The 572,213-nt window shown below is 47.6% G+C and overlaps 6 protein-coding genes and 1 non-coding gene across 30 annotated transcripts; 1 reads left to right on the top strand and 6 right to left on the bottom strand.

Annotated features, from left to right (window-relative positions):
* Positions 1-22,004: 22,004 nt before the first annotated feature.
* Positions 22,005-64,198, top strand: DHRS3 (dehydrogenase/reductase 3). Of its 4 annotated transcripts, none has more exons than XM_027110127.1 (7): positions 22,005-22,023; positions 23,846-23,995; positions 54,837-54,980; positions 55,787-55,906; positions 56,267-56,505; positions 60,864-60,989; positions 63,676-64,198. In XM_027110127.1, exons 2-7 carry the CDS (start codon positions 23,846-23,848, stop codon positions 63,758-63,760), a joined length of 864 nt encoding a protein of 287 aa, XP_026965928.1. In that variant the 5' UTR covers positions 22,005-22,023; the 3' UTR covers positions 63,761-64,198. The 4 variants fall into 4 exon arrangements, with proteins under 4 accessions (XP_026965928.1, XP_026965927.1, XP_026965926.1 ...); XM_027110126.1 differs by lacking the exon at positions 22,005-22,023 and adding an exon at positions 22,733-23,670; XM_027110125.1 differs by lacking the exon at positions 22,005-22,023 and having other exon boundaries at positions 22,738-23,995.
* Positions 64,199-112,365: 48,167 nt separating this feature from the next.
* VPS13D (vacuolar protein sorting 13 homolog D) lies at positions 112,366-357,973 on the bottom strand. 15 transcript variants are annotated; one of them, XM_027110129.1, is made up of 70 exons: positions 357,860-357,973; positions 354,100-354,268; positions 347,903-347,980; positions 345,670-345,860; positions 345,492-345,572; positions 342,577-342,693; positions 339,758-339,862; positions 338,366-338,536; positions 337,847-337,947; positions 336,845-337,013; positions 334,521-334,622; positions 334,177-334,378; positions 332,904-333,083; positions 331,457-331,587; positions 330,165-330,240; positions 329,564-329,734; positions 328,418-328,548; positions 325,609-325,741; positions 321,301-323,514; positions 320,015-320,166; positions 316,293-317,324; positions 314,099-314,189; positions 312,182-312,308; positions 310,359-310,539; positions 304,689-304,871; positions 299,158-299,380; positions 296,390-296,600; positions 290,220-290,391; positions 289,924-290,036; positions 287,814-288,026; positions 284,308-284,573; positions 283,011-283,144; positions 280,589-280,744; positions 279,201-279,411; positions 278,590-278,664; positions 275,805-276,011; positions 274,274-274,363; positions 271,599-271,739; positions 269,088-269,210; positions 266,640-266,714; positions 262,727-262,832; positions 261,530-261,682; positions 259,566-259,701; positions 258,412-258,459; positions 256,902-257,052; positions 256,601-256,811; positions 253,503-253,750; positions 251,415-251,606; positions 250,973-251,099; positions 249,134-249,276; positions 245,784-245,914; positions 245,373-245,548; positions 240,700-240,823; positions 239,667-239,902; positions 235,741-235,849; positions 227,441-227,604; positions 225,432-225,540; positions 223,082-223,261; positions 221,034-221,150; positions 220,058-220,207; positions 215,336-215,485; positions 214,279-214,375; positions 212,084-212,232; positions 199,912-200,046; positions 198,576-198,743; positions 163,845-163,977; positions 160,693-160,888; positions 126,348-126,479; positions 114,964-115,204; positions 112,366-113,366 (listed from the first exon to the last, which is right to left on the bottom strand). In XM_027110129.1, exons 2-70 carry the CDS (start codon positions 354,194-354,196, stop codon positions 113,235-113,237), a joined length of 13,170 nt encoding a protein of 4,389 aa, XP_026965930.1. In that variant the 5' UTR covers positions 354,197-354,268; positions 357,860-357,973; the 3' UTR covers positions 112,366-113,234. The 15 variants fall into 15 exon arrangements, 13 of the variants coding, with proteins under 13 accessions (XP_026965930.1, XP_026965932.1, XP_026965931.1 ...); XM_027110131.1 differs by lacking the exon at positions 357,860-357,973 and adding an exon at positions 357,409-357,833 and having other exon boundaries at positions 262,727-262,829; XM_027110130.1 differs by lacking the exon at positions 357,860-357,973 and adding an exon at positions 357,409-357,833.
* Positions 357,974-372,878: 14,905 nt separating this feature from the next.
* TNFRSF1B (TNF receptor superfamily member 1B) lies at positions 372,879-408,834 on the bottom strand. 2 transcript variants are annotated; one of them, XM_027110145.1, is made up of 10 exons: positions 408,693-408,834; positions 390,020-390,119; positions 388,181-388,309; positions 387,561-387,710; positions 387,053-387,146; positions 386,429-386,658; positions 385,811-385,888; positions 385,194-385,228; positions 379,626-379,815; positions 372,879-375,524 (listed from the first exon to the last, which is right to left on the bottom strand). In XM_027110145.1, exons 1-10 carry the CDS (start codon positions 408,768-408,770, stop codon positions 375,247-375,249), a joined length of 1,362 nt encoding a protein of 453 aa, XP_026965946.1. In that variant the 5' UTR covers positions 408,771-408,834; the 3' UTR covers positions 372,879-375,246. The 2 variants fall into 2 exon arrangements, with proteins under 2 accessions (XP_026965946.1, XP_026965944.1); XM_027110143.1 differs by having other exon boundaries at positions 372,879-375,527.
* A 17,694-nt stretch (positions 408,835-426,528) lies between these two features.
* On the bottom strand, positions 426,529-459,048 carry TNFRSF8 (TNF receptor superfamily member 8). The gene is made up of 12 exons (XM_027108307.1): positions 458,900-459,048; positions 456,374-456,467; positions 455,864-456,021; positions 453,422-453,538; positions 450,287-450,439; positions 443,515-443,608; positions 443,078-443,223; positions 441,942-442,043; positions 441,754-441,807; positions 435,075-435,100; positions 432,002-432,191; positions 426,529-428,351 (listed from the first exon to the last, which is right to left on the bottom strand). Exons 1-12 carry the CDS (start codon positions 458,985-458,987, stop codon positions 428,107-428,109), a joined length of 1,467 nt encoding a protein of 488 aa, XP_026964108.1. The 5' UTR covers positions 458,988-459,048; the 3' UTR covers positions 426,529-428,106.
* A 58,392-nt stretch (positions 459,049-517,440) lies between these two features.
* MIIP (migration and invasion inhibitory protein) lies at positions 517,441-527,247 on the bottom strand. 2 transcript variants are annotated; one of them, XM_027110147.1, is made up of 10 exons: positions 527,169-527,247; positions 525,241-525,436; positions 524,665-524,991; positions 524,148-524,229; positions 520,372-520,480; positions 520,234-520,286; positions 519,404-519,533; positions 519,147-519,243; positions 518,054-518,188; positions 517,441-517,769 (listed from the first exon to the last, which is right to left on the bottom strand). In XM_027110147.1, exons 2-10 carry the CDS (start codon positions 525,352-525,354, stop codon positions 517,737-517,739), a joined length of 1,080 nt encoding a protein of 359 aa, XP_026965948.1. In that variant the 5' UTR covers positions 525,355-525,436; positions 527,169-527,247; the 3' UTR covers positions 517,441-517,736. The 2 variants fall into 2 exon arrangements, with proteins under 2 accessions (XP_026965948.1, XP_026965947.1); XM_027110146.1 differs by having other exon boundaries at positions 524,656-524,991.
* A 5,836-nt stretch (positions 527,248-533,083) lies between these two features.
* On the bottom strand, positions 533,084-533,210 carry LOC113622503 (small nucleolar RNA SNORD22). The gene has a single exon (XR_003433547.1). It is a non-coding gene; the product is annotated as a small nucleolar RNA SNORD22 (small nucleolar RNA).
* A 7,386-nt stretch (positions 533,211-540,596) lies between these two features.
* On the bottom strand, positions 540,597-568,164 carry MFN2 (mitofusin 2). 5 transcript variants are annotated; one of them, XM_027110148.1, is made up of 19 exons: positions 568,020-568,160; positions 566,679-566,814; positions 562,191-562,369; positions 557,988-558,123; positions 554,795-554,957; positions 553,987-554,111; positions 553,161-553,269; positions 552,941-553,048; positions 551,145-551,298; positions 550,910-550,977; positions 550,647-550,768; positions 549,119-549,245; positions 548,604-548,708; positions 548,226-548,328; positions 547,200-547,420; positions 546,464-546,619; positions 544,847-545,043; positions 543,906-544,040; positions 540,597-542,679 (listed from the first exon to the last, which is right to left on the bottom strand). In XM_027110148.1, the coding sequence occupies exons 3-19, from the start codon at positions 562,363-562,365 to the stop codon at positions 542,610-542,612; spliced, it is 2,274 nt and encodes a 757-aa protein (XP_026965949.1). In that variant the 5' UTR covers positions 562,366-562,369; positions 566,679-566,814; positions 568,020-568,160; the 3' UTR covers positions 540,597-542,609. The 5 variants fall into 5 exon arrangements, with proteins under 5 accessions (XP_026965949.1, XP_026965950.1, XP_026965953.1 ...); XM_027110149.1 differs by lacking the exon at positions 546,464-546,619; XM_027110152.1 differs by lacking the exons at positions 566,679-566,814; positions 568,020-568,160 and adding an exon at positions 561,024-561,150 and having other exon boundaries at positions 562,191-562,298.
* Between the last annotated feature and the right edge of the window lie 4,049 nt (positions 568,165-572,213).

Here is a 572,213-nt window from a genome sequence, read left to right on the forward strand (position 1 = left end):
CGGTATGCGGGCCTCTCACTGCTGTGGCCTCTCCCGTTGCGGAGCACAGGCTCCGGACGCGCAGGCTCAGCGGCCATGGCTCACGGGCCCAGCCGCTCCGCGGCATGTGGGATCTTCCCGGACCGGGGCACGAACCCGCGTCCCCTGCATCGGCAGGCGGACTCTCAACCACTGCGCCACCAGAGAAGCCCAACAATACATTCTTGATGTATTGCTTAGCCAAACACCAGAAGACCAAACTACACAGAGCATACACTTCAATGCTCACTATATACCAGGCACTTTATACACCTTATCTCCCTAATCCTCACACAACCCTACGAGTCCTATCCTCATTTTACAGATGAAGAAACAGGCATAGAGAAGTTTAAGTAACTCAGTCAAAGATTACACACAGCTACTAAGAGCTAGGATTTTAATCCAGGGGAGCTGACCCAAAGATCACAGAAAATATCATCACTGCGGCGTGGCTTAAGACCAGTTTCTATTTCTTTCCTTATAGACTTCTGTTTGTCACCCAGTTGTAAAAACTGGGCCCACCCCTTGGAGAGCTAGTTCAACCGGCTGCCATCCTCCTTCCAGTGCATGTGACGGCCAAAGTCTCCTTCTGATTTCTGTAAGTGTCTTTATCTCACTTCTGAGAAAGAAAACCAACCCTGACCTCTGGGAGCTGGCCCCCGGCACTGTCACCTGCGCCTTGGTATTTTCCTGGCGAACATAAACATTAGATAAAGCCACTTGGTGACCATGATGGATTAATAAAAAAAAGAAAAACAAAAAAGACCCTTTCATAATCACATCTGAACACAAACAAAACATGAACATTGGCTAAGGCACAATAATGGCCAAAAAAAGGCTCATATGAGCGGCTTCTGCTTCTTAGGCAATTACAGCTTTAGCCTCGGTCTAGCCTCCCTACTTCTGAATAAGGTTTATTAAGAAATGCCCTGCTGGGCTTCCCTGGTGGTGCAGTGGTTGAGAGTCCGCCTGTCGATGCAGGGGACACGGGTTCGTGTCCCGGTCCGGGAAGATCCCACATGCCGCGGAGCGGCTGGGCCCGTGAGCCATGGCTGCTGAGCCTGCGCATCCGGAGCCTGTGCTCCGCAACGGAAGAGGCGACAACGGTGAGGGGCCCGCGTACCGCAAAAAAAAAAAAAAAAAATGCCCTGCTTGCTAACAGCATCAGTCCAGAGCAAACCTCCACTTCCTAAAATCTTTTTTTTTTTTTTAAAGAAGATGTTGGGGGTAGGAGTTTATTAACTAATTTATTTTTGCTGTGTTGCGTCTTCGTTTCTGTGCGAGGGCTTTCTCTAGTTGTGGCAAGCAGGGGCCACTCTTCATCGCGGTGTACAGGCCTCTCACCATCGCGGCCTCTCTTGTTGTGGAGCACAGGCTCCAGACGTGCAGGCTCAGTAGTTGTGGCTCACGGGCCTAGTTGCTCCGCGGCATGTGGGATCCTCCCAGGCCAGGGCTCGAACCCGTGTCCCCTGCATTAGCAGGCAGATTCTCAACCACTGCGCCACCAGAGAAGCCCCCTTTCTTTTTTTTGTTTTTGGTGGTACGCTGGCCTCTCACTGTTGTGGCCTCTCCCGTTGCGGAGCACAGGCTCCGGGCGCACAGGCTCAGCGGCCATGGCTCCCGGGCCCAGCCGCTCCGCGGCCTGTGGGATCTTCCTGGACCGGAGCACGAGCCCGTGTCCCCTGCATCGGCAGGTGGACTCTCAACCACTGCACCACCAGGGAAGCCCCACTTCCTAAAATCTTGACTTTTCCTTCTGCTTCTTTGTAGTCCTCCTGCCTGCATTGGATCGTGTTGTCCAGACTTAGCTCTGCCTCAGCCCTGGTGATTTCTGCTGTACAAAGCCAGTCACTATCAGCATCTTGTGATGTGACATCACTGGTGTGCAGAGGATGAGAGGGAAGGTCGTGCTGCTCCCGGGCCCCAGGACCCGCCCCCCCCCATGGCCTCCCACACCCTGTACCCCTCATACTCACCCACTCTATGCCCAGCCCCCAAGCCGCACTCCAACCTGAACAGCCAGGTTAGCCTGACCTCCCAGCCCCACCCCTGGGACACTGGGACCTAAACTGACTCCATCTCTTGGCACTGGATTTTTTTCCCACCATTCTACAATAACCACATGATTATAACCTTTATAATCAAGAAAAAAATTATGATTTTCTTATACTTAATGGGAATCTGCATTTCTGCATTACAACCAGGCTTCCCTGGGGTTTTACTGTCAACTCAACTGGGTTAGGAACGAAGAGTGAACATCTGCAACATACAGGTCCTGCGACTGACGCTCCTACATTAGCTCAGGTTGGCGGGTCAGGAAATAGGCAAGAGCAATAAAAGCAGTTATTGATATTATTGTCATTATAGAGTTAAGAGTTAAGAGCACACATTATAGAGTTAACGTGTGCTCTACTGAGCACACATTAATGTGACCAGAACTACATCCTTATGCATTAAGCACTGGACATGTGTTCTCCCAGCAAATCCTCACAGTAGCCCACAGTGCTGCTGTCAGAGAACAGAGACCATTCAGCATAACCTGGTGTTTAAGGACGTGAGCTCTGGGACAGACCGCCAGGGTTTGTGTCAGGCTCCCCCTCTGACTATATCTGAGACCTTGAGCAAGCTACTGAACCCCTCTGTGCCTCAGTTTCCTCATCTGTAAAGTGGGGATAAAGGTACCTTGTTGTATCAAATAAGGAAATGTGCAATGGGAGATGGGGTACTTATACACCTGCTTTTCTGAGCACCTCTACCTACCACGTGAGTTTGGATGTAATTAACTAGATGAACGAATAACCTCCAGCCTGCAAGCAGAGGGGTTTAGCATGTTGTGGGTGAAGAAAGGCCTGGGGGAGGCGTGGACGTGGAGCCCACTCTTGGCGACACTGGCACATGCTGTGGTTCCCATCTGGCAGGCTCCCTCCCAGGGAAGAGAAACCAGGAAATAGAGGAGGCAAGAAGCTAGATCTAGCGGGGCCAGCAGACAAAGCACAAACCCTCTGCCAGGTCATAGTCCAGAGAGGAAAGGGGAGGGGTTGAACTTACTGGAGAATAATCATATTTGCTAAGCACCTACTATGTGCCAGACACAGCGCCAAGTGCTTTACGAATATTATCTCATTTGCTCTTCAGTAGAAGCCCGTAGGTAATGTAGTATCATTATCCCCATTTCACAGATCGGGAAACTGAGACTCAAAGAGGGGAAGCCCTAGACTAACAAGCATTGGAGCAGGGGTGTGATTTAAGCAGTTCCATCCTGAGTCACAACCTTAACCCATATCCTTCCTTCTTCCTAACAGAGGTCTCTGGGGGACAAACAGGACAAGGAGAGCACAGAGCTTTCGGGTTTTAACTCCCAGACCATTCTCTTCCCATGCCCTTCACCCCGTGTGGCTTCACTGAGACTATGGATGTAGCTTGGCGGAGGTGGGGCTTCAGAGCCCAGGGAGCTGTGAGGACAGCAGTGTGAGTACGCAGTGTTGTCCTGAAATGTCGAAAGGCAGAGGAGATTAAAAAGCACAGGCTGTTGGGCACATTCAGTGGGGTTGCCTGTGGCTGAATCTCTAGGTGCTCAAGGCAGTAATGCAGCTACGAAATAGCTGCTATTTACTGAGACCTGCCAAGCCCGTTTCTTACCAAGAGCCAATTGAGGTGAAGGTACAAACGTGAAACAGACTCCAGTGCAAGACTTCATCAGCTTCCCGAGACCACTGCCAAAGGTGAAGAAGTTTCTGCCAAGTGTATGAGGCTGGGTGTTAATATCGTGCAAGTTCCAATAACATCCCAACAATAACAATAGCAACAACAATAATAATAACTAAGGTCCAACCCTGGTTTACTGCCTGCCGTGAGCCAGCACAGCTGTTAAGTCCCTTACCTGTGTGAATTTGATTAATGCCAGAAACCACCTAAGAAATACATACTGGTGTCATCCCCATACAGATGAACACACTGAGCCCAAGATTGCCTAACTAACTCGTCACATTCACAGAGCCAGGGAGTAGAAGGGCTCAGCCATCTACTCCCTGGTGGATAGACAGGCAGACAGATGGACTGATGAACAGTCAGGTGGACGGAGGGACCCCCCTGCCTCTCAAGGCCAGCACCCACACAGAGATGTTGTTCAACACACCTGAACTGAAAGACGGGCGCCCTTCTGGAATTTGAAATCTGGAGGCACATGGGGCATCACCGGTCACAGCAGGGTTTTGAACCAAATTTCCAAACCACGGCTCCAGAGGGGAAAAACAGTCATGGGCTTTCTGAGTGGCAAATCAGAGCTTCCTGTACACAGCCAGCCAAGGTTCCCATTGTGCTGTAGGACAGGGCATCCTGGCCGGGCTCGGACCTCACCCCGTCTCCTGGGGACACCAAACACAGCAAGGTGGTGGCCCAGGATTCTACTCCACGCTTGTAGGTAATGAATTCTATGAACCCCATTTTACCAGCGAGAAAACTGGAGTTCAGGGAGTCTGAAACGTACCCAGATCACGTGGAAGGCAGGCAGCAGTCCAGACACTAGCTCCCCCTCTGAAGGGCTCAGGGTCCCTCCCTTCCCAGGCCCTTGGGAGGGGTGCTCCATTTCCCGGGGTGTGCTATGAGGTAGATCCAGCCCCCCACGCCCTGCACAGAGCAAAACTCTGGGATGCCAGCTTGCTGGGGAAGACGAGGTGGAGCCTGAGCAGCGGCAGGATGCCCTAGCCTCGGGGGACAGTGGGAAGCCTCATCCTCAGAGCCCCCGCCACACCCCATGGGGCCGCAGCCCGAGCCCCCTGCTGGGTAAATCAGCTCAGCTGGCGCAGCCCCCTTGGGAGACATTCCTGTTAGCCAAGAATTCCAAGAATTCAGAGGGCGGGGCCCTTGAAAAAACAGGCCCTGCGACTTGATATCTGGGCCAATGCAGCATTTCCATGGCCTGGGAGGGCTCACACCACGAAGGTGGGTGCATCTTCCAGAGGGAGAAACCCAGGCACACAGGGTCAAGGGTCAAGGCACTCATCCACCCTCCCAACCTTCAGAAGTGTTGCCTGGGAAAATCCTGAGCAACGTGCAGCCTGAGAACTCTCCTGGCGGGTGACCTTCCCTTTGGAGGCAGGGTGGGGGAGAGCAGTGAAGAGGCAGTTTTGCCTCAAGTGGAAACTTGGTTAGGTTTCAAATTCAAAGGAATGTCCTCTTTATTGAGTCTGATCTTTATTTAACCCTAACCACCCCTCGGCATCATCCAGCACCCAGTCTAAGCATTTACAAACACGAAGGGGTAGTAGCATTATGAATATCATGCCCATTTTACAGGTCAGGAAACTGAGGTACAGAGAGATTAAGAAATTTGCCCAAGGTCACACAACAAGTGAGTCACAGAGCAGGAATCTAAACTCAGGGAGCCTGACCCAGAGTCTGTGATTTGACCACTGTGAGATCCTGCTTTTCCTTTAATGGGGTGTTAAAGATGACATCGTGGGGGTCATTACCACCAATCTCCATACTCTGACCACTGTGAGATCCTGCCATCCCTTTTAATAGGGTTAAAAATGACATCACAAGGGGTCATTAGCACCATTTCCTACATCACAGCCTTGATAGACCCTGATGAGCCCAGGTCCTGTGCTATGTGTGACAGGCCATGCATGGAGGCTGGCATGGAAAGTTCCTTTGTGCCCCTTCAGGGAGACGGAAGTGGTCAGGGCCAGGCCTATTTCGTAATATAACCTTAAATCTCGCTACCAAGTGACGGGCACTAAGGGAGAGTGCCAGACATTTCTCTGAGAGCCTTACCTACACGATCTCATCAAGGTCCTACACACTCCCTGGCATAGTCACTAGAGGTGTCCCCGTTGCACAATTGTGGAACCCAAGGCTCAGGAGCATTAAGAAGTGTGTTCCTGGTAAGCTGGTAAATGCAGAAGGCAGATGCATTTGTTTCCTAGGGCTGCTGTAACAAAGTCCCACCAACGTGAGTTAAAACAACAGAAATTGATTCTCACAATTCTAGAGGCCAGAAATGCAAAAGGCAAGGTGTGCGCGGGGCCACGCTCCGTCTGAAGTCTCTAGAGGAGGCTCCCTCCCCACTTCAGCCAGCTGCTGGCGGCTCTAGGTGTTCCTTGGCTGTGGCCACATCACTCCAATTCTGCTTCTGTCTACACGGGGCTTTACCCTCTTCTGTGTGTATCTCTCTGCTCTTATAATGACACGTCTTTGGATTTGGAGTCCTTTTGGATAATCTAGGATGATCTAGATTCTTAGGTTAATCACATCTGCAAAGACCTTTTCTCCAAATGAGGTCACATTCTGGAGATTAGGTCTTGGACATATCTTTTGGGGCAGCTGCCTTTCAACTCACTACTGTAGAACTTGAGCCAGTCTGGCTCCCACCCAGGCTTTTAAAAAGTATAAGGCAACCCCACAAGTACCCTAGGTGCCAGCCCCTATGGAGGGGTTCCTGACTGCCCCAGGTGGAGCTTCAAATACACAAGGCTCACGTCCACAATACGCCTGGTGAGATGGGGACAGTACAGCCTGGACCTTCTAAGAGTTGGGGACAGGGAACCTAGGTGGTCTTCTCATCTCCAGCAAAGTTTCCTCAACCCTACCTGCCCTGCCCTGGGCAAGCCCCCACTTACCTGCCCTGCATGCTGCAGACTGCATTTCCTTCTGCTCTGGGACATCCCACTAGTGTGAATTTGCTTCTGTGACCAGTGACTTCTTTCTGCCTCCCACTACCTGTGAGGAGGGAGGGCGGGGTGTATGCCTACTTTCACTGGACATCTTATCCCTCCAACACCAAGTGTGGAGCCCCCGTGGGGTTTTTTTCCATAACAGCTTTATTGAGATATAATTCACATGCCATACAATTCACCTATTTAGAGTGTACGATGCAATGGTGTTTAGCATATTCACAGAGTTGTGCAGCCGTCACCACAATCAACTTTAGAACATTTTCGTCACCCTCCCCGAAAAAACCCTGTTCCCACTAGCAGTCACTCCTCCATCTTTCCCCAATCTCCTCCCCATCTCAGGCGACCACTAATCTACTTTCTATCTTTTTTTTTTTTTTTTTGCAGTACGCGGGCCTCTCACTGTTGTGGCCTCTCCTATTGCGGAGCACAGGCTCCGGACGTGCAGGCTCAGCGGCCATGGCTCACGGACCCAGCCACTCCGCGGCATGTGGGATCTTCCCGGACCGGGGCACGAACCCGTGTCCCCTGCATCGGCAGGCGGACTCTCAACCACTGTGCCACCAAGGAAGCCCTACTTTCTGTCTTTATGGGTTTGCCTACTTGGGACATTTCACATAAATGAAATCATATAATATGTGGTCTTTAGTGTCTGGCTTCTTTCACTTGGCCTAACGTGTTCAAGATTCATCTATGTTGTAGCGTTATATATCAGTACTTCATTTCTTTTCATGGCTGAATAATATTGCATTATGGGATCGCACCACATTTGTTTTATCCATTTATCAGTTGATGGATAAAACATCAATTGATGGACATTTGTTTCTGCTTTTTGGCTCTTGTGAATAGTGCCGCTACATACGTTCATGTCAACGTTTTGGTGTGGACATATGTTTTCATTTCTCTTGGGCGTATGCCCAGGAGTGGAATTGCTGGGTCATATGGAAATTCCATGTTTAACCTTTTGAGGCCCCCTATGGGTTTCTAATGAAAGACTGACTGCCCCTCACAGCCACATGACCTTGGCCTGGTGACCTGACCTTCCCAAGCCTTAGTTTCCTCACTTGTAAAATGGGAATGGACCCACCCAATAAATATTTATTGAACACCTACTGTGGGCGGGGACCCTGTTCTAGGACATGGGACACAACAGTGATCAGCTGACACCCAAAAGAGAGACCAAGATAATAAACAGACAATAATTTAAATACAGTAAGTCAGATGAGAAAACTAAAGCAGAGGAGGAAATGGGAGGGTGCAAAGTGGAGGCAAGATGATGTCACAGGGCTAAGGGCTCCCAGGAAGGCCTCACTGAGGAGGTGACATTGAGCAAAGACCCAGAGGAGATGAGGGACTGAGGCTTGAGAGATGGAGGATACAGCCATGTTGACTATTTGTGTCCTCACCAACTTGGGAATCAATTCATGTAAAGGGAGCCCAAAAGCATAATTTTAAATTCCTTAGAAGCACAAGGTGTGAACACACAGTGTGGGATGAACTACTCTGCCTGGGGACACTCTGGGGGGGACAGTTCTGGGAAGAGGTGGCATTCGACTGGAGCTTGAAGGGTGGGCGGAAATGAGGAGGCACTGGCTGCTCTCCAGCCCGTGATCATCGGGAACTCCCTGGGTGGCTTCTGCACCTTCTGAAAGGACCATCTGTGTGAGTCTTTGAGGAAACTGACCAGGCTTTCTGAATCCAAGCGAACTTTGGGGAGCGTCTGAGGCTTAGGTGAGCTGAGTCTTCACGCAAAGCAGCGGGCACTCCCCTGCCCCACACCCTGCCCTGCACACATCAGGGGTCTTTGTTTCCTTCAGGGGTGAAGCCTTTCTTTCCAGCTCATTCTCCTCCCCCTTTTCCCCAGTCTGCCACAGCCAAAGACAAGAGGCTAATTTGAAAGTCTGAATCTGGGGGCAGGAAATAGGCAGAATGGGATAAGTTGCTGCCCATCTTGGGCACCTGGCCCCCTTTTGCCTTGGTTGTGTTGACCTAAAACAAATAGACTGTCAGATATTCCTCCAGCAAAGATGGTTTATTCGGGATCAACAGAGAATTGCAACTCAGGGTCTGCAACCATGGTGGGCCACATGCAAGTCCCCCGACTGGAAAGGAAGGAGACTGCTTTGATGGGGAGGAAAAGGAAGCTGGGAGGGGCTGTTATAAACAAAGAGTCTGTGGCTTTTCATTGGCTAATTTGGCGCCAGGAAAGAAGAGTCTTTCCTCTTCCTTTTGGGCTCTGCTATCATTGCAGGGCATGAGGGCCTCCCCTTCTGGTCTCTTAGCTCTATTCAGTTGAGGTTTCTGTACATTCCTTTTATAGAGTTGAATCAATAATCTGTTCGTTTTTCAGTCAATTTGCTCACTAAACATTTCCTGCACATCTCTACGATGCCAGGCTCTGTGCTGGGTCTGAGGACACCACCGACCTCTTGTAGTCCCCAGGCTAGGGATGGAGGCCAACGTGTAGGTAAACACATGCAATACAATGTCTCTGGCACTCTGATAGCTGCCTTCAATGGCTGCAGAGCCCAAATTGTGCAAGGTCTCGGGAGCCAGGCCCAGGACTGGCTGCGTAATTTGCAGGGCCCAGCACAAAATGAAAATTTATTTTCCTTGTTCAAAAACAATTCAGGATTTCAAGATGGTAACCGTAGAGCATTCAACCAAGTGTGGGACCCTGTGTGACTGCCTAAGTCATATGCCCACGAAGTGGGCCCAACCCATACCCTCAAGAAGCTCTCAATTTGATGTAAGACTTAGACAGTTTATTTCACCTCTGCTGTCCATTTCTTCATCTGTAAATCGGGTTTGTGCCTGCCTCTTACAATGGGTTGTTGTGAGCCTTAAATTGTTATGAAAACAAAATTCAACCTAGTAAATTTGAAAATCTAATTGACTTAATTCAACAATTCGTGATTCAGGCATCTAACAACTAGCAGGGGTCCCTGAAGAGCGATACAAAGTGGAAAGCTTTTATAGAAAGGAGGGTGGGGCAAGGAAGTCTTTAGCAAAAGGAATGAAAGGGTTATTTGGGGCCAAGACATCATATTTGGCGGGGGGGGGGGGGGGGGAGCGGGAGACTTTATCATGCAGATTCCCTGTTCTTGGGAAGGGGCAGTGGAGAAGGCCCACATGGCAGATTACCTCATTGGTTCTGTCCAGAAAATTCCAAACTGATTGATTAAGGTTACATCTCTGGGGAAGGTCAGAACTGCAACTAAGTCAGATATTAAGTCTAGGTTTGGCAACATAGGCTTTAGCACAAGCGATGCCACTTGGGGCCTCTGGTTTTCTCTTTGACAGATGAATTATATTGATAAATCTACTAGAACAGAAACCAGTATATAATACATCCTTAATAAATAACAACTATTATTGTTCCAGTAAGTTCAAAAAGGGGAGAAGGGCCAGTTGGGGGGGGGGTGTTGGGGAGAAGCTGCTCTAAGAACTTCATTAGAAGTGGTGTTGGGTCAACTGAGCCTTGAGATACAGCTAGATGTGTGCTCCTTACAAACAGAGACAAACTATGTGGCTTCTGCCCTTGATTTACAGGAATGTGTGTTCGTGAATTCACCTTCTTTGTTGTGCTTCATGTAGTTCAATTCGTTTTACCTTTCCTGGACCTACTTTTTCTGGCCCACAGACTCTAGGCCCAAACTGCCTTGCTCCTCCACCTCTTAGCTATGTGACCATAACCTGTCCGTGCTCAGTTTTCCTTATCTGTAAAGTGGGTACAATACAACCCACACCTCAGTGGGTTGTTCTGAGGATTGTGGAAGTAATACCCTCAGCACAGCCTGGCACATAGGAAGAGCTTTTTATTGAAGTTGAAGGAACCATCTAGGGAGTATCTCAGATGACAAGAAGAAACAACTAAGAATGAGGCAGGACCGAGTTGAGGGATGTTTACAAAGTAACGGACCTGTGTGTTACTTTGTTCAGGTCGCCATAACAAAATACCACAGATTGGGCAGCTTAAACAACAAAAATGTGTTTTCTCAAAGTTCTGGAAGCTAGAAGTCCCAGACTAAGGTTTGGTTTCTCCTGAAGCCTCCCTCCCTGGCTTGCAGACAGCCGCCTTCTCCCTGTGTCCTCACATGACCTTTCCCCTGTGCACACGCATCCCTGGGGTCTCGTTCTGTGTACAAATTTCCTCTTCTTACAAGGACACCAGACAGATTGTATTAGAACCCACCTAACAGCCTCATTTCAATGTAATCACCTCTTGAAAGGCCCTGTCTCTAAATGCCGTCACATCCTGAGGTACTCGGGATTAGGGCTTCAACATACAACATACGTATTTAGGGAAGACACAATTCAGCCCATTAACAACTTGTGCTTTTCAAAAATGTCAAGGTCATGAAAGACAAAGAGAGGTAGAAGACCAGAGACTGAAGGAGTCAAAAGAGGCATGACAAGTAAGTACCATGTGTACCCCTGGACTGGATCCCAGACCAGAAAAGATTGTTGTTCTTTTGTTGTAAAGGATGTTAGTGACACAACTGGCAAAATCTGAATGAGGCCTGTAGATTACATAATAGTATTGTATCAATGTCCACTTCCTGATTTTGATTAAAAAGTACTGTAGTTATGTAATAGAAAGTTCTTGTTTTCAAGAAGTATATGCTGAAATATTTGGGACTGTTAAGCAATCAGGTCCACGTGTATTCTCCCCAAAAAAGTGTAGATAATGAATAGATGGATAGATGGATGGATGAACGAATGGACAGACAGATGCACTTATGGATAAAACAAATGTAAAACGTTAACACATAAGTGAAGAGTACACAGGAATTCTTGGTTCCATTTTTGCAACTTTCCTGTAAGTTTTTTCAGACCTACGGTTTAAGAACTTTTAAACACGGATCTATGACAACGTAGGCAGTAGGTAACCATTCAGGGGCACTCTGGTGGGGGTAAGGGAGGGAGGGATCAAGTGTTAGGCAGCCTCTATAGTTTTACAACTGCCCTGCAAGGTAATTAATATAACCCTCCTTTTCAATCTGAGGAAATGGAGACACAGAGCGCCTAACTGCCTGGCCCAAATTCAGGTTTTGCAGGGCAGAACCTGCTCCTCAGGACCACTACCAGGGGGGCAGCTGGTATTGACTCCACTCCGTCCCACTTTTGCCACCTTCATCACCCAGAGCAGCTGCAGAGAAGGTCCAGTCCCACAGGGAGGCAGAGGGTTGGGGGGGGGGGGGGGGGTAGGTCATCGTTGCTGGATTTACAGACCTAAGATTTTCTTTGGGTCCCAAAACTTCAGGGCCAGCCTCAGCGCCTTCCAGCCCCCAGACAGTCAACATTCAAGTAAGATGAAATAAAGACCCAACGTGACCCAAACAAAGTGTTTTTATAAACTCATGAAAAGAGTCCTTATTAGAAAGGGCTTAGGCGGGAGACAGGCATGGGGGTTGTGATGCGTCTGAGCCTTCTGCAGGCTTCGGGCAAGCTGTGATCATTAGCAGATTTCGCTCTGGGTAGGCTCAGTGTCAGCTCCACATTGTGGGATTTTATGGGATTTATGCACAGAACTTTCCTACAAAGCAAGGTATTATAGGACGGATTACAGAGTTCCAAGAAGCAAAGGTACCGGCTCCCCTGTCTTATTTTTCAGCAGATTTTTTTAAAGAGGCCCATGGTCAGGGGCTCTGCAGCCTTACACCAGAACTCCCATATCCTGTTGACTCTAAAACAAGCATATTTGTACAGAAAGATCATTGAGTGGCGTTTTCTTAATACAAAATCATTATAGAACATTGGGAATATGTAAAAAGACATAAAAAGAAGACAAAATCACATGTGCTGCTATCACCGGAGACAGTTACTGTTAACATTCTGATGTGTTCCCTTTCTGTCTTCTTTCTGTGTGTGCACACCTGCACGTGTGCATGTGTGCCTGCATATGTGTGTGTGTGGAGAGGAAGAAACAGAGAGAGAAGGACAAAAGTCCAGAGCAGAAAGAGAAAGAAGCAGAGAGAACGGGCTTTGAAGTAAAACCGAGCTAAACTTGAATTCCATACCTGCCACTCTTGGGTTCCATGACCTTGGTCAAGCTGCTTGACCTTTTTAATTCCACAGATGTACATGGGAAATACAGATCCTACCTCAAGGGAGCTGTTTTGATTAAATGAGATTAAGTTAAATGAATACGAAGCATTTAGTATGCCGCCTGACACACAGTAAATCCTGACTGAATGGTAACTAAATAAGTATGAACATGGACTTAAGGCTTTTTCCTTCCCAAAGTGGAATCATCCTGGTGACACAAATTTGTATCCTAACACTTTTAATGGTTTTTCTGCTATAACTGTGGGAAAACAGACTTCCCACAAGCCAAAAAAAATTTTATATATATAAAATTCCCAATTACACCCTGCTCTTTAGGCTAAATTTTTAATGACATAGTATCTTGTCAATATTGGGCACATGCTCTTGGGGTTTTGTTGTTGATCTTTTCCTTCTAACTGACAACCCACCACACGCTGAACAAGCACCTGACTGAGGCCACAGATTCTCAATGACTGAAGATCAGATTATTTAGTCTGTGTCCCAGGAACACTTAAAACTGCATGATTTGGACACATTACTCCTCCTCTCTGGGCCTCAGTTTCCTCATCCGTTAAATGGGGATGCAATGGTGTCCCCCTCAGCAGGTGGCTGTGACAGCTACATGAGAAAACCCAAGGGAGGCACAGGACCCAGTGCCTAGTAAGTGCTCAGTAAAAGATAAAATGATAACAAATATTAAATTTCTTACATTTCAGAGACATAATCCTCATATTATATGTATATATACTTCCATTAGTCTGTTTCCTACTTGTTTTTATAAACTGATCAGGGCAACATGCAGTAAGTCATTGAAATAATTGCCCAAGCAGGGCTTTTCAACAACAGAGCCAGGGCTGGCAGGCATCCCCTCTGTGCGAATCTGCCCCCTGGGAGACAGCAGACCAGATGTGGCAAAGGAACCAGGGGTCCTGAGTGTCTGGACAGATGTGCAGAGCCAGGGGGCTTCCCATCTGTCTCCCCACCTGAAGGCAGGATCTGAGCTTTCTTTGTCATCTTTGGGGGTCCTCATAATAAATGGCAGAGATGTAATAAACCTCAAGGGAGGTTCATTGTTGAGAGGCAATGAAGGGTGTGCACCAGGATCCTGATTTAGACCCTGTAGGTTCTGCCTTCTGCTGGAATGTTTACCAGCCTGTGGGCTCAGACAGGTGACTTAACACTTGGGATCTCAGTGCCCCATCGGACAGGACTAAATGCGCTGGAAACAGCACCAGGGTGTGGTGGGCACTCAGTAAATGTCAGTTAGTTGGGATGACTTCAATCTATCATTAGACTCTCAAGTCTTATTGCTTTTTTTAAAAATAAATTTATTTATTTATTTATTTTTGGCTGTGTTGGGTCTTCGTTGCTGCACGCGGGCTTTCTCTAGTTGCAGCGAGCGGGGGCTACTCTTCATGGCGGTGTGCGGGCTTCTCATTGCGGTGGCTTCTCCTGTTGCGGAGCACAGGCTCTAGGCACACGGGCACAGTAGTTGCAGCACGCGGGCTCAGTAGTTGTGGCTCGTGGGTTCTAGAGCGCAGGCTCAGTAGTTGTGCCACAAGGGCTTAATTGCTCCGTGGCATGTGGGATCTTCCCGGGCCAGGGCTCGAACCTGCGTCTCCTGCAATGGCAGGCAGATTCTTAACCACTGTGCTACCAGGGAAGCCCTCAAGTCGTATTGCTTTTTAAAAAAATTTTTCAGTGAACTCGGTTTCTCCAATGACCCTCTACTTCTTTACAGTGGATGTAAACTTGGGTCAGTCCCTATGAATACATTTCCAGAAAGAGGGCAAGAAACAGCTTCTGCTTTTCTGAGGTTCATGCTTCATTTATTTCTGAGGTCTTGAGAGACTGATGTTTGCTTGATGGTGGTGGTCTAGGACTGAAATTGGCAAACTATAGTCCACAGACAGGGTCTGGCCCACTGCCTTTCTGTGTGTAGTCTACAAGTCTAAGTATGGTTTTTACATTTTTTAATGGTTTGGGAAATAATTGAAACAAGAATGATATTTTGTGACAGTTCAAAATTATATGAAATTCAAGTTTCAGTGTCCATAAATAATGTTTTATTGGAGCACAGCCATGCTCACTAGAGGAGGTGTGTTATAGCTCCTTACATGTTGTCTATTTACGTGTTATCTGCATACTGTTTACATATTGTTTATATCTATATACTGTCTATTGCTACAACAGCAGATTTGAGTTGTTACAATAGATACTATATGTTCTGCAAAGCCCTTTACAGAAGTGGTTCATCAACTCCTGGCCCAGGGTAAGGATTTAGCATTCCTAAGGCCCTAGCTCTGGTTCCAGGGAAGACTTTTTACACCCAGGCCACTCAGGTTTCCCTCACCGTTTTTACCTCCCCCTCAGACAGTGCCCCTGTCACTCAGGCTCCTTACCTGCCCCCACCCCACCCCAGATAGTGTGCTCCTTGGGAACGTGAAGACAGGAGGAAGAAGACACCCACTGAGCATCTTTTCCCTGCCAGATGCCAGCCCATTCAAAGACATCATCTCAGTGGGTGTCAAAATTCCCATTTTAGGGATGACAAAACTGAGGCTCAGAAAGGGGAATCACCTGCCCATAGTTGCATAGCTAATAAGTGGCAAAGCTTGTGTTTGAACACAGCCTTGCCAACCCCAGAGCCATCCTCACATCAATACCCCACACCCTGATTTAGAATTATTTGACCGACCAACCAGGAGGCAGGAGGCAGGTGATAACGGCTGGGCGCCCCCCTTGGCCTTGGCCCAAGGTTTCTCAGGTTACACCCCCCCCCCCCACCTCGCCTGTGTTCCTGCCACGTTCCCAGCCTTGGCTCTGGTGTGCATTTCCACCCATCCCTGGCGGCCAGAATGCACACGGCCTGCCGCAGCGTCCACTCACACAGAGCCCCAGAACCTGCCTCCCTGCACCACAGCCTGGGATTCGGGACAGTGATGGGAAGGAAAGCCTGTGGGTGTGCAGACAGAGGCCCTGGGCAGGACGGGAGACGGGAGTCCACACAAAACACTCACCCGTGTCGGGGAGGTGTTCCTGGACTGAAAGGAGCCACTCTACCTGGTTGATTTTTGGTTTTTTAATGTATCCTGTCCTATTAGCCAGGCCTCGCCAGGGAGAAAAGGGGCCCTCTTGGTGACTGCGCTGTATTAGAAAGGGGAGGTATTTATGAGGTTTTTCAACGTCTCCAGCCTTTGAGACCGTATGTCCCCTCCCCACAGAGATGCTCCACCGTCTGAAGCCTGCTTTCCCCTCTTGGTTTCCTCTGGCCAGGTAGACAGTGCGCCACATCACCCAGCTCCTGTCCTCCGGGGCTTCTGTCTCCATGAAGACCCCCCAAGGCAGCCAATCTTAACTTCATGGAACACTGGTTTCCGTTCAACCAGACGGTTCTCCAGATCCAGCCCCCTCAGTCAACACTGCCAGCTGTTCTGCTTGGGGGAGAGTCACCAATCATCAGATAGAGCCGTGTGTGTGTGTGTCTGTGTGTGCCTGTGTGTGTGTGTGTCTGTGTGTGTGTGTATGTATGTGTTTGTGTGCTTTTATGTATGTCTCTGTGTGTTTCTGTGTATGTCTCTGTGTGAGTCTGTGTGTCTCTGTGTGTCTGTGTTTATCTTTGTGTGTGTCTGTGTGTCTGTATGTCTGTGTCTGTGTGTTTCTGTGTATGTCTCTGTGTGAGTGTGTGTGTCTCTGTGTGTCTCTGTTTATCCTTGTGCATCTGTATGTGTGTCTGTGTGTTTCTGTGTATGTCTCTCTGTGTATGTGTGTCTCTGTGTGTCTGTGTTCATCTTTGTGTGTCTGTGTGTGTGTGTCTGTGTGTTTCTCTGTATGTCTCTGTGTGAGTGTGTGTGTCTCTGTGTTTATCTGTGTGTGTCTGTGTGTATCTGTGTATGTCTCTGTGTGAGTGTGTGTGTCTGTGTGTCTGGGTGTGTGTCTGTGTCTGTATGTCTGTGTCTGTGTGTTTCTGTGTATGTCTCTGTGTGAGTATGTGTGTCTCTGTGTGTCTGTATTTATCTTTGTGTGTCTGTGTGTGTGTTTCTGTGTATGTCTCTGTGTGAGTGTGTGTGTCTCTGTGTGTCTGTGTTTATCTTTGTGTGTCTGTGTGTGTGTCTGCATGTCTGTGTGTGTTCCTATGTATGTGTGCCTCCGTACATGCATGTCTGTGTGTCCATGTGTCCGTGCACCAAGTGACTGGTTTTAAAACCCTGTTCAGGGGCTTCCCTGGTGGCGCAGTGGTTGAGAGTCCACCTGCCGATGCAGGGGACACGGGTTCGTGCCCCGGTCCGGGAAGATTCCACATGCCGCGGAGCGGCTGGGCCCGTGAGCCATTGCCGCTGAGCCTGCGCGTCCGGAGCCTGTGCTCCGCAACGGGAGAGGCCACAGCAGTGAGAGGCCCTCATACCGCAAAAAAAAAAAAAAAAAAAACAACCCTGCTCAGAGGAGTGTCCCTTGCAGGGCAGGGACCTCGCCAAAGGCTCCCGCGCCGGGTGTTCCCGGCAGCAGCACCTCCACGTGTCACTGTCCACCTGTCTTTACCTGGCAGCGGGAGCCCCGCCCAGCCGAGCATCCCAGAGCCTCCTCCCCGCTCGCCCTGCGCCCGCCCTTGGCTCTGGGCGCTGCTTCTAAAGCACAAGCCCAGCGTGTCTCCCGCTGCTCCTGTCACACGGGAAACGGAAGCCGCAGTCTTTCTTGTGCTACAGGACCCTGTTACCTCAGTACTCCTCCAACAACAGTGTGCATGAAACAGACCTGGGAATTGCCTTAAATAAAACGTAGAGTCTGATTCGGGAGGTCTGGGGTGCAGCCTGGGACTCTGCATTTCCCACGAGCTCGCAGGCAACGCTGAGCTGCTGGTCCAGGACCGCACTGAGCGTGGAGACCCCAGGTGAGCTACGCTTCCCTCCCACCTCCTCCTCCCACCTGGCTGCTCCAGCGCACCAGGCACCCTCCCACCCAGAACTTCCTGTCTCTCCACCCAGCTCTTCACCCCGACTTCTTCGGGTTCACGCCTCACTCCAATCGGGCCTCTGCCCCGGGTCGCTTCGGAGAGGCCTTCCCCAGCCACCCTACCTAAACCGCTGCCCGACCAGCCCCATCTCTCCGTCCCCAACCCACTGTCATCTCTGTCCCCAGCTCTCTCTCCCACACCCTGCCTGTATTCCTCCTGGCACCCTTCGCCTCTGGCAGTGTCGCAGAGCCAGGCACACAGTCACTGCTCAATAAATGTCCAGTGAATGAATACGTGGATGAATGACTGAATGAAGGCACACATCTGAAATGTTTCACTGCCTTTGCCCCCAAAGTTCTGTGTCAGCCACTCAATTTCCTCACTGAGGGACAGCAGGTCACCTTGTGTTTTGTTACAAAACACAGGGTAAAGATGAAATGACCAATTTCAAGATGGAGACAGCAGAGCACCAACCCATGCTCCCCTGCACAGGCCACGTGCCCACCAAGCCGGCCCAGTCCCTACCCTTGAGAAGCTCCCAGTGCGCCGTGAGATTCGGGGAAAACCAGCAGATACGGTGCGGTGTCATTGTGCTGAGGGGCAGGGCAATACAGGGGCCGAGAACAGAACCCCCTGGGCCAGCCTTGGCTGGGGGAAGGGGACATTGGGGACTGAGGGGGCAGCTGGAAAGAGCTTCCTGGAAAGAATACCACATGAGCTAAAGGAAACCTTGCAAAATGAATAGGGGTTTCCTCAGCCACAGAGAAAAGGTCCTGGAGAAAGCGTGTTGGCAGGTGAGAGGGTGGCAGGTAACCGGGTGAAATGAGGAGGTACCCAGCTGAGGCCAGAAGCCCTGCTCTGAGGCCGTCCAGGAACACCGCTGACTTAAGCCCTGCATCTCTGCCGGTGGCTGAACTGGTTCCTCAGCAAGCAGGCATCACGCCACCTGATCGCCACCGTAAAAGCGAGAGCTGTCATTTACTGAGCTCTTGGTACGGGATTTGATGAGTAGCTAATCCCATCCCCATTAATATCTGCCCTTTGCAAATGAGGAAGCTGGAGATGGGAGGGGGGAGGGGAAAAGCTGGGATCTGGACCGGAGCTTCCCAGTTCCAAAGCCAGAATCAGCACCCTACGGCTCCTCTCTGACCCATCCTGCCTTACCCCCCAACCCCGTGGCGGCGGCCCAGGGAGAGACGCCATGGCCGTTGGTTGACGGACTGGCCCCCTGAACGTACGCCCTGCTCCTCTAGCTTCCGTTTTCTTCCCTCTTAGGTATCTGTGCAGCCACCAGCCCAGAACAACCCGAGGGGGAGGGCTCAGCGTCGTGACACATCCTAAGTATAAAGGAGGGAAGAGCTTGCCTGCTGGTGGAAGAGGCGAGGGAGGCTTCGTGCAGGGGCTGTGAGTAACCAGGGGCCAAGAAGAGGCAGCGCTGGCGGGCTCTCGAACGCTGGCCCACATGCACATTCCTGGACTCCCACCCTAGGATGCTGGTGGGAGCCCAAGAATCTGCATTTTGACAAGGTCCCCAGGCCGTCCTGTACGTTCTGGAAGACATCCATGGATAAAGCAGACAGAGTCGAGCATTTGACCGGGGTTCAAATCCCACCTCCATCTCTGGGCTGTGATCTGAAGTGACTTTCTTAATTCCGTAAGCCTCAGAAGGCAAGGCTTGAGACCCGTTTGTCTCTCCAGCTCTCAATTGAGATGGTGACAAGGAAAGTTCCTGGTAAAAGGACTAGAAAAGGGCATTCGTGTGCTTGGCACTGGGGATGCAGTGGGAGTGGGGGGAGGGATAAACTGGGAATTTGGGATTAACAGATACACACGACTATATATAAAACAGATAAAAAAACAAGGACCTACTATAGAGCACGGGGAACTATAGTCAATATCTTGTAATAACCTATAATGGAAAAGAATCTGAAAAAGAGTATACATATATAGTAACTGAATCACTTTGCTGTACACCTGAAACACTAAATCAATAATACTTTAAAAAAAAAAAAAAACAAATACGTGTAACCTGGTTAAAAAAAAAGAAAAAAAAGATGGGACTCAGCCCTGGGGCAAAGGGGCGGTTACAGCACGGTGGCCCATCACGGGCCAGCAAGTTCCCTTGCGGGTCACAGGGCCGGCTCTCTTGGGGGCCCACCTCTAAGCATGAGCTGCGGCTCTGGGCTGGAAGGTGGCTCCAGCCTGCCCTTCTGGGTGTCGCACCTCCCGTGCCCACCCTGTACCGGGAGAGCTGAGTCATGGAAAAAGTTAGTTTTCAGGCTGCAGCTCACCTCCCTCCTCCATCAAGCCCACAAAGGCTCCTTTCACGTTTCCAGGAGCGAGGAGAAAACCGTGGGGCCCTCTCCCAGGCTGGGATGTGAAATTTCAAACTTCACCCTGGAGTTAAATTCCACACCCGTTGCTCCCAGCTAAGGGAGGAGGGGGTACCAACAGCCAAAAACATGGGTAAGGGGAAGTGGCGGAGAAGGGGGAGGGGTCATGTCCCACTCCGTTCTCACTGAAGCCAGGTCACAGGCACCCTCTGGGCCAGCCTGCTAGACTGTGCATCCCCTAGCCCAGCACCCCCTCGCCCTCATCTTCCTGGGGAACTTGGGGGACATGGAGCAGGTAACAGACAGAACCTCTCTGGGTAGCTGATGACGGAAGAGGCCAGAGGCTCACGGTGTGCCAGGCCCACAAAACCCACATCCTGAAAGTGGAACAAGTAGAAAAAAGGTGTCCACTTCCCAACCACAGTCCAACCCCAAACATTTTAGGGCTGCCTGACATGTTCCTTTTTACTGTGATTTCACTCTAAACCTGATGTTTGGAAGAGGTAAGGGGAGCCCCCTGTGTGGCCCTTGAGTGAGTCATTTAGACTGCTGAGCCCGGTGTTACATGGGCACAGTGACGCCCACCTGCAAAGGCTGTTATGGAGATGAAGGGAGAGTATGTGTAAAGGGCCTGATACGCTGAAGGTTCATTTGGGTTCTCAACCCCCTTCCCACTCAGACTCACATCCATGGCAAATGTAAGTGGAACCTAGTGGTCACCGAGCTGGTCTGGCATCTGAACAGGGCTGGGTAGCTGGCGAGGATCAGGGTACGTAGGTGAACATGGGGCTGGGTTTATGAGTTACTTCACATCCCTGAGCTTCAATTTCCTACTCCACACGGTAGCAGGTGTGTGGGGAAGTGGAGCTATGATCCTTGTGAGGCCTTTTAGGCTTGGAGTGTTAACCTTAGGTGGGGAGAAAAGCCTGGAAGAAAAAGGATTAGCTGGTAGGGTAGCAGGAACACGGGACGCTGGAGGCTCCGGCAGCTTGGAGGCGCAGTGTTGCATCCAGACCACTAGGCGGCGTCGAGGATAACAGATGAGAACAGGCTGAGCACAGGGGTTCCAGTTCCAGACCTTCCCAGTTGTCTTCTTGGCTGGCCCGGCAGACACTGGCCACAGCTGGGTGGGAAGGGCCTGTCTCTCCAGGGTTGGGATTTCTTTTCCATTTTTTACAGACCTCCTAGGTGGGAGGAGGCCGTCACGTTGACGAAGTCCTGCCTTTAGCCGTGGCCTGGGAGCCTATGAAAGCAATGGCCTGCCTTTCCATCCTACTTTTGGAGGGAGCCTGGTCTCCACCTCTCTCCTCCTCTCCTGCCAGAGTGGGGTGGGGTGGGAAGAGGAATCACGTCTGGATTTGGATTCCTCCCTTCTGTACTACCTGGCAGATGGGGATAATAATAACCCCCCTGCAAGGTCAGTGGGAGGATTAAATTTCAGAATCTAAGCCCTCAGTATAGGACAGTCTCTCATCCAGCCCCACTCTACCTTCTTGCTCTTCCAGCCGTCCAGATAGCGATTTTCCAAATTCATCTGGAAGGAAGATCCTCGCCTGCAGAACTTCCCTCCAGAACTAGAGGGTCTTTGCAGCCCAGGGAGGAGTTTAACCTCCAGCCACCCCATCCCCAAACCAGCCTTTCTCAAAGTGGTTTTCTCGCCCGATGCTCAGCAGAGCATTAAATGTACTGATTCCAGCACACCCAGCCCTGCTGAATCAGAAGGTCTGGGGGCGAGGCCCAGCACTCCCCGTCTGAACAAGCCTCTCGCTGGAGAACTGCTGCGCCAGGTTACAGGGCAGCTCCCTGGCTCACCCTCTCTCCTCCAGGCCTGGGACCATCAGGGGCAGCAGGAGGCAAGTCCCATCAGCACTTTTAACTGGGCCTGCTTTGCAGTGACTCACCTCCCAGACTTCCTGCAACAGACAACTCTAAATAGCTGGGTCCCACCCTCCAGCAAGGGAGACATTCTTGTTGGGGGAAAGCAGGAGGGTACAAGGTGGGTGCCCCACTAGAGCAGCCCAGGGAGACCCAGAGAGAGGAGCTGCTGCCTATACAGCAAGGGGGGGAGGGGGCGCGTGGGTTTAGCACGTTTTGTTTACAGGCGTTTGTTATTAAGGAAATTGCTGTCAGTCAAGGTAATTCTAGCCCAGATGAGCAATAAATATGCTCCCAGCTAATCGTACGGGGATTTTATTGGCACTCTGGGGGCAGAGGTTCCTTTACCCTACCCCCACACCCCCACCCCTCAAAGCAAAACCCTGCTCCCAGCTGTTTCCCCCCAGCAACGTGAGGGACTCGGGGCAGACTTAGAAAGTGCGCTCTAAGTGAAAACTGGAGGAGTCTGGGCAAGGGTCAGAAGTGGCTCCCCGGTCCTATGGAGGCAGGGAATGATCAAATGACCTGAAATAAACCCTGGGCGACCTGATGGATCAAGACAAGCGCGAGCTCTCCCGGGCCTGCACCGCATGCAGGGGCGGTCACCTGGCCCGCAGGCTCTCCTGCTCGGGGAGACCGCGTCCCGGGCCAGGAGGAATGTCTCGAGGAGTGAGCCGGTTCGCAGGAGTCGGTTCTAGCGTGTGCGAGTTACGGCGGAGAGCCCTCAGGGATACCGCCGGCAAGCCCCGGCTTGCAGCGAGGGGAGCCGGCCCCAGGAGAGCGGAGTCGCAGCGAGCCCGTGTGCGCGCCCGCGCGCGCACCCCGCCACTGCGCAGGGGGAGGGGAGCTCGCGGCAGCCACTCAGAGGAACGGTAGTGAAGCCTCGGAACAACTTTAACTGTCAATCAGACTTAATGGGGTATTAAAAAAAAATGGGGGGAAAAAGGGCCGCCCTTTCGCTCCCAGCCAGCCGCGGCTGCCCCGGGAGCGAATGGATAGGGCGGCGCAGACCAGGGCGTCCGATCCACGCGCGCTCCGCACCCGGGCCCTCTCCAAGTTGGAAAGGACAAAAAGAAGGCAATAAATGCTAACAAGGGAGAGAGAGGGAGCCGGATCGAGCGGCAACTCCCAGCCTCTGCTGGAAGAGAGAGGGAGGGAGGGAGCCGAAGAGAGCGGGCGCGCGCGAGGGCGAGCCATGCACGTAAAGAAACTGACACCCGGACCCCCCACTTCTCCTGCACGTTGCTGGCAATCAGATCGCGTTTAAGCAATTTCCTGAGCCCAAGAATAGCAATGAGTCGGGAGACTTTCGCAGGCTGAAATTGGGAGCTCCAAGCACTTTTCCCCCCCACTTTTTTTTTTTTTTCCTGGATAAGGGGGGAGGCGCTCCAATTTGGAAACAGCTTTTTTTTTTTTTTTTTTTAAAATTTTGCACTTTGAAACCGGGGGTCTGTAGCAGGGTGCGCGCGTGTGGTTGGTGCCTTTTTTTTTTTTTTTTTTTCTTCCCCTGCCTAAACTCCTCTGTCAGCCTGTAAACATTACCTGAGAATTCCCCAGCCGAAACGGCTGCTGGGGCACGAAAGTTCTTCTTAGAACTTTCCACCTCCGGCTTCCCCTCCACCCCTCTTACTGTCCCAACCTTCTGAGACGCTTTTTCTCCTCCCGAGGATTTATCTCACCCCCCCCCCCCCCCCCCCCCCCCCCCCGCCCTTTTTCTCACCCGGTGCTTGCTTTGCATTTGGGAAGAGGTGATTTCAAGAGTGGCCAGGTGGGACGCCTCTCTGCCCCTTATTCGGTGTATTTATTATTGTTTGGGGGTGTTTTCTTTTTCAAGTCCTGTTTTGTGCGGTCCGGGGAGTTTCGCCCCCCCACCCCTGCCCGGCTCCGCGGCGCGGAGGATGGTGTGGAAATGGCTGGGCGCGCTGGTGGTGTTCCCTCTGCAGATGATCTATCTGGTGGTGAAGGCTGCCGTCGGACTGGTGCTGCCCGCCAAGCTGCGGGACCTGTCTCGGGAGAACGTCCTTATCACCGGCGGCGGGAGAGGCATCGGGCGCCAGCTCGCTCGCGAGTTCGCGGAACGCGGCGCCAGAAAGGTACCGGGACACCGCGACTCCAGGGGATGGGGGCCAAAGGCTAGGGGGACCGCGGGGACAGGGGTGCGCCCACCTGCTGCCGCTGCCGGAACCCGAGCCCAGGGTCTGAAAGTCGCCCGCCACCCTACTTCTCTGCGCCACCCGTGAGTGCTGAGCTAGTCAGTTTCACCTTGTACATTTCCCGGGCACCCGACTGTCTTTTTTGGCAGGTCCGGAACTGACCCGCTCCTCTGGGATCTGTGGCTGGCTGTTCACCCCCAGCCCGAAACTTAGCAGACCCCCCCGCTTTCCGACATTCTTCCCTCCCAGAGGAAGGTGTCGTGTTTTCCCTCTCGTCTTTCCCTCTTTTGCCGCCACCCTGGGGAGTGAAGGGTGTGTGCGCTCCTGGGTAGAGCTGGGAGCCGCCTGTTAGCTGGCGCTTCATGTTTTCCTTGGCAACCCGCTTCCCAGCCCCAACCTGGGCGGCTGCAGCTCTGGAGGCAAGAAAAGAGGGGATACTTGGTTTGGGTTTGAAAAGGAAAAAACGGTGATGGATGTCTAGCCTAGCCTGATAGGCGCTCGGAGGCCCAGGTGTTTGGAAATCTGGAAAGAGGGGACAAGGGTAACCAGCAGCTGATAAAGAGCCCTTGTTCTCACTTCAATGCTGCCTCCGCCCGACCCCCCCAGTACAGCCCCAGAGGGGATCCCTCCCCACTAAGGGGCGAGGTGGTGCAACGCCACCTCCCCAGCACCCAAGCTCTGCCTTTAACTTTTTGGTAGACCCAGCACCTCTTCCCCCACTTATCCCAGACCTGGTGCCCAAGAGTGTGGAGGGTGAGCCAGCTGTCACCCAGCTCCGACCCAAGCCGGGCTGACTCACCCAGTGACTAGAGCAATAGAGAGAGAGATTTGAGGCTGGCTGTCTCCAGCCAGCCCTGTGAAGAGGAAGAGCAAAAACAGGGAATTAGATTGAAATTTAAACTGTTGTGAGCGAGGGGGTGAAAGGGCCAGCAAAGCCAGCTGATCTGACAGGGAGCCACATACCTAGGGGATTAAGTAAATATGTACTGTAGAAAACCAAACCTGCATGTAATTCCAGGTTGCTTTTGTTTTGTTAAATACTGCCCTGAGATTTACAATCCCTCCGGGGTGGCTCTGACTGGGACTGAACTTTGGAGCGTGAACCATCGGCCAAAGCCGATTGCCGATTAACTCTTCCTTCCCCAGGCGGTGTCTAGGGGTGGGGGGTGCGGGGGGAGCAGCTGTAGGTTGGCGACTATCAAGGCCGAGCTAGCTGGGGTCGGCTGTCCTGGGCTCCTGCTTCTCCTTGGGTGGTTTGGACAGCTGCTTGACCTTGCAGTTGGAAGGGGAGTTTGGAAGTGTTTTTAACCCTTGGACACACGGAAAAAGGAGAAGCAGAAGTTCTTCTCAGCAGTTTCGTTTCCTTGAGGTGATGCCCCCTTTGTGGAGGCGTGGCGGATGAGGGTGTCCTTGCAGAAGGATGCAGGGTTTGGGACAATCGCATGTGATTGTCATTCCTTAGCAGTCTGCATCCCACAGAAACTTTCTTCTGACTCTTCCAGCTGGCCCAAGTCCTGGGTCTCTTTCACTGCTCTTGTAACTGGCTGCAGTAGGCATATGAAGAACTCTTTCAGTCAATCTGGAAAAATTGACTGACTATAAACAAGCCTCAATTGAAAGAAGTATATGGCATTGGGGGGTGGAGGGGGTAGAGCGGCACCCTGTGAGTCCCTTCACTGGGAACCATGCCCCACCTAACTTGGAATAGATATCTTCTCCCAAAGAATAAATCCAGGGCCAATGAGAAATATGTCTTAAATCGGTATCTGGTCACCAGAAACAGGAACCACGGGGCCTCTGGAACTTCCAGTGCCATTCACCCTAGGTTCAGTGCTCGGACCAGTCAGGACGCCCAAGAGCCCTCCCTATAACTCATCATCATCATGGGACCAATTACTGGGGCTACTTTTTAATGAGCTTTGCGCTTGCTGTCACAGTGGGGAATTTGAAATCGAGGTTTCTTGCCTGAGTCCGTCTGGGGCCCAGTGAGAGGACCTTGGGACAACTCCCAGAGCTGGGAGCGTCTGGGGGCTGGTGGGCTTGGGGACAAAGGGCCGGCCGTGTGTTGTGGAGTGGGGACTTTGGAGGAGATGGCTGAGAGAGTTGTGTGGATGGTGGGCTCAGGGTGGTCCTGGAGCAGCTGGAGAGAGCTGGGGAGCGTGGCACCAGCTGCAGCCTGCAGCAGTGTTAGACAGGTGACCTTGGTGGACGGGGCTGACTCTCCTCCCCTTGGTGGAAGTGCAGGCTGGACCTGAGGGGAAAGGCCCCCTAAAGAGAAAGAAGGGAGGAGAACCAGAGTCTTTGCAAGTAGCAGGCATGTCCAAGAGAGTTTACTCTTGGGGGGAGTGACAACCCAGTTTCCCATAATGACCTTGAGTCAAACAGGATTTGGCAATATTTGTGAGCAGTAGTGCACCTTAGGCTGCAAAGGTGACCCAAATGAGGGTTTTTCTTAAAGGAACACAAAGGTGCCAGGAGTTGGAAAGTTCCTTACCTGGAGATAACTCTGCTTAGCCACCATGTACAAGGTTAACCCGGGAAGGGCCAGTCATGCTCATTGCCCAATCCTTTTAGATTTTCTGTGTCCTCCTGGATTTCCTTCCACGAAAGCATTCATAGAGCTTGGGCTCACCCCATCCCCAACAAGGCTCCTGGCAGGCTAGTGGCAGGCCCAGCCTCCAGTGCTTGACCTTAACGTGGTTTTAGCAGGAGTCCCCTGGAGGAGAGAGTGAACTGTTTGTTTGGAAGTATTTGCAGGGGCTGTTCCAGCCTCTGGTCCAGTAAGAGGCAAGTGGCTGGATTAGAGCCCTGAGCCGTGACTGTAGGACCATAGAGGCAGGGGCAACACACCAGGGCCCAATCCCTCCATGGAGAAGGGGTAGAGCCGGGACTCGGGGACCCATTGCAGGGAGCCAGTGTAAGAACTGGCTCTGAGTCACACCTGCTTTGCTATTATTGAATTTACAGTCCATGGGTCTGTAGCCCCGTTCCTAAAGCAGCTTGCCAGGAATTAGACCTTCACGTAGATTTGTGACTCCTGTTCTCCATCACATCCATTCAGCAAATCCCATATCCTTCCCACCCTGGCACTGGGGCAGGCTGAGGCGCAACTATCCCTCGACAGCCATCTCTGAGAGACCTAGTCCAGCAAACCTACCTGAGATGCCTGTCAGGTGTTCGATGCAGCTCTGGGCCTGGGGAAGGGCAGGGACATGGCCAGGTGCTTACAGTCAAGGCACAAATTATAGTGTGTATTAGTTTCCTGTGGCCGCCATAACACATGACCACTACCTTGGTGGCTTGCAGCAATAGAAATGTATTCTCTCACAGTTCTGGAGGCCAGAAATCTGAAACCAAGGTGTTGGCAGGGCCTCACTCCCTCTGAAGACTCTATGGGAGAATGCTTGCTTGCCCCTTCCAACTCCTGGTGGCTCCTGGCTGGCGTCCCTTGGCTTGTGGCAGTGTCACTCCTATCTCTGCCTCCACCTGCACGTGGCTGTCTTCTCTGCTCTGTGGGTCTGTGCATCCTCTCATCTTCTCATAAGGACACCAGTCGTTGGGTTTAGAGCCCACGCTAAATCCAGTATGACCTCATCTTGAGATCCTTAACTAATTACATCTCCAAAGATCCTATTTCCAAATAAGGTCACCTTCTGAGGTCCCAGGTAGACATGAATTTGGGGTGGGGGGAATGCTAAGCAGAAGCAGCCCAGAGCTATTAGTCTATAACAAGGGTGCATGGAAGGCTTCATGAAGGAGGTGGCATTTGAGTGAGGCTTAAAGAACGTCAAGAGTTTCAACCAGAAGGGATGGGGGAAGGGTAACCCAGGTTCAAGAAACCACCGATCAAAGACTGTATACCTGGCTGAAACTGGGGAAGGGAGGTAGAAGGCAATGAAAGGAAAGGTTGTAGAGCGGATTAGGTGTTTGTTAGGAGAAGTAAGCAGCTTGTATCTCAGACGCTGAGTTAGGCCAGTACTGATGAGAATAGGAAAAAGGAGAAAGAAGGGAGAAGGGTCCAGACAGGTAATCTTGGGCCCCAGAGTCATCAGGCCAAAATAGCTGCATTAAACAATTGATGTGTCATGAAAGTCACAAAGCCGGGATGACATGGGAGACAGCAGTGGCTCACCTCCCCCATCCTCACCCTGAATGCAGCCTTTGCTGGGACCGTTTAGGAAAAGTACCAGGTTCTCTTTTTATTTATTTATTTATTTATTTATTTTTGGCTACTTTGGTTCTTTGTTGCTGTGCGCGGGCTTTCTCTAGTTGTGGTGAGCGAGGGCTACTCTTCGTTGCGGTGCACGGACTTCTCTTTGCGGTGGCTTCTCTTGTTGTGGAGCATGGGCTCTAGGCGCGCGGGCTCAGTAGTTGTGGCTCGCGGGCTGTAGAGTGCAGGCTCATTAGTTGTGGCGCACGGGCTTAGTTGCTCCACGGCATGTGGAATCTTCCCGGTCCAGGGCTCAAACCCATGTCCCCTGCATTGGCAGGCGGATTCTTAACCACTGCGCCACCAGGGAAGCCACAGGCTCTCATTTGATGCAGCCTGGGAGCAGGAAAGTAGGCTACCTGTCCTACCCGAGGCATCTAGGAAAATTCTTTCAGCTTGCAGCATCTGGTCCTTGGATTTCAAACAATGGGCTTTACAGTTTGGACCCGTCACCTGAATAGACAAACACCTCCCTTTTACTGCCCCACCTACTTCCCCTGGGGAACAAAGGTGCCCACATCTTGGGCCACGCCCGCTGTGGCCTGGCTCACCTGGGTTCTAGACCTGACTTTGCTAAAACCCTGGAAAAGTGGCTCCCTTCCCTAGGCTGCCGCTAAGAAGCACACCCATAAGATGAGAGGGGATGCAATGACCCCTAAGATCCTGGCATGCTCTAAAATTCTCATGTTATGGCTCAGCCATCCCAGGAAAGCAGCCGAGTGCCAAGGTCTCTGCAAAAGATATTTGCCCTCGTCACTGCAGATCTCAGCCTTTCTTGCTACATATCAGATCCCACTGAATGGCAAAGCAGCAACTCAGAGTTGGAAAATATGCCCTCAGTCTGTAGGAGGCCCCACACCCATTACTAAACTCCCTTAACAGGCACCAGGTAGCCGGCCGCTGGGATTTATTTCAACTCTTGCAGAAGATGTTAGTGTTTTCAACTTGTAGCTTTCAAGGGAACAAAGGGCCCAAGTTTCCCAATTAGCATGTCAAGCGGAACTTCCAGTGTTTATCCTAAAATCAGAGAATGCTCCCTAGATCTAGAAATACTGACCCTGAGTCAGGAAGTCCATTGTCCGTCCACCTGCCCATCTGTTCTTTCTCGTGTAGACTCCCAAGCTCTTCTGAACTTTCTGCTTTTCAGAGCCTGGGCCGTGGGTTTATCCCTGCACAGAGCCCTTCCGATTTCTTTATCAAGATAGTTACTTTCTCCGTCCCATCTCCAATTGGTGATTTGTTGAGAAAATGATTCTCATCACTTTGAGAAAATGACCTCTGTCGTACTGAGGAGAAGGGAGCAGTTAGCCATCCTTCCCCCCCACCCCCACCAGGAGAGAGATCTAGTTGTTGCAGTCATTACAACTTCTCCCTGGAGGCCTTATCCCAACCTGCTACCCTCAAAATCCCACTTAGTTCTGGGTTCGAGTGCAGGAAGAATTCCAGACCCAACCTGCTGTCTGTATCCTCAGGCAGAAGCACGACCACACCTAGGATGTTGTAAGACTTTCTCCTAGCTGCCTTCGGAAGACACAATTTAAAAAATACACCAAGTATATAAGATATCTGAAAGGGAAACATTTGAAACGTATTATTCGTATGAACCACGAAGGTCAGGAAAGAGTTGAAGCCAAATGAAAGAGACAGGCAAATCTGTTTAGGTGCTAGCATCCCCCAATGCACGCTCGTCTGCTGTGGGGTGAGTGAGCTCCCTTAAAATGAGTGCTGTCTTAAGAGTTCTGGATTCTCAGAAAGAGAGTGCCAAATATCAGAACAGTTTAGCACATGAGTGGTTGGTGGGAACTCATTCATTTATACAACAAATCTATGGCGCACCCTCTGTATTCTAGGCGCAGAGATGCAGCAGCGAGCAGCGAGGCAACAGTCCGCACCCACGGGGAGCCTGACAGTTTGGTGAGGGAGACAGATAATAAACAGGGTACAGAAAATAGCCCGTTAGATCGCAGTAAGGATCTAAGTGCTAAGCAGAAAACAAACGAGGCAAAGTAGACAAAAAGGGCTTCCCTGGTGGCGCAGTGGTTGAGAGTCCGCCTGCCGATGCAGGGGACACGGGTTCGTGCCCCGGTCTGGGAAGATCCCACATGCCGCGGAGCGGCTGGGCCTGTGAGCCATGGCCACTGAGCCTGCGCGTCCGGAGCCTGTGCTGCGCAACGGGAGAGGGCACAGCAGTGAGAGGCCTGTGTACCGCAAAAAAAAAAAAAAAAAGTAGACAAAAGAAGACCTGGCAGGAATGGAGGGAGCAGTGTGCCAGGCAGAGGGAAGAGTGAGGGTCTCAGAGGGAAGGATGTCCCTGGGGAACTTCAAGGAGGCCAATGTGGCTGGAGCAGAGGGGGCGAGAGGAAGAGGGAGGCAGTGTCGGGAGCAGGGCAGGGGGTGGCAGCGGGGAGCAAAGCAGGGCAGATGGGGCCCAGCAATCTCTAGAACCAGCTGTGGCTTTGGCTCCAAGTGAAGCTGGGAGCTGTGGGAAGGTTCTGAGAAGGGAAGTGACATGATCTAACCTAAGTCTTGGCAGGATCACCCTGGTGGGGGTGGGGAGGAACGCAGGGGGGTCAGGCCAGAGGCAGGAGAGGGATTAGGGGCAGCTCCCCTGAGATCATGGTACCAGACTCGCTGGGCGTCCTTCTGAGAGTGTTCCAAAGCTCGGGGCCTGCCCTCAGCTTTGCACTTGGATTTTTGTTTTTTGGGTTTCTTTTGGCCGTGGCGTGGCATACGGGATCTTTGATCCCCGACCAGGGATCGAACCCATGCCCCCTGCAATGGAAGCACAATCCTAACCACTGGACGGCCAGGGAATTCCCCTGCACTTGGATTTTAGAAGACACTGCCCATCTCCTCTGACATCTTGAGTCAAATGGAAGTGTGTGGGCTGAAGGGGGGTCTGGGTAGGCTGGTGTACCCCTAGAGAGGTGGGTGCGAGGCATCCGGGACCCAGGCCTCGGAGTCTGCTGGGGAGACCTGCGCTCAGCAAGTTGCGATCTGTTCTTGCTGACAGTTGTGATGTTGTGATCTGGTCCCCAGGTGAAAAATGTCCACCAACTTGAGGGTGACATGGCTCTGGGGGAATTGTGACTATGTCAGATTCATTCATCGATTCAGCCAGCTAGGCTTGAAGCTGCCGCAGGGAACCACATAAACAAGGGTCTCTCTGATGGCATTTACATCCTGGTGCGATGACTGTCTCCAGATAAAGCCCCTGACACTTTGGAAAGGGGAGTGAGCTCCAACAAGATGACTTTAGTGGTGACAGAGATGAACTTCCTCTTGAAAGCAAATAAAAGCAACTGTATCGGTGCCCAGAGCAAGGGAGACACTTTTGGTCCCACTTTGTCCAAGGAGCTTGAGTGCATTGTGGTCAGTGTTGGTCAACATTTTGAGAGGGTCCTTGAGCAACTGGAGGGCGCCCAGGGAGCAGGCTCCGGATGACAAGGACGAGAAGCCACGACTTATGTGGGACGGCAAATCCATGAGCGTTTGCTTGACCGCTTCAGGTGCTGGAGATGGTGTTGGCCACCTTCCAGGTGGATGGAGGGCCACGTGAGACTGCGGTCCTGCCCCAGGAGCAGCTTCCCACTCTCCGGAGCTTTTCTGCAGTCAGCAGGCTGAAGTGAGGGGGCTGTGGATTCTTGCATCAGAAGAGATTGGGTTCTGCACGACCACCCGGGTCCCTTCCACCCCTTAGATTTTGTGAATCATCATTGCCCACGTAATAGCAGTGAGGACAGTTACCCGGACAGAGTCAGGGGCCGGGAGGAAGAGAGGCCACCGGCATCCATCAACCAATGCTTAAAAACTAAAAGAAGACATCTCTGCTCAGCCTGACCTCAGCGGGGTCCTTCAGTGACTGGGTCGTTCCTTTGTCCGGGTTTTTCAGGGTGCTGGAGAGAGGAGATGAGGAAGAGGAAGAGGGAGGGTGCAGGCCAGGCCCATGTTCACATCCTTCATTTTGATCGTCACTCATGACTTAGACCCGAACTGGATGCTGACAGCGTCCTTGGGCTCCTCCTACAACACGTGACATCGGTCCATACCCTACATGACCGTGGTAGCCTACAGGACTGCACAGTACTTTCTCACATTCATTGTCTTGCCCAGGCCCAGAGGCAGATGTGATCAGCAGCCCCGTTGCTTTTATTTTTTTTTCCAATTAAAAAAAAGTTTTTTTAATTTGTGTACAATTTTTATAGGTTACTTTCCATTTACAGTTATTACAAAATGTTGGCTACCTCCCCCATGTTGTACAGTACATCCTTGAGCCTATCTTCTGCCCACTGGCTTGTACCTCCCGTATTCCCTACCCCTATATTGCCCCTCCCTCCCCACTGGTAACCACTAGTTTGTTCTCTATATCTGTGAATCTGCTTTTTTGTTATATTCACTAGTTTGTTGTATTTTTTTAGATTCCACACATAAGTGATATCACACAGTATTTGTCTTTCTCTGACTTATTTCACTTAGCGTAATGCCCTCCAAGTCCATCCATGTTGCTGCAAATGGCAAAATTTCATTCTTTTTTATGGCTGAGTAGTATTCCACTGTGTATACACTACATCTTCTTTATCCATTCATGTGTTGATGGACACTTAGGTTGCTTCCATATCTTGGCAATTGTAAATAATGCTGCTATGATCATTGGGGTGCACGTACCTTTTCAAATTAGTGTTTGTGGGTTTTTTCCGACATATACCCAGCAGTGGAATTGCGGAGTGACGCGGTAGTTCTATTTGTAGTTTTTTGAGAAACCTCCGTCCTGTTTTCCACAATGGTGATCAGCAGCCCATCTCTAAGATGCAAGTGAAGTGAGTTGCCCAGGATGCTTGCCCTAAGGCAGATTTTGAACCAAGGATTTTAGCTTCAAAACTAGGCCCTTTCCCCCTGGGTCAAATAATAACAGCCTGGCCTGGCCTACCCCACTCAGGGTTATGGAGAGGTCAAGAGACAAGCTGTTTAATAATGGAAACTACCTCGTACACAGAGGGTTCTGGAAAGGGGACTGGTGAGCGGTCCAAGCGTCAACAGGATGTAGTTAAGTTTGCCTTCACCAAAACATTTTTTTAAGCACTGAACAGCAGTATTTGCATACAATGAGTGGGATACTTGCCAAAAGATTAAGGTAGTCATTGGTTATCAGGGTTTGCTTTGAACAACTAACTGATAAGCAGGAAAACAGCACAGTTGTATTTCATTCATTTACAACCAGGGTGGCACCTCTAGCTGGAAGCCAGCTTTGAGGAGTGAGTGGGTTCCCGCTCCTTCCAGCTAAACCTGAGGTCACCAAGCCGGATCCTCCCAAGTGACCGACAGCTTTGATAATTCAGAGAAGGGGGAGATCACTGTAAATTAAGGAAATCTTAGAAGACTTCTTGAAGGAGGTGGCAACTGAAGGGTTTGCAGTAAGTCTTCATCTTTTACTGGTTGTGGAGCCATTGGAGGATGTCTCAAGAAGAATGCACAAAGAGGCAGATTTTTATACTTTTAAGGGGTCCTTGGACCCGCCCCCCGATGCCTATCCCAGACGTCAGGTTAAGAAGCTTTGGACTAGATCCAACCAAAACCCATCCAACTCCTTTAGACTCAGATTCAGGGCCCAGGACTGGAGCTTATGTAAGAGGCAGGAGACTCTGGGGTCCTGCAACCCAAAGCCAGGGTCAAGCCAGAGTGAACAGTACAGATTTGTGGCCAACGAGAGTCAGCCTGGCAAAGGCCACTGGGCCCAAGCCTTCATGATTCTGTTGGCCGCACCCTGCTTTGGGGAATTCGATCTTGAATTCCCTTTTCAGTGGCCTTTCAGGGAAGTGGCTAGAAAAGCATTTTGAGCAATGAACCATGAGATTATTCCGTCCACACGGAAGCAAAGTCCTAGAAAGTGTTTACAGATAACTGTCTCCTGTCTGCCTGTCATTCTTCTACAGACCTCTGGCCCATCTGAGCCCCAGCAGCCCCAAGGCAGACCCCAACACCAGCTGAGGTTCTAGGGCCAAGTATTCAAACTGGGTTCCGGAGCACCCAAGGGATTCCAAGAAGGTGGGACCCCATAGGAGGTGGAGCCAATAGGGTTCTGAGGGGCCCTCACCTCCATTTAACTAGATCAGCTTCACTTAGGTCTCGTAGCTTAGGATTCTGTGTAAGATTTTTGTGTGCATTTTGAAAGAATGCCATTACTTCAAGGAGAAGAAAAACAATAAGGCTTGAAAGTAAAACGTTCTAGGAAATTACTTAGGACACACTCCTCTCCTCAGCTGCTCTTCACGGGACTCGTTGGGTCTTCAACTTTGGGCTCTTTACTCCAAGGTGAAGAAGCTCGTGGACAGAAGTGTCCTCCTCCTAGCCTGTGCCTTCACCCCTCAGGAGAGGCTTCCCCACTTCTACCCCAGGCTTGTGGAAGCCCAGGCGCTGCTCAGCCCTCAGCCAGGCCCCCTCCGCCACCACTAGGCAACCCCTGAGCTAGAAGCCCTAATTACTCAAGCAGGACTGAGACAGCCTCCCAGAGGGCACCCGGCCCCAATTCAGCTCCCAGTCCTGGGAGAAGGTGACTTGGCCATCCCAGCCCCAAAGCCAGGGCTGGCCCGTGGGCAGTGTCACAGCCGCTGAAGTCTTTCAAGTAGTAGAGACCAGCCCTCTGGCTAGAGCACTCTTGCAATTCATAATGCCAGCCAGGGCTGCTGGGAGCCAGTTCCTAATCCCTTAAATCCTAAAAGGCCTCCCAGCAAGCTGCTGTGTGACCTTGGACAAATAACCATCTCTCTGGGCTTCCCCCGTCTGAAAAACGAAAGTATGAGGATTCAGTGAAATAACTTCCCTAAACCTCTTAGCTCAGCACCAGAGCATCTGCAAGAAATGATGACTCCTTCCTGTCAGGGTCAGGGTGGGGAGTACAGTGGACACCCTCCAGCCCTGGCTCCGCACCTTTTGCTCTTGGGCCAGGTGCTCTGCTGTGCACAGGGGCAAAAGGCAAAGAACCCGCTGGCCAGAGTCACCCTGGTTCTGGGATTCTGCAGGAAAAGGAGGATTCTGCCCCTGCCCCAGAAGTCCTTGGGAACTTTAGCTCTTGACCCTTTCTAGAAATCAGTAAGAAGGAATCACTCTCCGCACAGGGAGGGCTCAGAGCCTGGCATCTTCCCTCCCGCTGGAGGCCGATGGCCCCTTTCCTCATGAACAGGGGCTGGTCCAATGCAGGCCTTTCTCCAGCCCAGGCACGGAGGCTGGTCAAGACGAGGGCCTCTGCTGTGGTCCCGGCTGCCCACTCCCCAGACAACCACCCAGCTTCCCCATTAGTCATTTTCATCTCTGTGTCCAAGTAGCTCAGTTGGTCAGGGTTGGGCTGTGGTGAGGCCAGAGTCATGGGTTACCATGGCAACTCCCCATGCTTGTGGCTGCCTGTTGCCATGTGTCCTCTCCAAAAGACTGAGATCCTTGCGAGGAAGGGGCATGTCCTCTCACTCACCAAGTGTCCCAGGCACCTGGCACAGTAGCTGGCACACAGTAGGTGCTTAATAAGTGTTTGTTGCCTGCATGAAGGCATGACTGATCCCTCATAGCTGGTTAGAGCCCGTACCTACGGAGCACCTTCTGACGCTATGTGCCAGCACCTGACGTGTAATAAAGTCATTTATTTCCCACAGCGAGCTCCAGTGTGAGTACTATTATCGTCCTCTTTTTACTGGTCAAGGTTCTGAGGGTCAATAACAAGGTCACACAGCTTGTGAATGACCAAGTGGGATTTGAACCCAGGGCGACTGCTCTTGAACCAGTGAGTTTCGTTGCCTCTCTGTTAATCATCCTACAGGACAGAATAGATCACGTTGACAGCCCCGAGCAGCGTCAGTGCAGCACCTGCTTTTAGCTGCCGGCAGTCTAAATGGGTCAAACAACATTAAGCACAGCACTAACCCCCAGGGGTGAGTCCGGAGGTGTCCTTCCGCTTGGTTTATTGACTCGGGTGACCAGAAGGTCCCTGGGTAGGTCTAACTCCAGGCCTGGCTCCCGGTGTCGTCAGGACTCAGTGTCCCCTTAGGCAGGCACTCCCTGTGGTGGGGCTGCTCGCGTCTGCCCCATGATGCCTTAAACCCCAAGCTCCCAGTCAAGTGGGGAGCGGGCAGACCCGTGTCCTCCCCCCAGCATTTCCGGAGGCTCCAGGAATTGAGTCTCCCTGGCTGTGACTGGGTTGCGCTGAAGCAGTCACTGGCAGTGGTGCAGTCACCGGCTGGCTGGCTGTGGGTCTCAGACCTGACTCTGAGCCAGGAATGAACCGGCTCCAGCCAAGCCACAGTGTGTGAAAATGGCAAGGTGGGCTTCTGTGGGGGAAATTGGGCTGCTATTACCAAGGAGCAAGGGGGTCAGGAGCAGACGTATAAGTACTCCTTCTTGTAGAGGGACCAATCCAGTTTGTCATCTCAGGCACAAATTTCCAGGAGCTCCAGGCCTCTCTTAGCCGGTCCTCCCAGGTCTAGTCCTGCAGACCTTATCAGGTCATTTACTGACACCAACTAAAAAGACAGAATAGACTTTTCCGGCTTGAGCCGGAAGCTGTTTGCCCTTAGGGAGTTTGTCCTTCAAAGAGGCAACTTGAGCAGCCACTTAAGGTGGTCCAGCAGGTTGTCAACAGACTTTCTTTGTAACTTTTTCCAGAAGATTTAAGGCCACTGGATAGGAGAGTAAAGGAAGCCCCTCTGCCAAGTCACTGTTAATACTGATGCTTCCCTGGGGATGAGAAGCCAGCTCTCTGATGCAGGGTCCTTCCAAGGTGGGAGGAAGAGTCTCTGGGTGCCTCTAGAGCTCCGAGGGCCTGGGGGACACAGTCAAGCCCAGCTGGCCAGCCCAGCATGCTCTGACCTCTCACAGGCCCTGTAGCAGGTCATCATGGGGAGCTGGGACCAGCGTGACCACAAAGGGTAGTGTGACCTTCCTGCAGGCAGGCAGTCCTGCCAGACACACCCCCATGCAGTCAGGCCACCCTTGGCTCCCACATGCCATGTCCTCATGTCTCACGTGGCAAAGGGGGCAGTCTCGCCTCACCTCTCCAGGCCACTTCCCTGTGAACCCGCAGCAGAAGTGGTGGGGGCCCTCCAGGCCCACCAGGAGCATGGGGGAGTGTGGGCTGGGAACGCTGTGTGCCCTCTGGGCTCACGCCTCTTTGGCTGGCTGACCAGTTGTCCTGGTTTGGGGCCACCTCTTGAGCCTTCATGTTGGCAGGTGTGTGTGTGTTTGTGTGTGTATGTACGTGTGCGTGTGTGTGTGTGTGCACCCATGTTTAGTTTTATTTCTTTCTTAAGGAGCCAGTATACAATTGTGATTCAGATTTTGAGCTCAGGAATCAACAAACCAAAATTCATATGCTGGCTCTTCCACTCACTTGCTGTGTGGCCCTAGGCAAGTTACTAGACCTCTCTGAGCCTCAGATTCCTCATCTGTAAAATGAGATCTCAGTGAGACACTGCATGGAAAGTCCTGGCCATGCTGGTGAGGCTATGGATCGTGTTTGACGGTCCACTGCAACCCCTCTCGTGCACTCCCTGCAAAAGCCTCTGGGGCATATCTTTATGACAGAGAGCTTGTTTTACGTGATGCCGATAGGTTAGTGTGGGGAGGGGCGCTGTGCCACTGAGAACCCAGACTTTGAAGAGACAGACTCAGGTTTGAGTCCCAGCCCTCCACCTCTCTGCCCAAGCTTTCCGTGGCTGCCTTGATACACACCACACACTCAATGGCTTAAAACAGCACACGTTTGTTCTCTCACAGTTCTGGAGGTCAGATGCCCAACACGGTCTCACTGGGCTAAAATCAAGGTGTCAGGGTTATGTTCCCTCTGGAGGCTCTAGGGGAGAATCCATTTCCTTGCCCTTCCCAGCTTCTGGAGGCGCCTACATTCCTTGGCTTGTGGCCCCTTCCTCCATCCTCAAAGCCGGGAGCATTGCATCACCCTGACCTGGCTTCCACGGTCACATCTCCCTCTCTCTTCTGTCTCCTTCTGCCACTTCTCAGGCCCCTTGTTATTATACTGGGCTCACCTAGATAATCCAGTACAGTCTTTCTATTTTAAAGTCAGTTGATTAGCAAATTTAATTCCATCTGCAACCTTAAATCGTCTTTCCCATGTAAGTTAACATAGTCACAGGTTCTGGGGATTAGGACATGGGTGTCCCGGGGGAGGCCATTATTCTGCTAGCCACACTCTCAGCCTCAGTTTTCTCATCTATAATGTGACAATGCCAGTCCCAACCTCCCAAGGCCATTGGGAGGATTCCAGAAGACTGTCGAACATGCCAGCCAAGGGCTCAGAAAATGCTGGTTGGATCTGCCCTGAACACCTGCTGAATGCAAAACTGTGTTCCAGGTGCCACCCAGAGTCACCAGGCATGGAAGATGTCACAGTCCCTGCCACAGAGCGGCTGGCATTGTGGCTAGGGCAGTAGAGTGTCTTCTGTAGGGTTTGTCCTTGGAGAGCAAAACAGAACAGGGGACTTGAATTAACCCCACACTGGGTTGGCATCTGCTCCACAGAAAAGAAAACTCTGGGTCATCCCGGAAGGCTTCTTATGGGGGTAGATTTGACAGTACAGAAAGGTGTGCAGGGGGCTCTCCTAGGTCATAGAGCCAAGGTAGGCATTGCAGGAGAAAAACACACAGCCTTCCGGGTCCCATCTTCGGTCTAGCTGGGAAAAAGGACCCATGGCTCTCAGTGACACTGCAGTGTGGTGGGTACTCTAATGGAGCGGGATGCAGTTCTGAGCACAGGGCAGGGTTTCCAGTCAGTCTGTGCCACTGTTAGTAAAGCTCTTCCTACACACTAAGTGATTTACGGGGACAATCTGATGTGCTCCTTGGAGCAAACCAGTGAGGGAGGAACTATAACTGTCCCCATTTGAAAAATGAGAAAACTAAGGCTCACAGAGGTTAAATACTTGCCTAACAGCACACACAGTCGTGGGATCTGAATCCGGGCAGTCCGGCTTCTGCGGAAGGAAGGCTGGCAATGGCTAGGACCAGGGTCTAAGGTGAGGCATCAACAATGAGGTGGAGGCCGCAGAAGGAGAACATTCCAGGCAGAGGGGAAGAGCACATCTGGAAAATGGGAGATGAGAGATCCTGGCCTGGCCAGAACAGAAGTGTGAGCGGAGAATGGTGGGAGATGGGCAGGGCAGGGCAGAGCTCATAGAGCTTGGTGGCCGTCGGGTGGAATTGGGACTTGATTAGAAGAGCGCTAGGGAGAGGCTTCCCTGGTGGCGCAGTGGTTGAGAGTCCGCCTGCTGATGCAGGGGACGCGGGTTCGTGCCCCGGTCCAAGAAGATCCCACATGCCGCGGAGCGGCTGGGCCCGTGAGCCATGGCCGCTGAGCCTGCAGGTCCGAAGCCTGTGCTCTGCAGCGGGAGAGGCCACAGCAGTGAGAGGCCCGCGTACCGCAAAAAGAAAAAAAAAAAAAAAAAAAAAAAGAGCGCTAGAGAGCCACAGAAGGGTTTCTACAGAGTGCATGACCAGACTGGGTTAACGGCAGGTGAGGGAAGCCAGAATTTCCAACAGAATTCTCTCATGTTGGAGGGCTGAGGCACTCTCTGAGGACCGCTGAAATCCATTATTCTGCAGGGCTGGTGCTAAAGGGAAACCCCGCCTCGCCTGGCTTCCTGGGCCGAGGCCCATGTGGCTTTGCTCTCAGCATCCTGGCCTTTGCAGGATGTGCTGACCAGGTCATTTCCCGTTGCAATGTCCTGTCACTTCCCCTGAATCCCCCAGCCCTCCGGGCCGAGATCCCCAGCCTGATAGTACGACGCCAGCCAGCCGGAAGGGTCAACCCCATACCGTTTGACCTTCGTCCAGCAGAGATTAAACTGATTCCTAATTAATAGCCTGTAGGATAGACAGTTACCTTGGTACAGCCTGCAAGTAATTTGAAGCTTGTCTTCAGGAGGCCGGTCCATAAATAATGCTTAATTAGCTGAAGGTTTCCCTGGGACACACCAGCTCAAGGGCCTCTGAACTTCAGGTTGGGGTGGGAAGGGAATGCTGAAAGAGTTACCCCCATAAAAACAGCTGTCTTTCTTTACCCAAAACAACAGCTATATTCTCACCTTCGCCAGCAGCTCCCAGAAATGGTGCCAGGGTCCCAGCTCAGCCGCTTCCTGGCTGTGCCCTTGACATTTCCAGGACCTCAGTGCCTCATCTCTAAAGTGGGCCACAGCTCAGGTCCACAGCCCCTGGAGGACTTGCCTAAATGTATATGGGTCGAATTAGGGGGGAAAAAAGGATTTTAGAGCTTTCTGGATGTTGGAAGTGAGGCTAAGGGGTTGCGGGCCTCACTATAGCACCTTTGAGAAGCCCCTGAATAAATGCTGACCGTGGCAATGACCGTTACACGGCCACTGTTGCCCTTAAATCTAATATGCCTCCGTGTTGCTTTTTGCATGGGTCCCCTGGGTGCACAGACAGCCCTTAACTAGCTAGCTGTTGTCAGCTGTCTGTCTGGGATGTGCTGTCCATTCTACAGCAGGGAGTGGCTTGGTTGGAGTGAGTTTCCTGCAGCCCAGGGAAGGCGTGGAAGGCCCGAGAGCCCACGTGTTGTCCCCCACCCTGGGTACTGCTACTAAGCACTTTCTGTGTATGACCGCCCTGCCCAGCTTCCTGGGTGTGCGACCCAAGCTGTCACACACGACCCCTCGCTCAGAAGCGCCCTGTATGTGTCAATGCCCTGCTGTCACCATTGTGAAATTCTCAATAATTTTTCAACTAGCGGCCACACATTTTCCTTTGTCACAGGCCCAGCGAGGGATGTGGCTGGTCCTCGTGACAGCCATACTGCCTGGGTTGTCAACTTTATCCCTCCCAAGATCCTCTCCAGGGATGTTATCATCCGTTTCACGGGGGAGGCAAAATGATTTCATTCATTCACTCACATATTCCCCAGGCAGCTGATGACCGAGCCAAGTGCTGGGAACACATGGTGAGCCTACATTCTAGAGTGTGTGTGCACTGGGGGGAGGGGACAGGCAATAAACAAGCAAACAAATAACAAAATTTCAGAGAGTGACACAGTGTTGGAAAGACAAGAAAACAGGGTGATGTGAGGGAGAGGGACTTAAATATTAACTTCAGTGAAAGAGAAGCTGGCATGGGCTCTGGTGTTATAAGCTGGGTTCTTGGGGTGCTTTTTAAAGATCTGGGGTCATTCTAGGTTCCCCAGCTCCTAAAAGGACTTGAGTTAGTGGGGTCCAAGTAGGGGAGCCAATGTAGGGGCTCCTGGGGCCCCGGGGACTAATTTACCCATATGTTCCCATAGCCCCAGCTTCTCACAGTAAACACAGAAGGCTGAGTTTGGGGGGCTGGGCGGGGAAGGAGAGGGCTGGCCCCGACTTCTCTGAGTGCCTCCAAGTTCTCACAGGCCAGGCCCCTGCAGCTGAGGCTTCTAACCAGCCCTGGCAGCCTGGTGAGGGTTTCTTATACTTTTGACCTTCCCCACACCAGCAGAGGGAAGCCAGTTTCAAACCTCCCCACTTCCCCGGTGGGAGATGGTGCAGCCCAGAGATGCCAAGTGACTCATGCAAAAGTCACACAGCAAATCAACTCCAGAGCAGAGTGCTGGTCGGCCTGGCCCCGGTCAGGCGGACTTCCATTCCCAAGGGGCGGTTCAGAGCCTGGGGCTGCCAAGGGTAGGCAGTCCAGGGCCGCCCTGGGAGCTCTCTGGAAGAAATAGTAGCCCCCTGCCCTGTGGAGTGGGGGAGTGCCTGGTGGGCAGCCACCGGGACACGTTGGCATCCACTTCCACCTGAAAAAAGGGCCTTCAGCGCCCCTGGCTTCGCTGAAGACGAATGAGTTTCCCAGAAAGCCGAGTGCAAAGGCAAGCACTTCCCCAGTCTGTTGGGCAGAAAAGCCCAAAGCTGACCCCAGAGGCCCAACTCTCGGGTTTGGGGGCCCCCTGGGGAGGCAGGGGATGGGGTGCCTAGTGGAGAGGCTGACCCCGGATGAGTGGAAGCTGCCAGGCTCCAGGGATGCTCCGGAGGAGGGAGGCCGCGCTCCAGCTGGGCCGGTGCCTGCCCGGGGGGCGGCGGAGGCGGCGGCGGGAAGGTTCACGCTGCGGCCAGCAGACTGGCTGCGTGTTGCAATGTCTGGTGGCGTTTGCAGCATCCTGTCCGTGTGTGCAGCTGGGGTAACCTCGGGCCGGCGCGGAGGAGCGTGTGTGGCTCTCAGGCCGCGCGGCCTGGAGGCTGCTGGCACCTTGCATCTCATTTACAGCTCCGGGTTCAGCCGCAGGTCAGCGGCGCGGGTGACATCACGGCGTTTGTTTACCGCTCGGCCGGAGGGAGGAAGCGCGGGCGGTCCCCGCAGAGGGAGGGGACCCTTTCCCCCCTCCGCACCCCCCCCCACGCCCGACCCCAACCTGGCCCCGCCCCGCCGCCCCTGCGGCCTCCCCATCCTCGCCCCGCCCCCAGCCCCACTCTCCTCCCCGCTGCCCCTTCCCCTTCTTCATCCCCAGCCCCACCTCCAACACGATGCCCCTCCTCACCCTCCAAAGACCCCACCTGTGAAGCCCCTGCTCCTCCCGGCACCTCCGGCCACAGCCCCGCCCACACCCTCCCCATCTACAACCCACCACCCCCACCCTTCCCCTACCCCTTCCACCCCTTTCCCGTCCGCCCAATGGGAACCCAGCCCAATCCCCACACGGGACTCCAGCCCAGTCCCACCCCAGCCCCTCTCGGGACCACCGCAGGACCCCACCCGCCGCCCGCCCGTCCCTGGGCCCATTTTCAGAAGGACTTCCTGGAGCCTCCTGCCAGATCCGTTGAGGTTTCCCCCGGCGACGACTCCTGCCACCCCCTCACCCCATCATGTGAGCGGGGACCCGCCTCCCTGCACGGAGCGGGCCGCGATGGCCGGCCACTTTGTTACTGGCAACTGGTGTGTTTACCCGGGCACGCTAGGTGGGTAGCTGGCCTGCTTGGCCCGCATCCAGGCACCCTCCACCTGGAACTCCTTCCTCCCTCACCGCCCCGCCCCTCCCTCCGCTTAGGCTGAGTTTTCTGGAAGCTGAAGGGACCTAAGTCAGGATCTTTCTCTTCGTCCATACCTGGAACTTGCCAAAGCCCGCCTTCCCAGGAGAGGAGGCTCAGGGCCTCAGTTATGGCAACACTGTTCTTCCATTTTCTCGGGCCAAACCCTTTAGGGCCCTCTTGGCACCCCTCTTCCTCTGAATCCATCCTCCTCCATCACCTCCCCCCAAGTGCCCCAGCCCCATTCACCTCCACCTATCACATCGGTCACCTGTGGGTACAGCAGCAGCTCCTCAAGGGCCCTCGTCCACCTCCCTGGTTCCCGCCCCCATTCCAAACCCCCAGTGCTGCGATCAGAACTCGTTCCAGAATCCAAGTAGAGCTGTCCTTCGTCTGTTCACAACCCTCCGAAGGACTTGCACCTCACTGGGAAGAGAATTCAAAGCGCACCACCACCACCACCACCCCCATGGCTACAGCCCCTAACCTCACGTCTCCTACTCAGCTCTTCCACTTGGCCTCCTTGCTGTCCCCTGAACACACCAAACTCATTCCTACCCCCGGGCCTTTGCACTGGCTGTTCCCTCTGCCTGGAATGCTCCTTCCCCAGATGTCTGCATGGCTTCCTCCTTCACTTCCCTTAAGCCTCTACCCAAATCAGAGAGGTTTTCCCTGTCCCCCATCCCCATCTAAATATCACTCCCACCACACAATCACTCTGTCCAGCCTCCCCACAAAGCTTCGTGTTCCTTCCATGCACTTTTGGCCACCTTTATATATTATATGGTCAATCGTCTATTGTCCGTTGGCCCCCATCTTCCCCATACACACATGAAAGCAAACTCCAGGAGAGTGGGATGAATTTATTTCCTGTTGTATCCCGGGGCCTCCAACAGTGTCTGGCAATCCAGTCACCACCCAATAAATTACTCCTTGAATGAGTGAGTGAATGAACAAATGAGTGAATGAGGCAGGACAGGGAGTAGTGAGAGAGCTTGGCTTTGGAGTCCAGGTTCAAGTGTTGCTTTGGGGTCTGGGTTCAAGACCACTTTGGGCCATGGCTGTGGTCCAGGTGAGGGATGATGGGGGCTGGGCCCAGAGTGGTAGCAGTGGAGGAGGTGACGGAACCAAGGATGCTCCTGGCATACGCCCAGCTACTCAGCCTGTCTGAGCACGGGACTTACGGTCCCATTTCTCAGGATGGTAATACTGAAGGCCTGCACCAGGCTGGAGAGTGGTCTGCAAATGCTGCCTGTCCTCTCCCCTCCTCGGTAGCCCCACCTCAAGGTCACCTGGAGCTCTCCATCAGAGGTCAGGAGGGAGGAACTGGGGCAATGGTCAGGGGGCTTCAGCTGGTGACTCTGGCCCGAATTGCCCCACCCCTGTGTTTTGCCAAGGGCGGTCTGAGGACAGACAGGGAGAGGCACAGCCCTTGAGTTTCTGGCTGGAAGTGAGACGTTGTTCTGCCTTCCCATAGAGTCAGGCTTCGAGACGGTTTCCTTGGAGGGTTTTTCCAGCGGTCTTAGAACCAGAAATGTTCCCAAGGATCACACTAATGGGATTAGATGAGTTGCCACACTTGGTTCTGTGAGCTGTAGCTCTGGCAGGTAGTGGTATTAGGTTTTGAGGGGGTGCCCTCTGTCCTCGGGGACATGAGGCGTTCATCACAGAGGGAGACATGTCTCAGCGACTGAAAAAGAAGAGATCTGGGAAGTTCAAAAAGCAGGGACACGCACACGGATGTTTATAGCAGCTTTATTCCTAATCGCCAAAACTTGCAACCAAAAAGTCCTTTAGAGGCTTCCCTGGTGACACAGTGGTTGAGAGTCCGCCTGCCGATGCAGGGGACACGGGTTCGTGCCCCGGTCCGGGAAGATCCCACATGCCGCGGAGCGGCTGGGCCCGTGAGCCATGGCCGCTGAGCCTGCGCGTCCGGAGCCTGTGCTCCGCAACGGGAGAGGCCACAGCAGTGAGAGGCCCGCGTACCGCAAAAAAAAAAAAAAAGTCCTTCAGTAGGGGAATGGACAAATAAACTGTGGAACATTCAGACAATGGGATATTATTCAGCACTGAAAAGAAATGAACCATCAAGCCGTGAAAAGACACAGAAGAACCTTAAATGCATATTACTAAGTGAAAGAAGCCAGTCTGAAAAGGCTACATCCTGGATGATTCCAACTATATGCCATTCTGGAAAAGGCCAAACTATGGAAACAGTAAGAAGATCAGTGGTTGCCAGGGGCCGGAGGAAAGGAGGGAGACCCTAGAGGATCTCTAGGGCAGTGGAACTACTCTCCCCGATACTACAGTGGTGGATACATGTCATTATACATTTGCCAAAACCCGTAGAAGGTACAACAGCAAAAGTGAACCCTAATGTAAACCATGGACTTTGGGTGATAATGATGTGTCAGCGTAGGTTCATCAGCTGTAACCCATGTACCATTCTGGAGAGGGCTGTCGATAGTGGGGAGGCTGTGCATGTGGCAGTGGTAGGAGTTCAGTGGAAACTCTCTGTACCTTCTGCTCACAATTGCTATAATTTAAAACTGCTCTAAAAAACAAAGACTATTAATAAAAAATTATTTTTAAGAAGCAGGGGTAGTGTTGGGGAGAGAATATCTGTGGGGGTCGGGAGGACTTTACACAAAGGCCTCTCAGGTAAAGAGACATTTGAGCAGAACCTGTAAGAAGAGAGGGTGTGGGGAGGGGGCCACTTGGGCAAAGAGGACAGAGAACAGCTGGTGTGAAGGCCCTGAGGTAGAAGTCGGCTGGGTGGTTATGCAGGCAAGGAGACCAATGTGGTGGAGACCAGTCAGCCCTGGGAGGGGAAGAGCTGAGGGGGAAGAGCTGAGGGGGCAGAGAGACAGGAGCACGTTGGAGCAGGACAGGCTTGTGGTCATAGTAAACACTGTCAATTTCGCTCTGGGTGAGACGGGAGCCACTGGGAGTTGTAAGCAGAGTGACAAGGTCTGACTTACGTTCTAGAAGGATCTCTCTGGCTACTTTGTTGAGAATAGACCGAGGCAGGGGCACTGGGGCAAAGGTCAAAGCTGGGAGACCACTTTGGGCCATGGCTGTGGTCCAGGTGAGGGATGATGGGGGCTGGGCCCAGAGTGGTAACAGTGAAGGAGGTGACGGAACCAAGGGTGCTCCTGGTATACGCCCAACCACCAGCCCTGGGCGCCATGCCAACCTGCGCTCTAAAGGCCACCGGTATCCTGGCAGTAGGGCGAGGGTCATCACTGTCACCCATTCAGCAAATACTCAGTCAGCAAGACCAGGCACTGTACCAGGACAGGGTGGCGTCTTTCCTTCTTTCCGCAGGATGTGGATGCCTCGCTGTGCAGTCCTCGTCCCATGGCATGTGGGACGCCCGTGCAATGAATGGATCCATCCTTTTACAGGGTCCCTTTGATCCTGCAGGTGAAGGACAGAGGCGGAGGGCACAGGATGGGGCATCAGACCACGCAGGTTGGAGTTCCAGCTCTGCCACCTACCAGCTGAGTAACTTTGGGCATATCGGATAGCCCCCTGTGCCTCGGTTTTCTCGAGTATGAAAAGGGTACAGTATCCCCCTCCTAGAGCTGCCAGAGGACGAGGTGAGAGACCGCAGCAGGTGCTGAGCTCAGTGCAGGCAGGTAGCGAGCCCTCGTGCTCATCCCCGTGCCTCCTAAGGGACCAGCTGGACGGTGGCCGGAAGTCTCTGCCGGCCCCAGGCTGTGGTCAGCGGCTTGTGGGAAGAGGACACCGCTGGGCAATCTAATTTGAGGAGCTTCAAAACAATCCTCTCCAACAGCTGAGCCAGCAGTAGCCAGAACATTCTCTGCAGGCCCGGGCAGGGGACGAGCCTGTGCGATCCGACCACGCGGCTCCATGGGAGGCCCTGCCTGCCGCTCAGCGGTGCAGGAGCCGGAGAGGAAGGCTGGCTCTGGCCTACGTCCCTAAGAGAGAGGCCCTGTGGTGACCCGCTGAGGTCACGGCTCAACAGCGGGACACAGGTAATGAACCTGAGGCTGCTCAAAGGGCAGGGTGCAGACAGGGGTCTGGAAACAGGGCTCCCAGGAGAAAAGGCAGAAAGGAAGTCCAGGAAGGAGACAGCTGGAGATGGTACCCGATCTCTGTCATCAGTTGCCTTTTGGAAGAAGAAAGGCTGTTGGCTTGTTGGGGATGTGGGAGTGATAGGCCAGCACTCCCAATGGGTGAGAGCTAGAGGCATCCAACCCGGGTTCATTCGTAGGAAAAAAAAAACAAACTTCCGTCCTAAAGAGCAAAGGGCTGTGATCAAGAGTGTTAGCATTCAAACTTCATTCTTTTTTTTTTTTTTTTTAGCAGCAGAATCTTTGTAGAAATGACTACTATAGAAGCCCAATGAGAGTGCCACTGCCTGGATGATGGAGGATGGAGAGCCGGCTTGGGACCCTGTCTACCAAGCCCCCCACCCCTCGGCAGCCCCTGAAGCTCCTCACTAGAGCCCCCAGGGTCCCCAGAGCTCAGCGTGAAAACCTCTCCTAAGAAATCCTCCTAATGGGTGACCCGCAGCCTGCTTTGCAGCTGGACGCTTTTGACGCTGGTCTCCTCCTTCCTGGGTTGGGGGTGTGAACAAAGGAGGGTCCTCTAAATCTGGTGGAAGGATGGGAATGGGGAGCTCTCTAAGATTCTGGGGTTCAACCCCGGTCAAGGCTGTGTCCACAGGTGAGGCAAAGAAGCCCCAGCTGGGGTCTTCCAGGCATGCATCACCCCCGTGACTCCAGTTTTGTGGAGGATGGCGGGATCTTCTGTGAGCAAGGGGTGATCTATTTCTGTTCCTGGGTTAATAATAGTAGAAGTAGTAGTAATAATAAAAATAATAGCTAGCATTTGTCATGTCCTTTCCTCATCCTCTAACCACCCTTCCAAGTGGATGCTTCATAACCTTAATTTATAGAGAGGTTATGTGAGTTTTCCAAGTTTGGGTAAGTGGTAGATCAGAGAACTGAACCAAGGCTATCTGGCTCCGGAGCCCATGTTCTAGGCTACTCTACTCAAGAGAGAGAGGTCTCTTTTTGGAAATGGACAGGGATGTGAAAGAGGAGAAAGCTCAAAATGTAACTTATCCTATAGGCATACCTACTGAGAGTGTGTATATCAGTGTTTCAAATAGGACCTGCCCGCCCACAGGCGTGTCCACTCAGCCTCTCCTTGCTGGCGACCTGCTGTGTATCACACGCTCGGTTTTGCTGTTCGCTTGTTCTCATCTGGCCACAGGATAGATTTTTATTCACACCCTCCTGCTGGAGGTGCTGGGCGTGGAGAGCTATGTGCCCTCCACACTGTGACTTTCCCGCCCCTCCCCACCCTGCCGTGCTTTGGGGTCTGGTGGGTATTTTCCTTCCATCTGAGAAGCCAGCTGAACACCGCTCTGCTCCAAAACATGGGGCCCATGGGACATGCCTGCCAAAGACCTGCCCAGGGACTTAGATCTTTCCGGGGCTGCCAATTATAAACAGATGCTCCTCCTGGGACCCACCCGGAGGCCACCCAGCTCATGTCCCTGGTGGGACCATGCGCCACAGCTGAACTCCAGCAATGAACGCCAAGGCCAGGCATTTGTGTGAGCCCCTCTGGGTGAGGGAGGCAAGGCCGGGTGGAGGAGAGGCGCTCGCTGTTCTTTGATCAGCAGATTTTTCTCGAGGTCTCCTGGGACCAGTGCCATGAGACAAGCTTGTTGGCTTTTACTCTGTACCCGGCCCATGCTGGATGCTGAGGTCAGGAGATGACTGACTCGCTGGAGGACCTCCCGAGCCTGTGGAGGAGCTTGTTCACAAATAGGCCCGGCACACTCACATCTGTGCACTAGTGGCGGGACAAACAAGGGTTAGTGTTGGCACTCAGGAACATGGGTTCTGAGTCACACTATGCCGCTGCTTATAAGTGGTGTAACCTTGGATAAGTCATTTCATCTGTCTGCACCTCACCTGTGGAATGGAGAGAGAAGTCATACCTACTGGTGGGATTGTGAGTATGAAAGTGTGGATGTAAAGTGTTCAATAAATGTTAGCCAGTATATAGTGGTGTTGTTCTTGTTGTAGGGATGATGGAAGGAGGAGCCAGGGAAGCTTCAGAATTGCGGGGCCATTCAAGCAGGGTTCTGCAGGATGAATAAGAGTCCACAAGTAGCCTTGGCATTTAAAACAGAGAAAAACAGTCTGTGCTGGGCACTAGGTAGGGTCACAGTGAACCCAGGATGGGTGAGATTTAGTTCCTGCCCTCCAGGAGACAGTATGTAGATGTGAAATGGTGAGACATCACACACAGGGCCAAGTACAGTGCGTAATGAGTGAGTGTAAGCTGGGAACTCTGGAGCCCCAGTGAGCTCCCTCATGCATTCACTCAGCAGTGGGGAGAGACATGCAGATAGTCACCTCACAGTGGATGGGAGCCCTGAAGAGGCAATGCCAGGGACCTGGGGAGCAAGTCAGGGTTGGACCGGCTGTGCTGAGTTACTTGTGTGAAAAATGGCCTGTTTTGGAAATGATCTGTGGGAAAGCTTTTATTCTGACCTCCTTTTTTAAGATCATAAATGATGGAACTTGTCTTTCAGAAGCATTTTTCCTATATAGACAAGCACAAAGAAGCAAACCTATGATCCCACCCAAGACAAGCCCTGTTCTTGTGTAGCCTGGTGACGTCCACCAACTTACTACGTTTTTAGAGCTGAGATTATCCTATATGGGTAATGCTGCACCCTTTTCTCCTGACCATTTGTCCATGGTGTGAACTCTCATCATTCTAATGGCTGCAGAAGAGGGTATATCAAGGGGCTGTGCTGTGATTTTCTCAGCTCTTCCTCTCCACGGGAACTAATAACAGAAAGCAGATGCTGAACACTAGGCGGGTGCCAGCTTTTGCATGTTTCATCCTCACAAGACTCCATGAAGAGAGGAGATGGCTTTTCTCCTCCTGGGAGAGGGAATCATGGTGAAAAACCTCAGTTCAAATCCCACCTCTGCCCCTTGGTTGCTGTGTGACCTCAGACAAGTTGCTTAGCCTCTCTGAGTTGCAGTTTCCTTAGATATACAACGGGCATAATACAGCAACCACAGAAATGTCCCAGTTTCAACAACGTTCCCCTTTTTATTCTTTATCCGACTCACAGCGGTTTGTGTCCGGCTGTTTTCTCATTCCTTCGCTGTCTCCCTGAGGCAGAGACCATGTCTGTTTTGCTCTCCGTTAAATCCCGCAAAGGCACAACACCCAGCCCGCTGCAGGCCCTCTGCGCGGTCCTGTCGAGGGGTTGTGGATGTTGAGGGACATGAAGCTGAGGTCTGGGTGGGAATAAACACTGGTGTGAGGACTCAGGGGATTTGGGAGCAGAATTCTCAATGCTCAGAAAAATCCCACCATCCCTCGGGTTTCAGGGGTGCATCTGAGGAGGACAAAGGCTCCGGGTTCAAATCCTGCCCCCGCCACCCACTGAGTGCGACTTTGGACGAGTTAACTCAGCGCCTTTGAGCCAGTGTCCTCAGCCATAAAACGTGGATCGTGGGCTTCCCTGGTGGCGCAGTGGTTGAGAGTCTGCCTGCCGATGCAGGGGACGCGGGTTCGTGCCCCAGTCCGGGAAGATCCCACATGCCGCGGAGCGGCTGGGCCCGTGAGCCATGGCCGCTGAGCCTGCGCGTCCGGAGCCTGTGCTCCGCAATGGGGGAGGCCACAGCTGTGAGAGGCCCGCGTACCGGGAGAAAAAAAAAAAAGTGGCTCGTGATAGCCTTCAGCTTTGGGGGCTGCTCGGGGGTTCAGGCTCGCTGCGAGGTCAGCTCCGAGGGAGAGGAGGGCGGGACCCCGTGCCTCTGCTGGGAGGCCTGGGACGCCAGAGGTCTTCACCCCCCCTTCCCTCCTCCTCCCCGGGACGGAAGCTAGCCATTTGCCCCCCGAGGGTAGGGGAGGCCAAGGGGTGTCTAGTGCCCCTGAGCTCTTATTTTATAAACTCGGCTTAAGCGTAAATCCCGGGGCCGCTGACCCTCCCCAGCTGCGCCCTGTCCTGGGAGTTGATTAAGAGGAGGCCATGTTGGGTTCCAAGGGCTCATAAATCTGCCCCCTCCCCAGGCTGCTTACCCCACGCTCCTCTCAGCCCCTTGCCTCCCGCCCACCCCATCCTTACCCGCATTTGGGCACTGGGTGGGACTCCTGTCCTGTCAGCTGTCCGGGGTCACCCCCAGGTGACTCTGGTGAGAAGCCACCCGGACCAGCCTCTGAGCTGTACCTGCCAGGTTCCTGGTCGGTGACTCTGGGTCCCCAGAGGGGTCCGGGCAGGGCACTGGAAGAGGAGGGACAGTGGCTGTAGCAGCTCCAACTGGGCGGCTCCTAGCCAGGAAGGGCCCCCATCCCCCCACGCAGCGCTCTCCCTCACCTCCCACCCCCAGTGGCTCAGTTACTGGAAGGCTCCATCGAGGTGACCAGCCCTGGCCTCCCTGTCACCATGGAGACGCACCTGGGTCCTAAGACAGGAAGATGCCCAGCCTGGCTCCCCAGGGACTCGCCTGAGGAAATGCACAGCAGTGCAGAGGCTGCACACACATACACACACACACACACACACACACACACACGTGCACGCGTGCAGAGAGAGGCACATTCACTCAGACACGCACAGAGAGAGACACACAGTGAGGCACACACACACCGGCCTGGGCCTCACCTCACAGCTCAGTCCTGGGTGGTTCTGAGGCTCTGGGTGAAAGTCCGGGTCTCGCCGACTCTTGGGCTAAGCAGCCTCTGTGTTGAAGGTTCTGGGACCCTAAATGGCTCAGTCGAGGAAACTGGGCTCGTCTCAGCCTCAGAGAGGCTATTTAACCACCTCCCGTCCTGTCCCACCTACGGCCATGAACTTTCGTTCATTCGCTCAACAAATAGCACTTGCATTGCTGGGCCCTGAGATATGAAATGAACAAGGCAGGATCAGGGCCCCCGGGAGCTCCCTGCTCAGAGGGGTGGGTGGGGTGAGGAGGACAGAAAGCAAACCCGTCACAGTGTCTGGGGAGAGGTGGGGCCTCTGAGCACAGAGCATGAGGCCAGCCCCCCAGCCCACCAGGGGCATCCTCAACAGACCCCCAAAAGGACATGGCCAGACCTCAGCATCCCACCTGGGTGTATATACGTGGAAGACAGTGGGGCACAGCCTTCGTTTCGCCTCCCTCACCCTAGCCCCTGTTTCCCTCTCCAGGGTGTCCTTCTAGCCATGCAGACCGAGCTGGCCTTCCCTGTTCCCTTTCTGCTGGTTTTCTTGTGCTCCCAGGCACCTGGACCGCTGCGCCTTCCAACAAGCCCCTACCCCCACTTTAAGCTTGCCTTCTCTTGTCCAGAAGTTCTCAGAGTCCCGGAGGCTCCTCTCTCATCCTCAGCCAGGCCCTAGGAAACTCTGCAAGCCCCAGGGTCCTGTTCCCCATATGAGATGGATGTGGGATGGGGTTAGGCAGGGACCAGGGTATGAGAAATGAGGCCAAGGATTTCCTTCACCTCAGACTGACATACTCAGAAATTACATGGATGGATGATGGAGTGGGGTGGATGGATGGATGGATGAGTGGATGGATGGATGTGAGGAAGGATGGATGGACAGACAGGTGGGGTGACAAGGGAGGATGGAAGGAAACTAGGATGACAGTGACTACCAGGCAAGAGTGAGGTCTGATATGGTGGAAGATGCCTGAACAGATGTTTATCTCTTCTCCGTGAAGGAATCTCTCCAGCCTCTCCTGGAGGAACACATTCTAAGTCTGTTTTTAGTTCAACAGACAAGAAAGTGTCCCTTGGAGCCTGTCTAATTGCAGACCTTTTGCTCTTGAAGGACTTTTGTGGTCGTGGAGGGTGGCTGATGGAATTCTCCCTCGTAAAGCCTTTCCTGTATTTCAAGACTCCAATTAAAATAAATAAACTGGTTGGACAAGGTGGGGTTTTCAAACTGGGCTTTCCCAGAGATGTTTCAAGAGTTGAAAGAACACTTTTATTTTCCTTTAAGAAATATTTCGAAAGTTTTAAAAACTCTAATAAAAAAGTCAAATCCATGGAAGCCACCAACACATTTGTGTGTCCCGCCAGCTAACCCATTTTGTGCCTTTTTTCGTTATGTGAAAGTTCTGAGATTTCAAGGTAAACAATTGATAAACGGTTATCACCAACAACTACTTATCTGCGTGACTTTTCTCCTTACCGAGTCCAGAGCAAAGTACAGAAATCAGTTAGATGCTGGTCTGGCGTGACTGGAGTTAGTCCATCACTCCCACTTGAAAATGTTTGTCTTCGCAGCTCAGCCCTTCTACTCTCATTCGTTGCTTTTAGTGTAAGAAAATATGGAGTTGGACGTGTAATTTGTTCCTTTTACTGGTTTCACATATGGGGTTCCGTGTTACGTTTTATTTTTTAAGGAGAAATTTCATTAATAATTTTTAAAAGAAAGAGAAGAAACAAAAATAGAAACCCATTAGATTAATCCCCCAGGAGACTTTTATCTCTTCCTTTCTCTGATTCTCTCCAGCCCCCAGCCTTTCTCCCTCTGTGCTGATTAAGCTGGGTCTCAGGATTCTTCGTTCCCTGTCACCCGACCCTGGTTCTTTTACCAACAGGGGCCTCTCTGGACCCAACGACGTACCATGGGAAGGAGTGTCATTCTCCTGTGGGTCACGGTTGAGAATTAGCCCGGCCTCTCTTCTGAGCCTTTTATGGCCAGCCATTCATAAATTTGTCCAACCCCCTTTAAGGATTCATGTCTTGGTTCTGCCAGGGTCACTTCCTGGTCTAATGAGTCCCGCGTTTATTACCTGCGGGGTGAGGTCGTGTTTCCTTCCCCAGAGGAGCCCAGCTGCCTGTCTTCCCGGCCCTCCTTCTGCCGGACCACAGCTGGGTGGAAGGGAAGGCTTTGCGCAGCCTCCAGGCACCTCACGGTCAGAACCTCGCAGTCCATTCATCGGCGGGGCTCTAGACCTCAGTGGTGAGAAGGCCAGCTTGTTTCTAGCTCAGAGCATTCTGGAACATTGTACAGAAAGAGCTCTACTACTACTTTTTTTTTTTTTTTTTTTTTTTTTTGCGGTACGCGGGCCTCTCACTGTTGTGGCCTCTCCCGTTGCGGAGCACAGGCTCCGGACGCGCAGGCTCAGCGGCCATGGCTCACGGGCCCAGCTGCTCTGAAGCATGTGGGATCTTCCCGGACCGGGGCACGAACCCATGTCCCCTGCATCGGCAGGCGGACTCTCAACCACTGCGCCACCAGGGAAGCCCTCTGCTACTACTTTTAACTAGGTAGGATCATTGGAATTGGGCCGACAGGAGACATCCTCCTGGAAGCAATACGTGAGAAAGACTTGTGAATCACGCGTCCACCAATGGGTCATGAACAGGCTCAGAAACTCCTGGTTCCCTTCAGAGTAGGCTACATATATCCCTTTAACAAATCATACTGTGACTTTGCATACTCTCTTTGAATGGAATCAGGGAGGCCAGTCCTGGGGCAAATTACATACGGAATTTCTGGTGGCAATCATCGAATCACGATGGCTTCCTTAATGACCCCGTGTTCAGTACTGCTATCCTCTCCTTCCAGATCGTTCTGTGGGGCCGGACTGAGAAATGCCTGAAGGAGACGACGGAGGAGATTCGGCAGATGGGCACCGAGTGCCACTACTTCATCTGCGATGTGGGCAACCGGGAGGAGGTGTACCAGACGGCCAAAGCTGTCCGGGAGAAGGTGGGCAGCCTGCGAGGGGCCGGCCTCAGCTCTGCCAGACACTGGGGGGGGAATGCTGGCCAAAGAGAACATTCTCACGTGGCCTGGGAGAGAGCTTTGCCTATGGCAGAATGGCTATTTTCAGGGCATCTTGGAGGGCTTTCCTACGAAGCTGGCCCAAGTTGTGTGTGCGTGTGCGTGTGTGTGTTGCAGGGGGCAGGGACTAGGGCATAGGTTGATTACGTAAGCGGTCTGATCACCTGTTGTCCCCTTTGGAAGTTTAGATCTTGTGAGTTTCTATCCTAGATCCTGGGGGACAAATGTCCCATTGCCCTCTGGGAAAATCCCCGACTCCAGCCATCTATTTAGACTGAATGCATCACTGAGCTCCAAGAGAGCAGAAACCACCATTAGATATCTGACACATGGTAAAGGTTAACTATTTTTATGTAACAATAACCTCATTTACAATAGATGTGCTCTGTGCCAGGTACATTATGTGCCATAAATTATTTCTTTTTTCTGCCTTTTTTTTTTTTTGCCACACTGCACGGCTTGCAGGATCTTAGTTCCCTGATTGGGGATCGAACCCAGGCCCTCGGCAGTGAAAGTGCAAAGTCCTAACCACTGGACTGCCAGGGAATTCCCAGCCATAAATTCTTTCTGATCCCCAGAACGACCCTGGTATGGTTATTAGCCCCATCTTACAAATCAAGATTGATGCTCAGAGAGGTGATGTGACTTCCCAAGACCAGGTCCCTCCTCTCCAAGTGCAAGCCACTGGGGCTGCCGGCCCTAACGGCCCCTCGTCCCCCTGTTGCCCACAGGTGGGCGACATCACCATCCTGGTGAACAACGCCGCCGTGGTCCATGGGAAGAGCCTGATGGACAGTGACGATGATGCCCTTCTCAAGTCCCAGCACATCAACACCCTGGGCCAGTTCTGGGTAAGTTTATTCTGAGCCTGAGCCAGCCCTGGGCATGTCAGTGACATGCTTCTTCCCTCCAGGAATCCTGGGAGCTGTAGGGGAGTGGGGAGAGGCTTGCCAGGGCTTGGGCTCAGGCCAGGGGGGATGTCCTAGGATAGGGTGACCGGACAAGACGAATGACCGGCTGCCCCAGGAGGCATCTGGACTTTCTGAAATGTGGGGCTCAGTGCCCTCGGCCCGCACGCCTCCCATCCCAGGAAAGCCTGGTCGCTGGCGTAGTATGTTGTGTACCGGCTGGTCTGTTCTCCCTGAGGGGGGCGGTAGAGGGGCTGTTGGAAGCCGTGGCTGCTGCACACTGACCTCCCCACCCACCCTTAGACCACCAAGGCCTTCTTGCCACGGATGCTGGAGCTGCAGAACGGCCACATCGTGTGTCTCAACTCCGTGCTGGCGCTGTCTGCCATCCCCGGCGCCATTGACTACTGCACGTCCAAAGCCTCAGCCTTCGCCTTCATGGAGAGCCTGACGCTGGGGCTGCTGGACTGTCCAGGCGTCAGTGCCACCACCGTGCTGCCCTTCCACACCAGTACCGAGATGTTCCAGGGCATGAGGGTCAGGTCAGTGGCAGGGGACCCCCTCTCCGAGCCAAGTCCCTCCAGCAGATCGGATCAGGAGAAAGACTCGTTACACACAGAGACCCAAAATCTTAAAATAACCCAGAACCCTTTATCTCTGGCTTTTTGGTCTCGTACCTGATTCTCCATCTGCAGGGCAGTGGGGTTCTATAGTGGTTTAGGGTCCTGCTTCTCGGGTCAGGGGGCTTGTACAGAGTTCCCATGCTAAACGCATGCAATGGAATACTACCCAACTATAAAAAGGGAACCAAGTATTGGTAAGTGAACAATATGGATGAATCTCAAATGTTGAGAGAAAGAAACCAGAGACATAAAAGTGCATTCTGCATGATTCCATTTGTCTGAAGTTCTACAACAGGCAAAACTGGACCGAGGTGATAGAAATCAGAACAGTGGCCACCCCAAGGGGAGTGGGGACATAGCCTGGCAGAGAGCACCAGGGAACATTCTAGGCTTTTAGAAATGTTCTCTCTTCTTGATTTGAGTGGGGGTTACATAGGTAAAAATTGATCCTGCTGGACACAAGATTTATGCCTTTTATTGTATGCAAATTATAGCTCAGTTTAAAGAAATACCGAAGCCCACCCACCCCTCCTCCAGGCCACTTAAATCAATGGGAATGGGAACCACTGGTTTAGAGCTTGTGCTTTGGAGCCAGGCCCCTGGGGTGTGTGTGACCTTGAGCCCAATTAGTTCCCACTCCTGCCTCTGATGCTAATCTGTAGAATGGGATGATGGGAATGTCTACCCTTAGGGTTCTGTGATAGGGATAAAATGGGGTCTAGCATGCAACACCGTATGTGCTACATAGTAAGTACCCAGTAAATGGTGCTATAACGATGTGCGCTCGTGAAGGGGCATAAGATTATAGATAAATGAAAACGTGGAATCATCCCAAAACTATTTTCCTTGTTTTTTGCAATGCAACATATAATGATAATTTTGCTTTCTAAATGATATGCATCAGCTTCTTCCAAACATGAGGATAGCGTGGAAGTGTCATTGTGAGAGTTTCCTGAGAGTGTAGAAGGCATGTGGCGTAGTGCCTCAGGGTGGGAATCACTCAGAACACCTTAGTGATTATCACTGAGTCTGGTTTTGCTATCAAGAATCAAAACACCTGGTCTTGCAGACATAGATATGGAGAACAGACTTCTGGTTGCCAAGGGGGAGGCGGGGCAGGGGAGGGAAGGAATGGTAGTTTGGGATTAGCAGAAGCAAACTATTATATATAGGATGGATAAACAACAAGGTCCTACTGTATAGCACAGGGAACTATATTCAGTATCCTGTGACAAACCATAAAGGAAAAGAACATATATGTGTGTGTGTGTATAACTGAGTCACTTAGCTGTACAGCAGAAATTCACACAATATTGTAAATCAACTATACTTCAATAAAATTAAGGAAAAAACACAACTCCCTGTTTGGAATCACACCTCAGCTACTGAAGGGTGACGAAATCTTGAACCAGTTTTGTTACCACTCTGAGCTTTACTTTGCTCATCTGTCAAAGTGAAAATAATACCTCATAGGATTATTGAGAGAATTAGAAATAACACATGTAACGTATCCAGTGTGAAGCCCAGGGCATGTGAGATGCTCAGTAACGAACTGCTGCTCTTATTATTTTTACTAACAAACATCTTCATAAGTGCATAAGTTATCAATCTTCCTAGCAGACTTCAGTCATCACAGATGTATATATTTCCACCTGACTTATATGCAGTTATCATAGAAGCTGAATTTAGAGGAGGCTGGATTAATGACTATTAATGTTCCATGTTGGTTTTTTCCCCCCATGATGTCTTGGTTTGGTTTCTTTTCATCTGGGTATACAGGAGGTGCTCAAACAATGCATATTGGATGGAAGTGCCGCAGTGGCGACCCATGGTTCTAATCGGGTGCCCTGAAGTGGGCAGGACATTCACAGACCTCGCATCCCTGTGCCTGTTTCGCCTTCTGGCATAGTTTCCTCTCCATCACTCTAAGAAGGAAACCCAAGGCCTCCCCCAGATCATTTTCCCACAGTGGCTCAGAATGTGGGCCCAGGCTGCGGGGGCCTAATCCCAGCTCCCTGTGACCTTGGGCAAATTACTTCGCTCTCCTGTGCCTCGGTTTCCTTGTCTGTAAGAAGGGATTGATAATGGTACCCTGGCCTCACAGGCTAGATGAGCTCCTGTGCGTGAATCAACTAGCCAGCTGGCGAGTAGTGAGCACTAGGTGAAGGTTAGTTACCTGTGGATTGCAGGTGAGCCCCGAGGGCTTGGGAGAAGGGCAGTAAAATGTTGATTGGTACCTAACCAACTGCCATTTCAGGAAGGAAGGAAGGAAGGAAGGAAGGAAGGGGAAAAAAAGAAAGAAAGAAAAGCATTGGCTTCCTCTCCAACCATGCTTAGCAGCTTCCATGCTTAGCAGCGTCCCAGGGTTGAGGGTGGGAGACATGTTTAGGGCAAAACTGATGGGTTTTCTGGCAAGAGTGGCCATACAGGTGGGTGCTGTTGTTTGTAAATTGCTCTTTACTGATCTTCTTTATGTTCCAGCCACACCAGACACCTTACAAACGCTTCTGCGTTTGACCCTCCACAACCCTGCGAGAGCTCTTATCCCCATTTCTCAGATGAGGAAAGTGAGGCTCTGAGAAGCAAAGTTACTTGCCCAAGACGACACAGATAGAAATGGGCTGAGCGTGCTCTTTCAGGGGGTTTGTGCAGCCTCCGTGGGAGTTCGTAGCTCTGCCGGTTCCCCGGGTGCCCATCCCACACACCACGGAGGAAAAAGGGAAAGCCCCACCAGCGGGCGTGTGTGAGGCATCCCCTCTGTCAGGTTCTCCCGCAGGGATCCTACCAGGAAGAGCCCCCTGAGCCCACGGAGCTTGGTCTGTCCATCCTGTCTTCCAGTCCCCCCAGAAGCAGCCCTGGCCCAAGTGGGGGCTGGAAACCCACACTGTCCACCGTATCTGTGGGGCTCCAGCGTCACGAGCCGTCTCACGCGTCCATCTCCACAGGACCCTGAGGCCGGCCCTTCCAGACTGCAGGGTCGTGGGCATCTTGGCAGCCCGTCATGATGGCAAAGGAAGCCAAGGGTTGGGGGCGAGCTCTGTGGACTCTCTGAGGCCAGCCAAGCCCGCGCTGGGGGCCCAGGAGTTGCCTTTTGCTCAGGGTGACATCATCCCCGGGTGACTCATCACCCTCAGTCCTCCTGGTGCCGGAGCAGCTCACCAGCCCTTTGTGGGACTGAGGTCAGAGCCAGCAGCATCAGTCCTGCACCTATAGGCCCAGGAGCGGTGGGACAAGCAGCAAGTGAGGGACAGGGGAGACAGAGCACGGGTCTGGGGCTCCTGCGGGCCTGGTTTGACTCCCCAGTCCCCACCATCCCCAGAGCCTCGGCTTCCTTCTCTGGCAGTTGGAGCAAATGATGCCTGTTGATCACTCAGCACAGGCCTGGCGCTAAGGGAGCATCATCCCTGTACGGGTCTCAGGTCAGATGTCTCTGAACAGGCATGAGAACCCCCTGATGTTTGCTTACTCAGCCATTCATTCATTTATCAACCCCGTGGAAACGCCCTGTAGATGTTTGAATGAATCGGTGAGTGTATCCATGAATTAGGGAATGAGTGAGTAAACCAGCAAGTGGTAGGGGAATGCCACATCGTTCAGTGTCTACCCACTCAGCAAGCATTTATTGAGCACCTACTATATCCCAGACACTGCACACAGGGCATACAGCAGGGAGCAAGACCCACCAGACTTCTGCCCTTGGGGAACTCACAGGCTGATGGGGGAGACAGGCCATTCACAGGAAACAAGCAGACAGGCAAGGCCATTCTCGATTCAGTCAAGGCAATTATCAGGGGGCCGAGATTAGAGGGCACTCTGAGTGGATGGGAGGAAGGAGCCAGGCTGATGGGACAGCTGAGATGGGAAAGATCTTAAGTGACAGGGTTGGCAGGATCGTTGGGGCAGGGTGAGAAGGAGGAAAGGTGAGGCCCAGAGTGGGTAGGACTGAAAGCAGAGCGAGGGGCCCCAGGAGGGCTTTAGCAAGGCCAGACGGGATATGAGAGAGGTTTGGGGGAGCCCTCTGCAGTGCCGTAAGAATGGGTCCCAGGTGGGTGGGTGGGCTAGAAGCCCTCAATTCTCAAGGGGAGACTTGCTGGGAGGAGTGAGAGGAAGAGGAACTCCTGACACATCCCGGGCGGCAGGGAGAGTGTTCCAAACAGGTATCAAGTCTCCCACACAGGAGAAGCCAAAGGGATGACGCTGACATGTTAGCCACAGGGGTTTTCAGCAGAAGCGCTCGCTTCTCAGGGGAAACCCACACTGTCTCTTCCTGCCTGCAGGTTCCCCAACCTCTTCCCGCCCCTAAAGCCGGAGACCGTGGCCCGGAGGACGGTGGAAGCCGTGCAGCTCAATCAGGCCCTCCTCCTCCTCCCGTGGACGATGCACGCCCTCATTATCTTGAAAAGGTATGGGGCTGGGGGAGGAAGCTCTGGGTCAGGGTCATGCTGGCCATTTCCCCTTCTCCCTGTGGACCCTGGTGGGGAAGAGGACTCAGGCAAGAGAAAGTACCCCGGTGATTGATTAGTCATGTCTGCCTGCTGTGGGCGTGAAAGTGAGAGCAGTGGCACGTGTGCCATGGATATACTATCCTTACTAAGGAGTGGCGGTTCTCAAACTTGTTGGTCTCAAGAACCCTTTACAATCTTAAAAATTATTGAAGAACCCAAAGTGCTTTTATCTCTGTGAGTTGTATCTATTGTATTAGAAATTAAAACTGAGAAAATATTTTATGGGATTTATACATTTATTCATTTATATATAGCAAGAAAAAATCCATTCAGTGTTAACGTAAATGATATTTTTGTGAAAAGTAAATGTATTTTCCAAAAAAGAAATGTAGTAAGAAGAATGGCATTATTTTATATTTTTGCAAAGCTCTTTATTATCTGAATTAATTGAAGACAACTGGATGCTCATATCTGCTTCTGATTTTAATCTGTTGATGTCACATGTCACGTAGCCTCTGGGAAACTCAGCTGTACACTCATGAGAGAATGAGACTTAAAAAGTCAAAACCTGTCTCAGTATTATAATAAAAATAGCTTGACCTGGCAGACAGACCCCTGAAGAGATCTCAGGTACCCCCAAGGGTTCCTGGGCCACACTCTGAGAACTGCTATTCTAGAGACTAAGTCTTGGCCCTAGCCTTCAGGAAGTTCAATCTAATAGGGAAGACTAGCGGTCCAGTGGTTAAGGCTCTGCGCTTCAGCTGCAGGGGGCACGGGTTCAATCCCTGGTTGGGGAACTAGGATCCCGCATGCTGTGTGGCATAGCCAAAAATAAAATAAAATAGAATCAAATTTTAAAATGAACGTCAGTTAATGGGGAAGACAGGGATTTCGTTGCCAAAGGCTCGGGATTCACAGAAACATCCCTGGTGGGATTTACCAGGGCAGACCACCTTGGGGGGTAGGCTTTACAGAGGAGACCATCTTCCTCCAAAATGTGCCCAGCATCACATTCCCTAGAACTTTCCAGACTCTGGGCAACAAACCATTCCCATCCCACTCCCACGCTGAAGGGGCCATTGCAGGTGCCCCACTAAACACTGTTTTCATAGGCCTCTCGTGCTGCACAGAGAGCTTTGACCCCGGAGCCCGAGTGACCGTGGACTCTTGGCTCCCCTGGGCCCCCAACCCCCAGATGACTGAACCCCTCTGACCTGAAAGGCCTTTTCAGGAGGTGAAGCACCCAAGTGCCTTTATCGGATGTCAACCCCCAGGAAACCAGGTTCCCCTCTGGCTGCTGTGGACACAGTGGGCATCTGAGGAGCTACTCTAACTGCAGGCAAGAAACCTCAGGACCCGGGGACACATCAGTCCCTTTCAGTGACACAGAGTAGGGGACTCCGGGCATTCAGGCCACACCTCAGCCTCCCTCAGTCCATCCTGACTGTTGCTTTGAGATGCTACTTGGCCGCCTCTGTGAGCCTTGGAGAGCAGGGACTTGGATCCTCACCAAAGCCAAGCTGATCTTCCACCGCAGGGAGCTTCTTAGAAGCTTTTGGGGACATTCTAGAAAAAAAGCTAGTTTGTCTAGAACACCTCAGCACTCTCCACAGTAAGCACCCAGCCTACATTTTGTGTTCTATCCCCCACTACTTTCCCACAAGAAGCAGAGGCCAGTCCCTCCCCATTCCCTGCACGGCACCTCCTTTCACCTTCCCCAAGAGAAATCTTCACAGGCTCAACTCTAGTGCCACCACCCCCAGGAAGCCTTCCAGATTGCTCCAGCTGGAAGTGAGGCTTTCCCACGTTGCAACTAGAATGGACCAGGGCCCTTCAATTTCATTCAACAGAGGAACTGAGGGCGTCTCTCTACTGGGCCCTGTGCTAAGTGCCGGGATCGGAGATGAAATATCTACCGCAGAGGCACCCATGGACTTGACAAGTAAACAGCAAGCACAACTCCGGGGGTTGTTGGGGAAGCATAGAGCTATGGGGAGCCCCAGGAAAGGCCTAGGGGTGAGTCTGGGAAGTTTCCTACAAGAAGCAAGAAATTGTGTCATGCTAAAGAACAAGGCCTGAAGGTATATGCAGGTGTTTTACTATCTGGAGGGACATAAAGGATGAGACGTAACACCTGAGGTCCCACCTATAGGAAAACATCACTATGCAGTGGAACAAACTTGGCCGAGAATCTTGAGATGGCAGAGGACAGATTTTGGCATCAACTGTATCATGTGCACAGTGTGGCTGTTTCATAAATAATACATGGAAAAAAAAGAGGAGGTGACACCCAGTACCTAACTCCTCAGCCCCACACAGTAAATATTTGTTGAATAAGTGGCATTTGGAGTTAATTGATCTCTGAGATACGTTTGGGCCCTAAAATGCTAAGAGTGTGGCTTTGAAAGTTTGTAACACCCACCCTTTACCTTGTAAATAGCTATTTACCTACTTACTTGAAAGCCCTTCCTCCATGGAGGGGTGGGTTGTGGTGGCTTGTCGGGGGAGCCGGTGTATGTTGGAGAGAGGGGTGGGGAGAGCTTATGGGAACCATCACTTTACTACACCCCTTGTATGGCTACCAGTGACCCGGCCACTGGTCTCCCCACTAACCATCTTCTCTTTTCCCTCCCCACTCCACCAGCATACTCCCACAGGCTGCCCTCGAGGAGATCCACAAATTCTCAGGAACCTACACCTGCATGAACACTTTCAAAGGGCGAACATAAAGGCAGGACGCAAAGACAGGCTTAAAAGCCACAGAACCTGAGGGGGCGTGGGCACCTGGGCACACGCCCATGTGCCTGTCCCTTGACACACTTCTGCTGCATGAGCAGGACTGCTCCTCCCCTGGGGAGGAATCTGGCTGTGCCCCCAGGCCAGCCCCAGGACCTTTGCACAGGACTGACGGGTGTAACTCTGACCCCCGTGGGGAGGCAAGAAACCAGCCAGCAGCTGCCTTGACACTTTTGTACATTTCTGATTCTGTAGAGTTCATTGTTAAATCGCTTCTCAAGTCTAACCAGCCTCGGCAACGTGCATAGACTATTTCCGGGAGGGACTGTGCCCACGCACTCCTCCTTCCCCTCCAAACTCCACTCATCCTCAGCTTGTGCAAACTGGTTGAACGGCAGGAATACAAAATAAAGAGAGATGGCTTTTGCGAATTCCTTTGTTGAAATCCTTGACCTCTGGTCCTTAGTGGTCAGTGGGGAAGGCACCAGACCCAACCACAACACCCCATCCTTTGAGAGAGAATTGGTCTGCTCAGGGTCCCCAGCTGCCGGGAGTGGAGTAGGCAAGAAGGAGGCAGAGATCGGGAGAAAAACTGGAGCCCAGGCCTGGGGGTACATGGCTCCTTGCCAGCTCTGCCAGGCCCGGCCCAACAGCCATGGGTTGGGGGGCACTTTGCCTTCCTACCTGCATCCCTGGTAGGACCATAGTGACCTAGTCTGCAGAGACCAGCTCTCTGTCCTTCCACAGCCCCACCAGCCACCAGGCCACCAACTCAGCAGAGCAGAACCAGGCTTTATCGAGCCCCTCCTGTCTACCTACCACGTGCTGGGTGCTGAGAGGGGAATGTTGCCCAAAATTCAGCCCAAATTCAGAAGACCACCAGCACAGCAAGGCCAGTGCTAAGGGGATGTTGTGGGCCCCTGGGCCAGGTTTGATTGCAGGGGGTAGAAGTGAAATAGCAAAGGAGAGGGAGGTCTGGAACGGCAGAGGGGATTAACGTGGGCTCAGTCAATGGAGAAAAATGACAGCCAAGGAGATGTGGAGAGAGATGCCCCAGCGTCCCTCTGGTGTGCATCCTCTCCTGCTGCAGCAAGCTTAATAAACCTGACCTTGGGCCGGGGGACAGGTGGACAATGGAATCTCATCTAAGGCGCCTCCATCCACACAGCTCTTGCAGGTGGGTGGCGGGGTGGGGGAGGGGAGCAGGCAGTGGCTCCAGGAGATGACGGAGGAGACCAGGCACGAATGCCTCCTCTCTCCAGGAGACCACAGGCACGAATTCAGGGGAGAAGCTTGCTGGAGCGTGGCACCAAGCCTGCACCTTCGCACAACTCACACGAGAGGAAGAGCAGGATTGCAGCTCAGCTGGTCGTCAGTCTGGTCTGTGTGCAGAGATGCCAAGTCACAGCCACATCCACTGTTTATTGAGCACCTACTGTGTAGCTGCCAAGCCCTGAAGCTTAACATCTTAACTGTCATTCATCCACGGCACCGAGCAGCAGCGGAAGACACAAGTCAGCTCTCGGGAGCTCCTTTAAAGACTTCCAAGAGCTACAATGTGTAGACAAAATACGACCCCCAGGGCTTCCCTTCCCTGGTGGCGCAGTGGTTGAGAGTCCGCCTGCCGATGCAGGGGACGCGGGTTCGTGCCCCGGTCCGGGAAGATCCCACATGCTGCGGAGCGGCTGGGCCCGTGAGCCATGGCCGCTGAGCCTGCGCGTCCGGAGCCTGCGCTCCGCAACGGGAGAGGCCACAACAGTGAGAGGCCCGCGTACCGCAAAAAAAAAAAAACACAAAAAAACACAAAAAAATATGACCCCCAGGTGTCCATGGCTTCCAACAACGGAGCTTGTGTTACAGTTGCCACCTGTCCTTGGAGAGTGGCTGCAGCTCTGCTCCGCGTCCCCTTTACTCTAGGGCTCCGGCTGACAGAGGAGCCTCCATCTGGAATGATGTCACCTTGGGGCAGAAATAGGCACGGCTGGGAACCTGTGCGCCAGCTCTGAAATTTTCTCCCTGGAAACAACGCGCATCACTTCTGCTCACATTCCACTGGCCAGAGCAGGTCCTGTAGTCAAGCACTCCGAGGATGTCACTGGGCATACAATCCCCCTGGAGGAGTGGTCAGTAATTTTGAACTATAATGCAATCTGCCACGCCGTGGAAGGAGCTGTCCATAGGAATAGAAGGAAAAATGGAAATGTAGGCAGAGGATGGAAGAGGCAGAGAGATACTGTGCTGGGATGGGGTGGCTTCCAGGTGATACACACCAGGTTCTGAGCAGAGCCCCAAAGAGGCATTGACCTTTCAGGGGGTTGGTATTAGAAAGACCACTTCAGAGGTGAGAAAACAGGCTCAGAGCAGGGAAATTGTATGCCCAAGTTTGTAGGGCTGTGGGCACCGGAGCCCGAATTTGAAGCCCGCTCTCCCTGACCCCCTCACTTACTGTGGCAAGTGATGGGGATGCCAAGCCAGGACTCGTCACTTTCATTTTGGCCCTTGAGGGTGTGTGTCACCAAAGTGTGTGTGTGTGGGGGGCAAGCTCCTGAAGGGGTCCAGCCTGTGGAGGTCGGGCCTGGAAGGGCCACACCTGCACCATCACCCCACTTTGGCGTGTGGACACAACGTGGGCGGGTCCACTGGGCATGGCCTGCCCTGTTGCTGTCCCGGCACCGCAGGCCAGGTGCCTGTCACTGGCTGTCACAGGAGATAAGTTAGGCGTGGCACATCTCAGTGGTCAGGGATAGATGAGGAAGGAAGGCGGTTCTGCGTGCTGAGCCCCGACTTTTCTGGCCATCCTTGGGAGGCGGCCCATTTCCGTGCTCACGGGCTGGCTCATGGCCTTTTGGAGACGATTTGACTTCTGAGGCTTCCGTGAAACTGGGCACTTGGCCTGCAGTCCGGGAATGCAGTGAGGACCCCAGGGGTCTGAGTGGATCTGGGAGCGATGAGACCCAGCCAGCCCTCCCCACGGCGCACTGAGAACAGAATCGCTGTCTTGGCTTCAGGGGGACCTCGTGTCTTCCCAGAGCCCCAAGGGCTTCTCCTGACAGCCGGGCAGGGCCTGGTCCCTCCCTACCCCCTCCCTCTCCGCTGGGATACTTTCAGTCTTTTTCTGGATCTTTTCCCAGAGGAACCAGGGAAAAAGCCTTGGGCAGGTTCCCAGGAGGCCGCATCCCGCTCCGTCCGCCGATGGTTCAGCCACTTGGGGAGCCTTGAGAGTTAAAGCAAAGAGCTAATTCTGTCCCTTAGCTTGGCGTCCCTTAGCTTAGCCAAGCAAAGGAGAGTGACAAGCGATGAACTCCGGCTCCTTGAATCCCCCGAGGTGCAGAATGGCATGTGCCAACCCTACAAAGAAGAATTGGGCCCTGGGAGGTGACCCAGTTGCCCCGCCTGGGGCTCCTCCCCACATCTCCAAAGGGAACCAGATTGGAAGTGGGCAGGGGGAGGCGCCAGACCCGAGCGCATCCAGGCGTGGTTCCAGGGGACCAGGCTCTCTGGGCCGGCAAGTGGTCCGGAGTGGAGTCCTGTGGCCACTGTCCTGCTCCCAGGGCCAGAAGGCTTGGAAAGTGGACTCCCTTCTCCTCAAGCCAAACGGGTGGTCGGGAGGGACCTGACCGCAGGGCTCAGCCCAGCCACCCCAAGAACCCTTCTCATGGGGCAAACAGCGCATGCCCCTAGGGACAGCCCAGTTTGATGACAGACAAAAAAAGAACTAGGTCACAAACATAGAAATTCTGCAGTCCAAGTGCCAAGCGGCACGGAGGGACGAGAACAGTGGCAGGAGGGGATGGGCATGGGGGTCACTGAAGGGTGGGTGGGGCCCTCCTACCCGCACATCTGGGATTGCTTCTGAGGAATCTTCTCCAACTTTCTGGAAAGGCCTTTCAAACGGGGTGGGGTGAGGGGGCGGGTGGGCGTCATTAATAAGAGCCCAGAGGTCTATGTGAAGAGAATATCTATACACAGACAGCCCTCCCCTCAGGCAAAGCCAGGAGGTAACAATGTCCCTCGACACAGAAGGAGGGCCTGCAACAGCTCGTGGGCACCCCAGTCACTCTGCACCTTAGACTGGGGCTGTTAGACGGAGATTCCATTGATTAACATTCCTTAACGCACTTCTCTTCATAAACTGAAGGCCACCTGCTATGGACCAGAGCCGGGGCCTGGGGGCCCCTGCCCCTCAGCCGTGTAGGGCCCAGCTGTGCCCCCCTCACCCCTCCTGGTCCCCTGAGGCTCTCAGCTTCCAGCAGAGCAGCAGACCCCTGGGTCCCAGCTTCTCCCAAACCACCAGGAGGCCAGAAGTCTCCCCAAGAGGTGGGAGGACCAGTATCTGGGGGGAGAAACCCAGACTCTGGAGTCCCACTGGCTCTGTGACCTCCTGTGTGTGATGTCAGCTTTCCTACCTGCAGCATGGACCAGACGTTCCCGCCCTCCTGCCTCTTGGGCTGGGAAGCTCAAGGAGATGGTGTGGTGCTGGCAGCTCCCACGGCTCCCCGCCGGGACCCTGCTGCCCCGCAGGATTCTTGGGGCCACCATCTTGGCCTGGCCTGTGATAGCAACACCCTCCAACGCTTGGCTGGCTCCCTTGTGGTTAGACTGGGAGGAAACTGTGGCTCAGAAGACCCCAACTTGGGCAGTGGGGGCAGGGGCTGTGGACGCCCTGGGGAGGGCAGAGCAAAGGGGCCCGGGGGGGTCGGGGAGGTTCTCCATGGGGAACAGGGGCTGCTGTCCACAGGGTGCAGGGGTCTGCACACTGCTCTGGCGTCTCCCATCATTGCTGGCTCTGGGCAGGGCCTTTGCCCCCAAATCCCTCAGTGGCTCGGGAAGAAAATAAACACAGAAGTCCCCCCAGGCATGGCTGGGAGTGGCAGGATGGCCATTGCCCCGCTGGGAAGCTGCTCTGGGCAGGCGGATCCCCTCGGGCGGATGGCAGGCCTCGGAGTCAGAGCCCTCAAAGAGCCACCCTCCCAGACTGGCTGGAGGGAAAGCAGCCGGTCCTCGGCAGTGTGACCTGGGAGGCCACCGAATTCTCTGCACTGAAGCAGCTGTGACGGAGTATTTCTACAGGGCCTTGAGGCCACGTGTTAGGGGGCTAAGGTTACCAGGTCCAGTGCAGCATGATCAGGCCCAGGGCCCCTGTCCAGTTCAGGACACACAGGCCAGCCTCCAGGAGCGCCCGGGGCTCTGCACGGGCCCCCCATCCCCGCCTGCAAGCCTCAGATGTCACCTCTGGGAGACGCCCCACGGGCCCACCGTGGCCTGGGCTGCCCCATCTCAGCCTTCACTTGTTTCCTTCATCACTCGTCTCACCATTTGCCATTATTATTATTTTTATATATAACAGCTTTATTAAGACATAATTCACACACCACACAACACACCCATTGAAAGTGTACAATTCAATGGCGCTTAGTGTACTCACAGGGTTGTGCAACTGTCACCACAAACAGATTTTGGAGCATAAACGCAGGATGTGGTCTTTTGTGTCTGGCTTCTTCCACTTAGCATAATGTTTCCAGGGTTCATCCTCCAAGCTGTAGCACGTGGCAGGGCTTTGTTCCTTCGCGTGGCTAAAAAAATCTCCCGTCGTACGCGTCTACCACAGTCGTTTCCCCGGCATATCGGGTCTTTACTATTCGCTTGCTCTCTTGGTCTGTCTGGCTGTCTCTTCCCCTCTCAACAGCCACTCCAGGAGCCCAAGGGCAGGTCCACCTTCTCTCAGGACCTAGGAGAGTTCAAGGTGCAGGCGACACTCGGTAAATATTTGCTGTCTGAGTGAAGAGGGGCGGAACCTTTGTCAGAGACAGTCAACATCACAACCACCTTCCTGTATGTATACACCCACACGGCCCCTGAATAATAAAGCCAACGTTGATGGTCACATGTTCAGGCACCACCGCAGCATGTCTCCCAGTGGCACTCTGTCAGGGGCCGTCCTGTGCACTGTGGAAGTTGGGACCATCCCTGGTCTCTACTCACTCGATGCCAGTAGCACCTTCCTTTCCTAGTTGGGACAACCAAAAACATTTCTGCAAATGTCCCCAAGGAGCTAATTCACCCGCAGCAGAAAACCTCTGGTCTGCACACATTTTCTTCGTTTCTTTTGCATCACAGCCCGGAGCAGTGGGAGCCGGAATTACTGACACAGAAGCGGAGGAGTTCGGTGGTCTGACCACAGAGAGGCCAGTAGCAGGACCTGGGAGTGAAGCCTCTGCCCCCACGGGTGGGCCCTTGACCCTCAAGCAGAAGCCAGTGATCCAGGAGGCCTCAGGCCCCTTGGGCCGGCCAGGCCATCCGTTGACTTTCTCTTTCTTTGGACTCAGTTTGAAAACTTCCGCATGCCGCCCTCTTGGTGAGTCGAGCCAATGCTGCAGAATTTTCTGGCCTGCCTACCCGTCCTGTCACCGCCCCCCCCAAACAAATCCCGATCATTCTTTTCATTTTTCAATGTTCACAAGACAAAGGAAATAAGCACTCAGAGGAAGCACAAACTATGTTTGTTCCTTGCTGCTGTTTCCATGTAACTGGATCCTGCTTGGGGAGGTCACACTGGGGACCTTGAGCACAGCCGGGGCCCGGGGCTGGCCTTGGCCACATTAATGTCCACAGCCCTGGCCTGTGCAGAGTGAGACAAGGCAGAGCATCCCCCAAATGCCACGAGGTATCCCCCATAGCAGTGGGCTTCTCGCTGGGGGTTCTGGCCTGGCTCTCACCTTCTCAGCCTTGTTGGGTCCCCACTGACTGAGGGCCAGCTGCCGGCCTGGGGGAGCCAGAGCCATGGAGCATGCAGTGAAGGGGAGAGGCTGGACTTTGGATCTCAGCTTCTCGGGCTGAGATTCCAAGACCTTGAGCAGGTAACTTAACCTCCCTGAACTTCAGTTTCCTCGTCTGTAGGATGGGACCAATAGCCCTATCCTCTATTGAGTTGTTTGTGAAAATAAAGGAAGTAAAACACATAATAATTAATGCATGTGTGCTTGGTATTAATAAATACCAAGTAAATTATAATTAAGTACCAAGTAAATTAATAACTACCAAGCATATTATAAATTAATACATTTATATTATGTTATATATATTTTATAATAAAAGTAATAAGTTAATTGTGCCTGGTACATAATAGACCCTCAGTGCTTCATATATATTTAATAATTAAAACCTTTCAATACAGGAAATGGAGGCAGCGAGAGATGCAGTCACCCAACCACCTGAGGCTTATGACACGCTAGTAAGTGGCAGAGCTGGGATTTGAACCCCAGAGTCTAGCTGCAAAGCCCTTGTGCTTAACCCCTGGGTTTCACAGCTTCTTGAATAAGAAGCCTAGAACAGTTGGCCCTCCATTCCCATGGGTTCCGAATCCGCTGAGTCAACCAACCATGGATCAAAAATATTTTTTTTTAAATTCCAGAAAGTTCCAAAAAGCAAAACTTGAATTTGCTGGCCCCGCAACTATTTACATAGCACTTGCATTGTATCAGATGTTATAAGTAATCTAGAGGTGATTTAAAGCATACAGGAGGACGGAGGACGTGCGTAGGTTTTATGCAAATACTACAGCATTTCATACCTGGGACTTGGGCATCAAGAATTTGGTATCCACTGGGGGTCCTGGAACCACCCCCCGTGGATACCAAGGGATGGCTGTGTGTAACGAGAGTGGAGTACAATACTTGCCATTATTCATCGCTATGCAGCCAGGCCGCCGGGACTCCTCCTGGCTGATCCACGTCCGTGTCACTGCCAGATTCCAACACATCTTGGCCCAGCTGCTTGCCCCTGGGCTGCAGGTGGGCCCAGCCGGACCAGCCTAGGCGGGCATCTGAGGCCCTCTGGTGACCAGACGTGTTCAAGGTGGGTTTCCTTGCAGAGCTCGCTGGGGCCAGCCCTGCCCTCTTTGACCATGGGCCTGGGAGGCAGGGAGTGTCCACTACTTCAGTGCCCCAGCCCTTCCTCAGACACACGCTCTCTAGCCCCCAAGGCACAAAACTGGCGCCCATGAGCAAACTGCTCCCCTTCACCAATTTCTGAGCTCGTAAAGTGTTCCCAGCACTCTGCCAGGTGCTTTGAGGGACACTAACTGTCCACGAAGTGTCAGCTCAGGGCATGAACAGTGGTGAACCGGGCCGGAGTCTACGAGCTCAGAGCCGCTCCCTTCCATGTCTACCCCAGTCCCCAGCCCCTCCCTGAGAGCACAAGGGATTGGTGGCTTCAGCAACGGACGCAGACTCTACCTGCAGAATTTCTAGAGAGGCTGTTGGGAGCTCAGAGCGGCCCGGCAGACCCAAAACTGGGCTTGACAACTGGGCAGCTACCAAGGGATACAAATGGCCCGCAGCCCCCAGATCCTGCCACAGGAAGGTCTGGACCCTGGGCCACCCTGCTGGCCCTGGAGAGTCCCTGCTGCTGCAGCCGCTGAAGAGAAATACCCCCACCCCACTTCTCCGCATCACTTGCTTGGGTCAAAGGCTGGGGGAACGTCTGACTGGGGGAGTCAACGTCGCATGCGCACGCCTCAGCAGCCAGGAGCAGGGAGAGCAAACATGGAGCCCGTTTGTCTGTGGCTTTCAGCCAGGAGTTCCCCTAGAACTGCCCTGAGCTTCAGACAAGGGCTGGTACCCTGACCAGCGTGGAACACTGGCAGAATCCCTGCGTGACTGTTGGTCCCACCCACAATGATCCCTGCTTAGGTAAAAGGGAGAATTTATTGGTTCAAATAAGTGGAAAGCCAAATGATAATCAGTTTCAGGTATGGCTGGATCCAGGGGTGCAAGCAGTGTTTCCAGGACCTGGTTCAGGAACCAGTTTCTCTGTCCTCCAATTCCACATCCTCTAGGCTGGCTTCATTCTCAGACATCTTGTCCTAGTGAGGATAAGCTGGCTCCTCAGCGGCAGCCTCACACCATCCCACGTTCAAAGGCAGAAGGAAAAAAGAGACACTGTGTCTTTCTAGTCATCCAGAGTCAGCTCTGATTGGTTCTGCTTGGCTTGATTTGAGCCACATGAACCAATCACAGTGGCAAGAGGAATGCAATGCTCTGATTGGCCAGTCCTGAGTCATGGGATTGATCTTTGCAGCCAGTGAGGGAATCTAGCCCTTTGAAACACATGGGCTGAGAATTGGAGACGGGTGGTTCCCCAAAGGTCCAATGGGGAGCTCTGGCCAGGAGAAGCAAGAAAGGATACTGGGTAGCAAAAACAACTGTCACCAGAATGACCATCGGTGGACTCTCTGACTTGCCCCTGGGCCTTTTGGAGTGGCAGCTGGCCATGCTCTGATGGGCAGTCCTGAGCTCCCAGGGTGGGACTTGGGCCTCTCCTGATGGACAGTTGGCCCGTGTGGTGACAGTTCGTTGGCGGCCCTGCGCCTGACTGCTGGCCCCTCTGACTTGCAATCAGCGGGTGGCCTGGTGGGCCGTTGGCTGGCTCGTTGCTTGGCATGTGACCAGTCCCGTCTGGCAGTCCTTCGTGGGGCCGCCTGAGGTCTGGAAGGGAGATCTCTGGGGTTGACGCCGTCCCGCCCTGCCTCTGCCTGGCACGGTCACTCCCCACCCCGGGAGAGGGAGGCTGAGGTGCATACAAAGGTTTTGCCCCCGCGTGGTGGCAGGAGCCCCTGTCCAGCAGCAGCAAGAGGCCATTTGGGGCCAGTAGTGCTCTCTGGGAGCCGGGGTACGGTGGTCCTGGAATGAAGGGATTCAGGAAACGTTAGAATGGGTGCATGGTTTGCCCCTGTTCATTTGCTGTCACTCAGCTACCAACAAATAGCTCTGAAAGGCCGCCCTGGGTCAGCCACTGGCAGGTGGCAATGAACTTAACAGACACAACTTGTCCTCACTGAGCTTTCAGCCCATCGGGGAGAGGAGCCTGGCTCGAGTCATGATGTGTTAGACGGGGTGGGGATGGCGTCCAGAGAGCTGACATGTAAGCTGAGACCCAGGCGAGGCTCCCACAGGAGGAGTGGAGAGGGAAGATGCAGCTGAGGAAGAGCTGAGGGGAATGAGCAGCGGCTGGAGTGAGGGGTGCACGGGCGAGGGGCCACGAGGGCTCCGGAGAGTCAGGGAAGCCAAATCAGAGAGGACACAATGGGCCACGGTAAAGATCTGGGAACTTCTCCCGAGGGAGAAGGCGTTAAAGCGGGGCACTGCCGTGAGCAGACTTGAATTTTAGAAAGATCATTCTGGACCCAGAGAAAACTCACTGTGGGGGGGACGTGGGCAGAAGCGAGGAACAGTTCAGTAATTGGGCTGAGAGCTGGAGGTGAACCAGAGCAGGAGGGGGCAGGTGTAGAGAAGTGGGCCATCTGAGGCATCACTGGAGACGGGACGGACAGGCTGGGGGCTGCCCGCACACTGTACTGTTAGTACGATAGCTGCAGAGTGGTGTGGACGTGGGATGCCTCAGTCATCGCACAGAGCAGAGGTTCCCCGTCCGCTCACATCCCACGCGTCCACGTGCGCCTGTGCCTAGAACACCTGTGTGCGCCTGTACATGCTGCGGAGAAAGCAGAGGACAGACCCCTGAGATGTGGGGAGAGAGGAGTGGGGGACGATGGGACAATTCATTCTTTATGCATCTTTGTGTTTCCACCCGCTGCTGTGACACGTGTTACTTTTATAGTTGCTAAAAAGGGATTTTAATGAAAGTATGAAAAGTAAGAAGGGAGAGTACGGTGGCTGAGAGCCCGGCCTTGGGGTCAGAGCGACCCAGGCTGGAATCCTCGCTCTGTCATGAACCGCTTGGAACCCAACCCAGCCCCATCTTCTCAGCCACGAGTGCGGCTGCCACGTGGATTTCAGGAGATCACTCTTGTGCAGCACCGGGGGTGGCTGTCACTGCCGCGATGGCTGCCCTGTCCCCTCCCCACTCCCTTCCTGGCCTTTCCTCGCCGCACCTTTCTCCCTCTTTATTTCCTCCCCCTCACATCCCCACCCCACAGAAGAAGGAGGCTGGGAGGAGGGAGGGTCTACCGGATGGCCAGGACAGGCGGAAGGCTGGGACCAGGGGCCATCCCCGGGCCAGAGAAGGAGGCTGGCCTCCCCTCTGCGACCGGCTGGTCCATGCATCCGGCTTCTGCCCCAGGCCAGGATGACAGATGGCCCCCCAAGGAAAGGTCACTGTCTCCGGAGCAGTTGTGTGTTTGGAGGAGGCGGGAGGGCTGGGGTGTCTCCCGAGCCCTCCCTCAACCCATGTATGGCGTTTGGGGGCCTGGACCTTGCCAGCAACCGGACTTTATTTTGGTTACTAAGGATGGGAAGGTTCAGGTCATAAATAACCACCTGGCCGGGCCGCCAGCCTCTCCCCCGGGGCGCCCCGAGGGCCCGAGGCCTCTTCAAGGCCAGCGTGGCCCCCGCCTCTGGGCGCGGGGCGGGAGGTCTGGTGGCGGGGCTCGGAAGCCCAGTGGAGAGGCGGGGGAGAGAGGAGAGGGGTCTCGGGGCCTGGGTTCAGCGCAAGGTTAGCCAAATAGTGGATAAATTAAGCGAGGGAAACAGACAGCTCCCCTCACGGTGAACTTTTCACCCAGCTAACCTGCTCCTCGCCCACTCTCAGGTGGCGGCAGCTCCCGCCCTGAGGCTGTCACCTCTCGGGGGGGCGGGGGGGTTGTCACCTGCCTCTTCCCCAGCCACCACTACTGCCACCCCAGGTGAGAGGGTGAGGAGGGAGAAAGCCCAGGACAGGCTCCGGGCCGCAGGCCCTTTGAGGCGCTGCCGAGATCCATTTAGAAACCCCAGGGCTCCGACCAGCCTGAAGGCCAGACTGGGGCAGGAAAGACAGAGCACCCCCCTTCCCTCCCCTTGCCCAGCGTCCTCACCAAGGCAGGGGGCGTGCGGTTCTGGGAGAGCGGGCGGCTGTCTCACCTGGAGGTCTGGGGACCCTTTACCCAGCCCGCCTTCGCTTTGCTCGTTTCCAGCCCGAGCCGCCCCTCGGGAGACCAGCTCCATCTTCAGGGAGCAAAGGGAGAGGCCCTCCCTCCGGCAAAGTGGGCTTGAGGGGTCCCCCCCAAGCAACAGCCATTCACCGGAGCATTTTCGGAGCCGGGCCTGAGGAGAGAAACGGCCTCGGGCTATCAGGCTGCCAAGCGTGTTCAGAGGAGGGCACGGCGGTCGGGCGGACCCCCGGCAAGGTCACAGGAAAGGGGTCTTCAGAAGAGCTGGGGGGGGGTCCCAAGGCCCAGTCACCCAGCCATCCCCTCCCACTGTCCCATTCACCGGTGGCTGCCCAGCCTGGACACACAGATGGTGCCCAGAGGAAATTCACGGCCCGACAGCACGGGGGCGCGGGGCCAGGAGGTGAAGGGCAGGCCACCCAGTCGGGACGTGGCTCTGGAAGTGGCCTGTTGTTCACTCTGTCCGTGGCATGTCGGGACTGAATGCCTGCTGAGTGCTGGGCACTGGGCCTGGCGCCGGGGACACAGAGAGAGTGAGCCAGGCGGGGGGCCCACCATCGCGGGGCAGAACTAGTGTGGGAGGGGCTGGCAGGTGAGACAGACAGAGAGATGGCCGCAGGTGGTTGGACAGACAGGCAGGTACACAGACCAACCACTGGGCAAATATCAGACTGACTGGGCTGGTCAGGACGGCCTGAAGGAAGAGGTGACATCTGAGCTGAGGTCAGAATGATATAAGGAGGGGACCACCTCGTAAAGGGGGCAGCGTGGGGTGAGGTGGAGAGCTGGGCGCCCGCAGCACAGGGCCGAGGGGCAGCATCAGAGCCAGGCCAAGGCCATAACCTTACACTTGCCCTTGGCCCTCCTGGTGGGTTATCCTCCCTGGGCCTGTCTCGCCGACAGGCCCACTGTGTGGTCCTACCACGGCAGAGGGGCCGGTTCCCGAAGCCTCAGTTTAGGTCCCTGTAAAATGGGAACTCAACACTGACCTTCCAAAAGACTGAGGAAGAGTCTAAGCGTACGGCTGCCTGGGAAGGAGGCATCCTCCGGGAGCGGGCGGAGGGGAAGAGGTGAACTTGCGGCCCAGCGGGAAAGCTCGAGCACTTGGCCCTCCTTCTCGCCGCCACAGATGGTTGAATGCTGCCCACGCCCCATGGAGGAAATGGAGACCTGAGTGCTTTGGTCCCTGCTGCCTGTACGCTTCGTCTCCCCACTGGGCAAGCATTCAGGGCTGAAGGCCGGAGACGTCTGTAGGAAGGGCATCTCTCCGTGACTGTGGGCTCTGAGACGCTGCCTGCTCCACTGCTGGACCCAGAACCGTCTTTCCCATTAAGCAGATATATCCAGTTTCAGTCCCAGTCATGTAGAGAAGCTGGTCCCCTTGAGTTGCAGTCCTAAGAGAGGGGCTCTGCTCATGGATAGAGTCATTCCTTCCTACCTGATCCTCCTGGGATGGACTGGGAGCCTGGCAGCTTGTGGACAGGGAACTGCTGGGGGTGGACCCCATGGACATCACCGCATAATCCTAGACCAGGGCCACGGGACTTGGGCCAGATAACTGGACCCAGGGTGAAAAGGATGAAAATGTGTCTATCCTACAAATAGACCCCCACAAACACCCATTTCAGGGAATCCTACTTTTGTCTCCTAACATGAAATTAGCTCTGTGTTTCCTAATTATACAATAATACATATTCATTCTTTTTAAAAATTAAAATAATGGGGTTTTTAATTAATTAATTAATTAGTTTATTTATTTTTGGCTGCGTTAGCTCTTCGTTGCTGCGCACAGGCTTTCTCTAGTTGCTGTGGCAAGCGGGGGCTACTCTTCATTGCGGTGTACAGGCTTCTCATTGCAGTGGCTTCTCTTGTTGCGGAGCACGGGCTCTAGGCACACAGGCTTCAGTAGACGTGGCACGTGGGCTCAGTAGTTGTGGCTCATGGGCTTAGTGGCTCCGCGGCACGTGGGATCTTCCCGGACCAGGGCTCAAACCCGTGTCTCCTGCATTGGCAGGCGGATTCTTAACCACTGCACCACCAGGGAAGTCCTAAAATAATGTTAAAAGGCATTTAGGTCTCAGTAGACATCTCCCTACATCAGGGCTGCCTTCCCTTGACGGCCCCATGACAGCTGGATCTGTCCCAGGGGATGTGCCCCGTTCAGCTATGCTGAATGAGTAAATGAGTCAGTGAATGAATGAATGAATGAATGAGGGCAAACACTCATGTGATCCTTCAAAGAGAGCTGACTATTTAAAAATGGGCCATTGTGGCCATCAGCATCCTGCCCCCCAAAGAAACAGGTTCCCTTTCAGGCCAGGCCCGCCAAACAGTGGGATTTCCCTGGGGCCTGATGACCTTTCTGCTTCCTGCCTTTCCCACAGTTCCTGGGCCAGGGGCTTCCCAGAGCAGATGGTCCATCCATGGGCTCATTGTTTTAAATATTTATTTAGTATTATTAAAAAGATGGTGTCGTGACAAGAAAGAAAAAGATGAAAAAGTATATGTATTGGGCACTTACCAACTGCCTAACAAGTACTATTTTCTTGCTTACAAATGGTCCTCAGGACCCAGCACAGACAAATTTGTATATCGCCAGAGTTTTTTAAATTGTTTACGATTTACAATTTTTACTTAGCACTTTAATAGATGTTTTTTGGATTTCCACAGAATCTTCGAAATTCTCACTTAACAGTTCATTTTAATGGCTTTATACTATTCCTTCATGTGGCTCTCCCATATTTTTGGTAAGTTCTTTTTCTAATGGACATATAAGTTGTGTCCAATTTTTCTCCATTGTCAACAATGCAACCATGAATATTTTAGCAGCTGCGGCGTTTGCATCTTCAAAACCGTTTCCTTGGGAAGAATTCCAACAGAGGTTACATAGACCAAGAACATAAATAGTCTTGTGGCATTTTTTCTGGGTGTCATCGCACTGCTTTTCAAAAGGGTGACACCAGTTTGCAATGCCACCTGCAGCAGAGGAAAGATATGAACTTCTCTGTATGCTTGCCAAGGCTGGGTGTGGCCTTAAAAACACTTTTTTTGCTAACTTAGTAAATATAGTCCCTTGGTGCTACCTTAATCTGCTCTTCTTTTTTTTTTTTTTTTTTTAAATCTGCTCTTCTTGGATTACCAGTGAGGATAAACCTTTCCAACACGGTGGTTCAGAGCAGGGGAGCTTGGCCAGCTAATTGACTAACCTCAGAGCCCCAGACTGTCAGATATAAACGGGATAATACCACCTCCTCATGGCATTATTGTGATCTTTATTTTTTTCTAATTCAGCCACTCACTTTATTTTTATTTCCATATTTATGCGAACTTGAGCACAGGCAGCACTTTCAAAGTACCAAAATCAAAGCATGGTCTTTGCGCCAAGAGCTTACAATCCATTTTCATATTTCCAGTATTTCTCAGAACTTCCCTAAATGAGTCTTTTAAAGGTAACTTGAATATACAATAGTACAGGCACACCTCAGAGATACCTTGGGCTCAGTTCCAGACCACCAAAATAAAGTGAATATCACAATAAAGTGAGTCACATGCATTTTTTGGTTTCCCAGTGGATATAAAAGTTAGGTTTATACTATACTGTAGTCTATACCATGTGTAATAGCCCTATGTCTAAAAAAACAATGTACACACCTTAATTTAAAAACATTTTATTCTCTACTCAGTACTCTGTAATGACCTATATGGGAAGAGAATCTGAAAGAGTTGATATACATATATATGACTGATTCACTTTGCTGTAGAGCAGAAAGTAACACAACATTGTACATCAAATATATTCCAATGAAAAACAAAACAGAAGAAAAACTAAATAAAAACATTTTATTGGTAAGAATGCTAACCATCACCTGACAACACAGGGTTGCCACAAACCTTCAATTTGTAAAAACCTCAATATCTGCAGAAGTGTAATAAAGCGAAGCGTAACCAAACAAGATGTGCCTGTAATTACGTTACCTGCAGAACCCAGACAACTCAGAAATAAATTAATTTTATCCCAGACACAGATGTCAGGGTTGTGAATATATAGATTGTTTCCAGACTTTCACACCTGAATGCAAGAATTATATCCTGCAGAAACCTGCTTGGTTGAAGAGATTTAATTAAAACAGGAATGCTTGAGTCTTCTTGGGACAAACAAAAGGATTACCGAATTTCATAGATAATACAGAAAAAATTAGGAGCATGTCACAGTCACCAAACTTCACATTTGTTGGTTGGATTTTTTTGCTGTATTCTTTTTTTTTTGCAGTACGCGGGCCTCTCACTGTTGTGGCCTCTCTCGCTGCGGAGCACAGGCTCCGGACGCGCAGACTCAGCGGCCATGGCTCACGGGCCCAGCCGCTCCGCGGCATGTGGGATCTTCCCGGATCGGGGCACAAACCCGTGTCCCCTGCATCGGCAGGCGGACTCTCAACCACTGCGCCACCAGGGAAGCCCTCTAGCTGTATTCTTTTACAGTGTAAAGCTCTTAAGGCAGCGCTTACCACAGGGTAATGAATGCCAACTACTTGACTCCGGTTTCTTTGTATGTGAAGGATATTTCCATGTGCTTTGCTCACACATGTTGGACTCGATGTTTTTCTTGTTTATGTTAATGAACTCTTTATATATTGCAGCCATTCTTCCTTAACCTCATGTTTCCTGACATTTGACTTTGTTCACAAAATTTAGACTATTGCAAAGTTGTTGGGTTTTGACATCTGTTCCTTCCCCAGAGGTGTTCTGGGTGACATTTGAGCCCCCTTTCCCCCCAGCACTGTCTGAAACAAAGTGGGCAGAAACAAAGTGGGTCTGGAGGTTTACCAGTCAGAGTAATTCAGCTGATTTTGTCTTGGGCTCAGTCAGCTTTCCTGATGTCATGGTTCCCCGGGGACTGGACTCATTGAAGCATGTACCATAATTCCTTTGAAATGAAAGCCCTCAGAAATTCCTCATTCTGAGGGGCTCTTGCCCCAATCTAGGTCAGTTTTCTTGATTTTCTTGTGGCTGCCGTTTTCGCTTTCTTTTTTCTTTTGCAGCAAATTCATTTATTTACTTACTGACTCTGAAGCCTTCTATGTGCAAGACTCTGAGTTTGGGGATATAATGGTGAGTGAAACAGACACGTCCCTGCCCCAGTGGAGCCCACCGTCTACTGGGAGATGCACACTGGCCAAACAGCATCTAGTTAAAGAGTATTTATGAGCATCTACCGTGTGCCAGGCGGTCTGCTAGGGACTGGGGACACCCAGGTGAGCAGAGATGGCCCCTCGTCATCCTTAACCAGATAACCCCACAGAGATGGAGGGTGATAAAGGGAACAGCAGTTTCAAGCCCCCACGCAGCCGGGTCCAGAGCTGGGCTGAAAGGCAGGGTCCCTCGCAGTCTGCTGGGTCAGTGTGTAGGGAACCCCTCTCTTGGTTCAGCCCACCCTCAGGGCCCCATCTGCTCCTGCCCCACCTGGGCTGCTCATCTCTTATCTGATGGGTGGGAGAGGTGTCAGGAGAGCCGAGGAGCAGACATCCATTTTGGGGGGATGCGAGGCAGAGAGCAGGGAGGGCCATATGGCCCCACTGTCGCCCTGCTACTTTCTCTGACCTCGGCTTGGCCTCCCGCCTTTGGGAGTTCACAGGGAGGTGAAGTTTGTTCCAAATGGAGGCCGGTTCTTTCCCCTCCAGGGAGGCCCGGGCAGGCCCCTTCCTCCCCTTCCAGGGCTCGCTGGGATCTGAAGAGCCTTCCGTCCAGCTCTGTCCTCTCCCCTATCCAGCTCTAAGGACCAAGCAGCAGGGGCTCCCATGACTGTCCTGTCCTGGGCACGGGCTTGGTGGGAGGACCCCAGACCCAGGGACCCTGGCTAAGACCAGACCACTGTGACTCCCCTGAGCTGGAGGGGCTGCGTTTCCCTGGGTGGTCCCTGCTCCCCTTGAGGTGTAGGGAACAGCTCAGACCTCAGGTTCATTCTGTGGTCCCAGGACAATGAGCATGACCGCCCCCTTGGACACCTCGCCATCTGCAGTGTGTCTTGTGAACCGCTCTGCAAGAGCCCAGGGGCTGTCACTGGCTCCCCACGCATCCTTGCCGGGAAATTCCAGCCCATAACTCGGGGCCTTAGGGACGTCGCCACAGACTTTGGAGCCAGACAGCTCTGGGTTGGAATCCACGATCTGTCTCTACTCTCTGTGGGACCCTGAGCAGATTTACCTCACTGAGTCTCAGTTTCTCCATGCGTAAAATGGGTTCACCCCTACCCGCAGGGCATGGTACCAATTGTATGGTCCCTGGTGACGGTTCCTGACAGCAGTTGGTGGGCGGGGGGCTTTGCCATCAGTGGCTGCTCTCAGCCTGTCATTCAGCACCGGCCTGGGTACCAGGGAGGTGGTCAGAGATAACCAGGTAAACTGAGGCCTTTCTCATAGGACCCTGCCTTCTAGCAGGGAGGCTCTGCCAGCAGATCTCATGTCATCCTCACAAGAACCTGGTGGTGATGGAGACAGAAGCAGTATTAGCCTCTTACGGATGAGAGCTCTAAGGCTCAGAGAGGTTGTCAAACTCATTCAAGGTTGCACAGCTAGACAAAAGGCCCAGGTGGGATCCCCCACAGGTTGCCGGACTCCAGAGCCCATCCATGAAACAGCCAGGAGGAGGGGTGTTTGCTGAGAACCCAGCCCAGTCTTGGACGATGAAGCCAGGAGCCGGAGAGGAAGAAGTTTTGTCCACCAGTTTTACACAATCCTGCAAGCCCAGAATTCCCCACCCCACCCCCATGCACTGCCCCCCCTGGACCCCAGGACTGGGCTCCATCTCCAGGCCTATCCTTTGGAACTTGGCGTTGGCGCTGGGGGAGGGTGGGCGGAGGGAACTGGCCCCCTGGGAGCTGCTGTCACTCTTCCCTGGCCCCGGGAAGAGCGGGCTGGCCAGGCCGGGCTCCTTTGTGGCACGCTGACAGGACAGTGCAGCCACCACGCACTTCAGCTGCCAACTCGCCGCGGTCACTCAATCCATCACCGAGGGCGGGGTTCCTGGCCGGCCGCTCGCCTGTAGTGTTGTTCTAGTCTGCCCGGAGCTGTGAGATAAACGGGGCATGAACTGGCCCCCTGGCAGGGGGTCAGCCCCTTCTGCCCTCATTAAAGTGCCAATCAAGAAGAGGAATGGCGACAAGCAGAGGAGCTCAGCCTCCCGGGCAGGCGAGGGGGCAGGATCCAGGCTCCCCCCACCTCCAGCAAAGAGCGCCTGGAGAATTCCACCCCAGCCCGAGCCTCCGGTTGCAACATCACCCTTGGTTTTCCCTGCAGTTAGAGCAGCTGGGGGAGCTGGAAATTCAAGGCAGCAAATGCTGCTCACACGGTTTGGGTGGCTGTTTGGTTACCTGCTGCCACGTAGCAAAACGCCCAGAACTTAATGGCTTAAAACAACCACCGTGTTATTATCACTTGCTTCTGAGCGTTGACTGGGCTCAGCGAGGTGAATCTTCTGCTTTGTGTGATGTCAGCGGAAGTGGCCACCATCCGGGGCTCCACTGGGCTGGAGAGCTTCCGCGTGGCTCATGCATAAATCCGGTATTTTTGTGGGGCCACTGGGAAGGCTGGGCTCACCTGGGTCACCAGGGCGACTGGGCCTCTCTCTCCGTCCCTCCAGAGTCTCAGGGTCTCTCCCTGTCCAGGTGACCCCTCCACGTGGTCTATCCCACAGGATAACCAAGCTACTTATCACGACTCAGGGCTCCCAAAAGTGGAGGGTGCTGGTCCTTATTAAGGCATTAACCTGGAGCGGGCGCACCTTATCCTAAGTTGAGTCATGGGCCAGCCCAGATTCAGTGTGGGAGGGGACACCCAGGGGGGTAGATGTTGGGAGGCATGGTCCCTTAGGGCCATCTTTGGAGACTGGCTACCACAGTGTGATCCCAGTGTGGGTGTTTTGCTCAGGAGAGGGGATGGGACAAACTCTTTTTTCTCCTGGGTTCTTTGCCTGGAGGTCAAGGGAGCCAGGAGCTTCTTGGTGGGGGGGAGGCTATAATTCTCCATTCCCATTTATACACAGACCTTCCACAGTTCATCCATTCTCTAGAAAAATCCCCTAAACCTTATAACAAGGCATTTAAAAAAATTATTAATAGCATGATTCTGTATTCATTTCAAATATTAAATAATAACTGTTAGCATTGCTTGAGAACTTAATATGCCAAGCATTGCTCTAAGCAATTATATGTTATTTAATTCTCCCAACTACCCTATGGAGATGACACTTCTGTGACCCTTGTTTTACAGAAGTATCAGTTACATGGACTAAACTGTTGTAACAAATAGACTCCAAATATTTTTAACTCAAACATAATAGAGGTTTGTTTCTCGCTTATGTAACCCAGATGAGGTTTCCTTGTTGACAGGCAGATGTGCTCCATTTAGTGTTTCACAGACCCAGGTTCCATCCATCTTGCTGCTCTGCTCTGCCCTCTGGTTTGCTATAGTGAACAGATCACTCTGACTGCTATGTGGAGAAAGGACCATGCTGTGTGTGTATGTGGGGCTGAGATAGGCTTTGATGGCTATTCCCCATTTGCCCTCTAAACCCACCGCTCCTTTTCCCACCCTGCTCTCTGCCTTGGGAGGCTAATTTCCATGGACTATTCCAAAGGACTCCCAACACTCTGGCTTCCAGTTAGGTTCAGCCAATGGGAGACAGCAGCAGGAGGTGAGAGACTCCCCTGGCTCTCTCTCTGTTGGGCTGTAGTTTGCCAATAACTGACTTTTTCTACCAAAGGCCATGGCTTCCATCAGGTGGCCCTTTTTAGCATCTGTAACTCTCACCTGTCCTAGACGGTGAGATATCTCACCATCTCTTGTTGGTACCCTTGACCCTACCCACAACTTGTAATCAGCTCCTTTGATGACTTCTGTGCAATCATATCCTCTGAGTATACCGTCTATAACCTGCTGTGCCCCTGACTGAGACAGGGGACAAGAGTGGAAGCAAGGAACCTGTTTAGGAAGCTATTTCAATGATCCAGAAGAGAGATAATAGAGGGTAGATTTCTATGTTGAGCCGACAAAATTTTCTGGTGGATTGGGTATGGAATTTGAGTAAAAGAGAAGTTCCCAGGATGACTCCAAAAGTATTGGCCTGAACAACTGGAAGATTGAAGTTATTTATTAAGATGGGTAAGACCAAGGGAGAGACAGGCTTGTGAAGGAAGAAATCATGAGTTCTGTTTTGGACATGGGAAGTTTGGGATGCTTTTCAGACTTTCAAGTGGAGAAGTTGAAGAAGGAATTGGAACTCCAAGTCTGCATTTCAGGGCAGAGATTCAGGCTGGAGATATACATTTAAGAATTATGAATGTGTAGAGGTTATGGAAAGCCTTGGGACTCAATGAGATAACCGAGGAGAATGTGGATGGAGATAGGAAGAGATTTGATAGTGAGCTCTGAGGCTTTCTGACATTTGGAGGCCAAGAAGATGAGGAAGAACCAGCAACGAAGACTGAAGTAGGAGGAAAAGTTAAAAACAGTGGTTTCCTGGATGCCAAGTTGGTGGGGGAGAAAGGGTTTCAAGAAGAAGAGAGTGATCAACAACGGGGAACGATGCTGCTTGTTCGGGTTAGATGAGACCTTGTAGTGAAGATTAGATTGGCAAAGTAGAGGTCAATTATTACCTTGGAAAGGGTGGAGTCTGGAGGATAAAGGCTTAACTGGAAAGGGATCAGAGAAGAATAGGAGAAATTTCTGGTTCTATCCATGGCAGAGTAGCTGGCATTGGACTTATCTGCCTGACATAAACAAATGTAAACCAAACTGGACAAAATATATGCAACAAACATTATCAGGCACTGGACCACAGGCAATGCAAGGCTACGATCCTTAAGAGAAGGGAAACACACAAAGCTGACCTCCACGTTCACCCTGACCTTCTGGCTAGGGGTAATGTTTAAACTATGGCAAAGGGAAGGAGATTCCAAGCAAAGAGCTAGAGTCTCACTGGGTGGTCAAGAGAGTTCAGAGTTTAGGGTTGCTAAGACAGCAAGAATTTGTGAGGAGATAACCGAAGAAGAATGAACCACAGAGAAAAAGCAGCAGAGATGGAATCCCAAAATTTGCATAGGGATTCCCTAAGGTCCATAGCTAAATGCTAAGGTGTTCACGCAGAGGGCAAGACTCCACAAGGCCTAGCAGAAAATGTGTTTGGAGGCTGAGGGCTGAGCAGAGATTTCAGAGGTCTCAGTGCTGGAGTGCTATTGGAGTTGTGAGCCATCCAAAGAGGAGTGACCTTAGTGAATACTCTGAGAATTCAGCTGAAAATCCAGAAAGGCTACAGCCTAGATGTAAGGGCTTTACCCTAGGACTATAGGTAAAGCTGAAATAGACTCATCTTCACAAAGTCTAAAATCAATTCCCAATAAGATTGAGATAATCCTCCAGTTATTTAACTGCCTACTATAAATTTAAAAAAAAAAACTCTTCAGAGGATGATAGAATAAGTCAGAATCTCCACAATTAACATTCAAAATGTCCAACATATTTTTAAAAATTACCAGACATAGAGAGAAGCAGGAAGTGTGATCCATTGTCAAGAGAAAAAACAGTCAATACCAGCAAACTCAATATAATCCAGGTGTTGGAACTGGCAGGCAAAGATGAAAATATATATAAAATTACTAAAGGGTTTAAAGGAAAAGGTGGACAAAACGTTTGCCCAAATAAGGAAATTCAGCATAGAAACAAAACATTTTAAATGGAAATTCTTGAACTGAAAAATACAGTATCTGAGGCTTCCCTGGTGGCACAGTTGTTGAGAGTCCGTCTGCCAATTCTGGGGACATGGGTTCATGCCCCGGTCCGGGAAGATCCCACATGCCGCGGAGCGGCTGCGCCCGTAAGCCATGGCCACTGAGCCTGCGTGTCTGGAGCCTGTGCTCTGCAACGGGAGAGGCCACAACAGTGAGAGGCCCGTGTACCACAAAAAAAATAAAAAAATAAATACAGTATCTGAAATGAAGAATTCTTTGGAATCACTTATTAAAATATTGGACATGAGAATTAAAAGGTTCTGTGAACTCAAAGACAAGTCAGCAGAAATCATTCAAACTAAAGCACATAGAGAAAAAAAAGATGCTAAAACAAGACAGAACAAAGCATCCAAGAACTGTGGGGCAATGTTAAATGGTCTAATATACTTGGAGTTCTAGAATGAAAGGAAAGAGAAAATGGTTGGGAAAAATATTTGAAGAGATAATGGCCAAACATTTTCCAAAATAAATGACAGGCATCAACCCACTGATTCAAGAAGTTGAGCACATCTTAAGGAGGTTAAATACAAAATACCATACCTTCACAATCATAGTCAAACTACCAAAATCCTAAGATAAAGAGAACATTTAAAATCAGCTAGAGAAAAAAAAGAAACATCACATTCAGGAGAACAAAAATAAGAATTATCGTTGACTTCTCATCAGAAACAGTGGAAGCCAAAAAATAATAGAATGACATCTGTAAAATACTAAAAGAAAAAAATGACACCTTAGAATCCTTTAGCCAGTGAAAATATCCTTCAAAACTCAAGACAAATAACTATATTTTCAGGAAAACAAAAACTGGGATAATATGTTGTACACAGAACTTCACTACAACAAATACTAAAAGATGTTCTTCAGGCTAAAAAGGACTGACCCCGGATAGAATCATAGATCTGCAGGAAGGAATAAAGAGCATCAGAAATAGTAAATATGTGGGTGTTTACAAAAATTTGTTTAAAAGATTATTGACTAGTTAAAGCAAAAACAATAACAATGTATGGTGGTGTTTATAATAAATGTAGACATAAAATATAGGACAACAAAAGCACAAAGAGAAGGAAAGGTGAAAATGAAATTATGCTGTTCCAAGTTTTACGTAATAGGACATGGGATATTATATTAATTCAAAGTAGACTGTGATAAAAGTGAATATTGTAGTATTTAGAGTAACACACAAAAAAAGGAAGTTTAAAAGCTAGGAAGATGGTGATTGTTTTGCAATATGTTAACAGTAACTATGTTGTATACCTGAAACTAATATACTGTTAAGTCAGTTATACTTCAATTTTTTTAAAATCCAAGAATATAATGATATCTAAATATAGACTCATCCATTATGACAAATTACCACTCTGGTGTGGGATGCTGATAGTGAGGGAGGTTGTACATGTTGGGATGTTGGGGACAGGGGATATATGGGAACTCTGTACTTTTCCCTCAATTTTTCTGTGACCCTAAAACTACTCTTAAAATAGTCTATTTGTTTAAAAAGTTGAGAGGAGATAAAATGTAATTCTAAAAATATACTCTATCCAAAAGAAGAAAGGAAAGGGAAAAAATAAAGGAACAAAGAGCAGATGGAACAAATAGAGAACACAGAGAAAATTGCTAGACTGAAAGTCAACCGCACCAATAATTACATTAAATGTAAATGGATGAAACACTCCAAGTAAAAGACAGTATCCAATTGGATACAAGAACAAGACCTTCTATATGCTGTTCATTAAATATATATATATACATATACTTTTTTCCCTTAAATATATATATTTAAGGGATTTGTTTCAGTCTTTTAAAATAACATACAAAGATGAAAAGATTTTTTTTTTAAGTAATTGGTTCACAGAAAGGGAAATGACTCTTAAATCTAATTTCTCATAAGAGAAGTGCATTAAAACTACACTGAGAGGGCTTCCCTGGTGGCGCAGTGGTTGAGAGTCTGCCTGCCGATGCAGGGGACACGGGTTCGTGCCCCGGTCCGGGAAGATCCCACATGCCGCGGAGCAGCTGTGCCCGTGAGCCATGACCGCTGAGCGTGCACGTCTGGAGCCTGTGCTCCACAATGGGAGAGGCCACAACAGTGAGAGGCCCGTGTACCGCAAAAAAACAAAAAAAAAAAACAAAAGAAAAACTACACTGAGATACTCATGTCCTCAAAATTGGCAAACATTAAAAAAATTTACCAGTGCATTGTGTTAGTGAGGGGGGAAGGGAAATGCACTTGCATTCATTTCAATTTGTAAATTGATACAAATTCTACAGAAGGTAATTTGTTTTTTTTTTTAATACTTTATTTATTTATTTGGTTGCACTAGGTCTTAGTTGTGGCAGGTGGGCTCCTTATTTGTGTCAGGCAGTCTCCTTATTTGTGGCATGCAAACTCTTAGTTGCGGCATGCATGTGGGATCTAGTTCCTTGACCAGGGGTCGAACCTGGGCCCCCTGCATTGGGAGCTCTGAGTCCCAACCACTGCACCACCAGGAAAGTCCTGGTAATTTGTTTTTGTTTTTTAGATTCCTTAAATAAGTGAAATCATGCAGTATTTGTCTTTCTCTGTCTGACTTATTTCACCTAGCATAATGCCCTTAAGGTCCATTCATGTTGTTGCAAGTGACAAGATTTGTTTCTTTTTTTACGGCTGAGTACTACTCCATTGTGTGTGTGTGTGTGACATCTTCTTTATCCATTCATCCATCTTTGGACACTTAGGTTGTTTCCATATCTTGGCTATTGTAAATAGTACAGAGAACAGATTAGTGGTTGCCAGAGAAGAGGAGGGTTGGGGTGGGGGGCAAAATGAGTGAATGGGATTAAGAGGTACAAACTTCCAGTTATAAAATAAATAAGTCACGAGGATGTAATGTACAACACAGGGAATAAAGTCAATAATATTGTATTGACTTTGTACAATAAGAGATGGTAACTAGACTTATCATGCTGATTATCTTACAATATACAGGCAGACCTCATTGTACTGCCCTTTGCAGATATTGCATTTTTTATAAATTGAAGGTTTGTGGCAATCCTGTATTGAGTAAGTCTATTGGTGCCATTTTTCCAACAGTATTTGCTCACTTTATGTCTCTGTGTCACATTTTGGTAATTCTCACAATATTTCAAACTGTCCCATTATTATTATATTTGTTATGGTGATCTGTGATCAGTGATCTTTGATGTTATTATTGCAAAAAGATTAAGACTCACTGAAGGCTCAGATGATAGTTAGCATTTTTTAACAGTACAGTACTTTTTTTGGTCCTCTCACTGTTGTGGCCTCTCCCACTGCGGAGCACAGGCTCCGGACGTGCAGGCTCAGCAGCCATGGCTCACGGGCCCAGCCGCTCCGCGACATGTGGGATCTTCCTGGACCGGGGCACGAACCCGCGTCCCATGCATCAGCAGGCGGACTCTCAACCACTGCACCACCAGGGAAGCCTAACAGTACAGTACTTTTTAATTAAGGTATGCACATTATCTTTTTAGACATAATGCTTTTGCACACTGAACCGATTACAGTAGAGAGTAAACATACTTTTATATGCACTGGGAAACGAAAAAAATTTGTGTGTGACCCACTTTATTGCGATATTCACTTGATTGCGATGGTCTGGAACTGAACCCGCAGTATGTCCAAGGTGTGCCTGTTTACAAATGTTGAATCACTATGTTGAAACTAATATAGTATTGTATATCAAATACAGTTCAATTTTTTTAAAGGATGTGATTTGACAATATTTATCAAAATTATAATTGTGCAAAAGTCCAGCAATTCCTCTTTTGGACTTTAACTTACATTTCAAAAAATCAGGTCTGTACAAGGTGACTCCTTATAGCTTTGTTTATAATAGCAAAAAGACTGGAAACAACTTAAATGACCATCAGTGAGGGATTGGTTAAATAAATTATGGTATATCTGTACCACAGAAATCATGTGCTATCTAAGAAAATAAGAAGGTTCTTCATGTACTGATATGGAATGATGTCCAAGACATGTTATAAAAAAGCAAGGAAGGCTTCTTATGCAGCTAAGGCTTTGAGAAGCCTTGATCCAGCAGATATTGGTCCGTTGAGAAAAGACCTGAAAGACATGAATGCTTCTCCGCAAAGCAGAAAACCAAAGGAAGTGAGCTAAGAGACAGGGATCCTAGAGCAAGGTAGATGGCAAACTGGCCGGAGCGCGATAAAACAGAAGGAGAAAGGAAAACCAGATCGGAGGAACTCCATTATTCTTCTCCAAGGTATTTTTAAATGGGCTTAGGAGATTAGCATCCTTCATTTCCAGAATGTTTCGGCAATGATTCAGATAGTGGAGTAAAAGGACTTGAGATCACCTCCTCTCACAAAAACAACAAAATCACAACTAACTGCTGAAGAACCATCAGCCAAGAAGGACTGGTACCTACAAAAAAACCATATTTTACATCTAAAGACAATGAAGAAGCTACAACTAGACAGAGTGAGAGTTCTCAGCCCACGTCAGGCTCCCCATTCTGGGGGTCTGGCACTGGGAGGAGGAGCCCCCAGAACATTTGGCTTTGATGGCCAGCAGGGCTTGAGTGCAGGAGCTCCACAGGACTGGGGGAAACAGAAACTCCACTCTTGGAGGGCACACACACGTCTTCATGTGCACTGGGACCCAAGGAAGGGCAGTGATTCCACATGAGCCTGGGACAGACTTACCTGCGGGTCTTAGAGGGTCTCCTGAGGTGGTGGAGGTTGGTTGTGGCCCACTGCAGGGGCAAGGACACTGGTGGTGGAGGCCCCTAGGGAATATTGCTTGGTGTGAGCTCTCTCAGCATGGTGCCATCTTGGCATCGAGATCTGGCCCCACCCAACAGTCTGCAGGCTCCAGTGCTGGGATGCCTCAGCCCAAACAACCAAAAGGGTGGGAACACAGCCCCCACCCATCAGCAGACAGGCTGCCTAAAGTCATTGTGAGCCCACAGCTGTCTCTAGACACGCCACTTGACATGGCCATGCACACCAGAGGGTCAAGATCTAGCTCCACCACCAGTGGGCCGGCATCAGTCCCTCCCATCAGGAAGCCTGCACAAGCCCCTGGACCAACCTCACCCACCAGGGGGCAGACACCAGAAGCAAGAAGAACTACAATCCTGCAGCCTGCGGAACACAGCCCACAAACACAGAAATTTAGACAAAATAAGATGGCAGAGAAATATGTTCCAGATGAAGGAACAAGATAAAACACCAGATGAATGACTAAGTGAAGTGGAGATAGGCAATCTGTCTGAAAAAGAATTCAGAATAATGATAGTAAAGATGATCCAAGATCTTGGAAAAAGAATGGAGGCATAGACTGAGAAGATACAAGAAATGTTTAACAAAAACCTAGAAGATTTAAAGAACAAACAAATAGAGATGAACAATACAATAACTGAAATGAAAAATAAACTAGAAGGAATCAATTGCAGAATAAATGAGGCAGAAGAACAGATAAGTGAGCTGAAAGGCAGAATGGTGGAAATCACTGCTGTGGAATAGAATAAAGAGAAAAGAATGAAAAGAAATGAGGACCATCTCAGAGACCTCTGGGACAACATTAAATGCACCAACATTCACATTATAGGATCCCAGAAGAGAGGAAGGGCCTGAGAGAATATTTGAAGAGATAATAATGAAAAACTTCCCTAACATGGGAAAGGAAACACTCACTCAAGTCCAGGAAGTGCAGAGATTCCCATACAGGATAAACCCAAGGAAGAACGCACTGAGACAGATATTTGCAAAAATTAAAGACAAAGAGAAAATATTAAAAGCAACAAGAGAAAAGCAACAAATAACATACAAGGGAATCCCCATAAGGTTATCAGCTGATTTTTCAGCAGGAACTCTGAAGGCCAGAAGGGAGTGGTACCATATATTTAAAGTGATGAAAGGGAAAAACCTACAACCAAGAATACTCTACCCAGCAAGGTTCTCATTCAGATTCAACAGAGAAATCAAAAGCTTTACAGACAAGCAAAAGCTAAGAGAATTCAGTACCACTAAAGCAGCTTACAACAATGCTAAAGGAACTTCTCTAGGTGGGAAAGAAAAGGCCACATACAGAAACAAGAAAATTATAAATGGTAAAGCTCACCAATAAAGGCAAACATGCAGTAAAGGTAGAAAATCATCCACACACAAATATGATATCAAAACCAGCAGTTGTGAGAAGAGGAGTGTACAAATGCAGGAGATTGGATATGCATTTGAAATTAAGTGACCAGCAACTTAAAACAATCTTGTATATATATAGACTATATATATAGCTATATCAAAACCTCATGGTAACCACAAACCAAAAAACTACAATAGATACACACAAAAGAAAAAGCAATCCAAACACAACACTAAAGACAATCATCAAATCACAAGAGAAGACAACAAAAGGACAGAAAAAAGACCTAAAAAACCAAATCCTGAACAATTAACAAAATGGCAACAAGAACATATATATTGAGAATTACCTTAAATGTAAGTGGATTAAATGCTCCAACCCAAAGATATAGGCTGGCTGAATGGGTACAAAAGCAAGACCCATATATACGCTGTCTACAAGAGACCCACTTCACATCTAGGGGCACATACAGACTAAAAGTGAGGGGATGGAAAAATGTATTCCAGGGATTCCCTGGTGGCGCAGTGGTTGAGAGTCTGCCTGACGATGCAGGGGGTGCTGGTTCATGCCCTGGTCTGGGAGGATCCCACGTGCCACGGAGTGGCTGGGTCCGTGAGCCATGGCCACTGAGCCTGCACGTTCGGAGCCTGTGCTCCACAGCAGGAGAGGCCACAACAGTGAGATGCCCGCATACCGCATAAAAAAAAAAAAAGTATTCCATGCAAATGGAAAACAAAAGAAAGATGGACTAGCAACTACAAGAAAAAAAAACTGTAAAAAACATAAACACGTGGAGGCTAAACACTGTTACTAAAAAACAAATGGATTACTGAATAAATCAAAGAGGAAATTTAAAAAATACCTAGAGACAAATGAAAATGAAAACACAATGATCCAAAACCTATAGGATGCAGCAAAAGTAGTTCTAAGAGGGAAGTTTATAGCAATACAGTCTTACCTCAGGAAATAAGAAAAATGCATAAATCTCTTGCATTTCTATACATTAACAATGAAAGATCAGAAAGAGAAATTAAAGAAACAACCCCATTTACTATCTCAACAAAAAGAATAAGATACCTAGGAATAAACCTACCTAAGGAGGCAAAGGACCTATACTCTGAAAACTATAAGACCCTGAGGAAAGAAATCGAAGGTAACACAAATGGATGCAAAGACATACCATGTTCGTGGATTGGAAGAATCAATATTGTCAAAATAAGTATACTACCCAAGGCAATCTACAGATTCAGTGCAATCCCTATCAAATTACCAATGGCATTTTTCACAGAACTAGAACAAAACATTTTTTAATTTGTATGGAAATACAAAAGACCCCTAATAGCCAAAGCAATCTTGAGAAAGGAAAACGGAGCTGGAAAAATCAGGCTCCCCAACTTCAGACTATACTACAAAGCTACAGTAATCAAAACAGTATGATACTGGCACAAAAATAGAAATATAGATCAACGGAACAAGATAGAAAGCCCAGAAATAAACCCAGGCACCTATGGTCATGTACTCTATAACAAAGGAGGCAAGAATATAAAATGGAGAAAAGACAGTCTCTTCAATAACTGGTGTTGAGAAAACTGGACAGTTACATGTAAAAGAATGAAATTAGAACACTCCCTAATACCGTACACAAAAACAAACTCAATATGGATTAAAGATCTAAATGTAAGATGCGATACTATAAAACTCTTAGAGGAAAACATAGGCAGAACAGTCTTTGACACTAATTACAGCAATATCTTTTTGGATCCACCTCCTAGAGTAATGAAAATAAAAACAAAAATAAACAAATGGGATCTAATTAAACTTAAAAGCTTTTACACAGCAAAGGAAACCATGAACAAGATGAAAAGACAACCCTCAGAATGGGAGAAAATATTTGCAAATAAAGTGACTGATAAGGGATTAATTTCCAAAATATACAAACAGTTCATGCAGCTCAATATCAAAAAAACAACCCAATCAAAAAATGGGCAGAAGATCTAAATAGACATTTCTCCAAAGAAGACATACAGATGGCCAAAATGTACATGAAAAGTTGCTCAACATCCCTAATTAGTAGAGAAATGTAAATCAAAACTACAATGAGATATCACTTCACACCAGTCAGAATGGCTAGCATCAAAAAATCTACACATAATAAAGGCTGGAGAGGGTGTGGAGAAAAGGGAACCCTCCTACACTGTTGGTGGGAATGTAAATTGGTACAACCACTATGGAGAACAGTATGGAGGTTCCTAAAAAACTAAAAATAGAGCTACCATATGATCCAGCAATACCACTACTGGGCATATATCCAGAGAAAACCTTAATTCGAAAAGATACATGCACTTCAATGTTCACTGCAGCACTATTTACAATAGCTGGGACATGGAAACAACCTAAACGCCCATCAACAGACGAATGGATAAAGAAGACGTGGTAGATATATACAATGGAATATTACTCAGTCATCAAAAAGAATGAAATAATGCCATTTGCAGCAACATGGATGGACCTAGAGATTGTCATACTGAGTAAAGTAAGTCAGACAGAGAAAGACAAATATCATATGATATCACTTATATGTGGAATCTAAAAAAATGATACAAATGAACTTATTTACAAAACAGAAAGAGACTCACAGACATAGAAAACAAACTTATGGTGACCAAAGGGGAAAGGTGGGGGTGGGGGGGAGGGATAAATTAGGAGTTTGTGATTAACATATACACACTACTATATATAAAATAGATAATCAACCAGGTCCTAATACATAGCACAGGGAACTCTACTCAATATTCTGTAATAACTTATATGGGAAAAGAATCTGAAAAAGAATGGATATAGGTACATGTAAAACTGAATCACTTTCCTGTACACCTGACACTAATACACCATTGTAAATCAACTATTCTTCAATAAAAAATAAAATTTAAAATTTAAAAAAAACACAAAAAAGCAAAAAACAAGTACCACTGTGGCAGGGTTTTAATTAATCTTTGAGTAGCTTTTCAGTCTGAATTGTACTTTTTCAAATATTGCTTGAAAATATACATCCAGAGTAGGACTTTACATTTCATAATATTCAGAAAAGCTATTTAGAAAGTGCTATTGCTCTAAAATATGTTCCATAACTACACTCTTTCTCCATTGAAGTGCTATACTTACCTCCAGACTCAAAATCATTTGTCTCCATTCATCTGTGTATAATACACATTAAGTCCGTTAAAGTCCATTCGTTTAATGGCTTAATATTTGCCTTCTGTTTTCACGCATTTTATTTTTGTGGTCTTAGGCTGTGTACTTTTAAAACTTTTCATCTTCTGAATGTTAACCAACAAGTCAATAGAGTCCACACACTTGCATCAAGAAAAAAAAACTGCAAAGAAGTAGTATGCTAACATTTTTTTAATGCAAAATAAAAAGAGCAAAGAGTATATAGATATATATGTAATTGCCTGGATAGATAAAAAGATTTTATAGATAGAGAGAGAGAGAGAGAGAGAGCGGGAGTCTGTGTGTGTGTATCTTCCTGGAAAAATACACAAGAAACTGGGGAGTGGGAGGGGAGAGGATGCTGGATGATAAGAGTGGAAGGGAGGAAAAACATAAAGAAAATATAAAAAAAACCAAACAGAAGGCAGGAGACAAAGTTGAACAAACAACACTCAATGCAATCTATTCCACTTGTCCCTTTTTAAATAGTACTACATTTTATCTTCTAGACAGATTTGTTTCAGGAGTCCCATCAAGAAAACCTGAAAAACATTGAAACCCAACAATTTGACCATAAACTAGGCTACGTAGACAGGAGCTGAGTTGTAGATAAGTCTGCCAGTCACTCTGCTAAGCACCTTTTTTTTTTTTTTTTTTGCGGTACGCAGGCCTCTCACTGTTGTGGGCTCTCCTGTTGCGGAGCACAGGCTCCGAACGCGCAGGCTCAGCGGCCATGGCTCACGGGCCCAGCCGCTCCGCGGCATGTGGGATCTTCCCAGACCGGGGCACGAACCCGTGTCCCTTGCATCGGCAGGCGGACTCTCAACCACTGCGCCACCAGGGAAGCCCCTGCTAAGCACCTATTTTGTGCTTAAGATGGAAATGTCATACTCTCCCACTAGCAAAAGACAGTTTATGACCAATGCTTCACCATTTCCACTTTCAGTCTGCTGACATATTTGAAAGATTATAAATTAATGACTTAAAACACTAATATTCACAGCCATTCTCTTTCGTCATTTGTGAGGCCTGTCTTGAGGAGAGAACTAGATTAACAGAACAAAGCCGAGGGCCACAGTGTGCACTGAGAGTTGATGGGATGCCTCCTTCCCCAGGTGTCATCTTCTGAAATAAACTGGCGGAAGTTTGTAACCACCAAGTCGGGTGCTGAGCTGCCCTGGGACAGACAGGCCCGGGAGAGCCTTTGGGTCGCACCCGGGCACCAAGGCCTTTGGCCGGCGTGCTCTTCCCCTGTCCTGATTCGCGCGTGGTGTGTGCACGTGCACACCTCTGGCCTCTCTGCCTGGGCCTTTATACACCCTGGGCAGTTGGCCAGGGGCCTTGGTTTCGTTTGCAGAGTTGCCTTAATCAGATATTGGTGTTTAGAAACAAAGTCAGGTTCCTGGAGCCCAAACAAAGGAGAAACAGAGGCCCTCTGGCCTCTTCTGAGCCCCAGTGGTCACAAGAGACACCATGAGGTGCTCCCAAAATTTCACGGCCAAATAGACTTGAAGTAACCCTCCCTCAGGCTGACAGGGAGTCCTCAGCGGGGAGATTACAGGGCCAGGCCAACCCACACTGGGCATCCAGCTATGAGAAGACTGGTCACTCTTGCCCAGGCTGGCCCAGGCAAATTGGGGACGGGCTGCCCAAGTCACCTTCACACCCTCCTCCTCCCAGTGCCATCTGCTCCCCTGGCAACAAGGAGCCCGTGGCCTTGTGTTCTTCTGTGACAGCGTTGCTTGCCTTCTCGACTGTTCCTCAACCCTCTCGCGTCCAGATGTGTGTTCCCACAGAGCCGCCAAATGAAACGGATTCAGGACCCCTGCAAACCGAGGTTGAATATCTGATAGCAATCTGCCCTTTGTCCACCAAGAAACTCCCCAGGTACCAAGGCCTTAACTCAGAGGTGTGAACCTTCATGGTAGCCCTTGCGGTCACGGCTGGGGACACAGGAGGGTCTGGCGCAGGGAGCCTTCCCATGTGACTGTCCAAACTCTGGTACCCACCGCTGCCCCAGCTGGTTCAGCTCCATCCAGCGCAGGGAAGGGCATCCGTGCCCTTTGGTACCACCTCCGGCCACCCCCGCCACAGTCCAGCACAGCCTCCACCTTGAGGGGCTTGCGAGTGTCCTGACCTGTTCCAAAGGGTGATGTCCATGTGAAGAGTCAGGTGGGGTCCCAGTCTTGGGTCCCTGCTGGTATGTCTCAGACTAGACAGGGAGCAGGTGATGTGTTTGCCAAGAAGGATGACGGCCGCTCCTTAGCCTGGGTCAGGCACGGGCTCCACGAACCCGCTCTTTACATCAAGTCCCAGGCCTGCAGTCACCGAGGGCCTAGGATCGGGGCTCTTCCAAAGCAGTTTCTTTGCATTTCTGTGTGACAGCCAACACTGGATTGTTCTACCATCTACTTCTGCTCTGTCCCACGTGGCAGCTGCCAGCTATACCTGACTACTGAACGGTGCCTAGTCTGAACTGAGATGCTGAGTATACAACACACAGTGGACGTATCTTTTGGGTAGGTTGATAATATAACGTTTATTAAAATAATGCTATGGGTTAATAGAAACAACAAGGAACCAAATAATTGAAATGTAAGCTATGTAAAATCCCAACTAAAACCCCAAATTGTCTAATGTACTCATTCATGAGCTAAATAAAGCCCAAGAAAGACAAGACACCCAATATAACAAAGTACTGCGAACCAACTGGCAAGCTTCAGTTATCAAAATTGCATTTTGTATCCACTGAAGATGTAGTGCACAGTAAGAATGCAAAATAGCACATCAATAATTGTGTCTAAAAATTCCACACCACATGGAATCTTATTAAATTATTTCGTCATGTAGATTCTAGCAATTTCAGGACTGTATTAAAAAATGCAAGCCAACATAATATACAGTATGTCATAGTTAAGAGTTAATTGCTAATGAAAATGCAAGGAACAACTGTTTTTGTTAAAATATAGGGAAAGGAAGAGAATGTTACTCATTGTTAGGATGGAAAAGATGTAATAATTTTAATAAATGAAATTTTCTTTTGAATTCTTCATTACTTACTAGCTAAATACATTTTCATTTGAGTATTTCTTAAAAATATCGTGTCTATTGAATGATAATATTTTGGACACTTGGGTTAAATATATCACTAATTCAATATTAGTTTTGAATTTCTTTTTCCTTTTTCTAAAATGCGACTCCTAGAAGAGTTTACGTCTATGACTTGTCCTGTATTTCTATGGGATGGCGCTGGTCTACTTGGTAACACTAGGAGCTATGGATCTCAGAATTGCCCTCCTGTATGGTTCCAAGGCAGAGTTGCCAAAAGGGAAGGTGCATGTGATTTGGGAGGTAAAGGTGAGCAGCGGCTCCTGTGCTTTTAAGGTTATTGTTAGGTTGAGGTCGTGAGAGACAGACATGGGGAGCTGGTGGGTTATGGCAGCTCTCAGCCCTGCTGGCTGGTCTTGCTGACGCACACTGACCCCAGGCCCTTGGCTGTAAACCCTCAGAGGGCAGCCCCTAAGAGCCAAGAACCTTCCAGAGACATCTACCCCAGGCCCCTCCTTAGTCCTACGCCTCCTCCCACCCCTGTGTCAGGTCTGACTCCCAGCACCCGACCTGATTCCCAAATAACCCTCAAGGTTCTGCTTCCCTGATTGCTACCCATCCCTCCAGAGGCAGTGAGGCAGTGGGAGTAAAAAAAACCAAACACAAAACTGAGAACATAAAACATCTTGGCTAATGTATCAAAATGCAACTGGACACGTCTCAGAGGCAAGAGGCCTGCTCTGCCCAGGCCTGTAAGATCCCGTGTCCTCCCATTCCACCCATCCCTGGTCAGGCTCCCCCTCCCCTTTGCCGTCCCCCTTTCCACTGGCTACTCCTTTCCTGTCCACAAGCAGGCCCACCTCACTGCTGGTTTTTTTGTGTGTGTGTGTGTGTGTGTGTGTGTGTGTGTGTGGTACGCGGGCCTCTCACTGCTGTGGCTTCTCCCACTGCGGAGCACAGGCTCCGGACGCGCAGGCTCAGTGGCCATGGCTCACGGGCCCAGACGCTCCGTGGCATGTGGGATCTTCCCGGACCGGGTCACGAACCTGCGTCCCCTGCATCAGCAGGCGGACTCTCAACCACTGCGCCACCGGGGAAGCCCCTCCCTGCTGTTTTTAAAGCACCTAAAAGGAAAAAAACACCCTCACTCTTTCCCTCCTTCAGACAAATTTTAACGCAAGATCTACGTTCACTGCTTCACCTTTGGATCCTGTGTCAACATCCACCACTCCCAGAACTGCTGGGTGCAGGTCACCTATGGCCTAGTTTCCAAATCCATTGGCTTCTTTTCAGTCTTGCTCAACCTGACCTCCGAGCACAGCTGGACACCATGGCCCAGTTTCTCCCTCTAGAACACTTGTCCTGCCATCTTCACCTCTTAACTGGCCTTCCCTAGCTCCTTCTCTCCCAGTCCCATCAGGTCTCCCCAGGGTTCAGACCTTAGTCCACGTCTCTCCTCACTTTACGCCCTCTCTGAGCACCGTCATTTACTCTGAGGTATATTTATTTATTTTTTAATTTATTTTTGGCTGCATTGGGTCTTTGTTGCTGCGCACGGGCTTTCTCTAGTTGCGGCGAGCGGGGTCTACTCTTTGTTGCGGTGCGTGGGCTTCTCACTGTGGTGGCTTCTCTTGTTGCAGAGCAGGGGCTCTAGGTGCGCGGGCTTCAGCAGTTGTGGCATGCAGGCTCAGTAGTTGTGGCGCACAGGCTTGATTGCTCTGTGGCATGTGGGATCTTCCTGGACCAGGGCTCGAACCCATGTCCCCTGCACTGGCAGGCAGATTCTTAACCACTGCGCCACCAGGGAAGTCCCACTCCAAGGTATATTTAAACTATCATTTCTAAAGGAATGACTCCCAAATCTCTATCTTTCCAACACTGCTCACTGGAGGTTCCAAAGAGTCCCAAGTGCAATGTGTCCAAAATGAAACTCATCACCTGCCCATCCTCTTCCCAGTTTTCCATCTTCAAGTAGTGTAGTCAAGACCCTTCCTGTTACAAATGACTTAAAGAAGTAAATGAACCTTGGAACAGATTTAAGTGAAGCCCAGGGCCTCAAGTGATATCATTAGGACTTGGCCTCTCTCCATTTTGCTTCCCTCTGGCACAGGCCCTCCGCACACACTGGTTCCCGGCAGCTCCAGGCTCATAGCTTCCATGTTCAAGTCCAGTGGAAAGACAGCATCTCTTCCTGGTAACTTCTGCCCAGGTTCCTGGATTCCCTCTGATTGGACCATGTATCCATTCTAGAACGAATCCCTGTATCCAGGGATAGGATTGCACTGCTTGGTAACTGGATTACATACAGTCCACAGAGAGCCGATTCTGGTCCGGCAATAATGGTCCTTCCACCTCCCAGCACATACACACAGTCAATGTACTAGGTGGATTCTTTTTTCTTGTTTTCTCTCCATTTCCTTAGTTTAACTCCTTCTTATCTTCTCTTGCCTGGACAATTTGAATAGTTCCCTAAGGAGAACTTCTCCCTCTGGTCACTTCTGTTCCATCCAACCTCCACACCACCAACATGGTTATCTTTTTAAAGCTTGGATTCGATATCACCTTTTTGCTCAGCACCACGTCAAGACTCATCCCTGTGGTTTTGTGTGTCAGTAATTTGTTCACGTCCTTGCTGAGTAGAAGTCCATCCTTTTTTATCCGCTCACCTGTTGATGGACATTTGTTTCCAGGATTTGGCTCTTATGATTAAACATTTGTGTACAAGTCTTGGTGTGGACGTGTTTGCATTTCTCTTGAGTAGATACCTAGGAGTAGAACTGATGGGTCATGTGGTGAGTGTACGTTTAACTCTGAGAAACCGCCAAGCTGTCTTCCAAACTAGTTTCACTATTTCACGTTCCCACCAGCACTGTATGAGAATTCCATGTGTCCCACATCCTTGCCAATACTTGCTATCATCATATTTTTAAATTTTAATTATTCTACAGGTGTGCAGTGATATTTTACTGTGGTTTTAATTTGCACTTCCTTGGGAGTGGGATATTGCACGTTTTTCGCGTGCTTTTTGGCCTTCTGTATATTTCTTTCGTGAGGTGTTTGTTGAGATGCTTGCTTATTTTCAATTGGGCCTCATGACTTATTGAATTAATTTGCTAAAAAATTGTTAAGAAATTTTGCATCTATGTCCACGAGGGATATTGGTCTTTGGTTTTCTTATAAAAATTCTGTTTGTTTTTGCTATCAGAGTAATGCTAACCTCATAAAATGATTTGGAAAGTGCTTTCTCCTCTATTTTCTGAAAGGATTTGTATAGGATTGATATTAATTTTTCCTTAAATGTTTGATGGGATTCACAAGTAAAGCCATCTAGGCCAGGAGTTTTCTTTGTGGGAAGGTTTTTAATTACAAATTTAGTTTCTTTAATAGATATAAGGCTATTCAGATTTTCTATTTTTTCTGTCCATTTTGGTAATATGTGCCTTTCAAAAAATGTGTCCCATTTTATCTGGGTTGTCAGATTTAAAAGCAAAAAGTTGTTCAGAATATCTCCTTGTTATCCTTTAAATGTCTGTAGGGTCTGTAATGATGTCCCATTTTTTTCACTGTGGACTATTTGGGGCAGGAGGTAGGGGGGATAAAAAGAGCCAGATTCCACTCTTCCGCAGTAGGAAATCAGTAGATAACACCTCTGATGGGAAGAAATCAAGAATAGGTGGTAAAAACATGGTATTTAGAAAAAATGGAGGTAAATACAAGAAGAAACTGGAAAAGAAATGAAAGCAGTTACCTCTGTGGACAGGATCAGTGTGGGGTGGGGCATGGTGGGGCAAAGGATGGAAACAGTTCATTCTAAACTAGTACCAAGTTCAAGTTCAGGGTTCTTTCATTCTAGATCTTGCCTCTCATTTGCCTTTCTCTCCCCCAGTTCAGGCTGGGCTGAAGATGTGTTCCTTGTTTCAATCCTTCAGCGAACTCCTCTTATTAGCATCATTAAGGGCCTTGGTTCAGTCTGGTTTCCCTGGTGGTCAGACCCAATTCCTATCCTATTTGCAGAGATGGCAGACCTGGACATCCCCAAGGATCCTTACTTTGGGCCAGTGGTATACCTGGTATACCTGGTATACAAATTTTGATTATGTTGGTTATAGGCCTATATAAAAATGTTTATTTAAATAATTGTCCAGTAACTTGTAGGTGAATTTTAACAAAATCAATACGTCTGCAAAAGGTACAATTTGAGCAACTAATAAATCATACAATTGATATCATGCTTGATTTTCTTTATGTTTCATTCGTGAACTAAAATTTGCACTTTCCAAACAAAAATATTACACTTCATAGTCTGCACTCTGTTGCACTGTTTAAAATTTTAACCACCAATAAAAACTGTAAGTGGTTACACAGAATGACAGAATTGGAGCAATTCAAGTTTTGCTTCATCTTTATAATCACTGTCTATTATCATTTACTTCAAATAAATTATTTAAATGCAGGGATATGTAGGAACACAGGGGCTGGAAAAGTGAACTGTGCCCCAAGTAGGCTTGAACGATTCCAAAACAGTAGAACTTCATCTCCAGATGAGGGTGTGAAGCTGAGTTTGTGTGTGTTGTGGGCCCACTGTATACCTGGGAGTTCTCAGAATTAATTTCCATGTAGAATACAAGCTTTTATTAAAGGATAATTAATATAAATGTACTAATTCGAAGTTTCCATATATATTATTAAAACTCGACAGAACTTAGACCCACTGAAGATGTTTAAGTGGAGAACTTTATCACAGATCTTGTTTAGAATTGCCAAGTGCGTGATGATAAAAAGCAGACTGGCTTTTAGTCTTAATTTTCTGATTGTTTTTTAATTGTCTGCATGCAGCCAGGTAACCACTCCCGCCCTTAGTATGTCACAGTCAAGGGCCGACCATTCAATGGCCACTCTGTCACAGGGAAGGACACTCACTGTCTCTACTCGACCCGCCGTCCACACTTGACCCTCTCATCTTAGCTTCTGCTTCCCGGATCCCAACAACCCTTTTCTTACAGGCGCTGTCCTCCACACTGTTGAATCCAGCACACATCTTACTGGGCTTTTCAACATCATCCAAGCAGTTGACCACGTCCTCTTTCTGGAAACATTCTCTTCTACTTCTCCACCCACGTGTCCGTGCGCTCTTTCCGTCTCCTTTGCTGGCTCACACTCTTAGCCGCACCCATTAAATGTTGGCGTCCCCAGGGCCTGATCCAGCCCCTCTTCTCCTCTGCTGTTCCACTCTCACTAGAATTGAATCGACTCCCATCACACCAAACACTGCTCACAGGCAAGCCACTCTCATGTGCTAAACTGCCTACTTCCCATCTCCGCTCAGCAGGTCACTGACAAAGCAAATATGCCCATAACCTAAGACATTCATTTATTCATTTGACCTTCCACAAATATGTATCTGTCAGTAAATGGACACCAGCCATAAACATCCAGCTTTTTTTTTTTAAATGTTTATTTTTATTTTTGGCTGCATTGGGTCTTCGTTGCTGTGCGTGGGCTTTCCCTAGCTGAAGTGAGCGGGGGCTACTCTTCGTTGTGGTGCGGGGGCTTCTCTTGTTGTGGAGCACGGGCTCTAGCTCGGGGGCTTCAGCAGTTGTGGCATGTGGGCTCGGTAGTTGTGGCTCACAGGCTCTAGAGCACAGGCTCAGTAGTTGTAGCACACGGGCTTAGTTGTTCTGCAGCATGTGGGATCTTCCCAGACCAGGGCTCGAACCCGTGTCCCCGGCATTGGCAGGTGGATTCTTAACCACTGCGCCACCAGGGAAGTCCAAACATGCAGCTCTTCCTCCAGTATTCTCCCATCTTGGTAACCACATCACGGGTCACCAGGTTACCTAAGCTGGAAACCCAGGAATGGCCCTTGATACCTCTTTCCCTCTCATCCTCTGCATTAGATCAATCCCTCTGTCTCATCTATTCTTCCTCGAAAACACATCCCAAGTCTCTGTACCTCTTTCCATCTCCACCACCCGCTTCTGGTCCAAGCCACGATCGTTTCTTACCTGGACCACTGCAGCCGCCTTCCTCCCTTCACGTGTCCTACTCATTCTCCATTTTGCAGCCAGAGAGGTAATTTTGGAGATGCCAATCTTGCGCGACATCCTCTGCTTAAAACCCTTCCCCCACGTGGTGTCCAGAGCCCGACGTGACCCGGCCCGTCTGTCCAGCCTCATCGCACTGCGCTACAGCCAGTCTGGAGACCCCGATCCTCCACGGGCCGAGCAGCTCCTCACTCCCAGGATGTCCCATGCGCACTGCTCTCTCCTCTTTGCCTCACTCGCTCTTCTCAGCCCTTCTGGGCTCAGACTACCCACCTCCTCCCCAGTGAAGCCTTCCCTGCCCCACCCTGAGATCCACTAGCCCAGGGAGGGCAGTGAGAGTGTCACCCTACTCATCGCCTATCCCTGGCACCCAGTCCTGAGACTGGCCCCCAGGTAGCTGCTCACAGCAAGGGCTGGCAGTGCCTCCCTGTTGTTGGAGGGACGGAGGCTTAGTGACTGGCATCAGAATCACCTGTGTTGTCTGGAACACACCTCGGGACGGGTGGTCTCTGTGGACAAACCATTAAACAGAATGGAGAACTGCCTTTCTGCAGGCTTGGCCCAACTTCCCAGAAGTCCCCGTGTGCCCCTGAAGTGAAGCACCTCAGGAAAACATGCCCCAAAGGCCGGGCTTTTCCCCCTGAAGCTGCCCTGGGAGTCATGTCAGCACCTCCCCCCTTCCCTCTTCTCCCCACACCACCCCGAGGGGCTCACTCACCCAGGGTTTCGAAGGATCAAATCGGCCTAGATCCACACACTTCCTCCGAGGCAAAATGTACCCATGACTTTTTTGTGCTTTTGAGTTAGACCAGAATAAGCATGAGGTGTGAAGGTTTATTACCCCCTGAGAACTGTTTACACCAGGTGTGTTGCTTGGGAAAGACCGTGGGGGGCCCACGTCCGGGGCCAATGTCCGGGCTCGTCTGAGAGCATGAAGTGGGTGGGCGCAGGGCCGGAGGCTCGGTAGGGCCATTGTTCCAGAATCAATTCCTTCTAAAGTCCTAACTGGATTACTTGACGCAGCTTAATTAAGGCTGCTGTGTTTTCTTCTTTCTCCTTTCTTCTAACTTTAAGTACTTACTGCTGTTCCAGCGGAATACAGAGAACTTGCTTCTCTGGCCACTCGGAACGTGTAGGTCAGAGCTCTCTTACCAAAACATAAGTAAAATCATACAGGATTTGATTAATATAGTCCATAAACTTCTATCTGAAAGTATGTATGTGTCTGTCTGTCCATCCATCCCTCCCTCCCTCTATCCTACCTACCTACTTACCTATCTTTCTTTACATGCCTCAGAGAATATACTTTTGTTTCATATGCTCATGGAACATTTATAAAAATTGATCAAGTAATGGGACAAAAAAACACAACAGATATTTTTTTTTTTTTTTTTGCGGTACGTGGGCCTCTCACTGTTGTGGCCTCTCCCGTTGCGGAACACTGCCTCAGCGGCCATGGCTCACTGGTCCAGCCGCTCCGCGGCACGTGGGATCTTCCCGGACTGGGGCACGAACCCGTGTCCCCCGCATTGGCAGGTGGACTCTCAACTACTGTGCCACCAGGGAAGCCCGCCCAGATTTTTTTTAAATGTAGAAAACTTCAGGTTACATTTGCTGATTATAATCCAATAAAATTCAAAATAGCTAATTTAAGGAGGATACTTTTATTTTTTAGTATTTAGAAATTACAAACACATTCCTAGGTAGCTCTAAGATGAAAGAAGAAATCAAAAATAAATTAAAAACGACACAGAGGGCTTCCCTGGTGGCGCAGTGGTTGAGAATCTGCCTGCTAATGCAGGGGACACGGGTTCGAGCCCTGGTCTGGGAGGATCCCACATGCCGCGGAGCAACTGGGCCCGTGAGCCACAACTACTGAGCCTGCGCGTCTGGAGCCTGTGCTCCGCAACAAGAGAGGCTGCGATAGTGAGAGGCCCGCGCACCGCGATGAAGAGTGGCCCCGCTTGCCACAACTAGAGAAAGCCCTCGCACAGAAACGAAGACCCAGCACAGCAAAAATAAATAAATAAATTAATAAACTCCTACCCCCAACATCTTAAAAAAAAAAAAATTAAAAAACGACACAGAAAGCAATTAAAGAACACTTAATACCAAAATTTATGTGATAAAGCTGTATTTAGAAAAAAATGTATAACCCTAAAATGTCATCATTATTCAAGAAGATAGGTGAAAAAAACAAAACTAAACTAAACACCTGTCTTAGAAAGCAAGAAAAGAACAGTAAAGATAAATCAAAACAAGCCAGGTAGGAGAAACAAAAGATTAAAGGTACAATCAACAGAATAATAAAAACAAAGTAGCAAAGGGAAACCAATCCCAAACTGGTTCTCTGAAAAGAACAGTAACTTCCTCAAAAACTTAGTTATGAAAAAAAAAAAAAGTAAAAATATGCAAGATTAAGAAAGAGAAAGGAGAAATAACCAGATATAGGAAGTATTAAAATAATCTTTAGAGAATACATACAAATGTATGGCAACAAATTTAAAAAACCTAAAGAGAACTGGATGATTTTTGAAAAACCAAATATGCTACCAAAATTGACCTATGAAGCAGCGGGAAACTTGAATACTCCAATTAGCAGAGGGCATGGGGGTGGGAAAGGGGGGTGGCGGGTGACGATTAAAAGGAATCTTTGAAAAAGGTTCTGGAACCGGATGGATTTGAGGCCTACTTTCATCTAACTTTTAAAAACTAGAACTAGAAACTCCACGTCTTAAGTCTTGCAAGCCACAGAAAATGGTGGAGAGTTCTCCTATGCATTTTATGGAGGTAGCATAATTTTAATTCTAAAATCTGAAGAGACTGTGAAATGAGAAAATTATAGATAGACCCCCTCTCACTATAAAGATGAAAAGACTCAAAATACTAGCCAAAAGAACCAGGAAATGTATCAAAAGAATAACAGATTAACACATTATGACCAAATGGGGCTTGTTCCAGGGACTAAGGGTGGTGTGGTACCAGGAAATCTGTCAATATAATGTATTCCATTTTTAAAAAATTAAAGGAGAAGAAACAATATGGTCATAACAATAGATGCTGGAAGGGTTTTGCTGTAATTCAACAGCCATTCCTAACCTAAATTCCTACAAACAAAATGAAAAGATGGTCAGACTCACTGCTGAGTCTAAATTCACTAAAGCAGGAATGAAATGCGACTTGTCCCTATTAGACTGGTTGACACTTCTGGCGGGGGCACAGAGACAGGGCACTCAGGTGGGCCGCAGCCCTCCACATCCCCACCAGCATTCCTGGAAAGTGATCTTGCGTGTATCCTCGGAGACAATCGGCTGCTGGGAATCTGCTGCACAGAAATAAAACTAGTGCATACGTACGTAAGTAGGAGGGTGTCTACTGTAGCGCTGGTGTTAGGGGGCGGGGGGGTGGCGTGAGAATCAGGTGAATGCCCTTCAATACAGGAATCGCTGAGTCCACACAGGACAGTCACACCATCAGCTGTGCTGCATTTAAGGGGACAGAGTTACACCAACCTGAAGGTAACACTGAGAAGGTGCAGAAAAGTATACGATTCCAACGTTATGAAAACGAACGCTGGGAACGACATACGACTATGTCTGTGTTCTATGTCTGTATATAATCACGTGAACATAGTGAGAACACAGGCCATCCACGAGTTCACTGGTTTTGAGGTGGAGTTGGGAGGGATATGGGGCGGAAGCAACGGCTGCCCTCATATGCTGTAACATAGATATGAAATTATATTTTTGTTTCCCATTTGTATGCAAAAATTTTAAATCTGACGTTTAGAAGTTTCAACAGGATTATTCCTGTTGGATAATCGAACAGGAATAAAAAGCAAAGTTCCCTTCTTCCTTTGGTGTCCACAATTGCTTCAGGCACCTCCCAGCCAGAGAGACGCAGCTTGGACCAGCACTTACTCCTCAGGACCTGGTCTCCACAGTGACCTGGTGTCCGAGTGTCATGCGCCCTTTCTGTGCCTGGCGTCCTGGGACAGCTTGTCTTCAGATGCCGGCCCCCTGCTCCAGGAGCCCCTGCAATATTCTAGTTGTGCTCTCGTCTGGGGCAGTGAGCCTCCCCTCCCCTCCCCGACGGTGGACGGGGTATTTGAATGAGGGGGAGCGTTTCTTGATGAAATCCAGCTCTTTGCCTGTTCCACGCTGAACCCTGCAGCTGAATGTGGCTGGAGAAAAACACCACCAGGCTGCCTGGTCTCACTTTAAATTCCTGATCACCAACCTCAAATGGGCCCGTTTGTTGCCTGGCAAACATCCCGTACCTCCCTGGTCTGTTCACTTTCCCTTTATCCTAAATGACCGTTTTCTACCTCTCCCTTCTCTCCAAATTTCCATCCCCTCCTGCCCCGTCCTTACTCTCTGCTGATCTCCCTGGGAAAACAGAAGAAAGCAAATGAGAATCTCCAGTAGTTTCGACCTCATCTGCCCACGTCCCCGGCCAGCCAGGCTCCCTTCTCCCCGTTATTATCGCCCCTCGTCTCTAGAAGCACCAGCCATCTCTCTCCACTTATGGCCGGATTACTCCAGAGGAGTTGTCAATATTCATTTTCTCCAAAATCTCTCTTCATTTTTTTCTTGAATCTATGTATCCAGGCTTCACCCTCCCCACGCCACTGAAACCACTCTTAGGAACGTCTCCAGTGACCTCAATGTTGTAAATCCAGTGTTAACTGTTGGTCCTCATCCTGCTTAATCAGCAGCCTTTGATAGTTCATCTCCCTCCTCTGTGGACCTTTCTGGACCCCACGCCCTCCTGGTTTCACACCCGACTCTGGAAGGCGCTGCTCTGTCTCCTTTGCTGCTCCCCTCCACCTGCCTAAACTCTTAAACTTCAGGGACCCCCAGGACTCAGATCTTGGACCTTTTTTCTTTGCTGCCCTCCCCACACTGCCCCACTCCTTTGAGGATTTCATATCTCATCCAGGCTCCACTTGTCACTTGCATGATGACTCCCAATCTTATGCCTTTGGCCTGGAACTCATCCCTGGAACTCCAGCGCCCGGCTGCCTGCTTGACCTGTCCAGTAATATCAAGTAGGCACCTTGAACGTAACCAATCCTGCTCCTGCTGAAGTCTCCTCCTCAGAAACGACAACTTCCATCCTGCCAGGCCTGGACCAGTAACCTCAGACTGGTGAGGTGAGCACAGCCAACACGAAGCCCGGGCCTGGCTGACGGGAAGAGCTGCCAACCCTGGGAAGTTAAGCAAGGCCCAAGGTGCAGGGCTGGCCTGGGAACGCACTTGCCCGGAGTGAGGGAAAGGCTGCGTGTGACTGCACGTGTTGTAATACGTTTGGCATTTGTCATTGGCGATGGTTCTACAATCTATGGGACAGCAAGAAACCAGAAGGAAACAACATGTTTGGAAGTCAACAGAGCATTTTATTCCACAGGAAGAAAAATAACGACTCTGATATGAGAAACAGATTCAAGAGTCTCAACAGATTGGTGAGTGTAAGAGTGTTCACACGGTGGAGACCCAGATACTTTATTTTCAGAATATTATCGAGCAGCTACTATGGTATTTTGAGGCACAGATGATGCTTAAAAACAAAGTGGCCCAGGAGCCTTCCAAACCCCGAGGTGCGTCTCCACCACGGTGAGGTACTCGGGCCGCTAAGAGGTCATGTTTCTGTTTCCCAGTCAGTGGTGAGCAGGCCCAGGTGTGGGAAACACAGAACAGCCAGCCTTTCTGGTGGGTGAGGAAAGCAGCTGTGGCCAGGCGGTGATGCGGCCAGCTGTGCTGGGTCAGGGCATCGAGGGGGCTTTGCTTTCTGCTTGCCCAATTTCTCCTAATTCAATTTATTTTACTTTCCTCGGAGAGGAACCGGGTACTTGAGGCACCAAGAAAATCGGCAGAAATTATCCTGACGAAGTCTCAGACATCGCTGGCTAAATACCAATTTAGAAGCCAGAGCCAGGGCCTGCTTCCTCCAAAGCTTTGGATTTTTTTCCTGGCAAACCAGGAAACTATGTCCAAAGCCCCTGAAACCTTACCATCACCAGGCCTGGCACGAGGGCTGCGAGGGCGGAGGAGCCTGAGAAGCTCTTAGCTGGCACCCACCCCCCAACCCCGCCCCATTTGGTCTTTGGATCCCATTTTAACATCTGCCTCTTCCAAGGCGCAAACATCAGGGGGGAGCTGTGCAGTAGGGAGATGAGCAACTATTGTATTTCGAGGGCTGATGAGATTTAGAAAGGAGCCGGGAGGAGGGCATCTCAACACCCCTCTGGAGTCTCCTGGAAGCACCATTCCACAGCGCAGCCCTCAACCAACTTCCCATGGGCAGAGCTGCAGAGAACACAGGTTGCCGCTGGGCCCAAAGTCAGGCTTCCTTAGTCATACCAAGCTCCTCAATCCAACAGAACTCCCAAGTGACTTCATTCCAGAAAGTGACAGAAGGCTCACTGACACAAACCATCAACCCTCTGAGAGTTTCATCGTTAAGAGGTCATGATCTCAGGCAGTGCGTTACTGATGACAAAAACCACAAGCCAAACTTGTGGGGTGCAGGGTGGGAGGCTGGTGAGGAAGACAAGAAGCCTGCAGGGAGCCGCACCTGGCACATGGCTGTGGCCCAGCAGGACCAACCAACCGACGGACCAAAAACCCACCCCGACCCTTCAAAAGCTGGGCTTCAATTCTGCAGTCCATGAACCCAGAGTGCAGGGAAGACTATATACAAATCCTGGAGTTCAAGACGAGCCCTGAAAACACTATTTTGCCAGAGCACTAAGCACTTGGGTTAAAGCTCTTTGAAAACACACACGCACACACACACACGCACGCACGCACGCACGCACGCACGCACACACACACACACACACACACACACACACACACCCCGAGTGGGGAGAGAAAGACAGATTAGCTTCATCTGTGTTTTGGAAGGATCTGGGTCATGAGTCATAAACACCAATACCTTCCACGCATCCACTGATCCGATGGGTCCTTTTAGATCTCAGCTACGTGGGACATGGTTGTAGAGACTGACTAGATTTATTAAAATAAAAATTAAAAAATCACAAGGCTAGTCACTCATTCTAGGCCTCCCCTCTCCCTACCTTGGTTATTCCTTACAGAAAAGAGAAACCACAGAAACAAGACCCAGGAAGGAGAAGACACTCGGTCTAGGCCTTGCCACCGGGTCGAATTTAAAACCAAGGGCAAGAGATATTTTGGCCAAATCTTGGCCCCAAACTTACAAGAACAGCTTTTTAGCACTCAGATTTCATTCCCTTTTCTAAGACTCTCTCCTTCTCCCTCCCTTCTCACCCCAGGGCTGCTGTCGCCCCGTCCCTAGGGCTGTGGGGCTGGGCGGCTGCCTGGAGCTTTATTAAGGAGAACAGAGTCCCAGGACCTCCTGCTGCAGCTGCTCAGGAGAGGGAACACTCTCGCTGTGGGTTTTTGATAAATTTGTGGATTTCTGATCTGTTAAACAGTCCTACGGGATTTTTTTCCCTTCTAAGTTATCAGCGCCTACCAATGTTTCAAACTGGCCTCTCTGATAATAACCCCAGAAAACCTTATAATGCTGGCGTGTGTGTGCGTGGTAACAGAACACACCTCACAGTTTTACCTCAAAGTCTGGCAAGACTAGTCAGGAGAGAGCCAGTGAGACAGGCAGATAAAAAATAATTTGTGACACTCTTAAGAACTATCTTTAAACTGAGGGAGAAATAAATAAAAGATGTGTCCGAGTCACTCCCCTAGGCCTCATCAAGGGCTGGCTCTGGGTCTAGACACTTCGGTTCGCGGCTCCAGCCGGGATGAGCACAGGTTTCAAAGGCATCGCTCTTGACGCACCTGCCCCCTCACCTCAGCCCACCTAACTGTGAATATTCTAGTTTCCCAAACTAAGGCATAACATTCTGCAGCTTCCAAGAATCCCTCTTCACGGACAGTACCCTGAATGAGACGTGTAGAATTAGTGCAATAGAAGATCCAATATAACTTTATATTACTTTACAGTTAACAAGCCTTTACACACATCACAGGCCCTGTTCAGAAATGCTCCTACGTATTTACAAACACACAGTTGTACATATATACATGTTAACAAAATACAGGGCAATCTAAAAATTAGATTGATCTCAGTTACACTTTCTTTGTTTTAAACGTTATTCAACCAATGCCTCTTAAAAATTACCTCCCCATAACCTAAAGTAACCCCCTGCCCCACAAATTAATATGGTTCCATTTGTAACCTCCCTCACCAGTATTTACTCTCCCTCTTGACAGCATCCCCCCAAACCTTATTCTGGTTTCCTCTAATTTAAGCCAAGCCCACGGGCCTCTCTCCTCCCGATTGGTTTGGGGTCTACGTCTGGGAGTGTCCCTCCAGCAGCTGGGGTTTCTCAGGAGTCCAGCTCCAGCTGCTCTTGGTTTTCATTGAGTCTTAACATAAGTTGCTGTTCATAGTAAAGGCTCTTTGCATAGTTTATTTCTTGTGATAACTTGATAGCAAGGACCTCTGATTTCACGTGAACCTGAAGAAAAGGACAGAATGAGTAACCTGCCCCCAAGGTGGGAAGCCAAACAAAATCACAGGACAGGGGCCATTGAAATCCACCCAGGCAGCAGCTCCCAGCCTGACTGCGGATCAGAACAGCATGGGTCGTAGTTTAAAGAAACAGATTCCCAAGGGCCCTACTCCTAGTTATGCCGATTCGAGGTCTGGGGTGGATCTCTGTATCTTTAACTTATTCCCCAGGTGACCGTGCAGTCGACCCATAATCACCTGACATTTGGGACTGCCTGTAACTGAGAACCAGTTTCAGCTCCGAGGTGTGAGGATCAGCTGAGGTGAGACTAACAAAGACTGGGGATTCAGATCTAAAGTCTGGTGATGGTCAAAGCACACAAATGCCCTCGAGGCCTTTCTTATCAAGACAGCTCACTTGCCTTGAAAGGGCGAAAGTGCAGCTGGGCAAAGCTCCCCACCTCCGAAAGGAACTTGTGGAAATACTCAGGCTTTTGGGTGTTAACTCAATTAATCTACCGGCCCTAACCTAAGCCAATGACCCCAGGGGAGCCTGCACAAGCCAAACCAAACCCAAGCGCATTCCTGGGCAGGGAGAAGGTCAAGGGAGAGAGGCCCCAAAAGGCTGGTTGCTGTTTCTCATCTGTGGAAACACTGAGATAAGCAGGGCCATTTTGAATGGCACGTCATTCTCGAATGCAGGCTTGAAAATCCTAGCATTCCAGGTGAAAAATGAGCAGGGCTAACACCTGGTTTCATGAAAAAATCCCACGTTAGAATACGGCTGGCGGTGGGGTCCCTCACACGCGCTTCTGCCGAGCCAACAACAGCCCCTCCAAGCGGAGGCAGCAGAGTGGTCCAGGCTGCCAGCCCTGGAGCTGCACGGGCACGTGGGTTTGAACCCCAGCTCCCTCCGGTGTTGGCCGGATAACCTCGAGCAAGTCACCTGTCCTCACCAAGCCTCCTGACCACCAAGTGGGGACAACAGCAGTACAACATTAAATAATCTAGAAGTACCTAGAGTCCAGCCTGACACACAGTAAACCCTTAACGAATGCTGGTTTTTAACAGCAGCGGTGTTGTTGAAAAGTCCTGCCATAACAATATCTTGTACCTTTTGGAGGTCAAGTGTAAAGTTTATTTACAGAGATTCATTGAGCTTTTACAGTGGATGGGGGCCTATGCTAGATATTGCTTCCTTGTGCAGGAAAAAAAGTTAATTTCCAATTATTCTAGAGGTGAAGCAATGAAGAAGCCAATGTGTCCGCTAACGCCTTCTTAGATTCAATGCGCCGAAGAGTCCCGTTTTAGGAATAAAACACCCCCGTGCATCATGTCAGCTGGTCCTCACGGCTGATTAGAGGCGGTAATCCTGCCCATACTGTATGGGTGGGAAACTGCGGCACAAGCGTTGAGCAACCCGCCCTCCGGTGGAGCTGGGAGAGCGGCATCGTCCCACCCCACACACACTGAGCGCCTTCTGCCTGTGGGACTAAGAAGCAGGACCCCTGGGGACTCACAACAGCCCAGCCCAAGCCTCACACGTGGCAAACACATCAGCAGGGCGGTGGCCGGCTGAGGAGATAGGGCAGGGGTGCACTCACCATCGGCTTCTGGTGGGAAGGGCCGGGGATGGACACCCCACTGCTCGTGTTCACGGCCTTCTTGGTCACCTGCACATACACCTTCCCGTGGTCTTTGGAGACGAGGCAGTGGTAGAGATCGTCGTACTTGACTTCCAGGAAAATGGCCTCCCGGTCTAGGTAGTCTCCGCTTTTCAGGAAGTAGACGGCCTTGGAGGAGATGAGCACACAGTAGCTGTCGATGTTCTCCACGGCTATGAAGCTGCAGAGAAAGAGGCGGAGTGAGAAGGGCACGCAGAGCTTTGCCAGCTGCTCCTCCAGGCTGAGGCTGTAGGAGGGGGGGCCGAGGCTCCGACCTTGAAGCCAGGCTCCCTCCCTCACTACACCTTGGGCAGGTGGCTCACCCACTCTGAGCCTCCATCTCCTTGTGTGTGAATCAGGAATAAAAAAAGTGACACTGGCCTCTCAGGGCTGCTGTGAGGCCAATGTGTAAAGCACAGAGCCCTTCCACAGCGGGGCTCGATAATATGACCAAGTGTATCAATAGGAGAAACAATTTTATGGCCTTTTTATAGCCTAAGGCTTAGAGAAAACTGTAGCAGTGCTTTGTTGGGCAGAAGAAGGAAATACAGTGCTTTGAAATGCTGACTGAAGCAGCAGCTGAGAAGGTTCACAGGGAAGATGGGGTGGGGGAGGGGCAGCCACAGGGCTGGAAGTCGTGGGCAGGGGTGGTGACGGACGCGGGGAAAGCGGAAGCGGATGGGTCACCAACCTAGGCGCCGCGAGAGGATGGCACGCCCTCTCCAGGTGCGCACCTATGTCCACTTCCTTTTTGTCACAGTTCTAGTAAGAGGTCACCTGGTCTCAGCTCAGCACCTCCAGGGACAGGGGACTCACTGGTGAGACGACCACCGCGTTCTCAGAACTCAACTGTTAGAGACCACCACTGCGTTCTCAGAACTCAACTGTTACAGAGTGCTTTTTTAGGTAAAGCTGTAATCTTGATTTCCATAAACTGTCAGTCATCCCTTCTAGGGGCTTCAGGGCCACTCAGAAAAAAATCTCTTCGGGCTTCCCTGGTGGCGCAGTGGTTGAGAGTCCACCTGCCGATGCAGGGGACACGGGTTTGTACCCCGATCCGGGAAGATCCCACATGCCGTGGAGCGGCTGGGCCCGTGAGCCACGGCCACTGAGCCTGCGCGTCCGGAGCCTGTGCTCTGCAACGGGAAAGGCCACAACAGCGAGAGGCTCACGTACCGAAAAAAAAAAAAAAATCTCTTCTTCCCTGGAGCCCCAGATTTAAAGTGGAAATTTATGCACGTCAAAGCTCTCAGATCGGCTACTGAATGAAGAGCAGTGACCCTTGGAAACCGCCGTGACAGCTCTCCCAGGCCTGGCTGCCTCCGTCGCATCTTGTGACAGCCTTCCACAATGGGGCGGCCACGTCGGGGGACAGCGCAGGGGAGCGGGTGACGGCAAGAATACTAAGAGCTGACGACAGGCTGGCTGTCAAGCCCCGGCCCCCTGGGACTTGATGTCCTGAGAGGAATTGCCACACCGCAGTTGCCTGGAGCCGCGGCTCCCCTGGAACGGCTCAGGGACCCGGTCCCAGGATGGCTTTGTTCCATGGTCAGCAGTCGCCAAACTCTGCTGGGATGGAGCAGGCCTGCCTGCTGCTGGACAGGCCGGTCCTCTCTCAGTCCCAAGCTGGCGCCAGGTCCCTGCTCACCTCTGGGCTTAGAGAGCCCCCCATTCTGAACACGCCTTGTCTCTCAGCCCAAGGGTTCACGAGTTCTCTCTGAAGCTTCCCGAGAAACACGCCCACCCTGCGCCCACTTCTGAAGGCTTCGTCGCTTACTGTCAAGAGCACTGCCAGGCAACTACTTGTTCTCATTTTGTTTCCCAGACAGGTATTTGACTCTCTGACTAAGCTGATGTAAGAGGGGTCCACACCCTACGCTCCCCGTGTCTCCCTGGGCACCCACCACTGAGTCGGCCACCCCCTCAGGACTCAGTGAAAATATGCCTGGTTCCAGCTGCCATTTTAATTACAGCCTCACATGACAAAAATTGGGGTTTATTGTTCTATTCTAACTGGTTGGCAATGCCAAGAATGTAGACTTGTAAAGTCTCAATGCCAAAATTAGAAATACCCAGCAGCTTTTGGTGTTCAGGCCACTTAGCACGGAATTTCCCATGTCCCGGGCTCTGACAGTATCCAGAGGGCAAGCAGTATCATTTAAAGAAACCAACTGAAATCTAAAATAGCTGGTCCAGGGGAAGAAAAGGTGACAGAAAGAGACAGAGAGACAGAGAGAGATGAGAAAAGCTTCCTGACAAAGAGAGGAAGGATCACAGGACCAGCTAGAACTTGCTGGGAAACTAGCCTAAAAACTGAAAACGGCCTAGGACTTCTAAGCACAGGTGGGCCGGGCACATGGTGACCGAGGCTGTAATGGGCTCTCAAAGGAGATCCCCGAAGTTGGCCACTGCAATTAGGGTGAGAGCAGCATATGCATTGAAAATCCAATAGGGATTGTTACCTTTCCTCTGGTCCAGCACAAGATGGGGTACTTCTATCCCATCACCCGTGCCTCCACTCTCACCCTGTTTAGTACCCGCTGTCTGACATTTATGCACAGCCTCTAAGAGGGCCAAGGCCTTTCCATCTGGGCAGCTGCTCTTACACCCGGGCCGACTGGCTGACACTATTAGTGCCCTTTCCAAACTGGACTTCTTTAAAACAGACTCCCTTCCGAGAGGCCACAGACAGTGCAAAGTCCTCCATCAGGCCAGAACAACTTCTGTTCTGGGTGGAAGGAAGGAGGAAGGGTGGCTCTGAGCTGGGATGCTCTAGTGAAAGCTGCTCCACACAGTGGTGAACGTGCAGGCCGGGAGGGAAGGGCAGGGAGACCCGCCAGGCTGGGCCAGCTGCTGTCTCTGCGGCTCAGGTTCTTCATCTGATAGAGATCATACTACCTGCCGTCACAAAGTCAGTAAATCCATGGGCAAAAAATTCATGGCCGGGCCTCCCTGGTGGCGCAGCGGTTAAGAATCCGCCTGCCAATGCAGGGGCCACGGATTCGAGCCCTGGTCCAGGAAGGTCCCACATGCCACGGAGCAACTAAGCCCGTGCGCCACAACTACTGAAGCCCACGTACCACAACTACTGAAGCCCACGTGCCACAACTACTGAGCCTGCGCTCTAGAGCCCGTAAGCCACAACTACTGAAGCCCGTGTGCCACAACTACTGAGCCTGCGCTCTAGAGCCCGTAAGCCACAACTACTGAAGCCCATGTGCCACAACTACTGAAGCCCGTGTGCCACAACTACTGAGCCTGCGCTCTAGAGCCCGTGAGCCACAACTACTGAAGCCCACGTGCCACAACTACTGAAGCCCGTGTGCCACAACTACTGAGCCTGCGCTCTAGAGCCCGCGAGCCACAACTACTGTAGCCCACGTGCCACAACTACTGAAGCCCTCACGCCTAGAGCCCAAGCTCCGCAACGAGAGAGCCCACCACGGTGAGAGGCCCGTGCACCACAAGGAAGAGGAGCCCCCGCTCACCGCAACTAGAGAAAGCCCACGCACAGCAACGAAGACCCAACACAGCCAAAAATAGTAAATAAATAAATAAATAAGTAAGTAAATAAATAAAAGGAATTCGCGTCCATTACAGAAATGTGAGGGGCGAGGAGCAGTTTGTAAATGTGCACGGACCTCTCCTCTGTGAGCCCAGGGGCCCTATTCGTACCCTGAAGCTAATACAGACAGTAATTTTTGGACATTTACATGAAATGTTCTCGTCTTTTCAAATCAAAAGCAGCCAAGGGTCTAAGTGAAAGGAGGGAAAAGGGAGACAGCGGGGCCTCAGCTGGAGTGCCAGGGTCCCAGACCACGGTCTCAGCAAAAACCCAGACACTGACTTAGCCAACAGCGTCTCTCTCTCCATTTTCCCCTAATGCGCCCCTGGAACTCCCACAACCAGTGACCAAGGCTTTGGGTTTCATCATTACAGCATACATTTTTTAAAAAACAAAATCTGGAAATCACAACAAAGAATAATTAAAACTGAGCTCCAGATTATGGGTCCCCTCCTGTAATGGAGACCAACCCCAAACCTGTCACTGAGAGAGAGGAACCAAAACCCAGGGGGACAAGAGAAGTCGAACCAATCAGTGCACTCAGCACTTCTCTGCCCATCTGCCCCCGCCTCTGTCCCTTTGTCGTCAAAGCCCGGTGTCCCCCGCCCTGCCTGGCCGTCCCCTGCAAAGGCCTGTGCTCCACAGACTTTCATTTGCGTCACTTGAGAGGCTCAGGGTTTCGTCCAGAGTGGCAGCGGCTATGGCCTCACACGAGCTGAGTCTAGACACGGGGCTCTCCACTCTTCATCCCCCGTACCCCCCTTGCTTCATGCAGGGCTGCTCTTGGCTCATGAATGAGTGACCATTGCAAACCCTCGTGGGATGACATGGGGAGGAAAGCCATGTGGTCTCAGGTTGATCCTGAGTGTGTCCTTCTACCCTCTGACCTATTATTAATTCGGAGGAAGAATGAAAAAATGTGGCCAGAGACACACAGCCTCTGGATAAGCTGTACCCTTCAAATATGAAGAACCAGAGAAGCTGCCCAGTGCTCTGTAGACACCGCGACACCGCAAATGATTCTATAAAAAAAACAGGCGGGGACTCCCCTGGTGGCGCAGTGGCTGACAATCCGCCTGCCAATGCCGGGGACACGGGTTCGAGCCCTGGTCCGGGAAGGTCCCACATGTCGCGGAGCAACTAAGCCTGTGAGCCACAACTAGTGAGCCTGTGCTCTGGAGCCCACGAGCCACAAAACAAAAAACAGGATTTTTAGACATTGGTTAGAAGTTTCACTTATAACTCTCCTCTAAGGAGAGAAAGAGGACCTTCTGACCTTGGGATCAACTTCAGAAAGTTTCTTCTGAGAGAAAGGAAAGCTGTGGCACGTGGCTTACACCATTCTCCAAGATGACAGGTTCTAACAGTGGGTGAATCCGGCAAGGTTCAATGCCACAGAAGTAGCACCCACTACGACAATATCTCAGACCATGATACCACAGGGCATTCTCATCAACACCAGTGACATGACCAACAATAGCTTCAACCCTCTCGCTCTGTGGCAGGTAGAAATGTTGTCTCCAAGCCCCACGGCTGATGTGCCATTGGAACCAGCCAATCTTAGGTGCCAACTGGCTCTGTCACCAGCCACATGGCTTGGCTCAAGGTTTCTTGCCGTCACGTGTAGAGCGAGGGTCATCATATCTCCTCTTAGGGCCACTGTGATACTTAGAACTGACCTACATGCCCAACTAATGGTGGCTATTGTTATTTCTTTTGTTGAGGACAGATGCTAAGTTATCCTAATCCTGTGGGGAAGGTCCCCTTGGAGGTCTACTACAGATCCTTGCTTCAGCAGGTTGGAAAAATGAGTGACCCTCTAAGAGACCACAAGGAAACAGGCTCAGGACCAATTATTGCTCCTTAGGGAGAGAGAAATCTGCCAATTGTTTCAATTACCCTTTTCAATTGATTTCTTTCTTTTTCTCCCACTCTTTTTTTTGGCTTTATTAACTCTATTTATATATGTTTATTTTCCTCACTTTGTAGGCATTTCAAAATCAGAAGAGTTCAGAGCTGTCTTACTCCAGGAGTGCTCCCAGAACAGGCTCCTGCCCCACACGTGTCTCTCCCCAAGTCCAGGTGTGACCCCACACCTGTGTCTGAGCCTGGGGTCTTGCAGAGCGTCTCGGCACACACGTCCCACGGGTCCTCACACTCAGCACGGCCTCTCGAATCCTCTCCTCCTCCAGCACCGCCCCTCGCAGTTGATGGCATCTCCATCCAACCGACCAGGCAAGCAGCCCTCGAGTCCCTCTCAGCCCCACCCCTCGCTCAGCTTCTAAACCTGGTCAGTCTACTGACTGTACTGACACCTGCCTCCCTGTCCCCTCTCCCCTTCTTCTCTGCCAGCCTGTGCTCACCTGGATCACTTCCAGGGCCTCCTAAGTGCTTTCCTGCCCCCAGTCTCTCCAACTCTGATCCCTTTCTCTGTTGCTGTCAAGGTTACATTTTTAACGTCATTTTGAGTGAGATCCTCTTCAAAATCTCACCACTGCCTACAGGAAGCTGTTACAGCTCTCAGAATCTGTATGGACACCAAGGGGGGAAGCGGGGGGGATTTTAAAAAAAAAAAGCTCTCAGAATCTGGCCTTGTAACCCACCTTTCCAGCTTTTCAACCTCTGCTCCTTCCCTCCCACACATAAGCTGCCACCACACCCAGCTAACTGGAGTCTCCCCAGAAATGCCGCTAACTCTCCTGTCTCTGAGCCTTTGCCCAGCACTCTTCTCTGCGTACATGCCTTTCTCTCTTCTCGGCCCATTTCTCCTTGTGCTGCAGGACCAGATCAACTGCCAACAGCCTTCCCTGGCTTTCTAGGCACAAATTAATAACTTGCCCTTGTGGTCCCATAACACATGGCCCATACTTCTATTTTAAAAGCAATCACAGGGCTTCCCTGGTGGCGCAGTAATTGAGACTCCGCCTGCCGATGCAGGGGACACGGGTTCGTGCCCCGGTCCGGGAAGATCCCACATGCTGTGGAGCGGCTGGGCCCGTGAGCCATGGCCGCTGAGCCTGCGCGTCCGGAGCCTGTGCTCTGCAACGGGAGAGGCCACAACAGTGAGAGGCCCGTGTACCGCAAAAAAAAAAAAAAAAAAAGCAATCACATGTTTATAAATAGTTGGTAATACTGTCTGCTTCCCCTGCTAGACTGTGAACTTGTCCTGGGACATAGTAGGATTCAATAAATTCATGTGTTATGTAGTCTCAGAAAATAACAATGAATTTACGTTGTAGGGTCCAATGGAATTTGCCAGTGCACAACTTTGGACGTTGCATGCATTTTACCCAGTGGTAAAGATAAAGAATTCTCTCAGAAGTCTTGATTTAACTTGTTACTAGCAAGCCACTAACTTTCCCTTCCTTCCTCCCTCCCTCCCTCCGTTCCTTTCTTTCTATTGAAGTATAGTCGATTTACAATGTTGTGTTAGTTTCAGGTGTACAGCAAAGACAAGCCATTAACTTTTATCAGAGTAGCTGGATAATCCACCAAAGGAAAGTTTTAATTTAGTGGCATATCAAAGAATATCCAATTTTCTAAGTGTCAAAGGTTATTGGTAGATTATTTCCTGGTCTAGAAAACGGAAGCCAATGAATTCTATCCCACTTCTCAAAAGGTCTGATCTTTCGTTTTGAGACTGCATATATTACTATAAGGTTTTTATTTACAATTATATGCCATGAGAATCAACAGTATAACGTGTGCTCAAAATAAAAAATTCTGATTTCTATCTCTACCTGCAATTTCTCAAGAAGGATAGACAGGATACAAAATATATATAAACAGTATGTTTACAAAGGGGGCAAGAAAGGAGGATTTTTTTTTTTTTTTTGCGGTACGCAGGCCTCTCACTGTTGTGGCCTCTCCGGTTGTGGAGCACAGGCTCAGCGGCCATGGCTCACGGGCCCAGCCGCTCCGTGGCATGTGGGATCTTCCCGGACCGGGGCATGAACCCGTGTCCCCTGCATCGGCAAGCGGACTCTCAACCACCGCGCCACCAGGGAAGCCCAAGAAAGGAGAATTTTACTCTTGATTTTCTTTCTTTCTGTACTCTTTGAATTTGCTAATTATGTACATGAGTTTATTTCATCAAAAAGAGAAAAGACTAACCTGGCTGGTGGGTTTATAAGCTATTTTGGCTTACTTTTTATACTTTTTTTTGTATTAAAAAAAGATCTCAATAAAGAAAAAGGAGAAAAAAGAAGAGGAGGAACACACTCAAACAGATGGAAATGAGCACACAACCCAAACGGACCAGGGAGCTGCCTGGCTCGGCTGAGATCAAGTGACCCAGGGATCCAGTGACAGCCTCCAAGACACTGACTAGACTCAAGTGGCCTCCTACAGGTGACTTTCAAGTGTCCCCAGAAGGCAGGCAAGCACCACCTTCAAAGTCTTGCACGGGAACCACTTCCCAGGTCCTGCTGCCCCTGAAGGGTTCTTAGCTGCTGCTGTTCATTCCTTTTCCTTTCATCTGTAAATATACCAGCATATTTCTCTAAAGGATAAGGACTCTTTTTGTTAGCACAGTCACAATACTAAAAAATAATGAATAATAATAATTTAAAATGTCAGACATTTAGAAAGGCTCCTAATTTCCAATCAGAACAGGAGCTCTTAATATTCAGGGATCATGGACCCCCACGTCGGCATTCTGGGGAGGCCCATAATCCCCTTCTAAGAATGCTAATTATAAATGCATAAACTAAAATGCTTAGAATTACAAAGGAAGTCAGTTATATTTAAATATATCTATCGAAATATTAAAATTGGGATAGAGAACTGAAAGCTTCTTTTTTAAAGCATAAAATAATATCTAATAAAAAAAAATCTCACAAATACTATTTCCTAAAACTACATTTTAAAAATATAATCTGATTGTCAAATAAACTCCAGAAAACAGTATGTTTGGGCAGCTACTTAGGTCATGTGCATTGCTTGTAAGCACCTTTTTGGAAAAGTTAAAGAGCCACCCTAGTGCTTACATTGCTAGTATGTAACTTGGTCTGTGATGGTGTATTGGAAATAAAATAGGTACTTTCTTTTTTTTTTTTTTTAATGAGAATGAGGTTTCTGGCTACAGACTAGACACTAGTTACAGAGAAAAATTAATTTAATAAATAGAACAAATTTCACTTTAACAGCATCTTAACCCAGGATCCGATTTCAGAACCAAACTTAAGAAAAATGGAAAGTAATGGCAATTTTGTAACATATCAGAGGAATATTTGATTCATTCGAAACTGAAGCCTTTTCAGTTGGCCAGACCTTAAATCATATGTCAGCAACTATCTTTTTAATACTAATTAATTAAATAAAATAAAAAATTAAGTGAAACTTGATCTGGGAGAACAAAGTTGAAGTAACCATGGCACTGTGGACTTTGCGGGGTTTTCACTACATCAGGAAGTAATTACACAATATTTTCCAGAAGTGAAACAGTGAGTCTAACTGGAAAAAAATGTGGAAACATTTAGTTAGAACAGTAGGGCAAGGTATTTAAAGAGCCTTTTAAGGGGTTAACTCTGAAGGAAAATATGCAAATAATTGGGTCTTTAAACATGTTTTTAATTACGATTCCAGGATAAAAGTCAGGTATACTATGGCACTCCTGTGCTTCTCCTGAAAACGCCTTTCTTGCAGAGGGATGCCTCCAACATTCACGTCACCGTGAAGACCCAGCCTGACAACCGAGGATACTTCAGAGGAACATTTGCCAGGTCCCCGATGACTTCTTCCCTGTACACTGAGGAAGGCTACGGTCATGTGGCTTCTTCAACATTCACTGGCAAGATTTAACCCACAAACTTGGGTAGAGACACATGGTTTTCATCTTAAGAGTCAAAAGTCATTCACGCCAACATCTTTTCCTAGTTCTTATGAATTTTAAGAGTTTCATGAAATCTCTTTTACTGACTTCATTTTGATTTCGGTTTTCAGCTTTCCATGGCTCTGTTTTCAATGCATGTATCTCACTGGGAGCAAGCCTATGTTAGCTGTAGTACACAATTTCTCCCTGTGTTCTTGGCATATGTCATCCTATTGAAAATGAATTTCACGAGGACCAAGGTTTGACTTGAAAATGAATTTCACAAGGTTTCACTTGAATAAGGGTGAGTGGGAAAGAAAATTAAAAGCGCGACGTACAACAACTTTCCAACTATCATTCATTCAACAAATATTTGTTGAGTGCCTAGTATGTGCCAGGCACTGTTCCATGTACCGAGGATTCGTCAATGAATGGAACAGACAAAAACTGCGGCCCTCGTGGAGCTGCCATTCTAGTAGACTCTGCACCATGTCCCGCTACACCTGGGGAATGACTCTCTGAGCCTCTGATCCAAAGGCCAAAAGTTACATTAGCAAAGTGGTATATAGGGCAGCCATGACACCAAATCCTCACCGAAGGCAGGCAGGAATATAAAGCCCTCCCTGGAGTGAAACACTGGGGATTCTGGTTATTGGAGTGATGGCCAGAGCTGAGGCTAGACTAAAAGAGCAGATAGATGTGTGCTATGGACAGAAGTATGTCCCCACCTATTTGGAGCAAGGAAGTAATGAAGGTTAAATGAGGTCATAAGGGTGGGGCCCTGATTCTATAGGAGACACCAGAGATCTTGCTCACCCTTTCTCGGCCACGTGAGGACACAGCCAGAAGGTGGCCATCTGCAAGCCGGAAAGAGAGCCTGCACCAGGAACCAACTCAGCCAGCACCTTGATCTTGGACTTCCCAGCCTCAGACTATGAGAAATAATTTTTTGTTGCTTAAGTCACTCAGTCTTGTTACGGCAGGCTGAGCTGACTACGATAATGTAATACACCTCCATCACTGAGAGGCTTTCCAATAACACTGCAAGGAGTTTGAGTTACAAAAAACACATCTAGGAAGACGCCATCCCATGCAGCAAGCAACAAATGAATTCTGGACTTGACTTTTGATATCCCCGTTCAAATACTGCTACAAAACTGTGAGATGAGGTTAGTTTAACAGCAGTTCTAACAACGACACTGAAGGCTCTCCTGAGAGATCACCTCTACTTCAGATATCCTCCACCAACCAAAAAACATTCATGGTCCTCTGAACCCTCCCTAGCTTGCTTTATCTTAAGAAAGATAAATAAGCATTAAGAGAAATTAAACCAGTATTCTGCTACTTATCAGGCAGAACTAACTGCTTTCTCTGGACTGTGGTTCTAACGCCTGTTTAGGTTACAGAGCATTTTACGCTGAGAGAGTCTCTGCAGAATATCCTCAAATAGTGATATACTGAGTTCTACCACGTCAACTAGGAAAAACTGCACTAACTGAAAATATAACAAGATCCTAAGTATATAAGGCTCCACATTCAAAGAATAACAGAACAACCTTGAGAACACTGTTGCGTTTCCAAACTTTTCAGCTCCCAGTTGGTTGTTTATCTGTTTTGTTTTACTAGCATTCTGCAGCAAACAACAAAACACCGAAGTTTAGGAAAGTCTCACAGGGCAAAACACCTGTAGATTGAGAACATTTTATCTTCTCTTTCTGAACTAATTAGAAGGAGACTGCCAACGTTAAGGTCCCGCTATGGAACTCAGTTTGAGAACCATTTTTATATCTGAATCTATAAAACATCTGGGCCAAGGAATCTTGTTGACCAGTTCCAAGGCCTAAGAGTCACGCTGATACTCAGATCGGACAGAAACTTCTCAGAGTCAAAGCCAGAAAAGACAACCCGGTGAACCGAAAGGGCTGGTTTCCCATGGCTCCAACTTACAATTCGTCTTGTATGTTGTCTGTTAGTTTGAAGAGCTGCTCCTGCCCTTCGGCCTGGCTCTCAGAATAGCGGGGAAGCAGGCCCTGCGGCCCTGCGCAGCACCGTGGTTTCCGTACCCTCTGTGCTTGGGTCCTAGGTGGGGAAATGGACGAGAAGCAAAGAGGTTAAGTGTTAAACGTCAAAATGATTTCGCTTCCTTCCTCGTCTGAGATAAAAACACCACTTAACACAGGACATACTCTAAATCTGGTGACCGGAATTAAACTACATTTAGTACCACCCGTGAATGCACTAGAAGAAAGTGGTTAAAGACTCCAGTTTTGAACAAGAACCTCACCGTTGCCATTTTCTAGCTATGTGATCGTGGACAAGTCAGTTAACTTCTTCAACCCTCAATTCCAGTTCTCTCTGTAAAACAGGATGATGACACCCACCTCACAGGACTGCCATGAAGATCAAACAAAATCATGCCCATCGAGCCCATGTTTGACAGGATGTAGGCTATCCACCAACAGTGGCTCTTGTTATTGTTATTATCACTGGACTTCCACTTGGTCACACTCTGTTTTTCTAGGAAATCTCTTCAGGAGAGGCACCTCTGGACTTGTAAAGGGTCAGGAAGAAGAGTGAGAGGCTTTGGGCATGAGTCAGAACACACCAAGCTTCTCAGCTTCTTCTAGGATGAGCTCAGCTGCCTGGGTGTAGGGTGAGGGCCACAGTGATCACAGGAGGGAGAAGAAAGGCTCCGTGGACTGGTCCCAGGCCACAGTCTGGGATTCTGCGGCAGCTCTCACTCATGGCCCTCAGCTGTCCGTGGCCCAAAGGAATCTGCTTTGCTGTGGCTTTTAGGGTAGGCTGATGTTGTCTTTCTCCACAAACCATATACAGGGTAATTGATAAGTACTTTTTGGTGTTTTCCTAGAAACAGGAGTCCATATTTGTTTTGGAAAGGCTGTGCATATTTCAGATGACTGATAAGAGTGTGCCTGGCCTGTCCTCGGCCTTGTACTTGGTGTACTTTTCATTATTTGTTCCTGGATTCCATTGAAGCAAAACACCCCTCTCTAGACATATCTACAAGCGAGGCCTAGGCTTACACACGGAATCAGCACTCCAGGATCGTGTGCTAACAGCAGTGGAAAGACTTACTTGCAAGGGCAGAGAAGTGCCTGGTGGGCGAATCAGGGTAAAGATATGGACAGAAACAGTCAGCGGGTTAGCTGCAAACCTGGGACGACGCAAAGCCCTCCTGGGCCCGTGTCAACACTCCGCCTATCAGGCCACGCTGCCTCAAGTCCCAGACCTGGGTAATGCTTGATATGGGCTGGAAAACCAGACATCCAGTGATAATGTTTTAAAAGTTCAGTAATAAGGATGCCCCAAGTACTACTAATTGTGTTCTCCAAGTGAGACTAAAAAGAAGTTCCGACCATCTGCACCAAGGGAATGGGTAAACAACCCAATTTTATTGCTATGATATTAATATATTCACATATTCCTGCTGTGCACAGTCTCAATTCCTTCTTCAGGACTGAGGCCCACTGCTGGCTATTTAGATCCCAACTACTGGTTGAAAATACGGAGGGCAGTGTCGGGAGCCGCTCACAGAGTTCACCCCTCGTAGGGAAGCTTGACAACTGCTGGTGTAAGGATGCTGGAAAACACTGAGTGAGAGAAACCCAGGGGAAGGAGCGTGGTGTACTTTTCCAGGTAGCTGAGTCCTGTTCTTATCTCCTTGCCCAGTGAAACATTGACTGTCATTTCAAACACTGTCCAGGACAGGCTAAAAAAGTATCTTTTCCCCAAGGCACCCCTGAAGCTCCTGAAAGGGGTTCGGGCACTGTGGCAGAAGCCCAAAGGCCCCAGGAAGATGTGACAAGCCTGCTCCTCATTTTTCAATGTAATGTTCCGTCCTGACTCCCCGATCTACTGGGAGGTTCAGAGGCTCAACTTCCACATGCATCCCAAATCTCGCTATTTCTCCATCTCTCTCATAACTGACAAATGATCTCCGGATTTGTAACGGATTGTTACTATAGTCTTATAACTTATTCTTTCTGTTTCCACTCCTGTCCATTCTCCTCACAGGAACGAGAATGACCCTTTCAAAAACAAGTCAGATTCGGTCATGTGCTCAAAACACGTTTGCTTCACATCCCACTTAGATAAAATACTTGCTTATCTGCCTCCCCAACTGACTGCAAACTATCTTCCCATTTCCAAGGTCCTCCATCCGTGATCAACCACACACCAACGGAAGGTTGGATATAGTGTTCAGATCCTGCTGCTTGGAGGAGCTCAGCGCGGCGTTCAAGGCTCACTGTTCACACAGATACAGGAGAGCGAGCGAGCTCAACTTTGCCGTAAGAGGAAACGAAGCCTCTCTCGTGGTCTTATAAATATAGGGAATACTTCTGGAAGGGGTGATTTAGACATACTATCACTAGAAACAGAGAGCTGGGTTAAAGGAATTCTTCCCATAATAAACCCCTACTTCCTTATTGTTGGAATCCGAAAAACTATTCTTTCTTCTCCAAAACTCAACTAAAATGTTAAATTCTGAGGTCCAAGTTGAGAGGCTGGGGAGTGTGTGGGTTCAAACCATTTGTATGTGAACAAATTTAGTCCCAAACGTAAGCCAGCAGAAAGTTTAAAGTGATATTCTTCAGTGTAGGCCACTGTGTGATGGGACTGTTTTCTTCATATGTTGACGATGGCACTGAAAATTCAAGTAACCCTTTGAAACCAGTGTGGCTGTACGTGGTGGTAATCCTAAATTTGTTCACTCTGGGATTCAGTAATACAACGTTGGTATCTGAAAAACAGCTGTTAGGTGACTGTTCTTGAGTCACTTTCACGTATGTTCCAGTGAGCCTATGAGCATTTGGAAGGAAAGGACTCGATTCATTTTTGTTGTAAACTGGACTTTAGGACTAGATGCATCATTACCCTCCGTTTAGGGCCCACGGTCATCACTGGGCTTTTATCTATTTTAAATGATATAATAAACATCTTTGAAACCACTATCCCTAGCACGAAAACCCCATTGTTTGACCATAACTCGAATCTTATCTGTGTGGCCCTCGGCCGCCCCCTCCCACTCCCGGTTCCTTTCTTCTTCCTCTTCTATCTGAGATAGCCACTACCCTGAATCTTGTACTTATCGTTCCTTTACTTTTCTTCTGCACGTAGTCTTGTCACATTTCAAAGCATGTTCTGGTACAGTAGTCCTGTTACAGTCTCTGGTTTTCATTGTTTTGGGCTTCTGAGAAAGGATGGCACTGCCTTTTTATGTTTTGGGACTTACTTCTTCCTTGAAGTCATATTGCTAAGATTCAATCATTCTTTTGTGTGCAGCTACAATTCATTAATTGTACCGGCTTATAATTATTCCACTGTGTGAATATACCATCATTCACCCAGCTTCCTGTTGATGGCTCACGGACCATTTCCAGGTTTTGCTATTACAAACGATGCTGCTACGTTCATTCCTCTACCTGTCTAGTGGTGACCCTAGGCAAGAGTTTCTTTGGGTATATATCTAGGTGTTTGCTGGACACACACACAGGACATGAATGTTCACCTAACAAGATAACTCAAGTTGTTTTCAGAGAGGCTGAACCAGTTTACACACACACCAACAATGTACTTCAGAGAGCCTGGTAAACTATATACCTTCCAACACTTGGTACTGTCCAGGACAGCACTGTCCAGTACACAGCCACTGGCCATGTGTAGCTACTAACACTTGAAATGTGGCCAGTGTGACTAAGGAGCTGAATTTAAAATTTTTCATTTAAATTAACTCAGATTTAAATTGTGTATTAGATAGTACTGGTCTAGCCCCTTAAATTTTTGCTGCTTGAATGCGTATAAAATAGCATTTGTTTGTTTGTTTGCAGTACGCGGGCCTCTCACTGTTGTGGCCTCTCCCGTTGCGGAGCACAGGCTCCGGACACGCAGGCTCAGCGGCCATGGCTCACGGGCTCAGCCGCTCCAAGGCATGTGGGATCTTCCCGGACCGGGGCACGAACCCGTGTCCCCTGCATCGGCAGGCGGACTCTCAACCACTGTGCCACCAGGGAAGCCCTAAAATAGCATTTTGTCTTCTCATGCCCACCTTCCCCTTTCAACCTACAGCATAATGGAGTCCATTAAAAAAGTGGCGCAGATGTGGAGCCTGCCCACAGGCACCAGAGCAGAAAGATCAGCTTCCATGCTGCTCCTGCCTGTCACTGCTGGACCGTCCTCAGACTATCCTCTGGCTTCCTCTGGTTGCCTTGCTCCTTCTCTCACGATCACCTTCACTGTCAAGACCTGCTGCCTCTTGGGCAGGGCCTCGGGACCACCATCCTGGGGATAACGCATCATTAAACAAGAGGTGGCGAAACTCCACCCGCTCACCTCTCATTAGCTGACAGCGTCTCTCACTAACACTCAACACAAAAGAGACTTTACAGCCGTCTGCTTAGTGCATATGCAGCAACTGTGCCTCCACAAACCTTTGTTTAGCCGAAGGGCTGTGGTGCACTTAATTGCTGCCAGCTGGGGGTCTGTCGGCCATTTTAAGCCCTCAGCTGCTGCGGTTTAGAAATTTCACAGTGTATAGAAAGAAGCAGGCCTTCCAGTCAACCAGCTAATCCAAAACGTCAGCACCAAACGAACTTGGGCTTTGAACTCCATGAAAATGTCAGGGAGTTGGCTGTACAGCATGGACGACTCTCCCCCCGGGGAAGGGGCTGCTGATACAGTGGCTGATACACTGCAGATACCCACCTAGTGGGAGAGATCAATACCGAGCAAGCTTGCATCTGGCCACTGCTATCTGACATGCGCTGGAGCCAAAGCCAAAGATCAGAGTAATGGAAACAATCCCTGCCATTTTCTTGAAGCAACAGTAAATCCAAACAAGGTGACACAGGGAGATCTAACCAATTCCATTCTCGTGGTTGATCCTGCCTTTCAGCCTGAGGGTCAACAGTTGGCCAGCTATTATTTGTTCTTTGCTTCTATAATGAGTAACTATGTCATAGTTCTATTAGTTGAAGACAGATGTTGTACACACATACACATACCCCTGTACAGCTTGAGTTAAGATATTAGTCGGTTGAGGAATCTGTCATGGCCAATGTCTATCAACCAAACGAAGTTCAAAAATAATCAGTAAATGAGGAGAAAGTGTGTGTGTCAAACACGTGACTTCCTAGCTTAATAGAATGTTTATTCAACTGATGACTGCCATCTTCCTTAGGGGCTGTGAGTACTCACCCCAACAAAGTGATGGATTGTTCTTGCATTTACGTTACGTGTGTGTCCGAGAGTTTTGTTTTAATTAAATATTTAACCTGTATATACTGTGCTGGACTGGGCACAAATAATTAAGCTGAGATGGTCAACCCAGACTATCTCTTTAAATACTACCTGTTGATGAATGACAGCTACAAGACACAGCAAGCCCCCTACACACGAACCTTCAAGTTGCGAACTTTCAAAGATGCGAACATGCGCTCCATCAACATCAGGCATGAGTGAAATTGCAGCTCACCCTCCATCTCCTGTTGCTGACGATCCTTCAGCTCTACCATCTCCCACCTCCTCTCCTTCCTCCAGTCAGTGACTCTTCTTGCCTGTTCACTCAATGCCAGCCCCTGTGTGCCAGCTGTTGTACCATATTACTGTACTTTTCAAGGTCCTGTACTGTAAGACTAAAAATGTTTTATTTTTTGTGTTTCTTTTTAATGTATGATTGTGTGAAAAGTATTATAAACCTATCACAGTACAGTACTATATAGCCAGTTGTGTTAGTTGGGTACCTAGGCTAACTTCATTGGACTTAAGAACAAATTGGGCTTACGAGTGTGCTCTCAAAGCAGAATTCGTTCGTATGTAGGGGGCTTACCGTACCGGAATTCTTGACGGAATGGTTCAGTCAAACATTTGTCAGTTCTCTAAAAGGAACTCAACAGTCTCTCAAAACAGCACTCTCTGCACTGGAGTGTACGAACTGGTTAAAGCTTCCTCTGATACGCACTGCACTGCAGTGTCTGGACGATCACCAGGCCTGCCGTGCCATGGGTGACATCTGACCTCTGACCTGGAGCCCTCTGCTCACGACTGCATCCACTTCCAAAGACTAAGTGGAAAAGCACTTCTTCTCCACTGACACATTTTACTCCTTTCAGTGCAAGCTGCAATCAGAGAAGACTAGTAGAGGTTGGAAACCTCTGAAGTCAGGCTCAGTTCCCAGGAGAAACTCTTCCCCACAGTTGCGTGACAAACAGAAAGCCATTTTCTAGAACCTGCTCAGAGGTAGTATTCCACCCACAGGTTTAGTGATAACCTCTGAGCTCTGGCTGCGTTAAATCTTGAACCAAGAAAATTGGACCAAATATCCAACGACAATTTGGATTTTGACCACATGAAAAAAAAAAAGGTTGGGGGCTTCCCTGGTGGCGCAGTGGCTGAGAGTCCGCCTGCCGATGCAGGGGACGCAGGTTCGTGCCCCGGTCTGGGAAGATCCCACATGCCTTGGAGCGGCTGAGCCCGTGAGCCATGGCCGCTGAGTCTGCGTGGCCGGAGCCTGTGCTCCGCAACGGAAGAGGGCACAACAGTGAGAGGCCCACGTACCGCAAAAAAAAAAAAAAAAAGGTTGGGCAGAAAGCAGCCCTCTGTCAGTAGAGGTAAATGAATTACTAACTGAGCCTTGGGACTGGCCTCTGCCTGCCTCTGCCCCCACGCCCACCCCATTTAATGAACTCTTCCTGAGCACAGGCCGCGCTAGGCCTTTAGGAAGACAGAGGTGAATGGAGTTTCCAGGGAGCTTCCTGGAGTCTAATGGAGGAGAAACAGAAACACAATTATAATGCAGCAGGGGAGCCCTGGGATAGAGGGAGTGTAATACGACGGCTGGGTTTGAATCCCACTTCCACCGTTTACAAACTGTGTCCTACGGCCAGTTGTGTAACCTCTTGGAGCCTTGGTTTCCTCATCTATAAAATGGGGATTCTAATGGGGTTGTTGTGAGGAGTCAGTCAGTATGTGTACAGTGCTTATAAGAGTGCCTGGTACATAATAAGCGCTCGATAAAATGCTACTGATCATGATGACAACGATGATGATAGATCTGCAGAAGATGCCATGGGTGCCCGAGAGGGGCCCTAACTTAGCTTAGCCTCGGTGGCTGAAACCCAAGATGGGCTAGGATCCAACATCCAATCTTTCCCTAAACTGCTTCAAACTGAAATATTCCCCTTTCCCTTCTGCTTCCTTGTTAACATTCTACTTACCTCTCCCTAGAGTTCTGAAGTCGTGCGTGTAACAACACATAAAATCCCATATTGTGTTGTTGCAACTGAAAATGTGGGAAAGATGCTGATCCATGAAACCGCTAGAAATTATATTATTATTGCTGTTAAGTTTTTAGTGATTTGACATCCTGCAGTGGGGAGGACATTTCCTGGGCTGGGCTTTCCCCACAGTGGGATTCACACCTGACTTGTTTATAGGGGTCAAGGCTTCCTATAACCTAACTCATGTTTGGGGGACCCCATGACATTGCAACTGTGACAGCTCGTAGGACTAATGCCAACAGATATGCCTATTGGGATTTAAACTCTAAGAACAAGACTAATTCAGAGCTTTTTTTCCTAGTCAACTAACTGCCTCAGGGGTGAGACTACCTGCTCAAGAAGCTGGGGGGCGGGGTAAGGCAGACTCGCTTCATAACGAATTCCAATCAACTGGATAATATCATACTGAGATTATAGTCTGAGAGCCTTGGATTTCCTAAAACAACTAACTTTTGCACGCATTCTGGGTTTGCTTTGCTTTTTCAAAAAGTAGTTGACAACTTATAAGGTGGTTTGCAACTTTCAACATCACTACAAAACCAAGGCATTTAAAAACGCAAACTTCATTTATGTTTTAAGCACAACATTCTCATTCAGAGTATGGTGCTCTGTAGGAATCTCTCAAACCATGGTCAGTTTCCCTACTAACCTGTCACCTCTAATGCCAATCCTAAGATGTTTCACATGGGTGAAAATACACAGTTCCTGGTAAACTTATTTTGTAGCTATTAAGTGCAAATGCTAACAAGTTGATTAAATTAAACAAACCATATTATTTTCAGATGATTTCTAGCCAATAATTACATAATCTCTTTCTTTATATGATCTACCTTCTCCCAAAAGTTGATCCCTTTTAAGAGAGGGATGAAATTTAGGAGCATGGTGGTGTAGGGAAGAACACAAATCTTTGGAAAAGGACAAACAAACTTGAATTCCTGTCCAGTCACTTATTAGCTGAGTGATCCTGAAGAAGTTACTGGATTTCTCTCAGCCTCAGTTTCCTTATCAATAAATGGGAATATAATACTTACTTGGTTAATAATGTTCAGATAATATATGAAAAGTGCACAGCACAGTGCCTGGCACATAGTAGGTACTCATAAAAGTTTCCTCCCTCTCCCCTACCCTTATTCTGAATTACTGGGTGTCAAATCAATTTAAAATACCAAAACACATAACTTTTAAAACTCAGATTTAAAATTTTTAGCCTGACAGCACACTACGGGAAACATGGTTTACTGGATGTGTAAGGATAATTCATGAGGGGTACATCAAATGTTTGGTTATATAGGTGTTTTCTACAGGAACTACTGCCTAAGTGTTTCCTCACCTGACTTACTCCATTCATGTCTCATTTGCTTAAAGAACTTTTTAAAAGAGCTAAGAGCTAATCAATCTAGCAGCTCAACAAACTATACCAAATGTCAAATTTTTAGAATTGTAATGAACAGAGTTTTAGAATATTGCCATTAATAAAAGCCATCATAACAGAGGTTTTTGGGGATAGAACACTGTCTCTAAATGAAGTCTGCAAGATCACCTGAATACATCCAACCCCTGAAAATGGAACGGCCTTGACTGAGTGGCGGGGCGGGGGGGTGGTGGGGGGGAGGCGGGCGGTGTGGGCTGTGTCCTTAGCATCCCCCCAGCCCTGGGCCTCCACACTATTGCGTGAGGGCCTCCCTCCCTCGTGACCAAAGCCAAGCAGGTCTGGGTGCTGCAGCCCTCTGAGGACCTACTTTGTGATTTGTGTGCTTTTTCAAGACCACCTATTCATTCAGGCTGGAAGTTTTATACAACCGTTTACTATCTAACAGAGAGTATTGGTGGAGGTGAGGTGGAAAAGGAGAAAGAGGGCACAGGAGAAGATGCTTCAAAAACGGATGTGGAGGGACTTCCCTGGTGGTCCAGTGGGTAAGACTCCACGCTCCCATTACAGGGGGCCCAGGTTCGATCCCTGGTCCGGGAACAAGATCCTGCATGCGTGACACAACTAAGAAGCCCGCACGCCTCACGGAAGACCCGGTGTAGTCAAACAAACAAACAAACAAAAAACGGGTGAGGACACTGAAGATCAGCAACTGCCATGAGAATGAAAGTTTACATACAGTTGCCTCACTCACAGGGACAAACAGGGTCTGTTTCAGGCCCTGAGGTTAGACTTGAGGCGGTCGAGGGAGAAACTGTGACCCTGGAAGGGTAGCAGAGCCAGCCGGTGACACAGCACACACCCTTTCTCCAGGCACCAACCTTTTCCAGGGAAGGGCCTCGTGTTCTGAATAAGCCGTGGCCTGGAGAGTGTGGCGGGAGTAGAATGGAAGCCACGTGGAGCCAGAGCTTTCCGTGTCTTCCGTGCATCACGGTACCCCAGCTCAATACGCAGACGCTAAACGACCAGACCGAAGGCCACAAGCCTGTGCAGGACCAGCGGCAGGGGAGCCAGAGCTGCTGCTTCTGGAGCCGAGGCTGGAGAAGGGGCCGTCCGTCGGGGGACTCCTCCTCGAGGCCCAATCGGGGAAGGGCTGAGAGTTGGTAACAACCCAGAAACCCCTGGGGCATAGGAACGCTGATCATTCCCTCGTGGACGGACTCTAGAAAGTTACTGACCTGGGTCATGTTCTCCCGAGGGGGCAACTGGACAGCTGCCTGTTGGCCTCAGGGGACCGTGCAACATCCGCACTTTTCCAGGAAGGAAAAGAGCAGCAGGGCCTGGAACTCTGGAAGCGGCTCAGGGGCCTGGCTCCCTGCGGATGGTCCAGTCCAGTGTGGACACTCAGCACTTAAGCAACTCAGAACCTTCTGACCAAGGTGATCAATTCCCTGCACTAGCTCAAATTCCAAGGAGAACTTCCCCAAAGGACTTCTACTGTATGGTTTTCATTATTTCAGTCCCAAGTTTTAGGTTCTTTTGGCCTAGAAACATATAGGACTCAACAAATCCTCTGCTCCTCATCTCCCTTCTGACCAGCTGGTGCTTTTTTATTGTTTGTCCTCGACTTTAACCTGTGGCTGAGCTTTCTCAGAACCAAGGCCACCTCTAGGCAAATTTGCCCTCTGCAAACAACAGATGACACCTTCCCTTTCAACTTGGGTCCAACTGGCTCTGGCCCAGCGTTCCAATGCCCTCAAGACTATCTTGGATTTCTCAGGCAAAAGAAGAGACTTCTCTTTGTTCCGGCTCTTGCCACAGTGCCTGAGTATAAAGCCAGGGCAGGAATAAGGCAAGGGGAACATCCATGTGTCCGAATGGGGATTAGGTTCAATGGTGTCCTTTCTCTTTGGACAGGAAGGAAACAGAACACAAGCTGGCAGCTAAGTGATACCCTTCGGTGCCTCGACAACGGGTACGTTTCTGCCTGGTGCCATGACGTTCAACCTGGTGACAAAAGATTATTCTTTATTTGGTGATAAGAAGGTCAAGCTGCCTTATAATTAAGTGCCGCCGGTGTGAACATGAATGGGACTGATTGCCATAGTCCATCAACCCTTGGCAAACTGGTTTGTTTGGTCTGGACAGCAAACGACATTCCACACTACTGGAATTTTTTTCTCCCAGATCCCCTGCGGCCCCATCACCACCCCCCCCAAACCTTTTTTTAAAAATTACAATCTGTTCTACTGTCTCAAGTTACATTCTGTAAATAATAAGCAACACTGATGAAATGCAAAAAGCTGAAAATTTGTAAAGCAGAAAGATCTGCAGCATGTTCCACATCTGTGCCACATTAAACACGCGCTCAACAGATTTGCTGATTCCTGTCTAATCAGCACACGAGGCTGACGTGGGCCAGAAGGGCCCTCATGCCACATGCCACATGCCACAGCAGGGCTGCGGGCCACCGGGGGGAGGCAAGGAGGGACAGAAGCTGGCCTCCTGAGGTGGAGAGGCCAAGCCCACAATGCAGGCAACACTTGGCTGCCAGCCTGCTTCAGTTTGGGTACATGTGCGTCGCAGACTGGTGGGTCACAGCTGTGGTTAGGTCATGGGAGAACAACTGCTCAGAACCCTTCTTCCCAGTCGTCAATGTTGGTGAAGCTGGGCCCACGGCGGTTAAACTAAATAACACGTTTTAAAGATAAAATGTCTCATTTGAAGGAGTTGGCTTCCTATACATTAAAATGACTACAAAATAAAAATAGAACAGAAGGAAACCAATTAAAGTCCATTTGGGAAAATGCTTAGAGGCTACTAGAGATGTTAGTTGCTCTGCCAGGCAAAATTTGATCCCGTCTTTTATTTCTTCCATGCATTTTACACGCATGCACGCACGTACATACGTGCACATCTGTATGCATGCGTGCAGGCACTCATGCTACCATTAAGAAAAACTGGCAGAGCATAAGAAGAAATCGGCACGTTTTAAACTTGTGGCATCATTCTGAGTCCCCGAATGATTACAAGGCTCCGTGTCGGGGAAAAAACCACATTCAGACTCAACAAAGAGTCTTCAAGCAGAAGAGCACATGAACCTTTAAGGATACTCTTTGGAAAAACAGCAGACTGCCACCTCCACTCGCTCTCTGACATCTGCATTTTCCCATCAACCTTAGGTGGCAAGACACCAGGACTAAGAGTCCTGGGTCACCAGGGTCCACAGTTTGTCTCCATAGCTGCATTTATTGAGTGCTGACTCTAAGCTTCACAACATTCTTATAAGGATGTGTTTTATTAGTATTCCATTTCACAGAGGAGAAAATCATGCCTTAGAGAGATTATGAAGTTTGTCCAAGGCCACTCAGCTGGTAAGTGGCAAAATCAAACTTGATCTTGGGTCTTGATGGACACAGTAAGCTTCTTATCAGCATGACTGTTGATAAAACTCTCTTTAATACCTTGTCTGAGTTCATCACTGTGTTAAGCATTCTGAAGATCCTGGAGGGATACCAAAGAAGGCAATAGCATGATCTCATGAAGCTTACAATCCAGTTGGGAAGATAAGGTGTTCTCACCTAGACCACGTCTCAGTGATGGGAGAACTAAGGAGGCCTGGCCCTACACACTAAGAGGGCAGGACGGGCTTCCTGGGAAGGCCTGGCTTCAAGTAGGGCCCTGCCTAAAGGCAGAGCAAGATTGTTATTAATACAACAATGTATAGCATCAGTACTAAACCTGCCAGATTTTACCACAGGAACGGGTAGTAAATAAATACTAAGAAACAGGAGGAGACAAATGAGATAAAAGCCAGTTAACAGACCACACCACACACAATCTAAAGACATCTGATTGAAGCCTCATTCTTAACGCTAAGCAAGGAAATGACGAGCAGTAAGCAGTGTCAGCTCTCCTTTTATAGTCATGACGCAGACTTTAACTTCATTAATGGAATTCACCAAGTGACTAATCTAAATTACATAAATATTTGGAAGAAAGATATGTACCAGTGTGGACGAGAAACTGATACAATGACAACTACTGGAAGGGTGGGACCGAGACAGGCTGCAAATAAACAAAAACAAGCACACTAAAAAGGAAGACAAATTCTGACGTCGAGGGTTTAAAAAGGACTGGGGTGAAGAATATGCGAAGATAATTCACAAAGGAAAACTCCAAGTGGCCAAATGAAATATGAAAAGATGATGCAACACTCCGAGTTACGGAAGAAATGCAAGTAGTAGCACTGAAACATTCCCTCTCAGGTCGGCAGAGGCTTAAAAGAGTAATAATGCCTTGCTCTTAGTATAGTATCTACTTCATAAAACTCTTGACGGAATTCTGAACGAATGAATAGCCGGAGCTGGTGGAGGGTTGGAGCAGAGGGCCTTCTCAAGCGCACAGGGTGGCAGTACAAATGGTTTCAACTTCCTAGAAGGCAATTTCTAATGTTTTTCAAAATAGAAAGCGCATTTACCCTTTACCCAGGAATTCTACTTTTAGAAATTTACCCTAAAGAGAGAATTATACACAAGTGGAAAGATATATGTAAAAGATGCTTATGATAGCAAAAATCTGGAAACATCCCTCAATAAAGGACTCGCTAAGGAAATTGCTGTATATGTGCAATTTACTATTACATAAATGCTAAAAATGATTTACTAATATTACATAATGTTAAAAATAATTTACTGCTTAGGCATCAACAGCTGTGCCTATATGATTCACCTGAAGTCTTATATACATATGTATTTGTGCATGTGTGTGAGCACACACACATATACACACATACCGAGATATCTGGCAGGGTTGACGTTATTAGCCTTTTGGTGATTATTAATGGCCAATGGGATTGAGTTCCTTTTATTTTCTTTCTAAAAATAGGAATAATAGTACCAATCTCACTGACTTGCTGTAAGAATTAAAGAGATAACTCGTGCAAGGTTCTGGGAACAGTGTGTATACACTGGGAGTGCTCACATACTGTTTGGATTTTCGGAACAGTTCACGTTTGTACATATCTTCAAACTCACACGATAGAACTACTTTTTAAAAAGATGATTCAGGGAAGAGTCAGGCACAAACACCAAAATGTCTAAAACGCACTTAAGAAGCAAAGCATGAGTACAAATTTCTATGATCACACACTGCAGGACAAGCGCGGGCTGGGCGCAGACTAGGAAAGAAAGAGTGAGAATGGCCAGGCTTCGTCTCAGATGGCTTTCTTCTGGGTAAGAGGTGGTCTGAGTGAAGTTTTCCCCAGGGGAAAGGCCATGACTCGATCATTACTATTACCTCTCCCAGGACCGGGAGGCATGGCTCCACGCTATACTGGATGGTGGCCGGGGTGGGGGTCGGGGGGGCGCCGGGGGGAATGGATGTTGCTTTGTTAACCTGAGGGTCCTCTGCAGGCAGCCTCCTTCCCAGCCCCCATCTAACTTACTTTTCCAGCACTGTCTTGCTTTCTGAATCTGAAGAGCAGGAGAGAGGTCTTCCCTTGCTTGTGGTAACTGGCCAGCTCGGAGCAATGAGTGGGAGGGGAGGAGGGGGAGGCAGGGCCAAAATGGACCCAGGTGCTCACGGCACTTACCCTAAAGAGCCCCGGGAGGCAAGACAGCAATTGCAAAAGGGGTACTCCAAGAATGGGTAAAAGCAAAGGCACTCTGCCTCCCAGCTTGCCCGAAGTCCCCTTCCTGCTAACGCAGGGAGAGAGAACATCTGGACCTGGTTGTGAGGCTCTCCAGCTGCAGAGCCCCTAGAGTGAAGTTCGTGTTTCACTGGAAATTGCATTTCAGGGGCTTACAGACTGTCCTTTCTGATTCTCATCAGGGTGAAGTACAACCTAGAAGACAAGCTGGTTCAGAGACCAAATCAGCTTTGCTTTGAAACGTTCTCCTCTCCCTATCCCCCTTTAAAAGCAGACTTAATGGTCCAGGTGGTGAGAAATCAAAAAATGAAAGAAAGAAGAGGACTTGGGGTCATCTCAGGTGCATTTCTGTGCCTTCGTAAAAATCAGACTCATGCCCTGGGTCAGAGCCGGCACCGAACCTTCAGAGCACTTGTTCTCCTAGGCAACAGGAGTCAATGAGACTGAGTCCACGTGAGTCATTGGACTGGGGCTTTCCTCTACAGGACTAGAAAAAAACGTGGGTTCAAAATGTGTGAGAACCTGCTGAGAGCCAAGGAGGCAGAGGGGAACGACGCTAGACCCTTTCAGACAGAGGGGGCAGCAGAATAAAGCCCCCCACCCCCAATCTGGGGCCAGCCACTGCTCGTGCTCCACCACCTGCATTTTGCAGTTGGCCTCCCCCGGCATTGGGACACAAGCCTGCAAGCACCACAGACCAGGCAGCAGTGGGCGCTGGCCCTCCTGCCTGGGCCTCGCTGGGCCTCTGGGAAGAGCAGGTGCATCCGGGAGCCTGTCCAGTGCAGCAGAGGCCACGGCACTGCTTCCTGCCACGCTAACACAAAAACAAACACGACCCCCCTCCTCCAGCCGCTCCTGTCCGCCGAGAGATTGTTTCTCCCTCTGAACCTGGGGGCAGAGGCAGTTAGCGAGGGCGGGCACGTGGCTTTCCAAAGAACAAGTTGCTCGGGGTGAGAGAAAGAGGTAGGCCTGGGACACCCCTGATGCTGACAAAGGAGGGTGAGTCACACATAAGCCAAGAGGTGACTCTTGAGCTGCTGCTTTGTGCTGCTCCCTTTCCGAAGGATGGCTCAGATGCAAGCATCTCAGACCAGGCTTCCTTCTGCATGTTACATAAAGTGCTGGAACTTTCTAGCGCTCTCTGTCTTACGATCTCTGCAGATAAGCATCTCTATAAATCCCGCTTCGTGGATCATCTGGCCACCTCATGGCATCTTTAATCATTGGTAAACGGAACAAAAATAATTCAAAAGAGCAGCGAATTCCTTCCTACAATTTAACCACTCACTCCCCCCAGCATTTCTCTCTCTTCACATCCCCGAAGACCAGCCACAGCATAGCTCCTTGATGCCGAATGGGCTCAAAGAGAACCCCCAAATAGGTGCCCCATTAAAAGACACCCAGTACTACCAAGGTCTTCTAAACTTTGGGTTTAGCAATCATTTCATGGAGTTCAAACCATGGAGTCAGCTCCATCCAGGGACTACCCGAGCCTATTTCTAGGATTTTAAAGCACCTTGACTATGGAAGCCTAACTAGATAGACTCCAGCAATCTCAGAAGTGGCCAGCCCTTTAGTCTCTTCCACCTCTAGAACTCTTTTTGCAGGCCCCCCAGCACCAAAATAAACAGAAGTTATCCTCGGCCACCAAAAGAAGGTTATAGCATGCTGAGCACATACTTGGACATTCTCTTCTCCTTCCAAGACTTCCTATACTGTGTCCCAATCAGAGTTCCCAGGCCACCAGCTGGTGAAGATGGCCTTGGCTGGATGGCAGAGCAAAGACAAGCTGGAACCCGCATGTGTGACCACTATTTTGTGAAAGTAGAGATTCTGAATTTGGAAGGATCATCGTTTGGGGAGGGGCCGAGATACAGAACAGAGGGCCAGGGACAGCACAGCTCCTGGACACAACGCTTGGCGGCCTGATTCTCCAGGCACACGCACACCGTCTGCCACCTCTGGGTTAGGCCGGTAGGGGTGAGAGTCTGTGATAAGCACCCTTCAGGCTGCGAGATCTAGGGTTTATAGCACCTCCCCCGCTAACTGCCTTAGCATCTTTCCCCAAATATTCTGGGTCACAGGCAGATATCCAATTCCCACCCTCCACATTCAAGAATCATTAAGGGGGGCTCCCCTGGTGGCACAGTGGTTAAAAATCTGCCAGCCAATGCAGGGGACACGGGTTTGATCCCTGGTCCAGGAAGATCCCACATGCTGTGGAGCAACTAAGCCCGTGTGCCACAACTACTGAGCCTGCGCTCTATAGCCCGCAAGCCACAACTACCGAGCCCACATGCTGCAACTACTGAAGCCTGCGCGCCTAGAGCCTGTGCTCTGTAACGAGAAGCCACCGCAAATGAGAAGCCCACGCACCACAATGAAGAGTAGCCCCTACTCAGAGCAACTAGAGAAAGTCCGCGCACAGCAACAAAGACCCAACACAGTCAAAAAAAAAAAGGAATCAAAAGGAAGTGGACCTGAGAGACCGGGTAAGAGGCGTCAGGTTTAAATCACGGAGTCTTTTGATGGAAGAGACCAAGAGATGATCCAGAAGCAGCCCAGAAGTTAGGAGTGTGTGCTCTGCGCTCAGACTGCCAGCATTCAAATTCTGGTTCCCTCTCTCATTAACTTTGAGATTTTAAACAAGTTATGTAATTTCTCTGTGCTTCAACTTTCCCATCTGTAAAATGGGGAAAATACAGTACCCACCTCACTGAGTCGTTGGAGGATTAAACAGTAATACACGTAAAATGCTTAAAACAGTGTGTGACATGAGTACACATTCAAACTCTGGAGCATCGCCACCCAGAGCACGGCATCCACCTGAGATGTCTTGTCCGCTGCAGACAAGCAGCTATCTGGAAGGACAGAAATACATGTTTTGCTGGACGGCACAAAGGACAGGCAGGCTCCCAGTTTGGCCAAAGGATGCAACTGGCTGATGGCTAGGAGTAAACTACCCCCTTAACCAACCTTTCTCCTCGGGTGCTCTGAAGACAGACAGCCCTTTCTTTATGACTGTACTTACGCCACAGCCTTGTCTGTCTGTCCATTTACTCGGTGCAGCATTACTGTGAGGACCAGGCTTCTCCAGGCCCTGCCCCCCGATAAAGGGGCAGCAGCCTCACAGGGCGGCCTGCCGCTGACAGTCAGCACCCTGGGCTAACAGGCTTTCCATGGGACAGCCTCCCACCTGCTCCGGTTTAGCATTTGGGCTCGGCGGTGGAAAGCCAGAAAGTGAGGCTATCACCAGCCTTCGAGGAGGCTGGGCGGCAGGGAAGCGACAGAACTATCCGGAGTCTCAGCAACTCAACGGGAACGCTCCAATGTCGGCATCCAACCACCTCTGCCACCAGCGCAGCCTCCTCGGAGACGGGTAGGTTTCCTGTTGTGTCAGCCCCGTTTCCTTCAGCAACATTATCCTGCAAACAGAGAGCTACTTTGAATAAAGCGCTGAGGTGTCCCGTTTCTGGCCGGGGAGGAGGGGAGGCGGCAGGCAGCTCCGTTTCGGAGGGAAGCATCGCTGCGCCCTGACCCTCTCTAGACAGCGCCTCTTCCCTCTCCCCAGTCCTGGAAAGCTGTGTTTGAAGAAAAGAAACGTGCTGGCTTTCCTGTATGACCTCAGATGGGCAAGTTCTGAATGGCAGCTGGGTCTATTACATGCAGTGTGAGAGGGTTAAACAGGACAGCCTCAACTCTTTATAAACTTTTGCCCTGTGGATATGTACTCATTGGCGGCAGTACAAGACTCGAGCTGTATTACACGCCTTAACGATATGGTTCAACTGTCGGTCAGGCTTGGGCCTGGCCCTGGGCCAGACCGCAATCAATGGGACACAGAACCTCCCCCTTCAGATCATCACGAAGGCTCATATTATCTCCTTTTCGTCGTGCTGGTTAAATTTATGGAGCAGAACCCTGAAGCCGCATTCCTCGGCCTGGGCCGGCCCACGCGGCCCTGCCTCCCTTTGTTCGGTACTGTAAGCCAGCCGTGCTTCGGAGGACTGTGGGGTTGTTAGTTCAGGCACTGACTGTTTGCTCATGACTGAAATGAAAAGAGTTCAGTGGAAGGGCAAAAGGACAGCCCGAGTGTAAAACCCCATCCCAGCAGGCCCTGGGCCCACGTAGAGGCCCCGAGCTGCTCCTGAATGGGCTTCGTTCTCACAAAAGCAGAATCTTCGGTCTGATCTCTGATAAGCCTTCTCTGAAGCAGCAGCCAAACCCTCCTGCGGCGCCCCTCCCGGGAAACCCTGGACTCTGGGGTACCACAGGAGGCGCGCTGGCCCCTAGTACAGCCCAGACATCAAAAGGAGCCACAGTTCTACAGCGTCTTCCGGTCTTGCCAGGTCCCACAGCGGATGGCAATGTAAACACTGACTAGTAGCTGGTCTTACTTTTAACATTAAGACAGGAAAAAGTAAACGTATTTTTCAGGCCTTGGCTACAAGGGCAGGATACGTGCGCACTGTCCGTGAATGCGCGTGCGTGCGCCTGCGCATGTGCCGTGGAGGGGCCGTGTCCACCGGGGACTGGGTCTCCTGGAATCAAAAAGGAGAAGGTCCCACGCGTTAGACCTGCAGAGTCTGCCCATTTGCTCTCATCCATGATCTTCAGCATCTCTGACTAGTGTACAAGGGTTAAACAAGCAGCCAGATAGATGGGACTTCACTTTAGTTTTGAGTGTAACCGGACAGGAGAGCAATCCTGGAGCAGCTCGTAAGGCAGCTCCTTCCAGGGGATGCCATCTGATGGCTGGAAGGTAAGTCATCCCAGAGCTGAATCCAGGCTCTCCGAGGGATGAGCTGTGAGGCCATGGTGCATCGTGTACGTCTCTTGTGCCTCAGCCAGTCCACCCAAAAAACGAGGCTATTGGGCTGACCTATGGGAGTCTGGGATGGTCACTAGAACTCTTCTAGCCAAGGTCCAAGCATAACAGAGAGAGGAGGAGTAAGAGGCACAGAGAGAACAAACCCCAAACCCAACCCAAACCAAACCAAAGGCATGATGAGAGAGGGTCAGGTAGGAAAGCCTTTGAGGGGACTTTGTACTTTCCTGTCAGTTTTGTCTTTTCAGCCACTGTCAGGCAACCCTACTCTAGGGCCCAAGCTTGTTTAAAAATAAACCCAGGAATCCCATACCAGCTATGACAGGCACTAAGGCATTTTCCAGTTCTGTGTAGAGGCAGACTTCTTTGATAGACTCTCTTGAAGTCAGTGGCCTATTTCGTATCAGACCCTGAATCGACCTGAAGGTGGAAGTCGTGCTTCCTGATTCAAGGTAACCATGTGTTTCTGAACGGAAACTGCATTCGTGCATTTTCCTCACAATGCTTCCTTATCCACTGTGTTGATGTTTAGAGATGCGCTCGTGAATTTGTCATTCCAAAGCCTCCAGCACCTTTTTTTGCGTAGGTAGGAGGTGCCGTGGAATGAATGGGTCACAGAAAATTGTCTCTTGCTATTGAGAATCACTATTTGTACTGGTTTGTTAAAAATATAGGTCATAGAGAACCACTAAAGTCAGGAAAGAAGAGGCAAGAAAAAGCTAGGTGGGTTAATTTAGGAAATCCTCAAGAAAAACGTGTCATCCATTTAATGTCTCTAGCTTTTCATATGCAAGTGTAGGGTTCAATTAAGTCTTTCGTCATAATAATGCCTCACATCTCCCAGGACAACTGACAAAGCACTTGCACACACATTATCACAGGCTACACAAATACTCATAAATGAATCCAGTCTCCATCACGTGTCAGTGCACGACAGAAGGGCTCCTGAGGCTTTAGTTTTAGCCCAGATACATCAGTATTCTCTGATACACTAAAATTTGGAAAACTGGACCCATGCCTGAGAATGAGACTCAGTTATGAACCAGGACAGACTTTGAGAACTTATGAGCAGTGACCTGGTTCCCCCTACTTCCTGTTGGACTTTCTCCATCTTGGGGTCACTTTTATGACCAGATTCCAGGGACAGACAAATCATAAGTAAACAACAAGGCCAGACTCTGAAAATGCAGGAGCACAAGTTGCTTACAAAAAGGATGCAGCAGCAACAGCCAAGACACGTGCCCAGAGCTGCCATCAGTGGACTCCCAGCTCCACACACTTCCCTCCTCTGTGTTTTCTGGACTCTTTATTCTAGCATTATGGACAGGGCTAAGGAGGACTAACTTGATACTAGTTTGGGAACTAAAAAGGAAATATGTTTTGAGATTTGCTGTTTCACACCATACACATCCACTCTTGGTGCAAAATGGCTTCTGTCAAGGGTTTTCGTGTATTTTTTTTTTAAACACTGATTTCTTGGCCATCAGCTAAAAGAAACTGTGAACATTCAAGTAGCTCTGTGATGACTGAGCGTGTGGGAAGTGGTCCGTTTATAAGGGGTTCTATGTAGGCCATCCTCACATACTCCCCCGTGTGACCTAGCCTGTCACTCTAGGGGCACTTTAGTTTCCCCGAGGGGAAGTCAGAGGGAGGGCTGAAGCAGTGACAGCGCAGACTTGGCCACAGAGTCCACACCGCAGGGGATGAGATGTAACAGACCTGAACGGTGCTAAGCCCGCTGGGCTAAGGCTGGGCCCAGGGCTGCTCAGGGATAGTTTAGGTACACACTGCCTCACGTTCACCTACTGCCTTTTTATTTTTAGAAAACGATATCAAGCGCTCATATGTCCTGCCTGGCCTTTCTTCGTCCCAGTGCCCAGCTTCCTCCTGGTAGCGGCGCCAGCCTAAGGGAGCCGCCTCTGTGCCGTTCCTCCAGGGAGTCACCCCTCAGCCACGCAGACACGACCAGGGCAAGGTTGACCCTCACTCCCTTTGAAATGGGAAGACTGACCTGAGGAGGGGATGAAAAGCTGTTTGCAAGAGGCCACAAAGCAAAGTAGCGTCAGGGCTGGAATCAGGGTTCTGGTCTCACACTTCACAATCCTGTTCTCTTGCCAAGAGGCCACGCTCTCCAGTACCCAAAGGGAACATCCAGATAGGTTATTTTGATCACAGAGACTCGAATCAAGGAGGAACTGATCCTACACTGACATTATTAAAAGAATGTGAGCTGCTATCCCTTCAACACAATAAATCAGAATGATGTTCCGGGCCACTCTGTCAGCTCCACCATTGCATTTTGGGAATAAGAATTAAAATCTCACGAATCCTATCCCCAAACTTAAAAAACAAAACAAAACAAAAAAAACCCTGTTGTATATTAGACTTCAGTAAAAGTGTCTTAAAAATCTGTCACTAGAGTACTTGTATTTAGCACATGGTCGACATAAGTCTAAGTCCCAAATGCGCTGTCCAGCCGTGGCACTGCCTATTCCCCCATGAGCCACCTCCTTGCCCAGTGACACTCAGAATTTCCTAAAGGAGCTAAATTTCTGGAAATAGGACAAATGGGAAAATGAGTTTTGAAATGAATTATGAAATGAGCGTTTATAATCTAGAGAAAGCTCATTTTCAAAGGCTCCTTATAATATCCAAAGTTGTCTCCTATTTTCATTATGCAGAAACCATGAACAAACGGGTGCGTGGTGAAAGCAGTGTTTTAAAGAGCCCATCACGTCTAGCCAGAGATGAAAGAGTCTTTCCCTTTCAACTCTAGTTCTGAACCCAAGAACACTTTTATTTTTTTGAACAGACATAGGGGACCCCAACCTACACGATAACACTGTTGTGAGACCGTCCTGGTAGGAGTCAGACAGATAAACCCTCCACAGTTCCAAAAGCCCCACTGAAGGGGGATCTGATTCTACAATTCAAAACCCTTCAACAATACTAAACAGTGGACTGTCATGCGTCTGGAAAATATAACCGTTTTTGAAGAATGCTTTCCAAACCACGTAATGCTTTTAGAGCTGTTTATCAGAAGAGCTGGGTGAGCAACAGTGGCCTGAAACAGCGTCAGCTGTCACAGGGTCGCATGCCCCATCCGAATTTCCGTAAGCACTCTATCATTCTCGGCTGTCCTACCCTTGGCAGACAACAGATGCCAATGTTTGGAGACATTCGCTACATAACTTTTACCCGACAAACCTGGCTCCAGGACAGATTTCCATGTCATGTGGGGCTTTTGGCTGAACTCTGCTCGAACCCAGAGGCATATCATTTACAGCAGACACTAACAATAGTTTGGGATCACCTGCTCTTCACAAGCGGGTTCAGAGCAAGTTCGTGGCCTCTGCACACCTTTTCCAGTGGGGTTCTCATACACGAAGTCTGAGAGCCCAGGTGAGTTCCTCCACCCAGAATTCTAACCATGTAACAAGCATAGGTTTGTAGGCCTGAATTTAACCATTCTGTGTGAAGAAAGAGAATGGGAAAGACAAAAACCCAGCAAGGCATATGAATTTCTCATCTTAGCACTATAGCAAGTGGTTGGCAAGTTCTCAGGGACAGGCTATAAGCAAGAGGTAAAGATATAATCCCTGTTTTACTTACGCTCAATCCCATGTTCAGAGAGAATACTGACACAGATGCCATTTCTGGAGCCCTAATTACACGCCACACGTCAGGCTAAGTGCTTTATATACATTATGTCACCTACTCCACACAACCACCCACTGAGGCAGGCATTATTATTCCTATTCCACTTGAGTCAAAGGAATCTCACCTTGGAGATATTAAGGGGGAAAAACTTGCTCTGGGCCACAGCTAAGAAATAGCAGTGAGATGACTCACACCCAGGGCTGCCCTCTGACCTCATGTTACAGACGTGGGAACCAAGCAGCGCTCTGGGAGCCCCTTCCTGATCCTCGCAAATGCTGCGTTTCTTTTCCCACTGGCTACCACAGCGCTCTTTCCCACTTCTCCAGAACTGGGGAAGACCTGTGACTTTATGTTCTTTCCACGTCTCTTTCTGAAACAAGCGCTTCTCTTTGAAGAAAGACCTCTTGCCCTTGGCGTGTCAAGATAAGAAAGCTTTCAGCAACTTTCCCTTGGAAACTACAGAACACCCATCAGCACCCAGGATCTAAGTACAGTTGCTCACCAGCTGCCGGCCCCTCTGAATAGCTTTTATGGTTCAGCGAGGGGTGGGGACAGGGCCATGTCACTACTGTGGGGTGTGCTATTTCTTTCATGTTCCCGGGATCTGACAAGAGCCTTCCACAACCTGTTTCTTTACAACACACGGAATGAGAGATTAAAGACCAATACCAGACGTAAATCCGGGGTTGGGACTAGCAACGACCTCTCACCAGATGCGTTCTAAATCTTCCTGGGAAAGAAGGGCCGCTGACCGCCTAAGCAGATGCTGTTCAAAAGTTGTCATGGGTGATTAAATGAGATAATACATGTAAAGTACATAGGACATAGTAAACATTCACAGTAAAGGTTTAAAATTGTTAGCAATATTATTATTTATTAATACCACCAAACTCCAAAGAATGTTTTAGCAGAAACAATGTATATGGATTTCAGTAAAACCACATTAATTCTGAGCTACTAGTTGGATGTGGAGGAGAAACGACATCGAGAAAAGATGAATGAATTAATGAAAAATCTAAATTATAGAACTACTGATTAAATATGACACGTTGAGTCCAGAGACCCCTCTAAAGCGAAAGCAAAGGGATACAGGTGGCGCGGATCCAAAAGGATAAAGAGAAGGTGTCAACAATGTTTTAGAAGCTGAAGAGCAGATGGACAAGTGGTGCTGAGATGTAAGCCTGAGGGAGTAGCAGCCACAAAGCAGTGAGCTAATTAGTAGGTTAACTGCTAAATTTCAGAAAGACGGAGGCACCGAAGAGCTCTGAGGGCCTGGGGCATCAGGGAGGAACAGGGAGGCCTGTCTGTGAGGTGGTGAAAACAGGAAGACTGGGTGGAAGTCTGTATAAGAAGCGGTGAGACCTGTAGGGCCCTCTCCCACCTGCAGCCCAGCCTGCTCCTCCTCCGCAGAAGACGAACATCTACAGGTCCCCCCCACCTGATCCTTCATGGCAAGGCCCCGGGCCCCACACAGGGAGCCCCTCAATCTGCTGACTGGTGCCTCATCTTAAAATAGGAGAACAGCTAGTCAAGAATCACCAAACATCTGAGAACTGTCTCTATTCGTGAAAAAAGAAGACCAAAACGAACAAATAGGAGAGGACTTCCCTGGTGGCGCAGTGGTTAAGAATCCGCCTGCCAATGCAGGGGACACGGGTTCGAGCCCTGGTCCGGGAAGATCCCACATGCCGCAGAGCAACTAAGCCCGGGCGCCACAACTACTGAGCCTGCGCTCTAGGGCCCGCGAGCCACAACTACTGAGCCTGCAAGCCACGAGCCACAACTACTGAGCCTGCGTGCCACAACTACTGAGCCCGCGCCCCGCAACAAGAGAAACGCAATGAGAAGCCCACGCACCGCAACAAACAGTAGCCCCCGTGCGGCCATGAAGACCCAACAGAGCCAAAAATAAACAAACAAACAAACAGGAGAAGGAAACTCAGGAGAGAACGAGGGTGCTAGCTCTACAGAGGAGCTAGAGAGCGGGCCGTCCGGATAGGAGCAGGGGGCAGCTAGGGGAAGGCACTCTAAGGAAAAAAACGTAACTGATAAATTAATTACTAAATACATTTTAAAGCATATACAGGAGAGTATATAGATGTATTAGTAATAGGAAGATACAAAAAATCTTTTAAAAAGGAGTTACTAACCTCAGAGTAAAAAAAGCTGAACCCAGACAAGAGTTTGAGGATAAATTGGGAATGTGCGTATATAAAACTAAGCAAACAATGATACAAGTGGTTACTGACTCCAGGGGGAAAAAACAAACTACAAAGTCAAACCAAAGGGAAACAGAATCCTAGTAACCTACATGGCTGCATCGGGAATATTATTTACATAGCCGTAATAATGTAAAAATGGAATTACTGACTTACCCGGAAATGATGGTATAACTACAGTATACTGAAAAGTGGGGCGTAAGGGGGGCGGGGGACATGTGTGGACAGCAGTAGGAAGTCAAATGACATCAAGAAACGGCACTACGGTCACTTTTTTTCTTTTAGAAACACGGAGGAAAATGCCTCCAATTGAAGAAACAGCCAGAAGTGCGGGAGGTGGCTGCCTGCAGGGGAGCGGGGAAGAGGTGGGGTGGGGCAGTTGACTGCTGGGTTTTGAGTTCACACACGTAGGAGTCTTGGACTTCTGAAAGTGCGGGCATGCAGGGACTGTGAGAAAATAAACTTCAATTTGAAAAGACAAAAAGATAATGAGTTATAATGAGATCATTAAGGTCAACATGATAAGATTTTTTAAAAAGCACTGTTCTTACTAACTGTAGGCACTAAAGAATATTCAGTAAATAGGTATAAGGTGGAAAGAATAACTGAAGAATCAAGAGATAATTATCCAACTGTAAGCAATCAGTAAAACGATAATGATTTGTTTTGAAAGGGCTGTGACAGACCTAATGATGTGGAAAAAGTGCCTGTAACTACCAAGTAGACACCAACACACACCACCCCATATACACCACTGACATACAAATGCAGTTTTGGCGTTTTTAAGAACAAACAGCAAGTCAAATCACCAATAAAGGGGTACTTCAAGAAAGCCACAGGCAACTTGCTTCAACGGACGTGTAAGAATAATGCAAGAATATTAATCCACAAACAGCTTGATGATTTCTCAAGAATCTGGAAGATTCCTCACAGCAGTCTGTACTCCAGGATTTAACTATTCTTGGTACTTAATACCTATTATATGCCTGGAATACAGTAGGAGGTCAATGCTTCACCACTTGATGAATTTCTACTGTCAATTCGCCTACACGTGAAACCAGAGAGCTCACTAAGCAATCAGGTCTGAATATCACAAGCTCATTAACTGAATTAATGGGGCCCCTATTAGTTCAAACAAAAACATAAAAACTCTCTGAGGTTCGCATCTTTTCACTAGGGATATGAAGGCACTCACACATGGTAATCTGGCCTCCTGATGCCCCGGCAGGTGGGCAGGTGCCAGCCTCGCTACCCTAACCGTGCTGCTGGAGTAGCTCGGTAAAGTCTAGGGGAACGAAGAGCCCTGTCCTCCGTTCATCCTGGAAGTATTCAGTGAGGTTACACTGGATTCAACCGGTCCCAAGCCACCAGGGTGAGCCAGGATTCCTGTGGCCCATCCTCCTCATAATGAGAGGTGAAGTTCTGCTCTGACTCTCCTTTGAAGTTTTCAGCAGTCCCTGGGTTTATGATACAGCTTGGGTCACCCCTGCCATTATCTATGTTTGAAGTATGTTTGGGGAAAATCTACTAGGAGCTGTCTCTGGTGTTAACACAGAAGAACTGCCCCATAAAAACTGCTTTCCACGAGGAGTTCAAAGGAGCTTATCCAAATATTGTAGGTTTATCCTGCTCACCAACTTTGCTAGGGTAGAAAACTGAGGTTTTGCCAAGTAAAGTCTGACAGAGATATGCCTTCTCGATTTCCTGAACAAGCTCAGGGCACTGCTAACACAACCGAGTGGCCTTCTGACAAGATGGACCTTGCACTTTGAAGTCATCTGCTGTGCACTTACCATGCTGCTGAAGTTAAAATTTATTGGGATAGTAGGTTAAGGTGAAGGACTAAATTAGGTAAATTATTGTGAGAGGTCTTTCTGATATGTGATAAAACCTTTCCAACTGTTACTTCAAGAAACCCAGTAAAAGTCAGGAGCAAACCAGGAGGGCTGACAATTGTTGGCAGGAAGCCAAAGTGAAGCATCCCATTACAGCGGCTCCTACAGTTCGATCCATATTAATCCACCACTGCCGATATGTGCTATTTGTCAGCAGGACGACGGATCATCACCATATTTTCAAATAGAACAACTTGTCAAGGAAATTAACCAGGCAGAGAGGTATATTAACCGGTGGTATATTAACTGGTGGCATATTCATGGAGTCACAGAAGGGTGCAAAGAATGGCAGTGTTTTACATTTCTGCAAATCTCTTTAAGTCTTACTTAATCGAAAACAGCTGCATTCTCTCATCTGCTTCTACAGCCAACCTGTTGTAATATCACACATTGTATGTAGTTCCTGGAAAACTCTGCCGTACATTCATTAGAGAATATTAGGATAAAAATAGTTGTTTATCCATCTATGTATCGACATATGAATGAATGTATAAATATAGAAAGATAGGTTTGACCTTATAGATCCCTGGAAGGTTTGGGGGTTCCCCAGGGGTCCTTAGACCATATTTTGAGAACCTTTGTCCTAAAAGGTCCCATATGTATAAATTTTGTGCTAATTGGAAATCAGTTTCCTCTACGTATTAAAGTAAATCCACTAAGGATATAGGTTAGTAAAGTAACACTGTTAACCTGATTTGAGTTACATAAGCCCAATATAATAAAACTTTCTTTTAGGGTATACTGTGATTAAAATGTTTTACTAGTTCAATCTCATTCCCCCCCCCCCACCCCAGCATTTGACAAATTAGTGAGAAACTTAGCAAAGGTCTGTCTCTGAGAGGCAGTCTGGCAAAAGAGTGCTAGATAAAGGTATCGGGGCAAGGAAACTCACGGTTAATAACACCCAAACCTACCTCTTCTTCCACCAAAGATTACAAGCCTTCACGTGTAAAACAATACTACAGTCTTCAATTCTCTGCTAGCCCATATGTCCTCTATCTATCTCAGAATTCTCTTACTGGCTAAAGCTCTCTGGGAGCAGGGGATATGAACTCAAACCTGAATCCTTTCTTTAAGGGAGATTCCAATTTCATCCTGGGCAAAGAGGGATGATTCTGTAAGGGAAAACCATGAAAGACATAGGACTGCCATCAAAATCTAAAAATAAGTAAACCTAATGCCTTTCGAGAGGAATTCCACCAACAGTTAAATGGCTTTTCATTCTTCTCTAATACAGGGAATATAAATTTTTCTCAGGAAGAAATACACTTCTGTTTCTCTTGAAGTTCAAAGCAAAAATCTCAAATGCATATCTTGTGTATGTAAGATTGGGTGTCATTCCAGAGTTTTAAAAATCAAGTCACTGAACAAGGACTACATGTGCAAGGGCTAGACCGACTATTTAATTTTTAAATGGAAGAAATCCAAATCAGAAAGCAATCACACTTTCCATTCTATTTTCTTTGAGCAAAGACCTGCTAGTTGAGATAGCAGGACTGTACATCAAAGATGTACATGCCTGAATTCAATTTATTTTTACTTTTGGAAGCAGGATAGTGCCGTTTCCATGAAGTCAGTCATCTCTGCAAGCCAAAAATGGCAAAAAATAGATGCTCTCCTTTCTAGAAACGATAATAATGTACCATGACCAAAAAAGTGGTTTTTTTCCCTAACAGATAATCTTGCATAAAAATGAGTCATGGGATTTCAGAAATGGAAAGGCTTTTCTCAAATATGTGTGTGCAGGAACACACACACTTTTTTTTTTTCCATCAACAGATTTGAGCTTTCCATAAGTTATAATGAGAATGGCATCGTCTGGAGCCTTTGAGTGAAAGGGGAATACAGTATTTAGAGTTCAGCAAGAGGGAAGAAGTCTGTCTTAGAAAATAAGATTTCTCTGCTTGTGTTCCTGTGAGAGAAATTTTAACTTATAAGGCATGAAGGACTGTTAAGATGTTTCTTAAAAATGTCTTATCCTGTAACTTCATCAGCTTAATTTCAGACCCGAGTGAGACATCGTATGTCATTAGCACAGCTCTGAATGTTGTTTCTTCTTCTGGGTTTGCTCAGGAGGAGTGAGAGAAGGATCCATCTACCTTCAAGCATTCTTGGGAAAGGGCTGGTGTGGCAAGATCCGGAAGTGAGAACACAGGGCTCTCACCTCACACCCAAGGGTGAGAAGAAGACAGACAAAGGGGCTGTCCCTAGAGCCACGGGGCCACTTTTGGATAACGGGAGAGATATGAACAGTCCCTTCCCTTCAGCCGGACGCAACAGTACTTTTTGAGTTTCACTGAAATCGAGTTCCTTCCCATGATAAAACTGACATGTCAACATGGCCCCAGCAGATGGTTACCAAGCCAGCAGACAGATATGCCCGAAGATGAGAAACAGAGCCTACAGGGTCAAACCTCTTGCTTTTCACCCAGACCAGTAACCACGGCTTTGTATCGATGCCATGAGGGTCTACAGAATCTTCTGGAACGGGTATCTTGTACTTCTTAGACGAGCAGGAGGCAGGAGCTACAGGATGACACGGTGTATCTTTCTGAATGGCTAATTTTACTGGGTAGCAATTAAAAACATTACGCTATTAAAACAAACATGGGGTAAACTGTAAAGTTCATTTACAGGTTTAAGATGAAACAGAAACTTTCCAGGAAATGGTGGACTGGCTCTGCCTCCAGATCCATGGGGCACCGGTCCACCGTGCTCTGCCTCAGAAGGAAACACTGGTGGAAAAAACCGAGAGCTCTGGTATATACCCTAACAAACATTTAAATTCTTATTTGATTTTTACCTTTGGAAGTTCCCTAAAGGCTTAATTCAAGCCAATTCTGCTTGATGTGTTATGTATGATACCAAGAAGGGCAAAGAGCTGCTCTCAGAGCAGTGTTGCCAGACTAGAATGGAAGAGCAGGAGAAGCCTTCCCTAAACGCCCTTTGCTGATTTTCTTCTCACCTGTCCAACCTGACAGCATTCAGGCTCTGATGACCTTTTATCCCGGAGAGTCATGGGTAAGATGCAAACACTAACAAAAAGGGTTTTTCCTGAAAAAAATCCATTTCAATTTCACATCTAAGAGGCCATTAGTGGAAAGTCTCTAACAGATTTTGGATGGTGTCTTGGGAGTATGTGCACTGAAGAAGTCAAATATGCCCACCGTAAATCTTTTCTGTGAAACCAACCAAATGGTTACTCAAAAGCTCTCAGAGCAACTGGAATTTACATCTACGTGCACAATACAAGGGTCCCGGGATTCCAGAACATTATCAGAGTCCTGATGCTATGTTCTTAAACAATGATCTATCATTATCCCTCAGGTTCCCCCTTCCTCCTTATCTAACTTAAATAATGAGATAAGCCCCAACACTCCTGAGCTTTGCTAAATTAGTTTAAATATTTCAAGTTCTGCCAGCTCCCTCTTCTCCCCCCTGTTCTGGGTCTTGACGAAAAAGGTGAAGAAATATTTTGGAGGAAACCCCAGGGGCCCAGCTTCATAAATCTTCATCTGCTACTTTCTTGAAACGTCATGCGACCCCAAGTGTACGACATATGGTACTCAGAGAAATAAACAAGCAAATAAATAGCTCAGGGTCAGACCCTTCTTTCTTTTCCATGGTGTTTTTGCTGCTCCTGGGTCTCTGAGGCTTTCTACCCAAGTATCTTTTTAAACGCTACCAGCAAATACCACCACACACGCAGAGAACTGGACGTGCAGCCCAGCGGGCGCCCTGCTTTGGCCCGGTCTCCTGAAGGGTGGTGGGCTTGTCTACATGACTTCAGTGGCACCACAAGTGTGGCTGCATCGGTGCCATTTTCATAAACTTTACTTGGGAACAGACAAATGTGGCTCAACACACAGAGACGAGAAGATGCAACCTGAGCCAGCAGAACGTTGCCTTGGAAAAGGCTTCTTCCTTCAGTTCCAAACCACACATACTTGTACGGTTAACAAATGCAGCAGGGGATACGGGTCCACAGCATTCATGTTGAGGCCAAAGGCTCTGCTGTCCTCCACCCTCTCCTCTCCCCCACCCCCACCTGCCTTCCCAAGAACTGTTAGATTGCATGGAAATTTCAGGGAAAAGTTAGGTGGCTGTCTTCTTGGAATGCCTGCACACTCCAACAAGGAGAGGAACTTGGAAGTATTTTAATCTAAAAGAACTCAAGTGTGGGGGGGGGTTCCCTATAAATAAAATCATGTTCAAATAAACACAAAAAGGAGCCAATATTTCCTGTAAGGCCACTTTTCAGACGGATTACTGGAAGGAATAGCCTTCCACAGTTTTATGGCTTACTTTGCTATCATCTGCTTAAAATTTGGGTCAGTTAAAACATAGATGCTAAGATCTAAGCCCTCACTTGGATGAAATATTACAAAGGAAGCAGAAAGTCTCATTCCAAGAGCGGACTCAGAGGCAGAGCCCTTGGACTCCTGGGTTCTATTGCTGGCTCAGTCCCTGGACTCAGGTCAGCCCTCGGTCAGAATCTCACTTCTAATCCCTTCAAATCATTAGTTAGTCCCTGTTGTCTAAACAGTGGGGAAAAACCCTGAGTAACACCCCTGGATCCTGTTCAATCAACAGGGATGGTTGGAGACAGTTATAACTCACTTCCAAGAAATCAGGGTGATTTATCCCTTGGTAGAGCTAGTACGTTCCTAAGAGATCACAGTGTCATCAGAACAAACCCTTAAGGCACTGCAACATTTCTCCACCTGCAAAAATCTCTCTGCTCCTTTAATGTGACTTCAAAAGTAATATCACCCAGCATTTTATAGTTCTTTACAGCATCCACATTAAAATAACTCTGGTTGGGCTTCAAACCTCTGAGAGAGAGAATAAACAAACAGGTATATTTATCCCAGTTCATAGAGGAAGAAACTGAGGCTTGGAGAGGCTAGGAGGCTTGACCAAGGGCCCAAAGCTCATAGGTAAGGGGGTGGGGGCCGAGTGCTATCGTTTTCGGGGTCAAGTGCTCTTTTCTCTCTAGTGCTTGGCTCCTTGTTAATAACCCTACTTTTGGATCTAGACGAATGGACTAAGGGAAATTGGTTAAAGAGTTTCCGAAGAATCTGTAGTGCCTTTTCAGTGCAATGAAGGGTAAAGGGCCAAGCTTCTCTGAGGCCCTCAGTTCACAGGTCTAGCACGTGGTAACTGCAGCCTTGGCTCTCCCACTACTGGCTCCTCCAGGGACAGAGAGGAGAGGCAGCAGCTTAATGCCCCCCGCTTTGAGCTTCCGTGTCTGTAGGCCCACGGCTAGCTGGCTGCCCCTCACTCATCACTAGAGCTTTTGTTTCTAGGAGGAGTGAGTGACTAGAAGACAGCCGTTCTGGGCACTTGAATTAGACTGCCCAACTGCTGGTCGCTTTGAGACAAGCTGCGTAGCTTCCCTGCACCCCTTTACCTAGAAGGTGATTCTTTCTTCTCTTCACCTGGCCAAGTCATACTTCTACTTCAGGCTTCATCTCAAATATCACTTCCCTAGGAAAGTCACTTCCCTTGACCCCACTGATCCCACGTTAGCAAACCTTCTACTCCTCGCCTTCTCTAATTATACAGTCTCACAGCACTCTGTAAATCTCCTGTGTTATTTATCACAATTTTAGCAAATTATTAGTTTTATGTTTGCTGCCCCGCTTGACTGTAAGTCCTTTGAGACTAGGGACAGCCTTGCTTTCTGCTATGTTCCCAACCCTGAGTTCTTAGGCAATTTTCAATCAATATTTACTAACTGAAAAATGAATGAGTGACAGATATACACTGACTGACACTAAACAGAACCTTCTACAGCAAAGCCAGACAACTGGTAAAAATGACACCACCACCTTTCTGCAGCAACCATTTTGTGCCCTAAAAAATATGCAAAACTTCATCAAGATTTCCAAATTGACAGTGTATAAAATGCAAGTGATTTCTTTCTGGTCAACATCATTCGAGTTTACAGCACAAAATATAGTATTTCTCAATTTAACACATACATCTCAGACCCTTTTGGAAACAACTCACGTAGTCCCTTGACCACTCTCGGATTTTAAGGATGAGGATGGATCTTCTGGAATTCTTAGGGGCCTTCCGCTTTACTCGTGCTTCATTAGGTCTTACTGTCCTAACAAAATACCTGTGGCGGACTTCCTGGGCTTTGAGCAGACACGGAAAAACTAACTGGAAACACTTTTGAAGGCTCCCTCCTGCCCCTCTTCCCAACTCCATAAATGCTCCAAAATATGCTCAAGGATTATTTCAGCTCTGCGTCTGAGAAGAGAATGTAAAATTAACTAAAGTAAACCCTACAGATCCTTTTGTAAAAAAGCAGCTGCTTCCAGATGGAAGACTTTCTGGCAGAACATATTACGTGGTCCCAGTCTACAATCTTAAGTATTTCCCCTAGTGCAGTAATGTGTCATCAGTAAGGTTTCCTTGTGACAGAAAATGGATTCATTTTAACTGCGGACGGTTTCACTTCAAATCCTATTTGAGGGAGCGATAGGGTGTGGACGTGGCCCAGGCCCTAGGCGTTCTAAAAGGGGACACTGATTCACTCAGGGAATATCCATTAACCAGGCAGCAGCGAAATCCTCCTGGGCTTAAGTGGAGTCCAGCTTGGCTGGGAACCGTAACATTCATTATACCCTTTGTTGATAAGATCCCCAATTAGTCACTCTGAAAAAGGGAGGCTAAAATAGGCCACTGACACAAAGAGCGAAGTTAAAGTTGTTGGATTCTATGAGATTTGGAGCCATATGGGCTGTCACTGATTTCCTGTCTCAGCTGGTATCAAGGCAAGACAGCATCCCACAGAAGAACTGCCAACTTCCTTGGGGAGTTTCTTTATGAGGTTAGGGAACTGGCTGGCACTTTCAAGTGGAAGGAGAGCTAAGAAGGGACAGACCCATGTGGTGAACCGCAGTTGCAGGGATTCTCAAACCACCCCATGGGGTCTCGGAGCAAGACACAGCCTATGGCCTGAGAGTATTCTTAATGGGCATGTAGGGGTCTAGTTAGTTTGGTGAACAGGGAACGTGTGTAAGGATCCAATCATATTTCTGACTCCTCTAATGAAAAACTACATCACACACACACACACACACACACACACACACACATATCCAGTACATGCAGATATAGATATAGATAGATAGATACAGATATAAAAATAGATCTGGAAAAATTCATGCCAGATTTTTGTGCCTCATTTTCATGCCTCTATATTAGGCAGGTCAGAAATTTTAGTTACATGTATTCAAATTTTTAAAAATCACATCATTAAGGCAGAAAAAGTATAGGATTCAACATATCAGTATGGCTCAGGAGAGGCAGCAGACCCGGGCTGGAAACTGCACAAGCCACTCCTCCGACAACCACTGACCTGGGGCCACTAAGTGTGGCTGTGTCTCTCACCGCCTGGGCTGTTTCTGATGCAAAGTCCAGGGCGCCTGCCACTGGCTTGGTTACAGTGCCAACAAGCCCCTTCCCAAGGCCAGATATGAAACCGCTGACACCCCCTTCTGTTTTCACACCTTCCACCGTTGAGGTTATAACACTGGTCAGTCCACCAATGATACCTAGCAGAAAAGACAAGGGCTATTGTAAGCTGGCCAAGGACAAAAGCAAAAGCATTTAAAGACAAACCCCTCAATTCCATGCACCTGGCAAGGTAAACTTAGGGGCATAATGTCAATCTCTTGATAGGTCACAGGCAGGCCAACTCAAGATGGGGAGGCAGCAGACTTGCCCACTGAGTTTAGAGTCAGAGAATATACATTACACATTGGTCAGAAGTAAAGCGTGTTTCACTTTTAAAAGAATCAAAGAGGGGTTCCCTGGTGGCGCAGTGGTTTAGAGTCCGCTTGCCGATGTAGGGGACACGGGTTTGTGCCCGGGTCCGGGAAGATCCCACATGCCGCGGAGCGGCTGGGCCCGTGAGCCATGGCCGCTGAGCCTGCGCGTGCGGAGGCTGTGCTCCGCAACGGGAGAGGCCACAGCTGTGAGAGGCCCGCGTACCACACACACACAAAAAAAGAATCAAAGTAAAGCGAAGAGGTTAACAGTGACTACTTTTTAGTTTTAGAGCATGAATAGCATATGCGCAATCAGGAGAGGGTGTAGACGCAGGATTAATTGACAGACTAGCAAACAGGGCCCTTGGGGAAAGTGGGGATCCCATAAAACATAAGGTGGAGAGATGACTAAATATAAATCCTCAGTTTTCAAAGAATACTGTGTGACTGACAAACACCACCAAATGTCTGAAATGGGGTAAAGCTACTGCACACTTTGCTGAAACAGGTGTAGGCGATCAGAGTAAAGGGGGAAGCCTTGATGAAGGGCACCCCCAAAGCTGCCAAAGCCAGCAGGGACCCTCAATGCAGCCAGTTCAAAAGACCAACCTAAGTCAAAAGGACATTCCAAACATTTTGAAAGTTGACAACAGTGACCTTAAAGAGCCTCAAAAGTGGCCAGAAGTTGGCAAAGGCTGGAGAGGACACAGGCATTGCAGGGAAAAAGCATTTCCAGGATTTGTGCCAGGGACACTCACAGGGTGTTTACCCTTTGACAGTGGGGGTATGAGGACTCTCTAGACGCTTCAGCTCCAGTGAGACAAATTGGTAAAGGAAATTCCTTGGGTGAGAATGTACTAACAATTCACAACATTTCTTTTGCATCCTGGGTCCATTTGCTCCAGTGAGGCAACATGCCTTTCCCAAACTTTTGAACAAAGCTCATGACAGAGACAGAACATTACTAAACCTGGGTCAAGCAGGGCCTACAGGGAGAACGGAGCATGCCTCCCAGTTTTTAAACCAAGGAGATTCAATTGCTTCTGGTTCTTGTTATCTTTTAAGGGTTTTTTTTTTCATCCTGAAGGAAGGATCTCACTCTAGGCTACTGCTTTCATATATCCCAGGGCTTAATGGGTCCTCCTTGGATGAGGCCACTGGTTCTTGGTCTTAGAATGGCCTAACTGGCTCCTGGAGGTGTTGTCCATATTATCTGAAGGATCCTTGGTTGGAAGGGATTTTACAACCTTGAGACAATCACTCATTTTCTTGGCACACTGGTATGTCCATCTAAGAAGTGAGGACAGCCATGCTTTCTCTCTGCGTCACAAGGATGCTGGACAGATAAAGACAAGTACACATAGCAGAGCACTTTATACTCATTAAAACAACAAAAAAAACCAGTCCTCTGAATTACAGTTACTAGAAAGAATGATTAAATCTTTAAACCCAAATGACTGCCCAACAATCTACTTTTCAAGTCCATAAACAGATCAATTTCAGCCAAATTTTACTTCTAGCTGGACGTCTCCTTGGGGGCTGCTCGCCTTCCAGTTGGGCAGGCTGAGGAAAAGCAGAGGTATTTTGATCCAATCCTCACCATTAGGAAACTTGATAAACAAAAACTAAGAAAAACATGATTTTTTTATTATGTCTATTCCTTCTTTTTTCCTCCAAATGCAGACAATCAAGACTTGATTAACCTTGATATAACTTCTGATAGCTTCAGACTAGTCCTAAGAATCTGGTACCAACAGTTTAGTTTACAACCATTACTAAGCATGAGCTATACGCCAGGCATCACGTGAGGCTCTGCCCAAGTACAAACGTGACTAGAGGTGGTCTTTATGCTCTCCTGGCCCTCGCAGCCCATCAGGAAAGCAAGACACACAGAGCTAGCTACATACACAACCCAGACTGCCTCGTGCGCTCAAATCATCATCGATTCTAACTGCGGACAGTGGAGCTGGGCAAACGTCATCTGAGTTGAGACTTGTAGGTGGAGTAGGATTATGAAAGGCAAGGAAGTGAGGCACAGAAGGGGAGGGCAGAAGAAACATGAGTGATCAATGACTTGGAGGCACGTCTGCGGAGCAGGACATGGCTCTGGGTGGCTGAAATATAGTGTGGCTGGGGGAGAGTGGAGGGAAGAGCTGGCTGGGTTTACTTTCCTAGGGGCCTTCAACGCCATGCTGAGAAGTTGCTGATGCAACAAAAGGCAAATGAGTCAGACTGAAACATTAAAAATCAGAATTCAAACAAATTCAGAGACTTAACAGGCTCATGCCATCTCCTACATCTCTTGGGCACAAGGATGTATAATCCCTGTGAATGTGCATTTATACAAGACTCAAAAACGTCGGGGCCACAAACCTGGCAGCCAGTTTCACATTTTGCTTTCTCTGGAAGGAATAATCCGTAAGCAGAAGGGAAGTCTGGAAGCAGCAGTCCTATATTCTAAAAAGGAGTTCCGATCTTTATACCTTAGGACACTTCGGGGACAGAAGCCAGAGAACAGGAAGGAACTGCAATGTGCACCACATTTTGAAAATGAATGAAGAGTTCTCACAGGCTGTAACATTTCAACCCAGGGAGGACAGAACAAGAGAGCTTGGAGGGCTTTCAGGCACACCCAGATACCAAGCTAGGGTTTCCTCTTGCAATTGGATGGGCAAAAGGCACCTCCGAGGAACTGGGGCAGAAGAGCCACTCTTCTGCGGCCTGATATCACATGACTCACCGTGAGCCAGGCCGTGGATGCCAGCTACAAGGTGTTCACCACTCGTGGCTGCGTGGTATCTGATGTACTCCCGCTCCGACTGATGGCGATTGTCCATCGTCTTCCCTAAGCCATCTGACAACGTCCCCGCAAACTGGAATGAATACAAAACAGAAGGAAAAGACTTTTTACTGTTCTAATTATTTTAAATAAATACCTTCCCTTGCTCTTAGCCGCGAGTCAGTAAATACTGAATGAGAGAGAGATTAATTGCTGAATTACATATACTGTGTGTCCCGGAAGAGTGGTTTTCAAGCACTGGACACAAAACCAATTGTGGGACATTTACACAGGTGGACACAAGGCTTGCAAACAACTACTGAAAGTCCATAATGACATTTACCTTTCACAGTCCTATTGCAAACTTACTGAAAAATTAAAGGTATAACAAAATGGCCTCAGGGAGGAGAGGCGAGCTTTGGGATTCTATAACGGTAAGGACAGAGGCTCTTTGCCTTAAGAATTAGTGGATTCAAAATAGAAATGTGGCCAACTGTTGCTTCAGGATTTGGCATCCACATTTTGAGATGCCTTTTCTTTCACTTATTCAACAGTTACCAAGTGCCTAGGTGCCCAGTTCCATTTGTCAAAAGAAAAACAAAGTCTATGGAAAGGTTAACAGGTTAGGTTACCTTCCACATAAAGTGGCAGACTTGAACCCATGACTTCAAATGCAAAATCCTCCCCCACCAATCAGAGAGAGATTTTATTTATCCTGGCATACTTTAACCAGAGAAGCTGTCTCATCCATCAAAGCTGAATAAAAAGGACATAAAACTCTGTTTTGTCACAAGACAATTTGAAAAGGTTTAAAGTGACAGTTAATAAACCACAGGGTACTTACCCTCATCGTTCAGACATAAAAAGGGAAGGATATCAAATATGTAATTAACCTTCTCGAGAAGGATCTACCAAAACAAGTGGTTTAAGTGCCAATGACCCAGGACTAACCTTTTAGAAAACTCACAGGAATGTTATTTAGATACAAAGCTCAGAGGAACGACTCGAGGCAAACAGCCTGCGGTGAGGACCCGGTACACTGGCAGCCTGGCCATCACAAGGCTATTTCATTCTGCTTTGGCAAGGAGGGGCACACAGATCTGCCCTGAAAGCCATCAGTCCTGAGGCTTCTGACACGAGAGACGAGGGAAGGTGAGAGTTCTGGGCACAGAAGAGAGACTAGGGGAAGGAACAGCAGTTCCATGTAAAGCAACGGTTCCTGGAGCAAGACTTGGGAGCTCTCATTCCTTTCCCTCTGACCAAAAGCTTTTATGATCTCAGGCAGTGATCACGGACTTTTCTGGAGATGCAATCCTTATCATTACTTGCTTTTTTGCCTAACCTTCCCTGTCACTCCCTGTTTAATTAGAGAACTGGTTAATGAAAAGTGATTTTACACTTTCCTTTAGGATGGAGACACCATGGGATTCTGTACTAAGTGGGGGATCCCACTTGAGAGCCCCTGCGGGCCACGAGCTCAGGGGTCTGGCCAAACCAGATACTAGTCTCGACCATTCCATTGGCCACGTGACCCTGGGCCAGGTGCCTGACCGCAGCACCTCCCTCTCGGCATCTGGAGAATGGAGATAGTCCTGACACTGTCATGTGGCTAAAAGAATCAGTGACAGCGGCTCAGGGTAGGAATCTAGTTAGCATTCTTACTGTTATTATTAGTCAGCTACTAGTCCAAGGAGGAACATCGTGCACCATTTGAAGAAAGCCTTTCACAGGTTTAGATTTATGGTCATTTGCACTAGGCTTTAACATAAACAAAACAAAACAAAACAAAACAAAAAACCCTCTCTTTCCAGCAGATAAACACCAGCCTCCAAAGTGAATTTTTGGAGTGGTACCATTTATAAAATTAGAGTGTTGGACTTGGTGGTTTCCAAAGTCCTTTCCAGCTCTGACAGTTTGTGATCTATGATCCAAGTTAGAATGTCTTTATTAAGCACTTACTCTGGGCCCAGCACAGATTTAGGTACTGCTGAGGATACAAATGAATAGCAGCCTTGGACCTATTCTCAAAAATGACAGTCTCGTTAGGAAGATAACAATTCCATACATGAAACAGCTACAAGAACCTGGAACACAAAGTGCACACGCACTTGGGAATCAAGTGAAGAGAGAGAAATGTGACCCTTGTTTTGGAAAGAGTTCCTGCTATGTTCTGGAATTATGTAGGCTGCCAGTGGCCCTCATTTAGGGTGTGGACAAAAATGCCTCCCCCTGATATTACAGAAAAGGTGAGAGGGCGGTTCAACTCTTACCTTCCTGGAGAAGAGAGATCTCCCTGGAAGGGATATTAAATTAACGTCCTGTTTACCTGGCAGCCAACTAGGAAGAAGTTAAAAACCTCATAATACTTTTCCCCCCAAGAGAATATGGGGGAATAATCCAGGCAAACTGCCCAGTACCAACCCCTTTCCCATAGCTGACCCCGCCCATCAAGAAAACAAGTTCAATATGCAACGTGTGCGAGGGAGCCTCACTGCCGCTGACTCTGCTGCAGCAGCCCCGGCACCCGGCACCAACCGGTCTCGGGTGTTCTCTGCACGAAAACACCATACTGACCTCAGGAGGACGGGATAAGATGACCTAAGAGATCACTCGTCCCTCTAAATGCTGGATTCTTCCATGTGCTTCTCAGGGGCCTCACCACTGCCCTGGAAAGGTGCCCACACCTACTCCACCTACTCTAGGGATTCCATTTGAATGACCACCTCTCTATCTATTAAAATATTACTGTGTAAGCCAACTGGGCTTGTCCTTTGTCACTTGTGGGTGGAAGTAAAGGGTACAAAGATATTGTATTAATAGGAAATGACTACAAAAGTCTTCACCCCTAGAAATGTGACGTTGAGAACTCAGAAAACTTGCAATGATGTAGAAAATCCATGATCCAACCAAACCCGTACTGATGAGAGGTTAATAAGATTTTACAGGGAGAGATATTTTATAGGAACTAAACCGAAGGCAGCCAGATGAAGGGTCAGAGGCTGGGCTTCAGGCCAGTCCACTGGGCTTCTGAGTATTGAATCCAGGGCACCACAAAGCTTGTGGCCTTCTCTCACTGTGGGAGCACTGAGTCATCCTTAATTCCATCTCTCATTCCCCACCTCAGTGGGAAAGTAAATCACACCCCATATCTTATTTCTCCCTCAAAGGGTGAGAACACATGGGCTGTAGGGGGAGGTGATTCCAGTAAGCACTCTTTATGGGTGCCCTCTGGAACTGGTCTTCCCTGAGGCTGGAAGCGTTGTTTCACACATGTCCTCGACTTTGAAAATGATCATCCAAACAGAGCAGAGATTCCCATGAGAGCTACAACATCATGTGGGAGTCGCTGGTGCAGGACAGGCTTCACCACCCACCCCAGCTCTGCCTCTGCATTTTAAAAAGAAAAGCCATATGCATTGAAAATAGAGCTCAGGCTGAAACTTTTTCATAGCAGATGCTCCAAATGGGAAATGAAGCCTGGGGGCAGATACTCAAACAAAGGAAAACCAATCCCAGAGGCACTGGAGGGAAAGCTGAAAATCATCAGGATACAAGCAAGTCCAATCCAGCTCTGCACCCAGTCAAACAACTAATCAGTCAAACATGTACGGAACCCTCCTGCGCCCCAGGCTTGTGAAGGAGAAGCATAAATCACAAGTTGTGTCTGCCTCTCTCCTCCAAGAAGATAGGTAAGTGGCATAAGGGAAAGACATTTACACGTGAGCTCGAATTCTGACTGTGACATTTAATAGCTGCGAGATCATGGATAAGTAACTTCGCCTCTGTGAGCCTCTGTTTCCCCATCTTCAAATGGGAATAAGAAATAGCCATCTACAAGGATGCCATAAGGATTAGATAAAACGTGCAAAGCACTTAGCACAGAGCCTAATACACGAAGCACTCAAGAAAAACAGTATTGAGTTATCCAAACTTCAATTTCTTCACATGCAAAATGGGTACAATCGGATTCTGCAGGGTTGTTGTGAGGATTAAATGAGGCAGTGAGCACATAAAGCATCTGGCAGGTGTGTCCCCGGTACAGCGGAAGCTGTCAGGGAGGGAAGCACCAGAGCAGACAGCATGAGCTAGCAATTGGAGGGTGATCTGTAGCTAACTCGTAACTCCACTCAGTCTAAGCTACACCTCAACACCAGAAGGAGCATTTAGGTCAATATAGCTCACTTGGTAGCCATTTCAAGTCCACAAAAAACTTAAGGCTGCAAGTGAATACCGTCCTAGCTAAAATGAAAGGTTCTGAAGGAACAGGATGTCCTTCAGAAAACCTGCTATTACCCTTGCAAAAACAACAGTGACTTCCCCCCTTCTTTCACTGAAGGACGCTCTAGCACATGCCACACTTGTGAATTCTGGCCCCAGCCAGAAGTCATTAATTTCTATAAAGCCGTATTTTCAGCAAGGGGGTAAAAATCCCAGAAGTACTTCAAGATGCCCATTCTACTGCGTAGCTGACACACACTACGTGTCAATACCCCACCTTCCAAAAATAACCCCACTGTCTACAGAAATGGAGCCACTACAAATTAGCCTGGGTTTAGAGCCGGGCTCAGAACAGCTGATTTTATAAAACTGAAATTCAAGTAGATGCTGGAATGATGCAAGAGAAAAAATTTACACTGTGTCCCTCTGTTTCGTCCTATCAGTTTTCCTGACCCTTTTAGGAGATTCAGCAAGCATGGGATGCCAGAGATATTTGGCCAGTGTAACAGAAGCCTGGGCTTGAATTTCTCCCCCTGCTCTGGGGTTCTTCTTTCACAGTTATTTACCTAATGGAAATTTTCTCTTTAGTATCCTTGCTCCACTGAGTTATTGCTGATGACAGCATCTTGCTTGTCACCAGGGCCAATGTGACCCACGCAGCACAGGAAAAGGTAGAGAAGTATTAGGAGTTCGTGTGTGAGGGAGAGTCCTTCTTCCAGCGTAAGGCTGTATGGCTGCAGGTCTCAGAGCCACCATGGCCTGCAACAAGCTATGCTAGAAAGTGGAAACCCAGAACCCCAGCTATACGGTGCCAGAAGGAAGGGCGCCGTGAACTCTGGGGGTGCTGCCATGACGCAGTCAAAAGGCAGGGGCAAAGGAGTCAAGTCCTTACCGTGCGTGCTGTGCAAGCTGGTGAGAGCTGCTTAACTTCCTGGAACCTCAGTTTGGTTCTGAAAAAAACAGTCTAAAGGGCTGCTTTGAAGGGTTAAGGAGATAATGCGAAATGCCTGGCACACAGGAGGTCATCAGTTTTTACAAGTTTCTTACAAGCAGTCTGGAGGCTTAAACTGCAGAGTTGTTTTTGACTCTGCCAGAATACTAGTAGGAAAACCTCCTTTAAGTCATGTAAGACCTAAGTCGCTTCAAAACTAAGGTCTTCACCACTTCACTCGTGTTGCTAAAACAGCCACAGTTAAAAATGATTCTCGGAGTCTGAGTTTTGCCTTAACATTGAAAAGCCCTTTTGTGATACTTGTGAACAGAGCAGAGTTAAAGGAGAATGTGATCCAACAAGTAGTGGGTATCTGTCGCCAACACAAGGCAAACCAAACAGCTAGTCCTCACTCGGCCAAATGGTGGAGGGGGCAGGCTGGGACTGGGGACCGGCATTTAAAACAAACAAACAAAAAGGCATGGAACAAGTTGAGGTTTGGCAAGAAAGAGGCATTTCTGGACCCCAGATCTCTATCCACTAGAAGTGGGGCAGGTTTGTCTTTTTTTCAGTTCTACTTGGTTATGATTATGTATAGCCCTTAAGGCAAAAAGAGAAAGGGGAAGGAATCCAGAAAAGAGACCCTGAATAAGAATAATAAAGACATTTTAAAGCTAGGATTGGCATTCTATTCCAGCTAACATGCCTAAACCAATGACCTTGGGTTTTTTTTGGGGGGGGGGGTGCAGAGAGCTCTGGAGATCTAAAAGCCCTCCTACCCTAAGACATACACCATGTTGCTATTTCATGGGTAAACACTTATCAGGCAACAGACACTCCTTTTCAGTTAAGAAACAAAGTTATCCAAAACCACCCAGAATTATCTCAGCACACAAGGTCTGAACATAAAAGCAACAAAGTCAGACCTCAAGACTGGCCTGGTTCTTAACTAGCCCAAGACACACGCCTGCTGAACTGGCAAGTCTCTCTTGATCTTCCTGACCCAGTTGTGAACTCAGATGTTGTTTCAGATTAATCTAGAAGCTCAGAGTGGATTGAAGCACTCTCATAATAGGATTTTGCTTTTCCTTTAAAAAGGATTGGTAGAGTTTGCTAGAAGGCTAAAGCACAGAAATAAACAGAATACACACGGGTAGCACCAGGAAGACTGATTTTCGACAACAGACAAGTATCATGTCTGTCAAGTCCAATTTTCCCTTTTCTTTTCTACATCAATTATAAAGGATCATGTGGGCAGGACGCATTTCTAAACCCAGCTGTGGACAGGATGGTGTCCCAGCTTTAGCTCTGTATCAGCCAGGCCTCGTCGTAGGCTTCCCCCAAGAAGGGGTAGGGGATCGTGCTGAGGAGCTAGGCACCCACTTATCTACCACTGAAAACCCCTTCAAGCACACGGAGGGAAGCCAGAGGTGGGTTTCCCTACAGTTAGTGCTAGTCAAGGGGAATAACTTTCCCACTCCTTGAGGCCTCCATCTGCCATGCCAACAAGGTTTTCAATACGCATAAATGGCCCGCACCTCAGTATTGAACCGAGAGACAGACTGAGATGCGGGAAAAATCTCTCCGAGGTGGTCACACCATAATGCCTGATTGGGCAGATAAATTATTTCAACACTAGGAAAGCACACACGCTTTGGGTAGCAAGGATCCGAACTCTGTCACTGATCCCAACTCTGTCACTAGTGTCAGCCGGATGAACATGAGCAAAACACACACTCTCCTTAGGGAACAGTGCCTTCATCTGTAAAACAGGGAGGATGCTATCCACGGAGCTGCTGGGTTAATCCAAAGAGACCTTAGTTTTAAAAGTACTCGGGGAAAAAACACAAAGCAACGTGTAAATGCCAAGGGTTATTACTGCGAATCTTATTCTTTCTTCTAATGCATGCTCCACTCCCCGTTCCTCCCCAACTGAACCCTGCATGTCTCATCCTGTAATATAGGAGTCACCTTATACCCATTCTGGAACAAAGGAAAGCATAAAGAAGTCAATTATAAATAGACTAGACTCTCAAAATGCAGAAATTCAGAAACAGAACATTTCACAATAGAAAAGAAGCTCGAGCTTATCTCATTCCCAGTCACAAGGACTTCATTCTTGTAATGTACTTTGTATTTCAAATGAATAGATATATTCTCTTTAATACCAAAAGCTTGGGAAGAAAGGAGAAGGGTGACATCATAGAGGACAATCACAGATGCTAGGCACCAGTATAAGCTGAGCTTCTTACTGAAAAAGTCAGGTGTGTTTCAAGGGTTTGAAATGCCATGATGAGATTTTTTTTAGAAAGAAATCTGTACCCAACCGGCTTCTTCAAATAAGTGAAGTTTTAAGTGCGTATGAGCAGAATGGGTAAAGGAGAGCTTCCAACTGCTGAAGACCACAGTATAACTTTTAGAAGAGTAAACACAGGCCAACAATGTTTACTGCATTGTCCTGAGGATGTGGCATCTATGAAATCATTTATTAGTTTAATCCTCACAACAACCCTACGAAGTGGACTCTATTATTATCCAGTTGTACGGAGGAAACTGGAAAGGCCATGGGTGGGGGATGAGTGAAATAGGATAGGGAAATTAAGAGGTACAGGTTTCCAGTTACAAAATAAATGAGTCACGGGAATAAAATGTACAGCTTGGGGAATATAGTCAATGATAATGTAATATCTTTGTGTGGTGACAGATGATAACTAGACTTGAATGTGAGCATTTTGAAATACACAGGAATATCAAATCCCCATGTTGTGTACCAGGAACTGTAAGTCAGTTGCACTTCAACAAACAAACAAACTTATAGGAAAAGAGATCGGACTTGTGGTTAGCAGCAGAGGCAGAGGTGGGGAGAGGAGGAAGTGGACAAAGGTGGTAAAAAGGTACAAGTTGCAGTTATAAAACACGTTACGTACGAGCGACGTAATGTACATGATTAATATATTTAGCACGGTTCTGTGTTACATATGAAAGTTGAGAGTAAATCCTAAGAGTTCTCATCACAAGGAAAAAACATCTTTCCTTTCTTTTCTTCTGTATCTCTATGAGATGATGGATGTTCACTAAATTTACTTGGTAACTATTTCATGATGTACGTAATATTTAAGTCAAATCATTATCCTGTACACCTTAAATGTTTACAGTGCTGTATGTCAATTGTATCTCAATAAAACTAGAAGGAAAAAAAAAAAAAAGAAACTGGAAAGACCATGATCATCTCCAGCAATAGCCTGCTAAGCCGCTAAGTATCCACGTATATTTGATACTGGATAATCTATGGAGAGAACCCAACTGTGATTTCTGTTATTGTCTCCAAGGAAAATTTCCTCCTGAATGCCAGTGAAAATCTTATAGAGACGCCAGGTAGACATCCTTCCTTTCCCAAGCAGTGGTGGCGACAAAGGAAGGAAGCTGACAGAAGTGTAAAAGTTTCCAAAACATGACATGCAAATTCCTGGATAAGAAAGAGGGTCAGGCTCCAGTCCCCCTTCCTGACGAGTACCCCAATTCAGACACCCCACCCCTTTCCATCACCCACACTTTGCCCTAGGCCATGCGGCCTAAAATCCATCTCCCCCTCTCCCCAAAGCTCTCACCCTCACATCTGAAACAGGCCCCAGACAGAGAGGAGGTTCTGTGGATGCCCACCGCGTGGACCACATTACACCACGCCAGGCCACCGTGCCCGTGCACCATTTGCAGTTGGGGAGAAATACGGAAGCCACGCTGGGCGGGGACTGGGACCAGTGACTGCAAGAGTCCCTGCCTGTGAAGAGGCCTGCTCTTCCTCCCCGCTTCTCACAGAAGGATCTGCTGAAGCAGGTGGAGTGCCAAAGCGGAGAGATTTACTCCGTCAGAGCTGATGTGGTCAAGCAAATCTAGCTGCTGAGAGGCTGTCGCTCTGGCATGGGCTGCTATGTGTGACAGTAACTGACATGTGGAGACACACATACAAGGGGGTGGGCGATGGGGGAGGGAAAGCTAAGAGGGCTGCGGGGAGAGAATCAGCAAAGCCCAACCATGCTCCTAGGGGGGTGAGAAGGGCTCCTGCAGCTCGGGCTTCACTCCCCTCCTCTCTACCTCTGCTGCGCTGCTCCTCCCCAAGCCCACCTCCCCCAGTCTGAGAGGAACACAACGTTCAGTGGACACCAAGGTGCTGTTTCTTCCTACTAACTGCACTGCATGGGGGTAGATGGGATGGAGCTAGAGATACAAGGGCCAACTTTTCACGTGTCAGGGAGGTTGTTCAGCAGCAAGTGTGATGGATGCGAGCGAGAAGACAGCAGGCGGGGAACTGGGCTTCAGCACCTGGGAGAACAAGGGAAGGTGAGCCTCTCCTGGGGGGTGGGGGTGTGAATGGAGGCAGTTCAGCGCCAAGGTACTTGAGTCCTAGGTCATTTCTCCTGAGACCTGGCTTGATCCCAGGCTCAAAGAAAGGCCACAGGAAGGTTCTTTTAAAAACAGACTCAAAGGTTCCCACCCTTCAGAAGGACTAAAATTTAAAAACCGCAGCTGGGCTCCTCAGAAGCCTCTGGTATTTGCCTGGGATGTCCCCTGGATTCCTTAGTGGCCTTTTAGTAGGTGTTCCTAACTTTAATATCCTTCAACCCCGCAAAAGATGACCTGGGAGAGAACATTCAGAATTCACACCCATCTACTTCCTGCAGATCTGGTGTTTTAAAATCCTGCTGAATTAGGCATTCCCAGGTTAACAGATTTCAGGTCTAAAAAACAAGTCCTGGAATGAGGAAGAAAACACAATCCACTTAACTCAAAAGGTGCCCTTTCAAAGGTGACTTAATGGACCTATTCTGATGTCTTGTGTTGCTTTTAAAAGAAAACCTTCAATTACTAGGAAGATAGAAAAATAGGGGCTCTGGTTCACTGTACTTTCAACCTAGAAGAAAGCTAATTAACCCTTGTTTGTAAAAAAGATTCACCCATTTTCTTGCCGAAACAGAACTGATTCTTTAGGATGAAGTTTCCTTAAGGATCTCTTATAATTTCAGGAGTTAAGGCTGATATAGTCTCTACCCCCCGACACACATTCCCGTCCACTGACCATCCTTCCCCACGATTCTTCTCTTTAAGCATCAGGCTCTGGTCTGTACTGAAATTAAGTCCCTCTGTAAAATTCTTGCTGTTATATACCCCTCACTGCAAATGAAAAGCTCAGAACGTAAGTTCTGCAGGGGAATGCACATGAGGGGAAATCAAAGCACTGGGCACTTGAAAGTAGAAGGATGAAGAAGTATAAATCCTCTCCAGAGAAAAATCATATCAGGCAGAGGCTCTAAAACACTTCTTACACAGCACCCAACATTCGATAAAAACTACCAGACATGGAAGTCAAACAAAAGGACTGAAAACTAAGAAAAAAACCCCAGACAAGATCACTTACTAGGGATCCAGGCATTAGAGTTATTAGACACAGAGTTTAAAATAGAACGATAGTAATGTTCAAAAAAATTTATAGAAAGATGGAGAATTTTAGCAGAGAACTCAAATGTTAACAGATGGATGAAACCAGGAGAGTAGACAGAGCACCAAAAAGGATTAGTGAGCTAGAGAGTGAGTCAGCAGAAAATATCCGGATCAAAGCACGAAGAGAAACAAGAGCATAGGAGACTCAGGGGACATGGTTTTAAAAGTCCAACTTCCATTTAATTGGAGTCACAGGAGGAAAGAGTGAGAAAGCGGCAGAAGTGCTATCTGAAGTGACACAAGCCAAAAATTTCCCCAAATCTCTACAAATTAAAGACATTTGACAAATCCTAAACAGGAGAACCATATCTAGGCACGTCATCATTAAAAACTAAAGACAAAGAGTCACAGGATAAAAGACATATCACCTTCAGAAGAGCACCAATAATACTGGCAGCAGTTCCAACAGGAATAATGGAGCATCACGGAATGGTATTATTCAGGGGCTGAAAGAAATTTGCCAATCCTGAATTCTAAATTCAGTAAAAATGTCTTTCAAAGAGAGAGGTGAAATAAAGATGTTTCTGGGGGCGGGGGGAAGCATTAATGGAGGTAAAGTGTTATAAGGACCTTGTATTATCTGAGAAGGAAAATAAAAAAGACACAAAGATGGGACAAATAAAAATTCTATGACTCAGTAACTCTGCTCCTCAGTATATAATGGAGAGACTCTGCACATGTGCTCCAGGAAACATGAACAAGAATGTGAACAGCAACCTTGTTCATACAGCAAAATACAGCAAAACACTGGAACAGTCCAAATGTCTTAACAGTAAAGTCAATAAATTGTGACACATCCATACAATGGAATACTATATAGCCATGAAAATGAATGCACTACAGACACACGTCAGCATGGATGGATCTCCAAAACGTAACGTCAAGCTAAAAAAGAAAGGTCACAAGAGGATATATTTAGTTTGATTTTGTATGTAAGTTCAAAACAGGCAAAGTTGTCTAATGACACATACAAATATGGTAAAACTACATACAGAAAAGACGTGATTAACACAAAATTTGGGACAGAGGTAATTACCTCAGGGTGTGAAGTGAAGGAAGGAAACGTGATCAGGGAGGTTTCACAACTACTAATATGTTCTATTCTATCAATATAATATTCTAGTTTAAGCTGAACAGTAGGTCCTGGTATTCATTTGATAGTTCTTTAAAGTATACATATACTGTATGATACTCTATGTATGACTCTTCCATAATTAAAAAAAAAAATTTACGGAACTTGTTTTCTAAACATGCCACCAAAGGCAGAATTCACTTTTTAAAATAAAAATTAACTTCTTTAAAATCATGCCCATATTTGAAATACCACCACATTCAGAGACAGCAAAACCAGAACGTTTGCTAAATTTTGCCACTCGGGCAGGAAAAGTGAAAAAACAGAAAGAAACCACCTAAGGAAAAAAATAAAGGTAATTTGGACAGCTATTTATTAGAATCTTGTAGAAAACTTCTCACTGCAATGATGGAGACAAAAGCAGACTGTATAAAGGTCCTTTCTCCATTCAGCACCTTCCTTCCTCCACTAAAAGCAAGGAAAATCTTAGAAATGAACCCCTCAGTGAAAGGACAAGAAGCTGACTAAAAAGAGGTGGAGAGAAATGAGGGCTTGCATATTAACATAATCGAGTCCACCACACGGACTTGAAACTCTTCTCTTCAAACACGTGCTACAAGTTAACATCATATGACTTTAGTTTCATTTCTTAGTTTAGAGCTGAACTGTCCAATAAGGCGACCACATGCCACAGGAGCCCACTGAACACTTAAAATGTGGTCAGTACGAGTTATGATATGGTGTATGTGTGAAATACATACTGGAATTCAAAGAGTTAAGATGAAAAAAAGAATGTAAAACATCTCAATTATTTTTACATATTGATTACAAGTTGAAATGATAATATTTTGGATATAATGGGCTAAATAAAAATATTAAAAATAATTGCATCTGTTTCTTTTTACTTTTTTAATGGGACTTCTAGAACAGTTTCAATTACAAGTGTGGCTCACATTATATTTCAATTGGAGAGTGCTGGTTGAGAGGTCTGACTCTAAAAGAAAATGTTTACGGACACAGCTTATGAAATTAAAATTAAACTCAAAAGATACCCAAATCTTAAATTTCAATTATTTCCTAGATAATCAATAATATATTGCAAATAGCTACTATTCACATGGGCAGAAAATAACAGATGAAAGGCATTGGTCTGGATTTAGGAAGAAAGGCCTTTGTTACCCAAGATGGAAATATCTAGTAGAAAGGTGGGTAGAAAGTTAACTACGGGGACGTACCCCCATCAGTTACTACTCTTATCGTTCCCCTGCCCAGCAGGAATGGCTCCAGGTCTACGACTTTTCAACTTCAGGTCAGCCGTCACAGATGCCTCCGCAGCCTTTGAATGGCCTCTCCCTGCATACAAGCCTGCAGGGTTACCACTGCTGTACTCCTTCTGAGTGTAGCTTTATTAGTATGGGTGTCCGACTGTCATGTAAACATGCTGTATCTGTTTTGCTCACAAGGCTACATGGGCTGCAGCATGCTGAAAGGCTTGGAGTGCATGCTCCAATGACAGGGAGCCAGGGAGGTTTGGTCATCTTCGTACCATACCACCAGACAGTATCTGGAACACTGTTAGAGCAAAATAAAGATTTGCTTTCCATTCTTTTTCAACTCACTAGCACTTAACCCCAGTCCCACTTCACAGAAATGATAGATTCTACTTCACTAAGGGAAAAAAAAAAAACCTCTTTCCTTACCCCCCACCCACCTTAAATTGAATAAGTGAGCTATTTCTTAAACCTAGACCCCTTCCTCTGTGCTCTTGTAAGACCCTGTCTTGGATATCACTCAATCAATCCTTTTTTCTCTTGTACCTTCAGTCTTTCTGGCTGCTTCTTCTCAGAATGACAGATACAATTGAATCTGCTCAATCTTAGAAATGCCTTCCGTTAACTTTCCCTTCCACTCAAGTTATTATTCATCCATTTTCTTCCCTCTGTGCCCATATCTCTTAAAAGATACGGCATCACTGTCTCTTTTTCTATTAAATGAAGGCTCTGAAGGCACGTTCCTATAGCAAATAACACAAACCAGGGATCAAAACATACAATGGTGTCCCCCTCAATACCCATAAGGCTGGGCATAACTGGAAACAAAGGGGAGCATGTTTAGTAGCAGTTAATGCCTGATTTCTTAGCACCTCTCCCAGACAAGCGGGAGCCCAGGCATGTTCCTGGGCTGCAGGTATAACACGAGCTTAAGGCTGTATCCAAGAGGCAGCATCCAGGGAAGAAAAGAAAAACCATCTACAGTCCAAGGCAAAAGGCGGGAAACAAGGCAGAAAGAACTCCCTGAAATGTATGGAACTCCTACCATGTCTTTTCAGAGGGTGCCTGCGGCTTTGCTGATGGATAGGAATGGGGCCTCTCAGAGGATCTTGAACCTCTAATCCTAACCCTTAACAACTGCTGTAAAGTCTATAAGGGTCAGAGATGCAGGAAAGCAGGACATCATTGCCTTGGATGTTTCTTAATCTTTAGATAAGTGCCTCAACTTCCTATGCTACCAAAAGAAGAATGCCAAATGGACTTAAAATGAACCTCAGAACTTCATGGAACAAGATGAGAAAATAAAATTGGGAGATTGTTTCCCCCCCACCCAAAAAAAACAAAACAAAACAAAAACCTCACTCTAGGAATCCACTGAAACGAGCCCTTTAAGCTCAAAGGGGAGAGACGCTTGCTGAAAGCACGCTGCTCAAGTCCTAACTGTCTGGTCCACCTCTGCTTCCCCAGGGCGAGGGACAGGGCCAGGCACAGGGTATGGATGTGTACACGACAGTGCAACTAGGGAATGGACAGGTGCTGGTCTCCCTAGTGAACCTGGAATGAACTCACAGGAGCTTTGGGAATAAATGACCAAAAAGACTGCTCACTGGTTTGACTTGAAAGTCCGTATTTTTAAAAACGTGTTCTTTTTCATCTCTTCAGCTCCGTGTGCTAATCACTTTCCTTATGTTGAGGGGTATCTGGTTTAAAACTTTGCTGAGAAGTTTTCATCTGTTCTATCTATTGAGTGCCAGAGGATACTGAGGAGACTGGGAGATTCTGGCCAAGTATTTTCTTTTAAGGCACTGTAGCGCGTTCACATTGCTATATCTGTGCGCACAATTCACAGTCTATGTTTACAGCAGTCACAAGTGAGGCTGAAACATGTAAAGGAAACCAGAGAAGTTCTGGAGTCACACATTTGGGTAAATTTTGGCTTCACTTATTGGCTGTGTGATCTTCGGCGACTTCTCAGTGTCCCTTCTGTAAACTGAGATAATGCTGAACTCCCAGGGTCCGTCCGTTCCTTCCCCCTTTCATTTCTTCCCTCCTATCAACAAAAAACGTACTTTGCATCAACTATGTGCCAGGCACTGTTCTAAGCGCTGGGGATGCAGCAGTGAAGAAAAGAGACAAAGTTTGTGGCCCTCTTGGAGTTTATATTCTAGTTGCATAGACAATAAACGATATAAATATACAAAATGAAAGCAGTGATAAATGTTAAGTGAAAAATTAAGCAGGGAGGGAGGATAAGAGGTAGTGATAGAGGGGGTTGCAATTTTAGATGAGGGAGGGGCGCTAGGAAGTCTCACTGACAAAGTGACATTTGGATAAAGATGCAGGTGAAAACCATGGGGTTATAGAACATTCTAGGCAGAGAGAATTGCTGGTACAGAGACCCTGAGGCAGAAGTTCTGAGGGACAGCTGAGCAACAGCAAGCAGGTCAGCTCGATGGAGCCAAGTGGGGTGGGGAATGACAAGTGGGTAAAAGGCAAGGTTAGAAAAGTACAGGGGGAGGCAGACCACGTGCCCGTTATAAATCACTGCACAGACTTTAATCTTCTCTGCAGAGTGAAAGGGGAAGCCACAGGAGGGGGCTGAACGGAGGAAGGACCCGATCTGAGTTCCATCTGCTGTACTGAGAGCCGCAGTGAGAAGGGGGGAAGGAAGGGTGGACACAGAACCTGCTACAATAGACAGGGCGGGGCTGAGTGCTGGGATGGATGGCGTGGAAGCAGCGGGTGGGAGGGGAAGGTCCACAGGCGGCACAGCTGACGGATGTGCTGAGTCAAGGATGACCCCAAGGTATGTGAGCAACTGGAAGAAAGGAGAATGGAGAAGAAAGGTGAAAATGGTATAAAGTGCCTAGCACTGTTATCGGGCTCACGGGAAATGACCAAATGTTAATTCTTGACATGTAAAACTTTCGGCGCTGATTCAGAGCCCAGGCATCCAAAATGGGGTTAGCAGGCCATCCTAAAGCCAGGAAGTGCTTGTAGAGAGAAAAGTCAAATGAGAATATACTCAGCAGCTGGCTCTACGGTACCAACTCCCCAACTGGTTAACTTCCACCAAAAGACGGAACGTGTCTCATCCTCTAATTATCCATCTGTCAGAGATGAGGGGCTGAGATGCCGACCTTCATGCTGTCAATGAATGCTGGACGTAGCACCATGTTTCCCCACCAAACAGAAAGTTTCCATGGAAAAGAGCAATAAACCATGACGTGGTGAGAACACAGGAAAACTGTAAAGAAGCAGCATTCTGTTTTATGTGTAATTTTCTCCAACTCCTATGAAAGTGACTCAGTTCACCGAGTCCAGGACACAAGTGGCAACTCACAAATGCTCACGCTCTGAGTGATGAGGGCAGTGAAACCACCACAGAACAGGCACCAAGGTGAGCCACTCTGAGCCTCTCCAAGGAGAGGAGAGTCCACTCCTGATGGACATTTTATCAGATTTTACTCAAGGAACCTTTTCTTTATCATACTTGCCAAGCCGCCCAACCTAACTTCAATCTTGAGAGTCAAAGACCCAATCTGTCTCCCACCCCGAGAGCCAGGCAGACGCCATCCAGCACCGCCATTTTGGGTGTAGGGAAAACACCGAGGTCCAGAGTTCTAAGAAGTCAACGAGGGACGTATGTAGCCTTAGTCTGAACACTGGTGGAGAAACAGTAGCCATTCCTACCTCAAGATAAATGTCCCCTTTGAATCCTACATGAAAAACTAAAATTCCAAATCAACATGTGGACACAGTCATTTGCCTTGAGTGGAAACAGGAAAGGAGGGATTTTCAGAGAAAGATCTAGTGACTGGAGTGGACAGGGGCAGGGTAAGTTTGGGGGAACACATTCCTATATATAATGCACTCTTCCCTCACAAATTTAGGTCATGTCTATTTGGCTTTGTCTAAAGAAAATGGTGAAACAGTTTAATGGACTGATCAAATGGGGTCAGAGAAGTTAATTTCCCAAAACACAGTTAAAAAGTGAGCCTACCACCTCCCTCCTCCCTCCCCCTCCCTTTCTAGCCCAGTTGTTTTCAATGAGGTCTAAATACCCCCTTTTCCTTTAACAAGGACCCTGAGGTTTGTCTGTCTGGGCTTCGGGGAAGGTGATTTTCTGCCACATCTAGATGGAGGTAGGGTAACTGGAAATGCCGGAGGCAGTCCATGACTTAGCACTAGACGGAGTCACTCTGGCCAGAAAGAACGGCTTGGCTGGATCTGCAATCTGCCTGCTGTGAACGGGCCGTGAGTTGATTTTAGTCCTAATTATACCAAAAGAAAGTTAGGTCTATTTTCTTCTGGAGGGGTGGGGGCTGTCGGTTTTGTTCTGGCCTCTGTCAAAGGTGCAACTACTCTGCTCACATACATAAAAATACTTGCAAAAAAGTAATAGTTAACATTTTGTGTATGCAATTTAGGGTCATATCATGACAGTGATACTAGGCTTAAAAAGTGACAAATCCAGTTAGGTCTCTTCCCCTTGAAATTCACTTCTAATCAGTAAGGGGAGAGGAGGGAAACAGAAGGAAGTAAAAAGGCAGGCCGGTCTTTCCCTGAATAGGCAGCTGACGGCACGGCATGCTCTCTGGTCCCAGTGGCCTGCCACCCCGGCGCTGCTGCAGCTGCCCCACATCCCTGAGTCCCTCCTGCCTGGGCTGCCCCCTGTGCCCTCCTGTGCCCACATGGCCAACATCTCCATGACTTCAAGGTCGGGCGCAGGCCTTCCTTCCCTGGGTACAAAGGCCTGCGCTCCGTTAGTGCCCCGCCGGCCCTGCACAGACTTCTGTCCTGGCACCTGAACGCGTTAACGCGCACAATTACTTACGGGACCTTCTCCCATGCTGGACTGTGACCCAGGGTGCGGGGGGAGGGGGGAAGACCTTTGTTTTGTTCTTGTTTGTTTCCTCTGTGCCTCGCACACATCCTGGTGTTTTTAGTTGTTCATAGGCAGTTGTGAACTTACTGTGTAGGCACAATAAGTAACAGATTTCTTAATATGAGGTTATGCTTTTTGCACATAAGTCTATATTTAGTCAGCCCAGAGTGTGGAGCTAGAACGAAGTTAAAACGCCTTCACTAAGTGCCTCGGACAGGGTTAGAGCATTTCCTCATTCTCAGCCACACACTTTGGCTTGGACAGTGCAGCACCTACAAAAGGGCTAATCATATGACAGAGGGAACTACAGGGAGGGGCTTTAAATGGTGACTCAGATTCTCGGCACCCCCTTGAGAATGCAGCCTTACATGGTTAGTCCCTGCAAATCTGACACTGAAGACGTGTCCATGAATGAAGCCCACTAGACAGGTGCAACTTTTTGCACCAGGTGGGGCCAGGAGTACAGGCTCTGAGTCAGAGAACCTGGGTCCCAGCCGGCTCTCTTCAGAGCCTTGGGCAAGTTACTTAATTTCTCTGAGCCTCAGTGTCCTCTGGTATCAACAGGGACCAGCACTTCAAAGGGCCACTGTGAAGATGAAACAAGTCCATTCATGTGGAGACTCAGAACAGTACCTGGTACTCAGTGAAGCAGTCAGTGAATATGAGCTAGCAGCATTTCTAAAGATACCCATTCAGCTACTAGCGTAAACTGAAAACTTCCCTCAACTGTGCCATCACATAGCAACTATCCCATGTTTCCTATATAGCAATACCCAGGAATCAAGCTCAATTAAACACTTACACATAACACACTAACATATTCCACACAATCAAGCTCATTACCCCACTATTTCACGAATCGCATGGCAGTGAACAAGCCTCCCGGTCAGCTCTGAGGACAGATTACGTGAGACAAAACGCAAGGAAATACAAAATTAACATTGTGGTTACCGTTTATCAGAACACAGACAAAGCCAGATACACCAACAGTCCAGAATGAAGGAAACAGGTTGCTGGCTTTTGATTGGAATTTCCTCAGATTGTTACCATGTAGTACGAACTTAATCTAAATGTTTCTTTGCACACAGTCAAGCTTATGTGAAATGTATCAGAAGTGATAGAATAAAGGCTTGGGTTTGTGTGTGAACAAAACTGCTTTCAAGAAATGTATCATTACCAGGCAGATTAAGAAAATACCACGGACTTAAAAGTACCCTTGGTCTGTAAATAAATTAGGTTATAATGGAAAAGGATAGGAAAAAGGATATATATATACACACACACACATAACTGATTCACTTTGCTGTATACCTGAAACTAACACAACATTGTAAATCAATTATACTTCAATAAAATTAAAAAAAAAATAATAAGTTAGTTTACCGCTTTTTGGCGGAGGAGGGATATACAGGCTAAATAAACAAAAGAACAGGTAATCGAACACTTTTAGGTGACTTTTCCGGAAGTGCATGTGACCGTAAAACGAATTGTTATGCTCGTACTTGACAACACTTTCAAGATGGCGTTTGCTCTGACATTTGAAACCATAGCACCACACCACCACCATCTCAAAATTTAGTAAGAGCACTTACTGTGGATTGATGTATGGTATCCTCCCCGCAGTACCCCCTACAGCTGGCAAATGGATTTTCCAAGGAAAAGGGGAAAAAACTAGGACACGCCACAACAGGTACTTATTACCCAGATGAATCAGTGGGGGGAAAGGAGCAGAATTCAAGCAGTCCACCTAGAGTATTTCAAGAGCAGGATGTCTCCAGGGAGAATGTGGCAAAATATCTCTAATGGTACCAACATATGTAATTCCCTAAAAACAGCAGCTAAAACCAAGACAGTACCAGGCAGAATGAATGACGATTTAAGGTCAGAAATAAGCAAATGTTCAGACTCTTCAGTTTGTTTTCTTCTGTTTTGAGGGACAAAAGAGAGGAATAAAGAATGTGCTAGAAATCTGGGGAATGTGCTCCAAACCTCCTTCCTCCTCCTCCTCTTCCTCCTCCTCCTCACTCCTCTTTGTAAAAGGCCTTTAATTAGCTCACATCCCATCCCAACTGGGGATCCCTAATACATCCTGACACCAGCCTGCGGCCGGGGCAGTGGGGTCTAAGCGCAGCCAGATTAGCAGGCTCCCAGTGGAGCCCCTGCTGCTCTTATCTCCGCAGATGCCTGAAGAGTCTGGTATCTTCCCTCCCAGCCCTCCTGGGAAGCCACCCCAGCAGGTGCCCATTGGCAATAGTTTTGTGTTACAGGCCTGAATGAATGATCCCCGCAGGAGCTGCCGACTGTTTTCACAGACACAGAAGGCAGTCAAAAGTCCACCGCGTGAACTTGGAATGACCCCAGCTGCAGAGTCACTGGCGGGTTCACTGGGAGGGCAGGCACGCTTTATTAAACAACTAATACTCTTCACAGATAACTTTCCGAAAAAGCACAAGTGTTAACTCTTTGCAATCTCGTTCCGACAAGCAAGTGGAGGGGCTCCACTGGGTGACTGAGGGCTTGGACCCGAGTGATCATTTGGAGACAGAAAGATGGTGATTTCGTCCGGCCCGGCAAAGGGTCAGGACTCAGGCACCACCTTTTGGTCAGCTGTCTTGTTAAAGTGTTCCAGATTAAAGCAAAAAGGCACAAAGCGAAGGTTCCAGGCACCTACTCTGGCGAGGACAGTGCCAGCCCTCACCCAGGCCGGCCTGTCCCCTGGCCCACACCCCACTCAGACACGCGGGAGAGGGAAGGGGGGCCGGCCCGGCAAACTCGGTCACCCAACCGGGCCGGCGTGCAAGTCACTCTGCCCACAGCAGCCAGAGGCTGCTGCACAGTTAGTGCCTTTCTGGAGGAGGATTCAGAAGAGGCACAAGCTCAAACCAAAGTGTTCTAATAAGCATGTTCTTCTGGGCTGCCTGGCCAAGTGGACCATGGAACCAGGCATCTGCAGGGCTCACCCAGGGGGATGCCAAGTGGCTGTTCCTCCCCTAGGTTAGACCCAGTCCTGGAGGGTCCCTTTTTTTCCCCCCTTTCTTCTTTCTCTCTTAACTCACACAGAACTTTAGACGGAACCCAATGACAACAATCATAATAAATAACATGCATAATAAATAACATAAGGAGAAACTTTTAAAATTCATTTTAACCAACAAAGTCATGTTAATTTTGGCATTAACCAAAGACTATGTGTCTATCAAAGTTTTCTATCTCACTTCATCAGTTGCCTTCTAAATTTAATTACAGAGGGATCCCCTATTTGGTTTTTTTTTGCGGGGCCTGGTCTTGTTTTCTTTTTAGATGAGGTATGGTTTTTTAGGAGTTTACTCACTGGATGAGACACGGGTGAAGGACTAGTGATGTGAGCTGCTTCAAAGGAGCTATACTTCCCTCCTGTTCGGGTGAGCTGATCTTTACACAAAACAGATCCCTCAGCCCAACAAGCCCTCGGGGGCTTTCTTCATACCATGCACAGCGCTTGGGGTGAAAGATACCAAGGTGACTATGACTTAGTCCCCTGTCCTCAAGGAGCTCGGTCCAGTGTGGAGACAGATGTATAAACAAATAAAATCCACAAAAAGGATGCTGAGAAAATGAACACCACATCAGGGCTCTGCCCCCACTACTTTTCTCTCCCTCATTTCTAAAAGGACAAGAAGCAGGTACCCACAGCTGCTGACCCCATTTCAAAGACAATGCCAGATTTGTAGCCAGAAGGCCTGAGTTTCAGAGCTGGCCCCACAGCTAATAAGCTGTGAGAACCTCACTGGGTCTCAGTTTCTCCATCTGTAATTTTAGAGGGTGAAAAGCTGGTCTTCGAATTCTTTCCCAGATCTGTGTCCTAAGAATTTCTACGAGGGTATCAGAGGTTGTGTTGAGGGTCCAAACCTGGGAAGAGCTGCCTTTTTGCCATGTTCATCTGGAAAGAGTGAGAAGAGTTTTAGGCTCAAGATTTATCTTGGGAGGAATACAAGATGGGCTTCAATGGAAAGGGAGCAGTTAAGAGAGCTAAGTTACCACATGAAATATTACTCAAAAGAGGCTTCTCATAGAACTCAATTTTTTAAAAAAATAAAACTGAGGTTAGACATTGTTCACGGTTGTGTTTTAACTTTTAAAGAGAAACAAGTGGCAAATTCTTCATTGTATTTAGTCCTAAGAATTTTTCTCTCTATATATAACATTCATTGAGGCACCTCAACTCGTCTTGCCAATTGATTTTTAAACAACCATACTGCAGTAATCCTACAAACTTTCTGTGCTGACACTACTGGACACAAAATCCAAACAGGTAGGAAGCATTCCCAGAAACAGGCTGATAAAATCTACCTGGTTTTGCCCCTTTTGCTTTTCTCAGTGATCCGGTGACTAGAGATTTTCGTGCGCATCTGAGATTTTAGAACCAACCATTCACACAACCCAGCATGGGTGCCAGCAAAGTAAGGCCCTCTCTTGGAAGTAACACTTTTCCACAGCTGTCTCCCCATGTCAGAAAGCTCCTCTGGCCCTCCGCCGAGGAGATTTATTCTGGCGGGAAAAGCAGTGGGCTTGGAGTCATGAGGTCTGGGCAACAGCCACTGGTGCCAACGCTGACTGCATGGTTTTGGCAAAACCATTCAACCTGTGTGGCTGCATTTCCCATCACCTGCCCTGCTGGCCCCCTAGGGATGTTTCAAGGTTAAATCATCTCACAGGCATGAAAGCGCTTTAGTGCCTGAGGGGGAAAGGGTGCTTTCTAGAGCAGCAGTGTGGTCTATGGAAAGAGCCTGGGGCCACAGAGGAGGCCTGCATGCTGGTCCCCTTCTACAAGCTCCCTGCTAAGCCTCCAGGAGCCATGACCTTTGCTGTGACTCAAGTGGCAATAATAATACTTGTACTCTTTCCTGCATGTCTGTAAAGATCAAACAGTAACAGGAGTATGCTACAAAGGTTAAATTTCCAGAAAACTAGCTCTTCTTTTATAACTAACTTTGACATCATCCTTGCCAATTTCCAAGTTACCAATAAAGAGAAAATAATCCAACTGGCCAAAACACCCTGCTTTGAAACATGACAAAGGCAGCAAAACTGAAACAATGGGCTGTTTTTGGAAGCATGCTCTGCTTAATTTTCATTTCAGTGAAAACACTGAAAGTCGCTGCTTCCAAACCAACGTGTTGTTACGTAAATTCAGTGTGTTGTTACATAGTGTTTACTTGAACATTTTCCTCTAATAAAGCAAACAGATATTTCCCATAAATATTATTTTATTTCATTAGATTAAGAGGGATTGGGGTTTCCCTTCTTCCCCCTATAATAGCTTCCCAAGGCTTCCTGCTACCTTGCGGAGCCTGGCCCTGACCCAGTAATGCACACCTGGCCTCATTCCATCCAGGTCCGTATCCTAGACCTGAGTGATGGAGAGCGGAGGAGATGAAACAGGATCCTGGAAGTCAGCAGCCTTTTCCTGTCTGTATTTCAACACACAGACCATCACTGTGCATCTCAGTCAGCTTACAGACATGCTTGGGAGGAAAGTCATACAGAAACGTTTTCAAAGTTTCTGTTTATTCCACATAAAAACCATAAAATAGTTAATTTAAAAATCCAGCAGGTGTTTCACGTATTTCATAACTATTTGTTGAATCTACACCACGTGAAAATGTCATACCAGATAAATGGGAGCCCACGTGGGAACCCCCGGGATCCCCTCAGCTCTCTTACAATAAACATTTATGACTAGTCATAGGGACACTGGCAACAGCTGATGACAGTAAGATCTTCGCCTTCCAGGAGCTTTACATCTACTCCGGGATGCAAACGAATAAGCAGGCAATTGCATCAAACAGTTCGTCTCAAGCCGATCTCATCCTTGAGGAACAGAATAAAGTGTTATTTCCCCTTGGCCCCCACTGCACTTATCTCGTGAAACTGCAAAGATTTTGCACAGATCCCAGCTACAATACTTATTCCCTCTGTATTATGCTGACTTACTTCTGATCTGGCTTACCTGTTCCACATACCTCAAAAAAAATTTTTTTTTAAGTTTTACTTTTCTTAGTATTTGCCACAGAACTGAGCACCTAATTGACAATGATAAGTGCTTGTTAAATGGATGTTTGGGACATGCACAAAATGGTTAGTATTTTCCAAGGAAAAACACGGTCACTGCCCTAACGGAAGCACAAAGTGCTCTGGGAATTCAGAGCGGGGAGGACCTTATAGGGATCTGGACTGGACCTTACACACTCAGAGCCATTTGGCCAGAGATGGGGAGAGGGGCATTCCAGAGAGAGGAAAGGTTATGAGCAACAGTGCAAAGATGAGGGGAGAACAAGCGTGACCGGGGAAACAGAAAGGACCTGATGGCCAGCTTTCTGCCGCTCTCTCTCTCTTCACTTCACTTGACTTCCCCAATTTGGCTCCTAGTTTTGGGGCTCATCTCCACCCTCCTCATGTGCCTAACTAGGAAATTTCCTTGTTCTTACAAATGGCACAGGAAGGCTTCCCTGCTGGTATTTAATAAAAAAGAAACGAGAAGCTGTCACTGCCATTTGCCTATGTGACCTAAGTGCGGTGCATCTCTGCTACCATTTACTGACCAGTTGGGCCTCCAAGTCACCACTTCAGGACATGCTGAGCCCCCCTTAAGAGTCAGGCCTGGACATGTCATCGTGTGGCTCTGAGGAAAGCCAAGGCAAAGCCAGACTCTCACCCCTTCTGGAGGTGCCATCCTTCTTTCTTCCACAGTCTCTCTTATTTCCACTCACCTCCAGCAATGTAGAAATCACTTATTGGAATGTCCTGATATAAGCTGAATTTTTTCTCCCTACCACCTCCGCTCCACAAAACATGCTGCTCTAAGAACTATTCTCATCATGCTTTCTCTTTGTGAGCCCCCAAACATTTCACGTACATAGCACGTGGTGAATGAATGAGTCAGTAAGCCTCCTTAGGGAAAGGTACATTTTCCCCCCCCATGTTCTCTGAAACCCCCTCTGCAGGAAAGGTGTGCTAACACGGCTCGCACCACACCAATTACCGGAAACCCGAGTCTCAGGTGGAGATATTGGTTTCCATAATATCTGGTAAGATTCAAGAAGTACTGCCCAGCAATATTCTAGAAGTCAGAGGCCAAGGAAGGAGCCCAGAGCTCTACCACTTTCTGTTTGGCCGCCTTGGGCAAGCTGTTTACTTCTGCTGGGCCTCGGTTTCTTCCTGGTGGCGGCGGCTGTTGCAGGGGCAGTAAATAAAAGCGTCACCTGCTTTCAGGCTTATAGACGGGATCAGAGATATCAGTCCTTCATCAACAACTGGAAATCAAGACAGATATCAAGTGGCATTATTATTATCCTAATAAGGGATTATTAAATTCTAGTGAGTTAACCTTACTTCTCCTTTTCTCCAAGAAGCAAAGCCCGGGTCAGGTCAATAGAACTAATCAACCATAGAACTCTCAGGACAACACACCATCCCCAGCGCTCTCCATCCGGCTTCTTAACTGCAGCAACGGTGTCACTAAGCATCTGAAAGCCAATGTGCCAGCAGAACTCAGAGACATAGACACCTCTACAAAGTGTGAAAAGCTGTATTTCCGAGTAAGGGGAGGTGAGCAAGGAAAGAAAAGGACTTACTGGAGAGAAGGAGTTTATATTCTGCCATCAACTGAGAGTGGGAAAGCACAAGTCTCCCTACTTTCATGACCTCTGTGCTGAAAACCAAATTTTAAAATGACATCCTGCTTGCTTAGAAACACTTAAAGTAGTGAAGTTTAGTAAATAGCTTAAGGAAATTACAATGTGCCACGTACATTTAGAGGAAGCTGGCTATCGGAGCGCACACTGAGGTGGCCCGAAGCTCTGGGCTGCTCCCCCGTCAAAGCGGAGGAAGGGCCTGAGTGTGCAAGTCAAATTATTTAAATCTGAATAAATCTTGGGTTAAGCACATCAGGGGGTGAGAAAGTACAGCCAGCTTCCTCCAACGATTTTAAGTCATCTTCTGTTTCGTTAAGGGAAACTCAATCTTTTTGTCCCATTTCAATCCTTTTACACAAGATTAGGGATTCCCCGATAGTAAAGATTAATTCAGCAAGACTGGAAATTACAGTTGGAAAATCCCAAGGTCCAACACAGAAGGGAAAAAAAAGTTGGGAATGAATGGAGCTTCAACTGCTTGTGTTTTAGCTTCTACAATGGCTTGGGTTTGGTGGAGGGTTATGTCTGAGAAGCTGCATTATGTGGAGGAAAAATATACAGACGCCCAAATCACTTGCTCCTAAAACTTAGGACTCCAATACTCGTTATTAAATTTCAGTCAAGGTAACTGACCATTGTGGTCTCATTTTTCTCATCTGTAAAACGGAGATAATCCTTCCTTCCTTATAGGGTACACGTGAAAATTAAATGAGATAGCATCTGTAAAGCTCCTAGCCCTCCTTACCTGACATACAGGAGCCACCCAATAAATGGTGGCTACACATCCTTTTCTGACTTTTAAGGATGATATTCCAAGGAATCCCCTATTTCTCCTAAGAAAACACTTTGATTTAGCTTTTCTTCAAGATGGAGAGGGACAACAATTACAGGGGAGAAAGAGGTACAGAAAACCAAAAGGACCTTCCAAACAGAGTGAGTGTTCTGACTTTTTACTGCCAAGAATTAGAATTTGATTTGTTCATGTGTTTATAAAAATGGGTTACAGTTCGTCTCATTTCAGCTTGTCACAATTTTTCAAGAAAGGCCGAATACTGATACGAACAATACTGAAACGCAGAAAAGGGAGAACTACCACATCTCTGGGGTAACCAGTCAACCCAAGAAAAGCCTGAACATATTATTCTTTTACTCACCATGTTTACACTAGGGCAGAAAACCACTACTCTTTGGGGGCCACAAATATTTCCTGTCTTTTCAATTTAGCAACTGAACATACTTTTCCACCACCATAGACTGCAGTGTAGGAAGACAGAGTGAATTCCTCTGAAACATGAGATGTTTGGTCTAAGGAGATAACTAAAGACCTGACTCTTAGCTGAACTACTACTAAGAAATGAAGACAAGTTCTAAACTTTTCCAATCTTTCTGTTTCAAAAACAGAGAGTCAACGGTGGTGTCATTCCCTGCTACTTCTGGCCGAGCTGCTCAATTAGGGTGGGACAAGAGGACAGCTAAGCCCCACTCACCAGGCTCCTTCATGAGCAAGGCTGCTCAGTGGAACAAGGTGGGGACTGCCTGGGAATTCTGGCCACTCATGGGATTCTCATGCCTCCACTTCACCCGCCCGCCCCCGCCCAACACACTTCCAGTTCCCGCAAATATTTGAGGTTTGACCAAGTTAGGATAGGTCACTGCTGGGTCATTCAGCAACTAAAATTTGCCTCTAACCAAAAAGAGCTCAGACTAAGAGAATCATTTTAGTATTCAAGGTTATCAGAGGAAAATAAAACAAAAGCTCTGCTGCCAAGAATTTGAGTCATTTCTCTACATACAACAACTTCAAGGCACCTCCTCTTGGCTGGAAAAGAAATCCCTTGGGTGACTTATTTCGGATCAAAGTCTTTCTGAAAATAGAAAACTCTACATTTTCTAAGGGATAGATCACTGTCTGAAGTGAATTTCATTTAACTTAAAGTTTTATGCCAACTTAAATACACTAAAACCCCAATGCTTATAAGAAGGCATTCACCTCTTAGTTGCTTATAGGTACATGGAAAAGCTATTATGGGGATATCAGCTCAACTATAAAATGGAGCAGTCATACATAATGACAAAAACAGATACAAGTCATAAATTGCCTTTTCCCCTTCGGAATCCATGCAGGCAGGCACTCCAGTACATTCTTTTGTGCAAAGATAAAACTTTTGCCTTGAATAAACAGTGGCTTAGTCTCATTTGAGCCTTATAAATAGACTGCCTACAAAACAAATACAAACAAATGCTGTTTATCTTAAACAAAAGGCAGATGGACCCCTCTGCCCTCAACCAGGTCACAGTATATATGATAGGAGGGTGGCCAGTGGCAGGGGCTGGCTGAGAATCCCTGCGTGCAAGGACACGAAGTCAGTTTCCACTGGATCACTGCTATGCCCCAAATCTGGTTTCCTGGGCACAAAGGGCCAGTGAAAGGTTCTCTCGGAAGGGAAGTGGCTCCTCCACATATGGTACCCCAAACAGAGACCAAAGAACAAAATACCATCTAAAGTGCTAGCTAGGTTTTCTACTGAACTATGCAAACAGTCTCAATTTCCCTCTCTCTCTTCCTCACTTAACTTGCTTGTATTTATCTTCAGAGGATTTTCCTAAAAGCTATCGAAATTCATTCTGAGTCGAGGCAGGGCTCTTTGCTTTTCTCATTGTTGTTTTTATTTTTTAACATATAGAGGAATGTCTAGAACAAATCAAGCAGTTAGCAATATCTCCAAAGTGCAGCTAAAAATGAAAATTCAGACGCCATCGCAGAAGATCAGGTGCTGGCTCCACAGGTTCCTGGTTGACCCTGGGGAAGTCACCTTACCTCTCTGGGCCTCAGTTTCTTCACTTATGTACTGGGGCTAATGCTGCCTGTCCTATCTATTGACCAGGTTATTCTGATGATCAAATGATATCACATGAGTAAAACCACATTTGCAATCACAAAGGGTCTTACTGTCTATAAAGGAGCTGGCGACGGTCATAACTAATCCCACACAAGAATGACCACAACCAGCACAATTTCCTGAGGGCCTGCTTTGTGACATAGGTGATGTGACAGCAGTCACCTTACAAGCTAACCAAGTGATGTCAAATAATAAGCTTCTGGTGGGAAGCTAACAGTAAGTAACTTTTCATATTCCCTATAGTGCCTGGAAGAAAGCCTCACACACACAAAGGAGAGACATCACAGAGGGGAAAAAACAAGGCCTTTAGAATTAGCTGGACTTGGTTTCATACTCTCTCTGTCATTTCCAGTTGTATGACCTTGAAAAAATTGTTTAACTTCTTTACGTCTCGGTTTCCTGATTTGAAGAATCGAGATTAACATACACAAGACAATGTACGTAAGGAGTCTATCACAAGGCCTGACAAAGAGAAGGTGCTCAATTAATGTTTACAAGTGAGTATGTTTTCCTTAATGAAGCAGGGAGTGTCAACCCTGTTCCTGCACCTTTTTCCTACTAATGCTCTTTGCACCAAGAAATATATGAAGCTATTAGGTCTTTATCCAATTCATAACAAACAAAACTGATTTAAAACAATAAAACAATGGCTAAAGCTATATAGGATAAAATGTATTAACTAAAACTGACAGAAAATTCGTATCTCCTTGACAAAAATTTAGATCTGTAGAATTTGAGCTGGGAAATCTGGGCTTGGTAGAAATAAATGCTCTAGAGCCAAAGAGAAAGAAAGAAACCTATCATACAATTGTAAAAGTTATCAGTAAAGCTAACCTTTAGTGAACAATAAACCATGAATTCTAATTCCATGAACAACAACTGCCTTTGATGAAAAACATTTAGTTGAAAACAGGGAAAATTATTAAAATATTTGCATTCATAAGCGTAGAGTCAAAACATAACTGAGATCAAAAAAGTACCGAAGATCAAAAGCATCCTATATCGCCTTGACAAAGACACCAAGAGAGGGATGGAAAGTAGGACATAACAGAGCAGAGGTTCCATTAGTGATGATCAAAAGTGCTCCTCTCCTTTGCTGGAAGAAATTAAGTACGCTATTGTCTTTCTTCCCTTAGGAAGACCAGATGACAGCTGTAGAGAGAAAACACTCAGATTCTACAGGGGCAGAAAAGAGAATGGAATCATTTGTTCTACTGTTAACATCTGAGATTTTCTTGGTTTGAAAAGAACTTTTTTAATTTTAAGAATAACTATGTAATTTTTCTGTAAGTATATGAAAATAATCACAAAATAATCATAGACAGAAGGGAAATGAGAGCCTATCTAAGAGAGGAAATCTGTTCAATGAATATCTCCCCAATTCTCTGGCTTTCAAAGAGGTTAGAGGGTCTTGTGGATATTCAAATGACACTCAACTAGGGAAAAGCATGCTCTTTTCAATTCGTGCAGCAGAGGGAAACTGCTCCTCTGACATGGTTTTGGAATTTGAAATGCTGTGCTTTTCTTAACTAGATCATATTCCTAGAAAGGATTCCAGAGGCAATCATCCTGTCATGGCCTTAGGAATACGATCAGATCTTTGAGGGTCTACTCAAAGGGTTAGAGTCATTTTACCAAGATCCAGGCAAGAGAGTCATGGGATAGATGCTCACAGCTTGGAGGCTAATCCCTAAATCATATCACCTTAGATCTGGAATCCATAAGCTGATTTCTGGGGTTTGGGGGAACAGAAGAAGAGGCTAAGAGAAACAAAGGGGATAAAGGGCATAGATTACCTCCTAGTTCTGGTTCCTTGATGCTAATATGAAATAAATTAAATAACAGTTTAAAATGTAATGAGAAATTCCAGAAGTGGACGTGGTAGACCTGAAATTAAAAATTTGCTGTGAATAATTCACAACATTCACCCACACACAGCTGAGAGCCGCAGGTCTATCACCTTCTTAAGTGACAGAATGAGTTCCCTTTTAACTTCTCGCTGGGTTTTTACATCTTCAAATGTTTTGCTCCTCAGGTCAGTGGGACAGGGGAAATTACCACCACCTTCTCATAGATCAGAAAAAAAAAAAAAAAACATTCCCTCAAGATCAACAGAGAAAAAGATTATTTAAGTGTAGGAATGGGATTAGAACCCAGGTATTCTGACTACCAAGTGCCCTCAATGCTCAACCCTATGTCTACAATAATGATTTATTATCTCTTGGGAGGCATGAACCTCTCTGACAATCCAATAAAGACTTCAGATCCTTGCTTCAGGAAAATACACATATATACAATATTGATAATTAATTTCAAGAGGTTTATGGGGCTTCTCCACTACATTCAAAGCCTATTAAACCAAGGTTACAGGACTTCCCTGGTGGCGCAGTGGTTGGGAATCCGCCTGCCAATGCAGGGGACATAGGTTTGATCCCTGGTCCGGGAAGATCCGACATGCCGCAGAGCAACTAAGCCCGTGTACCAAAACTACTGAGCCTGTGCTCTACAGCCCAGGAGCCACAACTACTGAGCCCGCGCACCTAGAGCCCGTGCTCCACAACAAGAGAAGCCATCGCAATGAGAAGCCCGCGCACCACAACGAAGAGTAGCCCCCGTTCGCCACAACAAGAGAAAGCCCGCAGGCAGCAATGAAGACCCAGTGCAGCCAAAAATAAATAAAGTTAAATAAATAAATAAATAGATAGATAGACAGCTAGATAAATAAATTTATTTAAAAAACAAAACAAAACAAGGTTACAGCCCTTTGGTTTCTGCAGCCAAGTGGGGCTGGCTGGCTGGGGCTCGGCGAGGTGCAGTTCTGTCTTGTCTGACCCCGTTCTTTAACCACTGGAACTCAGGCACTCTTTAAAGGGATACTTCCCACAGGCCAATGGTTGATTACTGTGGTCATTTGCACTTCCTTAAACTCTTCTTGTGTACACAGAAAAGCAAACAAAACATTCCCCCAAAGCAACATTAAAGGTCTGATTTCAACCCACAAAACTACAAGAAAATGGAGATCTTTGGCCAAACTGCATACATGCAGAATCACAGATGACCTGAATGGGCATTTAGCTGACAGACCTGGCTTTTGAAGCTACCATTTCCAAAATGAAGTGGTAATTTTAAGTCTCTTTGTTTTCTCGTGATAGATATATGGACTAATTGTTATCACACACCCAGGGCTCCTGGTATCAAAATAAATTACATAGCAATTCCTCTGAGCAGCAGTCTGTGACGCCAATACTGATTAGCTCATTAAAGGCAAGAAAAAGCATGAAGAAGGACGCCGACCACATGGGGAGTAGGGTTCCCACTCAAGAAGCCTTGGGTCCTGGAAAACAGTACCCTTATGCAAATCCAACAACAAGATAAAGCATGATATCCAGCAAGACACAAGATCACTGCCACCCAGGCCTTCATATGGATTTGGGAGTGAGGGTGGAGGTAAGGAGTATGCTGCCCTTTCTTTCTGCTTACGTTATATTCTCATACTGACCCTCAAGGTTCAAAAACAGTTTTCCAGGGGAAACAGAAGAAGATGATGAATGAGATGTCCCCGAATGAGAGAGAATAAAGAAAGCGCCAACCCTTTTCACCGGGATGTTGTAGAGAAACTCTGGAGAAACCCACACAAGGTCTCACCTGTGTAGAGCTCACAGGCAAGTTAAGATCCCGATGTCTTCATTCTCATCCACAAGGGTAGCTAGAGGGCCCTAACAGCCAAACTGGCCCAAGCGGAGTGTGAATCTCCCACTCTCCGAGCCTGAGTCCCTCCTCTTCTGTAGACTATAATATACTGGCTTTCGTTTCCAGGGCATTAATGGTATCCTGGTGGCTAAAGTTTGTACATTTTACATTGATGTAAACCTAAGAGTCAAAGTGAAAACCCATTTCTCTTGTTCAGTTCATTTTTTACAAAGTTTTCATAAGGTCATATCTCATTTTATTCTCATAGTAAGCTATAAAGTCAGGGCATATTCCAGGCTGAGGAAGGCCTTCCAATAAACCATAAGTGCCTTTTTTTTTTTTTTTTAATGAAAACAAAGCCCAGGGGTACAAAAATAGAGAAAGGAATTATAAAACTAAAGAGACTGTCCTATGTTAATTAGAGGGTTTGTTTTGTTTTTGTTTTTTTGGCGGTACGCGGGCCTCTTACCGCTGCAGCCCCTCCCGCAGTGGAGTACAGGCTCCGGACGCGCAGGCCCAGCAGCCATGGCTCACGGGCCCAGCTGCTCTGCGGCACGTGGGATCCTCCCAGACCGGGGCACGAACCAGCGTCCCCTGCATTGGCAGGCGGACTCTCAATCACTGCGCCACCAGGGAAGCCCCTAATTAGAGTTTTAAAAAACTAAGTAAAATCTTTAAACTGAGCACCACAACTAAAATTTTTTAATTGAAGTATAGCTGATGTACAATATTATATAAATTACAGGTGTATACAAGTAAATATTTTAACTGCATCTGTTTATATCAAGTTTAGTAGCAAAAGAACATTGAGGAATCTGTGCCACTTTTATGTTGCTGTCAGGGGTGAAGGTCCAAGGGCAGCATACGCAATGATTCAAGGCAGAAATGTGCACACTCATTCAGACTACGACCCGGAGTCCATTTCCAAACCATGATTTAGAAAGTCCCTTGCCTCTCTACCTTTCACCGTTTCTCGAAAAGTTAAAGAGTGTTGCCTATTTTGAACCACAAGCCAAACAGTACCTTTTGTTCTGGTTTAATGTAAGTCCAGCAAAGGCATACCTCTGAGAGACTGTGGGTTCCGTTTCAGATCACCACAATCAAGCGAATGCTGCAATAAAGTGAGTCACACAAATTTTTTGGTTTCCCAGTGAAGACAACGTTAAGTTTACACTACACTGTCGTTAAGCGCACAACAGCATGATGTCTAAAAAAATAATGCATACGTCTTAATTTAAAAATACTTTATTACTAAAAAATGCTAACCACCATGTGAGTCTTCAGCGAATCATAATCTTTTTGCAATATAACATCAAAGATCACCGATCACAGATCACCATAACAAATATAATCATAATGAAGAAGTCTGAAATATTTCAAGAATTACCAAAATGGGACACAGAGACATGAAGTGAGCAGATGCTGCTGGAAAAATAGCGCCTACAGACGCGCTGGACACGTGGGGTCGCCACAGACCTTCAAGTTGTAAAACACGCACTATCTGCGCAGCGTAAGAAAACGAGATCTGCCTGTATTGAAAAACCTGATCTGACTTAAGATCCAGCAGCTCTAGAAAAGAGTCTGGAAAACAGGAATAAATTCCCAACTTACACACATTATTACCAAGAATGCTATGCAACAGAGAAATGTTGCCATTCAACTCTACCTCCTTACCTGCTCATCAAGATAAATTCCTACGTGGCACTTGAAAGGCTCTCTACGGTGAAGCCATCATCCTAGTGGCCACGGCACAAGTGCACCTATGACTTTGCTACAACAACGCTCTATGGTAGACAAGCGGGGAGCACAGGCGCTCTCCCAATGCTGGTTCATTCGTGAAAAGGTCAATCTCTAGAAGGAAACTCTGTCGAGCTGACAGGAAGGGAAGGAAAGCAGAGTCTTTAGACGCCTTTTGCATGTTATCAAACAGCAACCCCCCTTCAACTACGTTCACCTTTTTCCAGCTTCACACGTAAAATCAGCTCCTGCCAAAAATTGAACTATGGAATAACAAGATGTCCACCAAACAGGAAGCCAATGAACAAAAAAGCCAGCTATACAGCAAGACACAGCAGAATTACACTGCTGTCTTTCCGCTGCTGGACTCAGATGACTTAAAGGGTTGCTTCGCTCTAGAAGGCCGTACCACAGTTTGGACTTTATCCCGTGAGCTGTGGGTAATAACGGGTGGATATTAGGTGGGAGAATGGCACGATCAAGTTCTATGTTTTATAAAGTGAGTTCATTCTGGTGGCATTGTGAGAGCTGCGGTGGAGTCAGGGGGCAGGAGGCTATGGCAGTGGGCGAGGGAAGAGACAATCACAGCCTGGATGAACGCAGTGGGAACGGAGAGGAGGAAGGGGAGAGAGTGCAGAGGAGCACTTGATGGCCTGGGGCCGGGCTATTGGAGGTGCGGGAAAGGCAGGGCACATGGGTGATGAAGCCAAGGCCATGTATGTAACTTCTCACAACCTATTAACTCTAAAAGAAGTTACAGTAATGTAGAGGACTCCTGAGGCTAATTACAATGGAATTTCACCTCTATTTCCTTACCTTGGCAGCAGAGTTTGATACTCCGTGTGTAACATTTCTGATAAGGCCCCCAACATTTCCATACTTTATCAGTCCAGTCACCCCTTCAGAAACATCATTCAAAAGCCCCATGGGATTGCCGAGGAAGTCCACTGATCCCAGGATTCGAGCTGCCTGGCTGAGGAGTTCCTGTCAAACAGAGCAGGGAAAGAAGAAAACCAGCACCTGTTTATATTTGCAGATCGAGCATCCCAAGCAAAAAGGTTAGAAATCTCTCTTGTCCTCCGTTCCCACCAACACCAACAATCACCCTTTAATTCTCATCAACTGTGAGCTCCTGCCCTTCGTGAGCTCTGCCCTAAACCTCTCCCAGTACTCTCAGTACTCTTATACTCTTCGAAGCCATTCAGAAGAAAAAAAAAAGCTATGAAACAGGTAAGACTCTTTACAAATACTTATTAGTATATATAGCACACTCTCCTTTCCACCACTCTACAAATAGGGAACTAGCCAGCAGCGGGGAGAGTTTGAAAAGGAAAGTGAGGGAGGAAGCAGACCTGGAGACCCCTCAGAGACCCCTCAGAGTCTGCCGAGCGGGTGGTGCATAGAGTGGGCACGTTCAGATCTACCCAGCAACCCCCCCCACTTCCTGTGTGCTCCCGCTGCCTGACTCCACAGTCCAGGGATATCCGCTATCTCACTCTCCTCACAGTGCAGTGGAAATATCACCGGTGAGGGAGGTCAAGGAAGGAAGCAAAGAAAGAAAGGGGGGGGAGATAGGAGGGAGGAAGGAGAGAAGGGAACACGCATAGGATACACTTTAACTCTGACAGCAAATAAATTTGATATGATCTTGACCCTTCTAGTCATCGAAGAGTACGTCTTGGCTTTAGATTTTGGTCTTTGCAGTCTGGATAATAAATACAAAATGGAAAATATCCAAACTTGATAAAAACTTTTTAAGTTCAGCTCTAGGGCAGGATTTCATAGGCTCCAAGAACACTGATGTGGTCACTGAAAGTAGGCCCATGCCTGGCAAACAGGGTTCACATTCACAGTCTTTTGCATTGTCATGAAAGCCTCAATTAAACCCTTAACATTGTGACTGATCTAGTGGAAGCCCCTGAGACCAGTTCTGAGAGACAAGATTATCCGTTCATAAATCAGATGCACTGTCTCAAGAGTTTCATGATGTGTGTGGACTTCATGGGCTGTGATGTGACCCATAACACAACAATCAGAGCTGAAATGTTCATCTGGGTTGTCAATAGTGACATGTCAGTAACCAGAATTCCCAAACAACTAAAACAATCATTCTGCTTATGCTCCAGCCACTAAGTACTGCTCCAAAGCTCACCTCCTGGAAATGTTTGAGGATATCATTGATGATGAATTCCTTGGTCTCATAGGGATGTACCCGAGTGAATGGATCCAGATTAATCACGGCATCTTCAAACCGAATCAATGGAAATCCCAAGGTGCTTTTGAGGGCCTAGTTAGGGGGAGAAAGGCAACGATATGCTTTAGCCATGTGATGGCCTTCCAGGGTACTGTAATTCTGAATTCCATGAAAGCTACAAGTCATGTCAACTTTCCAATGAGAATCAAGGTTATGATATTCATAAATAAGGATTTTCCCCTGTAATTACAAAAGTAAAATATTAGGAATATATAAAAAAAATATATAGATATATCACTCAAAGTAACATATATCACATAAAAATAAACACTCTTAGCTTCACAGCACAATCTTTCTGGTCTGTTTTGGATCTGTATGTCACGTTCTACTTTTTGACTGAAGCATACCACACATACGGAAAGGTGTACTAATCAAATGTACGGTTCAGTGATTTTTCTCAAAGTAAACACAACCATGTAACCACCACGCAGACCAGAAAGTCGGTTATTATCCTCAACTTGGAAGCACCACACCACCATCCCCTCTTTGTGGACCTCCCATCAAGACCCCCTCTTCCCCTAAGGTAACCAGTATGCTTTTTTTAAAAAATAAATTTATTTATTTATTTATATCGGGTTTTTTTGGCTGTACTGGGTCTTTGGCGCTGCGTGCAGGCTTTCTCCAGTTGCGGTGAGCGGGGGCTACTCTTCGTTGTGGTGCGCGGGCTTCTCATCACGGTGGCTTCTCTCGTTGCGGGGCACAGGCTCTAGGCATGCAGACTTCAGTAGTTGTGGCACGTGGGCTCAGTAGTTGTGGCTCGCAGGCTCTAGAGTGCAGGCTCAGTAGCTCCGCGGCACGTGGGAGCTTCCCGGACCAGGGCTCAAACCCGTGTCCCCTGCATTGGCAGGCAGATCCTTAACCACTTCGCCACCAGGGAAGCCCGTGGTAACCAGTATCTTGACTTCCAGCACCACAGCTGAGTTTTTCCCGCTTTGAATTCTATCTAAATGCAATCATCAGTATGGACTTTATTGTATGTGGCTTCTGACATCAACAGTAAGTCTGTGAGTCACTAGGTTGCTGCAAACAGCTGCAGTTTAAACACAGCTGTCAGTGCTACACAGTATTCCAACATATGAATAAAACTATTTAACCACTGCTGTTGATGCAACAGTTGTGCTGTTTCCATTTTTTTGCTATTATGTATAATGCTGCTATGAACATTCTTGGACATGTCTTTTGGGGCACATTTGTATGCATTTTTCTTGAATATCTACCTGGAAGTGGAACTGCCGGGTCATAAAGAACGTACACATTCAACCTTATAGCCTCTGCTGCCAAGCAGTTTTCCGAGGCAGCTGAACCGGCTTACTCTCCCTGCAGCCGTCTATGAAATTTCCTGTTATGCTACATCCTCACCAACACGTGGTAAAGATAGCTTTTTAGAAATTAATTAATTAATTTATTTATTTATTTTTGGCTGTGTTGGGTCTTTGTTGCTGCGCGCAGGCTTTCTCTAGTTGCAGCGAGTGGGGGCTACTCTGTTGCGGTGCGCGGGCTTCTCATCACGGTGGCTTCTCTTGTTGCAGAGCATGGGCTCTAGGCACGCGGGCTTCAGTAGTTGTGGCACACAGGCTCAGTAGTTGTGGCTCGCGGGCTCCAGAGCGCAGGCTCAGTAGTTGTGGTGCACGGGCTTAGTTGCTCCCCGGCATGTGGGATCTTCCCGGACCAGGGATCGAACCTGTGTCCCCTGCATTGGCAGGCGGATTCTTAACCACTGCGCCACTATGGAAGTCCCAAAGATAGCTTTTTAAAAAACAAATATTCTAATGGGTGTGTAATGGTAACTCAGTGTGGTTTTAATTTCCATCTTCTTGTTGAAGGATGAGATTACGCACCTGATAATACACACATCAGCCTCGTGGATATACTTTTTTGTTAAGTTCCTACTTGAGTCTTTTGCTCATTTTCATAGTGGATTGTCTGTTTTTTCCTTATAGTTTTGTAGGAGTTTTTCTTATACATTCTGTATACAAGTCTTCTGTTTCATGAATATACTGCAAGTATCTTCTCCCATTATGGGACTTGTCTTATCACTCGGTGCTTTTTGATAGCAGACATTCTTAGTTTTAATGAAATCCAACTTAACAATCTTTCCTTTATGGAAAGAACTTTCTAGGTCATAGTTAAGAAATTACCTACACTAAGGTCATAAAGATATTCCCATATGTTTACTTACAGAATTTTTATTGTTCTGCTCTTCACATTTAAATCTACAATCTACCTGAACGTGATTATTATATATGTTCTAAAGCACAGATCAAGAAGCATTTTTTCCACATGGGTATCTAATCAACTGAATAACATTTATTGAAAGGCCATCCTTCCCCTTATTGTAGTACAGGGTAACTTTGTCATAAGTCAAGTGAATGTACTTATATGTGTCTGTTTTTGGATTCTCCTTTGTGTTTCATTTTGCCCTGCCTTCTGTCAATACCACACTGTCTTAATTACTATAGTTTTATAATAATTTTGAAGTATGTTAGTGTAAGCTCGCCAACTTTGTTCTTTTTCTTCAGAACTACCTTCGTTACTCTTTGCACTTTTCATCTCCAAATAAATTTTAGAAGCAGCCTGTCAATCTGCCACCAAAGAAATTGCTAGAATTTTTATCAAGACTCCATTGAATCTATAGATCAATTTGAGAAGAAATGACAACTTTATAATATTCAATCTTCCAATGTATTAACATGGTGCACCCCTTTACTTGTTTAGCCCTTTTAAAATTTCTCTCAGTAATATTTAATTGCTTTCTGTGCAGAGGTCTTGTACACACTTTGTTGGATTTATTCCTAGGTATCTGTGGTACAGTAGAAATGGCCACAAATTCTTTGCATCTTCTATCATTAGCAGAGTCTATTTCCCCTTCGCCTGAATCTGCACTGACCTTATAACTTGCTTCAAACAATAAAGTGCAGCAGAAGTAACGTGCAATCTCTGAGCTTTGGCCTCAAGAGATCTCGGAGCTTCTGCTCCACCCTTTTTGATGTTTCCACCATGTGAAGAGGCTGAGACTAGCTTCCTTGAAGACGAGAGACCACGTGGAAGGGGGTCTATTGACAGCCAACACCAAGCGCCTGACACGGTTGTGAGGTCATCTTATATACCCTTTGGTCTCAGCTGACTGGCAGGTGACTGCAGCCACATCAATAACCACAAGTAAGTCCAGCGGAAACAGCACCCAGCTAAGTCCAGTCTAAATTGCTGACCCACAGATTTGTCAACAAATAAAATGGTTGTTTTAAACTACTAAGTTTTGGCATGATTCGTTACAGAGCAATAGATGATATTGTATTTGATGTTTTCTTAATGGTGTTGTAAAGACATCCTTCAAATTTTCCTTTTCTCTGACATATAGAAATACAACTGATTTCTGTACAATGTCTTCAGTGACCTTGTTAAATTTACTTATTTATTCTAATAACTTAGTTGTATATCCTTTTAGATTTTCTAGGTAATCATGTTCTCTGCAAACAATAAAGTTTTCATTTTCCTATCCAGTCTTTATACCTTTTATTTATTTATTGCACTGGCTAGGATCTCCAACGTAACAGTGAACAGAAGTGGTGAAAATGGCCATCCTTCCCTGCTTTCAATAGGTCATCACTGTGTACGATATTTGGGGCAGCTTTTTTATGGAGACACTTTATCAGATTAAGGCAGTTCCTTTCTATTTTTTTGTTTCCTGAGTTCTTATCATAAATGGATGCTGAATTTTGTCAAAAGACTTCTGTGCAACTATTGAGATAATCATATTTTTAAATTCTTTCATTCTGCTGATGTGGTGAATGACATGATTTATTTGGAAATGTAAAGTAAACTTACAACCCTGGCATAAACCTGATTTGGTTATGATATACAGTTGGCCCTTGAACAACGTGAGGGTTAGGAGTGCCAATCCCCTATACAGTCAAAAATTCTCATGTAGCTTTACAGTCAGCCCTCCATATCCACAGTTCCACATCCACAGATTCGACCAACCATGATCATGCAGTGCTGCATTTACTGGAAAAAAAAAAAATCAGTATATAAGTGGACCCATGCAGTTCAAACCCCATGTTGTTCAAGGGTCAACTGTATTTTTCTTCTTATATATTGCTATATTTGATTTGGTGACATTTTGTCCAAATTTCTTTCTTCTAAGTTTGTGAAAAAATTCTAGTCTGTATTATTCCTTTATTATCTGATTATGTTAAAAATATAAATTACAGTTTTCTGGTAAACTTCTTGAACACATTTACACTTATTTTAAATTCTGTGTCTGATAATGTCAACATCTGGTTTCTCTGTTTCTAGTGTCTGTTTCTAGCGTCTGTTTTTTCTCTTGATAGGCCTGGTAATCTGTGATTGGATGCTACACTCTGTATAAAAACTTATAGATTTTAAATGAGTCTTTAGTGTCTGGCAGGCAGTTAAAGAGGCTTATTAATCCAATCAGTGTTTTCAAGGCTGGCTTTCAGTCCTTGTAAAGATAATCTTGGTCTGTTTCCATCTTTATAAGGTTTGGTATAGTCCTTCAGCAGTCTCAACTGAAAACCAATTCCATTCCTCCCCTTGTGATCTCCCCAGCACCATAAAACTGCTAAAAGATCTATTTAGTTAGCCTCTTGGCTGCTACTTTTTGCTTGGCTTCTCTCAGACTACTTAGAAATTGGCATCTGCTTCAAGAAACAAAACAGCTCAGACTATTGGGGTTTCTGTTCTGCCTGTCCCTTCTCTGTAAGATATGAGCCCCTCCACACCTACGGTCAATTAATCTTCGACAAAGGAGGCAAGAATATACAGTGGAAAAAAGACAGTCTCTTTGGCAAGTAGTGTTGGGAAAGCTGGACAGCTGCATGTAAATCAATGAAGTGAGAACATTCCCTCACACCATGCATAAAAATAAACTCAAAATGGCTTAAAGACTTAAATATAAGACATGACACCATAAAACTCCTAGAAGAGAACATAGGCAAAACATTTTCTGATGTAAATCGTAGCAATGTTTTCTTAAGTCACTCTCCCAAGGCAAAAGAAATCAAAGTAAAAATAAACAAATGGGACCTAATCAAACTTATAAGCTTTTACACAGCAAAGGAAACCATCAACAAAACGAAAAGACAGCCTACGGACTGGGAGAAAATATTTGCAAACAATGAGACCAACAGGGTCTTAATTTCCAAAATATACAAACAGCTCATATAACTCAATAACAAAAAAACAAACAACCCAATCAGAAAAAGGGCAGAAGGCCTAAATAGACGTTTCTCCAAAGAAGACATACAGATGGCCAAAATGCACATGGAAAGATGCTCAACATCCCTAATTACTAGAGAAATGCAAATCGAAACTACAATGAGGTACCACCTCACACCAGTCAGAATGGCAATCATTAAAAAGTCTACAAATAATAAAAATGCTACAGAGGGTATGGAAAAAAGGGAACCCTCCTACACTGTTGGTGGCAATGTAAATACATGCAGCCACTATGGAAAACAGTATGGAGATTCCTTAAATAACTAAAAACAGAGTTGCCATATGATCCAGCAATCCCACTCCTGGGCATATATCCAGAGAAGACTATTTCGAAAGGATACATGAACCCCAATGTTCACAGCTGCACTATTTACAATAGCCAAGACATGGAAGCAACCTAAATGTCCATCGACAGATGAATGGATAAAGAATATGCGGTGTGTACACAAACACATACACACACACACACACACACACAATGGAATACTACTCAGCTATTAAAAAAAAATGAAACAATGCCATTTGCAGCAACATGGATGGACCTAGAGATTATCATACTAAGTGAAATAAGTCAGAAAAAGACAAATATCATATAATATCACTTATACGTGGAATCTAAAATATGATACAAATGAATTTATTTACAAAACAGAAACAGACTCAAAGACATAGAAAACAAACTTGTAGTTACCAAAGGGGAAAGCGGGGGTCAGAGGAGGATAAATTAGGGGTTTGGGATTAGCAGATACAAAACAGATAAACAACAAGGTTCTACTGTATAGCACAGGGAATTATATTCAATATCCTGTAATAACCTATAATGGAAAAGAACGTTAAGTATGACTGAATCACTTCCCTGTACATGTGAAACTAACACAACATTGTAAGTCAACTATACTTCAATTAAAAAAAAAAAAAAGATCTGAGCCCCTCAATTACCAGCTCTCTCAGTAGCAATGGAGTCTCACTCTTGCTTGGCCAGCCCTGTGAGGCTGCCCAAAGCTTTCCTCGGATTCTCTGACTTTGGGCAGCTGCTTTCTGCTTGACTTATTCACCTTTCTCCCTACACCACTTACAAATTAGAGTTGTCTCAAAAATAGAACCAGAGTAAATGCTGGGCTCACCTTATGCAGTCTCCTTCCTCTCATAAATCGTGGCCCCTCAAGTACTGGCTGTCCTGGTAACTTTCCAACACCTTCAAACAGACCTTTGGGCCTTTTTCAATCCAGCTTGCCTTGTAGTTCTCAGCTGGTTTGGGTCTGCTATAAGCCAGTTAACAATTTTTGGATATGGCCTATTTTCCAATTAACAATTTTTGGATATGGCCTATTTTCCAATTATATTTTTGTTTAACATGATGTACATTTTAGGGATTTTAGAGAGCATGCCAAATACTCTTCTTTTTTTAAACGTAAAAACACTTTTCCATGCTAATAATGTCAGTAAATCTCTAATCTACTTGGAATTTATTCTTATACAGAGTGTGAATAATAAATTTAATTTTATATTTTTCCATATGGCTAATTAGTCCAATAGCATTTATTAAAACATCTATATATTCTCCACTGAATTGAAATGCCTTTATATTAAAATAATTTAATACAAATGTGCAATTTACTGGACTTTCTATTTTATTTTCTCACTTATTTTTTAATCCTTCAGCATGTATTTTCAGAGTCTGCTTTAAATTCTTCTGGAACAAGAGCATGTTTAATTGAAATGAAGTTATATAATCGAAGAAAACCTAGATGAAACTGTCTAAAACCAGAGTGGGAGAACTTTTTTGTGACTCAAAATTCAGATTCAAAAGGCAAAAGACTGATAAGTTTGACAACATAAAATAGAAAGCTTCTGTATGATTTTAAAAAACATACGCACACCAAAAGCAAAGTAAAAACGACAAATGAAAAGCCAAAGAAAAAATACTTGCAACTTATAACAAAGACAAAACTTCTATAAAGAGCTTCTAAAATAAGAGGAGATAAAAGACCAATAAAGTGATTTTTAAAATGGACAAGTGATATGACCAGACAGTTTAGTTCACAGAGGAGAAAAATGGCCCTTTTTAATAAACATATGGGTTAGGAGAAGAGAAGAAACAAACAGAAGAATAACAGGAGAACCAGCAAGGACAACGCCAAGAACAGGGAGGTCAGCAATATCAAATATGGCAGAGGATCTGACAAAGATGAGGACAGAAAAAAGGCCACTGCATCTGGTGCCCTGGGAAGTCACTCGCAACCTCCTACTAAATTTCAGGACAAAACATTTCGGAGATTAAGAGCATCCTCAAGTTAATTCAGCCTAACACTCTTATTTCTTTAAATAAATAAAACCAAAGAAACGTTAAGTGGGTGGCCTAAACTCCTGTGGCTAGTTATTAGTAGATCGTAGACTTGAACATGTTCATTTTCACAACCACAACTACCTAACAGGCAGAAAGCATGAAGACCAGAAAAGAGGATTATTTTACTTCTCCTGAAAAATGTTCTGCTATTCATTCTTGAATGTCTCACCCATGCACATGGTGAGTGATGATGAAGTGAGCAGGCACTATTCTCCCCATTTCACTGACACAGAAACTGAGGCCCCATAGCCTCAACTGCTTTGCTCAGACCCACAATAAGTAGATATGTTAGTAAAGCCAGGTACTGACATCAGTTCAGCAGTTTGTTTTGTCAATACAACTCTGAGCATTACTTTCTTCTCAGAAAAGAGGAAATGAGATCAAAGCAAAGGCATACAGCAAAAAGCTTTGTACCCCAACTTTCTCATTGCAACCAAACACTGAAGAAGAAGAACCACACATAACACAAAGACTTTGAAACCTCTACTAAGTTGTCAAAGCCCTCATGAGAGACACTATCCCCTTTCTGAGTGGCTAACGTGCTTTGTCTGAACCAAGGAAGTATTCTGGCCTTTCAGTAAAAATGATCTTTACCTGGTACTGCTTTGGGGCCTCCCACATTTGAAAAAGCTGAGATATGGCACACTGGTATGAATTACTCTACCACCTTCAGGTTGTTCTGGTGAGTCAAAGTACAGGAGATGAGAGTTTCCCTCTTTCCGAGCCAAACAGGGCTTTTTCTTGTAGTAACTGAATGACTAATCAAATACAGTAGTATACAAAGTTGATGCTGATTTACTCAAGTAGCAGACAGTTTCCTGTTATAAAATGGATTCTGGAGAAGGCAATCTGTGCTCATAAGTTCCTAATAAAAATAGGAAAATGTCTATTCCTACTTCCGCCAGATAAAAACCGCTGAAGTCTTCCAGAAACTTTATAGAGTTGAAAGAAGAAATACCTGTCCATATGCCATAAGGTCTCAGATCACAAGCTAGTCCCTGGGCCATGTCCTTTCCCTTCTTAGTTTATCCTGCACTAAACAAAACTGTCTGGAATTCATTCTTTAAAGGTTTATTTATGGTACATAGAGACTGTTTATGTGAAGCAGGGTATTTGCCCACTTGCCTCTTGGGACAGTGTTTAAAACTACAGGGATATTTCCCTCTCTGGCACTTTCTGAAATACAATTAACAATACTGGATCTTTTTTCCTTTTAACAAATCTGGTTTTTATTTAGGGAGGGGAGGAAAAAGTAAAGGGTCTGAAGTTTCCCAACAAATTATTTCAAGCCTTTGAGAAGACAGTTTTAGGCTTTTTAAATAGTGTCTTTGTTTGAAATTCCCCCTCACCCCCACCCTCTTGCTCTCCGACCATTAAAATGTGGGTTTTCTTCCAAACTAGATTGCTCAATTAAAGCCCTTCTTTTGTAATACCCCAATGCTCTAAATGGGAAAAGGGCTGCTGTAGGCCACCTTATGAAACCTTTTAAAGGCTCCTGGACTCTTTTGATCTTTAAGAAAACCGAAAGAACATATAAACTACCTGGCACTTTCAATATTATTCTGCTACTCTCTAACATGCAAACTTGGGAGAATAATGGCGAATGGGTGGGGTGGGGTGGGGAATGCCGTGCTTTCGTCTCTGCATTTGTGAGATGGAACTATTATCTCCCCCTTCTTCCATCGCAGAGTAAGGAATCCAATTGAGATAGCAGATGTGAAACTGCTTTGAGTCCTTCTGAACAGACACTCTATCTGGCAATAATGTACCCTCGGTGTAAACCTGAAGAGACTTCCCTCTGAGACTTCTGACAGCCTCGTTTCTGGCCTGGAGTCAAGAGAATCAAGATAATTATGCCTTCAATACCAAAGACATGGTTACCTTTTAGTCAGACTCTCATGATTCCTGCTCTGGGACAGGACTCCATTTCCTAAGCACATACTTTTAGCCGTTACATATTCATCTCAAAGAGCAGACTGCTCTTCCTAAGAGCTACTAATAAAGGGATATTACTCTGTTAGAAAACTATTTGAATAAATGACATTATTTATGAGTCCCAGACTCCTCGAGGAGAAGGCAAGGCACAATAAAATGGTGACTTCTGTAAGCTGAGAATTTAACTCTGACATCCCAATTCCCAGCACCCTGTTTGAAACATTAAGGTACCACATTCAGGGTGTCCCCCGCCCCACACCTCATAATGTGGCTGCTCCACTGAATCTGTTTAGCAATCATTTGAAAAATGCCTTGAAAATGTTCCTTCAATATAGCGCCAAATGAAACACTCAACCTAAACGACTCCCAGTGTATTGCATGCAGGGTGAGCGTGCAAGCATCAATACCAAGGAACTGGGGGCCTGAAGCTACTTCAACTGTAGAAAATCATACTGCATTTGTTAGTCTGGGGGGAAATCTTCTACCAGGAGCAATTTGGAAGGAACAATTAGGTGTCTGTGTTTCTTAGTAAGACGATTTAGAAAACAAGAAGTCCTTAACTCTCAGGAAATGCTTGACACTGGTTTGTTGGGTGAGTGCCAAGTGTTCTGGGGGAATATATACTTTATCAAAGAAACCCATTCCAAAGGGTCACATAAGTCAAGTGGATACTTGTGGATATTAGCAAGATAGTGGTTTTCCCATGGTTTCCCCCCCACTCCCATGCTAATTATAAGTATCTTTAGTCTCCTGGGAAACATGAAGTTAAAGCTAATTAAGCAGACAGGACCGTCCATGGAGAAGGCCCTGTTCTCAGGATGGTTGCAGGAGCTCCCCGGTCCCGACCTGCATTCCCAACTACTCACCCCGTTTGCTGCCTTAATGAAGCAGTCACCCTTGCCCTGTCCTTACCCAAAAACGACTTGATTTGGACCAGACTACTGTCTTGTTACCTATAAGTCTATTTTAGAAGTTGTGAGCTGGCAAATCCTGGGCCCACATGAGGCCCACACATGTGTTTTGTTAGGTCCACAAGGCTTAAAAACAAAAACAAAAAAATTCAAATCGGTTGCCAACATTTAAAAACCAGGAGATTCCACATAAAAATCCAGATTTCCGGCTTCACTTTAAAAACTCCGAAGATCTGGCAACACTGGGTTCACATTCCCCCATAACAACTGGCTGGAGCTGAGCTGCACTGCCCCCTTCAGATGAAGAGTGCACACTCTGAGGGCCACGGTGCCCCCGGGGCTGCTTCGCCAACTTCACTGCTGGCACAGTTTCTGCAGGCATGGAAATTTATGACTCCAGGTTTATTACTTATTTGTCCACATCTCTAGCTACTCCTGTTCAGAAAGAAAGACCACCCTGCAGCATCTTAAAGGAGGCAGCATGGGGCAGTGGGAAAGCCTTCGACCGGTGATTAGTGGGGAGGTAGATGCCCTGATACCCATCTTCAAGTGCATCAGAGGAAAGAACCAGAAGTAAGGGGTGCAGGCTGCAGGGAGGCAGATGTAGACTCCGCCTAAGGAAGGACCTTCCAACAATCACCTGGGTTCTACTCCTGCTCCAACTACACAGGCTTCAGTGACAAAACTCTGTGGACTCCAATATCCTTGTTCATCAAGCAAGGGCATCATTAGGGACTCACAGAGCTCTAAAATCCTCCGCCTCCTTATGTTCTAAGGGACAGCACAGCATCGGGGTAAAATGTACATAAACTTTAGAGTCAGATAGGCTTGGATTCGCATTCTAGAAGCATCCCTTAATTTTAACAGATTTTACTGCAGAAAATAAAGATGGTATTCAGACTGTATCTGTCAAGTGCATATCCAGATGCTCTGTAGGAGTGTCTCACCCTAATATGGTGGGTAGGGGAGGCCACACCTTGGTGGGTAAGTGACCGCGTCATCCTTGAAGGTGGTAGACATTTCCACCGTCAACCATTCAAAAAGAGGTGAGTACTTAGGAGGCGAGAAGGAGGGCAGGCAGGACTCGGGCACAAAAAGAAGATATTGTCTTGGCTACAGCTTTTCTCTCGAGTCTAGGAGCGGCCCTAGGAAAGGAGGCTTTTACCTCACTGAGATGAGCCAAGAGCTAAGCAGAGGGCAGATGGGGTTTTATGTAATTCTGTGTTTACTCTCTTTTGTTACTCTTTAATCTTTAGCAAAGTCATACTTAAACATTAAAAAAAAGAAAAGAAAAGGAATATACAGTTGACCCTTGAACACCACACTTAGTTTGAACTGCATGGTCCACTGACATGCGGATCTTTTCAACAGTTTACTCGGATGCAGAACTGCACATAATGGAAGTTATATGCAGATTTTCAATTGCGAGGAGGGGTGGGTGCTCCTAACTCTCACACTATTCAACGGTCAACTGTACATATGTACGTACACATATGAGTCACTAAAAATTCTCAAAAAAGAAAACCTGTAAAAATATCTGCTACAAATGATGATACTGGACGGAAAAAGCAAGTGGTAAACACACTCATTCTTTTCCAAGGAAAAGTCATTTTTAAAACTTACCCAGCTAGCAGCTCACCTTGAGATCCAGTGGTAGCTTGTTGGAGGTGAACACGCTCAGCTTGATCTGGGGGATGCTGATTTTGAGATTTTCAAAGTAGTATCGAATTGGCGTCCCACCTTGCTCAGCTGTCTTTTCGTGGAGGTTTTCATCGTATTTTTCCACCTCTGGTACAAAGGTAGAATTGTTTTCTTGAAAAATAAGTTTCCTCTGAAGTCTCATGATTCAAATACTTTCGTTCATATTGAAAAGAAACTCACAGAAAAATGTAAACGTCTATTTGTCTAAATTTAATTTTTTAGGGCTCAGTAATATGTACAGTATCCTGATGCCATTTCTTTGTTAAAGTAGATCTGGTTCATGTTGCTGATCCAAAAAGTACAATAGCTTAATCTTTTGATTGTGACTCTATTACCATCTGGCAGATATCATCTCTGGAAAAAATAATCCAGGTGGGAAAGCCAAAGGTCATGGGTGTGCTTGATGGCAATGCGTTTTCTAGAAACCATGTCGTTATCATTATTATTATAAATGACCCAGATTATCTGAATTTATTTCAGAAAATGGTATCTAAATAAGTACTTGGAGTGTAGATTAACTGAATCATCATGAACAACATGACCAATTAAATGATGAATCTGAGCGAAACATAATGCCTTGAAAAGAAACAGCCTGCAGGCTATAAAGAACCAACATCACAACAAGTGGCTCTCTCTCTCAAACAGTGGACATCATTTAAATAGCAGAGTGGAAGCCGATTTCTCACTTGTTATCTCATGAAGCAAAAGGGATGAACACAGGCTAAAACACAGCAATGTGCTCTTCAACTTGATGCTGTCCCCACACCCATGTGGGCAGCTTATTTGCACTTGGATTCAGGTGCTTTTAAAAATAAAACCAAAGAGACTGTACATATCTACATATCAAACAAATTTATACTGTAAGCTTTTATACAGTTCTATTTATAGAAAGAAGGGAATAGGTTAAAAAAAAAAAAAAAAGATACCGCAACAGAGATAGGCTTATCTGTATTCAGGGAACAGGAATAGTTATAGAAGGCAGAGGAGATTCCTCAATGAAAGGCAGGCAAGGATTTTACAAAAGAGTCTAAATCCACTAGACAATGCTTGGGGAGAAATTTATTTAGAGCAACTTACAAGAAAAGCGTGTCCAATCAAATTTAAAGTAAAACTTCCCAAGAAGGTACCCAAAAGAGAACAGATACCTGGCAGGCAGGCTCAAGTGGCTCTCTGAACACAAATAAACACTGGCGTTCTGACCCAAAGTGGAGAACGCAGCACTAAACAGACAGGATCTGCTCCTGATCCCAAAGACACTTACTTAAAGCTTAAAGTCTAAGTCTGGGGTAAACAGAGCAAAAATATCTTTCTTGCATTGTGTGCATGTATGTTCATATGTACACACGTCCCCAGGGATTTTTTTCCCCCTTTAGCCTACATGGGCAGATAAACATTAAAAGTCTCTATCTTATCATTTCTTTAGGCTCAGTATTTAGTTTAGTCTTCAAAAGACTAAGCATTACTGACTTCTTTCTAAGCTGTATATACAGTCTAGCAAAGGCCATGATGAGGGATCTAAAATAAAGAGACGACAGCTACATAATTTCTGTGGCACTGCTGGAAAATTTAGGTCTTTCAAAAGCTTATCCTACTCCCCTCTCCAAAGAAGAGAAAAGTAACAAGAAACCTTTGTAATTACATTAAGGCATAAGGGTATGGATGTGAAAAAAAGTTAAGGAGTTGAGGCTAGCCAATTTTTTTCCTCAGCTAAACCAAAGGAACTGCCGAAGGGATTTCTGATTCTTGGCCCTGAATCTGTTTAATAAACAAAGGTTAGGAAACAAAGTGGTTTGCTAAATGACTAACATCATTTCTGCCATCTTAAAGCAGATGAGTCAAAAAACATGAAACAAAGAGGAACAATATACTGCTTCCCAAAAGCTTGCCCCTGGGTATGCTGGGACACCAGAGACCCTTGGAGCAGCTTCTTTTGTACACAGATACACCTCAATACCTGTCAACAAGCAATACTTAGAAAGAGAACTGAACCACAAACCTTAGCTTCCCAGCTCAGACTATGAAGTGGATAGGGAGCTTGCCAGGCATTCAGAGGCCACCTATTTTCACAAGCAGACTAAAAAATGCCACCCCTGGGCCAATTCCCAGATACACACCTAGAACATTCGACATTACCTGATTCTGCCTGATCGTAGCCAAAGAAACTCAGCAGCTTGAGGAGCAGTTTCTCCTCAATTTGTACCGTGAATCTCTGAGCCGTGACCATCAGATGCTAGAGATAAAGAAATTCTGATTTACAGTGCGAATGCCAGAGGAACTCTCATCCGCGCCCTAAGAAGGCCCCTGTGATATGGCGTGGTCTCTTTACTTATGTGATTTCATAATCATACTGCCAAATTTTTTCTGGCTCATCTCTCTCTACATTGTTATAATGAATCAAAAATTCCAGAAGATGTTTAGTAGACGATTCACCATCCTATTGCTTGGTTCCCAGGGCATCTGTGTCTGGTTAGTCAGGATTATACTTTCAGATGCACTGTGGTATATGGTACTGAGCTCACATGTACAGCAGCTAGTTTAAGGAGCAGAACTGGGCTTGTGAATTTGAGGGCCACAGGCAGGCTTGACCCCATTGGCGCTGGTGACAAAGGACCAGAAATACGAGAAGCAACGTCTTAGCTCCCACTTTTCCAGAATTTGGTGGTGTAACACTAGCCTGTACATGAAGACTTCTCCAGGAAAGAAAGTTTATCACTTCTGAATGATCTGCTTTTAGTAAACAGTGTGGCAGCTTACAGAGGAGGATGCCTGTCCCAAGGTCAGGCCCCTCCTCCTATCCCTTTTCCAGTAGTCTTGGATTATTATTTTTTAAATTTATTTTATTGAAGTATAGTTGATTTACAATGTTGTGTGCTAATTTTTGGATTATTATTTTAATAACATATTGAGATCATGCCTGGTCACAACCAATCTAGAAGATGCTATACTTTCCTGCAGAGACTTCACGCTGACGAATACAGACTCTGGCCCCTATGGATTCAGTACTATTGCCCGCTGAATCATCGACAACACAACTGAGAATCTGAAGTTTTAAGAGGAGTTTCCATCAATTCCGCTACACAATGTATCGAGCCGCTTAGTGCCTTACCCCCACTGGACTATTTCCATCCACAGCCTGAACTGCTGCTCTGAGCCTTGGCTGCGAGAGGACAAATCAAGCCCACCAGCCTACCTTGTAGATGTTGGTCAGCGCACTCTTACTGGGGAACTTCACCGTGTTCACTTGCACAGCAGGGCCTGTCTCAATGACCTCATTCTCATTGCTCAGTGGAGTCACAAAGAGCATGAAGGGCTGCGTGGTGCCAAGGAGCTGATTGTCCACCTAGGACATGAAAAAGCAGCAACAAAAACAGACAAATTGCTCAGTTTTCATTTTTACCTTTCACTAGGTCTCACAACATGCAGGTCATTCAGAAAGTACTTTTGGAAAAATATATTCTCACTAAAACCAGCAACAATAATAGCAATAGTTAGGAGCTATACTTTATTTGGTGAGTGCTGTGTGCCACGCACTGAGCTGGTCCCCTCACAAGCATTATCATCAAGTCCCACAACGGCCAGCCTGTCCAAGTTATCAAACTCAGGGCTCTGCTGCATCCTCACCACAACCTCCTGGGGATCATCACTGTCCTCATGTCACAGACAAAGAAGCTGAGAAGAGAGTCCCCTGCCTAAGGTTGTACACCTAGTCAATGACAGAACGAGAACTTGACTCCACTCCTCTCTGTCCCCAAAGCGAACGCTCTCAACCACTAGGCTATCAATGCTTCTCTTGCTCCAAATTCCCTGAAGAACTCAAACGAGAGAATCAGTAGCAGATGGCTACCAAATGGGCACAGTTGCCCATCCTAAAGTCAACTCCCTTCTAGGAATGGAGCGACGAAAGCAGTGGCACCAGGGACTGCTCTATTCATCCCCCACATCAGCACCATCACCGAGAACACACTCTCCACACTCAGGTAAGTTTATGGACATCCGGAGGCTCACGGCAGGAAGCAAGCATCTTTACTTTGTTTTACCCTAAAGGCCCACACTAGGAAGACGAAAGAGGAGAGAACATGTGACGGGTACCCCTAAGCATACTTCCTACACATCACCTAACACATCCCTCACTACAACCCTAAAGGTTAATTGTTATTCCTCCCCATTTTACAAACAAGAAAACAGAAGCTTAGAGAAGTTAAACTACTTGCCCACACTATTACTACTATTATATTCACAAGGTATAATAGTAAGTAGGAGAGTTGGGATTCAAATGCAGGTATTTCGAGCATCAAGCCCTTGACCTTTCCATTGTATCACATGGGTTCCCACAGAACCATTTTGTACAGTCGCTGCAGATGGTCCTTCTGTTGGCTTTCAAGGTGCAGAGAGAAGGGCAAGGGACCTAGAGCACTTCTTCTTACTTACTTCTTACTTCCATTCTTGCCTCCTACCATGTGCAGCCAAAATGATCTTTCAAAAACACAAATCATGTCCCTCCTTCCTGGACACCCTGCAGTGGCTTCCCTTATCTCCTAGGACAGGACAGCACTCCTCAGCACAGCCTCCAAGGGCCCACCTGATCCAGTCTCACTACGTACCACTCTCCTCCAGGCTCACCACCATGCCTGCACACAAGCCTCCCCATCGTTTCTCAAAGATGGGCAAGTCTCTCCTCCCTCAGAATTTTCCGGAACATTTTCCCCATAGTATACCTTTTCTCTGGTTTTCTCATTCTATTCTTCCAAGTTCGGTTCAGCTCCCACTTCCTCAGGAAGATCCTCCTAGGCCACCTTACCTAAAGCAGCAGCATCCCTCTTTATCCTCTCACAGCAGTTACCCCGAGTTGGAATTATTTACTTGCTTGCTCGCTCACTTATTGGCTGACTTCTCCCCTAGTCTGGTAGTTCAGAGAGCAGAAACTTCATCTTTTGAGTCATGGTGGTATCTCCAGAGCCCAGTGCCATGCCCAGCACACAGATGATAACTCAGTTAGAATTCACCCAGTGAGTGAATCACCTATCACACCCAATAGAAATGACAATGAAGTCTCACCTTATTCTGACCTCTTCTCTGTTCTTTCCCCAACACATCTGACACAAGTGCACTAACTGTGAGTTTCTGATTCCTGTTTTAGTCTCCCCATTAGATTTAGACACTCCCTAAGGGTGGGACTGTATCTTCTGTTCTTAAAAATTCTTCCTCATAGCACTGTAATCATAGTAAACTCTCAAATCTATTTATTTTCTACAATTTACAGCACACATGAAATCAAGAGATACTACAGGAAAAAAAAATCTTTTTAATTACAGTAAAAAGTCAATGAAATTAATGAACAGCAAATGATTCCTTGGATCTTCTCCGTAAGATCAAAAAAGAAAGACAAAGAAATAGAGGTGGCAAGATATTAACTTTTTATCCTCAAACAAATGGGATGGCATTAGCCTGAACTCTTTGCTATTTGTGATATATGATGAAAGAAAAAATTCTTCTGAACAGGGGTTTTGGCATGATAATCCTTTAACATTCTTTTGTAGTGTGGATCTGCTGGAAATGAGTCCTTTTAGCTTTTGAATGTCTAAAAACACCTTTAATTCACCCTTGTTTTTGAAAGATATATTTGCTGGGCACAGACTTCTAGGTTGGCAGGTTTTTTTTCCTTTCAACACTTTAAAGATGTTGCTTACCATATTCTCACTTGCATTGTTCCCAGTAAGAAACTGGCTGTCATTCTCACCTTTGTTCCTTGTGAGGAACGTGGCTTTTTCAATCTGGATGCTTTATCACTGGTTTTGAATAATTGATTATGATGTACCTTGGTACAGTTTCCTTCATGTCGTATGTGTGGCAGGGCAGGGGAGAGGCACAGGGGACGGTGTGAATGTGGATTTGTGTTTGAGCTGCTTCTGTGAGTTTATAGTTTTCATTAAGTTTGGAAAATCTATGGTCAAAATCTTTTTTTTAAAAAAATAAAATTGAATTTAATTCATGATTTTAATTTTTTTTTAATGTTTATTTATTTGGCTGCATCGGGTCTTAATTGCAGCACATGGGATCTTCATTGCAGCATGCGGGATCCTTCACTGCGGCTCACGGGCTTCTCTCTAGTTGTGGCATGCGAGCTCTAGAGCACGCCGGCTCAATAGTTGGGGTGCACGGGCTTAGCTGCCCCTTGGAATGTGGGATCTTAGTTCCCCGACCAGGGATCAAACCCACGTCCCCTTTGTTGGAAGGCGGATTCTTAACCACTGGACCACCAGGAAAGTCCCTAATTCATGACTTTTAAAAGTTATTCATGTTTTAAAAAAAGAAAAAAGGCAGACATTTACCTAACAACAAGAACAAAACCCTCTAACAAACATAATAATTACAAAATTCCTTCCAATTTTTTTTTTTTTCTGTCTCCTCCTCTCTCTCTCCTCTGGGGACTCCAATTATCCATATATTAGGTTGCCTGAAGTTTTCTCATAGGTCACTGATGCTGGTCTCTTTGTGGGTTTTTTTCCCCCTTGGATTATTTTTCTCTGGGTATTTCAATTTGGACAGTTTCTCTTGTTATGTCTTTAAGTTCACTAATCATTTTTTCTGCACTGTGTCATCTGCTACAGATCAAATCCAGTGTTTTTTCCATTCCATTTTAATCTCTAGAAGTTTGATTTGAGATTTTTATATCTTCCATGTCTCTGCTAAACTTTTTGAACATGTAGAATAGAATACAGTTACAATGAGTTTTAATGTCCTTCTCTGAAAATCCAAACAGCTCTGGGTTGCTTCTGAATGATTATGCTCCTCATTATATACTGTGTCTTCCTACCCCTTTGCACACCTGGTAATTTCTGATAGGATGCCACATACTGTGATTTTTGCTTTGTTGGGTGCTGGATGTTTCTGTATTCCATTACATCTTGAGCTTTGTTGTTCAGGGACATGGTTAATTTACTTGGAAACAGATTTGATTCTTTCAGAGTTTCCTTCTGTGTGACTGATTTGTTAGCTAGGTCTGGAGCAGTGCTCAGCCTAGGGCACACAGCTCACCACGGAGGCCCAAGACTTTCTGGAAGGCTCCCCGCAATGTCCCATAATTATCAGTTTTCCCAGTGTGGCTGGTGGTGAGCAGCCGGTGCTGTGACCGGTGCTATGACCCTTTCGGACGGTAGGTTCCTCTCATCTGTCCTTTGCTGACCATCTGCGGGGCCCTCTGCAGATCTCCTGAGATTTCTTTCTGTGCAGCACGCTCCTCCCAGGTCTGCTGTCCTATGAACTCTGGCTGCCTTGGTCCTAGGACTCTTAACCCTGTTCAGCTCATCCACTCTGCTGGGTTCTGTCTCAGTCTCTCCGCCTGGTGACATGGCCTGGAAACTTTTTCACGGCAGCAAGCTGGGGTGATTGCAGGGCTCACCTCTTCTGTTTCCCACCTCTCAGGGATCACTGTCCTTTGTTGCCTGATGTCCAGTGTCTTGAATCTGTTGTCTCCTTACTTGATCTGGATTATGGGGGTGTTTCAGGTAGGAAAGTAAATCAGGTCTGTTACTCCACCTTGATCAGAAGCACAAGTCCACTTCCCTTGTTTTTCTCCCTATGGTGAACTTCAGTTCCTCTAAATTATGGTTAGATGATTTCCGCTGTTTTCTCTATTGGCAAGATGAGGGACCATGGGTCACCTTCCTCCATGCCACCTTGACCAAGTTATCTAAGTTACTGATGGACTAGCTGCTATATTCAGAATTCTGCTCTACAGAAAAATTAGTAAGACAAATATAGGTAAAAGAATTCTTTTCATAGAACGGTTTTCTGAAGACCATAAGAAATTTGTGCCAAAGTACTAAAGTTTTTAGAACATCAAACACTGATCTGGTCGGCTGTTCAGCAGGAAGAAAAGGAGATCAACAAGTCCTAAGCGCCCCCCTCTCACCTGTACATCCCGTATGCTGAGTTCTAGCATATGACTGGTGGCCAGCTGTGTGTAGTGCACATTGATTCCCGTAAGACTTGCAAAGACCAGTTCTTCTGGGACTTTATTAATTAAAGACAACCCAATTCCACCTTCTAACTTCACAAGCACCTGAAAGGAAACCAAAATATGGCACACTGACAGTTTAAAACAGAGCTCAAGGTAGCCAGGAGAGGACAAGGAAATAAATGGCTTTAAATCCCTCTACTTTGCCTCTAAGCAGATGAAAACCATGTAGGAGCTGTATTACTCACCTTGACGGCTCAAATTCCATCATCTCACTACAAGCCTTCCTCTCCAGGCACACTCCCCACCCCAACCAGAACTCCACAGTGATATGATAACACCTCTACCAGAGCACTGATGACATTCTGCATCTCATTACAGGAAAATAATCATTTGAGAATCTTTGTCCCTATTTGAGAGACAAGCTCTTATTAAGTTATTCACCAAACTTCTATAACATCCAATACAGTGCTTTACATATAGGTGTTTTTTTAAAGATTACTGAATAAATATGGAATAAGTGTGCTTTTTCACACTTATCTCATGCTCCTTTCCACACTTTTCACTTTCTTTCCAATGCCCAAACAGGGCCAGGGAGATGAAGATGTCAGAGTCAACTGGGGCCAAAAAGATAAAACCTAGTTTGCTTATTCTCAACCTTCACTCCTATTTAAATTCAAATAATTTAGCTTTCTTTATTTTCATCTTACTGTAACAACATTCGTTACATTCTGATTTGACCTGAGCTGTCATTTAAGTAACATATTCACACATTCATGATGTGATAACATTAAATACTATGAAGTAACACTGATACTTAGAAGTCGCAGAGGTCAGAAAGAAAAGAGAAGGTCGCAACTAAGAAAACCAAAGAGAAAAATTCTAAACAAATTTGTAATGATGAAATGACCCTGCAATAGCTAATACGTACTTCCAATTCCTGCTCTGTGTCTGGATTCTTTAATTTCTGCAGCTCTTGATCCATAACAGGAAGTTCATCCACTTCGTATGATGAACGGTCACTTTTCCGTTGGGAGAAATCTGTTATCTGCGGTCAAATAAAACACTGTACTTACTAAGAGGGCTCAAACTTCCACTGCGAAACCCACTCCATACCAATTGTGTAAGTCAAAGTCACTATATGCTCAATAATCCTATGGAAGTTAATGGTTTCCAAAGCACTGCTAAGGTAAGATTTATATAATAATGAAGCAAATTTGGTCTTGAGTCTCTATGACTAACACCAAGCTGTAGACCTTGAGAGCTTCATACAGTGGGAGTTAGGCATCTGTAGGTGATCTAGCATTATAGCTCAAGTCAAAACATGCAAACCTCAGGATCAAGGCATTCATTTTTTGCCTTAAGAGAAGGGTGCTTTTTAAAGAGATATTGTGGATTATGGTGTACTATCTCAGAGAATTTGCTGTTACACATCAACATCTTTTCTTTTTCCTTAACTCTAATTCCCCATGCCTGATAAATCCGTTATCTCCAGCACAGAACTCTCCCTGAGCTACAGACCCATACTTACACTGACTTCCGGACACCTTCCTGTAGATACCATACACTTAATGAGTCCAAAACTTAACTCCTCATTTCCCCCCAGAAGTCTGCTCTGTGTACATCTCTTAGTGATGGAGATTATCATCCTCCTTGTTGCCCAAATCAAAATCCTGAAGGCCATTCTTGACACCTTCCTCTCTTCCATCCGCACATTCGAGCAATCACTAAGTCTGACTGACTCTACCCCCTAACAAGCCTTCATTTCTATTCATTTCTCTCCAATGTCCTCCTCATGTCCACCTCCCTGCCATGTATTCTAGTTCGGGTCACCATAATCTCTCAGCCAGATCCCTCCAAACTGGCCTTTCTCTGTCTCCAGTTTCACTCCAATTCTCCACACTGCAGCCAGAGTGAGCAAGTTAAAATAAATTTCTGATCGTGTCACTCCCTGACTCTTTGTTGCCATAGAAAAAACACAAAATCTTTAACATGTATCAGGCTTTTCATGTTCTGGCCCCTGCTTCGGTCTCCTGCCTATTTCTTAGCATATTCTATGTGCCACTTGGATCACTCTCCTTTATCTCCAGGCCTTCAATGGAGATACATAACTTCCCATATACATATAATTTACTTATTTTGTTTATTGCTCATGGTTTATCTACCCCACTAGAATGTAACCTCCAAGATGGCAGGGAACTTTGTTCACTAGTCTAGGTTCAGTACCTAGAACTGTGCCTGGCTCTAACAGGGGCTCAGTAAATAACTGGTGAACGAATACTCTCATTCTTAAGGCATAGCCCCTCCACCTTTCCTTCTTGATCTGGCTAAATTCCTTCAGTTAACATTTAGATTTCAGCTTAAGTGCTACTTCTCTTAGAAAGCCCCTGCCAGTCTCCAAATCTGGGCATACAAATCCTTTCTAGATACTCCCCATAGCACCCTCCACTCCTACTTTCATAACACAACACGTTAATTATCTGATTAGAGACCTCATATATCTCCTTGTTGTCAATGTTATTAATATATCAATTATTTAAATACATAATAAACATATATAACGACTGATAATAATATGTACTGCTCTTGGCATTATCTTCTTTAATTCTTACACTTTTTTTTTTTACTCATTCTTTTTTATTATTATTGAAGTATAGTTGATTTACAATGTTCTGTTAGTTTCAGGTGTGCAGCAAAGTGATTCAGTGATACATACATATTTATCTTTTTTTTTCAGATTCTTTTCCCTTATAAGTTATTATGAAATAATTCTTACACTTTTTAAAAATCATCTTGTATTTTACTTATACTCTGATTCTTATAACAGCTTTGTGAGGCAGGTCTTATCCCCACTTTATAAGGACACGCCATCCTCACATCCAGCACAGATACTTTAATAAACATCTGCTGAATGACCGACCATGTGGGGGCGGGGGGAGCACAATGAGACTCAGGTCAGTTCTTACGATAAATCATCACCTGGAGCGCTCTAGTTGGTCCATCTGGGATGACCCTGATGGACAACATTCCAGAACCAGGCCTCATTTTTTGGTTAATAAATTGTTGTTCAGGTGGAACTGGCCCCAAAAGCTCCATGGATGTGTCCGGACCAAGAACAACTTCAGCTCCGTCAAACAAACCAGAAAGCCCTCCTTTGGCCTACAGGACAGAGTAAAGATGTGTAAGAAAAGGCAAAGGCACTGACTTTGACAATTTAATATGTCATTTCAAACAAGTTACCAGATTTAAACTCTCTTCTGAAGGGTCATGGTCAACATATAGCAAAGCATTTACTGTTTTTTCAGCTTTACAGATGATAAAGAACAGGAAGATTACTTGGGCAAGATGGAAAGTTATGCTACATGAATTTAGGGAATTCAAGGTAAGATAATTCCATGAATACAGTATATTAGTTTAGTAGTAACTTCTAGTCATTAAGATAAGCTTAAAAAAAAAAAAAGTACCAAAAACCCTATTTCTCTGAGTATTCTCACTAGGGTTTGCTTCAAAAGCTGAAACATTCTAAAAATTTAAAAAGTATCACTATCACTGAGCTTTCCAATAAAAAGCAAATTCTGGAGTTGAAAATCTGCCCAAACAGGCATATGGCTAGACAATCAAATATTCAAAATATGGTGCCTCTTCTAAAATGAAACAGGGAAATGTGAATGTCATCTGATAGCCAGTTATTCGGGCCTTTGGAGAAAAGTACCTTCTTGCTATATGCCCCAAGTAAAACGGACGTCTGCAGGATGATGCCTTTGGGAGAGTGAATACAGGGCTAGAGAAGATAATAGCTAAAGTGTCTAAATCCCCCTCTGTTAGTTTTTAAATAGTGAGTAATGAAAAGGAAAATTTGAGCTGGGTTTATAGGACAGACTTTAACATAGAGAAAGCTTTTATAACTATTTTAAGTTTAGAAAGAAAGTGCATACACAACCTTATAAGGGTAGTGTCAGAAAATGTTTTAATGCCTTCAATTATTTTATTCAGAATGATAAGATTGTAACAAGTTTATTTCCCTAACCAAAACACATTCTGCTCTGCTGAATACTGCTATTATAGGGTCACTCAGAGAAATGATGAAATAGATTCAAGAAACAACAAACACCAGAAAGGGATTTTTTTTTTTGGTTGGGTGAGGGGGGGCAGTGGGTTGGGCAGGATGCTCTAAGAGAATTGGAATTACATGGGCTTTAGAAACAAACCAGAAGTCAGGGTCAGACACGGAACCCAACAATTATAACAAGCCCTCTTTTGCCTCTAGAAGTCTGAATTGCATTGCTAATTGAAAATCACAAATCCATTCCAGATGTGTGCTTCATATAAGTAAGCAGCTTGTCTTTGATGAAAAAAGCTCAGGGCACTAGAGATAAAGAAAATAAATCTCACCAAACAGCAGTCAGAGGCTCCTTGCAGTTCTGCTCGCTCCCCCGGAGAACAAGCTCTCATTATGGAAGGACAGCCTGGTTTCCACCAGGGTCAAACACACTAAGAGCTCTCTAGATTCTGGGCCTGATGTTCTAGTGTTTACCTTTTGGGTAAAGTCCCAGGCTGAGGCAGAACTGCACACGCAGTCACACGTGCTGTTCTGCTCTATGCCCAAACCTCTGAGACACCTTCCTACTCACTCATCTCAGATCCATGGTCTCATTCCTGGCCTGAAGCCAGAAGGAGAGAAAATCCAAATTCCTGGTAACTTTCCAAACACACATTTGCTTATAAAGTACCTGGGAGTTTTTCATGGGGTGGACTGGCTGACTTGAAGGCAGGGGAAACTGAACAGCAACCTTCATTTCGACATTTGCTACAACAATGAAAGGTCTATTTGGGGACCACTGAGAATGCAGAAGTAAACAGAATCTGGGGCATGCAGAGCCCATGAAGATTACTCACCATCTCATAGAACACTTTATAAAAGATGGTTTTAACCTCACAGGTCTAAAACTAATCCATCTAACTTAGTGGCGGGCTTTTAGCTGACATTTTTCTTTCTTTCTTCCTTTTTAAAATTGCATAGGTAATTTATCTCATCAAAGAAAAAAAATCCAGATAAGCCAAGGGAAAAAAATAAAAACCATCACTCAGAAGCAACCATTCCTAACACATTTCTTACATATCACCTTCAATAACATTTTTCATGTAAATATGCAGAGATGCACAAGGTTTCATGGTTTTCCTGACTAAAATGAAATAATACATATTTGCATCGTAATTATTTTTTTCCCATTCAACAACATCTCATGTATATCCTAATTAAGACTTTGTTTCAAAAAAAAAAAGGCTCAACCATTGCTTGCTGCAACCGGGGATGTCAAAAACTACTAACCTGGACAACCAACCCATGTAACCCACAGGTCAGTTTCCCTTCTCGGAAACTCCACGTCTGGGTTGTGCTTCGCCTACGATCAGGCTTTCTTAGCATCAGTGGCTCGTATCTAGAAGAAAGGAAAATGCAACAAGTCCTGTGAGTCAAATATTTCAGGCCTGTAGAGAGTATCAGGATCGAGGTTTTACTCTTCTTCCTTCCAATATCCTCTGCCCTTAAAATCTAACAGGCAGTTAGCTTGACTCCTATGGCAGCTAGGTATCTCTCAATGAGGAAGGAGGAATAAAACAAAATGGAAAGCAATGAGGACACAAATATGAATACTTTAAGGATTCACAATTTAATACATATAACAGGGGTTCTTGCTTTCTCACAATGACAAGCTGTCATGTAGTACAAGAAAGATTTTTTAAAATATTTTCAAAAATCCTTTTCTGTTTTATTTCCAAATACTTTTATTTTGTAATGGGTTTTAACTTGTAAGTCATCTAAAGTCATTTTGGAAGTAAACAAGGTATTAACTGAAAACACACTGATTTCATGGAGAAACTGAGGCAAGGCTAATAAAATAACTTATTCAAAGTTAAAGAGCTGATTTGAATCCAAGTAGTCAGTCATAAAAACACATTTTTTTTTTTCTGGCTTTAAAAACATGTATTCTTGTTGTAAAGATAATGGAACATTTTTTTAAACAAACTAAAAAAAAAAATCACTTATAAATCCGACTCTCCATCCCCAGCCCCCAGTACAATGATAGCCCTGGTCTTTTGTCTTCCACTCCAGATCCTGGTGTCTAGGTCCTGCTCTTTCCCAGCTGTGGGTTATGTTCCACTGCTACACAGGCAGTTTTCTAAGTCTGTAGATGGTGGAAGACTCAAGGAGGTTTTTTCTCTACAGCTTTATCAGCACTGATGAAATACTGGCAGGGAGAAGAGATGGGAGCTTCAACTCTTTCTATTTTGTAGCTCCAAAGAAAGAAAGTTTAGGGAAAGAGGGGTAATTCACATTTGGAAGATTAGAGGATAAAAGAAAGTCTATTTTCTTAGATGAACAAGGGTTGATAGTCATAAATGGTTTCTGCAGGTTCTCATGTTTGTGAAGAGCCTTGTGTATCTACTCACTCCTCCATGCCATCTCCTTATGCACAGTCTTTAAAAAGAGATGAAACTTGCCCACAGTGATCTAAAAGTTAAGGTCCCAAATGAATTCTCACAGTGATGGTTCTGACAAGCACCAAATAAAAGTAATTAAGATAGTAGAGGCAGCAGACAAATAGCAATAGAAAATGAGTTATGCAGTGATCCAATAATTTCTTGCTGTTGATTTTAGTCCTTTGCTCATAAAGAAAATTAACTTTTTTTTTTTTACATCTTTACTGGAGTATAATTTCTTTACAATGGTGTGTTAGTTTCTGCTTTATAACAAAGTGAATCAGTTATACATATACATACGTTCCCATATCTCTTCCCTCTTGCGTCTCTCTCCCTCCCACCCTCCCTATCCCACCCCTCTAGGTGGTCACAAAGCACCGAGCTGATCTCCCTGTGCTATGCGGCTGCTTCCCACTAGCTATCTACCTTACATTTGGTAGTGTATATATGTCCATGCCTCTCTCTCGCTTTGTCATAAAAACAATTTGATTATTCTCTTAATAATTTGTTTCTGCTTTCAAGGAATTTAACAAAATTCTTAGATTTAAAAAAACAAACCGTTCACTTCTCGGGAGCAGGAGTAGGTAGACGTTTGGATGAAAAGACATTCATGTTTCATAACATATCCTTATAGTTTGATTTTTTTTTTTTTAACATCTCCATGGGCATTTCCATAATGACTTTAAAACATAAAACAGAAACCCAATACTCATGTTCGGAAATACAACAGGTTTCTGTCATTGAAGAAAAATACAAATTCTTACTTCATTTATAGACTCTCTGCTTTCTGGTGTAGATTTCTTCTGAGTCTGAATTTGAAAGCAGTGAACTTGAATCAAAAGTTGCCATGAAAGTTACCTGTTGTCAGTGACTGCAGCAAGACCAGCAATATCTAAGATGGCAGAGCCCTCGGTGGAGCGGGCGGCCAAGGGCTTGCTGGGGTTGTGAGGCACGGAAGAGCCCTCGTGGGCCAGCATGCCTGTGCCAGTCATCCTCCACAGCTGAGAACGCTTCCCTGGTTCCTGTTGGGCAGAGACAGCAAGAGCCATCATGCGCAGCCACGGCTTCATACAAGGGCTTCAAGAGCTTCACACAGGGCTCAATGAGTTCTCAAGTAGGGACTGTACTAAAAGACACTTTCCGATTATGTCAGTGCTTAATTTAAACTTGCACTGCTGTCAATCTCTAGCTGCACTTCGGATAAAATATGCTAAACTCTTGAACCAAACAACCAAAAATGACAATATAAATTTTTTGAATTTATTTTTTTCATACACTTAATACTTTCTGAGCAAACCAGTTAGTCGAGGTTCAATCTAATCTCCTCCACTAGCTACACTGCTATGTTAACTGCTATTCCAGATGGCAGCCCTCCAGTGCCCTTACCTAAAAGAGTGATCCAATTATATAAAGTATATATGATATTCTCAGTATTTGGTCTTTGGTTATCCTCATAACTGGCAGACAACCAGAATTTACCAGAGCTCTCCCCCATCCCACGTTCATAAGGTAAGCATACTACATTGATGGTTTCCAATTTCCAATTTACTGGGTTTACTATTAAGTGGATTGTATTCAAAAGTTATACTAGATTTATTGCTATTAATTCTAAATATATTTTCTCTTAGGAGTATTTTATAAGCAGTACTTGAACTTCCAGGTCTATCCATGAAAGTCTGTATAATCCATTATATGTAAGAAGTAATAATAATAATAGTAATAACACCTCCTGAATATTTACTATGTGTCAGCCACTGATCAGTGTGAGTTACACATAGTAATTCATTTAATCCTCAAAACAAACCAATGAGGTATATACTATTACTGTTCTTACTTACAAATGAAGAAGTTAAGTCCCAGTGAGATAAAGAAACTTCACCACGGTCACATTAACTAGTAGGTGGTAGAGTGAAGGTCTGAATCCCCAAAGTGTAAGTCCAGGGACGACGTGCTTATCCACTTTGCCATACTACCTTTCTAACACAATCCCTGTAATTCCATTTCAGGAACACCTAACCATTGAGAATACTCTTTCTATGGGAACGTATACTCCAACTAGACCCGTCAGGATCACATTCTAGGTACCACAAACGCATCCACATGCTGCCCCGCGTTGGAAAGACAGCTTTTGCAACAAAGCTGTCAAAGCTGCATTAAAAGCTAACAAAGTAATATGAATGCTGGAGTCGAATGCCAGGATCTGAAATCCAGCTGCCTCATTTACTAGCTAAGTGACCTTGGATAAGCTACTAAATTTCTCAGAGCTCCTGTTTCCTGATCCTGTCAAAGGGGGAAATTAAGCTACCTCTGAGGGTTCTTGTGATAAGTGTAATAAATACAAGGCACTTTCAGCACATACTTGGCACAGGGTTAATGCCTCGATAAATGTTTGCTATGTTATCATGATCACATCCCTTTACACAGCACATTATGTACAGCATCCTAGTTGATCCCTCTCACTAACCTGGGAGATCAATGGGAAAATGAGGCTCCGGTAGGAATGTGAAACACCAGATATCATCATCTTTAAGTGGCAAAGCCAGAACTCAAATCTAGAAGATATGATGCTCTTTCTTTTTTTTTTTTTAATTTTTATTTTATGTTGGAGTATAGCTGATTAACAATGTTGTATTAGTTTCAGGTGTACAGAGAATTGGGCAGACTTCCCTGTGCTATACAGCAGGTCCTTGTTGGTTATCTATTTTATTTATTTATTTATTATCTATTTTAAATATAGCAGTGTGATGATGCTCTTTCTACTGTGTGCTAATGCCTCTCGTACCTGTGAAAAGAGATGAAACTGAGCTGCACTTCTCCACCCGCAATCCCCACATGCTTACTTCTCTGTTCACAGTAAGAGAATACATCTATCCCTAGCACCAAAACCACACAGAAAAGCACCTCAATTTTCCTGGAGGTGTTCCAGATCGGGAATCAGAGCACAGATGCCCAGGTGAAATCAAGTTTTCATACATGGATTCCTCTACTGCCTGCCCGTACGTGCAGGCTCACTACCCAAACCTCCATTTAAAAACCCAAGATCTACCATTCTCCTTCCGGTCCCCTTCCCCTGCCCCCTTTCCTCACAATTTAGTCCTAAAACCTTGAGGTGACACTGAGGGAGGGAGAAGGCCATGGGGGCTGTGTGAGGGTAGGTGGGTATATTGTGGTGGCCCGGCCCAGAGTGGGATGTTGAAACCCAAGGTGGGTGCTGACCCATATCGAGGGGCTGGGGAGGCGAGCCTAGTGTGGGTTGTCAGAGACAGAGACAGGTGAGGAGAGAATTCCTGCAGGGGGTGGGGTTGGACGGGGAGCTGCCCAGCATGTGGAGATCAGGGCCCACGCCAGGTAACACGGTGTGTCCACACTTGGGGCGGGGGGCACAACTGTGATGAGAAGACATGGGTTACATTCACGGGAACTGATCAAATTAATAAATACATTCTTAGTGCTGGACAAAGGAGTTACAAATATGAAACGGGAAAAAATTACAATGAGCTTTGTGATGTTGGATTGGAATTAGAACTATTAGTGTGAACTGCTGGTTCTTAATACACAGAGATAGAGAAATCTGTTGAATATATAAATACACATATAAGATATATGTATGCATATGCACATATGCATATACGCAGATACAATATGTGCCATGTGTGTGCATATATACGTCATGTATACATAAAATCGCTAGGTCTGTCCCTTGAGAGAGTCTGGGAACAGCGACACCACAACAGCAACAAGGGCACCTAGTGTACATATCTTAAGTTTCTAAATTCCATTCTCTGATAAAAGGAATCAGGGCTCCTCAAAGAAGTGGCAAATTCCGGGAATGCTGCAGGGAAAGTACAAAACAAGCCCAAAATAACTTGCTGTGTCAGAAAGTATGGAAGTGCTCAAGGCATGAGGGGCATATGTCAAAAGGACACAGGAGGTTAAAGGCACTCCTACCGGCCAAACATGAGAACTGAGGATAAAAATAAACCCTGACAGTAACAGATAACACACTGAATAAAATAGGGAGCCATGGGGACATACATAAAGCTACAGACTGAACTGTGCTCCTGCAAAATCCTTATGCTGGAGACCTAACCCACAGTTGGGATGAAAATGGGGCCTTTGGGTAATAATTAGGCTTAGATGAGGTCATGAGGGTGGGGGTCTCCTGATGGGATCAGTGTCCTTAAGACACCAAAGGGCTTGCTTTCTCCTCTCCCCTCACCCCTGACCCCACTCTTCCTCTGCCATCTGAGGACACGGTAAGAAGGCTGCAGTCCACAAACTAGAAGAAGGGCCCCCTCCGGGAACCGACTTGCCCGGCACCCTGATCTTGGACCTCCTAGCTTCCAGAACTGCGAGAAATAAATTCTCATTGTTTAGTCTATATTATTTTGTTCTGGAAGTCCAAGCTAATACACATGCATGCATGCATACATACATACATAGAAAACTTGATGAGGAACAGGATATTTACAGAGTCTCAAAGCACCTCTCCACAAAATATTTACTAAATACAAAGGAAAAGAAAAACTTCCTTCACAGTGGAGAAGGCTGGCAGACACCACCTTAAGCAAGTGCTAACGTTAACGTCACCAGCAACAGGACAAATCCACTTTATAGAATTTCTACCAACTTTTCTGTAAATTTGAGATTCTTTCAAAACAGAAAGTAAAAAAAAAAAAATCCCAAAAAACAAACAAACAAAAACCTAAGAGGTCAACCTTCTACTCTTGGTTTCTAATTCAAGCACACAGGTCCATTTCCTAGTGCCAATTCAAAGAACATTGCCCAGTTTTAGATGTCAACGTAACTCACTCATCACCTTCCCTCCCATTTACCGGTTTTCATCCTCATCAAGTGAAATGACAACTGTGAAAATGTGTAAATTATAAAATTTTATGTAAAGTATTTTTTGCTACTTAATTTAAAAAAGTCTGTTTCTGTCCACTTAGCAGACACCAGCCCTTGGAAATCCCATGTATGTATATTTATTATTAGTGTTTTGCTGATCACACCTGGTGATCATACTCCACTGATAAATCATCTTTCTCTTGAGTTGGTTTCCATTCACTCTAACATCCTCATTAACTTGAACATTTCTTTGAAGGTCATCTGCATCATTTCCAAGGGCTCTTCTATTTTTTTCCCGATTCCTTGATTTCTGTTAGACTCTTTTATTTTTAGATTATTGTCTTTTAAAATTTCCTTTTTCAAAACGTTCAATAAAGTCTAGAAAATTGTCTTTCAATTACTACATCTCATGGTCTCTTTACTCATCACCATTCCCAAATCTTATTTCTAAAATGTATCTAACACATAAACACAGTCTTATATAAAAGAATGTGATAACATTTTAAGCAAATTTGAATTATGTGACTTTCAACTGGTATGATATAAAAACACATGTAGAAGTACTGGTTGATTGATAGATGGATGAAGAACCCTGAAAATATTAGGATAACTGAAAGAAGCCCTTCATTAAAGACCACTCATATATTGACCGAAGTCCAGAACAGGGGCGTCTACAGTGACAGAGAGTAGATTAACGACTGCTTAGGGCTGGGAGGTGAGGAGGATGTGGGGGTGACAGCTAAAGGATACAGGGTTCTTTCCTGAGGTGATGAAAATGTCCTAAAATTGAGTGTGGTTAAAGCAGTACCTACTGTGGATAGATTAAAACCCACTGAATTGTATATTTTAAATGGGTGATTTGTATGGTACATGAATTATATCTCAATAAAGCTGTTAAAAATATAAAACTGAATTAGAAACACATGTATTAAAGTTTCATTTGATGTGCAAAATCTGAAATAATTTGAATCTATCCCCCATTAAAAATGCAGTAAGAGTGGGGTTTATTCCAGGAATGCAAGGATTCTTCAATATACGCAAATCTATCAATGTGATAAACCATATTAACAAATTGAAGGAGAAAAACCATATGATCATCTCAATAGATGCAGAGAAAGCTTTTGACAAAATTCAACACCCATTTATGATAAAAACCCTGCAGAAAGTAGGCATAGAGGGAACTTTCCTCAACATAATAAAGGCCATATATGACAAGCCCACAGCAAACATCATCCTCAATGGTGAAAAACTGAAAGCATTTCCACTAAGATCAGGAACAAGACAAGGTTGCCCACTCTCACCACTATTATTCAACATTGTTTTGGAAGTTTTAGCCACAGCAATCAGAGAAGAAAAGGAAATAAAAGGAATCCAAATTGGAAAAGAAGAAGTAAAGCTGTCACTGTTTGCAGATGACATGATCCTATACATAGAGAACCCTAAAGGTGCTACCAGAAAACTACTAGAGCTAATCAATGAATTTGGTAAAGTGGCAGGATACAAAATTAATGCACAGAAATCTCTGGGCATTCCTATATACTAATGATGAAAAATCTGAAAGTGAAATCAAGAAAACACTCCCATTTACCATTGCAACAAAAAGAATAAAATATCTAGGAATAAACCTACCTAAGGAGACAAAAGACCTGTATGCAGAAAATTATAAGACACTGATGAAAGAAATTAAAGATGATATAAATAGATGGAGAGATATACCATGTTCTTGGATTGGAAGAATCAACATTGTGAAAATGACTCTACTACCCAAAGCGATCTATAGATTCAATGCAATCCCTATCAAACTACCACTGGCATTTTTCACAGAACTAGAACAAAAAATTTCACAATTTGTATGGAAACACAAAAGACCCCGAATAGCCAAAGCAATCTTGAGAACGAAAGAAGGAACTGGAGGAATCAGGCTCCCTGACTTCAGACTATACTACAAAGCTACAGTCATCAAGACGGTATGGTACTGGCACAAAAACAGAAAGATAGATCAATGGAACAGGATAGAAAGCCCAGAGATAAACCCATGCACATATGGACACCTTATCTTTGATAAAGGTGGCAGTAATGTACAATGGAGAAAGGACAGCCTCTTCAATAAGTGGTGCTGGGAAAACTGGACAGGTACATGTAAAAGTATGAGATTAGATCACTCCCTAACACCATACACAAAAATAAGCTCAAAATGGATTAAAGACCTAAATGTAAGGCCAGAAACTATCAAACTCTTAGAGGAAAGCATAGGCAGAACACTCTATGACATAAATCAAAGCAAGATCCTTTCTGACCCACCTCCTAGAGTAATGGAAATAAAAACAAAAATAAACAAATGGGACCTAATGAAACTTCAAAGCTTTTGCACAGCAAAGGAAACCATAAACAAGACCAAAAGACAACCCTCAGAATGGGAGAAAATATTTGCAAATGAAGCAACCGACAAAGGATTAATCTCCAAAATTTACAAGCAGCTCATGCAGCTCAATAACAAGAAAACAAACAACCCAATCCAAAAATGGGCAGAAGACCTAAATAGACATTTCTCCAAAGAAGATATACAGACTGCCAACAAACACATGAAAGAATGCTCAACATCATTAATCATTAGAGAAATGCAAATCAAAACTACAATGAGATATCATCTCACACCAGTCAGAATGGCCATCATCAAAAAATCTAGAAACAATAAATGCTGGAGAGGGTGTGGAGAAAAGGGAACCCTCTTGCACTGCTGGTGGGAATGTGAATTGGTTCAGCCACTATGGAGAACAGTATGGAGGTTCCTTAAAAAACTACAAATAGAACTACCATATGACCCAGCAATCCCACTACTGGGCATATACCCTGAGGAAACCAAAATTCAAAAAGAGTCATGTACCAAAATGTTCATTGCAGCTCTATTTACAATAGCCCGGAGATGGAAACAACCTAAGTGCCCATCATCGGATGAATGGATAAAGAAGATGTGGCACATATATACAATGGAATATTACTCAGCCATAAAAAGAAACGAAATTGAGCTATTTGTAATGAGGTGGATAGACCTAGAGTCTGTCATACAGAGTGAAGTAAGTCAGAAAGAAAAAGACAAATACCGTATGCTAACACATATATATGGAATTTAAGAAAAAAATGTCATGAAGAACCTAGGGGTAAAGCAGGAATAAAGACGCAGACCTCTTAGAGAACGGACTTGAGGTTATGGGGAGGGGGAAGGGTGAGCTGTGACAGGGCGAGAGAGAGTCATGGGCATATACACACTAACAAACGCAGTAAGGTAGATAGCTAGTGGGAAGTAGCCACATGGCACAGGGATATTGGCTCGGTGCTTTGTGACAGCCTGGAGGGGTGGGATGGGGAGGGTGGGAGGGAGGGAGACGCAACAGGGAAGACATATGGGAACATATGTTTATGTATGACTGATTCACTTTGTTATAAAGCAGAAACTAACACACCATTGTAAAGCAATTATACCCCAATAAAGATGTTAAAAAAAAAAAAAAAAAAAAAAAAAATGCAGTAAGAGTTGTACAACCTCAAAGCCAAATGAGTCATAAACCACCTACATTACTGCCACACATGATAGCACTTTAGATGATTAAAGGGCATCCTCTGTCAGCATTAGGGCCACTTAGGTTGGAAACACACAACCTCTGTCAGGGTTGTTTTTGGATTATATGATTTATATTATGCAAAATTTTCCAGAACACACCCCTCAGGTAAATGGTTTCAAATAATGATAGCTGCTGATCTTCCTCCTCTTAGAGTGATTTCTGCACCTCTGTGTTCTCAAACAACATTCATTTTGAAGTCTGAACTATTTATTACCAGTCTTTCTGTCAGTCACAATATTTCTGGTCAAACTTTACTCTTTCTCTCAATATCTAGGTCTACTAGCATAATCATTTCATAAACTAACTTGAAAAGAATGTTGGCATAAAAAGGGAAAAAACTGTCAGTGTGATAATTTTTCCACTGAGTTTAGGGAAAAGTAGATTAGGGGAGTGTTACAATAGAAAGAGTAATGAAAACGACAAATCACAAATTTGAAAAAAAATAAATTCAAGAATTAAGTTCTTCGAAAAGGTATCAAAGATGAGAAGGGCTTGGAATTCCTAGAGCAGGCGTCATGGGACAGTGGGGAGAACAACAAATGGAGCAGTCAGGACGCCCAAGTTCCATCTGAGCACGGGCCTAGGTCTCTGCTTGCTCATCTGCAAAACGAGGGGGTGGACCAGGTGGCCCCTGTCCCTTCCAGGGCTAAAAATCTTTTCTTCTAAACTCCAAGTTCTAAGCTCTCTTACCTTCTTCTTTAAAATGACTCTCTGTGTCTTCGGTGAGACATCCAAGACGAGCTCTGCACAGGTAATGGCTCTGTTGGAAGCCACAGGCCGTCCTGTCCCCTCCTGTAAACTAGAATTGAAAAAACAGTAACAATCATAATACACACACACACGTATACACGTGGACTCACATGCGTATTCATGTACTCATAAGCAAACGGCTAAACCTCCACCATAAAGAAGATAATTCTTCTTTAATCATAGAAGAAAAAGCCTGACTCAAGCTGCAGAAAGATCAAGGTTGTGCTGTTTTCCTGCACAGTTCAAAGATTCATTTGTCAGAAGACATACTCTGACATTTCCCCTCTCCTGATAATTTCAGTGGCTTAAAATTCAGACATAAAAGGATGACTATATATCTTTAGAGACAAAAAACAAAAACTAATCCAGACATTCCAAGGGTCCAAGAATTAGTTCTACTGTTTGCCAGGAAGATGATCAGAATTATTGCATCCCCATGTCTTAGCAAGAAATCAGAAGTCCCTTAAGGATGAAAAGAAAACAAAGGGTTCATAATCACCTTCCTCCAATTCCACCTTGTTGTGTTTCTCTATGGCTTAAGAATACTAAGCTTTATGGAATGTTGCAGCCTAACTACACTTTAGGGTATTTCAATGAGATTTTATTTAGATCATCCTCCTGTTTCCACTAATCTCTATCATCAAAAAATGGACTGAAAAATTCCGAGTTAAAAACCAGTTTTCATGATATCAAAAGCACAAGTGACCAAAAAAAATTTGACTTCAACAACATTAAAAAACTTTTGTCCTTCCGAAAGACATTACCAAGAAAGTAAAAAGACATTCCACGGAATGGGAGAAGATATTTGCAAATCATATATCTGATATGGGATTTGTATCCATATTATATAAGGAGCTTTAAAATTCAAAAAGGCAAAAAAATCTAATCTAAAAATGGGCCAAGGATTTGAATAGACATTTCCCCAAAGATATACAAATAGGGAATTCCTTGGCAGTCCAGTGGTTAGGAGCCACCGCTTTCAACGCCGTGGCCAGGGCGGCCCGGGGTTCAATACCTGGTTGGGGAACTAAGATCCCGCAAGCTGTGCGACATGGTCAAAAAACAAACAAACAAAAAAGATACACAAATGGGAATAAGCACGTGATAAGATCTTCAATATCATTAATTATTATGGAAATGCAAATCAAAACCGCAATGAGGTAACATTACCTATTCAGTAGAATTACTACAATCAAAAAAAGGTGGAAAACAGGGCTTCCCTGGTGGCGCAGTGGTTAAGAACCCGCCTGCCAATGCAGGGGACACGGGTTCGAGCCCTGGTCCAGGAAGATCCCACATGCCGCAGAGCAACTGAGCCTGTGCGTCACAACTGCTAAACCTGTGAGCCACAAGTACTGAGCCCATGTGCCACAACTACTGAAGCCTGTGTGTCTAGAGCCCGTGCTCCGCAGCAAGAGAAGCCACTGCAATGAGAAGCCCGAGCACCGCAACAAAGAGTAGCCCCTGCTCACCACAACTAGAGAACGCCCGCGCATAGCAACGAATACCCAACACAGCCAAAAATAAATAAATAAAATAAATTTAAAAAAAACGTTAAAAAAAAATTTGTTTTTAAGTGGAAAACAACAAGCACTGCTGAGAATGTAGAGAAACCAGAACCCTTACACATTACTGGTGGGACATAAAATGATTCAGCTCCTGTGGAAAATAGCATAGCAGTTCCTCAAAAAGGTAAACACAGGGGCTTCCCTGGTGGCACAGTGGTTGAGAGTCCACCTGCCGATGCAGCGGACACGGGTTCGTGCCCCAGTCCGGGAAGATCCCATATGCCGAGGAGCGGCTGGGCCCATGAACCATGGCCGCTGAGCCTGCGCGTCCGGAGCCTGTGCTCCGCAACGGGAGAGGCCACAACAGTGAGAGGCCCGTGTACCGCAAAAAAAAAAAAAAAGGTAAACACAGAATTACCGTAGAACCCAGCAATTCCACTCCTAGGTATATATGCAAAAGAATTAAAAACAAGTACTTAAACAAGTACATGTATGGGCATGCTGACAGCACTGTTCACAACAGCCAAAAGGTAGAGGCAACACAAATGTCCATCAAAGGAAGAACAGACAAAATGCGGTACAGACACACAATGGAATATTACTCAGCCATAACAGGAATGAAACAGTGATACATGCTACAGTGTGGATGAACCTTGAAAACATTATGCTAAGTGAAAGAAGCCAGACACAAAAGGTCACATGTTTTATGATAATTTATGTGAAATATCTGAAATAGGTAAATCCTGAGAGACAGAAAGCAGATTGGTGGTTTCCAGGGGCTGAGAGAAGAGGTTTAATGGGGGAGTCACTACTTAATGGGTTTGGGGTGATGAAAACATTTTGGAACTAGATAGAGGTGGTGGCTGTACAATATCACGAATACACTAAATGCCATTGAACTGATCACTTTAAAATGGTTAATTTTATGGTATATGAACTTCACCTCAATTTCAAATAAAACAAAACAAAACAAAACTAGTCTCCTTCCTCATCGTCAGTTCTCACCAAAAATGCGAAGAAATAGGATCTACTGCACTTATAGGGGTCAACCCCTTAGCACACTAAGATTCCCAGGAACTTCTCTTTTTCTCTATCCATATCTGTTCAACCCATTAAACTCGTAATTCTCCATTAGGATTCTTCAGTTAAACAGCTTAGTAACTACTGGAATTTAACATAAGAAAGTAAAGAGAAAAACATGAATAGCAACCAGATTAAGGACTGGCTTTTCAGGCACTAAAACCTTAAGCATGTCATACTACTGAGTGCCATAATCTTTAAAAAGAAAGAAACACACATGATTGACTTAATTAAAACAAGATAAGCATCTCAGCACCATCATTATCAAAAGAGAACTGTAATAAACAAGGAAAAGAAGGGCTACTCTAAGCAAAGATGCCTATTCAATTCATTATTAGTGAAATCTGGAGTCTAGGTAGCTGAGAGAGACACTACACAGACTCAGAGATGATTTTGTGGGCCTCAGGCACATACAAAAATATTTCATGAGCAAAATTATTCAGAACATTTTGCAAAGAAATATGACTTTAAATGCCCCGTTCACCAGGTGACTTATATTTGGAATGCTAAAGATCAGGCTATCTTCCCAGTTTCTTCAACTTTAAAATTGGCCCTGTAACCAGCACAGAAACAAACTATATTTACGTGTTGGTGGAATGACTACTTTTGAAAGCCTAACATTTTGAATCTCTACGTACCTATCTCTGTACCAATCTAACAGAATTAGAATAAGCTCACTATTCCTCACCTGTCTTTTCTTTCCAAATACAACTAACTAGTCAGACAACAGTGAAGATTATAATTGTAAGGCAACTGGAATTACTGTCAAGTTAAACTCCTCTGCTTGCCTTTAGGTGACTATTAAAAAGACCTTTAAGTGTCTGCTTAATCAGAATTCTCAATGGAAGAGGAGAGTCAGAATGGTGACTTGAATAATTATGGATGAAGATTAGTCAGTTTCAAATGAGGAAAGAGGTAAAACAAAAAATGGAAAGAGGTAAAGGAAAGAGGAAAGAGGTAAAACAAAAGTTTACAGCAAGAGAAATTTAAGACATTATAATAACAATGCCTTAGGGGAGTTGTTAGATACTAGAATGGATTATTGGGGATAGATTATTAAAAAGAGAAGAGTCTTGCCTTTTTGGATAAATTTTACTCTAGCCAGAAGACAAGGGTTTAGACTAAAGACCTCTCAAGATAGAGCCTGAGCCTAGGATTTGGTAAAGAATGGAAGGAATCTTCGTTCATCCCTTAGCCTCCTGAGAACTGCTTAAAATTTAAAACCGGTTAATAATTAGAGTTTTCTGCTTTACGAACAGTAATTTAACTCAGAATTACCCAGAGAACGTATATGTAGCAGCAATGTAAATGAAATTTTCATAATAAAGCTGTCGGTTATCCTGGAAATCATTCATGTTGCAGTTGATCTCAGAGGAACCTGCCCCTTTAACAGTCAGAGTGATAAAAGGTGGCAGGGTGGGTTCGTCCCAGGCATAATCCAAGGAAGTCATGGGCTTCACTTCAGTTCGGAGCCTGGGTTCAGCAACGCCATGCTGAGTGAAGACAACCGGGACCTACAGTAAGGGCAGAGAGGATAAAGAGGACTTTCAGTCAGAGCGGTGGTATTGGAAAGTTATCAGTGCCTCCTAGGTTTAAGTCCCAGATCCTTCCCAAATGAACCTACGCAGCATATAACCACAAGTGAGGCTCATCATGTGGCCTCTTCAAATGCCTCTCTAATCATCTTCAAAATTGCAAAAAGCCCACCAATTAGACATGGGCCACAGCCTGTTGGGTAAAGGGTTTTGAGAAGCTCTGCCACGCCAGATACCTAGAGGAAGCTTCTCTGTCCTTTCAATGGCATCTAGTCTACCCTCAACCCCCTGGGATACACTTTGAACAAAAATTTTGGAATTCAGCTATGGAAAGTCACATATTTTAAGATGTAAGGCATAATTTAAAATAGAATCTAATGATTTCCATCTTGGCTTTACTTGGAAGATTCATAAAAGAGCTCACTGTAACTAAGCAACAGGAAGAATGCCCGCCCATTCTACCGGGCATTTGTCAATCTGATTCTGATTCCTCTCTCTCTGTTTATATGGAAATGTCTACAGAGGGCACCATGCCAACCAAACTATCTAGTCAAAATAAGTTCTGGGTACTGAGAAGTCCCTTCTGGACAAGGCTGCCCAGCAATCAAAATAACCAGCAGAAACCACCTCCCAATGGTAAGATTTCTAAGATCCTGTATGGCTTCTTTTGAACCCAAGTTTAAAATGTACTTCATTCATCATTATCTTAAGGGCAGTATATATTCCACTTTCCCGCATATGAAACAGCCAAACTGGCTCTCAACTCCCCTTGGTACCTTAGAAAAGTTGTCAATTCGGAAAGGAGGGGGTAACTGATCTGTATCACTAAAGGAGATCCTATAGGTAGCTCCTCGAAGAGTAATTTCCACACGCAGGAAGAAGCATTTTCCCAGAGTGTCTCTGCAGCAAAAGGAAACAAAAGAGGCTGCATAAAATGGAGGGAACAAGCTCCAGTTCACATTCTCCTCATACTTCTCATGATCACCACTGTGCGCTCTCTGATCACATTAAAAAAAGTAGAAATTGACAGTATAATCACACAGTAAAAAAGAATTCATTCAAGCAACTTTGAACAGCACGCTGTAACTATATGAGATCTACAAATTTTACTTAGGGTTTGTTTTGGGTCTAGCGTCAGTGCAGCAAATGAGTAAATATTGGTTGAACTACATAAAATTGTTAATATTAGACTACTTTTGACCTAGAAAAGAGGAATTTCACATGGTTCAAACTAATATATTGATGTTATTGATAAACAGGGTTTGCACTGTAGGATGAGGGAAGGTGAGGAAGAATCCTGTGGAATGGAGGTACCAGTATGTGATCATAATTTACGTGGGTGTTGTGTGTGTGTGTGTGTGTGTGTACTTAAATACAGATAAACCACTGGAGAGAATGGAAAGAAAGCTCTTCCTTAGGGAAGAATATCAGTTAATAAATGTAGAAGAAATGAGAGAACCAGAAAATCACCATTTTGCAACCACCAATGTAATAACTGATTCAGGTAAGAACCATCAAGCCATTGAGTGAAAGGTTTTGGGGAAACAGAACAGACACACAGTCTCAAATTATCCCCCCAATGGACTAGTCCTGTTTACAAAGAAGAAAAGGTAACTTCACAATACAGAGACCTGGTGGACACCAGCTAAACCAAATGATGATCGAATTTAGCAACATTAATAACAGGACCAACAGACGTCACAGGCCTCCGGATGTGATGCAGTGGGAAACACGTACCACCGCAGAAGTAGTATTCTTACCAAAAATGGATGGCCCAAATTTTTCTTTTTTGGCCCAAATTTATATATAAAAAACCATCAGAAAAATCCAGAAAATAAAACATTCTACCAGGCACCGGCTTGGACTCCAAAAATGTCAACGTCAATAAAGACAAAAAGGGAAAAGTGAGACTATGACTATTCTAGATTAAAGGAGATGAGATATACCAACCAAATAAAATGCATGATCCTTCACTGGGTCCTAGATCTGGGGAGGAAGGTTGCTATGAAGGACATTTTAGAGAACTATTTATTTAAAAACATAATCAATATTAAATTTCTTCAGTGTGTAATGATAGGTAATAAAGTTTTTATGAAGTATCATGATGACTTCACATTACTTTCAAATGGTTTGGGAAAAAAAAATGTATGTGTGCAAGTGTGGAGAGAGAACAAGAACAGACCAAATGTTGAAATGTAGGAAATCTAGGTAAAAGAGGGGTGCCTTTGTACTACTCTTATAAGTTTTCTGTGGGTTTAAACTGTTTCAAAATGAAAATGTGGGGAAAGTAAAGGAAGGAAACAGCTGGCTCAGGTCCCTGCTCAGTAGTTTAGGGCCACACACTGAAACTATTTCAAAAGGATTAACAAAGGTACACAAGCCATCCTTCTGCCCACCCTCCACACCTTTTACTTCCTTTTCTTCTTTTTTGAAGTAACGATGAGTAACTTTTTGTTTAATTCTGAATTGGCTTCACACCACACAACTGATCTGGGCTGCCTCCACCAAGGCAGTATATAAACCAATGGTGGTTTCAGCTGCAGAATTCCTCACCTTCCCCTGCCCACCCCCACCACGAAATCTTGTGGGGCAGGGGTCCCCAACCCCTGGTCCTCAGTGGATGGGGCCACACGGCAGGAGGTGAGTGGTGGGCAAGCGAGCAAGGCTTCATCTGCCGCTCCCCATCACTTGCATTACCACCTGAACCATCCCCCCACCCCACCGTCCGTGGAAAAACTGTCTTTGACGAAACTGGTCCCTGGTGCCAAAAAGGTTGGGGACCGCTGTTGTGGGGAACATATGATACTACCAGATAGGAGTTCTGGTTGAAGTACGGATGAGGGCATTGGAGTCCTGCCCACTTTGCTCCCTTGACCTGTAAAGTCACCTCCTTAGACCCCAATGGCCCCTAGGAACATAGCCGGAAAACCACTATGCCAGAAGCAATTAACTCTAATAAGGGGGGGCCAGGGCAAAGGATAATTAAGAAAGGCACATCATCAACAAAAACAGAAACAAAGAAAAACCTCAGATAATGCATTTTTTGAGTCAAATATAAATACTATTTTGGATCATCTATTATTAAATTAGCCATTTTTCTGTTCCCTTGCAATAGTGTTCTCCATAAAGAACTAACCATAAGGTATAAATGATTAAATATTGCTTCTAAATGTGTTGAAATAGCACTGATTTCAGTGTCTTTAGCTTCAAAAAGCATTTGATGAAAAAAATTAAAGAGGACAGAAATAAATAGAAAGTCGTCCCATGTTCATGGATTAGAAGACTTAGTATTGTCAAGATGTCAATGCTACCCAAAGTGGATCTACAGATCTAATAAAACCCCCATCAAAATTCCAAGTGTTTTTTTTTCCCCCAGAAATAGTAAAATTCAGATGGAATCTCAAGGGACTCCAAATAGCTAAAATAGTCTTGAAAAAGAACAAAGATGGAAATCTCACACTTCCTAACTTCAAAACTTATTACAAAACTACTGTAATTTAAAAAAATGTGTGATATTGGCATAAAGATAGAATATGAATGAATAGAATAGAGAGCCCAGAAATAAACCCTCACATATAGGGTCAACCAAGTTTTGACAAGGGTGTCAACACCATACCATGGGGAAAGGAAAGTCTTTGCAACAAATGGTGTTGGGAAAACTGGATATCCACAAACAAAAGAATGAAGTTGGACCCTCACCTTACACTAAATAGAAACATTAACTCAAAATGGATCAAAGACCTACATGTAAGAGCTAAAACTATAAAATTCTCAGAAGAAAACACAGCGGGGAAAGCTTCATAACACTGGATTTGGCAATGATTTCTTGGATACGACACCAAAAGCACAGGCAACAAAAGTTAAAATAGGTAAGTAGGACTACATCGAAATTAAAAACTGTAAATCACAGAACACAATCAACAGAGTGAAAAGGCAACGTATGGAACGGGAGAAAATATATGCAAATTATGTATCTCATAAGGGGTTAGTATTCAGAATATATAAAGGACTCCTACAACTCAACAACAACAAAAATAATTCGAAAATGGACAAAGGAGTTGAATAGACATTTCTCCCAAAAAGATGTACAAACGTCCAACGAGCACATGAAAAGAAGTTCAACATCACTAATCATTAGGGAAATGAGAATCAAAACCATGAGATACCACCTCACACCCATTACTATCAGAAGGGCAAAAAATAACAAGTGTTGGTGAGGATATGGAGAAATTGGAACCCTTGTGTGCTACTGGCAGGAATGTAAAATGGTGAAATGTAAATGGTGAATGTAAAAATGGTCCTACTATATAGCACAGGGAACTATATTCAATATCCTGTGATAAACCATAATGGAAAAGAATATGAAAGAGAATGTATATATACGTGTAACTGAATCACCATACTGTACAGCAGAAATTAACACAACATTGTAAATCAACTATACTTGAATATATATAATTTCACTGCACTAGAGTGAAATAAAATGTAATAAACTATCACCAAAAAAAAAAAAAGGAAGTTCAACATGGACGAACCTTGAGAACATTATGCTAAGTGAAATAAGCCACTCATAAAAAGACAAATATTGTATGATTTCACTTATCTGAGATACCTAGAGTAGTCAAATTCATATGAAAAGGAAAACAGCGGTTGCCAGGGGTTAAGAAAGGGAAAAAGAGGAGCAGTTGTTTAATGGGTACAGAGTTTCCATTTTGCAAGAGGAAAAGAGTTTAGGAGATTGTTTGCACAACATAAATGTACTTAACACTAGTGAAGTTAAAAATGGTGAAGACAGTAAATTTTATGTTATGTGCCTGAGGCCCACAAAATAATCTCTGGGTCTTCATGCTATCTTTCTCATATGGTATGTGTATTTTACCACAATTTTTAAAGTTCAATACATTTTTTTTTTTAAGCAATGGATGAAAGCAGAAAAAGAAAGCAGTCATCCTGTACTACTTGAGGCTGAATTTTGTTGATTTTTCTTAACAAGGACCTGAGGGTCACTGGGTTGGGCAAAGAAGGCCAGGTGATTTACTGAAACCGCATCAAATGAGAGAAGAGTTTGTACAATGTGCAAGAATAGACAAAAACATTTATAATCAAAGCTGCCATCTAAATGCTGACAGAGTTGTGGGTAACAGTGAGATCAGTACTACCCCCTGAACATGTGACCTCAGACGACAGCAAGTGCACAATGGTCAAAACTGTCAATGTTCCCTTTAACTCACTGCATCAAAATGTTCACTCCTCCTTGCCTGGTCTTTGCAGTTTTATGACCTTTGAGCCAGAAACATATGTGTGCATTTCACGAAGAGTAGTCTTACTATTTATTACTATTTACAGCTTTATAAATATCTGAAATTTATATGGTATTTATAGCTTATTATTTACATTACTGCACCTCAATTGAGGCTACTTTTTGTCTAAATATAGTCTCTGAACTTACCTCATGTTGATATGGAAGGAATTATTCTTGTTGACTTCAAAGCCTCCAGACCAAATACAATTGGGAACATCCATCAATCGGACACATAACAGCTGATCGTAGTCATTCCGAGGCCAGTGGAACACCACACTGGAACCAGGAAGGGTGGAAATGTAACCTTCAGGATTGGCTGTTCCCTAAAACACACAGGATCATTGGCTTTAGTCAAAAGCCAAGTCAAGACGTAAATGCTTACTGAGTATCTATCTACTCTGAGCCTTGCCCTCTACCAGGAGCTATTTAGGATACCAAAGGCACAAAATGATTATTCACATCAAAAAACTTAGTGTTGATGGGGAGATAAGCCCTGACATTAAAACTCACTGTGCTATTAAATAAATACTAGTTAATCTTCAAAAGCAAGCTGCTTACCTGTCCCCTGGCAAATTCCCTCTGTGCAAATGCAAGCTTGTGAGATGATTTATTATCTAACAGGTAACGGGGAGCGAAGATTACCATACAGGTGTCGATATATCGGCCTCGGCCTTTCTTGACATCAATACCTACAAATAACAAGAACCAGTTCCATGAGTTAATCAGAAGGAAAAAAATTTGTGGTCTAAAAAAATTAAATAGCCTTCACAATTTCACTGAAAAAACAATTGTAGCTCCCAGAGAATCTGTCAAGGCTCCTAAGAATGGAATGAAAACAGCAACAGCACTCAAAGTATTATACTTTATTCCCATTTAGGCCTTAAAAAGTCTCCATGGCAACATCAACGTTCCCATAATTCCTAGCTTCTTCATAAAGTGTGTACAACTATAACAACAACTAAAACACACAGGTGTTCAGTTTGGTTTCCATTTATAAAACTAAGACAGGGACTTCCCTGGTGGCGCAGTGGCTAAGAATCCGCCTGCCAACGCAGGGGACACACGTTCAAGCCCTGGTCCGTGAAGATCCCACATGCCACAGAGCAACTAAGCCCGTGCGCCACAACTACTGAGCCTGTGCTCTAGAGCCTGCGAGCCACAACTACTGAGCCTGTGCTCTAGAGTCTGCGAGCTACAACTACTGAGCCCACATGCCACAACTACTGAAGCCTGCACGCCTACAGCCCGTGCTCTGCAACAAGAGAAGCCACTGCAATGAGAAGCCTGCCTGCCGCAACGAAGAGTAGCCCCTGTTCACCACAACTAGAGAAAGCCCGTGCGCAGAGATGAAGACCCAACACAGCCAAAAATAAATAAATTAAATAAATTTATTAAAAAAAACCAACTAAGACAGTTTATGTGATACATTTCTGCTTACACATGGGACACAAAATTTCCTCCTAGAGAACTTGCCCCTTTTACAGCATATCGTAGAAATTTCGTATTACTTAACTGGCTTCTGCAACTGCCCTGAACTCAGCTGACTCTTCTAGTATTTTCTTTAAGCCCACTGCCCAAGAAGCCAGCTCAAACATAATGCTAGATGCTATAGAATTTATTCCTTCATAAAATAAATGTTTTCAGTACCTACTAGGTACTGGAAAAAAAAAAGGCAAACAAAACACATACCAAGGAAAAAAAGACATAGTCAATCAAAAGGAAATCTCAAAACACCAGGTTCCAAAAAAAGAAAGAAAAATGAAATAGCACTATATTCTTAGAAACTCTGCTAACAACTTTTAAAAATACGAAACTCAGGGCTTCCCTGGTGGCGCAGTGGTTGAGAGTCCGCCTGCCGATGCAGGGGACGCAAGTTCGTGCCCCGGTCCGGGAAGATCCCACATGCCGCGGAGCGGCTGAGCCCGTGAGCCATGGCCGCTGAGCCTGCGCGTCCGCAGCCTGTGCTCGGCAACGGGAGAGGCCACAACAGTGAGAGGCCCGCGTATCGCAAAAAAAAAATTAAAAAAAAAAAAAAAAATACGAAACTCAGTGGGTGAATTAATTCATTCATTCAGACAATGAATAAAGCAACTATATTCAAGGCACTGGGCTGAGCACTGGTTATAAAATGATAAAAACGTTTATGGTAAAAATAATAAAAATAATAAGTTATTGAATTCTTAATACATGCTACACCCTCCACCAAAGGCTCAACATTTAATTCTCGTAACAACCTCTTATCAGTTAGGTATTTTCATTCCTTCATTTTTGCAGATGAAGAAACTAAGGCAGGGAAAGCTGGGTAACTTGCCCGGGGTCACGCAGCCAGTGGGTGGCATAGATGGATTTAAACCCAGGCAGCCTGCCTCGGGAGTCCTTGCTCACATCGTGATGGGACATATACAAGGACCCTACCAATAGTCAACAAGTATCAAGAGACCATAAAAAGAGAAGAGACCTTAGGATATGACAACTAGGTGTCCTGGATGTTCCAACGTAATTCCAATTATAAATATTATGATCTGTTAACTCCCTAATTCACTTGTACTGGTGTTCCTTTAATTTAAGTCTCAAAAATGGCTGAAAGACTGAGCAAATCACAGAAACAAAATCACTGAAACTCTGTATGAAGCAGCCTTTGCCTATTCAAGGGGTGGAGCAAAAAAATGTGAGGAAAAAGTAAAGAAAATTATCCTCAGCTGGAGGATCAGATACACTTGATTTCTTCTATTAAAAGTCTTAATGTCAACTTTAAAGTAGACAGCTTCCATGTCAAGGGAGCATACATGCAAATTCATGTTTTAAAAAACAAAAAGCTAACTCTACTTGGAAGAGAGTCTTCTACTAATAAACCTTCAAACACTTAAACATATCACTGACTCCATGGGATTCAAGGTAAACAGCTAAATGACACCATATCAATTTTTCCTTTTATAACACAACTCTTTACATTGACACTGTCCAAAACAGTAGCCACTAGTCATACAAGATCACTTACACTAACTAAAATGAAATGAGAAATTCAATTTCTTTGTCACGCTCACCAGTTTTTAGTAAGGTACTCTCAAGTGCTCAGCAGCCACGCGTGGCTAGTGCCTCCTGATTGGACAGTACAAAATAGAACATTTCCACCTTCCCAGAGAGTTAAATGGTTTCCCAACATTCAATACTCAACAGTGCTTTGAGATCCTTGGAAATTATATATGAAAGGAAAGATGCACTGCTAACATTTTAAACCTGAGACACATTTAAATCAAGTTTGTCTTAACCCTTTGGAAAATCTTCTGCGTGTTCCAGGTGGCCACGAGGCATACAGGTACAGCATCCTCCCCGTCCCTCACCACCCCGCCACGTCCAGAAGCTAAGCTAGTTAGGGCCTTCTAATTACCATAACCACCAAGTGCATTTTATTATATTTTTTGCCTCAAATGTGGACACCCCAGTTGTAATCCTACTTCTAACAGACTTCCCCTTTATCTGGACAAGTCACTTAACCTCTCTCTGCTTCAGTTTCAAGTAGAACAATGCTTCTTACCCTCTTAGGGTTTGCAAGTTTTAATGAATGCGTGGGAAATGCTTGGAGGATAAAAAGCATTCTAAGTGTTCCTATTATTCCCATGAAAAACAAGGATTCAAGCCAAACTGATACTCTCCTGACACAGGTGAGTCTGAAATTAAACAGAGCCTCAGACCTCAAAAGGGCAGTGTTCAGGTGGCTCCTTAGATCCCTAGGAGAATAGATCTGTGTTGATATCAATCTAGAATTCAGAGAACAGATACCTGACCCAATGCCAAATGAGAAAATCAGCACTTGCAGCGAAGCCAAAATGTATGGCCGACTTAACCCTCCAAGCCTGAAGTCATCGGCCCATGGTTCCGATTCTCCCACTGCCCCAAATATAACCCACCAATGTTATAGATCAGCCCTGGGCGGTTTCCTTGCTGGATGACTCTCAAAGCTCGGACACCACTACCACCATCCAGTGAGAAGCCCTGACACCAGCCCGGCATGCCTTCAGGATGAATCCCCCTTCCGATTCTCATCGTGCAGCTGTGGAGCAGAAAAGCAAAGATGTATACATTCGTCCATAAGAAAGTCTTATCTACCTGTTCTAATCAGGAAGCACTGCTGTGGCTATCAGCCAAAATTAGAACTCTAATACTGACTCTTCCACATTCTCATGTGATTCCCAAACACAGAAAGGCAATTAATCAGTGGTCAAAACTCTATCTTAGAGGTAGCCACAGTTCAATAATGTGTAAAAATGTACTGACCTCCACAACTAAATGCTTTAGGAGAAAACATTATGATTCTGTGAGCATAAGACAGGAGGAAAATGCTACGGTATCTGAAAAACAAAGATTCAAAGCAAACTGGTATTTTCCTGACTCTGAAATACCCTGAACATATGAGAGAAGTATATACAGAAGATGCAGCTAGTGGTACACTCTTTCAAGGGCCTGGTACTATTGTAACAGCAAAGCACCATTTAGTTGGTCAGCGTCCTGTCACGGATCCTGGAAACATAATTCCTGAATGTGTGTTCCAGCTCTACCACTAACAAGCAATGTAACCTTGAGTGGGTAACTCTTTCTGAGCCTCAGTTTCCTCATGTAAAAACAAAACAAGGGGCTTCCCTGGTGGCGCAGTGGTTGAGAGTCCGCCTGCCGATGCAGGGGACACGGGTTCGTGCCTCAGTCCGGGAAGATCCCACATGCCGCGGACCGGCTGGGCCCGTGAGCCATGGCCGCTGGGCCTGTGCTCCGCAACGGGAGAGGCCACAGCAGTGAGAGGCCCACGTACCACACACAAAAAAAAAACACACAAAAAAAACCAAAACAAGATTCCCTGTGCTGCCTAATCTACTGAAATGTCGGGAGAATCAAATGAGATAGTCTATGTGGAAATGCTTTGGGGACTGTGAATTCCGTACACAAAACAAACTGTGTTTCAAACGTCAAGTCCTGGATGCTGACCACGTCAAGTGGCTGTTTGTGGCCAGCACCCTGGTCAATCCTCTCCAGACTCCAGCAGCAGCCCAGAGTCCAGTCCTCCCTGGTAGATGCATCTGTACCCACTGGCAAGTACTACTCCCTAAGCCCTCCTGTAAGTTTGCAGCACATTTCTACAGATAATGGGGTATGGAATATTAGCAGTATCAGATACACTTAAGTATTTTTGGATTAAGGCTATAAATCAGAAGACCCCTGTAAAAAGAAGAATGCCAAAACCAAGAACAAACGTGAATTAATGCTCTACATGCAACGAGTGCTTTGAGATCTTGAAATGGCACATTTTATTTCAACAGAAAAAGAGATGGATTTCAAAACCTTACACAAAAGGACCTGGACTAGATTAATAGGGTAGAGGCTCTACCAAAGGGCCATCCATCTCCCCTCTGAAGTCAGCTCCTCTGCCTGCTCTGAGAGCTTCCAGGGGAGAGAGACCGTGCAGAGAAGAGAACGTGTGGGTCTCTCTCCATCAGCAGAGTTATGAATAGAACTACTTCAATACACGGAAAATAAAACTGGCTTTCATTATAAACCAACCAAATGGTTTATTTTCAATATCGAGTAACACAGAAATTAGATCTGAAAAAATCCCATTAAGTCATGGTCCTGTTCCCCTGCCAAGTCAGGATTGTTATCTAGAGTATATTTCTACTTACACGGATCTACTAGAGCCTTTGCTAATTTCTCCCTTCCCTGGGAGCTTACTTCCCCTTCCCGTAGATGACTGCACTCACAGGCTTGGCTGCTCTTTGTCAGCGTAGCAGAACAAGAGAGGGCTCAGGCTCCGGGCCAGCTCATGCTCTTCAAACTGGCCTGCAGCATCCATTCTTGCATTGTCCTGTCTGAAGATCAGCGGGAGCCCTTTAGGAAGGAGGGGGTAAGTTTATATCAGTCCCAGCCGGTGTACCCAGGACACATACAAATAATAAAAGGAAAAAAATCACCAAGGGGAAAAATGGTGAAAACTGAATTTATTTGGTGGGCTTGCTCAGTCGTTGTCCAAAAGGCCAGTCTTGACCATGATTAAGCACTTCTTATGGAAACAGGAAAGTAAGTTTAGCAGCTTATACTGCTGAGGTAATCTGTTTGCATTGGCTCCATTTAGTTAGCAGAGCAGATAAATCTGAATTCCCACGACCAACTCCAAAGGCCTACTTGAGCATCCTCTGTACATACCTGTTTTGTTAATCAACCAATACGGAGCCGAAATGAAGATCTTTAAAGATCCTTCTGCTCGACACACGATCCGGATAGTGAGGTTCAGCTGCCGCCGGTTGATGTCATAGAGCCTCATTCTTACCATATAGTTTTGGGTTCCAGATGGAATAAGCAATTCTTTACAGAGTGGAAAATTTTCCAATGACACCCCTAAAGAAGATACAAGCTATTGTCTTTCAGAGTTCTCACTTTAGTTTCTCTAAACAGTCCACAGCCAAACTGAATTGGATTGCTCTGGAAAAATCAATAACCACGTATTCAACAGGCAAAAATCTCATTAGAATGGCCATCTTCCTTTAGCTGGGATGAGAATAAATACGGTCTAGAAGTCACACTAGGGAGTCTGAACTGCATAATAATTCGAAGAATGAAAGTACCCAAAGGTTATCAATAACAGCTCTGGTATTAAGAGTTTACTATACCTCAGGCCTTCAGCTGGGTGCCTGAAACCCAGTAAAGGCAAGTAGAGAGTAAGAGTTAAGGTTTTCTGCAGCCTCCCTGCCTGGCTTCAAATTCCCAGTCTGTCCTCACAGCTGCATGATGTGTGGCAAGCCATTTAACCTCACTGTGTCCATCTGCCAAATGGGGATAATAACAGTATCTACTGCTCGGGCTTCTTATTAAAAGTGACGATCCACAGGGAGCATGAGTGTGAAGATGAGGAGTGCTTGGTGTGCATGCAGTGATGAGGGGGGTGGGGGCAGGACATTCCCATTCCATACAGGGACTCAACAAATATTTGTTGAAGAAATAATAAATGTCAGGACAAAGACCTATTTTCTTTAAAACAGACAACCAGAATTGCACTGTTTTTCTTTTCTAAATTAAGCTCAAGGATTTACATATTCAAAAATGTAAGCTTATCACTGGGGGACACATTGCTGAAGTTCAGTGAGTTTCAGGATCCTCATCAGTAAAATGGGGAAAACAGCTGTCCCTCTGCCTGAAACATCCATTGTTGTGAAGATCAAATGAGATGATGTTATGGAATCACAAAACTGTGAAAAGGTAAATATCTAAGTCCTTATTATTTCAACATGTCTACAACAGCCTTAAAGAAAACTTACTTCCTGTCCCAAATCCAGAAGTACCTTGTTGCTACATGTGCTACAAATATGATAATGACCCCCCTCCCTTGACTTCATTCATCCCTACAAATGAAATTACTTGATACATTAACTATTCCAAACCTCAATGTCTTTGTCAGTAAAATGGGACAAATAACTATTGCTGTAAGGATTATATAAGATCAAGTATATGAAGGTATTTGACATACTGCCTGAAGTACACAGTACATGCTTACCTAACGTTTTTCCCTTTCGTGAAAAGAGAAGAGACATATGATTTTGCTCATTCTGCAGCTGGTAAAAAGCACCGTTTGAAAAGATGAAATGACTTCCTTTACTCACACATCCAGTGAGCAACATTAAGAAAAAAGGCTGTGTTGGGGCTTCCCTGGTGGCACAGTGGTTAAGAATTCGCCTGCCAATGCAGGGGACAAGGGTTTGAGCCCTGGACCAAGAGGATCCCACATGCCATGGAGCAACTGGGCCTGTGCACCACAACTGCTGAGCCTGCGCTCTGGAGCCCACAAGCCACAACTACTGAGCTCTCATGCCACAGCTACTGAAGGCTGCGTACCTAGATCCTGTGCTCTGCCGCAGGAGAGGCCACCGCAATGAGAAGCCCACGCACCGCAACGAGGAGTGGCCCCCGATCGCCATAACTAGAGAAAGCCCGTGTGCACAGCAGCGAAGACCCAACGCAGCCAAAAATATAAATAAATAAATTTATTTAAAAAAAAAAAAAAAGGCTGTGTTGAGTGCTTGCTCTGTAAATCTTTTAGTTTTGTTCGGGTTTTTTGTTTTGATGATTTTCTACATTAGAAGTTTTGCTTTTCTTTTTTTAACTGCATAAATCCTTTGAGCTGGCTTATTGAGGTATTATATGTGCTACAATTTCTCTAAAACTTTCCCAAATAGTCATAAAATATCCACTGACACGTTCACAGAATTATTACAGATAATTATTTGACTAAATCCTTACCCAGTTCAATGTTCTGGGAGGTATCAGCTGTGTGGAGAGCCACCTCCTTGCCAGGTTTCAGTGTCCCATTAATGGGCATTCCTTTAACATAAAAATCAAGTTCACAAGGTAGCAAGTTGCAGATTACCACTGTCGGCAGGAGATATATGGTATGCCCAGGCTGTCTGAAAATCTGTTTTGCACTGTCAGAAAATATGTTGGAGGGCATGTAATCTGGATAATTCTCTTTCTTTATGGCCACACAAAACCTAGGACGACAAAATGGTGTAAAAGTCATCAGCTTGAATGAAGAGCTTGAATTTTTTTCTCCTTAGCTAAGTATGAGACAGGATTACATTAAAATGGCACAATAATTTAGAAAGATATTTGCAGTTTTCAATCCAAACACATTCACTAAGGCATAATCAAATGACAATAAAACGTACAGATTTTAAATGTTCTGTCTGATGAATTTTGACAATTATAGACACCTCTACAACCATAACCCAAAAACAATTACAGAATATTTCTCTCACTCCAGAAAGTTCCCTCATATCCCTTTCCAATCAATATCCTCTCCCATCATTCAAGCAACCACTTTCTGATTTATCATTATAAATTAGTTGTGGCTGTTCTTGAACTGCATATAAATGGAATGATACAATATGTACAACTCTTTGTGTCTGGGTTTTTTTTTTGCATAACATTAAGTTTCAACAACATTCAGCCATGCTGTTGTATGCATCAGTATTTCATATGGCAATGTGTGAATATACCATTTTTTAAAAATTCATTATCCTGTTGATAACCAATTGGGTGGTATCTGCAGATCAATTTAGCGAGAATGGAAATCCTAACAATACGTGAGTCTTCCAATCTGTGAACGTGGTTATATCTTTCCACTTAGTTATTAGGTTTTCTTTAATATCACTCAGCAACGTTTTGTAATTTTTAGGGTAAAAGACTGGTACATCATTCCTTAGACTGATTCCTGAATAATTAAATTTTTTTTGGTGGTATTGTAAACGGTGTTTTTAAATCACATTTTTCAATTGTTCATGGCTAGAATATAGCATATAATTATTGATTTCTATAGGTTGATCTTGAACCCTAAAATCTTGATAAATTTATTAGGTCTCATGCTTTTTTTAAAAAAAATTTATCAATTTTCAAATGTTAAGCTAATCTTAACTGGGATAAACCACACTTGCTGGAAGCTATTTGGTAGTATTTTGTCAAGAATTTTTGCATCTCTTCATGGGGGAATACTGGTTTGTAGCTTTCTTTTTTTGATAATAATTGTATCAGTTTTGGTATCAGGGATATGCTGGCCTCATAAAATGAGTCAGAACTATTCCCTCCTCCCCTACTTTCTGAAAGCGTCTGCAAAAAGCTGGTATGATTTTCTTGTTAAACATCTGGTAGAATTCACTAATGAAGTTATATGGTCCTAGAATGTTCTTTGAGTAAAGGTATTTTATTATAAATTAAATTTCTTTAATAGATATTGGGCCATTTGGATTTTTTGTTTCTTCTTTGTATTACTTTTGGTAATCTGTGTTTTTCAAGAAATTTGTCATTCCAGTGTGGAATTTATTTGTATAAAATTGTTCATACCTCTCCTTTTAATCCTTTTAATATCTGCAGGATCTATAATAATTCTCCATTTTTCATTCCTTATACGCTAATTTGTGTCTTCTCGCTTTTCATCATGATTGGTCTTATTAGAGGTTTATCAAATTTATGAATCCTTTCAAAAAGCCAGTTTTGACATTGTCGATTTTTCCTACTGTTTGTTTTCTACTTCATTGATTTCCATACTTATTTTCTTTTTCTCTTCCTGTTTCTATGTGTTTAATTTATTCTTCTACCTTAAGGTAGAAGTTTACATCAGTGATTTTGCATCTTCCTTATTTTCTAATGCGAGCATTAAAAGCTATACATTTCCCTTTAGAACTGCTTTTGCTGCAACTCCTACATTTTAATATGTCCAGTTTTTATTATTATTCACTTTGAAATATTTCCTTTGTGATGTCTTTTTGACCATGGGTTGTTTAGAAATGTATTGTTTAATTTTCAAGTATTTGGGGGTTTTGTAAGCATCTTATTGTTTTGGTTTCCAGTTTAATACTATTATAATGATGAAATACACTGTGTAGGGTTTCAATTCTTTAATATTTATTGATCTTATGGCCCAGTAGATGGTCTCTCCTGATGAATGTTCCACACATACTTGAAATGAATGTGCAATCTGGAATTGTTGGTTACAGTGCTTTATAAATGCCCACCGTGACAAGCTGGTTGACAGCATTGTTCAAATCCGCTTATGTGTTTATTGTTTTTGTTGGTTTGTTTTATAAATTACTGACAGGGAAGTGTTAAAGTCACCGATTTTGTCTGTGTACTTATCTGTTTCTCCCTTTAGTCTCTCAACAACTGGCAAATCTCAATAAAGGGTACAGTGGAATTATTTACAGTCTTCTACTCCTCTGTAAGGTTAACTAAGTGGATGCCTGTTTTTGCTATAAAGGAAACTAAAGCTGATCATCTCTAATCTAAATAAGTTTAAAGTCTAAGTTTAGAAGGATCTAACAATAGCAATCCAGTATTTTTTCTAACATATGAATTTAGTAACATATTACTTGCACTCTTCAGAAGAGGAGACAGGAGTCTAAATGACAATATAATTTTGTCAGAGTCCCCATGAAAAGTCAGCACTAGGTGCATGAACCTTCACCCAAATTCCTTTGAGTCATTTGAAAAACTCCCAACCCCAGGATTTTGCTTCCCAATTTAGGAATGGGAACTGGTCATTGTTTTTTCTTCCCTCCCTACATGTCTTCTCTTTATGCTGATGCAAACACACCAGTTTCTAATCGTACATGTGTGAGTAATGGGTTTGTGATTGTTTCTTCCATAAATATTAGATAAGTAACTGCCACGCTCCCGCCCACGGTTAACCCATGAATTCGTACGAACCTAACACTTAGGGAATAAAAGAACTTAAGGAGTAAGAACTTTAGGGCTTTAAATAAGCACAACTGAATCACTAAGGGTCCTTAGAGAAAGAATGAAGAAAAAATGGTAAAATATACATGTCACTGCTGTGCCACACATACCTGAAGAAACGGCTTTTTTCTGCATCCATAGAGTGGCACTCTCGTTTGCTGCTACTAACCTCTGTAGTCTTCACTACATTGGTCCAGTGAATAGGAGCCTTACAGAAAAACACACCCAGTCCTTTGGGCCGGGCCTGCAGCCGCCAAGAAGTGAGGTGTAAAGGCACGGCAAATGAATCACCTGGCATGATGGCGGGAAGGACCACGGGCTCTGCCACAGAAACACGGGTTAGCAGTTTCAGGAGTGGTTGCCCACCCCAAAGTCCATCTAGGGTAAAAGAAGGACAATGTCAAAACTTACTGTCTGGAGCTGATGGGCTGTCCAGTCTTAGTTCCATTGGCGTCTCAAGTCTGTTCTTCACAATGAGGGCTGATCGGACAGTGATCACTTTCCGAGCACTGCCTTCCATGGTCACTGCAAAGACGACCCGGACAGGTGGGAGTGAAGAGAACTGTGAAAAAGAGAAAAGTAATAAAGAGTTTAGCTGTGCTTTTGAAAACCATACAGAATACAATACTACCGACCAGAATGCCTACATCTAAAGCATCTTATTATTACTATAGCTCTTCAGTGAAATGAGTCATTAAGCCCTAAAACCACTCCACTTTAATAGGAGTGAATACCCTCTTAATACTCACTACAGTAACAGCCAATTCTAAAGAGTTGTTTGTACTAGTACACCTTTCACAGGAAAAATAACTTTTTTTTCTAAATGTCATAAAATTTACTCGATATGCCCATACACTATTTGTTGACATGCCTATAAAAAAACCAACATTTGTATATCAAAGAACTTTAAAAACAAACTTCTTCTTCACAATAATTTTCTAAGTTCTGTTCAGTAATCACTCTTTTTCTGAACACCAAGAAACTCAAGATAATGGAGGGAAATCATTTATTTATGGTCTTGGTTGGATGCAGCCACTACTTTCTTTTTGCATATGTTCATTCACATACTCAAAACACATTCTGTACTGCTACCATGTGCCAGGAATTTAGCAATTTTTTTAAGTATAAAATTCCACATTAGGCATACCAAAGAGAAGGTTTCTAAAGCTATTATTCTGTGTATCCAGAACATACTGATAGTGCTTGTTGATGGGAGAAACAAATGACACGACATCCAGGCTTCCCATACTGCCAGTTGTTTTCATTAAAGCAAACAGTATGTGAAAACCAACCTAATAAACAATCAAATGACAAGCTCCATGTTTTGAACCAAACTTTCTAGAAAGCCCTAATGAAAAGGCAAAATACAGTCTTCTAGGGTGTTATTAGAGGGACACAATCATCACCAAAGCTTCCAGTGACCCAGCCCAGTAAAGCCCCAGGAGAGCCAAGGCCCAATAACAGTTGTTTTAAATCTTGATCTTGTTGCCTCTATGCTTATCTGAAATTTCACATTTTAAAACTTACTAGCCTCAGGGAAAAGAAATTATAAGCAAAAACCTCAAAAAAGCATTTTAATGTCATCCTGTGGTGATGTTTCAAAAATCAGATGAGGGAAGAAAAAAATCTATTTTTCATTCTTAGTTATTTTCATGACCTTTGGGCCAAAACCTATAAAATATGTATAGCCATACAAAGGTTAATTTATATTTAACTTGGAGAGAAAAGGAGACCTTGGACTAAAACATTTGCCTTTTGTTCTCCTTCCCTGTAATATTCAGTCTCACATACTAAGTTAGGTGAAAACATTTTCTTGCAAGTTCTTGTAAAAGGAAGGAAATATTAATAGAAAAGGAAAAAGGTCCAGTGGTCATCAAGAACTATGTGTGTAAACACAGTGACACAGGAGAATCATACTCACATAAACCTGGGGATGGATAATATTTGTCCTACTGCTTGGGCTACCAATCTAAGAAAGATTCCAAAAGTCAGAGATTCAGTACAGACCTAAGATAACAGGCATCGTTAAATTCAATGACAATATAAGTTGCTTGAAAAGGTGGTTTTATAAATACTCTTAGGTAAAGTATGTTCTACTATGAAAAGAAAACATCTTGGAAAAAATGGGAACAGCAATATTCATTTTACAACCATTCAGGATATACAAAATTTCTCCAGAATGCATCAATAAATAGAAAGGTATCTCCGGGGGGAATTAGTCCTTTTATTACTGACATGAACTTAGGCAGAAAAGTAACTTTGAAAGGAAGTTTCTTTTTCTAAGAAACTTGGGGCACAAGAGAAGAACAATGAAAAGAACAGTGTCCTCCAAGAATATATTTCATGAAGCAGCAAGCATGAGGAAGGCTACAATATCTCTGCAAATCTGTGCTTTCCTATTTATCACTGGCTACTCAAAACTGAGCACAGTTACCCCATGAGTATCTGGCAAGAGCACCCGTGGTGGTCATATCAGCTAGGATGTCAGCCTCTGCCTGCACATTCTAGTCAGGGATGCCACATTCCCCAAGGCTGGCCCTCCAACCCCTAGAACTATAGGCTGGGGTAAAATCAGGGCAAGGGTGTGTGAGAGGATGCATGATCAGAAAATAAACAACAGTGGACATCTATCTTTATGCCGGAGAGGAGAATATGGAGACACGGAGCTAGAAAGATCAAGGAGCAGCATTATAAAAGCGTAAAGAAGACAGTGTATAAAGGAAGCATAACAACATGTGAAATAAAGCCAATATATGTTTGGCAAACTCGCAAATTGCCGGTTGGCCCGGGTGAGTATAAAATGGATCTACACAGGTTGGATAATATGTGTTCGTGCCAATCTTAGATCTTGTTTCTCTACTAAAGCTAACCATTGGCTGGCTTATCTACATAGTGATTACCAATGCCTATGACTGACCCAAATAATCTTGGGTATTCCTCCTGGGCTAGGAAAAATGAAGAACAAGAAAATGTCACAAGAGCAAGGCTACTACAGGCCTGTCTGACGGCCTGGCTTTAAGGGGGTGTGGCTAGGCCACAATCCTGCCACTGAACACGCTTTCCACAGCCGCGCACCGTAGAGGAAGAGGAATTCTTATCTGGCGCAGCGTATCGGAAAAAGGTCCCGACTTTGTCCACTGACACTGGGCTCACTTGCTCCCAGCCATTCACTCTCACTTGCAGTTGATGGATCCGGAGGTCATGGGTGTGTCTGTCAGGCAGAACACAGAAAAAGACATTAAGCACAATCCTATCCAGGGAAGAGAAGTAGAAGCAGAGCCTGAAATCGGATTTACTATATAATGACATAAAAACCCAGTTGTCTAAATAAACCTTTCGGTGATTACCTAATGCAAGGGAAATCAAGAGGATATTTTAACTGAGTCTCACACTTAAAACAAAGCTGCAAGATCTATAAAGCCTGAGCAAGAGTGGCATCTGCCCTCCCTTTATACAAACCACGTGAATCCTGTGAACTAGCTCAGGTCTGTCCCCCACCGACCCCTACCTCAAACTTTATGAAATGACATCAGCTACAAGTGGTTCAGTGGGGTAGCAGAAATGCTGTGCTAGCAATTTAATCACACAACCATACTCTTGGAAATGCCTAAAATGACATTTTCTCCTTGGTTCTTTTGTGGAATCTCCTGCTTCTCTCAGAACCACACTCAGTCGTTGGGCTTTGGTCCTACAAGACTACAGACACGGTAACGAGAGACGGAGCCTGCAGAGTTTCCAGACTGAAGTGCACAGCTGAAACTGCAGTAGAAGGCAGTGGGCAGGACAGGAGGAACAGGAGGAAACTGCACATTTAATTCTATTTTTAGATTTTGCCTAATTCAAGCCAGAAGCCTGAAATAGGGAAGTGGATTTGAGGCTGACAGGAAGGAAAGTGGGGAGGAAGGCAGGGTGTGGGGGACAGAATGCCAAAGGGGAAAACACCAGAGAAGGCATTCATTTCGATGAATTCAAGCAGGCAGGTGGGACTTGAAATGGGTTACAAAACATAGAAACTAAAACAGAAATGACAAAAAGGCCAAACCCCTTCTGATACAACAGAGGCAGTGCTTATTAAGAACTACAGTGAACAGTTCTATAATTTAGCTTCTCCAGGAACCTTGTAGAACAGAAAAATGCTCTCACCACTCATCCCTGGAAATTCTAATGTGGCTTCCAGGTACATGTGCCCAGCACAGTCATTTTTTTTTTTAACTATTTTTTTTGCTGAAAATCACTGGAGGCCCTCAAGTTCAGAACTCGTGCCGCTAGGGAGTAATGTGCGCCGGTGCAGAGCTATACAGAAGGAAGAAGTGTTTGAGGAGCAGGTTTGCACACAAAGAATTAAAGCACCATGAACGCATGTGACCACAGAAGGCTGAAGCCAATCTCTGAAATGTGAGATAATGAGGCTCAAACACTAAAATCTTAACCTATTCGTTATCCACTGGACAGCCCTTCCACTTAAAAATGCGTGCATATAAAAGAACATTCTACTACATATTTTATGATCTCTCAGTAACTAGACACAACGTTCTTTCACATTTATTCTCGTCCTCTGGCTGGCGATTTTGAGTGCATCAGTGAGCAGTCTCCCTAGGTGAGTTATTCTCTCCTCCTTAGAATCAAGAGTATCTTATCATTATTGGCTCTGCTTCCTGAAACCATCTGCCTGCTAAAAGTGTTGTGGCATATGTGTATCTTAAAATTGAAATCAACATGCTCTGATAACCTTTTAATAATACCATGTCACCACTCCATCATGCAATGAACTGGAGGGTTATGATCTGTCTAGGCTTCAACCGAATTAGTTACATGCAACACACCAGTTATCACCTCAACATGTCAAATAAAGGGATGATTAATGGAAAGAAGTGTATTTCCAAGATGGTCATTATATTTTTTAAAAGGAAACACTGATTTCCTAAATAGCTTTTAAAAATAAAACATTAAAGTCATTAACAAAGGAAAGTGAAAAGGCAAAACACTAGAGACAATTATTTTTTTCTTTTTTTTGAGGCAAAGAGTAAACCATGCTTTACCTGTGCCTTAGCTTTCCTCTTGCTTCAAATTCAAAGGGAATCTCTTCACCCGTGAGGACTTCCCGCCACTCGCTAACATTGTGAGCATCGTCAAGAAATGTTCCATTCCCTTCTGGAACCACCCCTGGACTCCCGCTGTGAGACAGTGCAGCCCTGGAACGAAATCAGACAATACCAGCTAGTCCCCCTTTCTCTCCACCTCCCTCTCACACAGCTCAGGGCTGGAAGCAGAAACCCTCCCAGAACACAACTCACAGACATAACGCCGCATAACCTGGCTGTAAAAGAGGACCTAAAAGGTCAGTAACTCAAGTTATCTTCATGATCGATCAAAACTTCATGACCGAAACTTTAGAAACAGCTAAAAGCTATCACTGCATAGTCACCTGCCACCAGCAGCAGAGTCTGGTACACCGAAGGTGATGTAAACTAGTCATGACTTTTAACTGTAGTATTTAAGTGACTATCTAGAATTTAACAGACCTGAATTGTTTTTAAAAAACAAAGATGTCTCCTCTAGAGCATTCTCATACTTGGTGGAGGTGGGAGAAATATGGTCTCAAATCAGCTGATTCTGTTACTCATTTCATACACTTTATTACCTAAACTGGAAAGATCAGCCTGCATTTGGCAAGTTGAGCCAAGGTCTAAGCAGGCAGAAAGTTGTAAGAGAACGTTCTCACTTGGCTTAGGTAGACTCTCATTTGTTCTCCTAACTCCATCCAGTTCCATCTGGACTCCAGTGCGTTTTAGGTTTGGAAGATAATTCGGGGTGGGGGGGGAGGGGATATGAGAGGTGTTTTCAAGCCCTTGTGGAAGAAAAATGGGCAAAACATTTGGCTTAATAACCATATACAGCTTGTTTTAAAAGGGGGAGTAGAATGGGGGCCGAGGAGAAAGGGTGGAATGACTTTTGTTTCACATCCTTAATTTGCTCAACTTTTACTTTAAAAACAAATGGATACCAGGATCAAGATCACAATTTGGATACTTCAGACTCAAGACCTGCTTCTCTGACTACAGACTCTACATAGAACCAGAACCTCCAACGTAGACCTCAGCAAGACAGCAAGCTATTGATTCAAATACCATCAATCCCAAGAGCCTCAGGGAGGCCCCACCTTACTCTGCTGGGCTGGTACACAGGAGCCTTTGGTGGCAGAGATGGCTCTAGGTGACAGATTCAGTGTTCCTTACCTGGTGGGCGTGGTAGTCAGGGTGGCAAACCACAAAGTGCAGCCCGTGTGATTCCTCAGAGCAAAAGGGACGAATGGCTGCCGGCGTTTTGGGGCCTTCATCTCTGCTGTGAGCAAACAGAAGGCCGTCAGCATGTGCCCTGGCCCGTGCAGCAGACACCCTCCCCATACCTGGAGACAGTGCCCAAAATTGTCTCTGCGCAAAGGAGCTGAAGGTGGAGAGGAAAAAAAGGAACCGCCACAGGTGTGCTGACAGGCCAAGTGGGATGTCTCCATGTATTCTGCCGCCTGCTACGAGATGACTCGGTCCCCCCGACAACTGACTGTGATGTGTCATGACTCTCACCCCACAATTCTCCCACAACTCTTATGGGCCTTATCTCAGAAAAGGGCATCAGACCTAATACGGCTGGCATCAGGAAAGAAAGAGAAATGGATCCCCACTACTCCCAAGAAATACAGTCTAAATGGACAACCTAAATCGCGGCAAGATAGATCATGTGTACTTGTATCACTTTGTCCAAAACACTGGTACTTTAAGGAAGCCTCCTTTTATATAAGAGTTACACTTGAGTCATATTATGCATATTTTAACAAAATGAAAACATTCTTTCCTATTCTCTTATATGAATAGTTGTGGGTTTTCCTCCCTGGAAGATCAAAAATATACTACCCCAAAGCTATTTAAATAAAATTTTGAGCTCTTTTTTTTTTACACAGGTAACACCACCATCTGCTATCAGGCGGGGACTACGGAGACTACAAGAGGAGCGCAAAATATGATTTCCTTCACAAAACAGCTTCTCACCAGGGAAACTGGAAAGAAACACTGATCAATACAAGACTGTAAGTAATCAAATTCTAGGGAGACTGTGACCTGACTCTAAACACTGCAAGCAGTCAGAGGGGAGGCTGAGGAAGGCGCTCCGGTGCCCGGGCTGCCCGGGGGGCTGCCCGGGGACCCGCCCGCCGCAGAGGCCCCCGGCTCCTTCCAGGGTCTGCATTTCCTCTACTGGCCACACAAAGAAAGAGGGAGTGGCAGCAGGAACCACAAAGGAAGCAGCAACCCAGTGCCGGGAGCCTCCTGGCTGATGTGCTCAACAACACCACATGCCCCACCAACAGAAAAGGGCGAGGCCCAGTCTTACTGTGTGTCTGGCTTTAAAGCACAAAGACAGCCCGAGAAACACGGGGACCCAAATGGTCTGCAGCTGTGGAGAAAATGACATCTAGAGGTGACTGCAATCTCCAACTGAGAACACTATAGCAAAATTCAATTCTTCTTCCAGGACCGCATGTTTCCTGCCAGTGAAATGAAGAAGGCAAATTGCACCAGGGCCTGCCTCTCCCACTTCTCGAGAACAGCACAGGGCAATATCATAAGTCAGCGTCATGTCTTTTTAAAAAGTAATGACATTTTTGTTTTCCCTTTGTAGCTTCTCAAGTTTTCAGAAGTTAGTGCTCTGAACACTGCACAACAAGCCACTTCAGGTTAAGGCGAGTTCTGTCTTGGTAAGAACAACAGCTCAGGGGTGTCTAAGTAAATGAGTGGTCTCCAGCGTGTTCTCACAATTCTGTGGTTAGCTTTCAGAGACACCCCAGATACATATAAAGATAATTTCTGCCTAGAATATGCCCATTTCTCACCCCAATGGCCTCACTTAGTTTCCAAGGTTTGCTTTAAAAAAAAAAAAATAGTGTTCATCAAGTTGAACATTAAGGAGTAGCTGTGAGGCTGCGGACAAGAGCAGAGGGGGAGTAAAAAATTTAAGAGCTGTCAGCAGGGTAAACAGTGCTCACTGTGGCACCTTGAAAGGCACTTCCCTCTCCCTAAGCGAGAGCTGCTCTGCTTTATTACAGGAGATAAAGGGCCCAGGAGGAAAAGAAGCCAGATGTGCTTTCATATCCCACTGTGAGCCAGACTCAAAGTTTCCATTTGCAAATTAGATTTAAAAAGAACAGGTGGCACACGGCTTTGATCACATCGTAACACAGAATAAAGTGCTAGGAATCCATAGAAAGATATTCACGAGTGTATTGCTTTGGAATTAAGCAGCCTGGGTAGGCACACAGCTAAGGTCCCCAAGCTTCTTGTGTGGATTACGCATACCAGCAGAGACCTCAGCAACCTGCCTCTCTGAGGATAAAAATACACGGAGTGCTCACAAATCCAAACTCAACACCAGAGGCCAGATCTGACATCTTCCACACTAGGGTCCCAATCAACTGTGTACTTGCCTTGGGCACAGCACCAGAGAACAAAATCCCCAAGTCTGGACTTCCCTGGTGGCGCAGTGGTTAAGAATCCACCTGCCAACGCAGGGGACGTGGGTTCGAGCCCTGGTCCGGGAAGATCCCACATGCCACGGAGCAACTAAGCCCGTGTGCCACGACTGCTGAGCCTGCGAGCCACAACTACTGAGCCCACGTGCCACAACTACTGAAGCCCCTGCGCCTAAAGCCCGTGCTCTGCAACAAGAGAAGCCACCACAGTGAGAAGCCCGCGCACTGCAACGAAGAGTAGCCCCTGCTCGCCGCAACTAGAGAAAAGCCCACACACAACAAGGAAGACCCAATACAGTCAAAAATAAATTAATAATTTTAGAAAAAACTTAAAAAAAAAAGAACTCCCCAAGTCCACCAAAGAGAACAGTATTCCCTGGTGGCCTCAGAAAACCTCCTCTAGCAACCAGACCTAATTGGTTCATAGGCTGAAAGAACCCCAAGCTCCTCATGTCCAAGTTCAGCTTAAATGGCTCCACCTGAGGAAATGTCTGCCCCTGCGGATTTGCTCCCCAGGGCAATGTGGCCATTATAAACAGTGCGGGTTCTTACGCTATGTAAGCAGCTCAGCCTATCAGAAAGGACCTGGCTTGTAAATCATGAGAAATAGATTAAAGTCCCAGGTCTGCTACTAGCCAGTCATGTGAATGGAGGCAAGTTACTTAGTTTCTCTGAGCTCCTGTCCCCGTGCTAAAAAGGAATGATGCTTCACTTAGCCTGAAAGATGAAATAACAGATACAGAAAAGCTGAGAAATATAAATCCATGGATCCTGGGTCTCGTGAGCCCTCCCCACGAACACCCATCCTGGTAAAACTTTCAGAAAAAAACCATAATACTACCCCCACACATTAAAATCCTTGTTCTGAACTCCTAGTAGAGGAAGCTCAAAAGGCCCTTTTTACAAAATAGACCATGACCCAGGACCTGGTGGTGTTAGCCAAGCATAAGCATAAATCATTCAAATTAAACTGCACTCCTTCAAACAAATGAAGAACTGAACATCTTGGGATTCTAATTCCTTGATGTTTATGATGTTTTCCCCTCGTATTTACTTACCAGTCAAGGAACCTTAAAGGATCAGAGATACAAACAAAGAACATTCTCTTTTCTACCTCCTAAGAACCTCAATTCATTTCTAAAGAAAAGATTTGTGTCTAAGCAATTATCTACCAGAAATTTTTTTTCTTAGCTCTATTCCTGATCTTTATAGCTCCTATTCCACGAGCCCCTTGCATTACCATAAGAATAACATTCACTGAGTATTCTATAAATAAAGACTGGTAGCACTGCTTGATGGAGGATGGTTTTCTTCCATTCATTTGCTTTTCAGTGTGAGACATCACCTCTAACTGACACTGGATGCTTCTGCATCATTCACTGTGAAGTTGATTCCATTTCCACTAAGGGTTAAAGCAGATGGAAGAGACAGAGTAAGAATCAGCACATCACTTCCTTCTGATATAAGATGCCACTTTGTCCATTAGTTGGAAATGATCTCTCCTGTTACTAAAGCAAAGTATTCACAACTGGGTGTACCCCCATTCAGGTCCCATATTCACGGAAAATCGATGTACAAGGCAGTTCTTAAAACAGGAAAATAAAGCAAGCCCTCGCTTGGCTATACTGTACCTCTAGCATAGATCTGGTGCTCTAGGTTAGTCAGACTGGCTGTACTCCTAGTTCTAAGGTAGACAAGGGGGAGGCCTGGTAGACAGGAGAGACAACGTTAGAGCATAAGAATCAATATAGTGAAAAAGAAGACATCTCCAGAACATAAGCACAAATAGAGTACAGTACAAAAATAGCAAGCATCATGCACTTACAGGCTCATTCCTTTAGTGACTACTGAGAGCTACGGAGGTACTTGACAAGGTGAGCAAGACAGTTTTTATGCTGGCTTTTAATGTGGAGGCTGTGCTAACAGAGCATGCTCCTTTTTTTTCTCAATCGGGGAAAGAAAATGTACTCACAGTCACTTGAACAGAATGACAAGCCTTTTGAGGATTTTTAATTTAAAGCATGTATGTTCTCACATGGCATAGAAAAGTTACCAAGAGCAATCAGTACAGATTTTAGTGGGAGTCGCTCCATTCCAATTGGAAAAGGCAGTAGCAGTAGAATGCTAATCCCCCACGGGTCTCAAAAATTCAAGGGAAAGAATCAGTCTGTGTTCCAAGTTTCAACAATCTCTTCTGAGAAGTTATCTCACGGTATTATTTATATTATACATTAAACATGGAAGCTTTTAGAATTTTTTTTTTTTTTTTTGGTATTTCCACAAAATGTCCTTGAATACAAAACTAATGAACTAATAATTAAGGTGCCATACCACCCAGGTGTACTTGCAGAATCTCAGCCCTTCCTGAACAAAGCCAATAATTATGTCAAAAATGAGGCCATTATTTTCTTTCCCCTGCTAAAAGAACAGTAAGAAATCAGCAGCTCCCTTAGGCTGAATTTCATATTAAGAACCTCTAAGTCAAGGGCTCATTTTGAAGCTGGCCTGAATAAAATACACAAATTTGGGGGGAATGTGACTAAATATTCTTAAATAAGAGCTGAAGGTTTGTGATCAGTTCAACAAGATTCAAACCTCCTGACTTTCAAAACGAATGCCCAACAATTATTTTAGTAGGCCTAGTAAGAGAATACAATCCCATCTGCTATTCTACCATCCAAGAATTCTTAATAAGTAAAGAGGTTTGGAAATTTAGGTATGTTCGTGTATGCCTAATAAAAAAGATACATTACACCTTTACAAGCCTAAGTAACCATAAAGATGTGTAAGTAAATAAAAATCCAGATTTAATTTAGCAGGCATTTAACATAGATAAGGTAGCTTATTAACTATAAAAAAAAGAGGAGATGTTAAAATAAAGAGGGAGGGGAGCGGTGGGAGAGGGGCAAAAGAAAACTCCTTCATCAGAATCCTGAAGATCTGGCCTTCCTAGTGTTTGCACTGAGTCTGGATTTAAAATCCCTCTGCATGAATAATGTTTTTAGAAACACATTCTCTAGGACCCATTACATATTACAAAGATTATTCAGAGTCTTCTGGGTAGACTACGTTACATTCTCTTGACACACAAATTGGGAAGGTTAGAGGAGGAGCCAGAATTGAAGCTGATGATATCTGAAAAGCCCTGGCTCCTAAGCAATGGCCTTGAGACTCAGAAGCAACAGCCTGGGAATACAGAGAGCAAGCAGAGCTGACGTGTCCTTGTCCCTCCTCCGAGAAGTACAAGGCAGATAGAAAGTCCATTTATACACCCTGAGGAGAGACGAACCAAATACTTCGTACACTAAGAAAATCCATCTTCCCATGACACGTTTGCAGACCAGATGGAACAGTTAAGTATTCATGAACTATGTGAAGTCCAGCCAAAACTCCCCAAAGAAACCACACTGAAAGAACTGGGGCTGAGTTGAATTTGGATGACAATGGCTTGTGGAACAACTAAGGACCACGCAGTTGGCCATCACAATCTCCCCAGCTCTGAGGAAATCAGAGCTCCATGGCGAAGCATTAAATAAGGAAAGAAAACATCGTTAACAGAGAACACACTGACTCCTCTTTCTTCAAGAGGCTGGGTATTCAATTCTCTTCTACTTTATAATACAGGGCCCCCCTTTAAACACTTGCTTCCACGTGGGAGCCGGCCCTCCCTCTCTTCAAGAATATATCCAACCTCTCTGTTTCTAGATTTACAAAACTGAAAAGATGTTCTTAAAGTTCAATCAATTAAAATGTTCTGATGAGTAAAACACAAACTGACCAGTGGCCACTCCTGATGCATCTCCAGGTGCCCCAGTTCACGTGCCACATGACCAGAACTTAGGAATTGCATACTGCAGGTCGTTCCTCTCCCACAATGGTGAAACTAGAGCTCATATTAAGAGTTCAGCGTTTTGTGCCAGAAAAAATGTCCCTTCCAAAGACTAAAAGAGAACTACAGAAGACAGAATTTCCTGTAGGTTTTTCCATAGAAAATGATGGTTCTATTTGAATTTCTCAATTAAACATGGCTCTGTAGGTCAAAGGTGATTTAGTCAAACATTTGTAGAGAAAAATCTTACTTTGTCCAAAGCATGGAGGATCCACTGAAGAGCCCATCCAGTCTTCCGATGTGGTTGAATCTATTTCCTTGTCCTGTTTACAGTAATCTGCCATCCACGATTCCTTGGTACTTATATATTGGTCTAGAAAAAAGTCCCCGAAGATAATTAAGAACAGAAGTAGAAAGGATTGGGTGTTCAAGTCAGATGACTTCAATTCAGCAAAACAAGCTTTTATCGAATGTCTGACTAAATGCTAGGCACCACACTGGATTCTGAGAAAGCTGGTCCCCTGAAGAACCTCATACTCCACTGGAAGAAATTAACATTAACAAAACAGTCATCATCACAAAACTATATCACAATGTGAAAGGAGCTAAAACAAAGATACAAATAAAATGCTATGGGAGCACAGAACAGGGGAAGATTTATTCTGCTCTGGCAGAAGTGGAAGAATACACACCAAAGCACATGGCAATCTTCAGAGAGGTAAGGACCTTTGTTCGGGGTCTTGAAGAATAGGTAGGGTTACCAATAGGATTAGGGATACAGGGACATTCCAGACAGAGAGAACAGCATATGCAGACTTCAAGACATGAAAGTACATGGCACATTTAGGGAACACTGAATACTTTGGTGTGACTTGGTACAACATACTGGGGTACAGAGACATAGCAAAGAAGTCTAGAAAAGAGAACAACTTGCTTTGTGAAGAGCATGACATGCCATGCTAAGGGGCAGGGTTTGGAGACAGAAAGACCAGTAGGAGGCTATTTAAAAAACCACTAAACTCAGGAGGCTGAAATCCAGCTGACAACTGTCCAGGAGTGGTTTTACTTTTTTGAGAGGAGAATTATAACGGGAAGAGCAAAATAATTACACACCACACTTGGATAAAGACCTTTTATACTAATTAAAGCACTACACTTTTTATTTATTTTTTAAATTAATTTTTATTGGAGTATAGTTGCTTTACAATGTTGTGTTAGTTTCTTCTGTACAGGAAAGTGAATCAGCTATACATATACACACATCTCCTCTTTTTTGGGATTTCCTTCCCACTCAGCCATAAAAAGGAATGAAATTGGGTCATTTATAGAGTACTACACTTTTTAAAACAAGAATGATTAGTTTCTGTTTTTCAGCTCCAATATTCAGCTACAGAAATGATATTTATTTAAACACTAAGAGGTCACAGCAATGTTTCTGGGTTTCAGCACAGTTTTAGGAATAAGGAATTAAAGGTTAAAAAAAGAACAGTTTTACCACTGACAAGAATGCTTTTTGGAAGATATTTTTAATTAGATACTCATCAGAAATATCAATAGAACTCTTGTGAGGTTAGCTCTCATTTACTATAGCTTTTCAAAGAAGAGTCCCAAACTTTATCTAAACTTCCAGATGAACAGATTATATAAGAAATAACATGGGGACCAAAATAATATGGAAGAATCATGAGATCAATTTACTATTACGTTGGTGGAATTAATGAAATAACAGTGGTTTTAAAATCTGGGGATCAATAAACTTACAGTCCCATTTCACTATACATTCTCTCCATCCTAGTCGGACATGGAATAAGCCAATGAATATTCTATGAGCCTCAACCCAACACATACACTGAAGAAAGCTCATAGATTTTCAATGTAGTATGCCCTCCCTATCTGTGGGGTTTTCAGCGGATACAGAGGGCCAACTGCATTCATTGTACTAGGCCATTTTATTACAAGGGACTTGAGCATCCACAGATTTGGGTGGGGGGTGGGTGAGGGGTATGGGGTGTGGTACTGGAACTAATCCCTTTGGATACTGAGGCACAACTGTAGTATGTGTTATCTATCACTCAGAGGTAACTACCGTGTTACAAAAAATCAGCTCCTGTAGATCAGTAACTCAAAGAGTCGAGTGCAGTTTTCACAGTGTAAGTAGGCACTGCCTGACTGTATGATAATGTCACCCTTCTTTTGATATAAAGGCAAGTATAGAGACAAGATTCTGACACACTACATCGAATCCAGGAATGTACATTTCAGTGTTGTCAAAGAAACTTTCAGAACACACACCATTAGCTTGGCAACCCTTTAACTCAGTGATTTTCAGAGTTAGGTCAACATGCTACTTGATGGGAAACAGCACAAGCAACCTACCCTGCTACAGACAATCAAAATTATACCTTTTAAGAATTATTCTGTGAATAGTCTGAGAGAAACGAATCTAAACTCACTTCTAGGACATTTAATAAGTCCCAGTGACCAAGCATCATGGGGAGAAAGTTTGTCATGGACATGAATGTTTCCCATGTAGTCTAAGCTCTTGCTTGATCTCTGAGAGGATTAATATGGGATGCCACCTCCAGAGCTATGGGTTGAGAAGCATTATGAGGCCAGGTTAGGGTTTACCAGGAAAGCAGCCATGATAAGTAAACTGTCTGGTATGGGTCCAAGTATTTGTTAAACCAGGAATAACAGTCTTCCAGACAAGGGACTTACACACAGAAAGGTAACAATGTTCTAAAGACAGCTTTCCACTCACCAATTAGTACAGAGGTGATATTGATATCCAAACGGTGTTTGGCCTTGACTTCCAGCTTCAGCCGAGGAGGATGGAGACGACTAGCTGCCTGTTGTTGCCAGGATACAGAGCACGGCCAGGGCTCAATAAATGGCTCCCAGCCTAAAAGAACACAGGAAATAAGACATCTGCTCAGCAGATATCAAGAGTTTACAGGGGAACACCATTCACAAATGCTCAGCAAGGACATACTATAGCTAATAGCTTTCTATTTCCAACTTGATTTCACAATGGAAACACCATCTTTAGCTGCAGGTCACCTTACAAATGTCTGTGCTGTCTCAAGGACATGAGTACAAGAGCATACATGCACCCCAACCATGGTCTCCCAGAGGTGGGAGGAAGGAAGGCAGGGGGTATGTGCCCTCTTCTATTTAAGAGCAGGCAGGACCTGTTTTTGACATATTCAAGTAGAAAAAAGTGTCTCAGACTCAGGTTGGAAAAATAGTGTCAGCGGCTGAAGTAACTACTAAATTTGATTACCCTGCTTACATCAAGAACCCATTGGCTGAATAAATAGGTATACTTGAAATTCATTAACTTAAATTTTTCCAAATTTTTATTTTAAAATGTGTCATATGTACAAAAGTTATATATAAACAACATATATGTATGGTTTAAAGAATAAGATTACTGCAAACACTCACGTACTCACTATTCAGCTTAACAGAAAATTATATGTGCCTCTGAAGCCCCTGAGTACCACTCCCCACCAAACCTCTTCTACCCGACTCCAAGTAACCATTAGCTTGAATTTTTAATCATTTCCTTGCTCTTTATACTTTTACCACCTATGTATACATTTCTTAAGAATACATAGTTTGTCCTGTTAGGGATCTTCACATAAACAGAATCCAACAGTGTGTATTCTTTTTTCTTTTTTTTTTCCATTTATTTATTTATTTGGCTGCGTTGGGTCCTAGTTGCAGCACGCGGGATCTTTGTTGCGTTGCCCCACAGCATGTGGGATCTTAGTTCCCCGACTAGGGATCGAACCCGCATCCCCTGCATTGGAAGGGGGATTCTTAACCACTGGACCACCAGGGAAGTCCCTGTGTGTATTCTTTTGCAAGTTTCTATTTTTGCTCAATAGCATTCTTTGAGATTCACTCACACTGATGCCATGTAGCTGTGGTACATTATCTTCACCTCTGAACTGTAATCCACTTATGAACATACCACAGTTTATTTATCTATTCTACTGCTAGGAGACTTGATTCCAGTTCTGCTGCTATTAGGAAGACCACTCTGGAAGCAGTCTTGTACTTGTTTCCTAGTACTCATAGACAGGAGATTCTCTAGGGTACAGGTCTAGAAGAAGTATATTGAAGGATTGCTAAGTATGCTTCTAAGTCATGTCAAACTGTTTTCCAAAGTGGTTGTCCCAATTTACAATTCTGACAGCAGGAAGTAAGAGTTCTAGGGCTCATATCTTCACTATACTTAGTAGTGTCACACTTCCTTTTTGCCAGTCCACTGGGTGAGAAAAATGGTATCTCACTGTAGTTTTAAAGACAACTTTTCAAGGCCAGTTAATTTTTAACAGTTTTCTAAATACACTCCATTGGCCATAGATGAGGTGATTTACCAATACAAGTCCAATCTAACATGTAACATAATGTCGGTACATTCACCTCCTCACACCATTTAGCACTAGTGACCTGAATGTGTTCATGCAACTTTAAAAGTAAGCAATATTTGCTCTGGGAAAATAAATGATTCTCAAAAAAATAGCTACCATATGCCCTGTAAAACTTTCTCTTAACTAGCAAGGCTTGGGCCATTATTCTAAAGTTAAACATTTTGAACAATTAGGAAATAAGAGTGTTGCCTTTAAGTGAATCCAGATCAGAGAGGGGAGAATGTTAACTAACATATAAAATCGAATGTGACACGTACTCTAGAACAATCAGCAGCAGCACAACACACTGGAAGCTTAACTTTCCAATGACATCAAGGGAGCAACCCCTCTTCGACACAACTTGGTTTACTCCACCCACACCTACGAAGAACTCTCTTAAGCAAAGAACGTCGCAGCTCAAACTATTCAGCCCTGATACAGGATGGTTCCTGAATGTCCATCTGTATAGGCCCTTACCTTGGTCTTTCCAATGGAAGGAAAGAAACCTGAAAATGCCTTGTAGTATATCCAAGTTTATGTCTCTGGAAGAACAGCTTGCCCTGATCAACTGTGTCCTACTCTAGGGAGTAGGTACGGGAGGTTATACATTGTCACTGACTCAGTACTCTTCTGATGAGACAAACAAGTCCAATAGGGAGTGAGGAGGCCTGAAGTTTAAAATGCTTATGGGCTTAAATCTCCCTTGAAATTTAGCTACTATCAGGGCCAGACGAATGATCCTTCACAATTGAGCAATTTCATGTTCTGAAATAAGCCAAACTCCAGGATGAAAAGGAATTAACTACCAAAACTTCTTTTTAAAGAATTCAGTTGTGACTTACCAAATATATTCTTAGAAATATGAAAAATCTGTATCTTTCGTGCTTGTGCAGTCATTTATTTTTCACCTTTCCCTGTCCTATCCCACCCCTTTGCCTCATGTAGAATTTATGTAGAAATAGGCCCAGGCAAATGTCGAAGTGTATTTTTTAAATCCCATGATAATTATACTGACCTGACAGAGCACGGTTATAATAATCTCCAGAAAGGGTGAAGTGGGCATAGCCTTCAGGGCTAGTTCTTACATGCTGCAGAAAATTCAGACCTGCAATGAAAGCAAATCTTATTGCAGTGGCAGGGCGGGAACAACCAAAACTTTCTTTTGCTGACAAATCATATAAAAGAGATGTTAGAAAAACAAACACATAGATACAGAGAACAGTAGTGGTTACCAGAGGAGAAGGGACAGGGGCGAGAGCGGGGGTGATCAACTGTATGGTGATGGACAGGAACTAAATTTTTGGTAGTGAGCACATGGTAATGTATACAGAAATGGAAATATAATACTGTACACGAGAAACTTATATAATGTTATAAACTGATGTTACCTTAATAAAAATAAAACAAAGAGATGTTAGTTACAGCTACCACTGATGACCTTATAGGAGAACACACAGATGTATCAAAATTTGATATTTTGTTCATCATGGTTTTTTTTAATAAATTCTGATTTTTAAAAATACTCCATTAAAATATCATTTATCTTAATTACTGAGTTTTGTGGTACCCTTTTAAATGTTGTGAATGAGGTAAATGCCTCATTTGCCCCCCGACCAATACCAGCCCCAGCATCCAGGTGTATCTCAAGCCTGTGGGAACATTAAAAAACATTTCTACCTGAATATCTGAAAAGAAGGTAGAGTAATGAGAACAGTCATGCCTTCATAAATATTAGCTCAAAATTTCAAGATTACCATAGAAAAATAAGAAATAATTATTTTCTGCAGAAAAGATACTCATGGAAACAGTCAAAATTCCAGTTGTTAGTTTCAACCAAGTGGGCCTTGTGGCGGCTAGAAGCACAGGGAAAAAGAAAATCTCTACAATGTGTAAAAGGTCAAATTAAATCCCCAGAACCAACTTTTCCTTGAAGGGAAAAGAGGCTAGCAAGATCAAAACAAAAGAAAATTAAAAGTAAACACATCGGTAAGATTCTCCTTTACTCTCCTCAGAAGCCTCATCTGACACAGCTTGCAAAGATGCGATTGAGGATAAAGCCCTCCTGCCCTGGTCTCCACTCTGCTGAAGGACGGCTCTCAGGTGAATACGGTTTCACCTCCTACCCGGCCTACGGAGGAGACTCTGGTGAGCCTCTGTGTTTTTAATTTTCAAAAGACATACAGCTTGGAAACATTACTTTCTAAGCTTATCTTTTAAATTCCTTTAATAACAGTACTCCCTACAACCTTTAGATACACGAAAAGATAAACAAAATGGAGAGATCAGGAATTATTTAACTAGAGCTGTTAATAGAACAGAAATTTCATCAATGACAATTTCTATTATTCCCAAGCCATGGTCTGAAGGCCACATATGGCAAATAAATACACGTTTCTTTAAAATACAAATAATGGAAAACATATGTAAAACCATCATCTAAATTTCTCCCATTCTATTAAGTACGGGAGAGCATGAACAACGTGAAGAAAAGACAGTGGTTCACTGCACATCTTCTCGATGAACCCGAGGGTCGGGCGAGCACTCACGGGAGAAGGTGAGCTCAGCGAGAGGGACGTCGCAGTCCATGCAGTCGTCGATAAAGCAGATGCACACGCTCTCAGCTTTCATCTCCACGCCCGAGATCAACCGTGCCGGTACAGCCACCTGGCCCTCTCGGCTGTTAGAGGCCAGGGAAAGAGACGTCAGGGGTTCAGCATTCTTGAACAACCAACTTGCTGCCTTTTTCAGTTGACCTGCAAAGAAATTAAAAGGTGATCAGTTAAATCCGTTCCCACAGCTACTCAAGCAAATCAGAGAGGAAACAGAGAAATACATTTGATAGGGACCTACTGGACGGCCCAAGAGAACCTTAATGCCAGACAGACATAACAAAGAAAAAACAGCACAATAACAGGAATCCTGATCTTTAGCAAACAGAACAAGGCCCTCTTTGCTGCACACCTCCACTCAAGTTTACCGCACCTTTCATGACCTGGCTCAAAATGTCTCCAGGAAGCCATCCTTCCTCTACTGTGACATCTGTTGAAGGAGACGAGAAAAGAGGAAAGGAGAGGATCCAACATTCCAGGTGCCACTCAGTACTATAATACTTAATCTTCCCTATGTAGTCTTGCATATCCTGATGTGCTGCTTTGTTAAGTGTTCTCAAATGTCTTACGTTGTACATACTTTGTCTTCTCAACCATGTGTGTAATATAAAACTATTAAATAACACCCCCTGAACACAACCAGATTGCTAAAGCTAAAAAAGAACAGAACAGAAAAAAGAAAAGCAATGCAACCCCACACTTATAAATTACCAGAGGCCAGTGCATGTAACGGTGGTAAGTGGTTAAGGGCATGGGCTTTGGAGCAAGATGGCCTGGCTTCTGATCTTGGCACTTACCAGCTGTTGGATCTTGGACAAGTTACTTGATCTCTCTATGCCCGACAGCACCCGCTTACAGGACGGACATGAGGAGGAAACAAATGAGTACGTGGGAGGTTCTCAGATCAGAGCCTGGCATATAACAAAGGCTCTATAAACATTAGTTGGTATTATCATCTTCATTATTGATGGAAATAAACCTTAGTTACTAAAGAAATAAAAATTGAAATCCAAAAGGCTCTTAGAAATTTTTCTAACGTGTTTGAATTGTTAAAGAAAGAGTAAAAGTAAGAAATGTAAACATTAAGGGGTATGAAGTTAATTAAACCAAGAAGCAATGACGACTAGGTGAAAACAAAACTAAGGAGCACAAGATAACTAGGCCTACCTTCATTTTCTCCAGAGGAAAGAGACAGGTAATGCAAACAACTGTGATGAAACCATGTTAAGTGGTCAAAGTTTAACCTGGTACAATCCTTTTCAAAAAAGATTTGTCAATTCAAGCAAAGAGGCTGAAAAATATATCTATATTCTCTGATCCAGTTTTTACAATATGAAGTCTCACTACCAAAGAAACAGTTAAAAAGATGTAGACAAAAGTTCATACACAAAAATATTTATTACAGAATTGTGTATGATAATGAAAGAATGAAAAACAACTTAAGAATGGTTAAATCATACTGTATCCTCTGATCAATGTAAAAAAATCAATGTTTACAAATAATGTTAATGACATGGGAAGACGCTGCTATTAAGTATATATTTTAATAAAATTGTAATTATAATTCTATAAAATTGTTATTTGCAATACGATCTACCAACATGTATAATATTACGTGTGTGTGTATACACACACACACACACACACACACACACACATGTATGTTGGATACACGGGCATACCTCGTTTTATTGCACTTTGCTAATACTGTGCTTTTTACAGATTGAAGATTTGTGGCAACCCTGTGTCGAGCAGGTATACCGGCACCATTTTCCAACAGCATTACTTAATTAAGACATGTACATTTTTAAGACATAACGCTACTGCACGCTCAACAGACTACAGTATAGTGTAAACGTAACTTTTATATGCACCGGGAAGCCAAAAAATTTGTATGACTCGCTCTATTGCAATATTTTCTTTATTGCGGTGGTCTGAAACTGAACCCCCAATATCTCCAAGGTCTGCCTGTATACAGTACATAGAGAAATAAAAAGAGAGAATATACATGCAAGTATCAAGACTGGGAAAAAATACAGCTCTTGCTGTATCTCTGATTTGAAGAGAAAGGGGAACAAAGAGGGAGGTGGAGAGGTAGTGTGATGCAGAGGAAAGAACACGGGCACACCTGGCTTTAAACCCATCCCACCCCGCATTAACAGGTGGCCTGAGACGAGTTTATGTACCCTATCTGAGCTGGTTTCTCCAACTGGAGTGAGGGTAATGATGCCTGCCTCCAAGGGTATGAGGATTCAACAAGAAGCAGGACTAGGCCCAGAGGAACTCAATAAATGGCCATGCCTACCAGCGTCACTGCCATTACCACTCCCACTAGCAACAGTGCTAACATCTACAGAGCACATGCTGTGTGTCAGGTACCTTCTCATGTCCTTTGCATAGAGTGACTTCTTTATTTCAAACCTCTGAGGGATGTCCTCTTATCCTCACTCTACAGATAAGGAAGCACGGGTACAGAGACATGAAACTTGCCCAAGTCACGAACAAGTAGCCAGCAGGTGGCGAGTAAGGACCTGAAGTCAGGCAGTCAGCTCCAGAGCCCACAGCCATGTCCACTATAAAATCCTGTGTCTCATTATTACTGGCCCAAGTTATCTTCAGCCCACAGAAAATCATGGAGGGTCTCCAAAACACACTCCAGCTCATGGAAAGATAAACATTATCAAGATAAACAGCTGATAAAGGAAAGCCTTATTCAAATTACCTTGACACACCAAGAGAGCTTTGCGGCAGTCATCCATGCCAAACCCCAGCTCCTGCAGTCTAGCCAGTTGTAACTCTGGGGGGGGGCGGGAAATGGTATATATATTTTTGTAAGTAATTTAATGTAAATTAACCCACAGACTAATTGAAGCAAAAAAGAACCAAAAAAAACAAGAAAAGAAATTCAGAAACTGGGGACTCAAACACTGCACTGCTATAGGCAAAAGTAGCTCCTAATTAGAATTTATCAACTGTACCCTGAAATTTTTAAGTCTTTTCCCTATATTGGCTGTCTTTTAAATGCTTACAACTGAAACTTAGTATTATTATCCATATAACTTGGGAGGAAAACTTGAAGTTTAAAACTAAACCTTAGCATTATCCATATCTCTGGAAGAAACTGTAAAAGGAAAAATACTGTAGGCTAGAACAGTTGGTTTGGGCTGTTCATTTTTAAATTAAAAAAAATTAGACAGTCATACTTATGACCTACAATTATACTTAATGACACAATTCTACCCTGAACAATTTAACTGTGCAAAAGAAAATCTGAAAAGTTAAAAAGAAGGGGAGTTTTGGGAAGACTGAGTGGGTTTTATGGTTAATACTTACCCAAGACAGGGTCTAAGGTGTGTCTTGTCCCTTCTCTGATTTCCTCTCCCCTTCGAGATGCACCAGGAAGGTAAGTGCTGAAGGAGTTGGCGTCCAAGGCCACTGTGTCTGGTACTGCAGCATTAGCTTGCTCTGGGATGGATTTTGCAATGGCAAGAAACAGCTGAACATCATTATAGGAGAGTCTGATATCCAGGGCCTGTAACTGAATCTAACAAAATTTGAAAGGTGGCAGTTTTTAAAGTTGCACTTGCTTTTGTGCCCACACCTCTCACAGGTATCACTCTAATTCAAGTTCTAGAAATCCAACAGACATTTCTCATTGTGAAGACAGGGGAGATCTTGAAATTAAGCATTAATAGCCATGAGGTAAAATGTCCCAGCTGTGAGGTCAAATGCCACAAAACTGTACCAAATACAAAATACTAAGCAAGGAAAATTACTAGAGCACTTAATACTTCAGTAGAATGATTTTCATACAAGCACATTAATCATCAAAGCAGAGAATCGGAGAATGGCTCTGGTGGAGACAGGATCACCTATTAGCAACACTCTGTTAATCCATTTTGCTTTGATCTATTTAATTTTTTAAAATCTCTGACCACCCAACAAAATTTATCTCTCCTTTATTCAAACAGAACTTTAAATGAGTCATGTTCCACATTAATATTTCTGAAAATCTGGTCCTCCTCAGACAACAGCAACTCAGCTACCACCGGTAAAAGCAGTACAGACACCAACACAAGACCACCTTAAAATGGGATGTCTGTTTGAAGTCTCGGTACAGTGCTTTATTTATTACTTATTTTTCATTATTTTTGAAGCCCGAAAATCAGAATGGCTTTTCTCTCTCTTTCAATCTTCCTACGGTTCAGATGGATTACTAATTAATGATTCCCCCTCTACCGAAGAAATATAACATCAGTCTTAAGCCGTCCCTGCCTGGCTTCACCTGCTCTGCTTCTCCTCCCCTCTCCTCCTCACTGCCCTACAGACTTCTTCCTTCTAGTGAGACCTCCCTCGGTCTCAGGTCTGCTGGGCCATTTCTGCCCCGACTCTGCTGCTTCCTAATTTGGAACGCTCTCCTTCTCGGCCTGTTTACATCCTACCCCTCTGATCAGACTCACTTTTAGCTTCACTCACAGTCAATATTCCTAACTCTGCTTTCTGTAAAGTTTTATAGAACTTCAAGATCACACCAGACAATTAAAAGGTCTTTTATCCTCCACAAGACTGAAAGATCTTCTAGGGCAGAGACACTCATATTTATTTTGTATTTGCTGAAGTAACGAAAATGTTGTTGAGTTTGGCAGAGTTAAGTAAGCAGTTCAAGCAAAGGAAAGTGTTTGCGAGTGTCTCAGTGTGTTACACAGATTTGTCATCATTACCTCTAAGACAGGTGGGAAGTCTTCACTATTGAATGCATCCATCAATCCTGAACTATTCTGGTAAGAAGAATTCCCCACCAGCTCCACTTGAATTTGTACTGGATCAACAATTGAAAGAGCTGTGTCTTGCTCATTTCCTAGTCGGCATGAAAACACCTAGAGAGTGAAATGCAATATGGCAGGAATTAATGTCTGATTCAGGAAGAGTCTAACCATCAGGAGAAAAGGAGACCGTCTCAGAAGCACTCAGCCCTATAATATCAAAAGCCCAGAGCAACCACTGAAATGAACATTGTGAAGAGGGAGGCTGAGGCTCTCACCCACTGCCAGGAGCGCAGTGGTTCGCCTGTGGGAAAGGCAGTTTAGCAATATGTAACAAGAGGCTTAAAAACATCACACCCTTTGATCCAGTAATCCTACTTCTTACTAGGAACTAGCCCAAGGAAATAATGCAAAACATAGAAAAATTCACTGAACCATTATTTAACAGTTAATCAAAAAATTAAGAGCAACCAAAGTTTTATCACATCTACTCGGAATATTTTGTGGCCATTTAAAAGGAACGGTTTAAAAGACCATATGAAACATAAGAAGACAGTCACAATATAGGTTATGTGAAAAAGCAGCCCAATCAAAATAATATTACGCCATAACTATAAGGAAAGAAACACATCAAAATGTCAAGAGAGATTATGTAAGGTGGGATAGGTGATTTTTTCCCCTCCCCTTCCCTAATTTTATGTAATATAGTTGTTACTTTCACAACTGAAAATAAATACATTAATTTTTGAACCTAGGTGAAAGGTACACAGGGGTTCATTATATTATTGTTTACTTCGTGTATGTTTGAAATGTTCTATAATTTAAAAAAAAAACATATTTATGGGGGGAGAAAAGGGGGGAGAAAAGGGAGAAAAGGGTCCCATCCTAGGACCAAATTATGTTGCACGCTCAAGAAGACAGAAGAAAGCATTGCTTTGGTCTCCCTTGCTCCCTCCCCGCTTTCTGGCATTTTCTAGTGCTACTGAAAAACATGCGCCACCAAGGTCCTCTGCTGTATTCGAGATTAACTCATCATTTTGCTTTCTTTATAAGTTCTCCCCCAATGACGTATCAGGGAGGTCTTGAAATTCAGATCCAATTGTGCTGCCTAAAGAACAAGATTGAAAGGAATTTCCAGGAATCTCAAATATTTCGCCATGTAGTTTTTCTAAGGGTTTGGAGCAGGAAAGTTTCATTTTCCTTTTTCCTTCAGGGGCTTCTGCTACACAAAACCCAACTGTACCTGACAGTTCATTAATTAATCACTAAACTTTTCCATTCAAAGCTGGTATTGTGGTGGCTTGGAAAGCAGATGAATCGCAATTTCATGACCAACTCACATCACATCACACCAGCATGCAAATCCCTCTCCTCTCACACTGAGGTTTCTTTACATGAGAGAAACAAGTGGTAGAGAAATAAAATCTCTACAGGTTTTATTCAGCTATTCCTGACCAGAAAAAAAAAAAAAAAGAAGTTCCATATGCTGCTGACAGTGAAAATAATTTTTGTTCGTTCAACCTCTGAAATACCACTGGAAAGAACTGGGTATGAAAAAGCTTAATCATAAATGGGAAGGAAATGATGAGTATCCCTAACCAAATATTCTAATATTCTAACAAGAGGAATGTTAGTTGAGATCAGTGACTTAAGAACATTTGACAGAGATAATAATCTACCTTGTTTCTCCTTCTGTCTCCACACATCCTGGCTTAAAAAGAGGCAGAGCAGTTTCTGCTGGACATTGTATAATGTAATTTTCTGGCTACAAAAGCCATCCCAGTGCAAATCAGCCCCTTCATGAGATCAGATCAGAACCACAAGCACCTCTATTAGAGACTCAGTCCTTTAGGTCAGGCCTGACTCTCTAGACGTGCCCTTTTATACATCAGATATTCCCAGAAGGATAACACAAAAAGTCCTTAACACTTTTATAGACAAGTTTCCATGACCATAAAGCCCTAGGTCTTTGGAGGGACAAGCACTGAACGTGGGGGGAAGGGGATACAGGAGCAACAAGGACCCCTTCCTCACCTTCACAGTTCGCCAGGGCCTAGACCTGCAGAACTAGAGGACACGACAAGGAGCCCGGCGGGGTAATGGGGACTAGAAGAGTTTCCTCGAACTTTCTGAGGAAGGGAGGGCGAGAGAGAAAGAGGTAAAAGTCCCTCCACACATTCACAGCCTGACACTGGGCGACTGAATTCACACATTAGAATAACCTGGTAGATTTGAGGAGAAAATGAAGAGACGAGGACAAGGGCCCTCCAATCCCATTCATTATTTCCCTGAATGAAAGTTTAGGAGGTAAAATTCTCCTCCAGATGCTTTTCGCTTGAGCCAAACATTTAGTGTTTCAATCAACACACAGACTTCTTACCTCAATGCCAAACAAACTTCCTGAAAAGGGCCGATCGACAAACCGGGGCTTATAGGTGAGCACTGTGGTGCCTTTGAGAATGATGGCGTTGGTATCGAAGCAGGACACATCTTCAACGACCACAAACTCCGTGCCTGGAAAGGACGGCATTGTCAACTAAGCCAAAGCTGTGAAGTGGAAAGCAGCAGGCTGTCGCAAACCAGGCAGCACGTTTACTGGGCGGGGGCTGACACATCGGCCAGAAAGGTGCGTTCTGCAGGACGCCTGCCGACACTCGCTTCACTCCCACCCCGAACAAGTTCTCTGTATCTGGCCAGCCACAGCTGAGCTGACAGAGCACTGCACAGGCAGAGAAGACTGGGATGCAGTTTCTCTCTTTAGCATATAGTTTTAAGCTAGGTCTCCTGGGAGGCAGAACAGACATTCAGAAGCTCCCTCGCCAAATGACGACTTGTTTTAAAAATCCCAGGAAGTGGATTCAGATACTAAGGTTGGTTAGGCTGCATAAAGCACTAGGTCTTCTATGTAGCTGTTTAAGTTGTTTACAAAGAATGTGGACTAATTTAACGTAGACTTTTTTTAATTAGTAGATACAGTTTTCTATTCATCTGTACATGGCAAATTTACTTTTCGTTTTCATCAAAAAACATGTATAAATTGAACTTTTGAAACTAAATCCACTTCAAGTGCAGTGTGCTCTCCAGCTTCTTCCAAACCACTGAGCAGTAGATAGGGTATATCACAGACAGAACAATAAATAGTATATCTTAGTACAGTACATCTTATGTACAGATGTACTGTAAGAGTCTACTAGTTAACAAAAACTGTAGTAAATCTGCTTGTAAAGGAAAATATTCTTTTTGTAAAGAAAGTAACAATCCCCTCACTTATTTATCTTCTACACTGAGATGTTCGTTCACATACCACCTTTGCTTAAACTCTGTAAGGTACAACTGCTGAGGCCCTAGAGATCAAACAGAAAATTGAAGCCAGATTTAACATTGGGAAAAAAGACCACTGCCCAGGTGGGTATTCAGGCCAGGCATATGCATTAGGGCAGCAGAGGAGAGGGACTAGATCCTGAAGCCCAGTGTGGGTCAGCTCAGTGTGGGCCAGGCAATCCCACCTGAAAACGGAGGTCAGGAACTTTGACACCTGTTGGTCTGCAAAGGACGCAAATGTGTAAGAGTGCTCGTGTCAAAATGCAGAGGCAGCAGAAAAGTCATCCTGTAATAAGACACATATGGAGCCTAATATCCAAACTAAGAATCAGTGACTCACAACTACATATACTTACCTGTTACATTGACCTTGACCTCCAGGTGCTTTTCAGTAGACACAGGAAGGGAAGACCGCTTGGTAACTACTCCACTTTTCACGGTTTTGGGAATTACAGCAGATTCACTGCTAGAGTTACGGTGGCGTGAAGGAGTAACTTTAGTTTGCTTCTTAATATCACTGGGGGTGTGGAGAAAATCGTGCACTAACAGTAGCCAGTCAAATATGAGAAACACACGGAGATTGTTGAGAACTACTGTGAAACAGGAGGAATCCTTTGTAGACCTGCAAGAAGGAAGATCATAAAAATAAAATAGGAAAAGAGAAATATGATATTTCATTAACTTGCAAATATGTGACTCAATTGGGGCAGGTGGTACTCCAGCATTTTCTAAACTGAACTTTGAGTATCAATAAACTCTGAATCCGGGTTTAATAAAATATTCAGTGTATGTTTTCAGAAGTCAGTCAGATTCTTCAACAAAAAGGAATACGCTATAAGAAAGCAATAGAGTGCATGTCGTCCAGCAGTTCCCAACCGGGTGATTCTGTCCCCTGGAGACATTTTTGCCACAACTGAAGGGGTTCCTACAGGCATCTAGGCATCTGGTGGGCAGAAGTCAGGGACGAGGCTAAACATCCCACAACGTACAGGAGAGGCTCCACAACACGGAATGTTCTAATCCACAATGTCACCAGCGCTGAGGCTGAGAAATGCCGGTGTAGTAGGAAGAGCGCAGGCTTAAATCTTGTCACTTATAAGCTGTGTTATCTTGGGTAAGCCACCTACCTTCTCTGAGCCTGCTTCGCCACTAAACTGAGAAATAATAACACTGTAAGAGATAAAGCACCGGGCACATAACAGGTTCGAAAAATGTCAGTTCCCTTCCCTACAGGCTGTTTCTAGAAGATCAATGAGGTACTCTTTCTTTGATGTCTAGGGTCACTTCTTTATAAACATCCAATTTACATACTAGTATGAAATGGTTTTTCTAGCTGGAACCGGCCTGAAAGCCCATATCTTTTAGCCAAAGAAGGTAGACAAATAAGATGACATTAACTGTGGGTGTAACCCCAAGTGCCCTAGAAGTAGAGATGCGGGAGAAGGGGAGAGAGTATTAGTTTTGTTGTCCTCATTATCCCAAATTCTATATTTGGGGTGAAATATAGAATTATAGTCCAAGGAGGACTCTCAGGCCTGGCCTCAAACCATGGTGCGGTCAGGGGCTTGTCCAGGCCCTGTTAGTATATCAGCAGGCAGAGAGGGGTAAGATAGAAGAAGGATGGGCTAGGGACACCCCTATAGAGTTTTCTGGGTTGAACTTTGTTCTATGAGCCCAAAATCACTTCTGGGGCTCTGCTTCACATACCTGCTTCCCAGTCCTAAAAGGGGCTTCTATTCAGGAAAAGCTGATCTGGAGATATTTTTAAGGCTGGCCTCTCTAGGCTCTTATTTCTCCTAAACCTGGCTCACTGCCTCTAGAAAAAGGGCACAATGGTGCATGTCTCCTTCATACAGACACAGCATTTTTCACAGAAACACTTTACCCTTTTGTAATAGAGAAAAAATGTTGCCCTCAGTAAAATTTTTCCACCCCATTTTGAACACAGATCGTCAGAGCTATGAACTAACTGGAAAAGTCAAAGTGTGTCTGATCCCTTTTCTGGAAAATATTTCAAGGCTTTAAACACTGTGAAGTGATTTATATTTGACACACAAATTCCCAACAGAAGAGCAATTCTTCTTGAGACACAGAAGGCGTTCAAAAGTTCCAATCAAGAGAACATTTTAACCCTATTACTAACAATGGTACTTCTGTTAGCAAGAGCCAAGGTGTAGGACTTTATTACTAGCCTCCAAGAAATTATACACCTTCAGTATATAAATATATCAACATTTTAAGGCTCCTTCTACATTAAAAATATGATAAGTGGGACAACTAGATGATATTTAGGAAGCCAGATCAACAGCAAAGCAAACCCAAAAGGAAACTGTTTCTGCAGATGCGCCAAAGAGCAATACACGCAAGCCCTCTGTTCAAATAAACATCATCTTCAAACAAAGGAACTGCAAATCACAGCCAGCTTATCATCTGACTACAGTCAGGCCAATCACTAAAATGTGGTAGGCCTGACAAGTGTTAGAAAAGACACGGGCTTTGAAATCAGAGGCCCAAGCCCAAGTCTCAGCTCTGACTACTTCATTCACTGGCTGTGTGATCTTAGAAGAGTTATTTAACCCCCTCCAAGCTTCTATATCGGTATCCGTAAAACAGGGAAGAAGTGACCCACTGGACAGACTTGTGAGAATTAAGTTAAAGGTGGGTAAAGTGCCTGGCCCATGGTGCAGCTCAGTAAGAGGCAACTAGCATTCTTATTACTGAACTTTTTTAAAGTTCATGCAGAAGTTTAAATATCTACTTTGCTAGACTTCCTAAAGGCATATGGAGATAGCGACCCCGCCCTAAAAAAAACCTCAACCCCGAGGAATTCACTGAACAGCACGCTGAAATGTCAGACATATTTAAACATACAAATATAAGAACAATCTTGATCATTTTTTTTTCCTTTTTTGCCTAACCAAGATGTTTTTCCCAGCCTTCTTACTTACTGGTTTATATTTACAATTTATCTGATAACATTAAGCACTAAGAGAATGAAACCAACATCAGTTCCAAAGGTCTCCTTTTGAATCTCTATCGATCAGACCTAATTTTTCAGTTTTCCAGTATAAGCCCACCTAGTCATAAAATCTTACAGTAGTGTGTCATCAAATAACACAAGCTACATCAGGAATCATCACAACAGCTCCCATCTGTGCCAAGTGGTATATGCCAGAATATCTTAAGCACTACCTCCACCCTATGCATGAGGTGGGTCAGGTGGGCACAGTTATTCTTTCCTATTTCATAGAAGATGAAAATGCAGCTGAAAGAGATGAAGGAACTTGTCCTTGGATGCATTACTAGAAAGTGGTAGAGCGAGGTTTGAGCCCAGCTATACGATCCGCAAACATGGGCTCTTTCTACACACAACACTGCCTCCCATAATACCAGGAAGAAAAACATAATCTAGTTCAAAGAGGCTAAAGCTCTTTTTACATGGAGAAGTCAGTCATTAAGACTTGCATGAACAAATCAATAATGCAAGTCAAAACCACTTTCGCTTCTGCTATTTCTATAGACCAAAAGACTTTTATTTTCCTCTTACATAAGCACAATTTCTTCCTTCCCCAAGTCACTTTACATATTAAAACAGTCTACAGCTGCTTAATTTTAAGAATCTGGTTTAATTCTAAACAACTTTTTTTTAAGGCAACAGAGACATCTTTTGGCCAATAAATGAAACTGCATGGTTACAGGAATACTAATATACGGTGTGCTGCACTGATAAGCCATTATCTATTTATCTTCCCACTGATTCCTTGCTCCTTTGATGTTCGAAAGCCGACGTGGTCTTGGCCCAATGTCCACAGAAGGAAATGTCCTGATAAAGAAAGGCAAAGTCAGGGTCTGGATCCCCTACCTGAAATGCAGTTCGATCTGAATGGATCCTTGGGTAGTGCTGCTGTTCTTAGAGGGCTGAAAGATACAGGTGAATACGTTTGTCATGCCAGGACTGGTCTTCTGCCCAGCATAGCGGGTGTCAAAAGCCATCATGGAATGGGAAACCAAGTTAACGGACTTCGTTTGGTTGGAAAAGCTCTCATAGAGCAGTTTACATTTCTTGAAGTCAAATCTAAGGGAGAAAGCAGACAAGATGTTGAACGCTTCCATTTTACAAAATTATGTACATTTAAGATAAAAGAACAAAATCATAAATATGCCTAAGTTCTATGAAGAATAACTTTCACTCTGAGATCTGTCACAGATTTTAACAGTGTCCACAAAATGGATTTAGTGTCACTTTGCCTTGTATCTCACTTTCCATTTCCAAGGAGATGCTCTTGTCCGTAGGAACTTCGTGAGGAATAACAATACCACGTATTTATTATATACTTGGTTCACTAGCGTTCTCATTTCTCACCTAAGTTTAGTAACACTATATATTTGTGATAATCCCCAAGGGATAATAAGGGTCCCTTTAGTCCTTCATCTGTCAACTCCTAGCCTGCGTGGAAGATTCTCTCTCCAGAATCGGCTGAATTTTTACATAAGACCACTAAAGTTTACTGGGAACTGCCACAACAAATACTTTTCATACAGAGAAATAATGCAGCTGATGCAACAACAGAAAATGCATCTGGAACTGCCACTGTTTTAATAACAGAGAAAGCTGCAATGGGCAATCCATACAGAATTACTCCACATTGGAAAAAAAGCTAAGGGCATAACCAGTCATCAGAAAAAACTGCTGGCTCACAAGATAATCAATCTGGGACCCCAGCTCCACCATACCATGTTCTGATCAGCTGAATTAGATACGGGCCTGAATGAATTTTTAAGGGAAATACAAAATAGAAGATAGAGTGCTTCCATGGAAAAATTACTAGACTTGAAGTCCTGTTTTCAAATACTGAACCACTTTTCCAGCCATATGATTGACCTTACACTAGTCAAAAACTCTATCTGGAAAACAGGAGTAATATCTGCTCAACTTTCCATGGCTGTCAAGAGATGAAAATGAAAAGATTATCAAGTGTGAAAATACAATGCACTCTTGAGGGTTTTATACCAGTAATCGCAAATTCCTGGCCTACACTAACCAAGAAAATGACATAAATTAGTGAACTGCTGGGTAAGCACATGCCTTATCTAAAGGCTGCCCAAGTTGTTACTCAGTTTCCAGATGCTTCCAATTGAGAACACGGGCCCAGTACTGCCAAAGCTTCTAATTTTTCAAAAGCTGAAATCCAGACTTTTTATGTGCAATTCCCCAGTTTTCAAATGTTGGCCAGTTAGGCAGTCATCACTGCTGCTCCAGATAGCTCTGGGGCTCCCCCATGCAGACACACAGCAAAACTACCTCCTGACTCCTTTGCGCTCCTGTGGGACCACGTTCTAGCCCCACGGGGTTTACCAGGGATTCCACTGCCATTCAAGACCACTCCAGGGCTATTGTTTTTCTTGCTGGCACAGCAAACTGCTGTCAGTCAGAGTAACTAGAGTGAGCAGAGCAGCCCAAGACCCATAACAGACATGAAACACGAGGAGAAAAAAACATCGTCACTGTTCTAAGTCACTGGTATTTTGGAGTGCCTTTACTACAGCCTAACCTCAACTATCTTGACTGATAGAGACTGATGAATTTAAACTTTTAAAAAGCACTGCGGGGCTTCCCTGGTGGCGCAGTGGTTGAGAGTCTGCCTGCCGATGCAGGGGACACAGGTTCGTGTCCCGGTCCGGGAAGATCCCACATGCCGCGGAGCGGCTGGGCCCATGAGCCATGGCCACTGAGCCTGCGCGTCTGGAGCCTGTGCTCCACAACGGGAGAGGCCACAGTGGTGGGAGGCCCGTGTACCGCCCAAAAAAAAAAAAAAAAAAAGCACTGCGCAGACCAACAAAAAGCATCTTGCGGGCAGACCACATTTAGCTGTGAACCACCACTCTGCGACCTCTGTTCTACGTCAGAGGACAATGTGTGTGTTATTTGTATTACCATTACTAACAGTAAAACACTATAATTAAAGCCATACCTGGCTAAGGACCCAGCACCTTCTTTTCCTTTTGGATCTTTCAGCTCCAGACTTACATTTACCATATCAATGAGGAAGCTCATGCACGTGTACACTTCTCCGCTCAGAACAGTCTGGAAGAGGAAAATGCTGATCAATTCATAGTTGATGCCAATCTAAAAATGGGGTCGATGTCATGAAGCCTAATTCACTCGTGGTTCCATCTTCTTTCCCCAGGTAACTTCGAGGAACAGATACCCAGGATGACCATCAGCTGAGACCACGAGAGTTACGGAGGAACCTAACATCATACTCACATGAATGCTTGGGTCCTGTAAATCATAAGGCCGCAGGAATTCCTCTATGGGCTCTCCAAGGTTGTTCTCCAATAAACCCCGGATCAGCCTGTATTTGTACAAATCCAGAGAGCAGTGGACTGAGGAGAGATTGCCATGGATAGATATATCTGGCACAGTATGACTTATTTCTCTATGGAAAAAGAAAAAAGGTCACTTTCACAAACAAATCACTAACTTAATGTTGACATAGCTCACACCCAAATATAAGTGCTAACATATACCCACCTACATTATCAACCAATTAATTTACAACTTCCAATGACAAAAATTTCATGTGGGTCCACACGAAGCAAGTTAGTATAACGTGAGTGTCATGCGTCAGCTACAAAAGGCCACTTTTCTCCCAAAATATACATTTAGAAAGTCCCCAATCTGAGTTAACTAAGTAATCTATTAATAAAGAAAAATCTCATGAGACTCAGAAATAGCTTAAACATTATAGCTGGGAAAGCAATAAAAAAAAAAAGATGATAAAACATAAGGGAAACACACTCACAGGTACAAAGAACAGAGGGGTGGGGGCTGGGGCAAACACAGGTGAAGGGGGTAAAGTGGTACAAACCTCCAACTATAAAATAAACAAGTCATGGGGATATACGATATAGCAGGGGTCTCCAACCCCCCCGGGCCACAGACTGGTACCGGTCCACGGCCTGTTAGGAACCGGGCCACACAGCAGGAGGTGAGCGGTGGGTGAGCGAGTGAAGCTTCATCTGCATTTACAGCCGCTCCCCATCGCTCGCATTACCACCTGAGCTCCAGCTCCTGTCACATCAGCTGCGACACTAGATTCTCACAGGAGCGTGAACCCTACTGTGAACTGTGCACACGAGGGATCTAGGTTGCGCACTCCTTGTGAGAATCTAAAATGGACAACCTGGAAGAAAGGGACAAATTTTTAGAAAGGCATAACCTTCCAAGACTGAACCAGGAAGAAATAGAAAATATGAACAGACCAATCACAAGGAATGAAATTGAAACTGTGATTTAAAATCTTCCAACAAACCAAAGCCCAGGACCAGATGGCTTCACAGGCGAATTCTGTCAAACATTTAGAGAAGAGCTAACACCCATCCTTCTCAAACTCTTCCAAAAAATTGCAGAGGAAGGAACACTCCCAAACTCATTCTATGAGGCCACCATCACCCTGATACCAAAACAAGACAAAGATACTACAAAAAAAGAAAATTACAGACCAATATCACTGATGAATATAGATGCAAAAATCCTCAACAAAATACTACCAAAGAGAATCCAACAACACATTAAAAGGATCATACACCATGATCAAGTGGGATTTACCCCAGGGATGCAAGGATTCTTCAATATACGCAAATCAATCAATGTGATACACCATATTAACAAATTGAAGAAGAAAAACCATATGATCATCTCAATAGATGCAGAAAAAGCTTTTGACAAAATTCAACACCCATTTATGATAAAAACTCTCCAGAAAGTGGGCACAGAGAGAACCTACCTCAACATAATAAAGGCCATATACGACAAACCCACAGCAAACATCATTCTCAATGGTGAAAAACTGGAAGCATTTCCTCTAAGATCAGGAACAAGACAAGGATGTCCACTCTTGCCACTATTGTTCAACATAGTTTCAAAGAAGAAAAAGAAATAGGAAAAGAACAAGTAAAACTGTCACTGTTTGCAGATGACCGGATACTTTTACACAGAGAATCCTAAAGATGCCACCAGAAAACTACCAGAGCTAAACAATGAATTTGGTAAAGTTGCAGGATACAAAATTAATGAACAGAAATCTCTTGCATTCCTATACACTAATGATGAAAAATCTGAAAGAGAAATTAAGGAAACACTCCCATTTACCACTGCAACAAAAAGAATAAAATACCTAGGAATAAACCAACCTAACAAGACAAAAGACCTGTATGCAGAAAACTGTAAGACACTAATGAAAGAAATTAAGGATGATACAAACAGATGGAGAGATATACCATGTTCTTGGATTGGAAGAATCAATATTATGAAAATGACTATACTACCCAAAGCAATCTACAGATTCAATGCAATCCCTATCAAATTACCAATGGCATTTTTTACAGATCTAGAACCAAAAAATCTTAAAATTTGTATGGAGACAAAAGACCCCAAATAGCCAAAGCAGTCTTGAGGGGGAAAAATGGAGCTGGAGGAATCAGACTCCCTGACTTCAGACTATACTACAAAGCTACAGTAATCAAGACAGTATGGTACTGGCACAAAAACAGAAATATAGATCAATGGAACAGGACAGAAAGCCCAGAGATAAACCCACGCACCTATGGTCAACTAATCTATGACAAAGAAGGCAAGGATATACAATGGAGAAAAGACAGTCTCTTCAATAAGTGGTGCTGGGAAAACTGGACAGCTACATGTAAAAGAATGAAATTAGAACACTCCCTAACACCATACACAAAAATAAACTCAAAATGGAGTTTATAGAGACCTAAATGTAAGACTGGACACTATAAAACTCTTAGAGGAAAACATAGGAAGAACACTCTGACATAAATCACAGCAAGATCTTTCTTGATCCACCTCCTAGAGTAATGGAAATAAAAACAACAATAAACAAATGGGACCTAATGAAACTTAAAAGCTTTTGCACAGCAAAGGAAACCAGAAACAAGAAGAAAAGACAACCCTCAGAATGGGAGAAAATATCTGCCAACAAATCAATGAACAAAGGATTAATCTCCAAAATATATAAACAGTTCATGCAGCTCAATATTAAAAAAACAAACAACCGAATCCAAAAATGGGCAGAAGACCTAAATAGACATTTCTCCAAAGAAGACATACAGATGGCCAAAAAGCACATGGAAAGATGCTCAACATCACCAATTATTAGAGAAATGCAAATCAAAACTACAATGAGGGATCACCTCACACCAGTTAGAATGGGCATCATCAAAATCTACAAACAACAAATGCTGGAGAGGGTGTGGAGAAAAGGGAACTCTCTTGCACTGTTGGTGGGGATGTGAATTGATACAGCCACTATGGAGAACAGTATGGAGGTTCCGTAAAAAACTAAAAATAGAATTACCATATGACCCAGCAATCCCACTACTGGGCATATACCCAGAGAAAACCATAATTCAAAAGGACACATGTACCCCAATGTTCACTGCAGCACTATTTACAATAGCCAGGTCATGGAAGCAACCTAAATGCCCATCAACAGACGAATGGATAAAGAAGATGTGGCACATATATACAATGGAATATTACTCAGCCATAAAAAGGAACGAAATTGGGTCATTTGTAGAGACATGGAGGGATCTAGAGACTGTCATACAGAGTGAAGTAAGTCAGAAAGAGAAAAACAAATATCGTATATTAATGCATATATGTGGAACCTAGAAAAATTGTACAGACGAACCTGTTTGCAGGGCATAAATTGAGACACAGATGTAGAGAACAAACGTATGGACACCAACGGGGGAAAGTGGCAGGGGGGGAGGTGTGATGAACTGGGAGATTGGGATTGACATGTATACACTGATATGTATAAAACGGATAACTAATAAGGACCTGCTGTATAAAAAAATAAATAAAATAAAATTCAAAAAAAAGAATCTAATGCCTGATGACCTGAGGTAGAGCTGAGGCAGTGATGCTAGCACTGGGGAGCAGCTGCAAACACAGATTATCATTAGCAGAGAAGTCTGACTGCACAGAGACCATAATAAATCAATTGCTTGCAGGCTCATATCAAAACCCTACCAGTGAGTGGCAACTGAAAACAAGCTCAGGGCTCACGCTGATTCTGCATTATGGTGAGTTGTATAATTATTTCATTATGTATTAATATGTAATAATAATAAAGTGCACAATAAATGTAATACACTTGAATCATCCCAAAACCGCCCCCTACCCAGGTCTGTGGAAAAAGTGTCTTCCACGAAACTGGTCCCTCGTGCCAAAAAGGTTGGGGACCGCTGCTATACAGCATGAGGAATACGGTCAATAACACTATAATAACTTTGTATGGAAACAGACTGTTACTATGTTCATAGTGGTGATCATTTCATAATGTGTGCAAATGTCTGATCACTATGTAGTATAGCTGAAATTAACATAATATTGTACAACTATATTTTGATGAAAAAGAAAAGGTGACAAGCTCTTTATTCATTTAGTGATAACTAAAGGCAGAACCAGTGTTTCATAATGAGCCCAGATGGGACATTAGGATAAAACCTGAATCAGTCACTCATTTCAGCTGAGATGGGCAGGAGTGAAGTTGAAAATGCCTGGGTGGGGGGAAGATACCTCATCCCAACACTGAAGAGCTTTTTCTCTACCCTCCTAGAGGTGAAGTGGGCATCGCAGATCCTGCAGACACTATGCTGAGTATATAAAGTAGAGGGTTAGGATTTGAAGTGGAAGAGGAATACAAAAAACTACTTTGTCTATGGAGAAAAACCTACATATAAGGTGAAAAAAGACTAGTCACGCAATCAACAAAGAAAAGCTGGAAAGGATTACCAAGAACCTCTGAGTTCCCGTGTCTGTGCTGTGAGAAGCTGATAGAATACCTTGTGTTCAGTCATCACCTTCTATCTGGGCTAACAGGGTATAATTATCTGCACATAAACACTGATGGAAGTGGGTAAAGTTTAGATAAACAGAGTAGTAAAGCACATTTTTTTTTGGAAAGCTTTACTTGAAAAGAAAACAAAGTGTTTGATTTCTAAATAGTGAAGCTCCTCTTAAGACTTCTAAGCCAGTAAAATAAAATACAGCCCATGCCAACCATAACTGAAAGCCAGCCAGGGAGCACTTGAATAACAAGTAAGAATGAAACACAAAAATCTCAGTGAGAGCGGCTAAACTGTATCATTAATCCAGAGAGAAACAAAACAGTGATATTAAATGACTTGCCCAAGCCCAAGAACTGCAAAGAGAGTAGCCAAAGAGGGATTAAAATGACACCCTGGAAAAGTAGTGACACTGCTTTTCAAAATGCTACAAATGAAAATCTCTTTCATTACTTTACAGCCATGCCTCATCTTTCCCTGAAGTTAAGATGCAAATGTTGCTGCTTTCTCCAAAATTAGTGCTCCAAACTGAAAGGCATCATACACTGTAACCAGCAGTCCCAGTCCAGGTACAGGGGCCAGGCGAGCATAAGCGCCACCAGAGGACCTTTTTTTTTTTCTTTTTTTTTTTCTTTGCGGTACATGGGCCTCTCACTGCTGTGGCGTCTCCCGTTGCGGAGAACAGGCTCCGGACGCGCAGGCTCAGCGGCCATGGCTCACGGGTCCAGCCGCTCCGCGGCATGTGGGATCTTCCCGGACCGGGGCACGAATCCGTGTCCCCTGCATCAGCAGGTGGACTCTCAACCACTGCGCCACCAAGGAAGCCCGAGGACCTTTTTAATACACACCTGAGGCTAGGCCCTGAGAGTCAGGTTCTGCTGGTCTCAGATGGGGTCGGGAATGTTTCTTTTCAGTAAGTTTCCCAGCCAGATGTGGAACTAATGACAACTGAAGCCATGCTCTAAACTACAGATATTAAGCATCCTGTGTTTTGAAGCCAATTAAAAGGTAAATTAGAGTCAGTTCATCAGTCTTTATGTAGTACTTTCAGAAGGCTTAATAGAGTGAAATGGGCAAAATAGCATCTAAACAATTATTCTCATTAAATGGAGCTCCAGGGTAAACAGCAATAGCAGGTCCAGAATCTATTGTATTTGAAACATAGAATCCAATGTCACTTCTTCCAAATACCTTCCCTGCCATCACTACCTCCCTACTCCCATCAAAATCCATGCTAAATTCATGTCCCTTCCTCTTTGTTTCCAAGGCACCTACTACAATCCTACAACACAGTTTATAACACTGAATCAAACACTAAGTTAGAATCATATACTTACCTTCCTATATCCCTCAACAAAACGTAAGCTCCATGACGGCAGAAGTTTTTTCTTTCATCACAGGAGCCCTCATGTCTAGCAGATAGTAGGGACTCAATAGATATTTGTTACATAGATGAAAAAATAAGTGAATACCTATGCCCTTCCAGACTTAATAGCATTGATTTCCAAGTTATTACGATTCTACTTACAACAGACAGTTATTTGAATATAAACCACTCACTTGTCCAAGTTCCTTTCCACCTGCAATTTCAATCTACAAGGCTCAGTCAAGAGGCTTCCTCCTGTCTGTCGCACAAAATAGGAGGAGAAGATCAGGTCTCCACTACTGTCTTCCGAGGCCTTAGTATACTCTCGTGGGTGTCTCTCTGCAGCAAAGATGTCCATGTCTTGTAGATCGACGACAATGCAATCTAGCAGGCAGACGTGGTCTTCTACACAGACCCAAGGAAAGAGAGACAATGAAGAAAATGGGACCCAGAAAGGGCTGGACCAGAATAAAACTAAAAAGCCAAAAGAAAGTTCATTTTCTCTTTGGAAAATGTTTAGCACTGCCTGTGTCAGAAAGCTGGGTGACCAGAAGTCTCCACTCTGGCACCAAGACCTCCGTCCACAATGCTCCGCATGTTGGACATCTCCTGCCCACCACCTGCATGCAAGCACATACTGTGCCACGTCCCCTCAGCGTCTCATTGCTGTCCCGAGACACTAACTGAGGCTAAAGGGCTTCTGACGAAAAGTACTTAATATGCTCCCTCCCAAGGAGATCCCACAGGGGTCTCATGTAGAGATAATGTTACCCAAAGGTTTACAAATTTTCCAGCAGCAAAATTCTTTTTTCCAAACAAACATCACATGTAACCATTTCCACCAGCACTGATCTAATCCAAACCACCTCCATTCTTGCCTAGACCACCATAAACTCCCCTCCAATATACCTATACAATTCCAGTCTGCCCTCACAAAACCATTCTGCTCACAAAAATACCTCAGTAATCCTTAAAAAAATAAGTGGGACCAAAACATTCTCTTCCTTTATATACTTTGATGGCTTTGTTTAATGCAAAGTTCTTTCTGTGAAACTCCCCTAAATCCCCGTAAAGCCCTGCCTAAGCCCACTGCCTACTTTTCCAACCTCATCTCAAGCCATTCTCTACCTTGCCCATGAAGTCTCGGGCTCACTGGCCTTTGTTTCCCCCACATGCCAGGCTCCTTGCTGTCTGAACAGTCTTACCCACAGCATACCCTCCTCTCGTCTCAACTGGGTCCTGTTCTTTCGCTTTACACCATTCTGTCTCTCCCATAACATTTATCTTAATCTGGCAATATTTAGATTAAGATTATCTTAATCTGTCAATATAAAGCTTATTTAATGGCTTTCTCATATCATTCACATCATGGCAGGAACTATGTCTAATAGCATGTTACTATACAGGAGAACATAGCGTCAATATATAGGAGAACAAAACATTGTTAACACCTGGATTAGGCAGGCACTAATTGAATTAGTTCTTGCCTTGTTACTGCATCCATAAATATGTGAAGTAGACAAAAATGGAGCTGGTGTGGCAGAAGGGGAAAAGGGATGGGAACAAAGAAAGGGCTTCAGAGATTTGCTAGGGTTGTCATGGAATCCCGGGGATATACAGAAGCAGTTTGAAAACCACTACCTTAACCCAATCTTAATCACATATAGAATTCCAGAAACAAACTGCAAATCAGGAGGAGAAATATTGTCAGGAAAGAGATCTTTCTATAAAACATCCCGAATCACTTCTTATAGGCTTCTAAATATATGTAAAATTGGCCTTATTCCTAATCATCATTGTCACCAGGACAACAACAGCAACAGAAGACGTGTATTGAGTGGCCCTATGTGTGCACCCAGCCCCACCCCACCCCGTGCTGTATGCATTTGTTATGCATATGTAGACTGGAGACTGGTAGGCAATATCATGTAGGTTAAGACTGCAGGTTCTGGAGTCAGACTACCTAAATTCATAGTCCAACTCTACCATTTACCATCTATATCTACAAAACTATGGTCAAGTTACTTAATCTCTCTAAGCCTCTGCCTCTTCATCTATAAAATGGGGATAAAAATAAAACTCTATATCATGAGGATAAAACGCAAAAATTGATGAAAGAATGTGCCACAGCGTCCGGCACGTAGTGAGTGTTCAACGCCCAGTCTTTTACTGATGGCTACAGTAATCTCCTTTAATCAGCAATGTAACCATAGACCACTTTGCTCTCACCTCTGGGACTACAAGGTACCACAAGGAGTTAACCATTCCTTGCATCTATCTAACAAAAGGCGTTCAGCAGCCTCCCTCAGCTAGCGTCCCACATTTCTCCAAGTCCAATCATAGTGGACTGATTTTCATCCACTGATTTTTGGGGCTAATCATATTCTGCTTCCCACACTCCTTGGAGCGACACTTCACTTATCCAATCCATCACCCATCCAGAAAACCAAAAGGCCAAAATTAGGCTTGCATCTGGAATGGCTAATTGTCAAATTCTAGAGAAGAGCCCAATAACTGGGCAGTTCATGTCTTTCAAAAACTTCACTCATAGTATTTCTTCTGTTACCTAATTCACACTAATATTTTTTTCAGAGTTCTTTTTTATTTTTCTAGAATTAAATAGTGACTTGCAAGGATGTGTCTAAGGATGCAGGAACTGTTCTAGTTATACTCACCATCTGGTGGCAACTGTTTTGACATATAAGTCCTAACGGACAATCTAAATCTCTTTATTTACACTGTCTTACCAATTTAACCCTACTCTAGAAGTCGCCCAATGTTAAATCTACATCCTAATGTTCTTAAGCCTTCTAAATCAATATCAAAATCGGATTATCACTAAAGACATGCTACCACTTTGTGGGCATCTGCTTGTACGGGATACATTCCCCCCCCTTAGGTTCCTCCAATGGTCTCATGCATTTGCCCACCTTCATCATGCAGCTCCTCTCTCCTCTTTTACCTGGACTCCTGGAAACCTGACCAACAGAGGGTGTGGCTTGCTGCCCTTGCTGCTTGGTTGAAGTACTTGGCACAAACTCGCTCTTCAGGCTGCCTAGACTCATTCCAACAGGAGGCATCATGAACAGCCCCTCGGAATGGGTCCCTTTCGGGTCCTCCATGCTTGTCATTTTCCTCACACTGTGTTTGGGAGTACCAGTTGGAGAAGCTGAAGGCACAGACTCCTGGGAAGAAACAGAAGAAAACTAGAAGGCAGGAATGGGACTGACTGTACCTACTATCCTGGAAGTCCCATCCCAGTCCCTGGACTCTTCAAAGACTCTACACCACTTGGTACCTCCCAAGCCCCCCAGATCCCATAAACAAAAGGGCCACAGGGTCATGATACTTTCTGCCACATGTAATTATCTGCAGAGATATTACATATAATTCAGTACCTGTTGAAAACTATAGCAATTTTGCAGGAACATATTTGATCTTTTGGCTTAAGAGCAAATGTCAGGATACTAATCACTGGTGGTTTAATCTAGGTCAAATACAACAAAAGCAAATCTCTCAGCCATATGATACATTATTGCTTTGCTGGAGGGGAGGTGCTTATTGTTCTAAGAAAATGCATCTAACAGCAATAGGGAATAAAGCCATTGTAATGTGTTTGTACTTTCCAGAAGTCTCCCCTCCTCTGTTTACATTTCTCATCTAAGTAACTGCAAATGAAAACAAAATGGAAAATATAGGTAAGCCATTCGTATTATGTTTCTGTTCAAGGGCATAGAAATTAAGGGCAAATACACAGTAAAATTAATTCTGTAATTCTACTGAAAATAATATACGCTTTTCTTACATACTTAGTACCTTCAGTTAATTGCTAACGGGGTAAATGTTTTTCACCAGAATGGTTCAATAATTGACGTTTAAACTTCCCATGGTTCCTTCCCCCAAGCCTCAGAGTTACATATCCAAATGGCTTCTGCAGGGTTGGTTTGTTCTCATCTCTCCCCTCTCACCAACAAGCTGGAAGGAGGGGAAGAATTGTTTTCCTTCCAGTACTGCTTTATATGTGTATTCCTGTCAGCATTTGAAAACGAGATAATACTGTTTGCCTTCACAGTTATCTTGAGTAGTAATTACATGTAACAGTGAAAGTTCTTATTTTTTGCAATTCATTTTTGCAAGGCAAATTACTAGGTAAATGCCATTATTTAAGCATTTCGACATTAAAAACCTTCCCTCTTGCTTAGTTTATTTAAACTCTAGAGAGTATTTGTTGCTCTTTCATTTGATTCATCTCTCCATCCTCTCTGAGTGGGTTTAAATAAATCAGTGGCTTGAGGAGATTAACTCAAAGCTTTTGAAAGACTTAGAAATTATGGTTTAAGCACAATCTATGATTGAGAAAAATGAAAGGAAAAACATATGTAAAAAATTCAAACCTGCACTCATTAAGACATGGATTTATGTAAAACAATTCCAAACACAAGGGAGTCATAGAACTCAAAGGCAAATAACCCCTCTGCAAGCTTTGATTTCAGGACTATTTCCTGTCCTTTAACCACTGGAATGCATGCTAGACAAACCTCACACGTGCAAATGCATTAAACGGCAAATGTAAAGCGATTTTTGGAGAAGAAAGTCACTACTCACTTCACACAGGCCTAGATCAGTGGAACCTGACTGTACATGTGGAGAGGTAAGTTTCACAGATAAGTTTATCTGATTACAAATACTTTAACAAGCGACACACTCCAAGCAGCCCTTATGGAATTCTACAGAACCACCACTGGTATGTAACAAGATAAAGTTTTTCTAGGATTTAAGGAAATAAAATAAGGTCATCAAAAAAGTACTACCTAGGGCTTTAAAAAGAAAAAAAAAAGAAATTGCTTTTAATGATCCTTAACAAAGGCTTCTCTACACAGGAGGGAAGTGATTTGCCAAAGCAGAGGGAAAAGTGATAAGCAGGCTTTCCCAAGTAATGAAATATTTTAAAGAATTTTTTAAAATTTTCTTTTTTAAGCGTATGAATGTGAATTGACTGCTGAATCCCATAAGGTTTTTTCGAATAACCAGGAGGCAAAAAAACATATTATACCTTGAAGAAAAAGCAATCCTTGTATGCAATGCCACTGAAAATCAAATCCTCAAAAACAAATACAGGGAAATTTTTTCATTAAAATGCTTCAAACTACATGCTATTATTTGGCATACTTAACAAAACAGAAACCATTCTGCAAAAATTTCTTGAAATATTTTGGCAATTCTTCTTTAGAAGCTAAATTCAGACTCAGCTCATTAAGCTCATATATAGATATATCTGACATAGAAAATAAGTCCTTATCTTTTCAGGAAGAGGAGAGAAACAAAAATGGTATTATTGAACTTGATCACCCATTCTGGCTCTAACTGATCTCTTCCTAAAGATTTAGGCTTCAAAACAAAGATTTACCACAAACAAATATATTCCAAAGAACTAACTAAAGGCTGAGAAGACAGTTCCCAAGAAGAATTCAGCTCTCCCTTGGGCAGTAAGGGCAGCAGAGTTGGAACAGAGAGGCAGTACCCTGAGGTGTCAGCGGGAACAACATTCATGTGTAAACACCAGCTCTGACACATTTGTTTAATATCTAGTCATGTTAATTATAAACACCTCATAGTAAGGAAAAGTAAATTTTAGAAGCAGTTATAAATCTTTCTTTTTATAAATGGATCTTTCTTTTATTTTCTTTAAGACTTAAGTCAGTAAACAGCAAAATGCTTATTACTCAAATATGAAAAGAGATTTTCATTAAGATCAAGGTTACTAGTTCTCTACTAGGCCTACTGTGAAAGGCCAATGGTGATTTGTTTCATTTTTACTGTCTTAAAAAAAATACGTTAAGTGGAAGCCTATTTCTCGCTCTGGCAAGAAAGCCTACTGTTCCAGCAGGCCTACTGTGAAAGGCCAATGGTGATTTGTTTCATTTTTACTGTCTTAAAAAAAATACGTTAAGTGGAAGCCTATTTCTCGCTCTGGCAAGAAAGCCTACTGTTCCAGCAGGAGGGCTTCTGACCACAAGGCGAACAAGCACGTTCTCAGCCATCAGCTGTCTGAAGATGGGGCGTGACGATGAGCAAACCTGGTGATGCTCTTCCCTCTCCGTTGCTAATCACTGCTGTTCTGGTTTCACCATGTGCTCTGATCACTAAATCTGGTTCGGCTAAGCGGCTGTAGTGAGGTGATATAAGGACAACCTGCCCTCTAACCATCATTCAAACACCCCCACTCTGGGTCCTGAGCTCCAGGTTATGACACATGAACACGGTTCCTGTGGTTCTCACTGGCTCGTCTTCACTCTCCTCCTCACTCCACCCATTCCCACTCAAGGAATCAAATATTTTTGGTTCAGGGTGTTTAGGTTAGAAGTAGTGAATAAATGGCTAAGTGAAAAGTGAAACAAATGAAGAAAACTATAGACGTACTAATTTGAAAATAACAACATTATCTGAGTTTAGGTATTACCAACAAATACAGTCTTCCTATTACTTTCTGACCCGAGTTGAGCTCCTTGGCAAAGGCCTGGCAAGACTAGCAGCCTAGTCACTCTCTTCCGTTTTCTTTTCTTCCTACACCTAGAGAGGCGAACAGGACCTTTTCTGTTCAACTTTGTATCTCTTCTGTAATAAACTCTGGAGTTCTTCCATCATAGTTATTTTAATGAACTCACTGCCACATCCTTTAGAAAATTCAGAAGAGCTACAGCTATTTGGCAAAGGGCCAGTAAGACAGCAATAGCCTTTGCCAGTTTATTTCCCCCTACATAAACCTAATCTTAATACTGGGAGGTATAATCATACCGTGGTTAAGAGCATGGAGTATTGAAAGCAGACACACCAAAGTCTAAGGTCCACACTGTACTCCTCACTAGATTTTTTTTTTTTGCGGTACGCGGGCCTCTCACTGTTGTGGCCTCTCCCGTTGCGGAGCACAGCCTCCGGACGCGCAGGCTCAGCGGTCATGGCTCACGGGCCCAGCCACACCGTGGCATGTGGGATCTTCCCGGACTGGGGCACGAACCCGTGTCGCCTGCATCGGCAGGTGGACTCTCAACCACTGCGCCACCAGGGAAGCCCTCACTAGATGTTTAATCCAAAAGAAATTACTTAACCTATCTAAGTCTCAATTTCTTTTTTTTAATTTATTTATTTTCTTTATTATTATTATTATTATTTTGGCTGTTTGGGGTCTGATCAATGTGAGAAAAGCAGCTTAATCTCGTTTCCATGAAGGGACTCATCTACTCCCCTGAAGGGAACATTATTAGAAGAAACACTTCTGACTCGTCTCTCCATATCTTACTGGTCCCTTCACAAGGGATGCATATCGATCCATCTGTTTAATGGAGATTGTGAACAGCAAATACTACTTGCCCATGTTTTTTCTACTGAGTAGTTCTCTCTAATCCTGTGGCTCTCTGTAGCCTGCAGGTGAAAACTAGGTGCTTATTCATAAAGCGTGCTAGTGCCTACTCAGTTCATCAAAATACCACCTCGGATTGAGAAGTGAGCAAGTAATGATAGCTTGATTTTGGTCCAATACTCCAATCAAGTTTTATCAGCCAAACCAATATTTCAATTCCTGTGGTGATGAAATATGTTTGTTAAAAGCATGGATTCTGGGCTTCCCTGGTGGTGCAGTGGTTGAGAGTCTGCCTGCTGATGCAGGGGACACAGGTTCGTGGCCCAGTCCGGGAAGATCCCACATGCTGTGGAGCGGCTGGGCCCGTGAGCCATGGCCACTAAGCCTGCGCGTCCAGAGCCTGCGCTTCGCAACGGGAGAGGCCACAACAGTGAGAGGCCCGCATACCGCAAAAACAAACAAACAAACAAACAAAAAAAACACATACACACACACACACACCCCTAGAACATAAGACAGTCTCTAATTCCAGCAAGTTACTGGTCTCCTCAACTGCAAAAGTGGGTGGGACCACCTCCCAGGTCCTATCAGTGTTAAGTCTGTGATTTACTAGGGTTTCCCATTTTCATCATGTATTCTCAATGAGTCCTAGCTTTTCCAAATGTAAAATGAAAGCAGCAATCCTCATCCTAATTACCTCCAAACATGTTATAAGAAATAAGTGCTAACGTACTTTTAAACTGTAAAGCAGTATACTCTATACGATTTAATTATTAAGGTATTTTTATATGGCTTCAGATAAGCCTTGGGCCAAATCATGTCTTCTGAAAAAAGCCACATAGTATAAAAAGTTGATTACTATGAGTTCAGCCTATGAGGAAAGCATTATAAAGATGGTTCTGTTGATTTGTTTGCTAAAATAAGTTACTACATACAGTTAGTAAAAGTTGTAATTTACACTACCTCTATGAAAGGTTAATTGAAATGTTAATAAAATGTCCAAAAAAATATTCTTCAAGCCACATATACTACAAAAGTAACAGTGGTTAGGAATCTTCTTATGGCAGCATCTGAATTTTTCGACTGGCATTCCAATGCCAGGTGAACTGAGAAGGGAATGGGTGCTGACTGCTCACCTTATCTTGTAAGGTAAAGGTCCCAGGAATACCAGCAAAGAGAAACTTGTTCTTGACTTTCAACTTCCCCAAATTTGCTACAATCAGATTATTTGATCTGGAACTTTCTGGGATAAGAAGAACAGGAGCACCAGCCTCAATATCCAGGAGAACCCGTGAACAACGCTGGGCATGATCTCTCACCTGAAAGAAGAAGGAAAATTGGGTTAGAGGTTCAATTAATTCCCTAATTTTATAATCAAATTTCCAAAAGTTTCATGAATTTATAAATCTAAAACAATTAAAATCACACAGAATATATTCTATGAACACCAAGGAGTTAAATTAGAAATCAGTAACAAGAAGATAATGGAAAACCCCCAAACATCTAGAAATTAGACTATACACTTCTAAATAACCCATGGGTCACAGAAGAAATCACAAGAGAAATTTAAAAAATATTTTGACCTTACTGATAAAGAAAACACAGCACATTAAAATTCAGGGTTTCCCTGGTGGCGCAGTGGTTGAGAGTCCGCCTGCCGATGCAGGGGACACGGGTTCATGCCCCGGTCCTGGAAGATCCCACATGCCACGGAGCGGCTGGGCCTGTGAGCCATGGCCGCTGAGCCTGCGCATCCGGAGCCCGTGCTCCGCAACGGGAGAGGCCACAGCAGTGAGAGGCCCGCGTGCGGCAAAAAAAAAAAAAAAAAAAATTCATGGAATGCACTTAAAAAGGTACTTAAAGAAAAATGTTTAGCATTAAATACTTATTTTATATTAAAGATTTAAAATCAATAAAGCTTCCAGCTTAAGAAGGTAGAAAAGCAAAATAAACCTAAGTAAGGAGAAGGAAGACAATAATGAAGAGCAGAAACCAGTTATTTAGAAAACAGATAAACAACAGAGAAAAATCAATTCAACATTTATAGAACACTCTACCCAACAACCATTTTACATTCTTTTCAAGTGCACACGGCATGCTTGTTAACAGTATGCATGGGCCTAACACAGGCCTCCATAAGTTGATTGAAAGTATAAAACTCTACCTATATTAATCAAGAAAAAATGAAGGAAACAAAAATCACCACTAACAGGGAAGAGTCAGGGACATTGCTAGAGAACTTAATATTAAAAAGATGTGGGAGGGCTTCCCTGGTGGCGCAGTGGTGGAGAATCTGCCTGCCAATGCAGGGGACACGGGTTCGAGCCCTGGTCTGGGAAGATCCCACATGCCGCGGAGCAACTAAGCCCGTGAGTCACAACTACTGAGCCTGCGCGTCTGGAGCCTGTGCTCCACAACGGGAGAGGCCGTGACAGTGAGAGGCCTGTGCACCGCGATGAAGAGTGGACCCCACTCGCCGCAACTGGAGAAAGCCCTCGCACAGAAGCGAAGACCCAACACAGCCAAAAATAAATAAATAAATATTTAAAAAAAAAAAAAAAAAAAGATGTGGGAACCTATGAACAAGTTCATGCCAACAAATTGACAATTCAGACAAAGTAGACAGATAACTTAAAAACACACACAAACTATCTCGAGCTAACATCACATACATCTGTGAAAGACAATGTTTTCCCTCTAAGATAAGGAACAAAGCATGGATACCCACTCTCACCACTTCTATTCAACATTGTAGTGGAAGTCCTAGTCCACCCAAAAAGGTATACAGGTTGGAAAGGAAAAAAGAAAACTCTCTTATTCACAGACAACATAATAATCTATGTAGAAAACCCTAGAGAATCTAAAGGAACTACAATAAGTAAGTTTAGCAAGATTGTAGGATATGAGGTCAACATGTCAGTATATGAGTCAATTATATTTCTCAAACTTTCAATAAACAAGTGTACATTGAAATTTTTAATTGATACAATTTACAACAGCATCAAAATTGTGAAACACCTAGGGATAAATTTAACAAAAGATGTGTAAGAAGGGTATACCCAAAACTACGAAACACTGCTGAGAGAAACTGAAGATCTAATTAAATGGAGGGATATACCATAGTCAAGGATCCAAAGACTCAATACTATTAAGACGTCAATTCTCCAGATATATGGATTCAAGGCAATCCCAGTCAAATCCTAGCTGACTTTACTGTAGAAACAGACAAGCTGATTCTAAAATTTATAGAGAAAAAAGGACCTATAATAGCCAGTACATCTTTGAAACAAGTTGGAGGACTTACACTATCTGATTTCAAGACATATCATAAAGCAAGAGCAATCAAGACAGGGTGGTATACAATTAAATATAAATCAATGGAACAGAATAGAGAATAAGGAAATACACGCATACATTCTCAACAGAAGTGTCAAGGTAATTCAATGGGAAAAGAATAGTCTGAATACATATACGGGAAAAAAATCTCAACCCTTACTTCACAAAATACACAAAAATTAACTCAAAATGGAAGAGGTCTAAAATTATAACACTTCTAAAAGAGGAAATAGGAGAAATTTTTTGCCACCTAGTGGTAAGCAGATTTCTTTCACAAAACACACAGCACTAACCTAAAAGAAAAAAATTGGACTTCATCAAAATGAAAGACTTCTGGGACTTCCCTGGTGGTTCAGTGGTTAAGAATCCACCTGCCAATGAAGGGAACACGGGTTCGAGCCCTGCTCCGGGAAGATCCCACATGCCGCGGAGCAACTAAGCCCGTGCACCACAACTACTGAGCCTGTGCTCTAGAGCCCGCGAGCCACAACTACTGAAGCCCGTGTGCCTAGAGCCCATGCTCTGCAACAAGAGAAGCCACTGCAATGAGAAGCCCGTGCACCGCAACAAAGAGTAGCCCCCATTCGCCGCAGCTAGAGAAAGCCCATGCACAGCAACAAAGACCCAACGCAGTCAAAAAATAAATAAATTTAAAAAGAGAAATTTAAAAAAAAAAAGAAAGACTCCTGCTTTTCAAAAAATAGTATTAAGAAAATGGGAAAAGGTCCAGTGGGTAAGGCTCCATGCTCCCAATGCACAGGGCCTGGGTTCGACCCCTGGCCGGGGAACTAGATCCCGCATGCATGCCGTAATTAAGAGTTCGCATGCTGCAACTAAGAAGTCCGCATGCTGCAACTAAAACAAAGATCCTGCATGTCACAACGAAGATCCCGCATGCTACAACTAAGACCCAGCGCAGCCAAAAATAAAAAAAATTTTTTTAAATGGGAAAAAAAACCTATAGACTAAGATAAAATATCTGTAATACATATATCAAAAGTCTTATATCCAGAATATATAAAGGAAGAAATAATGTCAATTCTACACAAACTATTCTGAAAGTAGAATAGGGAACACTTCCCAATTCATACTACAAGGACAGCACTGACCAGTTACCAAAACCAGAAAACAGGCATTCTTTCCTTTTTAAGAAAAGAAAACAACAAACTAATATCCCTCAGGAGCATAGATACAAAATCCATAATATATTGGAGCAAATCAAGAAAACTATAAAAGCATCCACAGGGCTTCCCTGGTGGCGCAGTGGTTCAGAGTCCACCTGCCGATGCAGGGGACATGGGTTCATGCCCCGGTCCGGGAAGATCCCACATGCCGCGGAGCGGCTGGGCCCGTGAGCCATGGCCGCTGAGCCTGCGCATCCGGAGGCTGTGCTCCGCAACAGGAAAGGCCACAACAGTGAGAGGCCCATGTATCGCAAAAAAAAAAAAAAGAAAGAAGCATCCACAGACAATAAGGAAGCGAATGAACATGGCTGTATTCTGTTGTAATAGCAAGTTGGCCAGTGGCTACCAGGATGCAGGGATTAGCACTGGGAGACAATTAGCAAATGGACACAAGCAAATTTTTTTTATTTTTTAATTTTTTATTTTTTTTGCGGTACGCGGGCCTCTCACTGCTGTGGCCCCTCCCACTGCAGAGCACAGGCTCCGGACACACAGGCCCAGCGGCCATGGCTCACAGACCCAACCGCTCCGCGGCACGTGGGATCCTCCCGGACTGGGGCACGAACCCGCGTCCCCTGCATCGGCAGGCAGACTCTCAACCACTGCGCCACCAGGGAAGCCCGACACAAGCAAATTTAATGCCCTTTTTATAAAGGTCAAACAAGCAAAAATTTTAAAGGGACTAGTCGACCCAAAAATCAGGAGAGGGGTTACCTGAGGCATTAACAGAATGAGATAGGGAAGGACCACATGCAACAGTCTTAGTAATGTTTTAATTTTTATTTTGGTGGTGGGTTCATAGATGTTCCTTCTATTATCACACTTTGTAATTTATAAGCATGCTACAGATATTCTTTATATGTATCAAATACTAAATTGTTTTTTTTTAGTTTCTAAAGAGAGAAAAAAAGGTTACATACTCCATAATTACAACCATGGAAACATGTATAGGGAAAAAAGAACATAAAACATACCTATGATGCTAGAAAACTGATAAGATACCTTTTCCAGATTCCCTGTAATTTGATTGTACTTTTATATTTAAAAACGAATACCTTCTCTATAACATACACAGGAAACCAGTAACATTGGTTGTTGCCAAGGACAGAAATTGGGTGGCTGAGGAAAAGTAATTGAGAAAGAGACTTTTCTCCAAATGTCCTTTTTTACTTTGATTCTGTACTAAAACAATATACAACATATTCAAAATTTTTTAATTTAAACTAAAACATAAAATTTTTAAGTGTTGCCATTATAAAGACTTAAATTTTAATCTTTTACCTAATAAAGCTTAAAAATAAATAAATAACAAGTTTTACAAAGAACTACATTGTAATTGTTTTCTGTGGTTCCCAAACTGTGTGCCAAGACACCACAGGAGGCTGCCTCACACTCACAGGTGCACTGCCAGGACATTTTAAATCTTTGAGGGAAACACATCATCTGTTAGACACTGCACAAACTACCAACTTGAGATGGTTTACACTCAATGTTAGATCATGTTACATTCCTTTCAATGATGTCACATCTTTGCAAAGCTGGGTCTTAAGCAGTTGCTGCTATAAAAAGCAAGTACCATGAGAAAATAAATGTGGAAAAGGAAATGAGGGCTGTGATGTTCAACCTGATTCCAAGTGTGAGAAACTGTTCAGTGCCCAAGAGGCACATACATCCTACTAGGAAGGAATTACGGTTACTTAAAAATGAAACAAAAATCTCATTTTTCACTTACGTGTTTTTTTTCTAACAGCTACTAAGCTGTTGGACATATATACTTATTAAGCTGTTTAGACTTCATTACTTAGGAAATGGAAAGACCATTAGGTGTTTCTTTTGGTCTAGGATGTATCACGGAAAAAATTCCAAGACATTAAAGGGAGCCATGAACTAAGAAGTTGGAGAACTATATCTGAAAAAAATCCTCTTCCTATAATAGAATAGATATGTTCTTTGGGACCACTTTCCAGGAGAAGTAACCCCACTGAAGTTCTAAAAGGGACCTGAAGTCTTTAGTGTCATCCATAAAAAGTTTATCTTTTTTAGAGCAAGCTAAAGCTAAACTTCAAAGGAAATTAAAACACGATATGATGAGTAAGGAACATAAGCTCTCCGATTACAGTAAGATTTCTGTAGATACTCAGCTACCTGGAGGACAGTAGTAAGCTTAAGATTACCTAATTACCTTCACCTTTTTCAGTGAAAGTTTCCAGATTTACCTCTAGAGATTTAAAAGTTCTACTGATCAGTCAAACTGGAAAAGCATCTTGGATCAATGACACTACCTACCGTCTGCCCCTCAATAGCAGCTCGCTGGCGCCCTAACACGTCCTGCAGCTGAGTGAAGTGCTGGATGAAGGCCACCACCTCCGCCTGGAAGCGCTGGGTGTGCACATACTGCACGGAGGCCATCTGGAGGCTCACTCGAATGTCGTACTCCCTCCGGAGCAGCGGGTCGGGCCGGCCATATCTAGGAGGAAGGGCAAAAATGTGACTCAGACAGCAGCAAGATGCAAATTAGTATTTGAAGAAAACTTGGGTGGACTTACGGGTTTCCCTAGAAAACAGCTTTATTAAAATGGAAATCCACCAATCAAGTTTTAGAAAGCAAACTCCAATAATTACTTCCTTTCTAAGCTCCCGCCATGTGTTGAGGATGTTAAATAAAAGTCTGGCGTGATGGCCAGGGCTATAAACAGGGGCATAGCTCTGGGTGCTGAACCCACTCATGACTCCAGAACTCACTCAGAAGCCACCTGTGGTTCAGACCTTTCCCCTGAGGCTCTTTTTCCCTGCCTTTAAGGAAAAATGACTATTCCTGCTCACTCTTCTAGCAAAGACTGTGACAATATGGGCTTGAAAGGTAATAAAAATAAGACCACAAAACAATTGGTAAAGAAAATTAGGCAACAGAACCAAAGTTTCTGGGGCAATCTGTCTTCTGGAAGCTGAAAGAAGTCTTCTTTTTACTTCAGTGAAATGCAAGCTAAAGAGTTTTAGCATCTACATTCACAGATAAATTAGAAAACTTTTACAAATGGTTTTAAATTTAATGGAACATGATGCCCTAATAATAAATTATTATACAGGATACAGTCACTGGGGAAAAGAACTCGTATTAGGTGAGCACCTATTTTGTGTCAGGCAGAGAGTTAAGAGCTTGACAATAATTATCTCATTTATTAGAGAACCATGCCACTGTGGTAGGTAACAGTGCAAACAAATCAATCTAAATTCTCAGAACAGTATGATATATTTCCTCTGGAAAGGAAAGAAAAAGTTCTCAGACATCTTTAGGGACCATTTTTCTCAACTCTGGTTGAACATTAAAATCACTCTGGCAGGACTTCCCTGGTGGTCCAGTGGTTAAGACTCCGTGCTTCCAATGCAGGGGGCGCGGGTGTGATCCCTGGTCAGGGAATTAAGATCCCACATGCTGTGCGGCGCAGCCAAAAAATTTTTAAAAATCACTTCGGCAAGCTTAAAAAAAAAAGAATACTACCGCAGACCAGAATATCTGAGAGCAGAGCTGGATACCTGTATTTTCTAACAGTTCCCTGAGAGGTTTAAATCCCAGCCTTTTAAACTTTCTGCTTTCTGAGAAAACCATTCTTTAATAACTACATAGGCTAAAAATGCCTTCTAAGTTCTAAAATTGAATATAGATTATGATTGTACTGGGAAAAATGCGTAATGTAATTTAAAACCCGTAACTTCAACAACTTTCTCAGGCTGAAATCATTCCAGAGCATTCAGAGCTAGATGGAAATTGATCTAACATAGTCCCCTCAATATTTCGATAGAAAAACTGATGCATGGAGATTAAGTGACTTGCTCAAAGTCACATAACAAGTTGGTGTGAAACCAGACTAATAATAATCACAATTATTTCAATCATACCCCATTTATTTATTAAGCCTGAGTCGCCCACTTCAATGCAGATCCATTGCATTGGATATATATAAATCAAGATTCCCCGTAACTAGATCAAATCAATTTTACGTAAGATGTTACGATTTTTTAAAACTTTTCTTCATTGTTTAGCTGACAAGAATTTGAAACAACAAGCAATTATGACAAAATGTTAAGTGAGAAAAGATCGGTATTTTTACTTGAAAGTCTGGAAGATGAGTGCTTCTTCCCCACTTGTAGTGAACCGTTCTCTATAGAACTCTCCATGGGATGTAAGGTCACTCAGAGACAGGCTCCCAATGCTTCCCTGTAAGGCCAGGTCTCCTTCTAGGAATGTTAAAAATTAGAACACATTCTTATGTATCTTTTTTCTGTCACACACCTTAAATTTGCCTGAAACAAAAATTGATACACACATGCTTCAGACTTTACACCATTTAATAAAGCAAAATTCAAAAGAAAATTTTCATATTCCTATACACCCAGAAAAATATTTTATGCACTATTGCAAATAGTCTCAATGCAAAAGTCCAAAGGGACTGAAATAATACTGCAGCATCACACTTTAACACTTACAAGGGGAAAAAAATTAAATGCATACACAATGTAAAGGATAAAACATTTACAAATACAGATAAAAATGTGCTCTCTTCTGAGATCAGACCACTAATTAGAATTAGTGAAATATCATAAGGTCTATTTTGTACTACGGACAAAAAAATAAAGGAGGAGCTTCCCTAGTGGCGCAGTGGTTGAGAGTCCGCCTGCCGATGCAGGGGACACGGGTTCGTGCCCCGGTCCGGGAAGATCCCACATGCCGCGGAGCGGCTGGGCCCATGAGCCATGGCCGCTGAGCCTGTGCGTCCGGAGCCTGTGCTCCGCAACGGCAGAGGCCACAACAGTGAGAGGGCCGCGTACCGCAAAAAAAAAAAAAAAAAAAAGAATTAAGGAGGAAGTGTCACAGATATGTTACTCGAGCATTAAAAAATGGGTTTTAGTGTGATTTAATTAAAAGGCAAAATTAATGAGACAGACACTGGAGACACAGATTTGAAACTACTCTGACATTACACAAGTAAAGCCCCTGGAAGGTGGGTAGAAGAAAGAAGGAATGTTGAAATGTGCACCTGGGGCGCAAACCTATATGAATCATTCTTAACATGGTGTGGATATTGAAAAGGAATATTCTGCACTGCTGCTTCTGTGAAACAAACTTTATCATCATAATTAGCATTACAGAACAATGACTGAGGTGTATATATTTGTCGGGCTAGTTCTGCGCCCAGTGAACTGAAGACACATACTTATTTTTGACCCCTAATGTCCTCTAACAAAAATACACAAGCTTCTCCCAATTCTAAAGACCCATCTCTTCTAGGAACCTTTTATAATTAATTTATACCAGGCATGAAATCTCAATTTTAGTTCATCCCATCCCCAAAAGACATTCTTATTTTACTACAGAATCAACATTGGAGCTTTGTAATCTTCCTTATTTCATTACCAGTTGCTTAAAAAAGGAGCGGTATTTTATGCACACTGTAAATCCCTCTGATTTAGAACTTGATACAGCTCCTCTCTTGTGTGCTACTAGGAATTTCAACCTATGGAGTCCCATTAGAAAGAATGCTAGCTTTGCTACAATATCCCCCTGCCTAAACCACCCCCTATTGGTGGCTCCCCCTATGCATGGCAACAGACTGAACACGTGCCCTGGTTTCCCAGAGACGGCCCTGTTATATGCCTGTTTCCCAGCTGTAATTATGAATAATGCCCCCTTTCACTCCCCAAAATGTCCTAATTTTAGACAAAGAAATTACATAGTCACCCAGATAGTCTGTTTAAAACACAGACAGATGTCAGGACCCCATCCCAACCTAAAGAATCAGATTCCTGGGATGGGGAAGGAGTTGTGCCGACGTGTGCATTTCTAATGAGCTACCCAGATGATTCTGATCCACAGACCAGTATTGGGGCACCACCACCACAAATCATGGCCAGGCTAGTAACCACAACCAAGCCACTGAGCCACACCTTAGCCAGTAAGGACAGTTAGATTTGTAAACAGGATGTTCAAACTCTTCCCAGATTTTGCAAGTCTGATTTTCCCCACTTACCAATCATTTCCAGGTGTGCCACTAATTTGGACACATTTGCTTTAGCAAGCTCACTGGTGGTCTTATTCAGCACGAGAGAGAGCGAATGAACCTAAGAACACAGGAGGTAAAGCAAGGCAAATATCACTGAGGGGAAAAAAGGTAACTTTCAGACAAACAGCATCGAGAAAGATGCTGCAAGCCTCAGGAAATCTGAAGATAAAGCTTTTATTTTACTGATGCCATCTTCATTTCAGCTTTTCTTAGTCAGCCAAACCATAATAAGAGGAGAGAGCTGATAGGAAATGAACTCTGTTGTTTCTTGGTATTTGGTTTTCAGGTTTTTGTGGGGTTTTTTGGCCTCGTCTATTCTTTGTTAGTGAAATGTTTTACATTATAAAACAATTTTTCCCCTTTTTGCATTCATCTCTAACATCGCACTATTTTGTAATCACTCACACAGATTCATTAAGTCCACCCTAAGAAATCTTTCAAAGCAAAATGATAAATACACTTAATGTTTAATGTCTTGGGACAAGTATTTAATAGAAGCCCGTGGTGACCAACTGGGACTTCACTTAGGAACTACAATCCAAGATTTTCTTTCCCAGAGACAACTATAAATAGAAGAAAACCAAAATCCTCTGTCTTGGGAACAGCATTCTCTGAAACAAAGAAATACGGTATTGCAATACTGTCATTTTAACCACAAAAAGGACTCTAAGTCTATGATTTATTGAGGCAGGTACCTCTGAGTGTTATCACTGGGGTGAGGCCCTGATTGAAGAGAAGGAAGGAGAGAAGAGGGGACGGAGAACAGATCAAACCCCCATTCATACACTCTGCTCCCGAGTGGCAGAGCCCAGTGATACTCACGCCTTCATCTTTCATGCCTACCACAAAGTAGATGATCGGTACATGTCTGATGAATGGGAAAAAATGGAAAAAGAAAGAAAATAATAGAAGGAAAGGAAGGAGAAAAATCATGTGTAGGGGAAGGCAGAGAAAAAAGGAGAGAATTATTACAGATGGAGCAATGACCCTGGGGGGCCACTCCAGCACCACAGAGGGTCCCCTTGCAGTAGTTTTTGGACATGGACGACAGAAGGAGCTCGAGGGAATGAGACCTTCATGAAGGGGTAAGTAAAAACACCTCTAGCCACTTAATCATCAAAATAATGTATGTAATGGGCCTAAAAATGCTCTGCTTAGAGGAATCCAGCTATAACCACCTGAGCCCACTCTTAGCATGGATCTTAGAGTCACCAGAAGTGGAACAACCGGATGTTGTAGACCTCCTGGTGTAACTAGGAAGCACTCAGCACCACCTCTGAAGGGTGTTTACCAAAAAGTCGAACCTGAACCTGATCAAGTCTCTAGAGCTAACTTCCATTTCTAAAATTAGAGGATAAAAGAAGTCAAATGGTACCATAAGGACACAAAGAGACAAATCCAGAGTGCGGGACACTCTAGGGGACACTAACCCAGTTTCTACAAGACAACTGCATGGGAGGAAAATGTGGGGGGAAGTACCATTCACTGAATGATCATTTCTGCCACACACGTGAGGAGGGCCTTACCTACATCATCTCATTGAATCCTCACAACCCAATGACATAGGCACCATTAAACACCCTACGTTTATTGATGAAAAACTTGAAGGAGAAAGAGGCTAAATAATTTGTCCCCAGCCACACAGCTGTATGGTTACAACAAAAATGCCAGGATTCAAATCTAGGCAAATCTGACATTCGAGACTTCATTTTTAACACCTGTACTGTTGCTCTCAATAAAAGCCAGTAATGTTCTGAGTGAGAGGGAGATGATGACAATAGGCACATTTTAAAGTAGCTACTATGTACTGGACATGTTGCCAGGTGCTTTACATAATTCCCTCATTTAGTTATCATAGTGAGATGATGGAAGATGAGGAAACAGAGGCTTAGAGAAGCTAAGTAATTCCAATGAACTACACAGCCCAAAGGAAAGACAAGAAGTTACTGAAACCATTTATTTCCCCTGCCTCCAGATGGGATTAATGCTAAAACCTTTTCTAAAATACGAATGTCTACCCTTTTGTAATAGACATCCAGAAAACCATATAGCTCCCCTGCCAATAAGAAGAATTTTCTAGAGTAAATGTACAATGACAGCATTTAAGTAAAAAAGCCCACATTCATTCTTAGAACTTATGGGAGCCCAAGAGGACTGATACCTTGAGATCCAGTTTGGTGTTAACTGGATCCTGAAGTTCAGACTCTATTAAAGCGCTTGGCTCTGACTTCACGTTTTGTAGAATGTCCTCAGGCGGCACCTTCACTGCATGGTTGTCTGCAGTGGAGCCAATTCCAAAAAAATCTAGTATCATGACCCAGGTCTGCAGTGTGATCAGCACATCCAAGCAGTTAAAATCAACATCAATGCTCCGGTTAACTCGATTATAACTGGAAGAGAATTCTGGATGCTTCTTATCCACCAAGAATATATTGATATGGACCAAGGAATCATCAAATTTACTCCTTCCAGCAAGTATCTTGGGCTCCTCTACTGTTGGAGAAGGAGGTGGGGTCAAGGGACAGTCCTTGTCCTGGACTTCCTTTTGCTTCTTCCGGGAGGCTGAAATGGGTCTCTGATACAGCTGAAAGACATTAGGAGCTTCTTCCATGTGGGAAGGGAGAGACCGAGGCATATCCGGATACTCCACGTTGGACACAGAAGGGCAAGACTGAGAGAGATACTCTTTTTGTGCTAAACTAGATGGCTTAGGGGCTCCCCGAGACACCATCAGGTTCTTATATTTGGAATCTGGATTTTTCTCCAATAAGTCTTCCATCAGCAGAGAGCGCAGGGCAATCTGAATGGATAAAGTCTGAGGATGGTCTTTACTGAATTCCACCTCAAAATCTTGAAATTTTAAGCTCACAAGACCTTGCGCCCCCAAAGTCAGATCTCCACTTAGCTGAACTTGAAGCTCTGATATACAGAAGTTGGCTTGAATCTGGGTAAAAGATCTGACTTCCTTAAAAGACAAGGACTTTTGAGAAGAGTTAGAAAGGCTGCAGTGGCTGAACAATCCGTTCTCCTTCCTTTCAACGGAAGGTTCTCCACAGGTACCGAGGGAAGGCAGAGGAGAGTTAGGGCAAGGTGAGGAGGTGGCACTGACTGGAAGCTTATTCAGGTCTTCACTGTACACGAGATTGTCCAGAGTTTGTAAAACCTGCTCATATACATGCTTTGCTAACACCACCTGTATTCGAAGAGAAAAATTCAGTTATTCTGCTACTGTCACCAACTGCACTCATATGCACTGCCCACTAATTTTTTATGGCTTTCCCCGAGAAGTTTTAACTTAGGTGACAGCAAGGACTATCTTTTGTTTCTTTTCTGTCCTTACCTCTCTGTGACCCATATCTATTCACAAGGCCCTCCCCAAGTACCTCACAGAATAATCTACACACAATAAATGTTCAATAAGTGCTATTAACTGTAGGCCTGAATCAGCAAAACACTCTAACCCCAAAAAACAACCTCAAAAATTGAAGGGAATACTGCCAGAAGTCTAATGTGGTTATACCTTAGGATTGAGAAACAAGACTCATGGTTCTAAAACTCACTGATCATCACCAATTAGTATAACAACCTAAGTTTAGTACAGCTGATCAAACAGTACTTATTAATGATAATAATGATAATGATGCAGATCCATGATTACTTGTTACTCCCTTACTTTGTTTTTAATTACAATTTCTTAATAAAACTGTTTTCAGGGAAGTTTTTTATTTACTTAAGGACAATTTTTTTAACAGAAGCATTCCAAACAGATACAGAAAAAACAGAATTAGAAGGTGATCATTTTGTAACCCCTAAATAAATAACGTATCCCACCACAGTTATCAGTGAATAAGACCTTACACGAGTGACTGACAGGGAATTTTACGATGGAGGGATCAGCTTCCTGCCACCTGAACACAATCAACAATTTTGGCATCACTAATGTCAATTAGACATTATGTGCCTCCTGATATAATATAACATAAAGTACACTGCACCACCTTTGAAGTGTTCTGGCCAAAAAAAAAAATCCTGAATCCAGTTAAACCTGCAGAGTTAACTTACAATTTACAGAAAATGGCGGGGACAAGTTCAGTGACACCACAAACTAACAGCCAGATCCGGACTGTAGGACATTGCGCAGGACAACTGACCTAGTTTTCCCAACAAAATAATGTCATGGGGGGAAAAACATGAGAGGGAAACTAAATGAATAGAGACCCACAAGTTGTACCATCCAAATGCAATGTACAGACCTTGTCTGGATCGTGATTCAAACAAACCAAAAGTGAAAAGACGTTTTTGAAACAATCAAAACTGTCTCTGAAATCTGAAAATGGATTAAAATTCAGATGACACCAAGGAATCTTCATTAATTTTGTAAGGCATGATAATACCATTATAGTTACTTTTTTAAATGCACATAGTTTGTAGTGATACATTCTAAATATATAGGGTTAAAAATGGCATGAGGTCTGGGATTTGCCTTAAAATATTTCCCCAAAGGAAAATAAGAATGGACGAGACACATGTGGCAAAATCTTGGTAACTGCTGAATCTGAGTGATGGGTATATGAGGTTTATTAGACAATTCTATTTTTGTCTATTTTTAAAATCTTTCATAATAAAATATTTTTCATTATTTAAATTACTAAATTATTTTAAAGAATTATTTTAAATAATTTTTTAAGATTTTCATCAAAAACAACAGTAAGGGGCTTCCCTGGTGGCGCAGTGGTTGAGAGTCCGCCTGCCGATGCAGGGGACATGGGTTCGTGCCCCGGTCCGGGAAGATCCCACATGCCGTGGAGCGGCTGGGCCCGTAAGCCATTGCCGCTGGGCCCGCGCATCCGGAGCGTGTGCTCCGCAATGGGAGAGACCACAACAGTGAGAGGCCCGCGCACCGCAAAAAAAAAAAAAAAAAAAAAAAAAAAACCAAAAAAAAAAAACCAAGAAAAACACAACAGTAAGTCGATGGTAACCATAAGATAATAAGTCAATATAGTCCAATAGAATTCACATTATGTGCTATATTTAAGCTGAAATATTCATCCTAAGTAACCACCACTGATGAGGCAAAAGTTTAAAAGAGAAAAAGGAAATACCCTAGAAGCCAAAAAGGAAAAGCTTTGGGGAAAGTTCTCTCACCCAGAGACCCATATCTAGGAACCACTGATGTCAAAAAGTATGTAGGTTCTGTTAACAGCACTCCTGGGTTACTCCAGAGCAACTGCCAGACAGACTAGTAACCAAATACTGCCCAAGGCCAGGGTCCACTGTCCTAAGATCCTGCTTGTCCTTGCTGTTTTATAATGTTATGCTTTTTGCTCTCATGCCTGTGAAAGCAGGAAAAATGACACTTTCGAAGGAAAAAGGATGACAGGTGTACACACACACACACACACACACACACAGCCCCGGACCATTTCATTTCAATGAGGGGCAAGACTAAGTCTCCCTTGAAGGGATCTGTCAACAGCTCAGATAATCACATTGTTTTACAGGCTGGGCCAAATGTGTCAGAAGTGTGGCAAGAATTATAACCTTCTGGGAAAGAGAGACTGACTTTTTAAGCAATGATTTTCCTCGCTTCTTAATGGCAATGGAATTAAGGATTTGCCCTCTTCCTCTACATAATGCGCCCCTCCTCCACATGAAGAAGGCTAACAAGACTGATTCCCCAGTGATAGAAGGACATGATAAAAGGATTCCATGGTTCATTGGAAGAAGTTATTGACAATAATATGAATATCTCTTTGAATTTATATATTTTCCTTCCAACATTTTATATATACAAAATATAAATATAACATACGTATATAATATAAATGTAAAATAATTACATAATTTCAACTGTCCTGACATAAAAATCAATAACGTGTTTACCTGCACTGGATTGACAAATTTTCCTTCGATCTTCATGATGCTAGAAGTTCCCAGGTCATCTGGACTAAGGGAGAAAGTCAATTCAGATTCTCTCTCTATAGGGATCTTCTCCAGTTTAAACTGAATGGTCGTGTTGTTCAGGATGTGAAAAGCTGGCATAAAAGAGAGGAAATGACAGACTGGAAACATTCATATTTACTGCGTTCCTGCTGATTAAGTAGAGAGTGTTTAGAACAAAGCCCAGGAGTTGCTCCTAGACCAGGAGGGCAGGTTAGCCTGGCACCTGGGGTCTATGACTGAATACAAACTTTGGTAATTATCCCAAGACCAAAACTCATAGCAAGCAGAGGTATAAGATAAATTTATTCACAAAAAGTAACAGTTATTTTCATGACATGCTCCACTTGGTGGCTTCAAAATATGGTGCAGTGAACATTAACCCAGGCCAGGGTCCATGTTAAGCTTCTCTTAACCTCCCAAGCTGGCATTTTCCAAACCAAATTGCTCATCCATGTCCAGCTTTAGATTGATCCCTCTTAATGGACCTAAGTCAGAATCACAGACAATATAAGGTTCTAAGTAAACAACTTCTAACCCAAGCAGAAAAAGCAATCTTTTGCTAAGTATGTAAATCAATCGGTGAACACAGCTGAGAACCATAGGAGAAGTTCTCAAAGGCATTGATTTCTTCACCGATGAATAAGGCCGTCTAGGGCTTACCTGATTTCTGTGGATGCCAAGTCTATTAATAGATTGAACTGTTCGGTTTTAGCAGATCAGATCGAGAACACAAACTGGCATTTTATTCCTAGAACCCTGGACCAAACCATTACAGAAGATGACAGGATACTCAAAGGAGAACATAACATCCAGAGACTAAGTTTCATATTCTATTTCTGTCAATCCCTCCAGCTGCCTTAGACTACGATATTTAACTAGGAAAGATCTACAGCTTAGGAATGAAAAAAAAAACAGATGCATTTGACCAAATTACATAATACTCTAACAGAATCCACCCACTGAATCCCTGTGAATGAACACTCACCCAACGGGTCCACTTAAAAAAAAAATCTTATTTTGCCAAATATGGTTATCAATGGAAAAAGTTGCAAACATTCCAACCTAATATGAAGCATTCTATTAAAATTCTATTTTGATTTCTTAAATATTAACCGGGGATAATTCTAAAAGAAAGGTTTTTGTAGTTATTTTAAACCAAGTACTATCTACATGAGCTGGGTTTGGAATCTTTAAACAAAATGAGACAAAAGATACACACTCCTCACCTTGACCTCTATGCAAAGATTCAAAGAAATCATGTCGGGTGAAATGAGCTTCCTCTTGACTATTGGCACTGGCAGACCCAGAAGGAGAGCAAAACGCCTGGCTCACTTCAGGCCCAGGGCCCTCTCTGCCTGCCAACTGGGTGCAATTCAAAGAATATAATTTAATGTCTTTGATTTCCACTTGCAGACGGTCACTTCTGGATTCATCATCTCCTGCCACAAAATTCTGGATGAATATCTGTCCCAAGTGTCCTACCAACAACTCAGGACTCCCAGGCTTCCGAGGGATAGAAACAACTGGTGATTCAATGTTTATGTTCAAGATTAGCTTTACAGTGTCGGAATGAGATGCACCTAGGCCAAACCCATATGTTTCATTTTCTTCTAAGATAAAGGATTCCCGGGCCTTCCTTGGAGTTTCAAAGAGTGATACCATCTCAGTGTACTCGGCCGTCTTGGTGGCTAGGACTGTGGTGACTTTGGTGGCTGCGCTTTTCAGCATATTTCGAAAATTTTCTTCCAGCTCATCCATGGACAATGTCAACTCCTTCAAAAATTTAGCAGAGTGGTTGTAATGCAAGGAAGCCATCTTGAGGTTGAGAAGACATTCCTGTTTAAATTTCTCAACAAAGGTGAAACTCAGAGCTTCAGTGAGGGCTGCATCTTCCATTCTGACAAATACAGATTCAAAGTAGCCAATATCACTGATAATATTTTCATAGCCTATGGAATTCCCAATGCTGACAACATATTGGTTCTTAACATTCTCCTGTGTCAAATCCATAAGCTGCAAACAGCCAAGAGAACCGTTCACGTCAAATGTGCTGCCCATGGAGACGTTAACTTTGGTGCCACCTACACTTGCTGTCGCAATTTTTCTGCCATATTTCTCTCCATTTGCCATTCCCACTGTCCGAAGGAGCAGCAGGTTAAGTCTGTGGATTTCCACTGCAACCTCGGTGTTTTGTTCATATGTAGATTGGTAAGTTCCTTGTACCCCAAAGCTTCTTTCAAAATCAGTCATTAAAGGTTGAGGACTCAAATCATCTTTTTCCTTGGGAAAGGATTTTTGAAGAAAACCAATCAGCTCCACAATTGTCTCTGGATTTAGGATGATATCCAAATTATTCACCTGTAACGAAACCACCTGAAGAGTGCTGTCCAAATTCATCGATGGGCACTCTGAACTCACAAACTGATACTCCAGTTTTATGAGGGACTCTTGTTCTTTGGTGAGAATTCTGTCAAGAGAAACATCAGTGGCTGATCGGTCGTTCAGTGTGGCAGTATTAGTGAGGTGGGCCACGTTGGGTCCAGAGACAGGAGACTGGGCTCTGCTATCCCGGAGGCTTCCTGTTGGGATATCAAAGCTCAAGTTCTTATGAGAGGCCATCAAAAGGTCAAAATCAGCACCATATGTCTGCATGGTGTCCACCAGCAGCAAACCATGAACAGTGAGGGAGACTTCAGCATCATAAGGCCTCTTCACAAAGTGAGCGTTGGTACCAAATACCTTGAGCACAGAAATGTACCGGCCGTTGCTCTCAACACCAAGCTGCATACAGTTCACTTTAAATTCAGCCAGGAGGAGTTGTGACTCCACCAGAACCTCCCGGGTATGCTGCTCCAACACCACGATGCTCTGGGTTAAATTCATCACCGAGTCTTGCAAACTTCCCCGCTGTCCCCCTTGGGGAAAAATCTTCTCTTTAATCTGAGTGTCAAAAGTCTTCATTTCTGGGGTGGTCAGGAGAGCAAAGCAATTCTTTAGAGCAGATATTTTATCTTCATTGATGTGGATCTTTAGGTCTGGTAGGTTGCCTGATAGCACGGCTCCGGGGTACTTGGGATCTGAAGTATAAATCAATCGGCGTTCTAACTGTAGGTGAACGTTGAATTTCTCGACCACATGGGTCGGTCCCACATCAATATCCTGGACATGCTTCCAGTTGTCCTTCACTCGTCCAACCATGATCTGGAGGTCCAGAAAGGACAGCGAGTACCTCTCATACATCTTCGTGCTCATTAAATGTGCTTGAAGCTGCTCTTCACTGAATTCAACTCCAGAAAATGGAGGTGTTTTCTCCCTATCACTGCTGTTTGTCTCGGGAGGTGGGGTGTTAGGAGGTGTGGCAAGAGGGGTCTTATATTCGTCATCACTAAACTGATTCTCTTCAGATGCTGACCCGTCCCCACTCTTCCTCTTGGAGTCATCTGCAGATGAAAAAAGAGAAGATTCAAAGTATGTGTCTGCTCTTTCCTTCCTCTTCCCTTTAATGTAAGAATTAAGAAAAGTAGAGAATCAACCACCCCAATTTAAAAAATAAATGGATGAAAACGCCAAGCATTATATTCTGTATTTACCATTTATTCAGCATAAACTTATCTACTGATTTGGAAATCAAAACACAAAGAGTAAAAGTGTATGAACATGAGAAAAGATGGAGACCTGCTAACGTTAAGAACATATGTCAGGGTGCAGAAGCCAACAACCTGCTGCCCGAAACTGCCCCCACCCCCAATCTGAGCTGCACTGCGTGAGCTGCCATCACCAACCCCTCTTACGTCACTCTCCATATTTGTTTACTTTTTCCTGTATTCCTCTATGTGTACATTTTGTCCCCTCCCCCCACTAGAATGTTCTAAAAGAAGAGGTCTCCTCTACCTTCCTCAACACAATACCCCTAGTGCCTAGATCAATGCTTGGCAAGCAGCAACTGCTCAATATGTCATGTTCTACCCCCAGAATTCACACTCTTAACCCCCCTCTCTTCTGCACCCAAGCGGTGCCGAGACAACAAAAACACATCGCTGGGTTTGCTATGTCTCTATTCCATGTTCGTGTTTTACAAATTCAAGTAGGTGCTTTCTCTGGTTGTGTGATCCTTTTCTTCAGATACAATTCCCTTTTCACATTCCCCTTACGGCCAAACTTTTCCACTCCAGCTCAAATTCTCTACCCTCTTCTCCTCTTCTAATCTTTCAGTAAAATAGGATAAGGTTGAGATTGTTTGATAAGCTTCCTCAATCTCTTTTATCCAATGAATCCTCTCTTTCCTCCCTCCCATCTCAAGGTGAACAATGACTATTTTTTGGATCTAATAATAGTAATGAAATTACCTTCCAGGAGTCTTTTTATGTATGTCCCTAATATCCCTAAATAGATTAAATCTCTATTCCAGAAATTATGTACTGAGAAATAATGTTTATTAAAATACAAAACGTTACACAAGAAATACAATTAAAAACCACAGTGAGATACTACTACACAGTCATGAAAATGGCTATAATCCAAAAGACAGATAATAACAAACGTTGACAAGGATATAGAGAAACTGGAACTCTCGTACAATGCTGGTGAGACAGTAAAAAGGTGCAGCCATTTTACAATCTGGCAGTTCCTCAAAATGTTAAACACAGAGCTGCCATATGACCCAGCAATTCTACACTGAAACAAACCCAAAAGACTGAAAATATACGTCTACACAAAAGCCTATACATTAATGTTCATACCAGCACTACTCATAATAGCCAAAAAGTGGAAACAACCCAAATGTCCACCAACTGATAAATGGATAAATAAAATGTAGTATATTCATACAAGGGAACATTATTCAGTCACAAATAGGAATGAAGTATTGGTACAGGCTACAACATGGATAAACCTTGAAAACACTATGCCAAGTGAAAGAAGTCAGACATAAAAGACCACGTGTTATATGACTCTATTCACGTGAACTGTTCAGAATAGGCAAATCCATAGGGATAGAAAGATTGGTGGTTAGCAAGGGCTCGGAGAGCTGGTAATGGAGAATAACTGCTTATGGGTTTAGACTATCTTCTTGGGAATGATGAAAATGTTCTGGAATTAGATAACAGTGAGAGTTGCACAATTTTACCAACATACAAAAAACAACTGAATTCTACATTTTCAAATGTATCTCAATAAAGCTATTATTTAAAAAGTAACAAAGGGGCTTCCCTGGTGGTGCAGTGGTTGAGAGTCCGCCTGCCGATGCAGGGGACACGGGTTCGTGCCCCGGTCCGGGAAGATCCCACATGCCGTGGAGCGGCTGGGCCCGTGAGCCATGGCCGCTGAGCCTGCGCGTCCGGAGCCTGTGCTCCGCAACGGGAGAGGCCGCAACAATGAGAGGCCCGCGTACCGCAAAAAAAAAAAAAAAAAAGTGACAAGTGAACTCTGGAGTTACAAAATGTTAAATACCTCTTTTTTTAAGCTTTACTTGGCTTAGCACAGAGACACATCAATCTACCACGACGTGTCTTCATTACTTCACACTCACACTGTACCTTGGGTATTGGTCAAGAGCATTCTGCCTAGATCCACAACAACCAACACAGGATTCTTGAATTTGAAATCATCAGGAAATATCACCTGAGGGGCAGAAATGTCTAGTCGCACAGTCCACCGTTTACTCTCCTCCTGTAAAAATAAAACAAATGACGATTAAATAACCTTGAACTGCAACTGCTGACAGTGGGCAGCTTTATCAGCTAGGGCTCAAGCCTTCCAGAAAGCCACACTAGGGTCACAGGATGACGTAATGGTCTCTGATATTAAAGCAAAATGTTTAAAACAAAAGTGGATCCAAATGTTTAACAACTTGAGACATTACCACAGGCAAATGTCTGAAGTGGGAGAAAAAAATTGGCAAATCACTGGTTTGGTGGGTTGTTTGCTCTTTGACTTTGATGATCAATGGTTTAAGAAAGGTCTGATTTCTAAATGTATAGGACTTAATACTTCAAAGTATTGTAGAAGTTATACAGTTCAAATCGAAGTAGAAATCCAAATATTTTTATTTATTCATGGATATTGCTAACCATGAACTTTCAGGCCAAAAGACCTTAGTGAAAAACATAAGCTTTGACATTTGAAATATAAAAAATAGACCAATTCATGAATTTGTTAACAGTTCTTCCCTGTGACTAAAATTAGCTAATTTATATAAATGCTATCAAAAAAAGTTGTATGTAGTAAAAAGCTAATTTATATAATTATACATAGTAAAAGCTACATGTAGTAAATTATATGTAGTAAAAGCTGATTTATATAAATGTGATCAAAAAGAAAACTCTTGGTCTAAGATAATCAGAAGGTACTAAATGTTGTAATTTGTGTCAAAACACTAGCAAAAACAGAAAACAGGACAATCTCTCCGCCCCTCACTACTTACCCCTAAACATTTTCCTCTGAACACTGCTGCCATGCCTTACACTCCCAGCTGGCTCTGCACCTTCCAAAGAAGCCACACTGACTGCTCCACCTACTGCTGCATCTCGGCAGCACGCCTCCAGGCCACAGGGTCAGAAACCCAGTTATTTTCTTGTTTTGGTTTTTTTGGGTTTATTTTTAAATTTTTATTGGAGTATAGTTGATTTAAAATATTGTATTAGTTTCAGGTGTACAGCAAAGTGAATCAGTTATACCTATACATATATCCACTCTTTTTCAGATTCTCTTCCCATATGGGTCATTACAGGGTACTGAGTAGAGTTCCCTCTGCTATACAGTAGATCTTATTTATCTATTTTATATATAGTAGTGTGTATGTGTCAATCCCAATCTCCCAATTTATCCCTCTCCCCTATCTTTCCCCCCTGGTAACCATGTTTGTTTTCTACAACTGTAACTCTATTTCTGTTTTGTAAATAAGTTCATTTGTACCATTTTTTTAGATTCCGCATATAAGTGATATCATATTTGTCTTTGTCTTCACTCAGTATGACAATCTCTAGGTCCATCCACGTTGCTGCAAATGGCACTATTTCATTCTTTTTTATGGCTGAGTAATATTCCATCGTATATATGTACCACATCTTCTTTATCCACTCCTCTATCGATGGACATTTAGGTTGCTTCCATGCTGTGACTATTGTAAACAGCGCTGCAATGAACACTGGGGTGCACGTATCTTTCCGAATTACGGTTTTCTCCAGATATATGCCCAGGAGTGGTATTGCTGGATCATATAGCATCTCTATTTTTAGTTTATTAAGGAACCTCCATACTGTTCTCCATAACGGTTGTACCAATTTACATTCCCACCAACAGTGCAGAGGGTTCCCTTTTCTCCACACCCTCTCCAGCATTTACTGTTTGTAGACTTTTTTGATGATGGCCATTCTGACTGGTGTGAGGTGATCCTTCACTGTAGTTTTGATTTGCATTTCTCGAATAATTAGTGATGTTTAGCATCTTTCCATGTGCCTCTTGGCCATCTGTATGTCTTCTCAGGAGAAATGTCTATTTAGATCTCCCACCCATTTTTTGATTGGGTTGTTCCTTTTTTTGATATTGAACTCCATGAGCTGTTTGTATATTTTGGAGATTAATCCCTTGTTCACTTCATTTGCAAATATTTTCTCCCATTCTGTGGGCTGTCTTTTCGTTTTGTTTATGGTTTCCTTTGCTGTGCAAAAGCTTTTTAGTTTAATTAGGTCCCATTTGTTTATTTTTGTTTTTATTTTCATTACTCTAGAAGGTAGATCAAAAAAGATATTGCTGCGATTTATGTCAGAGTGTTCTGCCTATGTTTTCCTCTAAGAGTTTTATAGTGTCCAGTCTTACATTTAGGTCTTTAATCCACTTTGAGTTTATTTGTGTGTCTGGTGTTCAGAAACCCAGTTTTGCTGGACTGTTGAGATGGCTCTGGGCTCTCCCTTTCTACTTACGGCATCCTCATGTCAGCTGGTCACTTAGCATCACAAAGTGACCATCCTTCCCAGGAATTAAAACTGGGGCATCATTCCAATTGTTTTTCTTCTGCTAACAGTACATGAAAGGGGGTGTTCTTAAGTGAAATATTTACAAAATGTCAGGTCTAGAAAACGGAACAAAGATGAGTCTGGAGAGTGTTCCAAGATGGGTAAAAGGAAGAAATATGATCTCGTCTCAGTCATTTGTTTTTATTTATTAAACCCTGACTGTACAAGACATGGGATTTTATTTTTTGCTAACTGCTAAGTACTTCCTAGATTCAGTTCACTTAATCAGTGTAACTGATACAAGCATGTCTATCTATGTAGGTAAAGAACTTAGAAAAAACACCTTCCTCTTCCCCGCCCCCCAAAAAGAGTATTTACTACGCCTACTTACAATGAAATCACCCACTAGCAAACGATCAAGGGTTTGTCGGATTTCCGCCTTGGTCTGCATCTTCAGTCTGTTATATTGTCTTCGGGCAGCTTCAGCCACTCTCAACTCAAGTTCAGACTGATAACCAAAACCTGCGAGACGGGAAATATACAGGAGTCAGAATTTTCAAATGGCTGGGTGAAAGAAAGCACTGCAACTTCTATTCTCACCAGGGATTTCCAGCAAAGCTAGAACACAGTCTGTACAACAACAGTTCCTTACTCCAGTCTGACCTGGTGCCATACAGGGTAACCGGAATGAGGCGAAGATGGGCGAGAAAGGCACATCCTTTCAAAACATCCATGTGGAGAAAGGCAGTATGTGAGGGAAGGATACCTAAGTTACTAGAATTTCTAGAACCAGTTTCTGAAAGATTCCAAACTATATTTCAAAATTCTTAAAAGCATATTACACTGAAAGAGCAATTGGAATTTAGAAGTAGTATATGCCTTCTACATTCTATCAGTGACAGAGCAATGAAGCCAAGATATTTATGGCCACTGTTTAAATGAAAAGACTCAAAAAACTGGACCAAAAACTAAAACAATTGTTATGAAGAGGGAGAGGCAGGATACATTTAGGAAAGTACCACTGTTTTACTGACTTCCTTGTCAAACAGAAGTGCTTCTTCTGCACATACTGCCTCAAATCTTTTTTGGGACCAAAGGAAGGCCTAAGTGAATCAATGATGACACAGGAGAGTGCAATGGTGAACCTTGGAATACTTAATGCTGCATGAAACAAGTAAAACAAACCACTGATCCTGTCATCTAGGAGGAAACTGAACATTCCTCCTAAATTCTCTGGCCTAAAATATCCTGGGTAGCCAAGGAAATCACTGTCCTCATGGAATGGGAAGCATTTTAAATGCATGCTAAATGAAGGCAAAGAAAGAGAAAATATGAAGGCTATTGATTCCTCTTGGAAGAGTAACTTTCCAAGGACATCCACTTTGATTCAGTAACTAAGGACAACCCTATCCACTTACTCTGCAGGCCTTCTCTACCACTACCAGGTCACCTGAATGTATAATAACCCTTGTCCCAGAAACGACAAGAAAGATGTCTTTAGAAAGTCACATATGAGCAAACAAACAAAAAAGTTAACCTGAGGTATGAACCTTTCCCTTGTAGAAAAAGTCTGCTACTTTTTTAATAGCCTGGGGATTATATATGATGTTCAAGGGCCTCGTGTTGACATTCAGCCGCCTCTCAAAATGGCTGTGCACTGGATTTCTCTCATACAGCATCTCAAAAAATGGGTCATCTGGGTCTGCAGCTAAAGGAAAGAACCAGAGAAAGAAAATGGAACACAGCAAAATAATCATCTTATTCTTGATAACTGATAAGGACTTCTGGGAAAAAAAGACATTTTCTCAATTATTTTCCAATTAGTTCTCATTTATGAAAATTTTATAAAACAGAAAACCTAATAAGGATTGACTAATTGTCAATAGGACTCCTCAAACAGGACCAGGTTGTTGGACTCATTCCCAACACGTAAGTAACCCAGGACCTGGAGGTCCTGAGAGTTGCCCCAGTCACACATGGGTGGAGGGAGAGCACGAGGCAGTCTCCAAGTCAGACAGGGATCCGCACAGCAAACCACTGGGCACAAGACAGGATACACTCCCTCTCTGCTGACCAAGACTACTGATCTATAATCATCGCATTTTGAAGAATGAGTTTAAGAACATATGACAATTTACCAGGGTAATGATCGCTTCTGTCTGCAGATGCTGTTTGGAGTCCAAAAGACTGTGAGACTCTGCCAACTTCTTTTTGCTGATAAACACACACAAAATGCAAAAAGGTCAGGGCGAGAGGGACCAATTCACTGTGCACACGCTCTCTCATGTCGTATGCTTTGGCATCACTCTTGCTTAGCACGGTCAGAATCAAAACTCGTCTGACACCAGGCGACTGTGAACTTGCAGGCTGAGCCCTCCAGTCTGTGCCTTTCCCCAGCCTGGTACGGGCAGTGCGCTACTCTGCACTCAGCACACTTGATGAACGACTGCTCAACAAGGACTGAGTGTGTACAGCTTTTCACACTTTCACTCTGCCCACCCACACTCTCCCCAGTGCCCCATGACAAAACATTATGAGAAGAATAAGGGGCTAAAGACTCAACTCTTCTGGGCTTCCCTGGTGGCGCAGTGGTTGAGAATCCACCCGTCAATGCAGGGCTCGAACACGGGTTCAAGCCCTGGCCTGGGAAGATTCCACATGCCATGGAGCAACTAAGCCCGTGCGCCACAACGACTGAGCCTGCGCTCTAGAGCCCGTGAGCCACAACTACTGAGCCTGCGTGTCACAACTACTAAAGCTCGCGCGCCTAGCGCCCACGCTCCACAACAAAGAGAAGCCACCACAATGAGAAGCCCGCACGCCACAACGAAGAGTAGCCCCCGCTCGCCGCAACTAGAGAAAGTCCACATGCAGCAACGAAGACCCAACGCAGCCAAAAATAAATAAACAAACAAATTTATTTTTTAAAAAAAGATTCAACTCTTCTGACCATCTTTTTGCCAACTTAGTAAGATCAAAGATCTTCTAGTCTAAAAAGAATATTATATATAAAAAATTACACCTATAGAGAAAACTTGTGGTGGTTCTTTTGTAACTCTGGAAACATGAGATGACCTATCAGTGACTGAGGGTCAGAATGAATGAAAATCACTGTCGGATACAGAGGACATTCAACATTGACCTTGAAATGCAGAAAATAGTGGTGCTGACAGCATTTTCTTCCAAATCAGAGCAACTATTCCAAGGTGGCTATAACACAGGGAGGGAAGAAGGCATTGCCATAAATCTCACCAACACTTGCTCTCTGACAAATTCAAAAAACTTATCTACCTCCAATTTGATTCTGATCAGCCTGTCTCAAAATGATCAAATGTCAGAATGAATCAAGTTAATACTACTTTTGTTGCCTAAAACAGACCACAATTCACGAACACCCTGGATGAATCAGCCATCCCACTGCTGTACGTACTGGATTAGGGAAGACCAGAAGAGGAAATAGAGTCCCTTCTGTGGCCAGGTCTCGAAGAAACAGTCCACCCAACCGGACTGAAAGCAAGGAGGAGTTTCTTCGAGGAAGAGATTCTGCTAGAAGTTTTACACCTACAGAAAATAAATGTTAAGAGTTATACTATGCCATCATAGCCTTAATTATTTTAAAAGTATAAGATATAATATTTTACAGAAGATTATCAGATATCATGAACTATTTCTCCTTGAAATTTGAACAAAATAACCCTATCTACATATTATATGTCTATCTATATAAATCTATAAGGAGTATTAGAAGTTTCCCAACAGAATGAATTTTAAACAGAGCACTTTACAATTAAATTCAAGCAATCTGCTAGTTCACACTAAGTTTATGATTTCTCAGCTCTCAAGATTATAAAGTCAAAATCAAACTGGATTTTTTTTTTTTTTTGGTCATTTGCCTTTAAACTACTGACAAGCCACAGATAACTGGCTATTTTATGAACTGCAGTAAATCTGTTTGTGAGAAGAGAAAACGAACATCTGGGTATTTATTTACATACCTTTAATTCAAATTCAGAAAAAGAAGTCAAATACAGTCAATCTTCATTATTCGCAGACTCCATATTTACAAATTCGCCTATTCCCTAAAATTTGTTTGTAACCCCAAAATAATACTCACGGTGCTCTGCGGACATATGCAGAGCAGCCAAAAATTCGAGTCACCTGAAGCGCATGCTCCCAGCTGAAGATGAACATGGCAATCCTCTGCCTTCTTGTTTCAGCTCATACAAGTGCCCTTGTGTGGTCTATTTAGTGCCAGTTTTTTGCATTTTTGTGCTGTTCCTTATAAACAGTGATTTCACTGTTTATAAGGGTCCCCAAGCACAGTGCTCAAGTGCTGTGCCTTACAGAGGAAATACATGTAGTAGATAAGCTTCACTCAGGCATGAGTTACACGCCGCTGGCCATGAGTTCAATTAATAAATCAACAACATATATTAAATAAGGTGGGGCTTCCCTGGTGGCGCAGTGGTTGAGAGTCCACCTGCTGATGCAGGGGACACGGGTTTGTGCCCCGGTCCGGGAAGATCCCACATGCCGCAGAGCAGCTGGGCCCGTGAGCCATGGCCGCTAAGCCTGCGCATCCAGAGCCTGTGCTCCACAACAGGAGAGGCCACAACAGTGAGAGGCCCACGTACCAAAAAAATAACAAAATAAGGTGTCTTTAAACACACACACTCATAGGACAAGGTTATATACTGATCCGTTGACGAATGTGATGACCAGAGGCTTGCAGGCACCTAACCTTGTGTTTCCCCTCGGAGCCCGGAGTCAGTATTCACGCAACTTTCTAGAACATAACTACTGCAAATAATGAGACTCAAGTGGACACTCGTGCCCAGAGAGATACAGAGCATCAGGTGGCTCTCTGGAAGCAATACCTGAAAACTCAAGCTGCATGAAAGCACTCTGATTCATCTGGGCAGCTCCCAGCTCCTGGTGCAGCAGAGTCACGGTCCCTCGCTGTAGCTGTAAGTTCAGTTTGGCAAAGACATGGTCTCGCTTTGTGTACGTGTTCATACAAGAGGCGTCTGCAGTGGGGTCAAAAAACTCCTCGGAGCCTAAATGTGAGGAAAAAAAGACTTTAAGAAAACACATGGGAAAATTTAAAAAGCACTGATCACAGTCACTATGACATTACTTAACTATTTTCCCCTTTTAGGGAAGAACTCCAAAGTCACGGGTGACTGTTTTATTCACCAATGTGAAACGACCCTAACTGTTTTATAAGGGCCCTGATCAACTTACTGTCAAATGAGGGACGATGCCAAATTCATGATAAAGTACACTATAAGGCAGCACGGCCCGATGCAGTGCACTGTCCTACACTGCACTGTCCTACACGGTGGCCACTAACCACAAGTGGCTTTGAGCACTGTGGCTCATGTGGCAAGTCAACTGAGAAGTGAATTTTTTATTTTAGTTTAATAAATTTAAATAGCCATTTGTGACTACAGCTACCGTACTGGACAGTCTGGGTGTAAAAGGTGGCTCCGGATTGGTATTCAAGCCTCCTCAGAGTTTAAAACTTTTGAACTTGTTCAGATTTAATTCTCTTACAATCACTGCCACTCAGATCGATCTGAAACCATATTAATATACAAATTCAGTAATGCAGTTGCAAACAAGTATCTCTTGAAACTTCCTCTCTCTGACTCTATGAACATGAGACAAACCGTTACCAATGTCTTTTTTTTTTTTTTTTGGCTGTGTTGGGTCTCTGTTGCTGTGCACAGGCTTTCTCTAGCTGCAGTAAGCGGGGGCTACTCTTCGTTGCAGTGCACAGGTTTCACACTGAGGTGGCTTCTCTTTGTTGCAGAGCACAGGCTCTAGGCATGCGGGCTTCAGTAGTTGCAGCATGCAGGCTTCAGTAGTAGTTGTGGCACGTGGGCTCTAGAGCGCAGGCTCAGTAGTTGTGGCGCACGGGCTTATCTGCTCAGCAGCATGTGGGATCTTCCCGGACCAGGGATCGAACCCATATCCCCTGCACTGGCAGGCGGATTTTTAACGACTGCACTGACTAGGGAAGTCCTTCTACTTTTTTTCTATTTGAAATATACCATGGGCCATTTCACAAATAACAGATGAATTATGAACCAAGGGTCTCCTTTCACTATAGCCAAGAAGGGCAAGTAAAGGCCAGCCCTGCCTTACCCAGGATCTCCTCAGGAGTCCAGCGTTCGTGCTGCTCTGCAGTCAGGCCCTCGACTGGTTTCCCTTCAGGGCTCTGCTGCCCATACCAGCCGCCCCATCCAGGAAACCAGGACTGAAGGTACTGCAGCATCCCGCTGCCTCCGCTGGGTTCTGGGTCTCCAGGAGACTCTCCCGGAGAATACAACTGAGGCTCTCGTAAGCTCTGTGTCAATCAAAAATGAGCACATATGAGTACTCGAAGACAGAAACAGGAAGTGATACACCGCTGCTTATTCTCTGTCTGCCCACAGAGGCACTCAGAGCCTAATGGGTCAGAACACATCTTTTCACAGAGGATTTCCTACCTCTGCCAGTTCTTCCTGTTTGTGAAATCGTTCATGAACCAGTTCACGCAAAATCTTCAATTCCTCAAAGCTCTGTTCCTCTTCAATCCGACACACTTCCTCCTGTTTGGGTGAAAACAAACAAACAGAACAGGTATTATAGCTCCAGAGAAACGGGACACCTTCACAAACCAATCCAGTACTGTGAAGAAACCCAACTGGCCTCCAACGTTTCCCAACATTTAGAAGGCCAAGAAACAATGAAGATAAACAGTTAATTCCATAATTGCTATGTTTCTGGTTTAAAAAGCTTTTCCATATAACGCTGATAGATTCTACCTGGTCTCTGAGATGAGACTAATGGTAAGTACAGAGGGAGCAGACACAGTACTGAGTTGAAAATGGGAAATGAAGAACATGTGCTGCCAGAGTATCCCATGTTTGCACAGCAATGGCAGTTTACAAAGTGCCTTCACATGTGTTACCTCAATTGATTCAAGCTGGTGGCCAGTTATTATTCTTCCCACTTCAGATGAGGAAACTGAGGACCAAGTTTACAGAGTAAGTGTGTAGGCCTCCAGCTCCTTTTTTTTTTTTCTTTCTTCGGTACGCCGGCCTCTCACTGTTGTGGCCTCCCCTGTTGTGGAGCACAGGCTCCAGATGCGCAGGCCCAGCGGCCATGGCTCACGGGCCCAGCCGCTCCGCGGCATGTGGGATCCTCCCGGACAGGGGCACGAACCCGTGTCCCCTGCATCGGCAGGCGGACTCTCAACCACTGCGCCACCAGGGAAGCCCTCCTCCAGCTCCTTTATGTTTCATATGGGACATTACCAAGGAAGTGGTCATTTTCATTTGTTTCATGCTAGTTAGGAAAGAACAGCGGTGGCCAGCTACATGCAAAGATGCAAAAGAAAGCAGAGGTAGCTATCCTAAGCTGTTTCTTATACGCTATGATTAATAAAGGATATTATATGTTTACTTGCTCACCTCAGTTGTAATTTAGATTTTTCTCTCCCTCCATGTCTTTGCCTGTGCCTTTAAGAAAACCATCCAAAACAAAAGGTCTGGTTTATTCCATCCTTTTCATAAGGTTTCTATGTCAGTAACCATGCCTGACACTGGTGAAAAAAGCACTAGCAAATTGAGTGGGTCATGCCCGGGGTGCTGGCAGAAGAGGTGAAAACACCCAGGGGTTCAGCACTGCCACTGGTTACCACAGTGGGGTGCTCTCATAGGCTGAATGTGTCCCCCCAAAATTCATATGTTGAAGTCCTAACACCTGGGATTTGAAGGTGGCGCCCATGGGAGGTGAACAGGTTTATTAGATGAGGTGATGAGCATGGAACCATCATGATGGGATTAGTTGCCTTACAAGAAGGGGAAGGCAGACAGATCTCTCTCTACCCAGGAAAGGCCAAGTAAGCACACAGTGAGAAGGCGGCCACCCACAAGCCAGGAGGCTGGTCTTCCCCAAGAACCGAATCTGCCAGCACCTTAATCATGGACTTTTCAAGCCTCCAGAATTGTTAAGAAATAAATGTCTATTGTTTAAGCCCCTCAGTCTGTGGCATGTTGTTATAGGAGCCCGAGCTAAGACAGGTGCTAAAGGGAAGCTTAGAAGGATTTACTAAAGAAAGAGTGAATTAAGAGATAGTACGCAAGCCAAAATACCGGAAACAGTCTAAATTGCTATTATAAAAACTGATTCTCACAAAACCGAAACAAATCAAGGAGGAGACACTCCCTACTGCCTTCCCCCAGGAGACAGAGGCAGATTAGAGCAGGGAGGGAGCTTCACACCAGGGCTCCAGGACTGCTGGTTCTAAGGGTCTCTGGTCCTGCAGGTAGCTAAAACAGAAGCTTGCCTTCACCCCTACTTCACACCCTCGGCCTAGCCTCTACCTCCAAAACCCCAAGGTCAATCAAGTCAATTGGGATTAGGGAAAATGTGGGCCAAAGTCTACAGAGATTAGTTATAGACTTTGCAAGAAAAGAATTAGGATCAGGTGTTGAAGAGACCTGAGTGACTAGATGGAATGTCTCTCTGGGCCCCGCACGGAGAGCTGGGGGGGGGCGGGGAGTGGGTAGGCCTGGCAGGACCATGGCCCCTTTCTCTTCCTCCCACCCCATGGCCCAGCTCTCCTCAAGCAACAGAAGGTGCTTCCTGCCAAGGCAAAGCTGGGCCTTCCAAGAAGCTCTCACCCTAATAAGACCGACTTTATCCTGTAAAACTATGATCCCGAACAAAGACTTTACTTCTTCACAGGTTCCCTTTTCTTCAGCCTTTGAGAGACATCCTTACCCTCTGACTGGAGACGAGAAATGAGAGACAACAGCCTCCTCACCTTGTCGTCTGCAGACAGCAAGCCTCCTTTCAACTTGGTAAAGTATTTGTCAGTGTAGGACACGGCATCGCGGGCCCGGTGCAACAGGAAGTCCCACGTGCAGCGCGTCCTCTGCTCCCGGATCTCATGCAGGTTGGCATTCAAAGCAAAATACCACCACTCTCGGCAGCTGAAACAGTTCATAACCATCTAGTTATTTACAATAAAAGCGATGAAAATGCTATTGACCCAGAGCAATCCACAACACACCACTCCCCTTCTGAGACATCTCTTCTCTTGTCAGCCATCTGTTTATGCCTCAAACTCAAATAATATTAGGCTAACCTCAACATATGGGGAAAGTTAATCTACTGGATCCTCAGTTTATGCACCGATTATAACACATTACTCTATTGGTCTGAATCACCCATAACATCAGCCCCTACCTCAGAAAATCAAGTGGTGGCTATACAGTAAATACCATCGTAAAATAATCAGCAAGGATTTGACTATTAAAGATTTTAAATGGAATATTTCAAGGAAGACTGGAAATACACAGCATCTAAAAAAAGTTTTAATATATTGACTCGTCAAGTTTAGCACATCTACATAAAAAAAGATTTATTTTTGCTATAGATGTTATCAAGTGTACTGTATAAATGCTGACCAAACAACTTAGGAGAAAAGACACAGGGAAGTAGGTTCAAGAGTGCTGCAAAGTATTTACCACACAATCAGAGCCCACCAGAGCAACGCCAGTCTCCTTACTAAATGAGGCTGAGAGGACCTCCTGAATTCCACTACGCTCGACCTAAGAGTAAACCCGCGACACCAAAGAGATATACAGTAGCATGTCAATGATGATAAACAACAGAAATGGCATTTTAAAGCCCAGAAAAATCGACTGTACTTTTATCTCCAACCATGTGTAAAAGACAGTGAGGCATATTTCTGATCTAGGTCCAAAAAAAGAACATGCTAGAAAATGCATTTCAGACACAACACTTAATCGACAAGCCTTACTTCTCAGATACGGCCACTTTGGGTTTCCATTTTCGGAACTTCAACTGCCTCTCCTTTCGTTCCAGCTCCTTGAGGAATTCCATGATTTGCCGGTATTGCAACTTTTTATTAGAGGTTAAGAGACACTAGGTTAGAATTGGTTTGTTTCTTTTGCTCAGTTAAGACATATACGTCACAGGAACAAGTCATATTAGTCAACCCACTGAGCTGAAATCCAGTGCAAACTGCAAGGCTAAACTCTGGCACCAAGTGTCAACGTCGCTCTGAACAGTCAGTAAAGTACGTAAATTTACTGTCTCTCTTGTACTCTTTGTTCAGCACTTAAAATATCAAATCAAAACTAACCTGAGACCCACCCAATCCGACTGTATAAAGACAGTGGGTTCTCCACCCACCACAGCCTGGTCTCATGCACGCTTCCTTTCCCACGAGGGGACCTCGAAGTATCCAGACCCTTCTATCAACACGCTTCCTCCACCCCAGTTACCAGTCCGAGAGTTACAGGGAGAAACAGGGAACCTGAGAGAGTTTCAAGGGAATGGTCTCCAGATGAATATCACATTCAATACGGGGAGTGTGCCGAGACCTCAGAGGCTCTTTAGAGCAGTTTCTCTTCAGAAGAGCAGACGCGCACACAGGCTCCAAGATGTAGTGATGATTTCGACTCTCCTTGCTCTTGTCCATGGCCTCCTGAGTGTCACAAGAATGGCCGTCATCATAGCAAATGTTTTCAGGATCAAGTCACCTGTTGGAATGCTGTCTAATCTACAGCATGTTATATCAGAATCCAAAAGCAGGATAAAACTGGGAATCTAAAGCTCTCTAGCATTTTAAAATTTTTATTTATATTTCTTACAGGTAATACACGAGGTGTATTTTAAACCATCCACCTGGTTTAAAATTTAAAAGGCAAAAAAAGTGCAACCTCTCCTTCCAACTCCCATCCTCCAGCCACCCAGTTACCCTACTCACAGGCAACCAATGACACCAGTTTCTTATGTACTCCACCAGAAGCATTCTGTACACGGTCAGCCAAATGCTAATTTTCTGGTTTTTTAAACCATTCTTACACAAATGGCATATATATGCTCTTTTATCTTGTTTTTTAAACTTAATACTGTATCTTAGAGACTATCACGTATTCATCATAAAGATCTTTGCCTTTATTTTTATAGCTGCATACTGTTCTACTGTATGGATGCACAGTATTTATTTAATCAAATTAGCAAAACAAAAACCATTCTGCACAACAGCATGCAAGCCAAAGATAATCGTGGTTGAGGGAAATATGAGTCCTTTTTCTCCATTTCACTTAAACCACCTACAATTTCTTTACAAAAAGATTAAACTGAGTTTTTTAAAATATCCTTCACAAACAGTAATACTTTATATCCAATGATTTATAATGACTTTCTAAGTATTTCTCAAAGGAATGCCACCGAAGGTGAAATTTCAACGCAAAATGTTGTAAGAAAGCTCTTCTTTAAGAACCAGATCTGGCGCTTCATTCATTAAAAATCTGGATGCTTAGTACACTGGTGGCTAAGAGAGTGGAGAATGCTAATATGGTAAGTGCATGCAATGGAATACCATGTAATAGTCAGAAGCAATGAAGCAGAAGTATAAGCAGCAATACTGATCAATCTTAAAAACAGAGATTTAAGTGAAGAAAAGCAAACAAAGAAATCAATAATACACTATAAATGTAAAACATACACAAATCCCTATATATTGTTCAGAGTTACAGACACAGCAAGTACCTCAAGCATACATACTCGAGAGCGAACGCCTACGCAGGGAGAGGGGGTGGGAATGGGAACAGAGACACAGAGAACAAAACCTTATGTGGCAACAATACTACACCACTTTACTGCCGTGCTGTGTTATAACAAAGCCCTGCCACAATCATACCTGTAACTCCACCTGAGGCAAATCCCCCAATAAAGTGCAATCGACATCCCAATAGATGCTAAACTCTGCCACATCTAACTGCTTTTTCCGCATTAATTTCTGTACCTGAGGGAAGACAGGGAAGAAAATAAGATGATTCTTTATTCACAAACTTATCCATTCATTCAACAGGCCATTTGTGAGGAATCATGCACCGGGTGCTTTGCATGGTGCTGAGGATACAAAACTGAATGAAAACATGGTTACAGAGTTCAGAATCTAACTAACTGGAAATACAAACATGCAAATAATTTTAATTAAGCAGAGGGAAGCAGAGGAAGAATATACGAGATGCCACAAGCAAACAAACAGAAAATGTCACTGTGCAGATGAATATCAAAAGATGTGTACGTTTCAGACAAAGGGTGGGAAGGAGGGACTGGGACACATTTCAAGGAGTGGGGCCAACGACACAAAAGGCCTGACAGCTGCAGAGGACGGCGAGCACATCTGTGTAACTGCAGCACTGTGCTCAGGGATGGGGCAGTATCGGCTCACGTGTATGGACACACACTTGAAGTGAGGAGCTAGTTAAGTGTTGAGAAATGTAGGTTGGAACGTTACTAGGTGTACTAGGTTGAATAGTCCCCCCCGCACTCCCCAAAATTCATGTCGTCCCAGAACCTGTGAATGAGACCTTACTTGGAAATAGGGTCTTTGCAGATGTAATCAAATTAAAATGAGGTCATACTGGATTGGGTTGGGCTCTAATCTAATCACTGGTGTCCTTATAAGAAGAGAAAACAGACACATGGGGAAGAAGGCCATATGAAGATGGAGGCAGAGACTGGAGTGATGTATCCACAAGCCAAGGAACACCAAGGCATCCACCGGAAGCAAGGAGAGAGGCATGGGACAGTCTCTCCCTCAGAGCCTCCAGGGCGAACCAACCTTACCAACACCTTGATTTTGGACTCAGGCCTCCAGAACTAAGGAAAATAAATCTCTGTTGTTTTAAGCCATCTAGTTTGTGGTGATTTACTATCATAGCCCTAGGAAACAAATACAATAAGAAGTCTGTCATATTAAGGAGTCTGGACATCATACTTGAAGGGACTTGGAGCCACTGAGGGTTCTGATGCAGGCATGCACACCAGGACCCGGTATGGGTTTTAGAAACAGAACTCTAGCAACAGTGCAAAGTGGAGCTTCCCCCGACGGAGTCATGGGTGTGTCAAGATAATGAGCAAGTTTATACGATCGAGTTACATTTTAGGAATACAGCAACCCTTGAACAACATGGGAGTTAAGGGCGCCGACCCTCCGTGAAGTGGAAAATCCACATATAACTTTATAGTCAGCCCTCCGTATTCGAGGTACTACATCCAAGGATCATGTAATACTGTGGTATGTATTTAGTGAAAGAAATCTGCATCTAAGTGGACCTGCACAGTTCAAACCCATGTTGTTCGAGGGTCCACTGTATTCGGTTACTCTGAGCTAAGCACCTCCAGCCCCAAGCAGCCACATCCATTTGCCCCAGTGTCCTGTACAAATACCATGATCCTTCTCTGTGTGCCGTGACGTGGGAAAGGTTGAGAAGCATTGGCACAGAACGAATCAAGAGCCTAGGATGGAAGCAAGGAGGTCACGGAAGTCAGGACTTTACTGAGCAAGGCAGAAGCTGGCAGGATCCTGAACTCAAGACAGTCGCGGTGAGGATAAGCGTAAGAGCCACATTTGACACATTTTGTGGGAAAAACTGGCAGGACACTGTGACCAAATGCATATGGAAACTGAGGAATAAGAAGTGAAGGGATGAGCACAGGCTTCTAGGGACTAGCGTCATGGGTAAGAACACGTGCTCTGAAGCAGGGCTGGCAAACCTGTTCTGTAAAGGGCCAGAAAGCAAACATTTAGGCTTTGGGGGCCATTCGTTCTCTGCTGCAGCTACTCAGCTCTGCCACGGCAGCACAAAAGCAGCCTTAACAACATGTAAATGAACGGGCGTGGCAGTGATGCACTAAGTCTTAATTTACAAAAACAGGCGGGGCAGATTTGGCCCCCAGGCCACAGTTTGCCAACCCCTGATCTACAGCCGGTGCACCTGGGCTCCAGACCCAAGCCCACCACTCACTCATCCTTCTGCTCCTCAGCGTCCTCGGCTGTAGTGCAAGGATAACAGTGGTGGAGGTTACTGGGAATTCAATGAGAGAAGTCATGTGAAGCACTAACAGCAGTGCCTGGCACATAAAAGGGCTCTAACGATGTCAGTTTTCATATGTGTGTTTGTAACATTCGGTAACATGTTAGAGAATGAAGGAAAACAGCTGGTTTCAGGGAGTGAAATGGGTAGGTGGAATATAATGGGATCATTTTGATTATAACGAGCCTAAATACCACAGAGGCGTCCCATAGGTAGTTAGAGACCTTGAATCTGAAGGTCAGAAGAGGGGTGGAGAATGGCCCTTCGAGATGCGGGCGCCATCGGCAAATATTCCCAGGAGGCTGCCGAAACTATGAAACAGGATGAGCATACCCCGAGAGTGCATGTAATGTAAGAAGAAAATCAAAGATAAGATCCTTTCTGCACCTCAGTTTCTTCGTGTACAAAATGTGCCAACGTTTAATGGATGAATTAAATAAGAACAGGTCAGAAGAAATTAACTGTTTCCCTATTTCAGCAAAGGAGACAAGAGACATCCATCCACACCCTCCAAAGAACATGGAGAAGAAGATCGTGGTCTCATTTAGCTAACACAAAAGGACACAAGGCAGAGCCCTAAATGCTCCAGACCGAGCGCTTTCTTCCCAGTTTGCAGTCGTTATTTCATACTCACAGGCTCGTTCACAGCATTCTGCATGGACACATTCTTAATGCAGACGCCAAACGCAAAAGGATGGGAAGGATTGGTAATACCATCTTCAAAGCGCAAATGGACATCTTGAATTTTTAACTGCAGCGGGAAAAAAAAAACACATTTAGACAACTGCTGCAGGTAGAATACCACAGGCAGGAGTCTACTTAAGTAAACACAGCAGGCATTTTACACAAACGCATAGCTTATGTCACACACCCGATAATCTAAGTTCCTCAGAGATTTATAATCACAAACTGGACATGAATGACACTTCCTTGTGATCAGTGCCTTCTCAAGAAGAGAGTTACAATACTTTCATCAAACCGTTTCAGAAAACACCTTAAACACTGAAATAAAGTAGTACCATTGTATCTAGATAACTGTCCCTCCCTCTCTTATGATATCTTAATCTTGCCTCTGCGTCCTCAAACCTGGACACAGGAACACCAGCAGGGCATTTCCATTTTGACCTTATTTATTACCCCTTGCCCCTATAGTGGGGCTACAGAAAAAGCACTCTGCTTCAATGAATTAAAAAATAATAACAGAGAGTGAAAAGACAACCCATAGAATGGGAGAAAATATTTGCAAATCATATATCTGATGATAAGGGACTAAAATCCAGGATATATAAAGAACTCTTACAACTCAATAGTTAAAAATAAATAAATACTTTTTTTTTAATGGAAATGGGATTTGGACAGACATTTCTCCAAGAGAGATACAAATGGCCAATAAGCACATGAAAAGATGCTCAACAACATTAACCATTAAGGAAACGCACATCAAAACCACACTGAGATTTCACTTCACACCCACTAATATGGCCACTATTAAAAGACAGACAGTAACAAATCCTGATCAGGATGTGGAAAAATTGAAATGTTCACACATTACTGGTGAAACTGTAAAATAGTTCCTCAAAAAATTTAACATATAGTTACCATAAGACTCAACAATTCCACTCTTGGGCATATACGCAAGAGAACTGAAAACATACGTTCACACAAAACCATACACATGACTGTTTATAGCAGCAATATTCCTTATAGCCAAAAAGTGGAAACAACCCAAATGTCCATCAACTGACAAACGGATAAACAAAATGTGGTCTATCATGAGAACTGCAAAAACTCTAGGTATGAGCACTCCATTCAAACGCCTACCCTAAGAGACCCGACCAAATTTTAACATAGGCTTCTAGCAGCCTAAGGCTGAGTCTCCAGGACATTCCATCCCCTTCCTGAGTTCCCATCTGGAAAAGCTCAGGGCTGTGTGTTCTAGCCGACGCCTGACAAGAGCACACCCGACCCCCTTCTTAGAGCATTTACCAAAAAGGGCTTACAACTGCAAACCCTTTCTCTGTCCCTATGTGATGTGTCTCCTACAACTCAAGGACCTAAATGCCACTCCCTGGAAATGGAATCATCAGGAAGGGCGGAGCCTCTGTCTCCCCTCTCTCTGGGAGGACAGAAGCCCAGCTAGCAGACACAGCTGACCTAATCATATCTACACTGACCAACCCTTTGTAATTTTTCATCTGAGCCCTCTCCCCACCCCCACTCCGCCCCCATTCTCCCTTTAAAAGGCCTGGTCACCTCTGTACAAACTGGAATGGAGCTCTGCTCCTTCCCCTACTGTCAGAAGTCACTGAATAAAGTCTGTTTTCACCACTTTAACTTCACTCCAGCTTTGTTTATCTTTGGCAATCCATCCAATGGAATATATTATTCAGTCATAAAAAGAATAAAGTCCTGATACATGCCACAACGTGGATGAACCTTGAAAGCATTATGCTAAAAGGCCAGTACAGCCCCACTGATGTGAAATGTCCAGACTAGGCAAATCCACAAAGTGGATTAGTGGTTGTAGGGGGCTGGAGGGAGAGGGGAATTGGAAGTGGCTACTAGTTGGGTATGATGAAAATGTTCTGGAATTAGACAGTGGTGATCGATGCCCAACTTTGTATATATACCAAAAACACTAGATTGTACACTTTAAAAGTGTGAACTTTACAGTATGTGAACTAAATCTCAATAAAGCTATTATTAAAAAATAAAAATAATGAGGAATTTTTTAAAAAATCAATGACAGCTAAAATAGATAAATAAATAAATAACTGCCTGGAAAAGATTTCAAAGCAGTCACCTCAAACGTACTGATCTTTTCCCCCAATGTTATCAAAGTTATGAATCCAGCAACCTCAGGCTGTATTTTGGGGGGAAGTGGGACACCTTAAAAACATGTGGCCTGTGTCACTTTGGTACTGCAAGAAAACCCTGGAGGTAAGAAGCATGGGCTAACACTTACGACACACTGAAAATTAGTGTGAACCCTGCTCTAGTTTTTGAGGACAAACAAAACAATAATTAAAGCAGAAAAGAGGGCCGACAGCCCTAGCACTGAAACTCAACAAACTGCCTCCAGACACATCAGTGAGAGCAAGTATCTTACTGGGCTGTTCACAGTGCACTACGGAATCAACTAGAAACCACATCCAACCCCTCTCATTGTACAGATGAAGAAACTGAGACTAAGAGATTAAGTGATTTAGTCATGAAGACTCAGGTGACCTGGCTTCTTGGGAGGTAAATCCTTCAGCAAGTAGGGTTCCGATATTCGTAAAGAAAATGAAGTGAAATGTCAATGAAATGAAAACTCCTACTCACACTAACTGAAGCAAGAAAAACCTGTGTCTGCCCAGAGCTGGACTCGCTTTTCAGGTTTTCCCTCTGGCACCGCCTATGAAAAGGCACACATGAGCAATCAGCGCTCTCCGCAGACACCCTGTTATCAGTTAAACCCACAGGAAACAGCAACCACGGACGTGAAATGCACTTAAGCCTGAGCGATCCCTTCTGTGTTCATACTTTATAAAAGCCATTAGGACTTACTTCAATATTCTCCACAATTCTCGTAACTACCGAGGCAGTAACTGAATACCAGTAGGACTCCCCTTTCTGCTGGCGTTCGTTCTACAAAGGAAAGAGCCGGTGTTAGCAGAATCTAGTGCTTCGCTCATTTCAAGTCTCACCACCACCGCTCTCATGGCCAAAAGGATTTCTGCCTTGCCTTCCACTTCTCCTCCAGGGCTTGAAGGAGAGCTTTCTTGCGTTCCCTTTCCAACAGCTTCTCCTTTTCATCATTGAAATCCTGTATTTTTTCAGGGGCTCCAATTAAGTGAAGGCTGGAGATGGAGATCACCCAAGGGTCCACATGGGGGCGATAGAAGGGAATCTGAAGGGTTACCTTCCCAATTAAGCCTGCGAAAAGGAAAGTCTTGTTAACTGTCTGCACACATTTTTTTTTTTTTGCTCACATTTTTAAATTCTATTTTTCTGTATTCTAGTTTTCTTTAAGGAGTATTATTACCATTTACTTTTTAATTTAAGAAAACAAGTAGCAAGTTTTCGTACATGTGAAACAAACATTAGTGGGCTGAGATCTGTAAGAACGAGGCATAATAAAGCAGAAGATGGAAAAAGGTCAGTGTAACTTTTTCACATCTAATGCAACATCTCCCTCTGGAAAATACCTCTTCCCCAACAGGACTACATCGTAAACTTCCCTGGGGTGTCTTTTCTTCCCATGGCACCTGTACTAGACCGTGGGCACACACTCATCTCTTGTTCATTATTAATTAGCTGGTTGATAGGTACTTATTGGGAGTTATCAGACTCAGCAATATGCCCAATCTTGAACACAGCAACCGAAACGTAGGTCACGTTGCAGTGGTACTCTATCGAGAAAGAATTCTGATTCTTCATGAGAACTCGGGCTGATGGGAAAGCTATAAATGGCCTGGTAGAATTGTGACACTTATTTCCCAAGTTCTACCATTTCTCAAAGATCCACACAGCCCAACTAACAGTCTACCTCTGAAAGCAACACATGTTATCAGACTGTTATCATTACTGTCTAAGATCTAGAATTCGAGCAGGATCGATGTGTTATATTTAAGATAACAGAGTATCATTAACACCAAATGATCAACTGTGTAATCCAGTAACAGATGAAGAAATCTTACAACAAATAATGAAAAAATATTTTAATTTTGACTTTAGAAAAATGAAAGTAAGTTTTTTACATTTAATAAAATTTATATTATAACTGAAACCATACACCAATTTTCACAACAAAGAATTTTAACAATAATTAGTGTACAGTTGCAATTCTAACCTAAATTAATTGGGAGGACACTTATATGACAGCAAAATATAATTTCTGTTACATTTTATTTTTGCATAAAAAGCATAAAAAGGGTCACTTTTGCCAAAATATTAGAAAACATCAATTTTCCCTAAGAGCCTCTCTTAATCCTTTGATAGTCAAATAAGAACTCTCTTGGAAGTATCCACTGTTTCATCATTCTTGAGAGTTTCTTTCAGATTCTAACTTGTCAGTGCCTTTGCTTGTGATTCTGGCAGTTCACCTATGACCTGAATTGACTTCAAGAAAGCCTAAATCTCTTGCAAGATTTCTATTTTATTTCACCTAGCAACTGATTTGCATTGTACTTGCACTTTATTGTAACATAAGTACCCTCAAAATAAGGGAAAGACTGACTGATATCAACAGGTTTGTTCAATGACGAGCAGTGTCTAAAGAGGGACTAATTTTATAAGTGGTCACTTAATACAGAATATTTTTATTCCGTGATAATTCTTGTTTCCTTACCAAACCTAGTAACTGCAAGACTCCGATAATAATTGCAAACATCAACTGAGTGTGCCGGGCACTGTTCTAGTCATTTTAATGCATTAACTCAGGTATTCCTCTCAACAAACCTATGATATAGCTACTAGTATTATCCCATCCTAAGATGAGGATACACTCACAGAGTGGTTAGGGAACCTCCCCAAGGTCACACAGCCAGAAAATGGCAGATATGGAATAGAAACGCAAGCATACAGTTCCAGAGCCCACCTTTCATTCAATAGAGTAAACTGTCTCTTAGTAATATGAATTCTCTGAAAATAAGAACCCCCTGTATCTAGGATGGAAGTTCTCAGACTTTAGTAAACATAAGAATCACCTGGGGTGCTTATTAAAGATGCAGGTTCAACAACACTCCCTCAGAGACTCTGATTCAGTAAGTCTGGGGGCCACCTGACCTCCCCACCACCACCCTCAAGATCATCCTGATACTAATGGCCTAGAGACCACACTTGAAGACTGATCTAAACTCTATCCTTCCAACCCTGCCTCTTCCTGGTCCAACAGAGCCAAACTCAAGGGCTCTCAGTTTTCACGTCCCAATCGATAAAAGACTCAAAACTGCCTCCCACTCCCTTGTTCCACATACCAGCTTTGACTTCAAATGGTAATTCCAGTTCTTTCAAGGCATCTTTCTTTAAAGGCAAGTTTTCTAATTCAACAGCACCTAAAAAATAAAAATACCATAACATGTTCATCCAACAAATGCAGCAGTTGCCTGTTGTGTGCAAATCAATGAAGGGTAAAGGGAGAGTTTCACATTTAGACCCAGGCTATACCAATGTGCATTCTCTGTACTAATTTCCCGACCAGCCCACTGACATGTAAATAACAGCTGAAGCTTACCAGCAGATGAAGGATTTAGGCAGGGATCTAACTCTAATGAGCCAGATAGTAAATATCTCAGGACTTATCGTGTCTACTGTATATTCTCCTTTTGTTTTGTTTCTTTACAAGCCTTTAAAAATGGAAAAGCCATTCTCAGCTAGCAAGGGGATCTGGCCAGTTGGCCGGTTTACAGACCCCTAGTTTAGGCTACTATTCCACCAGAGGACCATTAACATCTGAATCACCTAGGATGAAACGCAGGCTCCTGGGTCTGAAACAGAAATTTGCAATTTTTAACAAGCTCTCCTTACCCACCGCCCTCCCCCTCCCCCAAAATGGGTGTATTCCATACCACGTCAGAGAGCCCCTGTAAAGTTGGTCATCAAGAGGAATTTATACTCTCTCCTCTGGAGAGCCCCCTCTGCAGGTTCTCCTCTGCACCCTCACTCGCAGGTGTAATAACCAGTCAGAGAGCAAAGGCATGAACAGGACCACCGCTGAAGGTCCTTTTCAGACCCAGTTTCTATAATTACTTAAATCCAAAAGCACAAGATGACTCCAAAGCGGACTGAAGGATTAGTCACAAGGGTGCAGCTAGATCTCTCTCTCTCCCAGCTATGGAAATCAACCCTTTACACATACTGGGTTGGCCAAAAAGTGCATTCGGGTTTTTATGGAAAAACCCGAATGCACTTTTTGGCCAACCCAGTACATACTGATCCCTCCCCTGCGCCTAAGGCACTGTGCTGGCCACTGGGAATAAAAACAAAGGCAGGCAGGGTCCCCATCTCCAAAATGCTGGGGAAACAGCCTTTTTATAAAGTTGTTCATTTGTGCAACACAAGTCAATTTCTGAGTCACTTAAATCTGTCTGAAATGTACTCTCAAGAACAGGGAGTACAGACAACCACCACCCAGCAACCATTAACTGGTAAGAGAACCCAGAAGAAAGGAGAGCAAGTCTTCTCCTCCAAAGACACACTAATACAAGAAACTTAATTATTTTCCCCTTTGAATGATTAAGACTTGTGCATTGGCATCTAAAGAAGTATTCAAAGCTAGCATTTTGGCAGATTCTGAACAAATGCACCCAACTTATTTTTCAGACTTTTGCAAGAACATCTATTCACACGGGGCTCCACTTACCTTAAGACTTAACAAAAGGAGAAGCTAATAATCCCAGAGAGCCCAGAAACAACCCTATATCCACACTTGGGGAGAAAATGAGCATAAGGGGGAAAAAACATGAGACACATTCCTTATCAGTTGAAACCGACTTAAAGGGAGGAAAGTATATAACTTCTGAAGAGCAACATTTGCAATCTGAATCATTCGCCCTATTTTTCAATACCCAAATCTGTCACAAAGGCAGACGGCCCCAGGTTTCCATGGCTGCTGTACAGAGTGGAGAAGTGGAAAGAACTGCAGGCAATCCATTCAATGAAAAATTAAAGAAGCTGAAGCACAGACAGCAAAGGAGGTGGTCTAGAAAGGAGAGGACACACAGAAAAGAATGAGGAGAAATGGCAGCCTATAGCAAGTCAAAAACAAGGGAATCAGGGACTTCCCTGGTGGCCCAGTGGGTAAGACTCCGCACTCCCAATGCAGGGGGCCCGGGTTCGATCTCTGGTCGGGGAATTAGACCCCGCATGCATGCTGCAACTAAGAGTCTTCATGCCACAACTAAGAAGTCCACATGCCACAACTGAAAAAAAAAAAGATCCCATGTGCCGCAACTAAGAACCAGCACAGCCAAAAATAAATAAATAAAAATAAATATTTTTTAAAAAAGGGTAATCAGGCAAAACACAGATCAAAGGCTTCCTACTTCCCCACCCACTCATATGTACCCACAACTGGCCCTGCTGGAAAAGGTCCCTCCAAGGGACCAGGCCACAAAGCACCCAGCATAGGTGAGCACCTTATAGATAATAATGTTTGTTGATTTCCAGACAGATAATTTGCAGACTTATTTATGGATGGCTCTCTCATCCAAAAATTCCTCACCTCAGATTAACAAGAAATCTAGTCACTAGCTGGGGTGAATTTAGAGTAATACCTAATGACTACTCAATCTTCCTTCCTCAGCTCTAGGGAAGCCAACCTCATTTAAAGGGCCAACCTGAGGTTCAGAGCTTATTTAAAAAAAAAAAAAAAAAAAAAAGGAGGGGGAATCTAAATGTATGCCCATGGCCCAGAGTTCAGACTCCTTGAACCAGCACTGGCAGCCGCTATCTTCTGGCCCCAAACCATCCCAAAGACACCCTGCAGGTTTCAGCCTTCCGCCTCTGCTCACACGCCTCATTCTGCCTGGAATGTGGTCACCCAGCCTGGGCCATCTATCAAAATCCTGCTAAGACCCACTCAAAGCCACCCCCAGAATAGCTTTCTCAGGGTCCTCCAGACAAGAAGAATGACTCCCCTCCCACTGCATTATGCCTGTATCTCTAGTATAACAACATAATACATACTGCCTTGTATTACTGTACACTTATTTCTGTCTCCAGGACTGGTTAATGGCTCTCTGAGGGCAGGGATTATAGAGGCGGAGCTGGGATGATGATGATGACAATGACCATGATGATGATGACGATGAGGAGGAGGAGGAGGGAGGGGGAGGAGGAGGGAGGAGGGAGAGGAGGGGGAGGGAGGAGGGAGAGGAGGGGAGGAGGGGGAGAAGGGGGAGGAGGAGGGAAGGAGGAGGAGGGAAGGAGGAGGGAGGAGGAGGGGGAAGGGAGGGGGAGGAGGAGGGAGGAGGAGGAGGAGGGAGGGGAGGAGGAGGGGGAGGAGGAGGAAGATGAGGATGGCTATCATTCAGTGAGATCTTACTATGTCCCAAGCATTTCATATGCATTTCTTCATTTGATCCTCACAAAAATATGAGGAAATACTATTATTTTCTTCATTTTTAAGATAAGAAAAATGAGCTTAAAGGATAAGCAGTCTGCTTAAAAATCACAGATCTGGTCAGTGGTAGTACTAGAGTTCATACCAGACCTGTGTGATCTCTGGCAGCAAGAGGGACAGAGGATGAAGAGGAGGCTTCCGTAACTTGCTCACAGTCACAAACAGCTGTTAAGTGGTGAAACCAGGGTTAGACCCTATACCTGAGCTCCAAGTATTTTCTTCTGTCTCCCCGTTTTGTATCATTCCATAACAGAGCCTTACCCAAAGCAGGTGCTCAGTGAAAGTCTGTCGAACGACTGAACAAATGAAATGTTATACAAGTCCTATCTCTGTCCTTCCACTACTCATATGCTACTTTGCATTTTTATTGCTTTTAGCATGTGTGCACAATCTACCCTTGAAGTCCAACCCACCGGCTAATCACATGTTGCTGGTTGTATGATGATGATGACTAACACTGACGGAGGACCAAGAACAGTTCTAAACTCTTTGAACCTACATTAATGTGTTTAGTTCTTAGAACCTTATGAGATAGTTAATATTACCTCCAACTTGCAGAAAGGGAGACTAAAGCAATTTTAATATTTAATTTTCTATTTAATTCTTAGTAGAATTTGAGTAATTTAGTACTAAGGGTGTAATGTACAACATGATAAATATAGTTAACATATATGTTATATATGAAAGTTGAGAGTAAATCCTAAGAGTTCTCATCACAAGAAAAAATGTTTTTTCTATTTCTTTAATTTTGTATCTGTATGAGATGATGGATGTTCACTAAACTTACTGTGATAATCATTTCATGATGTATGTAAGTCGAACCATTATACTGTATACCTTAAACTTACACAGTGCTCTATATCAATTATATCTCAATAAAACTGTCAGAAGAAGAAAAAAAGAATTTGAGTAATTTGCCCAAGTTACTGGTAAATGGAGGAACTGGGATTCAAACCCAGTCTGGCTACAAAATCTATACCCTTGACCACTATTTCAGTCGCCTTTGCATCTTCCAAAGCATCTGTAAATATTTGCACACAGACTGAAATAATATTCTTATTCCTATCTAGTACCCTCTGCCCCCAAACACTGCTTAACTATGTCATCAAGATCAACAAAAAGTGTCAACTCCTTTACAAGCCATTCTCTCAGTGCATTGCAATGCTCTAAAACTTTTCTGGCCAAGCATCGTGGTGTGCTTTGGAGCCATAAGGACGGAGTACCTAACTGACACAAGTTTTGAAAGAAAAAGCATTTTTCTATTCTGCAGAGAAACATTCCTCAAATTCCACAGGTTCATTAAAAGCCATAGAGAAGAATTTTTAAGAAAAGATAAGCACAGAAAAGCAGTAGAGGGCTTCCCTGGTGGCGCAGTGGTTGGGAGTCTGCCTGCCGATGCAGGGGACACGGGCTCGTGCCCCGGTCCGGGAAGATCCCACATGCTGCGGAGCCTGCGCGTCCGGAGCCTGTGCTCCGCAATGGGAGAGGCCACAACAGTGAGAGGCCCGCGTACCGCAAAAAAAAAAAAAAAAAAGAGCTCAGCAAGAAAAGCAGTAGAAAGCTTCAGAGATACACACAGCTGTCCTTACAAGATATGTTCTGTCTAAAATTGCTGAGATTAGAAATCTATTATTAGTATAGACTCCATGATTTGTCAGGTACCACAAATTTCTATTTATTCATTTCTTTAGCAAAGATCCTTCTTCTTACCATACCACTCTTGAGAAAGCCAGCTCTGTTATTAGCAATGTTGTTGCTAATAACAATGTTGCTCCTTCTAGGCCCTGTTACCTGCCCTGTACAACCTGATTAGCTTCACAGTGTGTCTGAGAACTTCAATAAGTGACCAAAGAGGTGAACCTGACACTATTATTGCACTTTAAACACAGCCCCGCCCTGACAATTGGTCACTTTCACTTTCCACTCAGCAGCTGCCTTCTAGGAAAGGGCAGAAGGAAAAGCCGAAGAACAGGAAAGAACCCACTTCTGTTTCCAAAGAAAGGAAGGGAGCAGGGAGGTGCAACCGTGCTAGCTCGCCACCGCCTATTGCTGCTGTGATCGCTCCACTGGTTTAGGTGGGTCAGAAAACCCCGGAGAATGCTGCTTCTGGGAAGAGAAAATCACTGCACCCTGTGCTCATACTATACACACATCTGTATCACTGCTAGCCCCACTAACCTGCCCTGGTCCACTTGCCAAAACTCATACTCCCAGGAAGCCCAGAAGGTTTCCACTATATCTGAGGCCTCCTTTCCTCTTTCTATGATTCTACATGTTTGCAAACTGACTTTATCTTCTTTCTCTAGATTTGTTAAAGGGTTCCACTTTGAGTTGAGCAAACAGAACTTAAATTAAAACAAGGAGAAGGAGAAGAAAGCCGCTTTCCAATCCCCACATCAAACCACTGGGCTGCATTTACACAGTATAGACCTGTAAAGGCTAAAATGTCTCAAGCTTTAGGTACATTACTACTCAGCAAGACAAGAACTCAGAAATTCTGTTGGAAGACCCCACAGTAACGTATTTTAAAACTTCTACTGGGTGTCTATTACACACCAGCAGGATAGGAGCTTCAATGGTCACTCCACTTGATCCTTTCAGCGATGCTGTAAAGGTACATTACCCTCTTTCTCTAAAGAAACCGAGGCTCAGAATTTCAGTGACTTGTTCATGTAGCTAACAAGTAACACAGCAGGATTTGAAGCCGAAGCCAATGCCATTGTCACTACATCCTGGCTGCCTCCACAAAGCTTCATAAAACTAAAAAATTAACTGGGGTAAAGCACAGTCACCAGTAGCATGGTTTTCTTTTTTATTTTCCTTTTAATATTTAACAGTCCCCTAAAACCTACAACAATCCAGCTATATACTTAAGTTACCCTGTAATAATAATCAGTGTCATATGGAAGAACATTATTTCCTTTTACACATATTTAATACAAAGCCATCTGTCCATCGGGGTTTATTACTCTCAATACAACAAAAAGAACATAAAAAATAGAAATGCAATCTGCAAAGCATACTTCACCAAAAAGAGATACATGCACTCACCTTTCAGAAGCGCAACGGACAGCTGATCAGTGTTCAGGTTATTGACATATTTCCCTAGATAGGTATTGAGAACCCAGGCTACAAGACCTTCCAACATGACTATATCCTCAAGACAAGGTGTTTAAAACTCATGGATCATTATTTCTCTCTCTCATGGTCACAGAAGAATCTATGAAAGAAAAAAAAAAGGAAATGAACAGAAAAACCTGACAGTTTTTCCAAGCTGATATCCTACTCTACCTGCCCTGAAGGTGGCTGGATGCAAATCACAGATTTAAGAAAAGATGGGGTGACCAATGTTCACTGCACCACTGTTTACAATAGCCAAGACATGGAAGCACCCTAAGTGTCCATCAACAGATGAATGGATAAAGAAGGTGTGGTGTGTATATATATATATATATATACACACACACACACACACACACACACACACATATATAATGGAATACTACTCAGCCATAAAAAAGAATGAAATATTATTTGTAGCAACATGCATGGACCTAGAGACTATCAAACTAAGTGAAGTCAGACAGAGAAAGACAAATATTATATGATATCGTTTATATGTGAAATCTGACAAATAATATAAATGAATCTATATACAAAAGAGAAACAGACTCACAGACATAGAAAACAAACTTATGGTTACTAAAGGGGGAAGAGGGGAGGGATAAATTAGGAGTATGGGATTAACAGACACACTAAGATATATAAAATAGATAAGCAACAAGGGTTTACTGCATAACACAGGGAAGAATATTCAATATTGTATAATAACCTATAATAGAAAATAATCTGAAATATACATAACTGAATCACTTTGCTGTATACCTGAAACTACCACAATATTGTAAATCAACTATACTTCAATTTAAAAAAAAAAAAAAAGATGGGATGAAAAGCACTATACGATGCCCCCACCAGTAAATGGAGGGCCAAACCAATACATCTGCATTTTGATGCAGCTGCAAGGGATAGTCACTTATAAATTTACCAAAAATTACCTACAATTCAAAGTTGTGTATCTTTTCGATGTAACTGATTGTTAAACTGCTTGCTTTTGGTGACTGACCTGGGGACTAGACTGTCCTGATCAGAGGTTCTCATCCAGATGTGATATGGCAATGTCTAGAGACATTTTTGAATATCACGACTGGGGGGATTGCTACTGGTACCTTGTGAGAAGAGACCATGGAGGCTGCTAAACCTCCTACAATGCACGAGGTAGCCCCCCGCAGCAATGAATTTTCCAGCCCCAAATGCCAATAGTACCAAGGTTGAGAAACCCTCTCCTAGATTAAGGCAAAAATGGCCTAAGAGATTGCATCAATAAACTTCATATTCTGCACCGATCCTCTTTAAGCCTTCCCGAAATCAATTTTGCAAACCTCTTCATCAGGCTCATTCATAAAATGATATAAATGGAAGGAAGACAACAGTGGTTTATCGTTCTTCTTAACTGTCCTGAAGCTGCATTGCTGGTACCTGGACACCAGACAGTGCTGATACAAGGGACCCCCTTAGTCAGTAACTGCAGACAACAGAAATCCTCTGGTTCCAGCTGCAGTATTTACAGTCAGTGCTGATTTACTGCTGTCATTACAATAACTGCTGTTTATTAGCATTACAAAACAGAGATTATTTTTAGTATTCCGTAAAGTTAACATGAGGGAACTTGAGACACCAAAGTTTAAATGGGTTCCAAGACTGCTCAGCTAGTAGATCCTAGTTAGAACTGTGGGCTCCAAATCTTGCTCTGAGCCAAGCATGTCGGACACCAGCCTACCAAGCCTGACACTCCAGGTTTGCTGTGGCAGGCATCCCACTTGGAACCGGCCCTTTCGGGATCCTTTCCAAGCACTTTGCCCCACCTCCAGTTATTCACCTTAGTGCCAGGAGATACTCTTACCCCAACTGAGAGGCCTCCACCCACCAGAAACCCCCAAACACAAAGCTGTACAAGAGTTAACCTCCAGGAAAAATCTGTTTTTATTTGTCAATAGTGTCCTGCATTTCCACAGAAGATTAACTTTTGTCAACAACGACAGTAAAAACATAAGAAAATAAACAGCATTTGGAAAAATACTAATTTCTTTCCAAAGATCTTTTTTAAAGCTACATTTTTATGTAAAATTAGGAATCTGCTAAAAATTACTGCATACACTTATTTAAAGAAGAGATTACAAGAACAAATTTCTTAAAATAAGAAATGTTTAACAGCCTGAGTAAAGGAAACACTTCTTTCTATAACTTTAAATGAGTAAACCTACAAAAACAAAACATGAACCTGACTAACCTAGTCTTACTATGTAGAGTCCAAACACACTTAGGCAAAGAGCCAAAGTTGGAAAACTCTTTACTTCTGAAGTTGCTGCCATTGATTCTGGTCCTAAGTGCCAACAAACTCTCTCTGGTGCCGTCCACAAGTGCTCTCCTCATAAAGGGAAACAACCGTCAGTTTGCACACAAGATCTGGCCCTACCCTACCTTCCCTGAAGGTGGACGAATGCAAAGCACTGATTAAAAGAAGATGGGGTAAGAAACACTATAAAACGCCCTGTGCAGTAAGTACACTGAGGCCCAAGCTAGACGGCAGCCATTAGCTCTGCTAAGCATCTAGAGCAGGTTTGAGGCCACTTCAAGGATTCCGTTAAGGAATCCGGTGTCAGGAAAGGCCGCCAGACTGGCCAGAATCCCAAAGTGTTTTTACACTCTGGTCCATCAGGGTTTCTAGGCCTGGTACTAACCCCACCTGGCCTCCCCTAATCGGTGGGGCAGGTGACACTGGGGATCAGTGCTCAGCCTACCGGTGGGCAGACAGCCGGCCATGACCTTGAGCCAGGCCCCTCCCTCGAGGAGCGGCTGGAGCCCTGGAGCCCTGAGTAGGAAGGGCTGGCAACAGGACGCGGGAGCGGAGGCGGCGGGGCTGAGGGCTGCCGGCCCTGCGAGCTCGGACATCGGAGGCCGGAGAGGGGCGGAGGCCCGGCAGGAAGGAGACTGCCCAGGAGGCAAGGCTCCTCCAGCCCGCCTGCCGCCCCTCTGCTCTCAGAACCCTAAGCCCGGCTCCAGGGGACCGAGAGCCCACCTCCCAGATACAGCCTGAAAGGAACACAGCCGCGCGTCCCAGCCCCGGAAGGAGGGGCTCAACCAGGATGTGACCCCGGGAGGCGAGAGATAAAGAGAAGTTTGAGGCCTGATGTCCCATCCCAGAACGAGACCCCAGAAAGCTGGAGAAGGGGATGTTTAAGACCCTCTGGAGCCCTGACTGGAGCCATGTTCTTGGGCATAAGGCAAGGGAGCTCATACCCTGGGCTCCCGCGTGGAGACCGAGGCTCCGGCGGGGAGACGCGGCCTGACACCCCCTCGATCCCAGGGCACCAGGCTGCCCCGACCCGGAAAAGCGTGCGGGTCCGGCGGGGGTTCAAACTCCCCAGAACACGGACGCCGAAGTCCTCGGAGACTCAGGACGCCCGAGCATATGGCGCGGGTGCCCGCAGGGCCTCGGACTCGAGAGTCCCGGTGAGGGCGGGGCGCTCGGGGCCGTCTGGGGCTCGGACACCCCAGGGATCCCCCGAGGAGCTTAGACCGCCGGAGGGCCGGACGCCGGGGTCCCCGGGCTCCCAGCGCAGCGCTCCGCCCGGGCGGGCCGGGGTTTCCAGGTCTGAAACGAAGTCGGAGCGGTCGACCGCAGGTCCACGCCCGCCCTGCGGCCCCCGGCCCTGCTCGCCGCCCGGCGCCGCCCCGCCTCGGCCCGTACCTGTAGGTGTCCCGGGCCGCCCGCCCCAGCCAAGCACTGCGCGGCGCTTCCTCTTCGCAGCTCCTCAATGGCGCTGGCCCGCTGCGCTCAGACCCGCCCCGACCCGACCAATCGAGCGGGCGACGCGCCTGCGCCTGGCCAGCCGAGCGCCGAGTCATCGAGGAGGCGTCCCCTGGCGCCCGCGGCCGCTCCTGCAGGGCTGCCCGCCCCTCCAGGGCTCGCAGGTGCTGGGGCTGAAGCGGTAGAAAGGCCCAAACAGCCCCCCCATTTTACAGCGCGGGGGTAAACCGAGTCCGGGGGAAGGATAATATATAGGACATATTGGCTCAGAAGTATTAGAACCCAGAATTCTTCCGTCTACAACGACCCGCCCGCAATCTGTTCGCCACTTATCAGCCGCAGGAGTCTGTTAAAACATAATTAATACCATGCCACTTTCCTGTTAAAACCTCTTCCGCATTATACTTAAGTTAAAACCCACCTCCTCAGAGAGCCGACACCAAGCTCCTACTGAATTTGTTCCATTCGCATTTCTGCCACTCTTTCCCGGGCCCGCTCTGTCCCAGCATCCTTCAGTTCCTGCCCCGGGACTTTTGCATTTGCATCTCTCTGCTTAGGATGCTTTTACCCTAACTGCTGTCCAATGGGAATATAATGCAAGCCACATAGTACATTTATTTAGTCGGTACATTTTTTACAGGAAAAAGAAAAAGGTGAAATTAATAATGTATTTTATTTAATCCAATATGTTCTAAATATTATCATCTCAACCTGTAACCAACAGAAAAAAATTATTAATAAGGTATTTTGGGGTTTTTTATATTAGTTTTTTAAACCTGGTGTGTGTTTTACACTACTGCACATCGTAATACAAACTAGCTACATTTCAAGAGCTCAATAGACTTGTATGACTACAGGGCAGCTCTGGATAATCGTACAGGCCACTCCTTGCTTCAAATATTCCATCTCAGAGAGGATTTCTCTGCTGCCATATCTGAAGTTCCCCTCATCCATTACCCTGTTATATTATCTTAACAGAACTTAATGCTGCCTGAGATGAGATCATCTTATTTGTTTATACCTATGTTATCTTTCATCACCCTGAAAGTTCACTGACAGCAGAAATTATGTCTTTTTCACAAATGTTTCCTCAGTACCTAGACATGGCCTAGCACAGAAAAGGCCCAATGCTATGAAAGAATGAACAAATGAACGCCTCATCTTGGATTATCACCAGAAGGGCAGGAAGAACATCTCAGGCTCATAAAAAGTCAGAAGACAAAGGTCACAGGCTGGCAAGGTTGCAAGACTATCTATTTACCATGACATTTATCAGCCCTCATGATGCTAAGCTAATGAAGGTGCTTGTGGGCTGACTCACTCCCAAGCAAGGCCTGAGTTTCTCTGAGGTGGGGGTCAACCCATCAGAATCTCAACACTGGGTCCCCCCAGAAGCTGAGGTTTGGGTGTAAAACCCTAGACTCCACAGAAGGCAGAAGGGAAGGCAGCCATCAGAGCTGAAGGAGCTCAGGGTCCAGATCTTCCAACACAGAGACACCTGACTGTACCTGGAGAGTTTATTTAAAACGCAGATGCCAGGGCACCATTCCTTCAACCAGTATCACTGAGAGTCTTTGGGCCTCGGTCCCTTATCAATCTTAACATACGTTTACCACACAGCCATCCCACTCCCAGGTATTTATGCAAGAGAAATGAAAGCACATGTGCATGCAAAAACTTATACACAAATATTCATAGCAGCTTTATTCATCATAGCCCAAAACAGGAAATAATCAAAATATCCATCAACAGGAGAATGGATAAAGATATTGCAGGGACTTCCCTGGTGGTCCACTGGGTAAGACTGCACACCCCAGTGCAGGGAGTCTGGGCTCAATCCCTGGTCAGGGAACTAGATCCTGCATGCGTGCCACAACTAAGAAGTCCGCATGCCTCAACTAAGAGTCCGCATGCCACAACTAAAGATCCTGCATGCCGCAACTAAGACCCAGTGCAGCCAAAATAAATAAATAAATAATTTAAATGTTTATAAAAGAAGAAAAGAGATTGCAGTGGACCCATACAGTGGAATACTACTCAGCAGTAAAAAGGAGCAAACTGCTGATACAGATACTATCTTGGAGGAACCTCAGAAGTATTAGCTTTGTGAAAAAAGCCAGGCCACGCAAGGCCATGTACCATAATGATTTCATTTCTATGCTATTCTAAACTAGAATGGCACAAGCAGACCAGTAGTGGCCAGGGGACAGGGGTGGAGGGAGGGGATTGACTAGGAAGGGACAGGAGGGAACTTTTCAGGGTGATGGAGCTGTTCTGGATCTTGATGGTTGTGATGATCATGAGTCTGTATACAGTTGTCAAAGTTCATTGAAGTGTGCACTTAAAATTGAAATTGTGTTTTCTGTTCATTATTCCTCAATAAAGCTGATATTTAAAAGATCTCCTCCCTCCTGGGACTTACATACCAGCAAGGGAGGAGAGACGGAGAACAAACAAAGTCAGCATAAAATATAGAGTGAACAGGATGGTGATGGGCACCAAAGAGAGAAATAACGCAGGGAAGCAAGGTAGGAAGGAGGACTGTACAGTTTTAGATGGAGGCCTCAGTGGGAAGAACTGGCCCCCAAGGGTTCAAGTTCAGGGAGTCTGCAGGGGGACCCAGCTCCCCAGATGATGGGTTTGGAAATGCAGAGCTGGTCCAAAGCCCTCATTGTACAGAAGGAGAAACTGAGGACTAGGAAGGGGAAGGAACTTAAAGTCATGCAGAGAGACCATAGGACAAGGCAGGACTCTGCTGTGAGCCTGAATCCCTGTCCATAATGGCCTCAGCCTTTCCTGCACCAGCCCACAGCCCTGAGCTTCAATTATTAGAGCAAAATTTATGCTCGTTATGGACAAAACAGGGAACAGAGAGGTCAAATGTTGTCCTGGCAGAAGGAAAGGGGTTGTGTTGGCCACAGGGAAGGTCCTCCCATGGTCCCCCACCCATGCTATGGTCTCCAAAGTTGCAAGTTTCTGACACATAACGGGTGAGGGGCTGCAGGAGATGGGGGATATCCTTAATTACCATCCACCCTAGACTCTGAGATGTATGTTGGCCCAGAAGGGCCAGGTTTTCTGGGGCAGGCAGATTTGAGGGGCCCTGCTCAGTACTCTCCAGTATCAGGCCCCTCCCTACCCGGCCTTCAGATCATCTAGACCAGAGCGGCTGCAGACAGTCAGCCAAAACTGCTAAAGAAATGTTCCTTTTGGCCCACACAAAGCCTTAAAATAATTGAAGTTAAGTTACATTTTAAAAGCTGGAGATCACTTGTGAAAATCTGTATCTGGAGCTTCTCTAGAAAACAAAAAAAAGGAAGAATTGGCAATGGTGGAACCCCCAACCTCCCTAGGCTTACATTCATTCGTTTATTCTTTCACCATTTATTGAGCACCTCCTATACCCTAGGCACTCTTCTAAGCACTTGGGGCTACATCACTGAGCAAAACAGACATATTTTTGTCTATAAAAATGCCCTACTGGAGTTTGTATTCTAGCAAGAGGAGCAGATGGTGAGCAATAAATATAACACATGTAAATTATACAATATTTGAGAAGGTGATAAGTACTGTAAGAGTCCCATGGGAGAGGTAGGCATCTTAGGGGAGAGGGAGCTATAATTTTAAATATGAATGAATCAGATCCAGAAGTTTCCACAGCAGCACTGTCCAATAGAAATGCAAGCCACACACATAATTCTAAATTCTCTAGCGTCCACACTAAGTGCAAAGAAACAGGTGAAATTAGTGTTAATATTTTATTTAACCTAACATCTCCAAAATAGTATCATTTCAACATGTAATCAGTATAAAAATTATTACTGAGCTATTTTATATATGTTTTGTACTAAGTCTTCAAAATTCAGTATTTGTATTTGACAGTGCAGGTCCAGAGTCTCTTGAGAAAATGCAGACAGCCTGGGCAGGGGTGGTACTGTCACTCTGTGGGAAGAAGGACAAAGCACAGACCATAGCTCAGGGGTCAGCCCCATCATCTTACAGAGGAATTCTGAGCTCCAGAGAGGGACAGTGGCTACTCCAAGTTCACACAGCAGGTTATGGGTGGAGCTAAGGTACAGTCGCAGGACTCTTAACCTTTAGGTTTGCCCTGAGCAAACGCCCAGCTTTCCAGATGCTGCCCTGGTTTCTGGTTTCTGAATATAGAGCTCCAGGTGGAGCAGAGAAGTCCCCAGAGAGAGAGAAAATTCTACAGAACTGGTTATCAGGAGCCTCCCACAGTAAACAGACTGTCCACCCAACTCAACTCCTTAGATGAGTATCAAGCCCAGACGGTCCTGCCCTCCTCTGCACGGCAGAGATAATGGGTACCTTGCCTATCTCCCGGAGCAATTATGGAGATAAAATAACCGAAGCTCGGTTTCGCAACTCTTAGAGCAGGCAATGCTCAGATCTCTCCCATGATGTGGGAAATAAAACCCAACATCCTTCCCCTGGCTTCTGAAGACACCCTCTTGACCTCATGTCCTGTCCCTGGGGTTCCAAGGCTGTCCCACCCTCCCTTTACCAAGGCCTCTGCTCAAATACCAGCTCCTCAGAGAAGCCTTCCTGAACTCCCCTTGCAAACCAGCAATACCCCCACTCCCGTCTGTCCCCTTACGTTGCTTTATTTTTCTTCTTAGCACTCACCAGGGGCATAGTCTACACATATTTTTTCACACAGTCCCTCCTAGCATGCCAGCTCCAGCTGGCATTCTGTTGCAGCCCCAGGACCACCCCCCCCCAACACACAAAAATAGCCACTTATATTTACTGAACACTTACTATGTGTCAGGCACAATTCCAAGTATTTCACAGATAGTAGTTCATGCATTAATCCCTTACTCTGAGGGACGTAATATTTTAACCTCATTTTAGAGATAAGGAGAGTGAGGCACAGAGAAGGTCATTAGCTTGCCTGAGGTCACACAGACAGAAGGTGGTGGAGCCAGGATTCACACCTGGAAAGTGGACTTGAAGGCCCACAACTCTTGACTTCTGTGCTAATCCATCAGTGCCCCATAACAACGATGCCTGAATGCAGACTAGATGAAGAGGAATCCACAGTTGCTTGCTCCCATCTGTGCTGGCCTCTGCCTCATTGAAACCACTTGTTCTGTCTCAGTTAAAGAAAAGAAAGAAGCAGGAGGGTCTTCAACTGGCCCATTTTGACTGGTTCACCCATCAGGCAGGTGGCTGCCTTCAGTTACTCCAAATTTACCCACTGTGATATTGTGATTTATAATAAGAAGCATATATTTGATCTTCATCCTCCATTCCTGGCTCACAACTCTTAAAAAACCTTTGGAATTTCCCAAGTGATGAGAGCAATGGAACATCTTTTGTTCACATTTTTGTCCTTGGGTCCTCATTTCTGAAATAGCTCCAGAGCCATAAAGGCAAAACCAGTGTCTTATTATTCATATCAAACCCCTTTCAGTCACACCTAAGTTTATGTTAATAGGTGGCTTCTGGAAAGCCCCTAAGGATGAGGGCTGGTTGCCAGGGGAATGAACCCCCTGGTTGCCAGGGGAATGATTAGAGGGTTGGAACTTTCCACCTCAGCCCCTTACCTCTGGGTCGGGAAGAGGGGCTGGAGGTTGAGTCAATCACCAATGGCCAGTGACTCAATCAAGCATGCCTATTAATGAAGCCTCCCTAAAACCCCAAAAGGACGGGGTTCAGAAAGCGTCCAGCTGAACAAGTGGATGTGCTGGGAGGGTGGTGCACCCAGAAGGAGCACGCAAGCCCCGGCCCCTTCTCACATAAACGTTGCCCTTTGCATCTCTTCTGTCTGGCTCTTCCTGACTCTGAGCTGTATCCTTTGTAATAAGCTGGTAGCCTAATAAGTAAACTGTTTTCTTGAGTCCTATGAGCTGCTTTAGCAAAGTAATGAAACCAAAGTTGGTTGTCGTATAAGAGGTCGGTTGGAAGCACAGGTAACACCTGGACCTGTGATTGGTGTGTGAAATGAAGGCAGTCTTCTGGGAGTGAGCCCTTAACCTGTGAGATCTAGCGCTACGTCTAGGTAGCTACAAGTGTTCAGTGAGTCCCTTTGCCCACTGCCCACCTTAGCAGGACAGGGGAAGCCCTTTAGACCTGGCCCCTCTCTTTCCCTCTCACTGTGCCCCATCCTAGCCCCAGGTCATGCTCCGGCCCTCCCTCCATTCGTCAGGGCTCTTCTCCAAGTCACCTCTCTGGTCCCTTCCCTGATGTCCTGATCCAGGAGGGGGATCCCCCAATCCTTCCGTTCTCTGTGGCCAGCTTCATTCTCCTCACATAGAAAGGAGACAGACTTTGTAGAAACTCTAAGTTGAAATTTTAATGTGGCTTGGATGTGTGCATGAATCCATTTTTAGAAAATACTACTCCCATTAATTATGGCCCAGCCATAATTAATGAGTTAGGTATACTGTACCTAAGAGCAGTACCCCATAAACATGAGTGGGAATGAGAGCTCTATCCTGGGATGCTGACTGGTGCAAAGAAAAAGTAGATTAGATGCTATTAAGAAGCATGTAATACCCCTAATTTAATACTTGTACCATCTGCTGTAAGCCATTTGTGTGTTTTCTTATTGTCTCTCTTCCCACCCATTTGTTTTAGTCGTTGCTCTATCCCAACACCTAGAGCAGTGCCAGCTGTGAAGTAGGAGCACAGTAAATACTTACCCATTCAAACACTGGGAGCCGGCAGGATGCATCTGTGGTACTTAAAGCCATGATGCTGGATGGGACTCGCAGGGGAGGGTGTGGGAGGTGGAGAAGATGCCCGAGGGCCGAGATGAGGAGGGAGAAGCAAAGGAGGCAGAAGGAGCCCCCGAGACGAGCCGGCAGGAGAGCCAGGGCTGTGTGTGCTCCTGGAAGCAGGTGAGCAGCGTGTTTCAGGGAGGGGGCTGGTCACTTGGGTCAAACGCTGCCCACAGGGGGAGTGAGAGGAGACCTGAGAGCCTCTGTGACTCAAGCAGCAGGGTTAGTGTCAGCAGCGACCTGGCCAGTAGAGTTTTAGTGGTGAGGTGGACACAGCCTCACTGGTGTGAGCTCAAGAGAAAATGAAAGAAGATAAATTGGAGACAGTGAATGCCAACAGACAACATTTTCTACGTGTTTTGCTGTTAGGAGTAGCTGGGAGTTCCTTGGCAGTCCAGTGGTTAGGACTCAGCACTTTCACCTCCATGGCCCTGGGTTCAATCCCTGGTCCAGAAACTAAGATCCTACAAACTGTGCAGTGTGGCCAAAAAAACAAAACAAAACAAAACAGTAGCTGGGAAACCTGACAGTAACTGAAGGGAGAATTGTTTCCAAGGAGGTTTTGCTGTTTGTAATTGTAGCGAAATGCACATAACATAAAACCTGCAATCTCAATCGTTCCTGAGAGAACAGTTCGGTGCCTTTAAGTACAGGCACACCTTGTTTTATTGCATTTCCCTTTATTGTGCTTTGCAGACGTTGCGTTTTTTACAAACTGAAGATTTGTGACAACTGTGCGTCTAGCAAGTCTATCGGTGCCATTTTTCCAAAAGCATTTGCTCACTTTGTATCTCTGTGTCACGTTCTGGTAATTCTTGAATTATTTCGGGAATTCCCTGGTGGTCTAGTGGTTAGGACTCCACGCTTTCACTGCCGAGGGCCCTGGATTCAATCCCTGGTTGGAGAACTAAAATCCTGCAAGCCCGCGGCACGGCCAAAACTTTAAAAATTCTTGAAATATTTCAAACTTTTTCATTATTATTATATTTGTAATGGTGAAATGTGATCAGTGATTTTTGATGTTACTATTGCAATTGTTTGGGGGGCATCCAAAACCACACCCATATAAGATGGTGAAGTTAATCAACGTTGTGTATGTTCTGACTGCTCCGCTGACCAACTATTCCCCCATCTCTCTCCCTCTCCTCGGGCCTTCCTGTTCCCCGAGACACAACAATATTTAAATCATGCCAGCTAATAACCTTACAATGGCCTCTAAGTGTTCAAGTGAAAGGAAGAATCACACGTCTCTTACTTTAGATCAAAAGTTAGAAATGATGGGGGACTTCCCTGGTGGTCCAGTGGTAAAGAATCTGCCTTCCAATGCAGGGACGTGGGTTCGATCCCTGGTCGGAGAACTAAGATCCCACAAGCAGCGGGGTAACTAAGCCCACGTGCCACAACTACTGAACCTGCACGCCTCAACGAGAGAGAGAAAAAACCCACACGCCACAACTAGAAAGAAGCCCGCTAGAGAGAAGCCCGTGGGCCGCAGTGAAAGATCCCGCATGCCTGAACGAAGATCTTGCATGTCGCAACTAAGACCTGATGCAGCCAAAAAAAAAAAAAAGTTAGAAATGATGAAGCTTACTGAGGAAGGCAGGTTGAAAGCTGAGATAGGCAGGTAGGCCTCCTGTGCCAGTTAGCCAAGTTGTGAATGCAAAGGAAAGTTCTTGAAGGAAATTAAAAGTGCTACTCCAGTGAATATATGAATGATGAGAAAGTGAAACAGCCTTATTGCTGATATGGAGAAAGTTTTGGTGGTCTCGATCGAAGATCAAACCAGCCACAACAATGCCTTAAGCCAAAGCCTAACCCAGAGCAAGGCTCTAACTTTCTTCAATTCTAGGAAGGCTGAGGGAGGTGAGGAAACGACAGAAGAAAAGTTTGAAGGCAGCAGGGGTTGGTTCACGAGGCTGAAGGAGAGAAGCCGTCTCCATAACATAAAAGTGCCACGTGAAGCAGCAAGTGCTGATATAAAAGCTGCAGCAAGTTATCCTGAAGATCTTGCTAAGGTAATGAATGAAGGTGGCTACGCTAAACAACAGATTTTCAACGTAGCTGAAACAACCTTCTATTGGAAGACGATGGCATCTAGGACTTTCATAGCTAGAGAGGAAAAGTCAGTGCCTGGCTTCAAAGATGCAAAGGACAGACTGACTCTCTTGTTAGGGGTTAATGTAGCTGGTGACTTTAGGTTAAAGTCAATGCTCATTTTACCATTATGAAAATCCTAGGGCCCTTAAGAATTGTGCTAAATCTACTCTGCCTGCGCTCTATAAATCCAACAAAGCTTAGATTGACAGCACATCTGTTTACAACATGGTTTACTAAATATTTTAAGCCCACTGTTGAGATCTACTGCTCAGAAACAAAGATTCCTTCCAAATATTACTGCTCATTGACAATGCACCTGGTCACTCATGAGCTCTGATGGAGATTAATGTCTTCGTGCCTGCTAACAGAATACCCATTCTGCAGCTCATGGATCAAGGAGTAATTTCAACTTTCAAGTCTTATTATTTAAGAAATACATTTTGTGTGGCTATAGCTGCCATAGATCGTGAGACCTTTGATGGATCTGGGCAAAGTAAGCTAAAAAACCCTTCTAGAAAGGAGTCACCATTCTAGATGCCATTAAGACCATTCATGATTCATGAGATGAGGTCAAAATATCAACCTTAATAGGAGTTTAGAAAAAGTTGATTCCAGTGCTCATTGATGACTTCGAGGGATTTAAGACTTCCGTGGAGGAATAACGGCAGATGTGGTAGAAATAACAAAAGAAGTAGAATTAGAAGTGGAGACTGAATTGCTGCAATCTCACGATAAAACTTGAATGGATGAGGAATTGCTTCTTATGGATGAGCAAAAAAAAGTGGGTTTTTTGAGATGGAATGTACTCCTGGTACAGGTGATATGAAGATTGTTGAAATGACAGCAGGGAATTTAGAATCTTATATAAACGTAGTTGATAAAGCAGCTGTAGGGTTTGAGAGGATTGACTCCAATTTTTTTTTTTTTTTTTTGCGGTACGCTGGCCTCTCTCTGTTGTGGCCTCTCCCGTTGCGGAGCACAGGCTCCGGATGCGCAGGCTCAGCGGCCATGGCTCACGGTCCCAGCCCCTCCGCGGCATGTGGGATCCTCCCGGACCGGGGCACGAACCCGTGTCCCCTGCATCGGCAGGCGGACTCTCAACCACTGCACCACCAGGGAAGCCCCTGTTGTCTTATTTTTAAAAATAAGAACCTTCAGCAACCACCGCCCTGATCAGTCAGCAGCATCAACATCAAGGTGAGACCCTCCACCAGCAAAAAGATTACGACTCACTGAAGGCTCGGATGATGGTTGGCATTTTTTAGCAATAAAGTTTTGTTTTTTGTTTTTGTTTTTGTTTTGGCTGCCTTGGGTCTCTGTTGCTGCGCGCGGGCTTTTCTCTAGTTACGGCGAGCTGGGGCTGCTCTTCGTTGCGGTGTGCGGGCTTCTCATTGCGGTGGCTTCTCTTGCTGCGGAGCACGGGCTCTAGGTGCGCAGGCTTCAGTAGTTGTGGCACTCGGGCTCAGTAGTTGTGGCTCGCGGGCTCTAGAGCGCAGGCTCAGTAGTTGTGGCACACGGGCTTAGTTGCTCCGCAGCATGTGGGATCTTCCCGGATCAGGGCTCGAACCCGTGTCCCCTGCACTGGCAGATGGATTCTTAACCACTGTGCCACCAGGGAAGTCCAATAAAGTATTTTTTAATTAAGGTATGTACATTGTTTTTCTAGACATAATGCTATTGCACACTTAATAAACTACAGTAAGGTGTAAACGTAAATTTTATATACACTGGGAAACCAAAAAATCTATGTGACTCGCTTTATTGTGGTGGTCTGGAACCAAACCTGCACTCTCTCCAAGGTATGCCTGCATATTCACCACGTTGGGCAACCATCACCACCATCCGTGTCCCTAACTCTTTTCATCTTACAAAATTGAAAATTCTGTACCCAGTAAACATTAACTCCAAATACCCGTCTCCCCCCAGCCTCTGGCAACCCCCATTCTACTTTCTGTCTCTTTGAATTTGGCTGCTCTGGGGGCCTCACATAAGTGGAATCATACGGTATTTGTCTTTTTGTGACTGGCTTCTTTCACTTAGCATGATGTCTGTGAGGTCCATCCATGTTGCAGAATGTGTCAGAGTTTCTTTCCTTTTTAAGGCTGAATGATACTCTATTGTATAAATATACCATCTTTTGTTTACCCATCCATGGACCCTTGGTTTGCTGCCACCTTTAGCTATTGTGAATAATGCTGCAATGAACACTGGCATATGAGTATCTGTTTGCGTCTCTGCTTTCAATTCTTTTGGGTTTAATCAGAATTAGAATCACTGGATCATACAGCAATTCCCTATTTAATTTTTCTGAGAAACCACCATACTGTATTCCATAGCATCTGCACCAGCTTACTTTCTCACCAGCAATGCAAAAATGTTCCCGTTTCTCTACATCTTCACCAATGCTTCCTTCCTTCCTTTTTTCTTTCTCGCTTTCTTTCCTCTTCCTGTCTTTTTCCTTTCTTTCTTTTCTTTCTTCCTTCCTTCCTTCCTTTCTTTTTCTTTCTTTCTTTCTTTCTTTTTCTTTTTCTTTCTTTCTTTCTTTCTTTCTTTCTTTCTTTCTTTCTTTCTTTCTTTCTTTCTTTCCTCCCTCCCTCCCTCCCTCCCTCCCTCCCTCCCTCCCTCCCTCTCTCCCTCCCTCCCCTCCCTCCCTCCCTCTCTCTCTCTTTCTTTCTTTTTATATTTGCCATTCTAATGCGTATGAGGGAGTAAGTTGTTTTTTACATGGAAGAATCATTCGTATGCTTGCATGCAGGCAGGAAAGATCCGGGAGACCAGGAATTTGATGCTAAAGGAAGGAGAGAGGAGAGGTGCTGGAGCAATGTCCTAGAGTTGGGAGAGATGCTGAGATCCGGAGCAGAGAGGAGGGTGCCCTTAGCCAGCAGCTGGGTGTTCATCCATAGTCACAGGGGAGAAAGCTGAGGCCCTGGGCACAGATACGGTGGGAGGCTAGATGTGGTGGGAGAGCCTGAGGTGTTCTCTTGTGTTTATTTTATCCCCTCAGTGAAATGGGCAGCCAGGTAACCAGGTGACGGTAATGGTGGGGTGAGGTCAGAGGTTTGAGGAGAGAAGACAGGGTGTGAGATAGTCTCTCTAAAAGAGTGTATGGATGGTGGAGGTTGGGAGGCTGGATAATGGCTCCCAGAAAGACATTGACGTCCGAATCCCTGAAATCTGTGAATGTAACCTGGCAGGATCTTGAAATGGGGAGATTCTCCTCGATTCCCTAGGTGGAGCCAATGTAGTCACATGTGGGAGGCTGAGGGAGATTTGACTATGGAAGGTATTACACTGCTGGCTTTGAAAATGGGGGAAGGAGCCACAACCCAAGGAATGAAGGTGCCTCTAGAAGCTGAAGGCAAGGAAACGAATTCTCCCCTAGAGGCTCCAGAAACAGACTCCCCTTTACAGCCTAGCCTCCCTGGTGACCCCTTGATTTCCGACTTCTGATTCCAGAACTACAGAGAATGAACTTATGTTGTTTTAAGCCACTAGGTTTGTCTCGTTTGTTACAGCAGCAATAGTGAACCCAAGCAGGACCCTGTGGGGGCTCCTGGGCAAGGAAGCCTTGCTGTGTCCCCCATTTCTTTTTTTTTTTTTTTTTTTTTTGTGGTACGTGGGCCTCTCACTGTTGTGGCCTGTTGCAGAGCACAGGCTCTGGACGCGCAGGCTCAGTGGCCACGGCTCACGGGCCCAGCCGCTCCGCGGCACGTGGGATCTTCCCGGACCCGGGGCATGAACCCGTGTCCCCTGCATCAGCAGGCGGACTCTCAACCACTGCGCCACCAGGGAAGCCCCCCCATTTCTTGATTGTAGGGAATAGACTCCAGCCTTCATGACCTTCCCTGAGTCCCAAAGAGTAGATTCGAACAGTTGCTAATCAGGGAAGGGGTGGGGGGGATGCAGAGAAAAGGGAGGAGCAGTCAAGAAACAATGGTGCTGCCTCGGGGCAGGGTCCTGGTTCCACCTAAAGGGATACACATAGCAGTAGCTTTGAGCCCTTCTACAGAACTAAACCCCCCAACAAATGGAAGATGTTAACTACTGGATGAAGCATTCTTCATTCCAGAGAAGGTCATGGTTTGGCAACCCCACCCGTAAACCACTGCTATAAAACTCCTCACCAAATCCCCCTCCCCACGCCAGGTAGGGACACACAGTTTGTTTTTTGGTTTTTGGTTTATTTTTTGCGGTACGCGGGCCTCTCACTGTTGTGGCCTCTCCCGTTGCGGAGCACAGGCTACGGACGCACAGGCTCAGCGGCCACGGCTCACGGGCCCAGCCGCTCCGCGGCATGTGGGATCTTCCCGGACCGGGGCACGAACCCGTGTTCCCTGCATCGGCAGGCGGACCCTCAATCACTTGCCACCAGGGAAGCCCGGGACACACAGTTTTTGAGGGCACAGGCCCACTATGTCCCCTTTGCCTGGCAAAGCAATAAAGCTATTCTTTTCTACTTCACCCGAAACTCTGTCTCCGAGACTCGATTTGGCACCGGTGCACAGAGGCTGAGTTTTTGGCATCAAGAGGAGGTCCAGGAAGTCACCAAGAATAAAGGTGTGTCCGGTGAGGGAGTGACAGAAAACAGAGAAGGAGTCTGAGTGAATTCAGGGGCCAGGGTCTCTCTCCTATTCAGGCCTTGACATGAGGAAACCCCTTTGCCTGCAACCTCCTCCCAATCCTTTATTCTGGAAAACTCCTTGTTCATGCCTTAGGAACAGGTTAGAGGTCACCTCCAGAACCCTTCCCCTGATCCCCTGGCTGTGGTTGGGGTCTTCCTCTGCTCCCAGAGACCCTGTGCTCATCACCCAGTTACCCCAAAACTGGGTTTGCCTCTTGTTTGGTGTTGAACAAGCCGAAGATCAAGAGAAGGATTTATGATTACTTGCAGTAAGTCAGGAGCACACCGGGGGTCTCTCCCAAAGCAATGTCTTCCCAAACAGCAAAATTGGGGAAGTTTTAAGCTAAGTGTACATGTGTATACATGAAGGGGCTTGGGCAGCAGGCAGAGTCCAAGCTTTAGTTGATTGAAGTCACGAGGGTCAGAAAAGGTCAACATCCTCGTCCTTCAGGCCCTAGTTGATCTGGCGGTCGATTGCATCAGGCCAATCTTCACCATTGATACAGAACTGGGAGTCTTTACAACTGATGCATTATCTTTGCTATTGTCACTTCTCTTGCCCGACTATTGTTTGTTTCTTCATTCCTTTGCTCAAGATCATTGATTACTGAGACCTGTTCAAGGGCAAGCATTGTGGCCAGGTTTAGGTCACAAAACAGCTTAAGCCAAAAATGGCTTCTCTTCTGTCAAGAAAGCCATCCCGGACTTCCCTGGTGGCACAGTGGTTAAGAATCCGCCTGCCAATGCAGGGGACACGGGTTCGAGCCTTGGTCCAGGAAGATCCCACATGCCACAGAGCAACTAAGCCCGTGCGCCACAACTACTGAGCCTGTGCTCTAGAGCCTGCGTGCCACAACTACTGAGCCCGTGTGCCACAACTACTGAAGCCCGCGCGCCTAGAGCCCATGCTCCTCAACAAAGTGAAGCCACCGCAATGAGAAGCCTGCGCTCGCCACAACTAGAGAAAGCCCCCATGCAGCAACAAAGACCCAATGCAGCCAAAAATTAATTCATTCATTAATTTAAAAAAAAAGAAAGCCACCCCTGGTTCTCTTTCTCCAAGGACCCCCTAACTTACCTGCTTACAGTCTGAGCACGCAGTGATGGGCCTCATAGGTGTCTCCGAGATTGGGGCCTCCTGGAGGCCAGAGTCTTGTTTCCCTGAGTGAGGAGGGACAGCACGTGAACAAGCAGACCTGCAGAGACCACCGCAACCCTCAGAGAGGGCCCAGGAGACCAAGGTGATGGACGGGGCAAGTGATGAGGGCATATTTGGAGGCCGGCTGGGTAGCTCTGGACAAAGGGCTGCCTTGCCACTGTTCACAGGTCCGAGGGCACAGCCGGGCTCTCAGCTGTAATGCAGGTGCTTCTGGGGTCCCGCCACAGCCTGGACTTGTCAGACTCCAGTGGCCATAACCTTCTCCCCCTCACACTGGTGTCAGGCACTAGGACCATGGACATCCCCCAGCTCAGACCCGAAGACAGAGCCAGCAGCCAGTGTGTAAAACAAACGAAAGGTTTATTTATAAGCAGGGATGTCGTCTGGGATACATACAGTGCAAACTCTCGTCTTGGGATCAACACAAGCCCACAAGCTGGAAAACTGTTACCAAATTAGGTCGAATGGACCCCCCACTTAGGCCCTAGCCTGGCTGAGGCCCCCTGCCTTGGCAGTAGAAGGTCCTCTTTCCATTTGGGTTCGCACAGCCAAAAACAAAACCGAAGCTGAGATTAGAGCGGCGCGAGATTTATTCAATGGCCAGGGAATGGAGAAGCAGGAACTTAGTTCGTAAATGCACTTCTCGCCTTAATGGTGAGAGGGATTTACTTTTAAGGAGTGAGGACAATGGGGGTTAGAGTGAGACGAATGATGGGGAGGCAAATGCATTACTTTTCTGGGAAAGAGGCAGGGTTTTCCTAGAAATGGGGTGCTATCCCTTTTCTGTCCTTTTTTGGTCAGTGACTTCCGGTCACAGCCATTGTAGGTGTGTCATTTAGTAGCTAATGTAGTAAAGTCAGTGTAGAATGAGACTCAGGGTCTACGAGAGGTCAGATTCATCACCCTCTTGGTTTCAGCGGGTCCTATCCAGTTTTTGTTTCCCTCTTCCTATAGCTTCTTTCTTTGTGTCCAGACCCTGCGACTTAAAGGTGTATGTTAGTTCCTGTTCAAGGGAGGGGTTGGTGGGTTTTGACCAAGGGTCTGGTGGCAATTCTGGTAACAAAATGAGGCCACACCCAGAAAGAGTCTCCTTCCAATTCATCCCTGTTCTGCTGGAGTGATGACAATGAGCCCTGAGGTCCTCCCAGGACAGTCCACCAGGGGGCAGAGGTGCTCCACGGCCATAAAGGGTCCAATGTGGTTGGAGACCCTGGCCAGTCCAGGCAGAGGGACATCTTGATTCCGGAGTGGGAAGCCTTTCTTCACTCCATGGTAGTGGCTGGGCTTCTCCTACCCTCCAAAAGTTCAGCTGCCAAGTTCAAGTCCAGTGGAATTTTTCAACAAGGGATCCAGATATCAGGGACCCAACAGTCTTCTCAAGGAGGCCCCCATCCCCCTTCCTTCCAGAATCCGGTTAAGGCCACACTTGTCCACTGTCTACGGGGCCTGGGCATGCGTTTGTGGGGAGTGGGCTGACCCCTTAACGGGGAAGAATCCCTCGGCAAAAGTGTTAGCTTCGGCTGCTTCCGGCAGGCCATCCGATCTGACAACATGGGCTACAGAGAACCACAACACTCAACGCAGACACAGGACTGGCTCTCAGCATCTCACGACCACTCAGGATCTCAGTGGGCACAGTACCAAAGTGGCGCCAAGGCTCCATGGGGACCTGGGACTCCAAGAACAGTGGGAGGGGGTCGGGAGAAACAGGAGCATCCCCTTGGAAGGCAAAGGAGGAAGGTCCAGGCTGAGGTAGGAGGAGATGGCTGCGGGGCCTCAGTCATCTCCAGGTCCTGAAATTCCCTGATAGGAAAAGGTGTGGCCTTGGAGCTCCACACCAGACCGTGGGGGAGGGGAAGCCCAAACTGGGGGTAAACAGGAGCGAAGCTCAAAGGCAGAGGATACAAACTCTGAGTTTGGCTTTTTTACACTTGGCTTGTTTATCCGCATGGTAGCTAATGGGTTTTTTGTTTGTTTTTTTTTTTAATTGCCACATGTTAAAACTGGAAGATTTCCGGTTAGAGGTTTGCCGTCTTAACCAGGTCACAGCCCTCATTCAGGCTGCCTGCCTGGGCATCCGGTTTCCACCCCATGGCACGAGATGGAGCTATAGCAGGAGTGGATTTGGAGGTGGCGCTTCCAGAAGTCCTGAGCTAACCTGGGGGACTCCCGTCCCCTACAGGGGTTGCCACCCGCTCCCTGCACAGAACCATCTGATTGATGACACCCACCCCTACTACCCCCACTGGGACCATCCTGCAGTCTCACATTCAGGCTAAAGCCCTGCTCTTTCCCCACTGCCCCTTCTCCAAGGCTGATGCATGCAGCATCCCTCCTCCCCAGCAGGAAGCCAGAGCCGGGTAGAGCCCAGGGATTAAAAGAAAAGTAAAAACCAAAAACGACAAGGGCTCCAGGAACCAAGCATGCAGGACCGGCTGGAGGGGCAGCTCTCAGAGAGGCAGGGGATTTGTTCCAGGCTGCCCAGCGCATCCGTGTCCACCAGCCTTCCAAGAGAGACACACACCGTGACAGGACACACCATGACTCTCCCTGCCTCGTCTGCCTGCAGGTGAGAGGAAGGCTGAGGCCGTGGAAGCCGCTAAAGGAATTTGGCCCAGAAAGAGTCAGAGTCCTGCGGGGGAGGGGCCTAGAAGGACCAGGGGTTGGTCCCACCTTGGCTGTGACACAGGCCACGCCAGACTGGTTAGCTGGGCTTCATCCCGGCATCAGGTACACCGAGGGGCAGGGGCTTCTCCTCTGGGCTCTGCAGCAGAGTCTCTGGAGCCTCCGGCTGGGACTGGAAAGGGCATTCCTCCTTGGAGAAGGGGACGTGCTCATCTTTCGGGGAGCCAGAGGGGCTGGTGTCTGTGTCCCTCGTGGAGCTGGCCTGGGAGGGGCATTGAGAGCTGTGGTCAGAGCCGCTGCAAACGTTGACAATGCAGGTGACATTGACCTGGGTCCCGTGGCCACCAGACGATGCTTCTGCTAAACACAAGACAGGAGAAAGTGGTCAGCTGGGGCCTTGGGGTGGGGGGTGTCTTCACAGCCTGCCTCCTGCCCGAGAGGCAGATTAAGACATGCGGGGGAAGAGCACTGTGCCAGGAGGCAAGAGGCCCCTGTTCTAGCTCAGCTTTGCTGTGTCATCTTGGGCAAGTCCCGTAAACCTTTGTGTGCCTCAGTTTCTTCACCTGTCAAATAAGAATACCCCGCCCAAGTCACCCCACAGATGGGAGGAGCCAACTATATAAAGGAAGTGAAGGTGCTCCAAGAACAAAACACACTCCCCACAAGGAGCCGGAGAAGTGCGCCAGGACAGGAAGGATACATTCCAGAGTCTTGGTGAAGCAGTAGAGATGAATTACCTTCCCGAAACTGCAGCAAGGCATCAGCAGCCCTGGCCACACCAGCTATGAAAAGGCGAGACCCCTGCCACTGGCCCATCATCTCTATGCCAAGGAACCAACATCAAAGGGCTTGGAAATTGCTCCTTTACGGAAATTAACCATCGACCCTGAACTTGTCTTCATTCACAGCAAACCTTTTCCTTCCACATAGAGCTGCCTCTAAGATTTCATAAATCTGGGATTCCAGGATGGGGTGTGGTGGGGACGTAGTTTGTCCTCATCACTGAGGCCGGGATGCCCGGAGCTCCGCAGCCTGACCGTGCTGGGTTTGGATCCCTGCTCTGCCTCCATAAACTTGGCCGAGTCACTTAAACTCTTGGAGCTTCCATTTGCTCAGCTGTGAAATGGGTCTAATGACCCTTTCCATCCCCTCGAGGCAAGGATGACTGCCCTGTTCACTGCCGTATCTCTGGAGCCTGCATGGCTCCTAGAGACGGGGTGACAGGCTCAGTGAAGCAGGGGTTCACACTGGGCCCATATATCCAACCACGTCTTCTGTACCTCAGCTTGATTCCACCCCCATATCCCGTCCAACCTGCTTCTCCCCATCTCAGTTCACACGCCTGCCATCCACCCAGATGCTCAGTCCCAAAGCCTTGGACCCATCTTTCTCTCACACCCCCCATCCAAGGCACCAGCGATTCCTACCTGGTCCACCTTCAAGTTCACCACCTCTTGCATACTGCCTGTACCTCCATCCGCTCCCTGGACGAGTGCAGTCTCCTCCTGTCTCCTGGCTTCTACCTGGCCCCTCTGCAGTCTGCTCTCCACCAGCAGCCAGAGCCAGATCATTTCCTTGGCTGCTCCAAACACAGTTCTCACCATGGCCTACGAGGCCCTGCACGACCTGGTGCCTGCCTTCTCCCCACCCCATCTCCTGCTGCTCTGAGATCCTGGCTGGGTTCCCTCCAGCCATACTCACCTCCCTGCAGCTCCCTGAGCCCTCCAAGCCTCAGTGCCTTTGCAACGTGCTGCTCCCTCAGCCTGGAACATTCTTCCCTATTCCCATAGCTCACTCCTTCCTTTACTTGGGCCTCAGCCTGGAGGCCACCTCCTCCAAGAAGCCACCGTGGCTTCCCTCTCTAAAGGAGGTTCACTCCCACCCATCCATCACTCCCTGTGTCCCTCCCTCTGCTATAATCTCCAGAGCCCCTAGCTCCGCCCACTGTGCAATCCATCTCTGGAGTTCTCATTGGGTTCTCCCCGACCAGGCCCTGAGTCCAGAAGGGTGGGGCCTTTCTGACTGTTCCCTGTTGTGGCCCTAGTGCCTATAACAGGGACACGTGTGAATGAATAAAATCCAGCCCACAGGTGTGTTCTGTTCTTGGTGGTGGTAGTATTTTTAAGTGAATTGGCTGCCAACATTCAAAATTCAGGAGTTTACATTTTAAGAATCTGGATTTAGAGCTTCCCTTGGGAGCCAGATGGGGGAGAGCGGGCTATGCAGAACCCACAGACCTGAATGCGACTGGCAGCAAGGGCTTCAGGACACAGGTTCAGCCCCGCCTCCCCTCCCAGCCCTGTGGGCATCTGAGTTTCCTAACCAGTGAGGGACTAAATAGTGGATAAGCTGAGGAGATCAATGTAAGGGCCGGACACAGAATAGCCCCTCAAAAAGGATGGTTGTTGCTGCTGTTACTATGGCGACCTGAGTGTCCAGGGCTTGCCAGGAGGACCGGCTGTTTGTTTTCCAGTCTAGTTTGTTTCCGGGAGGAGGATGGAGCTGGCGAGCTGCTCTGCTCAGAACAGCCCCAAACAAGCAGGGTGGAGGTGGGGTGCTAAAATCATGGGGCCGGAAGGAACTTTCCATCCTGGGCCTCCACAGCACCAAATGTCACTCAGAGTCACCAAGGTCGTGCACACTGTGAACGAGACATTGCGGGGGCAGACGGGGGACCAGGAGGGGCCACAGACCTGAGGTTTACCCATTCGCACGGCGGGGAGAGGTGCTCGGGTGGGACGGAGAGGAGGGGAGAGCAGAGGCCAGAGAGGCGCAGAAGGAACAGAAAAGAGACAGCGGGTGGGAGGGCGGAGCAGACACGGTCAGGGCTCCCCAAGGAGGAAACCACACCAGGATGCGTGTGGAAGAGGTGTCGCAAAGAAAGCGGAAAGATGAATCTAAGAGGTAGAAGAAGACCAAGAGCTTTATATTCTGATCTCATTTATTCATTCGACAAACATTTAGGGCCACCTGCTATGTTCCAGGCACTGACCCAGTCCCTTCCTTGGGGAGCTCTCAGGCTGGGGTGAGGGCACTGACGAGACATCACACTGATGAGGGTGGGTGATGATGGGAAACTAGAAGTGGGACGCCGCAGCCCACCGCCTGAGTCAGGAGGCAGGTAGTGAATGCTATCGCAGCCCTGCCAAGGAGCTGCCATGCTCATCTCTAGGACAGGAAGCTGAGGCTTGGCAGGGTTAAGGAGCCTGTTCAGAGTCTCACGGCACCAGAGCGGCCGGGAGGGCATCTGGGAATGAACCAAGGCCACGGTCATTCCTCAACCCGCCAGCCAGCGCTGCCAGGTGAGGGGGGAGATGCAGGCCAGCGGGCTTGGCCTCTCACTACAAAACATGCCCGAGGAAGCCCCAGGCTTTCTGGGGGACCCCCGCAGGGGCCTCCTACAATGTGGGCACTGCAGATGCCCACCAGGGGTGACACTGGTCACAGACCAGGTCCAGGGCTAAATGCAGACTGTGTAAACAGGGCACGGGCTTCTCCAGACCCCACGTGGGATCCGCAGTCCTGATGCCTCAGGCCCAAAGGGACCGGACTACAGGCACAGTGAGTAGAGTCCCAGGGACATCATTTACTCATTCAGCTTTCCAGGCTGACCCTGGACCCTGAGAGCCCAGGGGTGATTCCTGGCTCTTCTGTTTACCAGCTGTGTCTTTGAATAAGCAGTTTAACCTCTCTGAGACTCAGTTTCCTCATCTGATGAGAGGAGGAAATATAATAGGTATTAATATTGTAAAAATAATATAATTATAATATATACTCTAATAATATATTAATAATAAAATAATATATTATCTAATACAATATATAACAATATAATATATAACAACATACATAATATACAATAAATATGTAATTATGACGTATTACAATATTAACATATAGCATGTTATATGCTATATTATATATAACATCAATGTATAAGTTAACATATTAATATAACATTTATATATATAAAATGTTAATATATAATATATTACATACTACATATATATAGCATCAATATCAATGTATTATTCATATATTGATATATAATATTTACATAGTATAACACTGTTATATGCTATTTTACATATTATATATTATATGTATTATAACATATAGGAAAACTCCCTGCCTGAATACTGGGGACACAGAGGATAAGCTGAGATGGTCTAGAAGGAAGGGTGTTCCTGGTGCGAGAACCCGCAGGGCAAAGGTGGGAGGGATGTGGGGGTTCCGAGAACAGAAAGAAGCTTGTGGCTCAGTTTCACCTGAGGAGGCAGAGGGAAGGAAGCTGGAGGGGGGCCCAGACTGGTGGTGCAGGGCTTCCAGTGTCCTGCTAGGAGCTCAGGCCTCATCCTGCAGGGGAGGCCCAGGAAGAGACAGCTCAGCCAGAAATGAGGAAGAAACACACTGGGGAGGGGGGTGGGGGAGGAAGCCAGGGGGGCTCCCGCCTCTTACCTGAGCTGCCGCAGCTGTCTGGGTCCTTCCCCACGCCCGGCGCCTGCAGCTGGGGCCTGGTGGGCGCCCTCCTGTCCGCGGCGCCAGCCGAGCTCTCCAGGGAACTGCTGCTGGAGCTTGGCGCCGTGGTCAGCAGATGCTGCTGCTCGGGGCCTGGGGCACTTCGGGCCTTATCAGCTGGCAGATGCGGCTGGATGGGGAGATGAGGGGGGAGGGAGGACGGTCAGCCCATCAGCCGGCTCCTTGCCCCTTCTTCCTTCTCACCACCATCAGCACTTCACAGTTTACACAGCACTTCTGCACATGCTCTCCACACACAGCACTTTTAGGACGTGTGATTCTCTGTGGCTTCTGTGATTAGCACCGCTGCCCTGCTGGAGTGTGAGCCCTAAGAGGGCAGGGGCCACGTGGCCCTGTTCACCAAACAGTCTTAGAGGTGAGGCAGGATTTTCACCCTCATTTTGCATAAGGAAGCAGAGGCCCAGAGAAGGAGAGTGACTTTCCTGAGGTCACCCCATCAGCACGGGGCGATGCGGCTCAGCCTAGCAGCCAAGGGCATGGACTCTGGAACCAGACCACATGCATGCAAATCATGACTCCATCACTCACGAGCTCTGCAACCTTGGACAAGTTACTTAAGCTCTCTGTGCCTCTGTTTTTCCATCTATAAAGGAAAGAATAACAACCTACCTCCTAGGGTTATTGAGAAGATTAAATGGCTGAGTTTTTGTAAAGCACTCAGAACAGTGCCTGTTCTATCGTAAGCGCTGGTCGAGGGTTTGTTAAATCAGGGCTCAGCAAACTACTGCCACGGACCAAGTCCAGCCTGCCACTGTTTCCGTATAGGCTGCGAGCTAAGGATAATTTTCACATTTTTAAATGTTTGAAAAAAATATTTAAAGACTAATATCTTGTGACACGAAGTTATGTGAAGTTCAAATGTCAGTGTCCATAAATACAGTTTTATCAGCACACAGCCACGCCCATTTGTTTATGTTGTGTCTGTGGCTGCCTTCCCACTGCAGTGGCAGGATTGAGGAGATATGACAGAAACCAGATGATCCCAAAAGCCTACAATATTCACTGTCTGGACCTTTACAGAAAACGCCTGCTCGCCCTTGGGTTCAATCAGTCAATCCAGTGTGGACAGTCCTCTCATTTAGGACCCTCAGCCCTGCCGTCTCAGCAACACTTTCCAGATTCCATTCCCCAAGCTGCTCTGTGACTCTCCATCTTTTCCTCATAAAACACAAATCCCAGCAACAGTAATAATAAAATATTAGCTGATGCTTGAATGCATCCAATGCCAAGCACTGTGCTGAAGCCTCTCCAGACACTATCTATACTGATCCTTCCAACAGCCAAGTGTTATCCTCGCTTTGCAGATGCGGAAACCGAGATCCAGAGAGGTTGAGTTACTTGCCCAAGGTCACAGAGTTAGGACGTGGTGCATCTGGGCTAAAACCTATACACCTTTCCTGGGTGTTTGGGGTTTCAGCCCCAGAGGCTCAAGACAAGGTGCCACATTTCCAGACACCCGTGCTGGGAAGCCCTGGAAATTTCACTCCAAGGCGGCTGCCTGTCCGCACCAACTGAACAGGTGCACAAGCCCTTGCCTTGGGGTTCTGGGCGATCACTGGATTCCAGAAACAAGACAGAGGGGCCACATTCTCACCCACTGCCCTGGCCTGCCCAGGATGAGAGGGTCCAGGGTAGAATGAGAACTGAGGCGAGTAAGTGCTGGAGGGATGCAGTCTAGTAGGGCCAGGGAGGTAAGGTCAGAGGTGGAGGACACAGGAAGGACACAGGTGCCAATCCCCGCAGCCCCCAGCCCTGCCTGAGCCCTGCATATCCCGAGGTCAGCTCATAGACTCTCACTCCAGGCCAGGAAGGATCCTTTGTAAGCAGTCCCCATGAGGCCACGGAGGCCCAGAGAGGGTGATTCCCCTGCTCAGTATCACACAGCGGCGCCGTGGCTCAGTGTACACTCTGGCTCAGTGTACCAGAGCTGCGTGCTTCCCACTCAGTCCCGCCCCTGGCTTTGGAGGAATGGAGAGCATTTCAAGTTCATGCTGAACCTTCGCTCAGATGGTCTGACCTTGGTATTTGACCCCACCCCCAGCCCTGCTGGGAGCCTGGACAGGCAGGGGAGAGAGAGGGGGAGGAGGCACATCCAAATGTCATTCTTCACACCCCCCAGAGAAGGGGCTTTTCAGCCTGCGTCCCACTTTTCTGCTGGTGGCTAGGGCCAGGCAGAACAGAAACCCCAAAGGTCACAGCTTGCCTCCCTCCCCCAAAAGCCACGAGTCGCAAAGTTCAGGCAGGCTCTGAGTGGGGCAGATGTACTGAGTCCTGTTCCTTGGGCTGGGACCCCAGGAAGGGGAAGCCCTGAGGGGGCTCACTGAACAAACAGGATCCCAGCCGGCCCTCCTCACCTCCCAGCCTGGCCCCACCACGGGCAGAAGCAGAGACCCCAGCAAAGCCGCTGCCTGAGCCTGTGTCTGGCTACATATGTGCGCGTGTGTTCCTGAGATTCATACACCTGTATGTATAGGTGTTAGGGTGTCTGAAGTGTGCACACACGTGTGTCTCTGTGTGAGGGAGCACGTGTGCATGTCTGTGAGTGGTGCAATTAGCTTGTGTGCTGGAGGTGGTGAAGAGAGGCACTCCTAAGTCTGTGTCTCAGGCCACCCATTCGCTGTGTGACCGTGGGAAAGGTACTTAACTTCTCTGAGCCCAAGATTCCTGGGCTGTAAAACTGGGGCAATAATCATACTGCCTGTGTCACAGCATGGCTGTGAGACTGAACAACGCTCAGTACTGTGCCTGGCCCACATTCAGCACCGCATGAACATTCTCCCTCTTTATGAAACGAGAGCCTGTGTGAGTGTATCTGTGGCAGTGATTGTGGGTGAGCTCACATGTGTGGTTACGCTGGCCTTTTCTGAACAAAGGGAAGCCACCGTCCTGCCATGCCTTGGCGTTACAAGGAGGAACAGGGAAGTGCTGAGTCGCCATGCTTCCAACCCCAGGGGCCTGGGCCAGGAGCATTAGACTAGGCCGCCGTCAGCAGGACCACTGCCAGCCGGCTGAGGAACGGAGTGGGGCGCAGGCTGAGCATGGGGGTGACGGCAGGGCTGGGAGCCCGGGGACGGAAGGGTACCTGGGAAGGGGACCAACCTCTGAGGGCAGTCCCTGCTGGGGATGGGGGGTGCCTGGAACAATTCTGAACATCTGCCCTGGGCGAACAGGACGGTGGGTAAAGACAAGTCCTGCAGATTCAGACTGAGTTTCAAAGCTGGGCTCTGCCCCTCGCCAAGTGGCCTAACCTTACACGGGTACCTGAACCTCCCTGAGTCTCAGTTTCTTCATCTGTGAAATAGGGATGATGACACTGTGTACCTCACAGGGGGCGTGTGAGGATGCAGGCCCTGGCCCGGGGCTCAGCCAGTGGGACGCTAGAACCAGCTCAGACTCATGCGTGTTTCTTCCCAGCTCCACATTCAGTAAGTAGCTTGAAATTGGCCATGGTGGGAGCCGTTTATAACACAGAAATGAGCGAACTCCACGAATCAGGGTTTTGGGGTTTTTTTCCCCCACCTGGAGGGCCAGTTACCAGCACATCCCTGGGCTCTACATGCAATAGCACTCAACAAACAGCAGTGGAGTCGCTCACATTCAGTGAACACAAAACTCAGTGAAAGAAAAGGGGAAGCGGGGGCTCCAGGCCACACCTGAGACAGCTTTACTGCACCCAGTATTGGGAGACACTTGGTCAGCAAAGAGCAAGTGGCAGCCGGGTGCCGGGGTGGAGCTTAGAGAGCGCACTTGCTCTATGGACCACCAGCGGCAACTGTCAGTGTCACTGAACTGCAGCCCGAAAAAGGAAGGAGTGGCATTCACACACCGGGGAAATGGGAAATAGTTTGAACTCCCAAACCAGTGTTTCTGTCTGCTGAAATACCGTAGGGCAGGTCAAAGAGCACTGGGCCAGGAGTCCAGAGACATATTGCTGTGTGACCTTGGGCAAGTCATTTTCCCTCTCTGTGCCTCTTTTCTTGTCAGGACAATCAGAGGATGAAATCAGTCTGGTCCCTACCAAGGCCAAAACCCTGTGTAAACCTCAGGCACTGGGCCACCAGGACTGAGCTTTACCCTAGCACAGTGGTTCCCAACCGGGGGTGATCCTGCCCTCCAGGGGCCCTTTGGCAATGTCTGGAGACATTTTGCTTCTCACTCCTGGGAGGCAGTGTTACTGGCATCTAGTGGGGAGAGGCCAGTGATATTGCTGAATAGACTACAACGCACAGGACAGCCCCTCATGACAAAGAATTAGCAGGCAGAGTTGAGAAACCCTGCCCCAGCAGGACGGGGGACATGGAGGGAACTCTTTGGACTCTTGTTTCCTCATCTGTAAAACTGGATATAAAAACCTGCCCTGCCTACCTGGTGCAGAGCGGCAGCAGACACCATGTACTGGCTCACTCCACACCCATTTCCAAGCCCTCTCCCTGGTTCTCCTCTACCATAAAGGCTAGGAAAGCAAAGCACCCCCTTTTGCAGCCTCCCTTGCAGCTAGGGGTGGTCACATGATACCATCTGGCCAATGAGACAAAAGGAGAAGTCTACCCAGGGCTTCTAGGAAAGTGTCTGATTTCCTGTAAAAGGCACCATGGCTGTCCTGGCCAGTTCCCCTCTTTTTCCTGCCTCAAATCTGAAGGTCACATACGCAGTGGTGATTATCATCTTTCTTATGACACAGGCCACAAGCAAGAGAACAAAAGCCAACACACCAAAGATGGCAGAGCCTGGGGTCCTGCTGGCTTCACAGAAGGAGGCAACCAAACTGCTCCAGCAGCCATTGACCCCTCAACTTTGTGGTGTGACAGGATATAAAGCCCTTTTAAGTCACCCTAATGGTTTTGGTTACTTGCAGCCAAATGCCCTCCTGATGGAGAACTGATGAAATACTATGTTGGTGTTCTGCTTCTAGCAAAAATCCTGCACAGACTCTACTTCATAAAAATGATCAGAGGGTGAAGTTGGGGGAGGACCCAGGCCCAGACCACTAGTCTTAACCTCAACCCCAGAGATGACCCCCCAGGAAGGACCCTCTGTGGAACACTTGAGTACCCTAGCACACAGCTTGAGAACCACTGCTCCATGAGGAAGTGCTTTGTAAACATGATGGAGATGCTGAGAACTGTTGCCAGCTGGGTGAAAGGCACAGCCCTGCAAGCTGGCTGAGACACTGTCCCCATTTAACGGTGAGGAAACAGCCATGAGCAATTTCATGTCAGTCCAAGGTCACACCATGGGTCCATGACTACACGCTTGCCACTGACACCACTGACCCCTCTGCTCCCTGATATGGCCTTTCACACTCAAGTCACCTTTACTAGTCCCAGCAACAGACCCTGGCTGGCCTTTTCTCAGCCTCCCAGGGCTCTGCACGCTGCCTGACGCTGGACAGACCAACCTAGAGAATTCACTGCTTCCCATGGGACAACCCAGCCCAGCAGGAAGAAGACAAGGGAAGGAGGAGGGGGAAGGCAGAGGGGCACTCACCACCTTGGCGTCTCCGTGCAGGCAGAAGGGCTTCTCTGCAAAGAGGAGAGAGGGGACAAGTCAGAGACACTGACTTCCTCAGGTCACATCTGTTCTAACTAGGAGGGATCACGGGGCCCAAGCAGAAGCAGTCGGAGTAGGCCCAGCCCCGGGGGGAGCAATTACCTATCAGACAAGGTACACAGAAGCCCCCATACCCAACTCTCCAGCCAGCCCTCAACACCCGCCCCAAACCATTCTTCAGCCTGCCCCCCTTTGCTCATACCATGCCCCCTGCTTTGCATGCCCTTTCTTTCCTGCACTCATGTCTCCATCAAAATCTTGCCCAGCTCAGATGCCACCTGCTCCAGAAGGCCTGAACCCCCAGGATTCCCAGACAAGAATCCTGGACTTCTGCCCTCTTGGATAGCCCTGAGGGCATCTTGCCTTTTAGTAGATAAGTTAGTGGAGGTGCCTTCCGCCCCAGGCTCTAAGCTCCTAAGAACAGGGGCTGCCATACCCAGCTCTGTCTGACCCATAAGGCTGTGCCCAGTGCTGGACTCAGAGGGGTGCCCCAGAAAAGCTTCCTGAACGGATGTGTAAATAGATGGATGAATGAAGGAAGGATGGAATCTTACTTTTTTTCTGGGTCATGATGACACAGTTCACCAGGACTATTATTAGCAGACCCAACGCTGTCACACCCACAATCAGTCCTAGAAGGAAAAGAGAAGTTCAGAACAGCTGCAAAAAGCAAACTCAAATGTACCAGGGACCAGGCAGGTCAGCTGACAACCAAAGATGACTGGGGTCATCGCAGGTGAGGGGCAAGCCCAGTGCAGAGGCTCTCAAATTTGATTACAAAACAACCCAAAATCCGTGCACCAAACGAAACGTGTCTGTAGGCCACACTCAGCCCAAGGGCCACGAGTTTGAGCCCTCTGGCCTGATGTAGTCCTAACCCCAGAATGGAAGCCCATGAGGTGACCTGGCCCAGCCCACTGCAAAGCCTAACAGGTTCGTTGGAAACGGCAACCAGGAGACCATCTCCACTTTCACATAAAACGCTGACCCTACCTCTCCCCACCCAGTAATTCCTAGTGGCATTAGTAAGTCTTGGAAGAAGGCAAGTCTCAACGCTACCTACATCCCAGGATGGCGTACAGGGTCTAGTTCATAACAAGCTCTTGGTAAGACTCTAAGACGGGAGGGAGGGAGGGAGGGAGGAAGGAGGAATGGGCCCCCTTGTGACTTACCGATGGGAAGAGACATGTTTGCTGTGTTGCGCCCTTCAACCGGGTAACTTGGAGGACCTGGGGCCATCGGGAGCCTCACGGAGGTGCTTGGAGTTGTGCTGGACCCTGGAGTCGGCTCCACGTGTTGGGATCTTGTGAGGGCTGGGCCCGGGGTCACTTTCAGGGTGGGGAGCACAGATGTGCAGACCGCATCCATCTCTGAGGTGCCACGGATGGCCACCGAGCTACAGCTGGGGGAGGAGGGGGCTTGGTCAGGGACAACAGGGGATTGAATGGCTCAGGGTAGCTGGGCTCACTCGTGGGACCTAGGCCAGTGTGCAAGGGGCCCAGCAACTGGGTTAGGGGAGTGGGTTCGTGTGCCACGCCCTCTTTCAAGACCTATGACCCCACCCAGTCTTGACTTCCAGAGCAAAACTCTTGCTCACCATGCTGTCTGTTAAGGGACCCACCCACTGTCAGATAAACCAGTCCTGGCATTGAACAGGGCTCGGCAATGCCTCAACCCGAGGGAGTAACTGGGGGGATTCTGGCCACCACGGCACGCTGTTCTGTGCTCTAGGCCTCATGATCACCCAGGGACAGCCCCTCCTTGTTCCTTCAGAAGCAGAGGATTCAGCCACTCACATCCGGTGGGGCCTGCAAGTATCCGTGGATGACGTTGTGTCGGAGAACGTCCCTGGGGCACAGGGAGCGCACGCCACATTTGATGTTGCAGTTCCTTCAAGAAAAATCAGAAACTGTCACCAACTCAGATATTCCATGGAGAGGTGCGCCTCGGTCCTAGGGGAACTGGAGCCCTCGGGGAAGAATGAGGGGCCTGAGGAATTCGGTCTGCACCTCTCCCCTCTAACACGGACACACACACACCTGGGCGGTTTGTCCTTAACTAATTCTAGTGACTGTGTCTTCCTGGGACACCACCTGATTTTCCAGTAGCCTGGGGCTTAATTTGATCCACCTCTGGATCCCCAAGGCCTAGCACACAGGAGATGCCTGATCAGGAGTGCTGGAGGAAAGAATGAATCGGGATGGTTGGACGGATGGGTACCAGGCGCCTGGCCGCCACTGACGACGCTCCAAGGAAGGAGAGGCCCAAGGGGGTCCCCAAGGACCTCTGGCCCTGGCCCCATACCCGGTTTGGCCACGCCGAAGCCAGGGCCACATTTGCGCAGTGGCACGCACAGCCGGCACCCCTCCTGCCTTCCCAGGGTGCAGTACCAGCCCGGCTTGCAGGTGCAGATGCGGTTCTGTTTTGCTGTGCAGGCTTGAGTTTCCAACTGGTCTAGAGGAGCGAGAAGACAGCCGAGGGTCACTCCTGCCTCCACCAGCCCCACCCACTGCCATGCCCACTCTGTCTTCCCACCCAGCCCCACCACCCCCAGACAGCTCTGATCTCCAGCAGACCGCTGAACCGCCCTCAGGACGGGGCCAAGAGACTGCTGGACACAGAGTCTCCAACGCAGCATGAACGAGCATGACTGCTTCCCCAAGCATAATGCCCTCAACTCTAAAACCAGGCACCGTTTTCCCACTGCTGCCCTTGGCCTGTCTGCCCCGAGGGGCTATCAAAGGGGACTCGGTGAGACAGAGGATGACAGTGCCGCTGATCAAAAGTAAAGAGCTGTACCTGTGCCCCGGGGCATGAAAACAGAGGTCTGGGATAATCCCAGCCAGCTCCCAGGCAAAGGGGCCGGAGTGCACGGTGGCCAGGGGAGGATGCCCAGGACTACCCCTCACTCTGGGCCAACTCACCAGAGCTGCAGCGGGAGTTACAGCTGAAGCACGCAGGGACCAAGTTCCAGAGCTGGGTGTATGTGCTGCTCTCGCAGGAGTCACACACGGTGTCTGAGGTCTTGTTGCATAAGGATTGTACGTGGTAGCCTGAGAAAGCAAGGCCAGGAGTCTCAGCGGAGGAGGGGAGGGCTGGGGGGGTTCTGCCGGGACCCTGGGCTCATCCCTTGTCCTCCAGAGCCCCAGAGTTGCGAGGCCTGGCTGGGAAGGCTCTTTGATGAAGTTTCGACTCTGCATCCTTTCCCATCTAACATGTACCAGCTGTCATGCCATCTTTGAACCCCGCAGTGCTCATAAAATATCTTCCTCTCTGCTCTTTTCAGGTGCCTGGAATTCCACCATTGGAATTGCCTATTATTAGTCAATAACACTTTGGTTAGAACTGGTTTGCCGGTTCCTTTCTTCTTTATAGTTGGCTGAAATTCTCCAGCTGGGAAAGGTAAAAAAGGCAGTAGTAGTCATCCCTGGTATCCCATCAAGGATGAGGCCATGGGACTCCTGAAGGCCTCCAGAGAAGGCATGCCAGGGGATGGGAGAACACCCAGGCAAACCTTTAAGAAGTTTCTCTTCTGAGTGCCTGTCCCCATTCTTATCCTGCCACCTCCACTGCTGTGCTAATCTAGTAACTTCTTACAGAGACCCTACCGGTTAACAGGAGAAAGAAGAGTCACTTCCCCTGGGGTCTCTTAAAATGGCCATTGGAGGTGACAGGTACATATGTGCCTGCCCACATCTCAGGCTCAAAGCTCTTCAATGCCTTTCTGGATCCTGCAGAAGAAAATCGAAACTCCTTACCATGGTCCCTGCTTACTCACTCTAGGACACACGCTGTTCTCCACGTTCACCAAAGAAGCTAACACCTCAGGGCCTTTGCACATGCTGTTCCCCCCACCCCGTATGTTTGCATAACTCACTCCCTCACCTCCTGCATGTCTCTGCCCACGTGTCAGCTCCTCAGAAAGGCCTTCCATGACCACCCCATATAGAACAGCATGTCCTACTCTGTCTCTGTCTGCCTTCCCCTGCCTTGTTTCCTTCATAGACCATACGTCTATTTCTTCTACTGTTAGAATGCAAAATCCACCAGGGCGAGGATTTTGTCTGCCCTGCTCTCTGTTGTATTCCCAGCACTCAGAACAGTGCCTAACACTCAGAAAATGCTTTATAAACATCACAGGAATAAATTATAAACAAACGAATGGATGGACAGCACCAGGTGTTGGGCCACCTGCCTCTCCCAACTGGGATCAGGCCTCAGGTCCCCCATCTGTGAAATGGGTAGCAGTCACTGATTCAGTCAAATATGCTCTGAGCACCTGCTATCTGCCAGGTATCGTGCCGAGTGCTGGGGATTCAGCAGAGAACAAGCCACAGTCCCTGTTCTGAGGAGCACACAGTGGGGGCAACAAAAGAGATCCAGGGCAGGATCTCACAATGTCAAAAGAGCTGCTGCCACGGGGGATGCCAAGGGCCAGTGGGAGCGGAAAGGAGGAGTCAGATCTGGCCAGGCAGTGCTGGCAGGCTTCCTGGAGGAGGGAGACATCAGAGGCCTAAGGGATAAGCAGGAGTAGACCAGGGGAAAGGAGTTGGGAAGTGCACCAAGCAGAGAGAACAGCATGTGCAAAGGCCCAGAAGCAAGAGGGAGCAGGGGGTCGATTCATGGAACCAGTGGGAGCTCAGTAAGAGTCCAGGGCCATGACCCTGACCCCCTAACCCCCATAGCACACCCACTCCCTTCAAGGCACCGGCCCACAGGGACCCAGCCAGGCTGAGGGCAAGGGCCCCAGTGGCTGCCCTCACCTGGTGGACACTTGCTGCAGCACATCTGGACCTTTGTGTTGTAGTATTCTTGCAGCCGGCACGAGCTTCCGGGCTCCGGGACATAGGGGGTAAACACAGCCTGGAATGGGGAAGGGGAGGACAGCCATTAGCTTGGCCACCCGTGGATCCTGCTACGCTGTACGCCCAGATCCCCGTCTTGCGTCCTGCAAGTGTTTGGCCTTCTCCCTGCTGGGGCTCTACTGACATGGGGACTTCTCCCTTTGGTGGGGGGTGGGTAGAGGTAGAAGAAGGGTAGTCCCTACCTTCTTTCACCTCCCCCCCCTCCTCCCTCAGTGTAGCACACACATGTCTGCAGGCGGAGATGTGGAACCAGCTGGCCAGAGTGGGGGGCCAGCTCCTCACACCACATGGGGCAGAGGCGAGGCCTTCAAGCCTCCCAGAAGGCGGTGGCCTCGGTCACAGCGAACGGCAGAGTTCAGCACAGATAAGCCGTGCCTAGGTTGCCTCGCCTTCCCTCCTGCACCTGGTAATCACCCCTTTGTCCTTCCAGCTGAGTGCTGCCTCCTCTGGACTCCGCCAGGGACTCCGGACTCCTCCGGAGTGCTGCCTCCTCCGGACTCCGCCTCCTCCCGGACTCCGCCAGGCTGATTCAGGTTCCTCCCACTCTGAGCTCTCTCTAAACATTGAATATGCCCTCCTGAGGATCATCTCACTGTGCTGAAATGGGGCACCTTCTCGTCCTGCCACCCTCGCGGGTACATTTCCATGCACACGTGCGTATACCTGTACACAGAACACACACAGACACACACACATGCACACGTCTGCCATGCAAAGGGCAGAAACGACGAACTCATCACCTCTAGACCCTCAGCTTCCAACATGGGGCCCACAGCAGTTTGGGCTCAGGAAAAGAATATTTGTTGATGATGATAGTTACATTTCTGGAGCACTTATGGGGTGGCCAGGAGCTGGTCAATGTGCTCCAGGTGCCCTACTTAGTGGATGTAGTTGCACCCCACACAGATCCCCTATACCAGCAGGGCACCCATCTCCAGCTGTCTTGGGTGTTGCCCCATAATGGCTCCCAGCCGTCAGGTGGGACCAATGCCGTGACATTGTTCATGCTCCAGAGCATCGCGCCCCAACCCGTGGGGTCAGAGGGCATGAACTGTAGGGAGGCAGGCTGTCACTTGGCCTTCCCCTCCCCCTCCACAGCACCACCGGGGAGGCATGACTGCCGGAGCCAGGGGCAGGTGGGCCCCTGGCTGGTTCCTGCATCCAGGACGAGTGGGCCTGGAAACCCAGCTGCCTGCCGCGCTCGGCCTGGCAGACCTACCCTGGCTGCACACAGCCCGGCGCCAACAGCTGGAAGCATCGGGGGATGACCCCCAGGGGCTGCGCAGCGATCTGTGGCTCTTGTGGCCCCCATGGCCTTGGCCGAGCTGCCTCCTCTGCCTGGTGACCTTCGCTGTCACCACAGAGCCTGGCGTGTACTGATAGTTAGGTGCTCAGGGCGCACTAATCTCAGCAGTGGGCTTCATGACAGTATCATTTCCTGGAGGGGTCCACCCTTGGCACCAGGGACACCAAGCCCTAACACGGGTGCACCCTCCATGCTGATCGGCCCCTGAGGCCCATCCCTCCCCCACACCCTCACCCCAGGCCTGGTGCCAAACCCCAGGAAGGCAGCTCTAAGGAGGCTGGGAGAGATGCAGGCTGGCAAGGGAAGTGGGATTCATTCTGCATGACCCAGAGCCTAAAAAGTAACTTCCACCCCATCTGGACTGTAAGCTGACATGCCCATGGCTGCGCCCGCATGCGCACACACACACGTTCTCTCTCTCTCTCTCTCTCACACTCACACACACACACACACACACACACACACTCACACACACTCAGTCCTGATACTTCCTCCCTCCCTGTTTGCTCCTGGAGTAAAGCCCCTTCTCGGGGCTCCTCCCACTTACTGGGGGTGGGGGTCACTGCCTGCTTCCAAAGCCCCTGGCGGGGGTCTATTATAATGCCCACTCCCACCGCAAAGAAGGGGCAGGAACCCCGGGGGCGGGGGGGGGGGGGGGGGGGGGGGGGCGCAGGGGCGTAGGTGCAAAAAAAAAAAAAAAGAAGAAAAGAGAAAAGAAGAGAAGAGAAGAGAAAAGAAAATAAAGAAAAGAAAAAAGAAAACCTGCCAAGCGATTCCCATGCTCCAGTGCTGAGCAAATCTGAGCGGCACGCAGGCCAGAACAAGATGCGCTGGGGCAGCACGTGCAGGAGACCTAGCCATCAAAGGCTGGGGGAGCACCGACCGGAGGATCGTGCTTCCTGCAGCCCCCTTCGCACCACCATTCGCTGCACGTTAGCTGCAACACAGCGCCTAAGTGCCCCCCCAGCCCCCCTGCAGCCCGCTGTGCCTCGCACTCTGACGGAGCAGCCCGGGCCGCAGCCTCCCCCCAACCCCACCGCAGACAGCACCCTGAGGGCAGGGCGGGGTCACACCTCCTTCCCTCGAGCCCCCTGCCCCCCAGGGTGGCGGGCACAGGTCTCAAGGACCCTGCACACGGTGGGCTTCCTCCCCCCAAGTACCCTAGGGGTAACTAGGGGAGCCCCTCACTCCTGTGGGCCCTGAGAGCCACAGGCCTGGCAGCTCCCGGCGGGGAGAGGACTCCTCCTTCCCCCGCCCCCCCTCGCCGGGGCAGCCCTCTGTGGTGCAGCCCAGGGCGCCTGCCCTGCCTGGGGGAGGATTTCCTGTCAGGGCCCGAAGGACCTGACGGGAAAGGGCCCTGCCTTGGCCAAGTCTGGGTTGTCTCTCCACCCATGGGGCAAGGGTTCCGGGACAAAGGCGGGCAGCTGGACCCCCAGGGCCCCCAGGCCACTGCCCGGTGGCCTCCCCTCCAGGGTCTTTTCCTGTCTGAATCCCGCTCTGAATCCCCTTCCCTACACTTCCTCCTGCCGCTCTGACTCCAGCCCTCCTTTAAGCAATCTTGAGGCCTGTTTATCCTCTTGGACAGGAAAAAAAAAAAAAAAAACCAAACCACTGCCCTGTCATGGCTAAACAATGAGGAACAGAAAGCCCCTTGCAGAGTGGGACAAAAGGTCACTCCCTCCACTGCCCTGCTCACCAGAGCAGAAGCTAAGCTGGGGCACAGCCCTAGGAGCTGGGCCTCAGGTCAGCAAAGGAGCCATAAGAGCGGAGGGTCCTTGGAGGTGCCCAGAACATGGTGAGCAGCCTCTGGGAAACTCGGGGCTATGGAAGCTTCTGTTCTGTCTGGTGTCAGGGAGGCTCAGAGCCACACTCCACCCACCCACAGGGGAGCTCTGACCGACATTTTAAAATGAGGAAATGAACTGGGTAGTACTGAATTCACTCAGCATGCTTAGCAGAGCCAATCTTTCAAAATACAGCATCCCCAAGTAAACACTTGGAAACCACTGGTGAGCACTAACCACTCATCTAACAGGTGGGAAATCTGTGACCCAGCGTGTGTGTGTGTGTGTGTGTGTGTGTGTGTGTGTGTGTTGGGGGAGACTGGAGAAGATAGACGGATGGGTGAACGAATGGATGGATGACGGATGGATGGACAGATAGATAAAGAGAGGGAGAGAGGATGATAGATGAAAGGAAGGAGGGAGGGAGAGGGAAGGAAGGAAGGAGAGAATGAAGGACCCATCTAACATCCAATTTGTGAGGCACATCTGATTGTGCCCATTTCACAGATGGAGAAATAGAGATGGAAAGAAGCCAACCCACCTCCTGGGGTTTCCCAAAGGCCATGCCAGGGCCCGGCTGGCGGCAGGCTGAGTGATGCCGGTGCACAAGGGGCCAACAGGGCCCATTGCTCATCCACCACAGGCCTCAGAGCTGCTTCACATCGGAGTCTGCAGCTCCATTTCCTCTACATCCCAGGAGTGACGGTACGTGTTGGACCCCCCATCAGATAGACTCCTCACCAACATTTCACAGATGGTTGAGAGGTGAAGCGATGCACCCAAGGCTACACCAGAAGAGCCACACCCCCGACACCGCTATCCTGCCTCCCTTCTCTTGTGGGCCCAAGCTTCCCTTGCCCTCGACACAGACCCAGGACCCCAAGCGCCTGCCAAACTCAGCACCCTCTCCCACCATGTGGCCTCCAGCACTCTTCCAGGTTCGCACCAACTATCCGCCAGGCCAGGCTGCAAGCACTTTATAATATCCCACTCCTACCCCCCAGAAGCAGGCGGGCACGTGCCCACTTCACAGCTCAGGGAGATCAAGTCATTTGTCTGAGGTCTGGGAGGGAAGAGGTGGAGTTGGGATGTGACTCTTGCTCTGGTCCCACTGGAGAAGTCTTTGCTCCCCTCCTCAGGACAGCTAAAGGGGCCAGCCCCTGGGATCCACCCTCTGCCCTGAGTCACCACCGTGCCACCAGCACCCATTCATCCACCTCCACGCTGAGCGGAGCCTGGGGAGCTGGTTCACACGGGCACACGCACCCTCTCCCTCCCTCCCTCCCTCTCTCCCTCTCTCTCTCTCTCTTTCACACACACACACACCAGTGCAAGGGACCTCTCTCAGCCTCAGGCCAACACCCTCTGACCTCAGCTCTGACCTGGTTTCCCAGGTAACCATGCAGGAATCTCAGAAGAGCCCGTCTCCTGCAGCGGGCAGGGACATCCAGCACCTGAGACCCTGCCCTTCCCAGAACTGCTTGTTTCACGGGGATCCTTGACCTGTCAGGAGCTGGCAGCTCCTCAGCAAGCAGGAGTAGGGTCAGCAAAGGCTCAAAGGTAGGAGCCTGTGAACAGGGAGGGTTGGCCCAGCTGATCTACAGCTGTGTCAAGTGCTGGAGGGACACGTGGGAGCCGATGACCGGGAAACACGGCCCAGAAGTGGGGATGGGACTGAGGCGCAGCAGCTCAGGGCTGGCAGGAACCTTAGAGATGATCTCAGATGACCTCTCATTTAGTGGTGGAGAAAGACAGGGGCAAAGGTGGAAACGTTCGTTCATTCATTCAACAAACATGAAGGTGCCGGGCACTCGGCATCAAACATAAGCAAGTCCCTGCCCAGGAAGCTGGGCTCTAGCTGGGGAGACGCAGACACGCAGTGGAAAATGGGAGGTGGCAGCAGGAGCTAAGGAAAAGGGAAAAGCAAGGTGGGGCGAGAAGCCCCAGGGAGGACGTGCTCCGCGTGTTCCAGGCACAGCCAGGGGGCAGGGCAGCTAGGCCAGGGTGGGCGAAGGTGAGGGAGAGGGTGAGGGCGCTAGGAGACAGGAACGGCAGCACCTTGTCCTGGAAGTTTGCATCGTGCGGAGCTGTTCACACGCGTTACCGTCTCTGATTCCTCATTCCAGTGCTGTGACGTTGGTAATCTTGGTATTCCCAAGTCACAGATGAGAAAACCGAGCCTCAGAGGTCTCCTCACCTCCAGCTCTGTGTTCCTTCCCTGCCCCAGGAAGACTGGCTCTCGACCCTCCCTGCCCTGGGCCCACCCCAAAGGTCCTCCCTCCCGCACTCAGGCACGTCTACTGCGGGCGGTAACTAGCGTCTCTGTGCCTCAGCTTCCTCATCTGTAAAATGGTGGCGTGGCCTGGTTGAGGTTCTAAGCCCTTTCCAGCTCTGGCTTCTCCAGGATGGGCATCAAAAAGCTCAGCCCCCTCCCAAGACCTCAGGAGGATGGGGTGGGTGGGTGGCCCACCCACATGAGAGGTGAATAAACCCAACGACCTAGGAGGTAGGGGCTGGGGTGTGAGGCGAGGCTGAGGGTGGGTGTGGGGAGGGGCTTCCCTGCCCCAGCTCTGCCCCTCAAACGCTCTCCGAGGGTGAGGACGGCCTGAGCAGGTGTCCCCTGGGAGGAGGGGGGCTGGAGATGCCCATCCCCCCAGGTATACGGACACCTGGCCTCACAGAGGAGCTTTGGCCCCAGTTCAGAAGATCTGGATAGATGTGCTGGTCCTAGGGGACTTGGGAACATCACTTACTCTCTGAGCCTCAACACCGTCATCAGTAAAATAGTGACATAACACCTTGCCCGGCCTCCTCCTTCCTCCTCAGGTTATTGTAGGCGCAAAGGCGGGGGGCAGGGGGTGTTAACTTGGGTCCGTCATCTTCTCCCAGACTCCCAGGGGACCCGGGGGCGGCGCTCTAAGGGTCCGCAAAGGCCCTGACACACATGTGGCCTTGTGTCGGATGGAATATTAGAACCGGGCTCTCTCTGCCTTGGTTTCAGCTAAGAACAGGCACGGCAAGGACAAGTCGCTGGGGGCAGGCGGCCCCGTTTTGGTGAGGCGCTCGGTGGCCCACGCAGGCCTTGCAGTGGAGGGCGTTTCCCTCCCTCCTCAAGAGCAGGTCTGGGAAAGCTGACCCATGACCCTTGGAGTTATGGAGTCACCCTCAGGCTGACCCCAGGCCCAGTCCTCAAGAAGCCCAAGGTCAGGAGACGGCAGTAGGCCAGCTGCAGGGACAGCGGAGTGGGCCTCGTTAAGGCAGAGGGAGGAGGGGATGCCTGCAGGTCAGATGTGGGCTTTCTAGGGTAGTGGCCTTGGGTGGTCTGCAAGGGACTTTACTCAAGCGGAACACCTGGAGGGGTGAGGGGACCCCAAAATAAAGAGTCTGGGTGAGTGACCGAAACCCAGCAGCCAGGGGTCCATTAAGTGGCCAGAGGACACAGTGTCCAGGATAAGGGACAGGGATGTGGCTGTGAGTCCCTGAAAGAAGGTGAGCCTCAGAGGCCGGCAGAGGGCAAAGCCAGAGCAGGACCAGACTTACCTGGTGGGTGTGGCATGAATTTTCCCCGCCCTCTACTCCCTCTCTTTCCCACTGCTCCCAACTCTCACCCTGGAGGACCAGAAACCACACAGCTAGCAGCCAGGGCTGGAGGAGGGAGACTAGGGCAAGGTGGGCAATGCACTGGGGTCCGCCCAGTGAGCAGCAGGGCCATGGCGCCAGGCAAGACCCTCTGATTGTGGAGTCAGCGCACTTTCTCAGGGAATTGGGCAACCCCGCGCCAGCTGACTTCCTGCCTCTCTGCTCCCCGACCAAGACCCTGCATGCACCCCAAGGTGGGGGCCCTCAGTCCCTTCTCCTATTTATAAATAGACTGCGAGAGGGGAAGGCAAAGAAAGACAGGCCTGGGGTGGGAGGAGGAAGTGGCCGCCACCAAGACAGCGTCATCTGAAAGCACTGAAGCCGTAGCGCCCTTTGCCCTTCCTGCCAGCACTGACGAAGCACTGCGGGGGTCTCCAAGGCTTTTTGATTTTCTGGAGACCCCCCACCGCCCCCCACTTAGAAGCCAGTACCCTTGGGAAGGGGTCCCACTCCCAGCCTTCCCCAGGAGCACCCCTGGGCAGGGTGAGAGCAGGAAGGGGACGTGGTGGGAAGAAGGCCACGGGGGGAAGCTTCAGGCTTGAGGAGTAAACATGCCCCACAAAACTTCTCTTTTCACAAAGTGGGAGAGACAGGGACTGTTCAGACCCAGGAGTAGCACCTATGGTGTGCAGACAGTGCTGAGTGAGCACGCTCACATGCATTCTCTTGTTTTATCTCTGCACCAACACAACGAGGTCAGCATCACCCCATTTTAGAGATGCAGAAACAGAGGCTTCCGGAGATACGATACCATGTCCGGGGCCACGTAGCCAGCAAGCGGCAGAACTAGTCCCAGCTGCATCTCCCTCAGTGTGCCCAGACAGGCTTATACCCCGTGGTCTTCTCTTGCTCCCTCATTTCACAGAGGAGAGGCCCAGAGAGGGAGAGTGACTCCCCGGAGAACACACAGTGAGCAAGGTGTGGGCGGGTTCAATGACTCTCCCAGGCAAAAGGGTCTCCAGGATGCCAGGGACAGACACTGCAGCCATGGAGCAGAGCAGAGGCGTCTGCCCAAGGACCCAGGGAGGGAAACTGGCTTCAACCAATAGAGAAACCACATCATTTCCATGGCAGGTCCCTGGGGCCCTGGCATATGCTGAGAGACAGCAGAACCATTTTGGCTTCAATCTTAGGGGGTTCTCAGGAGTCCCGCAGACTTCGGGGTGCAGCTGACACGGCGATGACGCCAGAGCCAGGCAGTGGAGGCTCGTCTGTCATCACGGAGAGGAACGGCATCTACGTCAGGAGGACCGACCACATCACAGGCGGCGGCCGAGGGTGACACATCCCACTCCCGGCCTGCTGCCTGTGATGTCGCTTTAGAAGTGAGCTGGGGGAGGACAGGAAGCCCGGGCTGGCATCCGGTTCTTGGGGTCAGGCTTTGTGCTAAGCACCGGGGTACAAAGATACCGGGGTGTGGTCCTTGCCCTCAAGGAACCCTCGGTCTAGTTGCAGAAAACACCCTAACCCTTTCCATCCCCTCCCAACACACACACCCCAGGCCCAGCCACCACCTATAACCTCCTCACTTTTGGTCCCCAGGCTTCCCAGACAGACCTGAAGCCACCTTCCTACACCAAGTCTGTCCTGAGCTCAACGTCCTCAGCTTGGGGCCCGGGGGCCGCTGCCTGGGCCCTGCCAGCATCTCCCACTCAGTCTTCACCTCACCCTGCATCATCCCTCTGGCTCTGGTACCTTCCTTCACGTGTCCTCCTGCTGCTACCTCTGCCCAAACATCCTGCCCTCCCCTCTTGCAGGGCTAACTCTTTGGCTTCCTTCAAGAGTCCTCTCCACTATCATCTCAAGGAAACCTTCTCCGGACCCGCAGATGGGGTCAGCGGTCCCCCTTGAGGGCTCCAGCGACAACCCAGGTATATCTCTCTAATTCATGGACCACCTTTCGGTTAATCATTTGCTTCCCTGTGTCTCCCCGTCTGCACCCTCGAGCGTGAGCTCTGAACCAGACACCTGGGTTTCGGTCCCAGCTCTGCCACTCACCAGCCTCAGTTGCCATCTCTGAAACGGGGACAAAAGCAGTGCCCACCTCATGGGGCTGTTATGATTCACTGGGCCAAGGCGTGTGGAGTGCGCCATGCCCAGCGGCAGCAAGAGCTGAGCGTTAGTCGTTGGGTTTTTATTACTCATGGCTCTACACCCAGCCCAGCGCACAGCCCACAGCGGGTACCTAACAGATGCTGAATTGTTTAACAGAAGCAAAAGGTTTCATTTCCAATTAGTTGAAATGAGCTGGGGCTAGCAGGAGAACTGGGCAGGAAACGGGCTTATATAGAGAGAGGGTGGCGTCCCCAGAATGGCAGAGCCCCTCGTGGCCACCGCAACCACCCTGACTTCTGGGTGGCAGTTTAAGCACAGAGCTCGGAAGGGGCTGTCTGGGGTGGGATCTTGGCTCTGCCTCTGGTGAGCTGAGAGCCTGAGCCCAAAGCTTAACCTCTGTGCCTCGACTGCTTCTCCTATCAAATGGGGATGATAATGGTACACCCTTCCCAGGTGGCCTTGAGGACAGAAGGCACTCGGGGCATGTAATGCATTAGACCCATGCCTGGCACCCACGAAGCACCCCCGGACGTCAGTCCTCGCTCAGGGTTTGCTGCACTCTCCCAGACCTCAAAGGGAAGTGACAGAGGGGGGCCCTTTTATCCCCACCTCACCACTGAGAGGAAAACCAAAGCCCAGGGAGAAGGTCCCAAGGTCCTGGCAACAGAGGCAGGCAGGCCCCCAGGAATCCTGACCCTCTGCCCATGGGGGACTCATCACATTTCATGCCTGAGATGCAAAGGCCAGCCCTGCCCAGCCTCATGTCCACCCCAGCAGCGGCCAGGGTGAGCGAAGCCGGGTTCACCCTGGGGCTGAGCACGAGAACTCCAGGAATACACGAGGGTGACACTGTCCACGGTCAGGTCGCAGGGACAGGGCTGACGCCATAGGCGCCTCATGTTGCAGGATGGGGTGGAGAGGGACGGCTCCCCTTTCTCCCGAGTGTCTCTGTCTCCACCCTAGGTCATTGGTCCAGCCCAAAGCCCAACTCCACCTCCCTGAAGCCTTTGATCCTTCCTTCCCGTTCTGCTACTAACCTCTCAGCCAGAGCTCTCGCCTAAACTATTGCAACAGTCTCTCCACCTCATCTGTCCTTCCCACTGAGGCCTGGGTGATCTTCCTAATACACCCTCTGCTCTGGTCACTCCCTCACTCAAAAACTATCAGTGGCTCCCCGTTGCCTCAACTCCTGATACGAAGTGAGTGTGGTAGCCGAAAGCATAGTCACTGGAAAAAAGATGTCTGGCTTTGAATCCAGACTCCCCTCTATTGGAGGGCAGCATCAAAGGAGTTTTGCTTTTTTTTTTTTTTTTAAATAAATGAGGCTAAAAAACCTCAGTCTTCTCATCTGCAGAATGGAACTGATAACAGTATATACCTCATGGGACTGTTGTGAGGATTAGATGAGATAACACATGTAAAGTGCTTAGTAAACGCTCCACAAATTACAGTGGTGGGCTTCCCTGGTGGCACAGTCGTTGAGAATCTGCCTGCCAATGCAGGGGACATGGGTTCGAGCCCTGGTCTGGGAAGATCCCACATGCCGCAGAGCAGCTGGGCCCGTGAGCCACAACTACTGAGCCTGCGCGTCTGGAGCCTGCGCTCCGCAACAAGAGAGGCCGCGACAGTGAGAGGCCCGCGTACCGCGATGAAGAGTGGTCCCCGCTCGCCGCAACTAGAGAAAGCCCTCGCACAGAAACGAAGACCCAACACAGCCAAAAATAAATAAATAAAATACTGAATACATAACTACTTAAAAAAAAAAAAGTTACAGTTGCTACAATGTTTTAATTTAATTTTAAAATTTTTTACTACTTCCAGAAACTGGTCCTAAACAGCCTACAGCCTCAAGTGCCATCGCCACCCCTAACAGGCCTGTTGCTCCAGCCAGCATGGCCCAGCTGCTATCCATCCCCTGCTATCCCCACTCCTGGCATCCACTCAGCTGCTATCCCCTGCTATCCCCACTCCTGGCATCCACTCAGCTGCTATCCCCTGCTATCCCCACTCCTGGCATCCACTCAGCCCGATCCTGACCACCCTCCAGGGCTCAGCTTTTAAAAAGATCCTTGTGTGGTCACTGCGGGAAGAGGCATGTGGGGGACAGAGTCAGAAAGGTGTCAAAAGATGAGGGGGGTGACCAAGGGGCCAGGCCAGGAAGCGAGTGAAGCCATGGGGTGGGGGGGGGGGGCTTGAGAGAGCTAGGAGGACAGGACAGGAAGGAGCAGAACTGGGGGCTTGTGAACGCGGAGCAGGAGGTGACAGGCTCACCAGGAACAAGCTGAACCTCTGCGCGTGGCAGACAGAAGCGGGGCTCTGGGTCAGCAGGAGGGAGGACACGGAGGGGTGCCCAGGATGCTGGCGGCCATCCCGGTAACTAAAGCCAAGTGCTGGGAGCCCTTCCCTAAGAGTCACTGTCAAGTCCAGACCTGGGCCTTGAGCTGGAGACCCACAGAGGCCGGAGCTGCAGGCCACCTCCTGCCCAAAGTCACTCACCCTCTCTATCCCCTTCCCCCTCCCCTTTGTCTAACACCCAGGCTGGGCCAGGTCTCTGCTGATCTCCACTTCCAGCTGGGCCAGCTGGGGGTCAGAGAGGAGAAGGGAACTGGCCAAGCCCTCCCGAGCTGGAGGCTGAGCCAGGGCTGGGCCCTGGACCCCCACTCCCAGCCCCACGCTCCGGTCCCTTCCGCAGCCTCCGGCATCTCTCCTGAATGGCACTGGAGAAGGCTCTCCACGGACAGTCCGGCAGACGCCCATCCAGAGCCCCCTGCCCCAAATCCCTCCCCGTGCTGCTCTCACCCTCAGGCCCTCTCGGTTCCCCGAATATGTGGCCAAGTCAGCCACACCCACTGCAGGGCCAGGCTCAGGTGGAAACAGACAGGTGGGCCCCTGTCTGGACAGCAGAGGAAAACAAAAGCCCCTGGGGATTTCCTCCAGCCAAAGCACTGAATCAACCCGGGGTCCCAGCTCTGAAGCTGGGGGCAGAGTAGTGGTTTGCTGGCCAAAGGGATCCAGCCGTGTCCCTCGACGTCACCCCGCACTGCCAGTTGTCCCCACATGTGCCCACTCAGTATCTGCTACCAAGAACGGGAGGACGGCTGGCCGGCCCGGGACCTGGGAGATGGGCTCTGCAGCCGTGTGAACCGGCTAACAGGTCTTGTTCTAGTAACAAAATGGATAGTCTTGCGATCCTCAACCTCCGCAGGTGACACCTGAGATGAAGCCTGTTCCAACCTCTCCTCTTCTGCAAAGAGGAAGTGGAGGCTGAGATCTAGGGCGGTGTGTCACGGTCAACAGGCCACCAGGGCAGAGACAGACCACAGCCGGAGTCTGGACTCTCCTGCACAGCTGCCCCGCCCCCCAACTCCCCCCGGCATTGCTCACACCTGGGGCAGATGGAAATCGACTCCTTCAAACCCCCATCGGTGAACAGACACTTTCTCTTCCTGGGCTCGCACCTCGAGTGCCCCAAACCACAGTGATGTCACCATCACCTGTGACCTCATGACATGACACAATGGAAAATGACCGTCGGCCCCAGAGTCCCAGCCCCACAGTCAACATCTCAGCGGAGGGGCACAGACACCCAAAGCCCTGGGACTCAGAACCAGGGGGACAGCTGTGAGTCCATCACAGGTGACAAAGCCTTCTTCAAGGAACCCCACCCCCCACCCCGCACTCAAGGCTTCCCCGAACCTGTGGGATCCCAGGCGGCGGGCCCCGCAGTGATGCCCACAGCACGGACTTTCCCGTGGTGCCCCAAAGGGTCTGGCTTCTGAACTTTAAGAGGGGCTAATTAGGTAGTAAGGGGCAGGGAGGTGGGAAACGCGTGAAGCCTGTTCTGCATCTTGTCTCGGATGCCAGCTAACCAGCAGCCAGGAATTCTTGATGCTACTGCGGCCTGAGTCAAGGAAATCGTTCCAGCTAAAACAAGTGGGACTGAGGTCAGCAAGAAGAGAGACTGGGAATCAAAGATATTAATGGTGGGGAGTGGTGGACTCTCCTTCCTGGTAAAACTCTTAGACCCCCCTCGCCCCCAGTCTGTGGCCTCCATCAAGCACAGGCAACACTGATACTTCCCCAACATTCCAAGGGAGTGTTAGGATCAGTGCTGTTAGGTTTTATAGATAGGGGTGCTTAGGCCCAGAGAGGTTAAGTAACCCGAGCGAGGTCACACAGTGAGCTGGTGACCACAGTGTACGGATGGGAACTCTGGTCTCTAGGGCCCCAGGCCAGTGCTCCTTCCTCAGGGTCCTGCTGTCTCGGAAATCACTTGGAGGTTGGGGGATGGACAGCATGACCTCAGAAGAGCCTTCATAAAGCTTCCCCTTTTCAGGGTTACAGGTAAATACAACCTTCTGGATCACGGAGGTCAGAGATGGAAGAGATTTTAAAGACAGTCTGGAATCAGCCCATGCCCATCTTGCAGGTGGGAAAGTCGAGGCCTTCTGCATCCCCTTCACAGAGAGGTCATGAGACTCCTCTATTCTATGCCACATGTGCCCCTTGCTCACCCTCAAATGAGATCCAGCACCTGTCACTCACTGAAAGGAGTTGGGAGGGGGAGGGGAGGATTTCCTGACCCCGCAGCCTGTGCCACATGCCAGGCTCCTAAGGCCATGCAGTTGGGTAGGTGGTGTGAGAGGCCCTAGGACGCGGGCTCTGGATCAGGAAGCATAGCCAGGAGAAGGTGGGCAGGAGGGAAACTGTCCTCAGGGATGCTGGGCAGGAGCTCTGGGCAAGTGGAGGTCTGCCCCCCCTACCTCAGAGCCCTGTGGCTCAGAGACAGGGAATCCGCCTCCACGGTGACTCCCAGGCCCTGCGAAGCCACAGATGCTCAAATAGCCACCAATGGGCTGCACAGCATATAAAGCACTTTCAATCCTGACAACCAGCCAGTGAGGTGAGGGATCATTTCTATTTTACAGATGGGAACACAGAGGCAGGCTCCCAGAGATGGAAAGACTTGTCAAGGCCACACAGTCTATAAACAGCAAAGTAAGAAGTGAGCCAAGGTCTGTCCAGTTCTGAGGCCAGAGTGTTTCTTCTAAGTCATCAATATTGCTTCCCTGGGGCCTGGCGGGACGTCCAGAAGCGGGAGCCACAGCAACTCCACTTTGTTTCTGTTTCCCTTTGTAGCACCCTTCTCTCCACCGTAACCCCTGGCTTCCCTCGCTGCCTGCTTCTGGGCAAGTCACATGCTTCCTGGGCTCTTGAGTCACTGCCAGTGGGTGGCCCTGTCACGAGCCAGGAGGGGGATGTGGGCGGGTGAGCACTTTGGGGAGAGCACCGCTAGCCTCAGCAGACTCAACACAGCAGAGGAAGAACCCAGAGAAATATCCCAGAGAGAGTGAGACGACCTGGAGCCCAGCCCTGCCACCACTGGGCTTTCCAAACTCTTCTGTCTCATCCATAAAGCAGGGTCATTATGAAGGTCAGATGAATATTTTTGGACATTAATTCAATATTTTTTAGCACCCACTACGTGCCAGGCACCGTTCTAAGCCAATGGTTCTCAACTGAGGCAACTCCCCCAGGGGACATTTTGCAGCATCTGGAAACGCTTTTAACTGTCCCAAATGAAGGATGAGTGCTGCTGGCATCTAGTGGGTTGAGGCCAGGGATGCTGCTAAACATCTTATAACTCGCAGGACGACTCCCACAGCAACCACATGGCCCGAATGCCAAGAGAACTGAGAACAAGAAATCCTCTTCTAGGCTATGAACAAGTGAACAAGTCCCTGCCCTCACCATGCTTAACACTCCAGTAGAAAGACACAATGCAAGTGAAAGAAATATAATAGGCCATGAGTGTTACAGAGGAAAACAAAGCAGGTCAGGGGAGTGAGAGTACCTGGTGGGGAGCTTTTATAGGTAGGATGGCCAGAGAAGGCATTCCTGAGAAGAATTCATTTCAGCAAAAGAAAGTGCAGGAAGGAGACCAGAGGATATCAGCGGGAGGAGCATTCAAGGTAAAGGAGAAGCAAGTGCAAAGGCCCTGAGGCAGGGGTGTGTGTGGCATGTCTGAGCAACGGAAAAGCAGCCCACATGGCATAAACCTGAGAACTAAGTTGATGTGTAGAGCTGAATGAAACACACACACAAACACCCCACGGATGGCATCAAAACTCTCCCCCTGCAACCTTCTTGGCTACTCCTCCAGGAGCCACTGGGCCAAACCCAGGACCACAGTGAGGGTCACATCCTCAGTCAGCAAACAGGTTCCCCTCTGGCATATTAGACAGGGGACAAAGAGACATCCCAGGACTGCAGGTACCCTGAATCACCCATCTCCACCAAAGGCTAATGTCCCCAGGCCAAGCTAGGAGTCCCCAACCTCTCCCCTAACTCGAGCTGGCCCCAGGCCCCTAGGTATTGAGGCCCCTCAGCCTCAGGCCAACCCAGCAGGTAGAGATCCCCTCAGCCCCCTCCCAGCAACAACAGAAAGCCAGGCAGCTAGAGCCCTGCCCATCCCCGTTAGATGACACCAGATGCTCACCCATCCTGCCAGCTGTACTGGCGTTTGTCTGCTGAATGAATGGATGAGGAGATGAATGAATGACGCATTCCACACCAGCCAGCAAATACAGCTTTTAAAGGAGGCAAAAACCCTGCAGGCAAAGTGATTCCGCCACGCCTGCAGCAGCTCAGCTCTCCCTGGGGCTCTTTCTACAACTTGATTTATTACATCTGACACAACTGGGTATCCACTGTGTGCCAGGGACCCGGGTGGGGGCAGACGGGGGCTACAGGCGTGGGGGGGGTAGAGTAAGAAGAGCTTTGGAATCAGGCAGACCTGCATTCGAACCTCCCCACCCCCTACCCTCCAGTTCTATAACCCTGGGAAATACCATAACCTCTCTGAGCCTCAAGCTTCCACATCTCTAAATGGGAACGCCACCTTTCAAGAGTTGCTATAAGGAAGGTTTCAGCAAGATTCTGTAGTTAGAGCCTAAGCATGCTGCCTGGTACTTAGTAGGCATTCAAACAACAGGTGCTATTGCGGTGCTAATAATAAGGAGGAAGACCCCCCAGTACCTGCCCTCAAGGAACTTTCCATCGATTGAGGTGGATAAAACACAACCAGATTAAAAAGCAGAATGTAGTCTGTCCTAGAGAGGGATGAAGGGCTGGGAGTTCAAAGAGCAGAGGATCAAATCCAACTGGGAAGGACTCTCCTGGTGGCACAGTGGTTAAGAATCCACCTGCCAATGCAGGGGACACGGGTTCGAGCCCTGGCCCGGGAAGATCCCACATGCCTCGGAGGAACTAAGCCCGTGCGCCACAACTACTAAGCCTGTGCCCTAGGGCCCAAGAGCCACAACTACCGAGCCTGTGTGCCACAACTACTGAAGCGCACGCGCCTAGAGCCCGTGCTCTGCAACAAGAGAAGCCGCCACAATGAGAAGCCCGCGCACCGCAGTGAAGAGCAGTCCCAGCTCGCCACAACTAGAGAAAGCTCACACACAGCAACGAAGACCCAATGCAGCCAAAAAAATAAATAAAATAGAAAATAAATAAATTTTTTTAAAAATCCAACTGGGAGAGTGAGGAAAGGCTTTGGCGTGGGGGGTGGGGGGAAACGTGCAAAAGACCCTTAAGGATGGGGGAAAGGGTGCACCACGGAGAGAGACAGCATGGAGTACGAAGATACACAATGGCCGTGTTTCGTAGGGTATAGGGTACGATGCAGAGGGGTGGCAGGAAACACCCGGAGACCTCACTCGCTCTGGCCTGAGACACCTGGGGGTTTCTGCCTTGGCCACTGGGAGCCTTTTGCTTCCCAGGCAGGGAGAGAGGCACTCCAATTTGAGGAGGGCCACCCCAGCGATGCCACCAAGGAGGATCAGTGGGAGAGGGGGCAGGGGCCAGGGGACCAGCTAAAAGGCTGTGAAGACAGTCCCGGAGGAGGGAACCTGAGCTGATACAGGAGCTGGGCACACGGGAGGGAAGTGAGAGACTCAGGAGAACCCCTCAAGCAACTCCAAGACTAGGAGCTGCTGTCCTGCAGAGAAGCCCTGTGCCTCCTCCCCCCAGGGGCTCATATGTCCCCAGGTTCGCTGAGGCACGGTGATGCCCCTAGTCTTGGCACACTGCAGTCAGGCTGGGGACCAGAGCCATCAGCATCCACACTCGAGTCTCAGACCTGGGACTCTCCTGACCTCCTCTGTTTACAGAGCAACCTCTGGGGCAGCGCCCCCAGGTCCCACCCTGGCACCAACTGTGAATGAGTCAATTCTGGTCTGACCACCTCCATCCTCTGCCCTTGAGAACTGAACTCTAAAGGTGTCTTTAGCCTTAGCCAGTGAGTCACCTCACATGAGTCAATGCCACCTCCCACCTTCCTCCCTGGTCAAGATATCCAGATGGGTCAGCACACACCCATCCATCAGGGTAAGATCGTGAGGAAAGGATGAGGCACACCTCCTCCCAGCCAAGAGGGGAAAGGAAGAGGCGTCCCTTTGGAAGAAAGAGAGCCCCCCATGCCCTTCCATGAAACACAAGGAGTTTGCTGAGCCTCAGTTTTCCTTCTCTGCAAAATGGGGCTATTCTTTTTTTAAAATTAATCAATTAATTAATTTTTTTGTTTGTTTGTTTTTGGCTGCGTTGGGTCTTTGTTGCTGCACGCAGTCTTTCTCTAGTTGTGATGAGCGGGGACTACTCTTTGTTGCGGGCTTCTCATTGCGGTGGCTTCCCTGGTTGTGGAGCACAGACTCTAGGCGCGCAGGCTTAGTAGTTGTGGCGCACGGGCTTAGTTGCTCCGCGGCATGTGGGATCTTCCCGGACCAGGGCTCGAACCCGTGTCCCCTGCATTGGCAGGCAGATTCTTAACCACTGCGCCACCAGGGAAGTCCAAAATGGGGCTATTCTGTCTTACCAGACCATGGAGACAGCCACAAGAGGCAAAGGTGGAACAATCCTCTGTACACTCTCTCTCCCTTGCTATTGTGGTGGGTGCAGTTAGCGCTGAATAACAGCTCTGGGGTCTCTGCTCTCTCCATTTTCCTGGAGCCCCTTAGACATCATGTTTGTCTTGATAACCAGCCCAGAAGTCCTCCCTCACCCCTGTCGCCCAGAGCTCAGGCACAGATCCTTGGGGAGGTCAGCCCAGGGGAACCTGAGGGCACTGTCTCTCTCCCTATCACCCCAGAGTCCACAGACGGCAGGCTCTGAAGTGGCCACTGGACACTCCAGGTGGGTCCTGGGGAAGGCGTCTGGGCAAAGGGCATGGAAGACAGTCCACAGTCTGACTGTGCCCTTATTAGATGCTACCGCACGCCTGGCCCTGTTCTTTCACACACGCAGCCCCAGTATTTCTAAGAAAGAGGAAAACCGTAGCTCAGAAGGGAGGAAGTCTTCTGAAGAAGGTGCCGGGCATCTGTAGTGGGGACAGAGCCCCAGTACAGATCACTGCCTACCCCCACCCCCAAGTCACCCCGGAGAGGCCAGGGGTCGCAGGGATAACGGGAGTTGGGTTTCACAGTCTGGCTGGGATCTGCCCAGGGCCCGCTGGCCGGCCACCGACGGCGGAGGGACCAAGGTGAGACTCCGGGTCGCGGTGGCCAGAGTTCCGGCCCCGGGCGCACGTGTGCCAAACCCGGGGTCCCCAGAGGGTCCCCAGCGGCGTGCATCTGATCCGGTGTGGCGGGTGCGGCGCCTCCGTCGCTCGGAGCCCCGCACCCCTGTCACGGCGCCCCGGACGCCCCGGGGCGGGGGACGCGCGCCAGCCTGGGGTGGATGGCATGGCGCCCCCCCCGCCCCAGACAGGGTCGCGCGAGTCACCTACCTGGGTGGGCACGGCGCGCCCTGCGGCCCAGAGCTGCAGTCCGACGGCCAGCGCGGCCCAGAAGGCGGTGGGCACCATGGGTGCGGGCGGCTCGGCGGGCCCCTTGCGCCCTCGCGCCTCCGCTCCCGCTCCGCTGCCTCTGGCGCCTCCGACTGAAAGCGAAAGCCGGCGCGCGGCCAAAGAGAGGCCGGGGGGCGGGGCGGGGCGTGGACACACCTCCTCCCCGCCCCACACAGCCGGCCGCCCCGCCCCCAACCCCCACCCCCCACCCCAGCTCTGCCAACCTAGCGCTGGGTCCATACCTCCAGCGCCAGCCACTCCCAGCCCTCTGAGACCCTCCAGCCTCCTTCTAACGTCCCCTCCCCTTCGAGTCACCCTTCCCAGCGGGGCTGGTGGGATGGGAGAGGGGGCAGGAGATCCGCATTGGGGTTGGGCTCCCACCAGGCTTGCGGCTGCCCCGAAGTTTTGTCTCTCGACCTGCCCTGCGTCCACCTACCCCTCCCACCTCTTGCAGGCTCCCCACTCCCTTGGCGGTGGGGCACGAATTTGGTGAAACATCCCACACAACTGACATTAGTTCACGGGCATTCTAAATTATTCCCTCATTAGACGTTATCTGACTTTAGAGCCAGACCACCTGGGTCTGCATCTCTGCATTAACCTCACAGAGGTAGACCGAAGATTGAAAGTTATATAACACACATACTATAGTATATATTATATATGTATGTAAACTTACAAAGTAAGTATATAAGTAACTTAATAAGTTCTGTATACATCTTAGCTGTAATTACTGTTATTCATTTGCTCATTTATCCTTAAGCATTCCTCATGCCCTCCTCAGAGTGAGCCGGAGCCTGCCCTGACCTCCTTCTTGAGTCCCCTGTCCAGGTGGCTGACCAGTAAACAGAGGCTAGGACAGAAAGCTGTGGGAGCCCAGAGTGGGCTGGCCCAGGCCAAGGGCCGTGAGGGCTGGTTCCCCTGGAGTTGACATCTGAGCACCCACTCCAGCTTCCAGCTGCACCCCCTGTGCTTTGAGTGCCAATCCTAATACCAGGGCCAGCCCTGCGGGACCAGAACATATTCCCCCAGCCCTGGGAGTCCTTGCCCCCAGCACATAGGGCGTTTCTGAGGGGCAGGGTGGCAGGAGGGGAGGCTATTCTGTTCCCTCACTGCAGGCTGCCCAAAGCGAGGTTCCGGGACCCCTGCTCTGGGCCACCAACCCCTGTGATGGAGACAGCAAGGATGATGCTTCTAGGTGCTGAGTGAGAAACTGGGAAGTGACACTTGGCGGATGGAAAATCCCACCTCCTGATCAGGAGGCTGGGAAATTACCTGGTTTCCACACGTTTCTAAGACATGGGCCATGCTAAGGGCGAGGCTAGCACAGCCCACAACCTTAACTCTGCAGAGAGGGTCAGACTCTAAAGCTAGCATGAAGCTTTCTTCTGGCCCTTACAAGTCTTGTCTGGGAGCAGTTTGGAGGAGTCCCTGATCCATAAGAGAGAGCCAAAGGCCAGGAGTGGGGTGTCACCTGGTGAAAACAGGAGCAAACGGTTCTCCATGGATGCCCCCTACACACCTCAAACCCAGTGGGCCCCACTGACTCATTGCCTCCAATGGCTCCCCATCCCAGGGGGTGGCAACACCACCACCCAAACGTGGGGATCCTCCTGGGATCCCACCTTCCATCCCAGCTCCACCAACTGGACTCCAAGAGGTGAGTGACAGCCAAGCCACCAGGAAAGCAAACCCTCTCTCTAGTGATTCTGTACAAGGTACTTAATACAGAGGAATTGGCTGTAAAGATGTTAGAGAAATTAAAAGAACAATTAGAGGAAAGGGAGACTAGTCTGAGATTAACAACTGCAAGAAGCCACCACCATCTCTGGGGCCGGAAGTGGCGTTACCAAAGCCAGGAGCTGAGGCATCTGGGGGCATCTGGAACCGTGGAGGAGACAGAGCCACTGTTAGAGACGCGCGTGAAGCAGAGAGGAAGAAAATATCCGGCTTCTCCCTTCCTCCCACCCTACAATCTCCTACCAGTGACTCCCATTGACCAAACCGAAGACAAGAGCCACTTAGCAAAGGAACCTGGGAAATGTAGTTTGTTCGGGTCAGCCCACTGCAGTGGAGCGGGTGGTGGGTGGGGGGACAAGATGGCAGGGCCTGGAGCTGAGCGCAGGCAGATAACAGGCGAGGGTCTAAGGAGAAAGTCTCACTCCTTGTTACACTTGCTTGGGGGACCTATCTTTTCCCAGACTCTGCATGAAATCCTGCACAGGTCCTGGAGCTTTTCCAGGCACTCTCAGGCAGGAAGAACCTTCTGGTCTACCAGATGAGAGTCCAGTGCTGCCCTGGGAGCTCAATAGAGCTACAGTCTTTTCTCCAGGGGAGTTTCTTCCCTTCTCCAGCTGAACCCAGGCTGGATCCTGCCTGGGTGTGGGAGGACCCGGCGACTCCTCTCTTGACTGCCGAGTGTGGTTGGGGAGAGGGTTTTGGAAGCAAAGGGCACAGTGTTTCATAGCAGCTAGAGCTGTCACCCCACACACATACACTGGGGCCTCTGGGAGGCAGTTTCTGGCTCATTCTCTCTCGGGGCACTTTTGCAGGTGTCTAGGAGACCTTCTTGCTTATTCCTCTGACCATGGCTCCCCAGCACCAGGGATACCTGAGCCTCCTGCTGGCCATGGCTTACCATATCCCCCTTGAACCCTACATGAGTGGTGGTCCTCCAGGCTCCTCCTGCCCAGGGCTCCTCCCCATAGGAGCTGTAATTACTGTTATTCATTTGCTCATTTATCCTTAAACATTCCTCATGCCCTTAAACATTCCTCATGCCCTCCTCAGAGTGAGCCGGAGCCTGCCCTGACCTCCTTCTTGAGTCCCCCCCGTGGACTCCTCCAAACTCCTCCAAAGGCATAGGAAGCACTATGGGTCAGAGATGACCCAAAGCCGGCTTCCTCCCCAGAGCCCACGGTTGCCCTTCAACCTACACCTGGAGCAGCCCGGCTCACACCCATGCACCCTGTCTCGCTCCAGCTCTGCCGCCTCAGTCCCATCCAGCCACAGGCTCCAACTCACATCACGACCTTTCTGGAGCACCTGCTGGGTGCCATCCCTGGGGTGCTGGGTGCTTAGTAGTGCACAGGCGCTTGAGAGTCTCCCATCAGTCTTCTGGTCCCTAAACGCCTGCGATGTCAAGCCAGGGGATTCAAGCACATAGTCAAGGAGCTCTGCTCATCTGTCTGCCTCTCACTGCTGGACTGTGTGGGCCTCAAGGGCAGTGGGACTTGGTCGTGGTCCCCTCTATTTCCCTGCTGACAAGGTGATATCCAGAGTCGGGGCTCAGTAGGTTTGAAGTGGATAAGGGCTGCATACAGGACGAGTGTACACAGGAGGCAAGAAAGGGGAGAGGAAGTGAGTGAGCGAATGAAAGTCTGAGTGAATGTCAGGGTCCAGGCCCCAGAATCCAGTCCAGCTCCATCACTCCCAGACCCTATGCACTCTGCCAGGTCTCCCAGGCCATGCATCTCTTAGACCCCTAGTCCCATGACGCAGAAAAATCCCACTTGCTCCTCGGTAATGGGTAGCAGGCAGGCTTCCAGCACACAGGACCATGGCCCTCTGGTCCCCAACTCAGGGGCTGCGTGTACAGTTATCTGAACCCTGGGGCTCCCTGGAGGCTTTCCTCACTTCCCAGTGCAGCCCATAGCCCCCAGCCATCTCGCACACACCACCCCAGCAAGCTGATGCCCGTGCTTTACAAACTGGTGTCGAGGAAAGCTTAGCCACGGCAGGCATCGTGCACGAGAACAGCCAGCCTGTCCACCAATATTTACTGAACACCTACTATGTGCTGGGTGTTCTAGTGAACCGTTTGGAGGAATGGCTCTCCAGCATCAGCCAGCATCAGAACCATCTGCAAGTCTTGTTCCACAGGCAGATTCCTGAGCCCCACTCCCACGTCTGTTGAGGGCCTGACAATTTGGCTTTTTAATGAGCCCCCTGGTGACTGACAGACACCTTTTGGGAAACAGGGTTTAGCTGCAACAGGTGCCGTGGTTGAGAGTGGTTCGGAAGGCATTGCTGTGGTCGCTCTGGGAAGGGGAGTTTACACTGTGGGGGAGGTCTCAGAACCCGCCATCAAATCTTGTGGCCTGGTCTCCAGGAGTTCCAGTGGGATCCTGTCTTGGGCAGCAGGACCCCCTCCCCAGCCCCACCCAGCTTGGCCCACAGCCTGGGCAAGCAACCTTCTCTCATCCTGCTGTCCTGCTTGTCTCAGCGCCCGGGATGCTCTGGGTCAGCCCCTTGATGACTCATGTCCCAAAATCTCGAAAAGGAAGTAGCGCTGGGGTGAGCCACATCTCTGCACCCATCTCCTTCATCTGTCGAGGCCTCCCACCTGCCCTCCTGCCTACCCCAGGGCCATGTCTTGGGCTGAGCTGGCCATACCAAGCTTGGGGCAGGGGGTGCCGGACCAGGAAATACTCCCCCAGCTCCTGTCCCCATTTCCTTCCAAAGAAGGGGAGGGCAGCTCTCCCTCCCCACAACCCTCAAAGAGGACCCCAGGCAATTTGGGGAAGGTTGCCAAGAGAGCCTCCAGGCGTCCTCCTCCCTCCACTCGACTGAAACCTCCCTGTTCTGGGTTGTCTCTTCCCAGGAACCAATCCCCAAACCTGCCCCAAAGCTTCTGGAGACCCTTAGTTTCTAAGCCCAGCAAGTGGGCCCAGCTCAGACTCAGGGGAGTTCCCATCCTAGCCCCCTCCCTGTGTGAGGGCCTAGAACATCTAGAACATGAGGGCACTGGATTAGATCAGGGGAGGCAGGCTGCTTTCAGCCTAAATGCTAACTCTGCTTGGTGGTAGCTGCCTAGGGCTTCATGTTGAAAAGGATTCTGAGCCTGTGTGTGGCCTCTGCAAGAAAGGATGCTTAACCAAGTAGCCAGGTGTGTGCTGGGTGGGGAAGGAGGCAGCCACAGCAGATCACCCGGCCTCTGCCGTCTCTGGACTAGGTCCAAGTGCCCCTCCTGTCCTGCCGTTCAAGGACTCTGAGGTCCATGAGATGTGGGGGCATGGGGATGGAGCTGGGCTGGGCTTGATTCTAAACCACTGCCTTTAACAGTACAGAGGGGGGACGTCCCTAGTGGTCCAGTTTAAGAATCCGCCTTCCAATCCAGGAGACGCAAGTTCCATCCCTGGTTGGGGAACTAAGATCCCACATGCCGCGGGGCAACTAAAGCCTGTGTGCCGCAACTACTGAGCCCTTGTGCCGCAACTAGAGAGCCCGCATGCCGCAACTACAGAGCCCACATGCTCTGGAGCCCGCACGTCGCAACGAAGAGCCCATGCACCGCAACTAAGACCCAACTAAGCCAAAACAAACCCCAAAAACATAACAGTACAGAGGGGACATATCTGTCCTGCAGGAATGACCACCTTTGATCCCACTCAGGGCCTTCCACAATGGGTAGTTCTCCCTTTCATCCTACTGCAAACCAGGCTGCTGCATTTTACACCCATCTGTTTTTTAACCTGACATTGTCTTTGTCTCAGTTTTTTTTTTAATTAAAAAAAAATCCAAAGCATAATATAAGAAACACCCATATTCCCACTACCCAGAATTGACCAACGTTAACAACTGGGGCTGCCCTCCTTCCTCTCTGACTTTCTATCCTATCACTTGACACCTCTGTTCTGGCTGGTCCTGCACAGGCAAAGCACCTGGATCACCCGTCCTCCAGACACCTGTGTGACTCCCCCCCTCACTTTGGTCCAGTCTGCTCAAATGCCGCCTCCTCAGAGATGCTTCTCTGAACTCTCCTAACTAAAGTTACTTTTCTTCATAGAAGCTAGTATAAGTTCTCTATTTGTTTATTGTCTCTCTCTCCTATGATGGCAGGAACCTTGTCTGTTCTGTTCTCTGCTGTGTCCCCAACACCTAGAAAGCAGTACCGGCACTGATTCGATTTTTTTTTTTAATAGTAGGCTCTCAGTAAATTTTTGTTGAATTATTTTTTTGCTTCAGATTCTTCTCTAATTAAAATCAAAGTCCTTCTTGACCCCCAGCCCCTGGTCTAGTCCCTTGTCTTTCCCCCCAAAGGTAACTATTCCTCTGAGTCTGCCATGTTTCTCTCAAATCTGTCTTCTGCCTTTACATGGAAAGGAACGACAGGGAGTATTATTATACACGTGCTTCTGTGTTTATATCAACATACCAGGCACGCTCTCCTGCCCCCTGGTTTTTCCCCCCACCACCCCTCGGCTGTGTTTCTGAGAACTTTCCGTGTTGTTGAGTTCAGACCTGGTCCTGCCCTGCACGCCTGACCGCCACTCCCCCCACCCCCTCCCCCACCTCCGTTTCTGTTTACCTGCTGCCCTGCGAATTGACTGTCAGGTGTTTGCACTTCTGGCCCCAATGCACATTCTGGTACCTGTCTCCTGAAGCAGGGGATTGAGATTTTCTCTAGGTCGTAAACCTAGAAAGTAGCACTGCCAGGCTGTGGGGTTTACACATTTTCATTTTCGCTAGGTCCTGCCAAATTCCTCTCCCAAGGGGCTGTGCCGTTCACACTCCCAGCAGTATGTGAGGAGTCTCCCTCCCAGGTGCCCACATCTGCAAGGACATTTGATCTTGTCAGCGGGTTTCTTTTGATAGCCCTTTATATTTTCAAAGGGCTTTCAATTCTGCTTCCTCTTTCCAGCCTCACCAAGGTCCTGCCATATTCCTTTCCTCTAAAGGATGAGTCTCCCCTCCCCCAACTCCCAACCCCCAGTCCCTCACCCCTCCACCCCTACGTTCATTCCTTCTGCCCACCTACCCACCCCACCCTCCAAACCCCGCTCTCACTGACTCTCCTTCAGGCCCTGGAAGAGCCAAGAAGCAGCTGGTCCTTACTTTCTAGGTAAAGCCTCAAAGACAAGGAATGCCTGCTAGACACACTCTGGCCTCAGTTTCCCTGCCTCGCCTTGAGTTCTCCACCCCATTACAAACTGGGCCGCTCCCAGCCTGGGCAGGTACCCAACCCCCTCGACTAGTCCCTCCTCCAGCCCCTCCCCCCTTTGGGTAAGTGATTCCTAGCTATTTTATAACCTGGTCACTGGTGTGAACGGAATCTTTTTTTGCATAACTTCTCTCGCTCTCAGGTACATCGGGTTCAGTGAATCATACTCCTCAGATCTTGCCTTACAAGCCTCCTCTCTTGCTTTATTTTCCCCCCAATCCCTGCTCCCCACCCCCACCCCCATAAACTCAATCCATGTGTCCTTGTAAAGCACATGGTGGTGTCTGTGGGCGTTCGCATTTCTCTGAAGTGGGACTGCCAGATCTTGGAGTCATTGTGTATCTATTTCACCAGCATTGCCAGAAACTTCTCCAGGACCGCGACGCCAGCCACACTCCTTCCCATCAGCATGGTCACAGGGTTCCCCTTTCTTCACACTCTCCCCAAAACTCACCATTAGCCAACATTCTGATTTTGGCCAATTTGATGGGTGTGGAGTGGAGCCCACCATTGTCTCATTTGCATTTCTCTGAATATTCGTGGGTTTGAGCACCTCTTCATTACTTAGTCATTTGGGTTTCCCCTTCTGTGAACTGCCTATTCATATCCTTTGACCATATTTCTATTATTTCCTGTCTTTTTCTTGTAGCTTTGCAATAATTCCTTGTATATTCTACATATTAATTCCTTGTCATTTTTAGGTATCACAAACACTTCCCCATTCTGTCATCTGTCTGGTATCTTGGTTTATAGTGTTCTTTGTTGATTCAAAAAAAGAAAAAAAAAACTTTAATTTTAATGTAATTCAAATCCATAAATTTTTTGCCATTTTGTTCTTAGCCAAAAGATCCTTCCTTACAGTGGGATGTAAAAATACTTTCCTATATTTTCTTTCATTAGCTTTATGATTTTACATCTCACATCTAGGTTTTTCATACAACTGAATTATATGTGGTATATGAGATCTAGAGACCCAACTTCGTTTTTCTCCACAGAGTGAGTCAGCCTTTCCTATACCATTGGCAAAATAGTCCATCCTTTAATCGCTGATCATAATTGCATGGGTCTGTCGCTGAACAATTCCTTCTGTTCCATTCATTCTTGTTCCTAGGCTACTTGCACATATTTTTTATTGGTAGAACTTTGTAGAATGTTTAGTATCTGGTAAAGTGAATCTCCTTAGCCCCTTTTTGAAATTCACTTAATTCTATAGGTTCTTTATTCTTCCACACACATTTTTGAATACACTTGTTAAATTCTTCAAATTCCAGCTGAGATTCCACCCCCCCACCCCTCCCCCGGTACGCGGGCCTCTCACTGTTGCGGCCTCTCCCGTTGCGGAGCACAGGCTCTGGAGGCGCAGGCTCAGCGGCCATGGCTGACAGGCCCAGCCGCTCCGCGGCATGTGGGATTTTCCCGGACTGGGGCACGAACCCGTGTCCCCTGCATTGGCAGGCGGACTCTCAACCACTGTGCCACCAGGGAAGCCCTCCAGCTGAGATTTTAATTGAGATTGCACTGAATTGACAAGAAAATTTGGGGGAGAACTGACATCATTGCAGTATTAATTTAGCTCATCGGCAACGTGGTATATATACCCTTCACCAATAAATGAAGGAAGAAGAGCTTCTTCTGTGGCTTTTAATAGTTTCCCCCGCCCCCGACCGGGCATTCGGGTGTGGCAGGGTTAAAGTCGTCAGCGCTCCTCCCTAACTCACCAGCTTCTACACCTGGGCTCCCATTTGATGTTTGCAATAACTCCAGGCGAGCTGAATGGCAGGACCTAATAGTCCTTTGTGTAGATGATTTTAAGGAGTTTATCCAAGTCCACACAGCCAGCACGATGTGGACACATGACCTCTCCGCATTAAATCTTGATACCAATGCAGGTGTTGAAGAGTAAACACTATGATACGTGGAAAGTACCTGGCTCATAGCAAGCACTCAATAATGATGTCCATTAGGATGGAAACCCAGTTTATATTACAAGACAGATCCAAGGGTTGCTGCTTCAGCTCAAGGGGGCTGGGGAAGGTTTTCTCCCCTCTAGCCTGGCTTTCTCCTGAGGTACTTCCCCAGAGCCCTAAAATCCCACGGTCGGGATCGGTGATCGCAGACTCTGTAGAATAATGGGAATAATTAAAAATCTGAAGTAGGCAAAAGTGATTCCCTAAGGTAGCACAGATGCTGAGAAGGAGCAGGTCTTGTAGGTTAAATAAAAGAACAAGAACTAAAAGCAGGAGGCCTCTGGGCATTCCCTTCACGATCAGCAGAAGCAAATCCTCTCAGGGCGGCCTCCATGGCGATGGGGTTCATGCTGACAGTCTCAGTTATGGATTTCTAACAATTTGTAACTGTAGGATGAAAATGACTTTAACAATGTGAGTCGGGCTATGAACAAACACCCATAACAAGTATAACCATAAGTTGGGAGATTTTATTTTATTAATAAGTCACTGAAGATAATTTTTAAAAATTATTTAGAAGAAGGAAAGAAACCAAAATGTTTGAAGTGCTTATAATGGGAGATGGGATCATGTATAATTCTTGTTATTTTCCCTACACTTTTTTCTATTTTTATTAGTTTTTCTTTTTCCCCCAAATTAGTTACTTCTCTATTTATAAAGGTGTGTAGTTTTTGTTTTAAGTTTTAAAGCACCAGCAACCTGGGTGCTAGTCCTAACAGCCACTGATTCCCTATGTGACCTCGGGCACATCTCTCTCCTCTCCAGACCTCAGTTTCCCCATCTGTACTCTGAGAGGGAGGGGCTGCATGGGGCTCTGAGATCTGGGGGGGGTTGCGAATCCCTCTTGCACATCAGCCCTGCCCCACATCGGCACATCCCGCCTGGGCCTACCAGCCCAGATGGCCTACAGGTGACACTAACAAGAACATTTTTTTCTCATTAGCGAAAACTTGGCTCAGAGCAGGAACGGCCAAGGAGCCAGGAGGGGTGACAGGGCCGGGGAGCCATTCCCCACCAGGCTGGACATGAGGTGGCTCTGGGCCCATTTTCCTGACACAGTACCCAGCCCTCCCTTTGGGAGATGCCGCACAGGAGACCCTGCACGTCAGCAGTGCCCAAGTCACCTACCTCATTTCCCCAGCAAGCTTTCCTTTTCCCAAATCAAAAGAAGGAAGAAATAAGTAATTTTTCCTGTGCTACAATTTCCCAATCTTCACTCATTTGGATGTTTACGAAGACACGTCTACCAGCCACAGCCGGGCAGGGCTGGGCAGGGATGACTCAGTTGTGGACACAACTGCTGCAGGAACTCGGCGGGTGGAGGCCAAGCACTTGGAGGAGGACAGAGGGACCCTGGCTGAGGAGCCCGGGGGCTTCTTGAAGTAGGTGGCAGTGACTTGGCCCCCTCTAATTCATCTCCCAGGTGAAGTCTGTCTACAGGACGTCACTCCCAGGGAACCAGAGCCCCACACCCCCCGTCCCAGGCATGTCTTGCCTGACCTGCAGACTCCACGTGTAAGTACTGAGCACCTCCTGTGTTCTAGGCAGAGTTCTACGGCCCCTTCACCTACAGTTCATGGAGATCCTGCTCCAGCCGTGCACCCACATGAGGATCCCAGAACATTTAGTTCCCAGGAATGAATGGTGGCATTTCAAGCACCAAGAAGGCATCAACTTGGCCACCCTCTAGACCTGGGCTCAAGTCCTAGCTCAGACCACTTACTGCCGTGTGACCTTGACCTTGAACAAATCACTTCATCTCCCTGAGCCTCCATTTCCTCACCTATAGAATGTTGGGGGGAGGGGGGAGGTCCCATTCTAAGTTCCCTGCGGGGATGCTGTAATGATCAGAGTTTGGGAGTCCACCGCACCTGGCACATAGTAAGTGCTCAGTAAATGCAGACTCAGAACTTAATGGTGGCCATACACTCTGCTTGCCCACGTTGGAGTCCTGCGTCTCCCCCTGGTGCAGGGGAAGCTTTCCCTGTGAAATTCCCGAAGTTCTCAGCCTCCCTCTTCCCCTTGACACCCAAAGGAAACCCCGGTGGGGCCCCAATTCCACAGCAGTTCCCAAGCTCTCCCAAGGTTGTTGCAACTTCCCACCAACCTCCCAGCCCAGCCCTTCCACTCTCCCTCCCAGCTCCTGCAGAATAATTCCTGCCTCTGAAACCAGCTCCATCACTTCACCCCTTTCTCCCCCAGAGATCTAGAGATCCGAATGCAGGGGTGGGGCAGCCTCCACCCCTGCCTCACAAAACCCCTCATTTCTGACACCCCAATCACAACGGCTCACTTCCCCCTGCATGCCCCAAATTTCTCCAAACTTCCAGATTTTGTCTGACTTGTGTGAAACCCCCAAGCCCTGGCTGCGCACCTGACCCACACCTAGGACCCCCACTGAGCTTTTTGTCTTTGTAGCAGTTACCACTGGCTAAGGTGTCTCATACACTTTTTATTGTCCCTCTCAATGAGGGCAGGGCTGTGTCCCCAGCACCCAGCAGCAGTTTGAGTTCAATAAATATTTATTGAACAAATTAATGAATGAGTTTAATCTTTGCAGCTTCTCTTTGGCATAGGGGCTTATTAGATCCAATTTACAGGGGAGGAAGTGGAGACCCACCACCTGGGCTAGATGCCATGCGGTGGGCACTAGAGCCCCACGCTTACCTCCGTCACAGCAATGACCATGCCCTCAGCCATCACCTGACTTCAGAGCAGTCTCCCCAGTTGGGCTTTGACTCCTTGAGAGCAGTACCATGTATCCCCTCCCTTCCCAGCCCCACTGTGTTCCTCAGCACAGCTCCTGACACGCAGTAGGTGCCCTACACAGATCTGTTGCTTGAGTGACTAAATGAGGGGCTGAGTGAATGAATGCATGAATAAATTCATCTTTTCATACAGAAATTTTTTTTGTGCGGCTTCTGAAACTAGGCCTCCAACCCTCTTCATAGTCAGTGCTGTGGGAACTTAGAGGACACAGAGGTCCTGGTCCTGGATGGTCCTGGAAGGCTTTCTGGAGAAGGAGGAGAAAGTTGAAGATAGAGGTTTGGGAGTTGGGTCACTGAGCGAGATTTCACGGTGGGGATGTGCCCTTCATATTTGGTGACTTGGGAGGAACACAGTTGGGTTTCAGAGGGGTTTCAGATACAGAAGCTATGCAGGCAGCAGGACAGGCCTGGGAGAGCCAGACTGGCAGACTCTGGCCTGTAGGCACTGGGGAATTATCGAAGGTTCTGTGAGAGAATGGCCTGGTCAGAGCTGGGCTTTGGAAAAGAAAGGTGGACAGGAGTCAGAGGACAAACTCCATGCCCTGTACATTTACTGAGCCCTGTACTTGCCCAAACAGTGCTCTATAGGGCCTGGGACTCAGGGTTGGGGCCACAGCACATTGGTGACCCCAGTCTGAGCTACAATGGAATAGCATGGCCAAATGGTTGGAAACTCAGACTCTAGCCAGATAGCCTGGGTTTGTATCCCGGTTACACCACTTAGCAGCTGTGTGCCCTTGGGCAAGTGACTTAACTACTCCGTGCCTCGGTTTCCTCATCTGTAACATAGGGATAATAATAGCCACCACTTCCTAGAGCATTGTGAGGTTTCAATGATATAGCCCCAAAGCCTCAATAATTGAGTTCTTTATTATTTCTCTAACGAGTGTGTGACTTCCTGGATGGCAGGGATGAAGCCTCCTACATCTCTTTTGTCTGAGCCCAGCTCACAGGGGCGCAGGGTGGCTCTCAGGGAACTTTTGATAAACACGCCTGGCCCAGGGGACCTGGTCCACCTTGAGAGTGCCCCAGTGTTCGTTCACAGGGGGTCTTCCGCCTGAAGCGAGGAGCCCTCCCTTGACACCTGCCTAGGCTGTGGGTATTTCCTGAGTGAAGCATCATCTCAGTGAAAAACAGTGTCCCTGCGACAGCCTGTCGTTGCATAATCTGCCCACAGCTCTCTGTGACTTCCTGACCGGGCAGCCCCAGGGGGGCCCCTTCCTGCCCTGGAAGGTGCCAGACCCTGCGCCCCTTCTCAGGGGAGGCCCAGCAAGAACTCTCGCAGCCTCAGTTTCCCCATCTGGGAAACTAGGGCGTTGGAGCTGATAATTTCAAAAGCCTTAAATGTTCTCGAATCAGACAGATTCTGGCCCTGTCCCACTCTGATTGCGTGGATCCCTGGACGCACAGGTCAGGCCCGTGGTCCAGAGCTCACACTCCGGAGACAGACTTGGATTTGGTGATTCAGCTTCCTTGAGGTGACGTAGGGAATAATAAGAGTCGAATTACTGGGAGGAAGAAATAAGGCAATATGTGAAGTGTGGGGCACAATGCCTGGCACCTAGTAAGATCTCATTCCCTGACACTCCTATTGAGGGGTGGGGGCTCCATCCCCTCCCCTTGACTCTGGGCTCTGTGTGGCAAAAGTGATGGCTATGCCCCTTTCTGGGCTCCGATTTTATGAACCTGGCAGTTTCCACTTGTTACGGGGTTGTTTGCTCTAGGAACCCAGCCACCATGATGTAAGGAAGTCCAAGCCGCTCCAGGAGAGGCCCATGAGAGAAACCCACAGCCAACCCCAGCTTGCGGCCGTCTCAGAAGTGCGTTCTCCAGTGCCAGCTAGTACTGTGTGAGCAGAGATGAGCTGTCCCCTGCCAAGCCCAGGTCAAAGTGCAGACCTGTGAGCAAAATAACCACCCATTGGTGATTTTAAGCCACTAAGTTTTGAAGTGGCTCATGACGTAGCAGGAGATAACCAGGACAGTTAAGGTCAGTTACTAGCCGGTCAACACTTTTGAAAAACGGGGACCAGCAAGCTCATCTAGAAATATGGTCACTGTGATGTTAAGCGGTGATGTATGTAAGGTGTCTTGGCACTGAGTAAATTGCTAACAGATAATTTCCCTGCCCCTTATGCAGGATCAGCTACAGAATCTTGGGGACCCAGAGAAAAATGAAAACACAGGGCCCCTTGTTCAAAAATTATCGATTTTTCAGACAGCAACAGCAGAGCATTAAACCAATCACGGGTCCTTCTAAGCTTGGGGCCCTGTGACTGTACAGGCCACAGGCCCGTGAAGCTGCAAAGCCCTTTTCCTACAATATTCTTGTCTGATTATGGGGGCCACTTTGGCTCTTGCAAAGCTGTCTTATAATAAGAACCCAAGTCTCTTACCACAGTTACTATTTTTTTTTTTTTTTTTTTTGCGGTACGCGGGCCTCTCACTGTTGTGGCCTCTCCCGTTGCGGAGCACAGGGCCCCGGATGCGCAGGCTGAGCGGCCGTGGCTCACGGGCCCAGCCACTCCACAGCACGTGGGTTCTTCCCGGACCGGGGCACGAACCCGTGTCCCCTGCATCGGCAGGCGGACTGTCAACCACTGCGCCACCAGGGAAGCCCCACAATTACCTTTATTTTAACAACAGTTAAAAAAAAAAAGAAAGAAAGGAAGAATAAAAATTGGCAAGTAATCTTTACTGTTCCCTTGGACTAAAGAGTGATTCCCCGCATCAGGTCTCAGCGTATGGCTAGAGCTATCTCCACCGCAGAGCACCAAGCTGGGCCTTAGGCAGACTGGGTACCTCTATGGGGCTCAGTTTTCCCATCTGTAAAATGGGGAGGCTTGCTCTTGACATGTCTCCCTTCCTGGAGACAGGTTCTCCAGCACACGTTCTCTGTCCTGCCTGTCCTCCCAGCCTTGTGTCAACCCTGACCTCAGAATCAGACCACTGTTAAGGAAAGCAGCTTCAAGAAACAAGGCTCTGACTAGGTCAGCTCTGTGTCCTTTCTGCCTGGTCAGAGGCATCAGAAAGCCACTTGATCTCAGGAAGGTTTTACCCAGCCTCTTGCAACTGTCCCTGCCTCCCCATAAAAGAGGAATAAAATTGCCCTTCCTAAAGGAAACTGGTCCAGAAGGCATAGTGCCAGTTGGTAACTGCGATGTAGACACAGCCCCAACCACAGAGGCAGCCAGAGTTGAAGTGTTGAATTCCAGCTCTGGCACTTCCAGGCTGTGTGACAGTGGGTTGGTTGCTTAACCTCTCTGAGCCTCAATTCATAAAAGGGGGAACTGATACTCAACCTATTTACCTTTCAGTTATTATCATGAAGCCCAAATATGTAAAGAATGTAGAAAGCCTTGGGTAATCTCTAAAGCTCATAAAATGCTACATATGATGAATATCATTTACTGAACAGGAAATATGCCCGGCACCAGGCCAAGCTCTTTACCTGTCTTACTGCTGAACCTCACAACCATCTTGGAAGATAATTATTACGTCCATTTTGAAGATTAGGAAACTGAAGTTAAAAGCGCTTGAGAGCTTCACCTGAGGCCGTGTACTGGGAACTGCATTGGCCTGGAGGTTGAACTCTAATGGGCCCATTCCTCCCCCTACATCGGAAGCAGGGGTAATGAAATGGGACAGAGGCAGGTGCTGGAGGGCTAAGGAGGAAAGGGCGGGCCTCGATGCTAAAATGACCCACACCCCACACCAAAACACAAACGCCTCCAGCCTCCAGGATCTTTTGGTTTGGTTTTTACTCTCCTGGAAGACACCCAAAGAAAGGGGAAACTGGACAGACTCCTCACTCCGTGTGGTGACATCAGCTGAGGGCCCAGGGCTGCAATGTTAACCAGGAATGTAGTCTCAGCTCTCTGCTCTTTCTGAGAAAACACATCCAACAGCTTCCTGGCTACCAGCAACTGCTGCCTGTTTAGCCCAGCTTCCCTCTGAATTAGGTTAAAACGACCTTCGCGGCCCCTGGTTTGCCTTTCCTGCCCATTGCTGAGATAATACCAGGATGTTTATTGTTCTAATAGGAGGAAAATAGATATAAAGAGACTGATGTTCTTACAATATTTATGATAAAATCTAAGTGCCTTACAACGGCCCATCAGGCCTTCCAGGATCTGGCCCAGCTGGCAGTCCCGCTCACCTCCCTTTCCTCTCTGCCCTGATCACTATGCTTCTACAAGGCGGTGTGCTTCCTGAACCTCAGGACCGGGAGCGCCCCACCTCAAGGCCTTGGCATTTGTGGTCCCCCTGCCTCCTGCTTTCTCGGCATGCTTGCGGGCCCCCACCTCGCCCACCCATCATGTCACTCATGCAGAGTGCAAAGGGCACCTCCTCCAAGAAGCCCTCCCTGACCACCTGGCTAGAGTTGGCCCTGCCCTCCAGACTCTCTGCCACAGTCCCGAGTGGGGCCCTCTGGTAGCACAGAGCACGATCCCACTCAAGAATGACCTTGTTCACTGATCTGGTTATGTGGTCCCGGACGGGTGGGGTGCAGGAGCCCAGGATGGGCTCGGCCGGCTGATCCCTAAGGCCCAAGGAGCTGCCCTTGAAGCTTTTGATATTCTCACTTTGGCTTCCAGTCAAGGGTACTGACACATTAAAGCGTTCTTCTCTGGCCCTACCTGTGAATCCCTCCCCCGACCCATCCTGGCCCCAACACCTCCCACCCCACACTTCCCCCACTGTTACATGGTAGAGGACAGGGAGGGTCAAGGAAGGGCTGGAGGAGAGAAGGCACACAAGGAACTGCGGCCAGAGAGCTGCCTCTCATCTCTGCACAGATTTTCATTTCTGTTCAGCTCAACAAATCAGGTCCCAATGACCGTGGGACAGAGAGGATGCCAGAGACACCTTCTTTAGGCTCTCGTGGCTGGAGGGATGTGCTGCAGATTCAGGCCCTTGTATTGTCTTAGGGATTGGCCCTGGCCTTAGAGATTCTAGGAACCTAGTGCAGTTTACAACCTACAAGACTGTCTTGGGAAACAACAGAGTTTCTTTGAATGCAATAGTTTCTGCAGGACGCTTATTACTTACTTACTGTCACTCCCTGACTACAACTGTTCAGGAAAAGGGGTGTGCCGGTTCCTTAGAGCCTGGGAACTGCTACCCTGGGCAGCAGGGGCCTTGTCTGTTTGCCCACCTGGATGTCAGAACGACCAGAGGTTAAGGAGGGGTCCGTCATCACTGGGCAGGGAAATTCGCTCTGGTTCTCAGATCGACCATGTGACAGGCAGTGGCTGGTACGATGGCCAGGCTGGTTGTGAGGTCTGGGTGTGGACTGGAGTCCTGGGGGTGGGATGGGCGAGGTCTCCTTCCAGCCACCAGGGGAGACATAGAGCGGGGCTTCAGGCTGGCTGCCTGTGGTGGAATGCAGGCCCCAGACTGCCCCTGAGTTGTGACCAGTTGTGAAATAGAATCCATCTTTTATGGCAAGGCAAGAAAAATTTAAACATAGAATTCTTCTCTGCCCTTTGGCCTCCCCTCTCCCCGCACTGTGCATTGTGTGTCTGCATTACGCATTGACCAAACCTCCCCCATCTGCAGGAATACCCGCTCAGCCATAAAGAGCAGCACTCTCCCAGCATCAACAAGACAACTCCTGAAAAGATAGCATTCCTTCCTGATCCTATAAGGGGTCACATGACCCACTGCGCTGGGCTTAGATCTGGATTACATAAACTGTCAATAATACGTCATTGAATGTACAGCCCTGTCTCAAAAAACTTCTATAAACTGTGTCTTGACTTCCAATGGGTAGAACCATTCTCAGAGCCTTCTGAGATGCTCTTCCCGGGTAATAAGCCTCGAATTTGGCTCAAATTAAAAATTTCCAATTCTTTCTTAGATCGACGGATTAAGTTTTCATTGACACCAGGGAGGCAGGCTGGGGCCTCCCAGCTCAGGCTCCAAGCCCACGACTCACATTCACCCCCGGTCCTCTCTGGGCTACCCAAGGCTGGGGCATTCACACTGCTACTTTGTGACTCCCTTTTCCCCAGCTGTGGGGCTGCTGGGCCCAGCCCGGAGGGAAGAAGGCTGTGGGGAGACCAGGGGTGCCTCCTGCCAATAACCCAAGGGAGCCTGAGGACGAGAGTGCTTTATTCTGAGTAGCCCCAAAGGCCGGGCCTTGGACCGACCAGGGAGTGGGAGTTCCACAGGGACAGGGTCTGCCTCCATCCGCAGGGAAGAACCTCCAGCAGTGGGAAGGGCTGTCCCAGCAGGTAGGGGTCTCCCTGTCCCCAGACGCTGCCAACCTAGGTGTCTGGGGCAGAGAGGTAAAGCGGGAGCCGTTGTCTTGTGGGGAGAGAGATGGCTCGGGCCCTTCTGCTCAGAGGTACTCAAATCTCAGGGAGAATTTCCTGAGCCTTATGATTGGTTTTTAAGGGAACTTATGAATTTTTAAAGGACCAAAGTTTTGGCCATTGGGTGAGGGAGCCCTTGGGGGGTGGGGGGTAGTGGCAGGAGGGAGCAGAGTCCTCACACTGTCTGGGCACGGGGGGTTTTGGCCATTGTCCGGCCCACGTAAACTTCAGGTTCTGGTGTAAACGGTCTCTCACAGCATCCAGCCTCTCTCCAACTTTCCCCAAAACAACTGAGCGGTTTCAGAAACTACCCTGGTGAAGCCGGAGCCAGCCTCAACTTCCTCCAGAGACCGAGCAGGCTGGTGAGTAAACAGCAGCCTTCCCGGGGCCGGCTTCCAACGGGTAATTCCAGCAGTCTCCAGGCTGCCTGCGACTCAGTGCCCCGGGCCTCATCTGCCCACACTCCCTTCCCAAGACCACTTGTTTGTTGCCATGAGTCTGAGAGCCCTGGGGAGAGCAGGAAGAAGCCCCAGGTCAGGGCACTTGACTCCTTTGTATGAAACGTAAAAATCCTAAAGTCCAGACTGAACTAAGAAACGCTCTTTCTTTTCCGGCAGAATGTCAGTGAAACCAAGTAGTCTTCTGACACCCACACCCCCATCATGGGTGCTGAGCAGCTAGAGCCAAAGGCAGGGCCTGGTACCGCCAGGATCTGTGCACGTGGCAGATCTGGGGAAGACGCATCTTTGGTGGCCCGGGACAGAGCACAGGTGCCCACAGAGCGGGTAAGGACCCAAGAAGGGTCCACAGTCCCCCTTGTCCACGCAGGGAGGGAGCCCCCCTGGGCGAAGCAGAGCAGGCCCTTCTCCAGGCAGCAGCTGGGTGGGCGGGTCTCCGGCCAGGCAGGGGCACCACGGCTGCAAAGAATCTGCAGGTCTCTGGGTCCCGAGATGCCTCCTGCTGCGGGAACAGTGATGTGCGCTGGGCCCTGGGCCCATCGTGGGGGCTACAGAACAGGGGAGGGCTGGCAGCAGCAGAATGCAGGGTGCCCAGGCCCTGCTGGCTGCCTGTTGCCCCAACACACAGCGCTGTTCAGATCTAGCCCCTTGGTCGTCTCTGCCGCACAGGCCCGGGCTCCCCAGGGTCTGGGTTGGGGGGCAGCTGGGTGGGGAGGCAGGTACAGACGAGCAGAGCCTCCTGCGTTGATAGGCTGGGTCTACTGCTGGATGCTGGAACCTCACCTCAGGCCAGATGGGCCTCTGCCACCAGGTGGGTGCTACCAGCTTGGTGCCACCAGGGTCACCGTGGCCTCCCAGAGGCACCCAGCTGCCCTCTCAGCCCCAGCCCAGGCCAGGCCTCATTTCCCAGAGGCGGTCGTGGGCAAGGGGTCCTCCTTCCCTTCCTCCTCCACCGAAAACATGACGTCCCCACAGCTGCCCGCCAGTGGTTCCGTCTCCTGCTCTGGGTAGTGGGGGGCATGGTCCACCTCCAGATCCTCCTCGAACTCGGACCCTGCCGGCCCCACCAGGCCCTGGCCCTCAGGCACCTTGGCCTTCACGGTCCCCACAATCACAGTGTCGGCCTTCATGATGTAGATGTTCTCTGCAAGGCAAAAGGGTGGGGGAGATGAGACAAGAGCTCCAGCTGGATGGAAGCAAGGAGGCAGAGGAGGGTCCCAGTCCCAGCTCTGCCACTTCTGCTGTGTGGCCTCAGGCAGATGGCACAGCCTCTCTGATACACAGTAGGCCCCGCCGACTTCACAGGTATCCTGAGGCTCAAAGGAGATAAAACAGCTAGGAACTGTGTGCTGAGGGGTTAAGGACTGGCCCACGTATAGGAAGTGCTTGTGATTTTCTCGACACTTCTGCCAAGATGGGGTAGAAGAGAAGACAACAGGGTTAGGAGAGAAAGGAAGCCGTGGGGAGAAATTGGAGAATGACATGGACACCAATAGCACCAGTGAACACTTGCAGAGTTTAGCCGGATGCCGTTCCAGATGCTTTTCACACATTAGCTCCCGAATCCTCGCGTCACTTCCACAAGGTAGATAGTCTATCGTGATCCCCATTTACAGATAAAGAATCTGGAGCCCAGAGATGTTAAATGACCTGCCCAAGGTCACCAGGTCGTTAGTAGAAATCCCCAAAGAAACTCCACCCTGCCCTGCTGCCCTTTCAGTTCATATCCACGTGCCTAACGCAGAAACCTGGGGTGGGGGGCGGGGGGTGGTGGCAAGGGGACAGCAACGTGTCCTGGTTTGCCTGGGATGCTCCTACTGGCTTTAGTATTGAAAGTTCCACATCCCAGGAACCTCTTCAGTCTGGGCAAACCCAGACAGATGGTCACAACCTGCAGAAACCTCAACCCTGTTAATAATCTCCAACAGCCTATGACCTGGACAGCTTTGCAGGGGCTGGTATAGCTTGATGTTTATTGCTTGTTGCCATGTGCCTGCCCAGCACATAGGGCTGCTCGTGTGGCTCGCGTGGATGAAAAAGCAGCCCAGCCTCTTAGAGGCATGACCCCCCGCGGTCTGCTGACCACCTGCTACTAGGGCTTTGGAGTCTCAGGGGAGCTAAGTAAGGTGCCCAAGAAGCTGGGACGTGGGGAGCCTGGCCTTCACCCAGGTCAGCTAACTCCAAACACCAGCAGCCCAGCTTCTGATGGCCTTGAGCCCAGGGCAGGGTACGAGCTCCCAGCCGCTCAGCCCTGGAGCTCTCTCTGGAGTCCGAATGGGGAAGCTCAAGAGGGAACTTGAGTGCTAGGGTGGGGCAGGGAGCTCGGGATCCCTGCCTCTCTGAGGAACCCAGTTACACCCCTCCGATTCAGGAACCCCCCAGAGATTCTGGGGGCCCCCACACGCTCAACCCCATTGCATAATGCCAGTTCTTCTGTTTTGGTCTTTGATACTTCCAGGATAGAGAGAAGTGTTCAAAATAGCAGTGAGAACTAGAGGGAAGGCTACAAGCGTGAAACAAGCTATGGGCTGGGAGCCCCCCCTACACCCCAAAAGAGAGAGCGTGGCCTCAAGCCACATACCCTCCATCAAGACCTGCAGGTCTTTTGCCCTGGGAACCTGACCAAAAGGGCTGGCAAAAGATGGGAGCCAGTGACGGTGAGGGACAGGGGACCCCAGGAGGTGAGAGAGAACACAGAGGAGGCCGCACAGCGCTAGAGGAGATGAGACAGACAGACAGACAGACATAGAGGAGTAGGGGTGTGGAAGAAGAGGGGTGAGTTTGTCCAGGGAGAAGCAGCCAAAGCTGGGGGCCAGGCTGTGATCCCCTCACATTCCTCGGGTCCTGATTCCTCTGGCTCTATCCCCCATCACAGGGCTGCCCACTCCCAAGTTGGGAGAGGAGGGTCTTCCAGAAGTTGCTTGGACTTCCTGCCCCACCCAGGGCTCCAGAATCCAAGGAAGTTGTCCTGGACGGGGAGGGGGATGAAGATGAGGGGAAGGGGCTCCCCCTGCCCGGTGCCCAGGGGTAGAGGGGTAAAGCGCAACCAGAGTTTGGTCCCCTTGGGAACTGTACAAGGGGGTACTCCTCTAGGGAGGTGTCAGGAGAACAAAGGGCTCACCATCTCTTGAATGTCCCAAGAGAATCTCCAACCTGCTTACCAGCCAGGCTTACAGGCCAGGCTGCCCAAGCCCCAGCCCACCTGGGAGCCTGGTGCCTCCCTCCCCCTTCCCCCCCAAACACTCCCAGAGCCCCAGCCCTGTGGTTCCAGGCACTGCACTCAGCTTTGACTCAAATGTTCAAATTAGGACTTCTTAGGAAATTTGCAGGAGATGCTTTCAGTGGTATTTCCCAAAATACATTCTTTTCCAGTAAAACTTGCTGAAAGCTACAATTCCAAAAGTTTCAGTTTAGTGCTGTTTAGGGTTCTGCCCTAAAGCGTTCTATCCACCAATCCCTGCCACACAAATGTGTAGGACGATCACAAATGCCTCTTTGGAATTATCTCAGTGATGGTTAACCCTCCAAAGACAGAGATGGAGCCAATTAAGGCCCTGCCCCCGGGGAGCTAACAGCCAAGTGGATGGGGGTGGGGGTGGGGAAGGAGGCTGCAAACACACACTGCTGGGTGCTTAGGACACTAGGAGGGGAGGCCTGGGCTCTGGGGCCACACAGCACAGGGGCATCTCCTAGATGGGAGAGTGGAGAGGGCAGGGAGGGCTTCCTGGAGAAGGAGGCAAATAAACAGGGTCCTCAGGACATCAAGAATTAACTAGATTCAAGGAGGTGGAGTTGGCTGTTTCAGGTGAGAAAGCAGCCGCCCTCGGAGCTCAGAAGTGAGAAGGGGCTCCGGTGATTAGGAAACTGACATTGAGTGGGAGGAAGGAGCAGACCTGTGGGGTGGGGAGGCTGGCAAGCCTGGTGGGGAGGAGGCAGCTTAAATGCCGGAATAAGAGGCCTGGAATTCACCCTGCAGGTACCAGGGACCCCCTGGAGGGCTTCAGGCAGGGGTGTAATATGGGCAGGTAACCATTTTGGTAGAAACGTTCTGGTTGTAGCAGGGTGGAGAGGAGGGGGAGAGAGGCAAGGAGGACTTCGGGACCGGAAGTTTCACCCTGGCTGGAGGGTGGCTGCAGTTCGGGGCGCGCTGGCCTCCGGGTTCCACTGCAGGGTACTGATGCGGACAGACCGGGGGGTTTCGGAGCCTGCAGCCATGCTGCCACTTGGTAGCTGTGTGACTGGGAAAATCACTTCTCTCCCCTGAACCGCTGTTTCCCCAATTGGAAAAAGGAGGGAAAGACCCCATCCTCGGAAGGCTGTGTGACAAGAGGTGACGAGCGTGCCATGCCCAAATGCGTCAGCCAAGCGGCAGCTCTTACTTCCCTGATGTCTCCCTCCATCCCCCTCAGGGGCCCTTCGTTGGGGGCTGGGCTGGCGGTTACTTTCCCTCTAATCAGAGCAGGCACCAGGCAGGGGGAGCCCCACCCCCCAGGACGACTTCATGCACATCATTTCACGGATTTTCACGATGGGCTCCGTGAAGGCAGAAGTCCTGCTATCCCTACCTTACAGAAATGTACACTGGGATGAAGAGGTGGCGGCAGCTGCTCCACGCCCCCTGAGAAGGGCTTAACTCCACAGAAATTGTCTCCTACTCATGAGGGCCGGGGGAGGAACCCCTGCCTCTTCCCTGCTGGGCCTTCCGTCCTCAGGGTCTCTAGTCCCCGCTGGGGGCTCAGGGCCCATCTCTCCTGCCCCTGAGCACCCCAGGACCCCCCAAACAGGCCGACTCACCAATCCTGTTGTTGGTGTGCTCCGCGGTCCCTCGGGGCTCAGGAAGGTCCATGGAGGTGGAGGGGCTGCTGGCTGGGCTGGCCTCCAGCAGCTGCAGGCTCTCCAGGTTGGGGCAGGTCTCCACAGCTGGGGGGCTCGTTAACCCCTGCTCCTCAAGGCCCGGCTCTGCCACCGATACCCTCCCGATCAGCTGCAGTGGGCACAGAGGAAATGGTGTTGATGCAGGATGCCCCAACCTCCCCCAGTCTCTGAGCTGGGGAACCCCTGTTTCTTCATCTCCATAGACCCCAGTGAGTCTCCCTCTCTGCTTTAAAGCCGTCATGCACTACCCTGGGCTTCTCAGCCTTGATAGCCTGACATACCTGAGTGTGGGACCCTGTGAAGTCACGTTGTTTTTAACTTGTACTAAATAATGATACTGTCAGCATTGCATACAATGCTTACCAGGTGCGTGGCCCTTGACATGTGTTAATCCTTAACAACCACTCTACAAGGTGGCTAATATTAGCAGATATTTTACAGATCAGGAAACTGAGGCACAGAAGAGTCAAGTAGGGGCTTCCCTGGTGGCGCAGTGGTTGAAAATCTGCCTGCTAATGCAGGGGACACAGGTTTGGGCCCTGGTCTGGGAAGATCCCACATGCCGCGGAGCAACTGGGCCCGTGAGCCACAACTACTGAGCCTGCACGTCTGGAGCCTGTGCTCCGCAACAAGAAGGCCCGCGATAGTGAGAGGCCCGTGCACCGCGATGAAGAGTGGCCCCTGCTTGCCACAACTAGAGAAAGCCCTCACACAGAAACGAAGACCCAACGCAGCAAAAATAAATAAAAATTAATAAACTCCTACCCCCAACATCTAAAAAAAAAGACAAGTCAAGTAGCTTGCTCAGGGTTAGTTGGTAAGTGTCCGGCCAGTGCTTGAACCCCACCCAGTATCTCGCTTTGGAATCCATGCACGTTAGCCCAAGTCTACAAGTATCAGCTCCAGGCCCACCCCAATTCCCCTGCTCCTGGGACAGCAGCCTTTTATGATCACACTAATGTATTCTAAAAACAGTTACATCGCAGGAAAATGTCGGTTTCGTTTTTCACTTTTCTGTAAGTGCCAAGGAGAAGTGCTCTTGTAAAATGTTCTAATGTAAATACCATTTACCTTCAGCCTTCAAAAGGGAATGAGTTTGAGTAAGGCAGAAAGTATAGCTACATAATCCTGAGTATTCTTTTTTTTAATTTATTTATTCATTTTATTTTTGGCCGCACTGGGTCTTTGTTGCTGCATGCGGGCTTTCTCTAGTTGCAGTGAGTGGGGGCTACTCTTTGTTGAAGTGCGTGGGCTTCTCATTGTGGTGGCTTCTCTCGTTGCGGAGCACGGGCTCTAGGCACACAGGCTTCAGTAGTTGTGGCACGAGGGCTCAGTAGTTGTGGCTTGCAGGCTCTAGAGCGCAGGCTCAGTAGTTGTGGCGCACGGGCTTAGTTGCTCCGTGGCATGTGGGATCTTCCTGGACCAGGGCTCAAAACCGTGTCCCCTGCATTAGCAGGTGGATTCTTAACCACTGCGCCACCAGGGAAGTCCCCTGAATATTCTTTTAAAATAATTTGAAGTCCAAAAGACGGCATTCTTGAACATGTTACTATTAATGCTTTGGCCCACGTGGCCAAAAGGTATTTGATTATCTTACAAATCGTTAAATACATTTTCATGAAATTTCTTGGCCTCATAACAGCAACCTGTCTGACCCAAGCATGTCTGAATGTGATCTCCCATGATTTGAACCTGAACTTGTATTGTGGTTCCATCTATTATGTTTAAAGATAAAGGATGGAAACCGTTCTCATGTACGAAAATTTGAGTTAAAAGAAAGTAACAGGGCTTCCCTGGTGGCGCAGTGATTGAGAGTCCGCCTGCTGATGCAGGGGACAGGGGTTCATGCCCCGGTCCGGGAGGATCCCACATGCCGCGGAGCGGCCGGGCCCGTGAGCCATGGCCGCTGAGCCTGCGCATCCGGAGCCTGTGCTCCGCAACGGGAGAGGCCACAACGGTGAGAGGCCCGCGTACCGCAAAAAAAAAAAAAAAAAAGAAAGAAAGTAACAGAGAACTGATAAGTGGAAAAGAAGAAAAGCGGGCGAACGATACACACCTGAGACCCAGCCCATATGGTGTGCTTTGTCCTGCTCCCCCCTCAGCTGCGGGGGCAGTGCCCCTGCTCCCCCCCGGCACTGGTCCCCGTGCTGCCCCTGGGAGGCTGGGCACAGAGCAGGGCGCCAGGACAAGCCCAATGAGGGCCTGGTGTATGCGCCGCATCTTGGGTGGTTGCAGGACCAGCAGTAACATGTGCGAAGCCCCCAGCCCAGCGCCTGCACACGGCGAGCGCTTCATAAAAGGCAGGTGAAAATGCTCTTGCTAGGAGGCAGCTCAGGGTAACAGTTCAGAGCACCAGCTTCGGAGTCACACAAACCAGGCCGTAAATCCTAGCTGATCTATTTTCCAACCGTGGAAGCACCTTTCCTGTCTGGGCCCCCGTTTCCTCTTCCATACAGTGGGACAACAGTACCAACCTCTGTGTTTTGTAAGGACTACCCAGAATAACTTCAAGAAAGCACGAAGCCAGGTGCCTGGTGCACCGTAAGTGCTCCGTATGAGAAAAGCTCAAGTTTCAGAAGTTCGTGCTGCTGATTCGACATCCCAGCTTTGAGGACAAGACTCACGGAGGAGTGATGGAGAAAGGGGGGAATGAACACAGCCTTCCCTCTCACCACACCTGGCACCCACATGGCCAAAACCAAACCCACTGTCTGGCAGGCCCTTCTGGAAGTCCCCGGCAGGATGAGCCAGGAACCAAGGCTGCTGTCTGGGGTGGGGCTCTGCATCCTCCGCCAGGGCCTGGCTCAGGCCCCGCTGTGCTCAGCGCTCCCTGCGTGGGGCAGACCCGGCCTGAACTTGCAGGGGAACCTGCACCTGGGCCCTGGGAGGGCTGGGATCCACGCAGCTGCTCTCAGAACCAGCAGATCTGCTAGGGAAGGGGGCAGAGTTAGGGGCACAAAGCTGGGGTGGAGGCAAGGGAGGGGCTACTTACTGTCAGGTTCCTCCCGGGCCTGGAATCTGCAAAGAACAAAAGAGCAGTGAATTCACCAAGGAGGGTCTGGCAGCTGCCTGGCCCTGCACCTCCCCGCCAACCTGTGGGCAAATGCGCCCTCCATTGCCCCCAGGGTGGCAGCTGGTGCCTCGGTCAGACCTGGAGAGCAGTGGACGGGTTTCAGGCCCAGGGCACAGGGGCTCACTTCCCAGCGGCAGCCAGAGAACGGGGGAGTCACCTCTCTTCCAGCCACCAAGCCCCTCAGCACACCGGACCCCTGCACAGCCCTCCCACTCCCACACACGCACAGGACTGGTTCAGGACGAGCGCGCACCCCAGCTGGAGCCGAAGACACTTCTGCTGGGTCAGAAGTTGGTCTGTGGCTGCTGCTACCACCTGGTGGTCTCCAGGGGCTGGAGAGGCCAGAACGGCCCGGAGCACCATGTGAAACTCACACGGAGGACCCCTAGGCGATAGAGAGCGGGTGACAGATCCTGAGGACCTTTTCTTAGACCTGCATCGGACATGCCTAAAGCCAGTGGACCCCGGAGCCCTTTTGGCTCAGGCCAGCGTGAGTTCGGTTTTCTATCACGTGTGCCTGAAATAGCCCACGTGACCGGTCTCAGCGGTCATCCCACCCTCTGGTGGGCTCAGTATGCAATGATCCTTAGGGCACAACCTTTTTCTTCTCATCCCAAACCCCACCCTCCTCTCCAACTTTCCTCTCGTATTAAACTGGGCTCCGGGTCATGGTCAAGTAGATGCTGACATTTAATCACGGCCCAGTGGCCAGCTGGGAAAGCTGGAGATGGTACCAGGCGTCTGTCTAAGCCAGGGCGAGTCGACCCCTAGGAGCTGACCGTCCTCTGGGGGCACAGGGCCTCTTACGACTCCCGAAGAAATCACCTAGAGACTTGGCTTTTGTTGCTCTTCAGTGTGCACACCTAACCAGAGAAACCTCGTGAAGAGGCCAGCATGCCAGCTAAGTCACCTCTGGAAGACCGTCTGACCTCAGCCCCTCTAGGGAATGAGCATCCCCGAATCCTAGCAGAAACCCTCACTGGAGGCCGACTGACCACGAAAATACAAGACGGGCAGTTTGAACCTGCTGTGTGGACACCAGGTCAGTCCGGAGGACACTCTTCCATGTCCCTTTTAAATGACCATCAGCAGGTAAAGTGTCTAAAGGGGAAATGGATCAGAATAATGGTCAAAAGAAGCACATGTGTAAAATGACACAATTCTTGACTCTTGACTTAACAAATCTGGTAACTGCTGTTGCCAGCAGAGTGGTCACCTTGAGAGGCCGTGGCCCCTCCCACGAGGCAGCCACTGTCCATCGGCCGAGCCAGCACTTTGAGAAACACTGTCTGGCCTGAGGCACATTCTTTTAAAGGATGTCAGTGAAGCCAAATCTTCCTCCTTTGAGAGTGATTTTGACTTTTGCAAACAGCCAACTGTCATTCGCAGCAAGTCTTGGGGGGAAGAAAGGGTGTGACAAAGTAACAAGACAAAAGAAATTAAGATGATAAAATGCAGTCTTGGAGAGGACGTGGGCAAACAGGAACACAGCTGCTGATGCCTGTGAACTGGTTTCCTCTTTCTCGAAAGCCATTGGGCAATGAAAACTTCACACACTTTGACCCAGTAATCCCTCTTCGGGAACACACCCTCAGGAAATAACCCGAAGGAAAGCGACCAGCCTGTGCACAGCGGTGCAGTTTCTAAAAACCAAAAAGTGGAAAACAAGACAGGTGCCAAACAGTAACGCAGCTTAGCAGTCCTTCGTCGCAGGCCTTCCTAGCAGTGAAACCCCAGCACGACATCTTTCACCTTTCCCAGCCTTTAGTTCTCTCATTTGGAAAAGGGGACAGGTCATGCCAACTTTGGAGGGTTTTTATGAAGGTTAAATGAGATCTCAAAACTGAAGGTGCCCAGGGATTAATCACGTTGAGAGCAAAACCCTTGATATGTTGTGATGAAAATAACACTGAACCCATATGGTCTTCCTCTCCCACACCCACAACTCCAATCTAATCAGGAGAAAGGCACTAGACAAACTCTAAGCAGAGAGCCACCCTACAACTTAACCGACAAGCAAGTTGTAGGATGCTCCTTAACTCCTCAAAACTGCCAAGGTCAGAAAAACAAGGAAAGCCAGAAACTGTCACAGGCCAGATGGGCCTAAGACATGATGACTAAATGTAATGTGGTGTACTGGGTGGGATCCTGGAGCAATGAAAGGACATTAGGCAAAACTAAGTAGATCTGAACAGAGTATGAACTTTAGTTAATACAATAGTAATGTATCAGTATTGGTTCGTTTGTTGCGACAAACTTACCGCACTAATGTAAGATGCTCATAATAGAGGAAACTGGGTGTGGGCTATACGGAAACTCTCTGTACTAACTTCTCAAGTTTTCTGTAAGTCTAAAACTTCTCTAAAAACTGAAGTCCATTTAGAATTTTTTAATTAAAACGTTTAAAAGAGAAGGTGACCGGGATGCCGCCTAGCACATGGGGGCCCCAGGATACTCCAGTGGCGTGGCAACTCCATCACACCGAAAAGAAAACCAGCATTCGATACTGACTCTCGGAAACAAGCATAAAATAACATCGAGGTGAAAAGGCAGAATCCGGAGGGCACCAACATCGGCCGACAGGCGTGTTACAACCCTCATGTGTACTTTGATAAAGACCTAGAGCAAATCGTGCCAAGTACAGAGGTCAGATTTCATAAGTGCTTTTCCCCTAAAATGTTGCTTCAGTCCACTGTCTTCACTTATTGGTATCCTTGCTCTTTGGAATAAGAACAATTTTCTCATAAAATATGTCCAGCATCCCAGGACACAAGTCCAGGGACACACGCACTGGACGTCAGTGGGCCCCTCCTCCCTCGGGGAGGAGTGCCTGGTTTCCCAGGGCTTTTCTGAGGGCTGCTCAAGCCAAGCACGTGGGTTCTGACACCCAAGTTATCCATCCCTTCCATTCCCATCGCTCTTCCCTTTCAGTCCCATCCCCTCTCTGGCCTGGGGTCCCAGCTTCTGTGGAAAGCAGAACAGACCCAGGGAAGGCGTTTGGCAACAAGCAGCCCTAGATTCAAATCCAGGACAGGGCAGGGAATTACAAGCTAAGCTGGGAATATCGTAGAATAAAGCAGTGCTCCAGTGAATTCCCTGGCGGTCCAGTGGTTAGGACTCGGCCCTCTCAATGCTGAGGGCCAGGGTTCAACCCCTGGTTGGGGAACTAAGATCCCACAACTCTCCCATCTCGGCCAAAAAAGGAAAAAAGAAGAAGAAAGAAAGGAAGGAAGGAAGGAAGGAAGGAAGGAAGGAAGGAAAGAAAGAAAGAAAAAACAAGTGCTCCAAACACAGAAGGATGGGGACAAAAGGACGCAACAGCCAGCTTGAAGGGGCCCCCACTGGCCTAACCTGGGAAAATATGAGCATCAAGTTACGTAATGATGGCAGTACAGTAAGAGAGGAATCCATGAGTCCAGAGAGATATACATACAGAAATGGAGCAAAGTTGATGAGGCATCAGTTATTCATAGAGCCTCAGAGTACTTAGCAATAACCACAGAGGAAAGAGGACTTCGTGGTGGAGAAGCCTGGCAGACACCACCCTAATCAAGGGCTCACGGTGAACACGGCGGGGAAGGGACAAAGGGAAACCTGGCGGGGTGGATGACCCACTCCTGGGATCCTCCCACCAGAGACGCACCACCTGAGTCCAAGCGTGAGGAAACGTCAGGCAAAGCCCAGGTGAGGGCCAGCCACAGAATCACTGTGGAATCTTCCAAAGTGGCAAGGTCATGACCGGGAGGGAAATACAGACTGGAGGGGACACGAGACCCGATCGTCAAATGCAGTACGAGACTCTGAACTGCATTCTTTTGTTCTATATGACATTATTTGGATCAATGAAGAAACTTGAGTGGGGGTCTGAGAATTAGTTGGTGGCGGTGCATCAAAGCGAATTCTCTGATTTTGATGGTTTGACTGCAGTCGTGTGAAATACACACTCAGGTACTCAGGGATGATACGGCATTCTGTTAGTAAGTTACTCTCAAATGGTTCAAAAAAATAAGTTCTCTGCACTGTCCTTGAGACTTTTCTGTACGTTTGAAATTGTTTCAAAACAAACAAAAACTTTTTCCAACTTAAACCTGCCTGAAGTAACAGATAAAGTGATGACTATAGTGTCCTTTAAAATGAAGGGTTAAAAGAATTTCAATCAGTGTTTCTCAGCCAGGAGTGACACTCCCCTCCAGGGGAAATTTGGCCATACCTGGAGACATTTTTGGCTGTCACACATGGGAGGAGCTACTAGTATGAGACCAGGGAACTGCCTGACATCCTGTAACGCACAGGACAACTCGCTTGGCAAAGAATGATCCCATGCAGATGTCAACAGTGCCAAGGGTGAGACCATCTATGCAAAAATCTCACCACCACCACCGACAAAATCCTGGTTGGTCGTACTGCTCATTAATCAAGTGGCCTTAAACAAGTTCCTTCATCTTCCTGTGCCTCAGCTTTCTCATCTGTGAAATGGGGATAACAGTGGGCGCCTCACAAGGAGGAGTAAAATGAGAACACGTGTGTGCCTGTCACCAAGTCAAATCCATTCAGAGATGGGGGTGAGCATCAAAGGGGCATCTGCCCAGATTGCTGACGCACGGCTTACCGCACCAGGGGCTCCCCCAGCCCTGGAGCTCCGGGACCGGGCGGGCTGGGGCAACCATTTCCATCCCGCTCGTCTTTAGTCATTTGAGCAACTGATGCTGGCCTGAAAGCTCAGGAGGGCAGTTTCCGTACCCAGCACAGGGCCAATAGGAAGTGCCCCACGGAGACATGAAGGAACAGACGAGTGAATAAAGGCTCCTGTGCCCTTCCAGCCCCCACTGCACCCACCCCGCTCAGTCCATACGCATCCTGCCCCCGGCGGCACCTCCTTCCCTCTTGGGCCTGGGAACCAGACCTCCAGGGACCCACCGGAAGCCAGCGGGCCAGAAACGGCCCCAAACAGAGTGGCCACCACTGAGCCCCAGGCTTGGTTCCTGGTAGGTCTGGTTTCTTAAGGGAAGGTGCTTTCTGTCTTTCTTGCTCTCTCTCTCTCTTGTGTGTGTGTGTGTGTGTGTGTGTGTGTGACAAAACTGCTATCACGGAGGTTTGAAGAAAAAAAATAAACTGACAGCAATGGAAACTCTAATACTAGAAAATGTCAAGAAAGCAAACGCGGGTTTCAGTGAGACACTGAGCCTGACAGCTCACGGAAAAAGGCTTGAAATTGTCAAAACACAAAAACCCCCCTTGCGAAGGGAACGCAAGCACCTGCTTGTGAAACTCATCAAATCCAAAACATGCCTCACCGGACTGTGTTCAGGGGCCCAAGTTAGAAACCGTGCTACAGCAAGGCTCTCCATGGGGCCTGGGGACCTGGGGGGCAGGGTCTGAGTTGACCACTGGGCTCCAGGGTGGGCACTGGGTGGTAGACAACCTGGTGGGGAGGAAGGAAGGGGGGGCAGGACTGAGCCCTCTACAAACAAGACCGGCCGTTTCCAGGACCAGCGTCTGAGTCTGGTGTGGCCCCTACAGGTGGTGTGGCCGCGGGTCTTGTCTCTTCTTTACGGAATGAAGAGCATCACCTGCCTCCCCTGGGGCTCTCAGTCAGTGAGTCCCTTTGCGGGAGCCTGCCTTGAAACCAGAAAGGGAAGTTCAGACCATTTGTGTCCACTCCTTCCCCTGTGGTCAGGGCCTGTACACAGTAGGTGCTCAATCAATGCTTGTGACATGCTGAGGAAGACGTTGCCCTGCCTTGAAAGAGGCTGCCCAGAGGAGAGGAGACACTTGGCACAAGATGGCTGGGGTCCCCTCCCCCGAGGTGAGAGCTGAAAGAGTCTGCTGCCTGGATGGGTGGAGCATGGAAGGCTGCCTGGAAGAGGTGGCTCGGAGGCTGGCCAGGGATCAGAGAGAGGAGTTCAGAAAAACGTAGAACATAGGAAGGCCTGGGACTCCTGCTGAGGAAAAAGGCCCCAGACACAGGGGCGGGCATCAGCAGACAGCAGCCACTCTGTGCTGAGCTCTGACTACGTGCAGGTGCCCCGCACAGCACTTAACAGGCCTATCGCGACGGATCCACACGCCCGCCCTCTGAATTAGGCCCCACTGTTCCCATTTTACAGATGGAGAAACTGAGACACAGAGGAATTAAGTAACTCACCCAAGGTCATGTAGCTCATAAGGGGCAGAATCAGGATGCTAGCCCTGTCAGCCTACACCCACCCCCACCCGGACCCCTATGCCCTCAGCTGCCAGCAGGAGGGAGGGAGTGAGAGGAGGAAGGGAGGAATGGGGAGGGGAAAATAATAGGGAGGCTGGGAAGGGGCGACAGAGAGAAGAGAGGAAGGGAAGGCCTCTTCTGAGGGCACAATAGAGGCAAGAATGGAGGATAAGGTGGATTTTTGAAACTTCATGCCTGCACTCCATCCGACGCCGAACAGGGCATGTCACAGAGTTTCCACCCACATTATATTCCCATCACAGATGAGGTTGCACAGAAAGGAGGAGCAGCTTGTGGGAACCCCTACAGAGGGAACCCCGAGGGAGATCCAGACCCACGGTCCAGAGCTGCTGTGTAGCTGCACGCAGCCCCTTTGGACCTCTGGACACTCACCCACAGGCTCCAGCTTGGGCTGGAAGGTCTGGACTGGGTAGCACAGGTGGAGCTCTGAAACGACAATGGGAGGAAGGCTAGGGAGGCCAGCCTCAGACAGCCTCAGTGGGCAGGGCGGGAGAGGGACCCAGGCGAGGCTAGGACAGAGCACCCTGCCCTCCCAAGGCCCCAAGGACACATGCACTCACTCTGCCCCATCCACTTCCTGCAGCCCCTCCGGTGGCACAGGAGAAAGGAGCCAAAGCTGACGACCACCACCAGTGTCAAGATCACCCAGAAGAGCACAGGTCCTGGAACACAGAGGCGCCCTGCTCTCTCGCCTGCCCTGGCACTGGTGGCCCCCGAAGTCTGCATCATGGCGGTGAGCCGGGGCCCTATAGCAACCACACAGGACAGCCCTCGCCCCAGACTACTTCCTCCTGGACACAGACTCTACTGTGGCTGACAGGACCTGGTCCTTTGCCAAGCCAGGACAGAAACCCAGATCCTGTCTATAGCTATCTTGTCCAGCGCTTACCCACCTGTCCTTCCTCACCTGGCTCTAGGAAGCACATTAGGCCAGGCCAGGAGGACTCCAGAGCCCACGCTCTTAACCACTATCTGGATATATTTCTTTACCACTTAATACTTAACTTGCTTTGCTACTTTTGAATATCAATATATAGTTATTATTCTTTAAAGTCCATTTTTAGATGTTAAAAAAGTAGCATGTGCCAGATAAGTGCTTCTCAAACATTCCTGTGCGTATGAATCTCCTGGGGACCATGTTAAAATGCAGATTCTGATTCAGTAGTCTGGGGTCGGGCTGGTAATTTGCTTTTCTAACAAGTTGCTGATGGTGCCAAGTCCAGGACCTCTTTGAGCGCCGCTGGCCTGAGAACTACTGCCACCTAGTGTCTAAGAGTAGAACTGCAAGTCCTAAAACGCATGGTACTGAGAGCGACCGTCTAAGGGGAGCGGGTAAGGCTCATGTGTACTGGACACTGCTTACTACCCTGCATGGTATATGCTGTTACAACGTTACAGGTGATGAAGCTCAGAAGAAGTAAGAAACTAGTCAAGGTCATGAATCAGTCACCAAATATTTTCTGAGCAGCAATTATGGGCCATGCGGGTGAAGCTGTGAATAAAATCCCTGCTCAGAAGAATTAAGGAATCCTCTCTAGCGAGTGACAGAGTCACAGCCCCAGATCAGGAAACCGGAGACCTGGGGTCAGGCTTGGTCCCTCCCGCCTCCAACCAAATGGATGCTGTCGCCTAGTAAGAACCCTCCCTCCTGTGGTCCCCAGGGAGGAAGGCCCTGCTTCATGGGGGTGGTCATTACCTGAAACCAGAGTGGGCTTCCCTGTGGAGGAGAAGGATATAGGAGTGCTGGTTGAGAGAGAGGCGCGTCCCCGCACGTGGGTGACGTCCCCTCCACGCTCCTTACCAGTCAGGGAGTCGGCCAGGGAGATCAGGGAGGGGGTGGGGCTGCGGGGAGAGAGGCCAGAAGTAAGAAGGACAGTCAAGATGGAAAAGGAGGCCTGAGACCCCAGGTCCCCTGCCTACAGCCTCTGACAGGCACTTTGAGGGCAGGGCCTGGGTTTCTAGGCTTTCAGGGCTTCCATGGTGGCAACACAGACCTAGGCCCACATTCTCCAAAATGACTTGTGGGCTTGGCCCAGAGATCTATCCCAAGCCCCACTTCCACTCCCAGCCGGCTGCCCCCTGGGCATCCCCTGGGTATGAAGGGCAAATGAAGAGAGGCGGCCAAGGAGTCACCTGGCGGGCACCCCGCTGTCCTCTGCGTTGGTGCTGCAGTTAGAGTGGGTCCCCGGGGGAGGTGGCTCATAGGTGGTGTCCCTCTCAGCCGTACCTGCAGGTTAGAATTGGTACCAAGGATGGTTACCAAAGGGGAAATGGGGGAGGGAGGGGTAAACTGGGAATTTGGGATTAACAGATACACACTACTATATTTAAAATAGATAAACAGCAAGGACCTACTGTATAGCATGGAACTATATTCAATATCTTGTAAATGAACTAGACTTCCATTTTTAAAATTAAATTAGAAAAAAAAAAAGGAATCAGTGCCAAGGATCCCTACCCATCTGGACTAGTGACGTCCAAGGAGGTAGCAACATGGGGCGGGAAGGACACTGCAGCCAGGCAGACCCAGGTCTGTGTCCTGGCTCTGTCTCCTCACTTCCTCTCTCCCTCCCTCCTCGCTTCCCTCCACTGTAACAGCCCTTTATTCAGCACCTACTGTGTCCTGGGGACTGTGCTGGGAGCTGGGACAGAGCAGTGAGCAAAACGGACAAGATCCCCACCCCTGGGGGCCCACCGGCTGGCGAGGCTCACAGACTCAGGCATCACACGAAGGCAGGTGGGGTCCCTGTAATGGGAGACTTGACCTCATCTGACCAGGGAGGCTTCCCTGAGGAAGGGATTGCTGGGATGTGAGTAGGGGTGGAGATTTCTAAGCAGAGGAAATAGAAGGTGGGGGGAGGGAGGAGATGGCTCATAGCAGCATTCTTCATAGAAGTCAAAGAAGTGGAAACCACCCACACGCCCATCCGCTGGAAACAGATGAACAAAATGCAGTAGACGTGTGCACTAGAATATTGTTTGGCAGTAAAAGGAATGAAGTACTAATACAGCTACAGCATGGACGAACCTCGAAAGTGTTATGCTCAGTGAAAGAAGCCAGACACAGGAGGATGCATATGATGGAAATGTCCCCAAAACCCTAATCTAGAGGAACAAGAAAGTAGATTAGTGGTTATCCAGGCTGGGGGTGGGCATGGGATTGACTGACCCATGCCCTACAAGGGTTAGGGTTAGTCAACTAACTAACCTGCAAGGTTTCTTAGAAGGTGGTGATAGTTTCACAACTTTGTAAATTTCTTTAAAATTACTGAACTGTACACTTAAAACTAGTAGATATTATGGTATGTAAATTAGACTGCAATAAGGCTGTTTTAAATGCTGGGTCTTTCTCCCCAAAGTGATGGTTTTATTTAGCAACAGGGTGGGATAGGTGTGGTAGATTGCATGGTGGTCCCACATCTGCATCCTGCCCCACATCCACACCCTTTGCCAGGTGACTCTGCAGCTCCTTCAGGTCAGGGCAGGTGTCTGTGCGTCCCCCACCCCTTTGGTGTCTGAACTCGGCCGTGTGACTTGTCTGGTCGGTGGAACGGGAGAGAAGCGATGGCTGGGCCTCAAGAGGCATCTGACCTCCACCGCCCCCTTTCTGCACTCCCACCGTTGCCATAAGTAGACCACGCCAGGGGCGGGTAGCCAGCCCCCGCTGGTCCCAGAAGTACATGCAGAGCAAACCCAAACCAAACCTTCAAGCCCTGGCAAGACCGCAGAGCGGCCCAGCTGCCTCACAGAGGAGAGAGAGATGAATGCTGCAACGTCGAGGTTTTTGTAACACACTCTTCCTGTGGCTCTGATTGGCTGAGACGATCAGATTTGTGTTTCAAAAGATCAAAGTGCAAAAGCTGTTCCTTGGGGGACTTCCCTGGTTGTCCAGTGGGTAAGACTCTGTGCTCCCCGCGCCGGGGCCCAGGTTTGATCCCTGGTCAGGGAGCTAGATCCTGCATGCCGCAACTAAGAGTTCGCATGCCGCAACTAAAGATACCGCATTTTGCAGCCAAGATCTGGAGCAGCCTAAATAAATAAATATTTCAAAAAAAAAAAAAAAGAAAGCTACTCCTCTTCTCCAGCCAGCTGTGACCATGCGGGAAGGTGGCCTCGTGACTGCAGACTTCCTGGTTTCATTTAAGAGAAATCTCATTAAATAAATGTAAACAAATAAATAAATTTAAACATCTTCTGGTATGTAAATGTCGCCTCAATTCTTAAAGTTCTTTTCTTCTGAAATCAGTTTTATTGAGGCATGATTTACCTAGAAGGAAATGTCCCCTAAGCGCACGGTTTGATGAGTTTTGAGGAATGTATACATTCAGCAGTCAGCCCTCCATATCTGCGGGTCACATCCGAGGATTCCACACCCGAGGATTCAACCAACTGCAGACTGATTGACCGCACGGATGCAGAACACGCAGAGACGGAGGGCCCGCTGTACCTTGCCATTTTACCTAAGGGATTTGAGTATCCTCAGATTCTGGTATCCCAGGCAGACACTGAGGGATGACCGTACCTTCATGTAACTGTAACTCCACTCAAGGTCTAGAACATCCCCGCCTCCCCACTAAGTTCCCTTGTCCTTTTGCAATCAATCCTCCCCCACACCCGGGCAGCCACGAATCTGCTTCATGTCACTACAGAGGAGTTTGCCTCCAGAACTTCATTAGACAGAATGGTGCAGTGTGTACTCTTTGGTGTCTGACTTCTTCCACTCAGCATAATGTTTCTGAGATTCATTCCCGTTGCTTGTCTCAGTAATTCATTCCTTTTTATTGCTGAGTAGTTGTTCCATTGTAGAGATGTATTTAGCCGGTGACCAGTTGATGGACATTTGGGTTGTCTCCAGTTTGAAGCTATTATAAACAAGGCAGCTGTGAGTATTCTTGTACAAGTCTTTGTGAAAACATATAATTTCATTTCACTTGAGTACCTATAGGAGCAGAAAAGCTGTGTCACTGTGCTGACCAGACAGGATGTCTTTGAGGACCAGTTCAAGCATGGTCATCTCTGATCTGACCCAGCCACCTCTTTTTACAAATGGAGAGGACCACAGAGCTGGAGCTAGAGTCAGAAATCAGGGCTCCTGAGTCCCAGCCCAGAGCACCTTCCATTGGACCACACTGCCTCCTGCCTGGGGCCTGAGCACTTTCTTACAACCTTATGATTAACTGCTTTTCTAGGACAGAAAAAAAAATGGCCCACATTTGAAGTAGATCCAGCCCAGCTACTAACCCTCTCTGCCCCCATGTTCCTGGAGGCGGCACACCTTCCCTTATGTCCTACAAAACAAACCTCCCGCCCACACACGCCTCCCTTCTAAAGGCTCTCATGATACCTCTCAGAGTTTTCCTGAAACACTCTGAAGAGAAAGTGAGGCTAGGATTAATTTTCTTCTTGCATTGGTAGGGTCCTGAAGAACCGTCTGATTTTGGGGTGTCTCCAAATACATGCTATGTCTTTCCACGTGGTCACCAGACAATTGCCTAAATTAGTTGAAGCCCGGGAGGCCTTGGGCTATGAGGAAGATAATGCAGTTTGTTATGCTAGTTTCTATTTGTATTTGAGATGTTGTGGGGATTCAGTGAGAGTTGGCTTCCAGAGGATTGGGGGAGCTCTTGGGCTCAAGAACACCAACTGTGGCTACACCCAGTTAGCACCCTCTGGCCTCTCTCTAAGGCAGCCTCCATCTGAGCTGCCACTGGAACACCTGCGACAGGAACCAGCCACAGAACTGCTGCCCTTACTCTAAGCGGAAAAGATGGGCCCAGCGCTCCTGGGTGCCTCTCATCCCTTCTCTGTATGTACCATACCTCACCCTCTTTTCTCCCTGGGTTACTGACCCTCCCTTTTCTTCCTCCTTTGGATCTGAAGGTGAGAAGAAGGCATGGTTTATCCCATACTTAGTCTGCCTGTGTTCTCTGGAGAGGGCCCGTTGGAAGAGGGGGAAGAAGCTGACTGCTTTTAGTCTCAATTTAGAAACTAAAAAAGATACACCACACTTAAATATCTCTTTAAATTGAAACACCTGATCCTTGGGTCATTTGAAGGAGAAGGGTCTTAACATCAAGGTCAAATGGAATCCTTTTTTGGTACAACCAGAAATTGCTTAAAATCAGATGAAATTTTCATCTTCATATTTGAACTCTACATTTCTTGTCAGCTTTTTATTTTCCCTAGAGTTTTCAGTCACCTTTCTTTTCCTTGTTGATAAAAGAATAATGTGCCTTTACCGTATCCTCAAGTTTTTCAACTCTACTACTCATGAAATTGTAATTCTACCTTTTATTCCTACAGACAGTTCCCTGGAGCCCTTCATTTTCTTGCTCTGATGGGGCTCAACCAGATGTTGTAATGTCTTTAGCACAGCTGTCATTCTGGGACTCCCCTTCTTTGCTCTCCTGGGATAGAACCACTGTTTTCTAGAGTTCATGGCTTTTTCTTTTTTCTTTTTTGCCCCTCAGTTAACAGAATTACATCTTCAAGTAACTTTCTAAGAAAGGACACATGGGGGGAAAGCAGAATTTCTCCCCTGTTATGTCTGAAAATGTTTTTATTCTGCTTTCAAACATAATTGTATTTTAGCTAAGTAAAACATTCTCTGTTCAGCTAAGAAGGAGCTGGTGTGGTCCAGTAGAGAGCACTTGGTTATGACTCAGGAGCTCTGTGTTCCAGCTCTAGCTCTGGCACTACGTATGGTTCTCTCCACGTGTGAAATGATGTGGTTGGATCAGATCACAGGTGGCCAGCTTTGATCTGGCCCTCAAAGACATTCTGTGTGGCCAGCACAGTGACCCAGTCATCCGTCTCCTAGGTATTTACCCATGAAATGAAAATATATGTCCATACAAAGACCTGTACAAGAACAGTGGTAGCTGCTATTACTCATAATAGCCCTAAACTGGAAACAAGCCAGATGTCCATCAACTGGTGAATGGATAAATAAACGGTGGTGCATCTATTATGTCTACACGTGGGTAATTTTCATTCATCCTGCTTTGCTCCCGGTAGGTCATTTCAATCTGAAGTCTCACTTTTCAGGTCAGGTACACAGGGAAACCTGGGGCACCACCGTGGGAGCACACAGTAACTGTGTCGAGAAATGGTGTTCAGAAGACCCAAGGCTGGGAGCGGGGCGGGGTGGGAGGGTGGGACCACAGAGGAAATTATGGCATTTTTGCTGACATGAGGCCTGAAGCATGGAAGGTGGTCGCCAGACCTAGCTTGGGTCTGTGGTTGCCGAGCGACTGTCTACTCTGGAAGCATGACTGGGGCAGGACACCACCAGATGTCCCCACCCACAGGCCCTGCAGGCAGACTCTGCAGCAGGAGCAGGAAAAAACAAAGATAGCCAAGAGAAGCCTCCTTTCTCCCGCAGTGGTCCTCTAGCTCCCCCTACTGGCAAAGCATAGCATCACACTCAAGGAGGAGAAATCTTCCAAGAGTCTAATCCTCTAGGGCACAGCAGGTACTCAAGGGTGAATTGGGACCTGAGAGGCAACAGATTGGTAACAAGGGCACTTTCTAAAAGCCATTTCTTGCCCTTTACTCTCTTGCTGTTCCTTCTTCTTTGCCTTCTGTTCTCACTTTGTGGTTGTAACAACTTCTGGAATTTTTCTGTGGACACTAATTTTTTTCTCTTCCATTCCTGGGTTCATCATTGCTTCATCTGTAGTAAGTTTTTCTGTTTGTGTATCTTGTTATTCTCCTTCATACTACTGTTTTTCCTTATAAGTCTGAAAATCTTTACTGCTCATTCATATTTATTTAAAAAGAACGATGTTGACCATTCCAGCGGCAGGTGGGGTTTCTTCTACTGTGTTGTTAGTATGTCATTTTCACAGTGGGTCTCTTCCCTCAGCAGGAGGTCTGCTTGGGAACTCTGGGCTCATGGGTGGGGAGTGTGAGCTGGCAGGCTTCACTTCAGCGTGACTTAGCAGGAACAGCCCATTGACAGGATGTACTCCCAAAGACACAAGCAAAGGGGGCTTTGCACCAGAGTGGCCAACATCTAGCTTTCCCTAGATAGTCCTTCAGTGTCATTAGCCAAAAAGTTGATCATTTTCATCAGGGGATAAAAAATCAGGCACCATCTCTCAGACTGGTCAATGCCCATGGTATACCATTGTTCACATTTTTTTGCTGTTGTTATATTCATTCGTTTGTTTTATTTTTAGATTGTACTTTGGTTGGTGGGCTTTGCATTGTTACAAATTTTTTAATTTTTATTTTCGAGATGAAGTTGCAGCTCACTGAACTTTCTAATTCTCCACTTCACCCCCATCCTTCATTTTGCTCGCCTGCTCTAAGCCCAGAGCCTCTCTGGTGGGTCTTAGGAGCAACTTACCCCTCACTTTTCTGCAGGCCTCGTGGAGTGAATTCTAGTTACGTAAGCTTTCCTCCACTTGGTTTCACTTGTTACCACCCTTCCATCTGTTTTCCACCTTCTAAAAATTTGTTGAAATCTCTCATCTGCTGATGAACTCTTTTTTGTTTGTCTTTTTGTCCACTGTCAAGGGTTTATACTTTTTTACACTCTGGTGAATGTCCATCATTTGAATTGGAAGCTTCTTCATAAACTTTATATTGATCTATCTTGAGTCAATAAAACAGCCTTGCAAACAAGTCAAGATTTTACCAGACCAACAATTTCAAGAAGAAGAATAAAATTTTTTTTTAATAATTTAAAAATTTTAAAATAATCCTCAGAAACTCTTACCAGAATGCAAGTTTGGATTTTATCCCACTCCCTGGATCTAACTACTCAAAGAGAAAACATAGCCCAAACCTGACCTAGTTAACAGCTGGGATTGAAGGTCATTTGTAGTTGGGGGTGGGGAGAGGGGCAGCCCTAGGGACAGAGAACTCAGCCCCTTGGTTGGGGGTGTGAACTGCTTACCCTGGAGCTTGGTGACCATCCCTGGTGGGCAGATGGGGCGGATGACGCAGCGGGCACAGGAGTTGGAGGCCGATGTGGCACAGAACATGCCAGGTCGACACTCGCAGACGCGGGAGGAGTTCCACATGCAAGGTGTCTTCTCCACGAGGTGGTCTGAGGGACAGAGAAGGGTCCTGAGGAAGGACTGGGATGGAGAGGGCAGGGGTCCAGAGAAGCCCCAGGAGGACAGAGACATATTTGCCCAGGAGCACATGCTCATCTGATGATTCCGTTGGGCAGATCTTTTGGTGCACAAAATAATTATGCTGAGCGAAAGAAGGTGGACAAGAAAAGGTGTATATAGGGACTTCCCTGCCAGTCCAGTGGTTAGGACTCTGAGCTTCCACTGCAAGGGACACAGGTTCGATCCCTAGTCGGGGAACTAAGATCCTGCCTGCCACGTGGCACGGCCAAAAAAAAAAAAAAAAAGGAGTATATACTCTATGATTCTGTTTATAGGAAAAGCCAGAAAATGCAAATTATTCCATAGTGACAGAAAGCATAACTGTTTCCTAGGAATGGGAGCAGAGGCAGGGAGCGACGGGAGGGATGGTAAGGAACGTGAGGAAAGTTTTGGTGGGTGACGGACAGTTCATTGTTTTGACTGTGGTGGTGGTTTCACAGCTACACACATATGACAAAACCTATCAAACTGCACACTTTAAACGTGTGCATTTTATTGTATGTCAACTATATCTCAATAAAGCTATTAAAAGAAAATATCCCAAAAAACTAAAATAAAATAATTTTTTTTTTTTTTTTGCGGTACGCGGGCCTCTCACTGTTGTGGCCTCTCCCATTACGGAGCACAGGCTCCGGACGCGCAGGCTCAGCGGCCAGGGCTCACGGGCCTAGCCACTCCGCGGCATGTGGGATCCTCCCGGACCGGGGCACGAACCCGTGTCCCCTGCATCGGCAGGCGGACTCTCAACCACTGCGCCACCAGGGAAGCCCAAAATAAATTTTTAAATAAAGAAAAGAATTCAGAGAACAGGCGTGAGTGGGCATGGGTAGAGATGAACCAAGACTGGCCCTGACTGATAATTCTTTACAACTGGGCGATAGTCCGTAACCATTCCTGATTCTCTCTACTTCTGAATATGTTTGAAATTTTCCATGATGAAAAGTGGGTTTTTTCAAAAAAAAAAAAAAATTGTTAGTGGTTTTGTAAAAGAAGAAGTATAATAATGCATTTATACATGTTTGGGGATATTCTACGTGCTCTGTTTACGGGTGAAAATAGAATTACTGCATCAGTAGTTTAGACAAATGTGATTCGCTCAATAAGGACATTTCTCAATCAGCGGGATACTTACAGGCTTAGAAGCCTTGCATGATAAAGATAAGGGACTGCACAGTGTCTTCCTGAAACCTCTCATTATTACTTATAATATGGTATTAACATAACCGAGTGTGCGCAAGTCAGTGATTTTAGCGCTCTATCCAGATCAACCCGGCTTAACCTTTGTAACTCCCAGAACAGGTCTCTGAGAGAGGTCTATTATTCTGCGCATTTGACGAATGAGGAAACTGAGGCCCAGAGAGGTTAAGAAACTTGCTTGCGCTTATAAGCTCCCGAGCAGTAGAGCCAAGACTTGACCCCAGCCCCTTGGGCTCCACTCCACAGGGTTGCAGGGCTTCAGTTATTCAAGTTGAAGGAATTCTTGGGCCCAGAGCCATCTCTTGTTTCCCCATCTGACACAGCAGCTGTGACAGATGATATTTTTCCAGGAATGGCCGCAGCAATAGCTCTGGGTCTGTCTGCTCTTCCAGAGCTCGGCCACTTACCCATCAAGAAGCATGGTCCCTGGTCGGGGAACTAAGATCCCACATGCCACGCGGCACGGCCAAAAGAAGAGAAAAAAAAGAAGGATTTTTTTTTTCCTTCCATGACTCAAGGGGGCCCTGTGACCACCTCCACAGGCAGAATGTAGTGGAAGTTATACCGTGTGACTTCCGAGGCTGGGTCATAAAAACGGGTATGGTTTCCACACCCCACCCCACCCCAACTCATCTTTGAGTCCAGCACCCAGCACTTGAGGACGCCCGAAGCAGGCCATATAGAGGCCGACATGGAGAGGATCTGAGGGCCCAGCCCGCAGCCGCATCGACCCCAGACCCGAGAATGTAAAAGCTTTCAGATGATTCCAGCTCCAGGCTTCAAGTTTTCCAGCTGAGATCCCAGACATCGTGGAGCAGAGACCAGGTGTCCCCGCGGTGCTGGGTCTGAATTCTGTCCCACAGACTCCACGAGTACAGCGAATAGTTTGCTTTTCACCACTCAGTTTTAAGAAAATTTGCTCTGTGCCCTTAGTAATTGCAACAGTGACCCCAGCAACCACGAACCGAGTGTCCTTTCCCCCACTTGGCCTCCCTGAACTCCAGTCCGTGTTGCTGCAGAGGCAGAATCACGCCTCCCCCTGGTGGTGGTGGCCACTGTGAGTGGGCCAGGGCTACATCCATGGCAGCCCGGGGCCTGGGCAGCTGCTTGGACGTCACAGGGAGGCTGGTGGTGTTGTGAGGCTGCGGGGAGCTGGCCGCAGGGGAAACTCTGGCAGGACATCATCCCACCATGCATATAGCAGTCAGTCTCTAAGTGCTTGTGCAGAGGTGCTCTAAGAGGCAGCACAGTGGAGTGATGAGCTCAGAACCCAGTGGCAGACTCCCTAGGTTCAAATCCTGGCCCTGCCATTTGCGAGGGCTTGTGGCCCTTGGAAGCCCTCTGACTTCCCTGAGCCTCAGTTTCCTCTTCTGTAAAATGGGGGCAATCGCAATCCAGACATCATAGGATACATACAAAAATAATGAGACAAGCTTGAAACAGGTAGGTGATCGACAAATATTTCCTTGCAGGAAAGACTGAATGAATGGAAGCTCTCTGAAAAGGGGTCATGGCCATCAAAACCCACAATCTTGAGTAGGAGTCACTAGAAGCCAACTGCTCAAAAAACGCCAGAAAGGTGAACCAGGCTCCCAAGGGCTGAGCATCCGAGACCAAGCTCAAGGCTCCCACCTTGAGACCAGATTCTTGGCCTCTTGCCTAAGACCCCACCTGCTCCCTGGAAGGAGCCTCTGGAGGAGAAACAAGGCCCTTACCTCCTGAACAGCTCACACAGGCTGTGCAGCGACCGTCCTTGTCCAGGTAGTAGTCAGGGTCACACTGCTTCCTGCAGTCGGCAGACCCCTGAGGGCACGGCTGTTGCAGGGTCAGCCCTGGGAAAAGAAGCAGAGAAGCTTCAGGCCAGGCCACCTTGACAGAGGCCTCGCCCACATCCCACCACCACCCCCATTACTGAAGCCCCCCAGCTCCATGGCCAGCTCCCAAACTCTGCACATGTCCATCAGCCCTTCAGAGGGAGTCCTGAGGCTCAGAGATGGAAGGAATGTGTCTAAGGCCACACAGGAGAAGAGTGCTAACTGCCCCCCACCCCCACTTCCAGTCCCTCCCCTCTGCCAGAGCCCTTTCCCCAGTCTCACTGCTCTGTCACTGCCCTGCTCAAAACTTTGGTAGCCACTTTCCCTTTGAGTTCGGCAATGAGGCAAGGACGCCTACTATCCCAACTTCTATTTAGTTTGGTCCTGGGGATCATAGGCAATGCAATAAGGCAAGAAAAAGAAATAAAAGTGGTAAGGTTTAGAAAGGAAGATACCAGGCAGTTATGGATAGATGATATCATTGAGTGCACAGATAATCCGAAGAGTCTGAAGGTACATTATTAGAAGAAATCAGTGAGTTTCGCAAGGTAGTTGGATATAATGTTATTATATCAAAATCAATTGAACGTCTATGTATTTGCATGGAACCACATGAAATTACCATTTTGATAGTACAGAAACAGTCAAATACTGGCATTGCACATAGTTCAAAATAATACCAACAATAAAAAGTTAGAACATGAAATATTAAAAAAGATACCATTTACATCATCATCAGAAATACCAAATACTTAGAAATCTAACCAAAAGATGTAAATATTTCTACACAGACAATAATAAAACATTATTGGGAGAATTTAAAGAAGGCCTAAATAGGGGTGGGAGGGATAAATTAGGAGTTTGGGATTAACATATATATATGTTGGGATTAACATATATAACATATACATTTGGGATTAACATATAACATATAGTTTATATATATATACACTACTATATATAAAACAGATAATCAACAAGGACCTACTTATAGCACAGGGAACTCTACTCAATACACTGTTATAACCTATATGGGGAAAGAATCTGAAAAAGAATAGATATACGTATATGTAGAACCGAATCACTTTGCTGCACACCTGAAACTAACACAACATTGTAAATCAACTAGACTCCAATATAAAATAAAAAATTTTTAAATAAAAATAAAAAATAAAGAAGACCTAAATAAATGCAGAGTTATACCATATACTCAATACAGCAGAGGTGGATTCTCTTCAAACTGACCTGTAGATTCAATGCAATCCCAATGAAAATCCCAATAGGATATCTTATGAGATTTGAAAAGCTGATTCTAAAATTTATGTGGATATGCAAATTACCAAGAACAGCCAATACACTGTTGAAGACCAAAGTTGGAGTAGTTGCTTAAGCATCCAGACTTACTGGAAAACTGTAGTAATCAGAGAGAATGGTATTCACACGGAATACACAGAGACCAATGAATAGAATAGAGACTCCAGAATCCTGCCCACACATCTATGGACCCTTGATTTACAACGAAGATGGCACGTGAAACGGCGGGGAAAAGACAATTTATTTGATAAATGGTGTGGGTTCAAGTGAATATTCATGGGGGCTCTTTAAACAAAGGCAAAACAGCAATGACCTTAGAAAATAAATGTAGGGCGTCGTTGAGACTTCAGCGGAGGGGAAGCCGTACAAAGCAGGACGTGGAAAGCGCTGGAGTCATAACGGAAAAGATGGATCAATCTGACTACGCTGAAATGAAGAGCGTCGCTTCCTCAAAAGACACCACAAAGAGGAGGAGAAGGCAAGCCACGGGGTGGGAGAAGATGTTTTGGACACAATTATAGGACAAAGAATTATAAGAAGCCCCAACAAATCAATTTTTTAAAAAGAGAGAAATGAAAACATACATTCACACAAATGTTTTTCATTATAGCCCCGAAATGGAAACCACTCAAAAATCCAAAAACTGTTTGGATGAACAAAGTGTGGTGTCCCTATCTATACAATGGAAGGCCATTAGGTAATAAACAGGAGTGAGCTGAGGACCCCAATCTGTCACCATGGGAACCGGGGGTGGGGGGCATCGACACCTGCAGAGGCTGGCCTGCTCTGCTGCACATGCCCCAGCACCTGCCTCAGTGTCTGGCACCCGAAAGGTGACACGAATGAGTCCTTCCATTATCTACTCTGGCCCTCGAAGCCCTCAGCCCCAGAAGACCCGGAGACCCTCTTCTCCCCACGCTGGGAAAGACCACAGCTCGGTGCCTGCCTGCCCTGACTGCCACACACAGTCGCCCAGCCATCGGACACCGTTTCCCTGGAGACAGCGCACAGCTTCTCTGGAGAACTTACCTGGATCTGGACTGAGCCTCCCCATGGAGGAGCTAGAGTGGGCAGTGATTTTAGAAGCATCTTCTGGGGCGAGGGGGGCGCCCCCTCCGAGAAGTGTGGTCCTGGCATCAGAGCTTGCTGGAGAGGTCAGGGTGGGCTTGGCCTGGGGGATGGTGCTGCTGGGAAGGAAGCGGGGGATGGGTCTGGCAATTTTCCTGATGGGACAAGGGGAGTCTGTGCTCAGCGATAACCGTTTCCATAGAGAATAGGTCCCCAGACGCTCTGCCCACAGCCTCTGGCGGGCCCGCTGTCAGCTCCTGGGAGTAAGGGCTGTTTTCTAGGCCTTCTCGGTCTCCTGTGTGCTCAGGGCAGGCTGGGCACACAGTAAGGCCTCAAATGACTTGTGGGTTGGCAGAGAGGCTCCCTGGGCTGAACCCCATCCTCACCCCCAGCCAGCAGTGCCCTGGACCTCCTGTGGGGTGGGACAGCCCCACGCTAAGGTCAGCAGGATAGGAGGGGGCCGGGAGTCACCTGGCAGGGGCTTTGCAGTCCTGCGGGCTGGCGCTGCAGTTGGGGCTGGCCCCTGGGGAAGGCAGCTCACAGACAGTGTTCCTCTGCGCTGTGCCTGCAGGGAGGATGGTGATGCCTTCAGACTTGGTATTACAGAGCCAGAGGCTCCGAAATACGCCTTTTACCACCGCAACCCAGGAAAACACAGTGGCCATCTGCTGTTTGTGCCTGCCCAGCATCCGTTCCCTTTTGGGGTAAAGCCGTCCAATTTTCCCTGGAGAATTACACCTCCCAGTCTCAATGTCTGTGGTAGGGGGCTGGGACCCCACTTCAGGAGTAGCCATGGGACCAGGCTGGACCAATCAATCCATCCCATTCCTCTGGCCATGATGGACTGGTTCAGGGGTGGGCACATGACCCAAGACACGCCTATGAAAGGCAATTTCAAGATTTTATTTTGGTTGTTGAGAATGTGGGAAGGAGAAGCTGTCTTTCCACTAGGGTTGGGTAGGAAGCAAGCCAGGAGCTGCTGGTAGGTATTTTACAGACAAACCAACACATAGGGTAGTAGAGATGAGAGACGGGAAAAGACAGAGCTCCTGGATCCAGCCATGCCTTAAGCTCCACTAAGCTATCCTCAGACACTTCAGTTACATGAGCCAAAAACATTGTAACTTGCAAGCCAAAGAGTACTGGAGAATACTGGGTGGAAGCAAAAGTGGAGAAGAAAACACATAGTGCTTTCAATCAGGTGGACTGGAGTTTGGAAGTTTTGGTAGAGGAGGGTGTGAGCAATGCTGACTTATCTATCTGCACTGTGGTGGGGTGATAAGACCTGGGCATAAGGTTCAAACACTGGATTAGATATTCCCTGCTCTGTGATCTTGAGCAATTAATTACCTGCCATCTCTGAACCTCAATTTCCTCACATAAAATGGGGCTAATACAGTCTTATGACGTCTGGAGAATTTCAGGGGAGAAAGCCTATGCAAGGTCTTAGTGTAAGCCTTAGCCATAAGCTTGATCTGAGACAGAAACTACTTTCCATTCTACAGCGGAAGAGACTGAGGTCCTGCGAGGTGCTCAGTGGGAAGTCCCACAGAGGAATCTAGAAGTTAGCCAGGCTTTCGCGGCCAAAGGTTGGAGCACTTCTAAAGAATGGCTAAAAAAAAAAAAAAAAAAAAAAAAAAGCAGTGCTGTCCAATAAAATATGTCAATCACATGTCATCGTTTTAAATTTTCTAGTAGCCACATTTTAAAAAGTAAAAAAGAAACAAGTGAAACTAAGCAATACGTTTATTTAACCCAATATATCTAAAATATTATGCCAATAGGTAATCAACATAAAAAATAATTAATGAGATGTTTTACATTCTTTTCTTATACTAAGTATTTGAAATCGGGGGCATATTCTATACTGACAGCACACGTCAGCGCAACTGGCCACATTTTAAGCGTGACCCGTGGCACCGCCTCGGGCAGCAGGTCTGGGGGCAGCAAAGAGAGGCCTCTGGCGCCACCGTGTGGCAGGTGCAGGAACACCGTCGAGAGAGCTTCGCCAGCCAGAGCTGGTCCACAGGCTGGAGCAACAGAACTCAAGGCTACTTTTCTTAGAGACACAAGAGTTTCTGAGCTGAAAAGCCCCCATGCAAGGCCTTCTAGTCACACCTCTGCATTTTACAGATGGGAAGACTGAGGCCCAGAGAGGACTGGGAACACGCCCCACGAGGCAAAGCTGTACAAAACCCCAGGTACCTGATGTCCAATCCAGAGCCCTTTCCACGCCACCACCTGCCCCTGCTTGTGGGTGGCGGGCTTCTGAGTGTCCCTCCGCTGAGGGTTCTGTGTGACCAGAGAGAATCCGGTCAGATCTGAACCCCATCACCCCCAGCTCTGATCTCCCTGTCACATCATTCAACACATATCTCTGAAGAGCAGATTCTGTGCCGGGTGTCTAATTAGGCAGCGGGGAGATGACCGTGGCCCTCACGAAGCTACGGCCTAGGGAGGGGTACAAGCACCGACCACACCGAGACAGACACAAGTGTTCGCCTCCATGTCGAGAAGTGACCTGGGAGACGTCGGGAGGAGATGTTTGGACAGAGAGCTGAAAGCAGAGTTGACTGAGTGAACGGGGAAGGAAGGGTGTCCCAGAAAGAGCGAACAGCATGTGCGAATGCGTGGTAGAGTGAGAAGCACGGTGCATCCCTGGACCAAAATGGGAAACCAGCCCTCATCTTCCAGGAAACTCCCAGGACAGAAACTTCAGGTTTCTTTCTTGTTTATCAGGCATCAAAGAATTTCTACCCTGATCCTCAAACCAACCCAAGACCTCTTCCAGCCAGGGCGGTGCCTGGGACTCTCTGAGCCTGGGACCTGAGGTGCAGGGAAGGGGCAGCAGGGAACTCCGTTTGCATCCCTGGCATCATCGTGATAGGAGATGTGATCTGTCCAACAGGAAGGAGGAGGTGGGAGGTGGAGAGTCGTTGGGAGGTCTGCGGGGGGGAATCATTGGCACAGATCGTGGTCCTGGGTGGGGATACTCACCCTGGAACTTGACAACCATCCCTGTTGGGCAGACGGAGTGAGGGAGGCAGCGGGCACAGGAGTTGACGACTGATGTGCCACAGAACATGCCAGTCCGGCACTCGCAGACGCGGGTAGAGTTCCATGAGCATGGCTTCTTCTCCACGAGGTCGTCTAAGGGACACAGAGAAGGGTCACCGGGGACAGAGGGAGGGCAAGGGAAGGGACTCAGAAAAGTCCCAGGGACAGTCCAGCACATGAGGGAGGATGCTGCTATGGCATTCTGTTGGGCACGGCAGCTGGTATGCCCAGCCCTTCCTTCCAGAGTGTTCCTGATGTGAGGACTAGAGGGCAGGCGGGGTCCATGAGGCAGCCTCCACCTCCCAGCCTGCATCCCTGGAGATGACTAAAATGGTATTAAAAAGAAGTGAATGTCCCAATATTAAAATGGGCAAAAAAGACATGGAGAAGCATTAAGTGTAAACTTCTCAGTGAAAGCAGCCAATTGGAAAGGCTACATACTGTGATTCCAACTACATGACCTTCGGGAAAAGACAAAACTACAGAGACGGTAAAAAGATCAGTGGTTGCCAGGGTTTGGTAGGGGGTGCGGGAGGGGAAGATGAATGGGCAGAGCACAGAAGATTTTTAAAGCAGTGAAACTATTCTGTATGATAGTGCAATAGTGGATAAATGACATTACACATTTGTCAAAAATCATAGCATATACAACACAAAGAGTGACCCTTAATGTAAACTACGAACTTTAGTTAATAATGCACCAATATTGGTTCATCAACTGTAACAATGTACCACACTAATGCAAGATGTTAATACTGGGGAAAAGTGTGAGGAGAGCAGCATATGGGAAATCTCTGTACTTTCTGCTCGGTTTTTCTATAAACTGAAAACTGCTCTAAAAAAAAAGTCTATTAAATTTTGGGTTTTTTTTTTAATGGGCAAAGGATTTAAGAAGACTTTTCTCCAGAGAAGATATACAAACGGCCAGTAAGCATATGAAAAGATGCTCAATGTCATTAGTCATCCGATCCATCTATGAGTCCTCAAACCAAAACCACTATGACAGACCACGCCATATCCACTAGGGTGGATGGAATAAAAAAGATAGACAATGACAAGTGTTGGCGAGGATATGGAGAAATTGGAATCCTCATAGAATGCTAGCGGGAATATAAAGTAGGACAGAGCTGTGGGAGGCAGTCTGGCAGTTCCTCAAAAAGTTAAACATAGATTTACTATATGATCCAGCAATTCCACTCTTAGGTACATACCCAAGACAACTGAAAACTTATGTCCACACAAAAACGTGTACATGCATGTTCATTCCAGCATGATTCCTAATAGCCAAAAAGTAGAAACGACACCAATGTCCATCAACTGATAAATGGATAAACAAAATGTGTTATATCCATATAACACAATATTATTCAGCCATAAAAAGGAATGAAGTGCTATACACACTACAACATGAATGAACCTTGAAAGCACTATATAAAGTGAAAGAAGCCAGACACTAAAAGCCACTTACTGCATGAGTCCATTTATATGAAATGTCCAGTGTAGGCAAATCCATAGAGACAGGAAGTAGATTAGTGATTGCCAGGGGCTGGAAGGAGGGGAGAATTGGGAGCTAAGGGGGTTTCTTTTTATTAGATAGTGGTGGTGGTTGCACATTGTGAATATAATAAAACCACAGCACTGTACACTTTATTTATTTTTTAATACATTTATTTATTTATTTTTGGCTGTGTTGGGTCTTCGTTGCTGCGCGTGGGCTTTCTCTAGTTGCAGCGAGCAGGGGCTATGTGGTGCGCGGGCTTCTCATTGTCGTGGCTTCTCTTGTTGTGGAGCACAGGCTCTAGGCACGTGGGCTTCAGTAGTTGTGGCACGTGGGCTTAGCTGCTCCGCGGTATGTGGGATCTTCCCGGACCAGGGCTCGAACCCGTGTCCCCTGCATCGGCAGGTGGATTCTTAACCACTGCGCCACCAGGGAAGTCCCACACAGCACTGTACACTTTAAATGATGAATTTTATCTTTAAAAAAAATCACTGGTAAAAATAATAATTAAAGAATGCAAATATCCCTGGGAAAACAAGAAGGGGCATTTTTGGTCAACCAGAAATGATGAAGACTTCTTAAATATGGAGGGCAGATGGAATTGGATGGAAGGAGACCACAGTCCAAAACGTACCCCATACGACTGATTATGCTAGGAGAGGCTCTGGGTTCTTGTCTCCAAGTGGGTGAATGGTAGGGGCAAGCGGGAGGGAATCCCACAAGGAGTGCAGCAGAAGCACCCAGGTGGGTCCCTCGCCCCACATTCCTCATCCAGTCACACCACAGAGCTAGAAGCCAAGCGTCTCCCCAAGGATACTCGGGTGAGGTGAGCTGGGCGGCGCCCCCGGGCTGATCAGCCGTGGGGGAAGGAAGGGACCCTGCAGACCCAGAGCACCAGCCTCTGACAGATCCTGCCCGGCACCTCCACCCCACCCGCTCATCCTCGCAGTCCCCGGAGGTGGATTTCACAAGCCCCACTCGCAGACCCCCACCCTACCCCAGTCATCAGATCCCACGTGCAGAACTCGAAGTCACCACAGACCAGAAGAAACAAGCACCAAGGAAAAAGAGCCCCAAACTCAAACAGAACTAACGCTCAAGAACACAGATAAAAGAGAAAACAGGACAAGCCTTTGGAATCAGTACAATTAATATCCTCAGACATGCAAAAGGAAATTGCAGCTATGAGAAGGAATCCCCTGGAGCACAGTGACGCGTTCCCCAAATCCTGTTTCAAATGGACTCAGAGGAAGACTACATTTCCCAGCCTCCCTTGCAGATGGATAGGCGGTCATGTGACTTGGTTCTGGCCAATGGGGTGTGGGCAGCAATGATTAAAAGACACACAGACACACACACTCCTACGTCTGGCTCCTAAAACCATCTCGGGACCCTCTCCTCTCTCTTCCTTGTTGTAGTGACCCTGGTACAGCCCCTCACTCTCACCTAAAGCCTAGAAGCTGTACTGAGGAGAGAATAAAATCCTGATAATTTTCAAAAATCTGGAGACCCCACCTAAAGACAGTGGGTAGACATCCACGGAAAACAAAAGAAAAAAACACTCAGAGTAGCTGCCTGCATGTAATATCAAAGGCCTGGGCAGAGGCAGAAAAGACTGCGTGGGGCTTCCCTGGTGGCGCAGTGGTTGAGAGTCCGCCTGCCGATTCAGGGGACACGGGTTCGTGCCCTGGTCCGGGAAGATCCCACATGCCGCGGAGCGGCTGGGCCCGTGAGCCATGGCCGCTGAGCCTGCGCGTCCGGAGCCTGTGCTCCGCAACGGGAGAGGCCACAACAGTGAGAGGCCCGCGTACCGCAAAAAAAAAAAAAAGACTGCGTGGACTTGCCAATTCCCTAGTTGAGGGAATGAGCAGAAGCTCCAGGAGTGGGGGGCACCCCTTTCTAGGCAGCAGGAGCTTGGTAAAGACCATCTGACAGAAGAGAAGGCAGAGCCCCGCCACCATGACAACACCCATCTCTGGCTGCTCTCTGACCCCCACCCAGGCCGCCCTCAGGCTCCTAAAGGAGCTTCAAAGGTAACAGTCAGGATTCCTCAAGAAATTAAACATAGAATTCCCACATGATCCAGCAGTTCCACTGCTGAGTGGGTAAAGAATTGAGAGCAGGGACTTGAACAGCTATTTGTACAGCTATGTTCATAGCAACAATATTCACAATAGCTAAAAGGGGTAAGCAACCCAAGTGTCCATGGACATCGACGGATAAACAAAATGCGGTAGATCATCCAATGAACCACCATTCAGCCTTCAGAAGGAAGGAAATTCTGACACATGCGACAACACAGATGCACCTTGAAGATATTACGCTAAGTGAAACAAGTCACAAAAGGAGAAATATTGTATGATTTCACTTCTATGAACATCCTAGAGTAGTCAAATTCATAGAGACAGAGAAGAGAATGGTAGTTGCCAAAGGCTTGGGGTGAGGGTGCGGGGAGCGATGAGGAGCTAGTGTTTGATGGGGAGAGAGTTTCCATTGGGGAAGATGAAAAAGTTCTGGAGCTGGATGATGGTGATGGTGACCCAATAATATGAATGTACTTCATGCCGCCGAACAGTACATTTTTAAATGGTTAAAATAATAAATTTTATGTTACGTATATTTTACCACAATTTTTTTTTTTAAGTAATTCTTGGGAATTCCCTGGTGGTCCAGGGATTAGGACTCAGTGCTTTCACTGCCGTGGCCCAGGTTCAATCCCTCGTTGAGGAACTAAGACCTCGCAAGCCCCGCCGCACAGCCAAAAAAAAAGTAACCCTGAGAATCCCCAGTTGATGCTCTGAGCTGGGAAGACGAACTCAAGGCCAGTGAGATGGGGCAAGTGTGAAGGAGAAATCCCTCACACTGTATCAGGGACAGAGTTGCTGCCCCGGCTAAGCTCAAGCAAGAAGGAAAAGTATAAGAAGGCGACAGTGCAAACATGCTATAGCAGGAAAGATGGAAGGGAGGGAGGAGGGAAGACAAGAACAAGAGAAAGATCTAAAACAGATAGGAATATAGTTTGCAAGGACAAAGAACCCAGTCTGCAACTAACAAGCAATCCCAGGAGTGCTTCACGCTATAAATGAACTTAATAAGAATAGCAATTCAATAAAGGAAGAGCTCAAAAAAAAGATGATGTTTTAAAAGGATGAGATAAGAAGGGAGACTGCAGAGCAAAAGAAAACAAATTGAGATGCACAACACCATAATTAGAAATTCAGTAAGTGAACTACCAGTGTCCTGGGGGCTCTGTCTTGCCCTGGGCAGCAAGAAACAAAAAAGATTAGACAGAAAATTGAGTTAACGGCATGAAGAAAAGATTGAGAAAATACCAGTGAATGCAAGGTAAAAAGACAGATATTAATGCAATTAATGAAGATGATAGACAAGGAGGAAAGGCAAAGGCAATCAAACATGAGAATAATTGGTATCCATCAAGCTGACACTGAGATATATCTGTTTAGCAGAGATAAAATCCATGTCAGTTCCCCTGAAATGAAGGAAGAACTAAATCTGCAGATAGAAAAGACATACCAGATACCAGGAAGATTTGTTTCCAAACAATTAATATCAAGGCATATTCTGGTTAAGTTTTTGATCCTTAAGACTAGAGAAAGAATGATTCTTGCAGTCACCTACAAAGAGGGGGAAAGAAGCTGACTGCAGACTCCTCCACAGCAATAACCATCACGAGAAGACAGTGCACCAATGCCTACCAAGTTCTAGAGAAAATGTGTCCCAGGCGTAATATTATACCCGCCCAAGTTGTCATTCCAGTTTAAAAGCAACAGATATTCTCAAACATGAAAAAAGTGAAGGAAGATGCAAAGATGAGTCCTCCCTGAAAAGTCCACATGACAGTGAAACCTAACCAGTCAAGTGACAAATCAAAATGAAAAAATCAGGAATGAGAAGCTGTGATAAATGGACGCATAGGGCACAATGAATGAATTTAAATAGCAAAATAAAACTAACATGCCAAGGGACTTAGGGCTACAGAAAAGATGATAAACATCATAGACTATGACGAAGTAAAAATAATGTAAGCAATAAAAGTCAGGAAGAGGATGGGGAGGCCAGCGAGCCATTCTTTTTTTTTTTTTTTGCGGTACGCGGGCCTCTCCCTGTTGTGGCCTCTCGCGTTGCGGAGCACAGGCTCCGGACGCGCAGGCTCAGCGGCCATGGCTCACGGGCCCAGCCGCTCCGCGGCATGTGGGATCTTCCCAGACCGGGGCACGAACCCGTGTCCCCTGAATCGGCAGGCGGACTCTCAACCACTGCGCCACCAGGGAAGCCCGAGCCGTTCATTTTTCATTACAGGGAGTCAAGCAACTCTCTGCTACCCCAAAATTGAAACAAGTAGAATATGACTGTACCAGAAGAGACAGTCATTCCTTAAATCATTCCTAGCCGCTTATTGATTTTCATCACCTCTTTTGTTAATTTCAGAGGGTTTTTTTTTTAGGAACTACTGTCTCTTGTGATAGTTTAGCTTCTTCACTTTGGCTCCTTCTTCCTCTGATATATTTGAATAAAGTTAACTATAATCATTTTCACGCCATAAATAGTACGATCCCATCCTCTTAAAGATTCCTTCTTTCTATGTGTGTATAGTCTGTCTGGCTACTAACCTACCCATTCTTCTCTCTATAGAGAGGGACAGAGAGGTGTCAGTCACCCACTGGTGGGGGAGGGGCAGAGTTGACTTTCTTCCTTACACTTGTGTATTGCTTGAATTTTTATGATGGACGCATATAACTTTTGTTTAATAAAATGTGGTCGTTAATTTAAAATTTTTTAAAGACACACCAGAGAAATGCTAACATAAACAAGAATGGCAATATTAATATCAAACAAAAATGGAATTAAGGCAAACACATTATAAGAAACAAAGAGGTGTCTTTCATGTTGATAAAACGTCCAGCCCACCAAGATAGCAATGATACTCATCAACATTGTACCTAATAACATAGCTTTGACATGGATAAAGCAAAACTAGAACACAATGAAAATCTGATGAAAAACAAGCATATTGGGAGATAGATTTTAACATGTCTATCTCAGAAACCAACCTCTGTGAAGGTGACAAAATAAATAAGGATGCATATTATTAAAATAACATAATCAACAAGCTTGATCAGATACGTATACATGGAATTTTGTACACAACAAGCAGATTACGCATTTTCCCCCCAAACACACTAAACATACTAAAAAGCATGAAAATGTATTAGGCCACAAGAAATCTCAACAAATTTCCCCACCTCACCCCCCAAAAACCCAACAAACACGAGGTAGCACACAAACCATATTCACTACCCACAATAAGAAATTAACGAAGAAAGCACGCATTGAAGAAGTTCTCCTGGAGGCACTTTGGTCTTAGGGAAAGAACACAGCCCTTCGTGTCAAACCAGCAGCTAAAACTCTAGTGCTGCAAATTACCACAACATTGTAATTTTGGAAAGGCCCTTAACTTCCCTAAACCTCAGTTTCCTCACTGTAAAGCTGGGATAAGAAAAGAATCTTCCCCTAGGGGTTTAGCAAAGATTAAACTTAATACGTGGGACTTCCCTGGGGGCGCAGTGGTTAAGAATCTGCCTGCCAATGCAGGGAACACGGGTGAGATCTCTGGTCCGGGAAGACCCCACATGCCACGGAGCAACGAAGCCCGTGCACCACAACTACTGAGCCTGCGCTCTAGAGCCCACGAGCCACAACTACTGAGACCGCATGCCGCAACTACTGAGCCTGCACGCCTAGAGCCTGTGCTCCGCAACGAGAGGCCGCCACAGTGAGAAGCCCACGCACCGCAACCAAGAGTAGCCCCCGCTCGCCGCAACTAGAGAAAGCCCGTGCGCAGCAGCGAAGACCCAACACAGCCGAAAATTTTTAATTAATTAATTATTTTTTAAAAAGTAAACTTAATACATAAGTATGAGTCCCTCCCTTGAGGAAACTTGGTAACTAAGTCTCTCTAAAAAGTATGGATGCAGGGAATTCCCTGGCGGTCCAGTGGTTAGGACTCAGCACTTTCACTGCCGAGGGCCTGGGTTCAATCCCTGGTCAGGAAACTGGGATCCCACAAGCCGCATGGCGTGCTCAAAAACGAAAAAAAAAAAAAGTATGGATGCAAAAGATCATGGTTGATATCAATTCACAAATCCAGAGGGGGTAAACTGAGGCACCAGGGGGCTGATTCAGAGTACAGGCACCAAATCTTTTTTTTTTTTTTTTTGCGGTACGCAGGCCTCTCACTGTTGTGGCCTCTCCCGTTGCGGAGCACAGGTTCCAGACGCGCAGGCTCAGCGGCCATGGCTCACGGGCCCAGCCGCTCCGCGGCATGCGGGATCCTCCCGGACCGGGACACGAACCTGCGTCCCCTGCATCGGCAGGCGGACTCTCAACCACTGCGCCAGCAGGGAAGCCCCAAGGCACCAAATCTTGATCCGCCCCACCTTTCAGATTCTCCGCCTCTGCTGCCTTCCCACCCCCTCGAGGCTCCCCATCCTCCCTGGAAGGAGCCCCCGGAAGAGAGACACAGCCCTTACCTCCAGAACAGCTCACACAGGCTGTGCAGCGGCCATTTCTGTCCAAGTAGTAGTCGGGATCACACTGCTTCCTGCAGTCATCGGGCCCCTGAGGGCACAGCTCCTTCAGGGAACGCCCTGGGGAAGAGAAGCAGAGAAGCTCCAGGTCAGGCCACCTTGGAGGGTCATTGCTGCTGGGGTGTGGGCAGGGCCTGCCTCAGAAAGAGGTGACTCAGAGGTGACAGAGGTGGAGAGAAATGAGCTCCTGAGGAACATCGTTCAAACCTGAGTTGTGGCACCATGGACTACTCTGTTATTGACTCAATTATTTCCCTTTTGTCTTGTTTAGGCCTGAGTTAGGCTGCTGTTCGTTACAACCAAAGGAATCTAGACCAGCTGATCGCAACATTTCTCGTGTTCCCTGGTCATTCTGGGAGAGCCTGTGGACCCTGCTCAGAATCTCATTTTCAAGTGCACAAAATAAAATACTTAGGATGACGGCGGAACCAGCTATGTTGGCAAACAGTTATCAAAGCGTTAAACAAAGTAATTTAAGATGTAATACATGTGATTCTTTGTAAACTCATTAAATAAGATCTAATAACTACCATAGTTTCAAAGTAGTGATGAAAGTAAACAAGGTCTTATGATATCTGCAGCAGTTGTAACATAATATGAGAACACCTGGTTTCTACTGATGGAAAAACTGTAGGTTCTGCTAGTACCGCTGTGCTTTGTTGCCTTAGTTCATAATGGAAGGAATTCATAAAGGGAATTTTTGTTAGAGGCGAATGAAAATAAGTGAACTCAATCAGGTTCATGGCTTCCCTGAAATCTACTCACGGACCCTTGGGAGTCCATGGGCCACAGGTAAGAGTCCCGGCTCTAGAAGAACATGCAAGAGCCTCTCAAAAGTACTAGCTTGATGGTACGCACCCTCTAGCTCAGGAAACTTCAGTAGCTCCCCAGTGGGCTTTCAGAGAGGTAAATCTGACCCACCACTCCTTGCTGAAAACTTTCAAAGACTTCTCATGGCTCCCAGGAGAGAGGTCTAGGTCCTTACCATGGTCAATGCCCACTCATATACCCCTGGCTCTATTCTCTAGCCACACTGGAGTCTCCCTGTTCCCCAAGGTGGCCATGTTCCCTTCTGCCCCAGGGCCTTTGCACAAGCTGGTCCTCTGCCAGGACTGCTTTTCCACTCTTTCCCCTAGTAAACTCCCACTCAGCCTTCACATCATAGTCAAGGCATCACTTCCTCAGCAACTTGGACAGGACCCCTGTTATAAACCGTCAGAGAGCCACATACCTTGCTCTCTTACACCTAACTCTGTTGTAATTCCATATTTATTTAGAGGATAAACTTAGTGTCTGGATTTCCCACATGAGTGTCAGCTCCTCAAGGATGGATCTTTCTGTGTCTGCTCACCAATGAGGCCCCCGTCACAGGGGCTGGCACGTATTCGATCAATACATGTTCTGACAACCTAAGCAATACAGACTCCTCAGCCCGGCACACCCAGCCCTCACTCTTGTCTGCGGACTCCTGGTCTGGCGTCATTGTACCTCATTTGCTTCATGTACTCTGTACCCCAGCCAGCCTGGGCCTCTCCCATCTTTTCTCTAGCACTCCTCAGATGTCCTGGAATGTTGTTATGGGTTGAATTATGCCCCCCCCACAAAAAGTGAAGTCCTAACCCTCCAGTATCTCAGAATGTGATCTTATCTGAAGACAGGGCCCCTACAGAGGTCATCAAGTTAACATGAAGTCGTTAGGGTGGGCCCTCATTCCGTATGACTGGTGTCCTTAGAAAAAGGGGGAAATTTTAGATACAGAGACAGATATGCACACAGGAAGATGCCCACATGAAGAGTGGAGGTATGCTGCCACAAGCCAGGGAACCACCAGAAGCTGGGAGAGAGGTCAGAGCCTTGCCTGGAGCCTTCAGAGGAAGCACAGCCCTGCCAACACATTGGTCCTGGACTTCTAGCCTCCAGAACCGTGAGAAAATGAATTGCTGGTGTTGAAGCCACTCAGTTTGTGGTACTTGGTTAATGGCAGCCCAGGAAACTGATATGAGAGATACCCCCTCCATCTCCATTTCCACCCCAGGGAACCCTTCGTATCTAGCCAGGTCCGGCTGAAACCACCCCCCCACCATGGACCTTTCCTGATCACCTGATCCTTTCCAGATTCCCCTCCTGGGTCCCTTTAACATCGCCTCTCAGCACCAGGGGCTGTTCTGGCGTGAACTTTAGAAAACCCTCTGTTGCAGGATACACACTCACAGGTTCAGAGTAACTGAGTTGGGGGTCAGTCTGACTCACTAGACTCACACTTACTGACCACCAACTTCGCGCCAGGGACTGATTTATTTTTATTTATTTATTTGGCCATGCTGCAGCATGTGGGATCTTAGTTCCCTGACCAAGGACCGAACCCATGCCCCCTGCAGTGGAAGTGCGGTGTCCTAACCACTGGACCACCAGGGAAGCCCCCAAGCACTGATTTAAGAGATTGAAGGTGGAGGTCCCTGCCCTCATGGAACTGACACTCTAGCCTGGGAAAGAGACAGCACGTAAAGAAAGAAATTAGCGGGACTTCCCTGGTGGTCCAGTGACTAAGAGTCCGTGCTCCCAATGCAGGCGGCCCGGGGTTCGATCCCTGGTCAGGGAACTAGATCCCACATGCTGCAACTAAGAGTTCGCATGCCGCAACTAAAAACAGATCCCGCGTGCGGCAACTAAGATCCAACGCAGACAAATAAATAAATATTAAAAAAAAAGAAATTAGCAAGTGGGTTCAGACTTCAGAGACAGACTCCAAAGAACATACAGCAGGAGCTCAGGGAGAGGAAAGCAGTGGAGAGTGGAGTGACAGAGTGAGACAGCGGGGGATGGGGGGGCCTACTGAGTCCCAAAGGACTGAAGGACGCAGCTGTGCAGGGGCCGGGGCGGGGGTGGGCTGGGAGCATTCCAGGCAGAGGTAATGGCCAGTGCAAAGGCCCTAGGGGAGGAAAAGGCGTGGCTTGTGCAGAGGACATGGGCCCTGGAGTAGAGGGAGCAGAAAAATGATGAGTGTTTATTGACTGCTAGTTTCTTCTTTTCCCATCTTTCACGTAGATCTTCTCCCCTGAGCACCACTTTCAGAATCAGAAACGAAATGGTTAAGAAAGCCTCAGGGGTTGTGCTGGTTCTGAGAACTGGTTCCCAAGTGTCCCTCTGTCCTGATCCTCCCAGTCTCCGCTCAGCGCCTTTCTGACTCCAGATGTTCTCACAGTTTGTCCTCACTTTCCGGTCACCACCTTCACCTCTGTCTCAGCATTAGACAGGCTGGCGCCAGCTGCTTTGGCCCCCGAAACTCTCACGGGCAGAACTGCTCTTCATTGAGTCTGGGCCGCCAGCCCCTCCGCCCTGCCTTTCCCCAACCCCCTTCACCCCTTTTGCTTCCGCCAAATGGAGCCCCTCCCAGGTCTTGAATGCCCATCCTTGCCCACTCCAGGCCTTGGCATATTCTGTGTCCTCTAACCAGAGCACACCTCCTCCCCACCTTGGCCTGGCCAACCCCTGCTTGTCCTCAGGATGCCTTTGGATGCCACCTCCTCAAGGAAGTCCCCCCTGCATTTTCCAACAAGGTCAGGTCCCCCAGGAGTGTGTTCTCATGGTTCCCAGATGCTAACTGCCTGTTGCAGCAGACATATTTTGGAAGGACTTTTCAGCCCACAGGCTGCCCTTCTTGGAGAACTGCCCTCATTCCCCCCGCCCCCGCCCCACTAGCAGTGGTCCAGGGCAGCCCTCGCCTTGGGGAACCAGAGCAGAGGTGGACATCTGGACTTTTCAGAGCCATCAGATGCTTTCTTCTTGTGCTTTGGAATTGGGGCTGAAAGATGTTTGTCGAGTGTCCCCCCTGTTGCCCTGAAGAAGGAGTGCAAATGGGGAGGGAACTGTGGACCAGCCGAGCTCAGCCAGAGCAGGGAGGGCAGGGGAGGCCTCCGCTTCCTCCTTGGAGAAACCCTCAGCTCCCCCAGGACAAGATGGGGTACACCCACCTGGCCCCAAACAAACTGTGCTCTCTGCCTAACACCAGGCCTGGCTTCACATCAACCCCCCACGCCTGCGGGGGAGACCCCTCCTATGGGGGGTGAGTGTGGGCACAAAAGGTAGGGTGATCCAGGAAGGAGGGTGCAGAATAGGAAGGGGGTGTAGCCCGCACACAGACTCTTCACTGGTATGTCCTGCTGCCTCTCCAAATGCAATGCCTCGGGGTCAGCACCAAATAAGAGCGAAGGGCTCAGGACTCTAGTTAGACAGCCATGTTTGAGCCCCGCCTGAGCCACTTGCTAGCATGTGACCATGGGCAAATCCCTGATCCCCGCCGTGTGCAAGTTTCCTCTTTGGGGCTCCTATCAGGGCTCAATGAGCTAAGAGAGTTACAGGGCTCAGCACTGTGGCTGGCGTGGCACATGCTCCACCAATGATAACCATTGCTGTTGTTATGAGTCAGTAAGTGAGCTCCCCGTCACTGGGGGGTGTGTAAGCAGAGGGCTGGGGATCAACTGTTGAGGATGTTAGAAAGGGCATAACAGGTCTGGGTGGGAGGAGGGATCTGATGACATCTTAATTTCTCAATCTCAAAGGTCTCCCCGTTTCCTTCCTCTACCAACCGGCCCCGGTACACAGCTGAGTGCTGATTGCAGACAGCGGGCAAAATGTCAGAAATTTCCCCGAGAGACAAAGGAAGGGGTTTTTGTGGGTTTTTCATTTTTCCTTTCTTGCATTCCCGGAAGCACAGGGTCAATAAAACTCCAGCAAAATGCCCCGCCCACCACACCAGCATGGGGCGCTCAGCCACCCCCGGTCACTGGGCCTTGGAGACGGAACATGTGGGGGAAGGGAGCCCCCTTTTCCCAAGTTACAGCATCTAAGTGGAGGGAGCCTGAGACTGAGATGTCACCCTCTCTCTCCCCACCCACTCCCCATCAAGCCCTGCTAGGCAGGCATCAAGGGGGGCTGGGGGGCATGGGAAGGAAGTGTCTGTCTTTCTCCCTGCGGCTGGGATTGCAGGTCCTATGGAAAGTCACAGAGCCCTGTGGGCCACACCACTCAGGAGCCCTGACCGCTGCTCTCCTGGGGAGATGCGGTGTTGTTTAAGCCCCCAGTCTGCGGTATTGCGGTATTGTGTTATGGCAGCCTGAGCAGACTGAGACAGATGGGTAGATGTATGGGGGATGGGTGGCAGAAAGAAAAGGAAGGGGGATGGGAGGCAGGAGGAGGGAGAGATGGACAGGTTAGTGAGTGAGTGAAAGAACAGCTAGGTAGACAGGCAGGTACGTGGGTGGGTGGGTATGTGGGTGGCCAGCCCTTAAGGCACTAAAGTCCCAAGCACTAAAAAAGCAGGGGAACCCACCTGTTACATACTTCAAGTCCAACACTAAACCAGGAAATAAAAGCGAGACAGTCCAACGAAGTTCTACTTTTTCCCCTACAATGACTTCTTACAATCATTTTTGGAAATAAAAAATATCAAATTCTCTCCCAAAATATTTCTCTTGGTCCTTGGTGGCCTGAGCACGGGCTGGGTCTGCGCTCATGGTGGAGCAAAGAGGCTGCAGGTCTAGGAACAGACTGACCAGGCTTCCTGCCCAGCTCGGGCCACATACCCTTGGCGATCTTGTGCATTGTGGCCTGTCGCCATCCTCCAGACAGCAATGCTGGGCCCTCTACCTGTTCTGAAGACCCTTGCCCACTTCCAGTGGCTTGCTGTCCTCAAAGCGAGAGGCAGTTATGATGAGCACATAGGTGCAGTCCTCCCTCACACTCTCTGCTGGCATAACTAATGTCTTTCCTCCCCCATGAGTCCCTGTTCCCGGAGGTCAGAGACCACAGCTGAGCCCCTTGCAGCTAAGGCCACTGGATGTGCCTTGGGACTTTGATAACAACCACAGGGGATGGGGATGCTTCATGACCTTGTGACCCTGAGCCTCATCTGCAAAGTGGGGAGAACAAGACCCATGCCTGTTCTGGAAGGATTTCCTGTTGGTGCCCTTCATCTACTCATGGGGCCCATCATTGTGCTGGGGGCAGGTGAGCCTTCCAGGAAGTGAGCTCTGGGCACGGAGACTGGTCCCCAAGTGAGCTATAGTCCTGGCAGCCCTGGGACAAACGAGTTCCCAGGGCAGGAAAGATGAGGCTTGCCAACTGCTCGTAGGCCTGGAAATGAGCGGCGGTCAGGGGGTGTCAATAGCCCAGGCTCTGGGGTCATAGAACCCTGGGCTCCAGCCCCAGTTGGCTCCCCCATTTCCCAGCTCTGTGACCTTGGGCAACTTGCTTAACCTTGCAGCACCCCTAAAAGTCTCATCTGCAAAATGGCGATGACCAAGGATGATGGTGAAGATCCTATGGGAGGACGCAATGTGCGGGAGGCCTCAGACTAGTGTATACGCCGGGAGAATTCAACAAGGAGCAGCTGTTCATTAAAACCTATAGCCAATGGCAATGACGATGTTGGCTCGGGTCTTTCCCACTCACCAATCTCCCAGGAGTGTTGTAACCTGAGGACAAAACTCCCCTCTCGTCCCCATTCCCAACACCCCTACTCACACTCGGGGCAGCGGTAGCAGCACTTCCCGGCAGCCTCGTTGTAGTAGCGGCTGGAGTCCCCTCCACAGGCATCCTCGGAGACTCGACCCTGGAGGGTGAAACACACTGGTGAGACCAGGAGGGTCCCAGACACCCACCCTCCATCCTGCCCCTCAGGTCCCAGGAGGCCTGGTCTCTACTTGCTATCAGGCCAGGCCTGAGGTGGAGCCTCACGTTATAGAAGTCAGGACAGAAACTTCCTGGAACCCGCTCCACCTTTGGTCTTCCCAGCGGAGGTGGAGGCAACCCCAGCCTTCCATAACTCAGGCCCTAACCTTGAAATCTCCCTTGACGATCTCCTCCAGTACTCACACCCAGCCCATCAGCAAATTCTCTCAGCCCCTTCGGACCAACATCCCCACCTCCTCCACCTGGTCCCAGCCCCCAGCCTCTCTCCCTGGGAATAATTCAGTTGCTTCCTACTTGGCTTCCAGCATGGGCCCAGCAATAAGAAGCTCTGGTAAACTTGTCTGTTGATGTCTAGCACTCATGCAGAAAAGCACACAGATCTCAAGTATATACACACTGAATTTTTACAGCATAAACACATCCTGCCACCAGCACCCAGATCCAGAAACAAGATACTAGTACCCAGCAGCCACCTCCTGCCCCTTCCCGCCACGAAAGTCCCACCTCCTGCCCCTTCCCGCCACGAAAGTCCCCCCCGCTAACCTGACTTCTACACCAGAGATTTGTTTTGTCCACTTTAGAACTTTACCTAGATAGAAACGTACACCCTGGCAACTGGATTTTTTAACTCAAAATTCTATTGTGAGAATCACACACATTGTTGCAAACAGCAACCATTCATTCAAGTTCACTGCCTTGCAGTATTGCATCCCATGAATATGCACAATTTATCTACTCTACACTTTTTTTTTTTTGAAGATGTTGGGGGTTGGAGTTTATTAATTTATTCACTTATTTTTGCCGTGTTGGGTCTTCATTTCTGTGCGAGGGCTTTCTCTAGTTGCAACGAGCGGGGGCCACTCTTCATCGCGGTGCACGGGCCTCTCACTATCGCGGCCTCTCTTGTTGCGGAGCACAGGCTCCAGATGCGCAGGCTCAGTAGTTGTGGCTCACGGGCCCAGTTGCTCCGCGGCATGTGGGATCCTCCCAGACTAGGGCTTGAACCCATGTCCCCTGCATTAGCAGGCAGATTCTCAACCACTGCGCCACCAGGGAAGCCCCTCTACTCTGCTCTTGATGGACCTTTGGGTTGTTTCCACTTCTTTGATCATTATGAATAATCCCACTAGGAACCTTCTTGTACCTGTGTTTTGGTGCACATATGCACACATTTCCATTGGATGTATACCTAGGAGTGGAATTGTAGGGTCAAAGTATGTGTACGCTTGGCTTTGATTCATTCTCCATACAGTTTTCTAAATTGTACTAATTGACATTTCACTGCTGGGTGTGTGTTCCAGTTGCTCCACATCTTTGCTAACACTTAGTATAGTCAGTTTTTTTTAATTTTAGCCATTTGGGTGAGCATATAGTGGAATTTCATTGCATCTTTTATTTGCATTTCTCTGATGAGTGATGATGTTGGGTACTTTTTCACATGTTTATCAGCTGTTTGGATATTCTCTCTTGTCAGATGCATATTCAGGTCTTTTGTCCATTTTTTAAAAAATTAGATTGTCCGACTTTTCTTCCTGATACGTGGGAATTCTTTATATATTCTGGATACAAGTTCTTTTTGAATATATGCACTGCAAACCTCATCTCCCATCTTATGGTTTGCCTTTCCACTTTCTTACTGGAGTCTTTTGATGAACAGGGTTCTTAGTTCTAATGAAGTGCAATTAATGTATCCATCTTTACTTTTACAGTTAATGTTCTAGTTAATGTCCAATATTTGCCCACCCAATGCATTTAGATATTCTCCTACATTGTCTTCTAGATGGTGTTACTTAACCTTTCCTATTCAGATTTCATTTTGGTGTCTGGTGTGAAATAGAGTCAAGACTCATTTTTTTTAAGGAATAGGCATTTTTAACAAGCTCCCCAGTGTTCCCAGGGCTCCTTGAAAGCTAAGCCCCTCTGTTAGGGGCTGGTTCATGAGAGGAGAGCCTCTGCTGAGTTTGGGGGAAGGAACTTTGTCCTTCCTGCTGAATGAGAGGGGAGCATGAAGCAGGTTTCTGGGAAGACCCATAACAGGGAGCTCCAGGAAGGGAGAGTGGGAGGGAGTGGGGGAGACAGGGGAGGAGGGAGCTGTGTCCCACCTCTGTGTCTTCAGCATCCGAGATGATGCCTGGCAGACAGGAGGTGGCCACTCATGGGATGAATGAGGTAGGGGCTTTCTTGGTTTGGGGAAGGAAAGCAGAAGCCCTTTACCTGCTGGGGAGAGGCCTGGCCGGCCCAAGGGGATTCCCTAGTCTTTTCTCCACCCGAGGAAACTGTGAAAATAATAAACGAATACGTCTGCTATGGGCAGAGAGCAGCAAGGAGGCCAGCGTGGCTGGAAGGTGGACACGTGGAGTGTCAACTACATTCTTCATTTTTCTTTGTCTGCACATCTGAAATGTTGCCACATAAATTCGAAATGATAAACATAACCTACATTTGCAGACACCAGTCACACAGCACTTATGCGTCTCATGTAATCCAGAGCCCGGGGCCTTGAGGACAGTCTGTTTGCCAATGGCGCCCAGCCATCCCCTCCAGAGGAATCTCATTCTTCTCAAGTAAACAGAGCCTGTCTAGGGGCAGAGACCTGCCAGGACAACCCAAGCTTCTCCCTGACCCACAGCGTCTCACCATGCGAGCTCGGAAGCCTATGGCTGGGGTGGGCTGGGGGGCAGGTGGCGTGAGGGTTCAGCCCTGCTAGGCCTGCTGATTGTGTGGGAAATTCTGGGCCCTTGGCCTGGGTTTTCCCCTCCTGGCCTGCCTGCTCCTCTCACTGATAGCTGTGGGCTCTGACGGGGACGTGGCCCTGATCACTCTCCCAGGGCCTGAGGGGACAGCTGAGGGGAGCCCAAATGCTTATCCTTCATCTCCTGCCACCTCACCCTGGGTCAGTGGAGGGCTGGGAGGGGCAGAGAAGAAGAGGGAACCCATGGTATTACCTATCACTCCCCCGCCACCAACCATGAGTCACACATCACCTCCTTTAGGCCACCCCCAGCCCTTTGGGGCCAGATCACCACCCCACATTACAGATGAGGAAACTGCAGCTCAGAGAGGTGCAGTTACCCACCCAAGGTCACACAGCAACTAAGCGCAGACAGGAGATTTTGAGCTTCACTGTGTCCTCAGTTCTCTCTCCCTTTCTGGGCCACAGGCTGCCCATCATGAAAATGAGAAAGGTCCAGTGTGCTGAGAAGGACGCCACATCACATCGGTGGTCTTCCTACCAAAAGTCCACAATCTGAATCAAATCATGAGGAAACATCAGATAAACCCAAACTGAGGGGTGTGCTACAAAACAACTGGCCTGGACTCTAAAAATGCCACTGCATGAAAGATGAGGAAGAGCTGTGGAATGTTCCAGTATAAAGAGGCTAAAAACTGGAGAACTGAACGCAATGTCTGGATTGGATCCTGAATCAGGCTGGGAAGGGGGATATGCTGTAAAGGAGAATATTGAGATAACTGGCGAGATTTGAATATGGGCTTTACATTTGATTATGTTCTATCAAGCTGAATGCCTGAAAACTTGTTTATGTAAGATGTCCTTTTTGTAGAAGAAACATGCTAAAATATGTAGGGGTGAAGGATCAAAATGTCTGCAACTAACTAGCCAAAGGTTCAGTAAAAGACGATAAGAATAAAGTGTATACATAAAGAGAGAGAGCGAAATAAAGCAATTGTACAAAACCGCATGTGTAAATAGTAGCACCCCCTAGGATTCTAAGTGCTCAGGAAGGAGAGGGCAGCTCTTTTCAACAATAAATCTGTGTAAATCCGTAGTTTGCCACCAGGGGGCGCGATCATCTCACCGTCCCCAGGGACAGTGGGATTTCAGCCAGGATGTGCAGCTGAAGCCCACCAGAGCCCCAAGAAGGGAGTAGAGAACTTGGGGGCCTCCGTTCCCGGGTGGGGCTTATGGGAGAAGGGCTGGCCCCCCCGACCCCATGGAGGGGCCGACCCCGGCTTCCCCCAGCCATTCCCAGAGATGTAGGTGGGGTCCAGGCTGGGGCATAGCTCACCCCATCCCCTAGCACTCATCCCAGACATCCCCAGGCCCCTGTGACTGGCCTTCTCTGGAAAAGACACTGGGGACTTTTCTTTGACTATGATGTCATGGCTTTACAAGCGCCCAGAAAATGGGTCAATGCAATGCACACACGTTGCAGAAGAAACAACAGCACTTACTGAGCCCAAGGGCCCTGTGAGACCCTATTAGCACAGAAATCTGTCTGGGAGAGGTGAAGAGTCTGCCCAAGAGCACACACCTTGTGGAGGGTCAGGCTCTGAGTCCAGTCAGCTGACCTGACCACTCCAGGGCTACACCAAACACCTACTGTGTGCTGGAGAGCTGACGGGTCCCAGAACTCCGTCCAGGGCCGGCACTCCAGTCAGGGAGGCAACCCCATCTTCCCAGGGTGTTCCCAGCCCGGAAACTAGAGAGGGGTGGAACCGGGGCCCTGAGCTTTGCCTTAGCAGCGTTGTCCGTGGTCCCCCAAAGCTGGCCCCCACCCGGGCTCAGCCCTCACCCCCGGCCCCATGCATTGCCCTCCCTCTGCCATCTCCCCATCTGCCCCACTGCCTCCACCCGCCTTGGTCTCCTACTACCCACTCACATGGGCCCTTCACCCATACCAGCTCCTGGCAGAGAAAGCAGCAGCCCCGGCGTCTACAGCAGCCTCTGAATTGTGAGGGCCCTGCCAGTTTCCGCTGGCCGTGGGCCCAGACCCTGGACGGCCCATCAACTCCTGCTGCCCCTGGGGAAGGGGGAGAGACAGCTGGGCCACCCTCTGACCCCAGCCTGGGAGGGAAGGGGGGGTCAGAAAGGGGAGAGTGGGAGGGGGAAGTCCGAGGCCTGGGAGGGGGGGCTTTTGGATGGGGTTCCCCGGCAGGTTTGAGGCAGAGCAAGTTGTCCACAGGGTGATGAGCTATGTAACCAGAGGCCTGTGGCCCAAGCTTAGTGGTATCAAGATAAAGACGGAGTGGCCTGAAACCTTCCCATTTCTAGACTTATTTTCAGGTTGATTTGGTTTTCCCTACAAAACCTGGTAAATTTCACTTTCAAAAAGCCCCACCTGGGGCTTCCCTGGTGGCGCAGTGGTTGAGAGTCCGCCTGCCAATGCAGGGGACCCAGGTTCGTGCCCCGGTCCGGAAGGATCCCACGTGCCGCGGAGCGGCTGGGCCCGTGAGCCATGGCTGCTGAGCCTGCGCGTCCGGAGCCTGTGCTCTGCAACGGGAGAGGCCACAACAGTGAGAGGCCCGTGTACCGCAAAAAAAAAAAAAAAAAAAAAAAAAGCCCCACCTGGCCACAGCTGCGGAGACACAGGAGCAAGGCCACACCTGTAGAAGCCGAGAGCCTAGAGCTGAGGGCGAGGCGCTGGGGCGGGAGCTGGAGGAGTCAGGTCAGATGCAAAATACCCACAAGGGCCGGAGGTGGGCAGAGCTGGGAGGCGCACCCCACCCGCACCTCTATTACTCACAGTGAGGTGTCGGAGCCCAGTGGCATTGGTACCACTTGGGAACTTGCTAGAAATGCAGAATCCCAGGCCTCACCTAGACCTACCATCTATCCCATTTTACAGATGGGGAAACTGAGGCACGGCGGTGTTAAGAAACTTGCCTCAAGTCCCACAGCTAGGCAGTGTTAGAGACAGGATTTGGCCTTAGCCATGTGGCTCAGGCTCTTATCCAGCAGGCTCTGCTTCCCTCGTCCCGTCTGTTTAACCTCCAGCTCTACTCTCAAACCCACCAGCTCTTCCTCACCTCCCTGCCTCTGGGCTTGAGAATGGCCAGCCAGGGTCTCCTCACATCCACCCATCCCCCGCATCCCACTTACAGTGCAGACGCCAGAGCGATCTTTTCAAAACACAGATCTGGCCTCCTCCCCTCCGCCCTGTTGAAGATGAGGAGATGGCTTCCAACCGAACTATGGATAAAGGCCAAAGTCCTGACAGTGGCCCAAGAGACCCTGCCGGGCCAGCCCTGGCCCATCTGGCCTGTGCAACCTCAGGCGCCCTCTCCCACCAGCCTTCTTCCCATTCCCACGTGCACCCTCCAGCAGCCTTGTACACACTGTTCCCCTGAGCATCCCATCCACCAGGTCCAGCACATCCCAACTCATCCTTCAGATCTCATTCATGCATTCCTCTTCCCCAGGCACGCCCCCCACTCCCTGATCACCCCCATCCAGGTCAGGTCTCAGCAGGCGAAAATCAAGATGTGGACAAGGCTCTGTCCTTGCTGGAGGCTCTAGGGGAAAATCCATTTCCTTGTGGTTAAGACTGAGGTCCCGTCTCTTTGCTGTCAACTAAAGTCGTTCCAGCTTCTAGAGGCTGCCGCATTCCTTGGCTTGCGGCCCCCTTCCTCCATCTGTAAAGCACACAACAGTGGGGAGAGTCCTTCTCCTATCACATCTCCCTCTTCTTTTGTGTCATCTCTCTTTAATGCAGCCAGGAAAGTTTCTCTGCTTTTAAGGACTCGTGTGAGGACATTGGGCCCACCTGGATAATCCAGGCTAATCTCCCCATCTCAAGGTCTGTACCCTTAATCACAGCTCCAAAATTCTCATTGCCGTATAAGGTGACATGTTCACGGGTTTCTGGCCACAGAAACCTAGTAAGTAACCACTAGGCTATTCTGCCAACAGGCTGGGCTTTGTCATCTCCTAGTCCTGGGGGATCTGAACCCTCCCTCCACCCTGAGGGTTCACCTGAGCTCCAGACCAAGAGACCACATGAAACTGAAGTCATCCTCCTCCCCGACTTTAAACACACCCATGACACACAGCATGTCCCTGCCCTGGCCGTATCCCTCACGGCCATCACACCTATGTTCAGGATCCAGTTCCTACCTCTGGTCTCCAGGAAGCTGAGGGGGACTGTGTATGGCTCCATGCAGCCTGGCCTCATAGCTGGAGATAAAACCCAAAGACAGTAGACACAGAAAGAGCCTGGAAGGAAGAGGAAGGAGCCTGGAGCCCCTGGCAGGAGAAACAGGTAAGCACCTCCTCTGAGATGAAGTTTATGAGAGTTGATGAGTTTATCCTCACTGAGTATCTTCCATGTGGGATGCAGGAAGATGAGAAGAGGTCTGTGTGGGACTTCCCTGGAGGCGCAGTGGTTAAGAATCCACCTGCCGATGCAGGGGACACGGGTTCGAGTCCTGGTCCAGGAAGATCCCACATGCCGCGGAGCAACTAAGCCCGTGCGCCACAACTACTGAGACCATGTGCCACAACTGTTGAAGCCCGCGCGCCTAGAGCCCGTGCTCCGCAACAAGAGGAGCCACCGCAATGAGACACCCACGCACGGTAACAAAGAGTAGCCTCCGCTCGCCACAACTAGAGAAAGCCTGAGTGCAGAAACGAAGACCCAGTGCAGCCAAACATTAATTAATTAATTTTTTAAAAAAAGAATTGTACCAATTCAAAAAAAAAAAAGGAAGGGGTCTGTGGTCAGCGGAATAGTCCCCCTCCAAAGATGTCCACGCCCTAATCCCCAGAACCTGTGTCACCTTAAATGGCAATGGGGAATTAAGGTGGCAGATGGAATTAAAATTGCTAATCGGTGACCTTGAAAAGGGGTGATGATCCTGGATTATAGGGGGCACAATGTAACCACAAGGGTCCTTAAAAGTGCAGAGAGGGAGGCTGAAGAGTCAGAGTCAGAGTGTCAGAGAAGGAGACAGGACGGGTGCAGCGTCAGACGGATGCTATGCAGCTGGAGTGAAGACGGAGGAAGGGACCACGAGCCAAGGAGTGCAGGTGGCCTCTGGCAGCCAGAAAGACAAGGGACTGGATTCTCCCCTGGAGCCTCCAGAGAGGAGCACAGCCCCGCCTACACCTTGATTCCAGCCCAGGGACAACCATTTCAGACTTAAGAACTACAGACCTGAAAGATAATAATCTGTGTTGTTTCAAGCCACTGATTTTGTAGTAATGACAGTCACAATAAGAAAATAAGGGCTTCCCTGGTGGCGCAGTGGTTGAGAATCTGCCTGCTAATGCAGGGGACACAGGTTCGAGCCCTGGTCTGGGAGGACCCCACATGCCGCAGAGCAACTAGGCCCGTGAGCCACAACTACTGAGCCTCTGCATCTAGAGCCTATGCTCCGCAACAAGAGAGGCCGCGATAGTGAGAGGCCCACGCACTATGATGAAGAGTGGCCTCCGCTTGCCACAACTAGAGAAAGCCCTCGCGCAGAAACGAAGACCCAACACAGCCAAAAATAAATAAATAAACCAATGTGGGGTTTAAAAAAGAAAACAGGGCCCCTCCTGAGATGACAAAGAGTAACCCTGAGTCCCCTCTACCACTCATTCACTGAAGGCCCAGCAGGAACCAGGCCCTGTGCTACGTGCTGGGGACAACACAGAGGCCAACTCCAGGCAGTGATGTTTCGTGAAGACAGCTCCCAGGACAGGCACATGGGAGACACTAAATAACAATCCACGGAATGAATGACGCAGGGGACCCTCACAGATGGGATCAGGAAAATACCCGAATCACTAGCACAAAGTGGAATAACATAAGAGTCATGAGATAAACAGAGAAAAAGAACTAACGGGGGATTCATGATGGTTCTTGGAGGAGAATTCCGTTTTGGGGTTTGTTTTGTTTTGCTTTGTTTTGTTGAAGGATTCTTGAGGGGAGGGAATCTCAGACAGAAAGCTCCGCAGAGGCAAAGGTACAGAGGCCGGCAAGAATAGAGCTGTGGGGCATTCAGTGTCTTGATGGGCTGGACAGTGAAAGCAGGACAGGAGGCCCAGGACTCAGGGCCTCAGTCTGCACTGACTGAACTCTCGTTTCCCACCCTGCGTTCCAGCAAACACTGGTGCTGCAGGATGTCAGCAGGTGACAAGCAAAACAAGAAAGGAAACACAAAGAATCCCTGGGTTCCATTTGAGCGGTTTCTCAGAGCGTTTTATCTGCTTACTTGCTGCCTGATTCTCCAAGGAAAGGTTCGGGGTGGGAACAGAGCAGACAAACTCTTTCCCAAACTTAGCTGGCTGTAGAGCCCTTTCCTCGTGGAACTACGATTCCCTGGAAGTGACTTTGGGAAATACTGCCTTTGGCAGTAGGGAGCCACTAAGGGTTGTAGAGCAGCTAATATGTGAGGGTTTGGACAGGATGGAGGTGAGTAACAAAACCAAGGTCTGGCCTCGGAGCCCAAATTCTGCAACTTCTTACTCCTCGCTTCCCACTGACGCCCCTCCTGCCCAGGAGAAACCCCAAGCCAGCCATGTGAGCCTGTTGTTCAGATAATAGCCTTCCTGGAGGTCCTGGGGCCACAGCAAGTGTCTGAAATGCACACTCAGCTATACCTCAGACGTGGTAAAGTCCACCCCCTTCCTGGAATAACAGTCCCCTGTAGAGCCAGCCACCAAGGGACACTAGCAACGCCAATGAAAACTTGATGGTGTCAAAGAGTAAGGATGGGCGGAGAGTCAGCTCCCCAGTGGTACTTCGGCTTTCCAAGCCCTCTTGGAGGTGCCTGGGATGCCTTCCCCAGCGTCAGCCCACCTGCCCAGATGGCGTCGGCAGGGACCATCTCTGTCCTCCCAGCCCCACCCCCGGACTGTCGGGACAGAGAGAGCATGTGTCCTGGGTGGGAAGGTGAAGGTTTGGTTTAGGAGTTTCATGGTCCTGGACGGTTGGAACCATTTCAGGGGACCATGCCCTCCCCGAGCACGGGAATAATGTGGGGCTCACGGCAGGCAATGAAATGAGGCCATGGACGATGCCTCTGGGAGTTCTCAGCCCCCTGGAGGTGCAGAGCCCCTCACGTGAAACCTGCTGACGGAGCTTCCAGAGCAAGCCCCGGCCCCGCCCCAGACGCCCTTGCTGATGGTCCGTGTGACCTGGATGTTGGTGAGGACGTTGGCAGTATCCATGGCACAGAGCCTGTCATCCCAAACTATACAGGCTGGCCACCTCCTCCTCCCCTCCAGGAGCTTTTCCCCTCCAACCCAGGCAGAGGTGAGGACAGGCACTTGTGGGCTCCCGCAGGCCTGGGACAGTTCTCCACACAGTACTGATTACACTGCCTTCCATGTTCCACTTCCCATGCTGCCGCCCTGGAGGGCAGGGACTGTAACTGGTTCACCTGCATCCTGCATCCACGATGCCCAGCATACAACAGGCACTTAATAATGGCTTACCTCCACACAGCCCTCACCACATGCCAGGAGCTGTTCTCAGCACTTTTCATCTATTATCCCATATAATCCTTCCATCAGCCCTACAAGTTAGCTACTATGAGCATCCCCATTCTATGGATGGGGAAACTGAGGCCCAGAGAAGTGACTTAACCTGCCCAAGAGCACCATACGGTAAGTGTCAGAGGCAGGGTGTAAACTTGGCAGGCTGACCCTTAACCATGATGTTCTACTGTCTCCAAAAAAAGATTTGACAGGGTTGCGGAGTGGGGGCAAAATAGATGAAGGGGATTAAAAGGTATAAACTTCCAGTTATAAAATTAATTAAGTCATGTGGATGTAATGTACAGCATAGGGAATATATTGTCACTAACATTGTAATATGTGTGGTGACAGATGGTTACTAGACTTATTGTGATGATCAATTCGTAAAGTACATATCAATAAATGTTGCATCACTATGCTGTATATCTGAAACTAATAAAATATTGTATGTCAACTCTACTTCAATTTTAAGAAAGACTTTTTAAAAAAGATGATATGAAGTATGTGGTAGGTGGAATAATGGTCCTCAAAAATGTCCACAACCGGGCTTCCCTGGTGGCGCAGTGGTTGGGAGTCCGCCTGCCGATGCAGGGGACACGGGTTCGTGCCCCGGTCCGGGAGGATCCCACATGCCGTGGAGCGGCTGGGCCCGTGAGCCATGGCCGCTGAGCCTGCGCGTCCGGAGCCTGTGCTCCGCAACGGGAGAGGCCACAGCAGTGAGAGGCCCGCGTACCGCAAAAAAAAAAAAAAAAAATGTCCACAACCTATGGAAACAACATAAATGTCCATCACCAGATGAATGGCTAAAGAAGATGTGGTACATATATACAATGGAATACTACTCAGCCATAAAAAAGAATGAAATAATGCCATTTGCAGCAACATGGATGGACCTAGAGATTATCATACTAAGTAAAGTAAGTCAGACAGAGACAAATATCATATCACTTATATGTGGAATCTAAAAAAATTATACAAATGAACTTATTTACAAAACAGAAAGAGATTCATAGACATAGAAAACAAACTTACTGTTACCAAAGGGGAAAGGTGGCAGGGAGGGATAAATTAGGAGTTTGGGATTAACATGCACACACTACTATATATAAAATAGATAATCAACAAGAGTTCCCTGTGTGTATAGCACAGGGAACTCTACTCAATATTCTGTAATAACCTATATGGGAAAATAATCTGAAAAAGAATAGATATATGTATATGTTTAAATGAATCACTTTGCTGTACACCTGAAACTAACACAACACTGTAAATCAACTATACTCCAATATAAAATAAAAATTAAAAAAAAAAAGGATACACACTAAGTGAGCTTATAGGTGCTTTTAATTTTCTTCTCTGTATGTTTATTTTCTACTTTTTCTGTAATAAATACAAATGTTTATTTTTAAAAACGTCCACGTCCTAATTCCTGCAATTTGTGAATATGTTAACTTATACAGCAAAAGGGGCTACGCTGACGTGACTAAGTTTAGGGTCTTGAGATGCGGAGATCATTCTGGATCATCCTGGTGGCCCCTATGTAATCACAGGGGTCCTTATAAGAGGGAGGCAGGAGGGGCGGAGTCAGAGAAGGAACTGGAACAATGAAAGCAGAGGCCAGAGTGATTGGGGGCCATGAGCTAAGGAGTACAGGCAGCCTCTGGGAGCTGGAAAAGGCGAGGAAACAGATTTCCCCCTAATGTATCCGGAAGAAATGCAGCCCTGCTGTGACCTGTTTTATTTAGACTTTTGACCTTCAGAGCTATAAGGTAATAAATTTGTGCTGTTGTAAACCACCGAATTTGTGATTGTTACATCAGCAAGAGAAAACGAATATCAAATGTAACCAGGATGAGATGGAATTCCCTGGCGGTCCAGCCGTTAAGACTCCGAGTTTCCACTGGGGGGGGCACAGGTTCGATCCTGGTTGAGGAACTAAGATCCCCATGCCATGCGGCATAGCCAAAAAAAAAAAAAAAAAAAAAATGTAACCAGGATGAATGGAAGATCCTACCGTTGGGTTGGAATGAATCAACAGGAAAACATAGTGTCCCCCAAAAGATGTGGGGTCTTGGCCCACATCAGTAGAAGCAAGGTGGCTCCATTGAGGGAGGGTTGATGCTCCCTCCCCCATCCCCACCCCACCCCACCCCACCCCCACCAGGCAGCACCACATCAGGGGCCCAAGCTCTGCAGAGAGCTCCCCACTCCAACACTCAACCCCACACTGACACTGGACATGTGCAAAACAGAACTTGTGCTTTTCTCCAAAACACCTTTCTGTCCCATACCCAGTTTTCCCACCTTAAACGACACCACCATTCAGCCAGGTACGGAGCCCTCAAATCTGGACAGGATCCCCCATTCCCATCTTGCCCTCTGCACTCACGCCCAATCCATACTCAGGTCCTATCGATTCTAGCTCCAAAGTACTCTCCTGTTTTCACGTCTCCACCCACTCCTCCCCTGGACCACAGCAACAGCGGGGCCTCCGGCTCCCGTCCTGCCCCATCCCCAGCAGACAGACAGATGCCACTCCCCCGGCAAAACCCTCCAACCACAGACAGAAGTCCGTGTTATTCCCTGCTTCCCCGCCACCCTCTCATGCCACTCACCACACTGGCCTCCGTCCTGTTCCTCCAGTTCTCACTCCTGTGTTGTCCCCACCTCCCAGGGAGAGGCTGTCCTGTTTTCCCCACCTAGGGTACCTGAGGCCCTCTCACACTACCTGGTTAGAATCTTCTCCACTGCAAGGAGCACCGTCCATTCACTGTCTGTCAACCTGGAGGAATGTCAGCTCCATGAGGCAGAGACCTGGTGTGCTGGCCTGGAGGCACCTGAAGCCTCCAGAACACTCCCTGGCACACAGTAGGTGCTTGATAAACATTTGTGGAATGGATGAACCGGTAATGTTAGGTAGTTAGTCAGACATTAGCAGCAAGGAGGTGACAATGGAGAGAAAAACAAGAAGAAATCGAGTCACGCACCCAGCCCTCTGGGGACTCTCCCTTGACCCCCACCCAGAACAGGTGAAACTATGGCCGTGTGGTGAGCAGCTTATCCTGATAAAGAGGGGCACCGTAACACAAGAGGAGGTCCCCAGGCTGTGCATGCCCAGACTAGACAGACGTATAACCTATAGTAAACCCAAACTCATTATATCATAATTATAATAAAATCCACACTGTGGTTTTGCCCCCAAGTGGGTGTTTCTTAGCAATTCAGTGGTGAGAGCATGCACAGCAGTAAACTCGTTGCAGAGCTTGGGACTGTCAATCAAATAGTGATTCCCTGTCCCTCACCCCCGCCTCCCTGCAAAGTGCTCCTTAAAAGAGCCCTTAAGCCTGTATAGGAATGCTGCTTTCAATTCGCAGAAACAGCCCGCTCTCAAAAACAGCCCAAGCGCTCTCTCTCTCTCTCTCTCTCTCTCCCTCCCTCTCAGAGAGTGTACCTATGCTTAAATAAACTTTGCTTTGTGCTTAAGCTTAACATGGTAGTTTGCAATTCTTTGCTGACTATCGTTAGCTGAGATTGCTGGTCGGGGCCTTCCGTTGACCTCCTCGGTTGAAGCTATTTTGTTACCACGCACGTCCACCCAGTGACATTGCGAGCAGGCTTGACGCCCATGGCACATGAGGAATAAACGTTGGAGGCCCTGGGTGGTCTGGGAGATGGACTGGGAGACCTCGGGCGGGGGGGCCCTCAGGGTTCTCTGTCTTCACCTCACTGGGAGGCATTTCTGAGGAAGGTGGACACATCTTGCTTACATAGCCGCAGTTTCCAGAACCAGGACCAATGGGTAGATGCTGCGAGGAGATAGATTTCAGCACATCCTAAAGACCTTCTAGATGTCAGAGTAACCCAGGATGGCATGGGCTGCCTGGGCAGGACGGAAGGGAGGCCTGTCCCCAGAGGCCTACAAGAGGCTGAGTAATTACCAGGAACAGCCTGGGATGAAAGCCCTGGAGCCATGTCTGGCACAGAGCAGCTGCTCCTTTAAGATTTTTATGAATGAATGAATGAATACTTGGATGAATGGACCTGAAGAGTTAGGCACTCAATGAGTAACTGATTGGCATATTAAAAGTCCCTCCTGATAAATTGAGTATTTATAAATGGAATGGATTATTTATAAGTGGAATATTTCCTGCCATATCAATAAACAAAGGATGTCGCAGTCACCAATGATTGTAGCCCTCCAATGGGAGCTGGTGAGCCCTGAGGAAACTCAAGATGTGAAAATACAGGCCCCAGATAGCTAAGGTGCATATCAGAGGAATGATTTCAGGAAGCCCAGAATCTTGCACCTTCCCATACATAGAAAAGCGCTAAATTCCTAACTTAAGATATCTGGTTTTCTTTATTTGACAATAATCTTTTGACGTTCCGATTACCTGTCCTTCGTTGCAAAACTCCTATATATCTGGGCAGTTTCTCAGAGTTATCTGAAATGTTGTCTCCCGGGCTGCGGTCCTCATTTTGCCCCAGATAAAACTTAACTTGCAACACTCACGTGTGCATGTGTGTTTGTCTAAGTGACCACTCCCCGCCAGCAAGGCCACCGAGGATGCCCAGTGCTTTTCAGCCCTAGGCAGCAAAGAGTCTGGCATGGAGTCTTCCTACCCTCACCCCAACAGCCTCTGGCAGGAGAGGGAAGAGAGAACGAAGCTGGAGGACCAGCTTTGCCCGGAGCTGCCTTTTTGGACAGTCTGTCCATCGGGTCTGGGGCTCTGGTCCTGCTCTGCCCCTGACCAGTCCTGGGACTGTGGGCAAGACCCCCCTCCACCTCTGAGCCTCCACATCCTTGTTTGGAAAATGAGGACCATGATGCCAGATAAGGCACCCCCACGTGGTGTCAGGGCACCACGGGCCCAACAAGGCCACGCGCGGTCCAGGCTGAACTAAACTAACCACCTGTGCCTAGGACACCGCACCCCCCCAAGCCTTCCAGTGTCCCCAGACCCAGACGTCCCTCAGCTTCATTTTCCTTATAATGATGCTCCTTGAGGTGAAGGGAGGGTTGAGGAAGGTGTGTACGAGCCTAAGGATGAATCACAGCTCAACAAACAAGTCTAGGGCAGATATGAGTGGGAGCAGAGGCAGAAACTTACAGTAAACGCTGCCCTTCTCCCAGCACTGACAGCTCTCAAGCTGAGTAATGCTCCCCCATCGTCTCCTGGCGGCCCTGGCTTCCCTCTAAGGAAGGCGAGGCCTCGCTTCAGACCAGCCCAAATCTCCTTCCACCTCTTCACATTAGGGGCCCCCTCTCCGGGTCCCCTCGTTCTCATGTAGAGTGGGATTCTGCCCGCAGGCAGGATTGGGACCGCCCTTTCCAAGACAAAACCAGAAAGTCTTTCCTGCCCTCCTGCGGGCATATCCGTAGGTCAGCACTCCACTCTATGGGGTCCTGGGAGCTGAGCTCTGGAAACCCCGGTGGGAGGAGCTCCACATGCCTGAGAACCTCCCTCAGCAGGATGGCTAACTCAGGGCAGAGGTCCACATCTGGCGGGAGGAAAATGGAGCTGGAATGGGGCTGTGGATGTGGGAGGGAGGCTGGCCTGGAGGAGGATGATAGGGGAGCTCTGCATCTGCAGAACTCCTGGAAAGGTCTTGGGCCTCCCTGTCCGGCCACCTCCACCCCAGGGAGCCTGGATAAAAGGATGGAGAAGTGAAGGAGGCGCTCGGACAATGAATTTTTCCCTCAGGATTTGCACCAGAGTAATCCTGGATCACATTACAAAAGCGTTCGAGGGGAGACTGTAGGAAGAGGCATCAGAGGCTAAATCTCTTTCTCAGGTGACACACAGTGAGAGAGCATTCTTGCCTCAGAAAGCCCACCACAAACTGATGGCGTCATGTGAAATCGGATGGCGAAGAAGAAAGGATTTAAAATTCAAGCCCTCATTTCGTGGGGCAGGGGGAGGGGTTGTTTTTTCTTTTTAATAATGAAACTTCCAAGTTCTTACTGGAACCATAGAGGTGGAAGAAGGCTTGAAGGGGGCAGCGGAGTACCGAGATGGGCAGACAGCCCCTCCCTCGCCGGCGCCCCAATTCCTGCCCAGAAATGACCCATGTCTGGGCCCACAGGGGACAAGGGAGGATCAGCCTCTCCCGTAGGGAGGAAATGCAAATGAACACAACAAGCATATGGCCCTCTTCACCGGTCACATTGACAAAAATAAAAACTTTGATAAGACCAAAAGCCGGCTGGGATGTGGGGAAGTCACTGCTCTATACTCATGCCCTGCTGGTGGGAGAGAAAAGCCTCTAGTCACCCTGGGAGGCAATTCTGTGGCATCTTTTAATTTGAATGCATGTTCACTTCGATAGACTCTCCTCCGCTTCTTCTCTGAGAAGGAAGCACACACTTTCCCCAAAGCATCCATGTGAGGCTGTATGTTGCAAGAGCCTCATGTTGCAAGCCCGCAAGCAAGCAAAGAAGAATGATAGGAACCTTACCGCCCACCCGTCAGGGACACGAGTTAATAGACGATGGAACCCCCCGTTTGGTAGAATACTAGATAGCATTTTAAAAGGTCAGTGGGACATCTGTACGTATCCATGTGGAAAGCTCCCCAAGACACACTGCAGACATTGGAAAAGCCACATGAAGAAAGAGCTGTATGTTCCATGTAGTATAGGATATGGAAAACCCTATGTATTTTTACAAAACAGATATAAATATGGACGTGCATTTATAAAGGTCTGCAGAGGAAACACCAAAGCGATAATGGTGGCTACATCGTCGTAGGAATAAGGATAAGATACCCAACGATTTAGTTTTATCTGTAGGGTTTCCATTTTCTTCTTTTCTTTTTGCATTGGGGATATATTCATTTTTTCCTTGTGTAATTAAACACCTATTATTTTTTTAATTTAGAAAGCGATTTCACGCTATTGAAAGGAAGCACATGAGCGCCAGCCACCAAATGCTAGCAACTGTCACAGCCCTTCTCACAGTCCTCCCTTCCCTTTATCTCCCCAAGGCTTGGCACCCCAAACTCTCCCCCTCCCCCAGGTTATCAGCAGAGGGCTTGGAGGGCCAGCAGGGGGTTCTCTAGCCAGGGTCTCTGTCGTGTAACGTGCAACGCTGTCAGCTGCCCCCCTTTGCCCTCTGTTGTGTGTGTGGTGGGGGCGGGGGGTGTCTCACATCACCCTGTTGAAGATGGAAGGGGAGCAGGTGCTTGTGCACTTTCCCTCCTTCAGCCTGATGCCCACTCCACTTCCCTCCTCCCACTGCCCTAAGGTTGGATGAATTGGACTGAACTCCATTTTGGGGCCCCCCCCCTCTTCCCGTAGGATTAAAGTGGGGTGGGAGGGCCCTGCCCCTCCCCCAACAGAATGTCATTGTTCCCACCTTTGCCTTCTGTACCCATAGGCAGCAGGCACTCACCAACACCTACTGTGTTCTATGCAGGGGTCCACCAGGACCTCTGTCTCCTCTTCAGACCCTGCGCTCAGTGCTTAGGCAGTAGACCACATCTGATTAACCTGAGTTCTCCCCGCACCCCGTGCCTAGCTCGGTCTGGGCCACTGGTAAGTGCTCAGTTTTCCTAAAGCAGTACCCAGATTCGGTTCTGGGGCTTCCCACAACGTATGTTTGCCCCACCGCTGACCTTTTTCCAGGGGTGGACACCCACCACGTGCTCTAGGGCACGAAATCTACACGTTGGTTGGCTGAACGGGGTGGGGGAAGCTAATCTGTCTGATCTGGCTGGCTCACCCTTGCTTCTCACCCACACCTCACTCCCCCTCCCTCCCTAGACCCTGGGAGAGCCTGAATACCAACCTCTTCTGGCCAAGGGAGACCCCACCTGTCCTGCCCAGACCCCCATGGGCCTCACCTGATCTGCCCAGGACCCCCAGCCACAAACAGCCCATCTGCTGCAGGCAGTCCCCTCTGCTCATTTATATTAAATAAATGAATGAATGAATCATCCCAGCACCCTGAGAGGGCGGGAGAAGGCGCCCCTACTAGTCTGTCAGCCAACCGCCCACCTGTGAATACTTGCGATTCCGGTCCCCCTGCTTGTCACCTGTGCCCCCTCACCCCAGCTGGGCAGGGAACTAGCTGTGGAGCACCCCTGTTCTCCCCTTCGTCCCACCAGCCCTGCACTGTCCCGGGCTCAGGGCAATGACGGCAAGAAGGGGGCTCTGGCTCGTTGGCGCGTCCCTAGGATCCTGTCGTCCCCCTTACCTGCGGTAAGGCTTGGAGCACCCCCAGGAGCAACAGTCCCGACACAGCGCGGAGCGCGCGCATCCCGGCCGAGGGGTCGGGGGGAGGACTGGGCTCGTAGCCCACGCCACCTGCGCAGCCTGGGGAGCACGCTCGCCCACGTGCGGTGCCAGCTGCCAGGAGCCGCGCAAGGGCCCGCAGACCTCCCGCGGCGCACCTCGCAGGCACCCAACCGCACGCTGTGAAGTCACTTCCAAAGTGGACACTCCTTCTCTGAAGGTTCAGCCTTAAGCCTTCCCTTCCACCACCACCCGAGGCGCACTAGGTACCCCAGACTGTTTCCAGGAACGCAGCTACTAGCACTCAAGACAAAAAGGGAGCAAACACGTGCAGAGATGACTCAGGAAAGCTACACTCCCCTTTTGCTGTTTGAATGGCCTGCCCCGGATTTGACAGAACCAGGTTCTGCTGCTTTGGGGTGGGGGGCGGGGTGTTGACCAGCCCCCCTGGGTTGAGGGGCGGGGAGAGCAGCTCCCGCCCCTGGATGGGGGAAGGGGGGCGGGTACTCACAGGAGATTGGGAGGCTCCAGTGGGTCTCAACCATCCCACCCCAACCCAAAAAATGGTGATACCTGAGTACGTTCCTGATCCTGGCACTCTAATCGACCCAGACCTTCTCTCCTGACCTGGAGATTCTTTGCAAAGGACCGCTGGAGTCAGGAGACTGCAGAGAGAGGCACCATCGACAATTCACTCCCATTCATAAATATTTGCTGTAAAATGAATCAGTAGACGGATGATAGGTGGGTGGGTGGGTGGGTGGCTAGGCAGATGGACTGACTGTTGGAGGGGCTGATGGAGAAAAGAATAGACATTGGTTATCAATCCACAGGTGTTTTCCTGCCTCCTGTGAGTTTTCTGCCTAGAGGAGGAGCCTAGCACTCTTCCCTAAAAGAAAGAAAACGTACAAGCCTCATTCGAACTAAGTCCTCACTTGCAGCAGATGATTTTCCCTTCCAGTGTTTCTCCATCCCATGGGTTCTCGGCTCCTTTGATTCTATCTACATTTCATACATGTTGCACATCCGCTGAGTATGCTGCAGGCCAAGGGTTCATTTGCTTGTCTCGTGTTTGTTTTTTTCAGAAGTGGAAACCAAGGCTCAGAGACAGGCAGCTGGTCCTAGGTGCTCTGACTAAAGATGGCCAGAGGACATCCAAGGACCAAGGACCATCCAGATTGGCCCAAGGACCCTCAGGATTCTGCACTTCAGTCTGTCTTGCAAGGCGTAAGGCCCCCATCTTTCAGAAATACCTCCATCTCCTTGGGTCGCTAGCAGTTGTCTCCCATCAGGACCCTCCCAACAAAGTCTCCACAACCCTCCTTGAACTCCTGGATTCCACCTGAAAGGTGCCCATATTGTGCGCCCTCCCTGGAGACCCACTTCTGGGCTCTCCCCGGATGCGCCAGGCCCAGCATCCTGGGATGTTTGAGCTGGGATTGTGGTTAAACAATTAAGAGATTATGGAAGTGACCGCCATGGCGTTCACAGAAGCAGGCAGGGGCAGGAGCAACCCAGGATGCCTGCTTCCCAGTCCAGAGCTTTCTACTGTAGAAGAGCTGGTGCTCTGAATAAATAAATACTTGTTAAACACACACCTGCACACAACCAGATAACAGTATCAAAACAGCTGATGCAAAGGGAGATACAAATTAACATTAATTACAAGCATGAAAATTCCACCTTTCTAGCAATCGAAGAGATGCAAATCAAAACAAATTAAAGCAAATTTTGATACATTTTTAGACTTATTAAGTCATCAGGGTTTTTTTTTCTTTATAAAAACAACTTTGGTAAAATCCAACCCCAAAGTTGTGGTGAAACCAGAATACACATTCATACTCTGCTAGTAAATGTTACAACCCTTTTCAGAAAGCAGTTCTTAACAAACACGCCCCCCCACCAAAAAAAACAAAAAGCTTATAATGTGTGGCTCAGTAATTTCACCCTAGTAAAGAAAAACTAAGAACATAGTTGAACTGGAAAAAGAAAAAAGAAAACTATAAACACAGTCACGTTTCCTGAAACATTATTTATAAATTTCGGAAATACCCTAATAATCACAAAAGCAAGGAATGGTTGAGGAAACTGTGGTATACCCGTTTAATGGAATACTACACATCCATCAAAAATGATTATTATAGTGATGCAGTGGAAATCTGTCTCTCCCTCCTGTCCTTCCCCTCCTTGGGCAGAAAGGAACCCTTTGCCCAGCCTGCTCTGTCGGGGTTCTCATCACCTGACAAATTGCATCCTTTACTTATTGTAATAATAGTAGCTGCCTTTGAGTGCTTATTTTGTGCTAAGAGTTTTCAGGCCTTGGTTCCTTGAGTCCTCAGGGAAGCTCCATGAAGGAGATCCAATTCGTGTGCCCGTTCCGCAGGTGAGCACCTCTGAGGCAAGAGCAGTGAATCCACGAAGCCTGGGGTCCCCAGAGCCAATGGTGCTCAAGGCCCTTCCCCGCCTGGCTTGGTCCCACGTCTCCAGCTTTACCTGTGCCTCTCCTCCTCCCTGCCACCCCCCCAGCGCTCCAGCCTCTCAGGCCACACCCCCCCCGCCCCACGCCTCTGCACACTGGTCCTCCACTCAGAACACGCCTCCGATTCTCGTTTGTCCTCAGAACTGCTCCAGCGCCATCTCCTCTTGGCAGCTTTCCTGGCACTGTTCCCTCCCCTCCCCCAGCCATCCTCCCAGTCAGAAAAGTGGTTTCTCTCGTGTGTTTAGTAGCTCAATTCTAGAACTGATCTCACTGTGTCATGACTGTAATGACTGATTCATGTATCCATCTGGCCCAGGAAACTGTGGGTTCCTGGAGCACCAGGCTGTCCTGGGGAGCCTGATACAGAGCCTAGCCCAGGGCTTCGAGCCAGTGACCAGCCAGCCCAGAGAAGGGCACATTCTGTGGCCAGGGAACAAGCTGGGTCCCAGGAGGGGTTGGGGGCCGGGGTTGGGGGACGTCAGACTCTACCGGAGAAATTGCAGCAGCCAAGAAAAACGGATGCTCGGGGGATTCTGAAGAGCAGGCGTTGGCCAGAGCCGAGTCCCTGTCTTCTGCAGGTTTCAGGTGCTTCGCCACCCCTGAACACATGTGAAAGTGCTTTGAAGAGCCGGAGGGGGAGTCCCGAGGGCCTGAGCGAGGCACGGCAGCGGGTCCTGTTGTGGGACCACGGGGGGGCCCCAGCAGAGCGAGCTGTGGAAGCCAGGCCCCCAGGCCTGCAGGAGGCAGGAAGGTGAACGGCACTGCCCGGACCATCTCATCTCGGAGGAAGGGGGCGGAAAGCAGGTGCAGCGAGAAGCTCTCTGCAGGGGACTGGGAACCTGTGTCACCAAAGGGATGCTGAGCAAGACACAAGGTTCTGACCTGGTTCAGGAAATTCAGGGACTTCCCCAACAGCTGGAACCCCAGCCCCGAATGGCCCCAAAATACCCTCAGCAGATAAAGGGATTCTTTCTGCCGCAGGCAGCAGCAGGCAGGTAGGAGGCTGAGAGCCGGAGGGGGAAAGCCTGGACCTTTCTTCTCTGGTTGGCACAGGTACTTCTCTGAGTCCCTTTCTTGAGAACCTTGATGGAAGTGGGACTTCATGTGGGGGCTTCTCTGGTGGGACCTACATGTCAGGCTGCCTTGCTTGAACCCAAGCCCCCAGAGCTCTCGCCTCCTCAAGGCCCAGGACTAGCTAGACCCTGGTCACTCAGCTCTGGCCCCTTGGAGGGGTGGTAAGAAATGGTGGAGTTCGGGCCTCGGCATTGGGAGAAAATATGAGGGGCTCTCAGGTGACTGGGGGGACCCCAGCAATGCACACCGGCAAGCCGGATACCCAGGCCCTTGGCCAGACATTTAAGCCTGGCAACAAGATTTTATTCAACTCAATATTTCTATCTCCACTTCATAGATGAACAAACTCAGAGTAGTTAAGTAACTTGCCTGAGGTCACACAGCTTGAGAGTGGCAGGGCTGGGATTTGGCTCCAATCCACTCTAAATTTCAAGCCTCAGCTGCCTTCTCTTCCCTCTCGAGGCCCCTGATGCCCTTGCTTTCCCCAGGAGAAACAACACTGGTATGGGAGTCCTAGTCTGGCCGTGCGACTGTGGGCAAGTCATTTCTTTTCTCTGAGTGTATTAGTTATCTATTGCTGTGTACCTCCAACCTTAGCAGCTTAAAATAACAAACATTGTAGCACGCTGTTTCTGTGGGCCAGCAATTTGGGAAAGACTGGACAGGGTGATTTTCTAGTAACGTTACAGTCAAGGGTCAGCTGGGGCTGCAGTCATCTGAAAGGCTTGACTGAGGCTTCCAAAATGAACCACTCACATGGCTGTGGGCAGGAAGCCTCAGCTGCACAGGACTGCTTGAGTGTCCTCACAACATGGCAGTGGGCTTCCTCCAGAGCAAGTGGTCGCAGAGAGCAAGGTGGAAGCCACATTGTCTTTTATGATCTGGGCTCAGAGATCACAATTCCTCATTTCCACGATGTTCCATTGGTTGCACAGGCTGGCTCTCCTCAAGGTAAGTGGGGACTGCACAGGTGTAGGGTACCAGGAGGCAGGTGGGGATCATCTGGGCATGTTTCCTTCTCTGCCAGATGTGGATTTTGGCGCTACCCGGCAACCTTCTGAGGGTTGCAAGGAGCCCTGAATAAAATACTGGACATATAAATCTCTTTGGATTAGAGGAAAGAAATCAATGTAAGGGGCTTCGCTGTCCTTTGTCCTAAGCCCACCAGATACCCAGGCCCCGGTTAAGGCACCAGACCTCTCCATTCAGGACCACAGCTGAAATGCCCATGGCCTGGTGTTCCCCTTCCCAACGGGTGCGTTGACCATGCATTCACCATTCCAGCCAAGAGGTGACTCACGCAGAGGCCCACAGGCAAGGCCCTTGGGGATCAGAGGTCTTTCCCCACCCCTCAGGTGACACCAGGTGGGTGCCTCAGCGCATCGAGCCAGCGGGTCACACAGCCACTGTGGGGACTCTTCCTCGGGCCTCGGGCACCCAGGTCTGGCCTCAGCCATGGCTCCAGCTTGAGAGGCAGCAGTTCTAGTGTGGGAAGACCACACAGAGAGTGAAGAGCCCAGCCTGAGGGCCGGCTTGGCCTCCAGCCCTGTGACTTCTCCCCCCGGGGGCCTCTGCACCGTGGTCTGTGAAATGAGGGGCTGGGATTTGATGATCTGCTCTGAGGCTCCAGGGAGAGTGAGAGAGATAGGAGGCCTGGAACCACATCTGGGCCTGGGGGCTCCTGGAGGATGCTTCCAGCTCTGTTCTGGGCTGGCCTAGACCTTGGAACGAGACAGCCTGGTCAAATCCCATCTCTGCCACTTACTAACCGTGTAGATGTGGCCAAGTTTCTCATCCTCTCCGAGCCTCAATGTCTTCATCGATAATATGGGGATGATGATGTCTACCGTAAGGTGTTGCAGTGAGGATTAAACAGGTTAAGGCGAATGACAACACGGGGAAGCTCTCTCTCCCAGCCCCAGCCCCAGGAAGGGCATCTGTCCTCAGCGACAGCCTAGCCTCCAGGCTCAGGCACCTCTCGCCCCATCCATGAACTCCTGGGACTGGTGGCTGGGGACACCAGTCCAGCCACTGTCCAGGATGTCCCAGTCCTGGGACAACTGCTGTGTCCCATCATTTCTTTCCACCTTCCAGAGAGACACAGGTGGAAGGTAAGACCAGAGAGGGAAAGAGACTTGGCCAAGGCCCACAGCATGGCGGGGATGACTCCCTGGGCCAAGACTCTCCGTCATGGAGTCCCCGTCTCCACCAGACCTTCCTGCTCAGCAGGGCCGTTGTGAATGGGGGTGAGTCATTTAGACTCTCAGGAAACCAACCCCAGTCCAATATTAATCACGGAATCAGAGGCATCGGGTGCACAAAGGAAACAGAAGCAACGGATGGCAGCGACAGCTCAGCCGGAGCTGCAGCCGAGGAGTGTGTCCTCATGGGTGTGTCCCACAGGGAGGTCCCCGGTCCCATGTGCCCTGATGCGAAGGCCTGGGGTTGCACCCCAGGGAGGAGAGGGCCACTCCTCACAGGGCCCTTCTTATCCCAATGAGCCGTTACTCTCTTCAGAAGCACTGTCCCCACCCTATAGAAGGAAAAATTGAGGCCAGGGTCTGCTGGCATCTTGGGAGGAAAAGCATCACCCAGGGCAGGGATTTTGCCCATCATGTTCAGTGCCTGGCATCAGCACAAAAGGCAGAATGAAGCAGAGGTGCTTACAAGATACCCGGCACAATGGCCCTGCAAAGGGACAATTGAAAAAAATTTCATGCGAAAAGAGATGCTTGGAGAAGTCAGTTGCTCAAGCCACACAGTTAGTAAGTTCTAGAGCTATGATGCAGGCCCAAGTCTGTGACTCGAGGGTGGGCCTCTCCCCTCTCTAGGGTGGTGGTTTTCCTTGCTGTAACTGTGCCCCCGCCTCCTGTTGTCCTGAAGGCCGAGGGGCAGCCCGCACCCCCTGGTCGCCCTGGAACCTGCTCGTGGCTCCCAGCGGTGTCTGTGGTAAAGGAATTTGCTATGCAGAAATTGGCCTTGGGTTCCTTGTCACCCCACTCCTTCCCCACATGGGCCAGGTCTCTGGCAGTCAGGCTGAGGAAGACTCCCAAGGGCCAGCTCTGGAGGATTTGAGGGGGCCAAAAGTACCCCATCCTCAAATCAAGACTTACAACACAGAATGTTCCAGAAGCCAGTTTCACTTTCCTGAAGGCTGAGAACTTAGAGACCTAAGGAGGGATCGATCAACGCTCCATCTACTGCCTGCCCCTCAGCCTGAAATTCCACCATTACTCACTCCTTTGGGCCGAGGTCTTGAAGGCCCCAGTTAAAATGTAAATCATTTCTGGAGGAAACCACTTGGTAAGTCATTAGCGGGTGTCACTGCCCCACATGGGCTGGTTTCTCAGAAGAGCCTGGGAGGAGAACGGGGCCAGAGGGTCTGATGGCCAAGTGTAACGTGCTGCTCTCTCACCAATCTGAGGGATGCTCAGATTCAGACCCCAGCTTCTCAGCTCGGCCAAAAAGGGCCCCAGGTAGGGCTCCTGCCCCCCTGACCTTATCCCCTGTCACATTCCCCACTGGCCTCCTTTCTGCTCCTGGGGCCACCAAGTTTGCCCCTGTCACTGGGCCTTTGCACCTGCCCGTCCCTCTGCCTAAAACCCTCTTCTCCCAGCTCTTTGCCCCTCCCAGGAAACTTTCGGGTTGATGGATATGTTCATTATCTTGGTTTGGTGCTGGATGAATACAGATGCCAAAATGTATCAAATTGTACACTTGAAATAGGTGAAGTTTATCATATGTCAATTACACCTCAATAAAGCTGTAATATGTATATATATATATTTAGGCAGCCCCTTCTCATCTTTCAGGTCCTGGCTTAGATGAAACCTCTTCAAAGAAGACTTTCCTGACCACCCAAGCTGATATTACCACTCTGTGTCACCTCGCCCTGTTTATTCCCTTCAAGGGACGACACATCACACCACCATCTGAAACTGTGTATCTGCCAGTAGCCTGATATTCCCCCTAGGATGGGAGCTCACGGGCTCAGGGACTATCTGATGCAAATGGGGGCTTAGCTTAATGCATATTTTCTGGAGGACTGAATGACCAAGGCCAGGGGCCCTGGGAGGATGGCGGACATCAGCCCTGCCTCCCTGGCTTCCCTGCAGCTGTGCGGCCTGGAGGCTGAGAAGGACAGCCTCTGCTCTGAGAGTGAAACCCAAACGGAGCCTCTGCCCGCGCTTCCGAGCCATCATCCACGTGGTCACCGCAGGAGGGCAGCGGGCCACACGCACTCCCGGCAGGAGGGACCCTGTTCCCTCTGGGGTTTTCCTCATCAGTCCCGCCACGCCACTGGGGGAGGGTAGGCCCCGCACCCAGGCCCTTCTCTCTCTCCAGATAGGAGCCATGAGGCCTTGAGGTCTGGGGAGGCCTGGAGCTCACCAGCCGAGAAATCCTGGAGATCTGGGGAAACTAAGGCATGGTCCCACTGTGGCCTCAGTTAGGTCCGGAACTCATGGGGCTCCTGCTGGAGCCTGGGACATGGTCTGGGCTATGGAAAACCAACAGTTGTCATCCACAACCCCAGCTGCTCGTGAGCCACTAGTTTCTGGTTTGCATAAGAAGGTGGTCCAGAGCGTGAGAGCCGAGGGGATCTGGAGAGTAAGAGTCCCTCCCTCACCTCTTCACACTGACCCTGAGGCCGAGGTCATGCAGCAAGTTAGTGCAGGGACAGCCCCCAGATCCAGGCCGCCGACACTCCCACCTTCGCCGCCACCTGCTTCATCGTGTTTCTTTGCTGCTTTGGAGCGTCTGCCTTCTCCAGGCCTGCCGTCAGGGGAGCAAAGGCTTGTGACCCCAGGGTTTCAGACCCTGGCGAGGGAGGCAGGCAGGGAGCCGGATGGCTGCAGAGACCGATGGAATGTCAGGGGTTGCGGGGTGGTCGGCCTGTTTGAACGCTGCAGGCACAAATGCCCCGCGCACCCACCCACGCCATCCCAAACACCCGGGACAGCTGATCCATCCGCCACCTGGAAGTGGTCCTGGTGTCTGTCCAGAGAGATACTGGGGAAATAGGCACCGCACCGAGAGTAAGAAATGGGTGTGTCGTCTGCCCCGTGCCCGCCTCCCGGGGATCTGTGTGCTGGTGGGCTGACACTGCATTGCAAACGCCCACAGTTGGCTGCAGTAACCCAGCGGAAGCAGCCTGTCCTGTGCTCTTCGAGGCCTAAAGGCCACAGCCACTCGCCGGCACCCCACCCTTGTGCTTGACAGCAGTTACAGCAGCTACTGCCCTTGCTGGGAGGGACCCTGCTCGATGGACCAGGGGCCTTTCTGAGCCACGGCCTTTAAGCTCTGTAAGAGCCACTGAACTAAGACACATAAAGAAACTGTCAGTACCTACAGGTAGTGGTGGCCGTCACTGTGTCCCCAGCCCCTGAGGCCCCTTCCCTGTTGTGCTACAGGGGCCAGAGCGTGGCCATCCAGGCCTGTGTGGCATGTCAAGGAGAGCTGGGTGCCCGCCAAGACCTGGAACTCGGCCAGGCCCGCATCCCATGGGACCGACCAATGCCGCGGGTTTAAACCGCCTGCAGGAACAAAAATGTTTGGATGAGAGGAACACATTGCCACTTGTTTGAGGGGGTGAGTGGCGGGAATTGTCATTTATTCATTCAACAAACACTACAGGGGTGTGGGTAGCAGGCCCCTGGGCTAGGTGCTGAGGATACAGTAGTGAACACAGTCAAAACGCCCTGCCTTTGAAGAGTTTCCATTCTAGTGAGGGGAAGACAGACAACACATAAAATAAATGAGTAAAGCACATGGGATTTTTGAAGGGGAGAAGTGCTGTAGGGAAAAATAAGGGGAAAGGATAAAAAGCAGGTATGCTGGGGCGGAGGAGTACACATTTAAATAAAGTGATCAAGAAAGGCCTCACAGAGAAAGTGACTTTTGAGCAAAGACATGAAGAAAGATTGAGAGTGAGGGAGCACAGAGCAGCCAGTGCAAAGGCCCTGAGGTGGGCGTGAGCCAGCACGGGGGGCTGGCAGGGGGTGAGGTCAGAGGAGCGATGCAGGGTTGCGCAGGGCCTGTGGTCGCTGTAAGAACTTTGGCTTTTACCCTCACTCAGATGGGGGCCACTGAGGAGCTTTGAGCAGTGGAGAAGCATGACCTGACTTGGGTTTTTCCGGGGTCACTCCAGCTGCCATGTTGGAAATAGGGCTGGGGGGTGGGGTGGAGGAATTGAAGCAGGAAGGCCAGGTAGGAGGCCGACTAGAGCCTTCAGGGGAGAGGTGATAGAGGCTTGGACCAGGAGGGAGCAATGGGGGAGGTGAAAAGGGGCCAGATTCTCAAGGGAGAATGGACAGGATTGGCTGACAGAGACATTGAGGACGACTCAAGGGAACCCGGGAAACTGGAAGGATGGAGTTGCCTTCGGCTGAGATGGGAGAAGGGGATAATTAATCAGTCACCCACTGGTGACCGTTAGGAGGGAGAGCGAGTGCTGCAGAAGCACATGGCAAGACCACCTTACTAGACTGTGACGTGGTGGGGGTGGTGGTCAGAGAGGGCTTCCCAGAGGAGGTGACATTTAAGCTGCGACCTGAAGGAAGAATGAACGGGCTGGGGAGAAAGGACGAGAACCAGCAGAGTAGGGCTGCTGGGAAGACCTCAATGAGGGCAGTTAGGGGGAACTTCCAGCAGCCCCAAGGGGCCTGAGTGCTTCTGAGGGCTGAGGGCGAGGCCAGAGGTGGGCAGGACTGGCCGGGCTGCTTACTCAGCACCCAGAAGGAAGGAGGCTTGGTCCTTGAGCAACGCAATCAGACCGAGAAATGGAAATGGGTGATAAATAGCCGCAAGTGAGTCATCTCAAGCCCCGTTTTGAGGCTGCTCTGCAGCTCTCCCCAGCCTGCATCCTTCCCGGGTGGGGCCTCTGATTTCAGAATGACCAGGTCAGGCAGAGCTCAGCCCCCAGGGCCCCCCTTGCCGGGAGCTCGCCCCTGCAAAACCCCAGGCGGTAAGGCAGCTCTTCTTGCAGGAGTTGGGTCCACATCACCGTCCTCAGGGCTCAGACTAAATGAAGCGCACACAGAACACCTTTTTCAGACCGTCAGTGCTTCACATTTTTTTGAAAAAGAAAAACTTGTACAAATAAAATGCAATTGGACGTACTCAGATGTTTGTTTGTTTGTTTGTTTTTAAGCATTTGAAAAAGTCAGACAGATCCCACCTCTGTCGCTGCCACAACTGAGCAACTTGGAACAAGTTGGTTAACCTCCAGGGGCCTCTGTTTCACCCACTTCACAGGGTTGTGCAAAGATTAAAGGAGATGATAAATCTTAGCACAGAGCTGGGCACACAGGAAGCTCTCGAATACTCATTGCCCAACTACTACAAAGACAAGGATCTCTTCTAAATATGCGGCCACCTAGTCAGGCCCCAACCACATGAACAGAAAGGGCCGCCATTCTCTCCACAGGCCTCCCGGGTGCCCTGGGCCGGAACACTGGAGCATCTGCCCCTGGCATCTCAGGACCTCTGCTGGAAGACACTATCTCTGTGCAAACGTCCTTGAAAAGACTGTCCAGGCCAAAAGCTGACATAAGATGTGTAGAAACACCAGGGAGAATTATCTCTCAACAATAATATTGACTACCATTTACTGAGCAGTTACTATGTACTTGCCAGAGCTTACCATACTGGCCCTTGGATTAGTTTGCTGCTGCTGCTGCTGCAACAAAATACCACAGACTGGGTGACTTAAACAACAGGAATTTATTGCTAACAGTTCTGAAAGCTGGAAGACCAAGACCAAGGTGTCAGCAGCTTTGGCTTCTCCTGAGGCCTCTCTCCTTGGCTTGCAGTCAGCCACCTTCTTGCCGTGTCCTCACATGGCCTTTTCTCTGTGTGTGCACATCCATGGGGTCCTTTCCTCTTTTTTTTTTTTTTTTTTTTTTGGCCACACCACACAGCTTGCAGCATCTTAGTTCCCCGACCAGGGATTGAACCCAGGCCATGGCAGTGAAAGCCGGGAATCCTAACCACTAGGCCACCAGGGAACTCCCCCCTTTCCTCTTCTTTTAAGGACACCTACTGTCCTACTGAATATGGGCCCCACCCTTATGACCTCATTTAACCTTAATTTACCTCTTTAAAAGGCCTGGCTCCAAATACAGTCACACGGGGAGTTAGAGCTTCAACATGTGAATTTTTGGGGAACATAACTCAGTCATGCTTCCCTGCATGAGCGCATTTATTCTCCCTTGTGTCCCACAAGGTAGGCATTATAATAGTTAATTTATAGATATGAAATTGAGTTGAGAGGTGAATGTCCAACAACACATCAGGAAAAAAGATACAAGCGCAATTTCCAGCTATTCAAGTGAATAGCACACTTCTCCCTGCCCCTCCCCCCCAACTCCAAATAACTCCAAAGGAAAAGGGAGTCATGGGACTTGGGGTCTGAAAATTTCAATTGCCCGTGAGCCACAACTACCGAGCCTGCGCTCTAGAGCCCACGTGCCACAACTACTGAAGCCCGCACGCCTGGAGCCCGTGCACTGCAACGAAGAGTAGCCTTGCTCGCCACACGCAGAGGAAGCCCGTGCGCAGCAACGAAGACCCAACACAGCCAAAAATAAAATAAATTAATTAAAAAAAAAAACCCACGAGAGAGACTGAAAAAGAAAAAAATCCTTCCCAGTCAGAGTGAAAAGTGAGACTGAGAGAAACTGAGTGAGAAGATCTCAGCAAAAGAAAAGCCAAATGTCGGCTTCCATGAAAGGATGCGGCCCAGCGGGTTGTTAAATGACTAAGTGCTGGGGCCACAGTGACAGGGACGGGGCCTCCTGCGGCACGTGTGTGTGTAAGGGTGAGTGTGAGGGTGTGTGCGTGAGGCTGTGTGTCCACAAGGGTGAGAGGGCGTGTACCCTAAAGATTACGTGTGCACAGGTACAGAGAACAAACTAGTGATTACCAGTGGGGTGGAGGGGCGATATGGGGGCGAGAGTGAGAGGTGCAGTCAGGGGGGTCTAAGATAGGCTATAGGGTTGTACTGTACAACACCGGGAATGTAGCCAATATTTTGTAGTGACTGTAAATGGAAAGTAACCTTTAAAAATTAAAAAATTTTTAATTAAAAAAAAAGACAAGAGGTAACAAGTGTCGGGTAGGATGTGGACGAAAGGAAACCCTTGTGCACTGTTGGTGGGAGTGTGAATTGGTGTGGCCACTATGGAAAGCAGTATGGAGACCCTTCAAAAAATTAAAAATAGGAGGATCATATGATCCAGAAAAAGATTATGTGTGCCCATAGTTGCATGAAGTGCGTAGACACAGGGTGCGTGTGTGAGAGGGAGCCCGTGTGCACGCACACGTGTGAGGCCGTGCGGCCAGCAGAGCATCCAGGACCCTCCCCGGCTGCACAGCGGCCCAGGCAGAGACGCCCCCATCACCTGGAGAGGAAGGTGAAGCACAGGGCAGCAAGGTCACCTGCCAGTGTTCCCCGGCCTGGGGACCACACTCATGACCCAGGTTTTGCCACGGCTCCTTGCTGAGCTGCCTCCCAAGGAAAACTGGAGTCCAACCCCAAGCCAGCCCCCCGAGGCAAGACATACCAGGACGGTTGTACCTGCAGGTTAGACACATGAACTCTGGAGTTCATGGTGGTCTGAGTTCAAATCCCGACTTGGTCATGGGCTAGCTGTGTGGCCTTCTGTACATCACTTAACCTCTCTGTGCCTCAACGTCTCCACCTATAAATGGGGATAATAACTTTACCTCGTAGGGTGGTTTTGAGGACTCGAAGGGTTAAGAGATGCAGAGCTCTTAGAGCAGCACCTGGCATGTAACAAGCGCTGCATAAATCTTCCTTGTTAATAGCATAGCAATGAGCTCCCGGGACAGGTGAATCCCGGGTTTATAAAAATCCCCAAATGCATCACACGCTGGAATGACAGGACACCAAGGGCAGCCAGGCTGAGTCCCAGCGTGGTGGTGACTGGGGCAGAGGCAGGTGTGGTGAGGCACCTTGTCCCCAGACCTGTCTGCTGCTCACCCCCCAAACCTCCACCATCTGCCCCAGATCTCCTCTCCTCCACGCATCATCTGAAAGACGCTGGTTTGTCTGGGAAGGTGACTGAATTTCCAGGCAGAGAAAACAAGGCTCAGGCCAGGGCAGCTCTGGGGTGCAGGGCTCACGGGCAGGGGCTGTACGTGTTCCCCCAGCTCCCTTCCACCTCCTTAAGCCCCACGAGGAATCTCCCAGCACGAAGGGTGTCTGGGTCTGCTCGGGCTGCCATGACAAAGCCCTACAAACCAAGCAGCTTAGACCACAGAAATGTGTTGTCTCACAGTGCTGGGGACTGGAAGTCTGAGATCCAGGCTGCACCCTGGGCTGGGTGATGGGTGTCGGGGAGTGTCTGGGTTGGACAGGGAGGCCAAGGACAACTTTGGGCAATAGTCCCCGAAGGAGGGGACAGATGGAGGTTTATGTAACCTCCACGGCCACAGCTGCCATCTTCCAGGCTGTGTCACACACTGTCCCACGCCCCCAGACTTTGAACCCAAGGATTTCTGGAAAGGCCTTAGTGGTTTCCAGGCCTCTGACCCCTCCACCTTAGCCCAACAGAATTATTCTCACCCACCCAACTCTCCCAGACCTGCAGGCCTACGGGGGCCCAGCCCAGCAGGGACACGGAGCCAGAGTCCTTTATCAATCATTTACTGGAGAAACTACCTAGAACTTTTCCCTTCACCCTCTCTCATTCCTGTGTTTCAGGCCAGATGAGGTAGACTGCCCCCAAAACAGGATCCCCATCCTGCAATATGCACATGAGCCCTTGTTTTCAAATAATAACATCTCATATTTATTAAGCATTTATTAAGCACTTACTAAGTGCCAGTTACTGCTCTAAGCATTTCATTACCTGATTGTCTCATTTACTCCTCAAAATACCCATATAATACTGTAGGTAGCATTATAACCTCCATCTTACAGATGAGGAAACCGAGGTTCAGAGAGGTCCACTGGCTTGCCCTCAACCCGAGGCCTCAGCTCCAGATCCAGTGCTCTGTTCACACAGCTGGCACCGGCCCCAGACAGATCCAGGAGGGTGTTCTTTCATGCTCCTGGCTCTTGGGTGAAAGGAACCAGGGGAAGTTTGTCAGAGTTTTTGGGGAGTGGGAAGGATGGGCAGCTGGGCCTCCGTCTGGGCTGGGGTCTTCTGATCCTTTTGGCGCAGGAAGGGTCCCCCGCACCAGATCTGGGACCTGGAAAATTCTCAAAGCCCCCGCCTCGCCTTCCCTCTCTGCTGAGACGCCACGGCTCCTGAGCCCTGGCCATCTGAGAACAGTCTCTTCACTTTGGGAGCTGGAGCCTAGCGCGCCTGGGTCCTTCTGGCGCCCTGCCCAACACGGGGCTTGGGGGTCTCTGTTGAATTTCAGGGGCTGCTGGGAGGGGCTCCTGGGGAGGGAGGGAGAAGCCTCATGGCTTGTGGCCACAGACAAAGAGGGCCTGAGGGAGAACACCGTGTGGTCAGGGCTCAGCCCGGTGCCACGACAGGGGGATGTCCCCAAAGTTCATCTAAGCCACCGTCAGTCACCTAGTCATCACTGGGGCCCAACCTCATGCCACAGCATGGTCCCACAGGGCCCGGGTTTCTCCTGCCAACTACCTACACAGCCCCGGCCGGCCACCCTAACCACCTGGGGCGCTGGCCACAGGCAGGGTGCTGGTCACCACAGCCCCATCGGCTGCCTTAACCTCTCTGCCTCCTGGTGGGCAAAGCCCTAAACCCGGTGAGCTGACCGCTGGCACATCTGCTGCACTTGCTCTTAGCCCAGAAGGAAGGAGGAGCAGGGAGAGCCAGACTTGAAAGCAAATGACTCGATACGTTATTTCTGGTTCCCTTTTATCTCCCCAGGGAAGGTGTGAGCTCAACCGAGTGAATTCAGAGAGGGCAGGCCCCTGTGCCTGTTAGGGTGACATTGGTGTCATGACGGGGTGGGGTGGGGGGACAGGACGAGCTGATGACAATCATGGTGTCTTATCGCCCTCTTCTCGCACCAGCCCATGGGAGCCCTCCGCCTGTCTGATCTCCTGTACCTCTCTCTCCCTGGCACTATCACCCTGCACAGGTGATGTCACTGAGCTAGAGGGGTGAGGTGACGTGCCCAAGGTCACATAGTCAGGAAGCAGGATTTTCTATCCTGCAACTTTAATGAATTGGTTTGTCGTTCTAACAGCATTTTTGTGAGGGCTTTAGGGTTTTCTATACATATCATATAACCTGCAAATAGAGTTTTACTTCTTCCCTTCCAGTTTAGATGCCCCAAACGGGGCAGAGGGTGGGAAGGGGGTCTGAACTCCAGTCTCTTTGAAGCCGTGTTCTGAGCCCCTCTCCCAGGTCAGGCTTTCAGTGTGGCTCCCCAGTTGGACCAGTTGGACTGGCAAGGTTGGGGCAAGCCCAGCAGGAACTTTTGTTGCAACAAAATGTACATCCTCAGAAATCAGGATGCTATGTTCAAAAGGCACCTGGGGAAATGATTCTGGAAAATCCTGTGCTTTGTGTTTCCTGGGCCATGCACGGTCCACCTCCATGAGGTCATAGAAGCAGGAGTTGAATGGTCTCTCACCCCCTCCAGGGAGAACCACCTCCTCGATGGCAATCAGGAGATGATTCTGTTCTGTGGGAAGCTGGAAGGGTCCCTTGGGAAGCCAGCTGGGGTTCGTTTGTCTTCACAGACTCCCCAATCTGCTCAGCAAGGGCCTGGAACCCACGGCTGCTGTTGGGTGAGGGAGTTGTCACAGCTGTCCCCAGTCACTCCCCACCTCCCATCCCAGAAGGCCAGACACCCCAGGGGGTGCTGGTACTGAGCAAGGCCCATGACGATCTGCCCGAGACGTAGGACAACATGATGTCCTGAAAACCAGGAACAGCTGCAGCAGCTACGGTGCACCCCCGGTGTCACATTCCTGGGACGCACTCCCTTCAGGTCCCTGAGCTGTGTGGCCTGTATCTTCCCAAGACCTGGGAGCTCATTCACTTGTTCATCCAACATCTATTTACTGCGCACCCGTCAAATGCCACATGCCATGCTAGAACAGAGCCGAGGACAAGGCAGGCCTGGTTCCTGCCCTCAAGAAACATTACAGTTGAACATAATGGGATAGGATGGGGGTGCAGAGGTGGGACCTCTGACGCAGGTGCCTCAGCCAGTCCTGTGGGATCAGGGAAGGCCTCTGAGAAGCAGACATGGAAGCTGAGGACTGAGTAGGAGTTAAGGGGACAGAGAGAGCTTTGGGCAGAGGGCAGAGGGTGGATGAAGACCCAGGGGGAACCAACAGGAATAAAGACACAGACCTACTAGAGAATGGACTTGAGGACACGGGGAGGGGGAATGGTAAACTGGGACGAAGTGAGAGAGGGGCATGGACATATATACACTACCAAACGTAAAATAGAGAGCTAGTGGGAAGCAGCCGCATAGCACAGGGAGATCAGCTCGGTGCTTTGTGTCCACCTAGAGGGGTGGGATAGGGAGGGTGGGAGGGAAGGAGACGCAAGAGGGAAGAGATATGGGAACATATGTATATGTATAACTGATTCACTTTGTTATAAAGCAGAAACCAACACACCATTGTAAAGCAATGATACTCCAATAAAGATGTAAAAAAAACAAAAAGCCAGAGAAAAGCTTCAGCAGGGCTGGAGCTTCACCTGGGAGGGGTGCAGGAGGTGAGACTGGGAAGACGGAAGCAGAGGTCAGGCCCTGCCCCGGTGTCCTTCCTGGCACTTCCTGCCGCATTTACATGTGCAGGCTCATCTCAGCCCCAGCGCAGGCAGCAGGGGCTTATGGGGACTGTTCCTGTTGCTATTGTGTGGTTTACCACTGTGCCCGCAGAGCCTGGCACAGAGGCTGGCAGAGGAGGAGCCCAATGCATATGCGGTGAATGAATGAATGAGAGAACGAATGAATGAACGACCTGTGTGGGTCTGTGTCTCTGCTGTGAAACAAGTGACAGAGTCAGACCCTCTGTTCCTGTTTCTAAATGACGGGCATATCGATTTTGTCAGATGTAAGCGAATCTTGCTCTTTTTCCTTTGGGACGTCTGCTAACAAACAAAAAACAACACTATTATTAAGCATGTAAGGTATCCAACCACAAGGGTCCTTGGGTTCAGAGAAATTAAAGCATCCTTCCCATCACCTTCCTGATGCAGGTGGGAAATCAGGCTAGAGGGAAAAGCCAGGTCCTGAAATACAGTTTGGTCACTACTTTTGCGAAAACAGGAGGAAAAAAAATAAAATCCAACTAAGAGAAAAATGCCACCTCTGCTTAAATTCTGGCAGGGGACAGGGAGACGCTAAAGCAATGAGCCTCACAGTTAGTAATTTAATAACACACGAGGGCTGGGATGGAGGACTGCAGGGAAGTGCAGTGTGCGAGGGGGTGGGTGCATCTGAGGGGCCCAGGGGTTCAGGGAAGGCCCTCTTGGAAGAAGAGACCCTCCAGCTGAGATGTGCATCTGGAAGGGGTGAAGGTGGGGGACAAGGAGAGATCTGGGCAGCCCCAAGTGAGAGGGGGAAGGCCGGGAAGAATTATGGACGGCTTGCAGGTACCTTGGAGGACAGCGGTGACAATCCTGGAACAGTGGGGAGCGTACAGGTGAGTGAGGCAGGGCTGGAGACTGGAAGCTCTGTGCAGGGGCCTCTCTGCCCATGACCTTCATTCTCGGGGCCCCTCAGGTTTGAAAAAGCCTGTTCCCCAAAGAGCCTATTCGTTCGGAGTGGCCCTGGAGAGGCAGCATGGGCAAGACAGAAGCTGGAAACCTTCTAAATTTTCAAAAGAATGGGTCCTTCTAGAGAAACCACTTGCCCCGATGATTTAAGGGACCCAGCACTGCAGTCTACATTTTTGTGGGAAAGAGACATTTCTATCTCATTCAAGCTGCTGCTCTTCTGGGTCAGCTAAACTTAGAAGGTGATCTCAGCTGTAAATTTCATCATTTTGTTTGACAGAAGCCTTCCAGATTCTCTTCTCCTTCTGGCCAAAGAATTTCTAACGAAACGCTGATTCCCACAGGCTTTCTGACTTAAAATCACATGTGGAACAACAACAGAAAACAAAACAACCCGACTCAAAAATGGGCAAAGGAGTTGAATAGACATTTCTCCAAAGAAGATATACAAATGGGACCTATAAGCATGTGAAAAGATGCGCAATATCACTAACCATCATCAGGGAAATGCAATCAAAACTACAATAAAGGGCATCCCTGGTGGCACAGTGGTTGAGAGTCCACCTGCCGATGCAGGGGACACGGATTCGTGCCCCGGTCCGGGAAGATCCCATATGCCGCGGAGCGGCTGGGCCCGTGAGCCATGGCCGCTGAGCCTGCGCGTCCGGAGCCTGTGCTCCGCAGCGGGAGAGGCCACAACAGTGAGAGGCCCGCGAACTGCAAAAAAAAAAAAAAAAACTACAATAAATAAGATACCACGTCACACCCATTAGGATGGCTATTATCAAAAAAAGCAGGAAATAAATGTTGGTGAGGATGTGGAGAAATTGGAACCTTTGTGCATTGCTGGTAGGAACATAAAATGGTGCAGCAGCTCCTATGGAAAACAGGAGGGTGGGTCTTCAAAAGATTAAACGTAGAATGACCATATGATCCAGCAATTCCTCTTCTAGGTTTATACCCCAAAGAACTGAAAGCAGGGGTTCAAACAGATATTTGTACACCCCTCAGAAAACTTAAGAAAACTGAAATCGTATCAAGCATCTTTTCTGACCAAAACGTTTTGAGATTAGAACTCAATTACAAGAAAAAAAATGGGGGCTTCCCTGGTGGCGCAGTCATGGAGAATCCGCCTGCCAATGCAGGGGACATGGGTTTGATCCCTGGTCTGGGAAGATCCCACATGCCGCAAAGCAGCTAAGCCCATGTGCTACAACTACTGAGCCTGTGCTCTAGAGCCTGTGAGCCACCACTACTGAGCCCACATGCCACAACTACTGAAGCCCGTGCGCCTAGAGCCCGTGCTCCACAATGAGAGAAGCCACCGCAATGAGAAGCCCACGCACTGCAACGAAGCCCCCACTCGCCACAACTAGAGAAAGCCCACACGCAGCAACAAAGACCCAACACAGCCAAAAATAAATTAATTAATTAATTTTTTAAAAAACTGTAAAAAATACAAACACATGAAGGGCTAAATGTTGCTAAATAACCAAAAGATCACTGAAGAAATCAAAGAGGAAATTAAAAAATACCTAGAAACACATGACAACGAAAACACGACGACCCAAAACCGATGGGATGCAGCAAAAGCAGTTCTAAGAGGGAAGTTTATAGCAATTCAATCTCACCTCAAGAAACAAGAAAAATCTCAAATAAACAATCTAACCTTATACCTAAAACAACTAGAGAAAGAAGAACAAAGAAAACCCAAAGTTAGTACAAGGAAATAAACCATAAAGGTCAGAGCAGAAATAAATCTAATAGAAACAAAGAAAACAATAGCAAAAATCAATAAAACTAAAAGTTGGTTCTTTGAGAAGATAAAATTGATAAACCTTTAGCCAGACTCATCAAGAAAAAAAAGGAGAGGACTCAAAATCAATAAAGTTAGAATTGAAAAAGGATAGATTACAACTGACACTGCAGAAATACAAAGGATCTTAAGAGACAACTACAAGCAACTACATGCCAATAAAATGGACAAGCTGGAAGAAATGGACAAATTCTTGGAAAGGTGCAACTTTCCAAGATTGAACCAGGAAGAATTAGAAAATATAAACAGACCAATCACAAGTAATGAAATTGAAACTGTAATTAAAAATCTTCTAACAAAAGTCCAAGACCAGATGGCTTCACAGGTGAATTCCATCAAACATTTAGAGAAGAGCTAACACCTATCTTTCTCAAACTCTTCCAAAAAATTGCTGAGGGAGGAACACTCCCAAACTCATTCTACGAGGCCACCATCACCCTGATACCAAAACCAGACAAAGAAATCACACAAGAAAAGAAAATTACAAACCAATATTACTGACCAACATAGATGCAAAAATCCTCAACAAAATACTAACAAACAGAATCCAACAACACATTAAAAGGATCATACACCATGATCAAGTGGGATTCATCCCAGGGATGCAAGGATTCTTCAATATAGGCAAATCAATCAATGTGATAAACTATATTAACAAATTGAAGAATAAAAACAATATGATAATCTCAACAGATGCAGAAAAAGCTTTTGACAAAATTAAACACCCATTTATGATAAAACCTCTCCAGCAAGTGGGCATAGAGGGAACCTACCTCAACATAATAAAGGCCGTATGTGACAAAACCCACAACAAACATCATTCCCAATGGTGAAAAACTGAAGGCATTTCCTCTAAGATCAGGAACAAGACAAGGATGTCCACTCTTACCACTATTATTCAACATAGTTTTGGAAGTCCTGACCACAGCAATCAGAGAAGAAAAAGAAATAAAAGGAACACAAGTTGGAAAAGAAGAAGTAAAACTGTCACTGTTTGCAGATGACATGACACTATACATAAAGAATCCTAAAGATGCCACCAGAAAACTACTAGAGCTAATCAATGAATTTGGTAGTTTCAGGATACAAAATTAATGCACAGAAATCTCTTGCATTCCCATACACTAACAACGAAAGATCAGAAAGAGAAATTAAGGAAACAATCCCATTTACTATTGCAACAAAAGAATAAAATACCTAGAAATAAACCTACTTAAGGAAGTAAAAGACCTGTACTCAGAAAACTGTAAGAAACTGATGAAAGAAATCAAAGATGACACAAACTGATGGAGAGATATACCATGTTCTTGGATTAGAAAAATCAATATTGTGAAAATGACTATACTTCCCAAAGCAATCTACAGATTCAGTGCAATCCCTATCAAATTACCAATGGCATTTTTCACAGAATTAGAAAAAAATTTTACAGTTTGTATTGAAACACAAAAGACCCCAAATAGCCAAAGCAATCTTGAGAAACCAAAACAGAGCTGGAGGCATCAGGGACCCTGACTTCAGACTATACTATAAAGCTACAGTAATCAAGACAGTATGGTACTGGCACAAAAACAGAAATACAGATCAATGGAACAGGATAGAAAGCCCAGAGATAAACCCACGCACCTATGGTCACCTAATCTATGACAAAGGAGGCAAGAATATACAATGGAGGAAAGACAGCCTCTTCAATAAATGGTGCTGGGAAAAGTGGACAGCTACACGTAAAAGAATGAAAATAGAACACTACCTAAACACCATACACAAAAATAAACTCAAAATGGATTAAAGACCTAAATGTAAGACTGGACACTATAAAACTCTTAGAGGAAAACATAAGAAGAACACACTTTGACATAAATCACAGCAAGATCTTCTTGACCCACCAAGTAGAGTAATGAAAATAAAAACAAACAACTGGGACCTAATGAAACTTAAAAGCTTTTGCACAGCAAAGGAAACCATAAGATGAAAAGACAACCCTCAGAATGGGAGAAAGTACTTGCAAATGAAGCAATGGACAAAGGATTAATCTCCAAAATATACAAATAGCTCATGCAGCTCAATGTCAAAAAAACAAACCCAATCAAAAAATGGGTGGAAAACCTAAATAGACATTTCTCCAAAAAAGACATACAGGTGGCCAAGTGGCACATGAAAAGACGCTCAACATCACTAATTATTAGAGAAATGCAAATCAAAACTGCAGTGAGGGATCACCTCACAACAGTCAGAATGGCCATCATCAAAAAATCTACAAACAATAAATGCTGGAGAGGGTGTGGAAAAAAGGGAACCCTCTTGCACTGTTGGTGGGAATGTAAACTGATACAGCCACTGTGGAGAACAGTATGGAGGTTCCTTAAAAAGCAAAAAATAGAACTACCATATGACCAAGCAATCCCACTATTGGGCAGATACCCTGAGAAAACCATAATTCAAAAAGACAGATGTACCCCAATGTTCATTGCAGCACTACTTACAATAGCCAGGTCACAGAAACAACCTAAATGTCCATCGACAGATGAATGGAAAAAGATGTGGTACATATATGCAATGGAACATTACTCAGTCATAAAAAGGAATGAAATTGGGTCATCTGTAGAGATGTGGATGGACCTAGAGCCTGTCATACAGAGTGAAGTAAGTCAGAAAGAGAAAAACAAATATCATATATTAACACATATATGTGGGATCTAGAAAAATAGTACAGATGAACCTATTTTCAGGGCAGGAATAGAGACACAGATGTAGAGAACGGACGTGTGTGTGGACACAGGGCGGGGTTAGGGGAGGGTGGGAGGAATTGGGAGATTAGACTGACATAAATACACTACCATGTGTAAAATGGATAGCTAGTGGGAACCTGCTGTATAGCACAGGGAGCTCAGCTCAGTGCTCTGTGATGACCTAGCTGCGGGGATGGGGGGAATGGAGGGAGGTCCAAGAGGGAGGGGATATATGTATACATTATGTACAATAACAAAAGGTGGAAGTGACCCAAAGGTCCATCGGCAGATGAATGGATAAACAAGATGCAGTAGATCCATACAAGGAAATTTTTTTTTAAATAAATTATTTATTTTTTTGGCTGCGTTGGGTCTTTGTTGCTGCGCCCGGGCTTTCTCTAGTTGCGGCGAGCAGGGGCTACTCTTCATTGTGGTGTGTGGGCTTCTCACTGTGGTGGCTTCTCTTGCTGGGAGCATGGGCTCTAGGCGCGCGGGCTTCAGTAGTTTTGGCACGCAGGCTCTAGAGCGCAGGCTCAGTAGTTGTGGCACACGGGCTTAGTTGCTCCGCGGCATGTGGGATCTTCCCGGACCAAGACTCGAACCCATGTCCCCTGCATTGGCAGGCGGATTCTTAACCACTGCGCCACCAGGGAAGCCCTGAAATACTTTCCAGTCTTAAAAAGGAAGGAAATTCTGGCACTTTACAACATAAACTCTGAGGGCATTATGCTAAATGAAAGAAGCCAAATAAGAAACAAAAGACATAGTGCATGATTCCAGTGGTACGAGGTCCCTAGAGTAGTCACATTCAGAAAGTAGAATGGTGGTTGCCAGAAGCTAGGAGGGGAAGATAGGGACTCAGTGTTTTATCTGTATTGATTTCCAGTTTTGCAAGAAGAAAAAAATTCTGGGGATGGTTGGTGGTGATGGTTGCACAGCAATGTAAACGGACTTAGGGCCACTGAACCGCACATATAAAAGTGGTAAATTTTGTTATGTTTTAGACTACCGAAAATAAATTTTTAAAAATTAATTTAAAAAATTACATGTGGAAGAGACTTTGTTTCTTCAGGTGCTAGAATCAAGTGGCAAACCATGACCTGCTGCTGAATCTGCCCAGACACGTACTTTGGATCAGAGGCATTTGAACTTGAAAGCCTCTGGAGGGGATGCATGCTTGCCGGGTGGCCCTGAGTCCCCCACTCCCAGTCACCTTACATGCCTGGCTACTGAAGGCGTTGGAGGCTGGAACTCCAGAGCCGGGAAGAGCAAGGGAAGACGTTTAGGCGAGAGCTCGTAGTGTCTGGTTTTTTTGCGAATGGCCTCTGCTGCGCAGGAGGCCTGCCTTGCGGGAACAGAGCTGGTGAAGTCCGGATGTGGAGGACAGTAACACTCACCCAATACCCCATGAGCCCCCTCCATGTCCCAACTCCTTGTGACTAGTTCTGGCCAATGAACCATGAGCAGAAGTGACCTGTGTGTCATTTCTGGGCTCAAGCAACTGGTGATGTCCCCCCACAGTGGAGCCTCCACTGGTCTGGGTCCCCAAAAGATGATGTCAAAACAGAGGCCCCATGTGACCCATGACAGACAGGTAGTATGAGCAAGTCAGCAAGAAATAGGCCTTTATGTCAAACCACTGGGATTTGGGGGTTAATTTGTTACCGTGGCATAACCTCGCTTATCCTGACTAATACATGTGCTTTGCTGGACGGGGAAAGGTTTTCTCAGCTTCACAAGCTCCAGGTGGGAGCCACGGACCACAGCCATAGTTCCACGGCTCTAAGCGAGAAACCTCAGAAAAAGCACATGCCTTCCCTGGGCTTAGGTTCCCCAGCTATTCCATTTGTACCTAAAAATCAGGAATTTCATATTGTTCAACCTATGGGAGTATAAAGACAGGCGCTGCTTACTAATCCAGGAGGGCAGGTCTGGGCTCTCGGCCAACCTTGCCTCTGACTCCAACCCTCCTGGCCTTTTCCCCATGTGCCCCTGACGGGGTTCTAGATCACCCGTGGCTTCTAGGGCTGGGCTAGAGATGGGAGTGAAGGAGCCACCTGGCCCAGGGACTTCAAGAGAGTCCCTCCATCACTGGACCCCAGTGTCAGGGGCCAAGAATAAGGGGAGAGCTCACTCATTCCCCACTGTCACAGCTCCAGCCTCATCCACAGGGAACAGCCTGAGACCCCAAGCCCCTTGCTGAGATGGATTTTTAACGCTGACCTTGGCCTCAGCCTTACTCTGGGGAGCCTCACCCCCACCTATCTGGTGGGGAGGCCACCTACCCAGAGTTAGAAGCTGCACAAAGAGCCACACTCAGGGCACTGGATCCACCCTGCCCAGCACAGGTTGTCAGAGGTGTCCTTCTGCAAGTGAGGGGGGCAGGCCGAGGCCAGGGCGCCTCTAGGGCTCTGAGGGCGTCAGCAGGACAGAGCCGGCGCACGTCGGAACCTGGAGCTGCGGGAGTGCTAAGCTTTATTTACAAACGTGTCACAGAAGCCCCTCGGCCCAACCCCAGGGTCTCCTCTGTCCCCAGGAAGGAGACAGGCCTGAGGCCACCCACCGGCCCAGCCTAGGAAGGTGGGGCCAGAGTCCACCTCCAGCTGAGGCTGGGCAAAGCTCCCCTCTCGTGGGCGCCCCTGCCGGAGGAGAGAGGCTGAAACGACGGTAGGGGCACTGTCCACCTCCCAGTGGCCAGTCCTCAGGGCTTCGGCCGGGCGGCATGGGGCTGGGGCATGGAGGGTTCTGACCAGATCAGGGTGGGGCTGGGACCCACGTTGGCACGGCCTGGAGAGTGAAGGGAAGAGTGTCAGGGGGGCCTCTTTGGGGGCAGCCTCGTCCCCTCCTGGATCTCAGAGTTGGGGTCACCTTCCAGGGTGGGGTGGGGTAGCCAGCAGGCAGCAGTGGTGCCTGGAGAGGTGCCGTGGGTCAGGGCCAGGGCTAGGGCCAGGGAACCCCACAGAGAGCCGTTTCCAGGCTCTGCACTCCTACCCCAATCCTGCCCCCCAGGACTCTGCGGTCCCCAGGCCGCTCCAAGGCATCTGTCTCTCCCAGGGCTCCCTGGACCGTACCCGGTGAGAAGGGCTGGTGGCTGACAGCTTCCGACGCTGGGCCTCAGAAGAGACACTGGACCAGAGGTCCAGGCTCTTGGGGGCTGAGCTTTTCTCAGACTTCGGAGGAAGAATGTCCCAGCCCAGCAGGCAGTGCTGTGGAGAGCAAAGGGTTAAGGTGCCTGGCCTGGAGCGGGGCTCCCCACTGACTGGGCACACCCCAGGGAGGGGCTGTACCTCTCCCCTTGGACTGGCAGCATCCTCTAGGACAGGGCTGTGTCCCCCATGAGGGTGAAGGGGCCTCCCAATCAGTGTCCCCCACGGACTGAGGTTCCCCGAGGGCAGGGGTCTTATCCACCACTGTTACCCCAGGCCTCCCTTTCCTAACCCTGCTGACCCAGGCCCTGGGCCCCGACCACAGATGGGTGGAGGGAAGGCCGTGGACGCTGATGGAGCACGTCCTGTGGACCAAGTTCTGCCCCAAGCCCCCGACAGGTATTGACTCACTGACCTGCCCCTTGTCCACCCCATGAGCCTGAGGATAGTATGTTGTACCCATTTTACAGATGAGCAAACTGACTTTCCTCAGTACCCCTTCTCCTCCCCGCAACCCCAGCACCTCCGGACTCCACTGGGAATGAGTGGGGTCCCCAGTGACCCCTATCCTACCCAGGAGACACAAAGGACCTAGGTTGAAATCCCAGCTCTTCCATCCCGCTGACCTTGGACAAGTCACCTCCCCCTGCCTCCGTCTCCTCATCTGTAACGTGGGGTAACAGTCGTGCCTGCACTCTCAGTTGCTGTGGCTCCACGAGATAATCGCCCTAAGGACTGTGCATGTGGCCACGAGAGCGCAAGAGGCGGGGCCCGTGTGCGCTAGGCCAATGCACTGCACGGCGCACAGGCCTGGAAGCCAGGGGCTGGGTGGGGAGCCAGCCTCCCTCAGGGAACGAGCACGGTACGCATGACATGGGCGGCCCAGCCCTAACCCCAGAGACTTCGGTCCTTCGGCCCAGCCTTGCTATTGGCCTTGGGACAGTCCCTGGCCCTCTGGGCCTCAGGACACGTCCAGAGACCTGAGCCAGACAGGGGACAGCCCCAAGGCCAGCCTCACCCGGGGCAGCGCCAGCGTGTCGGAGGCGTCGAAGCTCTTCCGCCGGTGGATGCGGTACCGGTGCGGGGGGTCCAGGACAGACAGCGGGATCCTCACCCTGGCGGGGGTAATAGTGGGGGCACTGCTGCAGGCGCCTCCAGGCCGCTGTGGCCCATCCTGCCCTCCCTCAAAACCACAGGCCCCAGGCTCTGCTCTTGTCCTCAGCTGCGGCTGCCCCTACAGCTCCCCCCGGTGTCCTGCCTACTCTGGCCACTCACCTGACCTGCGCTGGCTCTGCCAGGGTCTCTGGACCCCGCTGGCCCCGTGGTGTCCGGCACAGGCAGCAGGGGGTGCCGGGATCCGAAGGCACCAGAAACAGGCGCCGGTTGACACAGTAACAATACACACCTGTGAGATCCGTGAGAAGCAGAAGCCCCCCTCAGCCAGGGAACCTAGGTCCCTGGACCCCAACCACACAGGCTCACCCACGTGTACACAGACAGAGCATGCACACGCACACGTGCTCACATGCAACAACACTGAGCACCGCCTTCTACTCAAGCGTGACACTCGCGTGCACATGCCAGCAACTTCACATGTGCAAATGTCACCCGTGCAAACACAAAGCACGGCTTCATACAGTCATATCTGTGGACACACATGAACGTGCCTACACTTGTAATCACACACACAGGGTGCACACACACGTACATCCATAGGAACACGCCTCACACACATATGTACACACATGTATACACTGTATGCTGCTCGTGCAAACCCACAGCAAAGACTTGGGTGCCCACGTGACTGAGCTGGAACATCCCCCCCCGCTGCCCACCCAGACGACCCCTGTGTGGAGAGGAGGTGAAGGGAGTGGGGACACATGGGAAAATGAGGCAGCTGGGAGAAAACGGAAGGCGCGGACAAGGGGCGAGGTGGATAGCACAGGGCAGGCCCTGTTCCCCCTGAGGCCAGGCCTCAGCTCACCCCAGGCTCGCGGCCCCCCTGCCTGGACCCCAGGCCTCCCTCCCCCCCCGTCCCCAGCTGCCTCCCCAGGCCCCCAGGCCTTAGCTGGGCTACGGGGCAGCCGCCGAGCGTTTACACTCACATTCGTGGTCCCCCTCCGCAGCACTACTCTCCTGCAGGCCTAGGAACTGGGATCTGTGAGGGCGAGAGGGTGAGCAGGCCAGGGTGACACAGGCCCTGAGCCCGCCGCCCTGCCCGCCCCGCGCCTGCCGCTGCTCACTCAGGGTCATTGCAAATACACTCCTCCTTGTTGGCTTCCCGGAACTTCTGCAGCTTCGAGAAGAAGGCCTCGGGCTTGCTGGTGACGGGAGAGCTGTTGTCCGGAGACCCTGGAGCGGGCAACACACAAAGGAGCTGCTGTGTGGCCAAGACTCAGGGGAAGCTGGGCACTGGCGCCCCAGGCCACCTGCTTTGACCCCACCATACCTCGTACAGACCTGGAGGGGACCTCCACTCATGTGACTGTTGGTTTTGTCTCGTGTCTGTCTACCCTCATGCATATCCAATCGTCCACGCAAAAAATATTTATAGAGCCCCTACTACGGGCCAGACACTGTTTTACGTGCTGGGGAAAGAACAGCTACCTGGACAAAGCCCCTGCCCTTATGAGGCTTACTTTCTAATGTGGCAACAGACGAGCTAGTCACCAAAGAAACCTGTAATACAACATTGAGGGGTGACACCTGCCAGGAAATAAAAGAGAGTCAGGAGGGACTTCTCTGGTGGTCGAGTTGTTAAGAATCTGCCTTCCAACACAAGGGACGCGGGTTTGATCCCTGGTCAGGGAACTAAGATCCCACATGCCACGGGGCAACTAAGCCCACATGCTGCAACTACTGAGCCTGCACGCCACAACTAGAGAGAGAGAAGCCTGTGCACCGCAATGAAGAGCCCGCGTGCCACAACTAAGACCCGACGCAGCCCAAAATAATAAATAAATAAAAGAGAGTCAGAAAACTGAACTTGGTAGGGCAGGGGAGCCAGAGGAAGTTTCCCTGAGGAGGTGACACCTGAGCAGAGACCTGACGAAGGGAGGGAGGGAGCCGTGGGGACATCCCAGGCAGACAGAAGAGCAAATGCAAAGGCCCTGGGGCAGCTGTGGTTGGTATGTTTAAGGAACACCCAGGAGGTAAAAATAGGTGTAGGGGTGAGGGTGGAGGAGATGAGGCTGGGAAGCCAGCGGTGGGTTTGGGGACAAGGAGTGACGCAATCAGATCAGTCATGTACTTTTATAGGACCCCCCTTCTGGCTGCTGCAAGGTGAGGGGAAGCAGGGGCACCAGTTAGGAGGCTACTGCAGGCATCCTGGTGGAGACAAACAGTAAAATTCTAGAAATACATGGAAGGCAGGACTACCAGGATGCACAGTGTTTGAAAAGGAGAGGAAAATATCAAGGCTGATCTCAAGATTATGGCCATTAGCTCCATAAATGGAGTTGCCACTAACAGAGATAGAACAGACTGCAGGAGGACCAGGTGGGGCAGAAATCAGGACCTTGATTTTGGACCTGAGATTAGTCTAACATACCTAATGAGCTCTGCAGAGAAGAAAGCCAGATATACAAGTCTGGAATTCAGAGGAGCAGCACGGGTAGAGATAAAGTCAGGGAGAAGAGAGCATGGAGAGCCTCGGCACTGAGGGGGGTCCTCTGGAATGTGGAACAAGGAAGTGGATCCAGCAGAGACTGGATAGAGCAGCCAGGGAAGTGGGGAAGAGCCAGTGCGGGGGTCCGGGCCTGGAAGTCAGAGGAAGAAAGAGCTTCGGGGAGGAGGGAGTGGCCGCTGTGTCCACGCTACTCAGGGGCCAAGAAAGCTCTGGACTGAGCACTGAGCTCGGAGCTGGCAATGCAGAGGTCACTGCTGACCCGGCCGAAGACAGCGTCAGAGGGTGTCAGGGGCTGAAGTCCAGTTTAAGAAAAAGTCAGGGAGAGAAACTGGAGAAAGCGAGTCTAGATGGCCCTTTTGAGGAGTTTTGTTATAAAGAAAAGCAGAGAACACGGGCAGTAACTAGAAGCAAAGGCAGGATATAAAGGGAGCGATGCTTCCTCAGGATGGGAAATCACAGACTGCAGCTTTACCCCTGACCACATGTGAGACTTTGCTAAGTTTTTCAGTCTCTTGATGCCTCAGCCTTCTCATCTGCCAGTGGGGACAGTAACAGCATCCACCTAATCAGATCATTGTGAGAAGTTAAGGAGTGAATGGGAGCGAAGCAGAGGAAAGCTCTTGGCACAGGGCCCGGCACATAATAAGCACTCACTGAAATCAATTGTCATTAATATTCCCTGGCGCTCATATACTGACGGGGCAGAGTGATGGTGGAGGAAGGAGAGGAGAGAATTACAGGGAAAAAACCCTCTGGGAGGGACTTCCCTGGTGGCGCAGTGGTTAAGAATCCGCCTGTCAATGCAGGGGACACGGTTTTGAGCCCTGGTCCGGGAACATCGCACATGCCACGGAGCAACTATGCCATGCGCCACAACTACTGAGCCTGCGTGCCACAACTACTGAAGCCCATGCCCCTACAGCCCACGCTCCGCAACAAGAGAAGCCACTGCAGTGAGAAGTCTGCGCACCGCAACGAAGAGTAGCCCCCGCTCGCCGCAACTAGAGAAAGCGCATGTGCAGCAACGAAGACCCAACGTGGCCAAGAATAAATAAATTAATTAATTAAAAAAAAAAACTTCTGGGAGCCAAGAAGGGATGGGGCCCAAGCACACAAATGCAGGGACAGGACGGGGGCTCGGAAAGGGGGGTGAGAGGCGTGCGCACACACACGTGCGCACACACACGTACGCACACACACACAGGGCAGGCAGGGGGCAGCCGCCTCTACTTTCCTAGAGACAGGAAGCAAAGCAGTGAGCTGGCAGTCAGGGAAGTCCTTGGGATGGGGCCTGTGTCCCCACCACCGCAGGGTCTCAGCAGCCCCACAGAGCACCTGCCTTGGGGCAGCAACTCAACTTCTCTGTACACCAGTTTCCTCCTTTGTGAAAGTGGGGGTCCGATAGCACCAACCTCCTAGGGCCGCCCGCTCACTCACTCAGCCAGCGTTGGCTGAGGGCCTACTACGTGCCAGGCACCGTTCTAGGCTCAGACTCGGGGAGCACAGCAACAAAAATGACGGCCAGGCCCCTGCTCCAACAGAGCTTATAGTCCACCGGAGAAGTCAGACAAGAAACAAGCAAACAAGATGACTTCTGAGAATGAATGAATGATACAAGGAACATACAAACGGCTGATGCAACAGGCAAGGATGCAGGTGTGGTGGCCCTACAACGTTGTGCTCGTGGAAGGCCTACCATTTGAGCTGAACACTCAGTGACGAAAAGGAACCAGCAGGTGTGAACCTGGGGAGGTGCGTTCAAAGCAAAGGGCACAGCAAGTGCAAAGGCCCCGAGGTGGCCGTGAGCATGGCAAGTTCAAGGACCAGCAAGGAGGCCGGCGTGAGGAGTCAGAAGGTAGATGGTTAAGAGGCCATGTCACGGGGCCAAGCAGAAGCCAGATCACACCTCAAAATTCTATATAAGGATTTCAGATTTTACTCTAAGTGCTAAGTACTCTGAGTGACGTGATCTGATTCCCGTGTTTAAACATTAGTTCTGGCTGCTGTGCCGAAAATGGATGATAATGGGGGTGAAAGAGCCCAGAGGGAGACCAGCCAGGAAGCCACTGAGTGCTGGGGGAGTGGGGGGATGGGCAGTAAAACATAAAGAGATGACACGCATACAGAGTTTCACAGGGGCCTGGCACACAATAAATGCCAAGAAAATACAGCAGCTCTGATTTGTTCATTCATTCAACAAACACTCGGTGAGCGCCATCTCTGTGCCTGTCACTGTGCCAAGGGCTGAGACAGGAGACGCGGTACTGAAGGTGCTCCCCGAGGGGGGTGGAACAGTCGGAAAAAGAGCAGCAGCGCCCGCTGGGGGCGCAGGCAGGCGCAGAAGCAAGCGGGGGCCTCCACCCGCGCCCCGGGCACGGGGGCTAGCCACACCTGCAATCCAGTCGCAGCCCAGGCACGGTCTGAGGCGCCAGCTCTTCTCAGGCACTGGAGACTCCTTGTTGGTCACTCGCGGCTGAGGAGGGAGGCAAAGACGGGCAAGGGCTAGGCCAGCAGGCCTGGCCCAAAGGAGGTCCCACCTTGCAGGGAGGAAAAGGGCTGTGTCTTAACTCATACACTGACAGGGGCCCCAGGGCTCAGCCGAGGGCTTGGGGGCTGGAGGACAAGAGTTTGGCCCCCACCCGCCTCCATGTGTGTCTTTGAACAAGTCTGTCCTCTGAACGCCCGTCTTCCCATCTGCATAATGGGGCTGGTCACCTTCTTCCCAAAGTGCTGTCTGAGAAACTAATGGCCACAACTTATCAAGCACTTAGGCTGAGCTGGACTTGACTCACGGTACCTCCCAGGAGCCTCACCCTGGAAGGGAGGCTGCCCATGAGTGCATCTGTCAGGGGGGAAACTGAGGCTCAAGGACGTGCCCGTCAGTGGATGCTCCACTCACCCGCATTACCTCGGACAGCTTGCTCCGTTGAGCCAGGAGGGACTTCAGGGCCTGTGCCTCCTGGGTGTCTAGACTGTCCAGCTCTGCTGAAGGCTCTGGGTCGCTCGAGTCTGAGGTGGCCAGCAGGGGAGCCGAGCAGGGCCTCAGTGGGCCCGGGGGCTCCTGGTGGAGGCACCTGGCAGGTGGGAGAGAGACCACCCCGGAGCTGGCCCCGTCCCTATCACAGGGGTCACCTCGGTGGGCATCCTGTGGGCAGGAGGCTCTTGAGGCCACTGAGGACGTCTCTTGGGATGACGGCATCTCTGAGTTGTAGCTGCTGCTGGAGTCCAGGCTTGACTGGAACAGAGAGGCCAGTTCACCCAGCCATCTACCCAGCTGGCCTGCACTGGGCATGAAGGCCTGGTCCTCACCCTTGCTCCAGCCTCTGCATGTCCCAGGCCAGTCCCTTCCCACTCTGGGCCTCACTCAGTTTTCTCATCATCAGTAAAATGGGCATGCTGCACGAGAGGACCCGGAAGCCCTGGATTCTGGCCTGAGGGTTAGGCAGCCCCTCCCTCACTCCCGGGACTTGGCCAAGGCGCTCACCTCTGAGGCTGCCTTGGCCACGGACCGCCGCACAGCATCCTGTCCGACCCACAGCTGCCTCAGGAGCTCCAGGTTGAGCTGCCGTAGCTGTGCCAGATCTCTGGTCTCCACCATCCCAGGCGTATCCACTGGCTTCCCACAACAGGTGTCACCGACTCCCGGACCACAGAGCGCCCTCACAGCCAAGTTCTCCTACCTGAAGCCAAGATAGATAGCACAACATAGCGCTGAGGAGGCTGCCCTGCAGAGCCAGAGGCCGGGGTTCAAATCCCCACTTTGATACTCCCTAACTGTGCAGCCTCAGACAAGTTATTTAAGCTCTCTGTGCCTCAGTTTCCTCATCTGCCAAACAGATGATAACAGCATTGACCTCATAAGACTGTTGTAAGGATTAAAGGAGATCATGTATATTAAATGTTAGTACAGTGCCTGGCACACACAGTAAGCACTCAGTAAATGCCTATTATTATTACACTGGCCACAGCGTGTTTCCTAACATGTCAAAAGAGATCAATCCCTCTTTAACGAGCTTCCCTGGTGGCGCAGTGGTCGGGAGTCTGCTGCTAATGGAGGGGACACGGGTTCGAGCCCTGGTCTGGGAACATCCCACATGCCGTGGAGCAACTAGGCCCACGAGCCACAACTACTAAGCCTGCGCGTCTGGAGCCTGTGCTCCGCAACAAGAGAGGCCACGATAGTGAGAGGCCCGCGCACCGCGATGAAGAGTGGCCACCACTTGCCACAACTAGAGAAAGCACTCGCACAGAAACGAAGACCCAACACAGCAAAAATAAATGAATAAATTAATAAACTCCTACCCCCAACATCTTAAAAAAAAATCCCTCTTTAACAACCTTAACTATGAAATTACTAGATTAATTTGTAGAAGACAACTAGGGCAAGTCCACAGATGTAAAGCATGATAACTTTCAAATTCAACACAAATCAGATTTGTGAAGGGACTCCTCCCTCTCTCCTGCCTTCCCTCCTTCTTCCCTTTTACAAATGAAGAAACCAAAGTTCAGAGAAGTTAAGCTACTAGCCCCAAGTCACACAGCTTGTAGGTGGCAAAGCCAGGATTTGAACCCAAACCGGGTTCCGGGGTACACGGTTATGCCAGCCTTTCCCCAAACAGTGTGGAGGGGGGCCTGGGAAGCTGCCTCCTCCTTCTCCCAGCCTTTGGCCCCCCAGGGATCCAGACTCAGGGACACACTGATGCTGCTGGAAGGGATTTCTGCAGACTAGGGGAAGAGGCTTCCTCTTCCCTCAGAGTCCCGAGCCCAGATGCCTCCAACCAGAAACTGAGTCTCCCCCAGTACACACGATCCCTTTCTAACACTGCGTCCAGACAGACACCCTACTCTCAGAACCCCAGCCCTCCCACCACCACTCCTCACGTGTGGACCGCCCACACCCGGGCCCCCTCCTCAGGGCCCGGTTGCAGTGGCTAAAGCAGAGAGAAGCCAGGCTACTCTGGAGCCGTCCCCACATATACCCATGCAGGGAAGGGGGGCAGCGGAGATGCGAGTACAGACTGTGCGGGGGGTGGTGCAGACAAGCGGGGTAAAAAGCCTCATCCGCAGGACAGGGACTCCCGGCCCCCGTCCTTATCTGACTCTGGGCCAGACCTATAGTTGGAGGATCTCCGTTTTCGCACGGTGTTAAAGAGAACACCTCCGGCTCCGGCGGCGCTCTGGAAAGCTAAAGCCGCACCAAGGTAACGGGAAGGCGACGTTCAAAAGAGAAACTGGGGCAGCAAGAGTACCAGCTGCGGTGCCGCGGAACAAAAGGGCGGGACCCCCGGGAAAGGGAGACTCAGCCTCCCTCTTCTTTCCCTTCGCGGGCCACGGACCCTCCGTGGGGGCGTACGTGAGGCAACCCGTCGAGCCCTTCCTCTCCATACCCGGCCCCGCCACTGCCTCACTCACCTCTAGGAAGCCCCGGAGCCGCGCAGCCCACCGCCGCCTGCGCTGCCGGGAGTTCCGCCCAGGCCACCCTACGCTTCGGCGGCCGGGGGGCGGGGCCTGATCCGGGAGCCCTGATTGGTCAGATGTGGGGCGGAGCCGGGACGCTCTTGCGAGCTTTACTTCGCCTTCAGAAACTGCCTTTTCAACACTGAGGCGGGGATAACGACGGTGCTCAACATCTGATTGGTCAACTTCCCAGGTCTAGCGGTCGATAGTCGGAATGGGGCGGGACCCCAGAAGACGGGCTCCGATTGGTCAAGACAAGGCCGCGGCTATTTCACGTTTGGTGACGGCAGTGTCAGAGTCCGGACCTGATGCTTCCGCAGAGCCAAAAGATGCAGCTGTGGGTAGGCGGCGGCCAGTGACCCATGCTTTCATACTTTCTTTCGAGTACTTAGGCCTATTTTGTGCCAAGAGGCACTGTACTAAGCGTTGGGAGGCAGGAAAGAATTAAGAAGGGTCCTTTCCTGGAGGAGGGGGAGAGGCAGCGGGTAAGATATGAACACAGGTAGCTGTGATCCAGTCTGTAAAATATGGGCAAGTTTATATGGAGTGCCTACTTTGCGCCATGTATTTTCCATATGCCAATGCATGCCGGCCTCATAAATGTGCTTTAAGATGAATATTATTGTCCCGTTTTACAGACAAAGCAAAAAACGAGGTCATGAGAGATGAAGTGACTTGACCAGAACATTTTAGAGGCAGTCAGTATAATTCCCAAATTAACAGACGAAAGGAAAGGAAGAAAAGCCATCTCAATAGATACAGAAAAATCCACCAAGCACTGTCCCTTTTTCTTAGTAGCTGCAATTGGCGTGCCACAATCTTTTAAAGAGATGTTCCGGCATTTGACAAAATCCAACACTCATTTCTGATTTTTTAAAAAAATCTTCCAGCTTCATACAACTCAATAGCAAAAAAGACCCCAAACAATCCAACTTAAAAATGCGCAGAGGATCTGAATAGACATTTTCCCAAAGAAGACAGATGGCCAATAGGTACCTGAAAAGATGCTCAATATCAATAACTATCAGGGAAATGCAAATCAAAACCACAATGAGTTATCACCTCACATGTGTTAGAATGACTATTACTAAAAAGGCAAGAAATAACAAGTGTTGGCAAGGATGTGGAGAAAAGGGAACATTTGTGCACTGTTGGTGGGAATGTAAATCGGTGCAACCACTATGGAAAAGAGTATGGAGGTTTGAGATTTCCTCAGAATTTAAAAATAGAACTACCTTATTATCCAGCAATTCCACTTTTGGGTATTTATCTGAAGAAAGCAAAAACACTGATTTGAAAAGCTAGATGCACCCCCATGTTCATTGCAGCATTATTTATAATAGCCAATATATGGAAACAACCGAAGTGTCCAGCAATGGATGAGTGGATACAGAAAGTGTGGTATATATCTATAATGGACTATGATTCAGCCGTAAAAAAGGGGAGATCTGGGCTTCCCTGGTGGTGCAGTGGTTGAGAGTCCGCCTGCCGATGCAGGGGACATGGGTTCGTGCCCCGGTCCGGGAAGATCCCCCTGCCGCGGAGCGGCTGGGCCCGTGAGCCATGGCCGCTGAGCCTGCGCGTCCGGAGCCTGTGCTCCGCAACAGGAGAGGCCACAACTGTGAGAGGCCCGCGTACCGCAAAAAAAAAAAAAAAAAGAAGGGGAGATCTTGCCATTTTCAATAACACGGATGGAACTTGCAGGCATTATGCTAAGTGAAATAAGTCAGATAGAGAAAGACAAATACAATATTTCTCTCTTATATGTGGAATCTAAAAAAACAAAAACAAAAAGCAAGCTCATAGATACAGAAAAGAGATTGGTGGCTGCAAGAGGCAGGGAGTAGGAGAAATGGGTGAAGTGGGGTTTTTTTTAGTTTAACTAAATTAATAAAAATCTTTAAAAATAAAAATCTTGGGGCTTCCCTGGTGGCGCAGTGGTTAAGAGTCCACCAGCCAATGCAGGGGACACAGGTTCGAGCCCTGGTCCAGGAGGATCCCACATGCCTTGGAGCAACTGAGTCCATGTGCCACAACTACTGAGCCTGCGCTCTAGAGCCCACGAGCCACAACTACTGAGCCCATGTGCCACAACTATTGAAGCCCACGCACCTAGAGCCCGTGCTCTGCAACAAGAGAAGTCACCGCAATGAGAAGCCCGCGCACCGCAACGAAGAGTGGCCCCCGCTCACCACAACTAGAGAAAGCCTGCACACAGCAACGAAGACCCAACACAGCCAAATATAAATAAATTTATAAAAATTAAAAAAAAATCTTGCAGCAAACTAGGACTGGAAGGGAACTTTCTCATCTTGATAAAAGGCATCTATGAAACACCTACATTTAACAGTATATTTCATAATAAAAGACTGAATGCTTTCTCCCTACAATTAGGAAAAGGTAAGGATGTCTGCTATCACCAGTTCAATTCAATATTACACTAGAGTTCTAGCCAGTGCAATAAGAAAAATCAAAGACATCTGGAACAGAGAGGAAGAAGTAAAACTCTTTATTCACAGACAGCATGATAACAGAAAATCTCATGCACTCTACAAAAAAGCTACTAGAATCGTTAATGGGTTTTGCAGTTGCAAGATACAAGATCAATATACAAAAATCAGTCGTATTTCTATATATTAGCAATAAACAATCGGAAACTGAAATTTTTAAAAAACCATTTAAAATACATCAAGAAATATAAAAATTAAATACTTAAGGATAAATCTGACCCCCAAAATACAAGACCTATATATTAAAGTTATAAAACAGTGTTGAGAGAAATTAAAGGAGATTAAATAATTGGAGAGATATACTGTGTTAATGGCTTGAAAAATTCAAATTTTTAAGATATCAATTCTCCCCAAATTGACCTATAGACTCAATACCCAAATAAAATCCCAAATAAAATCCCAGTAAGTTTCTTTGTATAAACTGACAATTTCTAAAATTCATATGGAAGTGCAAAGGACTTAGAGAGCCAAAACAATTTTGAAAACAACAAATTCAGATGACCTACGCTACCTGCTTTAAGATTTATTATAAAGCTATAGTAATCGGGCTTCCCTGGTGGCACAGTGGTTGAGAATCTGCCTGCCAATGCAGGGGACACGGGTTCAAGCCCTGGTCTGGGAAGATCCCACATGCCGCGGAGCAACTAGGCCTGTGAGCCACAACTACTGAGCCAGCGCATCTGAAGCCTGTGCTCCGCAACAAGAGAGGCCGTGATAGTGAGAGGCCCGCGCACCGTGATGAAGAGTGGCCCCCACTTGCCGCAACTAGAGAAAGCCCTAGCACAGACACGAAGACCCAACACAGCCAAAAATAAATAAATAAATAAATAAATTTTTATTTATAAATATTTATAAAATATTTATTTTTATTTATTTATTTTTAAATAAAAAAAAAAAAGCTACAGTAATCAAGAGAGTGTAGTATTGACATCAAGGTAGACAAATAATTGAATGGAATAGAATAGAAAGTCCAGAAATTGTCTCACACATACATGATCAATTAATTTTTTTTTTTAAAATGTTAGAAATTTTATTAAAGTTAACATTCCACAAGATCATACTCATACAGATCAAACTGCAAAAGATTCCAGGCATACAAACTATCATCTGTTAATGTGCCATCTTTCTTCTCCAAATGTCAAAAATGTTCTTAATGATACAAAGTCTCTAGAAAGTCAAATTCACTGTCCATTTGTGCTGGGTAAGAAACCTATATCTTCATTCATTTCATGAAATCCATGTTAAAAGAACCCTGTCTTGGTTGTATATTATCACAGCACTCTTGTATTAATCCATTTTTCTCAATTCCCCATAGTGGACTGCCATCTTGATTTCTCAGTGGTAGGGTCCATTTGAGACTCTTCAAGCTGACTGGGTGTAAATAAATTCTTCCACCAACATCTATTTTCGTTGTACTGGCCCCTTAGATAATTCAGCCTCAGGATTCATATTTTTGCTATATAAAATACAGACTATTGCAAAGATTTCCTTTATCCTCAAGGATAAAATTCCACGGTCTCAGTCTTCAAAATGGCATACCTCAAATAAGAGCTGTATTTGTTCAGAACCATCATCAACCAAATATAATTTTAATCTTGTAAGTTACCTTCTCATCTGCAACACTGCAGCCGTTTTCAAAATCGGCTTTGAAAGAGTTAAAAGCCAACACCCAAAAGGAAAAAAAAAAAACAAGTTTTATTTTTGTTGAAACGTAGTCAGGGTTCCATTGTTCTTTTAAATTCGAAAACGAAGATGAGTTCCCACCTCACCGGAAAGGGGTTAAAAAGCTCCCCCGTCGGACAACCTGAAAAAGGATCAATTAATTTTTGACAAAGATGCAGAGGCAACTCAGTGGAGGAAGGACAGCCTTTTCAGCAAATGGTACAAGAACAATTGGATGTTCATATGCTAAAGACACACACACCACAAAACAAAACAAAAATTTTAAAACCCTCTATCTGTACCATATCTGTACCATATGTAAAAATTAACTCAAGATGTATCATAGACCTAATTGTAAAACCTAAAACTATAAAATTTCTAGAAGAAAACCGAGAGTAAAATCTTTGTGACCTTGCATTAAGCAGAAATTTCTTAGATACGACACCAAAAGTACAATCTCTAAAAGAAGAATGGATAAATTGGACTTTGTCAAAATTAATAACTTCTGCTCTTTGAAAGACATTGTTAAGAGAGTGGAAATACAAGCCACAAGATTGGAGAAAATAATTGCAGATCACATGTCTAATAAAGAATTTGTATCCAGATTATATAAATAACTCTCCCAACTCACAAGAAAACAACCCAATTTTTTTTATTGAAGTATAGTTTATTTATAATATTGTGTTATTTTCAGGTGTATAGCAAAGTGATTTAGTTAAATATTTTTCATATTATTTTCCATTATAGGTTATTACAAGATATTGACTATAGTTCCCTATACAGTAAATCCTTGTTGTTTATCTATTTTATATGTAGTAGTGTATATCTGTTAATCCCATACTCCTAATTTATCCCTCCCCCTGAATCATAAGTTTGTTTTCTATGTCTCTGAGTCTGTTTCTGTTTTGTAAATAAGTCCATTTGTATTATTTTTTAGATTCCACATATAATGTTTGTCTTTCTCTGTCTGCCTTACTTCACTTAGTATGATATCCTCTAGATCCATCCATGTTGCTGCAAATGGCAATATTTCATTCTTTTTATGGTTGAGTAATATTCCATTGTGTATATATATATATATAAATCACATATTCTTCATCCATTCATCTGTTTTTTTGTTTGTTTGTTTGTTTTAAGGTTAAAAAACCAAAATTTTATTTAGAAAGGCTGAAATGATTGTATGCTAATTTGAACAGCTAGGTTGTATAAGAAAGTTCCTTTTTTTTTTTTTTTTCAGGCTGCACCTCACGGCTTGTGGGATCCTAGTTCCCTGACCAGGGATTGAACCCAGGCCTCAGCTGTGAAAGCACAGAGTCCTAACCACTGGGCCACCAGGGAATTCCCAAGAATGTTCCATTTTTGATGTCTTCCAAGAATTGGATTCCATTATGTGTGCTTTGTTCTTTCTTCAGACCTCTTAACTTCAGACTGGAGTTGAGCAGAAATATGGCTTACTCCTTTCCCCTGAAATCATTCTCAGGCTCCAGACAAGGGGCTGGACCTTTGGGTGAACAAGCAGGTAAGTGGCAATGGTACCTTTTAACTCGGGAGGCTTTCCAGGAGTGATACAGGAACAAGGAACAAGCTGCTGCAGAATGAGAACATCATGTAATTAGCCAAGTATCTAAAATAGCCAAAACTATTCTCGCTATGAATGGCCAAGAAAAGCCAAGCAAATGCTGTCCACAGACATTTGCTGTATCTTAGACAGTTCCTTATGGAACAAGTTCTCATCCTCTCTCCCAGTTAGCTCCAGCGGGTTCACCATTACAGGCTCTGGGGCTAGAACAGGGGTAAGACAGGATGCTTGCTTTCCTCATTGGCATCCATTCATCTGTTGATGGATACTTAGGTTGCTTCCATGTCTTGGCTAACAAACAACCCAATTTTTTAAATGATTAAAAGAATTGAACACCAAAGAAGAGATACATACAGATGGTGAATAAGCACAAAAAGATGCTCCACGTCACAGAACTCTCCTATTGAGGCTGGTCAGAGACTCAGCTCAGCATCCTTACCCACCATTAATACACCTAGCACCAGCTTTTATCGCAATCTGTCTTTCTAGAGTCTTCTCTGGCTCTAGGCTCCATTTGCTAGGCAAATGTAAAATAAAGCCAGAATGAGACACCGCCGCGTAACTATTTCTGTGTCTAAAATGACGGCATGTAAAATCAAAGACTCACTATACCAGTATTGGCGAGGACAGGGAAAAACTGGAACCCATGTGCTCTGCTGGGGGGAATGTAAAATTGTACAATCACTTCAGAAAACAGTTTGACAGTATCTTAAAAAGTTAAATATAAATTTACCATATGACCCAGAAATTCCAGTGCTAGGTATCTACCCAAGAGAAATGAAAACACGTCCACACAAAGACTTGTACAAGAATGTTCCTGGCAGCATTATTCATTATAGCCACAAAAAAGGGGAAATAATCCAAATGTCCATCAACTCATAAATGGACCAACTAAATGTGGTATCCATACAACAGAAAATGGCAATAAAAAGAAATGAAGTACTGACACGTGCTACAACATGGACGAACCTCATCAACGTTAAGTGAAAGAAGCCATACAAAAAAGACCACATACTGATGACTCCAATTATATGAAATGTCCAGAAAAGGCAAATCTATGGAGACAGAAAATAAGATTAGTGGTTCCATGTGTCTGGGTGGGAACAGAGATTTACTGCAAATGGGCAGGAGGGATCATTGTGAGGTAATGAAAATATCCTAAAATTGGATTGTGGTGATGAGGGCTGCAGAACTTTGTAAATTTGCTGAAATGATTGAATTGTACATTTAAAAAGAGTGAATTTAGGGGCTTCCCTGGTGGCGCAGTTGTTGAGAGTCCGCCTGCCGATGCAGGGGACACGGGTTTGTGCCCCGGTCCGGGAAGATCCCACATGCCGCGGAGCGTGAGCCATGGCCGCTGAGCCTGCACGTCTGGAGCCTGTGCTCTGCAACGGGAAAGGCCACAACAGTGAGAGGCCCGCGTACCGCAAAAACAAAACAAAACAAAACACAAACAGAAAGAGTGAATTTTATGATACATATATTGTACCTCAGTAAAGCTGTTTTTTTTTTTTAAGTTAAACACACGTGACCCATTTGTTCTACTTCTAAGCATTTATCTAAGGGAAAAAATATAATCTATATGAAGACTTGTATATGAATGTTCATAGCAGCCATATTGTAAATCCAAATGTCCATCAAGGGGGGAATGGATAAACAAATTGTGGTACATCCATCCATACAATGGATACTACTCAGCAATAAAAATGAACAAACTACTTGTCCACACACAATACGGATGCATCTCAAAATAATTATGCTGGGAATTCCCTGGCGGTCCAGCGGTTAGGACTCTGCACTTTTACTGCTGAGGGCGTGGGTTGAATCCATGGTGAGGGAACTAGGATCCCACAAGCTGCGTGGCCAAAAAAAAAAAAAGTAAAAAAACAAAGTTTTGCTGAGTGGGAAAAGAGTACACACTGAATCTTCAGTCTATATAAAACTTGAGAAGATGTAAACTCATCTATAGTGACAGAAAGATGAGGGGTTGCTTGGAGATGGGGTGGGCGGGAGGGATGATGATGGGGCACGAGGAAACTTGGGGCATGATGGGTTTGTTCACTGTCCTGATTGTGGTGATGCTTTCATAGGTGCATACATCTGCCCAAACTTATCAAATTGTACACTTTAAACATGGGCAGGGCTTCCCTGGTGGCGCAGTGTTTGAGAGTCTGCCTGCCGATGCAGGGGACGCAGGTTCATGCCCCGGTCCGGGAAGATCCCACATGCCGCGGAGCGGCTGGGCCCGTAAGCCATGGCCGCTGAGCCTGCGCGTCCGGAGCCTGTGCTCCGCAATGGGAGAGGCTGCGGCAGTGAGAGGCCCGCAAAAAAAAAAAACAAAAAAAAAACATGGGCAGTTATTGTATGTTAACTATATCTCAATAAAGCTATTAAAAGGTATGAAGCAAGTAAGCAAACAATAAAGAACTTGGCCTAGCTGGGCGCAGTATGTTTGCCCTCACTGGAAATGGACCATTTCCACTCTTATGCCATGATGCCGCCTCAGGGATGAAGGTTAATCCTCCTGGTGGTCAGAGCTGTGAGCTGTACACTTGGTCATCCATTCATGAGGAGGGATGAACAGTCTAAGGAAGAGATGATACACAATTTCACACTGGCAAATGGTGTGACTGGAGGTCAGAGCTCAGGAGAAAGAGATCAGAAGACTAGCGCCAAGAACTGGGGAAAGGGGGAAGATGAACCAATGCTGTCCGGTACATGGGGGCGCACGGGATCACATCTTGGTGTCTCATGTTTCAAATCCACCAGAGGACATCTGCTGCCTGGGAGACGGCCCACGGCCAGCTGGAACGGACGATGCAGCTGGTAAATATCAGCCCCCCTCTCTGCTCAGCCACCCCAGTGCAGGTGCGATGGGCCCAGGGACAGAGCAGCCAAGATGACGGGGTGAAGTAGCCTGGGCTCCTTTCCTAAAGGCTCGGTCCTGCTGCTGCTGGACCCCTAGTCTGCAGGACCAAAGCTGAGCCCTTGATACGACATCTCCAAGAGACCAGCCAGCCATTGATCTGGTGGCAGATCAATTACATCAGGTCCCCTTTGACCCTAAAGGGAGCGGTTTGTACTTATTGAAATTGATGCTACTCCATGTAAGGGTTCGCCTGACCTGCCTTCAGGGCTATTGCCCGCACCACCACCTGAGGGCTTAAGGCTGCCTGATGTAGTGACGTGGTATGCCACACCACATTGTCTCACACCAAGGGACCCATTTTTTTGCAGAACAGGTGGGACAATGGGCATCTGACTAAAGGATCCACTGATCTTACCAGGGACCCCAACACCCGAGTGGCATGTGCTGCTAAAGACATAGCTCAGGGACCATACGCTACAGCTGTGTTCTCCAGGAAGTTGACATATGCAGCTGTGTCCCCTGAGGCTAGATTACATGGGGAAGGGAAGCAGAGGGTGGACCCTCTCCCTACTGCTCGCAGTGAAGCACTTGTGGAACTTGTGTTTCCTATCCCTGCAAACATTGGCTCTGCCCCGTTGGAAGTGCCAGTGCCCGGGGCTAGGAAACTTCTGCCAGGGGACACGATAGGGTCCCACAGTCCCAATGAACTTGAAGACGTGACCATCACCTGGTCTTCGGGCCTCTCTGCTGGTGGACCAGCAGGCAAAGAGAATTACTGTACTGCTGGGGCTAATAGATTCCCATCCCCATGAGGAGTCAGGACAGTGTGTACAAAATGAGGCAGAGGTTTTTCCAGAACCTCCTCTGGTGTCTCTTGGTGTCTCCACACCCACTGAAAATAGTAAGTGGCAATTGTGGCAATCACAGCCCACCCAGGGCAAACAGCCAAGGGCTCAGATCCCTCGGGGATGAAGATCTGGATGACCCCTCCGGGAAATAATCAGACTAGCTGCAGCTTTGGCCATGGAATGGGGGTGGACGAGGGACCGACCGTATCACCTCGAAGGGGACTCGGTTTAATGGGACTTAGACCTCCCCTCTCGGGGAAGAAGGGCGGGGAGGCAAGAGCAGATCTGAGTGATCGGACGGGTGAACGCTTCAGACCCTCTTGGCCTTACCCGCCTTTTGTTCCGGCTCTGCCTCGGCTGAGCGGTCTGATGCAAACGCAACTCGCCTGGCCACACCCCCTGCCTGAGTCCTGGCCCTCTCACCTCCACCACCCGCCGCGGGCCCCACTTGGTGCTCAAGCATTTCAATATGCAACCCAGAAATGCACAGAGTCAATGTCCCATGGGGCAAATCTTCACCAGCTGGAAGAGGGAGACGGTGAATAAATTCTGCCCCCTTCCTCTCCACCAGGAAGGGGCGCCGAGACTCATTCCATGCCTCCTCAGGGTCACATTTGGTGGCGGCCAACTCCACCACGCACACCCCTGCTGGCTCTCCCTCCTTCTGACCGCCCCCCCGCCCTCACTGCGTTTCTCTGGGGTCGTTCTGCCGATTAAAACGAGGGCGCACAAGCCTTCTGCTTTAGGCTCTGCATTCCAGGAACCCTAAGCTGTGATTGCCACTGTCACATGCTGACTCCCCAGTGTGCGTCTCTGCACCAGACATCACCTGAACTCCAGGTTCACATATCCAACTATGGAAGAGGGACCCTAAGTTCAACACGTCCAAAACAAAACTCCCGATCTTCTCTCCCACACCTGCTCCACCAGGAAGCTTCCCCATCCTGCCACCGACCCAGGACAAAACCCGAGTCAGCCGTGACTCATCCAGTCCATCAGCACATTGCATTGTTTCTGTCTTCAAAAGGTCTCCAGAACTGACCACTTTTCACAGCCTCCATCAGAACCGCCTGGTGCAAGGTACCATCCTCTCCTCCCTGGAATATTGCACTTGCTTCCTGACTGGTCCCCCCTGCTTCCATCCTTACTCTCTTGTCTACTCTCCCTATAGCAGGACCCGGGACCGCTCGAGCATAAGTAAGTCAGCTCACGTCACTCCTTGGCTCGGAACTCTCCATGGCATCTACCTCGCTCACGGTGAAGCCAAGGTCCTCACAGTGGCCGGCAAGACCCCAGTCTCCCCTGGTTCCTTTCGCAACTGAAGTCCAACTGCTCTCCACCTCCCTTGCTCTGCTCCAGCCATGCTAGTCTCATTTTGTTCCTTGAAGATACTGGCATGCTCGTACCTCAGGGCCTTTACACATGCGGCTCTGCCTGGAATGCCCCGCCCCAGATGTCCACAGGGCTTCATTCCCTACCGAATTCATTCGGCTCTTTCTTCAAACATCATCTTCTCAGCCAGGCCTACCCCAGCCACACTCTTGTTACCCCCTCCCTGACCTTCCCTGCCCCATTTTCCCCCATAGCCCTTATCTTCTGACATACTCTTTAACTCAGTGGTTTTGCCTGCTGTCTGCCTTCCCCCACAAGTATGTAAGCGCCATAAAGGCAGGGATTTTTTTCCACCTTATTCACTGCTGCGTCTCCAATGCCCAGAACCATGCTCAGCATACAGCAGGCACTCAAATATTTTGATGAATAAACTTCATCGTTTGTACAAAGGGGAAAATCGATCACTAGGTTTTTGAGAGGATTGGCAGTCACGCGTATGCATGTCTGACACAAGCCAAGCCCTCTATAGAAGTTGCCTGTTCTAATCTCTGAGTCTGGCTCAGAGACAGAAAACCCTGGCCTGGAGGTCAGAGTGAACCTAGCTGACATCTGTGAGCAGGACCCAGCGCTTGGAACAGGGAGGTACATTCCCGGCTACATATTCCGTGATTAAATTGCGACACTGTTACTGAAGGGCCCAAAATCTCAGGCTCTTGATTCCCCAGAACTCTCAGTGGGCAGATGAGGTAATCTGAGGAGCCACAGGAATGAGTCTGGCCTTGACTGGGAATAAAGAACTAGGAGGTGTTGAGTGAGGCAAAGAGGGTAGAACACCGTTTTTCAAACGACTGGTCACGACCCAGGAGTGGCTGGTGAGCAATTTAGTGGGTTGCAAACAGCAGCTTCTTCATGAGAAAATACCTGTGTATTGCAGAAAAGGGGTAATGATTGACTTTTTTTTGGTTTCACTCGCACATATATGTGTGTACTCAATCGTGATGCATTTCTAATAATGGGTCAGGGTAAAAAAATGTTCAAAAGCCACTGGGCTTTGGGGAATTTGGACTTGGGCTCCAATCCAGCCTCCATCACCCTCCAGCTGCTGATGTCTGAACTAGTCCCAACCTCTCTGAGCCTCAGTTTCCACAGTGGAGTGGAAAATGTTAATTACTAAACATACAACACACTTGAAAGCCCCTAGGCGCCATGCCTACCTATCGGAAGTTTCCAGTAGCATTTGTTACTTCTGTCCCCCGGCGCTAGAGGGTTGATAAATGGTGCGACTGTGTTATCAGGGCAGGATCTGTTAATTCAGCAAGTATTTACTGAATTCTGATTCTGTGCCAGGCACTGGTCTAGACCCTGGGCGCTTTACCAATGAACGAAACATGTAAAACTCTCATGTTTTGCTTATGTTCTTAGAGCTTATGCTCTAGCAGGTGCAGACACAGACAATATTGCTCAGATGACTAGGTAGGAGGGTACTCAGAAGGGTACTCAGCAGTGCCAGGGGTGAGGCGAGAGAGGGATCTTAACAGGGAAGGGTGTGCATGGACCTCAATGAGGTGACGTCTCAGCAGACCTGGAGGTAAAGGAGTTAGTCAGCTGTGGTGCATTCTGGACCACGGGCAGAGGGTCAGCCAGGCAAAGGCCGTACGGTAGACTGTGGGCAGCAGTTTCAAGGGAGAGCAAGGACCAGTGTGGCCGAAACAGAGGGAGCCGAAGAGGGAGGGGCAATCAGGGGCAGTGGATCCTGAAAGGCCACCACAAGGACTTGGGCCTCGACTCTGGGTGGGACAGGGAGCCAGAGCTGTATTTTGAGCAAAGGAGTAACACGAGCTGAGTTCTACTTCCAGCCTACGTCAAGGTCACTCTGGCTGCTGCTTTGAAACAAGTGTGAGAGGGCCAGGGTGGGAGGAGGGGCTGAGTTAGAGGTAGTAACACGGGTCAGAGCCGTGACTGTGAATGGAGTGGATGAAGTGGTCAGGGGCGAGGTGTATTTTTAAGACAGAAACTGACAGGTTGGATGCAGCACGTGTGACAGGGGAGTCCAGATCACGCCCCAAGTCTGTGACCTGGGAATCTGGAGGGACGAGGATGCCATCCGCTGAGGTGTGGAGGCCTCTGAAATGGATAAGCAGCGCAGGCAGTGGGCAGTGCAGAGCCCAGGGGACAGGTGTGCAGGGTCAGCGAAACTGACTAGTCACGCCCAAGCCACTGCTGAGGGCCCTTTAAAAAAAAAAAAAAAGAAAGAAAAGGTCACAACCAATTTCTCAGAAGACAAACTAGGGTGAACCAGTCTGAGTCATTACTTTTTAAGTGAAAAATGAATGGTTTAGAGTTATGGCGAAATCTGTAAAGAAATCACTCTAGATTTCCTGGTTCTCAAAGATCAGTTACGCCTTTTGCTCCTCTGAGAGTATCAGATTCCTTCCAAGAGTCAGGAGGAACCCACAGGCAGATTACAGTGGGAACTCCCCCTAAACGAAGTTAAGGTCATTTCAAAATACAGCCTGCAGACTTTGTCACGTCAAAGAGAGTTTGCATAGGAACAGTAAGCTGAGGAGACACACAAAACACAAATGGTTTCCAACTAGGTTTTATTTTAGTGTTCAATATTATCAGCAATGATACAGGAATAATTCAGGCAAATATATCACCTTAAATACATCAGAGAAAAAACCTACCATGTCAAGCACATCCTGAACTCCAGCAAATGAACATAAAAGCAGAGGACGAAGTCAGCAGCATTAAATTAAAGTGCTTTTCGCCACAGTTCTTTCAGAGTTTCGCCCTCAGTGGTGTAATTTCAATTTTACTTATTGTATAAGCAGCTCAAAATCTCATTCACTGCCCAGAGGCTACATTCAAAAAAAATTCATGTTTAGTTATTCTAAATAACCCCCCCCGCAAAAGCACAAGATTCATTGGAATTGTGTGACACTGATTTCTCCAGACACACTGGGAGGTAACCACCATCCAGGCTGGCAAAAAGCTCAGAGCGTCCTCCCGCCGCACGGCGGCCTCGGCCAAGTCCATCGCTTTGTTCCACGCACCAGGGTAGACTGAGGGTTTGAAGGACAAGCGGGCACCTGGAGAGCTCGCCACCTGCATGCCACCCGCCAGTGAGCAGAGGCCACCAAGTCATTTCCCCAAAGTCGGAGGGCGGGTGGATTCAAGAGAGCAGGACAAGCCCCACCTCTCTGCCTGAGCCTCTTTCTGGGAGAGACATGCTGCTGGCTTCTAGGAAGTTCTCTGACCTGCCCTGCAAAGGCTGTCACCCGAAGGCTGTTTGCCCCAGACAGTTAACACCTTGGAGACAGGAATCTGCCCCCACTTTGACCGGTAACAATCCCCAAACTCAACAACAGGAAACACTTCTCAAAATCAACACGAGGCCCCATGTGTCACCTGGAGGCTCTGGGATCAGGGAGGGTGGGAGGCTGGGTGCTGGGTTCCCCGCACTGTCTCTTGGCCACGTGCAGCATCGCTGGCACAGGAGACTTCATCCAGAGGTCTGGTGGCCAAGGGCAGCTTGGGCCGAGGTGGGGTGAGGGGTGGGAACATGTCTCTTATAGAGCATCAAGCTAGTAGAGTGGGCTCTCAGACCCCACGAACCCCTCACAGAGCGAGGTCAAATGCAAGGTCCTGTTCTGCATCAACTCCAGATTCTCTAGCTGTCCTGGGAGGGGCCCACTCCTCTCAGCCTGCCGCCAAGGTTCCCTCCTTCCGCCATCTTTCCTTCTACTACATCCTTTATCTGCACCAACCTATCTTTCATAAATAAGAAACCAGACTGATAGGCTAAGGACCGAAACCAGAACCAGAGACAGAATGAGGAGAAGGAGGCAAGTCTCCCCCCATCACGGCCCCGGCCGCCTGTGACAGCAGGGGCACTGGGACACGCCCTCCACACATGCCAGTCAGCGTTCCAGCTACCTCTGCACTCTCAGCCCCGCCACCAAGACTGAAGGGCTGGTCTGGAAGGCTCTGCAGATGGGATGAGGTATGAAAGCCGAAGGACCAAACTGACACGTAAGCCACAACCATCCTGGGACGGCCTTGGCCTTCCTGGAACTGTTCCCAGCGCAATCCGGGAAGAAAATGCAACCACCCCCTAAGGTGGCCTTTCTCTGTGGGTGCGCTGGGGTGCGTGGTAGGCAGGTGCGCGTGGGTCAGTGTTAGCGTTGGCTGGAGGAGGGGGTGTCTTGCCTGATATCCTTAAAGGCCCAACCAGGCCTTCTGCAATGCTGGCTGATCCCAAGACCTCATCAAGCAATCATGATTCTCAATCAACAGAGCCTGACAAAACCGAGAATAGATTCGACTTAACTCCTCAGTATCATGCTGTCCAGAGTCATCATTGAAAAAAACAAGTCTCCTTTAGGGGTATGAGCCGGAATATCTTCCTGCAACAGCAGGCAAAGGAGGGGGAAAATAACTAGCGTCTCAGGGCTCAAAACGGTGGGAGACAGTGGGTGCTTTCATTCTCACGGTGGCGGCAACGGACAGGAGCTGCACGTGGCCCTGGTGGGAGGCCCCTCGCGGCTGGCAGCGCTGCCCCTCCCTACGCGGGCTCCGGCTCCGGGCTGCCCACTATCTGCTGGGCTGCAGGTACTGGTGCGTGAACATGTTGAGTTCGCTGTCCAACCAACCAGCTTTATTCCTGCAGAGAAACGGTTACCTTGTAGCAGTAACAGCTGATAACAAGTAAGAGCACTGTGTGCCAAGGCCAAGTGCTGCTCTACCGGACACCTGACTTGTACAGACTCATTTACTCATTATCTCTCCAATAACCTCCACTTCACCGATGAGGAAAATGAGGCCCAGAGAGGTTCAATAACTTCCTACGGTCACGCGACCAATCAGCGGTGGAAATAAAATCAGGTTTTTCTGACCCTCAAGCTCTGTGTTTGCTTCATGCCGGGACCACGGGTAAGTCCCTGGACTGTTGGGAACAGTCTTCCTGCCTGTCAGCAGGAGGCTGGGCTGCTCACACGCAGCCCTTTTCAGGTTCACCCTGTCGCTGCAGGTGACAAGCAGCAGAGACACCGCCACCCCGAAGCCACACGCCGTGTGAGATTTCCCCGGGGATGAGCAGCGTGTCTCTAGAACACAGCTGTCCCAGGGCAGTGGGCGGGGAGGGCAAGGCCCACCAGTGCCCTCTGATGCAGCTCCCCTCTGTGCTGACATCAGGGCGGGGGCAGGAAGAACAGTGTCCCCGTGTGCTGATGTTATCCCGGCCTGAGTGGGCCGAGGGCTTCTGCAGAGCACTCGCACACTCAGCTCTGCGACTGTGTCATGAAACTTTACTCCATTTCACAGATGAAAGCAATGAGACACAGGAAAGCTCAGCGATTTGCCCAAATGGGGGTGCCAGGACCAGAAGCCAGGACTCCTGACTCCTGAGACCCATCCTCTCCCCAGCAACCTGCTGCTGGAAGCTCTGACTTTCAACAGAGACCCTACGCAGACCTGGGTTCTGCTCCGGGTTCTGTCGGTCACCGGCTACCTGGCCGGCTCCCCTGTGGACACAGATGCTGCCGTGCCGCACCGTGAAATGGCGGAAAGTGGGGGCCGGGTGTAGCCCACTGTTCCCGCCGACGGTAAAGGACAATCAACGTGTGGAGTGTCACAGAGTGCTGGAGCCTAGCACGCCTGGATTCTTCTCCTCCTGGCTTGACCACTTACTGTGGGATCCCAGATAAGTTACTTAACCTCTCTAGGCCTCGATCTTCCATTTTATAAAGTGAAGGTGATGATACGTCCCTAAAGGGACGCTGAAGATGGGACAGCACGTGTCAAGTGCCTGAGACACCACGGTTAAGGACGTGCCTGTGAGCTGTAACCCCAGGGACCAGACCTCCTCTGCTGCCACATGGCCAACCTCACCTGAGCAGTTTGGCTTTGCTCTGCAGTGAATCAAGAACCTCAATTTTCTTGTTCATGGCGGCAATTTCCTGCTCCAGGTTCTCCCGGGTGACATCAACTTGCTGGCACAGATGAGCAAAGGTCCCAGACAGTTCCCTGAGGGGGGAGAGTCAGGATCAAGCAGGCCACGTCGGTGGTGAAGCAGCCAGCCCATCTGTCCCCTGCGCCTGTCCTGGTCTGTCAGAATCGTCCCCGCCCGCTGCTGAGGCCGCGGACATCACAGCCACCACACGCACTAGCGTCAGCACAGAGCAAGAACCCGGAGCACAGAGCAAGGCGCCCCGGCTCGGGCACAAGAGACCAGGATGCAGATCGCGGCCCCGCTGCTAATCAGCCGAGTGCAGGAGACACATGACTCCTCTTCACATCTCAATTTCCTCATTTTGACAAACAAGGTGCCAGTAAAAACGTCTACCTCAAAGGGCTCGGGGAGAAAATGAAGAGTTAGGTGCAAAATGCCTAGCAGAGGGCCTGCCACATAGCAATAAAAGGCAGGCAGCCAGCACCTTCCTGACCACCACCCAGATCAAGCCATCCATTCCCACCTGCCCTAAGATACGCCATGAAGAATGGGCTGTGGCTCAGAACATCAAAGCTATGCCCACAACCCAAGCCCTTTGAGGTAACCTTTAAAAGATGGCTACAGGTAACACCCCTCGTCTTCCCATGTCTTCCTTCCTTGGGAGACCAGAGGCCTACTTGGTCCCAGCCCAGGACGTAAGGTGTCCCTGGAGACCCCTCCCCCATCCCTAGCCTCCACGCTGGCGCTGCACAGCTGAAGGCCAGAGTCAGACAGCACTCAGGGCCCAGTGGTTTCCAGGTCAGGTTAGGAGGAAACCTAGAGGGCAGCCCTGAACCACGGGAGCCGGCACCGGCCCCTCGGGGCTGACGGGGCCACTCACTGCTGGACTTGGTGGCTGCAATTGGAGCCGGTATAGCTGATGATGAGCTGCAGCTTCTCGCTGGCGTACTCTACAAACTGGCGCTTGAAGGCCCTCTCCTTGGCCTTGGCGGTCCAGGTCAGACGCTCGTAGACGTACAAGAGTCCATAGAGGCCAAGGGAGAGGGCGATGAGTCGCCAGCCCACAGCCTTCCACACCTGCAGAGGCACAGTGGTCAGCTGGCACAGTCCCTCTGCCATCCCACCGCCCATCCTCTCAGCTAGGACTTTCCCAAGAGCCTCTGTGCTTCTACTCAGAACACTCCTTTCAATGTCTTCCTTGGTCTCACTGAGGCCAGAAGGGCAGGGACCTTGTCTAGTTTGGAGACGAGGGAAACTTAGTGTGGGCCACACAACATGACTTGTGCAAAGTCCACCTCTGTGGTTGTGAGCACCAGAAGCACAGATCCAGGCACAGAAAAATCTTAAAGATAAACGTTGGAGTACTCTGAAGGGACCTTCCATTCTGGTGACACTGACAAGCAGAATTCTGCACATCGGTCCTCAGTAGATGGCTTCTTTTGGTCTGGTTTGTAACACTTTGGTTGGAGGCAGTGTAGTTACAGTCAAAGAGTACTGGACTTGGAGCCAGAAATCGAGGCTCTAGTGTGAAGCTCTTCTTTGGCTGGTGACCTTGGGCAAGTTTGTTTACACCTGTTTCCTCCCAAAATAGGAATAACGGCCCCCACCCAATTCTCAGGGTTGTTTGGGTAAAATGAGACACTGACTGTAAAAAGGGTTACATAACCGTCAAGTGTCAGCTTCTCAGATCATGACCCTCTGCCAGGTCACCATCTGTGAAAAAAAACCCAGAGCATGTACCATCTACAGCCAGGAGGGAGGGGACCTCAGCTCCAGCCCGCCCTAGTCTTACAAGCTGAGAATGGAATTCCTGGCAGTTTTGTTACAGTTACGTTCTGCCACCACTCCACAACTCAAATGACCATGACAAAGAGAACTTTCCCACATCATCAAGAAAATTCAAGGCATAAATAACTCTAGCTGCAGTGTGTCTTGGGTCAAGACATGGGAGTACCCCAGTAATCAAGAAGGCAGCCTGTGATCTCAGGCCTTGGGGCAGAAAGAAAGGGCAATAAAACTGCAGCTGGAGAGACAAGGGCTCGAGGCCCAGCTGGCCTCTTTCTGTCTCAAGCCCTTGCAAGTTTTGCTCTCGGTTTACTCACCTACCAGTGAGAAACTCCTGGTCATACCCACCTCTCTAGAACCCAGGTCCGTCAATTTCTCAGGTCACTTCCCTACCCTACTGGCCCTACAGGGGAAAGAATATGGTCCTGGAGTCAGATGGGGCCAGAGTTCAAATCCTAGCTGTGTGTACTTGGCAAGCCAACTGCAGATGTTCTTCTGTAAAACGGGAACCTAAATGTCACGTTAGTTGAGTGAGACTTAAATAAGTCAATAAATGTATGTTAAAGGGCTAAGGCTACACGGCTCCTGAGATCACAGCAAAAAGTCATCACGGATGTGAAGTGCAGGGCCAATGCGGGGACACCCACCAGACTGTGCCTCTCGGTCCCCACACACCTGCCACCCCCCTTCCCGAGCAGGGCTTGTCACTGACCACTCCTCCAACGACGAGAATGCCCATGGAGGTCCTAGAGGTCAGGGAGGCCAGGCCGGTGACCATGGAAACCATGAGCTCCTCCTGGGTGAGGGAGCCCTGGGGCAGTGGGGGCATGCTGGGGTTGGCCGGGGTCAGGGGCATGGGCCGCTGCACCTGCAGAGAGAAAGGAGGCGGGGCTAAGAAGATACCGGCCAGTCTCTCATTCTAGGGTCCAGAACAGGGGCACGGGGAGTGGCTCTTCAATTTCCCAAAAGGGAAAATGAGCTTCACATGTAGCAGAGAATTTAAGCTCCTAACAGACCTGCCGGCCCAAAGTTGAGCACCGTGGGGTACCACAGAACGGGAGCAGTGGCCGCCCTGGAACGCTTCAGCACAGGTCCCCAGGTGTGGGACGTGGCCCGAGAGCAGCCCGGCCAGTAACTCCAATGGTACAGAGATGGGGGGTTCAACATCCAAACATGAAAATGGTGGTATGTGGACAGATAGGTCATCTATATTTAATAGTTACATGCTCACTTTAACGTGTAATAGAAAAAAAAATGCAGCTTGCATTTGTAATTTCACAAATATTAGTGCTTAGGATAAAGCTAGGTTGATTTGTGGCAAAAATCTGACCGTGGTGGTGGCCCACATGCCACGGCTGTGGCCTCAGGGCACCCCTTTCAGAACAGTTTGTGTGCCTGGGGTGCCGACTGACCTCCCTTGATGCCCGAGGGTGCGGGACTTCGCTTGCCTGTTCGTTGTAGCCCATCAAGGCCCGGCGGCTGTTCTTGGGGCCCAGGAACCTGTTCACCAGCATGGTCCACCCGAGAGAAAAATGAAACTCGATGTCCTCCTGAAAGTCGGCACACAGCTTGTCGCAGTTCAGGTCGTAGCTGAGGGAGAAGCACTGCCGAGGGACCAGCAAGTCTATCTGACTCCGCATGGACACAGGAAGGAGGGGTTTCAAGCCGTCTGTCAGGAACAGAAATGCGGAGAAAGCACAGCAGCTCAGCCCCGTGCCACGCCAGGGCTGAGCCTCAGAACACTCGCTGCGGCCCAGGATGCTGACGGTGAGGCCCAGAAACCAGGCCTGGAAGAGTGGGCCAGTGGGCGAGGGGATGCAGGCCAAGGTTCCACACCAGCTAACGTGCGGATTTAAGGAGCAGGCCGAGCTCTCAGCCTCTGCTAGTTCCAGGTGGTAACACAACACACCCCCACGGGGACCTCCCTGGTGGCGCAGTGGTTAAGAATCCGCCTGCCAGTGCAGGGGACACGGGTTCGAGCCCTGCTCTGGGAAGATCCCACGTGCCGTGGAGCAGCTAAGCCCATGCGCCACAACTGCTGAGCCTGCACTCTAGAGCCCGCGAGCCACAACTACTGAGCCCACACGCCACAACTACTGAAGCCCGCATGCCTAGAGCCGGTGCTCCACAGCGGGAGAAGCCACTGCAATGAGGAGCACACGTACCACAGCGAGGAGTGGCCCCCACTCGCCGCAACTAGAGAAAGCCCGCGTGCAGCAACAAAGACCCAACGCAGCCAAAAATAAATAAATAAATTTATTAAAAAAATTAAAAAAGGACGCCCTCCCCCCACGACCGACCCCCCACGTCTATGTGTGGAATGAACTCATGACACATGCCCAGAACCCCAAGGTATGGAGCTGACTCATCATAAAAGGTGACAGACAAGGAAAGGCCGTTACTTCTGTAGACTGGCCTGGAACTGATCTTTGGGCAGCCCAGGGACCAGGTCCCGAGGCCCCCGCAGCACTGACCTATCATCTCCTGCTGCATGGTCTGCAGGGAGCTGGTGATGGCCGTGGAGCAGCGGTCCGACATATTTCGGCCCAGTCCTTCCTCTATATGGCGGTGCAGTTCCTGCAGCCAGAAGAGAGGTGAAGGGAAGCGGCGCCCTCTGCCAGAGGTTCCCTTTGGGGAGCCCAGGGACAGGGAAATCCGAGGCTGGTCAGCCCAGGCCCACCAGGCGACAGCGGCAGGCAGGCCGCATGGGAGCCCGGGGCTCGTGTCCCCGGCTGAGGGGCCCTGACTCAGAGCAGCAGGGCTGAATCGCCGTCTGCTTGGTGATCCCTTCCAGTAACCAACAGGGAATAAGGGGAGCCCCTGCCCAGAGCACCTGCCACTTAACGACTCACATTCTTATAAACCTTGAGGACCACTGGGGAAGGGTGGAAGTCCATCTGGTACTCGTCCACCAGCACAGAGAGGCGCCGGATCTCCTCAGCCATCGCGGTGGACACCTACAGCAGAAGCAGCGTGCTGGTAAGCGTCAAGGAGGAACGTGGTTCAATTCCGCAGCACCAGGAGAGAGTCTAACAGACTCTAACACACTGGATATCTTTCCCCTCACCCATGCAGTGTCCTCAGCTGATCTACGGAATTAAAAGTTTTTGAGGTAGAGAGACTAGCTGACCAAACACTCCTGTAAGATATGGAGGAGAAGGCCCAGAGGAGGGGGGACTTGCCCAGGGTCACACGATGGAAGAGCAAACCCAGGGAGGCGCCACATTCTTGAATCAGGGCCACGACTTCCTCCTGGAAGGCTGAGGAGCCCCCAAGGAATAGGACGGCTGTGTTTTCACTTTTCTAGCTCCCCAGCCTCTACTCGGAGTCCGCATCTCCCCAGTGTGCTTCCTCTCCCGCCTCTCACCTGCCTCTCAACTTCCTCCGTAATCTGCTTAATTCGCAGTTTGTAGTCTTGCGCCAAGAGCTCCAGCTGCTTGTCAATAAATCGCAGCCGCTCCTGCCGCTCTTCACGCATTTCCAGGCAGTAAACCCTGAAAGAGCGAGCTCTGGTTACGCGACGCAGGTCCCCACACGACTAAGCAGAGAAGCAAGAGGTGACACGGGGAAGCCTGTGTGGGCCCCAGCGGTGATCCTGGCAGCTCCACGCACATCCCCGGACACCTGCTCTTCCCCTTCCCAGGTATGAGGGAGAGATGGCGCCGACAACTCACTCAAGTTTTCCAAATTTGGAAGATGTGGTGGTGACCGACAGGGGAGGGAGCTTTCAGGGGCTTTAGAACAAGTTCTGCCAATTAATATAGAAAAAAATCACTAGGATAATCAAGAAAAAGAAAAAAGAGGTACTACACTACCCAGAAGCCTGGCCAAATTCCCCAAGTCTGAACTACTGATGGGGTCAGGGAAATGGGAGTTCCAGCATACACTGCTGGTGGGACCTTGGACGGGTTCAGATGTTTCAGAAAGCCACAAGTAAAACTGAGTAAAACTGAAATGCATATACCCTAAGAGGAAACCTTCCACCTCCAGGAATTAATGCTAGACTCTTGCAGATGTGCACAAGTGGACACACAGACTGACATCCACTGCAGCAGGGTTTGCAATAGCAAAATAATGAAATCTAAAAATCAATCTACGGGAAAATGAGGTACATTCACAATGGACTACTCTACAGCAGCTAACAGTCCTAAACTCCATCTACAGGTATCAACAAGGACAAAGGGTAAAAACGATGCTGAGTGGAAAGAGAAGCCAAGTGCAGCATGATCCCGTACCTGCACATTTAAAGCACTTGCAGAGCAACATTATGTATTCTTCAGAACTTACATAAAAAGTACTGCTTAATGAATGACAGGACTACACACCAAATTCATGATTGCAGTTGCCTCTGAGGAGTGGGCAGAGGGACACTGGGACAGGGGCTGAAGAATCAAAGGGTATTCAACATTTTTTTCTGTGTTGTTGTTGTGTTTTTTTTTTAACATCTTTATTGGAGTATAATTGCTATACAATGTTGTGTTAGTTTCTGCCGTACGTCTTTTACTTTAACTTAAAAATATAGCAAATATTGTCAATTCTGTGCAATGGAAGCATGGTATGCTATTCTCTGTACTTTCCTATATTTTAATTTCTCCAAAAAAAGGGTATTTTTAAGAAGTATGTCCTGCTTCAACTCTGAGAACGGCTGCTGTGCTCGGTGCAGCACTGGCCCAAGGCCGCCAACGTGGGCTCGTGGGGAGCCTCGCTGCACAGGCCAGGTGGGACGGACAGACGCCCCACGGCCTCCTCACCAGGCTGCTCCTCGTGGCTCGAATGGGGCCTGGAGGGAGCCCTGAGACTCCAATCTGGCGGCCAGGCTCTGGTCCTGGGCCGGGTCCAGGCCGCGGTGAGGCGGTCACTGCCACGCTCCCTCCTGTCACCTCCGGGGCTCTTACCGCTGCTCCTGCGCCGCAATGTGCAGAGAGTCCATGATGAGGCGAACAGCCTCCGCGATCTGCTTGGCCCGGACTGTGTGCTGCTCAAACTTGGTCTTCACAGCCGACTGGGAGATGCACTCCTGGAACACACAAGAGGCACAGAGAGGGGCAGAGGCCACTGGCCAAGGGCCAGGCTCTGGCATCCACTGCCAGGGACACGGCTGGAAAGAGCCGGGGAGGCACAGAATCGCCAGACACCAGGATCAAAGGCTTGTGCTCACCTCAAATCTCCTCTCAAAATTCTGAAACTCAAACATCCTCACTTGAAAGCCTTCTGCAAGAGCGCCCCCTAGGAGAATTGCACCACATTAGTCGAGAAATAACTCGCAGCCGAGAGCTTCTCACTCAGGGCTCTTCTCACCACCTCGTTCTCAGAACTGTTTCTACTGGCTGACTTAGTATGAGACCCAAAGACTCAAATGTTCGGGAAAAGCAAGAAGCTGGTTCCATCGTCACCTCCTTCGGGCATGCCCTGGGCCTTCTGGATCCTGGCGTTGAGCACCTCCTTGGCAGACACAAAGAAGATGCGGTCTCCAGCCTGGCCTCGATCCACCACGCCCAGCTCGTCCACCAGGAAGCTGGTACAGCGCTCCATGTGCTGCCGCCGTACCTGGAGCCCAAGCAGACCAGCGTTACGTGAGCAGGCAGGGTGCAGGTGGGCCCCTCCTGATGGAGCCCGCGGCCCCCAACTGCTTCTTTTCTAAAACACAGATAATCTGTTAACACAGCTCAGGATTCAAAAGGTACAAACACACATGCAGCGACCATCTCCCACCATCTGTTCTCCAGCCACCAGGCTCCCCAGAACCCACGTCACAGGGGTTCCCTCGGGTACAGCCTGTCAAAGACAGCTGGTGCATCAACAAGATGAAATGCTTACATGTGCCCCAAATTGCCTTGTTAGAGCCTACAGAGTGTCTCACTTTGGCGCCCCAGAAGGAAAGGAACCTGGGTGGGGGGGGGATTGGTCAAGAAACCTACACCTGGACTCTGTACTGACAAGCTGAGTCTACCCTGGGCCTCGTTTATTACATGAGTGGCCGCACCCCAAAATCCCTCCTAGCTCTGAAGCCCTAGGGTTCTACTACTGGAACTTAAAAGTGATGACAGCCTCTTGTGGACACCTGCCACATGCCAGGCCTTTTCTCAAAGTTAACAGATTTCATCCTCTCAACAACTCTATTATATCCAACTCACAGGTGAGGATTTACCGGAGGGATTAGGGAATTTACCAGTCACACTGCCCAGTGTCAGCCTGCTGACTACGTGCTTTATCATCACCCCATATCACCTGTCTGTTACTCCTTTTTCTTTCATTTCACGCATAAAAAGTAAAGCATTCTGAGCTGTTGGTAAGAACCAATTATTCTTCACTCCTCTTTTAAATTTCTTTCCTGGATGTCTTTCTAAAGCTAAGCCTGTTCTATAATGATTAATTCTTTATGAACTAAATAAAGAGAGCAAGCAAGGGTGCAGCAGCTAACGTGGTAGGGATGCTTCTCAGACCTGGAAGAAAACCTTTTGAAGAGTAGAGGGGTCCGGGAAAGCGAATGGGAGAAGTGAAGGGTTTGCGTTTTGTTGCTGTTGTGTTTTTTTGCCGCACCACACAGCAGGCAGGATCTTAGTTCCCGGACCAGGGATTGAACCCGTGCTCCCTGCAGTGGAAGCGTGGATTCTTTTTTTTCTTTTTTTTTTTTTTGCGGTATGTGGGCCTCTCACTGTTGTGGCCTCTCCCGTTGCGGAGCACAGGCTCCGGACGCGCAGGCTCAGCGGCCATGGCTCACGGGTCCAGCTGCTCCGCGGCATGTGGGATCCTCCCAGACCGGGGCACGAACCCGCGTCCCCTGCATCGGCAGGCGGACTCTCAACCACTGCGCCACTGGGGAAGCCCCTGGAAGCACAGATTCTTAACCACGGGACCTCCAGGAAAGTCCCAAAGAGTTGTTTTTGTTTTTTCAGTTTGTTTTTGTTTGGTTTTGTTTTTGCCACACTGCACAGCCTGTGGGATCTTAGTTTCCTGACCAGGGATTGAACCTGGGGCCTCAGCAGTGAAAGCACTAAGTCCTAACCACTGGACCGCCAGGGAACACCCACGAAGGGGTATTTTTAAAGCCATCAGCGACCCCAAGGAACACCCGGGACTTCTTTGGTGCTGAAATTCATTCAGGGATGTGGCCTGGGAGAGCATAAAGAGGGTCTGGGTAGACACACGGGGTAGCATTCCCCAAACTGCTGGGTAAAGAGGCACCCACCTCCTCCATGTACTCAGGCTCCGAGGCGGACGCGTCCCAGCGGTTGTTCAGGATGAAGATGTTAGGGCGGGACAAGCGCTCGCTCACCTTGTGGAAGAACTGCTTTTCCTGGATGGGGGGGAAGACCTCAGTGGGGGAGGAGCTGTGCCAGCCGAGACCCTGCCAGCCCGCCCACTCAGCTGGGTCCTCGGAGTGTGGGAAAAGGTGGAGGAGGGGTTACCGTCTGCATCAGGGTGGACTCTGAGTTGGCCACCAGCACGAACACATCGGCGTCCAGGCAAAATTTGTCAATCCAGCTGTCCAGCTCTGTGGTGACATCGATGCCAGGGCTAGAGGCGACAAGGATAAACTGTCACCGGACACACAGACCATGGGCCCCATCCTTCCTGCTCTGAACAGACCTGAGGCAGCCAGGCAAAGGAGGAGAAAGCTACAGAAGGGAGAGAAATTGGGCCTGGCCCTTATTGGAGGGATTTTTACTTTTCATCTCATATCCTTCCAGACTCTGAAAATGTGGTTTTTGCCATACACGTCTATCACTTTTATAAAAACGTAATGATCTGAATTTTACTTTGGGGGTATATAATTAAGGTGAAGCTCTGTATTTATGTGAGTCTGGCAAGCACCCTAGTACCCCACTTCTTGGTATAGTTACAGCCTGTCCACAAAGCAGGAGCAAAGTGTTCCTTTGAGAAAAATAAAATACAACATGGACCTCACCACCGCAAGCTCCACCCCCCCGCCCCCAATAAACACACTAATGTTGGGCTGAGGCTGAGAACCTTCCCAACTTTTGAGCATCCTCCCTATCCCTCTTTACAGGCCATCACTGGGACATCTTCAGGGCCCTGACACCTGCCCAGGGATACAGTAACCAGACCCTGGAAGAAATCCAAGAGGCAGGAAGATTTGGTTGAGCCAGTTTGAAAAGCAATACTTAAGCAGACCAACAACGGGACCTAGGGGATCCTGGCCTGGATGATCCAGAAATGGAAACCTGGTGCCCTCCCAGTTTGGACCTCCTGGGGAGGCACCTGCCCTCTTACCTGTCCATTAGCACAAGGTCATCTTTGAGAAGCGGACACTTGGAGTTGGGCCACATCACACTCACCAGGCTGCCGGCATGCAGCTGCTCGTCCTGGTGAAGGGCGTGGGCCAGCTGGTTCACAGTCTGATGGGAGAGAAGGGAAAGAAAGATCAGGGCTGAGGAAGAGCCTCCAGCGTGGAGATTTCCAGTGCCATGTGGCCACAGCACGATGGCCTGAGACTGCTGCCTGATCTGCTACCCCTTTTTCTTTCATTTCACACATAAAAAGTCAAGAGCTGGGAGCTGTCAATAAGAACCAACTATTCTTCACTCCTCTTTTGAGTTTCTTTCTTGGATGTTGTCCTAAAACTGAGGGTTTTCTGCATTAATTAATTCTTTATGAACCAAAATGAGCATCTGGCCCCAACCAAGAATGCAGCTGGCTCTCAGAAAAATGAAAACACGCAAGCCCCGAGCTGACGTGTCAGAATCACAGAGCAAATGCAGGGATCGCTCTCTGGCAACACGCCAAAGAACAAGGCACATATGCTCTTCATCACAAAGAGAAAAGGCCTGCCCAGCAATTCACAAGGACTATGAATCCCGACTTCAGGCGCTCCAGCTTTCAGACCCTCCCTGAAGCTCTCGCAACTCCCAAGCAGCCAGGCTAGGACAGGGCCTCCCAGACTCTACCGCAGTGAAGGGCACTGCCTTCTCCTTAGAGCTTCCAGTGGTCCTGGCACAGTGGATGTGCTGGTTGGTCTAAGCCCAGATTTAACCCACCAGCATGCCCAGGGCTGAGAGCCGGGCCTGCGCTGTCCCCTCACCTTGACACTCCTCTTCTCCTCTGAGCCCTCCGTGAGGAGGAAGGCCTCGTGGCCATCCGTGCCCTCCACCCGCAGGAAGCAGTTGGTGGTGTGGCCGATCCCGGAGGGCAGCACTTTGTCCCAGAGCATGGCATTGATCACAGTGCTCTTCCCGTTGCTCGTCCTACGAGGAAATCCCGGCTGTCAGTGAAGCTACCACTATCTGCGTCAGGCTGTCACTAAGAAGTTACGGCCTGGAAGTCCAAAGTCTTGTTCTCCACAGTGAGACGTGTGCCCAGACAGGCAGAGAGGGAGGGCTCTCTGTGTTTATGAAAATGCTGGACAAACACCGTGACCCATGTCTGTGATGTGCTCCCGGTTCATCACGGCAAACCAGCCTACGAGGGGCTCCCTCGGTGTGGCACTGGCACGCAGACACTCACTGCCCTCAAGGGAGCCCACCATCGAGCTTGAGGCTCTCAGCATCACTCTGGAGATGACCTGACTCCGAGGGACAACCCACTCCTCCTCTTCTCCTTGGAACCACTGACTCACCCCCAGGGTGTCTTCCTCAGTCTAAGTGACCTCAGCTGAATGAACCCAAAGTCCCTGGTTTTCTACAAAAGGCCAATTTTGCCGCTCTTCTCCCACCATGCTCCTCCCAAACATGAAGCCCCACCTGTCAGTCCCAGCTGATAAGGGCCTGCTACAGGGCAGATTACTGTAGCATTCTTGCCCATCACACCCCTTTCCGACATTCTGGGTCTTGAAAACAGCTCTACTCTGCAGACTCATCTCTTCAGCTCACCAAAGCCAGGGCCACACCTCTGAGGGGAGGACGCAAAATGTCAGCCCAGAGGTCTGAGGGCCACCCCGAGGTGATTAGGGGCAGGGGTGGCAGAGTGCCAATTCCTCAGGCTACCACTGTGCGCACAGCACCCAACCGTCTGGGTGTCTTTTTTTTTTTCCTGTATTGGGCTTTACTTTTTTTAAAGGTGCTGTGGTATAACACAAAATATGTTCCATCTTTGTCCCCAGTTCCTGGCACAGAGCTCCTAAAACCCTTGGAATTTCCTGAGTGGCAGGAGTGTCTGCAGTTACTCATAAGGAGCCCCTGTTGGGCACACCTGTTTATGCTAGTAAGGTGACTCAGGTGGGGCCCCCAGGCAGCCTCAGGATGGGCTGGTCACCAGAAAGACCAAGTGATAAGAGGGTTGGGACTTTCAGCCCCACCCACTGACCTCCAGGAAAAGGAAGGAGGGCACTGTGGATTAAGCTCCACAAAAGCTCTTGAACAATGAGAACTGATGAGCTTCAGGGTGGAAGGCAGTGCACCTCAGCTCCACAGGGACAGAAGCTCCTGTGCTCAGGACCCTCCCAGACCTCACCCTGTATGCCTCTTCACCTGTATCCCTTACAGTATCCCATACTTATATACTAACCAGTAAATGTAAGTAAATGTTCCCCTGAGCTCTGTGAGCCGCTCTAGCAAATTAAGAGGAGGAGGTCATGGGAACCTCTGATCTATAGCCAGTGGGTCAGACGCCCAGGTTTCCGAATGGCACCTGAAGCGGGGGCGTCTTGAGGGACCGGGCTCTTAACCTGGGGGTTCTGACGCCACCTCCAGGCAGCGTGTCAGAACTGAGTTCACTGTGTAGGCCACCCAGTCAGTGCCCACCGAGAACTGGAGAAGTCCTTGGTACTGTAGCAAACATTCCAGAGGTGCCTACCAGACCACAAAGTATAATGAGAAGGATATCTGAGGGCTAAAAATATAAAGCACTTAGAAGAAAACATAGGGGAAAAGCCTCATGACACTGGGTTTGGCAATTTCTTAAATATGACATCAAAAGTATAGGCAAAAAAAGTATACATAAATTGGACTATATCAAAATAAAATATTTCTGTGCGTCACAGGACAGTTAACAGAGTGAAAAGGCGACCTATAGAATGAGAGAAAATATTTCCAAATCATATGTCTGATAAGGAATTAAATCCAGAACCCCTACAACTTAAAAACAAAAAACAAAAAAACCACACCAAAACGACATTAAAAAAACCCCCAAACAACCCAATTTAAAAGTGGGCAAAGGACTTGAATAGACATTTCTCCAAGGAAGATATACAAATGGTCAACTAACATATGAAAAGCTGCTCAACATCACTGATCACTAGGAAAATGCGAATCGAAACTACAAGAGATACCACCTCACACCCTTTAGGACGGCTACTATCAAAAGTACAGAAAACAAGTATTGGGAGGATATGGAAAAACTGGAACCCCTGTGCACTGCTGGTAGGAATTAAAATGGTGCAGTCGCTATGGAAAACAATATGGTGGGTAGTTCCTCAAAAAATTAAAAACAGGGGATTTCCCTGGCAGTCCAGTGGTTAGGACTCTGAGCTTCCACTGTAGGGGGCACAGGTTGGCATGGGTTCAATCCCTGATCGGGGAACTAAGATCCCGCATGCCGTGCAGCACGGCCAAAAAGAAAAAAAATTTTTAAACAGAATGATCATATGGTCCAGCAATTCCACCTCTGGGTATATTCCCAAAAGAATTGAAAGCAGGGTCTCAAACAGATATTTGTACGCCCACGTTCATAGCAGCATTATTCACAATAGCCAAAAAGTGGAAGCAACAAGTGTCCATCATGGATGAATGGATAAACATGATATGGTATATACATACAATGGAATATTGCTCAGCCTTAAAAAGGAAGGTATTCTGACAAATGCTGCAACATGGATGATTCTAGAGGACATTATGCTGAGTGAAAGAAGCCAGTCACAAAAAGACAAATACTGTGTGATCCCAGTTACCTGAGGCACCTCGAGTAGTCAGACTCATAGAGACAGGAAGGAGAATGGTGGTTGCCAGGGGGGTGGGGAGAGGGGAACGGGAGTTGTTACTTAACAGGCAGAGTTTCAATTTTCCAAGGGGAAGAAGTTCTGGAGATGGACGGTGGTGATGGTTGTACAACAACGTGAATGTATTTAACGAAACTGAACCATACACTTAAGAATAGTTAGATGGTAAATGTTACGTTATGTGTATTTAACCACAGTTAAAAATAAATAAGAAGGAGAGCACTGAAGCATGCCAGCTGCTTCTCTGCCTTGGGGCCCTCAGGCTGTGATCCCACACAAAGTGCCTGCCTCCCTGCCTGCCCCCCACTGGGAAGAAAGAAGGTATGAGGGCTTTGAGACTCACCGGCCAAAAAAAGCCACTTTCATGTGCCGCCGGGCCAGCACCTCGCTGATGCCCCTCACTTTGGACAGGTAACCTCTGACGTCCAGAACCTGTTCTTCTGTCGTAACAGGGTCCAGTTCCGCATTCCTGTAGGTGTCTGGAGGCGGAGATTGAAAATGGCTCACTTGTGTCCCACAGTCACAAGTCTGGAAGGCAGGGTCCACCACCACGGCTCCCTGCTACTCCCTACTGTGGGCCGCAGTGCAGTGAAGAACATGGCTTGGGGGGCTTCCCTGGCGGTCCAGTGGTTAAGACTCCAAGCTTCCACTGCAGGGGGTGTGGGTTCGATCCTTGGTGGGAGGTCTAAAATTCCGCAGGCCGCGCAGCCAGAAAACAAAGAACACAGCTTGGGAGCAAGTCTGCCTGAATCCCAGTGCAAGAACTGCTGGTTCTCACCTCTTCCTGGCTCTTTGTGACCCCAGGCAAATGAACCTTCCTGGTCTTAGTTTCCTCACCCTTAAAACACAGATGACAACAGTACCTACTTCATGTGACTACTGAAAGGATTAAATGGATTAAAACATAAAATCGCTAAGAATGGGGGCAGGTACCTAATTAAGTTATATGTTTTTTACTTAACAAATACTTACCAAGTTCTCACTATATGCCAGACACTGTTCTGACTACTTTTCTTTTTTTTTTTGTAATTTTTATTTATTTATTTTTGGCTGTGTCGGGTCTTCGTTGCTGCACGTGGGCTTTCTCTAGTTGCAGCGAGTGGGGGCTACTCTGTTGTGGTGCATGGGCTTCTCATTGCGGTGGCTTCTCTTGTTGCGGAGCATGAACTCTAGGCATGTGGGCTTCAGTAGTTGTGGCTCGTGGGCTCTAGAGCGCGGGCTCAGTAGTTATGGCTCAGGGGCTTAGTTGCTCCGCGGTATGCGGGGTCTTCCTACATCAGGGCTCAAACCCGTGTCCTCTGTATTGGCAGGTGGGTTCTTAACCACTGCACCACCAGGGAAGCCCCTGATCACTTTTCAAATACGGTCTCATTTAATCCACGGCGTGTACCCATCAGAGTTAGCAGATGGCAGAGCTGCGATTGGGACCGGGTCCCTGTGCACCTTCACGAGGCCCTGCCTGCTCTGGACCCGCTCACTGCTCCAGCCAGGTCTTGGGCACCCGCTGCCTCGCGTGCTGCCTCACCACATCCCCACACTTGCCACTGCTCTGGGCTTTGCTCAGTGCTTCCCCACGCCCCTCCCCCACTCTGAAGAACTAATGCACCGCCTCAGGGTGCCTGGCTCTTTCCCACTTCGCCTGCCCTGACCGCCCCTGAGTCTGGTCCCCTTGTTTATGCTCCCACAGCACCCTGTACTTCTCCTATCTTAGCCCTTATCTCACCACAGGGTAGCCACCTAGCTCACCTGTCTGCACCACCTACCACGTGAAGGCCAAGCTGTCTGATCCCAGCACCCAGCGCTCAGCAGGTACACAATGTTCACTAAGCAAACAGATACTAGGATCACTGCACTGCTTCTTCCCAGGGCCCTTGACAGGCAGGTGGATAACGTACGATGACAGACGGGAGCAACTGAGCAAGATCCTGACCCCATCCCATCTAGTACTTGCGCGAGGAAGGTCACGAGCTGGCTGGACAGCAGACGGGTGTTTGCCCCTCAGCACACTCTTGCTGCAATGGACTAAATGTTTATGTGCCCCCATGTGATGATGGTATGATGGTACAGCTGACCCCTGAACAACACGGGGGTTAGGGCGCCGACTCTCCACACAGTCAAAACTCAGCATGTAATTTGGTCAGCCCTCCGTATCCACGGTTCTGCATCCCCAGATTCACCCATGGATTCTGTACTACTATATAGTATTTGCTATTGAAAACAAGCCACATATAAGTGGATCCGCGCAGTTCAAACTCATGTTATTCGAGAGTCAACTGTGTATAGAGATGGAGACCCCATGCCTGGGATTAGTGCCCTTACAAAAGAGACCCAAAGGGCTAGCCAGCCCCTCCTGCCGTGTGGTTACATGTGACGATACAGAGAAAAGACAGCAGTCTAGGAAGCTGGTCCTCGCCAGACACCAAATCTGCCGCTACCTTGATCTTGGGCTTCCCAGCCTCCCGAACTGTGAGAAATAAAGGTTTGTTGTTTACAAGCCACCGAGTCTATGGTATCTGTCACAGCCTCCCAAACAGACTAAGGCACTTGTGAACCACTGGGCTGACAGGCCCCAGCACGCAGAGCACTCCCACAGCATCCAGAGCACGGCGAGCGCATTTCAGAGATGCCCAGTGAGTTTCCCCCGCAGCTGGTGCCACGAAAGGAAGTGAGCAAACCAACAAGACCTCCCCACATCCACTGGTCACCCGCTACTCAGACCCATCAACATTCTTCCCTTATGTGGGCACCGGGGTGTGGCCTTTGGAATGCGCCCCAGAGGAAGCTGGCTCTTAAGCCTGTGGCTACATTTAAAAGAAACAGGCAGTAGGCCAACAAGCTCTTGTTACCTGCCCTTTAGAGAACAGTCCCAAGGCAGTAGCCAACCCCTTCGCTAGCCAGGACAATCCCAAATACATCTCAGGATCGCTCCAGTGCTTTCCCTTCTAGTCCGCCAATACGAGAGGCTCCATATTTTCACAAAAAGAGAAACCAAAACACCCACTCCTGATGCCATCACACAAACACCTTCATTATTAAGCACATGCTCGTCCACAGAACCATCTGAGTGAGTCAGAGCATCACAGAGGGTTGGTCTGGGCTCCGGCGGGACAGGGGCCTGGTCTGTCCCATCTCTGCAGGCACAGGGCCAGGCACACCAGAACTATTGCTAAACAAACGATAATAAACTGGAATAATTGCAACCACCAATCTTATAACCCTGAAATTCAAATTTTTAAATGGAACAAATACTTCAGGAACGCCTCTCCTGCTTCAAGCACCACGCTGAGGCAGGGCATAGAGTCCATGCTTAGTCCATTCGGGCTGCTCGAACAGAACACCATGACTGGGGGCTTAGACACAACAGAAACGTATTGCTCACAGTGCTGGTGGCTGGAGGTCTCGGATCAGGGTGCCGGCCTGGTCAGGTGAGGGTCCTCTTCCAGGTGGCAGATTTCTTGTTGTATCCTCACGTGGCGGAAGGGGGTGAGGGAGCTTTGTGGGGTCTCCTTTGTAAGAGCACTAATCTCATTCATGAGGGCTCCACCCTCGTGACATAATCCCCTCCCAAAGGCCCTACATCCTCACACCAACACTTTGGGCCTCAGGATTCCAACATGTGAACATGGAGGGACAAACATGTACACCACAGTACTGGAACTATTTCCCTTCTTTAAAGGGAGCTAAAGTAGCAGCCTGACATGTAACCCAGCCAGAAGCCAAGGTGCTCCAGTGGAAAGCAGAGAGTGGAGAGCAGTGTGTCCCAGGGGCATTCCCATTGAACCTTTAGGGTTCTGCAGACTAGAATTTGGAACCCCCTGGTCTCACCTGAGCCCCTCTTTCACAAATGAGGAAACCAAGGACAGATAAGATTCAGCTACTGGGTCTTCACTGACAATCCCAGGACCTAGAGCCAAGGTGTGCCTTCTAGAGAGGGAGTCTGAGAAGCCAGTGGCTGGACTTGGTGCTCAGAACTAGTGGGGCCCTGGGAACCAGTCCTTCTCTGCTGACAGAGCAGGGATTAGAGGTTGGGCTCAGATTAGTAACTAGAGGAAAAGGTACTGGTGACACAAGTTTCTTATTCATAGTCCTGTTGTCTAAAAATATCAGTGAGAGAACACCCTGGTCAGGAACAACCAACACCCGGACAGTGCCCGGACTGCTGGCAGCCAGACCGGGCCAAGGAAAACACCTGGGATTTGGAGTCAGAGACACCCGGGTAAAAGCCGCTGTGTCACTTCCAAGGTATCAAACAACTCTCAAAACCTCAATCTGCTTGTCTCTTAGATGAGGAGACGATTCACCTACCCCTCGTGACTAAATGGAACAGAGTTCGTAGAATTCTTCAATGACAGGTCCCTTGTTTTCCTGGCCCAATCTCCCCAGAGTCCAATTCCATGATTCCAAGAGCAGAGCACCACTGAAGGTGACAACCCATCTGGTCATGAGCTCCTCAAGAGCAGTGCTGTACTTCCCCATCCCCAAATCCTGCCACCTAAATATTGAGGCTGACAGGCGTGGGCCTGGCTGAGTGGGTTGCCTGTCTCACCTTCGAGGAAAGTGGCGCTCTCCTGGATGTAGGCCCCCAGCTGCTCAAAAATGCCATTGATCTTCTTCTTGGCGGTGACAAAGTGCTTGAGCGGGGAAGCATTCACTTCAGCCATGTGTCTCTTATCCTTCTTGACTGTGATGATGGAGTTGCATCGAGAGAAGAGCAGGGACATTGCGCTGCAAGAGAAAGAAGACACGTGAGCGAACCCAGGGACACCCAGCTCAGGATGTTCTGCTGGCATGCAGCGGGGTGCAGCAGGGGGACAGGCACCAGCTCGAGGGTCCATCCTGAACATGGGCCCTCCAGGACTAGATCAGGGACAGCAAGATCAGAACCAGCACCTCAAGAGTAGGAAGGGACCACTTGGGCCTGTCTCCATGTCACACAGTGTGGGCACCCAGGGCCCTGAGCTCAGGTCTAGCGCTGGCTGTTCCCTGCCTGGTGAACAGGGACAGGCCTGCCCTCCCCATTTCAGAGAGAGACAGAGGGGAACCACAAGGTAACACACAGAGAAGCCCTCTTCCTAGCCTTATGCAGAAAAGAGTGACAGAAATTTCACTTATTTCCTATACATCACCCCCCTGAGAAAAAGCGCTGAATATTGAAAGCAGTGACAGCATAGTGACACTCAAGGTCAGGCCCTCCCACCACCCTGCCCTGGCTACTCTGCTGCCCAGTCCTGATGGCCCTAATTCCTAACAGGTTTTTGGTGTTTGGTTTTATTTTTGGTTGCTGGGGAGGGGTGGAGGAGTGGATGGCAAGGAAGGGTGATCTTCAAATGAGAGAGGTCTACTTCTACAATTTACTTAAAAACGTTTACTGTTCTCTTTCATTTTAAATGTGTACACTGTAGAAAATGTGGAAACTAAAGGAAAAAAAAAATCCACAACCCCACCATTCTGTGACAGGCACTGTTAACTTTTGCCTATCATCAGTCTGTTTTTGTGTGGGTAGCTCTCCTGCTCTTATTCAATCACACGCACATCTTTGCAGGCTCTTTTTCTTCACATGGCAATAACATGCGAGGGGCCATAAGGCTTAACTCCAAAGCCCTAGAGATCTTTGCTCAAAGTCAAAAGAGGGAGACAGACCAGAGAAGGTGGTCCCCAGATGTGGCTGGGCATCCCTGGATCGTTCCTCAGAGTTCCCAGCTCGCACAGTGCCATTTCTTCAGTAGAGCCCTCAGACACTGGGAAGTCACAGGGAAAAGGCCTTTCTGAGGATGAGGGGAGTGTGCACAGCTGTGTGTGCCCAGTTCTGCCCTCCTCAACACCCAGCAATTTCTTGTTGGCCCCTCTCCCCCAGCCACCCTAATCACGCCGCTCTCCACCAGACCCGGCACTCGCTCTAGCTGGGAAATGACAGCGCATTGCCCACAAGCGAACATACACAAGAAACTGCCAAAGCATTTGAACCAGTTCCTGAGAAGCAGAAAGAACATCTGGAACAAATGCATAATAACTGAAAAGTGGCCCTTAGGAACTAACCATCCCAAAGGGTGGGCAGAAAGAGAGACACACAGGGAAATGGGGACCCACAGGTTTTGCCTAAACCTACCAATTATTTTGCGCTGTTCCTGATTTCTGGGGAGATGAGAGAGGAAAGTGAGTGTGTGTCCCCCTCCCCAGGAATACACCACAGCTGGGAGATTTTCTAAGCATGGAGCCCACGTGTCAAAGGCTGAAATAAGAAAGACAGCCGAGCTCTGAGAAGGGGAACTAGGAAGAAAATACCACTGGCTCCTCCAAAGCAGAAAAGGAGAGTACATTGAAATCAGGCTTACTGTGGCCCAGCAGGAAAGACTCTTAGAGAAACAGGGGATATGTGTAAGCAGAAGAGGAAAGTCACCGAAAGGAGAACTGGGTCTGGGATGGCATGATGTAGCTAGCATTATAGATAGATTCTGGAATCAGACAGAGCAGGGTTCAAATCGTGACTGTAAATATCTCGGCTGTTTAAACCTCAGAAGCTTGGGTTCGTCACATGTACAAGCATGATACCACGTAGACCATGAGAAGATTAAAGATGACATGGCACGAACTCAAAGGTAGTTTTACATGTTATAAAACAACAAGAGTAATAAACTCCACCAGCAAGATCACAAGACTTCCCCCTGGAATAGCCAGCCTTCAGGGGAGGGCAGAGGCAACTCCTCCACCAGCACACCCACAGCTGCCTGAAGGCTGCCATGGGGACCAAGGACACAGGTCAGCTCAGGGGTGAGGCTCCGCAGTGCCCCACCCCAGAAGTGACTTGCTTGCAGGCAGCAAGTTCTCAGATCAGCTGGGCTTTTAGAAGCAAGTGCTTTCAAATTCTGGTCATTGTTTGCAAGTCCAAAGGGTATGACACCAAAGGCGTTAGTGTTCAGTAAATGCAAGATTTAAAAGCATACACACTAGTTAAAGCTTAGTGCTTCCAGGTTACCTGGTCTGCTCAGAGTGCAGCCCATCCAGGTGCTGCCCTGCTCTCACATTACCCAGCCTGCAGCTGCATGTCCCGAACCGCCAACCCCTCCAAACTGCTTTCTCTGCCTCTGTTCGTGCCTGAGCTGAGATTCCATGTTCGTGTTACACATGTTGCTTTCAGCTTGGAATCCTCTTTCCTTATTCACCCATTTGGCCTACTCCTCCTGTCCTTCTAGACCCAACGCTAGTGTCACCCCCTCCATGAAGCCTTCCTTGACATCTCTGTGGAGGCCGTGCAACCTTACCAGACTTTTGGCTTTTTTTTTCGTCATACTTTCTCCCTGTCTAATCTGTGAGCTTCTAGAAAGCCAGTCTCTAATACACAGCAGTGACCTATTTCCATTTCTACTTTCCTCCTCTACAACTGTAAGAGACAGAGTTTGAGATAGTGAATGCCCTAAAGGGGATTACCTTCCTACCCTTCCAATCCTGGAATACGTATATTTACTTTTTTCTTAAAAAGCAGCCTTTGGCTAAGTATGTTTCCTACTATTTGGAGTTCAGTGAGTCAAGAGAGTTAAACAAATCTTTCAGATTCCAGAATGTAATCCTTCCAAAGAGCAAGCTGGGCATACGTACGTGCACAAACGGACCACAGCTGCAAGTACACACACACAAGCCAAGATAGGGCCCCAGCTATCTTGGGGTTCCACCTGCTGGCTTCCTATGCTTCTAGAGCTGGGGGAAACAGCTGGTTCCTGTTCCTCCTCTGGAAAGCCCTGACAGCCCCTACTTCACCGCAGCGCTCACAGCAGGCAGGCACAGCCAGTCCCCCAAGCACAGCTGGGCCAGAGTTGAGCTCCAGTATCAGCTATACACTACGTGGCACGCTTCAAGCTGTTGTGACCGCCTCAAAGCGCTCCTGAGGTCGTGGTTTCGGAGAGTTTACAGCAGCATTTCCCAAAGCGTGGTCCACAGAACTGCAGTGGACAAAAATGATCCCATAGCAGAATCAATCTGTAAAACACTATGTGCTACAGTCCCCCTCCACTGGAGTACACGGGCACAGCAAAGACTTTGGGAAGGAAGGCCTGTTTAACTGTATTTAACGCAGCATTTCACAAATTTATCTGCAGAAACCCTTCTTCCATGTCACAGTTTTTAAAACCCTGTGGGTCATACTTTGGGAAAAGCCTAATTCATCCTAGTAGTTTCCCACTCCCACCCCAAAAAAGTGCTGGGGGCACAATATTAACAGATATTAACCTAAGACCAGAACCAAACCCAATTCTAAACTGCTGTTAGGGACTTCCCTGGCAGTCCAGTGGTTAAGACTCCATGCTCCCAATGCAGGGGGCATGGGTTCAATCCCTGGTCAGGGAACTAAGATCTCACATAATGCAGCCAAAAAAAAAAAAAAAAAATTAAACAGCTATTAGCACTCCCAGGTACTGAAAAGCTCTGCCTCAACCTAGGCTGTTAGTTAAGGAGGATTAAGTACCTTGTGTATAGAGATAGCAACAGCAAAATTCACCACAAGGTATGTTTGGATCCCAGGCACAGTCCCTGAATCCACACCACCTCTTTACCCAGTTTCATGCAGAGCAGCTCCTAGCAGGGAAAATAAAATGGATCCATGGACTGTCTGCTGGCACAACTGGAACAGAGGAAAAGCTGAGAAACTGAAACAAAAGAGTATGCAGGGTAAAGGGGCAGAGTAGACTCTTAGAAGAGCTGTGATAAGGAGCCAACGGGCCAACTTCTGCTGGGCAGAGACGGGGAGGGAGGAGCCAGCACAGCAGAGAACAAACGAGGGAGATAGAGACTCATTCTTCCGGGAGCCCAGAGATCCCAGTCACTTTCTGAACAGTCAATCTTTAACCGGGCTCTCTCGGCAACCAGTGAACTCCTCCATGGAAAGTAAAAGGAACTACAGTTCTTTCCAACGTGGGTTGGAATGCTCCAGCTCTGCGCAGAGATGACCCCATCCAAGAGACTTGCTGCTGGATGGCCAGCAGAGTACACCCCTTTCCCCTCCACCCAGATCCAGGGTGCCAGGTGTCACAGCCACCCCACTTACTTTATGGATGGTGAGAGACCTTCACAGGGTGGGCATCATGGACATGGCTGGAGTCAAAAAGATGAAAAGAATCTGAGTTCTCCTCTGTCCTGTCTCAGGTTGAGGTTGGCTACTGATTGTGTTGACTCCACCAATTCTGAGTTATTGGAAAGGAAAAGGGACATGTCAACAGGGCAGAAAAAAAAAAAAAAAGCCAAAGAAGTCTAATCAGGTTTAAAAGCCAAACAAACTCATCCCCGAGGGAAGCTTACTCCCTGAGGTATTGGGGTGGTATGTGAGGAAGTGCCCTGGGGAAAAACACAACACACAGGTGCGAGGCCAAGCCCGGGTGTGCACAAACACGTGTTCAGACGCGTGCTGGTGAGAAGCAGGGACCCTGGTAAAGGCACATCCAGAGGGGTGACAGGAGGGGGCAGAACCAGGTCAAGGACTGGGCTTGAGGGCTGTGGCACTGAGGATTAGAGACGGGAAGGTGGAGTTGAGAGAGAGAAGTGGAACTTACTGAAAGCCTCTATCTACCAGATGTTGTAAAATATCTTACTTAATTCTCAATTCCATGGTGCAAAGAGACGCTTGGAACACTTGAGAGATTTACGGGCTGCCAGTTAAGCGGCCAGGCTGGGAACTGACATATCACCTCCCGTTGACTGTAAAGCTCACTTATTTTCAATTATGGGAAGTTGCCTCACCCGCCCCTTGGGGATGGGAAGGGTGACAGTCTGGGAGGAGAGAGAGTAAATAGAGAAATTAAAGAAACAGGGCAATCAAGGCTTAAAACAGACGGGAATGGGCAGCTCTGTCTTCAAGCATCCAAGCAGCTAATTATTCGACATTTTCTGTCTGCCCTCTGTGTGTGTGTGTGCTAGGCGCTAGAGGTAGAGATGGATAAAAAACAGTCCCTGCCCTCAAGGAGGCTTACCGTCCACTGAGAATCCAAACAAGAGACAACTGTGCGAGAGCAAGAAATGCCCAAATTTGGGGAAGTCAGAGCAGGGCGCCTACGGTGATGAACGTAGGCACCTCTCGCGCTGAATAAGTGCAGGCAAATACAGAGAACTGGATGAGAAATGGGGAAAGGGCAGGGGTGGGATGTGGTGGAGAAGGGTGAGAAAGCGGGGGTGACAAGAAGCCTTAGGGGACCCCACTCCCGAGTCCCGCGTCCCGCCCCCTCCTGTCAGGGCCGCTGAGGGCCCGGCGGCGAGGCCGGAACGTGGGGACGTCCGCCGGCCCGGATCCTGAGCCCCCGGGAACCCGGCGTCTCACAGGCCCACGCCGGGGGACTCAGGACTCGCCGTGCTGGCCCGGGCCGGGCCCCACCACCCGACGCGCTCGCTCTCTCACCTTCACCTTCCCGGCCTCCCGGTGGCCATCATAACCCCGACGTCACCAACACGCGTCCCCCAGGCGGGAGGAGGAGGCAGGACGCACGCGTCACCAGCCGCCGCAGGTTCGCCGTTCTGGTCCCAGTGAGTCGCTGGACTCCGAGCTCAGCAGCTTCCACCCTACTAACGCTTATGGGTCAGGGGTCAGCTGGCTCAGCGCCTGGAGAAGCGCCTCAGCGATCTTATTCACCGCCCAGGCGTCCCAAGCCGATGACGTAAATTTCGGGTCTCCCGCTGCATCATGGGGGCTGTAGTTCCGCCAGGCGCCGGTAAGGGCTGGGGTGGGCGGGGCCACGAGCTGTCAAAGGGAAAAGAAACCAAGGGCGTGGATTAGAGGTTCCCGCTCTTTCGTTTGTTGCCCCAGAGCCTGACCCCAAGGACCCTGTCTGCTCTGGAATCCAAGCTTGCGTTTGGTATTTTAGACAAGAGCTCTCAAGAGTAAGACAGGAAGCAAGCCCGGGCCTGCCGCCCTTCAATTGACTTTGAGGAAGTAAGAACAGCAACAGTCCCTGAGCAGGCTACCTAACATACATCGTTTTGACTTTCACAGCGGTCCCAGTTGGCTCAGAGGGGAGATTACCCCAGCTCACATATGGCAGCTTACTAGGCCTCCTTATGTGCCAGGCACTGGGACACCGCAATAAACAGACTCCTGATGGCCTCAACAACAGCAGGGAAGGCTCCAAGCCTGCGCTCTCAGGTATGGTACCCCCCCAGCCATATGTGCTACGAGCTCCTGAAATGTGGCCAGTGCAAACTGAGATGTGTAAGACTCGGTAAGAAAAGGAATGTAAACAATCTCATTGATATTTTTGTATTGTAAAATGATAGTATTTTGGATAAATTGGGTTAAAAAATATATATTACTAAAATGAATTTCACCTGTCCGTTTTACTGTTTAAAATGTGGCTACTAAAAAATCTAAAATTACATAAGTGGCTCGCTGTGATATTGTGGTTTATAATAAGAACTATATATTTGGTCTTTGTCTACTGTGCCTGGCAGAGCTCCTAAAGTCCTGGTAATTACCTATATAAGAGTCATAGGGGCATCTTTTGTCATAATATTTAGTTCTGTCCTCAGTTTCTGAAACAGCTTCAGAGCTATTCAAATAAAGGCGAAATGAGTGTCTTTTTGTTATTCACACCTTTCAACCACACCTGAGTTTGTGTTAATGAGACAACTTTTGGAAAACTCCTAGAGATGGGGGCTGGTTGCCAGGGGAACCCAACCACGTGATTAGAGGGTTGCAACTTTCAGCCTCACCACCCCTCTCAACCTCCTGAGAGAGGAGTTGGAGGTTGACTTGATCACTAATGGCCGATGATTTAATCAACCATGCCTATATTCTCAGTGAAAGAAAGGTTCTTGTCCATGGCAGAAAGAATTCAGAGATGAGACAGGGAGGTCAAGAAAGTAAATTGAGTATTTATTTAAGCAAAAGTACTCTCTCAAAGGGAGAGCGGGCAGACAGGTGAGTGGCTGCCCCGAGTTTTCTTGGCAAGTCGGTTATGTGGGGCGGAATATTCATTGCAGAAGGAAGGCTTGGGGGTCGTGTTCCCTGATTTTCATTCCAGCTCCACCTTCCCAAGGGGAGGAGGGATTTTTGTCCTTATTTAACCCTTGATTGGAAGTGTCGTGGCGCCAGTGTATGATGGGTATTTCTTATCTGCAAGGCTAATTTTTATTGTAATGAGAGCATAATGAGCAAAAGGTTACATCTGGACACCGGAGATTCCCACCTTTTCCCACCTTTCTTTGTCTGCCACCCCAGGATATGTGCTTTCCTGTCAGTCTGGAGGTTCCTGCTTTTCTCTGTCTGCCTGTGGACCCCAAGATGCATGGTTTCCTGCCATCTGGCCTGTGCTCCCCTTTCTCTGCTCACATCTAGCTACCTGCCTGTTTTTTTGGTGTATTTTTTAAAAAATAATTAATTTTATTTTTGGCTGCGTTGGGTCTTCGTTGCTGCGTGTGGGCTTTCACTAGTTGTGGCCAGCAGGAGCTACTCTTCATTGCGGTGCGTGGGCTTCTATTGCGGTGGCTTCTCTTGTTGTGGAGCACGGGCTCTAGGGGCATGGGCTTCAGTAGTTGTGGTGCTTGGGCTCAGTTGCTCCGTGGCATGTGGGATCTTCCCAGACCAGGGCTCAAGCCCATGTCCACTGCATTGGCAGGCAGATTCTTAACCACTGCACCACCAGGGAAGCCCTACCTGCCTGTTTTAACACCTATGTAATGAAGTCCTCATAAAAAGCCCTGAACTATGGTCCAGGGAGCTTCCAGGCTGGTAAACAAGTGGAGGTGCTGGGAGGGTGGCGTGCCCAGAAAGAGCATGGCGGGCTTCCCTGGTGGCGCAGTGGTTAAGAATCTGCCTGCCAGTGCAAGCGACATGGGTTTGAGCCCTGGTCCGGGAAGATCCCACATGCCGCGGAGCAGCTAAGCCCGTGCGCCACAACTACTGAGCCTGCGCTCCAGAGCCCGCGAGCCACAACTACTGAAGCCCGCGCGCCTAGAGCCCGTGCTCCGCAACAAGAGAAGCCACTGCAATGAGAAGCCTGAGCACCGCAACGAAGAGTAGCCCCTGCTCGCTGCAACTGGAGAAAGCCCACGCGCAGCAACAAAGACCCAATGCAGCCAAAAATAAATAAATAAGTTTATAAAAAAAGAAAAGAAAGAGCATGGAAACTCCTCACTCCTTCCCACATGCCTTGTCCTCTGCATCTCTTCCATCTAGCTGTTCCTAAGTGGTATCCCTTTATAATAAACTAGTAATCTAGTAAGTAAACTGTTTCCCTGAGGTCTCTGAGCCACTCTAGTAAATTAATCAAACTTTAATTTGATTAATTAAATTAAATTAAGGGGCTCATGGGAATCTGAAATTTATAAATGGTTCAGGAGGGGCTCATGGGAATCTGAAATTTATAAATGGTTCATCAGAAGCACAGGTGACAACCTGGACTTGCAATTGGCATTTGAAGTGGGGACGGTCTTGTGGGACTGAGCCCTTAACCTATGGGATCTGATGCTATCCCCAAGACAGCCTTTCTGTTTTCACTCAGAATTGGAGGACTGCTTGGTGTGGGAAAAACCCAGACACATTTGGTGACCAGAAGTGTCATTAAGTGGAGTATTGTGTGGAGTATAAGGAAAAACAATAGAGTTTTTCCTCTACACTAGGATTTATGGTTCACATTATTCAGTTGTACCTTGGTATCCGCAGGGGATTGGTTCCAGGACCCTCCTGGAACACCAAAATCCTTCAGTGCTCAGGTCCCTTATATAAAATGGCATAGAACAGCTCCTCCACGTCCAAATACGTATTTGGATAAGGAAGGCCAACTTTATTCCTACTGGACTGCACTGCTTTATAACCATGGTAGAATCTTGCCTGCGGACACCTTAAGAAGCAAATCGTTAGCCTCTGGACCAACCAGCTTATCAGTTCCCAGTGAGGTTGGTCAGAGGTAGCTGTCCCGCCCTTTCTGTGCTAAGTGAGTTAGTAGCCTCGCATCCTAAGAGTCAGACCCCAGACTGTGAGGCCACACTCAGACCTTGCCTCAGGGTGTGGCCAGACCTCTGGATGTGGCACACACGGGGGCCTGTACTTGCTGCCTTGTAGAGCAGCTGTCTGTTTTCCTCCTCCAAGCTCCCTGGCCTCCCTAAGGGGACTGTCAATACTCCAAGGGCACGAAGTGAAATCCATTTCCCTTCTTCAGCAGAATCTTGCCCAAGTTAGGGCAAGATTCTGCCTGGAGGTTCCCCCCTCAAACATCTGTCCTGTCCGTTCCCTCCTGCGAGCTCTGGCCTAGGCGTTGGCCACTTGCCTGGGCTGCTGCAGGAGCCTTGGAATCCATCCCCAGCCTCTAGTATGACCGTCCACCCAGCACCTGCTTTCTCTCCGAAGCACTGCCTCAAGCTGTGAGGCCTCCAATAACAAGGCTCCCCTAGCTTGGCTGGTCGTGTGATTGTGGGGCTGCAGGGCAGGGGTGCGGTGCATCCGCAGGACATCTTTCCCACATTACCTGTTTCTATTTTGATGAACTTTTCCACGGTGGACATGAATTGCATTTATAATCAGAAAAAGGTTAACAATGAAAAACAACCCTAAGACACACACACACACACACACACACACACACACACACACACACACACA

This window comes from Aethalodelphis obliquidens, unplaced genomic scaffold (assembly GCF_003676395.1).
Source record: "Aethalodelphis obliquidens isolate GAN/ISIS:26980383/991018 unplaced genomic scaffold, ASM367639v1 scaffold9, whole genome shotgun sequence".
NCBI classification, from domain to species: Eukaryota; Metazoa; Chordata; class Mammalia; order Artiodactyla; family Delphinidae; genus Aethalodelphis; species Aethalodelphis obliquidens.

Bases quoted from the DNA above. Each gene is read 5' to 3' on its own strand.
- DHRS3 (XM_027110125.1), top strand. From the start codon at position 23,801: ATGGTGTGGAAATGGCTGGGCGCGCTGGTGGTGTTCCCTCTGCAGATG. The intron at 56,506-60,863 runs GTCAGTGGCAGG...TCCTGCCTGCAG, and splicing joins TTCCAGGGCATGAGGGTCAG to GTTCCCCAACCTCTTCCCGC. The intron at 60,990-63,675 runs GTATGGGGCTGG...CCACTCCACCAG, and splicing joins GCCCTCATTATCTTGAAAAG to CATACTCCCACAGGCTGCCC.
- VPS13D (XM_027110129.1), bottom strand. From the start codon at position 354,196: ATGTTGGAAGGTCTTGTAGCCTGGGTTCTCAATACCTATCTAGGGAAA. The intron at 284,574-287,813 runs GTAGGGGATCCA...TCCTTCTTGCAG, and splicing joins CAGATCGAACTGCATTTCAG to GTCTACAAAGGATTCCTCCT. The intron at 261,683-262,726 runs GTAAGGAACACT...ATTTCGTTCCAG, and splicing joins CTGACTACCACGCCCACCAG to GGCTGCACTGTCTCACAGCG.
- TNFRSF1B (XM_027110143.1), bottom strand. From the start codon at position 408,770: ATGGTGCCCACCGCCTTCTGGGCCGCGCTGGCCGTCGGACTGCAGCTC. The intron at 386,659-387,052 runs GTGAGTGGCTGA...CTCCTCCCCCAG, and splicing joins ACTTGCAGGCCCCACCGGAT to CTGTAGCTCGGTGGCCATCC. The intron at 385,889-386,428 runs GTAAGTCACAAG...TTTTCCTTCTAG, and splicing joins AAACATGTCTCTTCCCATCG to GACTGATTGTGGGTGTGACA.
- TNFRSF8 (XM_027108307.1), bottom strand. From the start codon at position 458,987: ATGTTCTGTGGCACATCAGTCGTCAACTCCTGTGCCCGCTGCCTCCCT. The intron at 456,468-458,899 runs GTGAGTATCCCC...TCCTCCCTGCAG, and splicing joins GATGGTTGTCAAGTTCCAGG to GCACAGCGCAGAGGAACACT. The intron at 443,224-443,514 runs GTGACTCCTTGG...CTCTCCCCGCAG, and splicing joins GACAGCGGGGTGCCCGCCAG to CCCCACCCCCTCCCTGATCT.
- MIIP (XM_027110146.1), bottom strand. From the start codon at position 525,354: ATGGTGGAGACCAGAGATCTGGCACAGCTACGGCAGCTCAACCTGGAG. The intron at 524,992-525,240 runs GTGAGCGCCTTG...TCTCTGTTCCAG, and splicing joins TGGCCAAGGCAGCCTCAGAG to TCAAGCCTGGACTCCAGCAG. The intron at 524,230-524,655 runs GTGAGTGGAGCA...CTCCCTCCTCAG, and splicing joins AGCTGTCCGAGGTAATGCGG to CCGCGAGTGACCAACAAGGA.
- MFN2 (XM_027110148.1), bottom strand. From the start codon at position 562,365: ATGTCCCTGCTCTTCTCTCGATGCAACTCCATCATCACAGTCAAGAAG. The intron at 551,299-552,940 runs GTGGGTGCCTCT...CTTGGGCTCCAG, and splicing joins AGCCTGAGTACATGGAGGAG to GTACGGCGGCAGCACATGGA. The intron at 547,421-548,225 runs GTCAGTGCTGCG...TGTTCCTGACAG, and splicing joins CATGCAGCAGGAGATGATAG to ACGGCTTGAAACCCCTCCTT.